Raw genomic sequence first — 434136 nt, 5'->3', positions numbered from 1 at the left:
CACGATGAGTGAAGAAATTGTCCTGGACAACAGGTCCACGATGTGAAGCTTTCAGATATCGCCACCCTCAGCCCCAACTAACTTCAACCGCACGGAGCCCTTCCTCGAGAACCTCCGGCCGAGCTCAGTCAGCCCGCAGACATCGGAGTGATAATCCATTGTTTTTAAGGCATTGCATTCTGGGATGATTTGCGACACAGAAATTAATAACCAGAATAGCTATTGTTGGTACCTAGCCTGGGAACCTGAACATGAGTCAGGACATTGCTGTTAGGATGATGTTCCTCAGTGACTGGCAAAGAAAGGTGTATGGCACTTGAATATAATCAGATATCTTTATTTAGGCCAGCCTGGAAAACAGATGAGGGAATGGATACTGCTCTCCCTTTAGCTTCTTGGGCACTGGCATTGAGGGACAGCACTGTGTCAGGAAGTTGCTAAATCGGAGTTCAAGGAGGAGGAGTACCTCTGCTAGAATTTCTACCTTAATCGGGGTGCCTGGGTGGTTCAGTCGGTTAAGCGTCTGACTTTGGCTCAGGTCGTGGTCTCACAGTTCGTGGGTTCCAGCCCCGTGTTGGGCTCTGTGCGGACGGCTCAGAGCCTGGAGCCTGCTTCGGATTCTGTATCTCCCTCTCTCTCTGCCCCTCCCCTGCTCATGCTCGCTCTCTCTCTCACTCAAAATAAACATTAAAAAAAAAAGAATTTCTACCTCAATTATATGAAGTATTTCAGTGAAAGTTCCCCACCCCCCCCTCCCCCCTTCGTACCACAACTATATAGTTGTATTTTGCTGGGAGGACAATTAAATTAGAATCCTTTCCAAGATGGGGCGCCTGGATGGCTCGGTTAAACGGCCGACTTTGGCTCAGGTCATGATCTCACGGTTGGTAAGTTTGAGCCCTGCATTGGGCTCTACGCTGACAATGTGGAGCCTGCTTGGGATTCTCGGTCTCTCCTGTCTCTCTGCCCCTCCTCCACTCGTGCTTCCTCTTTCTCTCTCAAACTCAATAAATAAACTTAAAAAAAAAAAGGCATCCTTTCCAAGATAAGAGTAGTGCCCTCAAGATTGCCCCGCTTTCTAAAGGACCAGTGCTACATTGTGGTGTGATTCTGCCCTTAGCTTCTCCTTTCCAACTAGACAAATAGACAACACTTTGTAATGTTGGCTTTTCACCTTTCACAGATCTTCAAACATAGACTTGTCACTATATTCATTGTCCACCTTTGGATGGACAGTTCTCAATCGGGCTCATGGTACTGACAAGAACATGTTTTTTTTTTTTTTTTTTTTTCAACGTTTATTTATTTTTGGGACAGAGAGAGACAGAGCATGAACGGGGGAGGGGCAGAGCGAGAGGGAGACACAGAATGGGAAACAGGCTCCAGGCTCTGAGCCATCAGCCCAGAGCCTGACGCGGGGCTCAAACTCACGGACCGCGAGATCGTGACCTGGCTGAAGTCGGACGCTTAACCGACTGCGCCACCCAGGCGCCCCAGAACATGTTTGTTTTTGCAGCGTGTGCTGGTCCATTCTGCAAAGCAAGAATAATGTACAAGTGTTCATAGACATAAAAATACCAGCTTTTTACCAAAGAAAAGTCATCTTCCTATTAGTCTGAATTAAACTCCTCTTTCAGGTGAAAAAAAAGAAAAAATCCCAGACCTTCACAAAGAATGGGCTTCTTAATGCCCAGGTGGATAGCTGGTACGGATTTTAGTTCTTCCATGTCCTCGTTCTCCCAGGCAGGAAGATCTTAGCAGGTCTGCGTGTTTGCTTTTGGGGTTCATCCATGACTGCCGAACCGGACCATGATACCAGACTGATGTAATTTCATTTCAAGCTCTTCGTGTTTACTTGCCTACCTTGGGCATGGTACTTAACCTTTATAGCCTCAAATTTCTCATCTGAAAAATGAGGCTAATAACAGAACCTCACGCTTAGAGTTGTTTTAAGGATTGTATAAGATACTGGCCCTAAAATGCACCCGGTGAATGCTTAACACATGGTAGCTGCCCGTGGCTTACTCGGGTGTTTTTTGGGGTGTTGCTGCGGTACCCTGACTTATTGATCACTGCTTAGGAAAGGGGAAAAAGCACCTTTTCAAATCTTGATCTGCACGCTCTTGAGATGACTTGGTCTGTCATGTCCCACCTGAAGAGTCTGGGATGTTCCATCCTCATTGAATCCCCAATCTTTCTCATTGAACTCATCAGTCAGAAGCACAACTTGGAGAATAACCACCTCTCTGCTCAAAAACTTTCCGTGGCGGCTTGGAACTGACTGCATTCAAGTGCAGACTGGTCCACTTTGCATTCAAGAGGCCTTCCCCACTTGGGCCCCTGGCCTACCCTTCTAGATTTTTCATGTTCCCTTTGTTGTCACCAAACCCAGTTGCATGCTTTTCTTAATACTTAACTGTGTTGGTTTTTTGTTTTTTTGTTTTTTTGTTTTTTACTTTACTCATATGGTTCACTCTGTCTGAAGTGGACATAGCCCTTTCCTTCTAACAAACCTACCCACCTTTTAGTGAAGGTCTGGCTCAACAGTTCCCTCTGAAGAAGTTTCTCTTATCTCTCTTGCTTGGAATCATCTCTTCTCGAAACGTCTAGAACATGCTGTTTATGCTTCAGTTGCACAACAGTCACATCTTATTTTTCCTATTAATATGCAGTCTTTATGGAAGCAGGAGCCATTTCTCACCTGTATTTTTATTTGCTGTAGTACTTAGCCCTGTCAAATCAGTGCTTCCCAAGCTATCCGTGAAGAAGAACCAGCCTTTAAAAAATTGCAATCTGTGGCAGACTAGGGTGTTTGTAAAATATCATAAAAACGAATTACTAGAGAAGCGAAGTAAAAACCAGACTTACAAAATACAAGCCTAGGGACACCTGCGTGATTCAGTCAGTTAAGTGTCTGACTCTTGATTCCGGCTCAGGTCGTGAGCCCCATGTCAGGCCCAACACTGTCAGCACAGAGCGTTCTTGGGATTCTCTCTCTCCCCCTCTGTCTGCCCCTCCCCCCCTCTCAAAATAAATAAATAAACTAAAAACAAAAACCCCACAAAATACAAGCCCAGATATATCACTATTATAGTCAATAGGTGTAGAATTATCCCCTCAAAGTGTTATACATGTATTTAAACACTCAGTCTGTACTTTTCTCATCTCCCAATGAATAAGTACATTGACTGTATGACAAATAAAATATATATATATATTATGACAAATAAAATATATATATATATATTGGTCTCTGCCCAGTTTCTGGCACAGAACTCCTAAAACACTTGTAATTTCCCTAATAAGAGCACTAGGAGCATCTTTTGTTCTAATATTTGGCCTTTGATCTTGGTTCTTGACACAGGGCTCCTAAAACTCTTGTAATTTCCTGGGAGATAGGAATGTCTTTTGTTTTAATGAGGTGACTCTGGGTGGGCACCTGGACACCTCCTGGGTGGGGCCTGGTTACCAAAAGTCCAAGCCTTGATTACAAGTTTGGAATTATTCATCCCCTCCCTCGCCATCCTCCGGAGAGGGAAGAGGAGCTGGAAGGTGGAGTTCATGATCAGTCATACCTACAGGACGAAGCCTCCATAAAAATCCCCAACGTATGGGGTTTGGGGAGGGAACACATCCACCTGCTGGGAGGGTAACATATTCCAGCTCCACCAGGATAGAAGCTTCTGCACCCAGGACCCTCCCAGACCTTGTACTGGGACATTTTCTTCACCTGGATGTCCATCTGTATCTTTTATTATATTCTTTTAAAAAAGATAAACTGGTAAACATAGGTGTTTCCCTGAGTTCCGCAAGCCAATCTAGCAAATTAACCAAACCCAGGGTGGGGGTTGTGGGAGCACAGGTTACAACCTGGACAGGAAGTGGAGGGCAGTCCACTGCCCTTATCTTGTGGGACTGAGCCCTTATCCTGTGGGATCTGATGCTAACTCTGAGTGTCAGAAGCGAGTTAAATTGTAGGACATGTACCCAGTATCACAGAGCATTCCTTGGTGGGGGGAAATGCACACACTTGTGGTGTCACAAGTATTGTGAGTGTGGTAGTCATGTCAGAGTGAAGGAGACACACGGAAGAAAAGCTGAGTTTTTCCAGCTTAGGCTGGCACAAGTCCACAGGGCACACACTGAGTAGTATGACTGTGTGTAAGTGCTGTGTAACCACATTCATTAAGGAAGTGAATCCATGGTATAGGATTTAGGGGAACGTTTTATAACACACTTTCTCCTGTGCTTTTCAACTATTGTTGCTCTCAGTGTCCATGCTTTAATATAGGATAGTTCGTTATTATTTTTTCTTTTTCTTTTTAATTTTTTTAATGTTTATTTTTGAGAGAGAGAGAGAGAGAGAGAGAGAGAGAGAGAGAGAGAGAGAGCGCTCGAGCAGGGGAGGGGCAGAGAGAGAGGGAGACACAGAATTAGAAACAGGCTCCAGGCTCTGAGCTGTCAGCACAGAGCCTGATGCGGGGCTCAAACCCACGAGCGGTGAGATCATGCCCTGAGCCCAAGTCGGATGCTTAACTGACTGAGCCACCCAGGTGTCCCTAGGATAATTCATTATTGATAAACTGTGATGAAATTTGCCCACATTGACTTGATGATTTCTGAATCTTGATGCATTTAAACAAGAAAATCCAGGTATGGTATTGTTTTCTTTTACACACATATATATTTTTAAGTAATCTCCATACCTAATGTGGGGCTCAAACTCATGACCCTGAGATAAAGAGTCACATGCTCTACTGACTGAACCAGCCAAGGGCCCCATGATTTTCTTTTTGAAAGGATAAAGGTGGAATGGAAAAATTGCTACATGCCAGAACTTCAGAGATATTCCCTATTGAAGCAAAGATGAAAACTCTCTTCTAGGCTTAGTGTTCTGCCTTAACTCATTTAATTTCAAGAAATATCTTTTAAATTTAAGAAGTATACATCACACCATTTACATGGTTAGTCAGGAATTACACTGAAAGTTCATTAAATCACATCTAGGGAATGTAAGTGTACTCAAGTAAGTAAATTAAGTGCTGAGTTAATTAAGTTGTTAATTAGTTAATTAACTGTTAAAGTTTTAAGTGATGCCATTAACAAACTGATACAAATTTCAGTTTTACTTTCCTATATTTAGAAGGCCTTCACGGAACTGTAAAAGCTTGAGGGCCTAATTCTTTCCACAGAGTTTTGAACCAAATACTAACATATTTATAATAAGATTTTTATTACTTAGGGTTGAAGGCATTTTAAAACAATTTGTCTAATTGCCTTTTTTTTCTTTTGCGAATCAGAAGATACTCTCTTCATTTGCTTTTTCTTCTACAAAATAGAATAAGTGAAATAAAGACGAAAATACAGTGCATACAGTGTGATCTATACCACCACATTTTTTTTTTCTTAAGTAAGCTCTCTGGCCTACATGGGGCTTGAACTCACGACCCAAGATTAAGGGTCCCATCCTCTGCCAACTGAGCCAGCCCTGTGCCCCCACCACATTTCTGTCTGGTACAATTTTTAGGTGTGAAGCTTTCAGAAAAGGTAGACTCCAAATATATGTTGTAAAACAAACCACCCCAGAACGTGGTGGCTCAACATAATAACAATCATTTGTATGATTGTTGCGAATTGGGCAGAGCTGCGTGGGGACAGCTCATCCATCCTGCTGGCGACTGAATGGCCCATTTCCAAGATGGCTCATTCACATGGCTGCCAAGCTGGAGTCTTGTTCCTCTCTTCATGGGTCTCTCCCCACAGGGTTGTTTGGGCTTAATCACATCATGGTGACGGGCTTTCAGGAGCGGGTTCTAAGAGGTTTCCACAGAAGCAGAAATTTTCTTATGAACTAGCCTCAGAAATCTCAGAACGTCACGTCTGTGGTATTATGTTGGTCAGGCAGGTCACCCAAGCAACTCCGATTCAAGGAGAAAGGGATAATGCCATCTTTCACTGGGAAAAGTACCGAAGATAGAAAGGAGTAATTCAGTTCAGTCACTTAAGGGGGACGTGTAAACTCCCATGGTAGCTTCCAGATACTGAGAGAAGTGGAGGTGTAAAGTTTTTCAGGGGTGTCTGACTGGCTCAGTTGGTAGGACTCTTGATCTTGGGGTTGTAAGTTTAAGCCCCACGTTGGGCGCGGAGCCTACTTAAAAAAAAGAACTTTAGGGGAGGTGGGTGGCAGGATGGTGAAATAGGTGATGGGAATAAGGAGTGCACTTGTGATGAGCACCAGGCGATGGATGGAAGTGTTGAGTCACTATATTGTACAGCTGAAATTAATATTACACTGTATGTCGACTAACTGGAATTTAAATACATACTCGAAAAATTCTGTTTTCATCTCAAAAAAAAAATAAGATAAAGTTTTTCCTCAGTGAGGGCTACCCTACAATGAGCTGAACCATACCATGAGCGGATGATGTCATAGAGGAAACAGTAGTTCTGGACAGAAAATCTGGGTTTTAGTTAAGGTTCTGTTGTTCGATCTGAGAGATTTTGAGAGAGTTATTTAATCTTTCTAAGACTGTTTTCTGATGTTTATTTATTTTTGTCATTTATTTATTTTTTTAATTTACATCCAAGTTAGCATATGGGGCAACGGTGATTTCAGGAGTAGATTCCTTAGTGCCCCTTCCCCGTTTAGCCCATCCCCCCCCCCCACAATCCCTCCCGTAACCCTCAGTTTGTTCTCCATATTTAAGAGTCTCTCATGTTTTGCCCCCCTCCCTGTTTTTATATTATTTTTGCTTCCCTTCCCTTCTGTTCATCTGCTTTGTCTCTTAAAGTCTTCATATGAGTGAAGTCTTTCTCTGACTAATTTCACTTAGCATAAAACCCTCCAGTTCCATCCACGTAATGGCAAATGGCAAGATTTCACTCTTTTTGATTGCCGAGTAATACTCCATTGTATATATATATACACCACATCTTCTTTATCCATTCATCCATCCATGGACATTTGGGCTCTTTCCATACTTTGGCTGTTGTTGAGAGTGCTGCTATACACATGGGGGTGCATGTGTCCCTTCGAAACAGCACCCCTGTGTCCCGTGGATAAATACCCAGTAGTGCAATTGCTGGGTCGTAGGGTGGTTCTATTTTTAGTTTTTTGAGGAGCCTCCATACTGTTTTCCAGGGTGGCTGCACCAGTTTGCATTCCCAGCAGCAGTGCAATAGAGATCCTCTTTCTCTGCATTCTCGCCAAAATCTGTTGTTACCTGAGTTGTTAATGTTAGCCATTCTGAGAGGTGTGAGGTGGTATCTCATTGTGGTTTTGATTTGTATTTCCCTGATGATGAGTGATGTTGAGCACTTTAAAAAATTTTTTTAATGTTTGTTTATTTTTGAGATTTATTTATTTATTTATTTTGAGAGAGAGAGAAACAAAGCACGAGTGGGGGAGGGGCAGAGAGAAAGGGAGACACAGAATCGGAGGCAGGCTCCAGGCTCTGAGCTGTCATCACAGAGCCCGACGTGGGGCTCCAACTCACGGGCTGTGAGATCATGACCTGAGCCTAAGTCGGATGCGCAACTGACTGAGCCACTCAGGCACCCCGATGTTGAGCATTTCACTAATCCTTTATTTGATACATCATTTGCAAGTATCTTCTCCCATTCCATCAATTGCCTTTTAGTTTTGCTGATTGTTTCACTGTGCAGAAGCTTTTTATTTTGATGAGGTCCCAATAGTTCATGTTTGCTTTTGTTTTCCTTGCCTCCAGAGACATGTTGAGTAAGAAGTTGTGCGGCCAAAATTTAAGAGGTTTTTGCCTGCTTTTTCCTCAAGGATTTTGATGGCTTCCTGTCTTACATTTAGGTCTTTCATCCATTTTGAGTTTATTTTTGTGTCTGGTGTAAGAAAGTGGTCCAGGGTCATTCTTCTGCATGTTGCTGTCCAGTTTTCCCAGCATCACTTGCTGAAGAGACTGTCTTTATTCCATTGGATATTCTTTCCTGCTTTGTCAAAGATTAGTTGGCCATACGTTTGTGCGTCTATTTCTGGGTTCTCTATTCTGTTCCATTGATCTGAGTGTCTGTTCTTGTGCCAGTACCATACTGTCTTGACGATTACAGCTTTGTAGTGTAGCTTGAAGTCTGGGATTGTGATGCCTGCTGCTTTGGTTTTCTTTTTCAAGATTGCTTTTGCTATTTGGGGTGTTTTCTGGTTCCATACAGATTTTAGGATTGTTTGTCCTAGCTCTGTGAAGAATGCTGGTGTTATTTTGATAGGGATTGCTATTTTATTTTTTTAAAGTTTATTTATTTTTGAGAGAGAGAGAGAGAGAGAGACAGACAGACAGACAGACAGACAGACATAGAATCCGAAGCAGGCTCCAGGCTCCAAGGGGTCAGAACAGAGCCTGACACGGGGCTTGAACTCATGACCTGAGCCAATGTTGGACTCTTAACCAACTGAGCCACCCAGGCACCCCTGTATTCTGATGTTTAAAAGGGGGACAAAAATATTTTGCATTAGTTGTGTACATCCCAGGGCAGGTGAGAAATTCAAACAGGCTGCTGTATAGAAAGAATGTATTTTAGATGGAAAACCAGACTATGTATGTTTTCCCTTGCTGGGCATTCTTAATGCCAGAACGTACCCATTGAGTTGTCTTCCTCATACACCTCTGTTGTTAGTTAGTTTATACTGCATTTTTATTTATTTGTGTATCAGTAACCCAGAATTCTCAAGCTACCATGTTCCCTGGGAATTAAGACTGCATGAACTCAGACATCTGCTTATCCATTGGGAAGGTAGAATTCCTGTAACCAGGAATGTAGAAGGAAGGGCATTTCCCCACCAGTCGGGGTTTGAACTCTGGGGTGTGGAGTTGGGGAGATATAGGCATCCCACTTAATGCAGAAGTGGTACCTGTGAAGGAGTAGTTCTAGACTGGGACTCATGTGAATTTCTGCATCCATGAAGCTATAAACCTGGGAGCCTGAGCCATGGTGCAAAAGGGTGTCAGTGGTTGCTAAGTGGTTGGGCTTGGTGGTGGGTGACCATGGCCGTGGCCCAACTGGGGAAACCAAAATTATCTCAACGGGTCCTACTGAGGTCTTGTGGTCAGTGACAGTGCCAGGCAGCTGGGCATCCGAGAAAAGCGAGCATTAGGAATGAGGAAAGTAGAGGAAGGAATTAATTAAACCGAGTCTAAAGGATTATGGTTGGAGATGCCTGGTGAATTGCTCTTTGATGCCGGAAAAGAGAGATTGAGACGATCCATTGTTTTCCTCATGAAGGCAAAACGAAACGGAGTGCCTGGGCCAGATACAGGGAAGAAACGGGCCATGTTGGGGCTTGTTCAAGCATTAACACAGCAGAATTAAGGAAGCCGTTGACTTTTCTCTAAAATTTCTCCAGGCCTTTCTTTTACACCTTGATCGGTGTCGTACATCTCATCTCCCTTGCTAGGTGTGACCTCCTTTAGGGCAGGCCTGTTCCCTAACAAAGTCAGGACTTACAGAATGTTTGGTGAATTCTGTCTCCAAATGAATCTAAGATAGGCTGTAGCAAAGAGTAAGTATTGGCTTCCTGGAAGATTGGAAAAGAGAAAGTGGGGGCAGAGTGTTCTGGGTAATCAGTCGGCTACTTTTTGTTGCCTGCCTAGAGCATCCAGTGCTCTCAGATGCAACTGATTGGCAAAAATTGGTGAGGTGGGCTTGACTTCGAAAAGCTTCGAAAAGCTCACAAGCACAGAATTAAGCAGCACAATATGAACTTTGTAGAAGTGGAATTCTGCTCATGGCGGCAGCATCCATGTGACCTGGAGATGGCACCGGGAACTAATGTCCTGCATGGTGTTCGGGTAGAAATGGATGTAAAGAGTGACTGAAACAAATATTCGACACGATTCTTTTTTTTTAAATTTTTTTTTTCAACGTTTATTTATTTTTGGGACAGAGAGAGACAGAGCATGAACGGGGGAGGGGCAGAGAGAGAGGGAGACACAGAATCGGAAACAGGCTCCAGGCTCTGAGCCATCAGCCCAGAGCCCGACGCGGGGCTCGAACTCCCGGACCGCGAGATCGTGACCTGGCTGAAGTCGGACGCTTAACCGACTGCGCCACCCAGGCGCCCCTCGACACGATTCTTAAACATACTTGCAGCAACATTTCTAAAGCAGGAGATCAATAGATGAAAACACTAGACAGTCATTTCCCTCTTCTCTGGACAGGAAATAAATTATCAAGTAATCAGGTTTTTATTTTTATTTATTTTTATTTTGAGAGAGAGAAAGGGAGGGCGCAAGTGAGTGAGGGTCAGAGAGGGAGAGAGTGAATCCCACAAGGGGCAGAGAGAGAGAGAGACATGAGGGCAGGGCTCACCCGCAGCAGGGCTCATGTTTTACCAGAAGTGGGGCTTGTGCTCACTGGATGTGGGGCACGAGCTTACTTAAATAATCAGGTTTTTAGAATGTCCCGTGAGGACGATATTTTATGGGAAACACTGTCGATTGTTCAGTATCTATTCTTTCTTTCTTCCTATTCTTTCTTCCTCAGTGACATAACTCACAGTTGTTGGATCTGGCCATATGCCTAGCTGTAAAATGATATTTTGTTCAGAAATAGGTAAGGGCACAAATAATAAGTCTGCAGAGGCCACTAGGTGGGGCTTTCCAAGAACATTTTCCTGAAGGGGCAGAGTTGGTAAGAAAGCACAGCCTTTGTGCAATTCCTTCATTTTTTTCTACATCGTGCCTGGAATGCTAGGTGGAGTTGCACCAGCCTCCTGGGGTCCAGGAGGCAAACCAGAGGATGGAAATCACAATTAAGTTACTGAAGCAAAAAGAAAGAGCCTGTGCTCCAGATGACCATGGAGCTGCCATTTCAACCCTAGACTGTCCACTGTTATTTTTGGTTTCTGTTAATAGAGGCCAAGAGGAGTTCTTTCTTCAGGGTGTTGAATGCCATAAAAGTATTTAAACAGTATGGAGATAATGAACTTATTTTATGTACATTTTTAACCTTTTAAAAAATGTTTATTTATCTATTTTGACAGAGAGCATGCAAGTGGGGCAGGGGCAGGGAGAGAGGGAGGGAGAGTCCCAAGAAGGCTCCACGCTCAGCACAGAGCCTGATGTGGGCCTTGAATCTCATGACCATGAGATCATGACCTGAGCTGAAAGCCAGAATCCTGAGCGGGCTCTACACCCAGCAAGGAGCCCAAGCTGGGGCTCAAGCTCACAACCATGACATCGTGATGTGAGCTGAAATCAAGAGTCAGACACTTAACCAACTGAGCCAGCCAGGTGCCACTGTCCCCCTTCATTTTATAACTCAAAGTTACATGAGGACGTTTGATGCCTTCTGGCCGTAATTGTGGACATCGTACGTTGGCAATTCTGGTTCGTAGAGAGTCCTGTTTAACTGAACGCCACTAGGGAGGTCCCAGGGTGGCATAACGGAGACTCTTCTAACTGGTTTTGACTGGTTCAACTCATCAAGTAACTAATGCTCTCCAGTTCTGTGTAAAATGTATCAATGCATGCGCCCTATAATTGATTGGGTAGCATCCTGTCCAGTAATAAGTTGTGCTTCTTCCCAAATCTCTCTGTACCGACTGCACTTGTTATAATAATATATAATTTGATGAAATATTATGTGGTTTGGTAACCTTTTAAGGGGGGAAGAAAAGAGATGTTACTTGGAAAACTAAGTCAAATGTTTGGAAAGACTAGAGAGATGAATTTTCCATACAATTTTAGCTTTGGGATTAGGTATGGGGAAGCCAGTTGTAACTGGGGAAAGAAAATCAATCAAAAATCTTCCAATTGCCTTGGGACAATCTTTGTTTGTTTGTTTGTTTGTTTAATATTTATTTTGAGAGAGAAAGTGAGCAGGGGGTGGGGCAGAGAGAGGGAGAGAGAGGAGCTCAAGTGGGCTCTGCCCTGGCAGTTCAGAGCTCGCTTGGGATCCTCTCTCCCTCTCTCCCTCTGCCCCTCTCCAGCTTGTGTGTGTGCTCTCTCTCTCTCTCTCTCAAAATAAATAAATTAAAAAATAAAATTAAAATTAAAAAAGATAGTGCAGTATGCAAAAACAATCCATGGGGAGCCCCAAAAGAGTGGACCCTGGGACAGAAAGACAGCCCTAATCGGTTTAACATCGGTATGGGTTTAACACCCATAATCGGTTAAAACATATATATTTAAGTGTTTTAATTGAAAATAAAGTGTTCAAGGTATATATATATTTTAAATAAGTCTCCATTCTGTCAGATATGTTAAGTTCCTTATTCCATTAGGACGGGTAAGAGTGTATCTGCTGTGTGTACAGAATTCACACTTAGTGCAGGCATTGAGGGATGAAATAAAGGGGTGAAAATCCAGTGGGATTAAGCAGTGATTAAATGTACCAGGTGGCAAATAAGAGTGCTAGCATTCCTTTTGCTATGCTACCCTGTGCTGTTGGGGGTAGACATTACTAATCAATCACAGTCTTCTATAATCAATCACCTATCTAGCCAGTCTTCAACTGGCTCCTTTTCAATGTTGAACACCAAGCAGCCACTGCCAGTTAATCAGTTGGCCTGTGACCCCGAATCTGTCTGTCAACCACGCTTGATAATGTAGAATAGTGCAGGAGGCGAAAGTCATGGATGGGCACGCCACCTGAGGCTCTGCAGGTCGGAAGTGTGCCAAGAAGATACGCCAGGGGGATCTGGGAGGACGTCCGCCATCCACGGATTACTGGGATCCATCTGGCCAACCTCCCTCTTCTAGGCAGTGTCCCCTTCCTCTTTACCTCATGAGTGCTTCTTTCAGTGCTGCCCTCTAGATGGGGAAGATGGTCTTGTCACAGAGAGGGAAAGTTCTGTTGAGATGTCCCTCAGAATCACTGTGGCTGAGTCACACCTAGGCAGGTTGGTGTGATAACTTGGCCCTTGTGGCAGAATGTCCAGATTTTACCCCGATGTCACCACCTCCTGGCTCTGACTAAAGCCAGCTACTTGACCTCTTCAAGTTTCTGTTTTACCAATAGCGGGCTTATAAGGATTAACGGCAATAGTGCACGGAAGGCATAAAGGACTGTTTCCAGCCCACTGTTTCAAACCCACTATATCAAACAGGGTTTGGAAGCATGAATCCATGAGCTCTTTGAAATCCTATGCACATTATCCTCAGAGTCCATGACTTTAATCAAATTCTCAAAGGAGTCTGGGACTAAAACAAAAGCAAACCCAAACAAGAAAAATTTAGAGTTGCCTGGGTGACTCAGTTGCTTAAGTGTCCAACTCCTGACTGTGGTTCAGTTCAGGATCTCATGGTTCATGGGACTGAGCCCTGTGACAGGTTCTGTGCTGACAGTGTGGAACCTGCTTGGGATTCTCTCTCTCCGTCTCTCTGCCTCTCTCTTTCTCTCTCAAAATTTTAATGTTTAGTTATTTTTGAGAGAAACAGAGAGACAGAGTGTGAGCCGGGGAGGGGCAGAGAGAGAAAGGGAGACACAGAATCCAAAGCAGTCAGCATAGAACCCACAGACTGCGAGATCATGACCCGAGCCAAAGTTGGATGCTTAACCGACTGAGCCACCCATGTGCCCCATCAAAATAAATAAACATTAAAAAAAAAAAAAAGCAAGGCTTTCTTGTTTAGAGCAGTGCTTATCAAGTTGTAATGAATCACCTAAAGATCTTGTTAAAATGCCAGTTCTAATGTAGTAGGTCCAGAGTGGAACCTGCAGCCGTGTATTCCTGGCAAGCTCCCAGTTGATGGTGATGCTGGGGACCCGTGCACCACACTTTGAGTAGTGAAGGCCGAAAGTGCCCACCCTTTCTTTCCTTCTTCTGCTGAGAGGCACTGTGACAGGATTATTAAAAGCATGGACTCTGGGGCCAGACAGCTTGGGTTTGTTTACTGCCTTGACCTTTACTAATTCTTCACCCTTGGTCGAGCTGCTGAACTTCTCTCCTCCTCAGTTTCTTCAACTGTAACACAGGGGAAATAATAGTACTTCTGCAATAGTGTTAATATGAAGATTAAATGACATAAAGAGTTTATCACAGAGCTCAAAGCATAGTCTGTGTTATTCTTACTTGATTTGCCAACTTGTGGGTACACTCTCTGTTGCTATTGCCGCATTCTTAGCTGTCTCCGACGACCTGGCATTCTCTGGATTGTGTCCGGAGTAATATCTCCCACCGATGACATAGGGGCCGTATAAAGCTGCAAAACATGAAATGTCCCTCCCTTGGGGAGATAGATATGACGGGAGACACTTGTTTAGTTCACTTCTTTTATAGCTAATTCGAGCACCGAATTCAGAACAGGTTTTTCCACTTGGCTCCTAATTCACAGGCACATGACCTCATACTGTAATGTCACAATCGTGGTAGGGTGCTTACGAAGAGTGGCCGATAGAAGCAGGGTCACTGTGCCCCATAGGTGCTACTGCACCAGGGAGAGTGGCCCCCCCAGGTGGCGTGCAGTGGAGAAGCAGCTGAGAATCGGTTCCGTCCACCAGCTGAGTGCCCACCGTGGGCGCACGCCTCCACGAAGGCCTAGGCGCTCCGGTGCGGTCACTTCGTCCTGCTTTGACCTCTGCCACGCGCATGCAGGACTCGAGCTCACAGGTGAACAAGCGCAGCAGCCGGGACAGGAGAGGGGGCGATGAGGAAGACGTACTCATCCAGTGCTGCTCTCGTGCCATAATTCTCCTTCTCCTGTCAGCGTGCTGTCGTTGGCACTTAATTCTCTTCTGAGAGAACATGTGGAGACCGTGATTCCTCTCTCTCTCCCTGCCTTTTGGATCCAGATGATTGTTCTTTTAAGGAAATCAAAGCTTGTCGCTGCATACTGAAGAGGATAGCCATTTCTTTTCTTTTTTTCTCTTTTAATGAGTGGGCCCGAGTATATTCGGATTGAACGTGTTAAATGTTACGATTTGACTGGTGCAGAAATTTTTCTAACTCAACTTTGTTGACATGCAGTTGACAATAAAAAACGCGTTCTTTTAAAATGTGTAATCGACAAGTTTGGACAAATATGTGTGGCTGTTTGTCCAATGAACCAATGCTACAATCAAGGCATAGAACATTTCCATCACCCCCAAAAGGTTTGCTTCTGTCCATTTGAGGTTTCTCCTGCCCCAGGTGGCCAAACCTATTTCTGTCATCATAGATGCCCCTGTTCTGGAAATAGAAACTTCAGGTGAATCGAATCGTACGAATAAGGTATTTTCTGTCTGGCTTGTTTTGCTCAACATCATGTTTCTGAGTCATTATTTTTGTTATGTGTATGTGTATCACTACTCTCAGTAGCAGGACCCCCCCCCTTTTTAAAAAAAAAAAAACAACCTTTCAGTTAACTCTGCTAAAGTATCAACAATTATGCATACATTTTAAATGAGTAATACGTGTACTTTGAAGTAGATTTTAATTTTTTAAAAAATTTTTTTTTTAACGTTTATTTTTGAGACAGAGAGAGACAGAGCATGAACAGGGGAGGGGCAGAGAGAGGGAGACACAGAATCTGAAACAGGCTCCAGGCTCTGAGCTGTCAGCACAGAGCCCGACGCGGGGCTCGAACCCACAGACCGCGAGATCGTGACCTGAGCCAAAGTCGGCTGCTTAACCGACTGAGCCACCCAGGCGCCCCAATTTTAATTTTTTTTTAACATAGGCCAGCTCATAGGTTAGGAAAATCACTAAGTGCTGGAGTATTTGAGCAGCTATGTCTATTCTGCGGTTGTGCGAGCTATGTGGCCTGGTGGGTAGCCTGGGGTCACAGCACCGGCCACGACACTGACTTTGTGAATTTGAACGAGATCAGCTTCCCCGTTCGTACTGGTCTTTGCTGCCTCCTGAGGCCCATTCTGGGCCTGACACAGCGTTACTTGGGGATGGTCCCTGAGCTGTGGAGCCAGCAGAGGGAGCAGGAGTCAACAAATGAATTGCAGAGCTCGGCCAGCATCTCGAAGAGGCTGTCATCCCCGCTGTCCTGGGCACAGTGGCCACAGGGCTCCAGAGTCCAGCAAACCCTATGGTGGACCAGTTTCTAAAGTGACTTGTGGTTCCATATATCATTTTTCAAACTTACTTCTCTGATTGGGTGACACTGTAGTCATTTAATATAAGAGGAGTATAAACAAAAAATCTGTGCGTGGTCTTATAAGCAACTAAAATAGATTCACATTTAAAACTTGTTTAGATACATGTTTTAGTGCTTATTACCCTGGAGAAGAATTGTAAAAAAAAAAAAATGTTAAAGGGGCCCCTTCAGACTTTACTTTTCAAGGTAAAAACAAACACAATTAGGCTGAGTCATCAAAAATAACAGTTTATGGAATTATCAAAAGTGAAATATTTTGTAGCATACCGTTATCTGAAAAAGGTCCTGAGATTGTAAAAGCCGCTAAATGACTTCACTCTGAGGCCAGATCTATAAAAACACAGTTAACGGACATTTCACACCATGAAATTTCCTGCATCCACCATCCCGGTACTTACAGTCACAGAATTATTTCTGTTCTCTATTCACTGTTGCTTCTCTGAACATAACTGCCATTGAATGCAGTCTTCATCATCTTATATTTGCTCCCCAAATTCCTCTCTTTGTAACATGAAACAAACCAAAACCAGAGAGCGGAATTAGGGCGGATGTGGCGTGCCAGGAAGCACTTTGTCAGCTTTCGTATACCACGGCCACATCTCTCCCACTATGAAATATTGTTTTGAAATAACGAACTTGGTGAAAAGTTTTGTAATTTCAAATGAACTTGGTAATGTGACGTGTGCAAGTGAGAAAGTGAAATACGCTAGAGCTGGCATTTTCCAGGTGAAATGGGGAGAGTACCAAAAAGGCATGTTTGAAGCAGGCTCTTGTGGAGACTCTGGGAGGAGCAGAAGGGAGGGGTGAGGCGATCGAAGGAAATAAAATGAGGGCCGGAAATGAAGGAAGGCCTGTGGGGGGGGCAGGGGTGACCCGGGTCTGCATCTTGTGTCAGAAGATCTGTTTAACTTGTCGGAAAGGTATCTGATAAACCTCTCTAGGAAAGAGGAATCTGATGTTACTTTAACCAGCCTCTACACAGAGAAAGAAGGAAACATCCCAGTTATTTTATTAGGCCAGTATGATACTGATCTAACACCAGACCAAGAAACCACAGACTAACCTCACTTATAACTGTTGATGTGAAATCCTAATAAAATACCAGCGAATGGATTCCAGCATTTCACTAGGAGAAAATACACCACGACCAAAGATGTTTATTCTAAATGTTCACAGTAGTTCAATATTACAAAGTCTATAAACATATTAAATCACATTAAAATGCAGGGAATGATGTGATGTAAATAAGGCTGGGCTGCTTTTTTTTTTTTCCAAGAGATTTTTTTTAAGTTTATTTGTTTTGAGAGAGAGAGAGAGAGAGAGAGAGAGAATCTGGATGCTGGGCATAAACTGTGAGATCATGACCTGAGCCAAAACCAAGAGTCAGACGCTCAACTGACTGAGCCACCCAGGTGCCCCTAGGCTGGGCAGTTTTAACAATGGAGACTGAGGGCAGATCATGGATTGCCAGAGGATGGGCCTGGGGCATCTTTGATCACAAAGGAGTGACACAAGGAAACTTTAGGAGCAACGGAACTCTTCTGTGTCTTGATTATGGTGGTGGATACATGCCTATTGCACTTGTCAATAGGACTGTGTATCCAAACAAGTGAATGTTATCATAGACAAAGGCAAATATTTAAATTTCAAAACCTCAAAACAAAAAAATCTCTCTGTTATGGAGCCCATGAAGCCAATGATTGACCAGGTAAGAAAGCGTAGTGACTACAATACGGTCAGGTTACAACAGCTGTAAAATGTAAAATGTAAAATTCATACTAATACCTCCCAGGGTTGTTATGAGATTCTGCTTAGCACAACATCTGGCATGGAGTACGTTCTCCATGTTAATCACTGTTAGTAATGAACTGTAGCCATTAAGCACCCAAACTCTGGAGTAAGAATGGCTGGGTTCAAATTCCGGCTCACCCACTTGTTGGTTGTGTCGCCTTAGGTAAATCGTTTTGCTTCTGTGCTTCGGTGTGCTCTTAGTTTTAACATTTAGATAAGTGTTACTCTTAGGGTTCACTGAGTTTACTGCAGCGGAGAACCTAGAAGTGGGGGTGGGGTAGAGAAGCTCCTGAGGCTCCTCTAAGTTCAGAAGGGAAGTGAAGCGAGCAACGCATGGTCGTGTGTGTGTGTGTGTGTGTGTGTGTGTGTGTGTGTGTGTGTAGGGGCGATTGGTGTTAGTCTGTGTTACATAAATGAGTTGTACAGATAAGGTGAATGGAAAAGAGGAGACAGTTTCCACCTGTGGCAGGGATTATGGCTATAGGTGCCTGGACAGAAGCACACATGTGGATTCTACAGAGATGAAGGGAGCTGAACGAAACTTTAACTTGGTTCCACATTGGCCTGGTGTCCAAGGTAGGATGAATTTGCATTAAAGAAGCGTAAAAGCTTAAAGACAAAGTAGGTCATCAGGAAAGAGTTCAATAGAGAAACCGGAGCCTCTGTTTAATGACCTAAATTGCTATCCGGCTACTTGAATAAACAGGGAGGTTTCTCTGTATTTGCATGACCATCATCGTTGCTGTAGGCACTCACGTTGACTCCAGCGGCCCACGTGTCCCATCCAAGTGAGAGGGCATTGGTCAGCAAACGTTCCTTGCCTCAGTGACTCTGAGTAGACACTTTTCACTGGTGAGCTGGTGATGGTCACATGGAAGTGGGAGCCCCCACTTGGAAGTGAGTCACTGGCCTCAAGTCCAAGGATCACACAAGTCCCAAGGAAATGAGGAAGAGCATATTTAATGAAATGAGAAAATTGTTATCAACATGATAAGGGGGAAAAGCAAAATACAAAACTCTGTACGTGGCTCTAATTTGCTCAAACATATGCTTAGGAAAATGACTGGAATGAAACACCAAAACGGTAGATAGTCATCTCTGAGTGAGGATTGCAGATGACCTACACTTTTCTTTATATATGATATCTTTTCTATCTCTGAAATAAAAATGTTTTACTTTTGCAGTTAGAAAAAAGGAATGGCTACAATGGACTTAAAAGGAAAGAGGTTCCCTTTCCACGTTCACAGCCCTGCATAATGTTCCACAGCAAATTGTTTGCCTACTTGTTATGTACAGGGCAATGACAATTGTTGGCTACCTTCTCCAATCTCTAGGTGAAGCTCAAAGATTCTCAATCCTATTTCCATGCCACAGAAGAGGGACTCAGACATGGGGCAAAGAAAGAATGGGGTCCTTAGAAACCCACCATGAACCATGGTGGTTGGAACTTGGGTGATAGTGGCGAAAATATCCAAAGCTCCCTCTTTCTGTGACCTGCTGCTGCTTTGGGATCACTTCCTGTCATGTCTCTTGCTTTCCTTCCTCTCAGCTACTGGAAAAAGATGGGATTAGTATTTTTTCTAGGGATGCCGTAACAGAGCACCACAGACTGGGTGGCTGAAATCTCTTTTTTCACAATTCTGGAGGCTACAAGGTATCTGAGACCAAGGTGTCAGTGTGGTGGTTTCTTCTGAGGCTTGCAGGTGAAGTCTTTTCCCTCTGTATGAGTGCGTCCTAACCTGCTCTTCTTTTAAGGACACTAGTCACATTGGATTTGGCCCACCCTGATGAACTCCTTTTACTGTAATTACCTCTTTAAAGGCCCTGTCTCCACATACAGTCAGTCTGTAGGTACCAGAGATAGGACTACAACATGATGAGTTTTGCAGGATACCATTCAGCCCATAACAGGGTTGAAGTGATTTGTTTCTTAGGGGACCATATTGCTACTCAGAGAAAGTCAAGAGAGAACCAGTGTAGGGTTTAAGAGAAAGGATGGGAAAAAGAGAGAGAAAGAGAAAGAAAGAGAGAGAGAGGCTGTTTTAACTTCTTGGGTTTTGGATAGCCCACGAGGTTGAGAAACCAGAGAGGAATGCGTATGTCTTCATTTGTCCAGAGTGTCTATTCTGGGCATATCACCCTCTTGTTAAAAATTATTTATTTGTTTATTTATAAATATAAAAGAATGTTTATTTTTGAGAGAGAGAGAGAGAGAGCGAGCAAGTATGGGAGAAGGGCAGAGAGGGACAGCAGATCCAAAACAGGCTCTGCACTGACAGCAGTGAGCCTAATGTAGGGCTCGAACTCCCAAACCGCAAGATTATGACCAGAGCCGACACTTAACCGACTGAGCCACCCAGGCACCCCTGAAGATTTTTTAAATGTTTTTTATTTGTTTTGAGAGAGAGAGAGAGAGAGACAGAGACAGAGAAGCAGGGGAAGGGCAGCGAAAGGGAGAGAGAGAGAGAGAGAGAGAGAGAGAGAGAGAGAATCCCAAGCAGGCTCTGCGCTCTCAGGGCAGAGTGGGCATATAACCCTCTTAAATCTGCGTCTGTATTGAGGCCACTTGAAGATATGAAATGTTGGTCATCTCCTTCTTGGGGGCATAACAAATATATCATTCTGTTGAACTCATCACCAAACTATTGGATGTTTCAATAAAAGCAAAGGATATTTGAGAGCAGGGAGGTTAGAATCTTGTTCAATAAATGATGGGGGGATGGAGTGGTGAGTTGGTAAAAGGGTGGTCTACCTTGGTCATATTACCCTTGATAGTTTGGTTAACATCTCCATTTTCTGCTAAAAACAAGAAGAAACATCCTGAGCAGTTCACGTGAAATTGTAAGGTGTTGATATGAAAGAGCTTATCTGTCTCCTCTGCCCAAGTGATAAACATCCATAGAACGTACTCTGATCTTGGGGTGCCTGGGTGGCTCAGTCAGTTGAGCGTCCAACTTCGGCTCAGGTCATGATCTCACGGTCTGTGAGTTCGAGCCCCATGTCGGGCTCTGTGCTGCCACCTCAGAGCCTGGAGCCTGTTTCAGATTCTGTGTCTCCCTCCTTCTCTCTGCCCCTCCCCCGCGCATGCTCTGTCTCTGTCTCTGTCTCTCTCTCTCTATTAAAAATAAATAAACGTTAAAAAAAAATAAAAAAGAGAACGTACTCTGATCTCTTCCAGTGAGAGACAAACCCTGAAAATTTTGCAGTATGGTACTGATTTCACTGACCTATGCAAGGGACAGGTCAGGTCTATGAATTTTGCCTTTGCCCAGCCAGCAGATGGTGCTATTTTTCTAGGAAATTGAGACAGAATGTGTTTGAACTGCCATTTGGCCTTCAGTGTCTCACAGCGTGTTACTACAGATGCTCATACACAACCAGTTTCTATTCTATAAAATTCTACTCCTCTTGACTGCAGTTAAACAAATTGAAATCTTCAGGCCTAAGTTGAAGTGAAACTTTTATATTTTACACATAGAGATAATTAGAAAAAAGATCTTAGTTGCTTCTTCTAGATGTATATTTTAGGATTATATGCTCTCTCCTTCCCCTGCTCACCCCCTACCCCATCTTGTTCCAAGATGCTAGCTGGCATCATCCATCTGTTCTTATTTTCCTTCTGAAAGACTCTCCTATGGTCTTTCACTGTATGATGGTTTATCGAATTTTATAGTAAAATTAAAACTTTTGGAGGAATTAGTGGTTTTGAATAGTTACTTTAATAAATCATTAATAAATTTAATTTAATAGCTAATTTTAATAATATATACCTGAATATTCACCTTTTTGTCTATAAACACTTGAAAATTTTCAATAAAAAATTTCAAACATACAGAATACTTGAAAGATCAATATAATAAGCATCATATACCATACCTACCACCTAGATTCAACAACTATTAACATGACATAGATTCAATGATTATTGACATCTTACCATTTCCTTAATATATTAATATATATGTATGTATGTATATATATATGTACACACACACATACATATATATATATATACACATACATATTTGGAAGTTGGTTGAAGACATTATGACACATCAGCCCTAAATATTAAGCATGCAACTCTTTAGAATAAAGACATTCTTCTAAGTACTAACCCATAATCACATTGAAGAATATTAGCAATAATTTCAGTATTATCTAATATCAAGTCCCTAGTCAACATTTCCTGGTTATCATCCATATAACTTTTTGTTTAAGTAATCACTATCCTTAGCGTATACACACACACACACACACACATATATGTATGTATATACGCTGAGGATAGTGATATATATATATGTATATATATACATACACACACACACACACATATATATATGTATGCATATACGCTGAGGATAGTGATATATATATATGTATATATATACATACACACACACACACACACACACACACACCATATCTTCTTTGTCCATTCATCAGTCGTTGGACACTTGGGCTCTTTCCATAGTTTGGCTACTGTAGATCATGCTGCTATAAACATCAGGGTGCATGTACCCCTTTGAATCTGTATTTTTGTATTCTTTGGGTAGTAGTGAAATTGCTGAATCATAGGGTAGTTCTATTTTTAACATTTTGAGGAACGTCCACACTGTTTTACAGAGTGGCTATACCAGTTTGCATTCCCGCTAACAGTGCCAGCGGGTTCCCCTTTTTCTACATCCTCTCCAACACCTGTTGTTTCTTGTGTTGTTAATTTTAGTCATCCTGACAGGTGTGAGGTGGTATCTCATTGTGGTTTTGATTTGTATTTCCCTGATGATGAGTGATGTTGAGCATCTTTTCATGTGTCTGTTAGCCATCTGGATGTCTTCTTTGGAAAAATGCCTATTCATGTATTTCCTAGGATTTTAAAATGGCTGAAAATAATGCACTGTATGGAGTAGAATATTAAAAATTCACTTTTGTCAGTAGACCTCTTTCTATTCAATTGGAATCTACATAGAAATTCATACGTAGTTCAGCCAAGATTCTGACAGTTGCATTAGGCAGTTTTGACCATCATATTTTAATTTCTTATAGCTTTTTCTCGTTTTCTGATTATTGCTTTCATTCTTACCTGATGGGTGCAATGTCGTCTCATTTCTCTTGGTGTTAGTTTTATAGTTTTCTTATTCCCTGCATTGTCTCTGTTTCCTCCAAGCTATATTTTCCTATTTGATTGTTTTAATGTGTCTATTTCAGAAGGAGGACTTTCCTCATATTCCTAGGGTCTGCAGCTGTGCATTGATATTAAAGAGTGAAGCACCAAAATGCTGACTGGGATCTGTGTGCAGGTGGTGAGGCCTCTGGACTGGTATGCTTGACTACGGGATGGTCAGGACTAAGCTGGATCTGTTGAGGGGCTGCTAAATGCAGGAATGCGTGGATCTACTCTTTGTGACCGTTAAGTCTTCCAGAGAAAGATCCTGGGGTCCAGGGTTTGGAAGAGGTAAGCCTGGTTGCTGGCACTCTCGGACTGGGGAAAGGACCTGAGTCTCATGGTGCAGAACTTCCCTTAATCCCCATTTTTAGTCTGAGACATCATCATCACAACCCTCTGCCATGCCCAAGTCTTGAGGTACAGAATCTCTGTTCCCATGCTCCAGAGAGTAAATCTCCTGTCTCTTTGGGAGCAGTTCAAGGTTGTTGTCTGACTGCTCAAATAGGAGGGACCTGGGACTAACTGTTCCCCACACAGATTTTTCAACCAGTTTTTTGTTACTTGCTTCTCCCACACTGTAGCTGAAACTGCTGATCTGTGCTCTTTGTTCAGGGGTTCTGCGGGGGTGAATCAGCATTTTCTCATTGGTTTCTCCTTCGTTGGCACTTGGGTTTCAGCTTCCTTCAGCTCTGCCAAGTCAATTTTGACTTCTCCGTCTGTTTTCCACCTCCTGAAATTTTATCGAATTATCATGTCCACTGTTGTCCCTTCTCTGCTTCTCTTTGTCCTTTGTCTTTAGCCCTTTACTGTGGAGTTTTAGAAACAAGCAGAAGTAATGCATGTATCCAGTCCTTCATATTTACCCAGCAGCCTCTTCAAGTAGGCTTAAATCTTTGCTATTTGGGAAAATATATTCTGTTTATGAAATATGTGAAGATCCCTTAAAGTCCCACCATGGATCCTACTATATGTTGTACCATAGTTAGCTAATCATTACCCTAGTGTTGGACATTCAGGTGGCTTCCAATTTGATATTATGGTAATGACACAATATGAGCATTTTGGTGCATGAATTATCATCCACCTTATGGCGATTTTTCTGTTTAAATTGTTTAAATCTGCATTTCCTCAAGGGTAGTTTTTTCTTTCGTATATGTATGAGATCTACACTTCTTCTTTTGTGATGTATCTGTTATATATCATAATATTTATATTATATATTATTATAATATTTATATACGTTAATTTGTTGCACTTACTGAAATATGTTTCTGGCTAAATGTTTGCCTTCTAATTTTTGTTTACTTTTGGGGCTGTAGACACCTCTAATATTTGCATAAACATATCCGATTTTTTAATGATTTCTTCCATCGCTTTTAAACTTAAAAATATATTCTCCTGGGGTGCCTGGGTGGCTCAGGTCATGATCTCATGTCAGTGAATCCGAATCCCCCATTGGGCTCTCTGCTGTCAGCACAAAGCACGCTTAGGATCCTCTGTTCCCCTTTCTCTCTGCCCCTCGCGGCTTGCACTCTCTTGCTCTCAGAAATAAATATTAAAAAAATGTATCTCTATATTATATGTATATTATATATATATATTCTCTTGTAGATATTTAGTGAATATTCTGATTTGGGAGTTAAAGATGAGAGAATTATTAGCATAGGGGTTAGAGCTAGAGTTCTTTTCTTTTGTATTAACGTGAAAATATGTTTATTTTAGAAAAATTTTAAAGTAGAATCCAAATGGTATATTCCTATATATGTGAATTGCATTATATATATGCAACTGCATTGAAGTACATACAGGAAATTCTAGAAAGAAAAGATAACAATGATTCATAGTTGTTGTCTTTGGGCACTAAAGTTTTTGCTACATTTCAATATTGTATTTTCCATATTTCCTTAAATATATGGGCATCATTTTATACTACAAATGAAAAATTAAATCTTAATTTTCAAGGCTAGTTTATTTTTAAAATTTTTAATAAAACTTTTTTTTTTAATGTTTATTTATATTTGAGAGAGAGAGTCAGTGCATGAGCCGGAGAGGGGCAGAGAGAGACAGAGACAGAATCTGAAGCAGGCTCCAGGCTCTGAGCTGTGAGCACAGAGCCCAACGTGGGGGTCGATAGGCACCCCTATTTATTTTTAAATTTTTATTTATTTACTTTAAGTAATCTCTACACCAAACGTGGGTCTCAAACTCATGGCCCTGAGATCAATGGCCACATGCTCTTCCAACTGAGCCAGCCAGGCACCCGTCCACCCCCCCCCCCCCCCCCCCGCCTTTTTCTTTAAAATTTTTGTTTGTTTAAAGATGAGTTTAAGAAGCACCTGGGTGGCTCAGTCAGTTAAGTGTCCGACTCTTGGTTTGACTCAGGTAATGATCTCACGGTTTGTGGGATCGAACCCTGTGTTGGGCTCTGCTGACAATGTGGAATCTGCTTGGTATTCTCTCCGTCTCTTTCTCTCTCTCTCTGCCCCTCCCCACTCACGCTTTTTCTCTCTCTTTCCCTCAAAATAAACACACTTTAAAGACGAGTTTAGATATAAAGTATAAACAGTTTTGAGAAGCATAATGATTATTAGTGATACGTTCTTAAAAACATTTTTTTTAATGTAAAGAACTATGTAGTCAAAATATACTTAATGCATTTGGAGATAATTATATACCCATGAAACCATCAACACAACCTATGCCATTAACATATTCATCACATCCAAAAGTTTTCTCCCTCTTGCCCTCTTATTTATTATTATTTTTAAGTTATTTTAAAATATTTTTTAAAGTTTATTTATTTATTTTTGAGAAGGCGGGGGAAGGGCAGAGAGAGAGAGAGAATGAGGGTGAGAATCCCAAGCAGGCTCTGCTCTGTGAGGACAGAGCACAATGCAGGGCTGGAACCCATGAACTGTGAGATCATGACCTGAGCCAAAATCAGGAGTCAGACACTTAGCCGACTAAGCCACCGAGGCGCCCCTATTATTTTTATTATGAACTTGACGTAAGATCTAGCCTTGTAGCAAATGTTTAAGTGAACAATAGAGAATAGGAAAGTAACTATTTAGGTGAACTAATTAAGGTACTGCAGCAGTGCACTCTGGGAAAAATATGGAGGGAGAAGATTTGGGGTGGATGAAATTGAGGTTTGTAGATGCCCACACCAAGGGAGGGAAGGGAAAAGTGGACTTAATGAGGAACTAAGCAGAGATGCCTGAGAGAGCTGTCATGGTTTAAATCCTCTGAAGACAGTAAAGCCTAATGAAAGCGTAAGATGATGGTCCGACCATTCCTTCAGATGCTGCTAGGCACAGCTGAACACAAGCATGTTGAGATGGAGAGAAAAAGTGGTGCATTTTTTTGTGCATGATGTAGGTGGGTTACACTGCACCAGCCTTTTGTGTAATTCACCAGACTCATTTTAGCACTTAACAGTCACCTTCGTTTCAAGAAAAGTTGTTGCTGTAAACTTCAAGTGCCACAAATCCCCAATCCTTGGCTGTTCCTTTTCTCTCCCTTTTCAAGAAGAGTTATGAAGCAACTGAATTGTAAGGCTAATGTTTCTGAAATTGAAAGTGTAGTTCTCCCAAGCTGTGGTGTGTGTCTTCCGTTAGGAAGTGTGTATAAGAGCTACAGAATTTGCCACAGTTGGTGCTGAGCTATGATATTCCAAATTGGATATTTTGACTTTGTGTCTTCCAGTTCTTAGGCCCATTCTTGGCATTTTCCTTCGTCTCCCACCTTTACCTCTAATGAGAACTTCATTGTTCTTTTTTTGAAGTTTTTATTTAGGGTTGCCTGGGTGGCTCAGTTGGTTAAGCGTCCCACATCGGCTCAGGTCATGATCTTGAGCCCTATGGGCTCTATGCTGACAGCTTGGAGCCTGGAGCCTGCTTCAGATTCTGCCTCTCTGCCCCTACCCCACTGGTGCTCTGTCTCTCTCCCTCCCTCAAAAGTAAGTAAACATTTAAAAAAAGTTTTTATTTAAATTCCAGTTAGCTAACATACAGTGAAATATCAGTTTCACGTGTACAATATAGTGATTCAGCACTTCCACACCTTGCTCGGTGCCCTAATTAGAACTTTAAACAACTGTTTGCAGTGGTGGCCCCTGGAAAAACCCACTGTGTTTCTAGGGGATGGCTTAGAATGGAAAGTAATGCTGGATTTATGGAGTTGGAAAACTTGTCTGGAAGACAACAGCGCAGAATGAGGAAGGGACCACAGGATGTCAAGGTTGTGAACCATATCTTTGTTGAAGATGATATATGTCTTATCATTTATCAAATGTACTTAGTTACTGGGGTGCTTGGGCGGCTCAGTCAGTTGAACGTCCCACTTCAGCTCAGGTCATGATCTCACAGTTCATGGGTGTAAGCCCCACATCAGGTTCTCTGCGGTCTGCTCAGAGCCTGCTTTGGATCCTCTGTCCCCCTCTCTCTCTGCCCCTCCTCCACTCACACAGTCTCTCTCGCTCTCTCAAAAATAAATAAGCAAAAAAAAAAAAGTCCCCAAACCTTAAAAAATGTACTTACTTTTAGTTACTTCACAGATGTTTTAATGAAAATCGTGTTCATACAAAAGATCAGAGATTATGCAGTGTCTCTAGTCTTTCGGCCTAATTTTTCATAGCATCACTGACTAGTTCTGTTACATTTCCATCGATTTCATTTAAATCAGTGACCTATAAATACATCCTAATGGCATAACCCATCACCTTTCAGGGTCTCAATAAAGAGTATTCCCACCAAATTACCCCTGTGATGGCTCTTTGGACTTTCTAAAGATCGCTTTTTAGTAATAACCTGAGCACATCAGTTTGCATGGCCTTCAAATCAATGCCAGTTAAACTGACCCACGCCTAAATCTTGGTTCTTGGTTTTCCATTCTAATGAAAATTACTGTGATGAAGGAACAGCAATTCAAATAAACCAACATTTACTGAGTCCCAACTGTGTAAGACCAAATGATGCTTGCTGCCCTGTTTGAGCAGAATATTCTGTGTGTGTTGATGCAGGGAACAGAGGCAAGCAGGGCAGAGGAAAGCTTGGAAAGTTTTCAAGATTAATTAGCACAAAGGTGGGGCATTTGGGATATCTGGCACCAGATAGTAATCAACAGTACTAATTATACTCTCATATTAAATCAGTTATGGTGGATGAGTTGGAGTCGATCAGCCGGTGTGGTTAAGGAAGCTGCACCTGTGATTAGCTTCTCTTTAAAATATGCTTACACGTCTCTCTCCGTAGCTCACGTATGGGTGGGTTGTATTTCATTTCTATTTTTTTGTTAAAGAAAATGATCCCCATTCTCGCCTAGTTATAGTAGAAAGTTGAGATCTAAGAGTAAGATACGCGAACATCAAAATCACCTGGAATGATGGATTCTCAGCCAAGTCATACTGTAGTCAACACTATTTATTTCAGTTTCTGGATATTTATGTGACTGTGCTCACACTATAAAGGACAAGTGATGGATCTTGAGCCGTGAGTTCTAATTAAGTCACTTTATTATTAGATAGGAGAAGACTCTATACTGTGTTTTGTTCATTAGTATTCCAATTGGGAAGTGAGATGGCATTTGGGGCTGAGTAGGGCTGGCTGGTGGGATTGAGAATGGGTGTTTTATTCTTTGAGTTCATGCATGCTTAAGTAATATCTTTCTGGTAGGTTCAGGTGAGTGCCATGTGAAGTCTGCTACGATCTTTTTTTAATTGGAGGGTTTTTTTATAGATTCATCACACTATAATTAGGTACTGAGAAGATATTTGTGCCATTTTTCAGGAAATTTACATGATAAGCATTCAAAGCATTTAGTTGCACATGATAAGCATTCAACCCATTGAGTAGTCTCAGATAGGATACAAAAATGAAAAATGTGCATCTTTTTCTTATTAAGAATGTTTTTTTAGTAAGTGGCCACATATATTCACATATGATGTCTCTAGGAGGATATTCGGTCTTCTGTATCTTCTATAAATCGGTAGTTAGATCTCATTTGGCAATTCTAGAGGATTGATCAGATTTGGGTTAAATTATTTTTGGCAAGAATACTTTGTCATGGAATACTTCCATAGGTGTGTGTGTGTGTGTGTGTGTGTGTGTGTATACACACACACGCATATATACACACACACACACACACTACATATATATATATATATACTGTATTATACTATATATTATATGTATAGTATAGTTTCCATTGATTCTCTCTCTCTCCCTGTCTCCCTCTCTCTCCCTCTCTCTCTGCCCCTCTCCTGCTTGTGCTCTCTCTCTCTCTCAAAGTAAATAAACTTCAGAGAATAATAAATTATATATTCATTGTGATTTCTCTACCAATATTGATCTGTTATTTCCTCTAACTCCCCAATCCCAACCTCTCTTGAAAACAAAACAAAACAAACAGTTCCTTTTACTTACTATATAATGTGCTGTGGGATCTAAACAGTGTCAGATTCTGGGAATATGTTCTAGAGCAGCATAAGCTAGCATAATAAGTCAAGCACTGTCATTTCATAGCGATGTGATTGGGGCACGTTACTTAACATTCTGTGTCTTGATTTTGTCTCCTCTAAAGTAGAAACTTAAAAATCTTTACAGAGTTCTTGAAAGTTTGAAAAGATAGATATTTATGGGTCAGGGCATAATATTCTTTATCTATAACAAGCTTGCACAGTTGGGTGCTCTTGTGTATGTAAGAGGTGGAGAGATGGTAACAACATTGAAATTGTAAGGGCTATTAGAAGAAAGTCGCCCTGTGTGATACCACACAAGTCGTAGGCTGTGCCCCTCCTGCTGACTTATGGCATAAATGTAGAAGAAGGCATATGCGAGCATTGCCTATTGAAAGAAATTGTGAGGTTGGCATGGGTAATTGCCAAAGTATCACCCTTGGAAACAAGTGCTTTGGATTCAGAAGAGGAGGAGATGGGTGGTGGGATCTTGGGAGGACTTTATAGAAGAGGTGAGGTTTGAACTTGAAGAACCAAATTTGGCTTCATGGAGTGATGGAGGCAGACGTTTTGGTTGGAAGGAATAATGGAGCAAAGCCATGATATCAAACGAAACAATGTATGTCAGTGCTTTAGGCCTTTGGCACTGGTCAGACCTATGGTTCAGCATCTGGGAAGAGCCTAACAGTATTGCAAGGGCCAAGCGTGGGCCAGAGCGTGGGGTGGGGAGCAGGGAGTTTAGGCACTGGGGAATGTGATACTGTGCTTTACAATAAGGAATATAGATTTGGTTTTTTTATCCATGTTTCTGGCACTGAGCTCCTAAAACCCTTGGAATTTCCTAAGTGATAAGGGGGATAAAGGTGTCCTTACATTCATAAGACAAGTTCCTTTCAACAGACGCACGAGTTTTTGTTAACGAGGTGATTTTGGAAAGCACCTACGATGGGGGAAGGGTGGTTGCCAGGGGAGCCAACTCTATGATTAGAGGGTTGGAACTTTCAGTCCCACTCTCCAACCACTGGAGAGAGGCGAGGGACTGGAGATCGAGATCAATCACCAATGGCTCATGACTTAATCAGTCATACCTAAGTAATGAAGCCTCCATAAAAACCCAAGAGGATAGGGTTTGGAAAGCTTTGTAGGTTGGGGAACCAGAATGCTTCCACATGCCTCTATGCCGATCCCCTAACTCCATGAGGACAGAAGTTTCTTGTTCAAGACCTTGCCCTATTTATCTCTTCATCTGACTATTGATTCATATCCTTTAATATCCTTTATATTACACAGTAATCTAGTGAATAAATGGGTTTCCTGAGTTCTGTGAGGCACTCTAGCAAACGAATTGAACCCAAGGAGGGGGTTGTGGGAACTTCTCATTTATAGCCAATGGGTCAGAAACACAGGTAACCTAGACTTACCATTGATCTCTGAAGTGGGGGGCAGTGTTGTAGGACCGAGACCTTCCTTACCCTGTGGGATCTGATGCTATCTCCTGGTAGAGAGTGTCAGAAGTGAGTTGAATTACAAGATACCCAGCTGGGGTGGGAGAACTACGTGGTGGCATGGGGGACAACCCCCCCCACCCCCCCACCCCCACATAGACATACATTGGAATTGGGTGACAGGAACCTTTAGGGCACTTGGAAGAGGCTTAGCATGGGGGAAGATAAGATCCCAGGTGGGTAATAGGAAAGGGGCCAGTCCTAGACAATGCTGCAGTCTGACTCTCTGACGCCCCCTGCTGCCTTCTGTTTCCGGTTAGCACCACTGGCCCTCAAGGAGCCGAATCCCTGTGAGTTATTCCAGCTCTTCTGGGAATCTAAGAAGGATCTGAAATTTACCATTCTGGGGACATTTGGATTTTAATAGGGACTCGAATCATAAGCTAAGGACACATATCCAATGATGGACGAGTGAAGTATATTATGTGGTGATGGGTGTTTGGGTGGCTTTTCCAGAGTTCTGCACCTTGTTCTGTAGCTACCTCTGCCAAGGCTGCCCTGCGCTACTTTGACGCACTGAAGCTCGTTCCTCCGTCACTGGACAAGGGGGCAAAAAAGCACAAGGAAGCAGAGAGGCCCTTACCCTTGGGTGAATTGAACACTTGACTTTTTTACCCCTCACAGCAGTCATTATGGATGAGAGACTCAGAGAGCAGTACTGAGTAGAGCACTCATCTCAGCCTTCAGAGAACCAGCCTGGTATTAGCTTCCTTGAGTTTACCTGTAGTTATATATATATATCATATGATATATATATGTCATATGATATATATATAAATATCATATATGATATACATATATCATGACATATATATATCATATGATATATATTGCATATTATATACATATTAATATATATTCTATATATTCTCTATCATATTATATACTTAAAATATAAAATATTTATAAAATATATAAAAATATATATAATATAAAATTTAAAAAGTACTTAAAATACAAAAAATACAAAAATATATATAATTTTTTAAATCATTTGGTCCCCTCTCTAATTCCAAATAAGTCATCTTTAGCAAAGAGTCTACTGGGGTACCAAAAAAATAACTATTGCCTTTTCTATATCTGATTGTCCCCAAAGGATTATTGTGAGGTTGTTTATTGACCATATTCCTGTATCTTATCAGGAGGAAATAATGGAGGTCTGTGGGTATAATTTCTCTAAAAGGCATGTGAAACACCATAAGACTGAGTCCATTAGACTTTAATATAAGAATTATGTCTTTCTGATTTTTCTAGTCCAGCAATAGTCCTTGCTAGGAACCCTGAAATTATAAGGTGGGCAAGTATTCTTTTACTTTTTCTTCTTACAGATAGTTTTTATTTTTTTAATGTTTATTTATTTTTGAGAGAGGAGAGGGAGACAGAGCATGAGTGGGGGAAAAGCAGAGAGAGAGGGAGACACAGAATCCGAAGCAGGCTCCAGGCTCCAAGCTGTCAGCACAGGGCCGGATGTGGGGTTCGAACCCATAAACCGATACCATGACCTGAAGTGAAGTCTGACGCTCAACCGACTGAGCCACTCAGGTGCCCCCCCCTTTTTTAAAAATTTTTTAATGTTTATTTATTTTTGAGAGAGGCACATAGTTTGTCTTGATAGACTTGACAAACCATCTCAGCTACCTTTGTATTTTGATGGGAATGTGCCACGTGTATGCATATGATAAAATCATACAGACTTATTACACTGTTCTTCTGCTTTAATTAATCTACTAGTACAGTTAAGAGAGTAACTTTGCTTAAGTAAAAATGGTGTAGAAAAGCGTTTTGACCATTGAAATATAGATTCACTTCAGGACTTTGAAGGGTACCCACCAAACTAGACGGGGATTAAATTCTAGTAGACATTGATTTATGGGAAGGCTGCCCCCTTCCCTAAGACAGCATCTCTGTTTCCCACTGGGGAATTTCTCCTCCACTGTGAGTGGGTGAATAAACCCAACGGCTGGGGTGCTGTGCTAGTGGAGGTCCTGCTACATGGCAGGAAACTTCAGGAGAAGCACGCCTTACTCTAACATGGCTCTTCTCCCCATGGCTGCCATTGCTCTGATCCCTCTAACACGCCAGACTCATTCCAGCCTCTGAGCCTTTGCCATTGATGTTCTTCTTGCCTGGAGCACTGTTTTCCCAGATGGTCTAGAATGTAAGTACCAGGAGAGCATAGATTTCATCTAGTTGGTTCCCGCGTAACCCTAGCGTCTAGCTTGTAGCCCACACTCAAAAATGAAAGCCGCTGAAGGAGTGAGTCTTTTCCTCCCCATCTGTAGGACAGTCAGGGGCAGGCAGTTGGCATGAGTGATTGGCAGTGGGGGACTTAAGCTTGATAGATCAGGCCGTTTCTTCTGGGATTTTGACTCTTGAGCAAAGGCATTGAAGCAGTGAGTGGAAAGTCATTCACCGTTGTGCCTCAAACATGCTACAAGAACATCTTGACCCTGGCCCTGGGTGTGGCTGTGTGGCTTATGGAACCGGCCTCATTATTTATAGATCTCACTTAACATTTTACCCCCTCATATACCACCTGCATATAACTGGACTATTTAAACATGGAGCTATTTAGTTACTATTTAGTTATCATTCTCTGTTTCGGGTTTTGTTTTTCCTCACCTTGTCTTGTTACAGATATCCAATTCCAGTTCTTTGAAACGTTGGCCAGTGTTTGTTTTTGCCACGCACCTTGTATTCCCAGCCTCAGAAAGAACCCCGTTTAATGTGTGTGGATTTTTTCACTGATTGGATTTTTGAATCATCATTTACAGTTAATGGCAACCCTCAGCGTTCTGTAGAAATAAATGTTGAGGATGGCCGGTATAGAAGCTAAGAATTTGGGGGTTTTCCATTACTCGTGTCTATAGGAAGTGATCGCAGTCAGTGCTTCCAACCTAAATATTGTCTGTAGCCTGAAGAAAAACCATTGTTCCAGAATAATCAGAGGCTAAAAAACCCCGAATTGACTTTGTAGGAATATATACTATGGATATTGACCAGTTTTTTTTAGTAGTGCTTCCCTAACTCAGCAGACTTTTCCCCACACAGGTACCTAGGAAAGTGTGTGGTGCCCGTAAACACGAAGCGTTTTGTTTAAATATTAAACTTTAAAGTGCCACATTAATTTTTAATGTGCAAGCTATCCTTGAAAGGCTCGGTTAGGTTGCTCTTCCCTATCAGGGAAACACTTGAGGGTCATTAGTGAAGCTCTCGGGTTACGAGGAAAGGCCTACTCCGCTGCACACCCTCCAGAGAGCGTCTCTGAAAAGCCAATACGTAAGCGGAGGGCAGGCTGGCTCTGAATCCCTTAAAGCCGCTGTTTCCAAAACTGCTTTAACCAGTCGAATCCTCAGGAAGCTGCAAGCCCAGGCACTTCTTCAGTCAACGGAACTTAGGGCTTACCTCTTGCAAAGAACTGCTGACTGGTGGAGAATCGTCTAGAACATGCCAGCACAGCGGTTTTTATCGGTGGAAGTAGGAGCCCTAGGGAGCATGTCTCTGCAGGAAGCCACACCCTTGTTTCTCTCCCCCAGACGTGTCACCTGATGAGTTTCTGCCACATTTGAATCAGGAGCTGTGTCTCGACTAAACTGGGTTTCTATGTTAAGTGTTGCCATGGGTGGGCACTCCCCATTCTTTACCCTTATTCGGGACATGGGTTTGTAAAGAACGGGGTCAGACAAAGGCTGGGACCGTGATGCCTGACTCGGAACTTGGGTGCTAATGGTGAGGAGCAGCACCAATCACGAACTTGCTTTCCTTCATTCATTTGTCCCTTCGTCTGTTTGTTTCCTCATTGAAGTGGTTTATTGAGCGCCCCAAAGTCAGAAAGCCCTGGCCGAGCTTCAGGACTATCAGGCAGGCTAGTGTGTTGGAAACTTAGCGATACGTACCTTAGTGGTATGAGTTAAAATGGGGCAGTCAGTTCATGGTCAAGTTTGGAGGTGGTTCTGTCATTGGCTTGTGCACCTATCACAACAGACTCAGCATGTCTGTCACTTTCTGTGAGTAGATAGGCTCACGTACCATCTGAGCCTTAGAATGTGCTGAAAAACACATGTGGGGTATAGCTTTAGACCTCCTAAGGCTGTGCTTTAAGGCCGCTGCCATGTCATCTGGGGTATAAGCGTGACAAAGCGATTTGAAATTTGGAAATAGTAGAAGATGGAGTTACTTGAAAGCTGGCTGTCGGAGCTTCGAGAACCAAGGATTTCATAATGATTTGCAGCTTCAGTGCTCACTGAGTTGTGAATAATGCAGAAAGGAAAGAAAATTATATGCTTTGGCTCTTAGGCCTAGATCTTTGTTAACTGGCCAAAAGGACTGATTGTGGTTGAAAATTTACTGCTTCTTTATTACGTGCGTCTGTTAGCTTCACTGTTTGATAAGGTAGCCACTAACCGCATGGGCTCTTTAGAATTAAATACAATGAAAAATTACGTTCTTGGTCACTTTAGCCACATTTCCAGTACTCAGTAGCTTATATGTAGGCTGTTGTACTGGACAGCCTGGGTACAGACCATTTCTATCATGGCAGAAAGTTCCGCTGGCCAGCACTATGGACAATAACGTGAGATTAACCGGGCAGTACTGTGCTATGATATGCTGTCCAACGCCATGATATGCCCCCTCCCCCTTCCCTCAGTGGTTATTCCAAACCTTCAGCTCATTCAAGCTCTGTGCCCTAGCGCCTCATCTCTTGCAGCAGGTAGTTGTGATTCTTACTCTCTATAGAAAATAGACAACATTAGGTATTGACCTCTATCCCTTCCACCTGTTTCCCTGCATCTGCACCTACTTACCATCCTTTCTTAGGGGAGAAGCACCATCCTTCCTGTTTGTTGTGCATCCCCCACCCGTGTGCTAGAATCAACCTTCTGTGTCTTCAAGGACCAGGCTTTATCAATTAAATATCTACCCTACGTATAGATGCACTTACAGTCTCATTAGTTGCAAAAAAGGTAAGGGGGGTCCTGTGTACCCTTCAGCCAGTTTTCTTCACTGGTAACATCTGGCATAACTGTAATACAGTATCAAAAGCAGATGATTGCTGAGTTTATTCAGATTTCCCCACTTTTGTATGCACTCCGTGTGTGAGTATGTAGTGTGTATAACCTGTAACATGCAAGAACGTTGATAATATAGTATGTTACGTTTAAACCTGGCTCTTTCCACTCCGCATAATTCCCATGAAATCCATCCCAGTTTCTTGTAGCAATAGTTTGTTGCTTGTGTTTGCCGAACAGTATTCCATGGTGTAGAAATGCCAGTTTGTTTTCACCATTTACCCACTGAAGGAAGTCTGTCCTCCACCCGTGCCCCAGCTTTCTAGGGTATTATAAATAAAGCTGCTATAAACATTCGTGTTCTTGAGTCAACATAAGTTCTTGTTCCTCTAGGATCAATGCCCAAGGGTTCAATTGCTGAACTGAATGGCAAGTCCAGGTTAGATTTGTTAAGAAACCGCCCACCGTTCCCCAGAACGTTATCATTCCCATGGCCATGTGTGAGGCGATCCAGTTCCCTCCGCATCGTTGCCAGCTTTTGGTGTCCTCATTGTTATTTTAGCCACTCTAATAGGTGTACAGGAATGTTCTATGGCGGTTTCAATTTTCGTTTCTCTTTCATTTTTGTTGGCGTGGTTCTTGATGTTTAATATCTTTTCATGTGTTTATTTGCCATATATCCTCTTTGGTAAAATGTCCTTTCATGTCTTCAGTGAAATATTGTGCCCATTTTCTAATTGGATTTCTAATTCTAATTGTTTGTTGACTGTTACATTTTGAGAGTTCTTTATATATCCTGCAAAGACTTTGTTGGATATGTCGTTTGGAAATATTTTTCTTCCGGTGTAGCCTTTTTATACTCTTCAGAGTCTTTGGTGGAACAAAAATTTTAGTTTTGATAAAGTCTCTCATCTATATATTCGACTTACATGTTTAACCTAACGCACTCTACTGATTTTTTTCCCCCTTAGTGCAAAAACTGCATCATGGTGCTTCTACCTTGAAAAGTGCATCTACCTTGAAACATGTCTCTTTTCCTATTGTCGTATCAGGTGACGATGCTGTAGTCTAGCAGGCACCCAAAACAGACACCTGGAAGTCATCCTGGACTCTTTCAGTCCTTCAGCTTTTTCCTCTAACCACCCGGCCAAGTCTTGTCTAGTCTTACCAAAATATTTCTCAGGCCCATTCTCTTTTGTTGCGTTATCCCCACTGCCATTGTCTTAGTTCAGGCCCTTGTTATTTCTTGTCAGGATCATTGTATCGAGCTCCTAATTGTACTCTTGGCTTCCAGTCTGGCCTGACACCAAGCCAATTTCCACATTGCTGCAGAATGATCTATCTAAAGTACAAGCTACTCATGTTACTCCCCTGCTTACTTGCCCTCATCTCCAGAGTCAAGTTGAGATTCCTTAACATGATGTATATATTCTATCGTGTCTTCCTCAGCCTCATCTCTTACTGCCCCCCCCCCCACCAGACACAGCTGCAACCATTCTATTCTACATACGGTTTCTCAAATGCATTGTGATTTCTGGATTCCCGTGCTTTGCTTGGGATGTTCTCCGTGTCTCTTTGCTTGAGGTTTCTGCCTTGCATCCCAGGTCCAACAGAAGAGCAACTTCTCCAAGGTACCATAGACAGGATGGCCTCCTCCTTGTTCATATAATGACTCAACCAAGGCAGGGGCAACATCATGTATCTGCATTTATTCTTAGGGCTTATTAACAAAGTACTTGAGTGTAGTTTACAAACATTATGGAAGAAATGAATGAATCTTAGTAATTAGTTCCCTCAATATTAAAAGTATCTGCTTCTCTGTCTTCCCTAGGCTGGAATCTCTTGAGCACAGGAATTGTTTCTAGTTTCTATCTCCAGCACCTGCAGAATGCCCAGCTCATAGGACGTGCTCAATAAATATTCCTTGGATAAATGAATGAAGCAAAATGGGTGTCCTTGCAACATGGTGCACTTTAAGTTAATCTTTTTTTCCCTTTGCTTATCCCCAGAGGCAGCCACTGAGACTAACAGTGAAAACGTATAGAAAAGAGCAGAAATTATTGATGGTTTAATACACTCATATGGCTGAGTGGGCACTTCTGGTTTAGGTACACTTGTACTTGCCCTGAGCAGCCACAGGAAAGCAGAAGGCTACTTTTGTTGTTCATAATTTATCAAGTACATACTGACCTTTCTGTTATTGGACAGCCACTGAGTAACAGAATCTATTCTCATCTAGCTTGAAGTCAGGTCCTGCTTTTGAGCTACTCTTGGTACAAAAAGAGATGTTAACCTTTTGAGTAATCCTCTGTGAACTAGATGAGGTTCTTTGTGGTGTTATTAAAATGACATTGTGATCAAATTGGATGTATCCGACGAATTTTAGTTTATGAACCTTTTTGATGCATACCACATGTGCAGTGTGTACAAGTTGGCCAAAACTGGCCTTTAAGGCAACATTTAGGGAGTATTTCCCTCATTTCTCCATTTCTCCTTTAAGCTCTATTCCCCTTGCCCCAGAAGGGCTCCCATGCCACCTTCTTGTTCCCCAAATTCCCACTAACACACCTCGGTACCCCACCTAAGCCTAGCATCCTGGATCAAATGAGATCATCATTCATTCATATACCATAGAGGTATCATCGTTTGTCCTAAAATAAATCAATAAACAAATAAATAAAACTAACAAAACAAAAAACAGGGGCGCCTGGGTGGCTCAGTCGGTTGAGCATCTGACTTCAGCTCGGGTCACGATCTCACACTCCGTGAGTTCAAGCCCTGCGTCAGGCTCTGTGCTGACAGCTCGGAGCCTGGAGCCTGCTTCGGATTCTGTGTCTCCCTCTCTCTCTGCCCCTCCCCTGCTCATGCTCTGTCTCTCTGTCTCAAAAATAAACAAAAACATTAAAAAACAAAAAAACAGAGAACCGCACTCATTTGCTGTTAGTAAAGGAATTGGCGAGCATCACAGCAGCTAAGAACCAAGGAAAGGTTTCTTGGTTCTTGCCCAGCATGGGTCATAGCTGCTTTTTCTCTCATCAAGGACAACTAATCAGAAGAAGGAAGGACAGGCTGTTAGGACTAACCCTGGGTGTCTTGTGATCATCCTTAATGATTAGTAGCTTCCTTCCAGTCCAGCCCCTTTGTCCCACACCTTGGACCCTTTGTCGGACACCTCGGACCTTGTCATTGCCAGAAAACTACTCCATCCAGAGTCTTGATTTTGGATATCTTGCTTTCTGACCACCACCTCCTTTTATTCCAGTTTGTTTGCTGGAGGAACCCCTGGGCATAATACTTTGACATCCTTTTGATAATCCATTGATCTCCATCACTTTTATCTATTGACTTTTCTTCTTCTCCAGGTAGATTCCATGGTTGAAATCAATCATATTTTTGCAAATACCATCAACTTTCCTCCCCACTTTTTGTCATCCTCATTTAACAAATCCCCAGCCTTGGAAGAACCCTACTCTCTGTCTTATCTGGGTCTCCATTTGAGCAGTTGAACGTTGCTGGACAAAACCACACAAATGTGTGGACTGGGTTCACTGGAAATCTATGATCTTAAGCCTCAAATGGGCTTTAATAGTATTTTGTTTTCTTCTTCCTTGTGTTATTTTCTTCTTTCTCTTTAAATGTCCCATAGCCCTTGCCATCAGCATTCTCAGCTGATACCTCACTCTCAGACTCAAAGTTCCTTATCTTCCTGGCTCATCAAAACTGGCAAACCTTGTGCCCTCCCAGCAGAGGCCAAAACTGCATCATGGAAGCCAATCCCTCCATTTGACTCTGGATCTCATCCACATCACCTGCCTTGTCTCCCATTGTCTTCACTATCCCAGGAAGAACTGTGTTAGCCGGATAAAAATGAAACAAAACAAAACAGAACTACCATAAACATTCCCTTTCAATACAGGTAATTTAGATGTAATGGGATTTTTTTTGCATGATTTTTTTCCCCAGCCACTTGCCTTATTTCAGAAAATTAGTCTGCCCCTTAAATTATAATGCCTTATTTTCTGTCTTAGCATATCTTTCCTTCTCTGCCTGACTTGTAAGCATTTCCATGATCTGGGCCTGCCTGATTGAGCCCTATTTTCAATGATGCAGCACACCAGCTCCTCTGGGTAGGCAGGTCTTCTCACTGTCTTGCGATTTACATTCATTGATGTCTTCCCTTCCTCCAAACACTTCCTATTCACCTGTTAGGTGTCAGAGAGGAACTCCATCCAAGATCTGTCAGATCTCCAAAGGCATCCTTTTAATAAAATTACTGAAAATAAAATCTACTTTCTTTCACATTATTAGGAACAAACATTATAAAAATGTCACAAAATGTCCTGCCTTTTACAATTTAATGAAAATATTTTAGCTCTATATTATAGATATTTTCAAATAGAAAGAAGGTAATGATGAATATGGTGAACACCAACGTTAACACCACCACCCTTCAAAAGTTAACATTTTCCATCTTAATTGACTTTCCTTTTTTTTTTTTTTAAAGGATTTTAGACCAAGTCTCAGACAGATGTCATGGTTTTTAATCTTATTTATTTATTTATTTATTTATTTTAATTTAATTTTTAAAATAAATTTCCTTTTATTTATTTATTGTTTTGAGTGTTTATCCGTTTATTTTGAGAGAGAGAGTGTGAGCAGGGGAGTGGCAGAGTGAGAGAGAATCCCAAGCAGGCTCTGCACTACCAGCTCGAACCCACAGACTATGAGATCATGACCTGAGCTGAAACCACGGGTCCGACACTCAACCGACTCAGCCACCCAGGTGCCCCAAGACCTCATGTTTTTTAGTCACGTATGCTTCATATGCATCTCTAACCAATAAGGACTTAATAAAAAGCCTAATCACTATGCTGCTATCCTATCTTACAAAACTAATAATTCCCTAATATCATCTAATACACGTTTTCTCAACCTTGGCTATTGAATTTTGGGTTAAATAATTCTCAGTTTTGAGGTTCTGTTCTGTTGGATGTTTAAGGCTATTTCTGGTATCTACCACTAGATGTTTTTGGCACTCCCCTATTGTGGCAACCACAGTGTCTCCAGACTGGAGAGGAAAAGTCATCCCTGGTTGATGAACCACTGACCTAATTCCAGTTGAAGTTTCCATAGTTTCTTAATGGTGCACTTTGTAAGTTGGTTTATTGGAATCAGGATCCAAAGAACAGTAACCATTCTCTTTGTCATTTATTCTCTAAGAGAGAGAAGGCAGATGGGAGACAGGTCCAGGAGAAGAAGGCTGCAAGAGCCGAGAGTAGCAATGGGAATGTTAAGATCTTGAAGATAGAAGAGAAACTATCCCTGGTGTAATTGTGAGGGTGATTAGTCAGGGAACAACATTCTGGTGGTGAAGTGGGTTGACGTCTACCAAGACAACTTGTGCCAAGTGCTCAGCAGTAGAGGACTTGTCCAATGGCTGTGGTCATGACTGTGGGTGTTTGGGCAGGAGAATCAGGCCTGTGCTCTGGAAGATTGGCAACACCTGGCAGGAATGGGGGCCCTTACTCCAGACAACAAACTGTTCTTAGATCCTAACTTGTGGTACGTCCTGCTTCTCTCTCGTAGTCACCAGAAGCAGACTGAGGAAATCAGGAAATATTCACATTTTTTAAATATGAAATCTATTGTCAAATTGGTTTCCATACAACACCCAGTGCTTATCCCAACAGGTGCCCTCCTCAATGCCCATCACCCACCCTCCCACCCCCCATCAACCCTCAGTTTATTCTCAGTATTTAAGAGTCCCTTATGGTTTGCCTCCTTCCCTCTCTGTAACTTTTTCCCCCCCTTTCCCTCCCCCCTGGTTTTCTGTTAAGTTTCTCAGGATGCACATATGAGTAAAAACATATGGTATCTGTCTTTCTCTGACTGACTTATTTCACTCAGCATAATACCCTCCAGTTCCGTCCACGTTGCTGCAAATGGCAGGATTTCATTCTTTCTCATTTCCAAGTAGTATTCCATTGTATATGTAAACCACATCTTCTTTATCCACTCATCAGTTGATGAACATTTAGGTCTTTCCATAATTTGGCTATTGTTGAAAGTGCTGCTATAAACATTGGGATACAAGTGCCCCTATGCATCAGCACTCCTGTATCCCTTGGGTCGATTCCTAGCAGTGCTATTGTTGGGTCATAAGGTAGATCTATTTTTAATTTTTTGAGGAACCTCCACACTGTTTTCCAGAGTGGCTGCACCAGTTTGCATTCCCAGCAACAGTGCAAGAGGGTTCCCGTTTCTCCACATCGTCGCCAGCATCTATAGTCTCCTGACTTGTTCATTTTAGCCACTCTGACTCGTGTGAGGTGGTATCTCAGTGTGGTTTTGATTTGTATTTCCCTGATGAGGAGCAATGTTGAGCATCTTTTCATGTGCCTGTTGGACATCATGTGCCTGATGTCTTCTTTGGAGAAGTGTCTATTCATGTTTTCTGCCCATTTCTTCACTGGATTATTTGTTTTTCAGGTGTGGAGTTTGGTGAGTTCTTTATAGATTTTGGATACTAGCCCTTTGTCTGATATGTCATTTGCAAATATCTTTTCCCATTCCGTTGGTTACCTTTTAGTTTTGTTGATTGTTTCCTTTGCAGTGCAGAAGCTTTTTATCTTCATGAGGTCCCAATAGTTCATTTTTGGTTTTAATTTCCTTGCCTTTGGAGATGTGTCAAGTAAGAAATTGCTGCGGCTGAGGTTAGAGAGGTTTTTTTCCTGCTTTCTCCTCTAGGGTTTTCGTGGTTTCCTGTCTTACATTCAGGTCCTTTATCCAGGAAATATTCACATTTGGGAGAGAATCTCAAATTCAAAGCTGAGCCCAAGTGCAGGATCATCTAACATTTAAAGAAAACAAGTGATGTGGAAGATATGTGATGACTTGAAAAACAAAACTCATACCCACGGAAATAAAAATTAGAAGGAAACTTTGGAAGGTGCATTATTAAAACGCATAGAAAGAATTGGTAATAAATCCAAATATATCAATAATCACAAAAACTGCTCTTGGATAGAATTAACAGTAACATAAAAAAATAGTTATATGCTGTTGGTTAAGTTCATGCCTAATACAAAATAACATGTGTAGGTTGAAAATAAAGGGAAATAAACTAGACAATTTCAAGTACACTCTTATGTGGATCCTGAGAAACTTAACAGAAGACTATGGGGGAGGGAAAGGAAAAAAAAATAGAGGGAGGGAGGCAAACCCTAAAAGAGACTTTTATTTATTTATTTATTTATTTTAATTTTTTTTTTTTCAACGTTTACTTATTTTTGGGACAGAGAGAGACAGAGCATGAACGGGGGAGGGGCAGAGAGAGAGGGAGACACAGAATGGGAAACAGGCTCCAGGCTCCGAGCCATCAGCCCAGAGCCTGACGCGGGGCTCGAACTCCTGGACCGCGAGATCGTGACCTGGCTGAAGTCGGACGCTCAACCGACTGTGCCACCCAGGCGCCCCTAAAAGAGACTTTTAAAAACTGAGAATAAACTGAGGGTTGATGGGGGGTGGGAGGGAGGGGAAAGTGGGTGATGGGCATTGAGGAGGGCACCTGCTGGGATGAGCACTGGGTGTTGTATGGAAACCAATTTGACAATAAATTTCATATTAAAAAAATAGACAAGTTCAAGTAAAAAAAATCAAATGTAATATTAATAGCAGTTAAAATAGAATCCAAGGGCCAAAAAAAACCAACAAAACAAATATTTAATATTGATAACACACACAACTAACACTTGACACTCTTGAAAACTTTGTCACTAAAAGCAATGATTCAGACTGTAGAGAGCATAAACTGATAAAGAATACTAGGATGAATAAATTCCAACCATGTGGGAGACTTTGGAAATTGACCAATTGAGTAAACAAATAATTAAGATTGGAGGGTTTTTAGAGGCAACTGGGTGGCTTAGTCAGTTAAGTGTCCGACTTTGGCTCAGGTCATGATCTCATAGTTCATGAGTTCGAGCCCTGCATTGGGCTCTTTGCTGACAGTTTGGGCCTGGAGGTTGCTTCAGATTCCATGTCTCCCTCTCTCCCTGGCCTTCCCCCACTCAAGAGTGTCTCTCTCTCAAAAATAAGTAAACATTAAAAAAAATTATTAAAAAAAAGATTGGAGGGCTTTTGGTAACATAGCTAGCAAACTATATGTGTGTGTGTGTGTGTGTGTGTGTCTGTATTTATATATATATATGTTATATGTATTTTATATTAAATATGTAAATATTCATAAAATATTTTCTAATATAAATAATATTGGAAAATATTTTATATTTATGTATTTATAAAATATTTAAAAATTTTATATATAATATATAAATACATTTTATATGTGTATATTTCTATATTTATAAAATTTTGTACCCACAAAACTGAAAAAAGACATTTTTAAAAAACAAAATGGGGCATTTGCAAATATTTACCATCCATTAGACCTAAACAAAGTTAAATATATCTCAATATATATTCTAAGAAGTCAAATCATTCAATATTTATACCAGCTATGATATAAAAAACTTATAAATGAATATAAAAATCTGCAAGAAAAAATTTTTTCCTTGGAAATAATAACAATATTCCTCTTTCTTTTTTGAAACAACAGATATTATTTCTTTCAGAAAAATGACAAAAGTGGGTAAAATTTTGATATTTCGAATCAAGAAAAAAAGTTCTTGCATAAACACCATTGGGAATAAGCAACAAAATTCACAGATTTGGAGAATATTAAAAACATGCGATTAATTTCTTATTTCAATTAATATATATTGATCACCTACATTAATATATTGTACAGTAAATTTGAGCACTTAGACAAATTGTTCATTTAATTTTCTGAAAATTACACAAAATTGACTTACTTATTAGAAGATCTGAATAGATAAATAGAATTGAAGAAGTTGAAAATATAGTCAAAGATCTACCTTTTAAAAATTTCATCAGACCCAGAAGTTTTGAAGGGTGGTATTTATGAAATTTTTGTGGAATAGACAATTCCCACATTATGTAAACTGCTTCAGAATATCTAAAAGCTGGAAAACGATAACTCATGCTGTGAGGCTAATATGACCCTTATACGAAAATTTAAGAAGGATTGTTCACATAGAAAAGAAACCACAGGCAGAACTCGCTAATAAACTTGACATGCAGAGCTCCTATATAAAAATCAAAAAATTAAATTATCCATGCATTAAAGAATAGTATATTACGACCAGGTAGGGCTTACAGTAGAAACACAAAGAAGTCTCAATATTAGGTAAACTACTAAATTGACTTACTAGCAAATAGTTCAAAGAGGAAAAATCACACGTGATATCAATAGGTGATGAAAAATATTTGAAAAAATTCAACACAAATTCGTATTAAATAATAGAAATAGAAGGAAGCTTTCCAAACTTTATAAAGTGTATCTCTCAGAAACCTGCAGCAGAAATCATATACAATGATGAAGCACTGAAAGCATTCTCTTTACCTGTGGGAACAAATTGGAATGAAAATTGCTACCACTTTTCGAGGTTTTGGCTAGTGTGGTAACACACAAAAATAAATCAGGTAAGTCAGGTAAATATTTGAAAGGAAGAGGAAAAAAGAACCCATATTATTGCATTTGCAGTCAACATGGTTATCTTCCTAGAAGATCCAGGATAGTAAAATGACACACAGGTAAAACTCTACCCCCCTAGACTAATTGGATAAAAGATTAATGTACAGAAAATAATAGATTTTCTATATATGACCATGTCCAGTTAGGCCATTCAGTTCCCAATAGACATAAAGAAATACATGAAATGGTTAAGAATAAACCTGAAAGTATTTGTGTAACACTATGAAAAAGCAAACAACATAAAAAAAGAAAGGAACAACAACAACACTATAAAATATTATTAGAAGATATAAAAGAAGACCTAAATAAATGATGACAAATACCATATTCTGGAATTGGAAAATCCGCTACTTTGAAAATATATTTATACATTTAACGTCTCTCAGTGAAATCCTACAAAGTGGAGGATAACAATCATTTGGTCTTACTTTAATTTTTTTTTTCAACGTTTATTTATTTTTGGGACAGAGAGAGACAGAGCATGAACGGGGGAGGGGCAGAGAGAGAGTGAGACACAGAATCGGAAACAGGCTCCAGGCTCCGAGCCATCAGCCCAGAGCCCGACGCGGGGCTCGAACTCACGGACCGCGAGATCGTGACCTGGCTGAAGTCGGAGGCTCAACCGACTGCACCACCCAGGCGCCCCTCATTTGGTCTTAATTTAGAAGGTGTATTAAAGATGGTATTTGCCTACCTTTGTTCTTGGAAATTCTGTAAAAGCAACAACAACAACAACAACAACAACAACAACAACAACAACGATACAAGCCCTCAAGGCAGAGAAACAGAGACACAAACACTCTTCAGAGAAACTGGGAGGCACACAGTATAGAAGAAACCCTTAACAAATATAATGGAATGTAAACAGAAAGATGCCAAGAGGATCCCTAGGACTGGAGAGGTCAAATGAAATTGGCAAAGCACAGTTCTCAAAATGCTACATGTGAGAAGCAGACCCACCAATGCCAGGATGGGTACGTGGGTTTCCAGGTTCTGCATCAACAAGCGCAGATGCAGCTCAACCAAAGAATTACAAAGATAAGCCATATTTTCAGGTAGGCTTTCTGTCAGGTAGGTGATATAGAGGAGAGTCGTCTACCTTGTAAACAGCCCAAATGCTGCTGATCTCTGTTGTCTAATATAAAGACAGAAGGTGAAAATAGCCAACATTAGAAAGAAAAGGGGAATATAACATTTAGGCATTAAAAAGATAAAAGGCAACAGAGGATTTTAAGGTGGTGAAAATACTCCGTTTAATATTAGAATGGTGGATACGTTTAGTTATACACTTGTCCAAACCCCAAAAATGTACAACACTAAGAGGGAACCCTAATGTAAACTATGGACAGTGGGGGATGGTGATGTATCAGTGTAGGTTTGTGGATTGTAATAAATATACCATGGGGGTGGATGTTGATAGAGGAGTAGGCAGTGTGTGTTGAGGAGAGGCAGGGATATGGGAAATCTTTGTGCTTTCCTTGCAGTTTTGCTGAGAACCTAAAACTGCTCTAGATACATACATACATACATACATACATGCCCTTGGGTGCTTGGGTGGCTCAGTCCATTCTTGATTTCGGCTCAGGTAATGATCTCATGGTTCATGCTCATCACTGACAGTGTGGAGCTTGCCTGGGATTCTCTCCCTCTCTCTCTGCCCCTCCCCAGCACACATGCACACGCGTGCGTGCACACTGCTCTCTCTCAAAAATAAATAATTAAAAATTTTAAAAGCCTATGTGTATATAAAGAATATTATGAGCAAATTCATGCCAGTAAATTTGAAAATTTAGATGAAATAGAAGAATTATCAGAGAAACAGAACTTACCCCAAACTGCTGTAAGAAATATGAAGCCTGCACAGCTCTGTAGCTGTTGAAGAAATTGAATGTGTAATTAAATACCACTTCACAAACAAAGCCCCTCCCTATAAGGAGGAATTCTTTTTTTTAAAGGAAGAATTCTTTTTTTTTTTTTTTTAACGTTTATTTTTGAGAGAGACAGAGACAGAGCATGAGCACTGGAGGGGCAGAGAGAGGGAGACACAGAATCCAAAGCAGGCTCCAGGCTCTGAGCTGTCAGCACAGAGTTGAACACCGGGCTCGAACCCACAAACCATGACATCATGACCTGAGCCGAAGTCAGATGCTTAAACAGCTGAGCCACCCAGGCACCCCTAAGGAGGAATTCTTAAAGAACAAGACGGAACATACTCAGTGGTGAATTCTACACCCCTCAAAAAAGGAAGAGATAACACAACATTTAACACAAATTCTCCCAGAGAAGAGAAAAAAAAAAAAAGAAAAGCTTTCAAAAATTTTTGATACTTATACAATCTTGGTCCCAAAGTTTGCAAAGAATATTATAAAGGAAAGGAAAAAAGTTAATGTCGTTTATGAACACAGATACAAAAAAAATCCTAAATAAGTTACTAGCAAATTGAATCTAGTGATACTTAAAAGGATATTATGATCAAATGTGGTTTATTTAAAGAGGGAGAGACTGGGTTAACATTCAAAATTCAATTAATAATTCACCAAATTAGAGAAAAAAGGAGAAAAGTCATATGCCCGCCTGGGCAGATGCAGAAAGAGCATTTGATATAAATTCATTACTTAATAATTAAAAATAGTCTTTAATAAATACATTCTTCATTTGATAAATCTAAAAAAAAATGAAACAAAAAACCCAGGTAAACCAAATGTATTTGAAGTGAATTGTTATGAGATTTCCCTAGTAATGAAAGATTTTTCTGCTAACATTGTTTTTATTCAACATCGTATTGCAGACCTTTACAAGAACACAAGGAAAATAATATTAAAGGTGTGAAAAATGCAAGGGGAAAATAGAACTCTTATTATTTACAGATGATATGATTGTGTAGGTAGACATTTTTAAACGACCTAAGGATTAACCATTAGATGTAATAAGAGAAATACAATATTACATTTTTATGTATTGTGACAAATTAAAAAAGAATAATTAAAATGTATTATTTAAAATATCATTAAAAAGCTCAAATATCTAGCAATAAATCTAATGAAAGTTTTCTGAGATCTCTTCCCAAAAATGTATAAAACACTATCGAGATATTAAAGGGGCGCCTGGGTGGCTCTGTCAGCTGACCAACTGACTCTTGATCTCAGCTCAGGTCATGATCCCAGGGTCGTGGGATCGAGCCCCACATCGGGCTCCATGCTGAGCATGGAGTCTGCTTAAGATTCTCTGTCTCCCTCTGTCCCTCTCCCCCACTCATGCTCTCTCTCTCAAATAATAAAGAGAAATATTAAAGAAGACTCCATAAATGAATGAGATAGATGAATAGATTTTTAATTTTTTTAACGCTTACTTATTATTGAGAGACAGAGAGAGACAGAGCATGAGTCTGGGAAGGGCAGAGAGAGGGGGAGACACAGAATCTGAAGCAGGCTCCAGGCTCTGAGCCGTCAGCACAGAGCCTGACGCGGGGCTCGAACTCGCAAACTGCGAGACCATGACCTGAGCCGAAGTGGGGACACCCAACCGACTGAGCCACCCAGGCGCCCCTAGATGAATAGATTAAAAAAAGAAAACCTACAGACCCACTGCATTAGCAGAAATAGAAAAAGTTATCAAAGAGCCAGTCCTCCCCAAAGTATTTGTTTGTACCACTGCCCCTTCTGCACCAAGAGCTCAAATTTGTGGTTATTGTTGCTTCAATTGGCACAGGAAGGAGAGAATCCCTTGTCTTCCCTCTTATATTACCAGTTCCTGGCATGAGTGCTTCCAGGTGACAAAGCCCGGGTCACGTGCGTGTACTCTAGCTGTAAGATAGGCTGGCGAAATAAATATCTAGCATTCTCATCTACTCTAGAGGAAAAGATCTTTATCCACCAAGACTCGTCAGATGGGCAATTCCTCAAGCCTAGAAAAGCGTTTAGATGCCGAGTACTAAAAACAATGACATTCGTCCACTAGAAAGACCCCTATTCCCACCAGAAATTATTCCTCAATTATTCTGGAGGTACTGGAAAGCACAAGGAGAAAAAAGAAAGAATATATATACATAAAAGCAAATAGGAGGAGATTACACTCTGACTATATACTGCTGGTGCAATTATTTTCTTGGACAATCCCTGATAAATAACTAAAATATTTTCACAAACAAGAGTGGAATTCGGCTAGTTGGCTGGCACAAAATTAAACACGTATATCTTCATGTAGATGGTTTGCCAGATGACATAGTGGAATAAATGGAACACTTACAATAGCAAGACCCACGAAGGATCAAGATAAAATTCGAAAATGCTTTTCAAGGATGCAAAAAGAAAACTTGGATAAATGGAAAGGCACACCATGTTCTTGGATAAGAGATTCAACATTTTGAACATGACAGTCTCTCTAAGTTAACCTACAAAAGGTAATATATCCCTCCAAAAAATTACCAATAAGATTTTTTTGGGAACTTGGTAATTGGATCCTAAAGAATATATGAAAAAATGAACAACAGCTAGCAACAATTCCAGAAAAGAGTAATGGAAAGTGTTTGTCTTATAAGGCATTAATGCACACAAAAACATCAAAAGGGTAAGATATGATACTTGAGCATCTACAGTAATTTGGTGTCTGAAACAGATGAAAGTTCATATTATCAGGAAGTGGTAAGATTCACTCTTTTGGCTGGCAAAGGTGAACGATTCCTAGTATCCAATAGTGGAGGAGATGTGGAGAAATGTGTAGGTGTATAGACAGGCATGATTTTCTTGTTTTTCTTTTTTTTACAAAAATGTTAAAATGTTAATTAATTGATTTTAATTTACATCCAAATTAGTTACCATTATAGTGCGACAACGATTTCAGGAGTATTCCTTAATGCCCCTTACCTAGTTAGCCCATCCCCCCCCCACAACCCTTCCAATAACCCTCTGCTTGTTCTCCGTATTTAAGAGTCTCTTATGTTTTGCCCCTTCCCTATTTTTATATTATTTTTACTTCCCTTCCCTTATGTTCATCTGTTTTGCATATTAATTTCCTCATATGAGTGAAGTCATATGATATTTGTCTTTCTCTGACTAATTTCGCTTAGCATAATACCCTCTAGTTCCATCCACATAGTTGTAAATGGCAAGATTTCATTTTTTTGATTGTCAAGTAATACTCCATTGTATATATATATACCACACCTTCTTTATCCATTCATCCATGGATGGACATTTGGGCTCTTGCTATACTTTGGCTATTGTTGATAGTGCTGCTATAAACACTGGGGTGCATGTGTCCCTTCAAAACAGCACACCTGTATCCCTTGGATAAACACCTAGTAGTGCAATTGCTGGGTCGTAGGGTGGTTCTATTTTTAGTTTTTTGAGGAGCCTCCATACTGTTTTCCAGGGTGGCTGCACCAGTTTGCATTCCCACCAGCAGTGCAATAGAGATCCTCTTTCTCCGCATCCTCACCAACATCTGTTGTTACCTGAGTTGTTAATGTTAGCCATTCCGACAGGTGTCAGGTGGTATCTCATTGTGGTTTTGATCTGTATTTCCCTGATGGAGTGATGTTGAGCATTTTTTCCATGTGTCTGTCAGTCATCTGAATGTCTGCTTTGGAGAAGTGTCTATTCATGTATTTTGCCCATTTCTTCACTTGGATTATTTGTTTTTTGGGTGTTGAGTTTGATAACTTCTTTATAGATTTTGGATACTAACCCTTTATCTGATATGTTGTTTGCAAATATCTTCTCCCATTCCGTTGGTGGCCTTTTAGTTTTGCTGATTGTTTCCTTCGCTGTACAGTAGCTTTTTATTTTGATGAGGTCCCAATAGTTCATTTTTGCTTTTGTTTCCCTTGCCTCTGGAGATGTGTTGAGTAAGAACTTGCTGTGGCCCAGGTCAAAGAGGTTTTTGCCTGCTTTCTCCTCGAGGATTTTGATGGCTTCCTGTCTTACATTTAGGTCTTTCATCCATTTTGAGTTTATTTTTGTGTCTGGTGTAAGAAAGTGGTCCAGGGTCATTCTTCTGCATGTCACTGTCCAGTTTTCCCAGCATCACTTGCTGAAGAGACTGTCTTTATTCCATTGCATATTCTTTCCTGCTTTGTCAAAGATTAGTTGGCCATACATTTGTGGGTCTATTTCTGGGTTCTCTATTCTGTTCCATTGATCTGAGTGTCTGTTCTTGTGCCAGTACCATACTGTCTTGATGATTACAGCTTTGTAGTATAGCTTGAAGTCTGGGATTGTGATGCCTGCTGCTTTGGTTTTCTTTTTCAAGATTGCTTTTGCTATTTGGGGTGTTTTCTGGTTCCATACAGATTTTAGGATTGTTTGTTCTAGTTCTGTGAAGAATGCTGGTGTTATTTTCATAGGGATTGCAGGCATGACTTTTATGGAGAGCATTTTCTTTCTTTTTAAAAACAATTTTTTTAACGTTTATTCATTTTTGAGAGACAGAGAGAGACAGAGCGTGAGCAGGGGAGGACAGAGAGAGAGGGAGACAGAATCTGAAGCAGGCTCCAGGCTCTGAGTTGTCAGCACAGAGCCTGATGCAGGGCTCAAACCCACAAACCGGGAGACCATGACCTGAGTTTTAGGCGCTTAACTGACTGAGTCACCCAGATGCCCTGGAGAGCATTTTCTTAGTATCTCTTTTAGAAATAGACATATGCCTTAACTCAAAAATTCCACTTTGAGATATTCATCCTAAAAAAAAAAATGCTTGCCTCTGTGCACTAAGAGCTCTTGGGGAATTGTGTGCAATAATGGAAAAGTAGATTATAATCTGAGTATCCTTATAAATAAAGTATTACAAACCTCTGTTGACTACAATGCAGCAGTTAAAATAAATGAGGTTAAAAATGAGAAACATCACACGAAGTGAAGTGTGAATTAGCATTTCAAGGCCTAATTTTAACATTGAAAAGAGAATTGTAGAATAACACAGAGCGTGATTTCTCTGATCCCAAAACAGTCTCACCTTGTACATGTGCTTTGGGTCCTACAGCTATCTCAAACCTATCGGTGTGCCAGGGAGGAAACTGAAGCACAGAAAGGAAAATACTGCAGGGAGGGAGCTTGGAAGACCATCTGAGGAAACAGCTATTCAGTCAGAAAAAGCGACCAAAGGCCGTAGAGTAGAAGCATGCTGTGCTGATTTGAGGAAAAGTGAAGAGATCAGTGTGGCTGGATGAGGTAGAGCGAAGTGGATTAGTAAGATATGAGATCAAAGAAGTATCCAGATCATCTAGAGGATTGGCTTTGATTTTTAAAGAAGTGGGAGCCACTGGAGGGTGTTGAGTACAAAGGTGACGTGATTTGGCTCCTGTTTTGAAATAATTTGCTACTGGGACGCTTGGGTGGCTCAGTCGGTTAAGTGTCTGACTTTGGCTCGGGTCATGATCTCATGGTTAGTGGGTTCGAGCCCTGTGTCGGACTCTGTGCTGACAGCTCAGAGCCTGCAACCTGTTTCGGATTCTGTCTCCGGCTCTCTCTGCCTCTCCCCAACTTGTGCTCTTTCTCTAAAATAAATAAACAGTATAAATAAATAAATAAATAAATAAATAAATAAATAAATAAATAGCTATCATGTTGAAAATTGATGGGAAAGGGACAGAGGTAGAAGTGGGAAGACCTAAGTTAGGAGGCTACTGCAACGATCCTGATGAGAGATGATGGTGGTTTGGACCGGCAGCAGTAGAAATTTCCAGAAGTGGTCAGTTTCTGGATATATTTTGAACTTGGAGTCAGCTGAAATTCACGGCCAGTTGAAGAGGGGAGTAAGGAAGAGAGGAGACTTAAGATTTTTGTCCTGAGCAGCGGGAAGGATAGCATCACCATTATCTGAAGTGGGGAAGGCCAGGATTTGGGAGTTTTTTGAGATGTCCGGTCTCAGATTTCTTTTCGACATCCAAGTGGCTATGTGGAACAGATGAGTGGGCGCGACTGTAGAGTTGAAGACAGCGGTCCAGGGTAGAGAGGTCAATTTGAGAAACCACCAGCACATAGAGGTTCCTGAAAGCTGTGAGGCTGCGTGAAGTCACCAAGAGAGTGGATGTTGATGGAGAAGAGAACAGGTGCAAGCTGAGTCCTGTGGTGCTCTGACAGTGGGAAGAAGAGGACCCAGCAATGGAGACTGAGAAGCCACCAGGGAGGTGGGACAGAAGGCAGGAACTCAAGTGAAGAACACATGACGAGGAGGAGAGATTGTTCAGCCTGGTCAAATACTGCTTATTGGCCAAAGAAGATGCTGACTGAGAATTAATCTTAGGTTCAGCAATGCCGTGGCCATTGTTGACCTTGACGAGAGCAGTTTGGTGGCGACTGGGAGGAAGTCTCAGAGGAAAGAGAATGGAAGGAGAGGAGTTACAGGCAATGAATAGAGATTGTATTTCCGAGGCATCATGTTTCTGTGATGGGAAACAGAAATATGGGGCAGTTTCTGGGGTGGGAGAGTAGAAAAGTTTTCTATGGTTTTCATCGATGTTGTTATTTTAGTTGTTGTTTTTAAAGTTGGCAAGATAATAGCATGTCCGTGTGCCAAACAGTGGAAAGTAATCCAACAGTGGAAAGCTGATGAGGGAAGAAGGAACAAAGAACCCCTCCAGCCTTGAGAAGGTGAGGGCAGGGGGCTTGGCTTTCACTGGGAGCCTGGACAGTCCATGTATTAACAGGAAGGCAGAATATATGTGCACGATGCTGGGAGATGTATGAATCTGTGAGGACAGGAGGAGGTGCGTGTTCTCTGCTGATGGCTTCAGTTTTCTCAAGGGAGCCGGAAGCAATGCCTTCAGCTGTGAATGAAGATAAAGAGGAGGCATTGGGGGTTTGAGGCTAAAGGAAAATAAGTGAATTTGAGTGAGGGAACGGACCTGGGAACTATAATCAGACTTTCTTGCGATAGAGACAGACAATAAACATTAGAGAGTGTGTTAGAGAGTGAACCAAAATAGGTTGTCTTTGTTTCCCTAGAGAAACAAAACCTACAGATTCCCTGAGTCCCTTTCTTTTGTTTTTAGGAAAACGACAACCAAGAGATAAACTGTCGTTCTAGGTTGGAAGACATGACCCTTTGGTAAAGAGATCCCACATACTTCACGTTTTCTGTCCCAGTGCTTTAAGAAGCACAAAGTGTTTTCTATAACATGACTCTTCAGACAGAATGTCCAGGGTTCCAAGAAGAAAGTTGATGATGTGTTGACCACTCCCAAACCACGCTGCAGTAATCGCAAAGACACTGTTGTAAATGGGTAATGACAGAATGGCTCACCCTTTGAACTAAAGCTGCAGGAAGGAGTCATTGGCACGGCAAGATGAGATTAAGTGCTGTTGTTACACACTCTGTTCCTGCCTGAAGTAGCCTGATGGACTGAATTACTTTAAGTAATGAAATAAGGTGAGACATTTCCAGAGCTCTCCAGATACAGCCAGTCCCTCAAGGTCCTTGGTGGCTGAACGTCCTGCTGCCTGATCTCTGGGACCTGATTTTTTCCACAACCTTATTAGCATGTCCTTGATAATGGACAGTAACTAAGACCGTCAATGTGTTTGGGCTTGTTTCGGATCGGGGTAACATTGTTGGGAGAAGATAAAACTCAAAGTATTTTGAGACTAGGTAGCAGTTTTCCATAAACTAAAGTTTCAGAGAAACCGTGGTTTCAAAAAAAGCTCAATTCCCTTTGATCTCATACCTCACATCCTTTTAAATGAATAGACAGGCAAGTTTGTTGTATATGTGGTCAACGTGTACATTTTCTCGAATATTCTAACCTTTCTTGTTAACTGACAGCTGATTTTTTTTTTCCTGCCACGTAACTTGTTGACATGATCTCATTTCCTTCTTTTAAGGAGTTCTATTAGTTTGGGTCCCCTGAGAAGCAGATGCCATGATGCTATTAAACGTGCAAGGATTTATTAGGGAAAATGTCTGTAAAAGAAAATAGGGAAGGAGCTGGAGGAGCTGGGAAGAGGGAGGGAAGGAAAAATCTTAGACTGAGGTGCTGTTCTAAGAAAGTTTTGGTAAGGCTGAGGGGGAGTCTAGTGGCCTATCAGAGGAGTCTTCCCTCTCCCAGAAATGGACTTTCCTTAATATTCCCACCATGTTCAGTGATTAGTAGAGAGTAGCCTGTGGGAAGAGTGGCTTCAGCTCCAACAGAGTGATAGATTTTAGGATACAGTCGAGGGGGATTTTCTTAGTTACTCTGCTTGGGCTGCTTTACCAATCTACCACAGATTGAGGGGCTTAAAGAGCAGGAATTCATTTTTCACAGTCCTAAAGGCTGGCAAGTCCAAGGTCAAGGTGTTGGCAAGGTAGGTTCCATTCTGAGCACCTCTTCTCTTGACTTGCAGACTACTGTCATCAGATGGTGTGCTCCCCTTTGTGAGGAGAAAGCATAAGCTCTTTGATTTCTCTTCTTTTTTTAATTTTATTTTTGAAAGAGAGAAAGGAGAGAGAGAGAGAGAGAGAGAGAGAGAGAGAGAGAGAGAGAGAATGAGTGGGGGAAGGGGCAGAGAGAGGGGACAAAGAATACCAAGCAGGCTCCTGGATGTCAGCCCAGAGCCCAATATGGGGCTCAGACTCATGAACCGCGAAATCATGACCTGAGCCAAAGTCAAGAGTCAGACGCTTAACCAACTGAGCCACCCAGATGCCCCTCTGGTTTCTCTTCTTACAAGGACACTAATCTTATCAGATCCAAGCCCTAGCCCCCTCCTTATAAGCTCATTTAACCTTTACTTCCTTACAGGCCCATCTCCAAATACAGCCACACTGGGTTTAGATTTTCAACATATGAATTTGTTGGGGGGGGGGGGACATAAACATTCAGTCTATAGTAACTACCTATAGCTGGAGACTTGAGATTTAAAAACATGCTTTATTGCAGTATATAATACAGAAAATTGCACAGATTTTATTTTTATAGTTTTTTTTTATGTCAAGAGACCTAATACAGTGTAATTTGTATTTAGTAGAATGCACACATTTTATGTGTACAGTTCAAGGTTTTTGATGAGTGTAGGTCTAGTCAAGATATATATATATATATATATATGTGTGTGTGTGTGTGTGTGTGTGTGTGTGTGTGTGTGTGTATAAGTGTAGATATGTGACATCAAGATATAGATTATGTCCAACACTCCAGAAAGTTCTTGTGTTGACCATGGTGCTCCAATATAGGCTCTGGACACCAACACTTAGGTGAGTTTCCCTGGCTGCAGGTAAGTATTATAGGGAAAAGTAGAGGAGGAGGGTGACAGGGAATTCTGGTGGTGCAATGAGGGGGATAGAGTAGCTGTTTTATTTTATTTTATATTTATTTATTTTCAGAGAGACAGAGACAGTGTGAGTGGGGGAAGGGTGGGGGTGGGAAGAGAATCCCAAGCAGGCTCTGTGCTGTCAGCACAGAGCCCAACACAAGGCTTGAACCCACAAAACTGCAAGATCATGATCTGAGCCAAAACTAAGAGTTGGATGCTTAATGAACTGAGCCACCCAGGTACCCCTATTCATTTATTTATTTTTAAGAAAGAGAGAAAGCACAAGGGGAGAGGCAGAGAGAGAAGGAGAGAGAATCTCAAGCAGCCTCCATGCCGTCAGCAAGGAGTCCAACATAGGACTCAATCTCACGAACTGTGAGATCATGACTTGAGCCAAAATCAAGAGTTGGATGCTTAGGGTGCCTGAGTGGTTAAGTTGGTTAAGTATCTGACGTCGGCTCAGGTCATGATCTTGCAGTTCGTGAGTTGGAGCCCCAGGTAGAGCTCTGTGCTGAAAGCGTGGAGCCTGGAGCCTGCTTTGGATTCTATGTCTCCTTCTCTCTCTGTCCCTCCCCTGCTTGTGCTCTCTGTCTGTCTGTCTGTCTCTCTCTCAGAAATAAATAAACATTAAAAAGTTAAAAAAAAAAGAGTTGGATGCTTAACTGACTGAGCCACCCAGGCACCCCTAGAGTAACAGTTTTAAAGAGGACACTCAGGAGATACTTCTCTGGTAAGGTGGTCTCACTGCCTGAACGGGGTCTTGTAACAATTACAGTCACATAGAGCAGTGTTGTATTTTCAGCCATAATGCATTTGGGAACCTGCATCTGTGGGATATCGCACTCTTTTGACACTAGTAGGTATGTGGGATTCCCAAGCAACTTATATTAAACAGTCTTGTCCTTTTTATATTGTAATAGGGTAACGAAAACATTTTCTAAAGAACAGATAGCAGTTCTTACAGGAAATTTTGCTGTCTCTTCTGTATTAATATTTAATGAATGGAAAAAATGCATTTGTAGGCCCTATTGAGATTCTCAGAAACAGATTCGTTTATTCATTCAATATTTTGCCTAATCTATTTCTTCACTAAACATTCATTGAGTGCCTACTATGTTCCGTGTTTTGAGCTGAGCGCTGAGAGAGATGCAAATGAACAGGAAACTCATGCATCTCACAGTTAAGTGTGGAGGAGGGAGAACTGCAAATGGATTGTTTCCATTGTGTCTGGAATAACTCAAAAATGGTGGTGGGCAAGAGGAGACAAGTAGGAAAGCCAGCAGAGGGCCACAGGGGCAATAAAATGGCTGTTAATGGCAATCAAACATGAGAAGGGCTTTCATGGTGCCATGTACAAAGTCTCATTGGGGCTCATTGGAGGACAAAAGAATTCTCTAATGGAGCTGGGCAAGGTTCCACACACATAGCACACATTTTCCCTTCTTATTAAGTCTTTAAAAATGCTTTAAAAACATTACAAAAATTTTTTTTTTAATTTTAGAGACAGAGGGAGAGAGTGCATGAGCAGGGGAGAGGGGCAGAGCTAGAGAAAGAATCTTAGGCAGGCTCCACATTCAGTGCAGAGACTGATGCGGGGCTCAATCCCACAACCCTGGGATCATGACCCGAGCTGAAATCAAACCTTTAGGTACCCTAAAAATATTTGAAATAAAAGTTGAAAAAATGAAATAGCACCAAGAGTTTTATAACCCCAAATAGTAATTTTTTGCACCAGTGACAACTGCCACCCCAGTTTCATTCCCTAGAGGCAAACATTTTAGCTATTTTGGTTTGTATTGGTCTATGTACTTCTTAAGATTATGCTTATAATGATATTTCTTGATTTATTAACATTTTGACATTATTGATTTCCTGTTATGGATGGGGATTTAACCCTCTCAAATGTCACTCACTTTCCACTCTCCATCCTTCCAAAGAATTTCTTGATGAAGTCAATATTCAGTACTTACATTACTATGATCATGTAAATATTGTTCACTGCAAAACCAAGAATTTCTAAACGATTGTTTCCCTCCTTTTTTGTAACATTTTATGTTTCCTAGAATTAATTTATGCACTTAAAAATTTGCATATTGTATGCAATTCTTAATTATCCTTAATATTAATATCCTTAATCTTAATATCTCTCAAAAAAATTTTCCCCCACATGCTTAAATATATTAAGTGTCTATGTTTTCCTTTCTTCCTCCCAGAGCTTTCCATCCTTTTGCTTCTCTAAATTAGATGGGTTGCTCTGTTGTTCTCCTAGTTATCATCCTGGGCCTATCCTTTAGTTGTCATCCTGGGAGTTTATATCACTAAGGGTCCCTGGTTTCCTGCATTTTTTGGTCTTCCTTGTTTTTGGTTCATTCATTTGTTTTGCTGGAGCATATCTTCCATAATGTCTTTAGAAAGTGTTATGGATTGACTTGTGTTCCCCCAAAAGATGTGCTGAAGTTGTAATTTCTGTACCTTTAAATGTGATCTGATTTGAAAATAGGGCATCTAGGTGGCTCAGTCGGTTGAGTGTTGAACTTCAGCTCAGGCCATGATCTCATGGTTGGTGACTTTGAGCCCTGCATCAGGCTCCATGTGCTCAGTGTGGAGCCCACTTTGGATCCTCTGTTCCCTTCTCTTTGCCCCTACCCCACGTGCGCTCTCTCTCTCAAAAATAAACATAAAGACAAAAACAAACAAAAAAAAAGAAAATAGGGTCTTTTCAGATATAGCTAACTTACAATCAGGTCATTAGTGTGGACCCTAATCCAATATGATTAGTGTCCCTCTTCTTATAAGAAGAGAAGAGGCACAAACAGACACAGAAGAAGAATGCCACATACAATGGAGGCAAAGATTGGAGTGGTGCTACCACAAGTCAAGAGCACCAAGGATTGTTAGCAAACACCATCAGCTAGGAGTGAAGCACTGAATATATTCTTTCCCTAGCCCCCAAGAAGGAACTAATCTTGCTAACACCTTAATTTTTGGGCTTCTAGACTCTAGAACCATGAGAGAATACATTGTTGTTATTTTAAGTTACTAGTTTGTGGTGATTTGTTATGGCAGCTCTAGAAAGAGTATATTGGAGGTTAAGCTGAATCTTGGCAGATCTGAAAATGTCTTTAATGCTCTCACTCTTGATTCTTTGATGTTGGCTCTTAGTTTTACCAGAAAGTATTAATGAAATATAATCAGGTCTTAATGCTACTTGACTGATAGTAATCACAAGATGCATTCCAAATGTAAAGATTTTTATATGTGAGAAAAACCTGGGTCTTATAATAATTGAAGTAGGATATATTGTCTGGGTATAGAATTTTAGGTGGAAACTATCTCGGAGTTACAATTTTGAAGGCACATCTCCATTACATTCTAGTATTGCTGTTAAGAAGGCTGATGGTCATGTGATTTGTTTTTCGTATTAGAAATTTGTATAATAGTTTTGCCCTTATAGTTTAGAGACCTGTGTATTTCAGTTCTGAGTAACCTTTTATTATTAAACACACACACACACACACACACACACACACACACACACTTATTTCCATGCTGTCTCTTTGGAATTATTATTAGATAGGTATTTATCTTCTTGGATTAATCTACTAAAATTATTCTCATCATCTCTGATTCTTCAACCTTTCATTGCTTTATTATATATTTGGAAAGATTTCCTTTATTTTTTAACAATTTCAGAAATTTAAATTTTGATTATTATAATTTTAATTTCCAAAAGCTCTTCCATAATCCCAGATTTTTCTTTTATTCTGAAAAAAATCCCAAGTGCTGCCCTTGGGAAGAACAAAAAAGTTCAAATAGTTGTCCCTAAAGAGCAGAGGTAAATTTTTCTTCCTATAGGATTACCAGCATTGCCTTGCCTTTCTTTGTGTTTCTTTAGTGGATTTGCATTGCTTATCATTTCATTGCCTTAAACTATTTACATTAAAAAAGAGGGGGTCTTGATGTCCCTAACCTTGAGTACATGAGTCTATAAACAATGTGAAGACGCCTCCTGTCTTCTCTCTCTGCATTATAGTGATTCTGATTCCAGAACAAAACAAAATAAAATATATTTTTTATATTTTACCTATCCTTGCTACCAACTATACTTTTTAAAATGTATTGAGCTAAGACCACATTTATTTGACACAAGCGCTTGGAGGAGACAAGCATGCTATGAGAGAATTAGAATTTAATAGGAGTGAGTTAGGTGTGGTAGGAGTGCTCCCTGGGCAAAGGTCTCATATTATAAGTTCAGGATCTACCAATTGCCACCTTTTTGACTGTGAAGTCACATATTAAGTCACCTCACAGCCTCAGCTTCCTACTTTGTAAAATGGGTAATGAGATCTGTCTTGTCTAACTCACAAGATGGTTGTATCAAATGAGATACGTGTCCAGGCAATTATGGGAGTTAATAGCTGGTAGAGGATTGGACTTGGAGTCACAAGATCTGAGGTCAAGATCTTGTTTGTCTTGGGGCGCCTGGGTGGCGCAGTCGGTTGGGCGTCTGACTTCAGCCAGGTCACGATCTCCCGGTCCGGGAGTTCGAGCCCCGCGTCGGGCTCTGGGCTGATGGCTCAGAGCCTGGAGCCAGTTTCTGATTCTGTGTCTCCCTCTCTCTCTGCCCCTCCCCCGTTCATGCTCTGTCTCTCTCTGTCCCAAAAATAAAATAAACGTTGAAAAAAAAAAAATTAAAAAAAAAAAAAAAAGATCTTGTTTGTCTCTTCCAGGCTGTATGACCTTGGACAATGCTATGTTCCTTGTCTCTGAACCTCAGGAGCAGAGGGTTAATAAACTCCTTGTATCATTGCACGCTCCCATTAGTGATTTGGGCATTAAATCACTATTTTATTTTTTTATTTTTCCTGTTTATCCATTTTCCCCATTCCTGCTCTTCTGGCCACTCCCCTTTATTCATAGGTGACCATTCTAATATGTTTGTAGTGGATCCTTTTATTATGTTTGTTTTTGTACTACGTGTATTGTTCTTCTGTATGCAGGTATTCGAATTTATGAAAATGGTGTTATGCCATGGTTCTTCTTCTGCATCTTGCTTTTTTTTAAACCCCAAACTATGTTTTAGAAAACTATCCATGTTGCTATACATTTATGTAGCTTATTGCTTCTAATCGTTCCATAGAATTTTACAACAGTGCTTTATCCATTCTTCCTAGTGATGGATATTTAGATTGTTACCAACTCCCTCTTCTTTTTTTAAAAAAAATTTTTTTTTCAACGTTTATTTATTTTTGGGACAGAGAGAGACAGAGCATGAACGGGGGAGGGGCAGAGAGAGAGGGAGACACAGAATCAGAAACAGGCTCCAGGCTCTGAGCCATCAGCCCAGAGCCTGACGCAGGGCTCGAACTCACGGACCGCGAGATCGTGACCTGGCTGAAGTCGGACGCTCAACCGACTGCGCCACCCAGGCGCCCCACCAACTCCCTCTTCTATACATGACCTTGTGATTAACAGCTTTGTAACATGTCCCCTCAAGAACTTGTGTGAGAATTTATCTGAGAATATGTGCTTAGACCTAGCAATATGTATACTTATTTTCACAGCAGGTTGCCAGATGTATCTCCAGACTGATTACACCAATATACATTCCCAGCATCAGTTCAAAAGAGCTCCTATATCCTGCATCCCTGTTAACGTTCATATTTAGCTTTGTAATTTTCAACAAATCGGTGGGGATAGGATTGTGTCTCATTTTTTAAAAATTTGCCTTTGTGTAATCACAAATGAGTTTGAACATCTCTTCTGATGTTTCTCAGCCTTTCTGTGTTTCATTTCGTGTGATTTACCTATTATATTTTTGTCCATTTTTTTTTTCTGTTGAGTTTCCTGTTTTTTGTTGACTTACAGGAATTCCTCCTTTTCTATGTTGAAAATATCTTCTTTCAATTCATTAGTGGCTTTTTAACTTTGTCCGTGGTGGACAAACTGAAGTCCTTAATTTTGAATTAGTCAAATTTATCATTTCATTTGTGGTGATGTTTGCATAACTCCGTGAAAACATTATAATTCATTGAATTAGACACCTTATTTTTTTTAATGTTTATTTTGAGAGAGAGAGTGTGTACATATGAGTAGGGGAGTGACAGAGAGAGGGGGAGAGAGAGAATCCCAAGTAGGCTCTGGACTGTAAGCACAGTCGGCTGCGGGGCTTGATCCCATGACTATGAGATAATGACTTGAGCCGAAATCAAGAGTTGGACACTTAACCCACTTAGCCACCCACACGCCCTGAATTAGATACTTTAAATGAGTGAATTGTATGGTATGTGAATCATATCTCATTAAAACTGTTATTTGGAAAAAAAGATATTGCTAGATTGTCTCCCCAAAACAAAAAGCTCTACTAACAGTCCTGGTCAACCCTAATAGATAATAAAAAAAAAATGGATCTATGAACTTGAAAAGAAGGAATAAAATTGTTATCATTTACATACATTATTGTCTACAAATAAAACTAATGAAATAAATAGTGTACTATTAGAGTTTCTGGATATAAGATTAACTTATAAAAACTTTACAACAATGATCAATCAGAAAATGTAATTAAAAAATTCATAGTATCAATGAAATTCATAAAATATCTAGGAAACAACAAAAATTCACAATACCTCTGTGAAGTAAAAAGTAAACTTTACTCTGGGAATGCAAGCTGGTGCCACCACTCTGGAAAACAGTATGGAGGTTCCTCAAAAAAGTAAAAATAGAACTACCCTACCACCCAGCCATTGCACTACTAGGTATTTATCCACGGGATACAGGTGTGCTCCTTCGAAGGGACACATGCCACCCCCGTGTTTATAGCAGCACTATCAACAATAGCCAAAGTATGGAAAGAGCCCAAATGTCCATCCATGGACTAATGGATAAAGAAGATGTGGTGTATATACATACAATGGAGTATTACTCGGCAATCAAAAAGAATGAAGTCTTGCCATTTGCAACTATGTGGATGGAACCGGAGGGTATTATGCTAAGTGAAATTAGTCAGAGAAAGACAAATATCATATGACTTCACTCATATGAGGATTTTAAGAGACAAAACAGATGAACATAAGGGAAGGGAAGCAAAAATAATATAAAAACAGGGAGGGGGACAAAACATAACAGACACTTTAAATATGGAGAACAAACGGAGGGTTACTGGAGGGGCTGTGGGAAGGGGGATGGGCTAAATGGGGAAGGGGCACTAAGGAATCTACTCCTGAAATCATTGTTGCACTATATGCCAATTTGGATGTAAATCTTAAAAAATAAAAAATAAAATTAAAAAAAGAAATAAAAAATAAAAACAAAATCTAGAAGAAAAAAAGGTGAACTTTAGTCAAAGTCACAGAACAAATGTGAATAAATGCACAGATTTTCATGCTCTTGGTTGGGATGACTTAATAGTATAAAGTTGCCATTCACCCCAAGTTAATATATAAATATAACAAACTTTCAACTAAATGTTCAGGTGGATATTTTAAAATGAAATATTTTTTTCTAAAATGTATATTGTTATGTCATAGCCAATCTCTTTTTTTTTAATTCATTTTTAAATGTTTGTTTATTTTTGAGAGAGACAGAGACAGAATGCGAGTGGGTTAGGGGCAGAGAAAGAGGGAGACCCAGAATCCGAAGCAGGCTCCAGGGTCCAAGCTGTCAGCACAGAGCCCGACACGGGGCTCAAACTCACGAGCTGGGAGATCATGACCTGAGCCAAAGTCAGACGCTCAACTGACTGAGCCACCCAGGCTACCCTATCTCATAGCCAATCTTAAAAGTTAATCATTAAAGTTTCGCTATTGAGTATTTATCACACATGTTTGGTATATAACTGCTACCCACTTAAGGAGGCTCCTTGTCTGCTAAAACATTTTGAAATAATAAATTTATGCTTATGCTTTCCAAAGTATGTTTTTCTATCACAATCAAAGTAATTATATCACTTTCTCCTGTGATCCATTATTGTGGTAAAGTGTATTGATAAATTTGCTCACGCTGAACCCTTCTTGAATTCCTGGGATATACTCTAATAGTTGAACATGGTTTTTAAAACATATGGATGGATTTTCTTCGCTAATATTTTACTTGCATAGTTGCATTTTTGTTTCCAAGTGAATTTTTTCTTGTGTCGTCTTTAGTTTTAAAATTAATGTTATAATAGCCTCATGAATTGAGCAAGGTAGCAAGTTTTATGGAGCGACTAGCGTAAGAAACTGTAGTTAACTTTAAATTTCAGTAAGACACGCAAAACAGGTGGCAGTCAGTATTTTTCATTTCTGTCACTTTCAAAACCATGGCTCTTTAACAAATGCGATTAAAAGAGTCCTGTTTATTTGTACTCAAATCATAGTGTAGCCGTGAAGAAAAGACCTCAAAAATTAGACTGACTTTTAAAATAATTGACTAAAGGCAGCCTACTTATTTTGTGTTCCATTTTTTAAGTCTCGTTAGCAACAGAATTATGCAAATTAAGGAACAGTGTTATTGAAGAACTCCCTGGCTTAAAAGAATTGTTGAATGTGTTAAAGAAAGAAGTGACAACGTTTTTACTCCTTGAAGTGTCAAGGCTGTTCTTAAAAAGGACAACATTAATTATAAATAGGTAACGAAATTCTTAACTTGAGATGGATAATCATTACAGCTCTTGCCATGAATATCTTTTGAAGACGTTGCTTCTTTTACCTCGATGTTACTAAATACCCCTCTGGCATTTGGCGAACAAGTGGAATCAAAGTATAGTGTTGAAGAAGGGATTAAAAATTCGTGAAAATGCAGAGCACTTGGGTGGCTCAGTAGGTGAAGCATCTGACTTTGGCTCAAGTCATGATCTCACGGTTTGTGAATTGGAGCCCTCCCGTGTTGGGCTCTGTGCTGACAGCTCAGAGCCTGGGGCCTGCTTTTGATTCTGTGGGGCCCTCTCTCTCTGCCCCTCCCCTGTTTGTGCTCCGTCTCTCAAAAATAAATAAATTTTAAAAAACGTTTTCTAAAAATCGGTGAAAATGCTTTTTTCTGTCAGCGCGCAACATCTGAAAAAGTTGTTGGTCAAGAGATTCAACTTAATTTTATTTACTTTATTATTTTTTAATGTTTATTCATTTTTGAGAGCGAGAGAGAAAGAGCGTGAGTGTGGGAGGGACAGAGAGAGAGGGAGACCCAGAATCCAAAGCAGGAACTGTCGAGGAGATCCAAATTGGCAGGGCAATAGAATTCAAGAAAGATGTACGTGAGCTGATGTTTATATACTGGGGATGGGTGGTTTGGGGTACAATACAGTGGACTTAAACTAGATTGGTTCAAATTTTATGGCCTTATAATTCAATTCCAGGAAGAGAGGCATTCAAGCAAAAACTGAGAGAACTATTTCCTAAAAATAGTGTGTGATTTGGAGGTTGAGAAAAATCACAGCTTTGGTGTCCAACATAATAGAACACAGCACGAATAAGGATCACATGTACTTTTACTAACTGGGAAGTTTGCAGAGGCATGTTGGAATGTTATGAAATATTGAGGAAGACTTTGAAATGACAAAAGAGAGAGAAAGAGAGAATTAATTATTCTCCTGCATAGTGAATCCCATCCAGATTGTCTCTTCCTTTCATGGTCTTTTTAAAAGTTAAAGAAAAAAAATATTGAGATATAACTGAGGTATAATATTATATATTGTTATATATTATATAATATTAATACGTATTATATAGTAATTTTTGGTATACCATGTAATTATTTAATATATGTATATACTGCAAAATGATCACTACAGTAAGTCTATTTAGCATCTATCAGCATACATTCTTTTTTCTTGTGATGAGAACTTTTAAGATTGACTCCCAGCAGCTTTCAAATATGCAACATAGCATTATTAACTATAGTCACCATACTGTATACTATATCCCCAGGACGTATTTATTTTATAACTGGAAGTTTATACCTTTTGACTCTCTTCACCCATTTTGCCCACCCCCTGCCCCTCACTCTGACAACCACCAATCTCTGTGTCTACGAGTTCCTTTTTTTTTTTTTTTTAACATTCCAAATGTGAGAACATAAGGTATTTTTTTTTTATGACTTATTTTACTTAGCAAAATGTCTTTAAGGTCTGTTCGTGTTGTTGCAACTGGTAAGATTTCCTTTCTTTTAATGTCTATTATTCCACTGTGTACCACATTTTATTTTATTTTTTTCATCATTTTTTTGAATATTGATTTCCGAAGGAGAGACAGAGCGTGAGTGGGGGAGGGGCAGAGAGAGAGAGAGAGAGAGAGAGAGAGACAGACAGACAGACAGACAGAATCTGAAGCAGGCTCTGGGGCTCGAACTCAAAAATGCGAGATCATGACCTAAGCTGAAGTTGGACGCTCAACCAACTGAGCCACCCAGGCGCCCCTGAACACCACATTTTAATTATCCGTTTTTCTGTAGGTTGTGCCCATGTGTTGGCTATTGTAAACAATGCTGCACTGGACACTGGGGCTCATACAGTGTTGTTTCCTTTGGGTAATACCTCAAGACGGAATAGCTGGATCGTTCTATTTGTAATGTTTTGAAAAATCTCCGTACTGTTTTCCATCGTAGTTGCAGTTACCTACCAAGAGTGCATGAGGCTTCCCTCTGCTCCACATCCTCCCCAACACTTGTTACTTGCTGTGTTTCTCTTTTTAATGTTTATTTGTGTATTTTGAGGGGGGAGAGGGGCAGGGAAAGAGAGGGAGACAGAGGATCCAAAGCAGGCTCTGTCCTGTCAGCACAGAGCTCATGATCTGAGCTGAAATCAACCAACTGAGCCACCCAAGTGCCCCTCTTATGTTTTTTAAAAATTTTTTTTAAGCTTTATTTATTTTTGAGAGAGAGAGACAGACAGAGCGTGAGTGGGGGAAGAACAGAGAGAGGGAGACAGAATCTGAAGCAGGCTCCAGGCTCTGAGCTGTCAGCACTGAGCCTGACGCGGGGCTGGAACTCAGGAACCTCGAGATCGTGACCTGAGCCGGAGTCGGACGCTTAACAAACTGAGCCACCCAGGCGCCCTGCCCCTCTTGTGTTTTTGATAATAATCATTCTAACAGCTGTGAAGTGACATCTCCTTGTGTTCTTGAACTGCATCTTCCTGAGAATTAGTAGCACTGAGTACCTTTTCATGGACCTGTTGAGCATCTGTGTGTCTTCTTTGGAAAAGTGTCTATTCAGATTCACTGTCTATTTTTAAATGAGGTTGTTTTTTTTGAAACGGAGTTGTATGAGTTCTTTACATATTTTGGATCTTAATCCCTGATCAGATACATTATTTGCAAGTATTTTCTCCTGTTTGGTAGTTTGCCTTTTCATTTTGTTGATGGGTTGATTTTGTTGTTGTTGTTGTTTTTTTTTTTGCTGTGAAGATTTTTAGTTTGATGTAGTTCCACTTGTTTTTGTCTTGTTTTATTTTTTTTGCTTTTGTTGCCTTTGCTTTTGGTGTCGGGTCCGAAAAATATCACCAAGACTAATGTCAAGGAGCTTGCTGCCTATATTTTCTTCTAGGATTTTTAGGGTTCCAGGTCTTACATTTAAGTGTTTAATCCATTTTGATTTAGTTTTCACATATGGTATAAGATAGTGGTCTGGTTTCATTCTTTTGCATGTGATTATCCAGTTTTCTCACAAATTATTGAAGAGACTATTGTTTCCCCATTGTGTATTCTTGGCCTCTTTGTTATAAATTAATTGGCTATATATGTGTGGCTTAATTTCTAGATTCTCTATTCTGTTCTATTGATCTATGTGTCTGTTTTTATGACAATATCATACTGTTTTGATTACCATAGCTTTCTAATACAGTTTGAAATTAGGAAGCGTGATGTCTTCGGTTTTGTTCTTCTTTCTCAAGATTGCTTTGACTATTTGGACAAGATTTCAGGAATGAGAGCAAAACAGTGCTGGGAGCAGAGCAGGACTGATCTGTCTCTGTCTAGAAAATTCACCATTTGACTTTTAAAATAAGGTACATACATTACTCTGATTTTAAAAAACTAAAAATTAATGTGCAGCTAGAGCCCAGAAAAAAAAAGGGAGGGGGGGAATTCATCCCAGGGTTTCTGTAAAATCTGCAAGTAATCCTGATACAAAATCCAGTTTTAAAAACAAATTTTATGAGATTTCCATTTCTATGAGTTTAACAAGACTAGATACTTTCAAAATGGCCTCCACTACAAAATATCAAGTGATGGACAAATTAAATATAGTTTTATTTTTTTAATTTTTTAATTAAAAAATTTTTTTTCAACATTTATATATTTTTGAGAGACAGAGAAGGACAGAGCATGAGCAGGGGAGGGGCAGAGAGAGAGAGGGAGACACAGAATCCGAAGCAGGCTTTAGGCTCTGATCTGTCAGCACAGAGCCCGACGCGGGGCTTGGACCCACAAACCGTGAGATCGTGACCTGGGCTGAAGTCGGACACTCAACTGACTGAGCCACCCAGGCGCCCCAAAGTAAATATACTTTTAAATTCATTGCTAAACTCAAGGAGAAGAAGGAAAGTTCTGAGTTTTGAAAAATAAAGACAAAAACAAATAAAATAGAGCTAAAACTGGGATGGGGAGTCGACACAGCGAGTTGCCCCAGGGTGAACATGGAGAGGGTGAATGCATGGCCAGCAACCCATGCCATTCGACCATCTTACCAGGAGCAGAAGCTTCTAATTCCTTCTTGTCTCATCTCATTCAAGCTGCTGCACATACATGAAACTGCAATCAACACATTAGTAGGGTTTTATTCCTATTATCAACAAACTACTCTAAAAATGTATTTCTCTTCAAGGATATCATTCTACCATAGTAGAGCTTCATGTTTCTCACATGCCTGGTGTAGAAATTCTAGCAGCTGCCTGGCTTTCCTTCTGGTGGATAAATAAGGCCATCTGAATAAATATTGTAATTAGGACCATAATGGCACATTGTGATCGTTTTTAATAAATAACGCCAACGGAATTGTTTCTCAGATGTGACACTAATGATTATGAATGGCCAAAGTGTTAGAGTTACATCAGAAACTCTTGGCTGAAAATGTTTGTGAGCATAAACTATAACGCTAGGAATGCAGAAAACATATGCGAAACTTTCTGCAGTTGCCTCGGTATCTTAGAATAATCCTCAAGGATCCATAACAGAAAATGCAAGAAACTAGAAGCTGATAACAGCTCAGCAGGTATTGTGTGAAGAAAATACGAGTCAAATTGTGATAAAGAGAGCAGGATTGGAAGACTGTTAGAAAGTCTAGGCTCTGTTCAGTCTTTGTTTTTAGGGAGTGTAGTAAAACAGGTTAAAAATAAAAAAAAATTGACATTGTATGGTGTTAGAATCTGAAACCCTCAAAGCTTCAAGATTATAGAGTTTTGCTTTTTAATTATCCAAGTGGTCAGATAAAGACAGCTCATGCTGATGGAACAGAGCTGTGACTCACTCCTCTTTTTCTGTGATTACATCACGTTGCCACTGTATCTTCGCAACACCTTCATTTACTTGCAATGTACCCTTCCACTCACCTTCTAAACCTGAATCCTTCCCGTTCCTTTCACCTTCTTGAGACTGACTGATTAGGAACAAATTCTGCATCGACTCAAAGCTTACTTTCACTTACTTAAAAAGAAAACAGAAGGAAAAGGGACTGGGATCTTATTAAAAAAGATGTTCAAGGCCAGCTCTGTTGAGCAGTCTCATGACCTTCCAGTGGTGACACTGTTGGGCAGGTGCCAAGGAGAGATGAGTCCGGGGGGCTGAGCTGCACGAACACGTGCCCCGGAGCTTCAGCATCACCGTCCTGTTCCTTGAGACGTTCCTCTGGCTAGCGGGGCCTCCGGCAGCACTGAGGAGTAAGCTCTATGTCTCCAGTCCCTTCTCACCCTTCATGTCTGTCACCATCGCTTTGTGGATGGAGCACCTTATGCTGTGCGTGCCTCTCTAAAGCCCCTTTTCTACAGCCAGGATGCCCCTCCCCCCGGGTCTGCGCCTTCATTTCCTCAGCCCTGTGCATTTTGGCCGCGTGCCACTCATTGTCCTCCCTTCACTTTCCTGGGGAAAGATAGAGTGACATTGAACTGATGAACATGCAAAAATCTGTGAGGTAGAGACTTGGGGGAGGCGATTTTAGCTGGAGGCAACAGCAGGAATAAAGCTACGGAGGTTTACAGCTGACTTACCTCGGGAAAGGCGAGTCGTGAGATGTGGCTAAAGTAGATTACGTGGTGTAGGGAAGCGAATTTGGGGTACGAGGAGGCAAAGGTGGAGCTGGAAGGGAGGGTGGCAGCTAAACTATGAAGGGCTGAGCACTAGGTAGAAAAGACAAAAGAGAAATCCTTCCTCGTCTCCCAGGAAACATTGGACTTTGCGAGGCAGCGTGTCCATCATGACTATGTCACCGAGTCTTTAGCGTGATGCAAACGTTAGGGTGAGTTGGACTAGGCACGGCCAGATTTGCGGAAAGGGTTGCCAACTACGGCCAGTGGGCTAAACCAGCCTGCTGCCTGCTTTTTTGCACAGTCCAAGAGCCTTTAAGAGTGGTGTTACAAATGGTTGATGGAAAGCCGGAGGGGTGAAACTGACACAAAACTGAAATTCCAAGGTCCACAAATAAAGTTTTACTGGGACCCAGCCATGCTCATTTGTTATGCACAGACTGCTTTTTTGCTACAAGGGTGGAATTGGGTAGTTGTGACGGAAATCATATGGCCCACAAAGCCTAATCCATTTACTAGCTGGGTTTGTTTTGAGAATTGTGCTGAACCCTGTCCCAAGCCCTTCAAGAACAAAGGAGTAGAACACCAGAGAGGAAGCCCAGACCAGTATTGAGCCATAGAAAGATGGCTCAAGTTTTATGGAACCTAGTCCAGAAAACGCTTTAACTAAATTTATTAATTCTAGGGACCATGATTTCCCTGGCATTTATTCCCCTGCAGTATACTGAGACGTTATAATATACCATTTTTAGTATGAAATATATGGATTAAATGTATATATATTTTTAACTCAAAATGATCTATGGGAAATCTAGAAGGCTGTGTTGACAGTTGTGATTGACATGCATTTTCAGAAGCGTTCACATGGTTGAATAGTAATACAAAAAAGGAGTATATTTCAGAATCAGGGATCCAAATCAATATAGGTAAATTACTGAAAGCTTTCCTAACCTTTTTAAAACCCATCTGTCTTTATGAGAGCAGTAATGCCAATCATACGTTTCTCCTTTACTGTGGATAATTTTAAAATTCTTCTCATAAGACCAAGAGACATTACCTTATACACTGTCTTTAAATTTAAAAAAAAAAATTTTTTTAACGTTTATTTATTTTTGAGACAGAGAGAGACAGAGCATGAACAGGGGAGGGGCAGAGAGAGAGGGAGACACAGAATCCGAAACAGGCTCCAGGCTCTGAGCAGTCAGCACAGAGCCCAACGCGGGGCTCAAACTCACGGACCATGAGATCATGACCTGAGCCGAAGTCAGATGCTCAACCGACCAAGCCACCCAGGCACCCCTAAATTTTTTTAAAGTTTATTTTTGAGAGAGAGAGAGAGAGAGAGAGAGAGAGAGAGAGAGCAAGCGGTGGGTGGGGGGAGGAGGGGAAGAGACAGAGACACAGAATCTGAAGCAGGCTCCAGGCACAGAGCCGGATGCAGGACTCAAACCCACGAACCTTGAGATCACGACCTGAGTGGAAGCCGGACGCTTAACCAACTGAGCCACTCAGGCATCCCTAAAATGTCTTTAAAATTTTTTAAAGCAACCTTTACTTTCTGTACTCCCCAGAGTCATAATCACATATTGATCCAAATTAAGAGGAAAATGTGTAATTGAGAAGTTCTGGTTAAAGAGAGATGGGTGAAGGATGTAATACGGTGTTGGGAGGAAAAGGTTAGTCGATGGTGAGACCGTGGTAGAGTTCTAGAGCTGTCTGCCAGTTGATGTATAGTATTTCAGAAGATCCAGCATTCCCAGCTGAGAGCCTCTGTCTCCCTGGGGATGGTAAGAATAGAGGTTGTATCAATCAGCGTTCAGTTGCAAGAAAGATAACTAGTCATTTTAAACAGAAAGAGACTTAATTCAGAGAATTAGCTGTTTATGAAATCAGTGGAAATGCTGATGGAGCAGAGTCTAGAATGGGCCTTCAGGAATGACTCCCAAGACACTGCAGAATTTACCAGCTTGGGGAGCAACTCCCTCTTTCGTGAAGGTGGGGAACAGTATGCTCCTTCTGGATCAGGAATCTGCTGCTGCCTTCCTCTGCCACTGATTCCCTTGAAGCTGGGAGTTGAGGGCTCCCAGCTGGATGATGCTGCAGAAATACAGCTCGACAACCTTATTTTCCAGGGAAGTTCAGCCAAAAGCAGCAGGAAGATGACCTCTGTCTCACTTTCATGTTCCAAAACTTGCCCAAGTGCTTCTAACCGGGAACCATGTTAGAATCCTAGCTGCAAGAGATTCTGGGAAATGTAGTCTGTAGACTTCTAGCCCCTGTATGTAGGAAACCACACAACTCTTGGTTCATCGGTTGTAACAAATATACTACAACTAATGCAAGATGTTCCTAACAGGGCAGAGGAGGGAGTATATGAGAACTTTGTACTTTCTGTTCAATTTTTCTGTAAACTTAAATTGCTCTAAGAAATAAAACCTAATAATTAAAACAAAAATAACAACAATAAAAAACTAGCCCAGCTGGCATGTGGCAGGACCAGTAGTTAAACTCAGAAATATTTGGCTCGGGGCACCTAGGTGGCTCAGTCGGTTAAGCGACCGACTTCAGCTCAGGTCACGATCTCACGGTCCGTGAGTTCGAGCCCCGCGTCGGACTCTGGGCTGATGGCTCAGAGCCTGGAGCCTGCTTCCGATTCTATGTCTCCCTCTCTCTGCCCCTCCCCCGTTCATGCTCTGTCTCTCTCTGTCTCAAAAATAAATAAACGTTAAAAAAAAAATTAAAAAAAAAAAATGTTTGGCTCTAAGAATGCATGGGATTTAAGTGATACTGTGAGTTCTGGAGGCTCTGGTGCCCTCAGAATTTCATAAACCCATCTAAAAGCTGACAGCGATCATCTCATCCCAGGAGTCATGGGTCTGCTTCATTCTTTGTCACCTTGTCGTTCTTTGTTCTCCTTAAGTGCTCCCAGGTGATAACGCTGAATTGGGTTTAATGGGCCTACTTGCAGGGAGCTGTCAATTCCATCATCTTTAAATAATTAGTTCCAAGATTTTCATGGGTGTTGTATACCATCTACACATGAATCCGCTTCTTCCGAAGTAAATGAATTGCTTTCCACTTGGGCCAAACTTACTTGCCTGCTGGTATCTTCACAACAATAAAAAGGCATTGGTTTCACTTTAAACTGGCATTCGGGGGAAAATGTTTATTGATAAAAACAATAATCTGGCCAACTCTTTAAACTGAGAACTACCTTTTTGCTATCGAATCTTTATCTCCTTCTTTGAGAAGTGTTATACACTAAAGCACTGGAAACTAATTTTTCCGCCCTTTGTATATAATGGCTTAGTAATGTCCTCAATGAGATGCTATCATCAAAATTCATAGCTGCTAATACGCTTCCCTTCCGCATCTTGTAACTCCTATGCAAGTGACAGATATTTATATCTGTTTGGTAGGAGGATGTAGATTAGAAAATATAGATGAAGAAAAAGATGATAAATAATAAAATCACAGAATTTGTATAACTTAGAAATAACTTCAGTTGACATATGTGTATATCCTTCTAAATGTGTGCAATGCGAAACTATTTATATTCCTGGGTTTGTCACATAAATGAACTCTGAAGAGTTAACAAAGCTGTCCAGGGACCGAGGATCCCCTGATTTCGCCATTCCCTCATTCTGTATGCACATTTCCAACTCAAAGTCCATGTGGGCTACCTGAGCTCCAACCCTCACACCTATTTCATTTTGCAGGAATGAGGAAGTGAAGAAGGGCACACCCACTTCCTTTAAAGACACTTCTAAAAAAAAAAAAAAAAAAAAAAAGACAGTTCTTTGTACCCTACTGGCCAGAACTTATTTGGGGAAATGTTTTCTTTATTGCAAGGGGCTCTTAGCTCAACTAACCATCAAATATTGTACTAAGAAGGAAAGGAAGGGGTGCCTGGTGTCTTAGTCGGTTAAGCATCCAGCTTTGGCTCAGGTCACGATCTTGTGGTTTGTGAGTTCAAGCCCCACATCAGCCTTTCTGCTGTCAGCACAGAGCCCACTTTGGATCCTCTGTCTCACTCCCTCTTTGCCCTTCCCCTGTTCACATGTGCACACTCTCTCTCTCAAAAATAAATAAACATTAAAAAGTATATTTTAAAAAAAGAAGGAAAAGGAAAATGGATACTGGTAGATGACAATTTTTGCCAAACACACATTTAAAAAAAATCATACTATTTTCTTAACAGGATTTTTTCATGTAACAATATAACATTAACGTCATCCTAAGTCATATGTATGTATCTGTAAAATCATTGTTTTGATGATGTTATATTACTTTATAGGTCCAAGTAATTTATTTAATCTATTCTCTATGAAGAGTGACTTTTCTCAAATTTTTGATATTATAAAAAAACTTGTGGCAAATATTCCTGAATATATATCTTTTCACACTTCTTTGACTATTTTTGAGAATACGTTCCTACAGTAGACTTACTCTAGTAGAGTGCACTTTCTTGAGTCAGCTGGTGGGCACATGGTAAACAGTTTTATTTTTATTTTATTTTATTTTATTTATTTATTTTTTTTATTTTGGGACAGAGAGAGACAGAGCATGAACGGGGGAGGGGCAGAGAGACAGGGAGACACAGAATCGGAAACAGGCTCCAGGCTCTGAGCCATCAGCCCAGAGCCCGACGCGGGGCTCGAACTCACGGACCGCGAGATCGTGACCTGGCTGAAGTCGGACGCTTAACCGACTGCGCCACCCAGGCGCCCCATAAACAGTTTTAATATATATTTTTCGAAAAGCTCAGTGGCTTGAACCAGGTTGTAGCAGCTTGTGAGAGACAGCAGTGTGCATGATATCATATTGGTATCTTGTGATCATTGATATCATGTTGGTATCTTGAAGTCGGCCATAGTGGGAGTATTTACACCACGGAAATCAACAAATGCTACAAATAAGAACTTTTTCCCCTTTCCTTGGGGAACTGTTAAACCTTTATTGGAACACTATTTACTGCAAAGTACTTATACATCTTCAATCCTAACAGTTTATGAGGACCCGTTATTTTCATGTCAAAACCCCTATCAGGGCTTAAAAACAGTAATAATTCCAATTGTAACTCATATATTCAAACATTAGTAATTCATAATACCTATTGTTATCTCTGGATTTTTTTTTCCATAGCTTGTTTAGAGATGGAAAACAGTTTTGGGTATAGCTGGATAGATTTTGCACTCCATCAGATCAGTATGGTCTGTTGAGGACAACTAAATTTTACACAGATTTGGCCTGATTGTGTGATAATTCCAAAGGTTTCTGTACTTTGGAAAATTGTTATTTATAAAAACATTTTAAATAATTGCTTTGGCACACATTGTTGATGTGTAAGGAACATCAAACTTGGTGACTCATAGAGAAGAAAGGGGAGAGAGTGATCAGAATCTGCTGGTCTTTTTTTTTTTTTTAACGTTTATTTATTATTGAGGGACAGAGAGAGACAGAGCATGAGCAGGGGAGGGGCAGAGAGAGGAGGAGACACAGAATCCGAAGCAGGCTCCAGGCTCTGAGCCGTCAGCCCAGAGCCTGACGCGGGGCTTCACCTCACCAACCGCAAGAATGACCTGAGCCGAAGTCAGATGCTTAACCGACGGAGCCACCCAGGTGCCCCAGAAAATTCTAATGATCTTAAAGTCATCTATAAAATATATATCTTGGGGCGCCTGGGTGGCGCAGTCGGTTAAGCGTCCGACTTCAGCCAGGTCACGATCTCGCGGTCCGTGAGTTCGAGCCCCGCGTCGGGCTCTGGGCGGATGGCTCGGAGCCTGGAGCCTGTTTCCGATTCTGTGTCTCCCTCTCTCTCTGCCCCTCCCCCGTTCATGCTCTGTCTCTCTCTGTCCCAAAAAAAATAAAAATGTTGAAAAAAAAATTTTAAATATATATCTTTTAGTAAGTACTAGGCATAGGAAGTAAGATCAGATTCTGGATCAGCGCTGCCCTTCGTGCTGATCACCGATGGAGCTTTTTAAATTGTATAGTGTCTGTACTGCTCTCTTTTCTCCTAAGTATTGATGGCAACTGTCCACCCAATGTGAGTTGGAGGGTGCAACTGAAATCACCACCATACCCCCCCAATATTTTTTTCCATTCCTGCTTTGGAAACGTTTGCTACTTGAGATGGAGAAATCCTTTCCCCAGGTCCTTATCTCCCTTGTGAAGAATGTTGCAATAGAAGCTGGTCACCAACGCTGGCTTGAGATGGACGATGCAGTCACCAAGTGTGTCCGTTTTCTAGGGCTGCGGTAAAAAAAATTACCATCAAGTTGGTGGTGTAAAAGGACAAGAATGTATTCTGTCGTACCTCGGGAGGCCACAAGTCCCAAACCAAGAGGTCAGCAGTGTCGGTTCCTTCTGGAATCACTAAGGGATAATTCATTCCATGCTTCTCCTCTAGCTTCTAGTGGCTGCCAGAAATCCTTGGTGTTCCATGACTTGTAGACACATCGCTCCGACCTCTGCCTCTATCTTCGTGTTACCTTCTCCGCTCTGTCTTTGTGTCTCAAATTTTCTTCTGCCTTTCTCTTACGGGGACACCTGGCTTTAGATTTAGGGCCCATCTTAAATCCAGGATGATCTCATCTTGAGAACCCTAACTCAGTTACAGCTGCAAAGACCCTGTTCCTAAATAAGGTCACATTCGTAGGTTCTAGAAGTTAGAACATTTATTTCTGGAGGGGGGAGGCACTATACCAAGAGAAATCCTGAAAACAACTCTGATATCTAGGATAATAAATTTTGACTGGAAGGGATGGTAAAATGAAAGGTTTAAAAAGGTAGCATCAGGGGCGCCTGCGTGGCTCAGTCGGTTAAGCATCCGACTTCGGCTCAGGTCATGATCTCACGGTCCGTGAGTTCGAGCCCCGCGTCGGGCTCTGGGCTGACAGCTCGGAGCCTGGAGCCTGTTTCGGATTCTGTGTCTCCCTCTCTCTCTGCCCCTCCCCCGTTCATGCTCTGTCTCTCTCAGTCTCAAAAATAAATAAAAACATTAAAAAAATTTTTAATAAAAAAAATAAAGTAAAAAGGTAGCATCAGGGATGCCTGGGTGACTCAGTTGGTTAAGCATCTGACTCTTGATGTCAGCTAAGGTTAAGATCTCCGGGTTTGTGAGATTCGCGCCCAGCATAGGACTCTGTGCCGACAGCATAGAGCCTGCTTGAGATTCTCTCTCTGCTCCTTTTCCTGCTCTCTTTGTCTCTCAAAATAAATAAATAAACTTAAAAAAAAAAGGTAATATCAAGATATTGGGCTGGAATTGGGGGAAAGGTTCGGGATGGGAGGAGAAGTAATTTCCATCTTATTGAATGGCTCTTCTGAAAGGGGAGTCAGTTGATAACGCATGAAGAAAACTCTGGGCCTCTCCTTGCCAACCAAGTCTGTTGGCCTGACATGCTGTGGGTACCAACAGAGAACCTAGGAATGTGACTAGAACTGAACCATCATGTGGGTGTTGGTTTCTCTGGCTTCCTTCCCATTTGTCTATTTTTTTGTTTATCATCCATTTAGTCAACATTTATTGAGCACTTACTATGTTCCTGGAACACACTGGGCTATCTCCTCCTCAAATGCATTGTTGACATTTTCTGTCCCTGTTTACATGCCGCATTGGATCGGATGTTACGTGGAGTTATATGTTGTCAAGTCAGTCACTAAGGTTACAGTCAAACAGAGTCAAAATTGCCCTAGAAAACTCCTTAAAACATTTATAAGTACACTCACATGGTTTTCTCTATTACTGAACAAATGGTTCAGACATAACAAGCAATCACAGGATGAAGAGGAATGGAGCAAATCTTAAGTGATTAGCTTTCTTCTAACATCATTTCAGTTGTTTTATTTTTCCCTTTGCAAAGTTCACAGAATTAACTTTGTGGACATTGTAAATGTAGTTCATGTGGCTCTAGCCAAAATCACACGAGCAGCTGGTAGAGATGCAACAACTGGAAAGTTCCAAAGCTGTGAGAGCCAGAGGGAACCACGGGGCTGTTTTGCTGGCTTGTTTATTTAGAAGTCACTGTTGTGTGGTTGGAGACATGGGGGTCAGACAGGTCTGAGTTTGAGTCCAGATGCAACCACCTCTTTCTGTGTGATACAGAACATTCTGGAAGAGACGCCTGCAACCTACAAAAGGCTGGGTTGCCTCATGGTTCATTTGAATGGTGCCCTCCCTCGTAAAGGACACCACAGTCAAGTATCCCCCGACACCTTGAAAACCATGTAATTCTTCACTGAAATCTCATGAAGATGCACCAAAGAGGAAGTGTGTCCATGGTACACAGTATACTTCCTTAAATTTTCCTCTGGCATCCCTTTTGCCCTATTTCATACATCACAGATGGTAGTGAACTGAAATTCCCACTTCTCATCTTTAAAACTTCTGTTTATTTGCCCCCAGTTGTCTGCACTCTGGCTCTTCTGTCTCTCTTCCACCTCTAACTCTTAACGTCCTGCTCCTTTAAATGTAAAGCATGGAGATGGGTTTTAGCTGTTTTTTCAATTTTCTTGACTAGTCTCTCCCCCCATCCCCAGTCAGATCCACAGAGCACAAAGCAAACCTACACAGAAAAATCCAGGATTAACTAGGATTCAAACTGAGCAGTGTGCTTTTGCTACTTATTAGCTAAGTGGTCTGGGGTAAGTCACCCTTAACTCTGATCCTCCCCTCCCTCCCTCTCTCCCCGCCTCCCTTCCTCCCTCCCTTACTTCCTCCTTCCTTTCCTTCCTTCACATGACCCTGAAGACCAAACAGATCTTGATTCTTTCCCCTTCCTTCTTTGGTGTCTCTTCCCCAACTAGAATTGTCCCTTTTTTTTCTTTCTTAAAAAAGTTTTTTTTAAGTTTATTTATTTATTTTGAGATGGAGGGAGGGAGGGAGGGAGAGAGAGAGAGAGAGAGACAGAGAGACAGAGAGAGAACAAGAGCAGGGGAAGGGCAGAGACCGAGAGAGAGAATCCCAAGCAGGCTCTGCGCTAACAAGCCTGATGCAGGGCTCGATCTCATGAACCGTGAGATCATGACCTGAACCGAAACCAAAGTCGGACACTTAACTGAGCCACCCAGGCACCCCTAGAGCTGTCCCTTTCTTCAGCCCCCAGGCTCTCTGTTTTCTTTTTTTCTAGCAAGGACCTTAATCACAAGCAGGTCTCCCGCCCCCTTCTCCTCCCCTAGTGAGGTTTCTCTATTCCAGACTGCCTCTGCTGTGTGTAGAGTTACTCTCTGCCTCAATTTCAATTATTCCGTGTTGAATGGGCATCTCTGCCTGCACAGATATTTGAGGAACTGAAATGGCAATTAACAGATGTATACTTGAGGTTACTTTAAAATATCTTTGTGTCTTCCTGCTTTCTTTACTTCCGTGGCTATTTATTCTGATTTTAGTGATTCTCTGTTTCTCCACTGGCATCTTGTAAGGTCTATACTGACCTGACTCAGAGTTCTGGAAAACACCGTCTTTGAATGCAGTTGAAAACCCCATTTTGATGGCTTTATAGAACCTAATAAGAGGTTTCAAAACTCACTGCATTTCTTCCTATTTCTACCTGGCTATGAGCCTCTTTTCTTAAAGGCTTCAGCTAAAGGGAATTGGTCGACAGTGATTATTATAATTATTTTCTTTTTTTAATGAAAAAAAAATTTTTTTTTTTAACGTTTATTTATTTTTGAGACAGAGAGAGACAGAGCATGAACGGGGGAGGGTCGGAGAGAGGGAGACACAGAATCTGAAACAGGCTCCGGGCTCTGAGCTGTCAGCACAGGGGCCCGATGTGCGGTTCGAACTCACGGACCGCGAGATCGTGACCTGAGCTGAAGTCGGCGCTCAGCCGACTGAGCCACCCAGGCGCCCCATTATAATTATTTTCTATTATGGAAAGGGCACTGTGCTTGGTGCACTGGGGGATACAGAGAGGAATAAGACCAAAGCTCTGTCCTCTGGAGCCTCACAGATGCACAAGAGGAAGATGTCCGTACTAATAACCTTATTAAGATAGCATGAGACATTTGCCATCCTCCGAAGCTGCCAACTGTTACTGAATGGTTTTGGTGGTTTCCATGGCATTTTGCAAAACACAGTGATTTTCCTCTTGTGGTTTGTACATAAAGGTTTTCCAGCTAACTACACTATTGGGGGAAATAGATTTGTATCAATTTATCATTAAATGAGCAAATGACCAAATTAGGTTTTTACTGCAGTTTTGGAGCGATAATAAAGCAGGCTTTCCACAGTCTACTGACTCCACATTCTAAAATTGTTTTTGGAAGGGTGTTTTTCCTTTTATTCATGAAAAGTAAGGTGTTGTGGATTGGGGCACAGGAGAAGGAACTCAGAATCCGGACAAGATAGTTATCTGTTCCTAACTTAAGTTTTTCAGCTAAGTCTAGTGGGACAGTAGCATGAATCCTTGGGAAGATACAGACTGCCCCAGGTGGTACATAATTCCAAGTGGTGTAAGCTAGAGGGTGAGTCAAGGAGAGCTTGATAGACATATTGGTTGGGAAGCAAGTCCTTTGCTGTGATGCCCAGGGGGAAGAAAATAGAGCCAAGAAAACAGTTGCTGAAGCTGGGCACTACGGCGCTGTGTTAATGTAATTGGATTTTCTTCCTTTCCTTCTGAAACTCCAGTGGTCTGAGGATGCAAAAATCCAGAGGAGGGAGATGCAGAGAAAGGCTTTTTTTGCTCTCATTTAAATCAATGGTTTGTTGGATTTTTTAAGAAGATATTCTTTTCCATTTTACTACTTTCTAGATAATATTTCTGGGAACACACGGAACAGCGGATTCCCTTTTTTTTTTTTCTGATTGAAATGTCACCTCTGTATGAGAAGAGAGACCAAGAGTTTCTGTTAAACAACATCTCGACAGCTTCTTCTAACCTGAAATCTGAGTCCTTTCTTAAGGCGTTGAATCATGAATAGATAATGCCTCTGAGGACATCAGCATTTGAAACACAAGAAACCAGATACCTTTAACAAATCCTGCTAGTTAATCTTTCTCTTCCCAAGTTTGTTACTTTGTATCTCTTACTTTCGGAGCTATAAGTTGATGTTCCTGTTTTTAGTGTTTATTTATTTATCGGGGGGGGGGGGGGGAGAGGGAGAGAGAGAGAGAAAATCCCAACTAGGTTTTGCACCTTCAGCTCAGCCCAGTGAGGGGCTTGAACTCACAAACGGTGAGATCATGACCTGAGCCAGAATCAAGAGTTGGACACTTAACCCACTGAGCCACCCAGGCGCCCTTAAGTTGATGTTCCTTAAAACACATTATTCTTTTTTTACAGATAAACATTTTTAAAAAAACATTTATTTATTATTGAGAGACAGAGAGAGACAGAGCATGAGCACGGGAGGGGCAGAGAGAGGAGGAGAGACAGAATCCGAAGCAGGCTCCAAGCTCTGAGCTGTTAGCATAGAGCCCAACACAGGGCTCAAACTCACAAACTGCGAGACCGTGACCTGAGTTGCAGTCGGACGTCCAACCGACTGAGCCACCCGGGCACCCCAGCAGGTAAACATTTTTATGCCATTTTAATATAATCCCTTTGAGTTCTACACCAACATATACAGCTACACAAATGTTCAAAGGCTCTTTATTGACAGTAAAGCTTAACTTTTCCTCAATTGTTTTCATGTTCTTAGTGGATATGTGATGATTGCATGATTTAGTTTTGTAACTAGAATTTTAAGATTGGAAACATCCACACAAGTCTCTGATTTTTCCCAGGAAACAAAAACCTGGAGATGCTAAAATCACTATCTGACGGACTACAACTCAAGTCTCTGACCATCATCCAACAGTGCTGTCTTCTTATTCAGGGTGGGGATGCTGAGGACGGGGCCTGAGTAAAGGAGTACCTGGTGGAAAGAAGCAGCTGTTTAGCTAAGCTATAATCTATGGCGGGAATTATTAAATATTTTTTAATGTTTATTTATTTTTGAGAGAGACAGAGCACGAGCGGGGGAGGGACAGAGAGCGAGGGAGACACAGAATCCGAAGCAGGCTCCAGGCTCCGAGCTGTCAGCACAGAGCCCCCCGTGGGGCTCGAACCCACAAGCTGTGAGATCATTTCCTGAGCCGAAGTCGGATGCCCAACCGAACGAGCCACCCAGGCGCCCCTATGGCGGAATTAGTAATGCCTTATGATCCTCAAGTTTGGGGGACGTTGGCTTCTTTCTGTCTCGTAAACTTTTGGGTGCATCTACCAACAATGGATGTGACAGCTGTGTGGTCATGAGGAATTGGGCGGGTGAGCTCATTCTGGAGTTAAGGGAAAGCAGTAACTGAAAGAGGAGTACAGGGAGTCCTTCCTTCTTCTCGAGGTGACCTGTGCGTTTTTTCAGGTGTGCAACATTGAACAGGCAGTGACGTGCAGTAGTTCAACCCCTGGGTTCCCATCACTGAGTCTGAATCCTGGTTTGGCCACTTGGATAATTATGCTTGGGTAATTTAAGACAAAGTGCGTCTTCGTACCTCAGTCTGCACATTTTTAAAATGAAGATAATAATAGAGCCTACTTTATACATTTGTTATGAGGATTAAATGCTATTAATATAAGATTGATGTTTCATGCTCAAAAAAAAAAACCCACATTGGCCTTTTTAATAAAAAGTGTTTGGAATTCTTTTTTTTTTTTTTTTAAGTATATTTTTTTGAGAGGGAGAGCATAAGTTGGGGAGGGGCAGAAAGATGGAGACACAGAAGCCAAAGCAGGCCCCGTGCCATCAGGCAGAGCCGGATGCGGGGCTTGAACTCACAAACTGTGATCTCATGACCTGAGCCGAGATCGAGAGTCGGCCCCTTGACTGACTGAACCACCAACGCGCCCCAAAAGTATTTGGAATTCTTCACCCCCTGTCTGGCTTTCAGTCTTTGGGCATGTCAGGACACAATTTGGGGCCACGGGTTTGCTACCTCTGAAACAGAGTCTGTTGTATAGTCTCTTTTCTGGCACTTGCTCATTGCGAGGATAAGAAATCACGTAGACTTGAAAATTATTAATGTTCCACTCTCCCTGCCAAATACCTTCCCAGTGGAGAGGAGTGATGGGACTGTAAGTTGAAATTTATACTCTAAGCCTGAAACACACAGGATTGTTGTGAAGGGAGTGGAGATACCTTCCTGTAGGAGGGCAGTGTGTAAAGATTGAACCTGCTGAATAATGAAGCGAAGGAGAGACATGAAGACCGTCACCCCTCACCTTTCAGCAGGGCCACAGATCTAAAAGCAGGGCCACTGCCTCATTATCCTGATGACTCAGAAGCCACAGCACTTCCGCTCTCCTCTGCTGTCCTTGCAAATTAAATTCATTGTTCTACAAGATGTCTGTGGTTCCCAGAAATGACGCAAGCGGTTTGTGCCCTGTTCAAAAGCCCGACATCTGACTCTCGGGCCATCTCCCAAGTGAGCTGTACCCTGCTACTGTGTACGGCCACAGACGATTCCAGTAATCCCCCCTTTTCTTTCTTAGCAGAAGCCCAGAGAGGATTATGGCTATATGGACTCCCTTAACAAAAAGTCTTGCAAAACCTGCCTTAAAAAACGTGGGTACTCTTGCCGAAACACGTCAGAAAAAAGTGAATTCCTTTTGATATTGTTGGCTCAGATGGGAGCGTTGGACCACCCACAGGGCGAAAAGCAGGCCTTTAATAGCTGCTTAGAAGCCCAACAGAGAGGCACGGGTTAACACGGGTTAGTTAAGTAGTGAATGCACATTAGTCCTTCAGTCTCTTGTCCTTGAAACGAGCTTGAAATGCTTTGTAGATGTAGACCAAGTGAGAGGCACAGTTTCCTGAGCATCTTTTGTCACGTGAAGTCATTTACAAGCGGCAGAAACAACAGCCTCACCGAGGAAACCTCACCTGTCAGCAGCGCGGTGGTCAGTAGGAAGCTGGCATGGGGACGTGCCCGCGTGGTGAGTCAGCGGCTGCCATTCCAATCACATTCCACTTTCTCTAAAGGATGGTGTTCGTCAGGCTGTTTTTTTTTTTTCAACCGAACAAAAACATCTCGCTATGCTCCCCTCCGTGGTTAACATTTTCCAATAAGTGTAGGAGTGTCAGCATTCGAATTTTTATGATCCTGTAAAGTAACTAGGGCAAGTATTCCTTTCTCCACTCATAGATGAGGAGATTGACGATCAGAGGGGTCAGTGAACTTGCCCCAGAGCACACAGCCAGGTCTCACGTCCACGACGCTGGTGCGGGCTCCAGGGGAGCTAGCTCTGGGAAGGAAAACTTTGGGGGGGGCGGGGGGGGACACCTTCACGGCCCCGACTGCAACAGAAGCTCCCTGGCGTCGATGCAGAGCCCAGTGTTTTTATGAGAACCACGCGTGGATGCGGACTGGTAATTTGGGGATATAAAACGAGCCTTGCCGTAAGAAGCTTACATTTCAGGAGTAGTGAATAGTGCAGGCAGATATGTTACTGCAGAGAAAAATCACCAGCCAGAGTATCTGCAGCGATTTCCTCTGAAATAGGTGTGTCATTGTGTGAAGCCCAGATTGCCAAAGGAGCGTAACTTTTAGGAGGTGTTACTTGCCGTAGAATAGACACAAATTATAATATAACCTATTGCATTATATGTATTCTACAGAAGGTATACTATGCATCTATAATAAAACAATTTCACATTTTTAGTGGCTATTGATCTATCAGCAGTTGACCCAGAGATTTCCCTCTTGTTGGGTTCTCTTCATGGATACCCTTGTCCTCACTTCTAACTTCTTCATTAAGTTTCTTCTGTACTTGACAGATCCTTTATGACGACTGTAATGGCATCTAGGCCCAGAAACACATGCCCTTTGCATGTATTATGCATTTAACTTTCACAGCACTCCTAGGAGGGAGGATTATTCCTATTTTACAGAGGAAGACGCTGAAGCCTAGAGAGGATGCCTTACCTAAAGTTACTAAGCCTGAAGTTACCCAGAAATGTAATGGCTTTTAACACCAGTTGTTTTATCAGATTCCACAGTTTTGTGGGTCAGGGATTTAGGCAGGACTCAGCAGAGAAAGCTGGACTCTGTTCCATATGACATCAGCTAGGGCGGCTTGTCTGGGACTAGATAATCTATTTCAAGATGGCTCACCCACACGGTAGGCAACTGGGCTGTTAGCCAGCACACTTAGTCGTTCTCCACGTGGGCCTCTCCGTGTCGCTGCTTGGGCTTCCTCATAGCATATTGGTTATGTTCCAAGAGTATGTATTCCAGGAGACAAGAAGTGGAAACTGCCAATCTCTTAAGGCTTGGTCCCAGAAACTGCCATGGTGTCTCAGCTGTATGTCATTGCTCAGGAAGTTATAGAGTTCCCCTAGATTAAGAGACAAGAACATAGAATAGACCTGACCTGCCATTGGGAGGAGTGCCAAAGAATTTGCAGCCTTGTTTAATCTACCACGGCAAGGATGAGAATCCAGATTGTAGTCATGACACTGTATTGCGTCTCAGCTAGTACAATGCCAGGTGCGTTTCTCAATCACTGCATTTATCTTTGTGTGAGAGTGACTAAACCATGAGCTCCTTGAGAGCAGGGATCTTGCCTTTTGCATCATGGTGAGGCACAGTGCCCACCTAAGCATAGCTGATGATCCATAAATGCTGGAGGAATGAATGACACAGAGCTGAGTTCTACCCCTGGCTCTGCTTTGAAGCAACTCTATTAGCCCAAGCAGGATATTGAACTACTCTGGGCTTTGTTACCTGTGCAGAAAAATAAGGGGATGGGATTACATGACCCCTGTAGTCTTCATTTCCCCAGCACTACCATTTGTCAGTGTCCTTGGGCGGCTATAACAAAATACCATAAATCAAGCAGGTGAAACAACAGACAGTTATGTTTCCCAGTTCTGGAGGCCAGAAAGTCCAAGACCAAGATGTCTGATTTGGTTCCCGGTGCGAATCCTCTTCCTGGCTTGCAGACAACCACTTCTTGCTGTATTCTCATATGTTGGGGTGGAGGAAGGAAGGAAGGAGGGAGAGAGAGAGACAGAGAGAGAGAGAGAGAGAGAGAGAGCGTGAGCACGTTCACAAGAGCTCTGGTCCCTCTTCCTTTTCTTATAAGGAGACCAATCCTGTCCTGGGGCCTCTACTCTTATGACCTCATCTAAACCTAATTGCCTCCCAAAGGTCCCACATCCTAATACCATGACATCGGGAGTTATGGCTTTGACATATGGATCTTTGGGAGACACTATTCTACAAAATCTACTCAGGCTAACTAATTGAAAAAATAAAGAGATCTCAGATAGGAGTCTTAATGAGAGGAATCCAGGAGAGTGAAAAGAATGGAGTAGAGGAAAGGATTGTTCTGTCGAGAGGAACAAAGGATGCGGTCAAGAAGACGGATGGATTTTAGGCTCAGACGCAAATATTGGAATTACGTTGGTGGCACTTGGACCAGAAGGAAGGAATCTAATGGAGGCTCTTTCAAAAGTTGAGGACTTGGGAGCTATTAGGCCACAAGGGGTAGGAGAGATTTATAAATCAAAGTGCGCACCGCATTTTGTATCTGGGTGATGAGGGGATGCCGGTTTATCTGGCATCAGCAGTGGTTCCCAACTGTGACTGTACAGAGAATTATCTGATGAGCTTTTCAAAAATACTGATGCCTGTATTTTTTAATACAGCCTCCTTCTGATGATACGGATCCTCCCAAGACCACTCAGTTGAGGTTTTCTGGAGATGGGACTGGAGCATCACTATTTTTCAAAGACCCCCGGCGATTCCACTGTGCAGCCAGGGCTGACAATTTCTAATTAGAGTTAGTGAAAGGCACTAGATTTCTGGCTGTGGTGGAATGATGAGAAAGTGAGGATTGAAAGCCGACAGCCACCGAATAACTTGGGATGTGGGTTGTATGGTATATAGATTATGACTTCCCAAAGATGTCCACATCCTAATCCTTAATAGCTGTGAATAGGTTAGGTTTTATGGCAAGGGGGAATTAAGGTTGCTAATCAGCTGGCCTTAAAACGGGGAGATTGGGGCGCCTGGGTGGCTCAGTCGGTTGAGTGTCTGACTTCGGCTCAGGTCGTGATCTCGCAGTCCGTGAGTTCAAGCCCCGCGTCGGGCTCTGTGCTGACAGCTCAGAGCCTGGAGCCTGTTTCGGATTCTGTGTCTCCCTCTCTCTCTGACCCTCCCCCATTCATGCTCTGTCTCTCTCTGTCTCAAAAATAAATAAACGTTAAAAAAAAAAAACGGGAAGATTATACTGGAGTATCCAAATAGGTCCAATGTAATCACAAGGGTCCTTAGGAAGAGGAACAGGAAGGTAGAGGCAGAGAGGCAGAAGGAGAGGTGGCTATGAGAGCATAGTCAGATGCAACATTGCTAGCTTTGAAGATAGAGGAGGCACCTTGAATGAAGAAATGTGGGCTGCTTCTAGAAACAGTTTTCAAGAAAACAAACAGAAAAAAAAATTTTTTTTAATACTACTACTACTAATACTAATAAAAAAGATTCTGCTCTAGAGCATCCGGAAAGGAATGCAGCTCAGTTGACCTAAAACCTTGATTTTGGCCTGGTGAGACCTGTGTCAGACTTCTGACCTACAAAACTGCCAAGTAGATTCATGTTGCTTTAAGCTGCTGAGCATGTGGTCATTTATTACAGCAGCCTTAGGAAGCTAATACATGTGGTCAGTTGGAGGAGGTAAATGTTGATGAACTTTTGCAGGGGCCTTGTTGGTGGAGGAGAAACTCTGAGAGATAGGTGTTAGCATTGCAGTCTTATCGGGATTTTTTTTTTAATCTCAGGGCTGTAGCATACCTCCTCGGAAGGTTTAAAATCAAAAGTCAAAGGAATAGGCTATTATGTGTGTCACTAAATTCATCAATGGAGTCAGAGGCAAGAAATTCCTGGAAACTTTTTTTTTTTTAATTTTTTTTTCAACGTTTATTTATTTTTGGGACAGAGAGAGACAGAGCATGAACGGGGGAGGGGCAGAGAGAGAGGGAGACACAGAATCGGAAGCAGGCTCCAGGCTCTGAGCCATCAGCCCAGAGCCTGACGCGGGGCTCGAACTCACGGACCGCGAGATCGTGACCTGGCTGAAGTCGGACGCTTAACCGACTGCGCCACCCAGGCGCCCCTCCTGGATACTTTTTGCAGCAGTATTGCTTGAATCGTGATCAACTTCACTGATCTAAAGGCTGACAAAATACTTGTTTTACCTGGATGGTTTTGAATTACTTAAGTCCCTGAAGAAATAGATAGGATCTGCAGCTTTCTCACAGCTCATCACCGGAATGTAAACCGGAGCTTAATATTCCTATCTCTCTCCTCTAATCAGATCTCTAGACTCTGCTGATGTTTTTTCATTGGGTCCCCCTGAATAAGAAAATAATTGGATAATCACACACGCGCGAGCGCACACACACACACAGCATATGAGAGATCAAAGAACCTCCCATATGTACACGTATTCACTAAAGTGCATTTATTGGGGATTTATATATGACATGACTTGTGTTAGGGATTCATCAATGAATGTGACAGGCGAAGTCCTGGTTCTCGTGGAGCTCACAGCCTGGTGGAGAACACAGACAAGTAATTGGGTGAGTTAGAGTGGAGCAGAAAATACAGGTTGCTATCAAACAGGCAACTGACTCCGTGTAGGAGTGGGAAAGAAGGATATGTCCAGGGGAGGGGCTTCCTGGGGGAAGAGAATTTCTAAGCGGTATCAGCAAACTCTGGGATACCTTTAAAAATGGAAATTCTCAGGCCCGTGAAGCCAGACCTATTAAGCCTGAAATCCTGGGGATGAGACACCAAGATCTCTGTTTTATTACATCTGAGTGGTTTGGATACACCCTGAAGTTTGAGAACCAGAGGTCATACCTGGGCTGCACATTAGAATCGCTGGGAACACTCCTGCCACGGTTGCGGTGGCCCCTCTCCAGAGACATTGACTCAGTCGGTCTGGGAATAGAGCATAGGAATTAGTAGTTGTAAAGCTCTGGATGTTACAATGTGATTTCAACACGCAGTCAAGGTTGAGACCACTTCTCTAAGCTGGCAGCTGAGGCATGAGTTAGCGGGGCCGTGGGAGCTGGTGAGAGGGCAGGAAGGGCATTACAGCCTAGATGTAAGAGAAAGCCTGAGGTTCCTAGGACTTGATAAGGCTAGAGAATACACACTACAAAACTGCATGGCTTAAAATAGGGTTCATACTTATACACGTGTTTATTGCAGTAGTTTTAAAACTTTAATGTGCATAGAAATTATCTGAGGATCTTGTAGGACACAGACCCTTATGCAGTAGGGAGGTTCTGTTGCCCCAGCTCTCCCTGAGCCTGCACGTCAGAGAGTGGATGGGGACTGCAGAAGTATCTACGCTTCAGCCCAGGACCAACATAAGGACACCTCGCCCCGGGGTGAATCGTGGATGCCCATTGCTGGGTGGGTATGTTGTGAGGGTAAAAAGAAAAGATGCATCCTAGCACAACCTCCCAGCCGGCTCTCCTGATTATTTTCCATCAAGGTCGTACTGCTTTTAGCTCAGCAATAACCCCCCACCTCCAATCTAGCTGAGTGCATCCCCCAGCCAGGCCCGCAGAGCCAGCTCATTAAGTGGCCGCTGGAGCTCTCTGTAACGTGCCAGCCAGCCAGGGAGGCGCTGGCCGAGGAGGGGGCTCTCCGGGGACCTCTTTTCCCTCTCTCCCTCTTCCCACCTCCTCTGGCTGACAGCGGCGGTGCCTGCGGCAGAGCCTCCCTATGCAGCAGCCCCTTGCACTTGGCTCGCACTTCTGGGCGCTGTCCATGGTTGCAGCATCTTTCGGCGCGCCACGTCAGGAGGCCGCAGCGGGGCCCTGCGATTGGCGGAGGAGCCCCTCGCCATCCCCCAACACCCCCGCCCTCGCGCCCGGCCCGGAGCCCCGGCCCCCGAGCTCCGGCCCCGCAGGCGCGTGCCAGTGAGCGCGCGGGGCGCGCCCTGGGGCTCCCGGGCGGCACACCCACTTTCCTTATTAGGGCAGAGTCGACGCCCAGAGCGGGCGGCCGAGCGCGGGGGTGGGGCAGGGAGCCCAGGAAGGCGACAGCCGAGGGCGCAGCCACAGCCTCAGCCGCCTCCGAGCGGCAGGAGGGAACAGCGGTCGCTGCGCTCCGGCCAGCCAGTTTCCCGAGACCCCGCTTCTCTCCGCGGGGCAGAGATCTTCCTCTGTGCCCCACCGGGTACCCCTAGTCCAAACGTCTCTCAACGACATGGAAGAATTTTTGCAACGCGCCAAATCTAAACTGGTAAGTTGGGGGAGCAAGGCTGTGTGCGTGCGTGTGTGTACCTGTGGGGTGTGTGTGTGTGTGTGTGTGTGTGTGCGCGCGCCCGCGCGCGCTGATGAAGGGGAAAGGGCATTGCAGCAGAGGAGGACGAAACAACTTTGCCACTTAGTTGTCAGGGTGTGTGGGCTAAGCCTGGAAAGAATCTTTGGAGCTCGGTCCTTACGGCTAGCAGTCTGTCTCCAGAATCCTGCCCCTGCAAAGTGCTGAGCAGGGGGTGGTCGTGGCCTGACAGAAGTTGGGTCCTGTGTGCCCAGTTTTGGTTCCTTTGGCCTAAGGTTGGAGAAAGGTACGTCCAGCCAAACTTCAATTTGCTTCTGAAGGCTAGAGGGTTAATGGGTGTGGTGCTCCTTTGGAGAAAAGAGCCCAGCCTTCTGCAGATGCAGTACCAGTAAGTGTAAAGCGGGAGGGGGGTGGGGTGGGGAAGAAACCCTTAGGACTGTACTTTAGCCGGAGGCGGTGGCAAAGCTTACCAGAGGAAGTTAGGGTGCTGCTAGGAAGGACGTTCCTGCCAATGCGCAGTTTACCCAAGCGTCCCCCACAAAGAGCTTGCTCCAGGGCAGAAGTAAGGGATGATCTCGTGTGACTCATGTGCCTCTCCCGTCCCTGTTCAGGTCCCTGTTCAGGTCCCTGTTCAGATATGTAACTTGGGTAGAGGCAGAAGGGGAAAACCCCAACTGTTGCTGCCGATGTGGGGGTTGCCCGACTCTTGTTCTCTTGGGAAGAGACCAGCATGTTGGCGGGTACCACTGAACCACTGTCCAAAGAGTGAACTGTAATTTTACTGTGTGCGTTTACAGTTGCTACACATTCTGGAACAGATTCTAGCGGCTTCCTAATTCCAAACTGTTTTGGCTCTCCAGCATAGCAGTAATAAACATAATGGGAATGTTTCTGTTTCAACACTTAGGAAAAAGCCTCCGCTCATTTAGAAGCACTATCTTTCGTGAACAGTGAAAGTACGTTTTATGGGCCTGGCAGAGGAGGAAATGCATAATTTATGATGCCTTTAACCTTTAAACCTTCAGAGAAGACAAAATACAAAGTCACCATCAAGGTGACGTCTTAATCACAAGGCAGGGTAGTTGCAGGATTGTTACAGTCCCTCATTTATCTTTGCACAACAAAGGGAGCGCAGACCCAAGTCTTACACTGATTTAACTCTAAGTATCTTTTACAAGACCTGAGAGTTGATTAATGCTAAGGTAAGTAGTAAGTATTTTGTCTTCTACCTCAAGTGTCCCAGAGACTCAAACCATTGTGGGGATTTCAGAAAGTTTGTGGTCATTTGTGCGTTTATTACTGACCCCCTTATAGTGTTACGTGAGCACTAGCACTCACTTGCCCTTCTGATAGCGTAAGTAAACTCCCTGTTCTTTACCTAATGATGAGGGAGAAAGGGTCAAAAAGAAGTCGATCTCGTGACAACTTATTTACTTGTTTGTTGTTGTTGTTTGTTGGTGGTGGATGAGAATGATTGGGCATCAGTGATACACATCGATTTAGACTGCACCTGTGTTTCACTCCTGAAACATTTATTTTAACAACAAACATTTAGATTGTGGGGTCTGATGTGAGCAAGAGATCTGCCTCATTTCTTTTTTTTTTTTAATGTTTTCATTTATTATTTTTGAGACAGAGAGAGGCAGAGCATGGACAGGGGAGGGGCAGAGAGAGAGGGAGACACAGAATCCAAAGCAGGCTCCAGGCTCTGAGCTGTCAGCACAGAGTCCGACACGGGGCTGGAACCCATGAACTGTGAGCCGAAGTCGGACGCTTGACCGACTGAGCCACCCAGGCGCCCCTTGCCTCATTGCCAAAGAACAATTGCAGGCCTGGAAAAATTCCCTGTTTCAGAGCAATCAGTGGAAAGTAATGGGTAAGTTTATTTACCGAGTCCCTTCATTAGACGAGCAATTTGCTCTCTATCATTAAAAAAAAAGACAGGAAAGAGAAGTGGTTGTTTGAAATACTGTTTCTAGTTTCCTGTGTTAGCCAGAAGAACAATTACTGCCAATTTTATTTTTTCTTGGAATAGGTTTCTTGTTAGACTCTCAATGAGGCTTTCGTATTCAGCCACAGGAAAGGTGTTCTGGTCACTTTTGGTGTCACATTGGCCCTGACAAATGATCTTTTCCAGGAAAATAAAACTTTTACCTAATTGCCACGTTCACTATCGTTCAAGACAACCTTTCGTTTTAGATGACAGCTAATCTTTGTTTTGGAGAAAGAAATTAAGTCAGTAATTATGACGTTCATTTGTGGGCACATTCATAATCAATTAGTAAGATTTTAAAAAATCAGGCTAATACTTCAGAAAGCATTTGAAGGAGAAGAAATTATGCTGGCCTCATTAGGCCAGACTTAGATAGAACTGAGGTGTTTTCCATCAGAAAGCTGTTTTCCATCAGAAGTTAATATAGGCTTATCCCTATGATACCTTTAAAGAGTCTAATTGAGGGGTGCCTGGGTGGTGCAGTCGGTTAAGCGTCCGACTTCAGCCAGGTCACGATCTCGCCGTCCGTGAGTTCAAGCCCCGTGTCGGCTCTGGGCTGATGGCTCGGAGCCTGGAGCCTGTTTCCGATTCTGTGTCTCCCTCTCTCTGCCCCTCCCCCGTTCATGCTCTGTCTCTCTCTGTCCCAAAAATAAATAAACGTTGAAAAAAAAAATTTTTTTTTTTTTTTTTTAATTTTTTTTTTTTTCAACGTTTATTTATTTTTGGGACAGAGAGAGACAGAGCATGAACGGGGGAGGGGCAGAGAGAGAGGGAGTCACAGAATCGGAAACAGGCTCCAGGCTCTGAGCCATCAGCCCAGAGCCCGACGCGGGGCTCGAACTCACGGACCGCGAGATCGTGACCTGGCTGAAGTCGGACGCTTAACCGACTGCGCCACCCAGGCGCCCCGAAAAAAAAATTTTAAAGAGTCTAATTGACAGGTTGTTTTCCTACCTACTTGATTTCTCGCTTTGCTATTCTGTAATCATGATGTGTATCTTTCAATAGTTTGAAATTGTCAATGTTCTTTCCAAAGTCCTAACATAACCTTACCCACCATGGGAACTAGCTAATTCCAATAGGCAAGAGAAGATTTGAATTGCAACCATTTTGCATTTGTTAGTCCTAGATAAAATTTCCAATGATCAAAACTTGGGAGACATTGTGCATCTCTTTTCCTCCTGACCAGGAATATTTATTAGTCATCTGTTTTTTGTGAGGGGAGCATCAGCTTTCCCATTCTAGGCCAGGCCCTTGTGTTGAGCGGAGATCTTTGAAGGGGAAGGGATGTTTTTGAATTTTTATCCGGTAGTTTCGGGCTTGCGTCTGTTGAAATTGGGAGAGCATGCCGTCAAACCTTTTTCATCCTAGTCTGGTCCGGCTGATCCTTAAACTGACGCATGTTCGCGGACGTAATCCCAACCCCTCCCCCCCCAAATCTCTCCTTCTGATACACACCCTTCCTTCCTGAGAATATGCTGTGTTTATCAGAAGTGGCAAGAGCGGACCCCAAGTGTGGCCTCAGAGGGATCGCTTCTCCCTGGTTCTCCAATGGTTCTCTAGGGGGCCTGCCTTCTGCCTGGTTGGTACATGCTTGGGTGCCCGGTTCTTCTTGGTAAAAAAATCTGAGCTGACTGGAGGGCAGCAAGGGAAGTCGTCACTTATTCCCAGCATGGTCTTCTGAGATGGCACCTCCCTGACAAATACAGAATGACGAGTAGGAGATGGAGACAAAGGTGGTTAAACAATCAAGCCAGCAGAGAAGCCAGGATTCACTCCCCTGATGTGAGCTCGCGGCTATGTCTCTGGGCTGGACACTCATTGCTAGAACTGGAAATGAGAATAAAAACACACTTTCTTTTTTTTTTTTTTTCCTGCCAGGGCCCACCTGGCTTTTCTTCCACCTGCCCATTCAGAGCCTGGAAGAAGGACAGAGATCAAGTCCGATAGTTCCAGGCTTGTCCTGAAGTTTTAGCTATGCTCTCCTTTTTAGTTATGCCGTTTCTATGGTGGTGTCTTATTCTTAGTCGCAGCATTTCTATGGTAAGAGAAATGGAGGGAGGGTAGGGAATAAGGGCTCCCTGCCCTAGACTGTGATTTGGGGAATGTCCCTCCATTTCATGGCGATCGGCTCAGAAAAGCATTCAGGCCAAGATGACCTCATGATGGCAGTAAATGGTCCACGTTCCTATGAACTTTGTGTGTGTGTGTGTGTGTGTGTGTGTGTGTGTGTGTGTGTGTGTGTGTTGGGGGGGGATGAAATAAATGAAGAATCAGAGCCCTGGGGTTCAGGCTGATGGGAAACCAAGGTCCCCACACTTGTGGGCTGGCTACCGAGCCTCTTACTGCCTGGATCCCACCGGCTGATTCAATTCAAGCAGCTGCTAATGGGTTGGGGTGGGGGTGGGGTCACTGCAGTCCACCTGCCCTATGATGTAGCTCACCAGTCAGCCGTGGGTATGTGTGGGGGTGGGTGGAGGAGTGTCAGCTGCCGCAGGATGGATCCAGGCCACGTTAATGTCTCAGGAATGCTGTTTTCAAAGAAAGGGTGGGGATAGGGCGGCCACGACAGTCTGAGGGATACATCTGTCTCTTCAGCAGCGACAGCTGCAGGTGAAGTGGTCAGTTCTGCAGTGGGCATTAGTGACCATGGGGACTTCTACAGGAGAACAGTCCTGGGTGACCTGAATGTCAACGTGGACTCTGTGCCGTGTGGCACAGGGACAAGAAAGCACATTCGAAAACTCTAAAAGAACGACCGTGTTAGAGTTGTAGAGGAGGTGGGGTTTTTTTAAAAAAAGAAAGAAACACATTGCCGTGCGTCTACAGAGGCATCATCTTGACGCTGGAGGAATCTATTCCTGATTCTTTTATGGGAAGAAGAGCTGTCCATGTTGCAGATGACTGTTGCAGGTATTGGAGGGGGCCGCTGTGGAAAGGGCTAGGGGTGACGGAGCTGCCGCCACAGCAGTTTCACTTGGTGAGCTGAGCTCATTCTGACCACAGGCCACGGGATCAGCTCCCTCCCCATCCATAAGCGAGGGCTGGTGCACTTGAGACTTTGCCAGAGCCTTCCAGAGCAGGGAAGGAGACTTGCGAATCCAAAGCACTTCTGTGAATGTGGCGCCAGTCCCTTAAGGGCTGATGAGGAAAAAAGCCCACGATCGCTTTAGTCCTGGAGTCAGTTGCATTTCTCACTGCCGCAGCTATCAGACCCAGGGCTGTGGGTTATCCAGCCCCGGGGCCTGCAGAGAAGAGTCAGACTTTTTCAGTGTAAATCTCACGGTGGATTGGTCTGCCTCAAAGGTAAAGGATTGGTCCCTGCCATTCAGACAGCACCTTGGGTCTTGAAGGATGTGATTAGGTGAGCAAGGACACCATTTAATTAAGGACTTGGGAACATTTTATTTTAACTAGGTAAAAAAGGCGACAGCTTTGGAATAACCTGTTTATTTCCATTTGTAACATTTGTTTGGGCAGATGTTAATGTTGTGTGGGGTTTGGCCGACCAGTCTGGAGAGCTCTTGTAAGCAATGGTGGCTCGGAGATAGAGGCGTCACTCTCCCTGGACATCCTCTCCTCCCTGGTGTGCTAGTTGAGCAGTGAAAAGGGGGAGGGAGAACTACCCGGGTCTGCAAAAGATGAAGGCTGCAAAAGAGGAAAGACCATCTGGGGACCCGAGAAATAAAGTGCATGGTGTTGACTTGGTCATTGATTCTGTGCGGACCGTGGGGTTTGTGGTAGAGTCATAGAGTTTGGAGTCTTCTTTGAACAGAAACTGGGGAGGGGCATTCAAATTCAGGCGGCAGCATTCGCATGGAGTTTGATATGACTGGCACCCTCTGGGTTCGTGCAGTACACAGCTTGCACAACCGTACATGGCTTCCCTGCCTCAGGTCCTGGAGTAGCCCGCTCAGAATCTCTGGCACTGTGCCAAATCCATTTCTGTCTGAGCCCTGTGGCTTTGGGCTTTGGTTTCCAGGGGAGGTATCTTTCTCCTTAAGAGATCTTGAGAGGCAAGCTGGGTGCTAGATTGCTCTGAAAAATCCAACCCACAAAGCCCAGGTTAGAAAAACTAAGCTGGTAACACAGTCTTGGGTTTTTAATCTGAAAAAAAAAAAAAATGGAATAGTGATACCCACTCTGCAGGTTTATTGTAAAGCCAAACGACTGTATCTACAGCCTTCAGCGTAGAACCCAGCTGCTTCTGTCTCAGCGAATGGCATTTGTTGCTCATCTAGTTTGCCCAGCTGGAAACTTCCTTTTCCTTCATCCCACCCCCACCCACCCTGCCCCTGGCATCACTAACTCATCAGGATGGCTGCGCTGGCGGGCTCACCGGTCTCCTGTAAACCACTCTCCCGCCGCTGCCAGGGAGATCCTTGTGAAAGCGTCTTCTGCACCTCCAGAAACCTCGTGACCTTTCCATTGCTCTCTGGAGAACAACAGCACTCTTAGCAAGACCCCGGGATCTGGCCCAATGTGTCGCTCAGACTCTTGTGGCTTCTCCTCTTGCCCCCTTTGGCATAAAAAACCCCTGCCCCTTCTTCAGGTTAGGTGAAGAAAGGAAGTCTCACCGAAGGACCCTTCCCCATCCCCCCTGCCTCATTTCATGAGTATAGGTTGGGTTTTTCGGTCATGATTTTGGATCACTTACCTCAGCGTGTCGTTATATTTCTATTGGGCATGTTTGTCTGATTCATCAGAGTAAAAAATAGGTCTCTGTATGATTTTGTCCACCACTCTATATCAGGGCCTGGTGCAATGCCTGATATTTAGTAAGCTGTTTTGGCAATCAATCATGCCATATTAATGCTAATTAAGGACAAAGAGCCTTCCGAGTATGTCATCTAGAGACCCGTTCACCCCTTGCTCTGTTTGGCTGTTCTGTCTGCCAGTCTCCAGATTAATCTGAATGGCAGCATTCACTTTGACGAGGGGCTCAGGGCAGCAGATGGTTCAAGCGTCACGGGTCACCAGATCAGGGATTCCTTTTATGTTCACAAAGATCTTTGTCGCTTTGCACAACCTGTACTTGGCCTCGTCAGGTGTAATACGAGGAACAGCAAAGCAACCCTTGGTGTCACAGATCAGACAGAAGTTCTCTTTGGTCTTGTCGGTGCTGATGACATCCATCAGCAGAGTGGGCTGTCACTTTGGATCTTGCCATTAGTCTTTTTTTTTTTAAGTTTATGTTTCTTTATTTTTGAGACAGAGAGAAACAGAGCACGCGTGGGTGAGGGGCAGAGAGAGAGGGAGACACAGAATCCGAGGCAGGCTCCAGGCTCCTCCGAGCTGTCAGCACAGAGCTGGACCTGGGGCTCGAACCCACGAACCGTGGGGTCATGACCTGAGCCGAAGTCGGACGCTTAACCGACTGAGCCACCCCGGGCACCCCAGGATCTCGCCATTAATCTTAATGAACCGCCGCATTCAGATCTTCTTTCCTTAATTTCCTGTTAGGGCAGACTGAAGTCTGTTCCTTAGAAGGAGACGAGGGAGGATGTTCTCTCGGCTCGTGGGGACCGGTAGATGGACCAGGAGCAAACACATCGGTCAGTTGTTCCAGCCTCCAATGCTTTGGAGCTTCAACAGGCCTCAGATGCTTCTTGGGACTGTGAGCCACGCTTGTACTAGACATAAAAAGAACAAAGTGTTTTTAGCATGAACGAAGACGTAGGGCAAGAGGCTTGCGCAAATCATACCGCATTGTAGTGGCTCGATAAAAACTAGTAAGTGGGTGGACAGGTGCAGATTCAGAGTGATCTGTATCTGAAGAGGGCAGGTGCCAGCACGCACACACCCAGGTTGGTTTACTAGAAGGAGGTGAGAAACATTAAGGTCAAGGAGTGCCACACAACACTTCGCACGTAGTGTGTACTTCATATAAAATGTTACTAAAAACTAACGAGGCTAGTTTTTAGGCATACCTGCTTGGAATCTGCAAATGTTGGTTGAATTAAAGCATGAGTGGATTGGAGAGAGGCAGGGAAGGGAATGGACCACTAAAAGCATCTGCAAAACCACACTGGGTGGATCAGCAAACAGAGCTTCTCGGTGCCTTGGATCTTCCTCTGTGTGGTTCAAAGACTAAAAGTTAGGCTCCCTCGATCTTAACTACCACACCAAGTCTGCCCAGCCTATTCTGCTCTCATGAGATAGGTTGGCAGGGAAGCTTCTTAGAGGCCTTGAGATGAAAGGTGCAGGCATTCCAGACGAGATCCATTAGTATTTCTGTCCAGCCCTGAGACCGCAGACTTATGCAGGGGATGAACCCATGCGCCGTCCTGAGGCAGACGCCTTGTCCGGCCGGCATGCTGTTTGCGGTAGAACATGATTATGGTCTTCTATTTCATCTAACTCTCAGAGATGTGACCGACTTTCCCAGGTATTCTTATTAGCCTGTCGAGTAAGAGTCTTCTTGACATGATGGTGTCCAGAAAAATTGCGTATCTTTGACTCCGTGCGCTTTCTAGCTCTTGCTTTGGCTTCCAGGAAGCACAAAGTTATGTTTATGCTTATTCCTTAGCCTTGTGTTTCTTTTTTTAATTTCTTTTTTATTTTTTTATTAAATTTTTTTAACGTTTATTTATTATTGAGAGAGAGCATGAGCAGGGGAGGGGCAGAGCGAGGGGGAGACACAGAATCCGAAGCAGGCTCCAGGCTCTGAGCTGTCAGCCCAGAGCCCGACACGGGGCTCGAACTCACACACTGTGAGTGAGATCGTGACCTGAGCCAAAGGCTGATGCTTAACCAACTGAGCCACCCAGGCGCCCCTGTATTTCTTTTTTTAAAATGTCTGTTTATTTATTTTTGAGAGAGAGAGTGTGTGCGAGGGAGGGGCAGGGAGAGAGGGAGAATCCCAAGCAGGCTCTGTGCTGCCAGAACAGAGCCCGATGCGGGGCTCTATCTCCCAAACCGTGAGATCATGACCTGAACCAAGATCGAGTGTTTCTTATTTTTATTGCTTAGCTTCTATCCTGTTATTATACTTGTTTTATTGTGGGTTGTTTTTTTTTTTCTCGATGTGTTTTTTTATTACAAGCAGCCCACCCTTTTGGGCCTTGGCAAGAATAAATAAATCCCTTTTCCGATAATGTATACGATCATGAACGTATTTAGGCAACAGGTCTGGTGTAATTCAAGGTTTATCTACTCACATAAGGGAATTAGCTTTCTTCATGATTGTGCATACTGTGTGGGGGCTTCCAAACAGGTGGTTGAAATTAGACGTCAGCACCATCAAAACAGTATCTGTGTTCTCATCCTTAATGACAGCTGCCTTCCCTGGGAGCAGCAGCGATCACACATTCCTGTACCTGAGCCGGTAACCTGGAGCCCAGGAAGCAGCCCGTAGTAGAACTGCCTGCCTAAGGAGATTTACAAAGAATTTCATAGAGCGTTTTGGGATTTGGAGGAACCTGGGAGATACCACTGTCTTCCTCATCACTTCTTTCCCCTCAATGCTGCACGGCGTGGTAGCTCACGGCCTGATTTCAGAGTCTGCCTTTGCCGTTTTTATTTGCTGGGCAGGCAGCTTCGGTCACTTAGCCTCACCGAGTCTCGGTTTGCTCATCTATAAAATGAGAACGACATTAGCACTCCTCTCTTAGGGCTGCTACAGGTGTGCATGGTCCTGAGGTGAGAATATGCTCTCCATCTGTAGTCCTAAGGACACAAAAGAGACCACTGGGGGATCAGAGAGCCAGGAAGCCTTACTGACATTTCATAGGAACAGGGACAGTCCGTAGCTCCCTTTAGTTCACCTAAAATTTGGTGAATATCCGTCTTCCCTCTAAGAGATCGATGTTTTTCACTTACTGTGCACAATGGTCTGGTGAAGTAGCTAGCGGTCCCCTTTTGCGGTTGAGCAAACTGAGCCTTAGTGAGGCGGGGAGTTTGCCCAAGTTCTCACTGCCAATGAAAAGCAGAGCCAGAGTTTGCTCCCAGATCAGCAGACTCCAGTTCCAGGACTCTCTTCTTATAGCCTAAGTGCCTTTTCCCACCTGATCTCCTGGAACACTTAATTCCCTTTCAGTTAAGAGTGGACAACTTGACAGGTTAATAGGAGGGTTGGATGGTAAGTTCACTTTGACCCGAGAGGGGTTTATTTCTGTGTTGACTGTTTTATATTATTAAAAGCCCTTGGACGGCTGAGTAATCAACTAATGTTATTGAGAACTAGCTATGAAAAAAATATGTGGCTCGGCTGTCTGTGATTTGCTTGAACAAGTTGGGAGATTTTCTCACCGTATACCCATGCAAAAGGAATATAAAATACTGATGAACCATTTGGAAAATTGGCGTGTGCCTTGCTTTTACAGTGGTCAGAAGTGTGGGAATTTAGTGAATTTTTATTTTTATTTTATTTTATTTCATTTTATTTTATTTTATTTTATTTTAAAGTTTATTTTTATTTATTTTGAGAGAGAGATAGAGAGTGAGCAGGGGAGGGGCAGAGAGAGAGAGAGAGAGGGAGGGAGGGAGGGAGAGAGGGAATCCCAAGCAGGCTCCACGCTATCAGCACAGAGCCCGATGCTGGACTTGAACTCATGAGCCGTGAGATCATGACCTGAAATCAAGAGTCGGACACTTAGTGGACTGAGCCACCCTGGTGCCCCGAGAATTTAGTGAATTTGTAATAAGGAGAATACATTTCAAAAAAAGTTTGAAGTTGCCCCTTACTTACCATCAGGGTTGTTGGCACAACTTTTGGTTTTGCAGATTTCTTCTTAGTCTCTTGCTGGAGGACTTAAGGATTATTTTGGTCGATTGACTGGCTGATGATTGGCACAGTGGGGTGGCTCTCCCCAGTGACACAGCTAGTGAGAAGACCTCAAGTTGGGAGACAGCTGTCAGTCCTGCCAAGTCTGTTTTTGGCTCTTGAGTCCACTGGCTTAGCAGTGCTCTGGAAAACTGCCGGTTATACTCGAGACACGTAGGGGTGAAGGAAAGGGGAAGAAAGAAAAGAAGGAAGGTGGAGGTGGGATTGGAAGGAACCAGGAGAGAAGAGAAGGATCTGGGGGGGTGGACACGGGGAAACGTGGTGAGGCGTAGGAGAACATCCTTCCAAAACCCAGGGCGGAATGAATTGGAGTTCACTCGTCTGGCATCATCCGCCAACCCTCGGTCTCCTGAAAGATGCAATTCTGCAAGAGCAGCTTTTCTTTAGGGAGCCAAAATTGATGACCGAAAGCACATCTTTACGAATAAAGAAGATGCGTGCACACAGATGAGCAAATAAGCCAAAAGCAGAACCGGACCTGTCAATACCGAGGACGAACTGGTGGTTGTCAGAAGGAAGGGGGTGGGGGATGGGCAAAACGGATGGAGGCGAGTGGGAGACACAGGCTTCCAGTTATGGGATGAATACGCCCCGGGAATAAAAGGTACAGCGTGGGGTACGTGGTCGGTGATATCGTAGCAGGGTTGTACGGTGACAGATGTTAGCTCCACTTGTGAGCGCAGCATAACCACACGGTTGTCGAATCACTATCCTGTGCACCGGAAACGAATCTGACGTTGTATGTCGACTACACTCAAGTAAAAAAAGCAAAAAAAGAAAACCTATCTTTTAAAGGTCGTTTTTTTTTTTTTTTTTTCTCACGGGAAAATATCCTAAACTCGCTCCCTCTCTGAGCCTATTTGTAAGGCGACATCTGTAAAACACTCACAGCAATGCTGGGAACACAGCAACGACTCCCGAATGTTAGCCATCACCATCATCGTCATCATCGTCATCATCATCGTCATCATCATCATCATCGTCATCATCATCGTTGTCATCATCATCATCATCATCATCACTTAGTCTGTGCTTTGACAAGATATTCACAAGCTTGATTTTCTCAGAGTGCGGTGACCGGAGAAGGGGTTGCCAAAGGCTGTAATTGCTGATGACTTACAGTGGAGGAATTGCCCAAACAAAACCAAAATCAAACAGAATCTACAAGACGCAGACCCAGGCCCTCAATAAGTGTCATTCCATCTGGAGTCGGGGAAACAGTTCTGAACATCTGTGCGGTGTCTGTGGCTATCACATCACTGGTGTTCACAGTGATAACCCTGAGTAAGCAAGGAGGAGAGGTCACGTAAGCCCAGTGTCCTGCTTGAGAAAACAGGTGGGGTGTGCAGGCGGTTTCCGAACAATTTCTAACTCCGATCATTCAAATAGAAAAGAAAATAGAAAGGCAATTGTCCCATGGAGGGTAAGCTTCGGTTGTCTGGAGAAGTCTCTCGCACAGGAGACCTCGTTCTTACGGGAAGCCAGATAATGTGAAATGTCATGGTTTTTATAACAAGTGATCATGAGTCAGGAGGGAGGGTGACGGTGCTAAAAATGTGAGCCTGATGTGAGGAGGCAGAAATAGGCCCGTGGCATGTAGAAGATGCAAAAAAAGGCTGTGCGCCCCGCTCCCTCCCGTCCTGAGCCGGGAACTAAAGCTGGCTCTGGACTACGCAAAAAAGCTGCAGCGGTGTAGACGAAGATCCCTGAGAACAGCCCCAGGGGGAGGGGCGGCCTACTGATGGACTTTCAATTATTTGGAAGGATTTTGTGGGAGAGCTCTCATTCTCAGAAAGCATTTCTTCCCCTCGCTCAAACAAAAACAAAAACAAAACAAAACCCAGGACTTCTAGGATAAGTGGCTTTAAAAAAAAAAAGAAAAGAGGGGCGCCTGGGTGGCGCAGTCGGTTAAGCGTCCGACTTCAGCCAGGTCACGATCTCGCGGTCCGTGGGTTCGAGCCCCGCGTCAGGCTCTGGGCTGATGGCTCAGAGCCTGGAGCCTGTTTCCCATTCTGTGTCTCCCTCTCTCTCTGCCCCTCCCCCGTTCATGCTCTGTCTCTCTCTGTCCCAAAATAAATAAACGTTTAAAAAAAAAATTAAAAAAAAAAAAAGAAAGAAAAGAAGATGCCCATCCATTCAGTGAGGTCCAATTGTCGTGAAAATGATCTATCAGTTAATTGAAGGGTGCGAAAAAGAAAGGTGCAGGCCTGCATCTTGGCTCCCCAAGATGGAAAAGAACAGAGGCAGAGGTTCATCCCGAATGTAGGGGCATTTTGCTTGGCTTTGCACTCTTCATGGGTTTTCTCCAGCAAGGGGTCAGTGGCGCTGGCCAGATCAGCACCTGGCCCTGGGAAGACAGAAGTGTCACGGCAGGTGGACAGATCAGCGGGTCCTCTGCCACGGGTGTGTCTGAGAGGGCACACGTCTGCCTGCTCCCTGGGAGGGCAGTGTCCCCGGGCCCTTCTCCAGGGACACAAGGGGGCAAGCCTCTCTTTGCCCCCAACTTCTCTGCTTCTTTTTTTCCCCCCATTTCTCTTGAGAAATAATTGACATCCATCACGTTAGCAGGATGGTTTGGTTCACTCTAAGAGGATTGCCACTGTAGGTTCAGTGAACATCCATGGTCTTTTGCAGATCCAAGAAAAAGAAAAGAATGAAGGGGGACATTTTCTCCTTGTGATGAGAACTCTCAGGCTTACTGTCTTAACAACTTTTCTATATATGGCGTGGCAGCGTTAGCTCTGGTCTTATCATGTTGTACATTATTAAGTCTGTGCAGCTTTAACACTTCTGTCTTCCCCCCCGGCCCTGAGTGGCCTCGTTTGGCGTGTGCGCGGTGCCTCCTGACCAAAATACTAGGTAGGACTCTCTCACCCTTTGACAGCTGCAATAAAAACAGACTCGCAGAGCTGGATCCTTTCAGGGAAAGGTGAACGGTATTTCAACTCATCCTTGTGGATTAATTCACGCCTAAACTTTGATTCAGATTTTGTTTTATCCTTTGAGTATTTACCAAGAGCACTGGGAGGACTCATTTGGGTCTCTTTCTTTTTAGATTGTAGGCAAATGAAAGCGTGGCCTTAAGAAATGTGTACAGGTCGCGGAAAAAGATAAACAGGAAGGAGAATTGTATTCGCTAGCTGAATATTTCTTGTATTATTTAATTGTGAATTTGCTTCGTAAGACCCTAACGTAATAAAGCCGTGCACAAAACAAAGCATCTTCATTGGTCTGGAACTGATGGCATGCTTTCCACTTGGCTGACATCCCTGGAGCGCTAGGTCTCTTGGCTCCACTCTCTGAAAAAAATTCAGACATAAACTCACTGTAGTGGATGCAGAGCAAAATGCCATCCCAGAACTGGCTTTTAAAACACTTTGAAAAATTCATCAGCCTCCAGCGTTATTAGGTCACTCTGAGCCATATGCAGGGGGAGGCGGTGGGGAGAGAAATGTACTTCTCGCTTGTATGGAATTATTTCATGCCGAAATAGCCTTCTCAGCAAGCATGACATTGCTGTAAAGACCAGTTAACACTCGTAGGGTTTCAGATCCCAGCATCTACACAGCTCTGATGAATCCCATAAACACTGTGCCATGGGTATTACTACTAGCCCCTTCGTTGGACTTTTACTTTCAGCGTGGTTCATATTCGGCCACCCCGATTGCTCTTGTCACTCTGGACATACCCTGACCCGTCACTTCAGCGAGCGGTGTGGAAACAGGCATCAGGATTCCATGTGTTTAAACACAGCATTCTACAGCCATAGTCTTTTGTGAGTGATTTCTTGCTTTGAAACTGTCAGTTATTTTGCTCTCAGACCTCTAGAGTTGAAACTACTGTGAAAGCATAGAGCTTTAACATTGAAGCAGATGACTTTAGACGTCTATTTCAACCTGCTGGTATTAGGTTTCTGTCTTCATTTATTTGTGAAATAATAAATACATGTTAAAGCAAATTTGAAAAATAGAGGAAAGGTAAAAAATGAGCCATAAACATTAGAAACTAATATTAAAAATTACCCATCTTCATTCAAGCATGACCGTTGGCAATATCTTGGCAAGTCATCGCTTTCTTAGTCTCTCTTTTCTGTGCCTAGGATCAAAGTAGGATATTCATACATTTTAGTACCCTGATTTTTATTTTACTCAACATTATTCCTTAAATATTTCCCTTGTTATTGAATTGTATTTCAAATCAGCATCTTAACTAATAGCAAATGATTTGATAAAAAAGATATACTATGGTTAACATTTCGATTACCCCTCCATTTTTTTTTTGCTATTGTTAATTACACTGTAATTAACATTCTTTGTACCTGAAATGGTTTTATCTTGTTAAGGATCATGTCCTTAAAATAGTTTTTCAAATATGTGCTTATTAGAGCAAGAGATGTAAATATTCTTAAGTTTCTTGATGAATCTTTCCACATTGATTTCGGGATGAAATGCACCAACTTTCAAGACCCAGAGAGGTTCCAAAACATTCACTTGTCCCCTAGAATGTCGTGACAGGGTTCCGCGTAGATTTCTGGTCTCTTGACACATAGGTCTGTGCTCCTGATCAATCTGAGAGGCTTTAGAGTGTAGCAGGAAGAGTACTGTATAGATCTGAGCAAAACATACAGATGCGAGCCAATAATCTCAAGCTGCCTTGCTGCTAAATTAAGGTGATTGTAACGCACCCTATCCCACACCAGTCATGGCTCCCATTTGAGACCATGAGGTAGAATCTGACACATCCTCTTTTTCTCTTCACTTCCTCTATTTCAGAGGCAGCAATAACTGTTCACTAGCTGCCTCGTGTGGTAATTGAAGACATAGTATCGTACTTCATAACCTTCTCTCACCCGTGTGATCTCCCTCGGTCAGCCTTGGGTAGGACAGGTGTTATCATATCTACACCACAGGTGAGAAGAACGAGGCCAAGAACAGGTGAAATGCAGCCTTGCCCGAGCACACACAGCCAGCGAGGCGCAAAGCTGGACACAGGATCCGTGTCTTCTGGTTCCCCAGCCCTTGCTTCTAGCAGTATCTTTATGAACTAAAAATTGACTCGTACTATGAAAAGGTAGTTTGAAATTCTCGCTGCGAGTCTGATGGTTCGGATTTATCGCCACGAAAGGAAGTGGCCGAGTTAAAACACGGGCACTTTCCAAGTGAAGACTATCCAAAGGTAAAGCACATTTGTGCCGAAGCTGTGTTTCGGGAAACACACAGGACAGCAAACCTGTCGAGCTTGGGAGTTCCGTGTGATGGACTCTGATGAACAGTTTGCAGGTGTGAGATTAATGGATGTGTCATTGGTGGCAACATGCTGAGCTCCATGGGTGCTGGACACCAAGTGTCACCTGTGACGATGGGAAGGAGCTGCCCGAGAAGTGAGTCTTTGGAGGGCCTGTGAGCCTCATCTCAGGTACTGTAATGGGGCAACAGGTGACTGGATGCTGTTTATGTTGACTCCAGCTGAGAGTTCTATGTAATGAAGAGAAGAAAGTTTAATTGCTTACAACACGAGATCTTTCCCTGCTGTGGGGGAGGTATAAAGATGTCAAAGTCTCTCTCTCTCTCTCTCTCTCACTCTTTGTCTCCCCACCCTACCCCCATTATCTCCCCCGTTGAGATCATATTTATTATCCGGCCGAAGACCTAAATGCATCCCTCACTGATGCAATAGGGAGTAATTTTAGTGTAGTGTATTTAATGCTGTGTGAGCTGAATTCTTCTCTTTCAAAAAGACTCTCCCTAAGAAACACATATATTTCTGGACCAACATTTCCTATAGCCGCGGCACGACAGAGGCCACACGGTTGCTGAATGCAGTGTGCGCAAAGGTGACGACGCGTTCGACACATTGGTCTGTGGACAGAGGTCCTAGGTCGCCTGTTTTTCCCAATCTTCTTTCCAAAAGAAGAACTTGATGGATTCACACTGGGGAGAAAAGTGAAAAGCCAAACATTACTGGAAGGAATTTAGGGAGTTGGAGCTCAGGGTTAGTCTGGGCACTCTGTGTTAGTACAAATTTTAGGTTTATAGGACACCAGTTGTCCTGAAAGCCTAACGTGATTTTTTTTTTAAAAGAGAAATCTATTGTCTACAGGTGATTTGTATACAGTGTGGTAATTCCTTTACAGATGGCACGTGGGAAGCTTTAATATTTGCTGAGGGAAATATACTTGGGATGAGATTTTCTTGTAAGCGCTGGGATGGGAATGAAAATCAGTGACTCTGAGAGACTTAGCTGTGTAGTTGTTAAGTCATGCACATCTGCTAAATAATTAGCATGCTGTGGGGTAGGAGGTTCTGGAAGTAAATCCTTGTGTGCTATAACTCCTAGCTATCCAACTCCTTTCTGAGGACACGTCTGCATTTTTAAAAGATAAAGAGCAGAGAACGTGGAGGGCCCAATGGGAACATTCAGGTTAAGCTAATACCTTGCCCCGACCAATATCCCTGACTGGGCTTTCTCTCTGTCTCAGTTCTTCTCAAAACATCTTTATCCTGCTTCTTACCCCTGGGCACTTAGCTGTCAGCAAAACCTACCCTTGGCCAGCAAGCGAGGGAGTAAGTACCTATCAATATTTACAGTTTACATATTTTACTTCATTTGACCTTCATAGCTATACTCTGAGCCAGGCATTATTATGCCCAGCGTATGGAGGAGGAAACTGAAGCTCAGAGGATCAAGTGACTTGCTGTAGGTCACATACGTAACGAATGTTAGAAATAAATTTATGGTATTCTTTAACATTTTTTTTAACGTTTATTGACTTTTGAGAGAGGGAGAGACAGAGTGCGAGTGGCAGAGGGGCAGAGAGAGAAGGAGACACAGAATGTGAAGCAGGCTCCCTCCAGGCTCTGCGCTGTCAGCACAGAGCCCAACTCGGGGCTCGAACTCACGAACCGCGAGATCATGATCTGAGCCCAAGTCGGACGCTTAACCGACTGAACCACCCAGGAGCCCCAAGAAATAAATTTATGGTATTCTGTCCCTGAGAGCCTTAACTTGTATTTCCATTGCAATGCACCTCAGGGGCTCAAAACACCGACTTCATGGGGAGTGGTCATTATAGCAGCTGTTCCTAAACTTTCTGGTGCATAAGACCTGGGGGAACCTGTTAAGAGGTAGGTTCTTTAAAAAAAAAAAAATTTAAGTTTATTTATTTATTTATTTTGAGAGAGCGACAGAGAAAGTGAGCAGGGGAGGGGCAGAGAGAGTGGGAGACACAGAATCCCAAGCCGACTCCGCACTGTCAGTGTGGAGCCAGATGTGGGGCTTGAACCCGCGAACCATGAGATCATGACCTGAGCAGAAACCCAGAGTCGGATGCTTAACCGACTGAGCCACTCAGGCGCCTCTCCCCTTTTAAAAATTTTTTGAAGTTTATTTATTTTGAGGGAGAGCCAGAGAGTGAGCGGGGAGGGGCAGGGAGAGAGACAGACAGAGAGACAGAGAGAGAATAAGGATGCAGATTCTGATTCAGTGCGGTGGGGGGGGTGGGGGGGACCGGGGAGCCTGCACTTCTTATGTGCTCCCAGGTGATGCTGATGCCGCTGGCCCCCAGACCACAGTTTGAGTCGTGAGAGTCCAGAGTGCCACGCTGGGGGGCACAGGGTCCCATTCGTGGCCCCTCTCAGGGGGCGCTGGGATCTGGAGAGGGCGGTCCTCAACTGTAAGGGGGTGTTTCCCCTCTAAGGAGGTGCTGCCTCACTGCACTTCCCTGCGGGCAGCGGGTACCGTCCCATCCCGCTGAGGCGGAGACGTGCAAGGAGCCGGGCGTGCCGTCTGTCTCCTAAGCTGTTACAATCTAAGGAGAAGGAGGCAGTCTTTTGTGCTCGGATTTCGGGTGGCAGAAGAATGGGTATGGGAGGAAGAAGGACCCCTCTGCACTTGCACCACAAACACAAACACAGCCGTCCGTTCTAATAACTCGTAAGGCAGGCGGTGCACGAAGTGCCCGTGGCTGATGCGCGTTGCTGTTAAAATGGTTTTGCCAATAAGAAAACACTGGAGCCTCCTGGCTGCGCGGTGCCTAGCGGAGGAGGGGACCATAGAGAAATATGCTGCTGCGCCTTAAGGCGGGCGAGGGAGGACAGACCTGGAGGAAGTGATGATGTCTTCAGAAGTGCGGGGCTCTTAACCAGGTCCTTTGAATTATGTCAGGGGGAAAGCGCAGTGTGGCCCTTTCCCCCAAGGACTTGCTGCAGGAGATGATGTTGGAATCCAACTTCTTCTTTTTTTTTTTTTTTCTATTAGGACAACACCATCCACAGTTCCCCTCGCCACTGTCTGGTTTCTGTCTCTTTGTCTAAATTATCGTTAATTTTTCTTGTCTTTATGTGATATCCTCTTTCAGACAGTCCCTTGGCATCTGGTGCTGGCCTGCTTTCTGTTTCGTGGCTGTTTGTCCCCCTCCACGTGGTTACTGGTGCGCCTTTGTACGTGACGCTTGGTGATGGGCGGTGTCCTTTATCACTTATGCCCTTCCTCCTTTGTTGATGGCTTTTGCTTAGTCACCCTGCTTCTCTGATGTGTCCCTTGTTCACACTCTGTTTCCTACAGCCTCTTTACCCTTCCTTGTCCAATTCCTCTTCATCCTTAATACAGGATTCTGTTTCTGTCAATGCAGTGGGGGAGCCCAGCGTGGCCGGTGGACTCTCAACGTAGTTTGGGGGTGCTCAGCAGACGTCTTCAAGTGTTTAGGTGTCGTTTTCGGGTCCCATTCTGTATCAATCACCTTTCACTAGGTTCTGCTCTGGTAGCAGAAATCCCCGGTATCCGCGGCTTTCAATGACAAAGGGGTAGTTGTCAGTCAGGTTACAAGTTGCTGAGGGTCAGCTGTGGCTCCCAGAGCCTTCTTCATTCTGGGATGAAGGCCAATGGCCCAACCACAGCCTGGGGAGGCTGTTCTTGGGGCAGAAGGAGGACAAAAGCTGGTAGGGTCGAACAGTAGTTCTTTGAGCTTCCGCTCGGGCTGAACCAAGCCACTTCCGTTTGCACCTTCATCAGCCAAAGCACGTCACGTGGCTGTGCCCATTGTTGGTGGAGCAGGAAGCATATTCCACCCGCAGACAGATACCGCAAGTTCCGTGCCATTGTGTGGGGACACAGCCTTGCGTTTCTATAGGAACGAAAGTTAATGATTAGGGGTAACGTTGTAGTCTACTACGGGCTCTAAAGCTAGAATCCATCCTGTCAGGTGCACACTGCCCAGAACCACACTTACATCCTGTTAATGGTCATATCAAAAGGTAGATAACCACCCAATAAAAGCTTTGATTCAGAGACCTGAGATTCTTTGGCAGTTTCTATCATTTTTTAAAGGTGTTTTTTTTTTTATGTTTGTTTATATTTGGGAGACAGAGCGTGAGTGAGAGAGGAGAGGTAGAGAGAGGGAGACACAGAATCCGAAGCAGGCTCCAGGCTCCGAGCTGTCAGCACAGAGCCCCACGCGGGGCTCGAACTCGCAACCCACGAGATCGTGACACGGGCCGAAGTCGGACGCCTAACCGACTGAGCCACCCAGGCGCCCCTACAGTTCCTGATGTTATTAATCAAATGAGAATCTCTGCTAGCTATTTAGTCATCTCTCATACCTTCAGATGAAGCTTGGGCAGGAGTCGTTTCCATGGTCACATTTGGGATAACTTTATGCTGTATCTGGGTCCCTAGTTTAGGATTGGGGGCAGCTGGCTCACCTCCTTTAGCTCACCACGGAAGCATTTATGGAATAAGACTACCTTGCAAAATCCTTTAAACTCACGGTGCCTCAGTTTCTTCCTCTAAATTAGGGAATAACAATAGATCCCCCTTGTAGGAGGTCTTGAGGATTACATTAGGTAATAGATGTAAAACTCTTAGAACCGTTTGATACATATAAATATTTGAGTCTTTGATGGGTGATGATGTTGATGATGCCACCAATGGTGACTTCTACACCTTTGGTATCTGAACTGACAGACGATCAGACTTATGCTTCTGAGTTTAAGATTTATTTATAAGTAAATAAAATCAAAACCAACACAGAAAGTAGGGGCTTAAATTCCTGACCTCCTGTTAGACTAGCAGTAATATGTCTTGGAGAAATTAATCTCCAGACCGGATGTTCTCGCCTGGCGGTCACTGTGCGGGGCGTAAGTTGTTTAACTGTCGCATGAAGTTTTCGGTTCATTTGGTGACCGCAGTGCACCTAGGACTGGGATGAGTGGGATAGGCTGCTGGAAAATTCCAGACAAGGTTGGAGAGGAGAGCCACAGGACTCGTGTCTGGAAGTCAGTTGGCTGGGCCCTCCAGGACTGGTCTTGGGGAAACGGGTGTGCGGGTTAGCGTACGTGGGGAGCTTGCTAGGGAGGACAATTAGCTTCCGGCCCGGATGGCTCCTTTTGTCCCATGTGCCATCAGCTCAGCCTGAGTAGCCTCAACATGAGAGGAAAGGAGCCAGGGTCATGGAGTCAGAGTGTTAAGTTCAGTGACTTCTCAGTTGTGTGAACTTGGGTGTGTGTCTTAATCTCTTTGAGCCTTGGTTTACTCATAAATGTAATATTATTTAATATTTGTCCATCCATGATCATGTGCAAGAGCATTACATATATTCCTTAAATATTCACAAAGTCATTTTACTTTCACAATAAGCCTGCTTGGTAGATACAGTTACACCCATCTTGCAGATGGGGAAGCTAAGGTAGAGAGAGGTGAGTAGCTGGCCCCCACTCACATATGTAGGAAAGAGAGGAACCAGGTTTCGAGCCCAAGCAGTGTAGCTCCCAAGGCTACATTCACATCCACCATGCTTTTGAAGCTTGTTGGTGCAGTAAGAACTTGGCCTGGGGTTGCTGCTGGAAAGTAAATCTGTTCACCTCCTCCAAATCCTAGTTCACTGCCTGATTCAATAAGTAGGTGGTCAGTAAACACGTATGGCTAGTTCCCTTCTCTCCTCTTCCTTTCAGCGGTCCTGGGGGACCCGAGGAAGTAGTATTCGTGGGTGGCCGGGAATGAGATGGGAGATCGTCAGCCCAAAATTTTTCTGGGAAGGGCTTCTCATAACTCTCAAATTTACCTTATATTTGAAAGTCCTCCTCTGTCCTATGTACTGCGTGAAGCTTTCTTCCACTGCTCCGGCCCTTACCACACCAAGCTGGAAGGTATGACGTCATCTTGTAAAGCAAGTTCGGAATGAAAAAGGATGATAGCACAGTTCAGTGTGCTTTCCAGCCCATCGTCATAGCCCCGTATGCAAACCCTTTACGCCATTAACACACGGATGATCTTTATATGTATTAAAAAAAATTTTTTTAACGTTCATTCATTTTTGAGAGGCAGAGTCAGAGCATGAGCAGGGGAGGGGCAGAGAGAGAGGGAGACGCAGAATCTGAAACAGGTTCCAGGCTCAGAGCTGTCAGCACAGAACCTGATATGGGGCTCGAACTCACAAGCTGTGAGATCATGTCCTGAGCCAAAGTTGGATGCTTGACAGGCTGAGCCACCCAGGCGCCCCCATATGTATTTTTATCTGCTTTGGGTGTCAGCTACCTTTAAAATGTCATTTATTTATTTTGCCCTTTACTCTGCATAGCATCAAATAACTTTGGGGTGAATAACCACCAAGCCAAAAGGTGTGGAGAGCAGCTGTCATGAAGGTTTTAAATATGAGACAAACCACTTCAATGATTATTTCCTTAATTCTGTCTCCTCCTCCCGGTGATTTGGTTCCAAATTGTCCCTGTGACTAAGGCATGTTCCGGAAGCAGAATTCTGTAGTGGGAAAAGAAATGGTTCCAGGGAATACTGAGGCCGGGATTATAGTGTTTTCCCTTCTACATGGGAGCAGTGTGACATTGGCAAATCACGGATCCTTTCTGGGGCACCTGGGTGGCTCAGCTGGTTGAGCATCTGACTTCAAGGTCATGATCTTGTGGTTCATGAAATTGAGCCCCGTGTCGGGCTCTGTGCTGACAGCTCAGAGCCTGGAGCCTGCTTCGGATTCTGTGTCTCCCTCTCTCTCTGCCCCTCCCCCGCTCACGCTGTCTCTCTGTCTCTTAGAAAATGAATAGGTGTTAAAGACAAAAATTAAAAACAAATCATTGACTCTTTCTGAGCTTCTGTTTCTTCTGTGAGTTCAACACTTCCAAACCACGGAGTCCAGCACCTCAAGATCTCCCAAGGGAGGGGTCCATTTTAATATTTCAAACCTAAGAATGCTGTGAAATGGCAAATAAAAACTTTCAAAACACGGAGTCCACAAGTGATAGAGAAAATTAGAGGTGGTGGGAGTTTGGGGACTAAGCATCAGTTCTTACTTATTTTTCTTACAGTGCCTTCCACGTAGTTGGGCAAATCGTTTGCATCTCCAAGCCTCAGACTGTTCATCTGTAAAGTGGGGACAATTTGGAATTCATCTTCGGGAATTCGGAAATTTGCTGTGGATCTTAAATGACATAGTAACTCTAAAGCACTTACCCAATGGCACTCAATAAATTGTGGCTGTTTCCTTAGTTCTTCAGTGTGGATTCAGAATTACCCAAAGGGGCAATTAAATAATTAATTAATTTAAAATGTTAGTGTTTATTTTTGAGACAGAACGCAAGCAGGGGAGAGGCAGAGAGAGAGAGAGAGAGAGAGAGAGAGAGAGAGAGAAACAGAATCTGAAGCTGGCTCCAGGCTCCGTGCTGTCAGCACAGAGCCTGATGCGGGGCTCGAACTCATGAACTATGAGATCATGACCTGAGCCGAAGTCAGACGCTGAACCGACTGAGCCACCCAGGCGCCCCAAGGGGGTATTTTAGATTAAACTAACCCCCACTAGATTATGTCATAAGTCCATAACTCTTGGGTGGACCTGGGGTTCTTCGGGGTTGTGGTGAACTCGAGGACGGACCCGTTCATTCCCGCTTTCTGGGGAAATGTAACCCCAGTGTGATTTGCACAAGCCCTTTAGCTGAATATGCCATCAATTGGTAACATCCCGGGCCAGTCAGAAGTAGGCAAAGAGGGAGAGGAGAGAAGGGCCAGGGAAATATATGGAGACCAAAGTCCCTGGAGCAGAGTGGCCTGCCTGGTTGGTACTTGCTGTTTATGGCATACACACTCTCAATGATAATTGCTGCCATTAAACCAGGACTCACTATGTGCCAGGCACTGTACTAAGTACTTCACAGATGCCGTCTCCTTGAACTTTCTTAGCCATCATATGAGTTCTTTTTATCTATTGGCCAAAGCAAGTTACCTGGCCAGTCCGATTCAAGGGGTGGAGAAATGCACTCACCCCGTCTGTTGTTGTGAGGGGCTGCAAAGCATCACTGTAGGTGCGTGGATAAAGGGGGGGCCATTCTTGCAGTCAGTTTGCAACAGACTCTGTAAGATAAAAAGAACAGACGATCACGTATTTCCCGCGAGTAATTTCTGTGCTCAAGAAAAGGGAAATCAGCTACCGAGGGCCTCCTAGCGTCTTGTATCCCTTTCATTACGGAGAGTCCAAGAGGCAATACAACTAAAATGTGGACCAATTACATAGATATACTCAGGAGCCATCCTGCAGCTCTTTGGGGAATTTTATATTTTCTGAATTTCTTGGGGTCTCGTGTTCAAGACAAGCTCCGTGAGAATGTCACTTATCTAGTATCTCAAACCTCTGCCCAGTGCTGCCCAGTTTGGTGTGGTACCCAAAGCCATGAATATTTCTACCAGTCTTTTGAAGGGGAAGAGAGTGAGTAATGAATCTTAACTTCTGAAAGTTAAGCGAGGCTACCGTTTACTGATTCATGAAAAGGGTTGGTCGGGGCCGCACATTGTTACCCAAAGGGTGAGATGATCTGTGTTAAAGGAAGTGAGGTGTTAAAACATGGACCCCTGGACGACTTGAGGTGATTCATTGAATTTTTTCTATATGCAAGTGACACTGGCTTCCCATCTTTAGTCAGAATTATACAGCCTTTTTTTTTTTTTTTGAGATTTGCTTATGTAAAAAAATGGAGTCAATTCAAATGTAAGCCAATAGAAGTGATCTATGGATAGGGAAAAAAAAAATCTTGAACATAGTATGTAAATTATTCCTGGCGAATGGAGCCATGTTTCCAAAAGCTTGGAGAGGCATCCTCTCATTCAAGGTAAGACATCTGAGGCCTGAAACAGGAGGAAGTTAGTTCCTGGGAGTCTCATCTCTGCTAAAAAACATTATATGGGTTCTGACCCAGGCCTCCTGTCTCAAAATTCATTTCTCCCCCACTATACCAGCTTCCTATACCCTCGAAATCAACAACCTTAAACAAACAAAAAATGACTTATGTGTGCAAGCACATTTTATTAGGAAATGTTACAAAATGAATAAATTTTCCACCATTCACAATTAAGCACTTTACATATTTGGCGATGAGCATAGTGATTATAATCATCATACATCGATTAGCATTCACCTCAGAATAGGGGGGAGTTGCTTCAATTTTTTTTGTAGATTCCCACTATATACAGAAATACGTTTGTGCACAGTTGAAGTCTGTAATGTACAAATACTGAAACGGATACTACCTTATAAACACATACTTGTGTATCTTTACTGGGTGAGAGTAAGATTTTCTAATTGGAGATCATACATGTACCTTTAAAAGAGTATGTGAAAATGAATTGAAAAAGGGCTCAACATCACTCATCATCAGGGAAAGACAAGTAAAAACCACCATGAGATCTCACCTCACACCTGTCAGAATGGCTAAAATCAACAAATCAGGCAACAACAGATGTTGGTGAGGATCCAGAGAAACAGGAACTTTTTGCACTGCTGGTGGGAATGCAAACTGGTGCAGCCACTCTGGAAAACAGTATGGAGGTTCCTCAAAAAACTAATAATAGAACTACCCTACCACCCAGCCATTGCACTACTAGGTATTTATCCACGGGACACGGGTGCCGTTTCGAAGGGACACATGCACCCCCATGTTTATAGCAGCACTCTCAACAATAGCCAAAGTATGGAAAGAGACCAAATGTCCATCGATGGAAGAATGGATAAAGAAGATGTGGTACACACAGACACACACACAGACACACACACACAGACACACACACACACACACAATGGCGTATTACTCCGCAATCAAAAAGAATGAAATCTTGCCATTTGCAACTACGTGGATGGAACTGGAAAGTATTATGCTAAGTGAAATTAGTCAGAGAAAGACAAAAATCATATGACTTCACTCATATGAGGGAATTAATATGCAAAACAGATGAACATAAGGGAAGGGAAGCAAAAATAATATAAAAACAGGGAGGGGGCAAAACATAAGAGACTCTTAATTATGGAGAACAAACAGAGGGTTACTGGAGGGGGTGTGGGAGGGGGGATGGGCTAAATGGGTAAGGGGCGCTAAGGAATCTACTCCTGAAATCATTGTTGCACTATGTGCTAACTGACTTGGAGGTAAATTTAAAAAAATAAATAAATAAAGAGAAAAAAAAGAAGAGTATGTGAACGTGAATATAATTAAAAACAAATATATTTGGAGTGAAGTATACGGAATCCATGCTGCAACATTGATGTACCTTGAAAATACTGTGCTAAGTGAAAGAAGCCAATTGTAAAATGTCACACGTTACATGGTTCCATTTATATGAAATGTCCAGAATAGGTAAATCCATAGAGGCAGATTAAAGATTGGAGATTGCCAGAGGTGGGAGCGGACAATCGGAAGTGACGGCTTAATGTGTACAGGCTTTTCTTTCGAGGTCATGAAAATGTCTTGGAATTAGAGTGATAGTTGCCCAGTATTATGAATATATCAAATGCCACCAAATTTTTCACTTTAAAATGGTTAATTTTATGTTCTGTGAGTTTCACCTCGATAAAAAAAAAAACCCCAATATGTACACAAACATTGCTGTCCACTGACACCCATGCCCATGAATGTGAAATGTAAGGTTTAAACAAGGCTCTTTTATTAGCGTAGTGTTTCTCAACTTTTTGGTCTCAGACCCCTTTCATGCTCTTCAAAGCTATTGAAGACCACAGAAGCTTCTGTGTGTGTGTGTGTCATTTCTATCAGCCTTCACCACAAATATATTTCATAGTATTTTCAAACAAAAATATTTCATAGTATTGGCCTCAGAATGCAACAGAAATGTCTTATGTATGCACCAAATTTTTCGCAGTGTATCACGGGTGCACTTGATGCTTGAGATTTAGTTAACTTAATTTCTTTACTCTTTCATTTGAGGACTTTTTTTTTTAATGAAAAAATTTTTATGTTTATTTATTTATTTATTTATTTTTTGAGAGAGAGAGAGAGAGAGAGAGAGAGAGAGAGAGACAGAACATGGGTGGGGGAGGGGCAGAGAGAGAGGGAGACACAGAGTCTGAAATAGGCTTCAGGCACTGAACTATCAGCATGGAGCCTGATGTGGGGCTCGAACCCACGAACTGCGAGATCCTGACCTGAGCCGAAGTTGACTGCTTAACCCACTGAGCCACCCAGGCACCCCTAATATTTTTAATGTTTTTTTATTTTAAAAAAATTTAATGTTTATTTATTTTTGAGAGAGAGGGAGAGAGACAGAGAGAAGTGCGGGGGGGGGGGGGGGGCAGAGAGAGGGAGAGACAGAATCCAAAGCAGGCTCCAGGCTCTGAGCTTTCAGCACAGAGCCTGATGTGGGGCTCGAACTCATGAACTGTGAGATCATGACCTGAGCCAAAGTAGGATGCTTAACTGCATGAGTCACCCTCAGGCCCCTCATTGAGGACATTCTTTTTTTTTTTCTTTTTTCTTTTTTTAATTTAATTTTTTCTTTTTTAAAATTTACATCCAAATTAGTTAGCATATAGTGAAACAATGATTTCAGGAGTAGATTCCTTAATGCCCCTTACCCATTTAGCCCATCATCCCTCCCACAACCCCTCCAGTAACCCTCAGTTTGTTCTCCATGTTTATGAGTCTCTTCTGTTTTGCCCCCCTCCCTGTTTTTATATTATTTTTGCTTCCCTTCCCTTATGTTCATCTGTTTTGTTCATCGAGGACATTCTTTTTTTTTTAACTATTTTTTTCTTTTGTTTTTAAATATATGAAATTTATTGTCAAATTGGTTTCCATACAACACCCAGTGCTCATCCCAACAGGTGCCCTCCTCAATACCCATCACCCACCCTCCCCTCCCTCCCACCCCCCATCAGCCCTCAGTTTGTTCTCAGTTTTTAAGAGTCTCTTATGCTTTGGCTCTCTCCCACTCTAACCCCTTTTTTTCTTTTTTTCCTTCCCTCCCCCATGGGTTTCTGTTAGGTTTCTCAGGATCCACATAAGAGTGAACACATATGGCATCTGTCTTTCTCTGTATGGTTTATTTCACTTAGCATCACACTCTCCAGTTCCATCCACATTGCTACAAAGGGCCATATTTCATTCTTTCTCATTGCCACGTATACTCCATTGTGTATATAAACCACAATTTCTTTATCCATTCATCAGTTGATGGACATTTAGGTTCTTTCCATAATTTGGCTATTGTTGTAAGTGCTGCTATAAACATTGGGGTACAAGTGCCCCTATGCATCAGTACTCCTGTATCCCTTGGGTAAATTCCTAGCAGTGCTACTGCTGGGTCATAGGGTAGGTCTATTTTCAATTTTTTGAGGAACCTCCACACTGTTTTCCAGAGTGGCTGCACCAGTTTGCATTCCCACCAACAGTGCAAGGGTTCCCGTTTCTCCACATCCTCTCCAGCATCTATAGTCTCCTGATTTGTTCATTTTGGCCCTCTGACTGGTGTGAGGTGATATCTGAGTGTGGTTTTGATTTGTATTTCCCTGATGAGGAGTGATGTTGAGCATCTTTTCATGTGCCTGTTGGCCATCCTGATGTCTTCTTTAGAGAAGTGTCTATTCATGTTTTCTGCCCATTTCTTCACTGGAGTATTTGTTTTTCGGGTGTGGAGTTTGGTGAGCTCTTTATAGATTTTGGATACTAGCCCTTTGTCTGAAATGTCATTTGCAAATATCTTTTCCCATTCCATCGGTTGCCTTTTAGTTTTGTTGATTGTTTCCTTTGCTGTGCAGAAGCTTTTTATCTTCATGAGGTCCCAATAGTTTATTTTTGCTTTTAATTCCCTTGCCTTTGGGGATGTGTCAAGTAAGAAATTCCTATGGCTGAGGTCAGAGGGGTCTTTTCCTTTTTCTCCTCTAGGGTTTTGATGGTTTCCTGTCTCACATTCAGGTCCTTTATCCATTTTGAGTTTATTTTTGTGAATGGTGTGAGAAAGTGGTCTAATTTCAATCTTCTGCATGTTGCTGTCCAGTTCTCCCAGCACCATTTGTTAAAGAGACTGTCTTTTTTCCATTGGATATTCTTTCCTGCTTTGTCAAAGATGAGTTGGTCATACTTTTGTGGGTCTAGTTCTGGGGTTTCTATTCTCTTCCATTGGTCTATGTGTCTGTTTTTGTGCCAATACCATGCTGTCTTGATGATTACAGCTGTGTAGTAGAGGCTAAAGTCTGGGATTGTGATGCCTCCTGCTTTGGTCTTCTTCTTCAAAATTCCTTTGGCTATTTGGGGCCTTTTGTGGTTCCATATGAATTTTAGGATTGCTTGTTCTAGCTTCGAGAAGAATGCTGGTGCAATTTTGATTGGGATTGCATTGAATGTGTAGATAGCTTTGGGTAGTATTGACATTTTGACAATATTTATTCTTCCAACCCATGAGCACGGAATGTTTTTCCATTTCTTTATATCTTTTTCAATTTCCTTCATAAGCTTTCTATAGTTTTCAGCATACAGATCTTTGGTTAGATTTGGTAGCATACATCTTTGGTTAGATTTATTGCTAGGTATTTTATGCTTCTTGGTGCAATTGTGAATGGGATCAGTTTCTTTATTTGTCTTTCTGTTGCTTCATTATTAGTGTATAAGAATGCAACTGATTTCTGTACATTGATTTTGTATCCTGCAACTTTGCTGAATTCATGTATCAGTTCTAGCAGACTTTTGGTGGAGTCTATCAGATTTTCCATGTATAATATCATGTCATCTGCAAAAAGTGAAAGCCTAACTTCATTTTTGCCTATTTTGATGCCTTTCATTTCCTTTTGTTGTCTGATTGCTAATGCTAGAATTTCCAACACTATGTTAAACAACAGCGGTGAGAGTGGACATCCCTGTCGTGTTCCTGATCTCAGGGAAAAAGCTCTCAGTTTTTCCCCATTGAGGATGATGTTAGCTGTGGGTTTTTCATAAATGGCTTTTATGATGTTTAAGTATGTTCCTTCTATCCCGACTTTCTCGAGGGTTTTTATTTAGAAAGGATGCTGAATTTTGTCAAATGCTTTTTCTGCATCAATTGACAGGATCATATGGTTCTTATCTTTCCTTTTATTAATGTGATGTATCACGTTGATTGATTTGCAAATGTTGAACCAGCCCTGCATCCCAGGAATGAATCCCACTTGATCATGGTGAATAATTCTTTTTATAAGCTGTTGAATTCAATTTGCTAGTATCTTATTGAGAATTTTTGCATCCATGTTCGTCAGGGATATTGGCCTGTAGTTCTCTTTTTTTGCTGGGTCTCTGTCTGGTTTAGGAATCAAAGTAATGCTGGCTTCATAGAATGAGTCTGGAAGTTTTACTTCCCTTTCTATTTTTTGGAATTGCTTGAGAAGGAAAGGTATTATCTCTGCTTTAAACGTCTGGTAGAACTCCCCTGGGAAGCCATCTGGTCCTGGACTCTTATATGTTGGGAGATTTTTGATAACTGATTCAATTTCTTTGCTGGTTATGGGTCTGTTCAAGCTTTCTATTTCCTCCTGATTGAGTTTTGGAAGCATGTGGGTGTTTAGGAATTTGTCCATTTCTTCCAGGTTGTCCAGTTTGTTGGCATATAGTTTTTCATAGTATTCCCTTATAATTGCTTATATTTCTGAGGGATTGGTTGTGATAATTCCATTTTCATTCGTGATTTTATCTATTTGGGTCATCTCCCTTTTCTTTTTGAGAAGCCTGGCTAGAGGTTTATCAATTTTGTTTATTTTTTCAAAAAACCAACTCTTGGTTTCATTGATCTGCTCTACAGTGTTTTTAGATTCTATATTGTTTATTTCTGCTCTAATCTTTATTATTTCTCTTCTGCTGGGTTTAGGGTGTCTTTGCTGTTCTGCTTCTATTTCCTTTAGGTGTTCTGTTAGATTTCGTATTTGGGATTTTTCTTGTTTCTTGAGATAGGCCTGGATTGCAATGTATTTTCCTCTCAGGACTGCCTTTGCTGCATCCCAAAGCGTTTGGATTGTTGTATTTTCATTTTCGTTTGTTTCCATATATTTTTAAATTTCTTCTCTAATTGCCTGGTTGACCCATTCATTCTTTAGAGGGTGTTCTTTAACCTCCATGCTTTTGGAGGTTTTCCAGACTTTTTCCTGTGATTGATTTCAAGCTTCATAGCATTGTGGTCTGAAAGTACGCATGCTGTGATCTCAATTCTTGTATAGTTATGAAGGGCTGTTTTGTGACCCAGTATGTGATCTGTCTTGGAGAATGTTCCATGTGCACTCGAGAAGAAAGTATATTCTGTTGCTTTGGGATGCAGAGTTCTAAATATATCTGTCAAGTCCATCTGATCCAATGTATCATTCAGGGCCCTTGTTTCTTTATTGACCGTGTGTCTAGATGATCTATCCATTGTTGTAAGTGGAGTGTTAAAGTCCCCTGCAATTACCACATTATTATCAATAAGGTTGCTTATGTTTGTGAGTAATTGTTTTATATATTTGGGGGCTCCCGTATTCGGTGCATAGACATTTATAATTGTTAACTCTTCCTGATGGATAGACCCTGTAATAATTATATAATGCCCTTCTTCATCTCTTGTTACAGCCTTTAATTTAAATTCTAGTTTGTCTGATATAAGTATGGCTACTCTACCTCTCTTTTGCCTTCCAGTGGCATGTTAAATAGTTCTCCATCCCCTCACTCTCAATCTGAAGGTGTCCTCAGGTCTAAAATGAGTCTCTTGTAGACAGCAAATAGATGGGTCTTGTTTTTTTTATCCATTCTGATACCCTATGTCTTTTGGTTGGCACATTTAGCCCATTTACATTCAGTGTTATTATAGAAAGATATGAGTTTAGAGTCATTGTGATGTCTGTAGGTTTCATGCTTGTAGCGATGTCTCTGGTACTTTGTTTCACAGGATCCCCCTTAGGATCTCTTGTAGGGCTGGTTTAGTGGTGATGAATTCCTTCAGTTTTTGTTTGTTTGGGAAGACCTTTATCTCTCCTTCTATTCTAAATGACAGACTTGCTGGATAAAGGATTCTCAGCTGCATATTTTTTCTGTTCATCACATTGAAGATTTCCTGCCATTCCTTTCTGGCCTGCCAAGTTTCAGTAGAGAGATCAGTCACGAGTCTTATAGGTCTCCCTTTATATGTTAGAGCACGTTTATCCCTAGCTGCTTTCCGAATTTTCTCTTTATCCTTGTATTTTGCCAGTTTCCCTATGATATGTCGTGCAGAAGATCGATTCAAGTTATGTCTGAAGGGAGTTCTCTGTGCCTCTTGGATTTCAATGCCTTTTTCCTTCCCCAGATCAGGGAAGTTCTCAGCTATTATTTCTTCAAGTACACCTTCAGCACCTTTCCCTCTCTCTTCCTCCTCTGGAATACCAATTATGTACAGATTATTTCTCTTTAGTGCATCACTTAGTTCTCTAATTTTCCCCTCATACTCCTGGATTTTTTTATCTCTCTTTTTCTCAGCTTCCTCTTTTTCCATAATTTTATCTTCCAGTTCACCTATTCTCTCCTCTGCCTCTTCAATCTGAGCTGTGGTCGTCTCCATTTTATTTTGCAGCTCATTTATAGCATTTTTTAGCTTCTCCTGGCTGTTCCTTAGTCCCTTGATCTCTGTAGCAATAGATTCTCTGCTGTCCTGTATACTGTTTTCAAGCCCAGTGATTAATTTTATGACTATTATTCAAATTCACTTTCTGTTATATTGTTTAAATCCTTTTTGATCAGTTCGTTAGCTGTCGTTATTTCCTGGAGATTCTTTTGAGGGGAATTCTTCCGTTTCATCATTTTGGATAGTCCCTGGAGTGGTGCGGAACTGCAGGGCACTTCCCCTGTGCTGTCTTGAATAACTTGCGTTGGTGGGCGGGGCCGCAGTCTGACCTGATGTCTGCCCCCAGCCCCCCGCTGGGGCCACAGTCAGACTGGTGTGTGCCTTCTCTTCCCCCTCTCCTAGGGGCAGGATTCACTGTGGGGTGGTGTGGCCCGTCTGGGCTGCTTGCACACTGCCAGGCTTGTGGTGCTGGGGATCTGGCGTATTAGCTGGGGTGGATGGGCAAGGTGCACAAGGGCAGGAGGGGCAGGCTCAGCTCGCTTTTCCTTCGGAGATCCGCTTCGGGAGGGGCCCTGCGCACCCAGAGGGAGTCAGACCGGCCGCCAGAGGGATGGATCGGCAGAAGCACAGCATTGGGTGTTTGCGTGGTGCAAGCAATTTCCCTGGCAGGAACCGGTTCCCTTTGGGATTTTGGCTGGGGGATGGGCGACGGAGATGGTGCTGGCGAGCATCTTTGTTCTCAGCCAAACTGAGCTCTGTCGTCCGGGGCTCAACAGCTCTCCCTCCCGTTGTCCTCCAGCCCTCCTGCCTTCCGAGCAGAGCTGTTAGCTTAAAACCTTCCAGATGTTAAGTCCCGCTCGCTGTCGGAACACACTCCGTCCGGCCCCTCCACTTTTGCAAGCCACACTTGGGGGCTCTGCTTGGCTGGCGGGCCGGCCCTCTGCCCCGGCTCCCTCCCGCCAGTCCATGGAGCACGCACCGCCTCTCCACCCTTCCTACCCTCTTCCGTTTGCCTCTCGTCTACGCTTGGCTCTGGAGACTCCGTTCTGCTAGTCTTCTGGCGGTTTCCTGGGTTATTTAGGCAGGTGTGGGTGGAATCTAAGTGACCAGCAGGACGCAGTGAGCCCAGCGTCCTCCTACGCCGCCATCTTCCTCCCCCCATGGAAGACATCCTGAAGTGAAAGTGCACTGTTTGTCCTGCGCCATTATAACTGTGAAGAATTCGGTGGTAGAATACACTGGGCTAACTTAGGGCTGCTGCCTTGATTCTTGCTAAGGCAGCGTCAACCGCCATTGTGTTTGTGCCGTCAGTGCAAATGTCTAACACAGTGATAAAGGCAAATAATGTCTTCTAATTTTCATGAGAATGGATTTGGCTTCACGGACCCTCCTGAAAGTGTCCCAGTGATCCCTGGGGTTCTGAAGGACTCTGATTCCTCACAATGAAGTACAACACTCGCCAATTAGAGGTTAAAACAACCATACCTTTAAAAAAAAAAAAATGTATGGCTTTTTAAAATGTGAGACCTCTTTCTTGAAAGACTGAATAATCTTTACAGTGGAAATGAGAAAGAGAGTCTATTTTAATCAAGTGTTGACTCCTTCTCTCTGATACTCCTGTACCATGTCTCGCCCGGACCCTTTACTCAGAATTCCTTTTTTTCCAGTTATGTAATAACTGTTTCCTCCCTCATCTGCCCTTAGACCTTACTTAGCCATCACCTCAGGGAGCCTTCTTTGGACACCTTATCTAAATATTGCTCCTTCCCAGCACACAGGCCTATCACACACACATGCGCGCGCGCACACACACACACACACACACACACACACAGATACACAATGAACTAACATGAAATGTCAGAGAGGCCTGTGGTATACACATGTGTTTAAACTCAGTATTTTCCAAACTTTTTATTAGTGTTGTCTGGAACATGCCTAATGATTTCCTGTACACAGCCTTGCTGGCTTACCTTTCATCATGGGTGTGAAGGTCAATTGGGATAAAAGCAATGGATTGTCTCAGTATACCCTGGGGCACTACTCCAACCTATGGTATTATCATTAGTTCGTCCAATGGAAAATCAAATTCTTTCATTTCACAATTCTTCTCTTTTAAAATTTTTTTAATCATTTATTCATTTTTGCGAGACAGAGAGAGACAGAGTATGAGGGGGAAGGGGCAGAGAGAGAAGGATACACAGAATCTGAAGAGGCTCCAGGCTCTGAGCTTTCAGCACAGAGCCCGATGCAGGGGTCGAACTCATGAACTGTGAGATCATGCACTGAGCTGAAGTTGGACGCTTAACTAACTGAGCCATCCAGGCACCCCTTTTAATGTTTATTTTTGAGATAGAGAGTTCTAGCACAAGTCAGGGAGGGGCAGAGAGAAAGGGAGACACAGAATCGGAAGCAGGCTCCAGGCTCTGAGCCATCAGCACAGAGCCCAATGCAAGGTTGGAACCCATGAGCCGTGAGATCATGACCTGAGCCAAAGTCGTACGCTCAGTTGACTGAGCCACCCAGGCGCCCTTCATTTCACAATTCTTAATTTTGTGTGCCAGTAAGATATTTTGGTGATGCCAGTTGTTTAGATTGTGGGGCACCTGGTTGGCTCAGTCGGTTGAGCGTCTGACTTCGGCTCAGTTCATGATCTCACGGCTTGTGACTTGAAGCCCCGCCTTAGGCTCTGTGCTGACAGCTCAGAGCCTGGAGCCTGCTTTGGATTCTGTGTCTCCCTTTCTCTCCGCCCCTCCCTGACTTGTGCTATGGCTCTCTATCTCAAAAATAAACATTAAAAGGGGTGCCTGGATGGCTCAGTTAGCAACTGTCTCCGTTGCTCTCTGCCCCTCCCCTGCTCGTGCTCTGTCTCTGTCTCTCCCTCAACTATAAATAAACATTAAAAAAATTACAAATTGTTTGGATTGCTTTAGGGTGGATGAGTGGGGGTCAATCAGGACAAATGGTTGGACTTTTTTATGATTTTAGAAGAGAGTTTGAGAAATGCTCTAATCCCAATGGCACCCGTCATGAAATCAAATCCAGAGGAATTAATATTTCGTCTCCTTCAGCTTTTACAGACCATCAAGGGAGAAAAATCCCTACAGATGACTTAATCTTATTCTTCCTAAGAAATCCTTTAACGTGGGTGGTCTACCCTACATCTCTTACAAAATAGCCAACAGATTCAGGAAGTCACTGGATACTGGGTCACTAAGTAATTTTTCACTGTGTAGCTAGAAGCTCAGCTCAACCGTCAATGAGAAATTCCAAGCCAAGGGGACCATTGCTTCTTCATAAGAATGTGTGGTTCCCCTTCTTGCTCAGGACACTCCCCCCTCTTCTAGAGAATTCCCACCTTCAAGTCCCTTACATGTCCACACGCTTTAAGAGTAGAGACTGCTCCACTGTCCTTCCCTTTTCCTTCTCCTTCCTTTGGGCAGCCTTCAAAGAGAAAATTTGGTTCTCTAACTGGCCACCCCGTCCTTGAGGTCAGTCTGCGTTCTTATGCTCAGAGTCTTTGATGCCTTGCATCTCCAGCGGCCTCAAGGACCATCTGACTGAGCACAGGGATGACCTTTGCTTTGCAGAGTACAATTTCTGAGAAATCAGCCGACCTGCAGCATCCTGTTCATATCGCTGTTGATCCCTAACTCTGCCTGACTAAAGAGCTTGATCAGCCCCAGAACCTGTCAATACCAACACCGCTGCTAAACCCCTACTTTGTGCGATGTCCAGATCCCCCTAAGGGTCAGAATACGTCTTTGCCCTATACCTAAGTAGATTGGATTTTCTGTCTTGAGCCAAGAGGACCCACTAGACAGATAGTCTTTCCAAGTCTCGGTGGTTGGAAGTGATGTCACAAAAGATAGCAGTTGCTTGTCTCTGCCCCAAAGCCTTTAATTGTGCATTACTTATAACGCAGAGAACAATTTCCTTTTTCAAATAGCTGATTATTCATTTGACTATACTTGGTTACTGCACTCTAATATCTTGATATTTTTAAAGCGTTAGTCCAGTCGACTCAGGAGAAAGCTAACAGCCAGGAGAGGTCTTTTGGGGGCGGTATGATTGGAGGGGTTCATAGAAGGTCACCTCAAAGTCTTGAGTGCAGCAGCAATGCTGGGAATTACACCAGTACAGAGCCATTCCTAGAATTTTTTAAAATTTAATTTATGTTTTTAATTTACATCCTAGGTAGTTAGCATATGGTGTAACAATGATTCCAGGAGTAGATTCTTTAATGCCCCTTACCCATTTCGCCCATGCCCCTATAATTTTTTTTTTTTTAATGTCTGCAGTAAGGTCTCACAGCTTACTGCTGTGGAGTTAGTAGTAGTACTCTGTGTCTCCTGCCTTTTCCCCTGAAAGCTTTATGTATCCTGTGGCATCCTGAGGAGACAGCTTTCTTTAAAATATGACAACCTGTATTAAATTCCACGCCTACAAATGTTTCGTGTATTGCGGTTTGATTAGTGTTTCTCTAGAGTCACTGCAGTGCTAGAGATGGCAAGCATTGGGGGTAATTACATACAAAACCTCCCCTTGGGTTTAAGTCACCTCCAAGAGCCAATGGTTATTTTAAAACCAGTGCGTAAAGTGGCGTGTTTGGGTAGCAGTGATATTAGAAGAATTAGAATGATCGGCAGACACTGAAGGTCTAGTCGTTAGTTTCACGAAACATGGTGGAATGGCGCCACGACTCACCACCAACCACGGAGTGGAATCGGTGTGTCTGTGTGTGTGAGGGGAGGAGCCCTGGGGAGCCCAGAAAGGGGACATAGCAAGGGAAGGAGAGGGATGTTTAAAAAGGCAATTGCTTATGTAGGTATCTCTGTGGAATCAGCATTACCCATTGCCTGTTGTGGGAAAGCCCACTGGCCCCCGGTGTTGGGCGGGGGGGGGGGGGGGGGGGCAGGCGGGCAGCAGTGTGTTCAGGAGGAACCCTGTCCCCAGTCTCTCTGGTAATGTGGGTAGTGGGCGGGGAGTGCTCTCGTCTCGCTAAGCGGAGCATCGAAATATCTATCGCGACTTGCGTGTATCGAAATATCTATCGCGATCTATTTGCGTGTATCGAAATATGTATCGCGATTCTCTGTGATTCACTGCAGTTAAATCCAAAGGGATTTGGACTTCTGAGTATTGTATATTTTTATTTCCATGTAACCATTAACACAGTTTTCTTCTAAAACCCAAGACTGCCCTTCTGTGTCTAGGCGAATCATCTCTCTTTAAATGGGTTTCGCAAGTAGACTTGTGGAAGTGATTTTTCTCTTCCTCAGGGAAATAGGAATTTCTATTATTAATATGGCAGAGAGCTATGATTCTTAAATTTTGATGCGCATCTCATTCGCCAGGGGAGTTTGCTAAAAACACAGGCACCTGGGCCCCACTTCTAACTGATCAGAATGTAGAATGGGATCAGGGCCGTCTTTTTAAAAGTTCTTCATGCCCCTTGTGCCCACCCTGTGATTGTGATGTTCTCCTGTTTGAGGTACACGTCAGAGGGATGAGCTAGGAAAGAAGAGTGGCTAGTGGTGATATGGCTGAAATATTGGGAGAGCCCCCGAGTCCAAGGTCCTCATTCATTCATTTATAAGCATTTATTGACCAGCGATTTACTATGAGCACAGAGTGGTGCTAGGTTTGGGGCTTACTCAGACGACTCACACACCAGCCTGCCCTCAAGTTGCTTACAGTTCAGGACAAATAGCTTTGATGATGTCCATTTAGAATTCAGAAATCTCCAGTCATGCAGGTGGTGTGGTGAGGAAAGGGTTTCCAGAAAAAGGAATGTTTGAGCAGAGTTTTGGAGGAAGAGTCACAGTTCTCTGGGACAGACAAGGGGGGAGGGAACTCTAGGTAAAAGTCACTGCCAGTGCCTAGGTTCTGGGACTGAATGGTGTGCGAGCTTATAGCTCTTCAGGTCCCTTTTTAGGCTGAAATACCCTGAGGGGTGTGTAGGAGAAGAGCCTGGAAAAATGGGTACACTGACCTAAGAAGTATGGATTTTTTTTCTAAGTTAATTTATTTTTTTCTAAGTTTACTTACTTATTTATTTTTTGAGAGAGAGAGAGAGAGAGAGTAGGGGAGGGGCAGAGAGAGAGGGAGAAAGAGAGGGAATCCCAAGAACACTCTGAGCTGTCAGCGCAGAGCTTGACGCGGGGCTCGAACTCCCAAACTGTGAGGTCGTGACCTGAGCCGACACCAAGAGTCAGACGCTTAACTGACAACCATCCAGGCTCCCCTTATGGATTTATTAGAAGAGACACTTACAACAGGGTTCTTGATAAGAAAGTACAGTGTGTGCATGTGGGATTAGTGTTTTGAAATTGGTTACTGACATTTTTGTGGTAATTTATTAGTTGTGATTCCCGGACACTGCAGTACTGGGCTTCTGTCCTGGGCCCCCTGGTTTTGATCCCATCTTGGGATGGTTTACACACTCCTTTAGCTACAAGCTCTTTCTCCTCTTTGCCTTAATCTCTTTTATATTTCTCGTGTGCTCTGCATCTGAGGGATTGCTTGCGCCTGCCGTTCTAGCATTATTCCTGTTTGAACCATCATTAGAATTTACCTGTCCAGCTCCCTTGACCGTGAATTCTAAATTGAGCAGTGATGCCCCATAAAGCTCCAGTGGTGAGATGGGAATGGCCAACTGTCTCTTACCGATGAGATGGACCTACGAGTGTCACTTACGTTTTAAAAATCGTTTTCATTTCTTTTTAATGTCAGCACAACTTAATAAAGCTCTCTCTAAATGTTTAACTTAATGGCCATCAGAGCCACTCTTGGTAATTGCTTTTTTTGTATTATCTGCATATCTTCTCTCCATCAGCAGCAGCAGCAACAACAACAAAATACTCAGCACCGGTTCAAAACATTATACTTCCCAGTGTGCTTTTGCATGCACTTTTTAAATGGTTTTACTAAGCATCCTGTGAATTTCGGGGAATGTTAGTTTTGTAATTTACCCAGCGTAACAGGTGAGGCAATCAAGACCTGGCTTGACTGACGATCGGCTGTGGCGATTATATTTTTGAGGTTTAATGCGAATCGTATTCAGTGTGGCTCTGGAGGTAGTAAGCTCTCCTTCCGTTGAAAACTGTAAATAATGCCAGTGACCGCAGCAGAATCTTGAAGCGATGGTGTTGCCTCTGATACTCATAATTAAGATAGCATTTAATGTGTACTAATCCTTCGGTATCACATCTCCCTAATAGATGTACTGAGCAAGCACCGCGGTGACAAGATAAGTTGCCTTGTTCTGTTCCATATGTCTGTGTTCTAAGTATTTCATAGTTTTAATTGGTTCCCTGCAGAATAACATTTACAAGCATATGGTATGGAAAATGCTGACTGCTTTTGTTATCGTGTGTTTTAGTACTTGTGGCGGCCCGGGTTCACGCAGCCTTCAAGTGTGATTATGAGGTTATTTAATGCACTTTGTGGTGTATGTACTTCTTCTTAACCCGTCTACGCTGAGTGTCAAATGCCATCAGTACAGGCTATCTGGCAGCCTGCTGGCATTGGGGCAGAAAGCGAATTCACAAAGGCTTTCACCGCGGGGTTGTGCTGCAAGATGCTTTCTCCCTCCTCTGCCTCGTGTGCCCTGTGCAAAGTCTCTGCGAGGCTGCCTGCAATTATGCTTCGGAGGAGGATGTGCTGTGTGGAGCCCGAAAGAGCCAGGGGGCACAACAGAGCTCTCTGGCGCCTGATTTGGGAGATTTACCAGCGATTCCTTGAAAAGGGATTACAGCTGTGAAATTAGACTCCCGGACTGAAGAGGGGACCAGCTGTATTTTCGGATATTAGAGCCACTTTAGTGCTTGGGTGGTTTCCTCAGGGAGTGCTGTGGCAGAGGGCAGCTGAATTATTAATACTTCTGAGATTGTGTACTAGGCTGCTGTTTCTTTTCTTTTTTTTTTTTTTAACCATTTTAGTATGGAAAATTTCAAACATATACAAAAATGGAAAGCATTGCATAACGAACCCTCAGTGGAGCCATGACTTAGTGTGTTAGTTTCCCGGGTGGCCCAGACAGAGTACTGAAAACTATGGCTTAAGCAACAGAAATTTAGCATCCCACAGCTCTGGAGGCGACAGGGCTATGCTCTCTCCGAAGGCTCTTAGCGAAGGATCTGTTCCCAGCCTCACTCCCGACGGCTGGTGGTCTCAGATGATCTTTGGCTTGTCGATGTCTCCCCCGTGTCTTCACGTTGTCTCCCCTCTATACGTGGCTCTCTGTCCAAAGTTCTCCTTTCCGTAGGACACAGTCATATTGGATTAGTGCCCATCTAATGACCGCATCCCAACTTATCTAGTTACCTCTTCAACCACCCCGTTTCCAAATAAGATCACACTCTGAGGCACTGAGGGTTAGAAAACCCAACATACTAATTCTGGGGGGGGCGGGGGGGGGGGGGGATACAGCCCAACCCATAACACTTAACGTCAAGAATCATCAACGTGTTGCCAATCGGTTTCATCCGTTTCCACGTCTTCCACGCAGATTTTTATTTCCGGGGGTATTTTAAAGCAAATCACAGAGACATTGTGCCACGTGCCTATCAATTCTTCAGCACGCGTCTCTTACCAGCCAGGAGTTGGTGGGTGAATGTGTGCACATCTGTGTGGGCTGTGTGTGTTTTCATAAATATGGCATTCAGTGGGTTTTAACTCAATGAGAAGCATGAGAAGAACTTGCTACTTCTCAACCTGTCTTTCCTAGAAGAAAGACAAAAGCCACCTCCTCTGAGACGCTCCCTGACACTTCAGGGCAGTTAATGGCGCCTGCCCCCTGTGATCACATGCGGGTTTTCAGTGACCTGTAACATACAAGTAATCACACTTCTTGTAGCAGGGTGAAGTAGAAATGAAAATGGACTGGTTTTTGTACCTCTGTGCTCTGTCTCCTTCTTCCAGTCCCTGGGAAGAGATACTTTTCTAAACGCTGCTGGAAGGGCAAGGAGCTGAGAAGCTCAGGGCGGGCCGGCTGAGGGAGGGTTTGGAATGTGCCCCTGAGGAGGCCTTGGCGTTGAGCTGGTTGATGCTTTATTCCCAGTGGGGTTGCTGGAAGTGAGGGGACAGTCCTCCAGGATGACCTTCCGGTCGGCAAGGTATGGTATGTCCACTGTTGACGGATGGGGCAGAACCACAGCAGCCTTCTAGACATGCAGTTGTCTCTGCTCGTCCGTGTAAATGCTTACTATTTTCACTTAAAAAATTTTTTTATAATGTTTATTTCTTTTTTGAGAGAGAAAGAGAGAGGAAACAAGCCAGGGAAGGGCAGAGAGACAGGGGAGAGACATCCCGAGCAGGCTCGGAGCTCTCAGCGTAGAACCTGACTTGGGGCTTGAACTCCCAAACTGTAAGATCACGACCTGAGCCGAAGCCAGGAGTCGGATGCTGAACCAACTGAGCCATCCAGGCACCCGTACATTGGCATTTCTTTAGCAGAATTTTTTCAAATTACTATAGTAATCCATTTTGGCCCATTTGCCCCAAGATAATTGAGTTGACCATGGTGATCTTTAAAGCATGTGTGAAATGGCCCAGGAGGTGGAGCGAGGTGGGACTGGGCATGGCTGTGGAAAGAGAGGATTGCCAGAAACACCCCACGCTGCTGTCAGTCCACAGGACAGGGATGTGGTCAGATGCACAGACCTTGAGGATCCCGGCCCTGGGACAGTTACCTGGGGCAGGCTCTGTGGACCCGTCTTCGTATCTGTCGCGTGGAGATGATAAAAGATCTCCTGTCTGGGATTCTGAGTGTTTAGCAAAGTGATGCCAGGACCCGAGAAACCGCATAATCTGTGGTAGGGGCTCTGTGGTTGTTCGTTTTATATGCTTGCGAATGACACTCCCTGGAGCACGCCCTTTGGAGTTTGAATGGCGCCCCTGGAGTTGTGACACGGTGAGGTATTCTCTGCTGTTACTGTTATTGACTGTCTGTGGCCCCTTGGGTTTCCCCTCTCCGCTTGGATTCGCCAACTAAGCAAGTGGGAGGAGAGGATGACCGCCCCAACCGGAGCTTCCATTTTGTCTCTTTGTTTTCTCTTGCTCCCACCCACATTTGATTTACCACCAGCAGCCTTCTATACCACAGCCAGAAGCGTAACCCGCAAGGATTTTCTTTTCGCATCTTCTCCCTCCTTTCCGCCCTGAGACTCTGAAAATCTCAAGATGTGAGTGAATTAAAACGTCACTTTTCATCAGACACACACACACACACACACACACACACACACACACACACAATGTTGAGGTGTCTTTTTCTATTTTTCTTTTGATGAAAATTAATATTTCATGCGACCTGAGAGCTGTTAATTGCTACAGGCATCTGCAACAGAGGCAAATAAACCAAGAACAGCAAAGAACTTGCTAGGAGAGCACAGGGCAGGACTTTGATTATTTGTGAAGAGAAACGATACTTTCTTAATCAATTCGAGATCACTACTAAGAGGCTGTTACTCTTTTGGGTCTTAATGGCCTAGGGTCTCAACTGGGTCTCAATTTTGCTAAAGAACTGTAGATTCACTGCTCCAGGGGCACCTGGGTGGCTCAGTGGGTTGAGCGTCCGACTTCGGCTCAGGTCATGATCTTGCGGTTCGTGAGTTCGAGCCCCACGGCGGGCTCTGTGCTGACAGCTCGGAGCCTGGAGCCGGCTTCGGATTCTGTGTCTCCTCCTCTCTCCCCTGCTCATGCTCTGTCTCTCTGTCAATAATAATAATAATTTCTCTCAATAATAAATAAACATTAAAAAAATTTAGATTCACTGCTCCGATTGTTGTTTGGCGAGCAATTGAGAAGTATTTCTAATAAGTCTATTTGTTTCTACATCAGCACCTCCAAAGGCTTCACATCCACTTTGAACAGTGGGTTTGCATTAGCCATAAGGGTACAAGTGTTAGGTTCCTAAGGAGTTTCAAATATTTGGGATTTTCAGAGCAGACACCATGGGATTAAGAAATTAAGATGCAGTATTCTGGTTGTTGGCATTTTTAGACTTTTTAAAAAAGTTTATTTATTTATTTTGAGAGCAAGAGATAAAGTGTGAGTGGGGGAAGGCCAGAGAGAGAGGGAGAGAAGGAATCGCAGGCAGGCTCTGGGCCGTCAGCGCAGAACCCCCCGCAGGGCTCAAACTCAGCAAATCTAGAGATCATGACCTGAGCCAAAATCGAGAGTCAGATGCATAACCGACTGAGCCACCCAGGCATCCCGGAATTTTAGACGTCTGCTAAAGAAATCACGCAGAAAATAAGATGATAACAAAATTTGAGTCTGTAAGAGTTCTATGTAGTTCATAATTGGACATAGCCACGAGTCCTAAATGAACATAGATTTATGTTACAAGATGAATAAAAAAAATTTTTAAGCTGATGTCAACCATTTTCCAGCTCTTTATTCCGGTGAAAGATTTTGGAAGTCTGATGCCTTTTTACTAGGTATCGTTAATGTCTCCACAATATGTTTAAAACTTTCTGGGGCGCCTGGGTGGCGCAGTCGGTTAAGCGTCCGACTTCAGCCAGGTCACGATCTCGCGGTCCAGGAGTTCGAGCCCCGCATCAGGCTCTGGGCTGATGGCTCGGAGCCTGGAGCCAGTTTCCGATTCTGTGTCTCCCTCTCTCTCTGCCCCTCCCCCGTTCATGCTCTGTCTCTCTCTGTCCCAAAAATAAATAAACGTTGAAAAAAAAAATTAAAACTTTCTCGTTTGCCAATCTTTAGATGTACATTTTTTTTTATTGGCAGTCCAATATGCCCCTATTTAAAAACGAAAATGACAAAACCTTTCCCTGATATGACAGCTTTCTTTTTTCTTTTCTTTTTTTATGTGGCAGATTTATTTAAAACATCAAAGTAGAAAGGTTTGTTCAAATATTTCATATTAAAGGTTTCTTCCATATCTGTTCAGCAGATGCCCCATAACACGACTAGAAGTAAAATTCAAGTTGGTATATTGGAAACTTTCTGTATTGAGGTTCTCTGTGTGGAGACTCTGGACGATTCTCTTGACAGAAGAGAGCGGACAAAGGGACAGTGTCTGGACAAAGGAAAAATAGGTTATTTACTCCCTAAAACCATAAAACCAGATTATCCCAAGGTTGGGAGGAGCTGACGCTTAAAGACTTGAAACTTTCCATTGGGAAAGCTTGCTCTTATCAGGGTGTGGTACCCAGTTAGTGCTAGCATGCTCATGCTTTTAAAATATCAGTGGAGGGGCGCCTGGGTGGCGCAGTCGGTTGAGCGTCCGACTTCAGCCAGGTAACGATTTCGCGGTCCGTGAGTTCGAGCCCCGTGTCAGGCTCTGGGCGGAGCCTGGAGCCTGTTTCCGATTCTGTGTCTCCCTCTCTCTCTGCCCCTCCCCCGTTCATGCTCTGTCTCTCTCTGTCCCAAAAATAAATAAACGTTGAAAAAAAAATTAAAATATCAGTGGAACAATATAGAACTCCTGTGTGCACACATTTCCGTATCTGTCTTCATCTGTGTCTATAGCGCATTGCCCTGCTTTCTGCTACAAGCCGTCTATTGTAATAAACCTTATCGAACACCTCACTATGGTGTGCCGGATGCTGCTCAGCTTGAAAAGGCTTTCCCGTGTTGCAAAATATTTTGAGAGAGTGAGAGAGAGAAGAAGAGGTCACCTGGAAGGTGAGGGTGCCTCTGTCACTGAAAAACACACAGTGTAAGACATAATGGCATCATTAAAAACTGTCATCTTCGCAAAGTGCGGTAATTGCACGTCCCTTGTACATTTCCCTGTGAACCCGCATAACGGCCTCTTGCTGGAAACGTATCTTCTCCTCCCGCCTGCTTCCAGCCGCTTATCTGTTCATTACTGTCATGTCTGAGCGGGTCTCAGACATGCCAGGTGTGTGGTGTCACCTGCCTGACGTCCATTCCAAATAGAGACGTTTACACGCGTGAGTATTAAAGCAATAGATCTTCCTTATGACAAGAGAAAGCTGACTGCAGAAAAGCGAGGCTTCTGGGAAAAGTCTTCTGAGCACATGTTGACTTCTTCATGGGGGTAGAAAACCTGACTAATTAGCTCCAGCCCTTCCCGTCTGAGAAGGGAAAGAAATAATTAAAGTATCTGGAGTAGACCGTGCCACACAGCGGCTGCCTTCAGAAGGGGCAACGTGTTAGGAGAACGCGTCTGAGAGACCACGCTCAAAAAAAAAAAGTTCTAGGATCTTGTTGTGGAGTGGCAGAAGCCTTGTTTTCTCTTTCCATAAGGAAAGACTGGATAGAGAACACTTAAAATATTCATGGATCAGGGGCGCCTGGGTGGCTCAGTCGGTTAAGCATCCGACTTCAGCTTAGGTCATGATCACTCAGTTTGTGAGTTCGAGCCCTGTGTTGGGCTCTCTGATGTCAGCACAGATCCCCGGTCTCCCTCTCTTTCTGTCCCTCCCCTGTTTGCATTCTGTCTGTCTCTCTCAAAAATAAAAAATAGAACTTTAAACATATTTACGAATCAGAAATATTCCAATAAAAAGGAAAATATTTTAATCAAGGAAAAAAGTAAATTTCTACAACTTATAATAACTTTAGAGAAGTGGAATACGGCAACAAAAAATTAGGGCTCTAATCTAATTATTAGAATGTTAATCTTCAGAGAAAGTGGTAACATAAGCACAGCTTTCTTTTTAAAAAAATTTTTTTTTCATGTTTATTTACTTTTGAGAGAAAGAGAGACAGAGGCGCGAGGAGGGGAGGGGCAGAGAGAGCGGGAGACACAGAATCCAAAGCGGGCTCCAGGCTCTGAGCTGTCAGCACGGAGCTCGATACGGGGCTCGAACCCACAGAGCGCAAGATCATGACCTGAGCCGAAGTTGGACGCTCAACCGACTGAGCCACCCAGGCGCCCCCATAAGCACAGCTTTCTATTCTTTTTCTTTTTTTCTTTTCCCGATTGCTGATGTGTTTCAAAGCTCAGTAGGTTGGGTGTTGCTGGTTCCTGAGCAGAGGTCCCTCGTCCCAGGGCTGCTGCTGTGAGTTGCTCCCGTGGGGTTGTGTGAGTGACCCATAGGGGTGCGCTCCCATCTCATAGATTTCCCTTAGTTCATGTTGATGCTCTGGGTTCAGCTGCTGGGGGAAGGGGACTCCCCCTCCCCCAGATCCTACAGAAGTATCAATGGTAATGTCATTGCCTTTATTCTGGAAGCACCTCATTCAAGAGGTTGCTGGTAACAATAATATACTGGAACATACCTGAGGGTATGTGGGGACATTTACTGAGCAGCCCAACAGCTTTTGTCTGCCCAAAGATGAACAGCTTCTTTTCCAGAAGGTTCTATATTTGTAGTAGAAGGCCTTGGAAATGGAAGGATAGAAAAAGACAAGTAAATTGAAGATGTTCAAAGGGCATTAGACACTTTGGCTATTTTGGATCTTTCCCCCTCTGTTCTTGATTAAGGTACTACAGAAGTTATACAGAAACATTTAGGGAATGTCATATATGTACTAAGAGTCATCCTAAGCTTTCCCATGATATTTTGATAAGAGCCAGTTTGTGAAGACCCTCCTGCATTTACATACACCTTCGTGTCCGGAGTACATTTCTTCTTTCCACAGGTGGGGAAAGTGGAAAACAAGGAAGCGGGTCTGAGTGATCTAGAGAATCGTGGTTGAAATCACAACTTGGGGATCTTTCGCCACCTTTCATAGATAGGGCCTGGGATCGGCCCTGCTGGATATACGTGTACTTCTAGCAATCATATTTTGATCTAGAGTTCTATGATATGCTGTTCACACGCTGGAGACTTTTAAAAACAAAATTATTACAACAGTTTGTCTTCACAATATGGGTAAATTAGAACGTGGGATGGATTCACAAGTCAAGCGTTCCAAGTCTTGGGAGGAAAAGGGAAAATATATGATGACATAGTACTCATGAAATCCTTTACTTTATAAAATCATTTCATTATTAAAAAAAATTTTTTTTAACGTTTGTTTTTGAGAGAGAGAGAGAGAGAAGCAGAGCGCGAGCAGGGGAGGGGCAGAGAGAGAGGGAGGCACAGAATGTGAAGCAGGCTCCAGGCTCTGAGCTGTCAGCACAGAGCCCGACGCGGGGCTCGAACCCACGAACCGTGAGATCATGACCTGAGCCGAAGTCGGCCGCTTAACCGACGGAGCCACCCAGGCGCCCCTATAAAATCATTTTAAAGGGCATTTCATGCCATGAAGTAGGTATAATGCTTTGGTGTGTGCATGCGTGTGTGTGTTGGGGGGTGGTGGAGAGAGAGAGAGAGAGAGAGAGTTAACCGGAGAGAGGTCCCGCCATCAAATGAGAGTCTGTTAAGATTTAGAGAGAGAGCAATTACATGCAGCCTGTAATATAAATTGTAACTTTTGGGCTATTAACAAAGTGCTACTCTTAGTTCCATTATTTCATAAGAACGTAACAAATGATGTAAAAATGGAAAACAATCCTCTGTCCAACTGTTCCGTCCAATGTGGTCGTTTTCACTAACAAGCGTGTTTGGGGCATCTGGTGTGTTCAGAGCACTGCGTTAGGAGCTCTGGAGGAGGTGAAGTCCAAGATGTGTCCAGGGCTCTCCAGGAACCATCAGTCTGGCAAAACTGGGTCTCTGATATTGAATAGCTGACCCCTGCATGCATGAGTGAACAGGAAGTGAAACGTGCACACACTAACCAATGAATTGAGTGACTGTTCAGTTTCATTTGTGTGGTTGATGTTTGTCTCTCCATGCTTCACAGAGGAGGTGGAACATTGGGCCAAAGAGGTGGCACGGTAGCCTTCAGCTGGGACATGCCATTATTACTCACTTCTGCTGTTTATCTTTCAGTTCTTAGTTGTCCCATCCATGAAAAATGGCCCCTAACATTTTGTTGTTGTTCTACGATGGCATTAATACAAGCTTTTCGAGGACATTCTCTCAAAACATGTATTTACTTCTGCTTCTACTCATGTATTCCTCTACTTCCATGTAAGGCACAGGGTGAAACATATTTAAAAAAATCAAAGTTGGGGCGCCTGGGTGGCGCAGTCAGTTAAGCGTCCGACTTCAGCCAGGTCACGATCTCGCGGTCCGTGAGTTCGAGCCCCGCGTCAGGCTCTGGGCTGATGGCTCAGAGCCTGGAGCCTGTTTCCGATTCTGTGTCTCCCTCTCTCTCTGCCCCTCCCCCGTTCATGCTCTGTCTCTCTCTGTCCCAAAAATAAATAAACGTTGAAAAAAAAATTAAAAAATAAATAAATAAAAATAAAAATAAAAATAAAAAAATCAAAGTTTAAAAGGATGAGATAAATAGGGATTTGTGTGGTTTCTTGCCTTGCTCGGAGGTCTACTGCCTCACTTTGGAAGCCGTTGATGGGTTTCAGCTGGATGAATCCTAACGCCTCTCCTACCTTGAAACTTAAGTAAATCTTAATAACGTAAGACCAGCGATTCTGTCTGAAATTGTACTTGATTTGGAGCAACTCGAGCAATCCCTTTCGGGAACCAAATGCAGGTACATTCTGTAGTTGACAGAGACTCGATGGCCCGTGGGAGCTAATCACGAGTCTTCTTTCAGACCTGAGTCACAGCATTCTTAGACTCTGTGCAAACCTATGAATCTAAATATCAGGGGTGGGGCTCAGAAATTGACAATGCAGCAATGTCCTAGTAAGCGATCTTTACTAGTGCAGTCAGCGGGACGGCAATGTCACCCGAGTGGAAACCACAGCCCGCTTTTCTTCTGAGAGGCGGGATCCAGGCAGGAAGAAGCAGCCATGTGATGACACGGGAAGAATATTAGAATGCGTCTTTCTAGGTCATTAGGTATTGCTCTAACTCATTTGTTTGGCGGCAGCTGCTTAGATTCTATTTTATGGATATTCCGTAATCTCTCCAACGATTCCTTGATTGTTATACATTGAGGTTGCTTCTCGTTTCGTTTCCTTTTTCTCCATTACAAATATTGTTTCAGCAAACATTCTTTGGAGTTGTATTAAATAGCCATATTTAGCAATGGATTTTAAATACTAATAAGGAATTTAAAATACCCATATTTATGGGTGATTTTGTTTTTATAGAATAGATTCCTAGAAAAGGAATAAATAGTTGGGTCAAAAAGTTTGAACATTCTGGGGGAACCTGGGTGGCTCAGTCATTTGGGTGTCTGGTTCTTGATTTTGGCTCAGGTCATGATCTCTCGGTTCATGGAATTAAGTCCCAGGTCAGCACAGAGCCTGCTTGGGATTCTGTGTCTCTCTCTCTCTCTCTCTCTCTCTCTCTCTCTCTCTCCCTATATATATGCGTGTGTGTGTGTGTATATATATATATACACACACACACACGCATATATATATACATACATACATATATATATATATATATCTCAAAATAAATAAACATTTGAAAAGAAAGTTTGAACACTGCTTTTTAATAGATACTGTCAAATTTGTCCCTCATTGGTTGTAGTATTCCTTACTACTGCCTACAGTCTAACTGACCATGGATGTTGACACTCTTAATTTTTTGCCAATCTGATAATCAAAAAATGCCATTTTCTTGTGGGTCTGATTTCCATTTTCATGACTACTGATGAGATTGACTTTCTTTTCGTATGTTCTTCTTCTTTAGTTAATTGCCCTCTAGTGGCGCCCTGGTGACTCAGTCCATTAGGTGTCTGACTTTTAATTTCCGCTCAGGTCATTATCTCACAGTCTGTGAGTTCAAGCCTCGCATTAGGCTCTGTGCTGACAGCGTGGAGCCTGCTTGAGATTCTCTTTCCTTCTCTCTCTGCCCCTCCCCTGCTCATGCTCGCTCTCTCTCTCTCTCTCAAAAATAAACATTTTTGGGGCGCCTGGGTGGCGCAGTCGGTTAAGCGTCCGACTTCAGCCAGGTCACGATCTCGCGGTCCGGGAGTTCGAGCCCCGCATCAGGCTCTGGGCTGATGGCTCAGAGCCTGGAGCCTGTTTCCAATTCTGTGTCTCCCTCTCTCTCTGCCCCTCCCCCATTCATGCTCTGTCTCTCTCTGTCCCAAAAATAAATAAACGTTGAAAAAAAATTAAAAAAAAAAATAAACATTTTTTAAAAATTGTCCATTTATATCTTTTACTGATTATTCCATTGGTTTGTCTTTTTTCTAAATCACTGTGTGGGAACTCTTTGTATGGTTAGAAATACTGCCCTTTTAATGCCAAGAATTTAAAAATATTATGTAAATATCTCCTGATCTATTATGTATCATTTATTATTCCTTTTTAAATACAAAATTGAGCTAGCTGAGTTATATGTTACATATATTATTGAGATATAATTGACATATAACATTGTTAGTTTCAATGTTTGTAAATGTGTTTCCTGGGATGAGAACTTTCAGGATCTACTTTGTCTTATTGTTTTCTTTGGTGCCTTTTTCCTACCAAAATTTCACTGCTTTTAAATACACTAACTCTTGACACATTCAACACTTTAGATTCAAATTTAAGTTGCATTAGCATTTTTACCTGAGGCTTCTTACAAAACAGAAGAGTAAATGCACTCCAGCTAAGAGCGAAGAGAGCAAGACAGAGTCTGACCTGTGTTATTACAACATTTTCAGAAAACACATTTTCCTTTTTTTGAGGAAAATATGGTACCGACTGTATCATTGCTCTTTAGCGCTTGAAATGATGATGCCACATTAAATAATGCATGCTTATTGCATCCTTAATGCAATTTATTGCTCTATAGATGCCCCAAACCACAGGACAAAATAATATCTTATGGATGCTGCCAGAGTTGAATATGTTAATAATATTTTAATAGTTTGTTTGTCAATGAGAGTAGGATAAACACCCTCAAAGATATGCAGAGGGAAAGTTCATATGAAGACAATGATGTTTAGTGTCCATATAAAAAAATTGATGTGAAACACTCAAAATCTTAATAAGTGCAAATTAACTTTACATGCTTAAATACAGAGTTGCAGGTTTAAAAATCAGGTGTGTCTATATAAATTTCTACAACCCTTCTGGTAAGCATTAAAACACTTACATTCGCGGGCGCCTGGGTGGCTCATCCGTTGAGCGTCCAACTTCGGCTCAGGTCATGATCTCACGGTTTGTGGGTTCAATCCTGGCGTTTGACTCTGCGCTGGCATCTTGGAGCCTGCTTCAGATTCTGTCTCCCTCTCTCTCTCGTTGCTCCTCCCCCGCTGGTAAGTGTGTGTACGTGCACGCACGCGCTCTCTCTCTCTTTCAATGGTGAAAACACACACACACACACACACACACACACACACATATTCATTGACCCAGAAGTGTAAAATTCAGGAGTTTATCCTGAAGAAATAACAGGATGAGCACAAAAATATCTTACAAATATTCCCTGCATTCTTATTTATATTATAAAAAATTAAAATAACTTAATTCTGCAATAGTAGGGGATTGACTAAATATAATTATCCTTATTAAAGAATAGTCTATCCACTAAATGCCATCATTCATTCATTCATTTATTTTTTTAAGTAGTTATTGAGCACCACTGTATGCAAAAGCAATAGGTTGGCAACTGGTGTTACAAAAGCAAACACATATTCTCCCTGGCCATCACAACATTTATATTTCAGAATTTTAGAAGAATAACCTAAATGTTGTTAAAAAAAAAAAAAAGAGAGAGGCACCGGGTGGCTAAGTGGGTTACATGTCCAACTTCGGTTCATGTCATGGTCACATGTTTCGTGAGTTGGAGCCCAGAGTTGAGCTTTGTGCTGACAGCTTTGGACCCTCTGTCTCCCACTCTGTTTGCCTCTCTCCTGCTGCCTCTCTCTCTCTTTCTCAAAACTAACATTTAAAAAAAGGAGTGTACAAAATATTATGTGTAATATGATCACAGTACTACAGAAGAGAGCACTCATAAAAATAGAGAGAAAGGTTGGAAGGGGTTCGCTAAGTGTTCATAGTGATTACTTTGGGTCTTAAGGGTTTATTTCTTTGTGTCTCTATATTTTCCAAATGTTTTATAAAGAGTATATTTTCGGGGAGCCTGGGCGGCTCAGTCAATTAAGCGTCTGACTTCGGCTCAGGTCATGATCTCGTGGTTTGTGACTTAGAGCCCCCCATTGGGCTCTGTGCTGACAGCTCCGAGCCTGGAGCCTGCTTCGGATTCTGGGCCTCCCCCTTTCTCTGCCTCTCACCTGCTCACCTCTGTGTCTTTGTCTCTCAAAAATAAATAAACATTAAAAAAATATTTTATACAGTAATTAATATTACTATGAGAGTATGAATTAACTGTAAATTTGACAAAATAAGTTAACCTTTGGTGACATGGGTGTAGTTTCTATACATGTGTAGCAGGGGTGTTCTTTTTCTTTTTATTTTTTTTACACTTTAAAAAATACATATTTTTTAAGTTTATTTATTTTGAGAGAGAGAGAGAAAGAGAGAGAGGGAGAAAGAGTGTGTGTGTGTGTGTGTGTGTGTGTGTGTGTGTGTGTGTGCATGGTGGGGGGGGGGCAGAGAGAGAGATTCCCAAGCAGGCTCTGTGCTGCCAGTGTGGAGCCCGATGTAGGGCTTGATCCCATGAACCATGATATCCTGACCTGAGCTGAAATCAAGAGTTGGACACTTAATCAACTGAGCCTCGCAGGCACTCCAGGGGTGTTCTTTTTCATTTGGTCTTTAAAACTCTGATAGTGCTTTGACAGCAACCATTTTGTAAAAGAAGCTCGTCGAAGCTTTCCCTAAAGTTCAGGTATCTGCTTGGTGGTTTTGAATTTTGGAATGACTCCAACCTGGAGGTCTGTCCGAGTCTGCTTGGGCTGCCATAACAAAATACCGCAGACCGGGTGCCTGAAACAACAGAAATTTATTTCTTACAGCTCGGGAGGCTGGAAGTCCAAGATCAGGGTGCCAGCATGGTTGAGTTCCTGTGAGGGCCTTCTTCTCCTGATCATCTCAAGAGAGAGAGAGATGGAGAGAGAGAGAGAGAGAGAGAGAGAGAGAGAGACAGAGACAGAGACAGAGAGAGACAGAGGCAGAGAGACAGAGAGGCACAGAGAGAGACAGAGAGAGGGAGAGCTGGGAGAGAATGAGAGCTCTCATCTGGAGGGCCCCACTCTCGTGACTTCATTTATTTATTTATTTATTTATTTATTTATTTATTTATTTATTTTCTGAAATTTATTGACAAATTGGTTTCCATACAACACCCAGTGCTCATCCCAAAAGGTGCCCTCCTCAATACCCATCACCCACCCTCTCCTCCCTCCCACCCTCCCATCAACCCTCAGTTTGTTCTCAGTTTTTAACAGTCTCTTATGCTTTGGCTCTCTCCCATTCTAACCTCTTTTTTTTTTTTTTTCCTTCCCCTCCCCCATGGGTTCCTGTTAAGTTTCTCAGGATCCACATAAGAGTGAAACCATATGGTATCTGTCTTTCTCTGTATGGCTTATTTCACTTAGCATCACACTCTCCAGTTCCATCCACGTTGCTACAAAAGGCCATATTTCATTTTTTCTCATTGCCACGTAATATTCCATTGTGTATATAAACCACAATTTCTTTATCCATTCATCAGTTGATGGACATTTAGGCTCTTTCCATAATTTGGCTATTGTTGAGAGTGCTGCTATGAACATTGGGGTACAAGTGCCCCTATGCATCAGCACTCCTGTATCCCTTGGGTAAATTCCTAGCAATGCTATTGCTGGGTCATAGGGTAGGTCTATTTTTAATTTTCTGAGGAACCTCCACACTGCTTTCCAGAGAGGCTGCACCAATTTGCATTCCCACCAACAGTGCAAGAGGGTTCCCGTTTCTCCACATCCTCTCCAGCATCTATAGTCTCCTGATTTGTTCATTTTGGCCACTCTGACTGGCGTGAGGTGATACCTGAGTGTGGTTTTGATTTGTATTTCCCTGATAAGGAGCGACGCTGAACATCTTTTCATGTGCCTGTTGGCCATCCGGATGTCTTCGTTAGAGAAGTGTCTATTCATGTTTTCTGCCCATTTCTTCACTGGGTTATTTGTTTTTTGGGTGTGGAGTTTGGTGAGCTCTTTATAGATTTTGGATACTAGCCCTTTGTCGTGACTTCATTTAAACCTAATTGTTTCCCAAAAGCTCCATCCCCAAGTACCATCACATTGAAGGTTCAGGCTTGGAAATGTGAATTTGGGGGATAGGCAATTCAGTCTACAGTGAGGTCTCAGCCCACCAATGGGGCACAGACAGCGGAAGGTCAGAGGAGGCAAAGGGAAGGGTCATAGACCTGGATGCTGCTCATATGAGGCGAGGCAAAAATGACTACAGCTCTTGAGTCTGGAAAGGGGCAGGCTGAGTGATTCAGAGACGTGTAAAAGCACGGAGGCCAAACCTCTGGCACAAGACATCTATTTAAACTAGAAGGAAGCGGCACCGAAATGGGAAATGGGAGAGCTGTCCCATCCAGTTGGTAGTAAATGCTCGGACACATTTCTCCCCAAAGTAAAATGGCCGGAAAATAATAATCTGTAGACAGTCTGTGTGGAGCAATTGCTACAGGGGCTCTTCGGGAAAGGTAAGAACTTGTGTGTTGGGGCGGGGGGTGGGGGGGTGGATCATCCTTGACCTTTTATGGTTGAAGCTGTGGAAGAAAAATAATGGTGCCACCCCCAAAATTGTCCCTGGAGGACATTGTCAGAAAGAGAATCTTGAATGAAAATATAAAAAATGAAATGCTGTAAGTAAATAACAATTCTGTCTCCCATTACTATTATGACCCAGAAGAAGTATATGAACCATATATATGAGGTCGCTCCTTTCGAGAACATTCTGTGTTCAAGGTGGGCAACAAACAGGTTGAGGAAGAATGGATTCAGTTGAGAACGTGTCCAAAGCCCCAGTAAAAGGAGCCTGACCCCAAGGGGAACCAGGGACCCACATGACCCACCCAAGAAAGAAGGGCCTGAGGCAATGCTTGGGTTTAGCTTCTGGGTCTCCCACTGCCTATCTACAATGGCCTCTGCATTTGACCATAGAGCAGGAGGTGCAGGTGCATAGGATCTGAGCTATTTATAGCTGAATCTGCTCAGCGTGACTCCCAACCCCTATTTTCCCCCAAATGAGAGATATTAAGAGAGAGTATTCTCCAGCTTAGCAAAGAGAATCCTGAGGGGAAAAAAATGATTGGGGTCTGTTGGGAAAACAGTGAGGGGAGAGGTTATAGGCAATATATACTTATCTGAATTGATTAGGTTTCAGTTTTATCAGTAAGTGAGACAAATTACCTCAAAATAATTTGAGTCTTCTCATTGAAAGCTTTTTGCGTCTTCCTAATTCCTTGGTTTATATTCATCTAGTACGTCACCAAGTAAATTAGGACATTTATGAGAAAATTGAATATAAAATGTCTGTGTCTCGAATTTGCAGATTCTGGTAAATGTTTTTGCTTTGAGACATGACTTGAGGTACAACTCTTGGAAGAAATTAATTATAGCCATTAGAATGAAACTAGAGTAGATGGCCAGTGGAATAGAGTATCCTATTTGCCGATATCATGGAGATTCTTTTTTAAAAGGCACTTATGCTGATTCCAGAAATTTTATACACACATGTGTGTTCATACAGTTGCAATCCTTGAGCTAAAAAGAATAAAGATCTACAGTTTTGATCTTTGAGCAAGGTCCATAGCATACTAAGTGGATTCAAAAAGAAGCATCTAATGTAGAGTGGGAATAGAATGTACTTTACAAAAGTAAAGTGTTAATATATATACAAGTTAAAAATGTGAATAAACAATAACTATTGAACTTTTAACAGTAGTTATCTTTGGTTTATTAATTTTCATTGTGTCTGCCTTTTTATAATTTCATGTATTTTTTTTTTCTTAACCAGAAACATAAGCAAAGATAGAAAATAAAATACAAAGGTTTCAATCAGCAGGAAAAATCCCGGTGATCTAGGGACACGCACAGAGTGATAAGCATTTTTGTTTTTGTTTTTGTTTTTGGACTGCTAGTGGATGCCACGTCCTTTATTCCCTCCAGCATCCTCTCCCTTTGACTTGCAAACTTTATCCGGGTAATGATAAGATTATGAGACATTCAGAAGGTGAGGAGTTATAGACGTTATCTTAAACCCTGGGCCAGTAGCAAAAGCATCTCATTTGTTTACCAAATGAACAAGGGAGGAGACTTGTCTATCTCTGGCAGAGCTGATCTGGGGCCTTTGGAGGACCAGGTTACTCTGGGGATCCCCTGTGTCTTTGTTGCTCACTTGGCCGTGGTCCCTTTTGTATCCCCTCCTGATGATTGTGACTTATGTGGAGTTGGGGACCCTTGGGGTGACGAGCAGCATGTCACTCACCCTCTGAGTCCTCTCACTTAGAATCATGGCAGCCACAGGCATGTGGAGTCTCCTAGGGAGGAACCAGGGCCCTTTTCTGGGCCACCCACAGGCAGCCTCCAGGAAGGGTGACCCCTCATTGACTTGGAATTAGAAGTAATTAAGGAAACACCAGCTCAACTGCCAACTGTTTTCTTTGCCTGGGTTTCTTTGGAGATAACACTCGATAAATCGAGAACTTCTTGTCGCCTTGCTTTTTCATTTGTTGGTTAAGGATGAGGGCCTTAGAAATGTTTGTTGCTTCCGTGTGATAGGAAAGACGCTCTCCCAACTTCTGTGGGTTTTGTCTACAATGTTTTCAAAACACAATGCATTTCAGTTAATTATTTTTGAAAACATTTGCATTGGATTTTTAAGAAAGGTGGGTCGAGGAGGATGGGTCTGAGAAATCATAACTGTGTTGCAAGGCTTGTTGACTAAATGTTAATAATGGGACTTTAGATGTGTCCGGTCATCAGTGGGAGCAGCTTCGTTTCTCAGCGGATATGGCTCTTAGAAAACTAATGGAGGATGAGAGACTTTTAAATACAGAGAACAAACTGAGGTTGATGGGAGGGGGGTGGAGAGAGGGAAAACACAATGCATTTCAGATAATTATTTTTGAAAACATTTTCATAGGCTTTTTAAGAAAAGTGGGTTGGAGGGGCACTGGGGTGCCTCTGTATTTAAGAGACTCTTAAATACAGAGAGCAAACTGAGGGTTGATGGCAGGGAGATGGAGGGGGGAGAGGGGAAAATGGGTCACGGGCATTGAGGAGGGCACTTATTGGGATGAGCACTGGGTGTTGTATGTAAGTGATGAACCACGGGAATCTATCCCCAAATCTAAGAGCACACTGTATACCCTGTATGTTAGCCAATTAGGCAATAAATAATATGTCTATAAAAAAACCCCAAGCTAATGGAGGGACTAGGTTTCCATCAGGGCCCTAGAAGCCTTCTTTCTGATTGATTCTGTTTTCTGTGGGTGTGTTGGAAAAGTGCTTTTTTGCCTGACAAGTGCAATTCCCTTTAATGGTCAGTTGAGTCTTAATGCTTAGGCATTTTGCTGGCTTTGAAAAAGAGATAAGTAAACTTCATTAAGAAGGCTCATTTTAGTGTTGTATAGGATTACACTTTGAAAGCATATCAAAATTGTGATCTCAAATACTGGCACGTTCAATATATTTTCTTTTATATGTTGATGAAGGAAAGATCTTGCCCATCTATTTGGAAGTGTAGATGACAAAGCAGTATAGTATCTATTTCTACGCATAATCAGGATTCCATTCTGTGTTGGGCTTACGCCATATTGGGTATAGGCATTAGCGATGGCTCTTTTGTCTCCTGAGATTCCTTAATGCTTGGTGAACTTGTGTCAATACTAGGGAGTGGGTATTTACTTGCCAGATCTATTCACTCCTGGCTAGGAGTTTACAAAGTCACATTTAGAAAATGTATGCACTAGGCAGTAAATATTTGTTGAACATGTTGGATATCCTCTCACCTCAGGGCCTTTGCCCTTGCTATTCTCCTGGCCTAAGATATCCTTAGGTCCCACTTCTTGGCTTCAGGTCTTTCTCAAATGTCACCTTTTCAAATGAGCCTCCTCTCAGTTACCCTATTCCTCAAATTCTTATCTAATTATCTGCTTCATCGTATCTCCTTGCAACTAACGCAGGTGCCATGAGAGCTGGGATTGTCGTCCGTTTGGTTTACTGCTGTATCGCACAAATAGATTTTTATTACTTGAATGGCAATAATTAATTTAATTGATAAAATTATCACTTTTATTTGGGCATAATTTATCTGCTTGTAAATGATTCAGCTGCTAATTCGAACTGCATCAAGGGACGTAGATATTAAGATTGGACATCTGTGAGTCTATGAATATGTGGAGATGTAAAATAGGAAAAGGTCCACAGACCTGCTCTGAGAGGTACGTGTACCGAGAGTATCACTGTGATCAAGTCAGTTCCCTGAACCTGCTGCCCCTGTAGATGGGGCCTTTGTCACAGAATAGACCACAATAGGCCTCATAAGGACCCCTGTTACCGTCCTCGGACACCTGAAATCAATCCCCAGTCTTTTCTGCCGGGACTTGACCCCTATGCTTGCTCTGTTCACACTGCCAAGGCCATTTGTGCTGGGAAGCTTGAAAGTGGAGCCTGTTTTCCCTGGTTCTTGACCCCCAATTTGAGCAGCCAAATCCTACGTGTTTCTTGAGCTCACCTTCTGATTGAGTTCACATAACTAATCTTATGTTTTATTCCTCTAAGCAGACAGAAGTCTTTCTGAGCATGGTTGCTCTAATCTCTAATTTTTGCTACACTTCAATTACATCTTAGTGGTTTTTGATAGGATTCATGCACTTAGGAACATCTGAGATTTTTTGAGGTTGAGCCTCTCACTCCTAAGGCTCGTTGGCAGGCACCAAAGTTAGCTCTGATTGTGACGTTGCTTTTGTCTGCTCCAACATTTTCAGCCAACTTGAAATTTCTGGTCATCTTTTTGGACTATGGCATAATCCCTAGTAAGTCTCTTTAAAATGAAAGAATGGAGAGGCGCCTGGGTGGCTCAGTCGGTTAAGCGTTCAGCTCAGGTCGTGATCTTGTGGTCCGTGAGTTCGAGCCCCATGTCGGGCTCTGTGCTGACAGCTCAGAGCCTGGAGCCTGTTTCAGATTCCATGTCTCCCTCTTTCTCTCTCCTCCCCTGCTCATGCTCTGTCTCTCTCTTCTCAAAAATAAATAAACGTTAAAAAAAATTTTTTTTTAAGTGGAAGAATGGAGTTGCTTGTGGAGAAGCAGATTGGTCCCTGACAGCATGGGCTCCAGGTTGGCACATTTTGATGGAAGTGGGTGGGGTCGGGGGGGAGGATAGTGGATTCCTGAGCTGTGAGAATTGGTCCAACATGCTTTGGGTTCACAATCTTATTTAGTTTCTTTTAGTTTTTTCTTTTCTTTTTTTTTTAATTTTTTTTTTCAACGTTTATTTATTTTTTGGGGGACAGAGAGAGACAGAGCATGAACGGGGGAGGGGCAGAGAGAGAGGGAGACACAGAATCGGAAACAGGCTCCAGGCTCTGAGCCATCAGCCCAGAGCCTGACGCGGGGCTCGAACTCACGGACCGTGAGATCGTGACCTGGCTGAAGTCGGACGCTTAACCGACTGCGCCACCCAGGCGCCCCTAGTTTTTTCTTTTTAAGTAGTAATTGGCTTGGTCTTAGAAATAAACTGACACACAGATCTTCTTGGTTCCTCCACGTCTTGCATGCAAGTTGAGTGTTGAACAAAGAGCTGTACCTAGGAATTACCGAACCTAGACAAGAAAGCAGGTAGGTCAGCTTTGGGGTCATTTGGTGTGGCGCTATAAATGTCTGAAACCTTGCTATATTCAGAATGCATATTTAGAATGCATGTTCCCTCATTTTGTAGGTGAAGTCATTATGGCATTGTGGGGTGGTTGGTGCAGGGCAGAGCAGAGGGCTCCCTGTACTGGGCCATGGGGTTTGGGAATGATCCTGGCCCCATCACGGACTCCACTGACCTATAAGAAGTATTGTTAATCTTCTTACTGTCTGCCTTCCAAGATCTGAGAGGAGAAATGAGGTAATGTCTACTTAGACCTCCGAGTTTCTCGGAAGAACGGCTGTCTACAGTAATATGATTTCCTAATGCATTTGTTTGTGTTGTAATAGAGTATAATTCCATTTACCTGAATTTCTGTAGGTACCTCTAGAACATCTGACAGTCTTGCACAGGAGAAGCAGTCTGGCTTTTAGATGAGAACTGGGCCTAGACTAGAATCCCCCAAGGGTACAAGTGAGCCAGCTTGTAATTTATGAAGTTAGGGGAAGGAAGCTGAGAGACGACGGCAGGGGGGTTAAAGTTGGTGGTGATGGTGGGGCGGGGTGTTGTAATTATAATCAGAGAGTTTATATTGTATTTTCAAGTCATGTTGTTTTATTAAATATCATCGTCTCAGTATCTTTGAAAAAATACAGGTTTGTTTTAATTCAGCAATATTACATATTAGATGACTCGTCTGCAATATCGATACTGCTATTATTCCCTGTATTGATAGACTCTTTAAAACTTCCTTCGAGATTTTTAGTTTATTATGTTTTTTGGGCCACAAGCTGGTTGTTTAAAAACTTGTTTCTGACTCTGACATCAGTAGGCCCGTGCCACCAATTACAATTGCGTAGATTCATTTGTAAAGTACCTAGTAGGTTACCAAATAATGCCTTCTCTTTGTTTTGTAGAAAAAAGAATAAGTCTCTTTCTGGGAATAGTCGTGAGCAGTGTAATTTTTTATCTAGCCATTTTGAGCAGTATTGCGCTTGAGTTGGCTTTCTAGTCAGTCCTCAGGAGAGAAGCTAAAACAAAGGGTGAAAAGTGGGGAAAGCATACATATATGTCACCTCTGGCATACTATAAAGACGTTCATTTTGATTACAGTTATCATTATTGAACAGTTTTGTTGTAGAATTTTCTAGAAGCAGTCATTTCTTTGGCATTTCCAACCCAGTATTTCACAAGGAGGTCAGCCGTCTATAAAGGAGTTTTAAGTAACTATTACGTTAAACCAGGAAAGAAAACAATATGCCTTCTCTTCCAGAGACGTGACTGTATACATTTTTTAATAGCAACTGATTTGTATTGTTAAAGCAATATTACTAACCATATGCCTTTCCTGGGTGGAGGAAAAGTGTTATACTTTCATTTGCTAAGTTACGGAATGTGCTGTAGAGAGAACATTTCTTGACACCCAAAATGCGGCCTGAGAAAATAAATTACTACCGAATTGTGTATCGCGTGCCAAGAGCATATGAAAAAAGTCACTGTCTCTCAAATTAAGGACATCTTATACAGGGAAATGACATAGAACCACTACTCCTCCCTTATCCTTGGTTTCATGTCCCATGATTTCTATTACCTGCGGTCAACTGCAGGCCAAAAGCAGATGATCCTCTGACACGTGGTCAGAAGGTCAAGAGTGGCCTATGTCACATGCCTACGTCATTCACCTCCTTCCTCTCACCACGTAGGCATTTTATCATCTCACACCATCACAAGAAGGGTGAGTACAGTACATGAAGATATTCTGAGAGAGGCCACATTCACACAACTTTTAGTACAGTGTAGTGCTGTAATTGTTCTATTTTATTATTGTTGTTGTTAATCTCTTACTAGGCCTAATTTATAAACTTTATTCATAGGTATGTACGTACAAGAAAAAACAGAGTATATATAGGGTTCAGTATTATCAGCAGTTCTGGGCACCCACTGGGGCTCTTGGAATGTATCCTTTGCGGATGAACGGGGGGCCGCTATACTATGGAACTTCCCTTTGGACTAAAATCTTTTACTAAAAAACTATGACTCAGAGATACAATTCATATCAAGTTAGACTGTGATAATGTTTTTTTTACATTTTTTTAATGTTTATTTTTGAGAGAGAGAGAGAGAGAGAGAGAGAGAGAGCGAGCGAGCATGAATGGGGGGAGGGGCAGAGAGAGAGGGAGACACAGAATCCGAAGCAGGCTCCAGGCTCTGAGCTGTCATCACAGAGCCTGATGCGGAGCTCGGACCCACGAACCGTAAGATCATGACCTGAGCTGAAGTTGGATGCTTAACCGACTGAGCCACCACCCATGTGCCCCAGACTGTGATAATATTAATGAAACCACACTTCTGTTGGAAGAGGTCATCTAGAGGACGTGACTGTTGGCTGACCCCTGAGCTACACCTGGGCTGTTGGAGGCTCCTCACCCTCTCCCCTGTCCTTGGAATGTATGTTCTGCCCACCGTTCCCACCATGGGAGCTGCTCCAAGGATGGAGCCTTGAGAGAGTAACGTGGTGTTGAGACCACACATGACTGAGCCCAGTTACGGCCTCTATAAAATTTTTAAAATTCTGGCAGGTGGATGTGACGATCTACCCATCTTGCAGGTGCCCAAGACAAGCCTTGGAAATAAGTCTCCTTGTTTATTAAACTACCGCCTGCCAAACTTGAAGCGGTCCGCCTCTTCCTTTGGTCTCTCCCTGCCCTTCACGCGTGGAGGCCAGAGGCAGAGGTCACCTGGGGAGGCTCCTGAGGTGGTGAGCTCACAATTTTCTGTTCCTGAACCGTGCGCTACAACGTGAGCATTTCCGAATTTTAAACGTGTTGTGCAATCTTATGTCCTCCTGTAAAACTTCATCATAAACTCAGGAATTGTTGCAATTGTGCGTGAATGTAGCCAAGAGCTACCTTTGAAAAAAAGATGGAAAACTGTCCTTTTTGTATCAATCTGTTGCACATCAAACTGTGATGTTTTGTTTGCTATGTGTTTCAGAATCGAAGCAAACGCTTGGAGAAGGTCCATGTGGTTATTGGACATAAATCGTGTGAGTTGGATTCTCTCATTTCCGCCTTCACGTACGCTTACTTTCTAGACAAGGTGAGGGGAAAGAAGACTGTGCTTTTTATATGTGAATTATGATATAACTTCCAAGGACAAACATTTTCGGGAAAAAGGAGGAACCTATTCACTTCCATTTTCACGTTCTGGTTTATTGTTGCCGAGAAGAATGTATTAGGATTCATTAAACAACAAGTACTTGTCACCTACAGTGCATTGGGTAGGGTCTAGTTGTTTCTTATCGACTCCCTCATAAGACATTTCAATAAGGTCACAGTTTCCAAATTTTTAAAAATATATGATAGTTGTTTACTTTCATGGGAATTCAGAGAACTAACAAAAGTAAGGGTCAGAATTTCTTGTTTTCCTTTATCACAGCTTGTTGGTTAGTCTTGCCCTTGGGAATAGAGAAGTAAGTGCAGAATAACCTGTGTGAACATTACATGCAATTCGGAACCTATTGGCTGGAATTTTCAGGAACAGAGGTGTTACATGTCGCATCTATATTCTGTTCTTGCCCGTTAGCCCTGACTTTGTACAGCAAGGTCATTCTCAGTTAGTGATGATCTCCCTTGAGTGAGAATCTTTGTATTCTGTGCAAAGTCTACAACCTCCCTACAGAGGTGGAAAAGACCTTTTAACAAATTGTTTTAAAATTGCCATTTCATAAAATTCATCAGCCCGTGATAATGCGTCACCTCAAAGCCTAAAAAAGTACATTATGAGTATCTTGGTGCGGTTTCCAATTTCACAGAATTTTTAATTTTCCAGAGTCTGCTTTGTTTTATTCCAATTTTGTTTGGATTCTTGGCTCTGAGAGTATGCATAGCTGATCTCGGGTGATTTAAATTCACATGAAACCTAGTCTTCTAGAGTGAGCTGTGGGTGGCAAGAATGGCTTAGGGCAGCAGCTGACAAGAGAGCCAGGTAAAATATTCTGATCTCTGCATATGGACTTTGTAACAAATTTATCTTAAAATTTGTTGAACGTGGGGCGCCTGGGTGGCTCAGTCAGTTAAGCGTCCGACTTCAGCTCAGGTCATGATCTCACAGTTCGTGAGTTTGAGCCCCGTGTCGGGCTCTGTGCTGACACCTCAGAGCCTGGAGCCTGCTTCGGATTCTGTGTCTCCCTCTCTCTCTGCCCCTCCCCTGCTCGCGCTCTGTCTCCCCCCTTCTCTCTCTCAAAAAAAAAAAAAAAATTAAAAAATATTAAACTTTGTTGAACTTTACAAGGGCAATTAATTGGTATAAGGAGATAAACATGCCTATGTGAAGAAATGCATATTAAATACTTAATCCTATTACCTGGACTTTTTGACTCCTAGAAAACAAATATCGCTTGTCTCGAGAACATAGAGTTGACTGAACAAGACTGGTCTTTAGAAAGATAGTGGTGTGGACTCTTAAGGAAATTATATAACACCACCACCCCCACCAACTCCAATGTCTTGAATGAATATAACACGCAACCAAAGGAGTGAGAAAGTAGTTGTGATAGATAAAATGGGTAAAGAGATGTATGGCCTCTTTTCTCCTTCTAAGGCTCAGCGTGGGGGCAAATATGGAGTAACTGGAGGGTCACATACTGGAATTTGTTATATTTCTGTGCCGTCCTCTTAGTTTACTGGCCCTGCCCCCTACCAAAGGTCTGCATCTCCATTTGAATTTTCTTCTGAGAACGTGGCTACTTCCTCTGAGAGTATAAACGTGGAATAAATGCAGAGCTTTGCAGCTTCCCATGTATGACTCTATTTAAATACTTTTCCTTCTGGTAGGCAAGCCCCATTCTACAGATGGGTTAAACTGAGCTTCAGAAAGAAAAATGGCATTCTCCAAGGCACCCAGCAGAGGTTGGGGGGGCTAGAAACCTTCTTCTGGTCCTAACCTCCAAAAAGATCCTGCCAGGATAGGCTCAGGCCACGTGTGCTTGACTCAAGTTTCAGTATCAGGAGTTAGAGATAACTCAGTCAACTAATTAGGAAAAGTAAATTTCTATACATAAATTTCTTTTTTTTTCATATGAAATTTTTTGTCAAATTGGTCTCCATACCACACCCAGTGCTCATCTCAACAGGTGCCCTCCTCAATGCCCATCACCCACCCTTCTCTCCCTCCCACCCCCCATCAACCCTCAGTTTATTCTCAGTTTTTAAGAGTCTCTTATGGTTTGGCTCTCTCCCTCTCTAACTTTTTTTTCCCTTCCCCTCCCCCATGGTCTTCTGTTAACTTTCTCAGGATCCACATAAGAGTGAAACCATATGGAATCTGTCCTTCTCTGTATGACTTATTTCACTTAGCATCACACTCTCCAGTTCCATCCACGTTGCTACAAAAGGCCATTATTTCATTCTTTCTCATTGCCACGTAGTATTCCATTGTGTATATAAACCACAATTTCTTTATCCATTTGTCCGTTGATGGACATTTAGGCTTGCTCCTTAATTTGGCTGTTGTCGAGAGTGCTGCTATAAACATTGGGGTACAAGTGCCCCTATGCATCAGCACTCCTGTATCCCTTGGGCAAATTCCTAGCAGTGCTATTGCTGGGTCATAGGGTAGATCTATTTTTAATTTTTTGAGGAACCTCCACACTGTTTTCCAGAGCGGCTGCACCAGTTTGCATTCCCACCAACAGTGCAAGGGGGTTCCCCTTTCTCCACATCCTCGCCAGCATCTATAGTCTCCTGATTTGTTCATTTTAGCCACTCTGACTGGCGTGAGGTGGTATTTCAGTGTGGTTTTGATTTGGCTCTACATAAATTTCTAATGATTATTGCCCAACTGTGATTCAGGATTAGCCTGACAGTTAAAAGAAAAAGCACTTTGTTGGAATGGCTTTGTGCTTTATGTACTATAGCAATGGGTGGTTCATTTATTTCACTCAACAAACGAGTATTAAATGCCTACTATGTGCCAGATTGTTTTATGCACTAGGAAACGTGACTGAACAAAAAAGACAAAAATCACTGCCTTGTTAATGCCAGGAAAGGAGATAGATGACAAAGATATTAAAATTGTGTAATAAGCACTATGCTTTGACAGAGCTGGTGATGATGTGAGAACAAAGGCCATTTACTTTATGCAAAAATTCAGTGTTACCAAACCCCACCTTCTCTCAGGGGTATTTGGGGTTTATTGCTGTGCACTCATAGTAATTTTTCAAAGAACCTTTATTTTTAAAAAACTCCTATAGAAAAGTATGTGAGTCTGAAATTCTCCCAACTCCTACCGTCTCCTGTTTCCCCTTCTTACCACAATTTTTTAAAACATTTTTTTAACTTTATTTATTTATTTGGAGAGACAGAGCACACGCACATGAGCACAGGTGGGGGAGGGGCAGAGAGAGAGGGAGACAGAGAGTCCCAAGCAGACTCCGTGCTGTCAGCATGGAGCCTGACGTGGGGCTCGAACCCACGAACCGCGAGATCATGACCTGAGCCGAAATCAAGAGTTGGGTGGTTAACCGACTGAGCCAACCAGGCACCCCCACCCAACAATGTTTTAATAACAAGTTTGTTAATATGTGATTTTTTTTTTTCTAATATAAGAAATGAACAGAGATCTCAATCTGGTAGCGTGTAGGCCAAATCTGGCTCGTAAATGAGTTTTTGTTAACCTCCATAGTGTTTTAATTTAGAAAAATTAATTGTAACAAACATCGTAGATAACAGCCTCAGATCTAGATTTTCAGCTTTTCTTGAGTAATTGAAAGATTCTTACCCTGAAAAAACCCGAAATTTTTGCGTGTAAACCATTGGCTGGAGCTCAATGGCAGGCATCCCATGTACATGGGACGTACATGCCTTTCTGTATCAACACAGTCCTCATCCGCCCTGCAGTAATCATTCTGATTTTCTGCTAATTCCATAAAGACCTATGAATTTGTTTCCCCTGAAAAGGAGAATGTGTGTGTGTGTGTGTGTGTGTGTGTGTGCGCGCGCGCGCACGTGTGCATATATATATTTTTAATCGTGGAGATGTTGAAATGAGACATAAGATATTTAAAATAAGGCACGAGAGGTTTCCTGGAGAGTAACGAGTGTTTAAAAAATATTAGGGGCCATTTGCCTGTAGATACTGCTCTACTAATTGGGTTCGGGAAGAATCGATTTTGAATGTCATCCGGGTTAGTGAGGCCAAAAGACTTTTGTTCCCTTTACGATTACCCTCGGGCGTGTAAAAAACGGAGTTGTGCTTTTTCTCCTCTCGCTGTTGTCAGTGATTCAGCCAACTTTCTTCTCGGTAGGTCAGTCCACCTGGAGTTCTCTGTTTGCCAGTGCTGAACATACCAAGAACTGAATTCAATTACTTCACTGAGACGAGGTTTATTTTAGAAGAGCTGAACATCTCTGAATCGTTCCACATATTCCGAGATGAAATTAATCTGCATCAGCTAAATGACGAAGGGAAGTTGTCTATAACGCTCGTTGGCAGCAATGTGCTGGCAAGGTAAGGCTCGGGAGGTAAGGCCTTTAACCAAGGCCCTTATGGGAAAAGTACCACCTCATTCAGGACTTTTGTGGCTTAGGGAGATGCATTAAAGGCAGAGGACATCGGAAGAAAAACTTTGGGCCATGCCAGCTCTCTGTTTTGGCCTTTGCATTTCAAATATGACATCTCTGAGTGGAAAGTTCTTGGAGAATTGACCAAAATTATAATTTTGAACAATCTGAAACAGTTTATTGTAGCAACACAACAGTCCTATGTACTGATGCTGTAAATGTGTAATGAAAACTGAAATTACATGCTGACTAAAACCGAAAGGTTCTCAAGAAAGACCTCTCAGTGGTGAAATGAAACCTTGTAGAGAACAGCCATGAAAGTCATTTGATCATTGGCTCTTTCGTTCATGCCATTTTATACTCTAAGTGCGGGATGGATTTTTGAAAGTCCGTGCAGTTCGAACTTGTTATTTTATGGACAAGAAATCTGAGACCCACTGTTGCAAATGACTCGTCCAGGGTACCACATGAAGTTAGTAGAAGAGTTTGGAGTCAATGTGGGTCTTCTGCCTCCTTCAGTACGTACTTAGGAGTTGCTAACTAGTGCAAGAATCTCAAGGTACGTAAAGAGGAATGAGACAAGTTGCCTAGCTTCAAGGACTTTCCAACCCAGCCCAAAAATGCCCTTTTATTTAAATCTTAAAAAATTTTTTTTAATCTGTATTTATTTTTGAGAGAGACAGACAGAGCACGAGCAGGGGAGGGGCAGAGAGAGAGGGAGACACAGAATGTGAAGCAGGCTCTAGGCTCCGAGCTGTCAGCACAGAGCCTGATACGGGGCTCAAACCCACAAATCATGAGATCATGACCTGGACCAAAGTCGGAGGCTTAACCGACTGAGCCACCCAGACACCCATAAAATTTTTTTAAATGTTTTATTCAATTTTTGAGAGGGGGGGAGAGAGACAGAGACAGAGAGTGAGTGGGGGAGGGGCAGAGAGAGAGGGAGACACAGAATCCGAAGCAGGCTCCAGGCTGTCAGCACAGAGCCCGACGCGGGGCTCGAACTCAGGGACCGCGAGATCATGACCTGAGCCGAAGTCGGACGCTTAACCGACTGAGCCACCCAGGTGCCCCCAAAGATGCCCTTTTGATAAGCTCTGTAGTGCTATTGAATGACGAGTCACTAGTAAATACCTCAGTGGTTTGAGACAATAGTTTTTTTTGCACACTTTGCCAATTTGCTGATGGTTTAGGACCATAACCAGTGGATATTGATGTTAGTGTGCATGAAATAAGAACTTGTGCTAATATCTAATTTTTTATTTAACTCTTTTTTTTTAAAATTTTTTTTAACGTTTATTTATTTTTGAGACAGAGAGAGACAGAGCATGAACGGGGGAAGGGCAGAGAGAGAGGGAGACACAGAATCGGAAGCAGGCTCCAGGCTCTGAGCCATCAGCCCAGAGCCGGACGCGGGGCTCGAACTCACGGACCGCGAGATCGTGACCCGGGCTGAAGTCGGACGCTTAACCGACTGCGCCACCCAGGCGCCCCTATTTAACTCTTTTTAGGAAGCATATTTAGGTACGAGTACCTTGACCTGCCTGTCATGCAGTTCATTCAGCTCTAAAGAGTTTTGAAAACAGTCTGCTCGCATGGGGCTGTTTTTATCCCCATGCCGTTTGAAACACATTTATTTATTTGCCTATTTATTAATCAGTTGTTGACTGAGAGTTACTATGACTGACTTCAATCATCAGTGTTCGGGATGATCACCTCCTTGACTCAATTTATGTGCTCACTTTTACAAACCAATTCATGTGAATAAATAGGGATAAAGGCAGTGCAAGAAGCTAAAGAAATCTTGGGAAGTCAGAATCTTTGGAAGAGTTTTGTTCTCAGTCAAAACTGAAAAGCTGCTAAACTGCTGGTTTGGGGACTGACACTGTGAACTTGAGCTTCAGGACTATTTATGAAACAGAATGCTTTCCAAAATTGAGATCTTTATTTCCTTCATTCCCACTCATGACGGAAAGACCAACGTCAGTCTTGTTCACCTCTTTCTTTGTGCCTTTGATGAAGCCAACTCATCTCACATGTGAAGAATGACAGTGGTAGGTGGGGGGGGGGTGGCGCCTGGGTGGCTCAGTCAGTTAAGCGTCCGACTTTGGCTCAGGTCATGATCTCATGGTTCTTGAGTTCGAGCCCTGTTCGGGCACTGTGCTGACAGCTCAGAGCCTGCTGCCTGCTTTGGATTCTGTGTCTCCCTCTCTCTCTGCCCCTCCCCCACTTGCACTCTGTCTCTCTCCAAAATAAATAAACACTAAAAAATAATTTTAAAAAATTAAAAAAAAAAAAAGGATGATGGTGGAAGTAAATAAGCCCGTGGTCATTTTTTCCAGCACTGTGACCAGATATGCAAGCTCTGAAACCACATCAGGGTTCAAACACAAGCTAGTCTGCTTATAAGCTTTGTGACCTTGGACAAATTTCTTAACCACTCTGTGCCTCTGTTTCCCCATTGTTAACTTTTTAAAATTTGTATTTATTTATTCATTTTAGAGGGAGAGAGAGCGCACACGCCAGGGAGAGAGGCAGAGGGAGAGAGAGAGAGAATCTTAGGCAGGATAGATGCTCAGCATGGAGCCTGACGTGGGGCTTGATCCCACGACCTTGGCATCGTTACCTGAGCCAAAATCAGGAGTTGGATGCTCAACCGACTGACTCACCCCTGTGCCCCTGTTTCCTCATGTTAAAAATGAGGGTTTCACTGGAACCCATTTCATAGGGTCATCGTGTAGTAGAAGACTTGGTGACATTCCTTCCGGCCTGATAATAGTGTCTGGCCTGCAGCGGAAGCTTAGTAAATGGCAGCCATTATTATTACTATTACTACTGCTATTATTATTTATTATTATTTTTCAACAGCAAAACAAGAGACAGAAGTGGTACGGCGTGAGGGGCTGCGACTAAGCCTTTCGGGGCGGGGGGGGGTGGCGTGTAATTAGGTAATATGGAAGGTGAAGACGCATAGGCTAAGGGTCACGCGAGCTTCCTCATCTTTTTGGCCGTTGAGAGGAAGTCTTTTGTGTGAGAGCAGAGATTAAATACTTCCAGAAAGTAAGACGATGTGCCATATCCCTGTCCTTTCCTCTCCGCCATTTGCTTTACAGCGAGGACCAAACTTTAGAATCAGCGGTTGTCAAAGTCATTAATCCTGTGGAGCAGAGCGATGGTGGCCTCGAGTTCCGAGAGTCTTCCTCTTCCCTTGTGGTGAAAGAGATTCTCCGGGAGGCTCCTGAGCTCATCACCGAGCAGCTGGCTCATCTCCTCAGAGGTGAGAGATGGCTCTTTCTATTAAATACTGGAGGGCTTAATGGAGTGTTTCTCGACTTGCTCATGCAGAATGAGTGTGATCCATTCTTGGCTTAACAACCCCTTTAAAGACCGCGGGAAGCTTCATCAGGGAAGCGGGGAGTAAAGAGTTTGTTAAAGAGTGGCATTACACTGAATATTAACAATGTGCATTTAAAAATAGGCATGAAGGGTCTCTGCTGTTTCACTATTCACCGGAACTGCCTCACCTCTGTTGGGGAGCCAGAATGGCTCCTCTGGCCGTCCAGAGCTTCCAGAGGTGGTTCGGGTCCCACAGCAGTGTGACTCAGGCCAGAATCCACTCCTCACATCGAAATATCTCCTGGTACTGGTAGAAGCTTGGTTTGCGGAACACGGCTTGGATGACAAAATAAACACGTTTGAATTTGGTGATTTTGTGTCAGGACTTTTACAGTCACTTTACCACCTCATTGGCATTGTAATATTTTCCGTCTTAACTTCGCCTCCTTTAAACACTGTGTTCCCAGCACACCGTCGTCAATGACCTTTTTTAATCTTTCTTTTTTTAAAAAAAATGTTTTTTAATGTTTTTATTTATTTTTGAAGGAGAGAGAGAGAGAGAGAGAGAGAGAGAGACTGAGCATGAGCGGGGGAGGGGCAGAGAGAGGGGGAGACACAGAATCCGAAGCAGGCTCCAGGCTCTGAGCCGTCAGCACAGAGCCCGACGCGGGGCTCGAACCCACGAACCGTGAGACTGTGCCGAAGCCGGACGCTCAACTGACTGAGCCCAGGCGCCCCTACCTTTTTTAATCTTTCGTTTCCACTCATGGAGTCTGCCACTTCCAAAAAGTGCTTTCTAACCTGGAAATTGTTAGTTGACTTTGGTGGCCCAAAATTACCACAAAAATTCATTATTGTCTATGTAGGACAGCTTTGGGTGTTGTATAAAGCTTTTTTTTTTTTTTTTTTTCCTTTCAATAATCCATCTTGAACATAGTAGACATAGATTTTTCTCGGAATTATTTAACACAAGAAAGTGAAAAACAGTGATTAACAGACTGGAAGAATTTTTTAAAAAGGAAGGAGAAGACCAAGAAAATGTTGATGCCATTGTTTTTTTTTTAATTTGTTAAGTTTATTTATTCATTTTGAAAGAGAGAGAGAATCCCAAGCAGACTCTGCACTAACAGTGTGGAGGCCGATGCGAGGCTTGAACTCACAAACCATGAGATCATGTCCTGAGCCGGAATCAAGAGTCAGATGCTTACCACTTGTTATCCACCCAGACGCCCCTGAAGCTGGTCTTTTGAGGGCACTTTCCTTCTCTTCCTCTGTCTCTTGCACAATGTGGAGAGGAAAATGTCCAAGTTTTGTGACCCCTGTAAATATTTTACAACTAATGGCCCCAGTAAACCTGTTTTAAATATTTTTCTGACAATGGACATCTGTAAAAATGCTCTATGGGAAACCGTGCCCCCAACTAAACCAAGTAACTATGATCATTTATCTCTGTGACAGAGCAGAAGGAAAATAAAGGTAATTGGGATCCCAGCCACGAGGGAAGTTGTTTAGCAGTGCAAATGATCAAACACGAGAGAGTATTTTGTTTCAATTTCTTGCAAACTAAGAAGCTTGGTTTATTGTTTAAAAAATACGTGTGTTATTTAGCCGGAACGAAAGGCAGTTGGTCCACAAATTGCCCATCATCTTGCTTTTCTGTAAATAGTAATATCAGATCAAACTGCGATACTGTGATACATTGGCACAGAGGTATGATTTTGTTGTTGACGTTGATAATAATGATGCTATGGAGATTTAGGGAATTAGAAGGGACGCAGACCCCTTTTATGAGTTATGTTGGTCTTAGTTGGCAGAGCTGTCAAGAATTAGAGGTATGGTAAAGGACCTTGGTTTTTCTTCTCATTGGAGGTCTTCCATAAGGTTGGCCTTGAAGTGGCCTTAGGAAGTTGGCAGAATAGGGACATCACTTCCTTGCTGCCTGGACACTGGGATGTAAGAGGAGGAAGTGCCTCTATGTGCAAAGGCTGCAATGCAATGTGTCACGAGAGAGTCCAGAGTCCCTACGCCTGGAAGGTGGCTTCATGCTGTGGAAAGAAGGCTCTGGAGACCTTTGGCCAACGTGTGCATGTGGACGTGGACGTACACAGGTGGAGGGGTGGTGGAATATCAGTCTTTAGTAGGCGTCAGAAGGGAATCGAGTCAAATTTTGTTACATTCACTCAACTCAAAGTTCGATTTCATGGTCTTCTGATCATGCAGTAACACCAAACCCAATGGGAGGTTTTTGACGTGTCTATAAGTAATGTTAGCATTCCTTATTTTCGTAACATGGATAGTTCTCTTTCCAAAAGGTTGTCTCTATACACAGCTAAGATGTTATTTTATATTTTGGGGTGCTCAAAATAACCATTAACTTGACACACATTTCTGGAATGTATTTGTGCGTTCTTCTACGTCTTGAAGGAACATAAAATTTCTATGTGCACCTTGCCATCAAGAATTTTGAAAACTGTTTCCAGATGTCGTGAGACTAAATATTTATGGCTGAGACTTGGAAGAGTCTTTAAAAATATCCTAATTAGACCTCTTTGGAGGATATATTATTATAAACTTTATACTAACCCCCCCCTTAATTAAAAATTTTTTTTTTCAACGTTAATTTATTTTTGGGACAGAGAGAGACAGAGCATGAACGGGGGAGGGGCAGAGAGAGAGGGAGACACAGAATCGGGAACAGGCTCCAGGCTCTGAGCCATCAGCCCAGAGCCTGACGCGGGGCTCGAACTCCCGGACCTCGAGATCGTGACCTGGCTGAAGTCGGATGCTTAACCGACTGCGCCACCCAGGCGCCCCATCCCCCCCCTTAATTTAGCGTGAAAAAAATACTTGGTCAATTTGATTATTCTTTGCCTTTCATTCCTGTGGTCATATCCTAGAACACACCGTGCTGAGGCACCGTGGTGCGCCGTAAATGGGTTTCAGTTGAGTCAGGATATTGATCTCCTCATCCTTGGAGAGGACCCTCAGTATGCCTCTTAGCCCACTAGGCTGGAGAAAACATGGTAATTTTCAGTGTTCCTTAACGTGCAAGAGGTCGGGCCTTCTCTTCCTTAGCCTTGCTTGGTAAACTCCTTCTCTTCTGCTCAACCTTGAAATATGGCAGCGCCCTCGAACTTCATCCTGGGACATTTTTTCTGTATATTATCCTTTTTTCTAAAGCTTCTCTTTAAGTTCCCGTTAGTTAACATCCAGCGTAATATTAGGTTCAGGTGTACAATATTGTGATTCGTCGCTTCCATTGGTCACCCGGTGCTCGTTACAACAGGTGCACTGCTTAATCCCCATCACCTTTTCCACCCATTGCCCACCCCTCCCCTCAGGCAACCGTCAGTTTGTTCTCTAGAGTTAGGAGTCTGTTTCTTGTCTATACACTATCCTTGAGTGACCTCATTTCGTTCTGCGATTTTATTAATTTTTTTTTAACGTTTATTTATTTTTGGGACAGAGAGAGACAGAGCATGAACGGGGGAGGGGCAGAGAGAGAGGGAGACACAGAATCGGAAGCAGGCTTCAGGCTCTGAGCCATCAGCCCAGAGCCCGACGCGGGACTCGAACTCACGAACCATGAGATCGTGACCTGAGCCGAAGTCGGACGCTCAACCGACTGAGCCACCCAGGCGCCCCTCGTTCTGCGATTTTAGATCTCTCTTTAACATTCCAGGTTCATCTCCGGTGCCCGGGTGACATCTTCGCATGCATGTCTCACTAGCACCACCGCCTGGACACGGCTGTGATGGACCCCGTTAGTTCCCTGTACCTCCAAGCCTGCTTTTATCCCGGCTTCCCCGTGTCAGTAAAAGGCCCCGCCGACCCACCACCCGTTACTCAAGCCACAGGCGAGGCGTTATATTTGATTCTTTCCTTTACCTTTCCTCCCACATTGATCCATTAGCCAGTCCTGCTGACCCTCTGTCTGCAACATAGCCTGAATCCATCCACTTTCCCACCATCGCTGCTAGTAATGCAGTTGGGACTCAATTCTCCCTCTCCTCCACTAATGCAATGGCCGCCTGAGTGTTGCCCTCTTTCCTCCATGAAATCCATTGTCTACGAAGCAGTCAGAACGGCCTTTGGCCAGTGTGAACCGGCCACATCAATCTCCTGAAAGTCAAAATCCATCACAGCCAAAACCCAATCACCATCCCCAAGCCCCGCAGTCTGCAACATGACATCTCCCCTGCCTGCTCTGATATCCTCTCGTGCGCTTCAACCTTTCTTTTCCCGTCGCGTGTTCCAGGGACAGGGGCTTTTTCAGGTACCCCAAACTCTTTCCACTCTTGAGGATCTATACAAGCTGTGCCTTCCTTCTGGAACGCTTATTTCTGTCTGTCTCCTAATCTTTCTATCACGGCTTTCTTCCTCCCTTTTGCTCCCTCGCTCTGGAATGCAAGCGTCATGAGAAAGGAGACGTAATGTGTTTTGTTCACTGCTCCCCTGATGTGTCTCTGCCGCCTGGAATAGTGTCTGCCACGTAGCGGAGCCTCAGGAAGTACTGTCGTAAGAGGCATTGTGCACCATTGTGTATATACTTTCTGCTTTTTTAACGTTTATTTATTTTGAGAGAGAGAGAGAGAGAGATGTGGGCGGTGGGGGGAGGGAGAGAGAATCCCAACCAGGCCCCCCGCCGTCAGCATGGAGCCCGATGTGGGGCTCGATTCCATGAACTGTGAGATCGTGACCTGAGCTGAAATCAAGAGTCAGCCATTTAACCGACGGAGTCTCCCAGGCACCCCTGTAACTTTCCTTTTTGCGAATGTGTTGATTTAGGTAGTTCCGTGAAAGAGTAACATCCATTTCGTTCCTGCCCATCCCTCCAACATTCTTAACGCCCAGAATTTGGACATTGTCCTTTCCAGTAATGAACCCTCTTCTTATTTTTATTTAGTTTTTAGAAATCCTGGTAGAACTTATTCTGTTCTTTGCAAGCCTTTGTTTTTATTCATCTTTTGTTTGTCTACATATGTATATATGTATATAATTATATGTATAATTTTAATCCTTTTGTGGAGTATACTACATATACAGAAAGGAAGACAAAACATAAATATAAAAAGCTCAGAGTAATATCACGAAAGGAACATCCTTTTAGCAATTACCCAGGTAAAGAAATTGAATAAAAAGACTTCTTTGTGCTCCTTCCCATCACTCCTCAGTCCCTCCTTAAAGGTGACCGGCATTCTCCTTTTTATGACCCACGCTTCCTCGCTTTCCTTTATAGTTTTACTCCCTCCGGACGTACCCATAGCACCACGGATTGGTTTTGCCTGCTTTGCATGTTATGTAAATGGAATCCTATAGCATGTACTCTCATTGTTATTAGATCTTTACATTTATATCAAATGTACTATTTGCAGAAGTCGGTCATCGGTCATTTTTCCGTTTATTACTCAGGTCCCTCCTTCTCCCATAGAATATTTGAAGTTGTTTATAAAAATGCACGCGCATATAATAAAACAAGGAAAAAAGAGTCCAGAAAAACAACATATTGAGAAAGGAATAAAAATTGTAAACATTGTATTCAGTCCAAAACTTGGTGTAGGAGCTTCTTGGAGCCAATGAAAAAATCGAAATCAAATTCACTGTAATTATATCGTTACTAAAACAAATACATATGCCAGTTCCTCATTTAAAAAAAAATCTGAGAATTTTTTCCGTACATCAGTTTTCCGGGAAATACCCCTAATAATGGCATCGACATCCTCAGTCATATGAAGTAACGGTTTATACAGGAACTGGGTGCCGTGTGTCTGATAGTTTCAACTCTCCAATTGGGGTATTGGTGTTGTTTTAATCAACTTCACCATTAAGACTAGCAACCTTATTTTCCATTCTAAATTTCTTTAGTCTACAGGTTGCTCTTTTTCTCTAAATACAGGAAGTATTTAAATTCAATCATACTGGACTCTTTTATAGTCTTATACTTACTGCTGTAGAAACACATATATATTTATATTAAATATACTAATTATTAAATATTAAATATAATTAATTATTCATTAATCACAGAATCGTATAATTATATCTTAATTTAATATAAATATAAATATAAAATGTTATTAAATATATTGATTATAAAGATATTAATTACATATTTATATATATATATATATCACAGTGTTTACCTTGTGGGAGAACATTGTATTAGAATATGGAGGTAGAACCTGGTTGTAACGGATGTTGTTAAAAGATCATTTATATACCAATTAGAAGCAGGTATCCTGTTGCCAAGGTAGAAATAACCTGCTGTGCTTCTTTAACAATGTACCCTCCGGGCCCTGCCCTGGCAGGACAGTTACGGATAAATGTCAACAGGTGACTCACTCACCGGCCAGTGTGTGTTCAGATGTTGATTTAATGAAGTTGACATAATTTGCATTTCCTTAAATTACTACTTCTTACAAAAGCTAGGTCTTGCTGTGCTCTTTTAAGAAGACATACCTCAAACTTTGAGATTTCAAGATACAGATCATTAGTATCACTTTTATCTGGAAAGACACAGATTTACTTCCATAGATTACTTTGCAATTATTTGTGTAAGAAGTTATTTGTCTACGAAGAGAATGTGCTTGTTCGGATGGGATCCTAAATGACCCTGGCTTTTGGAAGTGAGATTTTACTCGTCTCCCCCACCCCACATCTGTTTCTTCTGTTGTGGTTCTTTATTTTATTTTATTTTTTTCTCCCCTTCTGCCTTTCCTAGTCGGCTCTTTCTGCTCTTCCTTTCTTCCCCTTCCTATTCTCTGCTTCTATGACCTTTTTGGTATCGTTTTCAAACAAGCTGCAATCTGCATCTTTCTAAAAGTCACTGGATGCAATCAGAGTGGCCTAAAGTTGGTGCTGGGCTATGCCCTGAGTGTTTGCCAAAAACAAACGATTATGGACCTGCCAGAATCCTCAGTCCGTGTTCTTTAATTTCCCCAGAGGTGTGCACCGGAGGAGTATTGCCAAATGTAAGCTCCATTAAATTGCTGAATCATCGCATTGGGGATTTGTGTGCGTGTGCATTTGTGTGTGTGTGTGCACACGCGCGTGTGTGCGTGCGTGTGTGTTTCTGGGAACCAGCTGGCAATGATAGGATTGCAGCCACTGATTACCAGTCAGGTTTCCATTAAGACCACGCTTCCCCCCACCGAAAGGCCTGTCACATTTATTTGTATAAGACCTTGACAGAGCCTCACTACGTATAGCAAACCAAATGATGGCAATTGTTCATCGCGTAGGACGCAGAAAACCTATGTCCTAGGTTTTCAAGAAAACGCAGTCTCTCCTTTCTATTGGCAATGCCATTTGAACTTCAATAAGGAATAGTTGCTTGCTATTTTAGTAGCCTGGATTAACAGCTTCAAAAAAGATCCTTTTAAGGAGGTCAGATGGGAAAGGAACAGAGCCAGATTTTTTCTTTTCTTTTTTTTTTTTTTTCCTCTCCTGCCCAAAGAGGGAATCATGTCTCCCAGTGAATCATCTGTCTCCCAAAATGGTTACAGAGTCCAAAGGGAATTTCATCCATCCTGTTTTGCTCAGGAAGAGGGAAGATCTGTGTGGTGGGTACAGGAAAGAAATTACTTTTTTTTTTTTTTTGCTAGATCTAAAACCAGAACAATTCCTCAACCTCCGAGTTCTTCTGCCATGCCAAGATAAGCCTCGTTCTTAAATTCACATGTTTTAAATCGATAAGATTATTAAGCACTAGAATAATAGGCTTCTTTTTTATTATCCCTTTTCAGGCAAAACTGCGAACGAAGTTGTATTTTCTATCTGTTTTTTTCTCCTTTCTTCTCCCCCCCCCCCCTCTCTCTGTTATTCATTCCTTAATTTTTTTGTTTCAGTGTAAAAAAGAATCAATCCCAAGTGAAACAAGGAAAGGGGTTTGAATCCCTTCTTTTCTGCTAAGAATTTATCATGCAGAATATGCCTTTACTGTGGTGAATGTTTTCCCCAAACCACTTCTGACTTCATTAGATCATGTTTAATATTAATGTTCTGCGATTGCTTTTGGCAAAAGGTCCTTCGCTTTGCCATTCTTTTGAACAAAGCACATTGTGGTTGATTTTTTTCTAAGGGAACGAAATGTTTGTTATAATTTTATTATAATTGCTTTCTTTGTTGCTTCTTGTTAAACCCCCCTGGCCTGTGAATAGCTGCGACACTGTTGGGTACATGTGTATGGGTTTAAATTTTTTTTTTTTTTTTTTTTTTTTAGTTCTGCAGAATTTGCTGGAAGTTAAATCAACTCTTACTCCAAAAACAGGTTTGATTTTGCCACGAGGTGCCTTTGGCTGCTTATATGGCCTGACATTGATATTTAGTTAAGCATGTACGTAAATGGGTCTTTAATGTGAAATAGAAAAATTTGCTATCGGTGAATCCCTTGAATAAAGCTGGGCCATAACCATTCCTTTGCAGTAAAAACAACTCGGAGTTGTTGGTGAGAACGATTTTGAGTTATTTTCTTCCCTCCTACATTAGTATGTCGTGTTTTGCATTTTCATGTCAGACTCATAAACCAATGTTGGAAGTCTCTTTCATTGACTTATTCTGTAGGACTTTGCAATGCTACTTTCTGAATACTGCTTTCTACTGTATGTATTTTAAAATTAAGATCCCCAAATCAAAAAAAAAAAAAAAAAAGATGATTCTTAGTTCGACTGTGAGACAGGCGCGTTTTTGTGAAATTTATTCTTAAGGATCTTACATTTTGATGCTATTACAGTTTTTTTTTTAATTTTTAAATCCAATTCTCTAATTGTGATGGTTGATAGAAATACGGGAGATTTTGTGTTATTAAAGTGGTACCAAGCGCCCTTGCTAAGTTTACTTACAATGTCAAGCTCATTTGTAGGTTCTTTTGAGTTTTTTATATACACAAACATATCATCTGTGAGGAAAGACAGTTTTTAGATATGCTTTTCCTTTCCTTATACCTTTTACTTGTTTTGCTTGTCTCATTGCTCTGGCCAGGGTGCAGTGATGGATAGAAATAGCAGGTGTCTCATTCCTGACTTGAGGTGGAAGGCTTTCGGTATTTCACAGTTAAATACAAGGTTTACTTTTTCGATTTGCTTCTTATAAATGTCCTTCATCAAATTAAGGCAGTTGTGTTCCATTCCCACTTGGCTGAGATTTTATATAATGATTAAATCCTGGATTTTAGATAGTTTTACTACTTGACATCTCTTGAGATGGTCAGATGATATTCTCTTGTGTTAATATGCTGAATTATATTGGTTGATTTTTGAATGTTAATTTGTCCTTTAATTCCTAGGAAATCCCTACCTGGTGACTACATAATAACGTCTAATATATTGCTAATTTGGTTTGGGACTAGTTTAAAAAGTTTTTTGTTTGGTTTGGGGTTTTTTTTTGCTATGCTTATTTAAGAGACTTGCCTTTAATTCTGCTTTCTTGTGATGTCCCTGTTGGATATTGGTATTGAGATTATGCTAGGTTCTGAAAGAAAATAAATTGGGAAGTGTTCTCTCTTTCTATTCTTTGGAAGAGTTTGTATAAAATTAGTGTATCTCTCAGAAGTTTGGAACAATGGATAGTAAGTGTAATGGATTCATTAAAAAAATTTTTTTTTTATTAAGTAAACTCTACTCCCAATATGGGCACTTGAACTCACAACCCTGAAATGGAGAGTCACACACTCCACCGACTGAGCTAGCCAGGTGCCCTGAAATGGGAGTCATTTTTATGCAGATACAAAACCATCTAGATTTTAAATTTCTTTCCTGCCAGGTTTCACAAGTTGAGGGCTTTTTTTCAGAAGTATTCAGAAGTATTATTCAGAAGCACTTATTCAGGAGTATTTTCAGACGAATTTTGTAATCTATTACAGTTTGTTCTTATCTCTTAGTATTAGGAGAATCTGTAGTATGTTACTGTCTCATTCCTCATTTTGGTAAATTATGCCTTTCTCTCGCTCTTCTCTTTTTTTCTTAAACAGTTAAAAAACTATATTTTTATGCAAATTGCAAAATTTATATTACATATTATATTGTTATATATTATATAACTATTATATTGTATTTATATATAAATACACTTATATTTTTATTATATCCTTCCTTTGACATGTTTTTGTTAAATTCGCTGTTTTTTTTTAACATCTGATGCTTTTTAAAAAAAATTTTTTTAAGTTAGAGAGAGAGAGAGAGAGAGAGAGAGAGAGAATCCCAAGCAAACTCAGTGCTATCAGTGTGGAGCCCATTTTGAGGCTCGAACTCACAAACTATGAGATCATGACCTGAGCCAAAACCAAGAGTCTAGTGCTTAACCAACTGAGCCACCCAGGCACCCCTAACATCTGATGCTTTTAAAGGTTTTTTTCCTCAGAGCATAGCTTCGGTTACATCCCACACACTTAAATGTCATATTTTCATTATCATTCAATTAAAATATATTACAAATATGTTGTGATTTCTTCTTTTACGATGAGTTACTTAGAAATGCATTGTGGGGCGCCTGGGTGGCGCAGTCGGTTAAGCGTCCGACTTCAGCCAGGTCACGATCTCGCGGTCCGTGAGTTCGAGCCCCGCGTCGGGCTCTGGGCGGATGGCTCAGAGCCTGGAGCCTGTTTCCGATTCTGTGTCTCCCTCTCTCTCTCTCTGCCCCTCCCCCGTTCATGCTCTGTCTCTCTCTGTCCCAAAAATAAATAAACGTTGAAAAAAAAAAATTTAAAAAAAAAAAAAAAAAAAAAAAAAGAAATGCATTGTTTAGGGTGCCTGGGTGGCTCAGTCAGTTAAGCGTCAACTTTGACCCAGGTCATGATCTCACGGCTCATGAGTTCCAGCCCCACGTCCGGCTCCGTGCTGACAGCTCAGAGCATGGAGCCTGCTTTGGATTCTGTGTGTCCCTCTCTCCCTGCCCCTCCCTCCCCTGCTTGCACGTTCTCTCTTTCAAAAATAAAATAAACATTTAAAAAAAAAAGTGTGTTGTTTAATTTTCTAATATTTGGGAATTTTCTAGTTTTGTTCTATTACTGATTTTCAGACTGTTATGGTGGCCATAGATGGTAACTCTGTGGTTGCAATTTTTTGAAATTTGTTAAGACTTGAGGCACCTGGGTGGCTTGATCAGTTAGGTGGCCGACTTCAGCTCAGGTCATGATTTCACAGTTCATGGGTCCGAGCCTCGCGTTGGGCTCTGTGTTGACAGCTCAGAGCCTGGAGCCCGCTTTGGATTCTGTGTCCCCCTCTTTCTCCACCCTTCCTCCCCACCCGCCCCCCGCCGTCTCTCAAAAGTAAACATTAAAAAAATAAAAAAAGACTTGATTTATGCCTCAACAGATGGTCAGTTTGGGTTAACGTCTTATTTGTGCTAAACAAGAACGTCTAGTCCGCCATTGTTGATGACAGTGTTTAATACCCGCCAGTTTGGTCAACTTTGCTACTCCTGTTGCTCAAATATTCTACATCTTTACAGACTTTTTTCCCTACCGGTTCTTAGGGAACTTTAGTCTACTTTGTCCCCAATTAATATATCATACAATTGTTCCATCTTTTCTACTTTTTTACTTTCAGTTTTTCCACATATCTCAACATATTTCACCATATCTCAGGTGTGCTTTTACAAAGTCAGCCACTTAACTGACCAAGCCACCCGGGCACCCCAAGGCATAAGTCAAAACAGGATATTGCTATTATGGCTTTTAAAATTCAGTTTGATAATTTTGTCTTTTAAAAAAAATATTTATTTTTGAGACAGAGAGAGAGAGAGAGACAGAGTGTGAGAGGTGTGAGAGGCAGAGGGGCAGAGGGAAAGGGAGACACAGAACCCGAAGCAGGCTCCAGGCTCCAAGCTTCGAGCTGTCAGCACAGAGCCCGACGCGGGGCTCGAACTCACGAACCGTGAGATCGTGACCCGAGCTGAAGTTGGACGCTCAACCGACTGAGCCCCCCGGGCGCCCCTTTGCTGTTTGTTTTCAACTTGTCTCACATTTCTTCCGTTTCCTTATTTCTTTACTCCTATTATATTAAAGTATTTTTGCTATTACATTTCCCCCCCCCCATTGGTTTGTGAGATATCAGTTATTTAAGAAAGCTATTTTAGTGGTTACATACGTGTTATAACATACAATTCTAATTTCATAGAAATTGATATTTTGATCACTTTCCTGACAATCCAAGAACCGTAGAGCGATTTACCTCTACTTGGTGCCTTCTGCAATTTGTTGCCACTGGAATGTATTTTAATCACACATAAATTTAAAACTCCATAAGATATGGCAATTGTTTTATGCCATGAACATTGATTTATTCTCATCCACGCATTCTCGTTCTCCAGTGTACCTCTTTTCTTCCTTCATTTCTTTGCTTCCACATATAATGGTTTCCTTCTGCTCCTACTTGCTTTCAGTGTGGGTTTTCTCTTGGCAGACCATTTCAGTTTATTTTTCTGGAAACGTCTGTATTTTGCCTTCATTTTTTCATGTGTTCACTCAGGACAGAAATTTAGATTGGCAATTATTTTCTATCCGTACGTACTCTGCAGACAATTCCATTGTCTTCTGACTTTCGTCATTTGGGGGGAGGTCAGCTCTTTGTACCTTTGACAGTCATGTTGTACCTTTGACAGTCATGTTGTCTTTTTCTGATTGATTTCAAATTTCTATTCTCTGTAATTTTTAGCAGTTTTAGTGTCATATGGCTAGAGGTCTTTTTCTTTGTGTTTATCCTGATTTGGGTTCATAGTTGAACACAAATACTGTGGAGTAATATCTTTCATTAATTTTGAAAGGTGATTGGCTGTTGCCTTTTTAAATATAATCTTAGTCCCGTTTTTCTCTCCTCCAAGGGAAACTTCCATTGCATGTATGTCAGGCCTTTTCTCCATGTTCCCCGGGTCTCTTATGCTCATCTGTAGATTTTTCATCCCTTTAGTCTCTCCATACTTCAGCATGGAGATTTTCTTCTGACTTAGTTTCCAATTTACTAATCTTCTCAGTGGATCTCATCTGTCATTGAACATATTTTTTGAGTTCTTTTTATACGTTTTTTTTAAACTTTTTATTTTACTTATTTAGTTTTTAAATGCTTGTTTTATTTTGAGGGCGAGAGACCGAGCATGAACAGGGGAGGGGTAGAGAGAGAGAGAGACACCCACACAGAATCAGAAGCAGGCTCCAGGCTCTGAGCTGTCAGCACAGAGCCTAATGCAGGGCTCGATCGCACCAACTGCAAGATTGTGACCTAAACTGAAGTCGGACGCTCAACTGAATGAGCCACCCAGGCACCCCTTTATTTTATTTTTTGAGAGAGAGAGACAGAGCACAAGCAGGGGAGGGGCAGAGAGAGAGACACACACAAAATCCGAAGCAGGCTCCAGACTCTGAGCCGTCAGCACAGAGCCCGATGCGGGGCTGGAACCCACAAACTGTGAGATCATGACCTGAACGAAAGTCGGACACTCAACCAACTGAGCCACCCAGGCATGCCCATTTTTTTTTTGAGTTCTTACATTCAATGATTAAACTTGCAGTTTAAAAATTTCTGTTGCATATTTTATTTATAGATTCTAATTCTCTACTGTAATTCTCCAGCTCCTTTTTAAAAATTCCCTCTAGTTCTGTTTCCGTTCCTTCTCTCATGAGTTTTTTTTTCCCCCCTGAACTTTTCAGTCATTTGATCATATATATATTTTTTAATGCCTGGTAATTTGTCACTGATTGCTGAACAGCATACATGAAAGGTGTAGAGACAGTGAAGCGATGGATGATGAGATGTGTTTGCCCCAGAGAGGACAGGCTTCCGGCACCAGAGGTAGCCAGAAGAATGTCAGAGAAACTTCATCTATTTTGTGTTTGAGCTGACTCAAATCAGGACTTGCGTCGTCTTGAGGACTAATCTATTCTTGCTTCATCCTTTGGCTGTGGTAGAGGTCAGCAAACTTTATCGGCGTAAAGTCAAGCATATTTAACCCGAGACTCCTTCTCTGCAGAGAGCCCTAAACCTCAATTTTTGCCTCCCTACCCCTGTGAAACTATTGTCAGGTCTGTGAATCTTCTTGTCTCATTAGCTACAACTTCTAAATTAACAAATACCCAGAGAGGACGAACAACACCAAGCGTGGGCGTCACCCCTTCACGCTTTCCTTCTCTCCAGGATCTTCACTTTTAAGATAGTCACCTGGGTAACTGCCTGATGTCCTCACAGATTTTTTAAAATATATTTTAGTGTAATTGGTTTTTTTTTTTGGTCTTTTATCTAGCTTTTCTCCTTGTTCTTGGTACAAGTAGTTTATCAGAGCCAGAAGCAGATGAGGGTCTTTTTTGAAATTCAGACTCACCGTTGCCTCAACAAAGAGTGGAAAAGCCATCTTTATGTTTTGGATTCTGTGCCAGAAATTGTCAGACCGAAGAATCCAGCTGGCTGCTCCCCACCTTTAAATGATTTATCTTGAATCTGTCCACTTCTCCGCCTGTGGACTGCTTCTTCCCTGACACTCATCTAAAACAGCCTTCTAATTCTCCTGGTATGCTTTGTCTGATTCATTCTCTGCTTGGTAGCTAGAGGGATTCTTTTTTTAACGTGTATTTATTTATTTTTGAGTGAGAGAGAAAGGGGGGGGATGGGTGAGGGGCAGAGAGAGAGAGAGGGAGAGAGAATCCCAAGCAGGCTTCTCACTGTAAGTGCAGTGTCCAACATGGGGCTCAGTCCCACCACCCGTGAGATCACGATCTGAGCTGAAATCAAGAGTTGGATGCTTAACTGACTGAGCCACCCAGGTGCCCCTGACATTTACGTTTTGCAAGAATCCCTCCAGAGTCTCTCCCACCTCAGTGCCTTTGCACCTGGTCTACGTGACCGTGATCTTCTTACTTTTCCTTTACATTAAGTTATCCGTCAAGTCTCAGCCAAGGTTAACTCTCTCTACAAAGCTTTTTGTGACTCCTAGATTCTGGTCTAGATCTAGACTACTGTGTATTCCCCAGTGATATTCCTCGTCCCTCTAATGACGGAATTGTATGTATTTACTTATTTGTAGCCCCTAAACGACTATGAGCTTCAAGGGACATGAATGTCTGTATCTCAGTCTTGAATCATTGCATCTAGCATTGTGCCCTGCCCATAGCAAGTGCTTCTTTGTTGAAGGAATGAATGAATGAATGAATGAATGAAATGCTTTAAATAAATAAATGAAATGCTTTAAATAAATGCTTTAAATATATTTGGCATATTTACTGTTATTATGATATTTGCATTCACTGATTCTCAATATAACTTTGCAAGCTGGGAAAGCAGTATTATTTCTGTTTTAAAATGGGCAAGTGGTGGGGCACCTGGCTGGCTCAGTGGAACAGGTGGCTCTTGATCTCAGGGTCATGAGTTCGAGCCCCATGTTGGGAGAGATGGTGACACCTTGATTAATCAACAGGTGTGGCGACTTTTAGAGAGTTTCGTCATTCATCATAAGTAAAACTTTTCTCTCCCCCGTGGCTCCATGTTAGCCCGGATCAAGATACAGGGGAAGGGGATGTGACAAGTGGCAAATCCTCCTTTTCATGGTGAGATTGTGCACAGAAAATCCCAGGAGTTTGTCAGAGGATGGTCATTCCTGTTGGCAAATTACTGTGTAATCGAGGCCTGTAATTTACCCCCAGCTTGTGAATTCTTATAAATGGATAACAGTCACTTCGAAGAAGTGTGTGGTTCCTGGGAGATTGAGAATGGGCTCCAGATTCACCACCTTGTCCGATTCCTTTCCTGCTGACAGTGAGACTATGCAGTCCTTGAGTTGTTAAAAGGAAGAAGTTCATATGTGAGCCCTGTAATGTGATGAGTGGAAGCAGTCTCCTCTGTGGTCTCTTAAAGGGAATATTAGGGGCGCCTGGGTGGCTTGGTCGGTTGAGCATCTGACTTCGGCTCAGGTCATGATCTCGCGGTCCGTGAGTTCGAGCCCCGCATCGGGCTCTGTGCTGACCGCTCAGAGCCTGGAGCCTGTTTCTGATTCTGTGTCTCCCTCTCTCTCTGCCCCTCCCCCGTTCATGCTCTGTCTCTCTCTGTCCCCCCCCAAAAAAATAATAAAAAAAATAAAAAAATAAAAAAAAATTTTAAAAAAGGGAATATTAAAGGGAAATAGTAAATAATATTAATATTTTAAAAGAGTTTGCCATTAAATTCCATTCTGAAATGATAAAAACATGAATATCATTTTTGTAGGTTTGTGTGGGTGGGGAAAGCTATCCATTTTGTTCCTTTACCCATAAACTCTGTCCTACGAAGTGTGCAATAGGCTGTTACATTGCAGAGATTAATACCTGGCGATCAGAGAGGCGGGGCAGACAGTATCTGAAGCGTTTTCTAACACCTGCCTCTTGAAAGCTACTCCATGGAGGCCTCTGGTCCAGACAAGAAACTGAAAGTGGAAATATGGATAGACAAGCCAGAAAACATGGATTTTCCTGGCTCCCATCCTGGCTTGGCTGGAAAGTGAAAGGCCATTTTCATTCATGTCTTTTAGGTAGCATCCTTTTCAAGTGGATGACCATGGAATCCGAGAAGATCTCAGAGAAGCAGGAAGAAATTCTCTCTATCCTGGAAGAAAAATTTCCCAGCTTGCCTCCGAGAGAGGACATTATCAACGTCCTGCAGGAGACCCAATTCAGCGCTCAGGGTGAGTGACTCTGTCCCCCGGCTCTGTCACAGCGCCTGAGTAGGGATGGTTTCTGGGATGGCACGTTGCCAGCACCTTTGTTTTCTTCCCTACTGTCCGTGCTTGTGGAAGATTTTCAGGCACATGATGTTGACTCACCTGGAAGCAGGCAGCCCGTACCACAGACTCACCTCTGGGGCCTTTGCGTCTGCATGTATGGGTAATTCACGTGTCTAACATGCACCCCAGATGCCTCATTACCTGAAATCCCTGTGCCGAGAAGGTTCTATTCTGAGCGATGTGGCAGGAGCAAGGTTCTATTCTGAGCAATGTGGCAGGAGCAACGTCAAGTACAACGGGATTTCATAAATCAATTAATTTTAGAAAGAAAAAAAGAGAGAAGACAGCTAAGCAGATAAAATTATTCTCTAAATCGAAGCTTTATCAAGACAGTGGATTTCCTGGCTCAGTTGTTTCATCATGATGAGAAACATCTAATTCACGGATGCTGGAATAACTTGGCACGGATTATATGAGTCTTCATGACAATCCTGACAGGTATTACCCCCAGTTTCCAGATGTGAACCCTGAGGCACAGAAGGGCGGCTTTGCTTTCTGGTCATCACGCACACAGCTGGCGAGTGACCAGGCCAGCCCCAGACAAAGCTTTCTCCCTCAGTTTGGAATCCCCCGGGGACAGAGCCAGAGGCAAAGCAGTTTATTTTGGAGAGGGACCCAAGAACCACTGAGAGGGGACGGAGGGGCTTATGGGGCAGGTTAGCTCTGTGGGAAGCCATACCGTCACCCCGCGGGGGGGAGCCCGGGGAAAGAGAGAGGAATTGCTCCTCAGTGTTATCCCATGTGTGTTAGATCCCAAGTGTGTTAGAACTTGCTCATCCAAGCTCCAGGGGCCAGTTGTTAAAACTCAGGAGTTTTGTGAATTGGATTATGTCGGGTTGGCAGCTGGAAATCAGCCCTGGTGGGAGTATTGCCACCACGGGGATGAACAAACGCTACAGATCAAGCTTCGCTGTTGGTTGTTAAATATTCACCATCATGCCACTGGACCGTTGGGGGCTGCTCAGTCCCGGGGGCTGTTAATCCCCCCAGAGCGGGCTTTCGTGGTTGGGCGTCATGCCGGGGCGCACGGCCACGGAAGGTGTGAGGACGTGTGGGCGGGGCCCCGGCGCATTTGCTCCCAACGTACACGCATGCGTGTAGGTGTAAGTGTGGCCGCACGATGGGGTGCGTTTTGTCATTCACTTTCAAGACCAGACCAAGATTTTAATGTCACAATATATTCTATAACTCATTTTATGCTGCCGTATGATAGATTGTGGCCTGTTAGTCTTCAAGTCAAAGGAAAGTATTTCATACCCGTCTGTTTCCCCACACTGCTGTGATTGGCAGAGAGTTCTAATTTTTTTTTTATTTTTTTACATTTATTTATTTTTCAGAGAGAGGGAGAGAGAGACAGAGCACAAGTGGGGGAGGGGCAGAGAGAGAGGGAGGCACAGAATCCGAAGCAGGCTCCAGGCTCTGAGCTGTCAGCACAGAGCCGCATGCAGGGCTGGAACCCACGAACCGCGAGATCATGACTTGAGCTGAAGTCGGACGCTTCACCAACTGAGCCGCCCAGGTGCCCCTATGAAGTGCACTTTGAATCAAATTACAATAGAAAATATGAAGGCCCAACTGAATCCATCCTGAAAGCAAATTTTGATCTTGCGTCTGGATGCCTCACCATCTGTTATTCATTTTCTTGGCCCCACCCATACTTCTGTATGTGTCCTACCATTAAAAACTCTGTGTGTGTGTGTGTGTGTGTGTGTGTGTGTGTGCGTGTGTGAGACGAGGGGTGAATTCTATTTCTTGCTAGGAACCTAACTGGTGCAAATACTGTCTCTGATGTGATTTTTGCTTCAATGTGTGTGTTCGTTATGGGTAAAAGAGATCTTATTGGGAGAATACATTGAAATTAACAGGGTGAATTCTTTCCATAGTCCCTTGATATTACCCAAAACAGTTCCCCAAGTGTAAATAATGTTTTTCCCCTCTCATCTGTAGGTTTAAGTATTGAACAGACAATGCTGAAGGACATAAAAGAACTGTCAGATGGAGAAATAAAAGTGGCCATCAGTACCGTGAACATGACCCTCGAGGTAAGGGTGGGAATGTTTATTTTCAGGGGGGTGGCAATGACAAATTTTACAAAAGATTATTCTACAGCATAAGTCAGTGTCGGTCTTTTGCTTTGAATGCTTCGTTGTGATATATTTGACTAGGAATGCAGGTTATTATTTTGGATGGAAACACTGTGCTAAGTCAATGAAAAATGCCAAACATGGATTCCCAGGATGAGCGCTATTTCATTCATCTGAGTACAACAAAACCTACAACGCAAATACTCAAGTTTGTATGTGTGCGTATGTATAGTCCGCTTAATAGCGGCAATTGTATGTGGGATTCACTTCCACTCGTTCTGTGCACCAGCCCACATTGTCCATCGAACTTTTGTAGGAAAACAGGTTGTCCTTTGGCCCTTGTAAGCTATTTGGATGCGTGTCATTTTTGGTAATCAATGGTGACAGCTCAAGTAATTCATAAGACGCTCCTTCTAATCTGTTAAATGAATGACTCAGAGTGAATATTACTTTTGCCTTTGTGTGTTTCCTTGGTAAATTATCTTTTGTCGACTTTGGGGGTTTTCAATGACTTGTATGTTCATCTTAATTAACCTAACTAACGGGGATGATATTTTACAGAAGCACATTTGTGCCATGCAGAAGTCTGCGTATTTCTTTACTGTTACGTTGCCTTGATCGAGGCACTCAGCTCTCAAGTTTATGTCGACAAAAAGTGCTGTATAGCCCTTCATCTTTTTGTTTTTAGAATTGTGTGTTGCCATGCTTTTTCTTTTTCCTCATGGTGTTGATGACGATATCGACGTGTGTATTTCTAGTGACCAGCAGGTACGCAGGAGGTATCCATACCTCAGAAAAACCAAGAGCAAACCAGGTGCTTTTTTTTCTGTAATTTCTGTGGGAAGTTTAGTCCCAGTGGATTGACATCATAATTCAGATGTCAATCTGAATAGATCCATATGAGTACCAGGAGGCAGACTGTTGTCACTGGAGATAATCACATTTGGTGGTTATACAGTGCCTCATGGTTTATAGAGCACGTTCTCATTGTATGTAGTTCGTACGTTGACTCAATTATTTCTATGGACTTTCGTATTGATAAATGCTCCATATAATCAGATGTGGATGTGACTCAATACAAGAAACACATGCAATTTGGGATGTAGTAACTAGATAATCACCTTCAATTAGAAATCTGCTTTGTGTATAGAAATCCAAGGAAAACGTGGATCTTGCAAGGGTCAGTAGCTCAGAGAATCATTTCTCCTAGTTCGAGCCTTAGGGTTTTCTTTCCCCTCCTCCCTCCCCTGTCTCCCTTCATTTAATGGCATCTTATTAGGTTTTAAATGCCTTGTTTGGCATTCCTTTCTAAATTAACATACAGCATCTTGTAATTGCTTAGGGAACTGTCTGTAGTTAGCAAATTATTTTAAGGCTATTATTATAGACTTACCATAGCTTTCACGTACCTTTAGTTATATTATAGGGGTATATAAATGGCTTTGTCAGATAATGTTAAACTGTAAATGTTGGCCAAGCTGAATAAGTGATAAAATGATCATCTACATGTTTACAGTAATTTACATAGAGGTCCAGTAATTAATCAGGCAGTTAAGTATATCTCTGGAAACACTATATGATCTTCTGGGAGGAGGAAGGACATTTGTATATGTAAAGAAGCGTACACAGATTAAACTCCCATCAGCTGAATGAGAGCTTTTCACTTGTGCATAATGGGGATAGTAAAGATGACTGAGAAATGGGGAAGCATCTCCTTAGTAACTTCCTATGATTTCTTTGAAAGAGAAAACGCACGTTATTTATTCAGTCTGTCTGTTGGAAAAAATCTCCCAGTTAAGGGAAGAGTTTGGTTTTCTCCACAGAGCATCCCGTGATGTAGTGTTTTCTGATCCCTACTCACATTTGATTATGTTTCAGCCTCCTTTCCATTCCCATGGGCCTCACTTTTTAAAATCATGATGGAATACCCACAATCTTATTCTGTGTGTTTTGGAGCAGCTGTCTAAACGCCCTTTGGATTCTCAAAGAAATATTTTTAGTTCCTCTGGGTTTCTTTTTTTAAATCTTTTTAAAGTTTATTTATTTATTTTGAGAGAGAGAGAGAAAGAGAGAGAGAGAGAGAGAGAGAGAGAGAGCATTAGCAGGGGCAGGGCAGAGAGAGGGAGAGAGAGAGAATCCCAAGTAGGCTCCAAGCTATCAACATAGAGCCCAACGTGGGTCTCAAACTCACAAACCGTAAGATCATGACCTGAGCTGAAATCAAGAGTGGGTCACCCAACCGATTGAGCCGCCCAGGCGCCCCAGTTCCTATGAGTTTCTAAGTCTCATAGTTTCTAAGTTTCATAGTCTTGTAGATACTTCAGCGTATCTCAAGACTTAGCTACTTCCTGATGACTTTTATAAATTCTCCATTGTTTATAACATTCCCTGAAACTCTTGCAAAATTAAGTCTAAAGGACCAGCTTAGGACTGAAATAGTTATCGTGTCTTCCATTAATTTCAAGCTCGTTTCATGTATTTATTCAATCACAGTTAGACAATATTTTAAGTTAATTGAGGTAAATTAGGTTTAGGAGGTAAAACCATTGCTTTGACAGCTGGGTCACCTCTGGCCCTCCATGTTGTAAGGAGAAAGCTACTAACCCCTTTCTTCCTCATTTTCATGGTAGTATATATCACAAATAAGAGTTGTAATCTAATCAGTGTTGTAGACATTATTGAAAGATCTACCACAGAAAGCAAATAATTGTAATGATACAGAATTTCGGTGCTCTGCTCCATATGAGGTCAGAATGAATGTAACTTTGAGGAGCAGTAGATACAAAGTGGCCTTTACCAGAAGCATGGCCAGAGGGGGAGCCCTTCTTAACAAGGAGGACTTGGAGGCTAGGACCACGGAAAAGACATGCTCTCCCTTTCACATGACCTCCAGGTTGTCCTGAGTCCAAATATAGCACACATCTTGTGGGGCTTACACACTACATATTCCCCACGTGAGTGGGGAAGGGCAGAGAGAGTGGGGGACAGAGGATCCAAAGTGGGCTCTTTGCTGATAGCAGGGAACCCAAATCAGGGCTCAGTGCAGGGCTCAAACTCACAAACCGTGAGATCATGACCTGAGCCGAAAGCAAGAGTCAGACGCTTGTCTGACGAACGACTAGTCAACCTAACGACTGAGCCACCAGGGCACCCTTCAGCCTTTATTTTCCCATCATCTTTCCTCTCTCCTTGTCTCTGTGTCCAAATTTGCCCTTTTTTATGTGGACACCAGCCATACTGGATTAGAGCCCACTCAATGACCTCATCTTTACTATATCTGCAGCGACGCTCTGTCCAAATAAGGTCACATTCTGAGGTACTGGAAGTTAGGACTTCAATATATAAATCTGGGGGTGGGGAGGGGGACACAATTCAACCAGTAAAGTATACTTTTGTAAAAGTAGTCATTTCCCGACAATTTCAAGGAATAAAACTTACAAGACTGTCTGAATGAACCCATTGCCTGCTAAGCACATTTGATGTGTTGCTGCTTCCGCTTACTTTCATTTCAAATCAATTTCCTTTAAATGAGGAACAGTGGGGATTTTCTACCCTTGACATTTCGACTCCTTTATTTGGAGCTGGAGTCTGAGGGAAGTGTTAGGGCTTGTTTTCTCTCTAGGGTTCTGCTGTGCTCTCAGCCCGGGGCCTCCTCATGACCAGCCACTCTGCTATTTGAGACCTGGAACAGAACACATGGGATACATTCTGGTAAAGTGACTCAGACCGCTGACTCATTCTGCCCTGTAGAGATTACCAGCCAAGCTGCACCTTGGAACGCCGCGGAGGGAAAAGTACCAACATTTTCCCTTAGCGTTTAGAGCCCAGACCAAAATGAATTCCCAAGATCACTGTTAAACTCTTCCCTAACAAAAGGGAACATTTTCTAAGGCCGCAGTGAAGCATCATGAGAACCATTGTAACCGGGGCTTTAAGACTTGTGCACACCAGTCCAAAATCTGGTATACCGATTTTAAGCACCAAATATGATTTCTCACTGTTTGAGTTTAGAGATTCTGGAGTTCAAGATGGAAGCACCGTTAGAGTAAGTACGTACTTTGTTGTGTCATGGAATGCATAACAGTTAATATTTCCAGGGAGCATAGATTATTTTTGTTTAGCATATTCTTTAAAACACCAAACGCTTACACCGAAGGTGACTTTTCAAACCCAACTGGCCAACCAGTGGAAATCTGTGCAACCTCGCCTCCAGGTTTTTAAGTCATAAGTGCCTCCATTTCGTCTACTATCCGGGCATGCCGGCTCCTCCTTGCTAAAGAGTTAACATTTGATAGCGAACACTCATTGCGTAGCAGACAGTAGAGTGAGGACTTGCAAGCATCATCTCATTTAACCCTCGCAGAAAGCTCATGAGACAAGCGTGCTGTGGTCCCCCCCCTGTAGGGGTTAAGGTAGCTCTAACAGCTATATCAGATAAACCCCCAACTCTCAAAGACTCAACACGGAAATTGTTCAGGTTTTGCTGGTGCAGTGATCCACTTTGGTGTTCCTGGTCCAGTGGCCGCGGGTGACCCAGAGACCATGCTCACTGTGTAGCTCCCAAGATGCCTGCAGGCATCTCCATTCTATCACCGAGGGGGGGAAGAGCTCGGAGGACCACACGTAGCATCCATCACTTTTGCTCACCTTTCGTCGGTGCAGTCCCGTGGTCACGTCTGGCTGCAGGGAAGCAAAGAAATGTAGTCGAGCTACGTGTCCAAGAAGAACCACCTTGAAAAATACTTAGCCAGTCTTTGCCACGATCTCCATCTTGCAGGTGAGGGCATTGGAATCTTAAGAGGTTAGATCATTTGTCCAAAGTACAGTCAGAAGTAAAACCCATGTTTGTCCCGCCCCAGTACTGTTTTCACTGCTTGGGATATGATAGATACCCTTGGGCAAGGCTAGTTGTAGGCTTTGAGCCCCCTCTGGGCTTCACCAGTGAGTCGTCTAGAGTCAGTGATTGCAGGCTAGACGTCCCCAAGCCGTCCTTGGTTGAATCCGTCTTTTCTCTACTCTTCATACCAGCCCTTCTTCCTCTTTGTCTTCACTTCTTTGCTTCTTTTAAAAATCATTAGTTTTTATTTATAAACATCATCTAACTCCCAAATATTCATACTGAAAGTAACTTTCGGCCCCTGATATAGAGGAGATTTGGTCAATAAAGCAAGTACATAAAAGTAAATAGGAACAAAGATTACGGGGCAAGGGACTGGGTAGGACGTACCGTGTAGGAAGGAAAGTGTGATGTTTCTTCTCAGCCCGTTTCTAGAATTCAAGAACAGGAGTATTCTGGTTTACCTTGCTGTGATTTAACGTTTTCAGATCAGTACTCCAAATGGAGAGCAGTTATTGAAAAAAAATTTACTGGTAGAGTTTTTTTTTTTAAGTTTGTTTCTGAGAGAGAGAGACAGAGCACGAGCAGGGGAGGGGCAGAAAGAGGGAGACACAGAATCCGAAGCAGGCTCCAGACTCTGAGCTGTCAGCACAGAGCCTGATGTAGGGCTCAAATCCGCGAACCGTGAGATCATGACCTGAGCCGAAGTCAGACGCTTAACCGACGGAGCCACCCAGGCGCCCCTGGTAGAGATTTTTTTATTGGAATGAAGCAGTATTACTTTTGAGCATTATACTAACCCCAAGTCACAAAACTCTGCATAGTTGAGGTGTCAGGAGTTCTCAGTTCATGCCTGGCCCAAGGGTCCAAAGGGGGTTGAAGGAAATGCCAAACACGGTAACTTTCATTGTGTGAATTTATTTATTTATTTTTTAACGTTTATTTATTTTGGGGACAGAGAGAGACAGAGCATGAACGGGGGAGGGGCAGAGAGAGAGAGGAAGACACAGAATCGGAAGCAGGCTCCAGGCTCTGAGCCATCAGCCCAGAGCCTGACGTGGGGCTCGAACTCACGGACCGCGAGATCGTGACCTGAGCTCAAGTCGGACGCTTAACCGACTGAGCCACGCAGGCGCCCCTCATTGTGTGAATTTAATAATCAGTGTGTGTGAGGCATCTGAAGGATGAATTTAGAGCCACTAATTCGTAGCTTCTTGAGGACAGTGGCAGGATGAAAAAAAAAAGAAAGAAAGAACCATAAAAGTGGACTAACATTCCTTTGGAGCTACAATGAGTGGTTCTTGGTAATAAGACATAACTGAGATGAGAGAATTAAAAATCCTTATTTAAAAACTGGCTTATCATATCGGTGGCAACAGCACTTTGTCTTTGAAACAAAATGTACTAAGCAGCTGACGCTTATCATATTTAGAATCCTTACAGTTTGTATGTAGGTAGCTCCTTCTGTAGATGGCCAAAAATACCCCAAAGACACCAAAGAAGCCTGAAAACCAGCCTATCTAGAAGTGCCTTCTAATGCCTTATGATGGGATTCCTGTTTCATATCTACAGCTTGAGTTAAGTTGGAGCTAAGTTGATGTTTGTTGACAACTTTTCTCTGTTTAACCGATTGGCCGATTTCAGATGGACTCGACATATGGATTCACAGAGCTTGGCCCATCTAGCCCGACTTCTGGGCATTTCTTTCCCTACATTGTACAAAATACCTCAACGTAGCTTTTCTAGCTACCATTTTGCCGCAGGAATGAGATAGATGGCGATCCAGAGTTTAAAGACTGTAAAGTTACTCATTGTGCTTTGTGCTTTCCTTGGCACAGGGTAGTGCCCTGGGCCTCTGTCCTTCTCTCCTGTAATCCTGATAAAAACGCGTTTACATGGAGGAGACGGGAAGGGGGCTAGAGAAAACACAGAGCCTTCCCCGGGCATAAACCTCTCCTCCGGGCTCAGCAATTCCCACTGACTTCCCTAGGCAGCTGTGCAGTGGGAATGAGATCATGAGAGAGAATGCAACGAGGCTGGGGCGGGGAGGGGAATTTAAGCGATGCTGGCCTCAAACAAAAATGGGGATTTGACTTGGTGCAGAAAGCAAGCAAGCAGGCTGCGGAAGGAGCCGCGCGCCGGTCCGGGAAGCCCGGGTGGGGTTGACTGGAAGGAACAAGGTAGAGTCAGTGCTCGAGGGTATTTCACTTGCATCTCTAGCGGAGGATGGCGTTAGGTGATTCCGATTTATAAGCAAAGGTGGATGTGTATTATTCATTACCATTCCCCCCTTTCTGTTACATTTCGTTTTCAAGCCCCCCCCCCTCCCCCGCCAAACATGTCCTTGTACTTGCTTCTGAACCAAGAGCTCGGAACAAAACAGGGCTGGAGTCCCCCGCGCCAGGATTCCTGAGATCATGATGTGTTGGGTCCAATTAGCTGCCCCCTCACTGCCTCCTCCTCAAAGCGAAACCGTATTCCAGTCATGTGCTGCTGTGTAGCAAGCCATTCCCAGAACGTGGAGGTTATAGGAGTTAGAATTTCTCATATTCTATGGGTTTATCGAGTTCAGCTGGACGGTGCTTGCTCAAAATTTCTCATGCAGTTAACAGTCAGGTGGCGGTTAACTGTGAGCTCAGTTGTGACTGTCACCTGGCTTGAGTTTCGCCCAGTGTGGCACGTAGGTTCCAAGAGAGACAATCACGAGAGCGAGCTTTTTTTTTTTTTAATGTCTGTTTATTTTTGAGAGAGAGAGAGAGAGAGAGAGACAGAATAGGAGTGGGGGAGGGACAAAGAGAGGGAGACACAGAATCCGAAGCAGGCTCCAGGCTCCGAGCTGTCAGCACAGAGTCGGACGTGGGGCTTGAACTCGCGAATCGCGAGATCATGACTTGAGCCGAAGTCAGGCGCTCAACCCACTGAGCCACCCAGGCGCCCCCCCACAAGAGCGAGCTTTCTGAGAGACTCGGGCAGCAGCTGCAATTCTTGTGGCCTAACGTGAAGTGTCTCAGAATATGACTTCCATCATTTTCGATTGTTCATGCAAGTCTCAGAGATCAGCCCAGACTGATGACACAAGGGAAATTAGGAGTACGCTGGTAAATGTCTGGAAAAAATATATAGATGTGCACACACACACACACACACACACACACACACATTACTGATGTAAAGAATATATAGCACACAATTTCTAAAAACCCCTTTTTCATAAATAATCATACAGTCGATTAAATCTCATATGAATGAATTAATTTTTGTGCAACTTGTACATTGCAGGTGATGCACAGCTCTAGTTTCAAACAAGAATACAGTTGATATTTTTGTTTCCCCTAACAAGACAATGATACCACAAAGACTTTTGTCTGAACTTCACCTGTTTGTCAACAACAGCATGGTTTTGTGCACATGCTGTTCACAATGTGATGGCTAGAGACGCAACACGCTTGGAAGTTTAACTTGAATTATTAACTTCTTCTCTATAACTTTCTTAAGTCCAGACCTGGCAAATTATTCCCATAGAGATCCAGGTGGGAAATAATTTAGACTTTGTGGTCTAAGATGCAAGATTGAGGATAGTATACAGGAACTTAAATAGCAGCTATTTGAAAATGTTTAGGGGCGCCTGGGTGGCTCAGTCGGTTGAGCGTCCGACTTCGGCTCAGGTCATGATCACACAGCTCATGGGTTCGAGCCCCGCGTCGGGCTCTGTGCTCACCGCTCGGAGCCTGGAGCCTGCTTCCGATTCTGTGTCTCCCTCTCTCTCTGCCCCTTCCCCACTCATGCTCTGTCTCTGTCTCTGTCTCCATCTCTCTCTCAAAAATAAAAACATTAAAAAATGTTTTAAAAAGAGAGAAAATGTTTAGCTCATGGGCCATACAAAAACAGTCAGTGAGCTGCTTTGGGTCTGTGGACTGTAGTTTCCTAACCTGCTATAGATAAGCAATACAACAATAAAAAAACAAAACAAAACAAAAAAAAAAACCTTTGACTTGTAGTGTTGGCCAATTTCTGTAGTGTAAATTTCTACTATGGCTAATTTGGAAGTACCCATATGATATTATCAAAACAGAATTGGGAATAGTTGATAATACTTTATTGTATAATTGGAATTTGCAAAAAGAGTAGATCGTGAATGTTCTCACCAAGAGAAAAAAAAGGAAAAAGATAAAAATGTACCTACGTGAGGTGATGGATGTATGTACTAATTCATTTCATTGTGGGAATCCCTTCTCATACATACCCATCGTCGAATTGCAGACTTTAAGTATATTATATCAAATACATACACATATCAAGTCATTAAACTGTAGACTTTAAATATAATTTTATTTGTCACACAAAACAAATGGGGAAGAGATGTGCAGAAGCATGCCATTATAATAGCATTTTTCCCATGCAGCTATTATAGATACAAATAATCTAAAGAGCACAGATAATAGTAACAGATAATAAAATAATTATGAAAGAGTGTGTTTCAGATTCTGACTTCTATTTTTGATACAACTTAACGTAAAATATGTAATTCAAGTTTTGTAATGGCTGTGTTTAATTTGCAAATGGTGAGTTTTCAGATTTCCCCCAGATTTTGTACTTGTCTCTCACTAACCTGTACAAGTCAGTTTCAGAACATCAGTGAGAATTAGACCCCAATTCTTTTTTTTTTTTTTAAGTTTGTTTATTTTGAGAGAGACGGAGACGGTGCCAATGGGGGAGGGGCTGAGAGAGAAAGAGAATAAATCGCAAGCAGCCTGTATGAAGCCAGTGCTGAGCCTGATGCGGGGCTTGAACTCACGAAACTGTGAGATCATGATCTGAGCTGAAACGAAGAGTCGGACGCTTAACCGACTGAGCCACCCGGGCACCCCTAGACCCCAATTCTTGATGTGAGGACTAGCATGTGCTTATAGAGAGGGAAGAAATTTGAAGGTGGCTATCTTTGGAGGCCACTTAAGGAGGCAATTGCTTTTGGTATGCAAGGCTGTGTCATTCAGTCCCAGACTTTTTATAAATCAAGGGAGAGTAGGACCTTAATTTCTGATTCATAACGTACTCATCTGGTTTCATGCATTTTGGCCAATGGTGGTGTATTTCCGACAGCTAATCATGTTAGCATAGATTAAGAGTAGGCGGGGCCACCCAGCAGCCTGAGATAGCAGGTCACGTGTATGATACTGAACAACATCGAATAATTAGTCGTTGAGGCCTTTGCTGTCTGGACACAAAACATCACGGCCACCCCACCTTCCCTTGCCGGTCACCACGCATGCTGGGGACTCGGGCTCTTGGCAGCCTTGGATGCCTTGTCTTCCCCCTCCCCGCTGTCTTCTCTTCAGCTGGAGACCCAGAGCTCCGTCTCTCCAGCTACACATTGTTGCCACTTTCCTCCCAAGCTTCGACAACCACAGGCTGTGTGAGTGAATCCTGTAACCCTCTTTGGACCACGCCATGGATGGTCCGTATCACCCCATCACTCTCCACCTTGCCTTTTCTTAGTAGGTTTTGCACACCTCCCCCTTTTCCACATGTCCGTCTGTCTGCTCCTCAGCAACCCTGCTCCCCTCCTCACTGCCACTTCTGCCTGAGTATGACCAAACTCCCTTCCAGGCACTTCCTAATGCATATTTGTCATTCAAAAGCCAATAAGAAAGGTCATCAAAATGCCTCCGGCTCTCATTTGCATGCTGCGTTTCTGGTACCTCTGTGACTTTATCTGGGGACCTGTCACTTAAATTCACATTCACCTTCGGGGAAATGGGCATCTTATCGGGAGGCATTTCGAATGAGTTCACGAGTCACTGCATCTCGTATAATTACAAATTGTCCACTTCTTCAACAGTCATCAGCAGGCAGTCCTGTCTTATTGAGATCCTTTTGTAGGAGGAGGTCAGTTGCCCCTTGCCTTGTGAAGGAACCCGGGTATTAATGCCCATCGTGCTGAGAAGTGAGCTCCAGGAATTTGGGAGAATTCGACACCTCTCTGGTTATTGCCCTTCCAGAAGTGTCGGTAGTTGCAAAGCTAACGGGTAGACATCGGTTCTGTTCACTTTAATCTTCCCGCAAGATGACAAAGAAACCACAAAACAGCTTATTAAGTGAATTCTTCCTCCCCTTCCGCACGGCTGAGGGACTTAAGAATCAGCATTTCACAAAATATATCTGTGACAATTTGAACTTTCTTCATGCCACGATATCGGATTCTCTTCTGCATCTTTCTTTATGCGAACCGAAACCCTCAGGACATAGCGAGACGCTAGAATGACTGCTCTTTCACTCTGTAAATACATTTTTTAAGTGTACTGTAATGTCATTTTGATGGTTTAATTTCTAGAAGGATTTGGCTAATTACATTTTTAGGAATGCATTCAGGCCAGTTTTAGCTGCCTGGCGTTACTTTTAATAGCAGCTGTTGCTTACCTTTCCTCTTGTTTATTTTCTCTCTCTCTCTCTCCTGCTTTCAGAGTCATTTTGCTGATTTGGAGACCTGCCCTTGGTGTAAATTAGTTTGTCTGTAACACTCCTGTGAATCATATGCAATATTTTAATGGTTAATCACTGCATTGTATCAACTTGTCATAGAGAAGCAGGCTGTGAGGCTAAAGGAAAATTGTTCCCTTTTCTTGTGACAGAAGAAACCTCTACAAAGAGAGACGGTGGAGCGGGGTTGTATGAATGCCCCTTTCCTGTCCCTATAGGTAAATGCTGAATTGGTTCCCTGAGTAACAAGGACTCTTTTTTTAGTACACACTGAAATGAAATAATAAATGTATACCAAATAGCCAGTGGCAATTCAGAGAAATAAGGAGACTCAAACAAAGGAATAATTTAGGACAGTTACTTTCTAGAAGAGATACCTTTTTGTTGTTGTTCCTTAATCCACAGTGATTGCTAAGGTTGGCCCTGTTGAAGGCTAGTGGAGGGGAATGGGTTATGACAGGTCAGTGGTGTCGCCTAGTGGTGGAAAAGGAAAACAGAGAAGGTGCCAGACCTAGGCTTTGGTAATTTATTGTTGTCTTTTATTCCATCAAAGGAATAATTTAATGCTCATTGTATTCCTAGCGCGGGGCTTGTCTTCAGCTTGAATAAGTCAAGTTAAAACAAGTCAATACAGTAGTAGCCAACATTTGTTGAGTGTTTGCCATGTACCATACATTTTATTTTCACTGTCTCCTTGAATGTCTATGACGAGTCTTTAAGATAGGTCTGTCCTTATTTCCAGCTTATAAATGGGTTGTAATAGACTCTTCCAGAAAAAGTAGCTCGTGACATTAGGTATTTGTGGCCATGTGTTGCCATCCAGCGTTTTAGAGTAGGATTCTTTTCCTGATACCATTATGAAATCTAGTTGTCAGTTTCTTGTCAAATACCCATGCCAAGTACATCTGTTCCGGCCTTTGAAAGTACTTTCTTTTATCTCAAAAGCGCAACAGTCATTCTGTACCTCCCCACCCGTGTCATTCCCTACCCATCCATGGAGCCCAAACAACGAGGTTCCCATCTTATACTGCAGTCATTAACATCACTAGCTCAGCCTCGCAGCCGTCAGATCAGATGACGTGCCCTTGGTACAACAGGGTTGAAGGCGGGCTTGAATGCACACACTCATTTTCTCACCTGTGTAAGCATTCATTAACGTAGTCATTTGCCCTCAAACATTTATTGAGCAGCTGCTATGTAGCTGAAATGTGGACTAGATATTGCAATATAGGGGTTTTGGCCTTCCCTAAGCTTATGAAAGATTGGCGATTCTGATTGGTTTAATGGGCCAATACAGGACACGGGAGTTTCTGGCTCAGTAGCTCTGGGGCGGAACTTAAAAATGTATATTTCGAATAAGTCCCTTGGGATGCTGATGCTGCTGGCCCAGGGACCTACTTTGAGTTCCATTGGCTAAGAGCCATTTGATTCAGATCGCAACTTTTGCATGCATATGCACAGATACTGAGGAAGGGAACTGGTGTTCACTGAGTACTGTGATAGGTGCTTTATGTTAGCTATCTTTTAAAATTCTGAAGCCTTCCTCATGACACAGGCAGTTATTATGTATCTATTTTACAGGTGGACAAACTGAGACTCACAGAGGGAAAATAAACTACCTCAAGCCACAGGGTGGGCATTCCGATCCAAGGACCTCTGATTCCAAAGCCCTTATTCTTTCCTAGTTGTTCTCTGTTGGGTCACAGAAGAATAAGTTTATTGTTATCATCATCATTGTTATCTCTCATCAAGCACGAGAGATACATTCTGATAGGAAAGATAGGAAAGGCTGTGCTTCCCCAAACTTAGTGGCTTCAAAATAACAATTTAGTGTTTCTTGCGATTCTACAGGTCTAGCCTGAGCTCACTCATGCAGCCACAGTCAGCTCATGGCTCTGCAGGGGGCTGGTTAATCTAAGGTGGTCTCTCTCACATGGACGGGGCCTCAGCTGAGAAGGTTGGAGTGGATGGCTGGGTAGCCGAGTCTCTCTTTACATGTGGTCTTTCATGCCAGGCTTCTTCGCTTGAAAACAGAGACCTTCAAAATGGCAGAAGCAAGAATTTTGGGGGCTTTCAAGTCCCACCAGGTCAAACTACATGCTCTTGGTCAAAACAAGTCATGGGGCCAGCCCAGAAAAAGAGTGAGGAAGGAGACTGCACCTCCAGCTGGGAGGAACTAGAAATAATCTGTGGCCACTTCAAATCTACCAGAACCGGGGCGCCTAGGTGGCTCAGTCGGTTAAATGTCCAACCTCGGCTCAGGTCATGATCTCACTGCTCGTGTGTTCGAGCCCCGCGTCGGGCCCTGTGCTGACAGCTCAGAGCCTGGAGCCTGCTTCGGATTCTGTGACTCCCCCTCTCTCTCTGCTCCTCCCCTGCTCATGCTCTGTCTCTCAAAAAATAAATAAACGTTAAAAAAAAAAATCTTAAAAAAAAAAAATCTACCAGAACCTCCAAACAGGAGCATTAAGTATTTGTGAACTTTGTCCTGGTTGTAGTCCTATCAAGTGTTCTTAAGAGTCACGTTAGAATGTGACTCATTAGCAGAGTCCCATTGCTGAACAACACTGAAAGAGGACAGAGATGGAATAAAGTTCTTGCTTTTTGATTGCCTTCTAGGATGGGACCAGGCAGGGGTCCATGGCTTCAGTATTCTCCTTGCAGGCTTAAAGGTCTTCAGTAATAAGGATATTTTTGCGAGATATTTTAAAAATGTTTATAAAGATTTACTTTGAATTTTCAAGAATTCATCGTAATATGAAATTATAGTATCCCAGAGGTTGCCACCCTAAGCCTAAAGGGAAGAGAGAAGATTTCCAGACCCTGGAAGGGGAAGGCTGAAAAGAGAGGGTCACCTCACGAAGAGTCTTTGGTCAAGGGGTGGCCAGGTTCAAGGTGACCCCGAACAGAGGGAAATGGAGGAACCAACACTCTGCCCTCACTCTTTTTTTCCCCCCATCTCAGCACCTGTGGGGGTTTTCTATTGGCTGAAACCAACAGAAAACCAGAGGCTGCAAGAGGCTCTTGATGTTGTCTATAAAGTCACTGTGTGGCAGGCAGGACGGAGGAGGGTGGAGATGTGCTCTGCAGGGACACAAGGAAGACAGCTTGCAGGAAGTTCAGCTGAAGCCCCAAGGCCGTACAGAACTCTCCCCAACGTGATGTGTGAGGCCGTGACACAAAATTTTCGAAGGAAGTGGAGGAAGCCTAATGATAATGTTTTCAAGCTACTCTCACTATGTTAGACGTGATCAGAGGATTGAAATTTGGAAACAGAAGAGAGAACACGTTTTGAGATGTCCGTGTCCCATATGACCGCGAGTGAAGGGGCATCGATCCCTCACCTCAAGCTGGGGCAATAGGTTCGGGAAGGTCTCCTCAGAGAGACTCCTATGTGCCCCTTTCAATTTGGGGGACACTGTGTTTGGGCGTATGTTTCACTCGTGCCTAGAAAACGGGAAGAGTGGAAATATGCGGAGCTGGCTACGTTGACAGTAAGATCTAGAACAGGTGGCTGCAGGGAGCAGCCCTCACCCTGAGAAAACTGTTGGAGTAAAGCAGATGCAGGATGGCTATGTGGGCCAGTTCTGAGCCACCTGCAAGAGACAGCCAGCATGCAGGTTTTAATAGATCCTGCCCAAGAGGGCTGACTTGAAGTGAAGACAGGCAGATCTCGGCTGGGAGAAGCTAAGAGCAGAGCCAGCTTCCTCGGGGCTGGGGAAGTGAGGAAAAGGTATGGAGTTCAACTGTCCAGGATACGAGGGCTCTGCCAGTCCACAGGGAGCCCGGGAAGGTGACCCACCTGTGAGGGACAGGAAGCTAGTAGACAGATATACCATCACATAATAATCAAGCGACCATGTTTTTTAAAGATTTATTAATTTGGGGGAGAAAGGGAGTGCACGCAGGGAAGGGACAGAAACCTGAAGTGGGCTCGGTGCTGACAGCAGCGAGCCCCATGCGGGGCCCGAACTCCCCAACCATGAGATCATGACCTGAGCTGAAGTGAGACGCTCAACTGACTGAGCCACCCAGGCGCCGCTCAGGTGACAGTTTTTCTGCTTCTCCTACGTCATCTGGCTTCCTAGTCTCCAACTCAAAAAGGGTCTGGAGCCACAGTTTGCAAAATGAATGAGGAGCGGGGGGGGGGGGGGGGGGGGGGGGATGGGGAAAGAAGGAAGAGGAGATCATACAGTGCATCCCACCAGCAGTGGGACTCCCTGGGGGAGGGGAGAAGCTTAACTCCGTAAAAGTTGGCAATTCTGCCAGACTACTAAACTGAGGCTGCTTCCTGTGAATTGAAATGCCCGAGAAGCTTTGCTACCTGAGAGTAACAAAAACTTGTCCAGAAAAACCAGGGGGGTTGCCTGATGTTTTACGTAGGATCGGGGCAAGAATTGGCCCGTGTGATTAGCCCCTTGTGAGTCCTGCTTACAGGACTCACATACCGGTCGAGAAACATGAACTACGGTTTTCTCTGAGACAAGGGGGGGGGACGGGGGGGGGTTCCGTCGCTCCTTCCTTGAATTCCTCCTGCCAGGTCTTCGTTCCTTTGTGAATTCCTTCTTCTTAAAAACCGTCTCAATTTTTTCTACGTGAGAATCTGTTGGAAGCCAAATGGAGAAGGCAGTGAGAGAGGGAGCAAACAATGTGTTTTGGCTTAAGTGCCTGTCTCCTAAGGATCTCCCTGGGCTTACAATGTTTTGGCTGTAGGAACCCGAAGTGAAATGATTTAAAACTGAACCATACTTGACAGGAGAGTGTGTTGGCGTCAGCACGAAAATTAAAAGGTAACATGTCCAGGACCAAGATATAAAGGGAGAAAAAAGCTTTCTTCTTTGCAAGAGTAGGAACATCCTGATGGAACTTTCCAATTATTAATACTTTTTTTTTTTTTTTGGCAGACAAATTTAGAGTACATGAAGCTTTCTTTTTTTTTTTTTTTTTGCATTTAATGAAGATTTATGTACAGGTTTGAACTTTGAATATTCACCCATTGTTTGATTTCAGTTTGGGGTATTTGCAAACTTTCTTCCACTTTTATATTCATGTATGTGTTGGGCACCAACATGGTACATGAATTTGTTTTTGCTGCTAAAAAAGCAAGTAAACATGTTAACATTTAATCTTCCAGTAATGGAATCGGAAACAAAAATCTCAGCAACTTACAATGCTGTTCAGCGATATTTTTCCGCTGCCTGTTGTGAGAAGTTAGGGTATGTAAAATAAATGATGTATGGAGCTGTAGAAATGCGACTTTTCCAGACTACCTTGTGTCTAAGGAACATTAAACATAGGGTTCTCGTTTAGCAAATAAATAACCATTCATTTCAATGGCTGCATAGTCTGGACTTCCGTGCATATTTTTGCAAAGATAAGGAGAGGCCATTAGGGATTTAATATAAAATAAATCGCCAAGGGGTCTTCTTGTAGTCCTGCTCTTTCTGCCACATGGTGTGTTACTAATGTGCATAAATGGGCTTAAATGAATTTGTTATCTGTATTACATTTGCAGTATGTATATATTTATATATTATTTTTTAATTGTGTTTAAAAATAAAACATTAAATACATCATTTTGGAGAGTTGAAAACGTAGAATACGTAAATCAATCAGCTTCAATTAGTATTAAAAATGTCAGTATATTAGACTTGCCTGTGGGTATATTTACCCCACAGAGTTTAATATATTTTAGTTCTGTCATCTCTGAGGTAGCCATATGGTTAATTTGTCACCTTATCCGAGTAGACTGTTACAATCCAAGCTCGATTAATGACATAGCGCTTATGCCCCGTTGAAAGAGTCCACGTCTTGGTTGTTTTATTGATGCCCAAGGTCAGATTCTGAACGTCGTCTCCACGCTGTATTGATGGCTCCAGCTAAGCAACGGGTTTAGCTGCTTTGCCCTCTTCTTGAGTTACTTTCACTGTGTTCACAGCTACAGACGGGAAGTGGCGGGAAATAGTCTGTAGCATATCAAACGATTTGATCGTATGTATCATTGCATCCACAAGGTCATCACCGTACGAGTTTGCCTTTGGATTTTCTCTTTTTACAGTAAGTTAGGAGTTGTACTTTTTACAATGGCAAAGGGAAATTAACAAATTATGATCTGCCGACGCTTTAGAGATAGATACGGTCTTCTTTCGAGTCGATGCCGGAGTGATTCCAAGTGGTCTTGTTACCATTTTCAAATATAGTTAACTCATCTCATAAGAATAGCTTTGATGTTTGTCCCATAGAAATAGCTCTTATTTTTTTAAAATTCTTTTTACATTTATTTGTTTTTGATAGGCAGAGAGAGGCAGAGCACAAGTGGGAGAGGGGCAGAGAGAGAAGGAGACACAGAATCGGAAGCAGGCTCCCGGCTCGAACTCACAAACCGAGAGATCGTGACCAGAGCCGAAGTCGGACGCTTAACCGACTGAGCCACCCAGGCGCCCCAAAAATAGCTCTTATTAAACAAATGACCATTTTAGGAAATTACGCAGTGATGGCAGTTAATTTTTACTGCTTTTCATTGAAAACCCGCCATGTGATATTGAATGGTTGCATCCATCCATGCTCAATTTTCTCTATTTCATATTCCACACATAGACTGTGGCATACGTATATTCTAATATTCTTTTCTGCTAATCAATTTTATTGGAGTCTACCATTCTCAAAAAAGGCAAACGCTTTCTAGATTACACGTAGCCCATATTTCCTTCCCAAGCGGTCTCAATGCAGTACGGTCACATTTAGAAATATCATTCAATTAAAACATTTATTAGACAACTGTTAGACCTTGGTGGTGGCTTTAACTCCTATTTGTTTCTGAACGCAAATGTTTCACATAACCTAATACGAGGGGTGAGGCAGTTGGTGAGCGTGTGTGTGTAACCTTTGCATTTAACTGGTAAGGAAAATGCTGCTTATTTTGACTTCTCTAAATTTGATCAACGCATCATTTGAGGGTTGTTATTCTTGCTTTTATCACTGCTTCACTGAAGATGTTTATGGGGCACGGGCTTCCACAGCAAGAGGTGTATTCAGGAAAATGTCGAGTGTAAAGGATAGTTTGTAATTTATTCACATGTGATTCAGTGGTTGTTTCCACTCCTTGACAATGTAGGCGCACAGCCCAACATTTATCAGTGACCTTAAGTAGATGAAAATTGCCTTTGGTCCTCTGTCAATCCAGGTGGATGGAACAGAGGAGCCGAGGCTCACTGTGTTCTGTGTTCGGAAGACTCAGGGGCAGCTGATATAGAAGTTATCTAACCTCACAGAGGTTAGCAATCCATTGCCAAACTGGTACCAGCAATTCGGGGTGACAACGAAAGAGGAAAAAATGGCTTGGAAGATTAATTTGGATATAAAAAATTTTTTTTTTGAATATTTTGGAGACAGAGACAGAGTGCAAGCAGGGGAGGGGCGGAGAGAGAGAGAGGGAGACACAGAATCCGAAGCAGGCTCCAGGCTCTGAGCTGTCAGCACAGAGCCAGACGCGGGGCTCGAACCCAGGAACCGGGAGATCGTAACCTGAGCTGAAGTCAGACGCTTAACTGACTGAGCCGCCCAGGCGCCCCAAGTTGGATATCTTTAATTGAAAATAATAACACTCGTAAATGACAGTGAAAAAATAACTTCATGTGCATCCTGCTTTGCTATTTCCTAATAAACTGTCAACCCTGTCTCTCACAGAAAGGAAGAGAGAGGCTGGGATTCTCATCTGTGAGTCTTTGGTCTCTCGGCCACTGCTGCTGCACCTTCCAAGTTATTTGCCACATAGGAGACACTTAAAGAAAACAGGCACTTGGGCAGGGATGTGTTTTGTGCATGTCACATTTGGGTATAAATAAATGATAAACAAGCATGTCAGCATTGACTTTAACACAACTGCTACTAAACAAAGAAGAGTTTATGGTCTCTGTAAGGGTATCCACAGCGATCACACAATTCTCTTGTTTGTCCTTCTAGTTAGAGCAGAGCTTTGACTGCCCTGATCACCCGGGCTTACCGAGCTCATGGGTCAGAGTTCCATAATGTTCTGATACACACACGCTCCTACTCCAAGTCCAGCATGGCCCCTCCTACGTTTCACTTAGAACAAATTATTAATACCCTCCTTGCCCCACTGGGAATCTCATATCTTTCCCTGTTAAGCATTCCATTAAGGCTCCATAGTAACAATCTGCACGTTCCGTTGTGGCAAAAATACATTTTACTAATCAAAATTTGGGAGCACACTTATGGCTCGCTCCCGGCACGTTCGTTGAGAGTCACTGACCCTAAATTTTAATATCATTGTCCAGCATATGAAGTCTTCTTCCCTACTGACCTGGATTGGATCTCATGTGACTCTGGTTCTTTTGCCAAAGTTAGCAGCAGCCAGGACAGTGGGTTAGGTCCCTTTTGCCTCGGAGCCTCTCCTGATCTTGGCCTTTTGGGTCTTACTGTTCCCACTATGAAAAAGAGTCAGGGAAAGTTGAATCCAAGGAAAGAAAGATTTTGTAGCATTTATTACAGAAACCTCCTCCTCCTAGATGGTTGGTCTAGTTGTGTGTTTAAGGATGCTCTAGGGGCGCCTGGGTGGCTCAGTCCGTTAAGTGTCCGACTTCGTCCCAGGTCATGATCTCACAGTCTGCGAGTTCGAGCCCCACGTCGGGCTCTGTGCTGATGGCTCAGAGCCCGGAGCCTGCTTCGCGTTCTGTCTCTCCCTCTCTCTCTCCTACCCTGCTCGCACTCTGTCTTTCTCTGTCTCTCTCTCAAAAAAAAAAAGAATCAATGTTACAAAATTAAAAAAATAGTAAGGATGCTTTCATGATAGTAGAGAAAAACAGGGTGCCCGGAGCTTTCCGTGGCTGTTTAAGGTGCTCTGGTGTAGGACCTTGAGAACATTCCGATGCTTCATCTTTAGCTTTTCTCTTCCTGGGCAGCACGTCATGTTTTAAAATATGCAGTTGTTAGCCCATGTTCATAGCGGCACTGTTCACAGTAGCCAAGACGTGTACCCATCTGTATCCTGTATCCCTGGGACCTGTATCCATTGACGGATGAACAGACGAGCAAAACTGACATATAGGTACACTGGAATACTTTACAGCTTTAAAAGCACAGGAAATTCCGACACCTGCCTCAAGACGGATGAGCCCAGAGGACATTGTGCTGAGTGAAATAAGCCAGTCACAAACAGACAAATGCTGTATGATTCCACTGCTAAGAGGTGCCTCGAGTGGTCCGATTCACAGAAGGGTGGTTACCGGGGCCTGGGAGGAGCGGGGAAAAGAAGAATCAGTCTAAATGAGTATAGCGCTTTATTTTGCGAGATGAAAAAGTTCTAGAGAACTTTTGTTTTGCACCACAGTGCGAATATACCTAATGCCACTGAACGGTACACAGAAAAATGATTGAGACGCGAATTTAATGCGATGCGGATTTAAAAAAAAAAAAAAAACTCTTAAAAATGCGGTCGTTACATTGCAGCTCAAGAAATTCAGCTCCGCGTTGTTCTGTACGGAGTAGAGGAGGAAAGTCATCTCCTTCTGAGGCACCTGTCAGCCTACATGTTTATCAGATGGGCGAAATCCATAAAAACACACAAGGAAGCAAGACTCAAAGCAAAAAAAAAAAAAAAGAGTGAGATGCGACCAAAAAGGTAGCTAAGGGTATCTGCTTGTGTATGTATGAAATATCTCAGGATTTCTATTTCAAACATCAGATGATATACCGCCTCCTTCTCTCTCCTGTTCCAGATATGGTGCCGGAACTATCACAGGGTCTGGGAAATCATCCCACCCCAGGGAAAGCGCAGGCAGTTTTACGTAGTCAGGAATTATTGCTACCTTTTTACCTGTCAGTGGCTGGGCCCCTTGTGAGCCTATGTATCTGGGGAAATTTCAGATCTTCTCTGAATGAGCCAAATGTAAATGAAACCTTGACATTTGCATAGAGGGCCGCATTTCACTTCCATAAATGATAGAGTAGTGTTATTCAATAAAAGAGCATGTAGATGGGCGCATATAACTTCTGAGTATCCAGACTTTGGGGAAACACTTCAAACAAATGTTAATTATCTAGCTGTGTTTCTCTTGAATAGCAACAAATAAGCACATGACTGTATTTTTGTGGTAAAACATGTAGACATTACCAAAAAAAAACGAAAAAAAAAGCTGAAATCCCATATGACTGGCACCTCAATCCCAAACCAGAAGTAATTGCCAGTTTGGTAAGTGTTTTCTCTTCCTACTTGTTTTTCTCTGGATCTTTTTTTCTTTTCTTCCCTTCTCTTCTCTTTTTGTTTCTTTTCTTTTTTCTCTTTTCTTTTTTTTCTTTCCTTTTCTCTGACTTTACTTTTATTTTACCTTGTTTATTTTGAGAGCGAGCGAGCGAGCAGGGGAGGGGCAGAGAGAGAGGAAGAGAAAGAGAATCCCAAGCAGGCTCCACACTATCAGCACAGAGCCCCACCGGGGCTCCATCTCATGAACTGTGAGAGCATGACCTGAGTCCAAACCACGAGTGGGACGCTTGGCCGACTGAGCCACCCAGGTGCCCCATTCTGTGGATTTTCGTATGATGTATCTGTAGAAGTGTATATATAGTTTTACCTTCTATAGAATGATAGAAAGAAGAAAAGAAAGGAATATTTTCTTTCTGGCCAGGTAACGCTTATTGCTATTTTTGAAAATAAAAATAAGATACAAGTTAGATAATTTTAAGAGTACCCAAGTGTCAAAGTGAAAAGTAAACCTTTCCCTCTGCCCCGATCCCTCTCGCAAGAGTGACACTGTGGAATGCTCGTGTGTGTGTGGTTTCATTTTGGAAGCAATCTGAACAGCTGGAGAAAAGTATAAATATTAGCTTTAAGCAGGCATTCTTTCTACAGAAGGACCATTTCATAACAAAACAGACTGCACGGGTACCAGCATCAAGTGTATTTCAGACACTCTGATCTGCGTCAGGGAAGAAACGTGATCAATCAGGTTCTTTCTTCCAGTCCTCTCAGGTTCCTACCCTCTTCCCATGCTGTTTCCTTGATGCCCTTCGGGAGGCCCCCTGCTCTCTGAAGCCACTTCTCGCTGCTGGGGACTCTATCTGTTTCGAGTTGGGCCCTTCACTACCCCTCATCTCAGACCTCTCCTCACCTTCTACAAGCATCCATGAGGTCCTAGCAGCTCCTTTCCCTGATGACTCACAAAGTTCTCACCTCATTCCATCCGCGAGACTTCCACCTTAGTGCGGGTTGTTCTTCATGCTTTGGATAATATTGCAAAGCCTCCTTTCTGGCCTCCTCCTCTCGGGACGAGCCCCCCTCCCACCTGTCCGATTCACTTGCTAAGTTACGAGTTGGCTCATAGGGCTGCTCTGCTTAAAATTCTTCCCGTCACTCTGTCACCTACGGAATAAAGCCCTACTCCTAGTTTATTTCCGCTGCACATCTGACCCTTTTCGGTAAGAGCCCTTGCGGCACGCTTACCAGGCCACGTGACCTGCAGGCGAGGTGGGAGGTGCTGCGTTCTCGCCTCGCCTGTGCTTTTACAGGGAACACAGTGCTCACCTCCGCTGCTTTTCGTCCTCCTCAGCCCTTGAGGCCCCGCGCTGCACCTGCTCAGTCCTCCTCTGCTTGGGAAGAATCAGGAGCTTTACCTCTTTGCGCTCCTAGTTCCATTCACATTTTTTCCCCAGAGTGTTCATCGCTTTGTAATGAGGCTTCTGGTTTGCTTAGCTGCCTCCCTCCTGCATACTGTGACTTTCTTTGAGTGTGGAAATTTCGTCTTCCTGCTCTTACCTTGAATTCCCAGCGCTCAGCATAGTGTAGGTCTGCCTTCTGATTGCACAGGACAGGCAGGCTGCAAGCACACATCATCAGCCTTGGACTCCTTCCCTAGCTCCGATTCGGTGTCTTCTAATTTTCGTTCTTCTCCTCATTCAGATTCTTTTTTATCCTGTTTTTAAAAAAAATTTAGTGTATTTATTTATTTATTTATTTATTTTGAGAGAGAGAGAGAGAGAGAGAGAGAGAATGCATGTGTGTACAAGCGGAGGAGGGACAAAGACAGGGAGATAGAGACTCCCAAACAGGTTCTAAGCTGGCAGTACGGAGCCCAACGTGGGGCTCGAACCCATGAACTGTGAGATCATGACCTGAGCTGAACCAACAGTCTGATGCTTAACCAACTGGGCCACCCAGGCGCCCCTAGCCTGTTTCTTTCCAATTTTCCACTTTCTCTCCAGCTGCTTTTGGGGAGGGGTGCCTTTCCCGTACGCTCTCCCCTTCCCCAAGTCTCCGTCCTCTCTCGGCCCACAAAAGGGGTTCCTTACCTTTCGGGGCTTCTTGCTCCCCAAGTTTGGCTCTTCGTGTCACGTAGCTACTGAATTCTGTGGTTCAGGTTGTGCAGATTGCTGTGTTAACCTTCCCATCGGTTTTCTAGGCGTGTAGGATGGTTTAGTGTTGGTCTGGCTGTATTTCATGGACGCGAGACACACAGAAAGCCGCCATGCTGTTCCGCCATCTTGGCTCCTCCCTGCTTTGTCTATCCTGTCTCTTTCCTATCACTTTCACATCTTTTCCTGCTTCTCCTCGGCGCTATCCTAGGGCGTATGTGGGGCATCGTAGTGAGGTCTTACTTTGACAGCCCTTCCATTTGGTGACAGTGTTTCTTATTTTGGGACACTGAGGCAGTCAGTTACATGACACTTCTGACACTTTTCGTGGCTATTTATAAAATTCCTTTGGAGTTGGCAGGATTTGTAGCTTGGGTGGGTGTTAGAAGAGCATTGTGCTTTCTTCATTAATTTATGTGACAACACTTTATTAATTGCCATGTGTGTTTTGTAGAGAAAAAGATTTTGTAAGTAGACAGAAACTTAATTTAAGTATTAGAGTCTGGATTAAGCAAAATGAGGCATCTGTGGAGTCAAGGGTGTAACAGTCTGTGAGTTCCCTTTGATTTATAAGATCCTACAATCGTTTGCCAGTAATCTTCTGGGTTTTTTTTTAATGTTTATTTTTGAGAGAGAGAGAGAGAGAGAGAGAGAGAGAGAGAGAAAGAAAGAGGCAGAGGCAGAGTGCGAGCAGGGGAGGGGCAGAGAGAGAGGGAAGCACAGAATCCTAAGCAGGCTCCAGGCTCTGAGCTGTCAGCACAGAGCCTGATATGGGGCTTGAACTCACGAACTCTGAGATCATGACTTGAGCTGAAGTCAGATGTCGGATCCTTAACTGATTAAGCCACCCAGGTGCCCACCCCCCTTGGTTTTGATATCTATCTGAGTCTTCTTCTTTCAGGACCTCTCTCAATATGAAAAGTGAGTCCAGGCAGAAGTGAGTAATTTGATACCCAATGATTTCTGATTGCCATTTAACTCTAATGTTATATGTGATCTTGAGATTTTGAATTAATGGGATCTATTCACCATCAGTTATAGAACATGGAATACATGACTCATTAAAAGTACCGTATTTGGGGCACCCGGGTGGCTCAGTCCAGCGTCCAACTTTGGCTCAGGTCACGATCTCAGTTTGTGGGTTGGAGCCCCACATCAGGCTCTCTGCTATCAGCCTGGAGCCCACTTAGGATCCTCTGCCCTCTCTCTCTCTGCCCCTCCTCTGCTGGTTCCCTCTCTCTCTCACTTTCAAAATAAATAAATAAACTTTTTAAAAGGTACCATATTTGGATGCTATTAACAAAAGTCTGTATTTGTGTGTGCGTGTGTAAAGTCTGTATTTTTTTGAAGTTGTTTTTTTAATTTTTAATTTAATTTTTTATTTTTTAAAATTTATACCCAAATTAGTTAGCATATGGTGCAACAATGATTTCAGGAGTAGATTCCTTAATACCCCTTCCCCATTTAGCCCACCCCCCCTCCCATAACCCCTCCAGTAACCCTCAGTTTGTTCTCCATATTTATGAGTCTCTTCTGTTTTGTCCCCCTCCCTGTTTTTTATATTATTTTTGCTTCCCTTCCCTTATGTTCATCTGTTTTGTCTCTTAAAGTCCTCATATGAGTGAAGTCATATGATTTCTGTCTTTCTCTGACTAATTTCACTTAGCATAATACCCTCCAGTTCCATCCACGTAGTTGCAAATGGCAAGATTTCATTCTTTTTGATTGCCGAGTAATACTCCATTGTATATATATACCACATCTTCTTTATCCACACATCCATCGATGGACATTTGGGCTTAAAGTCTGTATTTTTTTAAGTTTACTTATGTTTTTAGTAATCTTTACCCCCAAAGCGGGGCTTCAACTCATGACCCCAAGATTAAGAATCACACACTCTTCCAACTGAGCCAGCCAGGCCCCCCTAAAGTCTGTATTTTTTTTTAATGAACAAGATACTTACATTTCTCTCTCCTTCCTTCATCCGCCCTTTCCTGTTCTTCACTCTGTTTCTCACACTTGTTTCCAAGAAACCATAAGTTAGAGATAACGTGGTCATGTCACTTCCAGAGAACTTAGCACTGTCTCTCGCAGGGGCTATTGGCAAACTCAAAATTAGGTCGGGTTGTAAGTGAGACAAGTTGAGTCGCAAACTCTCTGTGGGCAGAGGCATATCTTCAGCCGTTTCAAGGTCCAGTGGTTTCTGCCAAAATAGTGGAGGAACTAAGATTTATGCCTGGCCGTTCCACGTCCAGAGGCTAAGCGACTACCACGTTGCCTGTGGGTGCCTCCCGATGATAAGACATGTGGCCTCAGTCCGAACTCCTGCCTGCTTGGGATTCCCTCTGTCCCTCTTTTTCTGCGTCCCCCCACTCATACTGTCTCTGTCTTCCTCCAAATAAATAAATGAGCTTTAAGAAAAACTTTACAAATTACTAAGAAGATAGCTAAGTCCCTAATTTTAAAAAATGGACAAAGGACCCAAACGAATAGCTATAGTACATCTATGAAAAAGTATCTAGCCTGCAAGTAATGGGTAAAGTGTGCATTTAAACTCTAATATATACTTTTTCCTGAAGGGATTATTCATTTTTTTTTTCTGAACAATGATGAGGAGCATGTTAGATTTGCACGCATCAGGCCTCTTTCTCTCGGCCCGAACTCTGCCACTGTGGGACACGTGGAGAATTCCACTGCCCCTCAGTCCTCTCATGCGGCCTCTTGTGGCTCCAGTCCCGATCTGCCTCCGCCTTCCACGAATCCATGAATCCATTGCTTCTACCCTTGCTTCGTGCAGAGCATGGTTACGCTGCCTTGGCTACTTTGTCAGACGCCCTTTGGGAAAGCGAGCACAGGCCAGTGCAGCTCCTGGGAGCCCAAACCTCCCTGAGACATTCCATTGCGGTCACGTTCCCTTCCTCTTGCTTGGGTCCCTGTCCCCATCTTTCTCAAGGTGTCCCAGCATCAAAGCTTTCCTCCTTCCCCTTCTGATTCTTTCCCCCTCCCTCAGTTAGAGCTTCCGAGTCTAGTCTGGAGACAGGGGGGCCTGGTTCTTTGTCTGTTCTTTGGCCGGGTTCTTCTAAACCTGTTCCTTATTCCCTGAGTCCTTTTTCTGTCATTCAGTTGCATCATGTTGGCCATGACCAGCGGCTGCCCCATGACCTGCTTCTGTGAGACAGAAACCAGAAAGTGAAATGAAATACTAGGAATGAAAAGCATACCATTTCCTGTATTAAAATTCTGTTCTATACTCTAGCTCCTACTTCTTGTGTATGTGCTGGAGCCTAAAGACCATCTGGGGCGGGCCTTGCCTTCATTTGGCTCTAGTTATAATGCCATAGACTGAAGCACGTTCCGAGACCACCAAGGAGAGATGGGTTTCCTTTGGCCAGGTCTGGCAAACTGGCCAACCTTGGGTAACACATTTTAGAAGCCACAAAATGAAAGGATGACACGATGGCTGTCAAGGACACTCTGACTCCGAAGATCGGTTATAAATACCTATTGTTTGAAGGAGAGAGTGAGGAAAGGGGTAGAAGTGAAGGGAGAAAAGACTTATTTAACCCAGTGCCTGCACCATGATGCATGATGCGCGGCCAGCACCACAATGGGGATTTCACATGTGATCGTGTTGGATCCTCGCAAGGAAACAGGGCTGTAGATTGTTGTTTTTGTTTTTTTTTTTTTATCTCATTTTGCAGCTAATGACGTAGAAGCTTGTAAAGGTTGGCTCACTTCTTACACTGCGGTTAAGTGTCTGAGCCACGATCCAAACATAGCTTGTGGAAAGCAGAAAACCGAAACAGAAAGGAGACATGTCCAGCATTGTAATTCTGTGGTTTTGCGTGCCATACTTTGCCAGGTATGGCCTTTCTAGGCCTTTCCATGTAAGCAGGAAGCAGTCTCCCTATGATGTAAATGGGAGCAGCACTTTCACTTTCTCTCCTGAGTTGTTCATTCAGAAAGACAACAAAGCAAAAATAAAAATTTAAAAATGAATGAATGAATGAATGAATGAATGAATGAATAAGGGGAATTTTGCATCAGAAATAAGAATCTCTAGATCTAAGACACATTAATTTGTGGTTCTCTAAATATTTGTTCTAATAGATTGTGACAGTCTCCTTTACACCCATGTTCTATATTTTACTTTGCAATAATAATAATAATAATAATAATAATAATAATAGGAAAGTAAAAGAATCCTTTTTAAACTGGAGTTCCAAACAACAAATGTGCGGTTCTTGACTTCAAAAAGTTTGGTCATTAACCATCTTTCATTGTACTTGGAAGCCTCATTGGATTTCTAACTGTGTTGTTTCCGGAAAGCTTGCTGGATATGATGACACTCCAAATACACCGAACAGAATTAACTCAAGAATAAAAAAAATCATTTCTTCTTGTGTGTCTCAATCTGATATTTGCCATATGGGAAGCTCGGCATCATTCTCTCAGCAGGCTAATTTATGGCAAACACACATCCACATTCAGTGAATATGGGAAAACACAGCCTCTTTCCCCTTTATTTTTATAAGATTGACTACGGACTTTTTTCTTTGCTCTGCCTGCACTGATTCCAACTGAATTAAATGCAGATTTCCTGGCAATAGGGGTGGGAAGTGGGCCGCTGATGGGTACAAAAAGAATATCAACAGCATCAAATTGTATCTAAAGAGGCGGAGAGAATCTGGGAGCTTTCGCATGGCCTGCTTCTTAGCTATGAGAATCCAGACATCAGAAGTGACTAATGAGATTTTTTGATGTTTTACTGGGTTGAAGACTCCCCATTGCCAACTAAGGGTTGGTTGCAGCTAGAAATTCTGCAGCGTTCTGTACTTGAATTATCATTAATTAATTAATATCAATGAATCTTTCGTCTAATTCATTCATTAATTCATTTCTTACTAAGCAGTAACCCCATCTATGTTGCCTTTGATCTTGACCCTTCCTCGTTCATGGTCGCCACATATATACTGTCCCTTGTAAACATGAGGTAGCACATTTATCTGTGGGCTTCATTACCTCATCCTTACCACCAGAGAGTTGAGTTCCTCCCAGCAAGACCCCCGGCCAGTCTCTCCATACCTGGTGAGCAGTAGACATTGTAGTGATGGGGCTTCCAAGATGTGAGGGGACAGGGAAGGGCAGAGGCCCGGGCAACAGAATGTTATTCAGTGGCAAAGCAGAAAAGCCTCCTTACAAACCAGGGCTAAGGTCTCACAGCCATGAGCAGGTAGGAAAACTGGGGATGACAGGTGGTATCCGACTCAAGAGCTCTCTCCCCTGCTCCTGGGTAGACTCCCGGTGGAAGGGGGCCTTCTAAGGGATGATGCATATTCCGTAGTCTTTTATTTTGAATGTTGCTGCTGATTCACCATGTTCCATCTGAAAAGGGATACCTCCTCATGGGAGCCTGCCAGGGTAAAAACTTTAATTGGGAGAGAGCACGATTCCCTGATACTGTGGGCACAAAGCCCACTGGATGAGAAGCTTGATGTCTCAGGGTCAAGTTGTGGCTCCGCCATTACTAGAGTTGTGAACTACAGCAAGCCCAAACTTCCTTGAGTCCCATTTGTTCTCCTATAATATGGGGAGGATAGCGATTGCTCTGGCTACCATCAGAGTGGTCAGATCTGATGGGACAATGGACGTGAAGCCTTTTGTGAAAGGCAAAACACCACTGTCTTAGTCCATTCAGGTTGCTATAACAGAATACCATTGACTGGCTGGCTTATAAAGAACAGAAATTTATTTCTTACAGTTTTCATGGGTAGGAAGTCCAAGTTCAAGGCACTGACAGATTTGATGTCTGGTGAGGGCCTGCTTTTATTCTTCTCTTCTCTTCTCTTCTCTTCTCTTCTCTTCTCTTCTCTTCTCTCTTTCCTTTTCTTTTCCTTTATGTAAACTCTACCCCAGGAGCTTGAACTCATGATCCCAAGATCAGGAATCACATGCTTTACCAACTGAGCCAGCCAGGGACCCTAAGGGCCTGCTTTTTCGTTCTTCTTGTTGGGTCCCCCCAACATGGCAGAAGGGGTTAGGGAGCTCTCCAGGGTCTCTTTTATAAAGGCACTAATGCCATTCACAGGGCGCCACCCTCATGACCAAGTTAGTTCCCGAAGGCCCCACCTCCTAATACCATCACATTGGGGATTAGGTGTCAACATATGAATTGGGGTGGAGTGGGAGTGGACCCACAGACATGCAGTCTGTAGCAACCACTGAAGGGGAAGGCATTATTTCCAGGTGAAGTTTCCTGCTATTTATACTGGCTCAAAATGGCAATGTAGTTGGAAGGGGCTTGTCTTGAAACTGTGCACTGAAAACATTTTTGACAGAGGTATAAAAATATCGATTGTCCATCTGAAAATAGGAGGATGTAGGTGGAAGGCAATTATGAGGAAGCCTCACGCTTCCAGTAGGCCCTTCCTTGGGTCTTCCCCTCGGGAGGGACTGGCTCTTAGGAGTTTGTACTTGCTCTTCCCAGAGAGGCCTATCAGGACAGCTGTTTTAACTGCATCGTGAAGCTTATATACACATCTTCTTTTTTGAGAGTTATGACAAAACAGAGACCTTGATTTGCATCCTGATTCACAAGAGGATGAAGCAAACCTGTTTGAGTGTCAACTGTGTGCCAGGAACTTACTAGATCCTCTGTACTTGCAAATGTGGGTTTTGCTGTCTTCTTACTATCAGATTTGAGATCCCTGCAATCTCCAGTCTCCAGGAAGAGCCCCGCTCATGTCACCATCATCAAATTGGAATGGTCGTAATGACTAACACATCTCCAGTGCTTAAATCATGTCCAGCGTTGCTCTAAGTACTTGCTGTATGCTTGTTTGAGACATTACACTGTCATCAACATCCCCATGTTACAGATAAGGAAGACTGATTTTTTTCCCCAAGGGCACATGACGAGTTAGTAGAGGAGATTTGCAACCCAGGAAGCCTGGCCCTATAATCAAGCATGTGAGCACTTTGCTTCAGAAAGCTTTACAAAAGGGAAATGAGTGGTTTGTGAGTTTAAGGTCCAGTATAATAATTATCAGTCAGGTGCACAAGATGTTTTCAATATTTTAAAATAATGTCCTTACCTGTGCTGACTCTACCTGAAGTAAGAGATTTGTCTCTTTCCTGGAACAGATCTGGTTAGTGAGTTAACATTGGTTACTTCATGCCATTTTGACGTTCATATCTTCAGTAAAACTAAGGAAAGATTGCTTAGCATATCCCAGTCTTTAGGAGACAACAATCTTTCAAGGAAAGGGGCACTGTGAGTTCTCAGGCTATCCCAGTCTATTGCACAAATATTATAAAATCAGGTAAGGGCACAAGGAAAGTTAGCTGCTGGTGATGGCTTCAGAGGCCAGTGACTCTTGTGAAGAGTCGGGAAGGATGAGGAGCCAAGAAGGGGGTGGAAGGCATCCAAGACAGAGAATGTGGTGAGGCCACGTGTGAAAAAGAAAGTATGGTGACTGGAGGTGACAAGAAGCTGGTGTTGCTGAGGACAGGAAGAGTGGAAAGTTGTAGTCCAAGGTGAATAGATCAGGAGAGTGGGCTGCGAAGGGCCGTGGGCACCTAGTGACTACACCTGGCTTTCTCCTGGGCTGTGAGAGCCTGGCCTGCAAAGGGCGAGTCCAGGATGGGGGATAGGGGTGGGAGTGGGGGTGGGGGTGGGGGCCATGGGCAAGATGGTGCCATCAACGGGCCAGGTTGGAGATGCTGAAGGTCTGAACAAAAGCAGTGTCTTTGGCTATGGAGAAAAGGGGGTGAGAGTGTGAGATGTGCAGGATTTTCTACCTCAAAAAAGGAATGAACAGAAATTAGCAAGTGGAAAAAGTGAAATACATACCAAAAAGATAGTAATAAACATGGCAAATGATCAAATTTTTAAGGATAGCCATAAGGATAATTGTATACCAAAATGAATAAACTGGCAATTAAGAGAATGAAATAATAGTAGGTAAGTAATATAACAACACAATTTAATAATTAAATAAAGAGAATAAAAACACTTTGGTGAGGGATGCTTGGGTGGCTCAGATGGTTGAGCGTCCGACTCTTGATTTCGGCTCAGGTCATAATCCTAGGGTCGTGGGATAGAGCCAAGCTCAGTGCGGAGCCTGCGTAGGATTCTCTCTCTCTCTCTCTCTCTCTCTCTCTCTCTCTTTCTCTCTCTCTCTCTCTCTCTCTCTCCCCCACTTTGCCCCTCCCCCTGACTCTCTCTCACTGTCTCTCAAATAAAAAAACCAAAAACACTTTGGTGACACAAGATTAAGAGTAGGTGTAACAAAGAATCAGAGTGATGTACTATGCCAAAACAGTGTAAGAAAGAGTGATTTGGAAGTAGAGTTTTGGAAAAGGAAATTTTCAGTGAGTTCAAAAAAACGAATAGGACAAATAAAAAGTATGAATTCCTGCCTGGAATTCTCAGACGTGGCACATTCTGTGACTCTTTGGTAGAGAAGGGAGGTACAGAGTCCCCCAGGAGGTGGGGAGCATCTCAGGTCTTGTCCGGAGGACTTTGAAGGCCCAGGAGCAATTCCCTCCATCCAAATAGATAATCAGTCATCTTTCCAGCTCTGGCAAATGTCTCCCCTCAGACCTCGCATGCATGTACTGCAAGGAGCCACTGGGTTTCTAATTTGCATGACTCCATTGAGGATCATGCTGTTAAGTGCAATCCGTAATAAAGGCAGAAGGAGCAAGTCTAGGAGGAAAAAGAAATAGAAGATAATGAGTCTGATTTTGAACATGCTGAATTTTAAATACCTAAGACTAATAATCTAAGTCAATATGGCCAATGAGTAGTGTCTATTGGAGATAATGAATATGGGTGTGGGCACTCAGGTTCATGGTGGGGATGGAAACAGACCTGAGAGTCAATGTTGTTCTTGTGGAGAAGGTCAAAGCAACAGAGAGAAGAGAGGATTAGAAGTACTGTGTTGGGGGTAAAGATAAAGATACGGAAGCAAAGGCTAGAAGCTAATGTGTGTCGAGAAGGGAGCCAAAGATGGCCAGGAGCTAGTGCCAGAATTAGAATTAAACTCATGACACTGGACTCATTAGTGTAACTGATGGACTGAGGTTCCTGACTTGAACACCGCTGTTGACTGTGGCTCATGGAGACCCAGACTATTTCTTAAAGTTCTTCGTACCCTTGTTTCTTTTGACCACTGTGAGCTTAAATCTAATATTTCTTTGAATCTCTGTTGTTGGTTTCACTTAGCGTGCTTTTTTTCTTCCCTGCAATCATCAGTTTAAAGATAACCTCATTTATCCAACCATCAGTGAGCAAAGACGGAGGGAACTTCAGAGATATCTGTGGGAGCACCTGAGCTGCCTGGATACTCTCCAAACCTAGTAAATGATTCCTAAAAGATGAGAGAATTCAAATTCTGGCTTCCACTGAGAATTGAATGTTTCCCCAACTGCCTGGTGCACAGCCCCAGCTGAGACCTAATGCAAGTATTTTGCTTAAGAGAACTCGCAAATGCGAGGTGCTTCTAACAATATATGTCAAGCAGTGTGTAGCCGATGGTAGGAGTTAGATTTATGCATATTGTGGTTGTCCATTTCCAGCTGCTTCTGGGAAGTCAAACTTTTTTTATGTTAACAGATCACATTATTATCACATTTAGTGGAGAATAATGAGATATGATGGTGATACATCATTGGCAGCTCGTAGTGCCGTTTGAAAACATGGTTGTTTTTAAATCTGCAATAATGGGTCAGAGAGAGACACACACACTCTGGCATGCTCACAGCTACAACGCAGCTCTTACCAGCTTGTCCTGAGTAGCTCTTTGTAAATGCTTTATTGCCAGAGTGAGCCTCAACAGTGACTCACAAAAGTGCCCTATTTCGCCCAATTAATGAAGGGGATAAAGACATCTCAGAGTTAAGATAAGTGACCACTGGGACTTGCTAAAATTCTGAGAAGTTCTGTGTGTTGAATGAGATGGATAGAGGTTACCTTTGGGGATTGGCGCTGCGTCGATTCTGTAAAAAGCTTTTTTGATGTTGTGAAAACAAATGTTCGACTCGCCCGGCGGCTATGGGGATCACAGCTGCCATTCCGGATTGTCGAAGTGTTCTGTACAACCAGTCGTCTCTTCTCTGTTTCTCTGTGATTTTCCTTTATCTTTCTTCTTCTCTGCTTTACCCTTGGGGAAGTATGGATGGAGAGAAAAGTGCAGTGTATTATACAGGAGAATAGAAGATTCTGTCTTTGCCCAATACCTCAAGCCGTGAAAACATTTCCTTTGTGGCTCTTGCATCCCATGAATATGTCTAAACCTTTTGTAATCAAGTTACACTTTCGGCATGTGCTATTTCATGTGATAGCGAATCCCTTAAGTGTCCCTATTTTGCATGAGGTAAAATGCTCTATTTATTAAAAACTTTACATCATTCAAGATTTAGGAGATGAAGAGCCTCTCAGGCAGAGAAAATAATGTATGATGGACATGTCTAGGGAATTAGGAATTAGAGGGATTTTGCTTGAGCACGTTGAGGGGGTGCCGATGATGATGACAAAGGCTGTGGTGAGGTGAAGTCATGGAAAGCCTTAGTGCAAGGCTAAGCATTTGAACTTTATGCTGAAAGGAAACAAAAGGGAGAGATAAAGGGCTCAGTCATCTCCAGATTGTAAAATGCCAATGGTGTCCCTTAAGAGTTTTCCAGTTCCAATGGTGATTATTTAAAACTAAAAGTTGGGCCCCTGGGTGGCTCAGTTGGTTAAGCATCCCACCCTTGATTTCGGCTCAGGTCACGATGTCATGGTTCTTGAGTTCGAGCTTCAAGTCGGGCTCTGCGCTGATAGCGTGGAGCTTGCTGGAGATTCTCTCTCTCTCCCTCTCTCTCTGCCTCTCCTCTGCTTGTGCTCTCTCTCTTCTCTCTCTCTCAAAATAAATATATAAACTTAAAAAAATAAAACTAAAAGCATTTGCATAAGGATGTGGAAGACAGAATTTGTAATCAAATTCCACAAACTGCAGTGAGTTCGTCCAGGTTAAAAAAAAAAAGTTTATCTTGTGGATATTAAGTAAAATGACATTTTCAAGCCTTGAAAATGGGCATAAAAGTGAAAAGTGGATTTCAGTGTGTACAAAGGCACTTAGGATGATAGCGATTAGTGAATTCATTCCATAATCATCATGCCATTTGCCATAGAATATAGCCCTGGGAAGGTCCTGAGACTCATTACAGAGGCTTCTTGATGCCTTGGGCCAGTACGTCAAGAAAAATCCAAATGTTGGGCAACAGGATGAACACATTTGGTCTTCGAGCCCAATGGAAAATGTTATTCTGTCAATGTGGAAAGGTCACAGTGGAGAGCTCAGCGCTAAACATTCAAAATCTGCGTGTCTACATACATGGAGAATGTCGGCACCCGTGCAGCCCGAGAGACCAAACATTATGATGTAATTGTTCTGCAGGTTAGAAAATGGAGGCTAGGAAATAGGAAACAGTTGGTCATGGACGCACAGATCAGGACGCACAGATCAGGTCTTGACCTTATAACCATGGTTCTCACCTCCCCTGCTTACCCACCTCATGGTCAATACAGGGCTCGGTTCGTTACGTGTCTTGGGAAACCATCAAGATTTTCTTGCCTATTTTTCTTTCTCCTTGGGTCATGTTCACTTAGTGACTGCATTTCAAACCCTGAATCCTTGTCATGTAAACGGGATCGATTTTCCTGTTCACCCTTTAAAGAACACATCAGCTTATGTTCTAATGCCCTTCCCCCCACAAGCAGAAGGTAGGCATAGGGCAAGGCTTGTTGATGTCCCAAGATGGCGGCAGCATACCTCTCCCTGAGGTGCAAAAGTGAAAGACAAACACAGGACAGAGACTGAGCCAAGGTAAGGAGCCCAGGCTCTGTGACGATACACCCAAGAGGATCAGACAGACCGTAGGATACCAGGCACAGAGAGTGGGTGGCACATTCTGGGAGGCCAGTGAGTAGGAAACATGGAAATGAGCAGAGGAAGTCAAGTCCATTAAGAATTTCTGAGGAGGAAACAGGTGCTCAGTGCCACTCTATAAAATGGTTATTTCTTGGGGCGCCTGGGTGGCGCAGTCGGTTAGGCGTCTGACTTCGGCTCAGGTCACGATCTCGCGGTCCGGGAGTTCGAGCCCCGCGTCAGGCTCTGGGCTGATGGCTCAGAGCCTGGAGCCTGTTTCCGATTCTGTGTCTCCCTCTCTCTCTGCCCCTCCCCCGTTCATGCTCTGTCTCTCTCTGTCCCAAAAATAAATAAACGTTGAAAAAAAAAAATTTAAAAAAAAAAATGGTTATTTCTGTGCTTCCTTTTGTGTTTGGGGTGGGGGGGTGCTGTTTAAGGAGGCTGAGAGTGTGCAAACACATATCATTCTGACATTATATTTCATCCTGCTGTTTGCACTGCCATCAGCCATCTCAGCCGGTGTGCCACACATGTGGTTGGTAAAGCCACCAGCCCCTCTCATTTCCCTCCTGAAAACGTAGGCCACCATTTGAAGCGACAACCGGCAGATGTTGGCATACCCGGAACTCGGGTCGGGACCTACACACAATGGCGTAGGCTTTGGGGCCTCACAAGCACTCCCTCTGTGTCTTCGCCAAGCGCACAGAACGTTAGCACTTATCTCGCTGAACAAATGAGGTAGCCCTTGGGAAGCTATTCTCGCGGCACCTGGCAGATGCCAGGCCCTCCACGCCTCATTCTCTTGAGCTGTCTGAGCGGACCCCACAGGTCACAGGACTGCCGGTTCAGAAAGGCATAGCCAGACGCAGCTTGATGTTCTTTAAGTGTCTACTTTGTTTCCGGCTCTGTGCCCTTCTGTTGAATCAATAAAATACCTACCACGTGCGCTGCTTTGGGCGTTTTAAAAGAAACCGAATCAGTGATTTGGAGGGCTAAGGGAGCTCTTAGCCGAGGTCGCACAGCTACGTGATAGCAAGGCTGTAGTTACAAGACAGGACTTCCGGTTTCCGGTCTGGTCATCATTCCACCATGTAACTCATCCCAGCTATCAGATGTCCAGCAGTCTTTGGTGCATTGGCTACTCAGAGAAACGGTGTAGGCAACGTGCAGCCAATGGTAGGAGTTGGTAGTAATTGATATTAACCTCGAGTCGCATCGCTGTTGGGAGGTGGGGTGGACTAGCTCTTTGCTTATTGGTCGTGGTTATTGAGACACTAAATACACGTTATAGTTAATTAAGATGTAAAACAGAAGAACCTAAGGAAATATATCCAGGCCCAATTATACTGTTTGGAACTCCAAAATTTTACTTTTACATAACACACCCCTGTAGAACTTAGCACAAGGCAAGTACTCTTAGAAGGGTTGTATAACAATTAACTCGTTTAATCCTGGTGACAAGTCTGGGAAGAAGTACTATTATTATCTCCATTTTTCAAATAAAGAAAATGAAGCACAGAGAGCGTAAGAATTTCCCAAGGTCGTGTAGATACGAAGAAGCAGAATCTGGCCCCAGAAGTCGTGCTCTTAACCCCCTCACTTTACTGCCTTTCTAAAATGATCAAAAATACTGGATGTTCAATGCCAGTGAAGGGCATTGTTTTCCTCATTCTCTCCCTTCCTGGAAGTTCTTCTGTTACTTCTCCTCTAAGGACCCTAAGGTCCATTTGTATGCTTCTGATTATCTTGCCCACCTGTATCCTGACCCAAACATCCCCATCTTTGCTGTATTCCTCAGTTACAGGGAATTAGAGCCCAGTATGGTCAAAGGTGTTACACCAAGACATTTTATCCGACACCTTCATCCGTACTGTATCCTATATTCTAGAAGGAGATAAAATACACACAGTTCTTACCCCTGTGGAGCATTTGGTCTATGGGAGAGCTAGGCATTGCATAATCACACAAATAAATGTATATTTCAAGTGTATATAAATGCTATAAAGAAAAATACAGGGTGCTGCTCTGTAAAAATATAATAATAATAATATAACCTAACTGACATTAGATGGGGAGGCTGTGTAAAGCCTCCTTGAAAATGTAATTTTTTTAAGTTTATTTATTTATTTATTAAAAAAAAATTTTTTTAACGTTTATTATTTTTGAGACAGAGAGAGACAGAGCATGAACGGGGGAGGAGCAGAGAGAGAGGGAGACACAGAATCTGAAACAGGCTCCAGGCTCCGAGCTGTCAGCACAGAGCCCGACACGGGGCTCGAACTCACCGACTGCGAGATCATGACCTGAGCCGAAGTCGGCCGCTTAACCGACTGAGCCACCCAGGCACCCCTTAAGTTTATTTATTTTGAGAGAGAGTGAGGGAGAGAGAGAGAGAGAGAGAGCGAGAGCATGAGCAGTGGAGGGGCAAAGAGAGAGGGAGAGAGAGAGAATCCCAAGCAGGCTCTGTGCCGTCAGAGCAGAGCCCAATGCAGGGCTCAAACTCACAAACCGTGGGATCATGACCTGAACTGAAATCAAGAGTTGGACACTTAATCAACTGAGTCATCCAGGCACCCCAAGAATGTAATTTTTAAGTTTATATATCAAGGGAACGCTATAGTAGGAGAGGACTAGGGGTAAGTATGTAGGCAAAAGGAATAGCAGTGCAGGGCTCTAGAGTAGGAAATGGATTGGCACATTCAGGAAAGTGACAGAACATCTGTTAGGAACTGAGTGGATCACAGTGAGCGTGGGGATGGGGAAGAGAGCGGTATGGAATGGCTGGAGAGATGGCCGGGTCAGACCACACACGGCCTCCCAGGCTACGGTAAACAGTTTCGATTTTTTTCTAATTACAATAGAAACCATCGGAGGACTGTAGAGGTGGGGACATTGCCAGCATTGGATGGGAAGAAAGTAAGAATTCATAGATGAGGGGAGAAGAGACAATGACTTAAACTAGGATGGGGGACAGTGGAACAGTAGGAGACAAATCGAAGACCTACTTTCGAGTTATTACTAACAGGGTTTGTTGACGGACTGGCCTCGGTGACTGGGGAGAAGAACATGTCATGGGTGAATTTCAGGCATGTCGTATCAACATTTGCCGGATGTACAAGATCAACATTTGCCGGATGTACGGGATCGGTTACTGCGAGGCGGAATGTGGAGGTCAGGGGGGTAAGCGCACCCCAGCTCTGCAGCGCGGTCTCCGCGGGCCTGGCAAATCCACCTGCAGATGGCGCCCGAGGGCCCTGTAAGCTAACGCCACTGCAGCTCTTGGTGGCTGTCTCTGAGCCAACAACAGATCACACCTAAGGAAACAAACAAAGAAACAAACAAACACCCCTTCTTGTAGCCTCACCTTGTGCCTTGGTTTTAAATAGATCTTAGATACAGGCGGCCCCACAAAATGGTCTCACCACTTTTCTTCCAGTTTAGGAGTTTTGGGGTTTTTTTTTTTTTTTTTGAAGCTTTATTTATTTATCTTTTGAGGGAGAGAGAGAGAGAAAGAGGGAGTGTGCATGTGACTGAGGCGGGGCAGAGAGAGAGGGAGAAAGAGAATCTCAAGTAGGCTTGGAGCTGTCCACACAGAGCCCGACAAGGGGCTTGATCTCAAGAACCAAGAGATCATGACCCGAACCAAAATCAAGAGTCAGACATTCAACTGACTGAACCGCCCGGGCACCCCTGGAGTTTTGGTTTTTGATAGATTTTAATTTGTTTGGTTCCTAATTAGTGTTGGTGGGGACTATTTTATGATTGGTTTACTGGCTAATAATCAGATAACGATAGAATATATAATTGGATCATATAGTTATCACTAGCTATTTTTTTTAATTTTTTTTAATTTATTTTTATTTTTTATTTTTGGATATTTTATTTTTTATTTTTGGATAGGCCTGAAGGTTTAATGGCACCCCATTGGGAATGTCTTTTTTATGCATTTGTTGAATTAGAGGCTAACAAAGATAACTCCTTAAGGAAATACCATTATTTTTCCTAACTATGAAATCAAAGGTCCTTGTCCAAAAATAGAGTTGATAGCTAGAAGAATCTCCCCATTCTTACGGTTTAGTTTTTGTCATTTCCTGTAATAGGCCTGCATTTTATCAGCAGCCCTCATATGATTTCTTTGTGAGAAATATTTCTCTGTATAGAAGAAAGTTTATCATTTGGAATGTTAACTGCAATTATATTGACATATGGTGATAATGGGATAAAGCATACGGGTTAAAGGTTGCGGGAACCATGGCTTGGCAATTAGCGATGTAAATGAAACATTCATTATCCATCATGCTGAGAAGTTGATGAACTGTACGGTAAATCTGAGCCCACAGTCAGGACTGAGATAAGTCATTTCAGACAATACAGCGGAGTATTTATGAGCACCAGGGACAATGTTGCAGATTCCCGTCATGGAGACTTCTTTACCTTACAGTTTGTCATGAATAAAGACCTTACAAAGTCAAAACCACAACTCTGTCCTTCCACAGGAATATATATGAGATTCTAAAACTTTCTATTAAAGTGAAGCATTTTGAGAGCTGGACTGACTGAATATTGACAAGTGAAATTTGCCCTAAAGGTCTATTCCATAACAAAGACGTATGATCGATTATTTGTCTTGAAGAAAGACTGATGTCTTTCAAAATGGAACCTAGATTTGGGAAGAAAACCATACACTGAGAGATCTCGCTCTTTCCCCAAAGAACCTTAATTCTGCAGGTTGGATTATGCAGAAGTAACTGCCGTTTTTCAATTCTCTGTCAAATGACCAAAGGAACGGTGTGATGATACCTGAAAAAAAATTTCCTGGGCTTTTTACTCTGCGTATTGCCTATTTAATTATTTTGTGCAGATTCTAAAGTGTTTCCTGTGAACATGAGAATTGTCCATCCAGAAAATGTGAATCTATATTTTATATATTTTATTGACACCTGTTCTCAAGTTTTTAAAAATTGTAATTATATAAAATGGTGTCTTCAGGGACGCCTGGGTGGCTCAGTTGCTTAAGCGTCCGACTTTAGCTCAGTTCATGATCTCGCAGTTTGCAGGTTTGAGCCCCGTGTCGGGCTCTGTGCTGACAGCTCAGAGCCTGGATCCTGCTTCGGATTCTGTGTCTTCTCTCTCTTTGCCCCTCCCCTCCTCTCCCTCTCTCTCTCTCAAAAATAAATAAACATTAAAAAATTTAAAAAAAAATTAGTGTCTTCAAAGTGAGATAGGATCGCTGGAGAAATATCAAAACTTTGTTTCTTTATGGTAACTGGTGACACAACCAGCAAGCTCAAGAAGTCACCTAGAAAGGAACTGTGGTAGAGCCATGGTGCTCAGCCTTTGCCCAGAACCAGAAATTCCTTTGTTAACAGCTCAGTGTGTTGAGGCTCAAGTAAGGACAAATCAGGTCATGTCAAAACAGTGAAAGCTAATAATAACATCTGACGTTTCTTGAATTTGACTTCATGCCATTTCTTAATTTCCCACCATATGTGCTAAGCCAGACATTGTTCTACACACGGAAAATAAATAGTTCATTCTCCTAATAACCCAGCAGCGTAGGTCAAATTATTATCCCACTTGATGGATCAGCAACGTTTGGCTCAGAGGTGAAAAGCCATCATCCTGTCATCCGGGTTCATGCAGCCAGTAGACATCTGGGCTGAGCCTCAGAGCCAGCCCGGTGCAATCCCCAAGTCTTTTTATCAAACCCCTTTCCCATTGAGCCTGCCACAAAGCTGATCTCCCCACCTCTGGCCATCCCATTGTTCTAGTTTTGCTCCAATCTGGGGACTTCTTTGTCTTCATCAAGAGGCATCCAGTGCTTTCCAGTTTTTAATCATCTCCTTCTTTTAAACCTGGGGCAGTTACGTCTTCTTCGACTTTAAGAGAAAACCATCCAGGCCAAGAGTTCATTTGTTGAATTTATTGTCCTATGTCTTTCTATGGGGTGAAACCTGCAGTTCTGCCCTAAGAGAATGCTGTCTCTAGAAGAGGTAGGATAGGTCAGTCCTCTGTTCAAACGTGAGCAATGGTCCGCAGCCTTGACTTACCTAGGAGACTTGAGAACTTTATATTCCCAAGCCTACCTCCACAGAGACTCTTTCCCACGTCACCAAGAGTCCCTGAAATCTTTCCCTGGTCCTTTGTCCCTGGCAGTCCTGGGTGCCTAGGGTGGTGCGTTTCTTCATTTGCTCTGCCTCCCACTTCTCTCCTCCCCACACCCTCGTCATTCCGTGGTCTGAAGCCTCAGGGACCATGGGGCTGGGAAGAAAGAGAAGGCTCGACAGAAAGCTGGCTGGCTGGCAGTGCAGTGACAGATGGGGAACCCAGACCCAAGAGGAATAGTCTCAAGTGCCGAGAATCTCAGCTGAGTGGCAGAAAGATCCAGGCCCTCGTCCATTGTATGATGACAATGACAAGGGGGAATTAAAGGGAAGGTTGGATAATTCTTACTCATACGAAAAACTTCACAGAAGTGGCAAGTTACTCCAGGAAACAGAAGTAGAGCTAACAGTGTAGAAAGTCCCAGAATCACAGGTTTTGATGCCGTTTCTGGAAGTTTTTTTTATACCACTAGAACTACGTATCCACAATAAATTATTCCAGTTCCTTTGTAAGAAAGTGAGATCGAATGATGGGGGACATCCAAAGAAAGGATAGATGACCATCGCATGGATATGATGGGTGATATATTCCAATGGTAGCTGAGAGATAATCCAGGGTGTCATGAAAGTCTTTCCATCTTTGGAATGCTCTTAATTGTTAATTAACAAGATGAGCACTGGGTGTTGTATGGAAACCAACTTGACAATAAATTTCATATTAAAAAAAAATAAACGACACTAGAGCAGAATAAGGGAAACAATAATTAACAAGATATAAGAAAAAAAATGAATGAACCATATGGAAATTTTAGATATTTGTGAGCCGTAGAGGAAAAATAAAAATTTGATTTTCCATCTAAAATCAGTATCACTTGTTGGGACTCCTTAACATTTTCTTTTGAACTCCCATAGGCTAGTGTTAAAATTTTATATGCCAATAATGATCAGTTGTGTTTGATTACGGCAGGGAATTAGATTCAGTCATCATCATTTGTTGATTATTCAGAGGGTCTTTAGCCCATCAATTTAAAAAAGTCAGAGGGAACAATGACCAGAATAACAAGGATCCTAGTAGTTTGGGGCCATTAATCAGGACCAAGCTTCTGAAAGTCTGGAAAGCAGTGTTTATGAATCCATTCTGATTATTTACATCACTGTACTCCTTGTAAAACAGTCCCCATTATTCTGCTGAATCCATGTTTCGTTCGTATTTACTTAGTTGCGAATTTTTGTCTCGTGGGTTGATCACTCTGGGAACCCGGAGGTTAGTTTCCATCGTGGTGAAGAGGGGAATGTTTAAAAATGAGGTCAGCGTCAGAACGTTCTTGTCTCTTCCAAAATCTGATACCTGGAAAACTGGTTTGAAAACGTCGAAGGGAAATTTTTGCAAGAGTGTAGAGTCCAAATGCCCCTCCGGGGTGGAGGTAATCAGACTGGTCGTACGATGACAGTGACAACAGATGTGGCAGGAGCTGGTGTTGGGTTGAGCCGAGAGTGACAGCGCGTATCAGAAATGGACTTATGTCACTGGCTTGAAGAGCAGGCGGGCAGTCCCTGTGCACTTTCCAGAAGATATAAGACCTAGGAGGACTTGGGCGAAATGGCATGATACAAAACCAAGTTTACAGCTAAGAAAACTTCAGGAGTTCAAGGGCAGGCAAGTGTCGAGATAATGGAGTCCTTGCATACCCGGAATATGGGTGGAGGAAGAAAATGCTTTTTAAAACAACAAAGCATAAAATGGACTTGATTTTCTGTCTAATCCTGCTCATCTCTGTTTGGCAAGTAACAGAGAAACTGTTTCTTCCTCTTTAGGAGTGAAGTGTTGCTTTTATAATTCACTGAGTGATCACAGTGTACCAAAAACTTGACATAAATTATCTGTTCCTCACAACCCCTCTGTAGAGCAGAAATCAGCATACCCATTTTTACAGGGGAAGCACCTGAGGCTCAGGGACAAAAAGTCACTCACAGCTGATAATAGAATTGAACTGATGTTCTTCCGCTCCTGCAACCTCTTCTTGACCCAGAGGCACTGGATCCCATCTGGTCCCTTCATGTTTAACTTCAAAAGAAGTAAACCTATCCCTTTCCCTCTTTTCTGCCCAAGTTTTCAAGTAGATCATCTAGTTATTTGAGACAATCCAATTAAGTTTAAAAATACTCGTCCTTTCGTAACCCTGCAGACTTAAAATAGATCTGCTGTCTTCTAAGCAGTCATTTTGTTTGGTTCACATTCACCACTTCCCTTCATGTTTCCCACTTAATGTACTTGTTTTCCCGCAACAATTGCTTTCCACCTTCTTCCTGTAGGGTTATTTTTACCAAAATTAATTAACACATGGGGTCTCCTAAATAAGTTTCCTTGTTGTTAAATTCCCTTTACCGATCGGTTGTAACGTAGCAACAGGCAGCAAAAGGTTCGGACATTATTATCGTGCATATTTATAGAAGGCATATTGGTTTGTATATGGTGTGACCACAGGGTGAATGTATGACAGTTAGAAAGCCAACAACATGGGTAAAGAATAGATTGTCCAGCATAGATCAGCTTTTCTTCCAGTTTTTCATTCTGGCAAACTCCCAGGGTTTATAAAGATTTCTATTTCTTTAGTGGAAAAGCTTGGGGGGGGGGCGGTGGGTACTGTGGGCTATTTCATTTACCTATATTAATTCAAAGTTTTTTTCTTGAGCTGGATGAATTCCGACAGTGACAACAAAAGACCACTTTGTGAAAGTAAAATTAACTTGGGGGCACCTGGCTGGCTTGGTGGGTAGAGCATGTGACTCTTGATCTCAGGGTTGTGAGTTTGAGCCCCACGTGGGGCACCGGGATTACTTAAAATAAATAAAATAAAATAAAATAAAATAAAATAAAATAAAATAAAATAAAATAAAATAAAAAAGTCTATCTTTAAAGAAAAGAAAGTAAAATTAACTTGAGAAGTAAGTGTGTGCTTAAAGAAATAGACAGTAGGGGAAGGTGATGGATCTCAGGTAGTAAATTCTGATTTAAGAAATTGTATGGGGCACCTGGGTGGCTCAGTCGATTAATCATCCAACTTCAGCTCCGATCATGATCTCACAGTTCATGGGTTCGAGTCCCATGTTAGGCTCTGTGCTGACAACTCAGAGCCTGGAGCCTGCTTTGGATTCTGTGTCTCCTCCTCTCTCTGCCCCTCCCCCACTCGTGCTCGGTTTCTCAAAAAAAAAAAAGTGTTAAAAAATTTTTAAGAAATTGTATTGTTTATTTGATTTGATTTTTGTTTCTTCTTTTTAAATGTTTTTTGCAACTTTTATTTCTTTTGAGAGAGAGAGAGCGCACGTGTGCGCGTACTTGTGCATAAGTGGGGGAGGGGCAGAGAGAGGGAGAAAGCGAGAATCCCAGGCAGGCTCTGCAGCTCTCTGTGCGGATCCCGATGTTGGTCTCGAACTCCTAAGCCGGGAGATCATAACCTGAGCTGAAACCAAGAGCCAGACGCTTAACCGACCGAACCACCCAGGCGCCCTTGATTTTTGTTTCTTAACATAAATCGTTCCTTTTCCCAGATGGGAAGATTTCAGAGCAAATACGAACTTTTCCAGTTGATGGAAAAGAGCAAAATGTGACTTGGTTATGCTTCCCACCTTCCATGAAAGCTACCTAGTTTTTGAAAACCTCCTGTGGCTGCCTGTCAAGAACTTCCATCCTCACAAGTGGCATTTAGCCTTCCCCAGGGGAGAAGACTTCTGCAAAGTCACAGAGGCTGTCTTTGGTGTTTGCCTTTAAGAATTTGCTAGAGCTTCGAGACAAGTAGTTCCCAGGGTCTCAAGGCTGTGTATGAATGATAACAAAAGGTTGGGTAGGCTCGGCCCTGTCTTGCTGTGGTTTCAGAGGCCCAATGCGACGGTTGTGATTTTTATTAAACCATTAAAATAAATTTGTTTGACAAAACGTTCGTGAGTACCGAACAGAAGCATCAGTTTCTCAGAGGGCATCCGTACCAGGAGCTAAGAAGCCGTGACGACTCTAGCTCCTGTCTGTCACGGGCACCAGTGTCTGCACACGAGAATCGAGTGAAAACAACCAGCGACAGATAAGAATGTCTTTTCCTTCTGCAGCCCGGGAGCAGAGGGGAGCCCCTTCCCAGGTGCCCCCCTGGTCCAAAGCCAGGAGTGGAGGTCAGGGATTCGTGGGTCAGAAGGCAGCGTGGGCTGCACCGATCGCTCTGTTCTCTGACTCCCTGTGCGGCAGCTTGACTGCAATGTTGCTTTGTTTTTGGTGTCACTAGAGGGGAAGCATCTTAATGAGCCCACTGAGCCGCACGCTGTTTGTATTGTCCTCATCACAAAGTGGGCGTTTGCACTGCCTTTCAATCAAGTAAGCTGGGGTGGCTTTTCCTTCCCCACTCAGCGCAAAGCCTGCCAACCACACCTGAGTGCTCGGTGGCCTTCGTGGGCAGCCCAAGAAGTAGGGTGGCTTCTCCCTTCCAGAGTTGATGGGGAATAAAGCCAGAATGCATTTTAGCGGACTCTTGGGTCTATTCCAGCCGGAACGGCATTGAGGCTTGGTGGTTCCATCTTCTGGCTCTCGCTGAATTTTCTGAAAGGCGATTTGCTGAATGGACATTTAACAGACTTTAAAAGTAATGTGACTGGCCGAAACTGTTTGGAGGGATACATCTTACAGCCATTCAGGGCTCCGTTCAGTGTGGCCTGAATGCCATCCTCGAACACCCTGTTCGAAATCACCATTCCCATGCTGCCACCCCGGTAATTTGTCACCCTGATGGCACCTTAGTTTTCCTCATTGCACTCCCCGCCCCAGGGTGACCTTGCTATGCCTAGTGTCTGTCCCCTGGCCAGCGTGTGCTTTGTCTTGAGCAAGGACTTCGTCCGCCTCTGCGACTCTCACTCCTAGAAGGGGGCCCGACATAGAGTAGGCCTTCATTGAGTGTTCGCCGAACGCTCGGATAAATAATTCCTGTTGAACAGCTTTGGAACATTTGGCTTGTTCCAACAAGCATGTATTATTTTTGTCATTACAGTTTCTGATAAAGTAAACTGTTTTGGGTAGCAGGAGCTTTGCAAAGTAAAGATTTACGAGTCCTTTTGTTAAAGCATAAAATCCACGTGGAGTCTCGCGCCACACAAACGTCCGGCGACTTATGATTAAATCTAAGCCACTTAGGTGAGAGGAAATTCACAGGAAGCGGTCAGAGTAGGGCGAGGTGGGTGACCTAATTTTCTTCTTTTTTTCCTGAAGTGAGCCTTCTACGAGATGACTTCAACTTCAGTTTCCTTTGCAAGCCGAAGATAGGAGACCTGAGAGAAAATGAGAAGCGCTAGCTGGAGGGGGAGAGATCTGGGGGTCGTTAGCACCGAGACGCTAGCTCAGGTCCAGAACGTGAACAGCGTCGGCGGGAAGAGAACCGTGCCCGTATGATCCGCCCGTGCAGACGGCAGGGCCGGGGAGCCCAGCGTGGCTGCTGGAGCTGGACAGAGGGGGGACCGCCTCTGACCTGCCACTCTGATGCGTGTCGCTGGACAGCGGTTGCCCAGTCATGGAAAAACCCCTGCAGAAGGTCCAAGACACGGTCATCATTACCTCTAGCTCCTCTTCCTCTTTTAGGAGCCTGAGCCAGGAGCCGAGAGCATCGGGAAGCCAGGGGAGGTGGGAGTCGCAGAGGGACTGAGGAGTCAGTGGGGCAGTGGTGTGAACAAATGCAGGAGCCAGCGTCCGCTTCCGTCGGCTGGGTTTTGGTCCCACTGCCACGGTTGTGCTGCTGCACCGGCCGATTCACTTAGAGACTCACGAGGGCCTGTGTGATACACACACAGAAAGCTGGCGAGTCTTTGAAGCTCCTCGTGTTAGGAGAGGAGCCGGAAGAGAAGTAGGCAAAAGCAGCAGGGACCACGAGACCCGGTCAGTCTCGACTCTAGGCGATCGTGCCTCAGTGGTCCCCAGATGTTCATCTGCTGCTGAGCTCAAAACTTGCATCTCCGACTTGCCTGCTTGACGTGTCCATTTCAACGTCTGGTAGGGATCTCCTACTTAACACATCCCAAACAGAACTTTTGACTTTTTGCCGAACTCTGCCCGGCGCCTTTCTTCTTGCTCTTCGTAAATTCATTCAACAGCATTTAACGAGCGTCTTCTGTAGGCAAATTCTGTTCTACATACTGGCGACAGACTGGTGAATGAAAACAAAAGTCCCCGTCATCCACTTCTATTCCAAGAAGGATCTCATGGATGGAAACCAAGCAATGGCTTGTTCAATCCAAAAAGACTTGGGCCCGCCCGCCCGGCGACCACCTCTCACCTTGGCCAGTGCAATAATCTAACTGGTCTCCCTGCTTGTACCCATCTGCTGTCCAATCTCTACATAATGACCAGAGCAATTTGTATAAAACTCAAATATAAATGTAGATTTCAAATTGACCCCCCCCCCCCCCAACTTAACTCTAGTAGCTTCCATTGCTCTCTGGATAAAATCCAAGCTCATTCCCGTGACCTACAAAGCTCTGTGTCATGTAGAGCTTCCTGCCACTGAGATCTGCCCTTTGGTCTCTTGACTGCTGTCACTCCAGCCATCTCTCTGTTTCTCTGATCTGCAGGGTTGATCCCAGGCCCTTTGCACCTGCTGTTTCTTCCGTCTGGAATAATCTGACGGCAGGATTTGAAGGAGCTGGCCTTTTTTCATCATTCATGAACGTCACATCTTATCACCCCCCCAGATTTCCCCACTTAAACCTCCCTTTCACTTCATCCTGATTTTTCCGTCACGTTATGCTACTTACTGCTTGGGGTTTACCGTTATTCGAAATCATCTTCTTGATTGATCGATTTACTTACTCTCTGTCTCCGGGAAGCAAAATGTAACTCCGTGTGAGCCGCGGCATGGTCTGTCTTGTTGGTGGTCTTACGGCCAGTGCCTGGAATAGTGCCTGACACAGAGAAATTGTTCATAAATATTTGCCCTGTGCACCAGTGAATAAATGATACTAGTGAATGAGGCCTAACGTGCATAACATGTAATCTTATAAACCTTATGAAGTTGGTATCCACAGGTCCTTCCAGCGAAGCCTAGTCCAAACAAGAACTCCCATCTCTGCTAGTATCTCCCAAACTATGTAACATGCTCCAAGTGCACAGCTCGTGGCAACTCGACGCATCCTTTCCTCTCCCATTGCTCGACTCATGGACGCTGCTCACTATGTAACCATGGAAGAAACCTTCCTCTTCCCCATGCTGCCCCCTCCCCTGGTCCTGTCCCGTCCTCCTACCCAGAACTCTCTTCTTCCATTTTGGGACCCATCACTGTTGTAAGAGGCAACAGTGCTCTTCTCCCGTGGCTACCAAACATGGTGGTTAAACCTTCACTCCTCAGAGAAAGCAAGGGAGGCAGGGAAGCTAAGGGGATCGCACCCAAATGCTCCAACAGGGATGGGGGATATGAAACTTCACCTGTTCATTTTGTTGTTGTTGTTCCATTACAGTCCATTGGAAGAACTGGGCAAGTCAACTGTCAACTTCTGGTTGATGTGCTAAGTGTTATGATTGGGTTTTCTCTGGGAGAGACCAGAGAGGAACCACATCTAATTTGGACGTGGGGTGAGCACTCCCAGAAGAATGGCTAACGCTTAAATTATTGCTCACTTAGCTTACCTCGCTTCCTACGTAATATACCAACACTTACGTGGCCAACGGTACAACAGGCACTATGCTAAGTCCTTTTCAGGTAACTTGTTTAAACTTCACACAGCTCTGGGAGGCCTGTGTTCATGTTATTATCCTGTTTGGTAAAGAAACTGAAATTAAGTAATTTGCTCAAGAACTCGTAACCAATAAGTGACTTAACGGCTTCAAACCCAGATAGCCTTAACTCCAGTACCCGGGCGCTTTGTCATCGCACTATAAGAGTACTCTGGCAGAAGAAGAGTTTAGTTTTCAAATCCCATGAGATAATGCTTTGATGGAAGAGTAGTTTGTCAGGTACAGAAGGAGGGGGATCGTGGTGGACCGGGTGGAGGTGACATAGCTATGTCCCCTAGGCTGTTAGTCCCCTAAACTGATAGTTTTTAAATGTTTTAGCAGTTTGCAAATCAGAAAATGAATGTTCACACTTTTTAAAAAAATTGTTTTTAAAGTTTATTTATTTTTGAGACAGAGAGAGACAGAGAATGAATGGGGGAGGGTGAGAGAGAGGGAGACACAGAATCCGAAACAGGCTCCAGGCTCTTGAGCTGTCAGCACAGAGCCTGACGTGGGGCTCGAACTCACGGACCGCGAGATCGTGACCTGAGCCGAAGTCGGCCGCTTAACCGACCGAGCCACCCAGGCACCCCAGAAAATGAACGTTCAGTGTTTGCTGCTCTCACTTGAAGATTGCCCTGTCTGGGATTTATCTGTAATGTGCCTAAAAGTGCCTTACGTGTTCTGTCTGGTACGAGATTGCCAAATTGCTGGAAAGCCAGTGTATCCGTTTAGGCCTCTCACATGTCAGCAGCCAGTCTGATGCTGTGTTCATTTGTTGTGTACCCACACCGACACCTACGTACAAGAGTCAGGACCCAAGGATGCAGTTACTCTGTATATCCTGCATTCTGAACAAACACATCAAGAAAATGGGGAAAACTTGGAGGGTTTGGAAAGCGTTGGGCTAGGGGATGGGCGTAAAACTACCACGAGGATCTCACAGCCTCTTTCTGAGTTTAAGAGATGAAACTAACATTTGTGGAATCTGCAGATTGATGCGAAACAACTAGGGTTTTAAAGACAGGCCTCCTTCAGAAAGCTGAAGCTAGGTAGACAACATCTATGGTCACTCTCCCCACGTTTCTCCTCCAGCCACTCCCACCTCCTGTATTAAGAAGTTACCCAGAGATGGCTTGGGATGATTTCTTCCTGTATTAACACACTGTTTGATGAGATGATGAGAGTATTGCCATTAAAGATTTGGAAATGCATTAAACCCTTGCAGAACTCAAACGCAGCATTTTCTTAATGGATGAAGTAGAATTTAGGGCAATAAATCACTTTCCCCAACAACACCAGGATGGTGATTTCCAGATTGGCTTAAAGATCTTTGTTCCAACAGTTCTTTTTGTTTAAAGTCATCAATCTTAAAAATGATTTTGGGATTTGCTCCAGACCTTTCGGGGGCTGTTAATGTTTGGTTAGGAAAAATCTTAAAGCAATTAAAATTATATGACAATAATTTGAAGTCTTGTTGTAAATCTGATAGCCTCAACTGTTTGACCATACAGGATGCAAAATATGTTACAGCTTCAAAGTAACATTATTTAAATCGTAGTTTATGAATCATTTTTAAATTCTATCCATAACCAATACAACAGCCATAATTTCATATAAAGCCATAAATTATGTATTTTGAAAGCTAGATAAGGTAGATGGACAAATACACTGCTGTTTGGAGCCTACGGTTTTGTTTGATTGTTTGTTTACCTCAATCAATGTTCTCAAGTCAAAAATTGTTGAAAGAAGTATTTTGAAAATATTTGGCAAGGATTGCATATTTTTGTCAATGTTTTCTCAATTTTAATTTTCCAGTGGAAATTCAGAGCCACCTAGTGACCAAAAACAAAATGTCTAAGGGAAACACACACACACACACACACACACACACACACACACACACACGACTACAACAACAACAAAAAAACCCTCCTAGCAAAATTGAAAATCAATCATTTGACCCTGGTCTTCAATGCCCCAGGATAAAATGACACCCAGCTCATGTCTACAAAATGAGAGTGCCCACAAATTCAGTAGACTAAGTCTTTGGTTCATTGGGAGGTTAAGGTCTCCAAAGGTAGATCTGAGATAAATTGTTGCAGTTTTAATAAAAACACCACTTTATCGTATGAGATATGCGTGACCTACACAAATAGAAAGTACTGTTCCCACAGATGCCTGTGCCCTTTCTTGGTGATACCTTCGACTCTGAAGCAGTCTGTGTATTTTATCTCCCGAGAAAGGAGAAGGGGGGGTCTTACAGAAGATAGGACTGGTGGTGGAAGGGGTGAGGAAGTTAACACCTGCCCCGCCGGAGCTTCTCATTCATATTCCTTTTTTGAGTACAAGGATTCAGGCAATTCTATTCAATTTGGTTTGATTGAATTCAGGAAACCTCTACTGAGTCTTAATATGTACAAGTTCCTTGCTAAGCAAGGAGGTAAATCCACGGTGCGTTTAGGGAACCACAGTGTTCAGGTTGGTTCAGTAGACTAAGTCTGGAAGGACACATTAGGGGTTGAGGGGGAAGAGGTAGGGCACAGCCATGCTGTGGAATACCGTGACCCTTTTGTGTCACTTTCTGGGGACGTTTGACTACAGTCATGGTAAGACTTATGAAAATCATGCTGTGTACAGCTTGCAGGGTATTGAGATGGCAGGAGGAGCAGTTGGGTTACTTTGATAGCTTTGGGCAGACTTCATGAGCATACAATCGAGAATTGTTAGAAGGAAAACAATGGTCACACAAAAGAAGAATCTTGATACTGACAAGGGGGGGTGGGATGGAAGGTATTACAAAGGTTAACTCCAAAATTTGTACCATAGATGATGAGGAAAGAAAAATTATACTAGTAAAAGAAATAAGGGCCCAAGGAAGTAGCTTGTGTGTCATGGGGCGAGTATGTGTTGGTCCTAGATATCCATTCATTCATTCATTCATTCATTCATTCATTCAGAAAATGTATGAAGGGCCCACTGTGTGCAGGTGATGAGGCACCAATCGGGGAGGAGGAAACCAGCTCGGCTTCTGCACCAAGGGGCCAGACTGGATCCAAGGGTCAAGCTCTTGGCCAAGGTCATCATCGTATTTTAAGTAATTTATTTAAAACCCATAACAACTCTGAAAGGTAATTATTATCATGTTGACTGTGTCAAGGAGGCAACTAAAAGTCAAAGAGAAGCAATGGTGAGTCCACAGTCACACTGGAACTCTGTGACAGAGGCAGGCTTCAAAAGCACTGTTTCCATGATAGTGGTTGTCTCCAGGGAGGGAGACCCAGACCCTGGCCAAGAGCTATACCTGTACCTGGTCAGCTCAGTGGCCTCGAACTAAAAGGGGCCTGTTCTGGGGCGCCTGGGTGGCTCTGTGAGTTAAGCGTGTGACTTCAGCTCAGGTCATGATCTCATGGTTCATGAGTTGGATCCCCGCATAGAGCTTTATGCTGGAAGAGTGCAGAGCCTGCTTGGAATTCTCTCTCGTTGTCCCTCCCCTGTGCACTCTCTCAAAATAAATAAAATTTTAAAAGTGGGGAGGGGCTTGTTCTTCCGATCTGGTCTGCTCTTCCTGCTTTGCCTTGCTCTGGAGCATAGCAGGCCTTACAGTTCTTGTCCCTGTTTGCCACGTGCTGACCTGCTCCTTCTTGAATTTTCTGACACCTCCTAGTCGTCGTTGCCTGGACCGGCCTCCTGGTCAAGGGCCACCTTGACATAGAGAAGAGTCCGAACTTTGGCTTTGAGTTCTCAGCCATTTGCTACCAGTAATTTTTTTTTTTTTTTCTGGACAGATCACAGAAAATCCTCAGGGCCTTCACCTTCTCGTCTAGAAAGTGGGAAAAACACTACCTGCCCGTGAAGAGGGTGAGGGTCAGATGAGGTGATGTGAGAGTGCTTTTGTGTGTTGTCAAGTTCTAAGGAGCGTAAGATGCTGGCATCCCTTCCAAATACCCAGACTCAACAGAGCGATCATTTCCTCTCGTTATTTGCACCGCATTCTTCTCCAACTCTGCGGTGCCGATCCAGAGATCACCCCCAGCACCTGCCAGCCTGCAAATCCATGCATATTCCTCTGAAACCAAATCAACAGTGGCTGGACAGGACAGAGGGTTGAGTGTTACTTCCTAGTTTCATCAAGCCTGCATCTAAGGAAGCTCTATACGGTTTGCCCCGAAAGCCTGGGTGCCTTTGTACACATTCATATTGGCAGAAGTACAAATTGTGTACACGTACATGAAGAACGGCATTTGGAAGTGCAAGTATTTTCCTTTCTTTTCCACTTAACTTAGTTTTGTAAAGTTTGAGTAATCCTGAGACTTTGGATTCTCCCTTTAGTCTCCCGATAGAAGTTGGCAAACGTGAACTGGATGAAAAATACTATCGTTAAAAATATTTTTTTTTCCCAAATGTACAGAACCGAATAAGCGTAAAAGGAATAAAAATAAGCATTCATAAAAATCAGTGTTTCATGTACTTTTAAAAACGTGTACTTCATTAAAGCTTCAAGCTGCATTAAGACTTTGGGGATAAATTAGGCTTATAACCTGATGCCATTTTTCTCAGCTTTGCTCGAAGTGTGGTCCATGGATGAGGGACACCAGAATCCGCTGGAGTGCTTGTTAAAATGTGAATTCCTGGGCCCTGCCTCAAACCTCTGGGGTAGGAGCCAGGAATTCACATTTTAAACGCATTCCTTCGGTGATGCTTTGTGAACCCATGAACTGATATTTATTTTCAATGCTGTAATATCTCCATCATTCCACAAGAGACAAAGTTTTACGTTTCACGGATAAATTCTCCCTCACTTCGATTCTTATCACAATTATTGCCACCAATCAAGTGCCCGTGATTTAGTGGCATTCTCTAATCATTAGTTTTCTCCAGCAGAAAAACTCAGGATGGTTTCTGAGTCCTTTAGTTGCAAAAACTCCAGTCTTCATTCTAGTTTAGGTCTATTATTCATTTACATAAGAGTAAAAGGCAGTTTTCAACCGCTAACATCACTCTAAATATTAACTAATTACTCTGTAATATTCGCTGCTGGTTTCCTTGAATGAGGTGCGAGTGGGTCAAATCTGCAGACCATTCACAGTCTCCAAATGCAAATAAAGTAGCATTTGTTTGTAGGCGGAACCAAATGATTATAAATGAATGGCGGGCCATCTCCTGGGATTGGACAGAAAGGTCCTGTAAACGGAGAATTGTATCAACAAACAGCTGTTGGGAAAATACTATTATGCTGTAATAGCTGCTATTAAAATCCATTAGCAATCTTGATGGCCTGTTTGAATTTGATGCATCATTTGCTCTGAATAGCATTTCTTCCTAAAGTTTTGTGGTAGAATTTATGCAGATTGATAGGCGGTAGCAGTGACATTCTGGGAGATTAATGCCGATTACACACTTTGCTTGCATGGGCTAATCCAGCCCTGAGAAAGGCTGCAAATACTACAGATTAAGTATCACTGGGGGGGGGGGGGGGGGGGGGGGGCGGGGAGGGGAGAATATACAGCGTCAAGACACCCCCCCCCCCGGGCCTTCTCACATCCGTTTTGTTTCCAAGACCAAAGTTCGCCCCCATAAGTGGGTCCCCCATTTCCCCTCTTTTTTTTTTTTTTTTTTTTTTTTTTTAACAACACAGGTTCCTTCATCCTAGAACCTTTGCCAGATTCTAAGGAGTCCTCCGGGGAGGGCGCAGTGCCCTCGGGCCACAAACTTGGCCGAAAATATTAGATATCTAATGAGATTTTGAAAAACGCCTGTGTTAGCAAAGAGAATGCAGCTGTTCGGAGGGTGGAGGGAGCGAGCGTGCTAACGTCTGGGTGGAGTTCAAGGAGCCCTGGGGCTGCAGGCAAGAATGGGGACGTAGCGCCATCTGGCGGCCAAGCGGAGCAGAGAGCTTCCAAGGGCTTTGGTAACCCAAAAGGCTGAACCCCTCGGCGCCAGGTTCATGCCCAGTTTGAAGTTCCTGTGTGTCCTGTGTGATCAAGGGTACAAGGATGGTCCACGCAGCTCAGAAGAGAAATCAGGGCAAATATGTATGTTCAGTGAGTAAAGTCAGAATATAATTTTGTGTTTCAAAACAACTTCTTTTGACACATTAACTTACTAGACCCTTCATCAACTGGGGGATTTCCAGATTTTCACTGAAAAGAGCTACTTAAAAAAAAAAATTTTTTTAAAGCTTTATAGTGAGAGCGCGCGCATGCGTGGGGGAGGGGCAGAGACAGGGAAAGTGAGTGGATCCCCAGCAGGCTCCGCGGTGTCAGTGCAGAGCCCCGAGGTGGGGCTTGAACTTACAAACCGTGAGATCATGACCTGAGCCGAAATCAAGAGCCGGACGCTTAACGGACTGAGCCACCCAGGTGCCCCAAGAACTGCATTTTAATAAGATTCTGGGTGTTTGCACGTTCAAGCTGAAGAGGCAGGTTGGAGAGGATGAAAGTTATCTGTCCCCTTAGTGAAGATGCAAAACAAAGACTTCAAGCCATAGTACGGTTTTTATTAACTTTTTTTCTTTAGCTAAACTCTCCTATAACTCTCACCAAAATTTTATTTATCGATATTTATCAATATTTTTATTTATCAATATTTATCAATATTTTACGTGAGGATAGGAAAGCATTGATTTTAAATAAAGATTTATTTCAAATGCCACATGATCAATTTTTAAAAGCACTTTTTAGCTAGATCTGATGTGTGTACCTTGAGCTGGCTCCCTCCCAAATTTTGGACTCTGGGACTTCAAGTCTTAGAATTAAGCTTTTTAATAGTTGAGAGCTTTAGCTTTTTAATGTATGCAATAAAGAAAATGGGAATTTTAGAAATCTTTCCTTTTTTTTTTTTCCTTTTCTTGAAAATGGAGTTGTCTTCTTTTTTTTTTTTTAATCTTTTTTTGTGTTTACTCATTTTGAAAGGCAGAGAGAGACAGAACACAAGCAGGGGTGGGGCAGAGAGAGAGGAGGACACAGAATTGGAAGGAGGCTCCAGGCTCTGAGCTGTCAGCACAGAGCCTGACGCGGGGCTCGAACTCACGAACGGTGAGATTATGACCTGAGCCGAAGCCGGATGCTCAACGGACTGAGCCACCCAGGTGCCCTGAAAATTGAGTTGTCTTCTTAAAAACCCCTTTTAACCTACAGACCTTTTGTATCTGCTCAAGTTATGAGTGGACGAGTAAGCCAGCAGTTGTGGGGGCATATGGAGTGGGGTATTTCATCGTTTTTGAATGAAATTGCATTTTGTACTTAGCCCATTCTTCTACGGTGTTTTCTCAGTTGTTTTGGGTTAAGGGACTTTGAGGGATAAGAAAAGGACCCAAGTTCCAAACTCCAACTAGTGCCCCAGCAGCTTTGTTGGGTTCAAAGGTTGCCAAACAGGGGTGGGGGAGGGTACAGTCTAGGGAGTCATCCTAAGTCATTGAAAAAATTTATGTTGCCAGCTGGTTGATACGTAAAATATTATGGAGCTTTTAAAATTTTTTATAACAGCTGTTCTTTATCGAACACTGTCAGTCAGTCCTATAATGCCAGTTTTGAAAATGTGAATATTTTCCAATGTGTTGAATATATTAGGGAACAATTTTGAGCATAATGCAGCCTTCACAGTTGATGGTGCACGATTTTGTCCTTGAGAAACACTGGGTGAACGTAGGAGACAGCACCTAACTAACAGAGCCCTTGTAGGAATATGCAAAACGCATGTGCACACGCACGCACACATATACCCCACACTTCTGTTCACAGCTGTGGAATAGGCCCCATCCATCCATGTCTGGTCTAGAACCTTCAGTTTGAGTTCACATATCCCTCCTGCCACAGTAACTCATTGGAAGCTGCAACCCTTCCAATGCCCATTTCTGGAAGCAAGACTTTAGATCTTTTTCAAGGTCAAGTGCCTCATTTAATATAATATTTGTTAACCACTTAACATGTGCAAAGCCGTGCTACCATTTTTATTGGGTTTGTCTCTTTTTTTTTTTAATTTTTTTTTCAACGTTTATTTATTTTTGGGACAGAGAGAGACAGAGCATGAACGGGGGAGGGGCAGAGAGAGAGAGGGAGACACAGAATCGGAAACAGGCTCCAGGCTCCGAGCCATCAGCCCAGAGCCCGACGCGGGGCTCGAACTCCCGGACCTGCGAGATCGTGACCTGGCTGAAGTCGGACGCTGAACCGACTGTGCCACCCAGGCGCCCCTGTCTCTTTTTTTAAATGTGTCCCTGGTGAAGTTTTTGAAGGCTGTCCCCCATCCCTGCCTTTTCAATAAACTCTGGGTTTTGCTGTGCAATTTTGCATTGGAATTTTTTAGGAATGCCTTTGCCACACTCCAGCAGAACTAACTAGTGTTTCATATATATCGGTGCATTTATTCCCCAAAATGACTCAAGGAAGTAATTACTTTTCATCCTCATTTTGCAAATGAGGGAACTGAGGACAGGGAAGTTAAGCAAACTATCCCACGCCATTAATGTAAATGAACCAAAGATGACCTCTGTATGTCAGACGGCCTTGACCCGTGAGGTCTGTTCTTGAAATTGAAAATCTGGTTTCAGCTGAAGTGAGTGTTTTCTCATCACAAAAGAGATGAAGTCACTACTGGGCCTCAATCTGCGGATGAATTCTGGAATATTCTGAAACCTCCGGTTCTGTCTACTCCTCCCTGCTCAGAGTCCTGCCCTTTGTTCTTCCCACTGCAAATGTCAGACCCCGCTTAGCCACTGGACAGATTCCTCTCTTCCTTCACATCTCACCTCAAGTATTAGCTTTGTGAGGGAGTTTTTCGTGACTCGTCCAGGCAGGCTCCCAGATTCTCTCCCCTCTGTTCCCGCTGCTCTTTGTAAGTCTACAAGACAGCTCAGCATTTTGTATGCTTAACTGCACTAAGACTGCAAACACCCGTAGGGCAGGAAGCTCAACACGCTTTTTTATATCACCAAAGTCTGGCACATGGTATCGATCCACCCAGCCATCCATTTAATATTCAGTCACTCACTCACTCACTCACTCATTTGTTTTCTTCGGTAAATGTCTATTGAGCATCTACCATGGCCCCCCAGTATTTTAGGTGTCAGGGATACAGTATAAGCACAGCAAAGTTCCCCGTCACCATGGACCTACCATTCTCTTGGGGGGCAGGAGTAACAGGCAACGAGTAACCAGATACACAATATGAATTCAGATCTTGAAACGTGCATTAAAGAAAGATAAATCAGGGCCAGGGGATACAGAAGGCCTTCAATAAACATCTAAGAAAATAGTTGAATGTATTTAAAAAGATAAGCAATGAGGTAAAAAAAAAAAATGAATCAGAAGGAATGATATAAATCCTTAAGAGGATTTTAAGAATCAAAGTAATAAATTTGTGTCCAAATTTATGAAATGTCCTATACAATTGATTGAATGAAAAGCAAGTGGGATGAACTGCCGGGATATCTCTAGAAGCATCCAAAGGAAGGAAAAAAACAAGAGGGGTTTGGCCAGCAAAGTCTAGCGAGAAGTTGAGTTAATGTTAGAGCCACTTGAGAGTACTTCTTAAATAAAATGATGCTCGTGTTTGCCCGTAGGGAAAGGAAAGTCCATGATACATTAAGATACGATAGAGTGTTGGGGCACCTGGGTGGCTCAGTCGGTCGGGCGTCCGACTTCAGCTCAGGTCACGATCTCGCGGTCCGTGAGTTCGAGCCCCGCGTCGGGCTCTGGGCTGATGGCTCAGAGCCTGGAGCCTGTTTCCGATTCTATGTCTCCCTCTCTCTCTGCCCCTCCCCCGTTCATGCTCTGTCTCTCTCTGTCCCCCAAAAAATAAATAAACGTTGAAAAAAAAATTTTTTAAAGAGGATACGATAGAGTGTTTCTGTGGCAATTGCAAGGTGGACATCTGAAACAGGAGAGATTTTGGTAGTCACAGATCCATGGTTCTCAACCCTGACGTCACATTGGAATCCTGTAGGCAGCTCTTTTTTAAGTGTATTTATTTCTTTTGAGTGAGAAAGAGAGCACGCACAGGGGAGGGAAAGAGAGAGAGGAGAGAGAGAATCTCACGCAGGTTCCATACTGTCAACACGGAGCCCAATGCGGGGCTCGAACTCATAAACTGTGAGATCATGACCTGAGCCGAAGTCAAGAGTCAGACGCTTAACTGACTGAGCCACCTAGGTGCCCCATTTAGGAAGCTTTAAGACACTGCTGGTGCTTGGGTCCACACCCCGCCATTTGGATCAGAATCTCAGAGGAGAGGTAGGCATGGACAGGCATGGTGTTCATTCTTCAGAAAGAACCCTCCGGTGCTGTAACCTTCATCCAGAATGGAGAAGTCTTGGATCAGCTCTTTCATAAAGCTCCTTATTAACTCATGACAGAGAATAAGAGTGCTTTTATTTTGTTGCTGTCCAAACATAGATTTATATAAGCAGATTGCTCTCCGTTGTAATGTGATTTCATAGGTTTGGCTTAATTTCATCCTTTAGTAAGAAATATATATATATATATATATAAAGAAATATATATATATATAAAGAAATATATATATATTTCTTTAGTAAGAAATATATATATATTTCTTACTAAAGGATGAAATATATATTTATATATACATATATATGTATATACATATATACATATATATGTATACATATATATATGTATACATATATACATATATATACATACACACACATCTTTTTTTTTTTTTTTTTCAACGTTTATTTATTTTTGGGACAGAGAGAGACAGAGCATGAACGGGGGAGGGGCAGAGAGAGGGACACACAGAATCGGAAACAGGCTCCAGGCTTTGAGCCATCAGCCCAGAGCCCGACGCGGGGCTCGAACTCCTGGACCAGGAGATCGTGACCTGGCTGAAGTCGGACGCTTAACCGACTGCGCCACCCAGGCGCCCCCACACACATCTTTTAAAAAATACTTTCTTTAAAGTTAATAGATCATTTAAATGGTTTCATTAGTAGATGATGTTAAAAGCTACGGTTTTCTTTTTATGTACTATTCAGAGGAAGCCTGATGGCTCTCTTCAAACAGTCTCAAAGATGCAGCCACCTAATCTTTAGGTTATTAGAGTATAGAACTTGGACTCTGGAGTCAGTATGCCTGACTCCAAATGCTGGGTCTATCACTTGTAAAGCATGTGATCTGGGGAAAGTTATTTAACTCTTCTGTGCCTCAGTTTTCTGCCTCTGCAGATTGGGGATGATATTAATATCAATATTAACCTGTCCAGAGGATTATTTTGGATACTAAATTAATCCATGATATATACTCAGAGCAGTGCCTGCCTGTTGTAGGCACTCAAATATTCACTGTTGTTATCAGCATTCTATATGGAGACCCAAAGCCAACAAGAAAATGTTGAAGGAGACAATTTGCCTCTGTATAAGGAAAAAAACTTTCCAATAGACCCATCCAAAGATGGACTGAGCCAGCTCAGGTGGTCACGACTCTCCCATCTGTACAAGTGTTCGGTCCCATGTTTCAGAACCACTTGGCAGAATGAACCAGAAGAAATTTAATAATTGGGTGGTGAGTGAACTAAATGGCCTATAGGGCCCGCCCATCTCAAACCTAACATTTCATTTTTCTCTTATTTTAATTCTAAATTACAGGATTCTAGGAAGAATCCAACCAGTCTATCTCTCCTAAGGAGAAGAAATTTTGGTGGATGCTCCGAAACAGGGTCATGGGGTTTTTTGGAAGATGTGGATTTGATAGTTCTCTATATTCTAAATAAGTAGGAGAAAAGCCCTCTGTTTTGAAAACCACCACTCGTTTTCTGATGTATAGAGTTTTGTAAAAAGTATGATCTGGATATTCGTATTCTCTTTCTATCATAACAGCTCTCTAACCAAATCTACTTAGTTATTCATTTTGGCTGGACATTGGAGGGATCGGTGAGAATTTCTAGTAATGTTTTTTATGAGAGATCTTTCCAAATATGGTGATTTAAACAAACAAACATTTTGGCACGTTCCATTAAGGATTTCTCGGGTATGCTTCCAAGAAGATACAGATCTGAAGTTCCTCTACTTTCTATGACAAGGGCGGAGGGGATCACTTAATGATCTGGCTGTGACAAATCATCTCTTACTCTTTAAAAGTGAAATGTAGGGGCGCCTGGGTGGCGCAGTCGGTTGGGCGTCCGACTTCAGCCAGGTCACGATCTCGCGGTCCGGGAGTTCGAGCCCCCGCGTCGGGCTCTGGGCTGATGATGGCTCAGAGCCTGGAGCCTGTTTCCGATCCTGTGTCTCCCTCTCTCTCTGCCCCTCCCCCCGTTCATGCTCTGTCTCTCTCTGTCCCAAAAAGAAATAAACGTTGAAAAAAAAATTAAAAAAAAAAGTGAAATGTAAAATGGGAAGCATTTTTGTTCACAGCAACTTTCCCAAATAAAATCTGCTGGCACTGAGCCCAGAAGAAATGCAAAGTTATGGTTTTAATTCCAGGCTTTTCTTCTGACTCTAAATTTTAGTAACTCCATTGATGAATAGCATAGTTATTGACCTTACTAAGGTTTCTGGGTGTGTGTGTGTGTGTGTGTGTGCGCGCGTGCACGTGTGTGTGTGTGTGTGTGTGTGTGTGTGTGTACACCCTAGGGGATTGCTGCCATCTGTCAGTGAAGAATATCTAGCATTCTTGCAAAGAACAGCTGTTTCTATCCATCCAGACTGCTTAGCAGAGTGTATGAGAAGAGGCTATTTGTGAGACAGGAAACAAGTTCAACTTCTTCTGCATTATGTGTATGTTACGGGTTTAGATTTAGGTGGGCTAATGTGTGCAACCAAAAAGCCTGGCAAATGGATACAGCAGGGACCTTCTGTTGAACATTAGTCATTTCCTCCACGAACTTACTACTTGCCTCCTAGTGCAGCTCCATAAATAACAATGGATGGCTGTGCCTTTTGCGTTTCGCAGCAGAAACCCAGTCTCAGTCCACAAGCCCACAAACTATCCTTTGGGTATGCATTCGCAACTTCCACATTATGTTTTCAGACCCAGCCTTTAATGAATTTCTAGTCACATAAGGACATCTCGTGAAGGGTATCATACAGCTGTCTTGGGTTTCACATAAGCACCTCGAACTCAGGGAGGCAAATGTCAACTTGTCCCCTTCTCTAATCTCTCGGCCACCGCCTTAGTTCCGTGCCTTGTCTTGTCTTCTGCAAAAGTCAGGACTGCTACTAGCCCATGGGTGCCTTTGTGCAAATTAGGGTAAGGCCCCTTCCTTCAGCTGAGGGTGCCCCCCCCCAAAATGACTTGGGTGTTGGACACCCTAGCTCAAAGCACAACCTGCGGGAATTCTTGTAAGACCATCCGCAAGTGACTGGCTTTCTGATCTTCAATACAAATCATCTCAGTGCCCTTCACACTAAAATACAAATCTAATCAGACCCTTCTCCTTTCTTAGAATCCTTCAGTGGCTTGCCATATTTTTCCAGTTAAAGTAAAACTGCATGGCAAACGAGGGCACTTCACTTACGATCCGTGTACCAACTTGTATTCCCTCAGATAATCAGGATTCCTTCTCATTATCTTACGGGAAGAAGGCCTTCCTGATGGTGACCAGAATTCCTAGCACCAGAGAGGTGAAGAGTGTGGAGGGAGAAGGGGGGGGGGGGGGGGCGGGGAGGGAATTAAGGAAGACAAAAGAGTTGTCTTCAAACAGAGTCCCTCCCAAGGGGATGCCATTGTTGCCATTGTTAAGCAGTATTCCGGGAGGGATTCTTTCAAGAATCCATTTCTTAAGGGGGTGGGTTGGTTTTCTTCCCTGAAAGAAGTTTCCTCCCACATCCAGGAACGGACTTTGTTACGGAAACCCACGCGGTGGAGCAGAGGACAGAGTCTTGTAGGCCAGTCGAACTGAGTCTGAAGTGACTCAGGAGACATGTGTGACCGCAGGTAAAGTTGCTAGTACCCGCCCAGCCTCTGTCTCTTCACCTATAAAATGGGAAAGATAATGGGATTGTTGTGGAGGATAAATTAAAATGAGATCACGTGTTTAAAGAATCTAGTACAATTCCCGGTCCATTGAAGATTCAATAGATTGTAACTCTTGCATTCATTAGGGCGCTGGTGTTAAAGACAGAGAACCAACACGACTCTAGCCAGGCAAATACATTTGTAAATAATATAAATACATTCATACATACGTAACATTTTTAAATGGGTTTTTAAATTTTTTATTTATTTTGAGAGAGAGAGGGCGCACGCACACAAGTTGGGGAGGGGCAGAGGGAGAGGGAGAGACAGAATCCCAGGCAGGCTCCACACTATCGGTGCAGAGCCCAGCATGGGGCTCGAACCCACAAACCATGAGATCACGACCTGAGCCAAAGTCAGACGCTTAACCTGACTGAGCCCCCCAGGCATCCCATTACATGTTTGTTTTTTTTTTTTTAAATGAAGGGTTTCATTGGCTCATATCATTAAGCCATGGACTCTCTTCCACCTCTTAGCTTTGCTTCCCTCTAGGTCTCGCTCAGTCTCGCCTTCTGGACATAACGAGTGTCAACTGATCTAGACACTATAAGAGCCAAGAGCTTTTCTCTCTAAGCTCAGAAGGCCATTGGTTGATGCTTGTAGGGACACATGCCCCTTGCCTTTACCCATCACCAAGGGTAGTGAGAGTACGCTATTATGGTTAGTGCAGCTTGGATTCCTTGCCCATTCCTGTGGCCAGAGAGAGGGGTCAGCTAACCGAAGGAGAGAAAAGGCGCTGGGCAGACAAAAGCAACAGGTACTTACTACTGTTTTCTTTCCTCTTTGCTAGAAGGTAGAACTTTCAGCCAAAATCAGGACTCACCCAAGCAATGCCTTCATGATCTTCCGCAACTTGGTGAGGAGAGTCTGGGGCTTGACTTGAGAGCTTGCCTTAGAGAACAGCGCCCTCAAGGTGAAGCGGACCTCACCGTGAGGGACCAACTAAAGAGGTTCATCCACGCATAGAATTGTGGGCAGCATCCTTTGATCTGCTCTCTGCAGACAAGGTCTAAGACAGAGTGGTTTGGAGCCCTGGCAGATGGGTGAGGCACCACGGTGGTGAATGTATGGTGGAGAGCTTTCGAGAGTCAGAGTGTCTTTCCCAAGCAGGATTAAACAAACAGGTGTTCACGGTAGGCGTAGCATATAGGGGGAAGAGAGACATTATCCACTGTGCAGGGAATATTGTGGGAATTTGGATAGCAATGCTAGGGTATACCTTTGTAAACTGCATTAACAATTTCAGTGAGTTCATATTCAATTCCATACCCCAAGACTTAGAGCGGGATAGGTACGGGGGTTGCTTAGTTTTAATGCTAAGTGTGCAAGAGGAGTGATTGGGACAGTTGGGGAGAGGCATGAAAATGAAGCAAAAGCAGAGCATCCCTTCCTTGGGGTAGACAAAACCCCCATCCACATAATCCCCCCAAGTCCCAAGATCTTTGCTCTCCAGCCCGTCACCAGTGAGGCATGGCCCCACTCACGGAAGTCTTCTGTGGTCCATCCTTTATTCGAGAAGGAATTCTCCCTAATCACTCATTTAGTTAGTACTTTTAACTTCAACTTCCTTTTTTGCTTTGACCTTGGAATGTTTGGTTTGCCTAGTTTAAATCTTACAGGGATATTTGCCAACTGAATCAACGACTATAATAACACAGCCTCTGAACTTGGCATAGGAGACACATCTGCAGAGTTTTTTTTTTCTTGTTTGGGTAGATAATGACTTGCATTTCGTTCGGAAGGAACTGACTGTTTAACAAATGAGTTGCTAACGGCAGCTCAGCTAAACTCTCCTAACCACAAGTGCTTATTGGTGCACTGAGACAAACTTGAGCGTGTTATCCAAACTCTACCGTAGAGAGCAAAGACAATCCCATAGTTTTTTTCTATTGTTCTCTCCTCGTCCTTTATCTGGTTTGTAAATTACAAAACTATACATGCTTGTTTTATTAAGAACAATGGTATGAAATATATAAAGAAGCATGAGGTAAATTATCCTGCACTCCTATACCCTCAATTACCTTCCTCCATTGTAATCAAGATTAACAAACTCTGTGTTACACAGTCACTTACAGACACACGTGAAAGTGTGGAATCCGCACTTCTATCAATGTTAACAGTAGGATCATACCCTATACATTATTCTGCAATTGTTCTTTTTTTCCCTTAACAGCATGTCAAGAAAAGATCTAATATGTCAAGTAAAGATCTATATCTAACTCAGTCTTTTTTTTTTTCTTTAATCTTTATTTTTGAGAGAGAGAGAGCGCGAGCGAGCGAGCATGAGTGAGCATGAGCGGGGGAGGGGCAGGCAGAGAGGGAGACACAGAATCCAAAGCAGGCTCCAGGCTCTGAGCTGGTAGCACAGAGCCCGACGCGGGGCTCGAACTCACGGACCATGAGATCATGACCTGAGCCGAAGTCGGACGCTTAACCGACTGAGCCACTGAGGCACCCCTTTAACTCAGTCTTTTAAAAATCAAACGATATTCCTTATGCTTGGATGAGGTATGACTGTCCTTTTATGGGGAGAAATTGTCCCCACAGAGGGATAGTCAGACTGTTTCTAACTTTTTGCCACTCTGAAACAATGCTGCGTTAACTCTCCTTGTACATTATGTCTCATACGCCATATATATATGTAGTCTTCCTTTTATGTTGTAGAATAGTTTCTCAAACTACTGTTGACTCCTAAGCTACATGTTTTTTTTAATGACTGTGTCAGATCATTTTCTGAAATTTTGTTGTAATCCACACTCTTACCAGCTTTATTTGAGAGAACTGTTTTCCTGTATGCTTAGCAGCCCTAGATTTTCTTTCCCTTTAAAATGTTAGACATCTGACAGTAATGTCAGCTTTGTTTAATTTGGTTTTTCTTTGATTACTTGTGAGACTGAACCTTCTTTCATATCTTTAACCATTTACTTTTTTCTTCTTTCAATTGCAAGTTTCTTTTTTTTAATTTTTAAAATTCTTTTTTATTTTTTGGGAGAGAATGGGAGCAAGTGAGCAAGGGGCAGGAAGAGAGAGAGGGAGAGAGAGAGAGAGAGAGAGAGAGAGAGAGAGAGGTGGGGCTCACCCAAAGCAGGGCTCAAACTTATTGCATGCCGGGCTCAAGTTCACCTGATACAGGGCTCGAACTCACAAACTGTGAGATCGTGACCTGAGCCAAGGTCAGATGCTTAACCAAATGAGTCACCCAGGCCCCTGCAAATTGTTGTTGTTGTTGTTGTTGGGTATTTTGGGCTATTTTTCAATGGTGTCGTTTGCCTTTTTTCTTAGTGATGTTTTGGAAAGTTTTGTATGATAGAGATTAAAATTTGCTTGTCATAAGTACTGCAGATAAATTTCCCAGTCCCGTTATCTGTCTTTTGACTTTGTTTATGATATGTTCACACACAGTTTTTAAACACTTAAATTTTATGTAGTCAAATATGTCTCTTTTACTTCACGGTCTTGGAATATTTGGTATTTTAAATAAATCCAACCAAGTGCAGTAGTATAAAAATAGTCTCTTTGATTTTCTTCAAGTAGTTTTTTTATCCAATGTTTGTTTTTACATTTCGATCTTTCATCCATCTGGAATTTAATTTTAGCGTTCTTTCTTCAGAAGGGTACCAATTATGTCGACACCATTTATTAGTCAAAACACTCATTTCCCACTGAGTTTGAAACACCACCCTTGTCGCATCTTGAGTTCCGATACATGCTTTCTGGATTCTGGATTCTGGTTCGTGCATCTGCTAGCCAGTGCTGTTAGCTGGCGTCTATTCCAGGACACTGTTTTTGTGATTATTCCAAACATATCTCAGCGACGTCAGGAGAGAGCACAACTATAGCATTGCGTGTTTAGAGAAGAATCACATAAGGAAAAACATAGCCTTGTGATATTTGAGAACTAATACCTTTTTTAATTCCATATTGGTTTGTCTTCATTTTTGCAAGATGATGAAATGGTACAACCGAGCTCATTTAACTCAAGACCCACTTCGGAAAACGAGAGCAGGAAACAGATTAGATATGGCATGCGATATGGCTTTTACTTCCTTATGTTTATAATAACAATCCGCCAGCATCATGGTAGATCAGCTTATGGTCTCCAGTTAATCTTATCTATGTCTAGCATGGTTCAAACATCTACTTTAGCCTACAGAATTACCACAAACACCTCTCTGTGCCATGCATGCCTTCGACAAATGAAAGAAAAACGTTGTCATGCCTTTCAAATATAAAAGTAATCCACTGGAAATTATTTGCGTTTGTCTTATAATAGGCTAAGGGTCTCAACAGGGGTGGAAGAGGAGAGACAAAATTACAGGTGGAAGACAAAATGCAAGCAAAATTACAATAGCAGAGATCTACAACACACCATGTTTTCGTTCATCTCTGGGGCTCTCCCTGGCCCATTCCCCACTGTTATTCCCTTCATCTGGCAAACTCTTGTTCGTCCGCAGGACCTGAGAACTAATACCATTAGCATATTTGATCCAAAAACCCAACTGATGGAAAAGTGATTGCTACCTATCGCTACAGTGCATCCATAGGCCATACTTGTATGTGATCGGCGAATATATTGTACTGAATGGAATTTTCTGGGTCACGCACATAGATAAATTACTTCCAATTGTTTTATGAATATAACCCGAACCATCAAGGCTTGACTAGAGATCCACAGCCCCAGCTCCAGGAAAAGAATTGATTTCTAAAGCTCAAGCCTCACTCATTTAGATAAATGCAGGAAAAGTCAGTATGAATAAGTGAGATGTGAATTAGAGGTGATTTATTAAGTAAAAATAAGTTTTCTACCTTTTGGAAAAATGGAAAGCTTGAATCAGCCAACAGATAACCTGATTAACAGGAGGGATTTGAGTATCTACCTTGGTCACTAGCTGAGAGAGTTTTCTAATTAAATGCAAACATTTTCATTTTAATTGCAAAAATGTTTAATTACATATAAAGGTTTTTTAAAAATGTTTTTAGGGGCGCCTGGGTGGCTCAATCCGTTAAGCATTCGACTTCAGCTCAGGGCATGACCTCGCGCTCCGTGAGTTCGAGCCCTGCCTAGGACTCTGAGCTGTCAGCACAGAGCCCCGAGCCTGCTCAGATTCTGTGTCCCCTCTCTCTCCGCCCCTCCCCCACTTGCACTCTGTGTGTGTCTCTCTCTCTCTCTCTCTCTCTCTCTCAAAAATAAATACACATTAAAAAAAATTCTTCAAAAAATTGTCTTCAAATAAAACATTTTTTTCTTGCAGCATTTGGGAACCACTGAATGTTTTCACTGAGAAAGCAAATGTAAATTTCCAACAGTCCACCATCTGAATTAGTTTGTAGAGTTTATATTGATGATATTTTACATTAATGCCTTTGACGCTCTCCTTGGAATTGACTCGCGGTGGTGATCAGTTTTTGCATTAGACTTTTAATGCTTACGTCTAAAATTACCTCCGCGTGTAATTGGAAGTGCTCTTTTCACTGAGAAATGGATATTCAATAGTTAACATCTCATTGAGAATTAACCCAGGTCTACAATCCCTCATCTGCAATTCTGAAACCCAACAGGCTCTGAAAAACCCTGGGGTTTTTGAAAATCTTTGACAGCAAACTCTGACCCGATATTTATGGCCTTTATCCCACTATATACATTTTGTTACATAAATATTTGTGTTTTGGCGGGGCAGCCCTAGCACATTATTCATCGTATGCACCATATGACCTTTATCAAATAAAACAATGTGAATTATCAAATACATCACCAGGGACTTCTGATAAGAAATCACGGGCTTATGGGGTGCCTGGGTGGCTCGGTCGGTTGAGTGTCCGACTTCAGCTCAGGTCACGGTCTTGCAGTTCGTGAGTTCGAGCCCCGCGTCGGGCTCTGTGCTAACAAACAGCTCAGAGCCTGGAGCCTGCTTCAGATTCTGTCTCTCTGTCTCTCTCTCTCTCCCCCTCCCCTATTCATGCTCTGCCTCTCTGTGTCTCGCAAAAATCAATAAATGTTAAAAAAAAAAAAAAGAGATTATACACTTAGATTTGGGAAAGACTCTGGAGTTTCTGTTGCCGTTATTAATGGTGGCATTAAAGAATATTAGTAGTATCACTTATTGAGTTCTTACTGAGTAGACACTGGTTTCAACAGGGAGCTGGAGGCTGTAACACTTCGCTCCGAGACACCAAAAGATAAGGACTGTGTTGCATACAGCTTAGTGTCCCAACCAGGAACTCTGGCATTGATTCTCCTGTCTTCTGTGTATTTGCCCGTGAGACTTTGCTCTTAACCTGTGGGCCCCTGTATCATTTCTGCAAGTCGGTATTCTGGGCGGAAAATGAGATTATATATATACAAAGTCACGTCTTAGCTGTGTACCCACAAGTATCTTCTTAAAGGCGAAGAAGTGGATGACTTTGCTCTTGGTTTCTTGAGGCACGTTGGAGCACTCGTCTCTCCTGAGGAGGAGAATCATGGTATATCTTAGGGAGTCCGTGCGTCAGGTAGTTTGGTCAAGGTCCTTAAGCGCTCGGCCGCTTCCTATCTCAGTTTCTCACATATATAATGGGTTCCGCAGCCAGCTTTGCGCGTTTCACGGGGTGATCGTATGGCTCTGACGGGATGATACGTGAATCGCTGTGAAAGGTAAAATGTGGCCCGTGACCCATGACGACTCTGACTTCATCCTCCTAAAACTACCTTCCCCAAGCAAAGTATCTTGAATTCTAACATGTGACAGTCCACAGTGCTTCGTGTTGAGAGTTCTAAACGTGAGGGGCCAGAGCTGGACCCTCAAAGGAAGAAGGAGAACGATGAAAGCCAGGATGACTCTGAGCGGGCCCCAAGATGCATCCCTCACCTCCCAGGATTGTTTAGGCCAAGGTGGTCGCTTGGGAACCTGCCATCTTCAGAGAATGTCACTGAGCTTACAGGCCCGCAGTGGTTAAATCAATAGTTAATGAGGTTCGTCATGTAATTTGAGCCTCTAGTTTGTTTATGCTAGACCAACTTTATCCATACTCCAAACAAATTATCTCTTATAATTACCAGCCCGAAGATAAATCTCTAAATGTTTTTCTGATGATAGTGCTGTGGTTGGCAGGTGTTAAAAGTGCCTCCCAGGGACAAAGATTGAAGATGAGCTCGCTCCCACAAATCCTTCAGGCGAGGGTGTTGAGTTTTCTATCCTGCCATGTGCAAAGGCGCCTTGCATGGTGCCCCGCTAATGAAATCTAATAGGCAAAGGTCATATATCTTTACAAAGAAAAATGCAAAGCTGGTATGTGATAAATGGGCTCCGTGGGGCTCAGTGGACGAGGTTTGGTGAGAAAACCCATGTTGAGACGTCGGTTGGGTTTCTCTCTCGTGTTTATGCCTCACATATCTCCTTGTAGTGATTCTCCTCACCTGGTAGAATGATTAAAATAAATACAAAAATAAGAAATGTATGCGTCTTTAGTGCTCTGAGCCAAAGTGACTGGTCATCAGTGTTAGCTTTACACATTAGCCACCAGAACCAATAGTTTTGCGTGAGAGAAAAGCTGTAAGTCTTTAAAAAGTCCTTTTTAAAAAAGAAAAACTGCCTAATATCGATGTGCTTTGAAAGTCCGTCAAACGAAGAGGTCTTAGAATCTATATGCTTTGGTTACTGCCACCAGAACACTAAACGATGTGCGCGAGCACGCAAGGTCTTATCCCAAATTTGTACCATGTAGAAATACACTGAAAGTCAGCGTGCCTGGAGCTAAACTGCAAGAATCAGTTAAATCTGGAATTGCAAAGAGTTAAAGAAATCAGATATTGTTGAGTCGAATCGCTGCTGGTTTTAGGAGAAGTTACCAGTTCATTTGCTGTAGTTGTACCGCTGAGCTCCGAGACAGTTCAATAAATCAACTCAAGCTTGATGGATTCTTCAATTCATTGAAATGAGTGCATGGAAGAGAAAAGAAATCTCTTAGTATTCCCTCTTTGACAAAAGGGTATGCAAAGAGCCTGAATGGATGAATGGTTGATTAATTTTGCCAGAAATTTTCTTGACAGCAGGAAATGTGTTTTTGCATTACTCTGTTTGCCTGGGATTTGTTTGGTGGAATATGAATTATTGCATGTAAATTTGTACCTGAGGCTATGTTGCTAAAGTAGATAGCTCCTGGTGAGGTTTCTGACTATGGGACCTATAATCTTTTTGTAGGGTCTTGTGCTCTACACCCTTACGGGGTGCCCTAGAGTAGTTGATAGAGATGTCTGCTCTCACTGATGTTAGTAGTGAAGTCAAGCACCACCAGTGATTCAATATTGAGCTTGGCTTGAGGGATCATCTGTACCCCTCTCAAGAACGGATGGGGCTGGAGGCAACCAACTGCCAAAGCTTGATAATTCCTAGACTCATCAACCTGCCGGTTTACTTATAGACTCTTACCTTTAAATAAAGAAGAGAAGGCATAAGGTATCCTCTTGTGCTTCTATTTATAGAAAGCCTACAAATAAGCATGTTTCTTGTTTTATCTCATCAAGAAAGGTTATAGCTACACAGGAAAAGACCGTGGCTGCCCTTGCTGGTAGCTGAACTTGGTGAGAATAGAAACAAGGATAGACTCTCTACCTTCCTGAATCTTCCTGTACCTTCCTGTATCTTCCTGAACCTCTCTACCTTCCTGTACCTCTACCTTCCACTTCATACCTGTCCCATAAAATACAAGGCGACACATGTGACTTTTTCTGGGTCATTGTGGAGGGTGGTTCTCCGGGCAGTTGGTGATGCTATAAATGCTTCCATTGAGACCTCCCCCGATGCCATATTCAGACCCTGGAATACTGGAAAGCTCAAGGCTGAAGCCAGCCACGAATTACATAGCAACCTCCTGTTCATGTTGTCCTTCTAGGAGTTAGCAACATGACTTCCTCTTTCTTTTAGATACCAGACGAGAGATTATCTATGACATAGGGCACATCATATGACATTTTACCTAACTTTGTGGTATGTTTAATTCACACACCCACACCAAGTCTCTGGAGTGCTTACCACCACAGTGCTTATACTATTTCTGAAAATAAATGTATATAGAAACTCTCTTAAAAGTTTTCAAGTGTGCATGTTCATGTGTGCGTGTGTGTGTGCGCGCACACACACACACACACACACACCCTACTAAACTATGAGGCTGCAAAGTAATTTGGTCAACTGTCACAATTTGGCTCCTGCTATTTTCTCCTTAAATTACAATAAGAGAATGAGAAGTGGTTAAAAGAAAGATAATCTTGGGGTTCCTGGGTGGCTCAGTCAGTGAAGCATCCTAGTTTAGCTCAGGTCACGATCTTGCAGTTCATGGGTTTGAACCCTGTATTAGGCTCTGTGCTGACAGCTTGGAACCTGGAGCCTGCTTTGAATTCTGTGTCTCCCTCTCTCTCTCTCTGCTCCAACCCCTGCTCATGCTCTATGTCTCTCTCTCTCTCTCTCTCTCTCTCTCTCTCTCTCTCTCTCTCAAAAATAAATAACCATTAAAAAAATTTTTTGGAAAGAAAGACAATCTAAATTCATTTCCTTCTGTGTTCATATCAAACATGGCATTCAACCTCAAACGAGGACAAATAATACATTCAAATGTACTAGAACAAAGCTCAGAAAATCTGGGTTCCAGTTCTTCCTCTACCATCAGATAACTATGTGTGACATTGGGAATATTCCTGAAGTTTCTTGAGCCTCAACTTTCTCACCTATTAAGTGGATATCACTAATTTGTATCTTATGACCAGCTAGAGAGTTGATAAACATCAATTAAGACTACTGATCATGGTTAGAAAAGCCAACGTCTCTTTGTCGACATAAAATATCAGACTCTGCCCTTGAATGTCGTAGCACTTTTAGGTTTTGATTCTTTGCATGTTAACCTTTGTTCAGTGATAGCTTTCTAGGCTGGTATAGCTGAACAGGTGATCCTAAATCCTCCCACTGTCAGTCTTCTAGTTATTTCTGCGATTTCCCTGTCCTTGGTTTCTAGGAGTCCATCTGGTAGGTGGTGGCTCAGTGACTTAATTTTCAGCCAACAGGAAGCTACCCACCAGTTATGACGAACGAGGGAAAAAAAATGTAACATGCACAAAAAGAGGGGCTGTGTTTCTAAAATGTAATAAGTGATGATTTAGGGGGAAAAAATGAAAAAGTTTCTCTTAAAGCAGCCTCTGCTCCTGAAATTGTCCAGTTCTATTATTATAATCACTGCATAGATTCTCATAAATTATGGATTTGTCCCTCTAGTCATAGTTCTTCAAAGGAAGGAATAGTAGACAAAATTGCTTCTGTTTATGACAAACTCAACCCCTCTTTTTATTTTAAACTATTTATTATTAACAATATCCCAAGGCTTAGAAGCTAAGTAACTTACCCAAAGTTGTGTAACGAAAAGTAACAGCTGAGAATCCGATCAGAGTTGGCCGCATTTCAAAGCCAGGGTTCCTCATTTCTTCCCTGTGTTACCATCTTTTCTCTTGTCCGTCCTATAAATTTAGAATCTAAACATTTTTTGTGCCTTTATCACCTTCTCTTCTGTCCCCGATAGACCCTAGCTTCTGAGCTTCCTTTCTCTTTTTTTTTAATTTTTATGTATTATTTATTTATTTATTTTGAGAGAGAGAGAAAGAGAGAGAAAGAGAGAGAGCGAGTGCACAAGCAGGAGAGGATCAGAGAGGAGAGACAGAATCCCGAGCAGTCTCTGCACCGTCGGCGCAGAGCCCGATGCAGGGCTTGAACTCACAAACTGTGAGATCATGACCTGAGCCAAGATCACGAGTTGGATGCTGAACTGACTGCACCACCCAGGAGCCCCTGAACATCCTTTTGTATTAGAATTATTATAACATTGATTATTGCAATTAACATTATATTGATAACTATATATTAATATTATTATTAATGATGTAAATATATAATTATACATAAATAGTATTAACATTAATATTATGTTAATAATAGTAATTAATAAATAATCTATAATATAGTGTTATAATTATTATTATAACATTGATATATTGATTATCACAACTTTATGGGACTTTAAAAATACCTCTCTCATTTTGATGGAAGGAAGGGAGATCATCGTCTGGACACAGAGAAAAACCAAGTCCTTTGCCTCATGCCCAGATTTGATTTACCATTCTACTCAATAGTACTTAGCCTGAATCCCCTACATAGAAGGTCTTCAAAAAAAAGACCTCTTCTCTAATCAAACTAACTCTGAGCTCCTGGATTATTTAAATTGTTAATGCTCCCTGTGATTCAGAAAGAGAAAACCTAAAGCCTTTTAGAAAGAGATCGCTTTAAGAAAAAAATGACCTTATGGACCACAAAATTAATAACAACAAAAGCCCTACAAGAATAAAATGAAACTCACTGTATCTTATAGTGCTGGGGAGGAAATTATGGAAAGATAAAGACAAATCAATCGATTATCTGACCCCCCATATTTTTTTTTAATTTTTTTTTCAACGTTTATTTATTTTTGGGACAGAGAGAGACAGAGCATGAACGAGGGAGGGGCAGAGAGAGAGGGAGACACAGAATCGGAAACAGGCTCCAGGCTCCAAGCCATCAGCCCAGAGCCTGATGCGGGGCTCGAACTCACGGACCGCGAGATCGTGACCTGGCTGAGCAGTCGGACGCTCAACCGACTGCGCCACCCAGGCGCCCCATGACCCCCCATATTATAAAGAATTCGTAGGATTGTCCCGAAACATAGTGAGGATTTTAATTGTCTTAGATGTCACATCCATTTAGGCTCTTAAGAATCTAAAGAAAGATCTGTGTGGTCTTTTGATGATACCAGAGAAACTGTATAAAGAAATAACAAAGTCAGAGGTTTCTAGTTTGGGAAAAGTTCTGCTCGTCAATAACTTGTCAATACATTTTAGTCCTTAAAGCTGTTTGCTGTCTGTTCTTCAGAGGTTGGAGCAGTGCCATTGTCTGTATGTGTTGGGATGGTACTGGGGAAGTTGGGCCCAGCCCACAGGAGGCAAAAAGCTTGCTTCTTGTCGCCTCCCAAGGATCCATACCTGTTGGCATACTCAGGTAGAAGAGTGGTCTCTGTCACCAGGTAAAGAAATGACCCTACTGTTATTTTCTAGGCTACATTCAGAAAATTTTTAAAGTCAGTATAAATGATATACCATCAGTGGAACATCTTTTCATGTGTCTGTTGGCCATCCGTAGGTCTTCTTTGGAAAAATGTCCATGCACATCTTCTGTCCATTTTTTAATTGGATTATTTGGGTTTTGAGTGTTGAGTTTTATAAGTTCTTTATAGATTTTTGGATGCTAACCCTTTATCAGGTATGTCACTTGCAAATATCTCCTCTCATTCTGTAGGTTGCCTTTTATTTTTTTTAATATTTTATTTTATTTTTTATTATTCTTTTAAAAGTTTATTCATTTTTGAGAGAGAGACAGAGTGTGAACAGGGGAGGGGCAGAGAGAGAGAGAGGGAGACACAAAATTCGAAGCAGGTTTCAGGCCCTGAGCTGTCATCCCAGAGCCCGACGCGGGGCTCGAACCCACAACCCGAGCCGAAGTTGAATGCTTGACCGACAGAACCACCCAGGCGGCCCTATAGGTTGCCTTTTAGTTTTGGTGATTGTTTCCTTGAATTTAAGAAACAAAACAAATGGGCAAAGGGAACAAAAAGAGAGAGGGAGAGAGAGACAAGCCAAGAAGCCAACCCTTAGCCATAGAGAACAAACTGATGGTCACCAGAGGGGGAGATGGGCGAAGGAGGTGATGAGGATTAAGGAGTGCACTTGTGATGGGCAACGGGTGTTTGTACCGGAAGTGTTGAATCACTAAGTTGTACAACTGAGACTAACATTGTACTGTATGTTAACTAACTGGAATGTAAATAAAAACGAAAAAGATCGATATAAATGAGACAGAGAAGAGAAGCAGAAGCCTCAGTCTGTGTTGAGAAGTACTTTTGTGGATCTCCTCTTTCCCCCTCCCTGGGTGGAGGGGTGAGGCTCAGTGCAGAAAGCTGCCGGGAAGCCTTCCCTCGATTCTTAATCGGGAGGGTCAGTATTCTAATGTTAAGTACCCATGGCCAGTACTTTAGATGTGGTGTCAAACATCTGCCTTGAGCTTTTAAGCTGTTTTATCCAGATTTTAAGAAATGCTATTAATTTTCATTTGTTTACGTTGGGTAATATGTTCATTTCGATACTGTTAGCACTATGAAAAGAAGATACTTCCGAGGGCACAGAAGCCACCCTAGCTATGGTCCCTGCTCACCGAGTAGTTTGAGACACCATTGTCAGTGGTCACTGGAGGTCTGTTTCTCCCTCGCTCAGTCCACCTCAGCAGGTGCTGTCTTCCGGAGACGTGCCGGAAGCCGGCAGTGGGGAAGATGGATGCTCCGTGGGTCTCACTAATGGACATCCCAGGCCCTGGGAAAAACATAAAAATATAGACATAAAAAAAAAAGTCAAAGTGTGTGTGTGTGTGTGTGTGTGTGTGTGTGTGTGTGTGTGTGTTATTGAGGCAGGGTGTGTGTGTGTGTGTGTGTGTGTGTGTGTGTCGGGGGGATTCTTAGAGATTCCAGACCAGAATAGAAAAAGAGAAACTTTGCAGCTTCAGGTCACCCCCTTTCCTGGAGAATGTGTCTAAGTGCAATTTTCAGTGACAGATATGCATGGGCATTTGCTGGCGCCGGGAGCGGTGGAGATGTCCTGGTATGCACGTTGGACTCCCTTCCTATAAGCCAAGGAGGTTTGCTTCGGTGCCTAACCACAAGTAATCGCGAACCCTTGCTCCCTTGCCCTATTCTCAGTTTGAAATCGTGTCCTCGCTCACATTTAGGCTCCTGCACTGTGCTTAGATAAATCCTCCAATCTCTGGACTTGTCATTTTTCACAAGAGAGAAAGATGTGAGGAGTAGTCAACATTTCCTTCCAGATTCACTGTGAGCATCGTCCTTCTTGCTTTTCCTTTCAGGGTGGGCCCCTCCTTTTTTATAGCTTCCCTTTCTGATAGCTTCTTACAGCAGTGCTTAATATCCTGCTATTCACAATGTGGTCCACAGACCAGCATCACAGACTTCACCCGGCATCTTGTAGAAATACAGAACCTCAGTCCCCGCCCCTGGCTTACTAACGAAGAATCTGCATTTTAACAGGATTCCCTGGTGATATGCATTAAAGTTTGAGAGCTCTGGATTAATGTGTCCTGTGACTCGAAATCCTTATTTTTGAGCGATGAGGATGTATACCTTGTCAATGGTAGCAGAAGCTGTCTTGAACTTCCCTTAACTAATGTGCTGAACTGAATGCATTCTCCATCATGCTCTGTGATACGTACTGACTGATGACCCCAGTTGAATGCTTCCGGCACACTGAAAACTCTAGAATGCACAGGGGCAGGTGGACCCTTTAACTGAATTCAGTGTTTGCCAAGAATCGGCTGTGTTTGGTCCCAAATCTGTTTATGCCAGTTGTACTGGGTGATATAATCACACACTTTAAAGAAACTGGAATAGGAGTAGGAAAGATAGTTATTTCTAAGATAAATGCTTTGGAGAGACTCAGTGAAATGAAACATACTCTTTCAAATCAGGGCGATGCAGCTATAAGAAATTGGGAAGGGATTGTAACAAGGCAGAAGGAGTCTACATTTCAATTGTCTCACATATGTCTAAGTTGTTATTCTATATTAATGAAACTAAAATTAGACACTAAAAAGTATACTTTATATGTATGATTTATGCAACAAAGAAGATGACAGCTCCAACAGACCCGTGCCCAAAACATATTTTAGGTCTTGACTCTACTTGAAAAAATTAAAAATGAATACCCAATCTTACATTTGAAATCACATGAAATTGACCTTATTTCATAATAAAACATTTATTTTTTCAAATGTCCCCCTTTAAAGCTGGACAGCAACATGCCAAAAAAGGAAATTAAACCGCTTAGTAGAGTTTGTGTATCCTATCTTTTACACAAAACTACACACAAAACTAAAATCAAAATAGGGTGCCTGGGCGGCTCAGTCGGTTAACCCTAAGACTCTTGGTTTCAGTTCAGGTCATGATTTCACGCTCCACGAGTTCGAACCCAATGTCAGACTGCATGCTGACAGCACAGGGCCTGCTTGGGATTCTCTATATATCTCAAAATAAATAAATAAACTTAAAAAATAAATTCAAAATGGATTCAAGACATAAATATGAGACTTGAAACTATAAAAATAATCCTAGAAGAGAACACAGGCAGTAACCTCTTTATTTTATTTATTTATTTTTTAATTTTTTTTTTTAACGTTTATTTATTTTTGAGACAGAGAGAGACAGAGCATGAACAGGGGAGGGTCAGAGAGAGAGGGAGACACAGAATCTGAAACAGGCTCCAGGCTCTGAGCAGTCAGCACAGAGCCCGACGCGGGGCTCGAACTCACGGACCGCGAGATCATGACCTGAGCTGAAGTCAGGCGCTTAGCCGACTGAGCCACCCAGGCGCCCCGGCAGTAACCTCTTTAGCATCATCCTTAGCAACTTTGTTCTAGATACGTCTCCGGAGGCAAGGGAAACAAAAGCAAAAATAAACTATGGGGATTACATCAGAATCAAAAGCTTCTGTACCGCAGAGGAAGCAATCAACAAAACTACAAGGCAACTGATGGAATGGGAGAAGATGTTTGCAAATGGCACACTGGATAAAGGGTTAGTATCCAAAATATTTAAAGCAACATCCAAAAAAATAAATCCAATTTAAAAATGGGCGGAAGACATGAACAGACATTTCTGCAAAGAAGACAGACAGATGGCCAACAGACCTGAAAAGATGTTCATCATCACTGACCATCAGGGAAATGCAAATCAAAACTACAATGAGATATCCCCCACCTGTCAAAATGACCAAACGCGACACCACAAGAAACAACAGCTCTTGGCAAGGATGTAGAGCAAAAGGAACCCTCACGCACTGTTGGTGAGAACGCAAACTGGTGCAACCATTGTGGAAAACAGTATGGAGGTTCCTCCAAAAATTAAAAATTGAACTATCCCTCAATCCAGCAATTGCACTACTGGGTATTTGCACCCCCCGCCCCCCTGAAAAAACACGAATTCACAGGAATACAGGTATCCCCATGTATTATTTAGATTATGTATACTTAGATTGTGTATGACTATTTATCATAGAGCATTATTTACAATAGCCAAGACACAAAGGCAGCCCAGGTGTCCAGCAGTTGATGAATAAAGATGTGGTTTATATATACAATGGAATATTATTCAGCCATTAAAAAGGAATGGAGTCTTGCCATTTGCAATGACATGGATGGAGCTAGAGAATATAATGCTAAGTGAAAAAAAGGCAATCATAGAAACACATATAATACCATAGGATTTCACTCAAATGTGGAATTTAAGAACTAAAACAAATGAGCAAAGGGGGAAAAAGACAGATCAAGAAACGGACTTTTTTCTTTAATTTTTTTAGAGGGTTTAAGTTTATTTATTTATTTTGAGGAGGGGGGGAGAGCAGGGCAGGGGCAGAGAGAGAGAGAATCCCAAGCAGGCTCTGCACTGTCAGCACAGAGCCCGACCTGGGGCTTGAACCCAGAAATCATGAGATCATGACCTGAGCAGAAATCAAGAGTCAGACGCTTAACCGCCTGGGACACCCAGGTGCCCCAAGACGGATAACTTTTAATGACCTAATTGACGGAATTACCATTAAAATAGTTGTAGCCGTTGGTCCTGCTGCGGCTGTACCAACATGTAGTTGACGGTTGACTCTCAGAGATCCCAGACTAAGCATTGTACAGATGATCTCATTTTGTAAAGTAGGTTTTACCTTTATTTTCCAGATGAAGGAACTGAAGCCTGGCAGGATCAAGAAACTCGCCCGAGGGTGCAGAGATAACAGGGTGTTGAGCCATGATTTGAACGCCGGGCTGTCAGATTTCAAAACCCTTGCTTTTATGCACTACATTTCAAAATCTGCTCACTTGGGAGCATTAGAGCTACTTACTTTAAAAATGAGATGTGAACATTTATTTTTGGAATTTGGGTTTTCCCGGTGACTATGAAATTTCACTCAGGGGCTAGAGAATAGAAAGGAACCACTGAGGGGCGCCGGGGTGGCTCAGTCGGTTGAGCGGCCGACTTCGGCTCAGGTCTCGATCTCACGGTCCGTGAGTTCGAGCCCCGCGTCGGGCTCTGTGCTGACAGCTCAGAGCCTGGAGCCTGTTTCGGATTCTGTGTCTCCCTCTCTCTGACCCTCCCCCATTCATGCTCTGTCTCTCTCTGTCTCAAAAATAAATAAACGTTAAAAAAAAATTAAAAAAAAAAAAGAAAGAAAGAAAGAAAGGAACCACTGATATAGAAACTACGTCTACACAGCATGAACCGAAAATTGTTTTTTAGTATCAGTATGGACCACTGTTTTCCACCCTACTTGCAATTTAGAATGATAGTTGGAACTGTCTGGAAAATATACAGATGCCCAACATCCCCTCCCTTAAGCCAATTAAATTTAAATTTCACAAGGTGGGTGTCTGAGATTTATTTATTTATTTATTTATTTTATTATTATTATGATTTTTTTGCAGCTCTCTAGGTAGTCTAAGGTACAGCCAAGGTTAAGAACCGGTGATGTAGACACACAGGTTCAGACAACTCAGGCTTAAAAATGAATTTTGAGGAGCACCTGGGTGGCTCAGTCGGTTAAGCATCCGACTCTTGATTTTGTCTCAGGTTATGATCTCGTGGTTAGTGAGTTCGAGCCCCGAGTTGGGCTCTATGTTGACGGAGGCTCTGAGAGCCTGTTTGGGATCTTCTGTCTCTCCCTCTCTCTGTCCCTCCCTTCCCTCCTCTCTCTCTCTCTCTCTCAAAATAAATAAATCAATTTTAAAAAATATTTTTAAAAAGGAAATGGATTTTGATGACTTTTTCCATGTAGCCTGTTATCAGACAAAGATATTAGCCACTCTTTGAAAACTCACAGTGTCCCAGACATGTTGCCTTGCCCTCAATACCCACCATGGGTATTTTGGGGGTTGCCACAAAAGAGTTAAAAGATGAGTATATCATTTTCAGGAATCCCAGATATCAAGCTTGGTGTTTAAAAATGCCTTATTTACCCGTAACTTGACCTGGATTGATACAATTTTTTTTTAGACTAAAAAATCTCTGGAAAACACCCTGAGAAAAACCTTATTTTCCTGGCACAGGAAGAAGATGTTTTAGTCAAATCCTGGCTCTTTTTTTTTTTTTTTTTTAATCATCCTGCTTTTTCTTTGAGAGAATCAAAATGCTATTTATCTTATAAGCATACTAATATAAACTAAAAGACAATTGATGGAAATTTTTTATTTTTACCAGCTTAGAAAAAGGAAATATTTGGCTGATGCGTGCAATGTAGTCATGTAGATGTCCCCACCCCTCACTTTGTTCACCTGCCTCTTAAGCCAGCTGAAATGAATGACATGTCTTGCTTAATGCAGTAATGTTTCTGAAAAAGTTGGTTGAGATTTGAGTTATTAAGCTTGCAAGACTCTCCCACTATTATTCTCCAAAGTTGTACTTAATTAGGGCATTTTTTTGCCCCTTAGGGCCATTTGACAATGTCTGGAGACATATTTGTCACACCCCGGGGAGGGAGTTTGCCACTGGCATCTAGTGGGTAGAACCTAGGGAGGCTGCTAAATGCCCTGCGATGCACAGAACAGCCCCCACAACAAAAAATCATCCAGCCACAATGTCCATAATGCCACTCTAAAGTTATTACTTTTTATCTGTTATGAATTCAGATTTCCCCCCCAGCGTTTGGCCTGCTTAAAGCCCTTCTATAAATAACTCTTGTATAAAATGATAGCACATAAATACAACTCCTGTCTCAAATATTCTTTGCTTTTTAAGTAGGGGCTGTGGATCATTTTTCCTCTGTATTTAAAGCATTTCAGTGCCACATATGTATGGTGCAAATAGCAATACAACTTTGACAGTTATAGGGGAGATCAGAGCACCCAAAGTCTTCAGGGGCTAATAAAGGGATGCCTTGCATTGACCTGAAAGAAGGAAGGTGAAGCAGGCTTGGCCTCTTCTTCCTGGGTTCACTAGATGGTCCTATGTATTTCTGATTGATGAAGCATAACTTCCATTTTATAAGCTTAACACTTTTACAGATTTGTTTTGTCATCCCTTGGGGATTTGGGAAATTATCTGGTGTGTGTGTGTGTGTGTGTGTGTGTGTGTGTGTGTGTGTGAGTCCTTTGTGCTTGATAGCTAGGGTGTCCACCTGTGGGTTGATCAGCTCAGCCTCCTCATCTAGGAAATGACTCTTATCCATCCCCCTTGTCATGATGAGTGCCATATCTGGGTTTTGTGGTCTTCCCAATCTACCTCAATTGCTTGGTACAACAGTAAGGCACCTAACCCAAGTGGGAACAACCATAATTCCTCCTCCAGCGTTTTCACACTCAAAACCAGGAGGAAATGAACCTTGATTAAAACGGAAAGGTCTTGCACTGGAGCTCAGGTAGTCCCTGTTTCCTAGCACCTAGAGGAAACCAGTTGGTCACAGGGGAGGAGAGTGAAGCCAATGGAAGAGAAGGAAAAGCAAATCCCTGATAACCCCTCCCTCCTCCCAGCTTGTCCCCCAGTTCTTCCTTTGCTTTTTTGAGAATGCTCTCCAGATCCTTCTTACTTGCTCTTTACTGAAGTCGGTTTGAGTGGAGTTTCTGTGTCTTGGGACCAAGAGAGTCCTGACAACACAGTGTCCTTCCTGAAAATGAATTCCTTGAGATCCCTACACACAGACGTCTCCAAGTGAAAATAAAACCACAAACCCCAGAGTGGATCTGTTTGCAGGAGGGGGGTTCTGGTAATTAGCTTAGATTGCAACAAATGGCACACACAGACTGCTGGCTCTGCGTGTGTGCTCTGAGATTGGTGTTTACCCTATTATATTCCAATTTAAGAATGTCATAAAGTTTATCAGGGAGCAAATGGAAACTAGCAAGAACACATACATGCGTGGTGAGAGGCGTGTGCCTTGACATACAGATTTTTTTAGACTTCTAGAGAATTGCTTCCATCGGGTTGATAGCATAGGGGACACAACCATATTCCTCCACTTAAACTTGGTGATGATGGTTGGGTATTTTTAGCAAATGACTTGTCAGCAGAAAGGCTTCATTAGACCCATCAGGGTATCTGCCCATGAAGAACGAATCCCAAACTGTACTGACAGTTTCCTTGAGCCAAAATGATGAAGCACCTCTGACAAGAGCCATATTGTGCTCCCCATGTGAGGAGCGCGAGGAGCAAAAGAGACAGTTTGATCTTCATTTGGTCAGGTTAATATTGACACAGCTTAGAAAAATCAGAAGTGTGTGTAATGCACACGTACAGCTAGTGCTCTAGAGACTTGACTGGTGGTTTCCATAAATCAGAAAAGGGTACCCAGAGAGGAAGGAAGGTTTCCTGCTTTCTCGAAATATTGTTCGAACCAGATGATTTATTCTTACCAAGAAAAATAAATAAAGCTGTACGTTTTCAAGCTCATGGCTCAAAACAAGCCAATAGGGATTTTTTAAAAAATATCTATACACAATTATGGAAATAATTCAGTTATTACTATCTGGTAGCTGGAGTGTTGCCCAGGTTCCACCATTTCAAAAATAAAGCATGACTAATGAGGGGTTTTTTTCCATTATGTGTGGGTCCTGAGTTATTCACTCCCATACAGAAATCTTTATAAAGACACATAAATTGTAACAAAGGGGCCCTTGGGGGGGGGGGATGGGGAACACCAGTGTAGCCCTTTTCCTGCCGAGTCCTTAAATCCATACAGTATCGAAAAGTTTTGATGATTATAGGTCTGCCCTTAAAGACAATGTAAATTAGGCTGAGCTAGTTAATGAGATCGTGACTTATTTGTCTTTAATTGGTTGGGAACCTCCCCACATGCAAGGATCAATTTACTCTTAACTAGTGGTGAGAATCTGCCTAGGACATCTCCTATGTGAAGTGTAGTATATAAACATCTCTCTCCAGGGCTTCTCTCTGTTGTTGTAATGTTGGTTCTCTTTATGATGGAAACTGAGGATGGGGCAGGACTTCAACTTGCTTAATTTCAGGTTGATCTGAAACCGGCCCACTTCTTTTTAAGAAGTTCTTGATTTTAAACCTGTGCTTCCAGATGAACTATCCCCTCCCTCCTCCCCTTCTCTCTCTCTTCATTGATGTGGTTATAGGAGATAATAACTATTTGTCCCATGACATGAAAACAGTAGGTTTCCATTTTCAGCAAACATGTGTCCTCCTTCTATTCTTGAGCTCATTGACCCAAATGATGATCTTACTAGGGTGACTGAAAGACTCTTGGTTTCTCCTCTAATACTTACGATGTGCTTGACCTACATTGAAGCATCTACAGATTGTTAACATTATTGTGTCTTTGATGGTTATGCCTTTATAGGAAGACTTTGTTGGAAATGATGGGGATATTGTAGGTCCTTCTGTTAACCTTAAAAAATAAAAGTGCTGGTTATTTTACTAGCAAAAATGGGTTTATTTGGGAATAGCAGAGAATTGCAATCCAGGTCAGGCAAGCTATGGCAAACCGTACGTAAATCAGCAGAACAAAGGAGAGGAGCACTCTCTTAGGAAAGGGGGGAGTCAGGAAGGCTGTTTGCCTTAAACAAAAAGTCCATTGGAGGAAACTGGGAGTTCCAAGTATTGTGGCTTTTCATTGGCTGAGTTGTGACAGGCTGTCATAGGCTGGGCTTTTGCGGGGTGAGGAATGGGAGGAAGGAAGGAAAGCTTTCTTCCTGCTGGAGTAGTAAAGTAGTGTTTATGTGCAAACTCCATCTATTCCCGTTGGGTCTCCAGGTAATAATAAGTGATAGAGTGTGAGAGCTTCCCCCGCTGCCCCCCTGGCTTCATTCTAAATTGAGGCTTCCTTTGTTAACCTTCACATTTCCTATTAAGACACCCATTCCCTCTTGGTCAAAAATGACCTCTTGTGTCTCCCCATCCACCTCCTGCAACCCTAATTCCTGGTTTCTCTGGGTCTTTGAGCTGACGAAAAGTAACGTTGGGAGCATCCTTAGATAGTGAGTGTTTACATCCTGAACGTAAACTGAGATTCTTCCATTGTGTGCCAAAGCTCTAAAGGAAGAAAAACTACATGAGGGTGATTCTGGGTTACCGGTGACCATGCCAGTTCTGTTTTTTATGTTTTCTGTGTATGTATGCATGCCCAACTTCTTTTTTTTTTTTTACATTTATTTATTTTTGAGACAGAGAGAGACAGAGCACGAACGGGGGAGGGTCAGAGAGAGGGAGACACAGAATCCGAAACAGGCTCCAGGCTCTGAGCCGTCCGCACAGAGCCCGACGCGGGGCTCGAACTCACGGACCGCGAGATCATGACCTGAGCCGAAGTCGGCCGCCTCACCAACTGAGCCACCCAGGCACCCCCCAACTTCTTAAAAGTACACATTGCTGCAGGAATATCACAGCTTTCCTCTTCATAGCACTTTCTTTGGGCAAGTTTTCAATTTTAGGCTCATACATATAGTTAATGGTCAGCTACACTTATATTTTATAGAGTAGATGAAAACTGGATTGGTCATAAAGCATGATAATATTGAATTATCAAAAAATGTAAGCAGTTCATTATTATTAGCACTGGTTAAAACCAAGGATGTGGCTTGCTTGTATATTGGAACAAAGGTGAATCAATACTAAATAGTCATGGCAAAAAAAAAAATGTTTTTTATTAAATTAAAAGCAGAATTCATTAGTAGTATCTTTGGTGATGAAGAATTTTCCTTCAAGAATAATTTAGAGGTTAGAACATGGGTTCGAGCCCCATTTTTCACACAGATGAGCTGTATGACATTGGTTTCTTCACCTCTCGAAGCCTCTATTTTCTCAGTGCTAAACAAGATGATGTTACCCACCTCGTGAGGCATCTTAAAGTTTAAATGAGATTTGGGGCGTCTGGGTGGCTCAGTCAGTAGAGCGACCGACTCTTGATTTCGGCTCATGTCATGATTCCAGGGTCCTGGGATCGAGCTCTGCGTTGGGCTCCGTGCTGATCTTGGATCCTGCTTGAGATTCTTTTTCTCTCCCTCTGCCCCTCCCCCCCACTCACGTTCTCTCTCTCTCTCTCTCTCTCTCTCTCTCTCTCTCTCAATTAAATAATTTTAAAAAACAAATAAAGTTTAAATGAGATGATGCAAAGCCTGTGCTTAATGCAGACTCAGAGCTTGATTAAATTATGGAAGGCAATATACTGGTTTAAATGAAAATCATATTGATATATGTCTATTACATACTCATTTATATAATATAGTATTTTTAATTTTCATAAAATCTTTTCACAATAGAGTGCTCTCTCTAGCTACGAAGTATTATGTACTGCCTGACTCTGTTTTCAAAACATGATGTATAATTTAGTTTTAATAGACTCAGTGAAGTTTTTACTGCTAAAATGCCTTGGCTAGCTTATAAAAATAAGAACAATAGAGTTTTGGGGTTTTTTTTAAATGACATCTGGTAAAAACATGGGAAATATCTTTGCTTACCAATTAAAGAGTGTATGAAAAACAGAATAAATAAAATCTCTTAATTTATGCATTTTGTGTTCTCATAAATCATTTTCCTGTCAAAATTATCAGACTTTATTATTGCTGAATATTTTAAACATCATAATGGAATTTTGGTAGCATAAATCATAAAGCTTTCCGTTAGAACATTTGTGTACGCACCTCAGCATTTTTCTTATATCTTGATGAAAAAAAAAATAGTTTTCAGTCTAGAAATAAACCCGTGCAGAGTATAAATGTCAAACTATACTCTTAAATTTCAGTAACTCAGCAATCCATGCTGGTCACTGCACTTTGCAAGGTAGTTATGCATTGTCAAACTATGTTTCTAAGACTCACTATTGCCAAAAAAATGAAGCTGTACAAGCTTGTGTTTTAATCTTGGTGATGATCTTTATCCTACCCGCCAGTAAGACCTACTCACTTGTTTTTTCTATTTCCTACAAGAAGAAAAGAATCTCGCACGTAATGAATCCTGGAATAGCCGGTGCATGACATTAGAAAAAATTTATTTCATTTAGTAAAAGCCCTCTCAATATATTTCATTTATAATTTGTAAGAAAGACCACCATTTTTGGATTATGTGTATGGTCCCGAATGTTGGACCGAAATAGAAAGTATCAGCATAAGGAGTAAAATCTACTGAAGGGCACGTGGCACTTGGAGGTTAAACAGTGGCAACGAGGGAGCAGGCTGTACCCATGATGACTTCGCAGGAGGAAAAAATCACCATACAATTTTTTGATGCCTTAAAAGCTATTATTTGTGTATTGGCAAACAGAAGCTCCTTCACTGAGTGTAACTTGCAATCAGAGATAAAGATTTCTGGGGCACCTGGGTGGCTCAGTCGGGTAAGTGTCAGACTCCTGATCCCAGTTCAGGTCATGGTCTAGTTCCTGGGATCGAGCCCCACGTGGGGCTCTGTGCTGACAGTGCAGATGGAACCTGCTTGGGATTTTGTCTCTCCCTCTCTCTCTGCCCCTACCCTGCTCGTGTGCTCTCTCTCTCAAAATAAATAAACATAAAAAAAAAAGATAAAGATTTTGTTAATGAGATAATCACTGTTTACCCATTCTTTGATCTTATATCATTTTTATTTTTTAATTTTTTATGTTTATGTATTTATTTCTTTTTTTGGTTTTGACACTATTTGCTTTATTTTGATTATTTTTTTAAAATTTACATCCAAGTTAGTTAACATACAGTGTGACAATGATTTCAGGAATAGAATTTAGTGATTCATCACTTACATACGACACCCAGTGCTCATCACAACAAGTGTCCTCCTTAATGCCCATCACACATTTAGCCCATCCCCCGCCCACCCAACAGCCCTCCAGCAACCCTCAGTTTCTTCTCTGTATTTAGGAGTCTCTTATGGTTTGTCTCCCTCCCTGTTTTTATATTATTTTTGCTTCCCTTCCTTTCTGTTCATCTGTTTTGTATCTTAAATGCCTCAGATGAGTGAAGTTATATGATGTTTGTCTTTTTCAGACTTATTTCGCCTAGCATAATACCCTCTAGTTCCATTCACATTGTTGCAAATGGCAAGATTTCATTCTTTGTGATTGCTGAGTAGTAGTCCTTTGTATTTATACACCACATCTTCTTTATCCACTTATCAGTCAAGGACATTTGAGCTCTTTGCTTCACACTTAACTTTGTGTATCTTCCTCTATCCCCTCACCTTTAAAACTTTTTCACGTGAGTCACTTAAGTGACTTAAAAATGTGTGTGATTATCATTCGAAAGTTCACATGTATTATAAAGGATACAAGGCAAGAATTTTTTTTAAATTTTTTTAATGTTTATTTATTTTGGGGAGAGAGAGGGAGACACAGAATCCAAAGCAAGTTCCAGGCTCTGAGCTGTCAGCACAGAGCCCAACGGAGGGCGCGAACTTACGACCATGAGATCATGACCTGGACTGAACACTGGACACTTAACTGACTGAGCCACCCACATGCCCCAAGGCAAGAAATTTTAATAGGAATAGTCAGTTCTCATACCAAAATGTATAAAATACTTTCTGTGAGTCAGATCAATTTTGTGAATCCTCCAAATGACCTTTTAATAGTTTAAAAACCAGGAACGGAAAGAGACCTAGCTTTTCTGCTACGTGCTAGGCACTGGGCCAGCTCTTTGATTCTTATTCTTAATTCTCTTTTTTTTTTTTAAGTTTATTTATTTGAGAGAGAGAGAGAACGTGCACATGTGAGCAGGGGAGGGGCAGAGAGAGAGAGAGAATCCCATGCAGGCTCCGCTCTGTAAGAGCAGAGCCTAATTCGGGGCTCGATTTCATGACCATGAGACCATGACCTGAGCCCAAACCAAAAGTGGCTCTTAAATACAGAGAACAAACTGGGGGTGGATGGAAGGGTGGGGGAGAGGGGAAAGTGGGTGATGGGCATTGAGGAGGGCACTTGTTGGGATGAGCACTGGGTGCTGTATGTAAGCCAATTTGACAATAAATTACATTAAAAAAATAAAGCTCATTAGGGCATGTATAAAAAAAACCAAAAACGGAAGTAGCATGCTTAACCGACTGAGCCATGCAGATGCCCTAGGTTCACGTTCTTAATTCTCACACCAGCTCAATGAAATGGGGGTTTACAAATGAAGAAACTAAAGCTTGGAGAAGTGAATAAAGTAAACGCACTCACTCACTACTGATGAATAGTGGAGAGAGGGTCAGCTCATGTCTGGTGACTCCGGAGCCTTTACTGGTATCTTTGGAGGGAACACTCTGAAATAACAGAGACACAGACAGATTTTAATTGGGCAATTGGCTAAATTATGACAGCTTTCACATCAGGGTGTGTTAATATCCATCGTATATTAGATTTCAATATGCATGATTTGAATGCATCGAGAAATGACATTCTATTTTGATATGTTACAGAAATTATTTTCTGCTTTTACACTCTTGAGTGTTTTCTTGTGTCATTAAGTATTCTTTGATAGCATGATTTTGAATAGCGGCATACTATTCTTTTGTGCAACTCTTTCATAATTAATTTAACCATTTATTGTTGAACGTTTAGGTCATTTCAAAGTTTTAGTTAGTAAGGTAATGATCCAGTGAATAGCGTTGTCCACAAACCTTTTGTGTGTATATCTGATTATTTCTTTAGAATATATTTCTGGGGCACCTGGGTGATTCAGTCAGTTGAGCGTCCGACTTCAGCTCAGGTCACGATCTTGTGGTTCGTGAGTTCGAGCCCATGTCGGGCTCTTTGCTGACAGCTCGGAGCCTGGAGCCTGCTTTGGATTCTGTGTCTCCCTCTCTCTTTGCCCCGCCCCCATTTGTGCTCTGTCTCCCTCTGTCTCTCAAAAATAAATAAATGTAAAAAAAAAATAAAAAAATAAAAAAGAATATATTTCCAATAGTATATGAGAATGCCCCTTTGGAACTATTTACCAATAATAAGAAAAGAGAAGATGAAATATTTTATTGTCAAAGGATTTCTTTGATTCTCAATGAGTTCAGATATTTATTGGCATTTGTATTTCAATCGTGAATGTCTTATGTCCAATTGTTTTTCTATGGCCATGTTTACTTTTTCTCACTAATATATAACTCAATTTTGAGGACAGTAAAACTATCTCCTCCCCATTTAAAAAACGATAGTAAATAATAATAATTGCACTGAGAAACTTTTGAGTGGCATTTAAGCAGAGAAGTGTCGTGATTCTGTTTACATTAAAAAAAAAATTTTTAATGTTTATTTTTGAGAGAGACAGAACGTGAGCAGGGGAGGGGGAGAGAGAGAGAGAGAGAGAGAGAGAGAGAGATAGAATATGAAGCAGACTCCAGGTTCTGAGCTGCCAGCACAGAGACTGATGTGGGGTTTGAACTCACGGACCACAAGATCATGACCAGGGCTGAAATTGGTCGCTTAACTGACTGAGCCACCCACGCACCCCTCTGTTTACATTTTTATCGTTGTTTTTTTTGGGGGGGGGGGCAGAGAGAGACAGAGCATGAACAGGGGAGGGGCAGAGAGAGAGGGAGACACAGAATCGGAAGCAGGCTCCAGGCTCCGAGCCATCAGCCCAGAGCCTGACGCGGGGCTCAAACTCACGGACCGCGAGATCGTGACCTGGCTGAAGTCGGACGCTCAACCGACTGTGCCACCCAGGCACCCCTATTTTTAAAAGCTCCCTTTTGATGCTGCAGGAAGGACTGATTATAAGTAATTGGGTGCATGGTGGGGCCATTTAATGATATGGAGGATATCATTATGATATGGGGTGGAGATAGGTTTCATTTTATTTGAGACGCTTATTAGACATTTGCGTGGAAATACCATGTGGATCGACAAGAGTGGAGTTCAGGTGGATGAGGCTTGTTGTCACTGGCAGACAGGTGGTTTGAAAACCGTGCAGCTGGATGAGATCCCCAAAGAGAACGTAGAGATAAGAGAAAGAGGTGTGGAAACACAGTCTGAGGCATGAACATTTAGAGGTTGAAAAAGACGAGGAGCCAGCAAAGGTGACAGAGGAGTAGTGAGGCGCTGGGAGAAGACCGAGGAGAATGTGAGGGCGGGAGAGTAAAGGAATGGAGTGTTTCAAGGAGGGAGGATCAACCTCGTGGAATTCCTCAGAGAAGTCATATAGAGTCGGAACAGGAAGCCGACTTTCGGATTTTGCACCTTGGAAGCGATTGGTACTTTTGAGAAGAGCGGTTTCAAGGGAATGATGGAGGCAGAAACCCGACAGCGGGATCCAGGAGACAACAGAAGGTAGGAATACAGGAGCAATGTAACAAGAGTGAGTTTTTCTCTCAAGGAATATCCGCATTTAAGTACTCTGAACATGACTTGGATCACCTTTATTTCACATCATGCACTCTAGCTATCAGCATGGAGCATGAACACTGAATTTTTCAGAGCGATGGAAAAAGCTAAATCAGGGTTTTGGGAGGGAGTGGAATTTTCCACTAAGTTTGTCTGCGAACTTTCAACCACAAATGTAGTCAATCTCTTGGACACTTTCACCATCACTCTCTCGGTTGTCATGTTACAGGAGAGCCGTGGCATTTCTGTTTCCCTGTGCTTGGTCATCGGGAACAACAACCTCACCCTAGCTTTTGGCTGGGAAATAATAAAACCTTTTTCTCCCCACATTCCCCGGTCTTCCTACTCATCCCCAAACTGGAAAACACTCGGGCAAAAGGACTCACGCCCTCTAAAAATGTTTAATGATGGAATCTTTGGACCCATGAGTGGCAAAGATGATGACCAGGAGGACTTCTTGTCCCTAGCTGATGTGCTGGAATAGGCTGGGGTTTTGCCGGTCAGTTTCCAGCCTTAATGATTAGTAAAGTACCTTTGTAAATTCCATGTTGCGGTCTCAGGCTGGGGGTCATACTGCAAACGTGGGAGGTCGTGTGGTGGGGCGTGGGTGGTAAGTTAAGGTAGGAGCTCTTTATTTTCTAAACCTTTGGCAAACCGAGTGAGCTACACCTACGTACATGTATATAATTTTAACTTAAGGTGGAGGAGACATTTTGGAGACATTTGAGCCGATTAACAAATAGTATTTGTATACATGTAACTAAAACAGTAATTTATCAGGTAGAAGGCAGGTGGGGGGGGGGGACAAAATGCCAACCTGTATCTACAGTTGGGTTGTGTTGATGATAAAGTGCTATTTATTCAGGGCCAGCCTAGCTTGTCAGCAACATAAGAGCCGTCACAGCACATGACTCCCTGCGTAGCTAGAAGACAATAATAAATTATCTCCTATGCAAACAGCACCGGCATAAAAGCAGAACAGATTCTGCCTCCCAGATTCCCGAGGATTCTCCCTCATTGCCTCGTTTGATTCTGTTTTAAACACGATCCTCCTGACACCCTAACGCCAGGAAGATCCACTCTGGTTTGGACAGTTCCATGAGGGTAGGTAGGACACAGTCGTTGATGATCTCTGTTCTGGAGATACCGTAACATGCAACGTGCCTAAGGGAGTCTCATAAATCTTTGCTTTATTTTTTTTTTCAATCCTTGATCGTATGGATTTGGGGGCCACCCGGAGGAAAACTGGGAGAGTGTCACCCCACGGAGCTTGATCCTAAGAACCTCTTGAGGTACATAATAGAGGATCTGAGACCCAATACTGGACCCAATAAATAAGAACTTGCCACAAAGTGGCTCAGAAATACACCCCCCTTCCTGGGGTGACTTTTATGTTGAAAGTGGTGTGAGGAACCAGGAGCTGATGGTGTGAGTCAGTAAAAGTCCCAGTAAAATGACAACGTTGAAAGGATCCAAAGATAGATTCTCATAGGAAACAGTATCGGTGAACAAATGCCTCCCTTCTTGAATTTGCTTTCCCATTTCCGATGTACGTTTGAATCCCCCAGGATTTTTTGGAGAATGCAGTTTCTGTTTCAGTAAGTCTGGGGGATGGCCCGAGCCTCTGCATTTTAACAAGATGCTGGTGTTGACAATGCTGTTGGACTTGAGTCCAGCAAGATCCCAGAGCTGTCATTTTCACACAGAAGAATCCAAACAGATTGAAGCACAGCCAACAGTTTTGAATAGCAAATGTTCCACAAGTATGGCTTTGAATAATGCTGAATGTGATGAATCCTAATCTTGTGCTCGGACACCGGTAAAACCTGCCTTCTTTTGTTCAAATGACCTAGCTGGGAGTCTTGTGACAGTTGTTAGGAAATGTGAAAATCTCTTCGAAATGTTGGACCTTCTTTCAAGGGTTTATAACTGCATCTGGGGGATTTTATGTACACAGTGAAAAAAATATTTTGAAAGGAAAACTGTTGAGCTTTTTGGCCAAAGCCTTCAGTCTGGAGGATGCAGGAGGGGGCAGAGACAGAGGAAGAGAGAGAGAATCCCAAGCAGGCTCCCTGCTGTCAGCGCGGAACTCACAAACCGTGAGATCATGACCTGAGTCGAAATCAAGAGTCAGCTGCTTAACTGACTGAGCCACCCAGGCACCCCAGTGTCTGCTTTTATAATTCATGATGGCAGAGAGCTCAGTGCGGAGGTTGTCTTGAGGGATAATGATGATCTGAAATAATTTCATCTATTGAATGTACATTGTGTATAATAGGAGGTGCAACTTTAAAAAATATCTTAAATATTTACTTCTATTGTGAGTGAGTGGACTTTTTTTAAGTTTCTGTTTAAAGACTGTTATCATGACACTTGGACAATAAATAAAAAGCATGGAAACTGACACTATGCTTTTGGATACCCATGTTTCCAAAAACTATTGTATTTGAACATCATGAATTTCATTACCCAGTCGGTACAATAGATCTTTAGTGTTCGGCAACAATATATCCTGAGAGCTTTGTGAGTTCCCCTGTGCAATGCTTTGTGACCAAAAAGTGAAATGGTCTGGTGAGATGCCTAGAGAGCCGGCTGCCACAGAAGGAGACAACAAACATTCCTTGAGGTGCGGACGCTGGTGACGGGCTGGGCCAGCACAACTGGCAGGTGTCTCATGTGGCCTCTCAGGGGCCTCAGAGACCTTGAGATTCAACTCAGCAGAATTACAGATTACATGCGCTATAGATATTCTAAGCGGCTGGTAAATAACCTGAGGCACAAATATGAAATCCACTAGTTTCGAGAAGCTGCCACATACAAACAGTAATCCGGGCGCGGAAAATACCTGCACCTACGTGCGGTGCCCTGCCTAGCTCTCCCTAAGTGGCTGAGGAGGGGGTGCCTGGCTCTTTCACTTCTGATGCTATCTATTTCTGCATTGCTTTGATACTTTGCCAATGGCTTGCGTAGTGCTGATGACTTTTGTAACAGAACAGAAATCAACAGAGTCCTTTGTATCTCTTGAGTGCACGTGGTGGTGATTTTCACTGAGTAGGGCAACAGACTGTATATGATGATCGAATATATATGCTGGATAGAGGTTTATGTAGCAAAGGCAGATTTTGTGGGTAAGTCTCTCTAGTCGCTCAAAAACATTTTTCTGAGCAGCTCGTATGTGCCAGGCATTATGCCTAACCGACGGTCTTTACTGCTCTTCTTTAAGAAAGAGAGACGACTCTGCCAACAAAGTGGTCGTCACTGCAGTTCATAAACCTCAAAGAGACGGGCACATTTTTGAAGGTGATGTGAGCCACAGGTCTGGGTGCTCTGTAGCACCATTATTCATTCCTTTTCTACAATTATTCATTCCTTCTTAGCTGCCTTTTAGAGCAAGAAGATGTGACGTCAGAGTCCTTCCATAAATCTGCCAGACTTCTACCCTGGAATAAAAAGCATACCATTAACTCAGCTAGATTCATCCTTAGGGATTCTTCTTGGCATTGTAATAATCATTGGGAAACAATTACAAATAATGAAAAACAACTTCCTCCTATTTTTCTAGGGATAGGTTGCAATAACAGCAGTCTTTCCTACATCCTAGGAACAATACAAGGAAAAGTAGTTTTTACAAAGTTAGCATTCAAAGAAATATTTTGGGGGAAAAAAAACACTGTTAAGATATTTGTTCCTTGTCTGAACTACCTTAATAAGGGCCAAGACTCCTTCCTTTCCCGGGTTAGGAAAACAAACAAGCAAAAGTCATTTTAAGCCCGCGCACGAGAGTTTGCAAGCTTGTGTGTCCATCTCGCTTGCGTCTGATAATGAATATCTGTCACGAAATATCGCGACGCCGGACAGATTGGTGGCACAACTCGCCAAAGCCAGGCCGTTGGCATTAATATCAAATTGCCTGTTGTTGTTTCAGAACTGTATGTTTCACAGCAATATCAGCAGCGACTTGAAAGCATTTGCAGACAAGTTTGGTTTTGACGTCCTCATCCTCCTGGCCAGCTACCTGTCGGAGGAAGAGCAGCCGAGACGACAGATTGCCGTGTACTCCCAGAACCTCGAGTTGTGCAGTCAGGTAAGGACCTTCTTCACTCGGGCCCATTTCACTGCTTCCTAACCTGGTGGCTGTCACAATACGCGGCGGAACGTGGGAACGCACCGGTGGCCCAGAGAAATGGACCCAAGAGATAAGGCCCTGGAGTGGGAGTTTTAAGAAATGTTGGGGGTAGGGGCGCCTGGGTGGCTCAGTTGGTTGAGCGTCAGACGTCGGCTTAGGTTGTGATCTCACGGTTCGTGAGTTTGAGCCCCATATTGAGCCATGTGCTGTCAGCATAGAGCCCGCTTCGGATTCTCTGACCCCTCTCTCTCGCCCCCTTCCCTGCTCACCCTGTCTCTCTCAAAAATAAATAAACATTGAAAAAAAAAATAAATAAAACAAAATACTATCAAAGAACAAGAAAGAAATTGGGGGGGTATTTTGCACATTGGGCCACTGATTGATAAAAATGTTTCATTTGCAATGCTTTCCTTCAGAGTTTTAGTTTTTAGTTTTATTGCTATCTTACCAAAAAAAAAATCACCTAATTAAAATCGGCAGTGAGATAAATATCGGCCCTTTTTAAAAAATTGCGGTGTAATGGAAACACAACATTGTATCAGTGTCTGGGGTACAACATAACGATTCGATATTTGTGTATATTCTGAAGTGACCACCACAGGAAGTCTAGTTAACATGCATTGCCATACACAGTTACAAAAAAAGTTTTTGTGTGAGGAGGACTTTTAACATCTCCTCTTTTACCAACTTTCAAGTACACAGCACACTATTTTTAACGATAGTGGCCATGCTGTACATTACATCCCCAGGACTTAACTTGTTTTGTAACCGGAAGCTTATACCTTTTGACCCCCTTCACCCCCACCCAGGGCGTGTTATTTTATTTTGTTTTTATTTTATTTTATTGCATTGTATTGTATCGTATTGTATTTTAATTCTATTCTATTCTATGTATTTTATTTTTATTTTTTGCCTTAAGTTTAGTTGACAGGCGTAGAACATAGTGGTTCCACAACTCCATGCCTTACGCTGTGCTCACAAGCTCACTAGCTCTGGCACACTAATCCCATTGACTGTATTCCCCGTGCTGCACCTTTGATCCCTCGTGACCACAAAAGGCCTTTTAAAAGATCCCCATGTCTATTTGTCTTCTAGACTAAATCCGAAAAGAGAAAGAGCGTATCTTTTTTCACCCAAAGAAGGGCAAGTCCTCCTGCGGATGATGTTTGCTTAGGACTCCTGTTCGGTCATACGTAAAAAGGTTTAGTCCCTGTCTAAATACCTATTTGGTGCCCAGTGTTTAGTAGCTGGTGACCTAATGCTTTAATCAAAGTTGGCTCGTCTCCGACTACTAAAATTCTGACTGGTTAATTAGCCAGCTCCTCTCGGTTGACAACTGAATTGTTTAACCCAACGTTTTGGAAATGATAGAAGAGGTAGACAAAATTAACCAAAATAGGGCACTGGTATGCCAAATTGGGTGTATTTAAGAACTAATATGAGACCCTACGTGATTCATTATAATACGGACGACATGAATGTAGAACAGTTTTCTCGATAATCTCTCCTCATTAACGGATTAGACACCGGTCTATCCGCAGGTGGCTACAGCCAAAGTCTTGACTCCTTTCTTGTTCTACATCGTCACTCTCTGTCCCCCGAGAGATCCGTCTTGGCTGTAGTGCATGTGACTGTAGGTACTCACAGACTCTCTGTGCATTCTCCAGTCCAAAGATGCAAGAGCCCCTGCTCCTGCTACAGATGTTTTCTACCCTCCCTTCTGACCTGACCCTCACACATCTGTGCGTTGCCTCACCAGCCTGTGGCTTTTTCAGTGCTTTGTGTCTGCAGTGGGTTCCAAAGCTCTATTTATCTTTGGTCACTGGTTTCCTAGGGGCAGACTTCTATCTCCTAAGCCTCCACCATGGTGGTTTTCAAATCACTTTTAGCAGCAAATCGGTTTAAAAATTGGTGAATCTAAAACAGACAAAAGTGGGAGAGCAGGTAAAGGGATCAGACACCCTTGAGCCAGCTCTGCCCTGCCTCCCTCTCTTCTTCCCCACGGGCTTCCCCGGCCATCACTTGAGAGACGGTTCCACTGAGCAGAACAAGGTCAAGACTACTCTAGAGAATCCCTCTGTGTCCACGTGATCACCGTTGATGAAAAGTCAGCCTCTGCAGAGTTCAAAACGTGGCTCCTTTAGTTGTTAACTACAAGTTATTTAACCTTGCTGGGTCTCTGTTGGATCATTGGCAAAACAGGGACAAAGGATCCCTACCTTGTAACAGAATTATTTTGAGGATTAGAGGAGATAATGCACATAAAACCTTTAAACTGTGCCTGGCATATGGAAACACTCAATAAGTGTTAATTATTATTATCATCATCATCTATGTGATGATGATAATAACAAATATATTATTACTATTGTTGTTGTTACCGCCACTGACCCTGTGGGGCCATTTCAAAAGCCCAGTGTGCCAAATTTCCCTGACATTTCCTAAAAAAATCATAGAGCCGCAGCCCGGTTCTGGCCTCACACCAGCTGTCACACATTCTCTTGGCCTCCCAGGTGAGCTTTGTCTGTTCCAGGCTCCCCGTCGATGCTCCCTGGGGCGGGAAGAGACAGTTGGGGCCCCGAAGTGCTGTTAGGAAGTTCCACCTCTGGTAGCTTTCTCTTTCCTATGTTCTCCTTCCCCTTACGAGGCTTTCCGAGGCAAAAGCAGGTCCCCGGTGCCTGGTCCTAAACAAAAGCCCTTTGTCCACCTGATTGCCCCTTATTCTCACACGTGTTCCCCTAGTTCTCAGCAACCAGCATTCTCTCTGCTTTTTGCAAACTTAACTTGCGCTCCCGTTGGAAGACGGTATCGTATTACGACAAGGAAAGGATTTAAATGGTGGAAATCTCTTAACCTGTAACTTTCAGAAGCAAGCAAAATTGAGCAGTGGGATTTTGAGTTCAAAGAAGAGCCAGTTGAATGGGATTGTAGAAAGAGCCGGTGGTATAGTAAGTGGGACTTTCCGTGTCTTACGTTATGCAGTTTTCAGTTGTTTGAGATCTTCTTTGTAGACGGATGAACCCAGATCAATTGTATATTAAGAAACGTTAAGGGAGATGCAAGGAGTGCCTGAGTGCTCACACAAACCCCTGTGCCTCCCTGACAGATCTGCTGCGAACTGGAAGAAAGCCAGAACCCTTGCCTGGAGCTGGAGCCCTTTGAATGTGGCTGTGATGAGATCCTGGTGTACCAGCAGGAGAACCCGTTGGTGACCTGTGATCAGGTGCTCCTTCTCGTCAAGGAAGTCATCAACAGGAGATGTCCAGAGATGGTCTCCAACAGCCGGACGTCCTCAACGGAAGCCGTGGCAGGCAGCGCCCCATTGTCCCAGGGATCTTCCGGGATTATGGAGCTGTATGGTTCTGACATAGAGCCACAGCCCAGCTCCGTGAATTTCATAGAAAACCCTCCAGATCTCAACGATTCTAATCAGGCTCAGGTGGATGTAAACATCGACCTCGTCAGCCCAGATAGCGGGCTGGCCACCATTAGGAGCAGCCGTTCATCCAAGGAGAGCTCGGTTTTCCTCAGTGATGACAGTCCAGTGGGAGAAGGTGCTGGGCCTCACCACAGCCTCCTCCCAGGGTTTGACTCCTATAGTCCCATCCCCGAAGGAGCAGTCCCAGAGGAGCATGCCCGGTCTGGAGAACACAGGGAATCCTTTGACCTCTTCAACTTTGACTCAGCAACCATGGCTTCTGGGCAGTCCCAACCGTCTTCTCATTCTGCAGACTACTCTCCTGCAGATGACTTCTTCCCCAATAGTGATTCATCAGAAGGACAACCCCCGACGGGGCCTAAAGAAATCAATGGGATAGGGATGGACATGTCCAAATATTCATCCAGTTCACTTTTGTCAGAGGCTGGCAAAGATGACCTTGTGGAATTTGATGAGGAATTTGTTCAGAGACCAGAAAGTCCCGAGGATAACTCTGAAAGAAATGTGAGCCTGACAGGTTTTGTGGGAGATAAATCTCCTTCCCCAGAAAGGCTGAAAAATATTGGAAAGCGGGTCCCACCAACACCTATGAATAGCTTTGTAGAAAGTTCACCATCCACGGAAGAGCCAGCTCTACTCTACCCAGAAAATGTGACCCCAAAAGCAGTAGACACGGGTCACATAGGGCCACCTCAGACCCGTGCACGGTGCAGCAGCTGGTGGGGTGGCTTGGAAATTGACTCTAAAAATATTGCAGACACATGGAGTTCTAGTGAACAGGAGTCTGTCTTCCAGAGCCCCGAGTCATGGAAAGACCATAAGCCAAGCCCAGTGGACAGGAGAGCCTCAGATTCTATATTTCCACCAAAGAGTCTCAAATTCCCAAAGTCAAGTCCCTGGGAGTCTGAATTTGGTCAGCCTGGGCTGGGCAGCCATAATATTCAGGACCAAAATGAGGACCACCTACAGTTTCAGAACGTGCCCACAGAGAAATCGAATCTGCCCAGCGCTTCTCCTCAGGGGGCACACCACCTGATCGAAGACTTTGCTGCCTTGTGGCGTTCTGATCGCTCTCCCACGGCGATGCCGGAGCCGTGGGGAAATCCCACGGAAGATGGGGAGCCAGCCGCTGCGGTGTCATTCCCAGCCTGGAGTGCATTTGGTAAAGAAGATGGCACCAAAGCTTTGGCAAATACCTGGAATCTGCACCCAACGAGCGGCGAGACGCCTTCTGTGAGGGACCCGAGGGAATGGGCCATGGCAAAAAGTGGGTTTTCTTTTCCCTCGGAAGACAATTCACCCAGTGAGGCAAATAACGAAGCACCCCCAGAAATCTGGGGTAAGAAGAACCACGACTCCAGGGATAATATCCTTATATCTGGAAACCCCAGATCCGATCTGGACCACGCGTGGAATGGCTCCAAACCGACAAAGGAAGATCAGAATGGCTTAGTGGATCCCAAAATTAGGGGGGAGGTGTATGAAAAGGTAGACTCCTGGAACCTTTTTGAGGAGGGTATCAAAAAAGGAGGGGCAGACGTCCTGGCACCTTGGGAAGATTCCTTCTTATACAAATGTCCCGATTACAGCGCATCCAACATAGGGGAAGATTCGGTGCCCTCCCCCTTAGACACCAACTACTCCACATCTGACTCCTATACTTCGCCAACATTTGCTGGAGATGAAAAAGAAACAGAAAGCAAGCCATTTGCTAAAGAGGGAGGTTTTGAGTCACAAGATGCTAACTCTGCCACAGGGGAGACTGAAATGCCTCCCCAGTCGCCGCAGCAGCCACCTAGAAATCGAATTAGTTCAGGTCCCGGGAACCTAGAAATGTGGGGCTCACCGGATGCAGATAACAGTTCGGAAACAAATGTCACGTACAACTCCGAGAAGGATTTACTCAGGACGGAGCCCACAGATGATAAGAACATCTCCATGGAGGATGACATCGGGGAAAGCAGCCTGTCCAGTTACGACGACCCCAGCATGATGCAGCTGTACAATGAAACAAACCGACAGCTCACGCTTCTGCACAGCAGCACAAACTCCCGCCAGGCGGCCCCTGACAGCCTCGACTTGTGGAACAGAGTGATTCTGGAGGACACGCAGTCCACTGCGACCATCTCCGATATGGATAATGATTTGGACTGGGACGACTGTAGCGCGGGTGTGGCAATCTCCAGTGAAGGTCAAGCACAAGGATACATGATTGAAAGCGCTGAACCGGAGACCCGATTTTCAGTGAGACAGCTGGAGCCATGGGGTGTGGAGTATCAGGAAGCAAATCAGGGGGATTGGGAACTCCCCGCACCTTCTGAGCACAGCAAGGACACTCCTGCCAATGGATATCACACACTGAATGAAAAAAGTGGACAGCTGATCGCAAATAGCATTTGGGACTCCGTCATGCGAGATAATGACATGTCTTCGTTAATGTTACCAGGCCCCTCATATGTCACAGATTCTGAACAACACAAATCTCCTTCTGGAACTCCCAACTCATCAGAAAAAATTAAGGACAGTTGTATCCCAGACATGCTAGAAGCCTCTGGAGCCAGTGAGTCAGGTGCACTTGATCCTGATAAGCAGGACACGTGCAGAGGAACCCTGCCACATGATGCGACATCCTTGGCAACCAACTTTGAGAATCCAGGGCATTTTGGACCCTCAGATCCATGGAGAGGTCCTAGCTGTGGACAACGCAAAGGTGAGGAGGAAGCCCATGGAGCCACTGCTAGGGAGCACCTCCGTGAGGAGGAGATGACAGACGGAGCTTCGGAGCAGTCTGGAAAAGGGCAAAGTGACCGGGAAGGCTCTTCCCCAGTTGCATCTGAACATCAAGAAATCTGTGATGAATCCGGCAAAATCAACTCTCTCTCAGTCCCTTCCAGCCCTCAGACTGAGGAACCCCAGGAGATTTTAGAGCACGAGAGGGGGTCTTACAATCCAGGTTCCTGTGATGTGCGTGCAGAAGTGTCCACAAATGACCTGCGGGCAGAAGAGACCTGTGACAAGCCCCTCCCGTATCACAGAAATTCAGATGAAGCGACTGACACTTCCACTGGGCTTGGGCTGAATTTAACAAAAACTGTATCTTTACCTGAAATGAGTCTTGAGAGCACTGAAGAGTGTAACATTCTGGAACCAGAGAGAGTGAACCAAGAGCCACGCCATGAATGTCCCCAAAGCCTTGACATTTGGGATGGCTCTGTAGACAGTGATGTGCAGGTCAACGTCCCAAATTCTGAGATTACTAAGAGTCTTGAAGTTGAGAGTACTGAAAACAGCCTTCCAGGAGCTTCTTCATCAGGAAATTATCGCAGAGATAGTATTTCTAGTGAGTATACACATTCGAGTGCATCGAGTCCTGGCCTAAATGATTCCTCAGCTCCATTGCCTTCCTGGGAACATGGACCCAATATGGGGCATCAGGAGCAGAATCAAGATGATTGGAGCAAACAGAGTCACCAAGAATCTGAACTAATTACTACTGATGGCCAAGTAGAAGTAATTACTGAAATGGAGGACCTGGACAAAAACAGAATGGACAGGTTTGAAAAGAGCTTAGATCTCAAGGTTCCTAAATTTTTAGAGATTTGGAATGACTCCGTAGATGGTGATTCCTTTTCGTCTGTATCCAGCCCGGAAACAGGCAAATGTTCTGAGTATTCCGAGGCATATCAGGAAAGGCATCTAGTGGTTAGCCAGCAGGAGAAAAATGACCATGACCTTCCTAAAACCGTGCAGCCAGAGGATGCCAAGTTCATTTCAACAAGTTCAGGGTCTGATGACGACAGCATAGGTGATGAAGAGTCAGTGGAGAAAGAGGTCCACTTGGGCACTTGCCAAGTTGCTCAGAGCGACCCCAGAGCTTGGGATTCAGTGAATGAACCTAATAAGTTCTTGGCCACCGCTGATCCCAAGTCTGAGGAGTGTCCTGCGTATGTAGGCAATTCAGAAGCAAGAGAGAACAAGCCAGACCCATTCTGTGACAACCAACAAAGCAGCCCCGATCACTGGAATTTCTCACCGCTAAAGGAGACTGAACTACAGGTTACAGCAGTGGATACAGAGATGAGATCGTCTCCAGAAACAGGGAAGACGGGAGAGACCATCTGGCAGCTATCTCCCAAAAGCGAATCAAAGAATGAGAATTATTCCAAACTGGAAACACTTGGCTTCTCAGCTGAGCGCTCCGAGCGGTGGAATGCCTCTCTACAAGAAGGACGACCAACGGAGAGCACATTTGAAAGAGAATTGCCCAACCCAAGTAGTGTGTTAGAGATGAATTCTTCAGTATACCGCAAAGTGGGTCCCTGGGGAGTACCCACCCAGGGTGATATTGAACCCATGGAAACGCATTGCACTCAGCCCTTCGGTGATGAACATCGGTCACCCTTTCTGGAGAGCAATGAGAACTCCCATGAGCAACTCTGGAACATTCAACCGAGACAGCCAGACCCAGAAGCGGATCAGCTTGGCCAGCTTGTGATACTGGACCAAATCGAAGAAAAGGATGCTAGAGAGCAAACCTTCTTGTCTTCTGCTGGTGAACAGCTGACTTCTGAAACACCTGCCCAAGAGCAGCAGAGGCAGAATATAGCGCTGTCCGTCTGGGATCAGCCAGACGCGACGTTTACTCACACAGATGAAAATGAATGTGTCATATCTAATGTTTTGACCGTGGAGTGTCAAGAAACAAATCGGTGGGAAGAAGAAAAATCGTACCCCAGTGAAATAACAAATTCCAGCATTGCCTCAGAAGATTTCCCGGCTGTCAGCTCTTCCACCCAGTTGATAAAGAAGTCGGGCTCTGAATGGGATGTCTGTCCTCCTAGGGAGAGCCCCGAAGGCACATTTGTTCCAGATATTTTACATGGCAACTTCCAGGAGGGTGGGCAACTGGCCTCAGCTTCGCCTGACTTGTGGATAGATGCTAAGCAGCCCTTCAGTTTGAAAGCAGATGGTGAGAATCCAGATATACTGACCCACTGTGACCGTGACAGCAATTCTCAGGCTTCCAACAGCCCTGATATATGCCATGATCATGAAGCAAAGCAAGAGACTGAACAGCTCGTCAGGGCTGGAGTGGGACCGGAAGGGGAAGCCAGTGAGTTATATCTCACCGAGCCAAAGATGGATGAAGAACCCAATCGGGAGCCTGGGCAGGAATTTGTCCCATACGATTCAGAACTATATTCTGACAATGTAATCCCACTGCCTCCGATCAGTGATCAAGTGAACGTAAGTGGCTCATCTCAGCCTGCCTCTCACAGAGGTTCTCCTGAACCTTCTGAAATAAATGGTGAAGGCAATACAGGTTTAAAAGCAGCAGACAAAGTTGGTGCCCCAGAAGTAGCGCCGGCTTTGGAACTCGTTGACAGAACAATCCCAATGATGGAAAGCGTGGGGACCGGTATTTCTGTAACTCTCCAGGAGCCTACGACGGACAGCAACGGCTTGTTGGTGTCAGAGGGCCTCTCTCCTGAGAGTCAGACAGATGCAGGAGCCTTGTTGGACGAGGAGCAACTTTTTGCTACTGAGAATTCTGCCACGGTTCCTGACGCCCCGTTAGCTTCAGACACTTGCCTGGACATAAGCGAAGCTGCCTTTGACCACAGCTTCAGCGATGCCTCAGGTCTTAACACATCCACAGGCACAATAGATGACATGAGTAAATTGACATTATCTGAGGGCCATCCAGAAACGCCAGTTGACGGGGATGCAGGGAAGCAAGAGGTCTGTTCGTCTGAAGCCTCGTGGGGTGATTTCGAATATGATGTCATGGGCCAAAATATCGATGAAGATTTAATGAAAGAGCCTGAGTATTTTCTCTATGGCGGTGACCCTCCCTTGGAAGAAGACACCCTGAAGCATTCGCTGGCACCTTACACACCCCCCTTTGATTTGTCCTATCTCACAGAACCTACCCTTGGTGTCAAAACAACAGAGGAAGCCGAGTCTCCAGAGGACGAGTCTCTAGGGGCCGAAGCAGCCGAGATGCTGCTTTCCGCCCTTCCTGATCAAAAAGGCAAAGAAAACCACGCCGAGACCCCCAACAGACAGCCTGGACAACTGGTTGTCCTGCATATTCATGAAGACCCCGAGTCCGTTTCTTTGCCAGCAGGAGCCCACCCCAACCTTGAGCTGTCTCCGTCCAACATCGACTGGGAAGTAGAGACAGATAATTCGGATTCACCAGCAGGTGGAGACGTAGGACCACCAAATGGTAAGAAACAACCCATTCCCCCACCCCCAGAAACTGCTGTTTTCACGCAATTAACATATTTGTAAACTGAGCGGGGAAGAGAGGAACTAACTTCATTTGCAATGCATGCCTCCCCTAGTCCTGTGTCACAGCAGTCATAATGTCTGCTGCTCCTGTAATACCTTTCTCAGAGCCTATGAGAAAATGAAACCGCTCTCCAAAAAAGCAAACAAAAAAAACCCCTAAAAAAGTGCTTAAATTTCTCTCCCCTTAGGTGGGGCATTTGCAAAGATCACACATCTCATGACGTGTTCATGAAGGCTTGTTCTCCTCTTCTCCCCTTCACCTTCCGCTTCTAGGTGCCAGCAAGGGAATATCAGAATTGGAAGAAGAAAAAAGAATTCCGACCCAAGGGCCTGAGCAGGTAACAGCGGAATCCAGGGAAGAAAGGTACACAGAGAGGAATGAAGATAATCACGCGGCACACATGGGTTACATACTTGTCAACCATGAAGAAAATTCACCCGCAAAGCCAGAGGCCTGCGAGGCAAGAGAAAACACATCTGAATTAGACGAGTTTCACGCAGGTTCTGAAGAAGAAGAGATGCCAGGAACTCAGCTGGCTGGCTTCCCGGATTCATGTCAGCTTGCCTCTTTAAATGAAAGACGAGATCATTCTGCAGAGAGACTGTCTCCCCAAGGTGAGGAGAGATCGGCTCTTGAAAGCCCTGGGCAAGACCAGAATTGGATGGTCTTGGGCCATAGCGAGGTTGGTGACCAGTTGTTGGAAGCTAGGAACTCAGGGCCTGGATGGGCTGGCCAAGCTGTGGAGTCAACCTCTGATTGCGGCGTGGGCGAGGGTGCCCAGATGCAAGTTCTAGGACGCATGAAGCCTCTGGAATCCTTAGCCCTAGAGGAGGCCTCTGGTCTGGGCAGCCAATCGCGGAAGAGCAAGAGCCACCGCGGGGCTGACCCGGATGCAGTTATGCTGCAGGCTGTCGCCCATGACAATGAATGGGAAATGCTTTCACCACAGCCTTCTCAGAAAAACATGATCCTTGAAACGGAAATGGAGGAGGAGACAGAGTTTCTTGAGCCCGGAACGAGGAAGCTGAGACCGAATGGGTAAGCAGAAAGCTAGATTTATTTATTTTTTCCTGAAAAACATCGTGTTCGGAAACTGGGGAAATGGTGAAGGCCTGTGGAATACGAAGAACACGTAGATGATAGGAGCTTTGCTTCTATGTCTTGCAAACCCTCAGGAGAAGCAGCTGCTTCAAAGACAGTGGCCACAAAGACAATGATGCTTTGTGTGTGTGTTTAGCCAAAAAAGCCCCTTCAGTTTCCACCCAGAGTCTGTACTTACCCTTCCAATCCTATTTACACCACCTACTCAATACCTATTTTACTCTTAAACAGGCATCTGGAACCAGAAAGGGGAGGGCAGTTTGCTCACAGTATCTCACTTAATATTTCCAACACCCCTGAGGCGTTGGGTATTATTCCCTTTATTTTGCACACACTGGTGAGGGCGCCTCGAAGAATCAGAACCTGAATCTGGGCTTCAAAGGTTGTTCACGTCCAAAGCCAATAGTTTTCCAGCAGACACACTGCCTATCTTACATAAAAGGCACTTCTGATTTTCTGCGATACCTACCTGACTCCTTGGGGCTAAGGAGACGCCTCAGCAAGCTCAAAAATCTCAGTGTGAAACCTTCACTCCCCAATTGGCTGGAAGATTGGCAAACAAGTGATTCATTTGTTTGTTCGTTCGTTCGTTCGTTCATTCATTCATCATATGGTGTCTGAGCCTCTGCTTCGTGCGAGTTTCTGGGTAGCTGGTGGATATATAGCAGGGAACAGGATGTGACTTCTGTCCTCAAGCTCCAAGGCCCTGTTGATACCAATGAGGGTCGTTCATTTCTTTTCATTTGTCCCGATAAAGCCCTCTTGCTCCCAGGGACAAAAGGGAAAATGTGACCAGTAAAGCGGAAAGTCATCTTTCCTCTTTAAAAATACAGTGGAGGGGCGCCTGGGTAGCTCAGTCGGTTGAGGGTCCGACTTCGGCTCAGGTCATGATCTCGCGATTCGTGAGTTCGAGCCCCGCTTCGGGCTCTGGGCTGACAGCTCAGAGCCTGGAGCCTGTTTCAGATTCTGTGTCCCCCTGTCTCTCTGCCCCACCCCTGCTTGTGCTCTCTCTCTCTGTCTTTCAAAAATGAATATACATTTAAAAAAAATTAAAATACAGTGGGAAAGAAGGTATCTTTTTCCTACTCATTTAGGGAGTATAAAGAATTATGCATACCATGTCCTCACTGTGAGTCGAAGAATCCAGATTCCAGCCTGGCTCTGCCATGACTGGTTGTGTATTTTAGGATTAACCCTACGCTCAGATTTCGTCATGCATAAAATTGGTGGGTTGGGCTGGAGGATCTCAAGGCTTTCTTCAGGTTTCCATTTGTGTGAACTTTGTGTGTAAACAGACTGTGTCCGGGAGAGCTGTGGTGTTCACAAACAACATTTCCCCATGAAAGGAATACAAAAAGCAAGAAGGAACAGCAGGGATATAGAGTAAGGGTTGGGAAAGTGCCACAAAGAGTTAAAAGCTGGTCTTCAAGTGCAGCTTCGGAAACCCAGACCTCTTCAGTTGGCCTCATCTTTCTTTCTCCCTGTCAAGCTATTTCCTTCCCGAGAGACCCCAGATCCGTTATCTGAAAGAGAGTAGCAGATGCATCCCAGCAGCCCTGCTGGCATTGTTCTAGATTGAGCTAAGAACTCAGGCAGCCTGGGCTTGGCTGAACTGTGGTTGGCATCTCGTCTGCATTTTGCACGTGTCCCCGCAAACCCCACAGATGACCCTGTTCGGTGTTACCATACCCCCCCTTTCTTTCAATACAGTTTCCTGGCTCATAGTTTTCTGCTCAGCCCCTGCAGTAAGGAACATTTTCTCACGACCGGGGGAGGGGGGCAGGATCTCCTGCTGGCATTTGTATTACCTTTTGCGTAAATAATTAACTCTCAATGTATTTAAAAGCTTCCCCTCTGTGCTAGGTTTTGAGAGGGTGCAGAGTTGTCTAAAACAGTGATTCTCTAAGTAGGGTCCTAAAATCGGCAGCCTCCGGGTGCCTGCCTGACTCAGTCAGTAGAGCATTCGACTCTTGATCTTGGGGTCATGAGTTCAAGTCCCACGTTGGGACTAGCGACTACTGAAGTCAAAAAATAAACCCAGCAGCCTCAGAATCACCTGGCGCTCGTTAGGAATACGAATTACTGACCCCACTCCAGGCTCTTCCTGAACCAAGAAGTTGAGGTGGGGTCCAGCCATCAGTGCCTTAACACAGGTGATTCTGCCGCACGCTTAAGTTGGAGAACCCCTGGGCTAAAACTTACTCCCAATGGGAGGTGACAGTTTACGAAGGGAATTAAACACAGGTGAAGAGGCGGCTAATAGTGTAACATGTAAATCAAGATAGTTAATGACCAACACATGTATAAATATGTATCACGAGCACTTGTCACGGAGCACCGAGCCCTGTCTATTACCTGTCTATTACCATGGCAGGAATCACACAAGGAAGGAAACTGATGTTCGGAAAGTTGAATCACTTGCTGTGGTTTCCACTTAGAAAGTGAAGAAGCTGGCATTTGAATTTAAATCCTTCTGTGTCCAGGCTGTGTGCCAATGCTAGTAAACTAAGAGGGGGGAGGCATCGGGGCGCCTGGGTGGCTCCGTCGGTTAGGCATCTGACTTCGGCTCAGGTCATGATCTCACAGTTTGTGGGTTCGAGCCCTGCGCTGGGCTCTGTGCTGACATTTCAGAACCTGGAGCCTGCTTCAGATTCTGGGTCCCCCTTTCTCTCTGCTCCTCCCCCACTCTCACTCCGTCTCTCTGTCAGCAATAAAAGAGGAGAGGCATTTATACAGGGTGCTTTCGTGGAGGAGGAATAAGGGGTGGCCTGTTATCCAACAGCATCAGGAGGCAGACTGTCCAGGGGCCCCGATATGTTAAAGGGCCCCTGCAAAACCCTGAAATGCTCGATACGTTAAAGGGCCCCTGCGAGACTCTGAAATGCTTTTAAAACCTAAAGAAAAAAATGATTATACTCCTGTGCGGATTATAGTTTTTTCTACCAATGCAGGTGTAAAATAAAAGTTTTGGATTTTTCTGACTGAAGGAAGGAGCTCATGAAGGTAACAGTGCCTAAGGCCCAGCAAAGTCATACTGTGGCCATAAGAGGTGTAATTCGGGACAGGTGTTAAAGGAAGGTCATAATCTGGAAAGGCAAAGAAGAGGGTGAGAGGTCAGCCAAGTTGGCTAGAAAGAGTGAGGGGAAGGAAATCGTGGACACAGGAAGGTAATCCCAGAAGCAATATAAGATAGTCCTATTTTTCCAACTAAAAATCTGGAAACATCTGACACAGAATTTGATCATAGGACAGGATCAAGACTGTCCTGAAAAAAAAAAAAATTGGGTTTTCAAAATTGGGCGCCTACGTGGCTCAGCCCGTTAAGTGTCTGACTTTGGCTCAGGTCATGATTTCATGGTTCATGAGTTCGAGCCCCACCTCGGGCTCTGTGCTGACAGTGCAGAGCCTGCTTGGGATCCTCTGTCCCTCTTTCTCTCTCTACCCCTCCCCTGCTCGCTCTCTCTCTCTCTCTCTCTCTCTCTCAAAAATAAATATTAAAAAAAAAACCCACAGAAGTGAGCTGATAGTGTATGCAACATGACGTTTCAGCCACAAACTGGCTTCTAGCCCTCCCCTCCCCCAGCTGCACCCCCTCACTCAGCTCCCACACCGTTCTGAGAGCAGCAAGCCACATTGTCAAAACGCGAGGAAGCTTTAGGAGGTGGCTTTTCTCCTTGTACTCCCCTGACGGCCTCTTGTTAACAAAACTTGTTATGAGGGCGGGAGGGAAACTCTCCCTTGAGATTTTCAGCACCGTGTTCTGGTTCCCAGGCCCAGTCTTCCCTCTTCCCAGAGACTTTGCCAACACCCCGGTCACGCTCGAGCAGTACAGCCGCCAGCTCAGAATCGCACAGCAATTCCCGAGACAGGGATGGGTATGCCTGACCTTCCCGATGTGGTCCCAGAGAACATCGGCACAGTCGTCTGCAACAAACACAGTTTTCTTAAAATGAAGAGCCATTTATGTGTTTATTTTAAAGAAGGCAGGGTTGCCAGGGTGGCATGTGAAAAAAAAGGGCAACGTGATTATGTGCGGGTCAGGTTTCTCCAGCAAAACAGAACCAATAGGAGCAAGAAGAGATATCTCTGTATCGATCGAGAGAGAGAGACAGAGGGAAAAGCATTTCAAGGAATCGGAATCGACTCACCAAGGTTTAGGGACTGGCAAGTCCGACATATGGAGGACAGACAGGCCAGCAGGCTGGAACCTCAAGCAAGAGTGGTTGCAGTCTGGAGTCTGAATTCTGCAGGACAGCAGGCCGGAAACGTAGGCAGGGTCTCTCTGTTGCAGACTTGAAGAGAGTTCCCTCTTTTTGGAGAAACTTCAGACTTTGCTCCTCAGGCCTTCAACTGACTAGATAAGGCCCACCCACATTCTCTGAATAATCTGCCTTATTCAAAGTCTGCTGATTTCAGTGTTAATCACATCTAAAAAAAATACCTTCACAGTATTATCTGGACTGGCGTTTGACCAAATAACCAGGCACCGTAGGTAGCCTAGCCAAGTTGGCACGTAATATTAATGATTGTGGGTTATATTCAAAAGCCTGAACAACATGCTAAAGGAGCATGAAACCGTCGACCTTCGTAAACTCACCACCATCTGAATTCTATAACAATGGGATGATCGATAGACAAATATCGATCCTTGGGTCTTGGGGTAAGGAAAGAGCTGTGCAGGCTGATAAAAGGAAATAATTTCCAAGCAGAGTAAGAAAACAGACTCTATGTGCCTGGTCTCTTGTAGATACATGCACAGGGGAGGGCCGCAGGGCAGGGAGAGGCAGAGGAGAGGTGAGCGAGGGGGAGATCTGGCTCATGTGCTTTTGAAACAGTATTTAGAAAGAACCTGCTCCTTGTATTTGTGGAGCTGTAGCTTGTCGTCTCGCTCCGGGAGGTGAGTTATTTGGTACTCCCTAAAGTAAAAATGAGCTTCAAACACAATAGATGTCATATCCACACGACCTGCCTCTTATGGTCATCTCTGTGCATTCTTTCTTTTTGCATGAGTAACGTTGGCCTTTTTTTTTTTTTCTTCCCCGTGACACCATTAAATCGTTACACGGTTTTCACGAGACCTTCCAAACCCGGACTTTTTCTGTCTAGGACTTACGATTGAGGAATTAGTACGTGGGGTCTTACCCCCAGGTGAATGCTGAAAATAAAAACAAAAAAAAAAATTTAAAAAACAGGTAAAGAAATAACGTGACTCTTTCAGTGTTGGGTAATGATACGTTTGGGCGCTCAGAAGAATCAGGCTCTTTGAGCACATGCTACCCCTCTCTGGGTCTTGCTGTTTGGACAGGCTGATGCCCAGCTGCACACATTTGCCCTTTCTCCGAGGGAAGCCGATACTCCATCAACTACAGCGTTGCCTTGTTTATTCGAGGTTACGTGGCTTTGCCCCGAACCAACCCTGGAAGACCAAGCTTGGCACTGAGTCTGCGTTCGTTTATTTTCGTGATTCTATTTGATCACTTGGTGTTATGTTTGGTGGCGATTAAGTACCATTAAAAGTTCTTTAAATCTGCGCTTCAATTCAGGCCTTCGTCTCCTTAAAAAAAAAATTTTTTTTCATGTCTATTTATTTTTGAGGGAGAGAGAGACAGAGTGTGAGCTGGGGAGGGGCAGAGAGAGAGGGAGACACAGAATTCAGAGCAGGGTCCAGGCTCTGAGCTGTCAGCACAGAGCCCGACGCGGGGCTGGAACTCACAAGCCTTGAGATCATGACCTGAGCTGAAGTCATACGCTTAACCGACCGAGCCACCCAGGCGCCCCTTCCTTTTGGGGCAAAAAAACCCAAAAAATTTTGCTTTTTTTTTTCCCCCCCCAAGTCTCTCCACCAGCCCCTCCTACCTCTCCACCTCTGGCCAGCCCTACCCAGAGCAGACTTCAAATAAATCTGCTCGCACAACTGCCATTTGAGACAAATAGGGCCAGTTTTATTATCCCAGCTTCATAGATAAACAAACCAACTCAGCAAATGAGCTGTTAATGTCATCCAGAAATGAGAAAGTGGGAAAACGGACTGGAAGTCACGTCTTCTCCCTTCCAGCCCAGTGCTTGTGAGTAAGACACAGAGGCTGAAACAATCATTTTTTTTTTTTTTTATGTAATTCTGTAGGTGAATGCATCTCTTCCTCCTCCCATTGTCCCATGGAGGGGTACATCAAGTTTAATGGGCAGGATTCTCAAGAGTGTGATTTGGAGAATAACTGAATCCAAACTCGCCTCTGACTCTTCACACTGTCATGCGACCTACTGAGCCCTTTTCATGCCTGGACACGTATCTCACACCACAGCAGATTAGTGACGGTCCCTGTGTATCAGTGAGCTTCTCCCCATCTGTGGTTTGCGGGCCAACTCGTGTGGCCAGAGGCCAGAGGGAGGTGAGAGAATCAAAGCCCTTCGAGGTGCATCTGAGTCTTCCCGACTATTTCTAGATGTAGTATCTTGTGGTAAAGGATCGTCATAGCAAGAGAAAGCCCTGAACGCCAAGATGAGGTGGATAGAGCAAGTCAGCTGTCTGTGGGAGGAACACCCACAGAGGAGCCCTTTCGTGTTGTGTTGGCTTCTAGTCTGAGGAAGAATCCAAGGTATTTCTCCAGCTGGAATGGTGAAATGTCAGAACTAAAGTCAGGAAAAAAAAAAAAAGACTCCCAGGAAAACTGATGGCATTTGAGAAAGACGAGAAGTCATGGCGTTCAAAAGCAGGATATGTTTGTCTGTCAGGGACCCAGCAGGAGAGCGATGACACATTCTAATGAGGATAATTCGAGAAATATTTAATAAAGGGAGTATTTGCAAAGACAGAAGCAGGAATTCCCAAGGAAGGGTGTAGTAGCTCAGGAAGAGAAACAGTATAGCTGTTATCTGAGGCCTGGGGGGCGGGGGGTGGAAGGGGAGGGTGATTATCAGAAGCGAGAACAGGAATTTCCATTCCCGGGAGAAGAGCAGAGAGGCCTAGCATGGAGGGGCACAGCCAGCCAGGGAAGAAGCCAGACGAGTGCATGGAGCGCGTACCCTGACCTCTCCACTTTCCTCCCGCTGATCTCCCACCCGGGGCCCCTAAAACCAAGTGGAACTCAGAGCGCGCGAGAGCCTCCTGGGACAGAGAGCAGGACGGGGAAAGTAAGAGGGTGAAGCTGAAGAAGCAAACAGATGTTATTCAGCACAGCTGGCTTCCTGAGAAAGCAATGGAACCTCAGCTCCTGAAGAGCGGACTGAGATAATGTTAACCTACAGGATAGTTAACGATCCCCCCAGCGCGTTGGACGGTCTGTTTCCAAGATCCACATGAGAGTTCTTTTAGAACCAGGGCTGTCAACAGTCACCCCAGGATTGGTTCACACTTTGTGGAAATCCACGCTGTGCCAGTGGACGAGACTGGGATGCTGCCTCCCCTCCATTTTAACCGTTGGTTAAGGGATGGGGCTTCTTTTAATGGTCAACATACGCAAGTTTGGTGCTAGGTAATGGCCAGGCAGTAAAATTTTTAATTCACTCCCATAAACTATCTCAAAATGTTGATCAACCGGGAAGATTGAGTGAAAAACACGTAACGCCTATGCTTCTATACAAGTCCCCGACTCTGCCCAGGGTTAAGTTCAAGCCAGCAGAAAACTATACACTTGCCCCATGTCACAGAGGATACCGTGAAGTCTCTCTATCCTATATATTTTTTTGTCGTACGCCATTGGCTCATGCTGATGGAAGACGTTAAGTCAGCCCAGTGAAACTCATCTCTATGGCAAGGATGTTGTTGAGAGCATGATTTCCTAATCGGGGGACTACCTGTGCTCTTGTGAGCAAATCCAACCCAGTCTCCATCCTGACTGTTAAGGAATGTGACTTCCTTTAATTAATGGCACTTGTGTAACTGATCGCGTTTATCCTTTTGAGTTGGCTCCTTGAAAGCTCACATTTCACAAATGTATCACTCGCCCCTATCGAATGAATAGAATTCTGGAACGCTTATTTTATTATATTCATCCAAGTCCTAACTCCATGATGTGATCCTATCACTATTTTTCTTTTTCAGGTACGTTTTTTAAGGCTTGTTTAAAAAAAGTTTTATTTATTTATTTTGAAAGAGAGTGAGAAGGCACGGGTAGGGGAGGGGGCAGAGAGAAAGGGAGAGAATCCCAAGCAGGCTCTCTGCATTGACAGTGCAGAGCCTGACACAGGCTTGAACCCATGAATCCATGAATGAGATCATGACCTGAGCCGAAACCAAGAGTCGGACGCTTAACCGACTGAACCACCCAGATGCCCCTCTTTTTCAGCCACTTTTAAGTCATGTGATGGTGGTGGATTTTTTTTTTTTAATGTTTATTTATTTTTGAGAGAGAGAGAGAGACAGAGACAGAGCGTGACCGGCGGAGGGGCAGAGAGAGAGGGAGACACAGAATCATAGGCAGGCTCCAGGCTCTGAGCTGTCAGCACAGAGCTCGACGGGGGGCTCAGACTCACAAACCATGAGATCATGACCTGGGACAAAGTCAGATGCTCAACCGACTGAGCCACCCGGGCGCCCCTAGTGGTGGATTTTTACATATCTACTAATGTCATTAAATGCATATATCCTGTTCATGGTTCTTCTGACAAGACTTCTTTTTTTTTTCCTTGCTTCTTTGCCCTTAGCACCTCTTTTAAGTCCTTGCTCTTCCTCCATCCGATTTCCTGCACATTGAAATTCTTCTTTTCACTTAAGACCTAGACCAAGATGCCATTTCCCTCCTAAAACATTCTCCAGTCTTTTCAAACAGAAGGAAGCCCTTTCTCTCCTGAATCGTCCTAGGCTTTGCACCTGTTTTGTGGCCTTCCTCACATTCTGCCTCTTGTTGTATTTACCAGAGTCTTTCTTATTCATGCGCCTGGATGGAAGCCACTAGAGGCTGTGGTCATGGTGCGTACATCTTTATGTCCCTCATTGCTGCAAACAGCGTTGATACTCATAAAGTTGTGGCTTCGAGTCAAATATTAATTGAAGGGGGAGAGCAAAGTCATTTAGATGAGGGAATCTTAGAAGCCTTAGTGGAGAATCTAGTTTCCTTCTGCCATTCAAAATCATTTAGATTTTCATAAATGTCATTGGCCTGGGGTTTTCCTTCATCATCCGGCTCTTGTCTAGTTTGGGAATCAAAGTTACATGCTTTATGGCACCATAAAACAAACGAGGGAAACTTCCCTCTTTTTTCTCTTCTTTGGAATAACTTATATAATCCAGGGGGATCATCTAATACATGAGGATTGAGCAGTATTTGTAGAATCATCTGTGTCTGTTGCTTAGTTGGAGGGATAGATTTTTTTTTACTGGTAATTTTATTTCTTGGTGATTACTGGTCTATTCAGGTTTTCTAATTCTTCCTGTGTCAACTTTGCTATTTAATATTTTTCTGGAAAATTGTCCATTTCATCAGTTTTCCAAATCTTCATAATAAAGTTGTTCATGTATTATTTTTTCCATCTGCAGCTACATTCTTTTATTCCTAATATTATTTATTTGTATCTTCTCTCTTTTTTTTCTTGTTCAGTCTTTCTAGAGATGGGTTCATTTTCTTTTTTTTTAATATTTATTTATTGAGAGCTTGAGAAAGAGCGTGAGCTGGAGAGGGGCAGAGAGAGAGGGAGACACAGAATCTGAACCAGTCTCCAGGCTCTGAGCTGTCAGCACAGAGCCTGATGCGAGGCTCGAACTCATGGATGGTAAGATCATGACTTGAGCTGAAGTCGGACGTTTAACTGACTGAGCCACCTGGTGCCCCAGAGATGGGTTTGTTTTCTGATAACTAGATTTGATCTTTATTGTTTTCCTTTTGTTTTTCGTTTGTTTTCCACTTTATTAAATTCTGCTTTCATCTGTTTTTTTTTCTCAATAACTGATGGTTTTCTTCCCCTCAGTATGTTTCATGGTCTTTGTATTTATCTCAGAGGTCCCCGCTTTAGCCCCTGAGCACCAATTACTATTTGCTTCTGCCAGCATCTCCATAATTGAGCTACAAGTTCATACAGTGCCATAATACTTACGTTCCCCTACTGTTCACGAACGATTCCAGTCCAAGACAGAAACTGAAGATTGGAATTACTTGTCAGACCTGGATCTTTCAACTAGCATTATTGAACATGGCCTCCTTCTCTACTTATTACAACTATCTGGCTGAGTATAGTGACCTCCCCAAGCCCCAGTACTCTATCAGTCCAGCACACAAACGCTCTACTCAACCTTACATGGCGGCCTTGCCCTGGTCGGCCCAGATGGATCCTTCAACTAGACTCCCGTCTCCTCCTATCCACCTGGACCTACAATCCATACTCCGCTGACTGGCTTGAGTGAGACCTTTCCAATGCAAATATCTTCCTTTCACTACCCTCTTTCTTAAAACCCTCCAATGTTCTCTTATTTATTTTGGAATATAATTCTGATTCTTTACTACAAGCCTATAAGGCCCTACGTGTCCTAGTCACTGCTTACACTTCTGATCAGTAAGAGCACTCTCTCCCTCAACCCTGAGGCTTGCACACCAGACCATTTCCAATTTAGTGATTTGGGGCCAGCGGTACTCTCTGTCTAGAACTCTCTTGACATGGCTGGCTTATTCTTATCCTTCATGCCTCCCCGGAGAGCTCTTTCTTCTATAACTACTCCGCCTCCAATGGCAGAATGTGTATGGCCAAGTTATTCTATGCAGAGGTTCTCAACGAGGGGCGATTTTGCCTCCCCACCTCCCCACCTCCCCACCTCCCGGGACACGTGGCAATGTCTGGAGACATTTTGGATTGTCACACTGGGGCAGATGCTGCTGTCATCTAATGGGCGAAGGCCTTGGATGCTGCTACACAGCCTACACCACACAGCAAAGGATTATCCAGCCCAAAGTGTCAGTATTCCCAAGGTTAAGAACCCCATACTTCCCACTGCCCTGTCTTCTGTTTACTTGTTTACTTGATTTTGTTCTGTCTCCACATGGGAGAATGCACTCTGCCAAGTTGTTCCAACACAGTTTGCCTTGAATGAAACTGATAACCCCTGGTGTTTGCTGCTTCCTTTTCCAGGGGACATGTCATACATTTAGCGTGGGAGTATCTTAGTTTGGGCTACAACAGATTCCCACAGATTAGGTGGCTTATAAATGACAGAAATTTCTCACCGCTTTGGAGGCTGGAAATCTGAAATCAGGGCGCCAGGAAGGTCATGTTCCGATGAGAGTCCTCTCCTTGGTTGCAGACTGCCAGCTTCTCATTGTGTCCTCACACGGTGGTGGAAAAGAGCAAGAGAGCTTTTCCGGGGTCCTTCTAGAAGGGCACTAATTTCAGGGCACCTGGGCAGTCAGTTGAGCTTCCAACTCTTGATTTCAGCTCAGGTCATGATCCCAGGGTGTGGGATCGAGCCCAGTGTCAGGCTTTGCACGGAGCATGGAGCCTGCTTGAGATTCTCTCTCTCTCTCTCTCTCTCTCTCTCTCTCTCTCTCTCTCTTTCTCCCCCCCCCCCCCGCCCTTCTCTCCTGCTGTTCTTTCTCTCTCTAAAATAAATAAATAATAACAATAAAAAAAGAAGGGCATTAATTCCACTCATTAGGGCTCCACCCTAATGACTTCATCTCCTCTTAATTATTTCCCCAAAGCCCCACCTCCACCGTCCGTCACATGCGATGCGGGAGTAGGGTTTCAACAGGTGAATTTGGGGCGGGGGGGGGGGGACACGGACATCCATTTCATAAGAAGGATATGTACCTTTTCAGATGTTGCGAAATCCATCTTTCCCCTTCCTTTGAAATTTAAGACTATAATGACCTATTTTTAGTGTCCTTATACTTCTTCTGGCGGCCGTTCCCCCAGGAGATTCTTATCCCCTTTCCCTTTTCTTAAAGTGATGTTACCTACTTCTCTCGGCCTCCTGGAGAGGAGCAGGTGTGCCTGTTCAACTTGGCCTCTACCAGTCTGTCCCGAGAAGTAAAACTGTTCTACTTACTTAGTCGTCTCTTATCCCATCAGCTCAGGTAGCAGTCGACAATGTATATCTTCAAAGACCTTTTTTATTCTTTTTTTTTAACCTTAATCTATTAAACGATGATTTGAATGTCTTGGGCTCTCAAAGCATAAAACTCCCCTGGAGAATTTGACGGCTATCACACCCTATTTGTCTATATAATGATCAGGATGCTACTTCTTGCATTTAAGCAGTAATTCTTTTTTTTTTTTTTTTTTAAGTAATTGTAACTGCTTCAGTGCAATGGATAAAATAATACGTTTCCTCAAGTGCCCGGGTGATTCTGAGTTAGGGCTCTTTTGCCCTGGTGCTGTCTGAGAGAACATCCTGCAAGACAAAAAGAACATCATTGGTGAAAACAGTGTCCCACTTCCCCCTTTAGTGAAGTGCCCCTTAAATATTTTAAAGATTTCTATGGTTGGCTTCGGGACTTAATCAACTTACATATCAGCTGCTGACTTTTTTTTTTTTTAAGTGTTGATTTCTTTATTTTGAGAGGGAGGGAGGGGCAGAGAGAGAGAGAGAGAGAGAGAGAGGGAATCCCAAGCAGACTCTGTGCTGTCAGCTCAGAGCCCGACTCGAGACTCGATCTCACAAATCCTAAGATCCTGACCTGAACCCTGAGATCATGACCTGAGCCGAAATCAAGAATCGGATGCTCAATCGGCCGCGCCGGCCAGGCATTCCCCAGCTGCTGACTTTTAAAACGGATCATAGGATAGATTTTTTTAGGATAATTACCGTGTCTGTTCCACGACATTTAGCTCCCCTTCCTGCAACGGTCAGCAGTTGCCTTTTCCATCCGAGAGGGGAACTCCTAATGAGCTCGCACCTCACAAAGGCAAGACCCCCCGTGTTTAGCCTTCAACCTGGACACCCAAGGTACAACCCGCCCGAAAGCCCCCCCCCCCCCATTCTTCCCTGACAGCGTCTGGCGTGTCTTGGCTTTGGGAAACGCGCTGACGCTTTTGGGGAGCCTCTGCCAGTCAGTGACCCTGCAAAGTCACACCTTCCTGATGCCCACCCCCACCCTTAGTCTCCTCCAGAAATTATTTCATCACTGCTCATAATTCTGAAGAATTTGGCAGGCTTTTCACTTAAAGAAAGATACAGACAAATTTGCTTCTTCCCCTTTTCCCTTCCCCACTGCCCTCCCACCGCCCCCAACAGCCATGGTGAGGAAATGAAATGCCCTTCATTTTAAGAATAGGAACGAACATTCCTTAAGTACTTATCATAGCCAGGTCCTCTGCTGGGTAATTCACTTTCTTATTTTATTAGTAATGGATCAATTAGAATAGTACCTAACACTGCCCTATCCCCCTATGGTAGTCCCTTCCCCCCGACCAAACAAACTAAAAGGTCATGTAACACGGAACTTCTAGCAATCCAGTTCTGGGGATGGTACCCATAGTTACTTTCTTGCATTGACATTTTGCGTGATGGGGATCAGAAGTCTTTGGTTTGTCTGACAATATACTTTTTGTTCTTTGAAGAGCAAACAAAACAAATCACGCCTTTCTGTCATGTAAACGTTCCGTTCCTATTTCATTTACCTTAAGCATGTCAAATATTTCTGTTAGACTTTTTAGAATTAATCATTGCATTTATAGCTAACATTTACCGTGCGTTGATTTTCACCTAAACTCTTTAAAATTTCTACCTAGATTGGCTCAGTTGGTTAAGCATCAGACTCCGGCTCAAGTCATGATCTTGCGGTTTGTGGGTTCAAGACCCACATCGGGCTCTGTGCTGACAGCTCGGAGCCTGGAGCCTGCTTCGGATTCTGTGTCTCCCTCTCTCTCTGCCCCTCTTCCGCTCACCTGTCTCTCAAAAATAAATAAGTGTTAAAACAAACAAACAAACAAGATTTCTACCTAGATTATCTTTCTTTAAAGTGCCATTTTTATTGGGGCACCTGGCAGGCTCAGTAGGCAGAGTGTGCGAATCTTGATCTCAGTGTGGTGAGTGTGAGCCCCATGTTGGGCACGGAGCCTACTTAAAATTAAAATTAAAAATAATAATAATAAAGTGCCATTATTATTATTATCCACCTGCAAATCAGTGGTCAGAGGCACCAGGAAGTTTAGTCACTGGTCCAAACTCGCTAATAAGTAGTAGAAATTAGAATCAGACTCGGGCCTCTGACTTCAGGGTGTACCTGCTTTATGCCCACCCACCTGTCTTCCAGCAGCCAAAGCTGTGTGGTTCTTGGGCAAACATCCTAACCTTCTCTGGAACCTCCAGTGGGACTTTATGCACCCCATCATGCTTCCAAAGTCCATTCTATTACGGCCTTAGCCACCGTCCACGAAAACAATCACGCTGCCATCTCACCGGGTATGCTGTGAAGCTACAGGATTTTTTTTTTTTAAGATGTTTCGGGGAACAAGATTCCTTCTAACCTGTGCTTTGAGCCCATTCCCATCCAATCTCACTCAGGAACAGGGGGTGCAGCAGGTTTTCCCAGCAGACACCAAAATCAAGGCGCGTTTCTGACTCCACCACCTGGATGAGAGAGTATTTTGTGCTCTCAGAGGAAACTCTGCACACAGCCCAGCTCCACCCCCAGCCCCAGCGTCAGTGGTGGCCGGTTCCCTGGGGGGGGGGGGGGGGGGGGGGGGGGGGGGGGGGGGGGGAGGCAGGTGATCATCCTTATTTAGATGTGCCAGTGATCATGTGACCAGAAAATGGAGGCGAATCCGTATTTCCACTTAACTGTTCCAGAAGGGAGATGCTGAGGAGCTGTAAGGCAGCATCCTCGCCCTCCCGGGAGCCAGCCTCCTCTTTTCCTTCAGAAGGTAGGTGGGTCCCGGGGCGGCTTTGGGACGATCGCGTGTCTGAACGACAGATTGCGATGGAGAGTGTTCTCGCGGACGGGTCTGTTGTTGCTGGGAAGTTGGAGGGGGAGCAGGGAGGGGGATGGGAGGATGCGGGGGCTCCGCCCAGCCCCCACGCCGGTGACAGCTGGCGGCTGCGTTTCATTCTGTATCAACTCGGACCGGAAAGGCTTGTGGTCTTTGACACTATCCCCTGCCCCTCCCTTGGCAGTCAGGTAATTAGGGAACACAGACTGCACAGCTATAGACATTGTTTCTTCCTTTATGTCTAGGATGAAAATGGAGATAGAAAATCAGAGGAAGTGACAATTTGGGAACTGCTTAGGATATTAATTACAGTGTCTATTTGACAAGCGGATCGGCCCTGGCCCAGTGGCATTTTTATTTTTTATATCCTTGCTAATAGTTACTGAAGCTGGTAACACACACTTCTTTTTTCAAAGGAATCTTGTAATCCTTAAATCTTACCTAAATTCTAAGCTGCGGATGTAGGTCATCCTCAAAAATGGGCTTGTGTCGTTCTCTACCGCCTTTTCAGAATCGGGAGATACAGTACCCTATGTACAGCATATCAATATTTCACTGAGATACTAAGTCATATGAGAAACTGAAACAAAATGACCACCTGGTCAATTTCAAGCAAGAAATACACAGGTTATTAAATTCCTCTGTGGAAACCAAAAAAAAACAAAACCAGACCCCCACCTGGAAGTGATTTAAAAGTGATTGTTCGTGAGATCCGAGTACTGGTCTTGGTGCTTTAAGGGAGGGAGACCTCATCTGTGTAAACCGCCCCCTTCTTTCATATAGGAACTCTTGATGTGGTGTCAGTCCTAATGCAAACTGCCTTGTGAGAGGAGCACAGCTCCCAGGCTTACCTACAACTGGATGGCTGCCCCAGGCCGCTCCCACAGAGAACACGGGAGCTCTCACCCTGTGAGACCATTCCAAAATGTGCGATTTGATGAGAGTTTTCTTAAAATCATAACTGATCGTGTTTGCAGAATGTAAAATCTGAAATCACTAGATTAAAATTCCTGGTGATTAAAAAAAAATGACCCATGACATTTCTCTTAATTGCTGAGAGACTTCTGAGCTTTATTGATTAATTACACACATGCAGGGTAGTCAAAGCTTGGTACTTTAAAATGGCTTGGACCTTGCTTTGCAACTCAGAGACAAATAAAACATTCAGCAGCACCCGGACATCCCCGAGACGTCGCTTTGTAATGCAAAGTTCCCCTTTAGGTCCTGAATAAAGTAAAGCTTCAAAGATGCTTAAGGATAGTAAGCCAGAGTCTTCTATTAACAAGAAGGCAAAGTAACGTTTTTTCATGATTAGGGTTCTCTTTGATATATCCCAGTGACTTTCCATTCACATTCCATTTGGGTTTTCAGACTCGAATGGCTTTAGTCCTGGAGAAAGATTTCTCTCTTATTAAAGGATCATAATACTTCCTTGACCTTTAGACTTCATACTTTCTTGCTAGCCAGAAGACAAGGGTGTGGGGTTTGCCCATAGGTTCACGTGGTCAATATTGGTTATGATGGGAAAGCTCGAGTTCACCTACAGCAAGTAAAAGCTTATTTTTGTTTTTTGCTTTTTGTCTTCTTACCTAGTCTGGAATTGCTTGCCCTTTGTTTGCCACGCCAGGATCTTGTAGACAGAGGCTTGACGTGAACCATCTTCCCCCTAGAATGCTTGAATTGGGGATAAGTTCCCAAGTATTTTTCAATTCCAGTTAATAGTATAGCTGGGGAAAATGGACAAGGGGAAGAAGGGGCAGAGGGAAAGGCAAAGAAGGACAGATTCTGTCCCTGGTGTCCTGTCTGCATCGGAGTTGACAAAGAACACCTGGATGCAGGTCCTTCTGCATTAATAATGGCAGGAATCTTGGGGGTCCTGGGGGATAGATGTGCAAGCGAGGTGCAGGAAGGAGAAGACGAGTGGATGCCCCCTATCTGAGGACCATTATCATTTGCGGGCTCTGGCAAGTCCTTTGCGTACTATTTTGATAGTTTCCTGTATTGTTCTCTGTATTGTTCTTACATCCTGAGTTTCTACTGCTAGGGTAATAGAAGCTGAAATAAATCTTAGAATTCATTTGCACTCACTTCTTCAGTTTACAGGCAGGAAAAAAAAAAGGAGCCTTGGTTACAGTGAGGGATTGGCTCAAGGTCACAGGCAGTGGCTGAGCCGGGATCAGGACCAAGTGGCCACAAGCTCTTGATCTTGTGCTATTTCCTTTCACCCCGGCAGCCTTATGAGAAGCCTCTAGCGAAATCTCGTCCATGCATTTAAAGTTCTCAGGGCTTAAAAAAAAAAAAAAAATTACCAGGCTTCTATTTTAAGGATGAGGTGGCATTTCCTAGTTCCTTCACAACCCTTAACAACTGGGGGGAAATGTGAAAACAAAACGAAACAAAAATTGGGGGGAGGTGGGAAATGTAACTGAATACCCCTCTCAGAGCTTGTGCGTCTATTATGAACAAGATGCTGTCCTTAAGGATGGCACGCGATGCACACATAGTCAAGAAGCAGTCTCTCCCCTCGCTCTAGTGGGGAGGAGGGGGTAAAACAAATGGCTTGCAAAGGGCAGAGTGAAGTCAGTTCCGTAAGAAGTGTAACGGTGGAGCCCTTCAGGCTGGAAGAGCCTCTCTCCTCCTTTGTTGTAAAGGAGCAAATACGGGATACAGCAAGTACGCAGATAAAGTCGTTTCAACAGTAGGGAGAAGGGAAGACAAATCGAACTCTAGAGGCAGGAGAGCCGTCAGCAAGACTTGGGAACCCGGGAGCCCTTTTTGTCTGCAAGGTGGAGCCTTTGTGGACCCTCGGTGGGCGGAGGGGGGGATCCGTCTAAATGGTGGACAACCCCCGAGGGTGAAACAAAGCGATCTGTGTCCCAGGTATTGGCAGTGGGAAGCCAGTGTTTCCTGAGCCCGCCGTGGTGATTGGTATTGGCGCGGCACTGGTGTGGCACTGGTGTAGAAGAGACGGGAAGCAAGGGTGTGAGGGAGGGGGTTGTCCACCTGAGACACAGTAGAGGCTAGAACGGTGGCAAGCGCGGAAAGAAGGGAGGGGCTCCCAGAAGGGCCCATGCGGCAGAGAGGTAGAGGGCTGGAAAACTGAGGGAGGTGAGAGTCTACCGGGGAGATGCCTGGAGAAGGGCGGGCACATCCTGTGACGGGTGATCATTTCATTCCCCGTGACCGAGGGTCTGCAGCGTCACTGCACTTGACAGAAGTTCACAGAAGCAAGGTGAAGAAAAACCACGAGCGTCTCCATCTGAGCGAGACAGAGCCAGCTTTGGTGGAGGCACTCGTGGAGAGCTAGAGCCACATCTGATGAGTCAGCATGAGGTCATGGTCCCATGCTGGCCAATGGTTTCTATGACTACACTTAGCCACCGTTACCAAGAGCACAGGCTGCAAGCCTCTGTGTCTACTGAGGTGTACCTGCTGGGGTGGGATGGGAAGAGGATGGTGACATTTTCCTCTAGTTTTCTTCCCTGCTGGGCTGTGGCCAACTCTAATCTTACAAGGAGAGGAGAGAGAACCCCCCCCCCCCCCCCCGCCATTTAAAGGCAGGAGATCAGGCCAAACGGTGTCCCGGACAAGCTCCGAGAAGATTCCGACCCACAGAAAGGAAGAACAGAATAAATCCTAATTATGGGTTGAGGGTTGAGGATAAAGGGGAGAGAAAGGGAACAGGAGAGCTCAGATGTAATCTAGCCCCCTCCCAACCCCACCCGTTCACCAGGTGCAGCCCAAACACTACCTCTTGTCTGGGGACTTCTAGGTTCATCGATTCTATGCCCTCAGTTGGAGGAACTACTCCTGCCTCTGAAATTCCGTCATTACCTCGCGTGCCATTTCACTCCACTTGTGCTGTTTTGTGTGAACCCGTATGTGTGTTTCCTTCTTTATCCTCTTAGATTCTAAATTCTGGAAAGGCAAAATGTGTGTCTGAACCGTTCTTTTTGTGATATGCCCTCCCCCAGACTAGTTTCATGCTTTCCATATGGTTCTGGGACTGAAATGTTTGTTGAACTCCTACTTTAAAGAGTAACCTGGTAAACGAACTGAGTACCGTAGAAGCTACCTCCGTCAAAGCTCACGGGGAGCTGGTTCGGAAACCTCAGGTGGATAATTGGAATGTTTAGGTACAGTTCTGCCTGTGGACAGAGATCTTTCAACACCTCTTTCAGTCCAAAAATTCATAAAGGAACACGGGCTTTCTATACCAGGATTTAGTGCTGTCTGAACCCAACACGGAAGCTCCATTTCGAAAGCCACCGATGCCCGTGAAGCAAGGGAACCTTTTATTCAAAGAGGAAGAAAAATGTTTCTTAGCAAATTCATTTTTCTACAGCCAACTCCCAGAAATACCCAGGCAAGGTTGATGAAACTGGAAGTTCCAGAAATAGCTCTTCCTAAAATAAAAGAGGAGTGAAACCAACCTAATGTGATCGCAAGAGAGAAGCTGTGCAAGAGCTTAGGAGGTTAGGAGGGCAGGTAAGATGGAGATAATGGGAGAGCTGAAGATTTCTGATCCAGGGGAAGGCTAGTATTGATAACTAAAAGAAAGCTTGGGCTGGAGCAAAACCCCATAGGAAAGTTTTCTTTGTGCCTTAGACTAAATTCAGGGATGATCAAAGATCATGTCCTTGATATAAGGCCTGAGACTGGGTTTGACATAAATGGCTGTCACCAAATTTTCCACGTACTTACCAGTTTAATAAGCTCAAGGCTTGTTTCTAACTAGCTTGATGGGGAAGGTGACTGGTCTCAGGCTATTACTTTTATTTCTCAGTCCTAACTGTTATTCGCTGGCATGGTAACTAGGAAATGCGAGTGATATACCAGAGTTTTGGAATCTCCTGTAACGCTATAATTCTGTGAACAATTATTCAAAAGCAGAAGCACATTGTCTCCCTAAATATCCGTCTACCTGTCACAATGAAGACATGGCAATGTAAAAGAGGTAGCTAAAGGAATCCGAGCTCTCTGGAAAGCTGGCATAGCTGTGATACCCAAATACGTCTCTCAGGAGAGTATGAAATTAATCAAGTCCCGTAAATTAGCTTCATAGGATGTAATTATACTATGCAGTGGGACATGTGTAAGTAAAGGTGATAGATTCCTTGTCTCAGTCTCAAGGGGCCTGACTTGGGCTTCCCTCTTTGCCCCTCCTAGAAACAGTAGAAGGGCTTTCTTGGAGCTAGGTGTACTAGTGGAAAAGATCAGATAATATACTCGTTTGCTTGAGCTGCCGTAACAAAGCATCATCAACTGGCTGGCTTCAACAACAAAAATTAATTCTTTCCCGATTCTAGAGTCTGGAAGTCCAAGATCAGGATATCGGTGTGGCTGGTTTCTTCTGAGACCCTTGTCCTTGGCTTGGAGATGGCTGCTTTCTCCTTGTGTCTTCCCGTGGTCTTCCTTCCATGTGTGTGTCCTACTCTCCTCTTCTTGTAAGGACACCAGTCATATGGGCTTAGGGCCCACCCAAATGACTCCATTTGAACTTCATCACCTCTTTAAAGTATTTATTTCCAAATATACTCCATTCTGAGGTGCCGGGGATTAGAATTTCATAACATGAATTTTAGAGGACAAAATCCAGCCCGTAACAGTTACCTTAGAAATGTGATAGTGGATGTGCTGAAAATTCCTGTTGATTCCGTGGTTGGTGACTGGCCCCCATGCGTCATTTGCCATACTCCTGTGCTGAGTCTAAAGGTCACGTCAGGGGTTTCATGACCATCTTGGTGACTCACAGTGAATATGGGAGGCCTAGTTTAGCCCCGAATAATCGTACTATATTATTGTTTGCGTTTTTAACTTTAATTTATGGCAATACATTTATTTATATTGATACTTAATTATTATGACAATTAAATACTGTAATGATGACAATTAAATACTTGCCAAACAGTTTAGTCATTATCTCTTTGAAATCTTACATTATCTCCCCTAACAAACCCAATTTGTGGATGAAGAAATGGGGTTGATACCTTTGGCCCCACTATGATAGGTTGCCTCTCTAGTTTTGGTCATTCTGGGTTTTTTTTAAGTTTTATTTCTTTATTTTAAGAGAGTGAGAGAGAGAGAGAACTAGTGGAGGAGGAGCAGAGAGAGAGAATCCCAGGCAGGCTCCATACTCAGCGCTCAGTGCAGAGCCTGACATGGGGCTCGAACTCACAGACCATGAGGTCATGATCTGAGCTGAAATCAAGAGTCAGAGGCTTAACCGCCTGAGCCACGCAGGCGCCCCTGAGCATTGGTTTTTCTTAAACTGGTCTGAAAGTCTACAGAGAAATTCCTGGCAGGAGAATGAGGTTGAGGGTGGACGTATGAAGGAAGTTCTTTCCAGCTTTGAATTGAGGACATAAGGGAGTTCAGAATCTTCAGACACCTTAGATGTGATCTGGAATTTTCCCATTGCCAAGAGGCCAGCTAACCTGGATCTGTTACGCCCTAACCCTTGGCAAGATGGAGGAAAGAGGAAAAGAGACGTGGAGGCAGGGATGGGGATTAGGGATTCTGGAGCTGCCCGGGAGTGAGTATGTAGCCAGTTCCTTCTCCAGTTTGATATAGTCCCATGTATCTATCTGTGCTTTTGGTATCATATCCCAGAAATTGTTGCCAAATCCACTGTCATGAAACTTCCCCCCCTATGTTTTCTTCTGGGAGTTGTATAGCTTTAGGTCTTACACTTAGGTCCTTAATCCCTGTTGAGTTAATTTTTGTATATGGTATATGGTAGGGGTCCACCTTGATTCTTTTGCTTGTGGATATCCAGTTTTCTCAGCACCATTTGTTGAAGAGACTGCCCTTTCCCTATTGTGTGGTCTTGTTATTCCTATCAAAAACCATTTGACCAGGGACGCCTGGGTGGCGCAGTCGGTTAAGCGTCCGACTTCGGCTCAGGTCATGATCTCGGGGTTCGTGAGTTCGAGCCCCGCGTCGGGCTCTGTGCGGACAGCTCAGAGCCTGGAGCCTGTTTCAGATTCTGTGTCTCCCTCTCTCTCTCTGACCCTCCCCCGTTCATGCTCTGTCTCTCTCTGTCTCGTAAATAAACGTTAAAAAAAAAAATTAAAAAAAAAAAACAAACCAACATTTGACCACAGGTGCCTGGCTGGCTCAATCATTAGGGCAACCCTGATCTCAGGGTTGTGAGTTTGAGCCCCACGTTGGGTGTAGAGATTACGTAAAAGTAAAATTTTTAAAAAATATTTGACTGTATAGGCGTGGGTTTATTTCTGGATTCTCTGATCTGTTCCATTGGTTTCTATTTCTGTCCTTATGTTGGCATTGTACTGTTCTGATCACTGTAGCTTTGTAATAACTTTTGAAATCAGAGAGTGTGAGACCTCCAACTTCGGTCTTCTACTTCAAGATTGTTTTGGCTACTTGAGGTCCCTTGAGATTCCATATGAATTTTAGGATAGATTTCTCTATTTATTCAAAAAAAAAATCTTGGAATCCAAGGCACCTGCTTTTGAAAACCACTTTTCTATTATAAGTTTTAGCAAAATTACCGAAATAATAACAGCAATATCTAACCTTCTGTAGCATAAACTGTGACATGTGAACATGTCAAGCAGTGTTCTCTATCCTTACCTAAATCAACTCATTTAATCCTGACAACTCCCTATGTAAGTAGTGTTACCTACCCTGTTTACAGACGAGGAAACTGAGGCACGTAGGAATTCTGTAACTTCCCTAAGGTCACACTTTTTTTTTTTAACGTTTTTGAGAGAGAGAGACAGAGTGCAAGTGGGGGAGGGGCAGAGAGAGAGGGGAGATGCAATCCAAAGCAGGCTCCAGGCTCCAAGCTGTCCGCACAGAGCCCGACGTGGGGCTCGAACCCATGAACCATGAGATCATGACCTGTGCTGAAGTTGGATGCTTCAGGCACCCTAAGGTCACACTTTTTTTTATATTAAAGTATAATTAACATACATTGTTTGTTAGTTTCAGATGAACTATGTAATGACTTGACAATTCCATACGTAACTCAGTGATCATCACAAACCCCCTTTATCTATCTCACCCTTCCCCCCAGCCACCTCCCCTGGTTTGTAAGAAGAATCACTATGACAGAGCAGTTCAGGCTGCATTTGCTGGGCTCTGGGTAGATACAATCCAAGAAGATGTGTGGAGAGGCTCACATATGGCGCTGGGCTAAGTTTCAGAGCTGTGCTTTGAAAATTTTGTTCAGCATTAACGTGTTGAGAGAGAGAGAGAGAAAATTTAAAAAACAGAAAAAAAGGAAAGAAAGTTTCCTTGGTTTACCTTTGTGAGGTACACAAAAATCAGATTTATTTTCTCTGGGACATCTCAGAGTCTATGACAGGTTCACATGTGTCATAAAATTTCAAAAGGAGGGTATGATACATGGTGTTTCCCAATCTTAACCTGGCACAAAACCCTTTTGTATAGATCTGTGGAACCTCTTCTTTGGCACAGGCTTTGGGATATGGTGGCTTAAAAAAAATGACAGGAAGCTTCCCTTCTGTCTCTTTTGCCACTGGGACAGTTTGGAACACTCAGGTACAATTCCTTCCTGTGTGCCCATTTCTTTTCCTTTTTTTTTTTTTTTTTTTAAACGTTCATTTATTTTTGAGAGAGAGAGAGAGAGAGGCAGAGCACGAGCAGGGGAGGGGCAGAGAGAGAGGGAGACACAGAATCGGAAGTAGGCTCCAGGCTCTGAGCTGTCAGCACAGAGCCTAATGCGGGTCTCCAACTCACAAACCCTGAGATCATGACCGGAGCGGAAGTCAGACGCCCAACCGACTGAATCACCCAGGCGCCCATCTGTCCTTTTCTGCGTGTGTCCTTATCGGTCTCAGGCCTGAACTCATGGGGAGCTGACTGCAGGAATGGATTCCAGAAACCTGCCTGTATCTTGCCATAGCCTGCTGCCTGGGGTCACTGGGGTCGGAGGGGTGACTCTATTTTAATTCGCAGCCAGTCACTGGGTGGGAATGAAAAGATGAACGAGCTTTATGCTAGAGGAAAGCAAGGAAAAACTGAGCCATCGGGAAGGAAACCCAGAAAATAAAAATGGGATGGTGTTACCAAAGGTACAGGATACTGGAACATCCATCAGGTATTTTGTTCAACAAATACTCGCTGGGGGCAGGCTGTGAGTGGTGCCCTCAGCACCCCTGGGATTTTATGGGGAACACAGTACCAGGTGGCTCTTTAGAAGCTGACAGTCAGCCCATCCAGAAGGAAATATTTCTCTTCTCCGCTTCAGTTTCTTCATTTGAGAACCAGAAACAAATAACAATGACTTAAAGGGACGCTACCCAAAGACGATGTTGATTTCAAAAGTACGAAAACTTTCGGAGGCGGAAAAATGCTACGCGAATCAAGTTTTTTCTTTTTCTTTAAGGAAAAGAAGAACATACATGAAGTCGTGGAATTTTCAGAACCAAAAATAGGGGGAGATTTTTTTTTAATTTTTTTTTTTTAACGTTTATTTACTTTTGAGACAGAGACAGAGCATGAACAGGGGAGGGGCAGAGAGAGAGGGAGACACAGAATCTGAAACAGGCTCCAGGCTCTGAGCTGTCAGCACAGAGCCCGACACGGGGCTCGAACTCACGGACCATGAGATCATGACCTGAGCCGAAGTCAGACGCTTAACCCACCAGGCCACCCAGGCGCCCCCTTTTTTGTTTTTTAAAGACACAAGATGCAAGACTAAAACACAAAAAGCCACACACCTACGGAAATAAACACAGAAACAGTCAGGAGCCCAAGGCCAAGACTAGACCACGGGAACAGGGAAACTATCAAAAGGCAGAGTTCAGATACAGACTGTAAAAGATGGGTAGAATCAGATAAACTGAAGAGAAGGCACTGCAAAACATGAATCAGCAGTGGCCACGAGAAGCAGGCAGTGGATGGGCGTCTTTTATTTTGATGTCCCTACCGCTTGCACGGCCCAGACCTTCAGAGATACTTGTGAGGAGGAACGGATATGATAGACGTGTGGCCAGAGGGGGCTGCCTGTCATGGTGGGCTGATCGGAGGCTGGGCTTCTCCGCCTTTCTTCGGTGACGCTGACATTCCATGTTTCTGTGTATGCCTACGGCTTCCTACACTTTATTTTGGGAGACGCTGAGATCCCTGGTAATATGGCTGGGGGACGTGACAGCGTCGTATTGCTACTGATAAACAGCTGAAAGTACTACTTAGCACTTCATTTTTCTAGCATTAACTTGACTTTGCCCAAGAGAAGATTTCCAGAAACTCTTATAGAATCTAATTATTCTTACGTTACCTCTTTGATTTAGAATGCCACACATGCTGATGCTTTAAAAATGGAAACAACACAGAAAAGTAAATGAATAAAAAGCAAAAGGCCCCTTTTTCCCATACCTACTCCATATGGATAACTGCTATTAATAGCTTATGTCTATTCCTTCTAGAATTTGGCTGTGCCTAAACATATGTATCAGTGTGCATAACTATACAAATATTATTCTAAACATACCATGTTGAGATTTCATTTCTTTATTAAATATATCTGAGATGCCATTTCATGTCAATGCATTTACATTTTTTTTTTTGCATTGATATATCATAATGAATTTCGTGCCCTGTTCAATCACTCTTCTATTAATGGGCATCTAAGCTATTCCCTTACATTTTTGTAAAAAAAATAAATCACTTAAGTAGAAAATTTCCTTTAGTCAGTGAATGGACAAGTTGGGTCCAAGGCGAAGGGCACAGTGGTGCAAAGTAGCCCATATGAGAGTGAAAGAGACGGCAAGACGCTCTCGACAGTTGGGTTGGATGCTTCTCCCAAGGCCTCCTAAAAGATGAGCCACTTGTTGCCAAACTCAACCATCACCCTAGCCTATGTGAGCAGAAGATTAGGGGAAAGGAGAGTGAAGGAATTTTCAAGAGTCTTTGCTGGTTAGGAATAGTGGGGTGAGTCTTTTTCTGCCCCTCCAAAGCCAAGTGAGGGTTGCTCCAAGTGGGTCATGGGTAAAGATTCAGAATACCTTCCATGGTATTCATCCCACTCCCAGCTGGCGGTCTACGTAGGCAGTGGACTTGTGTGTGTGTCCTGAGGAAAGTGGCAGGGCGTGGCCTGAGCTACCACAGTGTGATGGGGTAGAGCGATACAGGATTCCTACATCATACAGTGACCCCACAGATAATAGTGGACTTGAGTCATTTTTAGAGCACCCCACCTGTTATGCGCCGAATTGTGTCTCCACCCACGCCCCCTACACACAAATTCATGTACTAAAGCCTAATCCCTAGCATCTCCCATTTGGAGATGGTGGCCTTTAAAGAGATATTTAAGTTGAAATGAGGTCATTAAAAATGGGACCCTAGTCTGATATGATCGATGCTCTTATAAGAAGTGGAGATTAGGATACAGACACACATTAAGGTGAAGAACACGAGAGGACACAGGGAGAAAGTGGCCATCTCCAAGCAAAGGAGAGAGACCTCAGAAGAAACTAACCCTGCCGACACCTTGCTCTTGGACTTCTAGTTTCCAGAATTGTGAGAAATCTGTTGTTTAAGGCACCCAGGCCATAGTCTTTGTTAGGGCAGCCTTCCCAGCAGACTAATATGCCACCCAAGGTGAGAAGGCCCCAACCAGAGGCCGTGTCAGGAGCTGAGGACAGAGTGAAGCCGTGGTCAAGCCAGGTCTCCGGTACCAGAGGAGAGGGCACCGGGGAGTCCCCGTGGGACCTCAAAGAGCTCAAGCAAGGCAGCAGAGGCCGGGGGCTAGAGAGAACTGAGCCGCCTCCCAGAAACCGGGCTGGGGAGAGGCGTGGGAGTGGAAATACACCCCAGCGTCTCCCAGCCCCCACTGCACCCTCCCACCTACCCAGCCCCTTCCCTGGGTCTAAGCTGACTAAGTAGAAGAAGGGAGGGAAGAGCCCTTCCTATCCTGAGCTCCGTGAGGCCCAGCTTTGGGCGGTACCACTAGGAGAGTGAAGTGAAGGAGACTGGATTGTGAGACGAGAAATTAACAGTTCTAAACTGAATTGGATTTTAACAACTGAAAGTGACAAGGTAAAAGGAAGCGGGGAAAGGAGATGAAAATAGTACATTTGGGATAGCAGTCATCAGAGAAACGTTCAGCTGTTTTGTATTTGTATCACCATCAAGTTCATACCCCTCAAAAAAACCCCGGGTTCTTTTATTACGGTAAACATCTTTCTACGTATAGCATATATTCCTAGAATTGGAATGGCTGGTCAAAAGCCACCTGCAGTTACCATTTTGACGCATAAAGCTCCAAACTGTACCTCCAGTTAAACTCTTCATACTCACGCAACCATAGTTGGGGGTGCTGCTTGCACAAAACATTAAAGCTTCACGATTTTTAGAGGCATACGTGCCCGACTTCGAGAACGGAAATTTTATCCAAGTTGTTTTCACGCCAACTATAGCCTCCAAGGTCAAGTCCGGTCTGCTCGCTACCCAATTTTGTACCTACAGGTTTAGTGGAGCACAGCCGCACCCCTTCGTTGCTGCTTTTGTGCTACCGCAGTGTTGCACAGTCTCCCCAGAGACGGTGTGGCCTTCAGAACCTAACATGTTTAATATCTGGCCCTTTGCAGAAAAACTTTGCTGAGCCCAGCTCTAGAGAGGTCAGCCTCAAAGCCTCTACCACACCCTGCGGGTCAGCAAATATAATTGCTTGAGCAGCAGTTGGAAGAGTATCTATGGAGGCTCCTGTTCATATTTCTGGCGTCTGAGTGTGTCCCCTCTTTTTTTTTTTAATGTTTTTTGGTTTTTTTTTTTTTTTTTTGTTTTTTTGAGACAGAGAGAGAGAGAGCATGAGCAGGGGAGGGGCAGAGAGAGAGAGGGAGGCACAGAATCCAGAAGCAGGCTCCAGGCTCCGAGCTGTCAGCACAGAGCCCGACGCGGGGCTCGAACTCACGGACTGTGAGACCGTGACCTGAGCCGAAGTCGGACGCTCAACCGACTGAGCCACCCAGGCGCCCCTGAGTGTGTACCCTCTTGAACGTCTGAGGGAAAGGAAGTAAAATTAAGTCAGGGAAGCCATTGCCTTGTGCTGTGGGGGAGAAGAACCCTCGTGAGCGTATCTCCTAAGGCAAGGGGAGGGCAGAGAGGTCTCCACAAAGGATAGATTCCAGGTAGTGTTGAGCTGGTGAGGTGGGGGGATGGGCAGGATTGTAGGAGCCTGGGCCAAATGCCGTCACTTGGTCATCTGCAGAAGCCGTCGTCTCCAGCAACTGAAGACCAGCTTCAATTCTAAAGACCAACAGTTGTCCATATCTCCTCCCCACCCTTCGTGAGAACCTCTCCCTTGCTTAGCCACGCCCACACTCACATGCTCCTAATATCAGGAAGGAGCTTTTAAGGTTTTTTTTAATTTATTTTTTTTAATTTAAAGAGAGAGAAAGGGAGCATGTGAGTGAGGAGAGGGGCAGAGGGGGAGAGGGAGGGAGAGAGAGAGACAGAGAGAGAGGCAGGGAGAGAGAGGGAGAAAGAGGAAGAAAATGCCAAGCAGGCTCCTTGCTCAGCAGAACCTCATGGAGGGCTCGATCCCACAACCCTGGGATCATGACCTGAGCCAAATCAAGAGTTGGATGCTCAATCCAGGAGTTTTTATTGTTGAGGTAGAGGGCTCAGTAAACACTACCAGGTGAATTTTACCTAATTATGTTTAGAGCAATTGCTTCTTTATAATATCATTTCTGTAAGACTCAACTAACGTTTCTAAGTTATGTTTTAAAGAAACCTAACTTGTTAACAAAAGTAATTTGTCGGTAGAGAATTTTGAGGACCAAGTTCTGATACGTGGTGAGATATTGGGAGGAACATTTCGCCGGAAAAGCAGGGAGCCTTCACATCTAAAGGTGCTTATTCAATCGTTATTTCTCCTTCTCCCCTACGTGCTAGGCTCTGTGCTAAGCGCCACATGAAGTCTTTTGCCTATGTGGAGGGAGGGATAGGAGTGGGGAGGCATGGCGGGCTGGGGGAGTAGACAAGTTATGAATAGGTGATTGTAAAAAGTATGAAAACTATCCAATGTGAAGTGAGCACAGGAAGCTATGGCCCCTGACCCATCTGTGTGCATTGGGGGTGAGATCAGTACCTGAGATGTCCAAGGGGAGTAACAGAAGACGAGCAAGATTAGCAGGACCAAGTAGGGAGTGGGCAATAAGAAAGGAGGCTCTGATTTGGCATGGGGCGGGGGGACAGACCAGGAAGGCCTCGAGACCTTTCCCTCCAGGCAGCGGGGAACACTGAAGGGATTTAAACAAGAAGGTTAGATTGAGACAGATATTCAGTCAGTGATCTGGAGGGCGTGGGGAGGAAAATCAGAAAGAGAAAAGGGGAAACGGGTTTGTGCAAGGAAGCAATGGACTTGAGCATTTACCCATTGGCATAAGTGACATTAGCAGTGAGAATGGACAGGAGAGGTGAGGCGAAGCCAAGGGACTGGATGGTCACCTGGATTGGGAAGAAATGGTTAGAAAAGAAGGGGAAGTAAGAACAAGTGTTGGTTTGGAGGTTTGCGTGCTCAGGTAATAGCTAGAGACATTCAATGGGACGTGGGATGTGGCAGCTTGCTTTTACTGGATGATAAAGTATCTCAACGTTTAGCAACACAACAAATATTACATATCACAAGTACATTATAAATATCAATAACATTATATATTATATACATATAAATAACAAATATATCACAAATATCACACAACAGATATTATTCTTTCACGGTGTCTGCGTGTCAGAAATTCAAGAGTGTGATCAACTAGGTGGTTCGGATTCCGGAAGTTGCTGCCAAGGCATCAGCTGGGGCTATGGTCATTCGAAGGCTCAATGGGGGCTGGAGGAACTTTTTCCAAGTGGGTCACTCACCTGGCTATTGGTAGGTGACCTCCGTTCCTTCCTGGATTTGAACTAGAAGCCTCAGTTCCTCACCAATGGATATCTCCCCAGGGCAGCTTGAGTGGCCTTACAACACAGCAGCAGACCTCTCCCAGTGAATGACCCGAGAAAGAGCAGAGAGGAAGCCACGCTGCTTTTTAGGACCTACTCTCAGACATCACACGCTGTCCCTCCTGCTTCATTCTGTTCTTTAGAAGCAAGTCACTAAACTCGATCCAAACTTAAGGGAAGGGGAATTAGGCTTCCACTCTTGCAAGGAGCGTCAAAGAATTTGTGGGCGTTTTTTAAAACCACCCCGGAGACTATAGGATGTGGCTGATCTGTGGGGAGGAAGATGCTGGATACCGTTTTGTGCCTGTGGAGTTGGAGACGCCTGGGAGTCATTCAGGCTGTGGACGGAGAGTCCCTTCATGAACAACTACATTCCCGTCCTCAGGGTGAGATGATGCCGCTTAATTTCATCGTCTCAACAACACACAAATGACTGATCTGTATTAAGGTCTTTGAAAACACACGAAGAGACAGGGCATAAGCTTCCCAGGCAGGAGGTGGAATTCTCCATGCATCTCCACTCCCAGCCAATGGTTTCGTTGTTACTGAATGCAAATGGTTGCCAAGGATTTAATTATCGTTAAAAGCAAATGGTGGGAAGCGATAGGATGGTCTTCTTTTCGTGCTCGGTGTTCCTCAACTTTAGTGTTCCTAAGATTTATTGTAAAGGATTTTATACACAGAGGATTTCAACCACATACGTTATAATTCAGGGAACAGCTCAAGAACCTTATCCAAGGGCCATTTGGACCACAAGTCACCTTTGCCACCTGCAGACTTTTAGAATCTGACCCTGGGTAGGAGACTGCATTGTGTTCCTCTCCTCTGAGGACTCGAGAAAAGATGGCACGGCTTGTGGGTTTCTGCAAAATCTCTAGAGAAGTTGGTATCTGGGCGAGGGCCCAATGTTTGTGTCTTTCACTTTGTCATCCACTTTCCCTGTCATCACCCCTTTCTTATCTGCCTCCGCTGGCTGGCCCCTAGGGGCCACAGCGCTTATCTGTTCTAGGGTAAGGAAGCTCAGCTGAGCAGCTAATTGTTGCCAAGAGCCTCATTTTATGGGCTGAAACCCAGTTTCCTGTTGTGGGACCTAAGCTCCCTTCCTTTCCTTGGGATCAGCGTGATTAAGCGGAGTGTGAAACCCAGGGCAGCCTCTCTGGCTTGCCTCCCACTTGAGTAATTTGGTAAGTGCCCCGGGGTTCACAACATGGCACCCATTCTTACCTTAAATTGTGCAGCCTACTTTATCAGACAAGAATCCTGAAACGGCAGTCCTCCAACCTGTGGGCTTTAAAGGGCTAATTTACCTACTTAACAAAGGAAGGCAAGCACCTCATGAAAAGTTTTGTTTGGTTTTTCTTTTTTCCCCTGTCTCGCCGTTTCTAGAGGAAACCACTTGAACAGTCCAGTATATCTTACTTGACCAGAAGGAAGCCAGGAGAATTTTTTTAGAAACTCTGACATAAAGGAACTTTCTCTTTATGTAATCATTTCCCCAAATATAGCCAAATATAACCATACGATATTTTTCTAAAGAACAATTAAGGTCTTAACCTGCTGCCCTACCTCTGTGGAGCTATATTTTTTAGTGGCCAATCTCACAAGAATGATTATACTCCAAAAGGGTTGCTGCGTACTTCTGGGTGTTTATGCCCATCAGGAAACATTACCATCTAGAAATGCTAGATGTGTGTGTGTGTGTGTGTGTGTGTGTGTGTGTGTGTGTGACAAATCTTGATTCCCTGCCCCTTTCCTATTAAAAAGAACCTGATCTCAGGCAAGGCTAATCCTACAACAACAGTTAAATCCTTCCAGATTCAGTCATGCTGGAAGGATGTAAAATGTAGAAAGGGCTTACCTCTGTACCTGGTCTAAGAAGTGCATTTCACTGTGTCCAAAAGTTTTGTGTTTGTGGTCATTCACTAGATGACTGCCTAGTGCCATGTGACTGCATACTAGCTGCTTTATGAAGTCCCAGAAATACAAAACCAACCAATGCACGTGGAATCCATTCTCAAACTGGAGAATCGCTTATGTCACTGTCCCCCTGAGTTGGTATCCATGATCGTGAGAGGTGGTACACAGATTTAATACAAATAGCATCGAATCACATGAGAGCGCGGTTCTTTTTTGGCTTCCTGGGTTGAGTTGAACTCCGGGAATTCAGTCCGTTTGATTTTCGAATATCCGAATTCAAAACTATTTGTTATCTTCTAGGAGTTTCCTCAGCTGCCTTCACAACTTTTGTTTCATGGAGCTTTGTTGTCGGTTATTTACAAATGGGTTTTTCGGTTTCCAAATTGTCTTTTCATGATTGATTTCTAGATGTATGTCCCTGAAGTCAGAGATTATGGCACATGTGATTTTGACTTCTGGTGTTTTGTGAGACATTCTATATAGTCAGTTTTTGTAAGTTTGAAAAAAAAATTGTGTACTTTTATTGAGTACAGATCTATTAGATCAAGCTATATTATTATATTCAAATCTATATCTTTATGCCTTTTTTTCAGATTGATTTATAAATTCTTGAGAAGTCTATTTAAATATTCCCACACAAAATTAATTTTTCTTATAACTTACATTCAATGTTTGTTTTATTTTGGGGCTGTTGTTGAAAGCATATAGGTTCTGGATTATTATATCTTCTGAAGAGTTATTTCTTTTACTGTGAAATAATAACTTGCGTAAAGTTTAATAATGCTTTTCTGCCTAAAATGTTTCTTGTTTGATATCAATAGTGTGATGCTTGCTTTCCTGTGGTTAATATTTTTCTGACAGTTTTTATGTCACTTTATTGTCAACCCTTCTGCCTCATTATATATTTTTTAATGTTTATTTTTGAGAGACAGAGAGCACAAGAGGGGGAGGGACAGAGAGAGAGGGAGACACAGAATCGGAAGCAGGCTCCAGGCTCCGAGCTGTCAGCACAGAGCCCGACATGGGGCTCGAACCCGCAGACCGTGAGATCATGACCCAAGCTGAAGTTGGACGCTTAACTGACTGAGCTACCCAGGCGCCCCTTTTCTGCATTATTATTTTTAGATGTTCCTTTTTGAAGCAGCCTGGCTAGTCAGGGGAAGTGACACTACCAGCTAAGCCCGACAGCCTCAGATCTCAGTGCTTTCATACAAGAAAGGTTGAAAGATTATTCCTTAATCACTACAATCTCTTTCATATTGTTCCTTTTCAGCAGGGGGACTTTTATTGCCAGTTCCTCTGTCTACTGCATCTGATGGCAATCCCTCATAGTGTTTTTTCCCTTGTGTAGTTTGTAGTTTGAGTTTTTTGGTTTTGGGGTTTTTTTGGTGTGAGCTCATCTTTCAGAGAGATGAGATTTAATTTTAATCTCTTGACTTGGGTTACCTACATCATTCGGGTAATATAAATTGAAACATGCTCGGCATACAAGTGCATGCCTAATTCTTACGGATTGCTTCTCATTTTCCATCCAAGATTCCAGGCAGACTTGCTTTCCAAGGCCAGAGACTAGAGTTTCCTCTCATCCCCTTTTCAGTAAGGGGGCCGTTCGTTAAGGTCCACTGCTTTCTTTAGAAGTTCTGATCTAGGCCTTTCTTCCAGCACCTGGAGGTCACTTCTCCTGGGGAGCCCTAAAGCCTGTGTCCAATCCAAAATCCTGTGGGTTACTTTCCCATCAGCTTTCTGGAGTAACTCTGTTTCTGTCACCTGGGGATTTCCCTTGGTTTCTTTCAAGTTTGGAAATGTATTAATTACTTTTTTACTGCTTTATCTTATACAGCATTTCTTTGTATTTATAATGATACAGGGCAGTATACTTTTCCAGACACTAGTCTTTTTTTTTTTTAACAGAGTGAAAGTCTTGAGTGAAAGCCTGGGGGTTTCTACCTTGAATTTAATAGCATCATTTTATTTTTATTATATTTCACTTATGTGACAATTTTAGGCAAGTGACACTAAGTTTCCATATATACCTGATACAAACCTTCCTTTCAAAATAAATGTACTTAACTAACATAAGTCAATTTAAAGAAAAGCAGTAAGCAAATTAACAGGCGCTAGATGGAAAAACCATCAAGATGATATAGAAATACTCAAGTTTAACACATAGTTGAAAGCATTTGATGCCCTTCTGAACATTAAAAATATTCTTTTGTGTGTGAGTAACCCAGACAAGATGTGTATCATCCACATGAGCCTAGGTTGAGAATGTGGGAAATGGATTTCCCAAATTAGGGCAGAGTGAGAGTCAGATACTCCCTTCAAAACAAATAATAAAGACCAGCTGTACTAGTCAGAATGGGCTGGATTAGGATGTGGTAACAAAGAAACTCAACATCTTCGGGCAAACCACAACAAAAATTGCTTTCTTCTTTACAAAGTCCGTGAGCTTTAGTAGGGGCCTCTGCTCCTCATAGCCACTTGGCCACAACCTGACAGAGTCCCAACTCAACCACCAAGAAGGGAAGCAGCCCATGATACCTACGCACTTGCTCCTACGTAATTCTTCTGCCCAGAAGTGACACCTACCACTTCTGGTCTCATTCCCTTTGTCAGAGCAAATCACCTGACCACCCTAATTTCAAAGGAGAGCAGGAAAGTCCAATTTTACCACGTGCCCAGAAGACCAAGAGCCAGAAATATTTGGTGGAGAGCAGTAACGAGTAGAGAACCATCCAGCAAACAAACAGTCTTGGGTCCATCCTCTAGATGGAGACGTGGAGCTGAGCATCTGTTTGAGAGGTCAGCCATAGTAGAGTCCCACTTGTATTTTACAATTCCCTCAGCTTCTTTGGTAACTCCATTCTGTAGACAGAATACCCCAAATTGAGTATGGCTATGGATGGATAAGGAAAAATATTTACCTTCACGCTGAACAGATTTGTTACCTAATAGATCCCGAGAGGCATCCACTATTGATCTTAAGTCTGTCTTGCTCAACTGCCAGCTACTCTGGTTGGCCACGTCATTTCGATAAATATTTACAGATCCAAGGCATGAATGTGGTTGAAGTATTTACAATGAACACAACTAGCGTTTCTTTCAGGTTTCTGCCTCCAGGCTATTTTGGTTCAACTTTCCTTCTCTGTCCCCATGGTTTCCTAAAATGACCCTATGGCCTTCTGTAATAGCCATGGTCTGAGAGTCCCTCCTTTCTGATCACCCCTGACTACAACCTTCAGTTTTCCCTTCCCCCTCTGCATGCTGCTGCTGGCTTTCTAGCACTTTCTTAACAGGATCCCTGCTCTGTGTTGCCAAAAAGTATTGAGAGACAAAGGCTCTATTCACTAACGTCAGTGAGTTCAGAGCACTAATGGAGTCTATGGAGATTTATGTCATACTGAAATTTTCTCTCGCCTGGGTTACTACCCAACCTTAATTGTATTTTGTCCAACAATGGCACATACTTCAATTGAATCACAAATATTATGTCTAAAATGAGGGAATGTAATACGTTAAACTTAGTCAATGCTAATTTACAGAGTACTCACATGTGTATTATATTTATTCTCCATAGTCCCTGGGATATTAGGTATTTATTATAATCTCGATTTAAAATCACAAAGGTGATGGGACAATTTTCTCAGGGCTAATCAGTTTGTCAATACTAATGGAGAATTAAAATCCAGAACTATACCCTCAGATCTGGGACTCTTAAAGTTATTCCCTGGATGTTTCCCATAACTTACAAACATTAAGAAAACCTACAAAGGGGCGCCTGGGTGGCGCAGTCGGTTAAGCCTCCGACTTCAGCCAGGTCACGATCTCGAGGTCCGTGAGTTCGAGCCCCGCGTCGGGCTCTGGGCTGCTGGCTCGGAGCCTGGAGCCTGTTTCCGATTCTGTGTCTCCCTCTCTCTCTGCCCCTCCCCCGTTCATGCTCTGTCTCTCTCTGTCCCAAAAATAAATAAACGTTGAAAAAAAAAATTTTTAAAAAAAAGAAAAGAAAGAAAACCTACAAAACTATTTTATTTATTGAAGCATAGTTGACACACAGTGTTCCATTCGTTTCAGGTGCACAGCTTAGTGATTTGACACCTGTGTATGTTGTGCTGTGCTCACAAGTGTAGCTGCCATCGGTCACTGTTACAACACCGTTATATTCCCTGTGCTGTACCTTTCATCCCCGTGACTTACTCTTTCCATAACTGGAAGCCTGTGTCTCCCACTCCCCTTCACGCGTTTTGCCCATCCCCCATTCCCTCCTCTCTGGCAATCACCAGTGTGTTCTGTGTATTTGTGGGTCTGTTTGTGTTTTTTGTTGGTTTTGTTTGGTTGGTTGGTTGGTGGGCTGATTTTTAAGATAACTGAGATCATATGGTATTTGTCTTTCTCTGGCTGATTTCACTTAGCACGATACCCTCCGTGCTCATCCATGTTGCCGCAAATAAAACCTACAAAAATTTGAGACTGATACTATCTACCTATTTTAAAGCCCTCAGATTTATTTCTGGGCTAAGGCCAAGCACCCTTATGTGCACCTTTGTGCGCTCTATGAAACAGGTACAGCTATGATGTCTTTTTTTTTTTTTTTTTTTAAGGTTGACTCATAGAAGACTAGAGGAAATAACGTACATGTGCATTTAGGTAATTTCAAGCTCAGTAATTCAACGCATATTTTTCGGGTATTGACTTCTACCAAGTGCTGGAGACATAACAGTAGAGACAGACGTGGTTCCTGTCCCACGAAGCCTCCAGGCCAATAGAGAAGGCAGTCATAATAGATGATAGAAAGAACAACAATAATAACGGGTCACGTTTTTTTCCCTTTTCGGGTTACTTTTTTGGCATCGTGCCTTCTCCCTCTTTTATTGGTGTCGAAATAGAGGAACAGAAAGATTAGATAATTTGTCATATGACACACAGTGAGTGATAGAAATAAGATTGGAATCCAATTCCTCTTAAATAGCAATTTACAGATACTACAGGGTGCATGTCAAGGAGAACACATACAGATTACTTCACATAACAGGGGATCGTGGTAAGGAAATCTGAAAAGCTCCACCATCATGGAAAACCATCCTGCTGGGTCCCAGGACTTTCAAACCTGGGGTCTAGCACAGGCCTTCTCTTTGCTCACCCCCCCCCCCCCACCTCTAGTGCTGGACAATTGGTTTGCGGCCACCCAGTACGGTGTCTCTGTTTGACACTATCTTCCTTGTTCCTGCCAATATATTATTGCCTTTGACTCCCACACCAACCTCTTGCTCACTGTCTTACTGCCAGGGTGCAGGAATTCGTTTTGGAGAAGACACAGGATAGAAGCCTCAGCAAGCGTATGGAGATAGAAACTCCCCGACATTGTGTCTTTGAAGGGCTCTTTGGGGTTGATGGGTAAACGCATGGACATTCACTTGTCTCAGAGAGCAGCACTGAATTATTGGTGATAGTCACTATTTTAACCCCATCGTCCCATCTCCGCAGGAATGAGGCTCATCTGTTCTGTTCCTCTGTATCCTCAGCACATAGTCGATATTCACTACATACTTTTGAATAAATGAAGCAAGTACAGTAATCATTAGAGACGTAGAATTTTGTTTTTATCATGGTGCTTTACTGACAAGAAGAAGTTTGACTTGGGTCCTGGAGAAATTAATCATCCAGGTAAGCAGATTCCAAATTTAGTAGACACAGATTCAAGTGGAGAAAAGTGTCGATAACAGACAGGGAGGGATTAAATTTAGAATGCTAACACAAAGGTTTATCATGCTTAAATTTAGATTAGTGCCTACATCACAAGGACTAACCCCAGATGAGTGAAGTTACATGGAAGGCATCAAGAAGAACAGTGTATTGGGGCGCCTGGGTGGCTCAGTCGGTTGAGCGTCTGACTTTGGCTCAGGGCATGATCTCACAGCTCGTGAGTTCGAGTCCCGCGTTGGGCTCTGTGCTGACAGCTCCGAGCCTGGAGCCTGCTTCGGATTCTGTGTCTTACTCTCTCTCCGTTCCTCCCCCACTCACAGTGTGTCTCTTTTTTTCAAAAACAAATAAACATAAAAAAATTTTTAAAAAAGAAGAAGAAAAACATATTATCGCGACCAATGGGGATATACTGAACAAGGGACAGGAGGTAAAAATAAGTCAAAGGGGATTCACTGTGAACAGTAGTCCTATGAGAGCATATGCATTTGTCACAATTTTCTCCAGTATTTTCCTATTCTCCTACCCTGGGCTTACATATAAGCAGTTTTGGCCTCCATACCGTTTAGAGAGAAGAGATAATAGCTCCTTACCAGAACTGTCTTCACCAACATGTAATTCACGATGAATCTTTAAATAGTCAAAGAAGGATAGAAAATAACATCAGTTGGTACCTTCGCAGGAACGTTAGGCACTTCGCATTGATTGCTTAACTTTTCAGCAACTCAACGAGGTAGGGGGTATATCCCTAATGTCCTGATAAAGAGAGAGCAGCGGAGTATGCTTTCTCTGCCCAACAGCAATTTAATATGCTCAGATTTACACACAGGAAGAGATCTGTACGAAGTCGGGCCTGTCTTGACTCCAAAGCACGGATGTTGCCTCTGTTGTTGAGAACGTATGAAATGCCCACCCGAAGTATATTTTATTAGTTATTTGCTTTTCCTGTTTCTGATTTTTTTTTTTCCTCCTGTGGTGTGTCCTTACTTACACGAGTTGGTAGGAGAAATGGCTTACTATGTGCACAGAATAAAACTGGTCTCCGTGGGTCTTAGTCGCAGAAAGTCTTAATTCTCAATGGGGCCACTTACACTAGCCCTGGCACACATACTGAGGTTATTCCAAGGGAGGTGAAAATGTTATCCTGGGATCTCTGGGCTGTCCTTTCAGGGAAAGATAAATCCCAGACGATTGTTTACACGCTCTGCTTTGCTCTTTTTCAGACTGCTGTCAGAGGATGTAGGCATGGACGTCCCCCTGGAGGACGGAATGCTGAGTCCCAGTGCTGCAGACATGAGGCCTGGTGAGAGGAGCATTTCTTCACTTCCTTCAGGGGTGTTCTGTATCCCAACACTGTCATATTCAGTGAGAGAACCATTCCCTAGGCATCCAACTTGTGATTTCCGTGATAAAAGTGAAGGGAGAGAGAGGAAAAAAAAAAAAAAATGTGTGAGGAGGGTGGTAGGCTCGATTTGGTTAATTTCAGGGTTGACGTGAATACCGATGCTGCCTCGTGGGGGCCGCCTTTTCCCTCTTGGGCCACAGCTGGAACTGCCAGTGTTTTCAGTTCCTGGGATAAGTAGCTACCCTATATCATCATACCAAATCCTAGCTCGCACCGTGGCTTACCATATTTGTACTTGACTGTCAGAATGTGTACAATTAAAAATGTGATGTCAAGAAAGCTCGGTATCCTGAGTGCTGAAACAGACAAACAAAGCCCTTACACACCACAGGTGTATAGCTCACGGCATATCCAAAGAGAATTTTAAATTTCCAGTTGCCTCCTACTCACGCTTCGTACTGAGGTCACCCTTTGTACCGTACCAGCTCCAGGATCGTACCAAGATCCTGAGCCCTGATGTTATCGGCCAAGCCCAGAATGGAACAAGAAAAAAGCAAGTCATTTTTTTTTCTGTCCAAGTATTTAATAGGGCATTTTTCAAGATACTAGTCATGTGACATAATTATTTTTAAATGTTCTGTCTATGGTCAAATAAGCCTAATAGCCACCGTATGTCTACACCACTCTTGAAGGTTCACAATGCACTTTGAATAACACAGGCATTAAGGCTATGGTTGTCCTATATGGTAGCAGTTAGCTACATGTGGCTATTTAAATTAATGAAAACTTAAGATAAATGTGAAAAGTTCAGTTCTTCAGTTGCACTGGATTCATTTCAGGTGCTCAGTAGCTACATGGAACCCCTCATCATAAAACATTCTTTTGGACAACACTGCTCGGAGAATTCCTATAATACAGAAACCCAGTGTTTTTCAAACTTGTCGGCCACTAGAAGCTTTCTTCAAGTATAATACATAAAAATATTACATGGAACACAGTTTGGGTGATGGTCTATACAGAGGAAAAAATTTAATGAAAAAGAAACAGTGTCACCTCCCTTAGGACAAGAGCCGAGTTAGAATTCTAGAATTGAGAGGTGTACCAAGCTGACTACAGATCATACCCAGAGTTGTCAGGAACTGAAGAGAAGTATTTGAGGAGTAACTATGAACGTAATAGATGGATAAGTAAAGTTCATAGCCTTCATTCCATAGGAGTGATGTCTACACGAACCATTATGAGATCTATGTAAGCTTAGCTGTTTTTCTTATGCATCATGAAAATTCAGTTCAAGGTTACATCAGTGTCAGGTTCTTCCACCTGAACAGGGTAGTTCTGAAAACTGGCTCCCACTTGTTATGTTTATGTGGCCAGGGCTGATGTGGCTGGGATAAGCCCAGTCCTGAGGCCCGCTGGTCAAGAAAGGGATCCAAATGGCATATAAGGATTTTTAGCAGGTGTGCCTTTGCTTAAGGGCCTTAAAAATGTTTTTCACTGGGGCCCACACCCACTGTTGGCAGCCGCGTACACAGTCTAGTACTTGATGTTGTTATTTTTTTTCCTCTTTAGAACCTCCCAATTCTCTGGATCTTAACGACACTCCTCCTCGCAGGATCAAACTCACTGCCCCGAATATCAATCTTTCTCTGGACCAACAAAGTGAAGGGTCTATTCTCTCTGATGATAACCTGGACAGCCCAGATGAAATCGATATCAACGTGGATGAACTTGATACCCCTGATGAAGCAGATTCTTTTGAGTACACTGGGCACGGTGAGTTGCCAAGTTGTCAAGGCCAAAGTTACGTGAGAAATGAAAGATTATTTAAGTGGCACGAGGAACAGATGTCCCATTTGGTTGCTGGTGGCTCCTTTCTGTGATTTCTAGAATCTTCTCTTTGCATCTCAGGTCATAGGCGGCTGTGATCGACAGTTTAGAGCGTGATAGCACAGGATGGTTCACAGAGGTTGTACATAGCCATTGCTCCTTTGTTAAATGCTTGTTCTCGGCAGGCCTTGTGCTAGGCACTGGGGTTGTGAGAACACTATTACATGCTGCATTATAAGAAAATTAGGGCTGGGTTTGCAGAAGCAGAGAAATTAGAGCTTACTAGTTTCTTTGTACAAGCGCCCACTATCTGGAATGTTCTTCCTTGAAGTCCCTTCCATAGCTGGCTTCTTCTCTTTATTCAGATCTTAATCAGTTGCCATCAGAGACCTTCCTTGACCTCTATAATCAAAGGCGCCTCCCACACCCACCCACCCACACCCACACCCAGTCACTTTCTATCCCTCTACTTATTTAAAAAAAAATTTTTTTTAACGTTTATTTATTTTTGAGAGAGAGAAAGGGAGCGTGAGCAGGGGAGGGGCAGAGAGAAAGGCAGACACAGAATCCGAAGCAGGCTCCAGGCTCTGAGCTGTCAGCACAGAGCCCGATGCGGGGCTCGAACCCCCGGACGGTGAGATCATGACCTAAGCCGAAGTCGGATGCTTCATTGACCGAGCCACCCAGGCGCCCCAACCCCTCTGCTTATTTTATTTTCCCTGTGTCAGTAATTAAAACCTATCATTTAACTATCGGGTTGCATAGTCTGCTCTGCAGAGGCAGGGACTTTATTAGGTTTGTTGCTCTACGTCCAGTAAAGCAGGAAGGAGGGAGGGATGACCTGGGGGTGATAGGAGAAGAATAAAAAGGAAGAAAAGTAAAAGTTGGTGGCTCAAACACCGACATTCCTGATAGGAATATCGGTCTCATGTCGTTCCTTCTCTTGCTCAGTAAAATCGGGTTTGTTAAGAAATGTACAAACACAAAGCACTTGCTTTATAAAATGGCCTTCCACAGTTTCTGCTCTATAGGGTGGCGTTTATAATATTTGAAATTCAGAGTGAGAGTATCCTGGCCACAGCTGCTCCGTTATGAAAACTATTACCGTCAAAAAGGAAACAGCACAGTGGAATGATGCCCTGATGCCGACAGCCGTGCTAATTCCAGCGGCATCATTTGTAAGAGAACGTAATTAGGAAATTCATCAAATTAGTTGAGTAATTCAATCAATGATCACTGAGGCCCCGGGGCTCCTACCATGACGAGCACAGATTCAGACCCTGTCTTCACAAAGGATAAGGCTTTATTTCCTCAAGTTAAAAAAAAAAAACAACTCACCAAACTACTTGTACTGTAGTTCCTGATGTGTAAATAGCGATTTTATATTGCACTGGTACTGTGTTCTCGCATTGCTATAGTTATCTGGGTGTTTGACTCTGTAAGTAGAAATACACAAATGGAAGGTGAAAGGGCTTGAGTTCATGTTCTTTCCTACCGTGTCAGAGACTCTTCCCCAGCTACTCTGCCCACCCCAGCCTCCCCCAGCCGCCCCAGCCCTGTTCCTGCTGATAGATGCCCACGTTGTAAGAGTCACGCCTTGACTCAAATCCCACAGAAGACAGCTGGGGCGTGAGCTGGTCCCTCCCTCTCTCCCCCTGTACCTCCCCGTTGTCGTGGAGCTCCGTGCCACACCACATCTGAACCTTTTATTTTTATAAATAGCAAAAGTGCCAAGCAAAGTGGCGGTGGCTGAAAAAGCTGGTAATTAAAGCTGTCACTTGCTGACATCGTTTCCTTGTATTCAGCTGACAACGTTTTGTTGAAAGAACCAGTTTACCAACCACAACCCTACATTTAGGTCTTCAATTCAAAGGACAGACATTTAATGTAAGTTGACTTTTAAAGCCCACTTTGATTTTCAAATATAAGATGTATAGCCGGGCCCTGTTTTTAAACAAACAAGAACGTGAAACGTTGAAAACACAGAAAGCCATCTGAAGAGCTTTGTTTTATAAACCTGCAGATATAGATAACAGACTGCGTAAGAGAGAGGACGACATTAAAGTCCCAGCTTACAAAGTAAATGCCTGAAAGCTGCACGTTTGTGGGTCTCTTGCATTTTGAATTTTTTTTTTAACGTTTATTTATTTTTTTGAGACAGAGAGAGACAGAGCATGAACAGGGGAGGGGCTGAGAGAGAGGGAGACACAGAATCTGAAACAGGCTCTTGCATTTTGAACCAAGTGTATGCGTTCTAAACACAACTGGAGTTTTGAAGGCAACCGTGTTTCAAGATGTTTGGTGACGGATTCACTTAATGAACCCTTTCGTAGTGCTTACCATGTGCGGGCATTTGCGCTAGGTGCTTTATAAATATTAAGTATTTTATAAATATTAAGCATTTATAAATGTTAAGTATTTTAACCCTCAGCCCCGTGAATGTCCGCTGTATGGGTAGGAATCATGTTTGCCCCATTTTAGGATGAGAACACGGAGGCACAGATAGCTTAACAACTTACCTGAGGTCAGATAGCTGGTAAATGTCAGAGCCAGCATTCGAACCCGGAGCTGTTGTCCATGACTTTTGGGCCATGCTGCTTCTCCATAATATATTGACAGTGAATAAGAGGGGGTCTTTCACTAGATGAGGCTGACACACGCAAAGCCAAGCCTGGTAACCTACCCTTCCATTTATTTACAAGTCTTTGTATCCAGCCATTTCATGACTCCAGGGCTCTCACCTTACCCAGCCCTTGAAGAAGTCTCCTGCCATTTGCCTGTTTTATTCTGTAGCTGATAAGCAAACATTTCAGGCAGATTATTTGCCCACGTTGTGGTTTTGCTTATGAAACACTTGTGAATCTCACTGTCAAAAAACATTAAACCGGCCTCCACTGCTATAAAAGTTTCTTTAATAATTGTGTCCGAGGGGTTGGAAAATATCATTTGAAGGACTGATAGAATTGAGCTTGACTTCCTTCTTTGATATTTACAAGTGCCAAAGATACTAAACATACGAAGATGCTGAGGGGGTTAGGAGGTCAGTCTTTCAGAATAAGGGAGAGCTGAGCCTTGTTATTAGAAACATGCTTTGTTATATTAATTCTCGAAACTTAAAAATATCCTAAGGTTGGGGCGCCTGGGTGGCTCAGTCGGTTGAGCATCCGACTGCGGCTCAGGTCATGATCTCACAGCTCATGGGTTCGAGCCCTGCGTTGGGCTCTGTGCTGACAGCTCAGAGCCTGGAACCTGTTTCAGATTCTGTGTCTCCCTCTCTCTGTGCACCCCCCCCCATGCTCTGTCTGTCTCTCTCTGTCAAAAATAAACATGAAAAAAAGAGTTAAAACAAAAATATCTGAAGGTGAGAAATATGATGCACTATTTCTGCTTTCCAAACTCACCGTAGTTACTTTTTACCGTAATTCAGGTCTCAGCAAAAGCATTTCATACAAGAAATGGAAAAACGATCAAGAATTTTAGCCTGAATACTTCTGATAAGAATGTTGTAAGAGACATTTTTGTATCATTTTCCTCCTAGGCTCCTACGTCATGTTTAGTGACCTCATCTGAGCTCCCTTTTTCCAAAACTCACCCCTAACAGCCAGTTTTGGTCTGAATAAGGTGCTCCAGCATTTTTTGCAGATAATCAGAGCCTGCAGGTGACCAGCTTGTAAAATCAGTTCCGTGTTTTAACTCCACACCTAAACTACTCACGACTAAAACAAGTGTTAATCTTCTTTTACCCACAAGCCACCTCGTGCCAGATGGTGCGGTCTGAGAGGACGATTTTCTGGGCGGTCGCGTTATGCTGAGTTTTATCTTCAGACAAACTTCCTGCCTGCTCTTTGTCACCAAAAGAACTTTACTTAAAAGCTTCCCAACTCTGTACAGGATGTCTTTCCTCTAACGAGAGGAAGTTCAAACAGGGTCTGCTCAGGTGATGCACATCATCGGTGTCTGATCACACTGTGAAAAGCTGGTCCCCGTTCCCAGAGACACATCCCTGCTGGAGACCACAGCTAATCCCACCTCTAGGGGATCCCCTTTACTCACCAACAATGGATCCCCCACGGTGTCTGTACAGCAAAGGACGTTCGGGAGCCTGTGTATCAAGTCATCTCTCAAAAGACAAAGGAAGGGGGCGCCTGGGTGGCTCAGTCGGTGAAGCGCCCGACTTCGGCTCAGGTCATGATCTCACGGTCCGTGAGTTCGAGCCGCACGTCGGGCTCTGGGCTGACGGCTCAGAGCCTGGAGGCTGCTTCGGATTCTGTGTCTCCCTCTCTCTCTCTGACCCTCCCCTGCTCATGCTCTGTCTCCATCTCAAAAATAAATAAACATTAAAAAAAAAATTAAAAAAAATAAAAAGACAAAGGAAAATGTTCCAGGTGACTCCTCCCTGGGGCCTAATTGACTTCAACCGTCATCGGGGAGAAAAGCTGGTTACTGAGGAAGGGAGACAAAGAAAATTTCTAAGCATTTCTTAGTGAAGAGGGCATCAGGCCAAAAGTGAAATTTGGAGGCCCTGGGGCCAGCTAAGTGAGTCCTGAGGTTTTTGAAAACAGAAGATGATGGCTTGGGTTGGGGGGGTGGGGAGAATGGTAATTTAGAGTAAAGTGGAAGAATTGGGATCTAGAAGAGATTGCTAACCCAAGGGAGTAAATAAAGCCATCTTCGCTTCTTACTGGCTTATACTGTTGACTTTTAGAAATGAACACTTTGAGAATGTACTGTGCACCCAGCTGTTAAATAATGTCTTTTTCCCATTTATATCAACCAGAAGAAGGTGGGGAAGGAACTCCAGCATCTTGCCAGCTCTCCTTCTTTGAGGCCAACAGAGATAGCATTCCATAAAAGGGTCCACACTTTTATGCCAAAATGAGTAATAATGCTTGTTTAAAAACATCAAGTGCAGGAAAAGTCTTGTGTATTTGTATACATACATACTTTTAGGTAGAAGTGCCCGTTCTTACTATGAAACAAGGACCAAAAAACGGAGAGACGAATGTGAACAGATTCAACTATAAAACCATGCTAAGTTTCTGTTTGGAAAAAAAATATATCAATTTAAAAGCTCAGCACAGGGGTGCCTGGGTGGCTCCGTCAGTTAAGCAGCCGACTTGGGTTCAGGTCATGATCTCAGGGTTCGTGAGTTCGAGCCCCATATCGGGCTCAGTGCTGACAGTGTGGAGCCTGCTTGGGATTTTCTCTCTCTCTCTACCCCTCCCCCACTCTCTCTCTTTTTCTCTCAAAAATAAATAAACATTAAAAAAAAAAAAATTAAAGCTAAGCCGAAGCAGGAAATGAATTGCAAACCATGACAAAGTTCTACATAAAGAACTTCAGCAAATCAGTAAGGACCACAAGAGGCAAAGGACCTTACAGGTGCCTCCCTGTCAGTCAGAGAAATATAAATAGCTAATAAACACTTAAAAGTGTTACTTTCTTTAATACTTAAAGGAATGCAAATAAAAACAACAGACCGGTTTCACCATCAATTGTCGAGGGGTAAAGACTTTAATATCCTCCAGAGTTTTTGGAGGAAAACAACTCATATATTTTGGTGTGATACACTCAAGGACAAAAATATCCATAAAAACTTCAAGTGCTTATAGTGTCTGACCCAGCATTCACCTGCTAGAAAGTTAACTTACAGCAACCCGTGCACAAATGAAGTAAGATACCCGCACAAAGACACTTATTGAAGCAAGTTCTCTATAAGAACGACAACAAAATAGAATAAAACTAAAGTTCTATCACTGTGGGATTGACAAACTAAAAGACATCGGCAAAATGGAATACCCTAGGGCTACTCTTTATTTCATTTGTATTAGTATTATTTTTTTGTTTTTTAAGTAGGCTCCATGCCCAATGTGGGGCTTGAACTCACAACCCACGAGACCAAGAGTCACAGGCTCTACTGACTAAACCAGTCAGGCGTCCTTCTGGGGCCACTTTTTAAAATGAGCAGTGTTTGGGGCACCTGGGTGGCTCAGTCAGTTAAGCATCTGGCTCTTGGTTTCGGCTCAGGTCATGATCTCACGGTTTGTGAGTTCGAGCCCCGAGTCGGGCTCTGTGCTGACAGCTCAGAGCCTGGAGCCTGCTTCCGATTCTGGGTCTCCCTCTCTCTCTGCCCCTCCCCCTCTCATGCTGTGTCTCTCTCTGTCCCAGAAATAAATAAACATTAAAAAAAAAATTAAAAAAAAAAAAAGATGAGCAGGCTTGATATTCGCTGAGATGAAAAGAACCCTATGCTATATTATTAGATACGAGCACAATATAAAAGAAAATGTATAGAACAAGTAGAATGTATAGAATAATCATAAATAGGGTGGGGGGCTATGCTCGTGTGCATGTGCATAATAAAAAGAATACAGAGCCAACAATAATGAGTGAGAGCAGGACTGGTGATTATTGCTGTTTTCATGGACGATTGTCTGTACTGTTTGTACTTTTGTTAGCATCTTATTTTTCCAACCAGAAAAAAGAATACGGCGTACAATGTTTTTTAAGCGAGGTAGCCTCGATCAAAGCATGCAGAAAACAAAACAGTCACCCCACACTGATCACCTGGGTCAAGCTAGAGCAGGCCAGCGAGTCCCAAACAAGGATAAAGGCTGGTGGAAGGTGAGCTCGCTGCAGGGCAGAGCATGTATGTACAGGAACATTGAAGACAAGCCCACATCAGAGCCCAGAGCTCTGAGGGCGCGGAGGCCAGATGGAGAACAGAGTCCCAGGAAGGAAACTAAGATGAGCGTCCAAGGGCCCTCAGCCAAGAGGAAGGGAGAGCAGGAAAGGAGTCCAGACAGGGAGTCCAGTGCAGATGGATGGATCTGCACCAGTGATGCGGAACTTGGGCTGCAACCAAAGGTTGCTGCTTTCCGTCCTCGGTAAGACCAGGGGCACTGGCGGGAAGGCAGAGGAAGCCAGAGTGAGCCTGCCTGTCTGGTCGCTGTTGGTGTTGGCAGAAAAGGCTGGGACGGCTTCCCAACTGGCTTTCATTTTGCAATTCTAAGTCACAGATAATTAGACACGTTTGAGTGTGTCTTGAGGAATCTTCCAGAACATGATGGCTTTGTTGTGGTCCCCTTACAGAGTACCTGTATTTTCAGGAACTTGTCCAAGCTTTTCTCTATTTACCCAGCTGCCTCAGTTTTCACTGGGTGCTCTGGGCAGGTTTCTAAGCTAAGCGTGGAGTTGGTCGGTGGAAGTGAGTAACAAAGGTGGTTCACGCACAATTTCCAGGCCCAAGGAATTCGCAGCCTCATGGTAAATGAAGAGAATGAGACAGTCACACATGCAGGGTACAGTGTGATAGCAAATTAGTTCAAGGTCAGCTTTTGTGTGGGCAGGTCCATTATGCCTACTCCTCTGCCTGATGCGTGGTAGATAGGAATAATATTCGTATTATCGAAGTGCCATAAAATAAATGTAAGTACAATGTAAATGAAAGGTCTTTTCCCACGAATGAAAAAATGAGAAGGATCGTACCTCACAGAATTATGGTGAAGGTTATAACTAATCTTTTCCTTCAAATTACTGAACCGTACAGAGAATAACCATTGTTAAACTCTACTCGTAGTTGAAACAAAAATGGAAACAGCTGCTCTTTCAAAAACTTAACACGGTTGCGTGTTTGGGGATGCACGAGACTGTGCAGTAAATGTTCCCCCGAAGAATGCTCAGCGGGCTTTGGTACTGCCCCATGTACCCACAAATAGGAGTCTTACGAGTTTTTGGTCTCAGAGCATTTCTGGTCTACAGAGTTGCCTGTTTCTTGCTTACTATGACATCTTTCCATAGCGTATCTTGAAAACTCCGTAGGAAGTAACACCATATTTCTGCCCAACTTCACTCCCAGTAGGGAAGGGAGCTCAACTCCTTTGTAAGAGTCTTAGAGTTGTGGGGGGGTGGGGGGAGGGTCTAGGCTGGTGGTATCATCGAGATACCTAACACGCAGGATACACGAGGATCTGTGGCCCAAGGAAAATAAAATGATCTGTGCCTGATAAATAGACTTTCACCCCATGAGGACAGTGTACAGGTCTTCAACCTGTACGTTCAAGGATGAGTTGGTAGCAGCCTATCCACCCGTAGCCCACCAACACGGGGCATCTCTAGCCCTGCATCTGTCCCCACCCTCAGCTTGGCCTTAGCATGGATTTGGTCGTTCTCTCAGTCAATAAATAAGACCTCACTGAGTGTCTTTTGTGTGGTCAGGATGGTATTCATCTGTATAAGGGCTGTCTGTGCCAAACAGAGGGTGCCATCAGGTTGACTCTGCCTCTGCCAGGAGATGGCCCGTGGTGGAACTGCCTCAGCTGTGGAGTCTTGCTCCTCAGTCCTGCTCTGTGCTTCCCTTCCAGAAAGTTCCACAGCTAACAAGGATTCCGGCCAAGAGTCAGAGTCCATTCCAGAGTATACGGCGGAGGAGGAGCGGGAGGACAACCGGCTGTGGAGGACCGTGGTGATCGGAGAACAGGAGCAGCGGATTGACATGAAGGTCATCGAGCCCTACAGGAGAGTCATCTCTCACGGAGGTAGTCCAGCTCTTGGCGACTCCGGGAGGTGGCGAGGAGGGCAGCCGTAGTTCTTTACTAGAAAAATGCAAGTAGGGTTCTCTGAGGCATGGCATCCTCAAAACCCTGTTCTGCAATCGATATTCAGGGGAGTGCAGAGCCAAGTGCATTACCTCATACGCAACTCAATAAACAGTGGGAAGCCTACTATGCAAAAAATAGCTTTCCAGTGTGAAAACTGCTTTTCACACCGCATATCTGACAGCGGTAATCTTCTGTGCAAATTTCTTGAAAACTGCAGCTGTCCAATTAAATAACGTCTGTTTGGAATTCATATGGGTCAGTTGTAGGTTGTTTTTTTTTTTTTAAGAGTTGACCTACAATGTTGCATTAGTTTCAAGGGCACCACCTAGTGATTCGACAATTATATACCTTATGAAATGCTCAACCAACTGCCAGTTATAAGATAAGTAAGTCATGGAACGGGAAGTTCCGCATAGGGAAGATAGTCAATCGTATTGTAATAATTTTGTATGGTGACAGGTGGCGACCACACTTCTCGTGGTTGTAGGGTTCACCTGGATAGCTTTCGCGTCTGTGCTGCTGCGACCTGTAGTAAGGTCGCTACCCCAGAGGTCATTCTAGAAACGAAATGGTCTTTTGAATCCTCTGAGAAGCTTTAGGAAGAAGTCTCTTGAGGCTCAGCCTGGTCGGTTCTCCCCCTGCTTGAAGTTTGCTTTTCTGCGGACTCCATTTGCATCTGTGCCTGATGACAGGCGTTTCCAGTGAGAGCCTCCACCTGCTTTAGGGACGGACCAGGGAGAGAGAAAAGCTGTGTGTTCGGTCTTTCCAGTGCTTTCTGGGAGCTCCGGGAGCCTCGCTTGATTTTGGATTCACAGGCAGATGAGCGCAAGCACCACAGTGAATGTTGTCAACCTCAGGAAACACAAACGGCTTTTTTTAAGTTTTCTGCTGCATGTGCTCGTTTCCTGCCGTCCTGAGGCCCCACCCTAAGCGCTCAGCGCTTCCAAAAAAGTGTCAGCTGACGAGGCCATTGTTCCCTCTTCCGGGGACAGGGAAATAGCGTCTTAGCGCTGCATTAAACCTGTAGCTTTTGTTTTCCACCAAGCAGAAGGACATTTTGTCTTTTCACACTTCCTTCCGCCAGCCAGATTATCCATCTTCCATTCAGGCCCTGCTACCTTCGTGTAAGTATCAGGATCCCCCAGGGACTCCGACCTCGATAGCCAAAGAAAATGCCCATAGGCGCCCCTGGCCACGGCCTTGCTTTGCCCTGCCTCCCTGTCTGACCTGCGGTGGTCATGTGGCCCAGGGACAGGTGCTGTGGGGGCGGGAGGCAGTTTGCTCCAAGGGAAACGTTTGCAGAGCCCTGCAGAACGAGAGCTGGCCCGATCTCGCTGAAGGGAACAGCCAGCCGGCCAATAGAATCAACAACCCCTTTGTTCCACAACCCGAACATCATCCCAGATCTTCCCCGAAGCTCCTACCTCCTCAGTACCACCCATCAGGTATTTGGGGTTTGTTTGCTTTTTGGAAATAAAAAGAAAACCACACAAAGCTTGATTATAAAAGCAGCCTGTGCCCATTCAAAAAAAAAGAAAAAAAAAAAAAAGGTCGAACGAGGTAGAAAAGTCTGTCGAAGTAAATCAGAGTCACCCAGTAGTCATCTGTGTGTTGACCACGCGGGGTCTTAACTTAAGAGCCCCTTTGATGTGAAGAAGCAACATCACTGCTTCCCAGCGCTCCTGAGCCCATCCGTGCTTTGCCCGAATCGGGAAAGAGTGATTATCATCCACACGGTTGGGTTAAAACACAAAACAAAACCAAAAAAAAACCCCCCAAAAGCCACCGCTTCTGCCTGTCACACACTTGGTGAAAATTCAGCTGACCCGTCGCGGATCGCGTGGTTTGCTGTGCCCTCTGTCCCAGCCACCCCCTCCCCTGGCCTTCGCTCCCCTCCATTCTGTGTCGTCAGCTCGGTTTTGTCCATGTGTCTGTCCAGTGTTGTTTGGAAGAAACGGCCACCTTTCCTGTCCCCAGCTCTGCCTCGGCCTCCTCCGGGCACTGGCCTGCATGAGTGTGCCCCTGGCTGCACCCGTCCGGGACGTTAGCGGGACGCTGCCTCTTGCCACCCCCTGAACAGCTTTTGTGCTCTGTAGGTAAAGACTGAGTTCAGATTTTTACTTCTGAATTTGCCGGAGCTTGGTCCGCTGTGTTGGAAGCTGACACCTCCTTCTTAGACGCTACTGATGAGAAAGCGACACTCCCCAGATACCAATCTCTTGTGTTTGTTATCCTGGCTTCTGACGAGCATGTAAGAAGCAGCAATCCATAGTGAGCACGGGTCTTGGCGTATCTGGCATTTTCCCACGAAGAAGTTCTCCCGTTCAGGCCAACAGGAAAGCAGCAGCTCGATAACTGCAAGGTGGGGGTGATTAAAACCGCCACCTAAGTTCGCTGCAAAGCCAGACGCTGCCAAGGGTCATGCCAGCTGGGAGCACGCGTGAGAGCAGTATCCGAATAATGCGGTCTTCGGCTTTGGTGACCTTGATAGGAGCTATGGTAGGAGGCCTTGGACACCATATAGAAGAACAGAGCTCAAGACCTGTCTTTGCCACTAACTGCTCTGTGACCTTGGGACATGACCTAGCTTCTCAGCCCTCCCTTACCTCAGCAGTCAAAAGAGGTGATCGCAGAGCCGGGGTCACCACCCATGAGCCCATGAGCAATATTCCTGTTATCTGCACAAACAAACAAACAAACAAACAAAAAACCAAAGAGAGGTCTAGGTGGTTTGGATCAACAACAGTGTGGGGTCACCCGGAGGCCAGAAACTGGCTTTTTATGAACTTGGGGACGGAGAATGTATTTCAATAACCAAGGACAGTTACGCCGAAGCATTATAATGAGACGTTTCCTTTCTTGTTTTTGTTTTGTTTTGTTTTTTGTGTTTTTGTGTTTTTGTGTGTGTTTTGTTTTGGTTTGGTTTGGTTTTTTTTTTTTTTTTTTTTTTTTTTTTTTTTTTTTTTTTTTTTACTTCTCTTATTTCGTTATAGGAGATTCAGGTAACTTCTCTGCAGTGTTGCTGGACACATGACCCTGGAAAGAATGAGAAGAGTTGCGGGCTGGTGTGTGTGTGTGTATGTTCTGGTTGCGACTGTCACATCCTCCCTCCTCTCTCCATTCCATTTGCTGGCCGGCACACTTGTGTCCCATCCCTGTCATGTCTGTCTGTTCTGCCTCAGGTAAGGTTTGCATTATCGCTCCAGAGGGTCTCAGGAGGCCCCGCGGTGGCATTGCTGATGCACCTCAGCTCACACACCCTGAACTCCCCTCCTGGTTCCTGAGAAGAGAGCTAAAGTACATGTTTTCAAAAAGCCGTCCTTCGAATGAACTCTTCAGCTGCTGGCAGCCGACTTCCCTTGACTAAAGCTGCAATAAGCTAAATATTAGCACAGAAATCGGGTTAGCCGACCCCCTCGAAGGCATGTGCGAGGAACCAAGAGCAAACAGAGCCATTCCTTCAAGTTACCGCCCTTTGCCAGCAAGGACGATCTGAAATATCTCCCGAGCCTGACAGCAATGGCACCAGATCTGGGTTGGGAAGGAGAACTTCCTCGAAGAAGTCTTTTTCTTCTCGTTCCTTTCTTGCGTCTTCCACCGTCTCTCCTCCTCTTCTCTTCCTCTGTCTCCTGCCTCTTCTTCCCTTCCTGCAGCTCCTCTGCCCAAAACTACAAAACTCCACCTTCACTAGTGAATGTCAGGCATTTTTATATAAAGAGACATTCCTGACTTAGACGATGATCAGGACGTGGCGAGTTGATTCTTCAGTATCCCTTCGAGTTAATGAGCCTGGGTGAACGTGACACCACAGCATTCCAAGGACAGGCACATTGACACAAAGAGCCGAAATGCCACTTAAGATGACTTCTGACGTACTGTTTAGAAACCTCGGACTGTCCTTAAAAAAAAAAAAAAAAAAAAAAAAATTAGAATTAGAAATTCTCCAGAAATGGGAACAGAAATCAAAGTAGCTGAGTGGTCGTGATCTTGAAGTTAGGTTGACACCCTGGAGCCAAGCAGCTACATTTACAGAGATGCTTTTGTACTTGTTTTTAAGTTGGATTCATTATGTCTATTCTCTCTTTGAATGAACCCGTCCTTGGCATTGTGCGCAGTCTAAATGGCCTACCTTTGTGGTGTTAGCATTGGTGTAGCAAAGCCACGGTATCCTTTGTGGATTTTCATTGGGTTCTGAATCTGTTTAAATGAAATTGTCCCGTGGAACAAACACTTCTTGTATTACAATGTATCTCCTGCCATCTTCCTTCACATCTGGTTCTTAAAGAAGCTGGTAACTACCTGCATGTTGGAAGAGGCAGAACAAAGCAAATAATCCATAGGGAAGCCACGGCAATCCTGTTTTGCAAACATGGGTTACATCGGGTGTATACTTACATAGGTAGCATTTTCTAACACATGTGGAGTAAACACTGCATCCAACAGCCTCAGATTAGTCATACACACAAACCCATAATTAGATATATTTTTAGTTGGTATCACTCTTTTCCCCCACCTCTTTTGTGGTAGGGTCATACCGTCTTTGTAGAGAACGTCTTCTTAAGCTGCTTTTCAAGAGTTAAGCCCATCCAAGTCTATATCCAGCCATTATTTTCCTGCCATGTAATCACCAGAGGGGTATTTAGAGTTCTGAAAAAATGACACGCACTGAGTTCAGATCAGGCTTGAGGGTATGTCCTGTCTGCCTACTCAGAGCTTTGAGGCAATCTCTACGTAATGATTCTGAAGTCCAGACCTGTGTTATATGACAAAAATTCCAAGTGTTTAGGAAGGGACATTAAAAAATGAAAACACGGTGCATTCCTTCATTTTTAAGTCTGAAGGACACGAGAGACTCCATGCGCAAACCCGTGGAGGTTTGACCAACAGCTGCCATGAGTGTCCAAGATAAGCTCTGAGGGAACACAGAGCTTAGAGAATGCCACACAGCTTTCAGATGTGGGTAGAATGTCCTGAGATGTCCTTATATTTTTCTTGACCCTTGGAGTTCACACTTGCCTTTTATTTTCTCACACACGTGCGTATAGCACCCCCACCTCTGCTTCCTGTCCACGTCACCAGGAAGTAATTCTCAAGTTTTCTCAGAAGCACGTATTGTCGTAAAACGCAAAGAGAGGTTGGCTTTCACCAGGCCTTTCTTGAATTTGTTCTTTTTTAAAAAGATGAGGCTCTGTATTCTGTGCTCAGCGACTCTAGGCCTGGCCAGAACTTTCCACGTGTGAATGCACTGTCTGTTGAATCTGGAGATCCCAGGGACACGACAGGCAAGTGAACCAGTCCACAAGATCAAAATAAAGGTGTTTTGCTTGTTAACCTACTAGCATCTGGTCACTGGAGTATGTGAGCCTGATTATATTGCAGTTCAGGGACTAGATTTTCCCTTTAAATTAACCAGAGTCTGAGAAAAACAGCTACCAAGGATCAGGGAGAGCCTCTTAGCCATTAAAGGACTGAAGCATTATATATTAGAAACCTGTAAGTCAAAACCCCCATCGTTTGCTAAGTTGAATATTTATATACCCCATTCATGACTATGTACAACACATATAATCGTCCATAATCAATGGATATGCCATTTATGCAAATATATTCACACTGTATATTTAAGGCTGTATACAATATACATATATTATACTCTATGATAACCACTGAAAATAAGGTTATGTACTTACAGAAGTATAGTCTATATAATACTCACTTAAAGATCTGTTACATTTACGCACACACGCTTGCCAAAGCTTCCAGATTTGCCCTTTAGGTTAAATATTATCTTGTTAAGAGCTTTCAGTTGGTCACAAATGTCTTTTTGTTTGTCCCCCAGGATACTATGGGGACGGCCTAAATGCAATCATTGTGTTTGCTGCCTGTTTTCTGCCAGACAGCAGTCGGGCGGATTACCACTATGTCATGGAAAATCTTTTCCTGTGAGTGATATTTATGGCAAAGTGCTTTGAGTGAATGTCTATGGCATGGCATGGCAGATAGTGCATCTTTAATGGGAGGAAATAGATGATGTAGAATATTCTAAGCCTTTGATGAAAAGTCAATGAAATCTCTGTCAAGGAATATTGCTCAAGAGGCGAAAGCCTTTAGAAGAACTTTTGTCAGTAGAGTGATTTGAAAACAAAACGAACACAGTCTTGCCTGCACTCTCAAATCCTGGAACATTTCCTTTGGATAAAGTGTTATTTTTATTCCCCCCCGTAACATGGCTTCATTTATATCCTTCACTTGTGCCTTTGGTACATGATAACATTGTTGACATTTTTGAAATTCGGGTTCTAACCTACGTATTTTTTTAGCGTACGTGCATTAAAAAAAAAAAAAAAAGATAAAAACAAGATAACCCTACAGATAAATGAGCAATACTCGCTCTCAGAGAAATAATCTTAGGACACTGCACTCTTTTCAAGGTAAAGAGGTAATATGCACAACCATTCTTAAATGTCATACGCTCTGTAATTTAAATGTCATATAATCATGTTGTAAATAAGATGAACTGTTTCATGTGGGAAATGAAAACCCTCCTCTTCCTTCCTGTGATCAGATATGTAATAAGCACTTTAGAGCTGATGGTAGCTGAAGACTATATGATTGTGTACTTGAATGGTGCAACCCCCAGACGCAAGATGCCAGGGCTGGGCTGGATGAAAAAATGCTACCAGATGATTGACAGACGGTACGTGGGCGTCATTATTTAACCTCCGTTTTGGCCTCCTCAATAACTCCCATTCCTAATTCCCTTTCATCTGCCGAAACACGTGATCACGTTTTGGGAACATGGAATTATGCAGAGTTAAGAAAGGACAGAATTATTAAGAAAAGTTCACTTGCTGCCCCAAATTTGAAATAAAGCAGAGCTCCCCTAGGTTTTGCTAGGTGTTGTCATCTCAAACCTGGCGACCAAGTCTGTTCTAAACTATGTGTATGCCGTTGCCGTGTGAAGGTGCGGTTTGTCCTGATAAACAGAGTATCCATGATTCTTTTTTTTTTTAAGTTTATTTATTTATTTTGAGAGAGAGAGAGAGAGAGAGAGAAAGAGAGAGAGAGAGAATATCCCAAGCAGGCTCTGCAGTGTGGAGCCCAACTCGGGGCTTAAACCCACAAACCATGAGATCATGACCTGAGCCAATCAAGAGTCAGATGCTTAACCAAGTGAGCCACCCAGGCACCTGTGGAGTATCCACGATTCTTTACTGGTTTTACGTGACTGGTTTTACGTGTCTTTACTGGTTTTACGTGTCACTTACGTGACATAAGTGCTGCTTATGTGCACTAGGACTGTTGATCTGGGCGACTGTTGGGCTTATCGTCCATCATTCGCCGAGATAGTTCAAGTTAACCACTAGCCCATTTGGTCCCGTGGTGCACTTTTTTCCCAAGATACTTCACTTCCATCCATACTGGCTTGAATAGAACAAAACATGTTAGGGGCACCCGGGTGACTCAGTTGACTAAGTGTGGCATCCCCTTAGACGTGGCTTCGTGCATGACAACATGCGAGTGCCCTGTTATGTTATCTAAGATCCACTTGATGATCTAAACATTCATAAAGTAGCGTTGCTAATGCTTCGAAACATGCCTGAATATCAAGAATGCTAAAATGGTAATCTGAAAGTCAAACAACCACATGATCTACTGTTACTTGTTTCATAATATAGAAGAAGAAACCAAGGCTTAGTAGATGAAAGAAATTGGCTAAGTTGCTAGTAAGAATGTGTTCTTTTCAAAACAGTAAAGATAATGCTGGCAAAAATGAAAAGAATTGTTAAGCAAAAATGCACCCTGATAGTCATAGATTTATGCAGTCCAGAAATATACCCATCCTACTTTACATGTATTCCTCTGGGAAAATGAGGTTGGACTCATACAAGTTACAAATTATATCTCAAAAAAATTGGGGGGGTGGGGCACCTGGGTGGCTCAGTCAGTTAAGCGTCTGACTTCAGCTCAGGTCACGATCTCATGGTTTGTGAGTTCAAGCCCCGCATCGGGCTCCGTGCTGACAGCTCAGAGCCTGGAGCCTGCTTCGGATTCTGTATCTCCCTCTCTCTCTCTGTTCCTCCCCCACTCACACTCTGTCTCTCAAAAATAAATAAACATTAAAAAGTTTTTAATAAAATAATTTTTTTACTAATCATGGTCATTCAGTTCCTTCCCATCAGATAATAGGAACTTACCTAGAACTCTCTAATATTATAATATGCTTATTTGGGGATATACTTTCCATTTTAACTCCTACTGAAAATGGGTGAGGAGTGATTTTTTTTTTCTTTTCTTTCTTTCTTTTTTTTTTTTTTTGTTAAATAGGTTGCGAAAGAATTTGAAATCATTCATCATTGTTCATCCATCTTGGTTCATCAGAACAATCCTTGCAGTGACACGACCTTTTATAAGGTATGGTTGTTATTATACTAAAAATACTGCTAGTCGTTTTTCAAAATATGTGCTCATCGTCCTGTAAATAAGAATTCACGAACACAGAGAGTATTTGGGAAGACATATTTTGCCCCTGCCTTTCCTGGAATGCTATTTTGGACTGTGTAGCAAGGAACCCTAGTTAAGGGTGAGCATTATTTTGTAATGACCATTTTTCCCCACTGTTACGAAACATGACCTCTCTATTGCTTGCTGTAACAGAGAGGTTGAAGTGGGAGGGTTTCCATGCCATAATACAAAAGGGAGTAGGTAATACTTTTAAAGTGACTTGGTAATTTGTAGAGCGTAGAAAAGGCATCGTAACGCAACAGTGGAAAAATAAAGACAAACCAAGGACAGAAACGGGAGTGGTGTGCCTTGTCTTAATTGTTCTGTTTCTTCTGAACACATATCATGTAGGTCACGAAACTTAGGGAAAGAGTCTGGGCAGCCATTTTGAGAGCTTTTTCTTCATTGCCCATGAGGATTCTGGGGTTCGATTCAGTTCAATTCTGTGAATATTTATCCACCACTTATGTTGTGTTGGATACTGTATAACCTTACATTTTGGGGACACAAAGACAAAGAAAACATGCCTCATAATATAGTGAGACTTGAAACAGTTAGATGAAAGGGACAGGATGTATTGCGTAGAGAGCTTTAAAATAAAATACAGTCTTACCTAACGTTGGGATGCAGAGGAGATGAACTGAAAGTTTTCTGTCTCAAAGTTATTGATGAATTTCTAAGAAACATTCTGATCACTGTGGAGGAAAAAAAAAATGCTAAAGGTTAAAAACCTTTATTTAGGGGAGCCTGCTTCGAATCCTCTCTCCCTCTCTCTCTGCCCCTCCCGCCCGCACACTTTCGCTCTCTCTCGCTCGCTCAAAAATAAAAATAAACATTAAAAAAAAGAAAATGTTTTGATAAGGGAATAGGAATCAATGTACACTGAAGAGCTTATAAAAAATTTAATGGCGGGGTGTCTGGCTGGTTCAGTAGGTGGAGTATGTGACTCTTGATCTCAGGGTTGTAAGTTCAAGCCCCACAGTGGATACAAAGATTACTTAAAAATAGAATCTTTTAAAAGTTTTTCTTTTCAAATTTAATAGCTAAGATAAGTAAATGTTAGTTATCATATTCACTCGCTGATATTTGTTGGATCATTTGGGTGTTATAAAACAAATAAGTTTCTTGGTAAATAACAAAACTTTGTCACTGTAAGAATACTGAGAAGTAATTACAACTCAACATCATTTGTCGAAGGGAGTTTCAAGATGGTAAGTACAACAACAGTAACAAAATGATAGCAAAGAGTATTGTGGTAAATTATAGAAACTCATGGCTTACATTTACTGAGTATGTACAGGCAGTATTTCATTTAATTGCAATGTGAGTCCTCTGAAGGAGGTACTGTTTACTGTTTCCCTCATGCAGGAAACATCCCTGAGGTTCAGTGAAGTCAATTAAGTTGTCTAATGCAAAAACCAGCAAACGCCTTTCTGTAAAAGATCAGACAGTAAATACTTTAGGTTATGTGGACCATCCGGTCTCAGTCACATCTGCTCAATTCTGCCATTATAGGTCCAAAACAGTCAATAGACACTATGTAGGTAAGTAGGTGTGGCTGTCTTCGAATCAAACTTGATATGTGAACACTGAAATTGAACTTCTTAAAAATGTTTTCATATCACAAAATATTCTTGGTGTCAGATTCTTTTTTTTTTTTTAATTTTTTTTTCAACGTTTTTTATTTATTTTGGGGACAGAGAGAGACAGAGCATGAACGGGGGAGGGGCAGAGAGAGAGGGAGACACAGAATCGGAAACAGGCTCCAGGCTCTGAGCCATCAGCCCAGAGCCCGACGCGGGGCTCGAACTCACGGACCGCGAGATCGTGACCTGGCTGAAGTCGGACGCTTAACCGACTGCGCCACCCAGGCGCCCCGTGATTCTTTTCAAATATTAAAAAAAAAAAATGTAAAAACAATCCTTAGCTGGAGGACTGTAAAACAAAAACAAAAACAAAACAAAAACAAAAAAACCCAAAACAGCTAACAAGCTGGCTTTGGAGCATAGGCTATAGTTTGCCAACCCCAGGTCTAATGTAAAATAGCCAGTAAGTGATAGACTCAGACTTTGAACCCAGTGGTCTGCCTAATTGTAGAGAAAACACATTTCAAGTACTTAAATATTATAGCCTACAGTCTCATCATGTGAGACCCTCCCTCTTTAAAGATCCCCCTCTGAATCAGTCTATATCAGTGTAACCAATTTTTAGACCTGAAAAAAGAGGTCACTAACATGTATTATAGGTCCTTTTGCTGCTGAAGGAGAACACCTATGATAGAGGTGGATGGGAAATTCATTTATTTTTTTTAATGAATTGTCTGTGGCAAGTGCTGGGTTAGGTGGAGATTGAGAGGCACGGCAGCTGCCATAGACAAGTCAGCAATTGAAACGGAGGGTATAGCTGAAGCAAAATGGGGGTGATAACACGGTGAGGGTGAATTGGGGGTGACAGGTAGAGAGTAAAGGCTGAGAGCCTGCGTCAAGAGAGGTGTTCCAGAAGAACGAGCCTTCAAGGTGAGTTTTGAAGAACCGATGTGATGGACTAGCTGAAGCCAGGTGGAAACAGCGGGTCCAAACACACCAAGAAAGGGACAACATGACATGTTCAGAGAACTGTACATTCTAGTGAACGTAACCGTGGAGCTGGATGGAGGGTTCCCCTTCCACCCACTCTATCTTTTATCAAAACCTGAATTTAGCTCAGGAAGTCCAGGGGAAGGAAGAGGTAGTGTGTGTCCATCCAAGGCTTCTCAGGACGACTAGAAGTGACTCTGTGGAGACACAAGTCATTCACCGCCAGTGGCCCAGGGTCAGATTGCAAGTAAAATGTGAAAGATAACCGTACAGAGAGATGACCCCGCAAAGCCTTCCTTCTAGAATGCACAGCAGTTGAACAGAAGGCAGTACAATTGGCAGACGGCTCGGCATGATCTCTAGCCTGGAGGGGTCTTTTTCTCGGAAACCATTTCAGAAAGTTCGGTGCTTGATCAAGTTCCCTTTCAAGTGGAATGATACATTTTAAAAAGCAGATTGCAATTACACCAATAATACACAAATGCTTTCTCCTTATGAAACATCCAACCATTACCGATAAGACTAAGTTCTTCCTTCAACAACGGCCAGTTTCTGTTCGGAACTCCTTTCCCCAGAGGCACATTCCTTGATCAGTTGCAATAGTATTTTTTCATGTTGTCTTATATCCATCTACACACATCTAACATGATAACGTGTAGATGAAAGCTGTTTGTAATTCAGATCCAGTTACTGGAATATGGTTTTGGTCCATCTGGACTGAACGCGCTATCTAAAACTTAAAAAAAGAAAAAAAACTAAAAAAACAAACAAACAATTAAGCTAAAATATTAAGAGAAAAATGAGTTTATACATACTTTAAGAAGCTAATGTTTTATTTTTGAGACAGCACAAGCAGGGGAGGGGCAGGGAGAAGGGAACAGAGGATCTGAAGTGGGCTGTGTGCTGACAACAGTGAGCCCAGTGTGGGGCTTGAACTCATGAATCTCAAGATCATGACCTGAACCAAAACCGGACACCCAACCAGCTGAGCCACCCAGGTGTCCCATGTATACTTGCAAAATTGATCAACCTCGGGGTGCCTGGATGGCTCAGTCATTTAAGCATCTGACCCTTGGTTTGGGCTCAGGTCATGATCTCCGTTTATGAGTTAGAGCCCCCTGTTGGACTGTGTGCTGATATCACTGAGCCTGCTTGGGATTCTCTCTCTCCCTCTCTCTCTGCCCCTCCCCTGTCTGCCTTCTCTCTCTCTCTCCCTCTGTCTGTCTGTCTCTCTCTCTCTCTCACACACACACACACACACACACACACATGAAATAAACAAACGTGCAAAAACATGAAATAGATCAACCTTGGAAGAGTCTGAAAGAATTAATGACAAGATTTTTATTTAAGAACAAAGAAACAAGCAAACAAAGCCAAATGAACCATAAACCAATGAATGTGGAGAGTGGCAGAAACCTCTGAGAGGCCATGTGATGTGCGGTCAAGAGTGTAGACCCGAGGGGGGTGGGAGAATAGGTGATGGGGATTAAGGAGGGCACGTGTGATGAGCACCAGGGGATGCATGGAAGTGTGGAAGCCCTATATTGGACACCTGAAACGAATATGACACTGTTAACTAACTGGAATTAAAAGAAAAAAACTTACAAAAAATAAGAGTATAGACGGGTCAGACTGCTCTGGTTGGAATCCAGGCTCTACCATATACCTGAGGTGAAACCTTAGGCAAATACGTAACTCTCTGTATGTCGAGTTTCCTTATCTTTAAAAAAAAAAAAAGAAGAAGAAGAAGAAGAAGAATTAGAGGTATCTGGGTGGCTCAGTCAGTTAAGCGTCTGACTCTTGACCTCGGCTAAGGTCAGGATCTCGCAGTTCGTGAGCTTGAGCCCCAGGTGGGGCTGTGCACTGACAGCGTGAAGCCTGCTTGGGATTTTTTTCCTCTCTCCTCCTCCCAGCCCCTCCCCAAGTTTTAAAGGAGCACTCGGAACATCTTTTAAAACAAAAAGAGAATAATAATAACAAGCCTACCTCACTAGGCGTAAGAAGAAATAAGCGAGTCGATACATATAAACCTCTTAAAACAGTATCTGGCATGTTGCGACTACTCGGATGTGTAGCCTTTCTTCTTAGTAAGTGCGGGGGGCCAACGTGTTAACTTTTTCAGGATTTTCAAGAAGAGGCAACACACTTAGAAGGGATGAAGTGGACACTAATGATATCTTTTCTGTCTCTTTTCTTTCAGCTCAAAATTCAGCAGTAAAATTAAGTATGTCAATAGTTTATCAGAACTCAGTGGGCTGATCCCAATGGACTGCATCCATATTCCAGAAAGCATCATCAAGTAAGTCGTGATGGTTTCCAAGATTCGGTAAGAAATTCTGCATGTTTGGAGGGGATTGGAAAACAACTCACTTCTGGAATACTGGGGAAATGTCGTGAATTCTATTTAAAATAAATACTGAGTGTTTTCCAATCAATAGATATTTTTTTTTCCGAATACCCATAGAGACCTGTTCTTTCAGATTCTCTTTCACATAATCTTCCCTTGGGGTTATCGATCATTGCTCATGTCACCTTAAATTTTGCTCCCATTTTGCAAAGCATAGATTTAAGATGAATCAGTGCACCTGCTGCCTGTGTCTCCCTCTCTCGCAGACACAACAGGGTCTGAGCACAGCTTTGCCTTCTTTATTGCCTTACGGAAAGTAATTTACCTGCCCGGCCCTAGGAAAAGGGGGAAAAAATAAACTATCTTTTCTCTGTTTTCTTCTAAATCCCTTTTCTTCACGGGTCCCTTCAGGTGAAAGGTAAGGCAGAGTGGTAGGTGGCGTGGGTAGGGATGATTCCCCTTCCTCAGGGTAATGCAATTAGCAGCCCGTGAGGAAACAGCATGGAGACTGAAGGGCGCTGGATCGTGCTGTAAAAATAATGAGAATAACAGTTAACACCGGCTGCTTGGAGCGGAGACTTAAAAGTACGGATGCCGAGGAGGGAACTCTCCTGTTTGGTTCACTGTTGCAAAGAACCGTTGCTCTCTGTGGGTTGCGCTTTTCTTCCTCTGTGTCTGATTCACTCATTTTATTTTTTTTTTTATTTGATTGAAAATGGGAGGCCTTTAAGCTTTAGCTCGAAGAAAACAGACAAGACAGACAAGGATAGCCTATCTTCCTCCATAAGATGGATAGCAAAGTAGACTTCGCAATTTGCACTTCCAAAAAAGAGTCCTTTTACTAAAAAGAAAAAAAAAAAAGGCGGGGGGCAGGGGTGGGCAAAGAAGCTGGAAAGAAAAGACTTGCATTTATTTCGGGGCAATACCGTATCAGGCATTAGAAGTGCTCTACGTATGTAGTGTTTAATCCCCATCGTAAACCCCCAAGTACAGGGAAGGGAAGCCAACAACGAAGAAAAGCTACTTAGGTCAAGCATAAGTAGGAGCAAGGAAGAGATGGAACTAGAATTCAGACCCAGGTCAGCCTGGCAGCAGAATTCTCACACCCTTTTCTAGCAGTTTCCTTCACCTCCCTTAAAGTATTGGAAGTCCTAGCTCAGGAGTAGATGCGTTTGGTTTTCCTTCTCTTGATAGGAGGTGAACACGGGATAATGATTTGGCTTAGAACTGCCCGTTGGCTTAGCCGAATCAAGCAGTGTTCGTGTGATCCCAACAGCGGCTTTGACCCTCTTTAGCTTATAGGACTCTCACCCCCTGCTTACCTCATAGCTCAATCCTTTTACCTCAAAAAGGAGCAGCCCCACCTCTAAGCTCCACTCCTACGGTCTGTAAAGTCACTGGAGTACCCACCTCCTGTAGGGCTGTCTCCCTTTGCGAAAGATGACCAGGACATTATCTCTTCAAGTGGAAATGAGCACTGGCCACTTTCTAGCTAAATAGGGCAATGCCTCCATGGTGTGGCAGTTGGAGATAGAGAAGAGAATGGGTTTTGGAGGCTTAATAATAGATTTGAACCTTCCTGCCAGCCCCTGATATCGAGCTGGGGCGCGTGGGTGGCTCAGTCAGTTAAGCATCTGACTTGGGCTCAGGTCAGGATCTCGTTGGTGGGTTCCAGCCCCACATCAAGCTGTCTGCTGTCAGTGCATAGCCCACTTCGGGTCCTCTGTCTGTCTGTCTCTCTCTCAGAAATAAGTAAACGTTAAAAAAAACCTCTCCGTGCCTCAGTGCAGCATCCAGAAAATGGGGAAGGGGCAATTCATAGAAAGGCCCTAAGGATTGGGTGAAAATGTGCATAATGCATCCAAGAGCCTTCCCATCAAGAGCTGGCAATCCAGAATGTTATTTATTATAATCAGGTTGCTTTTAGAGACTCATTATCTGATAGGAAAGTTTAAATGAGAAGTTAAACATGCCCAAGGCACTTTTCATTCATTGACACCCATCAGTTTTCAATGACTCCATTTGCGAGAAGTTTCTTAAGGAGAAAAGGGCTCCATTTGGGAAGATTTTCTTCTGGAGGGAGAAATTTACAACCATCCCTGTCCTCCCCGTGTGTCCATGTTTTTGTCCCGTCTTCCGCCGTCCATCTTCTCTGGATGTCCTTTTTGCCCCCTCTGTTCCTGGCCCGCATTGTCTCCTTTTCATGTTATGCCATTTTCAAAATGAGAGAAGCCATGAGCCTATTACTGAATACCATTCGGAGAATCTAATCTCGGCCAGTCCCAAGACCAGTATTCAGCTAGGCTGGAGCCTGTCATCAAAGGACTTAAATGAAAGAAAAAGTTGCCCAATCTGAAATTAGATTTATAATTGTTGATGACAGTATATTCTTGTTATTTGTGGCAATCATGTTCTTCTAGAACCCTAAACGGCGAACCGTTGTTCCTAGGAGGAATACAGGGCTAAGTTCCTGCAAACACCTGGTTAATTTCCATTAACCAATTAACATAGAACCTTGTTGTGTGTTTCTGTGTAAAAATGGCTGATTTGATATATGTTGACTCACTAACATTGAATTCACGGCCAAGAGCACCATAGCCCCTGCCCAAGCAAAGCTTCTCTAATGCACAGATGCTCTCCAGAAGGCACATCACAGCCTTCTTGTGCTTAGGAATGCCAGACAGCGCCTCAACACTCTGCTTGGGGGCATTTTAAATGGCGAAATTACCAATTAAAAGCACAAGAACAGGGAAAACATGGCACTAAATAGACAGCACCTGTTGGCAGCCTGAGACTGAGCTAAAACGAGAAGGCAGAGCCTTGTTTTGTTGGGCCTCGACTGGGAATGTGCACATCAGGTGGCTCAAATTTTTTGCCACTAATAAAAGTAGTGAGTCGCCATAAAGGCGCCACAGGTATTGACGTGGGGGGGGGGGGTCAGAAACAAAATGCAAGCAGGAGGCAAATTTGCAAACAATGCAAAGAACCTGCAAATAACAGGACTGGCTGAAGCTAATCATGAATTCTAACTCCTCGATTATATCCCATGAAAATACGTTTTTCTCCAAAAAGGCACTTTGATTCTTTCAGGGGGGCAGGCTTTTTCTCTCACGTTCTGTCCGTTCTTTAACACATGTACCTGTCATTTTCTCCGTCTGTTGGCTCATCTTGCTCATTGCATTCATTTTTATCCCGTAAGGTACGATGAAGAGAGATCTTATAAGAGAAGTGTGAGGTAAAATCTCCTGATCTGCAATTCACGCTGGACCCGCTGTGTGTGTGCACCTGTGTCTTAGACTCGTGGGTGACCTCAACATGCTACCAGAGCAAGAGGTCATTCTATCCGTCCCTTGTTGCATACCATTCCTGGTCTTTGTCTTGTGTGTAAAGCTGTTGAGGTCAGCCTGATTTGCAACTGAAACCCACTAAGCCAGATTCACCCTTGAGCTGGCCCAGGCTGCAAGCTGTCTCTAACTATACGCAACAGACCGGTGTGGACGTTTTCAGCTTTACTCCGCCAGCATGTTTCTGCTCTCCTGGCAACTTGTGTTATCTACCTACCTTTATGAAGGAATTTGCAAAGTAAACGTGCAGAAACACCAAATGGGAGGAAACGGCACCATATCTAATCGAAGGAGCGTGTCTCAGTGCTCCAAAGGATGGTTTTTAAAGGCACATGTGCTCCACTTATGTTTGGCTCTGCTTTGCTGAGTGACTCTCTCACGCTGTGCTTGCTTCTTTTCTGTTTCTTTTCCACACCGATAATTTTTGCTCATGCAGACTGGATGAAGAACTGAGGGAAGCATCAGAAGCAGCTAAGTAAGACTTGGTTTTCGTTCGGCAGCTGGCGTGATGTTGGCTTGCGTTTCAGGAATGAATCGGGAGAAGCCGCATGCCTGGCGTTTTATTTTTGCATCCTGATGATGATGCTGCACTTTAAAGGGTCCCCTTTGTCCCACATTAGATGCAATGTCTAATAGTCTTACTACAATCTGTTTTCCCCTGTGATCTTGGTTACCTTAAGGAACGCATTTGTTACTGGTTTTTTTGGTGGTGGGGGGGGTTGTTTGTTTGTTTTTTTAATGTACATGTAATTTTAGGCACCCCTAAAGGAACACATCACAGGCACCATCACATATAATATATCCAGATCGTTGTTAGATAGTTTGAGGCCACAAAAGCTCATTCATTCATCCTAATAGAGAGAAACGATGACAAGTCGAAATTTGGACTATGGAACCAATTTCGTGACTTTCCAAGTTTTTTTAAGCCCCTTATTTAGTGACTTGGAAATACTGCTCAACTAAATAGCTTCAGAGCTACTTGGATGAATAGGAAAAGGATCATTACTCACTATTGTTAAAGTATACCTTTTGAAAAGGCAAAATCTTAACTTTAATACAACTATGAAATGATACCTGCCGATGATTTTACTCAACTAATTATTTAATGACAGACCCAGTAAAGTGTAAAAAACCAGTTCAAAGGACGCTCGCAACGCTAGATTTCTGTAGGTGATTTATAAAGGACTGTTAGGATAAGATTATTGGTTTAGATGCAAAATGGATCAACATCCAACAGGGCAATAAACTGTAAATTAGGATTATCTTTTCCACTGGATTGAAATTATTAGCATCTCTGTCCCCCAAAGAGTTGTAAAATAGCTCGTCAACAGAAAGTCAACTCAGCATTGCTTTCAAAGAACATCCCGGTAATTTCCTTTTATTCCCAAGTTCAAAAAATTTTTTCTGACACTTTATGTCAAATGCAGACAAGTACTATTTGGAATGTTTACTATATTAAGGCTTTTCCATTTCAAATATTGCCTACACCATTAATATTTATAACTAGTTCTCATTTTAACAGTGCAAAAGCAGAAACCTGGGCAATGTCCAAACAGCTACAAATTCTGAATAAATACGTTTTGGTTTTTTTTTTTTTTTCTGTATAGATGTAAATGCCAATTCCTCATGAGTACAATCCATTGAGCTATTTTTTTTTTTCCTACAGCACATTTTTATCGTAGGTGCTATGTAGAATTATTTGCCCACAGTGTGGATCTTTTGGGTAAAAATTCGAGGATGAGGGGCACCTGGCTGGCTCAGTCGGAAGAGCATGCAACGCTTCATTTCAGGGTCATGAGTTCAAGCCCCACATTGGGCATAGAACTTAAAAAAAAGAAAAAGATTAATTAAAATTTGAGGAAAGATTTTTGCCTTAGAAATGTCAGCATAGTTTAGTGTTATAAGATTCCTATGCTGTGTTGGTTTTCTTTCAAGATAATGGACACCCATGTAGACTAACAGTACTCAGAAGTCTTTACATTTCTACTCTAACAGAATCTTCTCAGTCGCTAACTCAACTGTTACAAACCCGAAGTTGGGAAAGGAAGATGTTAGGAACCAAGGAACCAGATGTGGGCGTGAAGTGCCCTGTTAGCTTTTATCTGTACTCGGCTTACATTGTGTCATGAGATTCCCCGGAGACAGAAAGAGCAATGAATTTGTTTCAGATTCTTTTTTTTTTTTTTTGGATGATAATATCCTTATGAAATTAAGGAGGTGTTTTCAAGACAACAGATGGAGGGGAGGGAAATCAATAACTTTCCAGCCAAACCCGTTATAGAGTCATATTGCCATATTCTTTCATTATCTCCATTAAAACCTTGCCTTTTTCCATAGAATTTCCCACTCCACCCCCATCCATATTTCTACTTTTCCTGTTTAGCTACCATAATGAAACAGTTATCATTTGGGGTTTATTGTGTGGCTTTCTCTTTTTTTTTTCTCTCTGATCATTCCTTCTCTTCCCTACGCCCACAGACTCTCTCCCTCGGTATCTAACTAGCCTCAGGTGGTCCTGAGATGTCTTGATCTCCTTGCTGAAGGAAGGACCCAGCCATATCTAATACAGAATAGATGCTCAGGAAATTTCTGCTGCATAAATTGACAAATGTGCCTAAGATTAAGTTCATCCCTGTAGAGCAGTGATTCTCAGGCTTTGCTGTGCATCAGAATCACCAGGTGCACTGGTTCAAACACGGTATCCTGGGACTCACCCCAGAGTTTGATTCAGCAGGCCTGAGAATCCGGAATTCTAACACGTTCCAGTAATGCTGATGTTGCCTGGCCCAGGACCGTGCTCTGAGAATCACCACTTTAAAATAAATGCCTGAGTAGAAATAACTAGATTTGTCTTAGGAGTCTATGCTCTTGCTTTGGATTCAGTGGGTAATCTGCCTGTCTCAATTCCCCTCCAACTGATCCTCCTTCTTTTGATGGTGACATTACACGTGTGAGGAATTGAAAGATATTGGCACATTTGAAAAAGTAATAAGAATTTCACTGTCGGCCCCACAGAGGATTGAAATGCCTCTGAATCCTACCATTTTAGCCCACTAACTACATCTCCTTAACTATCTTTCAGCCTCTGGAGTGACTCCCAAATCCTTGGACAGACGGTATATGAGGATTTGGGGCCCAGAAAACTTGGTCACTGCAGATGTGTGGTTTAGTTCTAGAAGCCAGATAACCCAGGTTCTTTCTATTAACAGACACACGCTGACTTTCCACGTGACCTTTATTAGAAAGCTTCGGGCTGGTTCTAACCAAAGCAAACATATACCTTGTCATGGAACAGAATCTATCTGTTGCTTTGGTTTCTTTTCAAATGTTCACCTTCTCCCCACACACACGGCCTCTTCGTTGACTTTCTTCAGCCTGTCTTCTGTTTTCCTTAAAACTTGGCATCTATACAGGAAAGAAAATAGTTTCAAAGGACTAATTGTATAGAGAGAGCCATTCTTATTTTAAAGAATCCATCCGCTGCCTTTGGAGGGACAGTATTAAATGGATTGCAAATTGCTGTTTTCGCGGGAAGGATCGCGCAAAGTTTAAAAAAACCGAAAAGCTAGATTCGGAAGAGCGCCTTTTCTTGACTCCGCTCCAGCTTTGCTAGGTCTTTCTGGCATACTGTCAACCCCTGCCTGACGGCCCTTGTTCACTCAAGTTGCCAAAATCCTCTGTAAAAATACCTGACCACCAGTGAGAACGGTGGAGGGAAGAAGCCCTCTGCCCTTCCCAGGGAGATCGCCGTCTACCGTCTCAACAAAATGCCCGCCGTTAGGAACTGAACCTCTCGTGTTCGAGCAGATACATTAGCTTGTGAAATTATTCACATTTACAAAAGGAACTCTCATTTAAAAAGATTGCAGAATCTCTATGGGGCGCCTGGGTGGCTAAAGTCGGTTAGCTCAGGTCATGATCTCACGGTTTCGTGGGTTCAAGCCCCACGTTGGACTCTGTGCTGACAGAGCCTGGAGCCTGCTGTGGATTCTGTGTTTCTCTCTGTCCCTCCCCCGCTCAGGCTCTGGCTCTCTCTGTCTCTCAAAAAAAAAAAAAAAAAAAAAGTTTAAAAAGATTGTAGAATCTCTTTAGTCTTCGCCGATAATAAAATATAAGAGGAGAGAAAGTACAAGTTGAAATTGATCAAAATTAATATAAAGTACATTTGAAATTTGCTAACAGGAATTCTGCCAATATGGAATATCAAAAGCGGCTAATATTACACCAAAAGCATGAACACATTCATACATTGTAACAAAACTATTATTTCGTTATCTTATATGGCTACATTTTTTTTCTTTCTGGACACATTCAGTGCGGGTTAATCTTAGGATTCACTTATAGTACTGGAACACAGCTCAGCTGTATTGTGTAAGTGTCCCAGTATTTTTCTATAACGAAGCTGACATTGGCATTTTTTTGTTAGTGTCTAGGAAAATCCTCATTCTACAAACTGAAAGTTAACTGTGTTCATGTGCACATAAAAATGGGGCTGCTTGAGAGGGACTGTCCATTGTGTATAAAGTACATTATTTGGGTTACAAATAAAAATTTGCAATATCATGATCTCCGAATAAGATAGATGGAAAAGTCAGGAAATAATAACAAGAACAGAAGAGACCCCTGGAGTTGTTTGGAATTTTCCATCTCCCTTTTATGTTTCTCAATCATGGGCAATTAGTAAGTTTCAAAACCGGTGGTAAAAGAATCAGGTGTAGATTTGTTCGCCTTACCAGTGAGACCCACATCACACAGTTTAAAATACCCGAGAGTGTTGTGCCTACAAAGTGGTAACAGTGGAGAAAATGTTTACTTGCTTCCTTTTTTTTTTTTTTTTTTCCTTGCACTCAGAACTAGCTGCCTTTACAATGATCCAGAAATGTCTTCTATGGAGAAGGAGTAAGAACTCACCATCAATAACAGCTATGTGGTTACTTGTAGTATTGTATGGCTGGGCTCTGAAAAAAAAAAAATGCATCAAGGACTGGGTAAACTCTGTTTAGATGTTCAGCTTTCATGTTCTCTGTTTCTCAAATCAGAAACTTAAAGAGAAGTGTGCCGGCTTCGCACTGTCTATTTCACGATCACTATTACATTCCTTAAGGACAGCTGAAGTCTATTTGGCATTCTGTTTTCCAATCCAAAAACGAGCAGAAAAATGAATATTAGAGCCAGATGTTAAGAGCATTTGGGCAACTCTGCTTTCGAAGTTACTTCATCTATTTTCATTAGTGAAAGTTGGGACTTCCATTTGAACTTCACATCTTAGTGGATGGGGGAGAAAAGGGTCCTTGTTTTGAAAATTCCAAGAGGCAACAGAGTCTGGATGGGACTTTAGGAATGATCTAGTCCATCTGACCTCATCCTGTGACAAATAGAAATCACACACCTAGTGAAGGCTCACCATGTGCCAGGTTCTATGGGAAAAGCCTCATGCACATTATCTGAGTTTTATCCTCAGAATAATCCCACGAGGTACATGTTGCAAGTATGGAAAGAGTGGCATAGAGAGATTGTCTGACCGGTCCAATGTTTTATAGCGGTAAAAATGTCCCAGGGCTGGGCTTTGATTCTGCATGCAGACCCAGTGGTTCTGAAATCAGAGATGGTCATAATTCTGGAATGGGCGTGCAGCCCCTGATCTAACTTTGGTTAGACCAGAAAAGGACACACTTAGGTGCTTCAGAGAACGGAGTTGACTATTGGCCAAGTCCCTTTCAGGGAATGAAGTGTGGCCGCCAACGTGCTCTCAGAGGGAACCCGGCGATCCTGTTAAGGGCTCCTCATCTGATCTGAGCTGTGGCGAATTTAACACTGCCCTTCCCAGGAACCCAGGAGGGACAGAGATCGGATTTGCATGTCTCAGCTATTGTCACGTTTTGTTCTCTTTGGACCTCCTTTCCCTCAAGGTCCAAAGCCAGGATGGAAAAACCATAATGCCACAGCTGGGTAGCCGCCACCTTGACCTTGTAGTTTAAAGTTGGTGGACAAAAACCCCAGAGAGAAGGTCCCCACTAAGGAGGAAAGAACAAACGTTGTAAGGAGACCTTTGAATTCACACAGCTATTTTTCAGGAGGTGACGCGTGCCCCGCCTCTTTGAGATGAAGACAGTTGCTTCAAGCACATTGCCGAGCAAACATTCCGCAGGGCAAAGAGGAGTCCATTCTTTGCGCAAATTTTCCCCTCTGCAAAACAGCGCCCCCTACGGCAGAGTCCCGGGCCTGCAGTTAACGAGCAGCGGGGCGTGACTGTCACTCACTGGCCTATGGCTGCCACATCTGCGGGCTTACCCACTCCTTTGCCTGTCCTGTTGGGCTCCTTGTCTGTACGGAGGGGCTGATCGGGTTGGGGAGAGGGCAAACAAGAGGGCACTGCTCCTTGTTTGGGTTCATTCCAGGGCTGGGCGTGGGGGAGGGAGGCTGCTACCAAGGTTGACGTTCCTTCCCTTAGAACATATTCTTCTCCACGCTTCCGTCTTCTTCAGCCCGGCCTTTCCCAGGCACGTGATCTCAGCGCAAAGGATGAGATCCAAGCCGAGGGCCCAGAGTGGCCAAGGAGTTCTTAGGCTGACCTCTAGCCCTGGCTTTCTGGCTTTCGTTAGTATCCGAATAAGGGGCTTTATTTACCTTTTTTCTGGCTCCTGCCTGGAAGCATTTTACACCTTCCGTAGCTAGTATCGAATGGAGAACCTGAAGAAGGAGCAAAGGCTGTTTTTCAACGTTTATTTATTTTTGGGGGGGACAGAGAGAGACAGAGCATGAACGGGGGAGGGGCAGAGAGAGAGGGAGACACAGAATCAGAAACAGGCTCCAGGCTCCGAGCCATCAGCCCGGAGCCCGACGCGGGGCTCGAACTCACGGACCTCGAGATCGTGACCTGGCTGAAGTCGGAGCTTATCCGACTGCGCCACCCAGGCGCCCCTCAAAGGCTGTTTTTCAAGGAGCTCAGGCAAGCCAAGAATGAATTGAAATGAAATGTGCCCCTCTCCTTTTCCTTAGAGAAAGAAAGGAAAGTGATGCCCCCCCCACCCCCCTCTTCCTATATAAAACACAAGAGTTTATTCGTCACTAAACAATATTCTCAGGTATTTTGTAAGGAAACTCATTTAACATATGCGAGAAGCCGAAATGGCCTAGGGTAAAATTATCAGAAGGTTTCTCGAGGGAAAGCTGGTTAGAGAAAACCAAGCCCCTCTGCCCAAAGGTCAGGAATAATCCTTTTGTATTTCAGTTCTGATTAAAAGTAAGTTGTTTGTTTGTTTTCTTTTTTCCCCCGAAAAAGCATACTGTTTTCAAACGTATCCCCAGATGCTTGTCTCCTTCACTTCCAAGCTTGGACTTTATTTGTTCATTCATGTCCTAAGACTTGCATATGCTTTTAAAATATTTTTACATAAATAAATAGTGTATCTGATCCAGGGGAGGTGGTACTTACTAGGGGAGACTTTAATTAGTAGCACTGGTGGTCACTTTACTGTCCCCGCAAGATAACTGTTGTCTCAAAAATTAAACTTCAGTGGGGTTTCCTGTATTTATTTAAGAATCATCCACTTTTGACTCTCTCTTCTTCAATAAACCACATAAATAGGTTTCCATGTTTCCGCTTTTTGTTTACCAAAAGCTGAAGGGAAAAATGAAGCCCTAGAAAGTTTACCAAAAAGTCAGTATGGGGGCGCCTGGCTGATTCAGTTGGTGAAGAGTGCTACTCTTGATCTCGGGGTTGTGAGTTCAAGCCCCACGTTGGGTGTAGAGATTACTTAAAAATAAAATCTTTTGGGGCGCCTGGGTGGCTCGGTCGGTTAAGCGTCCGACTTCGGCTCAGGTCATGGTCTCACGGTTCGTGGGTTCGAGCCTCGCGTCGGGCTCTGTGCTGACAGCTCAGAGCCTGGAGCCTACTTCCGATTCTGTGTCTCCCTCTCTCTGTCTCTGCCCCTCCCTGGATCACCCTCTGTCTCTGTCTCTCGAAATATTAAAACAAAAAAATTAATAAAAATAAATCTTTAAAAAAGTATGAAAAATGAGGTGCTTCAGAACGGGCATCCTGGTGTAAGGGGTTTTGTTTGATCGTTTTTTCAGATTTTTATCAGGGTTCATTTAAAAAAGATCCTGAGGTACTCACAACTGAAAACACTTGAGACTTAATCCTTAGCAAGCCTCGAGAGAGAGAGACAGGATTGATCTATTTCACGGATACAGAAATGGAAAGTTAGGCAAGGCAGGTGACTGGCCCAAAGCCCCAAGCTAGTAAGTGGCAGAATTGAGCGAATGTGAAAGGAAAGCTTTCTTTACTCCTGTAAACTCGATGGGCAGGCACACGGGTTACCAATGGCTTTATTTGCAAAGCTGCTCCAAGGATCCCCCACCCGCCCCCAGCTGCTGCACATCCCACAAGCAAACCACAGTGTGCGGAGGGTGGGGCCGGGAGGGCAGGTCTCACTGAAATCCACAGATGCCTCCCAAATGGCCTTTTTCAAACAGTGTTTTCAATTTGTTCCTGGCTGACATTCTTCTTTTGAACATACAGACCGGAACTCTCTGGTCAGATGGGTGTCAGAAAGTTGTGCTAGGTTCAGTAAGAGGCAGAAGAGAGAAACCAGTGGAGCGGGGAGGTTTGGCAATTCTTTTCTAGGTAGTTTTGGGAACCCACTAGACCTTAAGAACAACCTTGTCTTAGGTTATAAGAATCCATCGCGTTCAGGTGGACTGACCCCTGTCATGCAAATTCTTGGACTCTCGCAACTCTTGTGGGTTCCTTTGGGAGAGGGGGGTAGTTTTTCTATTTCATTGTTGCCTTGTATGTGGCATTTATCAGATTACTGATTTCAGGCAGATCATGTATTCGCCCCACAAGGGAAGGTCATTGACTAGAAACAGGTAGCCCCCTCCTTCCCAAAATGCAACAGGGTTCCTTAATCTACTTCAGCAAAGAGCCCTCACACCCGTCTTTTGCCTCCCTAGGTCATTTTGAGAGGCGTAAAATGCTTCCAGAAACAGTTCCGTAAAAATAAAGAAAAATTCCACATTTTAGAGAAAGCCTTGGTCATGAGGGACGGTTGGGTTTTACTGGGTTTTTTTCTAGCATAAGAAACTTGCATGAGCTCTTTTCAGTAAGTCCTTGGAGGAAAAAAAAAAAAAAAAAAGCAAAGCACACACCACTCCCAGCGATCACCAAATGCTTCCTATTCAATTTCTAGTGTTTCTCATTGTGTTCTTCCTTTTTTTCTAAGTATTGACCTGAAGCTGAAAGGAAAGCCCTAGTCCCGCCCGGCTGGAAGAAAAGGATGTTCTGCTTCGTGATTCTGCTGAAACATACCCACCTGGAAGAGACAGGGCGGATGGTACTTTTTTTTTTTTTTTCCACTTTGCACTACCTGGTGCCATTCTAAATTTCTAAGGGGAAACACAGTAAGGGAACTTTGTTTACTCTTCACGTGTTTTATGAAATTGCGTGTCCTTTTCCTATTTTGCCAATTACGTGCCTCGAAGATTTCGGTTGAACCTTAGCAAGAAAATAGGACCTTCCGTCTCCATATTTGCTTACCCCTTGGTGCCGTGATATCTCCTCTCTTAGACTGGTGTTGACCAGTGAGATACCCTCGGTCCGCTGTTCGTCGCGAGTGGATTTGTTGGCCATAGATTAGCGGGATTTCTCCTTGGTGACCATTTCAGGTTTAAAACACAGGGGGCTCGACTCTCCCTAGGCAAGTTACCTTCCTGTAGCTCTGCTTTTCAAACCCTAAGCTTGCTGGGCATGTTGGAAAGCAGACCCCGGTGGAAAGCTGTCATCGGCCATGTGCCCGCTTGGTTCTTGTCCACGTGAATCCTCTCTTAGGTCTCAAAGGGAAGCCAGACTTTCTCATTCACCTCAGATTTATTTTGGTTCTCAAATTGGGTATCATGTTGTCTGTGAGTGGTCTCCTTAAAAATCGTTATTCCTCCAATGAATGTTGGAAATTCATTACCCGGCCACGCTCAGCTATCTAAATGTCTCTCTCAAAAAGTAGCCTGCTTTACATCACTTTAATCTGGTCACTTCAGTCACCTCCCTTTAATCGCATTTCATTTAACTTGAATATGACCGTGTACTATCATTTGCAAAATTTCTCTGTGGAGTCTTCGCATGCCCTTTCAAAGGCCACACGTGGCCTCGAATCCGTGGGCCTCCACGGGTGGCCAGACTTAGCATGCCGCCTGTTTTCACGTGGCCTTCCTGTGAAGGATGGCTTTCCCATTTGGGCTGAAAAAAAAAAAAGGCTGTTGTTGTTTTAAATATTTCGTGACACCTGAAAAATCATTCACATTTCAGTACCCATAAATGTCTTACTGAAACATGGCCACACAAATTTGTTTACAGACTCTCTGTGGCTGCTTTTGCACTACAGCAGCAGAGATGAACAGTTGTTCACAGACCACGTGGCCTACAAAGCCTAAAATATTTACTGTGTCTGTGGAACAAGGTTACTGGGCCGTGTCTGCTCCTGCTCACCTCTTCTTCACCGCCCCCCTCCCGCCTCCCCCGCATTTGGATTTGGATATGAGTTTCTTCAGCAGAATGTATAAATAAGCCTGCAAACTAATTTATTCTTTAAAAAGAAAATGTTGGCCTCCGGAGTCCGTAAAATAAATGGCCTGCTGAGAAAAGACGGGGAGTCCCGGCCACAAAAGCATGGCTCACGGTATGTTTACGTGACTCAAAGTGAAGCCCGCTGAGAAGGCTTTGGGCTATTTACAGGTGTTGCCAAGGTCCTGCCCTTACTCTGGGAACCATTGTCATTCTCTGGTATCACCCGTCACTAGTAAGCTAGCAACACTAAGAATGGAGTGGAGAGCGGGGTTCCACCACAGACTTAGGGTGATAACCGCATCCAGGAGAGCTGTCTGGGGCGCCCTGAGCCCCGGATCTCATGAGCTTTGAAACACTTGGAGGTAGACATCTTTGTACAGGTGACCGAATTTTGCTGACCTCCTTCGCTTCGTGACCTCTCCCACCCACCTTCCAGACATGTTCTCATACACACGGGTCAGCTCTCTTTCCTCCATGAGCCATAGTTCACTGAGTTCCCCCCTCTGTGTCCCTCTCAGCTGAGCGTCTTGTCCAACTGTGTTCTCTTGGGTCACCTCCCTCCTAACCTCTGTCCTGTCCAATAGAAAAACCCTAGCACATGCCCTGTCTCTGAGGCCAGCTCCACTTTTGGAAGCCCAAATTAGGCCTCTCCCAGAGCTTAGTGTTGACATAAGTCCGGTGACCTAATATTCGGTTGGTTCACCCATTGACCACTGTGGCTCTGGCACAGTTATTAACAATGCTCCCTTTTGCTCAGCCGTGGTCCCGTTTTGGAAGACGAATTACGTGGTACCCCCCGCCCCAGCCACAGGAAGGAATGAAGAAATCAGTGTTGTGTTTAGTGGTGCAAGCCTAGGGATAGAGCCAACCACACACAGCAAGAATTTCACCAGTCACGTTTCCCTTGAGCTTGTCTGGCCCGTTCATGGAAAACTACTCAGGTGGTGTTCTGTCTGAGGCGTCCCCTTCCCCCCTGGAAATTATGACCATCGTCCGCAGTCACTGATTTTGTTTGGGCTGATCTATGGGCTGCATAGCCATTCTGATAGGCATCTGCTATTTTATTATCTTAAGACCATTTAATTGCACGTGCTAGAGAAAAGCCACTATGTAAATTCAATCCAAGTAAATAGAATTCTAGAAGAATCCTGAAAAAAGAAAACCATCATCCCTAAGCAGATAGGTAGACAGATGTAAACATTCACATCAGTAGCTATCTAGCCCTTGCATTCTAAGCGTTCTTGCTTTGGTTCTGACTTCTGGGAACTGTTTTATACTTTTCCTGTCACTTTGTAGTTTAGGGAACCAAAGGGTCCCAGGGCAGAAGTATTGTTCTCCCAAAGTGGCACTACTCTTTGCTTAGTTCCCTGATTAAGAAAGAGAACATAAATCTGCACTGAAGTTTCTGTCAAGGAGTGAGAAAGTTTGTGTCGTGGCAATGAATAGCTGGTTGCGGAAGAAAATCCTGAGGTTCCCGTTGAAGCCATACAATGTTTTATGGGGTTACCTTCTAAGATACACTCCGACATGTGTGAGGAAGTCACTACTCTAAGCTTTGGGGTTGGTAAAATCTCATTTTAAGTATTTGGTTTTGGTACTACGTTTGCAACTGCTCTAATCACACTGCCTCAGTAGTTCGCTCCCTTAGAAACATTTAGATGTGCACAAATTAATCTTTTATATATTTGAAAGTTTTTCTACCATGTATTGGATTGCTCAGAATAAAGTATCTATTAGACTTTGTTTTGGTAAATAACCAAATGATGTCTCCCTAAATAGCGTGGATCAATAATATAAAGATGTAACAACACCATATAAAAAAAAAAAAAATATATATATATATATATAGCCTCTCTGTATAATTCAGAAATAAAAATTGATTCCACAAGTTACGGACTTTCTTTTTCTCTGTTTGTCGAGAATCTTTCTCTAGCTTCACTTGTGCAGAAGGCTTCTGTGGCTATCTGTAGCCCAGCCCTTGGCACTCATTCTGGCTTTCTGGTCACCCAAATAGATTCCCTTTTCATTGTTTTGCCTTCCATGCCTCCAGGACAAAACCTTTCAAAACGTGTTGTTTAGCCTCTGGGGAAGCAGTGTCCCCCATTGGAGGCGTCTCCATGTTTCACAGTTACTTGATTTTTGAAAAAAAATGTTTTTAATGTGACAGTTACTTGATTTTTGTCAACTTCTCCTTTCTCTGCCCTTTGCCTTTAACACCAAAATGCATTAATGGCATTTTCCTTTTAGTTTGGGGTCCCCCTCCCACTTACACTTTTACAGCCTTGAGGCAAAACCAGACTTGGGAATTAACCACTGTGCTTAAAAAAGAGAGAGAGAGAGAGAGAGAGAATGTAATAAGCAAATCTGTGCCTCTCCGAAAGTGGTGGGAGTAATCAAATGAGAAGCTGTTCAACAGAAAGTGAGACCTTGCATGTTCTCATGATCTATGACTGAGTCCTCGTGGGTATTGTCCTCTGCCCAAAGAAGGTAAGGAGGACAGGAGAAGACTGAGAAGTGATTATGGTCAAATGAAGTTCATGATACTGCAACGTAAACTGTTCCGTGCATTCTCCCGCCTTTCCCTACTGTGGTGGTGGGAACTGGGGGCAGGCTAGGAGTCCAGCACTGGGGGAGAAGATGGGTAGAATGTGGTAGAAACACCCAGTGGCAGATTATACAGCTGTTAGAAGTAACCGACTAGGGGAGCCTGGCTGGCTTAGTCGGTAGAGCATGTGACTCTTGATCTCTGGGTTGTGAGTTCAAGCCCTGCGTTGGGTATAGAGATTGCTTAAAAAGATAACTTTGGTTTTGTTTTTTAAACATTCATTTTTGAAGGAGGGAGAGAGAGAGCATGTGTGAGAGAGAGAGAGCAGGGGAGGGGCAGAAAGAAACAGAGAGACAGAATCTGAAACGGGCTCCAGGCTCTGAGCTGTCCGCACAGAGCCTGACACAGGATCCGAAGTCAAGAACCACGAGATCATGACCCGTGCCAAAGTTGGACGCTTAACCGACTAAACCACCCAGGTGCCCCTTAAAAAGAAAATCTTAAAAAAAAAAAAGGCAACAAACTACACATTCATAAGAGCATCACTTACAGGGTAGAGTGGAAAAGAAAAACTCGATAAAACTTCGGGTCATTTATGTAATGTCTAAACCTATACACGGAGACACCAATGCTCCATATTACACAAAATCCATGCATATATAAGGGTTTAGCACACTCATTAGTTACAGGAAGGGGCAGGAGTAGGGATCCAGGATGAAACTGGGAGCCAATTGGAAAAACCACAATCAAAAAGAACATGGGTTGAAGTTGAATGAAAATAAAGATCTGTTCCACTTTCGGCCATAGATCCTAGAAAAGCTGTGTCCGGGCACTCCGCGTCTCCCAAAGGGCTGTTTCCTCCGCAGCTTCTGTCGTTGTGTCCTTTCTCTGTGTTGGCAGCATTGGTGGGCGGCATCTTGCAAAAAGCCACCCTGGGTTCCGTTCACCCAGGACAGTCACGAAGGGTTTAATTAAGCTGGAGCTTTTTCGTCGTACATACCGGACTTCACGCTGCTGTGGGCTCCCCAGAGCACAGAGATTGCTTTATGAGGCTCCTTTTCCTCTAGAGGTGCACTCACATTCAGGCAAAATAGCTCCCTTTGACCAGGAAAAATTACCGCTTTTCGATACATGACCATTTGAATGATAACTTAGATGGCAGACACTAATCACTTAGCCCCTGGAAGAGGCTTGGACCCTCGATGCTTGATCATACCCTCCTTATAAAAGCCTCCCTCCTTAGATTGGTGAACTTCCTGTTTCCCCTGTAGCCACCATCGCCACAAAACAAATTCTGGTCGATTCTCCTTATTTGAGGTAGTCCTGTCCTATAAAGTCACCGAGAAGAACGCTGAATTAGCAAATGCTGACCTCGCTGGTGGTCAGTTACAGGGTTAGGTTCCTGTAAGCCTCTGATCACGTGGTTTCCATGAACTGATCGGTACGTAACACATAACCTGTTTAATGTGTGTTTCTGTTTGAATACACTTTAACAACAACAAGTATTGTTGATTCATTAACACTGGACTCACTGTCAACAGCCTGAATATAACTCACGCCTGGATGAAGCTTATCTTGCACATAAATTTTCTCCATAAGGAGAAACTCGTGTTTAGGAACACTAGCTCTTCTGCTCACTGCTTGGGGACCATTTTCAACAGTGAAATCCGCAGGACGCCTGGGCGGCTCAGTTGGTTAAGCGTCCAACTTCAGTCCGGGTCGTGATCTCACGGTTCATGGGTTCGGGCTCCATGCTGACAGCTCAGAGCCTGGAGCCTGCTTCAGATTCTGTGTCTCCCTCTCTCTGTCCCTCCCCCACTTGGGTGCATTCTCTCTCTCTCTTTCTCAAAAATAATTTTTAAAAACATGTAAAAATTTTTTTTAAACAGTGAAATCCCCAACAAAAATCACAAAAATGCAAAAAACCATAGCATTAAACTAACCATGAAAAGGACACTTGTTTACTGTAGGACACCAGAATAAGAAGCAGAACCTTGCCTTGTTTGACCTCAGCTGGGAACATGCACATTAGGCAACTGAAAGTTTTCACTGTTCTGCACATGTCCCCAAATGACCATGAAGGCCCCATGAGTCTGGATTGTGAGGTTACAAATAAATCGTAGCGAGTAGGTGAATCTGCAGTGTGGAATCTTTGAATAATGAACATCAACTGTGTAGGCCAAAGTTCAGTGACCTAAAACGACGTGCGTTATTCCGTTTCTGTGGGTTAGAGATCCAGATACATCCTAGATGGTCCTCCATGCCAACGTCTCGCATGTTGCGATCACAGTGTGGGCCCAAGACTCAGGCAAGGTTCAACTGGGACAGAATCTTCTTCCAACTTCATTCACATGGTTGTTGGCAGGCTTCAGTTTCTCCAAGGTTGTTGGGCTAAGGGCTTTATCCCTTGGTGGCTGTTAACTGGAAATGCCCTGAGTTCTTTGACTCATGGCACTCTCCAATATGGCAGCTTGTTTCATTGAAAGCAACAAGAAAGGGTCTGCCAGCAAGACGGAAGTTACCACTGTTTGTAACCTAATCACCAAAGTGATGTCCTGTCACTTTTGCTGTATTCTATTGGTCAGAAGCAAGTTACTAGATCCCACCCCCACTCAAGAGGAGAGCATTACACAAGGGTATGAATCCTAAGAGGTGGGATCATTGGAGACCATCTTAGAAGTTGCCCTATCATACCCCCCAAGCCTTCTACAAATGCCTCTTGACCTCTGTCTCTTCTCATCTATAAGTAATGATATTTCTCAGAAATAAAGAAATGATATTTCTCTTTTCTTTTTTTCCTGCCATCCTCCCGTGACTTCAAGTAACGCATCTCTTCAGATTATTCAAATCCTGGTTTCAGTCCCAACCTCCAACCCCCCACCATCATTTTCTCACTCAGTCTGTGTGCCCACCGCAATCCCTGGGTGGTGGGAGGTGCGGGGAATTTAATTCTCTCCCTTCTCTGACCTGATGAGACAATTTCTCTACCATCCCATTGTCCTCAGAATCACATATACCGGGACCTAAAAACTGGTTCTGCGTCCCAGCTTTATTACTCTGGGCTCGTTACTTCACTCCTTTGGGCCTTCGTTTACTCATTTTTTTTTAAATGTGGATGAAACCCCCATCTTATGTGGTTTCGTAATAGTTAAATGGGATATAAGTGCCCAGAGAAGGCATTCAATAATTATTAGTTCTCTTCCCCACCCTCTTTGCTTCTTCATGTTTCCATTTACCCAGACTTTCGTCTGTTAACGTGCCAACTTCTCCCAATCTCCTGCCAACCTCACCTTTTAGTTCCTGTCAACTATGTCAGCATCTGGTTTCCTATCCCGCCCCCTCTTCTAAATAGACTAATTCTCTTTCATCCTTCCTCCTCTTCTCTCAGAGCTATTTTAGTCCATCTCTTACGCCTCCCCTAGCTTGTTCCCAGCTTTCATTTCTTATCTTTGCTCAGTTTGCCTCCATTTTTTACTATTTGGAAATAATCTCCAACTTGCAAGAAGAATAGAAGTTACTCTTTCTGAAACACCCGAGAGGAAGTTGTCTCCATAACACCTTATCACCCCGAACAGTTGGCGTGTTTCCTATCTCCAAGGACATTTTCACGACCCAATACATCTATCCAAACCAGGGACGTTAACCCTGCAAAGTTACCATCACTTAATTCGCAGAGGCCATTCGCGTTTTGCCTATTGTCTCAGTAAACGTCCTTTATAGCAAAAGGATCCAGTTCAGAATCACACATGGCATCTTGTCATGTCTCTTTGGTCTCCTTCAATCTGGGAACTGTTTTGCAGCTTCTCTTTGACTTTCACTGTAGGATTGTAGTCCTGACCGGAACTCGTGCAAAGTAAGCGGCAAAGAGAAAAGCAGGTACAGCACTACCAATGTATATACGTCACACGAAGTGATACCAGTGACCACCATCAGCAAGATTCAGGCCATTGGTTCTGAGTTTAGGTCCCGATGCTGTTCCTCCCCAACTATGTGATCATGAGTATGTCCCATTAAGCGTCAGGTTTTTGCCAAAATGTTACTTTTGCTTGCGTTCAGGTGGGGACACCCGGAAACACGGTTTTTCTTCCTCTTTTTTCTTTTCTCACCTTTTCTTCTCTTCCTCCCTCCTTTCTTTTTCTTTCTTTCCTATTCGTTTTTTTTCAGTTTTAGAAAATGATCATGAATTACTTTTTTTTTTTAATTTTTTAAAACATTTATTCGTTTTTGAGAGACAGATACAGAAAGCAAGCAGGGAAAGGGTAGAGAGACAGGAAGACACAGGATCTGAAGCAGGCTCCGGGCTCCGAGCGGTCAGCACAGAGCCCGACGTGGGGCTCAAACTCACAAACCGTGAGATCGTGACCTCAGCCGAAGTCAGATGCTTAACCAACGGAGCCACCCAGGCGCCCCAATCATGAATTACTTCTAATGATGTCAAAGAACCAATATGAAACTATACAAAATTTGTTTATTCTGTTCATAAGAAAATTTTTCCTAACAGATTTGGCATTTAATAACCTATCCTAGGACATGTTTCTCCATAGGCTCAAATACGATTCCTGTGCCTGTTAGTATCAAATCAAGAAGAGTTTCAGTAACAGACTCGGTCAATTGCTCCACTCTCTACCCCAACGTTTTGCCCCTGAAACTCAGAATAAGAAGAGGGCACTGTGTGGCCCCTGACTCCTAAAGTCATGTGCATAGATCAGGACAGTAGATCTCACTCGTAAGTTCAACCAGCTATATTTCTTTGGACCAAAAGTTTCTGACCACAAGCCTCTCCCTCTCCCTCTCCCTCTCCCTGCTACCCTCCTTCCTCCCAGGCTGGAGAGGGCAAGAATTATTGATTATGCTGAATAGAATACAAGTCCCTCTCAAAAAGCTGTCTGCTTCTCATTTTTCCTCTAGTTGATACATTATGGACAGAAAGACCTATAGTCTGGCTTACAGACACGTTAGTTTAATGGACTCGCATTTAGAAGACTCGGAAATGAGATCTCACTTAAGATGTCAGTAAGGGAAACACAAATAGAAACGCTTGCTATGTTTCTAATTTTCATTTCCCCCAAATGCATATTTAAAAAGAATAGTAACGTAACACGTGTTTGCTGTAAAATTTTCAGACATAGACCTATTTAAAGGACTTTCCTTTGTGTCAGTCTTTTATTGCTGTTACCGATGAAGCCCAAACTGGGTGGCTTAAAATAATAACACTCATTCATTTTACCCACGCACCTACAAGTTCGTCGGAACTCGGTGGGGGTGGCTCATCTCTGTTCCGCACAACATCTGCCAGCTTGGGCGGGGGCTGGAGAAGCCACGTTCAAGTCTGACTAACCCGGATGGCAAGTTGTTCGAAATGTTAAGCAAATTTAAAGCTACACGTTTCCCGACGATACATATCATCCAGGTGGTTTTATAGAAAAATGAGAATTCTAAGTGAAGGGAACAAAGTAGCTGCCTCTCACTTCCTAAAATACAATTTTAAAAAGTTAAAAACATGACTTTCACACAAATATAAAATGAATGTGTCGAAGACCTATTCCAGGGGCTCCTGGGTGGCTCAGTTGGTTGAGCGTTGGACTTCGGCTTAGGTCATGATCTCACGGTTCATGGGTTCGAGCCCCATGTCGGGCTCGGTGCTGACGGCTCAGAACCTGGAGCCTGTTTCGGATTCTGTGTCTTCCTCTCTCTCTGCCCCTCCCCCCTCCCCCTTTGTCTCTCAAAAATAAATAAACGTTTTTAAAAATTTTTTTAAAAGAAAGACACATTCCAGCCATTAATTACTTGTGCGAGGTAAGATGCTAAGCCAATTAAATGGGTGAAAACCAGGGTTATATGGAGTATATCAGGAATGATCAAATGAATTTGCCCATAGATGTACATAATCAGATATGACCCAATAAGGCAATAAAATGCAACGTTCGGCGTTGTCATTTCTACTGCTGAAAATCAATTGTGTCTTGATCGAATAATACACCTCTCTGGGGAAATTACCTCCGCTCCTCAGCCTCGGTCTGTGTACAGAAACAGTTGTCCCTCCACAACCCTCCTCGTCCAAAATGGGTATGTGGCCTTGCCTCGCCCAAAGGATCATTCCATCCCCCAGTGAGAGACTGGGACATGGCTGTATGGTCCCACTGGAGTCTAGAAGACAATGAGATCCTGCAGAGGGCAAAATCTTTTGTGAGGGCCTCCACATTCTCAGGGGCACTTGGATCTGGAAGGTTTTAGGTTGGAACTTGTTGGCAGATATGCTGGCACCACATAAAGCTTGAAAATGAAGAACGTTGGCGAATGAAGACAAAGCCGTTCAGGGGGAACAGAATGCCCATGACCCCGCTGCCTGACCACAGCTCTGATCCCTGACTTCTCAGTTATATTCAGTAGATTTCCTTTTTTTTTGGTTTGCTTAAGCCAGGTGAATGGATTCGTCACAATCCAAGAGGGTTCTCCAGCCCTAGCTGCTGCTTCTGTGCGAGCCCAACGAAACATATATTCACTGGTCTGTGCTTCGATTTCCTCTTCCATCGAAGGAATGACCAATGCCAACAGAGAGTTGTAAAGATTAAATGCATAATAAATATAAACAGAACATGCTTTTCCAATGCCTAGGTAACAGAAACGTCACATACCTTAATTTTTCTAAATTGAATTCTATCTAGCCCTAAATCTCCACGTATTAGGATGAAAAGACTCTCAACGCCGGTCATTATCGGAGACTCTTTTACTCTCTAGTGCTAATAAACGTCAAAAGTGACCTAAGAAAGATTGTTTGGTCTTTGTTATATCATGGTGGCTACCGGGATGGTCGATGTCCAAGACTTATGTGGTCCAGGTGTCTGTACAGCCTCTTTGCCCTCTAGGGGATCTGGTGACTTAGACACAGCTCCCGAGACTAAGGTGTTTGATATTCGGTGCCCCTAGCAAATGCAGCAGCCCACCTCATCAGAAATCCTGCTCCTGCTTGGACACTCACGTAGAAGACATTGATGCCTGTGGATTCTTCTGCCCATTTTCCCTCCCCCAAGTTTCTGGAGCCACTGCAATCTTAGGCGACTGACTCCCTCTTTCAACCCAGTGACTCCATCTGCACACTATCTGCTCCCTCTAAGGAACATCCAGCTAAATTCCCCTCCCACATAAGAGCCCGGTTAGAGTTGTACTACAAACGCTGTGTAACTTCCGACTCGCGCCGGGAAGCACACACGAATTAACAACTGGTGGTAGGCAGCCTCCAGGAGGACTCCCCATGATCCCTGCCTCCTGGTATTCACGCCTTGTGTAATCCTCTCCCCTGGAGTGGGGGCTGGCCCTGGTGACTCACCCCAGCGAACAGAATACAGCAGAAGTGATAGAACGTCACCTCCAAAATTAGCTTATGAAACAACAGTAACGTCTGTCTTGTTTGCTTTCTCTTTCTCCCTCACTGCTCCGAGGGAAGCCAGATGCCATTCTGTGAGCTACCCAACAGAGAATCCCATGTGGCAAGGAATCGATAGCTAGGACCACAGCCAGAAAGGACCCGAGACTTGCCAAATGCCACATGAGCAAGTTTGGAACCAGAGAGATCCTACCCAAGATATGCCTTGAGTTGACTGTGTGACCCTGGCCAAAACCTTGGGTTCAGTCTTGTGAGACACCCTGAGCCAGCCAGGCAGTGGGTTCCTGACCTACTGAAACTGAGCGATGATAAATGTGACTTGTCTTAAGACCCTAAGAAATTAGAACAATTCATTACACAGCAACAGATAACTAATATACCTCCCTTCAAGATCGGGAGCCTGGAATTTTCTGGAAACGAGGGTAAAGTAGTAGTCTCACTCTGCAAGTCTCTTCTGGCAGGGCTTGGGAGACATCAGCAAATTGCTTAGTGAATTACCCTGTGACAAACACAAGCAAATTACCTGCAGCCATGTGAGTACGTGTAACAAGAATCTCTACAGAAGGAAATTACCACCATCTGTCTCGGAGAGTCCAAACTCCGTTCCACAGTCCAGAAGAGCCACGCTTACTAAACTGCATGATAATCAGCGGCCTCCCAAGCCCTTCCAGCGAAAGGAAGGAACAGAGTCGGATGCTCACAGGAACAGTGGAGAGGTAGCTGCCCCAGTCCCTAAAATGCCCCTTGGTGTTCCTAAAGAAACCCATACCTGTTCCTGTGGCCATAAGAAAACAAGCCAGTTTCGTTTTGGGATTCCAGAGACAGTGGAAAGTCCTCAAAGGCTAGAACTCCCTCCTCTACCATGAGACCCTGCCCTAAACCGGGGATTCTGGTGCAGTCTGGGGAATCCAAACGTTCTGTGAAGGCTGCCTCCAGGAATATGAACCCCATATACCGCACCCGACATCAGAGAGTAATTTGTGGTCCAAGAAGCGGGGCTCTGGGGACTGTACGGTGGTCTCCACCACCAAGGCGTCAGTACATTCGTGCCTAGTGTACCCCTGAAATTATATGCGTGGGGCGGAAGGCTTGGTGTGTGTAGCCCCGGGGCGCCCCACTGCTTTTGTGTTCAATGTCAGCAACACCGGCAGATGCTGCACACGATGAATAATGGAGTCTGGATTAGTAGCTGTGGGCCCTGGGTGTGGGCAGGACGCATTTGAAAACATTTTCTCGTCCGGGATGTGCTCACCTCTCCATCGTGGTTCAGCAAACGAGCTTTCTTGCTTTTGTGGGCCCTCCTGTTTTCCCATACGGGCAAGAGTCGGAAAAGGGGAGAAGACGCCAGTGCTGCAAACAGCACGAGACCAGGGACATCTCTCGTGGATGCCGCCCTCTCGTCACTTGGAACAGGTCTCGTACTAGCCCCTGGGTGTGGAACTCCCATCTGATTGTGACTGTGGAGAGAAGCAAAATTCGGGCTCCGCTAATGACTTCCTAGGAGACACAAGGCCAGTCTCGGAGCTGTTTTAATCACCACCTCACCTTCGGTGAGCCTCGGGAACATGAAAAAGATCACCCATGGGAGTCACGGGCCTAAGGGATGATAACCGAGTATCTCTTAACTTCAATTTGGAAAAATCTGGTTAAACGGAAGGAGGCTTCCAATTTCCAGGCCAGCGTTGTAAGGAGCTTAGAAGTTGTCTCTCCTGTCCACACAAGAAAAAAAAAAAAAAATGAAAACCAAAAAACAGCCACTTTTATATCTTATCAGAGAACGGGGGTGATAGGACAAACAGCTGCCCCTAAAATAGAGGTGACAAAGAGGCAGATACAGAGAACTACACACACGTACCCGAGTGGAAGCTTAGAAGCAGAGACCTCCATGGGGACCAGTGCCAGGGTAGAAACACCTAGGCTGTAACTGACAAATGGCTGGAGGTCTCCGTGTGGACAAGTCTTGAGAGAAAGGAATTCAAGGGGGTGGGCAGTCAGAGGGGGAACCTCGCACCGTTGTCATGACTTTGATCTCCTGGGCCCCTACCGGATCGGCAGGGAAGATCAGAGAAGAATCCCCCGGCGCTTCCAGCAAGGGAAGGGCAAAAGTAGCCATTTTTATACACACCCAGAATATTTTGTTCTTTACAACATCTGCCCTCGAGAGCCTAACTTCCTGAGGTTTTTACCAGAGCCCAAATGACCTGAAAGAAAGACGGAAAATCACCAACTCCAGCCTCCCCACCCCCATCAGCTGTTTTTTTTTTTACAGGAGAAAAAGGAGTGAAGCTGAGAAGCACGGGGAGGGTCCCCGCCCAGGGACACAGGCTCAGTCAAGACTGAGACCTAATCATGGGACTGTAGCGTACTTCCCCCTTCCCCACACCTCACCACCGTATCAGCAGGGCTCCTATGTAACGGGGGAATACAACAGAAAGAACTGCGTGTCGCAGACAATATTTAACGAGTCTCTAGGGAGACCCCCAAACCACAGGGGTGACACAAACAAAGACACCAGAGAAGGTTAGCCTCTGACACGTGCAGCTACAGCAGACAGCAAACGGCCTAATGCTTGGCCAGATGCACAGAAAACCTCCCACCAGACACCGATTTTCCTCCATTCCTTTTGTTCGCTCTACGACGCCCAGTCTTCAAGAAAAAAGTGGCAAGGCGTACTGACAGACCGATGACATGACGGATTACGGTATTATTGAATGGATTCCTAACAGCAGAAATGAGTCTTCCCAGAGTCTCGGCTGGGAACCAGCTTGCCTCACTTGACAGGAGCTAAGCGTTGTTTTTCCAAGCCCGTCACCTGGGAGCTACGGCGGGCAGATCGATCACCTGGGAGAACCAGGGGAGCCACACGGCCTTATCTTCTCCACGCCTCCCAGTATACAAGGCAATGTTGGGGAGCACCTGGGTGGCTCAGTCGGTTATGTGCCGGCCTCCCGGTTTTGGTTCAGGTCATGGTCTCACGGTTGTGGGATCGAGCCCCGTGCGGGGCTTGGGATTCTCTCTCCCTCTCTCTCTCCCCCTTCCCCACTCGCACCCACGCCCTCTCTCTCTCTCAAGATAAGCATTCGTTAAAAACAAATAAATAGGGCCGCATGGGTGTTGCGGTCAGTTAAGCGTCTGACTCTTGATCTCGGCTCGGGTCGTGATCTCACAGTCCGTGGGTTCGAGTCCTACATCGGGCCCTGCGTTGGTAGCATGGAGCCTGCTTGGGATTCTGTCTCTCCTCCTCTCTGCCCCTCACCCACTTGTGCGTGCGCACGCTCTCTCTCTCTCTCTCTCTCCAAATAAATAAACTTAAAAAAAATAAAACAAAATAAACTATAAATAAAAATAAATAAATAAATAAATAAATAAATAAATAAATGGCAACGTTGCTATGTTGGAAAGCCCCAGTGGCTTTTTCATTACACACTGGTGCTGGCCTGGAGCTTAGGGCCTAAGTCTACCTGCTCAGAGCCTGGAATCAGGGTCCTAGAGTCCCCCAGACCGGAGCTGGATTTGGCAGCCCAGAACCTAGCCAGCCTGGCTCCAAGAGAGACCCGAGTGGCCCTAGCACGATGGGCCCAGAGCGGGGAGGTTGTGAGTTGGTCCTGTGGCCAAGGCTATCCGCTCCGACCCAAGCGCCGAAGGCCAGGTCCACACTCCTCCTATGCCCAGAGTCTCTAGGCCTTCTAGGCCTTCTAGGCTGGGGAAGCAGACTGGAATCCATGGCAATAATGGGAAGGCATCCAGGCTGGGACCCTACCTGCTAATACACAAGAACTACGGCTCTTTCAATAGGTGAGAGATAAATGACCTCAAGGTGAGATTAGGTGAGGAGATCGGGTCCTGAGGACCAAGTTTGGTTGGGCAATAGGATGTACCATCTGAGCGAGCTTTGTGGCCAGGAAGGAAGTGTCACACCACGGGGTGACAAACAGGCCATTAAGAAACGGAGACCCAGGGCCAGAGAGACACCCCGTGGTGAGCGAGAAGAAAAGGGCGGTGATGGGCTGACTGCATGGTGGAGGCCAGAGATGAGGAGGCCAAGGTTACAGGGGACTCCGGCAGGGAAGCTGGGGTCTGGCCGGGGTGGGGACAGAGGCAGCGGCATCTTCCCACAGTACAGGACGTGCGGCTCACCCGGCCGTTGTGCAGCAATCTTGATGGAAAGTTTGCACAGAGCTACCTTCAACAGGGGGCTTCCCCGGTGGCTGCAGGAGACAGGGGACGCGAGCGCCAGCCAGGAGCCCCGCCGGGGACAGGATGGCCAGGATGGCCCCAGCTTCCCGGATTCCTTCACTCACCCCATGCTGGAGAAAAGGATACGGGAAGAAAAGGAAGAGATGAATCACCATTTCCACAGAGATAGTAGGTCCTAGCTCAGGTTAGCCCCTTCTGGGCAGGTAGGAGCCCGGGTGACCTGTGGGGAAGAGAGCTCGCAGAGGCTGACTGGAACGGCCCTTGAGGAAAACATTCTCCAACCCGCCCCATGAATCACTGACTCACCCAACTGTCATCTGCACCTCACCTTCGGCTCCACCTCGGGCAGCCTCCACCTAACTCGGACTCACAGGACGAGATTCCAATCCTACTGAGCCCCGAGCACTCCTCCACAAAGAGCCCAGAGGCCTGGCCTCTCCTGTCCCCACAGTCCCAGGCACAGACCTCTCAGCCCTCCCTGGAGACAGTGTCTCCCATGGTCGGGTCCACCCCTTCTCCCACTGCCTCGTCCTGCAGGAGCTCCTGTCTACCACTCACCAGAGGCCTCTCTGGGGCGGGGGGAGGAGAGGTGCTCTCTCGTGGAGGCTGCTAGACTCCTTCCTCCTCCTTGATGTCCACAAGCACCTGGGAACACCAGTCATCAAGGGGGAGAATTTCCAAATTGGGGAGAAAGGCAAACGGGGGGGGGGGCGGATTATCTCCCAAACTCCTGAGGTCAGGCTACCAGGTGAAGTCTGGGAACACTTTAGAGTCACTGTTGACAAGGACATCCAACTCTTTGGGGACAAAAAGGCAAACGAGAGCAGGTGCTCAGACCAGCAGCCCTGCATCCTATGCCTGTAGCCACCTGGTGAAGGAGACATGGAGACAAGTCTTCTGGGGCGTCCTCGTCTGCATGGCGAGTCTGGGTGGTAACTATCATTGTCTCTGAGGTTCTTCCTCTCAGAGGACCCTCTGTCTTACTCAAGGGGACATCCCGTGACCCTCTCAGACCTAACACAGGCTAATGGATCCCTACTCCTCCTGCCCAGAGCCTGCCCCACCCCAAGATCCCAACAAGTAGTCAATGAATTATGGAAGGGTTGGGAAGAGATGGAGGATACACAAGAGTATGTGTATCTCTCCTGAGCCAGCAGCTCACTGATGTATCACAACTCTGTTATATATGCTGTTAACACAGAGGGAGAAAAGTACTTAGATCGATAGATAGAGAAACATACCTACCATCAAATAAATGATCTCATTAAGTGCATTTTAGAGGTATTAAGAGGTCAACAGGGATTTTGTTGAAATGTTGGAAAGTAGGAGAGAAAATTCAGGGAACACTTCATGGAGGAAATGACCATAGTATGGTTGAAAACAAATGAAAGACATTGCCACGTACAACCACAGTTCCTCCCTCAAGAGGATTATGAGAAAGGAAGGTATCACCCACTGTCGTGTCAGGAAAACATCAGGTGCGCAGGCTGACAGGGACTTGGGGGAACTGAACTGTTCGGTATAAAAAGAGGAGAATGTAAATGCTGGGGAGAGAGAGGGATACCAGGAGAGAGATAAAGAGGGGAGGAATAAGGTGTGGGGTAAAGACCTGAGAGCACTTAGCCCAGGAGAGGATTTGTAAGACAAACAATCGGGGGGGGGGGGGGGAGGGTTATATATTGGCTGCAGTGCGGCTGGCGCCTTGCTTCTGTGTGGAAGTAGATCCTTCTGGAAAAACTTGAAAGGTGTCTTATGCTTAGGTGGACATAAGGCCAGAACTGATATGGGGGAGTTGTCCTTGAGGACAGAGGAGGTTCCGAATGCGATTCCCTGGGAATTAGCAACACTTCCTGAGAACACGTTAGACTGGAAGGCCGTGGCGCTGGCGGAGATGACCGATGAACGGCTAGACCCTGGTATCATCTGGGTTCTATGTGGAATAAACAGGGAATTGCACTAAAGTAAAAAACACGTACGATGAAATGATGGCGTTGGAAAATAGGAAGGCAAAGAGAAGTGTGGAGGGATGTCTTAGGCCCAGATTAAGTACAGGTATCTGCTGGGGTTGAGGGCCCCGGGGAGGGAGCAGAGCGTCTAGCTCCCCCTGTGCCCTTCCCCCGACCCCAGGAATTTGGGGGGTGCCTCATGTTCTCAGCGCCCGGTTGCCTAAGGCAGCAGGTGCTTTAGATGATGTGCAAGGATCTTTTTTCAGGAATTGGGTTTGGTTTTTTTTTGATATCATTTGTGATGTGGATTTCCTTCTGTTTCTCCATTTGTTGAAGAGAAATCTCACTTCACAAATATTTTGGGAAAATGGAGACAACCATTTGGAGCAGGTTCAACAAAATTTCTCAGTTCACAGATAAAACTAGATAATAGTTAAAAGTTCTGTACATTTTTGAAGATGGCAAGTACCTTTTTCTCTTGTTAATACAGGTAGTTCCTTCAAAATGAATGAATGAATGAACAAAATGGAAATATAGGTAGACATATATACATATAATAATGGTTATATAGTTGCTATAAAGAAATTCTGGTATATGGAAATTATTCACAAGTCTGGGACTTTTAGGTTAAATTCCAGTGTCATTCGTACTTAAAGGAAAGGCAAAACATTCTCCCTCTGGTCACAACACAGTAATAACTTATCAATAATAATCATCTAACTTGTTATTGGACTTTTGCTTGGCACTTTGGTAATACCCATAGCTTTCGCTCATCCTGCTAACATTATTAAGTCTGCTTAATATGCTTATAATCCTCAGCTAAGTTGTCATTATAGTCCTGAACTAAATGCTGTGGTATAGATAGATATTGTCTTTGGCCCCTGGGAAGTCAGCGTCTAAAGAAGAGAAACATCCTTCAATGGCAGCACAAGGCAACAGAGTGTATATTAGGGTCTAAATACGTTGGAAGCAATGTGGTCTAGAGAGAGCTTTGTCACTAACTAGATATGTGATCTTAAACAGGGTCCTTCCCATTCCCAATGGGGCCTCGTTTCCCTGTATTTAGAATGAGAGGACTGGGGCGCCTGGGTGGCGCAGTCGGTTAAGCGTCCGACTTCAGCCAGGTCACGATCTCGCGGTCCCTGAGTTCGAGCCCCGCGTCGGGCTCTGGGCTGACGGCTCGGAGCCTGGAGCCTGTTTCCGATTCTGTGTCTCCCTCTCTCTCTGCCCCTCCCCCGTTCACGCTCTGTCTCTCTCTGTCACCCCAAAAATAAATAAACGTTGAAAAAAAAATTAAAAAAAAAAAAAAATAGAATGAGAGGACTGAGCTATTATCTCAAAGGGCCTCGTTAGCTACGGAGTCGTGGAAGAGAAAATGTTTACTAGCAGAACCCTCATCGGGAGTAGGGAAAATATTTGGGTTGTCGGCCAATAGCTCTTTTATCACCACCCGCCTGTGGTGTTTTATACGTCTGGCATTAACTGCACTGTCGGCAAGGAAGTCCCAAATGGATCAACAGAATGGCTTTTGTCTTGTCAACGTGAATAGGTAATCTCAGGTTTAAGGTCTTCAACTTCCGGCTATGCCCCGTAGCCGCCAGGATTGGTTCAGGAGGCAGCCAATCAGAGCAAAGCCCAGGATTGTTGCCGGGAGGTCTCAGAGGCAGATGTTCTCCCTCGGTTGGGTAGTGGGAAAGCCGGAAGGGCTGCAGTCATCCATTCACAAGAGGAGTTGAGCCGATGCTGATGGGAAGCATAACCAAGAGGCTGGTGGGAAAACAGAGCCGGAGATGGGATCAGATCCTCTAGAAGCCCAAAGTAAGAATTCACATAGCCACCCCTGGAAGGATAAGTATGATCTGAATAGGAAATAGAGAAGGGAGAATATTAATATTGAGACAGGTGGCGGGAATCTGGAGGGAATATGCTGTATTTCGACGACGGTACGTTGCTTGATTGAAGCAGAGAATTTGTATTCATTCAATATGAAACATCTGCATTATAACACTATCGATACCGTCTCTGGCGGAGGTTGGCGGTGCAGGCATGCGTTCAGGATAGAGACATGGCATGACTCCGTTCTCAGAGAGCTTCTATCCCAGCAGAGGGACTGCAAGGTCAACCACCAACTACAGCAGAGGAAGGACGGACCTCTACTGAACCCTTCAGCTCCAGGGTCTGCCAAGGGCAAGAAGAGTCTAGTGGAGGGGGTTGTCTTTGGAGTCCCTGTCTGGGAGGAGTTGTATAGATGAGAAAGCTAAAGCATGCGGGCAAGAATATCACGTACCAAGCTAGACGGTCCTCATTGATAAGCCACAAAAATATGTCTGTCTGGCTTCAAAGCCTCGGTCTAGTCTCTCACTTCCTCAAAATGTGGTCTGTGGGCCAGGAACATCAGCATCATCTGGGAGCAGGGCTGGCTGTACAATTTGTACGGCCCAGTACAAAATAAGACCTTGGGCCCCTTGTCCAAAATGAGGAAAAGAGGACGGCTGAAGATACCGAAAGATGAAGCTTTTCCTTGTCTTCCGCAGCCTCTCAACTTGCGATGTTTTATAGTTGCCGTTCAATGCCATGCTAAGAAAAGACACGTTAAGGTTTTAAGTTGCTTGCGTGGATTTTCCACTCATCTTTTGACCATGTAATGCCACTTTTAAATGCAAACGTAAAGTTAATTCATATGTGGAATCATCAAAATTATACCATTTGTATTTTGTAACTTATACACACATTTGTATTTTGTTCTCACCACAACAGTGGAAAACTGAACAAAGCAATTCAATTATTCTTAGTATCTGGATGCTGCTTCTTCTTCTTCTTTTTAAGTTTATTTGTTTACTTTGGGTGGGGAGGGGCAGAGAGAGAGAGAGGGAGACAGAGAGTCCCAAGCAGGCTCCACGCTGTCAGCACAGAGCCCACGTGGTGGCCTGAACTCGAAAACTGTGAGATCATGACCTGAGCTGAAGTCAAGAGTCAGATGCTTAACCGGCTGAGCCACCCAGGCACCCCAGTATTTTACTTCCTAATAAGCATGTATTCTATCAGCAATCTCTACCTTCTGCTTCCTGATGCATAAGGAAGAACAGAAAGGAAATGGAACTTTCTCTTTCCTTCTGTGGCATCACTTTGGGCCTAAGTGGTTGGCTAAGATAGAGAAGTAACATAGGAAGGATATGCTAGGGTTTCTTAGTCATTTGTGATTCTTAGAACTATATTTCTTTCTGTATTCGTGGAAAATTCTGGTTCTTTTTTTGAATTTTTTAAATTGTTTTTTGAAGTTTATTTATTTTGAGAGACAGAGAGAGACAGGGAGGGGCAGAGAGAGAGAGGGAGAGAATCCCGAGCAGTCTCTGCACTGTCAGCATGGAGCCTGACGTGGAAGTGAAACTCACGAACCGTGAGATCATGACCTGAGCTGAGATCAAGAGTTGGACGCTCAGCTGACTGAGCCACCCAGGTTCTCAGGCTGTCAGCACCCCCAACCTTCCTAAGTCACAGACATAACATTACCCTGCACTTGCTTAGAGACGTTGCAGAATTCCCAGCAGAGTTTTGTACTCATGACCACCTCCGTCATCCTCATACACATGCGAATACGGCAGCAAGAGACGGGGAACATGCACCTTCTTACTTCCTTGCACATGCAGGCTATATGTACCACCTGACTTAGAAAATCCAGGCTCAAGCTTCAAGTTATTAAGAATTTCAAGGCTACAGTGGAGCATCAAACCAAGCCCAGGTCCTTCTAAGCTCAGAGTCTTGTGGGCACAGGCTGGAGCCTGTGCCTAGGAGCCTGGGTCCAGGAGCTTGTGAGCAATGCAGGTTCTCAGCTGCCCCACCCTCCAGCTTCGTGAAAATCTGCGTCTACACAAGATCCCCAGGGGGTCAGTTGGTGTATTAAAGTTTGAGGAGCTCTGGGCTAGACCACTGAAGATTCTATCTCCCTAGCTTGACACTGACTTTCCTCCCTGGCCGGGTTAAGTGGAAAAGTTTTTTCTGGTCTGCCTGCTGCTCTGTCGTCCACCCCTTGGGTCTACACCAGGATGTTCACGACCCACGGCCCGCTGGCTTTCCTGAAAACCTATTTAGGAGGCTTTGCTGAAATTTCAAGTTTCCTCTGCCTTCCACCAATGGCCTCTGTATATTCCCGAAGCCCAAGGAAGAGACCCCCAAAGCAGATGGCAGGGGCTGGGCCAGAGGCAGAGCCCCGCAAAAGATGGAAGTCTTGTTAATTTACACGTCAATATGTAACTGAGATGTCCTTGTTATTGAGAATTCGAAAGTGAGAGTCTTGTTTTCTTCCACATGTGCTATTTAATTCCATTATTTCCTTGCTTTTGCTCATTTTGAATTTGCCCGGAGGGCAGAAGGTTCTCCATACTCTTCTCCCGACTTTGGGTTGAGGAATCTCCTCATCAAAAATTAGATAGGCACCTGGCAGGCCCAGCCGGAACGAAGAGCCTACAACTCTTGCGTTTAAGCCCAAGAGGAGGAGAGAAGGGGGTAGAAATGTTATTCTGACATTCTCTTTGACAGTTCCTAAGAATAATAATTTGAGAAAAGAAATTAAGTCAGAATTAGGAAACTTCTTCTTTCACTTTCAACCTCAGAAATAAAACAGAATTACTCCAGAGCTAAAACAGAATTGCCCCTCCGTTGGGGAGCAAAGCTTCACCGCACCACTAGGTTCCAAACAGAGACCGTATTTTCTTACACAACAGTGGCCCTCCCCGTGCTGTGAGGGAGGGTATAGAAGAAAAAGAAGAAGAAGAGGGAAAAAGACAAGAGAGAGAAAAAAAAGAAAAGAAAGAAGTTTTGAAAAGACACCTGTTACTCCCTGGATGGGAATGGCTTCCTTCTCCTCTAAAGCTCCATGATGAAACCCAATGGCCAACCTTGTCAAGGCCAACTTGCGGCTGATCGTTGATCAGTACTGTTCTAACATTCAGACATCTCAGTTTTAAAACCAAGCTCCTCTGTTCCCTGACCAGAACTGGAAACGGCACACAGAAAGGACGAGCCAGAGTAGGGGGTGAGGAAGCGGCACAGAGAGAGTGGGCATGTGACTCGGGCTCACGGACAGAAGGGCCACACGACTTGGACCCACAGAGGGAGTGGGGGACGTGACGGAGACCCGGAGAAATTGGGGGAGATGTGACTGGAACCTCCTGAAAGTCCTGGACGTTTCTGCAGCTCTGTCCTTCCCCCACCACCCACGACTAAGGCAAAGCCAACAACCACAACAACAAAAAACCCCAGCCCAGTAGTTAGCTCTTTGAGGTTGATTTTCTACTGCTAACTGTGCCGTGAAGTATTTCCTTATAAATTATCTCGCTTGCACAATGATTGCATTCTCTCTTGGATCACCAGCTCAGGACATTCGGTGGCATGAGTGACGGGGACATTTTAAATTCATGGGAAATACAAAACCCCCTTTGTGGGCATTGGTTTCAGCTGCTGCCTCAGGTAACAAGAGTGGAGCTAAGTTTTCCTCCTTTTCCTTTCCTTATCCATTGATTCTCTGGCCAAGGTGCTATCAAGTAGCCTGCTGACCCACAGGCCAAGAGAGGGAGGAGATGAAAAGCAAATTAATCCACCAGATGGAGAGTGGGATGGTTTCCTCAAGAGGCAGCTGCAATTCCAAAGCCGGATCAAAATCGGGTTCAAAAAGTAGAGCCCTGCTTAAAAAGCTGCCGGCAGGGAGATCTGAGTGGGCGAGTTTGGCCTCGGATGGAGGGAACTCGCTTCTCTTCCTCCCTTTCTCTGGGGCCTGGAGCTAGGCCGGTCCGGGCTGGGGAGCCCCCACCGCCTGCAGTCAGAAGCTCTGCGGTTGGTTGGACCTTGGTTCAAATCCCGTGTCTGCCCTTCTCTGAAGCTCGGTTTCTTCATCTGCAAAGATCCATTGGACTGTCACCTACTCCATTGGCTTTGGGGGAGGAACCAGTGAGAAAATATATGCAACGACCTTACAGCCCAGGGCACACAGAGCTTAGTAACAAATGGCAGTACCGGTAGTGATAATTATTGTTTTAAAGGGGAAGCTGTTGCCCAGAAGCCCAGCATCACTCACTCATTCATTCATGCATTCATTTGCATATTCGCCCTTGAGTGTCTAGGCTACTGGAAAGGCAAGCCTTACCTGAACCTGAGGATGTTCAGAAATTGTCATATTAAAAGGTGTTCAAGCATTCCGCTGTAAGGTCGATAATGTTGGATCCACTCAGGAAGCAGAGCGGACCTCAAGTACTGAATCGAATCTGTCCTCAAGGCCAACCAAGTCCTTGAGGAGGCGATTACATAGGACCAAACCAGGCATACTGGGTATTCAGGGGACCCCTGGGATACGAGCCAGCCCTCCAGAGCTCAACCTGGGTAGTTCTGTCCCCTCCCCAGGGGTTTTGGAAGGGGAGGGAGCACCGCTATTGGCGTCTACTTGGGAGAGACCAGGATTCTGCCAACCTTTCTACAATGCACAAGACAGCTCCCCACAACAAAGAGTTATATTGTCCAAAATGTCGGTCGTGCGAGGGTGAGAAACCGTTAGTAGATGGATAAGGAGTATTTCGGCCCGGTAATCTTGATGCCTTTTGTTAAGTCTCAGAACCTTCTCTTCATCAGTGTTTGCTGTGGCCATCTTACTCAGCCAGGTGCTGGCTTTCCCACTAAGGAAGTCAATGTGGCCCTGAAGGATCCTTGCCCGAGACCCTTCCTTTTTCCAGCTCTCAGTGAAGGGTCAGGTGTATATAACCACACTCACCCCATCTGCATTCTCCACGGGACTTGGAATGTAAGCTAAATATCGTATAAAATACATACTCCATATAAAAGAAATAATCTTCTAGCCACTGGGGTAAGTCTGATGTGAATTTTGTGCATCTAAGGCTTTATTTAGCTACCTTATCCCTTCCAAATCGAATTCTCCAGCTCCTCTTGCATTTTGTGAGCCACACCGTATCCTTCCAGTAAATTCCCTTTTTGCTTCAATTAACCAATTTATTTTGCTTCCAACCAAGATGGCTTACCTGAAACAAGAATCTGCAAATTCCTTCAGTGACTTCCAAACGTCCTGTAGGATCCAAAGTCTACCCCGTCTCAGCCCTCTGACAAACATGGGGCCCCAGAGTTATCCTGGCTCATACCCTACCTTGCTGGGATCTGCCATTTGGTCACCCAGTCAATCAAAGGATCAAAAAATATTTATTCGTACCCCAGGTGTGAAACAATACCGGCTCAAGGAAAAGTCAAAGGAGAGAAGAGGGTCTAAAATTTGTTGCGCGCCTCCATTTGCTGAGTGCCGCGTTAAGGTCTTTGTATTTAGAATCTCCTCTTGGCCTGGTCACTGTACTAGAGGTGGGAATTACCAGTCCGTTTCACATTCAAGAGAAATGAAGACAGCAAGGTTAACGAACCTTCATAAGACCGTATATCTAGCAGTTCTTAGAGCTAGGATGGGAGTTTAAGTCTGTGTATCTCCAAAGACCATGGTGGTTTTTTTCCACCTCTATAACCGGTGTTGGCAAGCTGTGGCTCACGGCCATATTTTACCCCCCATCACCTGTTTTTGTAAGTTAAGTTTTATTCTAACAACCGCCCCCATTTTTTGCCATCTCGTGGCAGGAAGTCCTACTGTGCGGTCTGCAGATGGTTTTAAGGCTTGCCTCGCGCCCCTTCTCAGCTACCTAAAACAGCTCACTTCGTTTGCTTTGACACGGCTTTCTGGATCCCCCGGATCTGTGTGATGATTTAGGGGCGCCGTGAAGACTTTTGCCAGCACACCTCGTCCCTGTCACTCTGCGAGGTGCCTGATGCTCCCCTTAGAACCCTTCTTAGTACTGTCTAGAAACCTTTCTCATGTATCGAGTTTAAGAGGTTATAAAACTGGGGAAGAATTCCGCATTAGTCAGGATCAGAGCATCTGATCCACTGGCTTTTCACTGGAGGTTGGACCCGGACAGAATGGGTCTCAGGAGGAAGAAGGCCAGGAGCTCAGCTCCTCGGTGAGGGGCCCCGGGGTCCTGGGTGCTAACGGGTCCAAAAACTGGGCATCAGTCTTGGTGGGCTGTCGGGGGATGGGGGCGAGGGAGCACTTAAAGCACAAAAAGCACACTTTACACTGTGACCCGGCACCTACCTGCCCCATTCCCCCGCCCCTGGTTCCACAAGCCCAGATATTTTCCTTTCAAAAAAGGCAGGAGTAGCAATTGTTTTCATCCCCTCTATAAGCTGATAGATGGGGAAGGGGAGGCATCCGGCCACTCGGGAAGAGCATATGGAGACCCTCAAAGGGGCTCCCTGTTCCAGTGAAGTCGCCCGAGCATCTCACTGATGCCCCGACTCCTGTAGATCATTCTACTCGCTTGGCTTGACAGGCCAGGCCCAGGCCCCCTCCATCCTCACTCCCGGACGCTTTCTCCTTCACAGCCTCCATGCAGCCAACTCAAGGGAGCCTCAGTTTCCTGCCTGTGACCCCTTTCCCGCGCTCTCTGCCGGGAGTGCCCTTCCTTCCGCTGGCACCCAGCTGGCCCTCTCTCTGCAAATGTTTCCTCTCGCCCCTCCCCCAGCCTGTTTGGTGTAGGCTCCTCCCCCTCTCCCTCCCCGGGGCGGACTCTGTCCTGCTCTCTCTCCCTGCACAATAAAGCGTTTCCCCTCTTGTCTGACTTCTCCCTTAGACCGTACCTCTGTGGACAGCAAGGACGGATGTGCTTAGGCACCTGATTCCGCGAGTGGCACCTGCTTGGTGCTCAGAGAATCGTCAGGTGGGCACTTTGAGACACACGGCCCGGTGTTTTAGCTTTCTGCCGAGTGAAACAAGCACAGACATGCGCACATCCTTCCCGCACATCTAGTGTTATTCTTACGGCACATTATTACTTCTTTTTTTAACGTTTATTTATTTTTGGGACAGAGAGAGACAGAGCATGAACGGGGGAGGGGCAGAGAGAGAGGGAGACACAGAATCGGAAACAGGCTCCAGGCTCTGAGCCATCAGCCCAGAGCCTGACGCGGGGCTCGAACTCCCGGACCGCGAGATCGTGACCTGAGCCGAAGTCAGACGCCTAACCGACTGCACCACCCAGGCGCCCCAGGCACATTATTACTTCTGAGCACAAGGAGGGCATGAAAAATGAGCCACGACATAAATCGTCATTTTAAGAGCAACACATTTGGGGCGCCTTGGGTGGCTCAGTCGGTAAGCATCTGACTCTTGACTTAGGTTCTGGTCATGATCCAGCAGTTCCTGAGTTTGAGCCCCATGTCGGGGCTCGGAGCTGGCAGCACAGAGCCTGCTTGAGATTCTCTCTCTCTTTCTCTCTCTTTCTCTCTCTGCCCCTCCCCTGCTCACGCTTTCTCTCTCTCAAAAATAAGTAAACTTAAAAAAAAGAAGTATCATGGGAGCCATGAAAGTAATTTTAAATTTCCTCTCAATCCTGTTAAAAAAAGAAAGATTAAGAGGAGAAATGAATTTGAATAAGATGTTTTACTTCACCTAATATATTAAAAGCATGATTGTTTCTAAATATCCTCTACATTTGAAAAAAAATATTGAGAGGTATTTTACATTCTTTTTTTTTTTTTTTTTTACTCAGATGTCAAATCTACTGTGTGTTTCACACTTACAGCACATCTCAACTTACCAGAAGCCCAGTTCGAGTGCTCAGAAACCACATACACCTCACGGCTACTGTGCTGGGCAGTGTTGCTCTGGAGACTAACCTTCCCGTCACGTGCAAAGGTGGGAGATGGACGGGTCTTGTGCTGAAAGGCTTTGAGAAGAAAGCCGAGAGTCTAACTGTTTGTCAACCCGTGTTTCCATTGACCGCCATTTTAGGGATATCGGGCGTCACCCATTCCTAAGCATTTCTGGGAGCCTGTGGCACAAACTGGATGGACAACCCCCTTCCCACCACTGGCAACTTAGGGTTTAGCTTCTTTGAGTTGGTTAGTTCATTCCCACTTACCCACTGGCTTCCCACCTTCCATTTCCCCCTGTTGTTTCCTCTGCTCTCTTAGTCTTTCTGAGTTTGTGCTTTAATTCATTCACTGGCATTTTTGTGGGGTCTTTAGAGAGAACCAAGATAAACATATACGTTCAAGCCACTATCTCTAGTGAGATGGCCATACCAAAGTGTTGATATAAGCTGGGATCTCACCCATCCAATTAGGACTGACATGATGGCTGTTGTCAGGAGTAAATTAATCAGTAAGTTTTCCATATCATTGGAATTTGAGGGTAATTTTTTTTTATTTGGCCTACACATTTTTATTAAGTGTGTCTGGTATTTTGGTTTAAACCATCTGCCAACCCTATGCAGGCAATAATTGGTTCCTGGGGTGCCTGGGTGGCTCCGTCCGTTATTCATGCGACTTCGGCTCAGGTCATGATCTCATAGTTCATGGGTTCGAGCCCCACATAGGACTCTGTGCTGATAGCTCAGAGCCTGGAGCCTCTTTGAGATTCTATGACTCCCTCTCTCTCTGCCCCTCCCCCACTCGTGCTCTGTCTCTCTCTGCCTCTCAAAAATAAATACATGTTACAAAAAATTTTTTTTTCAATAATAATTATTTCCTAAAGGAATGAATGGGGGGATGAAGAAATACCTCAGGGTAACTTCGTCTTCAAATGTCACCCAATCCAGTTGAAACCAAGGCCACACCCACCCACATACACTCCCTGTGGGTCACCCTGGAGGGAGCCTGGTCCTTATCCCGCTCCTTGGCCCAGCTCAGTTACCTGCAGAGTATCACCCAGGTACCACGGAACTCAGAACCCCCTTGCTGTCGCAACTACGACTTTGCAAAGGCCCTCAACAGCAGAGAGCCAAATGGAAGAGGGAGCCATGAGTCAGTCATTTGCACCTCCTCTCAACCTCATTGCCCCACCGTCTACTAGAACTGACCACTTCCTTGCAATATTCATGCTGCCTTTTGCTTTCTTTAGCATGGGGATTTCTTAACTTTGCTTTCCCCAGCCTTTGACCTCATTTCTTCTTTTGAAAGGTGTTGAATTTCTTTCTGTGGTTTTTCTGGAATGTTTTTGAAAATGTAACCGACGTCTTTCTCACATACGGCAACATTAGAATCCCATCTTTATATGTCGTCCACATAGGGCTGGCGGCCTCGGGGTCCTTTTTGGGTTTAGTGGGACTTATTATTTCATTGCTCTGGCATCCAAGAGTAAGTGAGAAGCAATTCCAATATGTAGTGGACTCTATTTAAAATGCCAAAGGGGGATCTCATAAGATATGGGAAAACTTGAAGTCCTTCTTTGGAAGGACTGGCTTCAATGGAAGCCTGGAGAATCAAGGAGTTCTCAGATCCCGAGATCCTATTTAGTTGGCTTCTTTGGTTGAAATAAGAGATAGTTCAGTTAGGTACTGCACAGATCTGGACAGTAAATAGTAACGAAAAAGGAAGTTCTAGAAGCTGCTACAATGGTAATGATACACAAAGGAAATTTCCACAGAGGAGATAAATAAAGAGAAGTAAATTTGGGGATGGGGTGTCCCTGAAGGAAGAATCCGGCTGTTAAAGTTTATAGTAGAATGGCCAGTAAATACGCAAATTGAATTAAACTGGAAACTCTTCAGTGCTCATCCCGTAAGCTTCCAGAGTTCTGGTTGCAGCAAGATTCCGCACGTGCTGCCCCACCCCCCCACCTACGTGTCCCATGTTTTATTTCCCCGGCCCACACTTTCAGCTCCGTGCATTGGGACATATTTCAGTCACATCGCTCTTGCGAGCCATAAAGAAAATAGGATGGTCCTACCAAACACCTGCATTACATTGATGTTTCATGACAAATCTTTCCCTTATAAAAACACCATATTTGCCTAGGTTTTTACAGTTTGGAAAACATTTCAAAATGCCTTATTTCACTTTATCTCCGCAGCAGCTCTCTCTCCGTAAACAGAGAAAGGTACTCTTTTCCGACATTTTATTTATTGACCATTCTGTTGGCTTATCCCCCTGTTTCTATAAAAGACTCCAGGAGGAATGATAGACTTTGCACCCCCAGGAGAGTTCAGGGCCAGGACAAGATGGCTGCCTCCTGACCTCTGGTCTGGTACCCGATCCATTGAGGCTCTTGTCACTCAGACCTCAACTCTGGGCCCGGAGATGGTCTCCGACATAAACTCGATCAAAAGCACAGGACCTTGAGGGTGGACTCAGGGTTTGTCATGGTGGTGATTCAGGGCTGTAAGGGTCCTGCACCCGATTCCACTGTGTGGAGGGGCGGAAGCCAAGGATAAGGTTGTTGTGCAGATTTAAGCACCTTCTCCACTGATGAGTTTCTAGAGCTTTGGTCGTCCTCTTCTCCCTGGTACAGGGGACACCCTTACAAATGGAGATTTCCCTTATTAATATAAATGTAGGAAAGGTAACTGCTATTCGCTTTTCAGGGCTTCTCCTGTGTCTGCTCCTTCTTAACAATAACTAGCCTAAAATAATCCTTTTTTAAAATGTCTTTTTAATGTTTATTTATTTTTGAGGGAGAGAGAGAGAGAGAGAGAGACAGAGCATGAGAGGCGGAAGGGCAGAGAGAGGGAAGAAGTCACAGATTCCGAAGCAGGCTCCAGGCTCCGAGCTGTCAGCCCAGAGCCCGACGCGGGGCTCGAACTCACAGACTGTGAGATCATAACCGGAGCTGAAGTCGGACGCTTAACTGACTGAGCCACCCAGGCGCCCCTAACCACCCTGAAATAATCCTAAGGCCAAAGAGGCATATTTGAGGGTGGCAAATTCTGCAAATTCTGTTCCTCTTTGGGGCACACACCAAAAAGGGGAGCTCGGCATCGACGGGGGTGGGGGTCGGGCTGAGTGGACTGAGGAGGGTGGCTGCACCTGCCCTGGGGACTTGGGGAGCCAACTGGGTGAGGGAGGCATTGCCACAGCAGGGGCGACTTGTGTGGGGAGTCACGGCCACACCCCAGGGGGCATGGAGGGCAACGGCACAGGTCACTGTGTCCCGTGTAGGGAATCCATACCCCAGGGGGATGAGGAAGGCGCCCACGCAGGAAGGAGGAGCAGAGTGTAAGGGGGGTGAAAATGGCTTTCACATGGTGACGTGGACAAGTCAGGGCAAGGGCGGGGGAGGAGGGCGTACCCAGCGGCACAGGGGCAGTGGCTACGACCAGACATACTGGTTACACACTGGGGGACAGAGCAAATGAAATTTAAGGACATGGGGAGCCAAATTTCTTACTGTTGAAGCCAGGAGTTACAAATGCGGAAAAGGAGAAAACTGGAACACTGTGGTATTGGATAGGAATTGGATGCATTGGGAGTAGCTTATAGTTTTCAACATATGTAGATAGCCATAAGACTAAGTAGAGATGAAAATGTGTCTGGGGGCACCTGGGTGGCTCAGTCAGTTAAGCGTCCGACTTTGCCTCGGGTCCTGATCTCACAGCTCGAGAGTTCGAGCCCCGCGTCAGGCTCTGTGCTGACAGCTCAGAGCCCGGCGCCTGCTTTGGATTCTGTGTCTCCCTCTCTTTCTGCCCCTCCCCTGCTCATGCTCTTTCTCTCAAAAATAAATAAATGTTAAAAAATTGGAAAAAAAAAAAAGAAAATGTGTCTGTACGTGTATATTTTTATATTCCTATACCTATAAAATGTGTATGTAGCTGTATACTTACAAGTATCCCACAATTCTGTCTGCTAAGAGGGCTTCTAATAGCAATTAACACAGCCCAGATTTCATATTCTTGAGACGGTTCTCCACTTTGGGGGAACCGGCTGAATGCAGGGCTGAGGCAGGAAACTTACAACATGGACTCGGCAAAAGGCGAGGAAGTGATAGGGGCATATCAAAAGGACGCAGAAGCCAGCTTCAGCATCAAAATAAATCATCATCATAATGGATTATAACTTCTTGAATACAATAGAAAACCATGAGTCCTTAGCAATGCGACTATATGGGTAAATTGCAAGTGTAATGAGAAGGGATATTTACATAGATCCTTTCCCATGAGATACAGATTAACTAGAGGGGGGGGGGGGGGGAAGAGTAATTTCCTATTGGAGAAAGTCGCAGACACTACCACCAAGCGATCGAATTGAACGTCGTCTGTAATGGGAGAAATTGAAGTCGTGTGCTCCTGATAGGTTGCTGAAGAATCAAGCGTCACCGGAGAAATTCCTGCCGAAGACGCGTAACCTAAACCTTCTACCAGACAAACCCAAATTGAGTGATGTCGATAAACATAACAGGCCTGTCATCTTCAAAGGCATCAAAGTCAGAAGAGTCAAGGAAAGCCTGAGGCGTTAATCATTGTAGTTTGGGGAGACCAAAGTGGTTGACAATTATAAATGCAACCAGGAATTTTGGTGGATCCTTTGCTATAATGGACTCCCTGGTGTCACCCCCCCGAATGGGGTGTGAGGCATAGATGGTTCTAATGTAAAAATGCTGGGGTGCCTGGGTGGCATTTGACTTCAGCTCAGGCCATGATCTCTCGAGGCTCCTGAGTTCGAGCCCCGCGTCAGGCTCTGTGCTGACAGCCCGGAGCCTGGATCCCGCTTCGGATTCTGCGTCTCCGTCTCTCTCTGCCCCTCTCCCTCTCACACTCTGTCCACCTGTCTCTCTCTCTCTCAAAAATAAAAAAACAAAAAAAAAATTCCAACTTAAAGATTTCAATGAGGGTATTTTGCTTTTGTAAAAGGATGTCCTTGTTTTCAGGAAATAATCTTGGTTGTATCCAGGGACGAATAGTGTATCGCGTCGTCAACTTACGATCCAATGGCTCAAGGGAAGAAAATTCTTCGCGCCGTTCCTGCAGTTTCTGTACGCTTGAGATGGCTCAAAAGAAAATTCACTTGAGACCAAATTCGTTGTCAGTTTCAAGAAGAACAAGAGCAACGGAAAAGAAAGGAAGAAATAGGACATCGTATCAAGAGACTGCAGAGCGATGGTGGCAGGGAAAGATTAATGGTATGAGTCCCACGTGACTCCCTTTCTGAGCAAGTACAATGCCCTTTGCAGTAAGTTACTCACTGAGGTGGAGAACAAGATAAACCACGTCCCTTCCAAAGAAGGCAACTGGAAGGGTTTTCTTATTCCATAACCGCAGACAAGCCCCAGAGAGGTTACACGAAAGCGAGTTCCAGGAAAACCAGAGTATCATTCCCACTGTTATTGAGCCACAAGCTTTTCTTATTTGTCTTTATACACACACCTGGGTAATCGGTAAACACTAGTCCCCTTTCATTTAAAGAGAAACGTCATCTCAGTGAAAAAGGTTTGAACTGGGGAAAAAGCTTCTTTAAACAGTTTTGGAAAATAGAGGAAAATAAAAACTGCACCACCCAGACAGGATGACGATGATGCACTTCGTGGGCTCCTCGGGGTCTTTTCATGTGCCTCCTTTTTAAGTGGCTGGTGATTCTAGCAGGCGATTATTCTCTGAGCGCCGCAAAGAGGTCACACGTGGGCTTTGAAGTCGGCTGACCAAGTTCTATATCCGACTCCTGCCACTCTGTGACTTTGAGTTTCCTCCTGCACCAACTAGGGTCAATACGCTCCCTTGTCTTGGGGGTTAGGAGAGGGTTAAATGAGATAATGGATGTAAAGCACTTAGCACGGCATATTGCACGTTTTAGGTATTCGCCAGATACGCATGACTGAATCGCAAGCACTTTCCCATGTTGTCGAAACACTGTCATAATGGCAACTGTTAGAGGCCCCTAAAGAGACGCTCAAGGAAAGCTCTGGTAGGTGTCTCTTTCGGTGGTTGGTGTGACAGAGTCTGCTGGCTGTTCAAAAAACTCGGTTTCCTTTTCTTGCTGAGCACACAGCTGGATGACATGTCCCAGACACCCTGGCGGTGAGGTGTGTCACGTGACTGAGTTCCAGCAGTAGGCGTGAGGAGAAGCAAGGTGGGCCACTTCCCCAGGCGGGGTCCTCCATCTTCTTTCCCTCTGGGGCTCACCAAAATGGCGGCACTCCACGTCAGCGGGGTGGCCCTCGAGCTAACATTGTGAAAATGGCAGAACTGTCATTGGATGGAATCCTACAAGGCTGTGTGGAAACAAAACTCCCCCGGACAACCAGAGATCCCATCTTGGGCGGTTAATGAATGAGAAATGTTCTTTTATTGCGTCTGAGTCCTTGTTTGTCGATTTGTGTTTATCTCTGTTACAGCAGCATTATTCTGATGTATACGGTCTACGCTTGCTTTTAAAAGAAAATGTGAAAAAACTCTTTTTTTTTTCTTTCTGGCATTTTTTTTAAATTATTTTTTAAGATTTTGTTTTTAAGCAATCTTTACACCCAACGCGACGCTTCAACTCACGACCCCAAGACCCCTGCCTCTCTACACCTACTTGCTTTCTTTCTTCTGCTTATTGTCGCTGAACCATTGCTTCCCAGCTGAGGTCAGTGCTGCCATTTGTGATGAGACACTTTTTCATCTACACGGAGGCATTGTTCCAGCCTCTGTCCCCATCCAGTGTTGTCTCTCGACTGCATGGCTGTGAAATTCCCCATCTTTAAGAGGAAGAGTCTCCATTCACTTCTTTCTATCACAGCCTCATTTCTCTGCTGCCCTTTATGGTAAAACTGCTCACTTTTCCTTGCAAATATTCCAAAAGAAGTCCCAGAGGGCACAGTATGTCTTGTACTTAGTTCCGCGAAGTGTGTTTGTGGCATCTTCAAATAGCTGATTTATGCAAGTGTTTCTGAATCATCAGTGTTAACTTAAATTGGCAGAGGTTACCCACCAGAGTATGACTAGGTTCTGGTAGTAAGAAATAGAACTCAAAATGTTTGTTTGACGTGCGGATAATAATAATAGAACTTTTTCAATATCCTTTACTCACTTGTGTCTTGAACCTACTCCAATCAGGCTGTCAGTATCACCAAGGGAGCCCGACAGTTATTGTCACCTCTACCAGTGGCTTCCCCATTGTCAAACCCGAAGGTTCGTTCTCCAACTCAAGTTCCTCCGCCTCCAGCTGGCTTTGACCCAGCTGATCCTTCCCTCCTTCCTGTGGTACCATTTTCTCTGGCATCAGTGCATCACTCTGTCTTTGCTCTCCTCCTGTCTCACCCACATCCTCTGAGCCTCCTTGCTTTTTGACCCTCATTTTCCACCTCTAGACCTCTTTCCCTCTATGCAACACTCATCCCTTAGGTGATCTCATACAGGACCAAGACCTTTCCCCCTGCTTTCGCTGAGGTATAATTGACAGAATTGTAAGATGTTGAGATATTGAAGGCGTACGTATGTGTATACGTTGTGAAAGGATTCACCCCATAGAGTTCACTCACACACCTGCCATCCATATTTACTTTCCTTTATTTATTTAGGTGAGAACGCTTAAGTTCGGCTCTCTTAACAAATTTCAAATTTCAATTAAATAATACAGTGTTATCAGCTACAGTCACCATGTCCACCCATTAGATCCTTAGATGATATCCATCTTATAACTAGAAGTTTCCATCCTTTCGGGAACCTCTTCCTAGCTCCTTCATGCCCCTCAACCCTGGCAACTACGTTTCTCCTTCCTGTTTTTATGAGTTTGATTTTTTTCTTTCTTTCCTTCCTTCCACCCACCCATCTTCTTTCCTTCCTTCCTTCCTTCCTTCCTTCCTTCCTTCCTTCCTTCCCTCCTTCCTTCCTTCCTTCCTTCTTTCTTCCACATATAAGTAATATCATGTAATATTTATCTTTCTCTGTCTGGCTTATTTCACTTAACATAATGTCCTCTAGAATCATCCACATTGTCTCAAATGACAGGATTTCCTGTCATTTTTTGTATTTCACTTAATGTCCTCTAGAATCATCCACATTGTCTCAAATGACAGAATTGCCTGTCAATTTTTTGTAAGGCTGAATAATATTCCATTGTATATATACTACATTTTCTTGAAGGATTATGATTTTAAATGCCATCTATCTGATGAGGAGTCCTCAATTTTTCTCTCTAGCCAATACTTCCCCTCGGAATTTCAACAAGGAGACCTAAATTCTTACTCAATATCCCCATTGGGATATCTAATAGAAATTTCACATTTAACATGTTAAAAAGAGGACTCCTGGGGCGCCTGGGTGGCGCAGTCGGTTAGGCGTCCGACTTCAACCAGGTCACGATCTCACGGTCTGTGAGTTCGAGCCCCGCGTCAGGCTCTGGGCTGATGGCTCGGAGCCTGGAGCCTGTTTCCGATTCTGTGTCTTCCTCTCTCTCTGCCCCTCCCCCATTCATGCTCTGTCTCTCTCTGTCCCAAAAAAAAATAAAAAAACGTTGAAAAAAAAAAAAAAGAGGACTCCTAATGTTCATCCTCAAACTATTCCTCCTGCAGTCATCTTGAACTCAGTAACTTATTCCATTCCTCTAGTTTCTCAGGACAAAAACCTTAGAGTTTTCCTTGACTCTTCTCTTTCTCTCCTTACTACATTCAATCCAGGGGCAAATTCTCTGCATTCTACCCCATCACTTACAATCCTAGTCTCCATTATCATCATGGTCCAAACACCTTCACCTTTCACCTACATTATTGTAACAGATCCTTAACTAGACTACTCACTTCTACTGTGATTTCTTTAGAATCAATACTACAAAAACCTTCTGGAGCAATCCCTTCGAAATGTAATTTAGATCTCTGAGGATTAACTTCTTACTCAGCCCTAAATGTCAGATTGCCATTCTTCACTAATGTCATAAAGTACTTTTTCTAACTTCTGATGAAACATGAAGAATGTATCCCTTTGATAATCACCATTACCCAGAAAATGTTAGGAAGTCATAGATTCAATCAAGCAACAACAACAACAAGAAAATAAATAAATAAATAAATAGCCACAATAAAAAGGCAAATAACCCAGGTAGAAATGAACATACCATCTAAATAAACATAGCCTCAAAGAAGATAGATAAATGACCAATACAGACACAGAAAGATGCTCAACATCATCAGTCATTAAGAAACTGGGGTACTGTGAGAAAAAGGCATTCATGTAGCCTTTTTCCAATTAAAGTCTTGAATTCTAAAAATAAAGAGATCTGATAAGCTTCCAGAAAGAATGAGCAAGCTCCCTCAATGGGAAAGAATCTGATAGGCACCACATCCGACCACCACACTGGAAGCCACAAAACAGAGAAATATTACACATCACAGAGAGAAATTCCACACCCAGGCATTATTTCATTAATCTTTGAGAGCAAAAGAAAACACAATTTCAGAGAGTAAAGCAGTACATCTGTGAGGTACTCCATTTGAGGCAAATACCCAGAGAAAGACTAATCAAACATCAAATAAATCAGAATGTAAATTTCAATCTGGGAAAAGACAAAAAAAGAAGGCTGACTGGTAACCAATGAATCTTTATGCGTGTTTACATAGTGAATAAGTAGGAAGATTCTGAGTAGAAATAGACAAGTCTAATTCAGCCTCTTGAACTAGACTTATATGATAAGAATAATTCAAATCACAATCTAGAATTAAAAGCACCAAATGACATCAGAAAAAACCTAGGCATTGAGAGTTAGGCGGAAAAGAAGAGGGACATTCAAATGTTTGAAAAGTAACCAGATGTGAATTTCTAGCTGAATTTTATCCTACCTTTAAGGGACCGACAATACTGCTTTTATTTTATTTTATTTTATTTTATTTTATTTTATTTTATTTTATTTTATTTTTTATTTTATTTTATTTTATTTTATTTTATTTTATTTTATTTTATTTTATTTTATTTTATTTTATTTAATACTGCTTTTATTTAAAGGACTGTAAGCCACAGAAAAGGGGGGAGAGCCCCTAATCCATTTTATAAAGTCAAACTAAACTTAATCACAGCTGATAAAGGTATTGAAAATTACAGGCAAGTTGGCAAATATAGAGCCAAGAAATCTAAATAAAATATTAAGTAGAATTCAGTCATGTATAAAAAGAAAAAAAGAAATAAAAAAAAAAAAAAAGCAGACCATGATTTCTTCCATGAGGTCAAGAGCATTTCAGTGTCAGGAAGTCTAGCAAGACAATCTATTACATAAATCCTTTAAGGAGGAAAACCTGATGATCATATCTTTAGGTGCTTAAACTGTATTTAGTAAAGTGGCCCATTCCTAATGAATAACATGAGAATTAAAGGAATTACTTAATAATAAAGGCTATTCACCAAACTGATGGCAGACCGGATCCTAAAGTGCAAAAGGCTAAAACCATTTTAACTAAACAGAAACCACACAGGGATGTTCACCATCATCCTCATGGCCAAACACTGACTTCGAAGAGATCCCAAACTTGTTAACGTGACAAAATTAAGTAATGGACTTAATATTTGAGAATAGGAATAAAACTCTTTGGCTTTGCGGTTGGTATAGTGGTATCCCTTAAAAAATAAATACATAAAATAAAAATACAAATAGGGGTGGGTGACTGGGTGGTTCAGTCTGTTAAGTGTCTGACTTCCGCTCAGGTAACCATCTCGTGGTTTGTGAGTTCAAGCCCCACACCTGGCTGTCTGCTGTCAGCACAGAGCCCGCTTCCAATACTCTGTCTCCCTCTCTCTCTGCCCCTCCCCACTCACACTCACTCACTCTCTCAAAAATAAATAGACATTTAAAAAATGCAAATAAAAAAAGACACATAACAACAACAAAACCAAAGAGACTCGAGAAAAGGTAATAAGAGAATTTGGTAATTGGTCGGACAAACAACTATTTTAAATAGAAGTAGAAACAGAAAAATGTTTCATTCACAACAATGGCAAAATGTAAAATATTTCAGAATAAGGTTAGCAAGAAAGAAACAAATCCCTCGTGAGAATCGATGTTTTTAGTTTTTATAGGTTTAATTTTTTTATTACATGTAATTTTCTTGAAAACAGAACAAGTCTGAACAAACGAAAAGGGAAACTATGTTCATGAATGGGAAAACTAATGGCATAGAAATGTCAGTTTTCACAAATTGATGCGTAAATTTCATTTGCTTTCCATTGCGACACCGTATTCGTTTCCCATCACTGCCATAACAAATTACCACACATTCAGTGGCTTAAAACAACACAAAACGATCCTCTTACAGTTCCGGAGGTTAGACGTGCGAAATCAGTCTCAGAGGTTGAAATCAAGGTGTGGGCAGGACTGGATCTACGAGGTGGCTTTGAAGAGAATCCCTTCCTTGCTTTGTTCATGTTCCTGTGGCCCTGTCACCCTTCCTCCAGCCTGAAAGCACACCAGTCTGATCTCTGTCACCTCTTCACCTTCTCTCACCATTCTGACTGCTCTGTGTCCCTCTCATAAGGATTGTCGTGATGACATTAGACCCACAGGGTAATTCGAGATCATCTCCCCTCTCAAAATCTTTAACTTAATCTGCAGGGTCCGTTTTGCCAAATAAAGTAACATTTACTGGTCCCAGGGATTAGGTGGTAAACATATTGGGTGGGGCAAGGGGCACACATTATTTAGTCTACCACAAACACTACTGTGATTCTTAAAATTATTATGGAAGAATAAATGTTCAAGAAGAACCAAGAACGTATGGGGGGAAGAAAAGTAAAGGGGGGGGGGGTAACATTAGAGACATTACAATAAAATCAATATAGTATGGCAATTGTATAAATTGCCTAAAGAGTAAAGTCTCAAATGCAAATGAAAACGAAACCCAAGGCACCCACAGTGGGAAGATGAGGACTTCCTTCACAAAGACTGGAATCCCAAAAGCTATTTTTTTTTTTAAAAAGGACAGCATATTTGAACATCAATACAAGAAGGGGGGGAAAAACGTATTTGGAAAATGTGCCAGGTAAAAATCAGCCGACGAGAAAATAAATACGATTCCAAAAAATCGTGTCATGCCCAAACCAAATGTCCTTCCCTCCATCACACAAAGAGCTCTTGCAAATGGAATGAGACCAGCCACCCGTTAAAACCAGCACACTCTCCTGCCCGTCAGTGTCTCCCTTTCACCGTCTTCTATCTCTAAGAGAGGCTGCTGGCTCATCTCGAGGCAGTTTTCACAGCTCTAAAATGCGGTTATCTTTATAATCCTGTAGCTGTCACAATCACGTGAATGATGGCTTTGCTGGGGACTGATACTAATCTGGTTATCTATTCTAGCCAGTGAGGGAGTTTTTCACTTCTCTCTCCTGCTGTTTAAACTAAAAGAAGAATGTCCTTATTCATTTGGTGTCTTTCCTTCTCTTTCTCTCTCTTCTGGAAACCGCTTAAAAGTTTCCACGGTGAGCTGTGTTTGGGGGTTTTTTGATTTTATTTATTTATTTTTTTAAAACAGATCCAATGTTCCTTTGCATTCAGAGTCATTCTCCCGTCTGAATTTCAGATTTTAAGGTGGGGCATTTTGTTTGTTGCAGTATGTCAACTTTTCCTCCGTCTTTTATTCAGTGAGTTTATGCTAAATTTGAAAAGAAAAAAGGAACGACCCAGAGTTGGCAACACGGGAGGAAAATAGGACCTCATCCTGTGCCTAACACTGTATGCTCACTTGTTACGCCCATAAAAGAACTTTCTATTTTAATTCAGACTCTCTTCCTCTCTTCTAAAATATAAATCCAGACTGAAGATAATGTGTGGGTGTCGCAGACAAGTCTCCATTGAAATCCAAATCTAGAATCTGCAGAAATTCTGGATGATGTTGTGGTGACGAGCGTCAGACAGAGACAAAAGTTCTCTTCAGGAGAACAGCGTGATTGATAGAGGAAATAGACCGACAGTGGAGTTGAGAATACCAGCCCCGGAACTATACAGGCCTCAGTCTGAGTGTCTTACGAGTTTTTTTTCTTTTTGACGCTCCCCAAGCCTCAGTTTCCCCATCTGTAAGATGGGAAGGAGAGAATAGTATCTGTTTCACAAGCTCGTTTTGGAGATTAAATCAGATCAGGCGCATAGTTGAGCCAAGAGCTTGGCATATAATAAGATCTCCAGCGTTCGGTATCGTGGTTTTGTCCCTGTGCCGAGCCGGGAGCCCTAACTTAGAAGACTGGCTATGCTTCCTCCTTTCTTCTGGGACCTCCGATATATGAGGGAGAGGCTAAGTAGAGAGATTTCCAAGCTCTGGTCCTCACAGCCCTGTGATCCCACAGAGGGGCCTCGAGGGGGAAAGGCGCAGGCATCAGCATGAGGCTGTGATGGTGGCTGAGAAGCTTTGTTTCTTTCTGTTTTATATAAAAGGAACCTGCCTAAGATTTCACTTCAAAAACCACTGATGCCTATACTCTGCAAGGCCATTACGATTCCATTATTCGCTAGACAGTCCTCCTTTTTAAAAGGACCTCCCCCAACTTTTTAGTAATCTCTTGTCATTATCCGTCCTTAGCCACCTGATCCCTCCTGAGAGAAGGAAAGGAAAGCATTCGAGAAGCCCGTGTGTTTTCGGGTGGATTGCTTTGATGGATTACGCCTTCTAGGAGGTGCTCGCATTTTAAAAAGAGTCCAAACCCAAACGAGGAAAGAGCAAATAAAGATTGCTTTTCTATGAACAGAAATCCCAGCACTACTGAGAAGATTTGGGGGCGGAGGGGTGGGGGGTGGGGGGGTTGGCAGGTTCTTTTGCAACCCCTTCCTTCACGAAATCGTAATGACCAGCATTTGGGAAGAGAGTCTGAGCCTACAAAACCATTTCTCTTCCATTCTCTCCGTGGATTAACACATGCTGCCCGTGAGTGAGGTGCTACTTTGGTTCCCGTCTGCATTTCCAAGATGAGGGCAGGGAGGTGGCTCAGTGAGGCCCCGACTGGAGCCTTGGGCTCTCTCCCCAGGCCTGCCTGGTCGCCTCCACCCATTTGGGAAGCCAGGCCTGCTGATTACCCACAAGGCGCAGCCTTTCGAGCATTTGCAGAAATGGCACAGACAGGACTGGTTTTTCTGACGCTTCCTCCATGAGAATAAAGGAATGGCTGTAGCAGACCTGTCAGCTCTCAATGAGCTCTTTGTGCAAATAAATTCCAGGGTTTTTATGGACGATGATGGCAGTGAGGGCTGCCTCTCCCCCCCACGGTTGTCAGAAAGTTGATGTTTCAGCCGTGCCTGGCATCCCTCCAGAAAACTCTTGGCCATATGCACAACTGGTTGCAGACTCCTGGATCTGTGAACTTCAGAGGCTGGAGAAGAGATCTAAAAAGCTTAGGGCAAACCAAGAGGTCCTCATTTTGAAGGAGTATATTTTTCTTTCCCTATTAAAGTCCCCAGTGAAATATGTATTTTTTTTTTAAGTTCAAAAAAACCCCCCAAATCATACATGAAAGTCATTCGCTAATCCCTGGGGGAAAAGATTGCCTTTTGCTCTCATCCGCTCACAGAGCAAAGCTGGCTGATTTGTACTTACACACTCATATCAAGACTAGCTGGGGGGCGCCTGGGTGGCGCAGTCGGTTAAGCGTCCGACTTCAGCCAGGTCACGATCTCGCGGTCTGGGAGTTCGAGCCCCGCGTCAGGCTCTGGGCTGATGGCTCGGAGCCTGGAGCCTGTTTCCGATTCTGTGTCTCCCTCTCTCTCTGCCCCTCCCCCGTTCATGCTCTGTCTCTCTCTGTCCCAAAAATAAATAAACGTTGAAAAAAAAAATAAAAAAAAAAAAGACTAGCTGGTAGGAGGGCAGATGTGTAAGAAGATCTCGATACATACTTGTTGAATGATGAAATGAATGAATATGTCCTTGAATTTGAGGGCCAAGTAATTACGATAGCACAAATAACAGAAACGACACGATAACCTCCTCTGGGATCGTCCTTCGTTACGTCTGATGCCTTGGAAACACCAGCAAATAGCTCTGAGGCTATAGCTCGGTGTTCTCAGGGAGACCATCACCTCGGCGGTCTTCGCAGCATCTCTGAGTGAGGAGAGCCACGTTGGGGGTATCGATGAGGTTTTGAAGTCTGGCGGAGGGCAGGTCTTTCAACGTAGGATTGCCATATAGGAGTCTAGGATAAGTAGACGCAGCCAGATGAGGGTCTTACAGGAAATTCTCAAAGAAGCTTGCAGAGAAGATCATCATTCAGTGTTGTTCAGTGAAAACTGAGCAGCTGTCTGACGTTCATTCGATTGGGCTGTTCCAAAGTGATTTGCGACTTTTATTATCTTGAGCAAGAATTTCCTGGAACAGAAAGGCCTGATGATGAAGACAGTGGAATAGGAAGGTCATGTTAATGAAGATACCAGAGTAGTACAGTCATACTCATGTAGACCAGAGTCTGTAAGCTGCAGCCCAAAGGGCGAATCTAGCCTTTGGCCTGTTTCTGTGCGTAATGTTTGATTGGAACATGGCCATGTTCACTTCTTAAAGTATTGTCTGTGGCTGCTTTCCTATGACAAACGCAGGCTTAAGCAACTGCCATACAGATACGATGGCCACAAAGTCTAATCTATAGTTACTATCTGGCTTTTTCCAGAAAAAGTTTGCCACCCCTGATGTACAGACAGTAAGCTGGGTGAGAATAGATGGTTTCCGTTTCTCATATTTATTTATTCATCATAAATTAAACATACATTTACATAAATACATAGACATTTATTCATCATTCAAAGTATTTCTTTAAGCACCTCCTGTGGGCAAGGTACCTTTGTAGGCGCTGGGAATATGGCACTCAGTGAGACAAACACCTTCCTTTATGGAAACAAGTCAGTAAATAATATAAGTCAGATGATAAGTGCTCTAAAGAAAAATTAAGCACGGCGGGGCGCCTGGCTGGCTCAGCGGGTAGAGCATGCAACTCTTGATCTCAGGGTTGTGAGTTTGAGCCCCACGTTGGGTGTAGGGGTTAATAATAATATATATATATGCATACACATATAGGTTGGTAATCAAGAAAGGCTTCTCTTAAGAGGTAGCATTTGAGTAAGAACCTGAATGAGGTGAATGAATTATGTCCAGGCTGTCGGGAGAGATTCCTACGCAGAAGGGACAGAAATGTGAAAGTCTGAAGCTAGACTAAGCTGGTGTGTTGATAAGAGCAAGCCGGCCGGTGCATTTGGAGGGGGATAAGCAGATGGCAGCGTGGAAAGAGTCGAAGGTGGAGAGGTGGCAAGGGCCCGATGAGGTAGGAGAGCCTCACTGCGGGTGACTGGGTTTGGATTTCATTCTGACTACGACGAAAAAGTCACTGGAGAGTTTTAAGCAAGGGGGTGATGGGAGCCAATTTCTGCATTAAAGGCTCAGTCTAGGGGCGCCTGGGTGGCGCAGTCGGTCGAGCGTCCGACTTCAGCCAGGTCACGATCTCGCGGTCCGGGAGTTCGAGCCCCGCGTCGGGCTCTGGGCTGACGGCTCGGAGCCTGGAGCCTGTTTCCGATTCTGTGTCTCTCTCTCTCTCTGCCCCTCCCCCGTTCATGCTCTGTCTCTCTCTGTCCCAAATAAATAAATAAACGTTGAAAAAAAAAATTTAAAGGCTCAGTCTGGCCACTGGGTAGAGGACGGACTGTCGAGGCACAGAGTAGAGGCAGAAATGCTACCACAGGAGAGAAGTCATGCCTGGATCACTCAGCAGGCACCAGAGATGGTACACACACACACGAGTGTGATTTGGGACAAATTTTAAAGGCATAGTTAATAAGAGCTGCCAAGGAGTTGGGCGTGGGCTATGAGAGAAAGAGTCGAGGACGATTCTGAGGGTCGAGGACTGAGTGATGGGGTGGACGATGATACCTTCTGCCGAGACGGTGGAAGACTTGGAGGCGGGCCCTGGTGAAATCAGGAGTTCTGTTTTGTTCCTGTTAAATTTCACATGCCTGTTAGACATCCAAGTGAAGCCGTCACGTTCACAGTTGGACGAGAATACGTGCAAACTGGAGAGATTGGGCATCAGACCTAATTTGGGACTCCTCAGCATATGGAAGGCATTTAGAGCCACGGAATCTGGTGAGATCACCTAGGCAATAACCACAAAGAAAGAGAAGGGCCTGATTACTAAGCCCAAGGGCCAGGGGTGGGCTGGTGGTGGAGCACATCTCTTCCCAAACCCCCGGCAGTAACAGCCGCAATTCAGCCATCGTGGAAATATTTGCGTTGTGAACATTGGCGAACACCACACTCGAGGCCCCCCACCCCCCAACCCGTGGAGCCAATGTTAAACATCGACCAGCACACCACTGCCTGGGACCCTCACAGGCAGAGGTCAGGAAAAAGCACGAAGAAACTGTGTAAGAGATTGACAAGGGCTAGAATGTGAACTAGGTAGGAGGAGCAAGAGTGTGGCGTCCTTGTCCAAGGTTATTATGTTCTTTTCACGTGGAGCGACCTCTCTACAGTCTTTCTCTTTTCGCCCTTCACAAAGGCTTCAGGCTGATAAAACATATCACATATAGAGCATAAATCTGCTTGTTTACCTCTCCAATCTCGCCTTCACTCCTAATGTCTTCAACTCACCCTACAAGCCCCTCGTGCTCTGAGAGGCCATTATAGGAGAAAGATTTCCATGAATTTTAATGGGAAAAAAATGATGACGTGTTCTATTTCAACCCAAGCAACATACCCCAGCGATTTCCACAAATAGAAAAATATGTCACGGAAAGCAAGTCTAAATAAGTAATAGAAGCTAAACTGAAGGTGAGTAAGTTGATACTGTGTATAAAATTTAAGTTAGTAAAAATGTGTTTTAGTCACTGAGGAAGAAAAGTCTTGAAAGGGGATAGTAGAACATCCTCTGGGATGTGTATTCTTTTTTAAAAAATAATTTTTCACATTTTCTTCAACTTTTGCGTTTCACGGTTATCTTCTACTCAAAATGCACTGAAGAATAAAATCACAGCACGGGGCACCTGGGTGGCTCAGTCGGTTAAGTGTCCGACTCTTGATTTTGGCTCAGGTCATGATCCCGAGGTTCACGGGATCGAGCCCCGAGTCCGGCTCTGTGCTGGCAGCGTGGAGCCTGCTTGGAGATTCGCTCTCTCTCTCTCTCCCTCTCTCTTTGCCGCTGCTCACTTGCACTCTCTCTCAAAATAAATAAATAAACTTAAAAAAAAATTATAGTACAGAAAAACACACGAAGACCTAAAGAAAGGCTGAACACAAGATTGCCATGAAAGATACAGGAACGATATATACCCACAAGGAGTCCGAAAGGTCCTAGAAGATGCCATCCACTCACCCTTCCTGCCTGGCTCGCGCATGCAAAGCAAAATGTCTGGGTTCATCCAAACATGTTGCTCCGAGATGTTATCTACCTAGAAACCATTGTGTCAAGTGACTCGGTGAGTGTGTCTTTGCCTAAAACCATAATGTGAAAAGAGCACTTCTTAGACAGTATTTAGTTATCATGTTTTGGGTGCAAACTTGTTACATTAAAAAAAAAGAAGGGGGTGTGTGTGAAAAGCGCTAAAACTTCTCAACACCAGTGCGATGTCAAACCAGGTAAAGGTTGTCTATGCTCCGGTATACAGAGGAAGAAACTAAACACCAGGAAAGGAAGTCATGTAAGAAGGACAGCTAATGCAGTGTCTAATTTTGAGCGACCAGAATTAGAGGGTGAAATCTTTAAATAATGGTTTCTTTAATTGTGCAACTAAAATACTTCTTCATATGCTTCTCGGCATTATCCACCTGCTTCAGCAGCAGGGAAACAACAGAGCAGAGCACGTATTTGGGAAGAATAACTCTAAAATAGAAAGCTACCACAAAGGTGCAACGTCAGCAAAATCCACCTATGAGCCATCCGTGAACGACAATGGCTGTTGGAGGGTACATTTTATACTGGTTTTCTGGACCAGACTGGGTGCCGCTCAGGGATGCTGGGAGACTTACCTCTAAAACACAAAACCAGAAGCACCTGGCTGGCTCAGTCAGAAGAACGTATGATCCAGTCTCAGGGTGGTGAGATCGAGCCCCACATTGGGTGTGGAGATAACTAAAATAATAAATAAATAAACTTTTAAGAGGCACCTGGATGCTTCAGTCGGTCAAACATCTGACTCTTGATTTCGGCTCAGGTCATGATCTCACAGTCATAGGATCAAGCCTGAAGTTGGGTTCCACGATAAAAGTGTGGAGCCTGCTTGGGACTCTTTCTCTCTCTCCCTCTCTCTCTCTGCCCCTCCCCTGCTTGCATGCACAGGCACGCACACAGGTTTTTGCGTGCATACGTGTGCACTCTCTCTCTCTCTCTCAAAATAAATATATAGCAGTTTTTCTTAGGGGAGGAGGAGTCAACATGGCAGAAAAGTAAGGGGACCTGAAGTTCCCTCGTCCCTCGAACACAGCAGGATTGAGGCCAGAAGACTTGAAATTCCAGGAATCCCCCCCCCCCCCCCCCCCCCCCCGCCTACAGAGTGACAGAAACATCTCTAGGGGCCCACGGGGACAACTGGGCAGGCCATAAGTGTGTGATTATGAATTGGGAGAGATAAAACGGGTGGCGTAGGCACAGAGGGGAGGGATCCCCTTCTGTGGAGAGACAAGAGGAAGAGAAAGAGAGGCTGTGAAAGTGTAGGATTGAATTTGGACCAGCGAAAAACCACAGACTGGAGAACAGAAAAAAAAAACGGAGAGAGATCCAATTTCTAACTCTATCCAGGGTTGCAGTGCTTTCTCGGGACTGGGGCTGGCTGCCCTGTTCAGGTGCCTGGCGGGGGAAGGGGGAGCTAGCGCCTGGCTCGGTAGCAAGCTCAAAGGCACATTTGGAGAGAGCGGTCCCCTCCCTTGCGGGCTGTGGGAAGAAGGCATATAGCCGCTCCGTGGACAAAAGACCCTGCAGGTGCCAGCCGGAGGCCCTTTGTCAGCTGGGCAGAGTGGCACTCCCCTGGAACCAGGATGTGTGGAACTGGATCCTTTAAGACATCAGGGTTTGAATCCCAGCCAAGCTCCTGGGAGGTGCGGGTGGGCGACGGTGGGGTGGAACAAACCAGCCCGCTCAGGCCTGCGCAGCACTGTAGGGTGGCCTGAACGGAGCGGTCTGGGACACCTGCTCCAGGGAGGAGAGACTGGGGTGTCGCCATTTTTCCTCCCCATCACCAACAAGGTGGGTTTTCAGGGAATGGACAGCGGGCCTACAGTGGAGGCGGGACCCGCCTACACCACACTATGCCCCACCGTGCCTGGTGACTACTGAGCAAGACTGACACTGATCGAACCAGACAGCCCCTCCTCCAAACCAGCACAGCCATTGGTACGAAGTCACCTTCAGACATCAGTACAGCAGTTTTGCATTTTCTGATTTGATTCTTGGTCAATTCTTATTATAAATATATATATACATATTTTTTTTTCTTCCTTTTCCTCCACTTATTCCTTCCCTTCTCTATTCTGGTTATTCTGGTTGGTTTTCATACTAAAGCACATTCTTCTTGAGTGCACATGTAACATTCTCTGAAATAGATCACATACTCGGTCACAAAACAGCCCTCAACAAATACAAAAAGATCGAGATGATACCATGCATGTTTTCAGATCACAACGCTGTGAAACTTGAAATCAACCACAAGAAAAAGTTTGGAAAGCCTCCAAACGCATGGAGGTTAAAGAACATCCTACTAAAGAATGAATGGGTCAACCAGGCAATTAAAGAAGAAATTAAAAATATATGGAAACAAATGAAAATGAAAACACAACAGTCCAAACCGTTTGGGATGCAGCCAAGGCAGTCCTAAGAGGAAAATACATGGCAATCCAGGCCTATCTCAAGAAACAAGGAAAATCCCAAATATCAAACCTAACCACACCTCTAAAAGAACTAGAAGCAGAATAGCAAAGCAACCCCAGCACCAGCAGAAGAAGAGAATAACAAAAGAGCAGAAACAAACAATAAAAACAAAAACAACAGTGGAACAGATCAATGACTCTAAGAGCTGGTTTTTTGAAAAAATAAACAAAATTGATAAACCCCTAGCCAGGCTTCTCAAAAAGAAAAGAGAGAGGACCCAAATATATAAAATCACAAGTGAAAGAGATATCGCAACCAACACCACAGAAATACAAAAAAGTATTCGAGAATACTAGGAAAAATTATATGCCAGCAAACTGGACAACCTGGAAGAAATGGACAAATTCCTAGACACCCACACACTACCACAACTCAAACGAGAAGAAATAGAAAATTTGAACAGACCCATAGCCAGCAAAGAAATTGAATCAGTTATCTAAAATCTCCCAATAAATAAGAGTCCTGGGCCAGATGGCTTCCCAGGGGAATTCTACCAGATATTTAAAGCAGAGTTAATACCTATTTTTCTTGAGCTGTTCCAAAAAATAGAAATGGAAGGAAAGCTTCCAGACCTATTCTATGTAGCCAGCATTACTTTGATTCGCAAACCAGAGACCCCCTAAAAAGGAGAATTATAGGCCAATATCCATGATGAACATAGATGCAAAACTTCTCAACAAGATACTAGCAAATCGAAATCAACAGTATATTTAAAGAATTATCACCATAATCAAGTGAGATTCATTTGTGGGCTGCAGGGCTGGTTCAATATTCACAAATCAATCAGTGTAATGCATAACATTAATATAAGAAAGGATAAAAGCCATATGATCCTGTCAGCAGATGCAGAAAAAGCATTTGACGAAATACAGCATTGTTTCTTAATAAAAACCCTCAAGAAAGTCGGGATAGAAGGGAAAGTCGGGATAACATCATAAAAGCCATATATAAAAAGCCCATAGCTAATATCATTCTTGATGGGGAAAAACTGAAAAGGAAGCAATCAGCAAAACTAAAAGGCAACTGATGGAATGGGAGAAGGTATTTGCAAATGACATATAAGATAAAGGGTTAGTATTCAAAATCTATAAAGAACTTACTAAACTCAACACCCAAAAAACAAATAACCCAGTGAAGAAATGGGCAGAAGACATGAATCGACACTTCTCCAAAGAAGACATCCAGATGGCCAACAGACACATGAAAAGATGTTCAATATCACTCATCATCAGGGAAATACAAATCAAAACCACACTGAGATACCACCTCACACCCGAGTGGCTAAAATTAACAACTCAGGAAACAACAGGTGTTGGTGAGGATGTGGAGAAACAGGTACCCTCTTGCACTGTTGGTGGGAATGCAAACTGGTGCAGCCACTCTGGAAAACAGTGTGACTGGAATTTATCCCAAGGATACAGGAGTACTGATTCTTAGGGGCACATGTACCCCAATGTTTATACCAGCACTTTCAACAATAGGCAAATTATGGAAAGAGCCCAAATGTCCATCAACTGGTGAATGGATAAAGAAGGTGTGGTTTATATATACAATGGAATACTACTTGGCAGTGAGAAAGAATGAAATCCTGCCATTTGCAAAAACGTGGATGAAACTGGAGGGTATTACGCTAAGTGAAATAAGTTAGTCAGAGAAAGACAGATGTCGTATGTTTTCATTCGCATGTGGAATTTGAGAAGCTTAACAGAGGACCATGGGGGAAGGAAAGGCGAAAAAATAGTCTCAAACAGAGAGGGAGGCAAACCATTAGAGACTCTTAAACACAAAGAACAAACTGAGTGTTGATGGGGGGTCCGGGGAGAGGGGAAAGCAGGTGATGGGCATTGAGGAGGGCACTTGTTGGGATGAGCACTGGGGGTTGTACGTAAGTGATGAATCACAGGAATCTACTCCCGAAGCCCAGAGCACACTGTATACACTGGAGGTTAGCCAACTTGACAATAAGTTAGATTTTTAAAAAATGATAAATAAATGAATAAATAAATAAACCTAAAAATGTTTTCGATTAAAAAATTATAAATAAATAAACGTTAAAAAACAACAAAACGCAAAACCAGTAGTTGATAGGAGAGAAATGCAAACGTAGCTCTCTGGCACGAAACAAGTTTCCACCACCACGGGCAGCCTCCTCATCCTCTGCACAACCCACATCCAGAGCTCCGTTTCTCCCTTGGTACTGGTGATAACATTTCCCAAGCCAGGTTCCCCAGCCCTTTTGGAGTCTGGCACTCTTTCCTTCTCCGCCACACATTTTCTTCCACATCACCTTCATGTTTTGCTTTAGAGAGAAAGCTCAGCCAATTCCCAGAAATCTCCATATTCTGCTCCACGGAATTCTAAACAGAGAAAGTTGCCTAGTTGGGTGCAGAAGTGTTGGACAGGAAGTAGACTCCATGATCCCTTCTCTTCGCCTAGCCCTATCATCGACAGCACCAATAATATCGTCTCGTTCAACCACAAGGATTACTGTTATTACTGATGTTATTTTAAGGCCACCTCATGTGGATGTTAGTGTCTTCATTTGCACTGTAATTTCGCTTCTCTTCCTACCCCCTAATTGTCCGCAAGTTGAAAGGATTGCTCACCAAAGGCAATTGTACAAGAAAGAGGAAACACACATGTTCATGCTATTCCAAAAGTTTGTGACACCTTGTGGTTTGAGACAGGGTTTTTCCTTTCCTTCTGTCCACTCTTACCACCAGCTTGTTTCCCTGCAATGCCAAATTTATTGTTTCCCTGGAATAGAAGACTCCAAGTTTGCAAAATACACGACTTTCTAGGAGGAAATATCTGGAAGATGCCCTAGACAAAATGAAAAGCCAGAGTTAGCAGATGTAAGCTGCTGTCCATGGGCCCCATCCACAGTAAGAGGAGCCAGTGGGGTCCCTGAGAAACCAACATGCTGGAAAGACAGCCATTCCTGTCCTGTGAGGATGCTATTGAACGTGGTGGAAAGAGAGTAAGATGGTAAGGGCGCCCGGGTGGCTCAGTCGGTTGGGCGTCCGACTTCGGCTCAGGTCATGATCTCGCGATCTGTGAGTTTGAGCCCCGTGTCGAGCTCTGTGCTGACAGCTCAGAGACTGTTTCACGTTCTGTGTCTCCCTCTCTTTCTGCCCCTCCCCCGCTCATGCTCTGTCTCTCTCTCTCTCTCTCTCTCTCTGTCAAAAATAAATATTAAAAAAAATTTTTTTAAGAGAGTAAGAGGATAGACCCACATTTTAATCCTAGCTCTTTTACTTTGATTAATACAATTTTTCAGGGCGCCGGGGTGGCTCAGTTGGTCAAGCACCTGACTCTTGATTTCAGCTCCGGTCACGATCTCATGAGATCAAGCCCCACATCAGGCTCTGCGCTGATAGCATGGAACCTGCTTGGGATTCTCTCTCTCTCCCTCTCTCTCTCTGTCCCTCCCCTGCTTGCACTTTCTCTCAAAATAAGTAAGTAAACGTTTTTTGGGGGTGCCTGGGTGGCTCAGTTGGTCAAGCACCTACCTCTTGATTTCAGCTCAGGTCATGATCTTACAGCTCATGGGATCAAGCTCCACGTTGGGCTCTACCCTGACAGTGTGGAGCCTGCTTGGTATTCCCTCTCTCTCTCTCTCTCTCTCTCACTCTTTCTCTGCCCCTCCCCCACTCATGCTCGCTCTGTCTCAAAATAAACTTTAAATAAATAAATAAATAAGTAAGTAATAAATAAACATTGTTTTAAAAGTACATAATACATTTTTTTCATTAGTTCATTCATTCAGTAAATGTGTACGGAGGTCCTACCGCATACCAGGCATGGGCCTGGGTTTTGAATACGTAATGAGGAACAACAGAACGTCTCCATCTTCAAGAAGGTTAAGATGAAGAATATACTAGATGTGTGATAGTGATCAACGTACTTAAGCTCTAAGATATATGAAGGCTAAATAATACCCACATCATAGGTAAAGATGAAAATGAAATAATACACGTAAAATGTTGTTCGGTGCCTGGGACGCGGTAAGCAGGGAATAAATTGCAGCCACTATTACTAAGTACGTTCCTCCCCCATTCTCAGTTCCCAAAGTCCTTCTTTCGTTAAGCGAAACACCCCTACGAAAACCCTGACAACCAAAGGTATCCCAGACTTAGTGTTTGTTCTCCTGTGATTTTATTTTATTTTATTTTTTTTTTATTTTTTTTTCAACGTTTATTTATTTTTGGGGACAGAGAGAGACAGAGCATGAACGGGGGAGGGGCAGAGAGAGAGGGAGACACAGAACCGGAAACAGGCTCCAGGCTCCGAGCCATCCGCCCAGAGCCCGACGCGGGGCTCGAACTCCCGGACCGCGAGATCGTGACCTGGCCGAAGTCGGACGCTTAACCGACTGCGCCGCCCAGGCGCCCCTGTTCTCCTGTGATTTTAAAGGCATGGACACTTACTGGAACTGGGAAGAATTCTCTAACCCTGAGCCCGAGGTACACTGAAGCCACACTGGAAACCTACGGGGCGGGGGTGGGGGGGAGCAGGAATGAAGTGGAGAAGTTTGGGGACTTAAACTGTTTGGACAGAAAATACTACAGAATCTAGCCAGGGAAATGCAAAGTTATTCCCATGTCTCAACAATGTGGGAAGGATCCAGGGGAGAGATAATATATACTTTTCAAATATTCTCATGCTGCCTTTTAAGACATCTGAACTGAAAAGCCTCTCTGATTGACTAGGAAATCCAGCAAATGCTTGGTTACCAGCTGTGTCCCTCAAAGATCGAACCGCTCAGTTTCCACGAAGTTGTGACACGACCTTAAGTAAATGTTTGTGTGTAAGTTTCCGAAAGCTAGCTGGCGTGGATACTAATCTGGAAGGAGGGAAAGGGGATTTTTATTCTAGGCCATAAAATAGATCCTAGAATGGGTTGTTCTGTTTTGCGTTTCCACACCTGCCCCCTCTCCACTTTAAACGTTCTTTGGTAGAGATGTGAAACAAACAGGCCTTTATATCTACTAATTGAGTAATCTGATCATCAGCCAAAAATTACCCAGCTCCTAATACCCAGGTATGATAAAAGCGTGAACCTTAAAGGTCACTCTACACATATACAAGTCAATGGGGTGGTTGCGTGAATCCCGTGAACTTTCCAGTAAAGGAAACAGCCAAGGAAAAAAAGAGGCTTTTGTTGCAGAAACTTCTGACCAAATTAGAAACAGACCAATTTGATATGGTGTTTATCTGGGAAACTGTCTAGTCAAATCCAGTCTCTTCCTGGCTGGCGAGGAGCTGTGAGGTGTATCGCTTAGGACATCCTGGGCTAAAGAGAATGTAAGACCCTCTTCTTGTGTCAAAGGGGTCGGAAGCTTAACCAAAGGAGCCACCCGGGCACGCCCCGGGAGAAAGTCTTAAAACCAACCCTTTTGTAAGAGACATTTACATGTCTAAGGGGAACCTCCATTTGTAAGGGTGGCTCCCTCTCTGTACCAGGAAGAGAAGACTGATTCAATCTCTAGGATCTTTATCAGTGGAGAAGGCATAGACTTAGATCTTCATAACAACCCTACCCTTGTTTACTGTGCTTTGCTTGATAACCTCCTATAACTTTGCCCCCCACCTCCTTTGTTCTTTAGCCGTTAATAGTACTTAAGACGGTGGCTTGGGCCATTCTGGGGAGTTACCCAGTTCTGGGTCTCTCCTTGTATACAGGAGGCGCACATGTTATTAAGCTTCTGTTAGGTTTTCTCCTGCTAACCTTTTATTATGTGTGTACGGGGGACGGGAGGAGGTCTCAGCCAAGAACCTCGAAAGATAGAAGGGAAATTATTTTTCCTCCTCTGCAATAACACTTTGCTCAACTCTGAGTCATTCCAGGGAATTATTGAACTTAAGGGTGTCCTAAGAACCCCTGAATTTGCAGCCATTTGGTCAAAGTATGGGTGTGGCCTGAGGATCCCCTGAACTTACGGCTGACATGTGAAGGGAAGGCACCTCTGTTGGGGACTGTGCCCCGTACCTGTGGGCTCTGGGCCAACTCCAGGTGGTTGGTATCAGAATTGGATTGCAGTACACCAGCTGGTGTGGAAATAACTCCGTACAGATAATGCTTAAATTCGTACTTCGTGCTTCGTACTGGTAATGCTTAAATCCAAACATAAGGAAACAAGTCAAGGGATGTTCTGCAAAATAAGTGACCTGGACTCTTCAGAAGTGATCATGTCAAGAAACACACACACACACACACACACACACACACACACACACACACACACGGTATGTGTTCTAGGTTCAATGATACTAAGGAAACGTGACAACTAAACACCATGGGATCTTAGGATCCTGAGCTATAAAAACAAACAAGGGGCACCTGGGTGGTTCAGTCGGTTCAGCACCTGACTCTTGATTTCAGCTCAGGTCATGATCTCTCACGGTTCTTGAGTTCCAGCCCCACATCGGGCTCTGTGCTGACAGTGCAGTGACCGTGTGGGATTCTCTCTCTTCCTCTCTCTCTCTGCCCTTCCCCTGCTTGTGCTCTCCCTCTCAAAATAAATAAATACATGTAAAAAAAAACCGTAAAGCAAACAGACCAACAAGAGCTTGTGTGCTTCGACCAGAGTGTCCTTGCGTTTAAGAGATACACAGAGCAGCATTAGCAGGGAGCTGTCACCGTGATGTCTGTGACTTCATCTCAAATGCTTCAGCAAAACCAAACTAGAACACCCAGCGAGAGAGAGTGAGCAGTGAAGGGAAATGTTAACAAATGGAGAGTCTAAGTGAATGGCTGTTCATTGCCCTGTTCTCTTGGGGATTTTTACAAGTAATAACATTGGGGGGAAATTAGGGAATCCAACAGCTGCCTCAAAATGTCCCCTGCGCCAAAAGTCATGTCAAGCATAACCTTTCGAATGGCCTGAATGCCGCTGAATTGTCCACTTAAAATTAGTTAAAATAGGGGCGCCTGGGTGGCTCAGGCGGTTAAGCGTCCAACTTCGGTTCCGGTCGTGATCTCGCAGTTCAAGAGTTCAAGCTCCGCGTCAGGCTCCGTGCTGACAGCTCAGGGCCTAAAGCCTGCTTCAAATTCTGTGTCTTCCCCTCTCTCTGCCCATTCCCTGCTCACACTCTGTCTCTCTCTCTCTCTCTCTCTCTCAACACTAAATAAACATTTGAAAAAAATGTTTTAAAAAATTAGTTTAAATAGTAACTTCGATGTCATGTGTACTTTACCATGATGGAAAGAAAAAACTGGGTTCAAGTGTCTGCATCAGGTCCGTCCCCTCCGAGCAGAGGTGAGGGCAGCCAGGGTGAAGGTCATTGGGTGAAGGAGTCCTGCGCAAGGGACACAGAGGGGCCAGAAAATGAAGCCTGAGAGAGAAAGGCAAGAGGCAGGTCAGATGGGGCCCCCTCAACTAAAATGCCATTCGAAGTATGAGGCAGCTGACTGCCAGGACGGGAAGAGCTCTGCTTTCTAGATGGTTCCAGCCTGGCCGCAGGGCAAGCCCTGGCATCCCAGTGCCGTAGAGTGTGGCCCTCACCCCCCCCCCTTCCCTCCCCACTCCTGCAGGCAGGTGGCCAGGGAAAGCTAGCAGGTGCCGGTTCTAACACACAGAGCCCGGGCCCGGGAGGTTTTTGTTTTGTCCTGAATTCTTTTTAAAGCTTTATTTATTTGGGGAGAAAGAAGGAACGTGCACGGGCAGGGAAGGGGCTCGAGAAGGCGGGAAAGAATCCCAACCAAGCGGGCCCCACACTGTCAGCGCCGAACCCCACGCGGGCCTCCATCCCACGAACCGTGAGATCATGACCTGAGCGCAATCAAGAGTCGGACGCTTAACCAACTGAGCCGCCCAGGCGCCCCTCTTTGGTCTCGAGTGTTAACGGGACAGTGAGAGAAGGAACGACGTGGGCACCGCTCCAGATACGTCCTACCGCTGGCGTCCCAGGCCCCCGGGAATGGTCTGCTGAGGTGCACCCGCAGACATGCTTTTTGCCGGTTAATCTCTGCAGTGCAGTCCCGGCGGGGGCTTCTGTGGGATGTGGGAAGGGGGCAAAAAAATATTGCCACCAAAGTTTTCTCTTTTCGTCTTTCATTGCTTAAGAGGGCTCTTTAGTTGTCTAGGTGGCATGTGTTGCTTTTTAGCAAAAAAAAAAAAAACCCTCTACATTTGGGGGGACAGTTTCAGGAAAAGTTGAATAATTTTTACACATTTGTTTTCAGTCCTACATTTAACCATCTAAGATGTTCTCCCCACCCCTTCCTGCCCCCTCTTTTTCTTCTTCTTTTTTCTTCCTTCCTCCCTCCCTCCTTCCCTTCCTTCCTTTCTTCCTTCCTTTCCCCCCTCTGTCCCTCTCTGTCTTGTTAAAATGTATATAACACAGGGGCGCCTGGGTGGCTCAGTTGGTTAAGCATCCAACTCTTGATTTTGGCTCAGGTCATGATCTGACTGTTCATGAGATCAAGCCCCCTATCTGGCTCTGCCCAGGCCCAGAGCCTGCGTGGGATTCTCTCTCCCTCTCTCTCAAAAATAACTAACTAAACATTGTTTTTAAATGTATATAACATGAAATTTACCTTTTATTTATTTATTTTTTATTTTTTTTCCAACATTTATTTATTTTTGGGACAGAGAGAGACAGAGCATGAACGGGCGAGGGGCAGAGAGAGACGGAGACACAGAATCGGAAACAGGCTCCAGGCTCCGAGCCATCCGCCCAGAGCCCGACGCGGGGCTCGAACTCCCGGACCGTGAGATCGTGACCTGGCTGAAGTCGGACGCTTAACCGACTGCGCCACCCAGGCGCCCCTGAAATTTACCTTTTAAACCATGTTTAAGTGTACGAGTCAATGGCACTAAGTATCCTTTCCTTTTTAATTTAAGCTATGTTCTAGAATTATTATTTCTAAAAAAAAAAAAAAGTAATTCATGCAATTGATAAAGAAAACATAATGTAAACACTACAGAAGGGAATGGGATGAAAAACTGAAAGCCTCTCACCCTACCCTCCCACAAGAAACTAATCATACAGGAATAATCAGAGCCCAGTGGAAGGGAAGGGAAGATCTTGAGTCAGTATTCACAGGTTTTGGTCTCCGCTCCACCAATAACCAGCTGCGGGAGGGGCCTATGGAAGTCCCTGGGAAATTTTGCTCCATTTCTCCGAACCTCTCTTCTCATATGAAAGGTTTAACTTTTTATAAACAGGAATCGTGATATATGATTATTTTTATTGAAATTGTGCACGTGTGTGAGGTGTTTGTACTGGTCGGGATTTCCCAGCGAACAGACCAATAGCAGGTACATATATGCATGGGGGAGAGAGAGAGATTTTTAAGGAAATGGCTCAGACAACGAGGGAGCCTGGCAAGTTTAAAATCTACAGGGTAGGCCAGCAAGTTGCAGTTGAAACCCAGAGACAGTCTGCTGGCAGAATCCCTTCTTTTTCTGGGGAGATCAGCCTTTTTATAGTAAAGCCTTCACCTGATGAGATGAGGCCCAATCCTCTCACAGAGGCTAATAATATGCTTTCCTTGAAATCTACTGATTTAAAATTTTTTTTTCAACGTTTATTTATTTTTGGGACAGAGAGAGAGCATGAACGGGGGAGGGGCAGAGAGAGAGGGAGACACAGAATCGGAAACAGGTTCCAGGCTCTGAGCCATCAGCCCAGAGCCCAACGCGGGGCTCGAACTCACCGACCGTGAGATCGTGACCTGGCTGAAGTCGGTCGCTTAACCAACTGCGCCACCCAGGCGCCCCGAAATCTACTGATTTAAATTTAACCTCATCTAAAAAATAATTTCACAGAAATATCTAGAATAATGTTTGACCAAGTATCTGGGTTCTATGGCCTAGCTAAGGTGACATAAAAATTAGCCATCACGATACTTTTTAAATTTAAAAATACTGAAAAGGCACAGAGAAGAATTTTTATTCTCTTCCAACCTAGATCCAAACACCTAAGAGCAAGAAATCTCAATATTTAGTCTCCACTATTCCCAAATTTCTGTATGGCTAGCTAGGTGAATAAAGAGAGAAACATAGGTAAACGATGAAAAGCAAATATGACAGATGGGATTTTTAAAAGTAAGTTTATAATTTAATACTTCTTTAAAAGGTAAAAAAAAAAAAAAAGGGCGGCGCCTGGGTGGCTCAGTCGGTTGAGCATCTGACTTCAGCTCAGGTCATGATCTCACAGTCTGTGAGTTCGAGACCCACGTCGGGCTCTGTGCCGACAGCTCGGAGCCTGGAGCCTGCTTCGGATTCTGTGTCTCCCCCTCTCTCTTCCCCTCCCCTGCCCATGCTCTGTCTCTCTCTGTCTCAAAAATAAATTTTAAAAATTTAAATAAATAAATAAATAAATGGAAAAAAGAAATCAGAGGCACCTGGCTGGCTCAGTCAGCAGAGCATGCGACTCTTGATCTTGGGGTTGTGAATTTGAGCCCCTCTCACTGGGTGTAGAGAGCACTTAAAAATAAAACCTTTAGGGGCCCCCCGGTGGCTCAGTCGGTCGAGCATCCAACTCTTAATTTCGGCTCAGGGCATGATCTCAGGGTTCGTGGGGTCAAGTCCCGCGTCAGGCTCTGTGCTGACAGTGCAGAGCTGCTTGGGCTTCTCTCTCTCCCTCTCTCGTTCTGCCCTCCTCCCACACTCATGCTGTCTCTCTCCCTTTCAAAATAAATACACTTAAGAAAAAAAATCTTTAAAAAAAAATCCAAGTGCAACTTCAAACAAATGTTTCTCTACAATAAAGTGTGTTCATTCCCCCAAAATCCTTTTGAGGCTCCATAAAAATATGATGCAAAGCCATTAAGAAGCTGGATTCAGTGTGGGGTTTTTTTTTTCTTTCTTTCTCTCTACTTTTTTCAATTTTAGACAGAATTGATTTCCTGTTATGAAAGGTAAGTCAGGGGCGCCTGGGTGGCTCAGTCGGTTGAGCGTCCGACTTCGGCTCAGGTCATGATCTCACGGTCTGTGAGTTCGAGCCCCGCATCGGGCTCTGTGCTGACCGCTCAGAGCCTGGAGCCTGTTTCGGATTCTGCGTCTCCCTCTCTCTCTGCCCCTCCCCGCTCAGGCTCTGTCTCTCTCTCTCTCTCTGTCAAAAATAAATAAACACTAAAAAAATTAAAAAAAAAAAAAGAAAGATAAGTCAGCACAGTACATGACCATCTGACTCCTTCCTCTCTCCACTCTCTAGTATTTGTTATTTGCATTATGAGGAGTTTTACATCATTAAGGCTTATACACTTTCCATGACACCTGCTGAATTATAACCTCCACCACTGTTTCATTTTAATTTTATACATAAATATATACGGTGCTTCTTTCCATCTCTTGTACTAAGCCTTCCATATTATTGACCTCTTCATTTTGATTCTTCCCTTACTTGGCTAGATCTTTGTCAACAGACCTTCTTTTCCTCTCCAAATCGTGTTTGTTTCTTTTTCACGAAAGGTTCATGAGTGTTGAATACACAGCGCGTATTTGTTGGGCCTCAGCACTGAAGGGCCTGTGTCCCAGGTAACCCCTCGGTCCCAGGTAAACAGAGACAGGTGGTCACCATAGCCTGGCCCCTAAGTTCTGGTTTTACACGTAGAGCCGCTTGGGTTCCTGCTTCCCTGAGAACACAGTCAACACACTGATCTCTGACGCTGAGCAGTGCGGGGCAGAGGTATGCAGCTGGCCTCAAGTGTCTCCCGTGGACTTGCTTCGGCTGCGTTGAAATCCATCCGATTCTTTGGTCTTGACATTCCGTAACTTTTCTTCTCTTAGTTTGTTCTAAGGACAGGATGTGCTTTCTCATTACGGAGACGAAATTCTTTCATTATTTCAAGCAAGTATTCATGCTTGCTTTACACCAAGGATTTCTTTCTGTTCCATTTCGTTCTCTTCTCCTCTCCACGAACTCCAGCTACGGGCATGTTTTCTCTCTTTATCTTTCTGGGCTTCCTTTGGAGTGAATTCCTGAGTCCCACCGTGCTTTCTCAGCCCTGCCCATGTAGAACTGAGCCTCATGATTAACGCGCCTCAGGAACACCACCATACAGGGAACACGGTCACCTTCTCGTCCCACATCCCCTCGTGAGCACCTGCTGAGCACACTGCTCTCTTGTGTTCTGTTCCATCATATTTGCTTCGTGCTTCTTGAAAGGGCACAACAATAGAAAATAGGCAATTCCAGTGTGGTTGGGTGGGAAAAAAAGACAGACTTTATCAACAAACAAATTGCAATCTTCCTTGGTAAGCGCCATAATAGAAGAGTGCACTCAGTCCCCTAGGGGCATAGTGGCCGTGTCCGGAAGGATAAGGAGGGGGTGCTCAGATGACGGAGCGTCGGGAGAGGGCACATCCCAGGCAGACGTAGTGACATGCGCGCTACTGCGCTGGAAGAACAGAGTCTCATGCTCATGGAATGATGAAAAAAATCTGAGGGGGCTGGAGCAAAAGTATAGAAAATGAGATATGCGAGTAGACAGGCAAGTGGGGGCCAAATGATTGCCACTCGGTCCTCAATTCACTCTTTCACCCCAGAAAAAAGGACGTTGATGAGTTTAAATGTTCATATATACTCAGATCTACTGTCCAGGTAGCAGCCTGTATCTTACATCAGTTGTCGGCTTCCTTCTGACTCCTATTTGACATTTCTAGGTGATTACAAAAATATTCCTCTATTTTCTGTTTTCCTCATTCAGCCAGGATGTGGACGTGGAGTGGATCAAAGTTCCCGTCTCCTAGGGGCGCCTGGGTGGTGCAGTCGGTTAAGCGTCCGACTTCAGCCAGGTCACGATCTCGCGGTCTGTGAGTTCGAGCCCCGCGTCGGGCTCTGGGCTGATGGCTCGGAGCCTGGAGCCTGTTTCCGATTCTGTGTCTCCCTCTCTCTCTGCCCCTCCCCCGTTCATGCTCTGTCTCTCTCTGTCCCCCAAAAAATAAATAAACGTTGAAAAAAAAAATTAAAAAAAATAAAAAAAGTTCCCGTCTCCTGAAGAAATCAGCCCTCCCCACTAACCTTTTTCTGGCGCATTGTGAACAACATGGAGAGAGCAGAGGACAGATAAGGGAGTCTAAGAGAAAAGTTCTTTTCTGAAAACATAGTGGGTTTTTATTTTGCTTTGTTGTAACCTGAAAGCCAACATTCTGGCAGCATCTACCGTCAAGAAGGAACTAACTAGTCGCTCAAGGGTGGGCTGGCGGGAAGGCTGGGTTGACTCACTGGGCTGTGGTATTTTCTGAATCGTACAGCCCACAGCACTGTGCTCCCTGATTTGGATCCCACACAGACAACCTGGGTTTGGGATTCAGGACACCGAAGGAAAAGCTCTTGGGCTTGGTGCGTACGTACTGGTAGAAAACCATAACTTCTGGCTCTTAAGAAAAGTTGTTTTGAGTGTAGAGTTGGCATATATATTTTTTCAAAGTAGCAAATCCATTTGAGAAAACAATGTGACAATTTATTGATCTTTTTTTTTTTTTTTTTTAATTGAACTCTCCGCCAAGTGATGAAACGTAGTTTCACCTTACAGGCAAGGTTCCAGACTTAGCGAAAAGGCCGATTTGGATAGAAACCATTGAAGTGGTCAGGAGGGGCCAGGAGTGAGGGAAGAAGACAGAAACTGCTGGAAAAAAACAGAGGACGACACATCCATTAGTCACAGTGGGCAAAGTGCCTGGGGCCCATGATACTTTTAGAAACCCACAAAAATTGCTTAATTTTATTTCTTTCAAAATCAGAAGGAAAAAACGAGCATATTGTAATGAACCCAGCCTAGATTATATTCATCTTTATACTAATGAAGTTGTAAAATGTGATTTATATATATATATATTAAAAAACGCAATATATTAATATAAGTGTGTTTATATATTAAATTATATAAATAAATAAGTTAATTAATTAATTATGGAGGAAGGAGCCCAGGAAGGCAAAAGTGCTGAGGGCCCATGAAAGTCCTACAGGGACCCTGGCAGTTACTAAATACGTTGGCTCAAAGGCCTAAGGAAACACAAACTCTAACGTCCTCAGTTGCATTAACACTGATCATGCTCACCGATTTCGCTGGCCGGGCGGGCCCCATCGGCGGAGCGGCGGGACTGCAGCACACACATCTGGAAGTTTCCCCAGCTATTTCGGGAGGCCCTTTCCGCTTGCTCGGTAACCAGGCTGGATTTGTTTGTGCCACCCCTTTATTAACTTCCGTCGCCAAGCAGCCACATCGGGAGATGCCGCACCAACGTTCGCGCCTTCAACGGGGCGCCTCCTTTAGCTTTTCTAGTCCTGCTCCCCAAATCGTCACCCCTCGAGATGCCCCAACAGCGCCCTGGTGCCTTCCGCCCTGATCCAACGTGAGAGCTGGGCTTTGCACATCCAGGAATGAGGAGACGCCTCTGCCCGCAGATCTGGACTGCGGGGACTCACTGAAATCCTGACATAGCTGTTCCTACCTGGAGCATCTCCGTCCCTCCTGGAAATGAGCAACTCCAGTTAGTGACCGGTCTCTGCGCCTGCGCCACGAAACCGCTTTCACCCCGTTGGCCCCTCCCTTGTGTTCCGGTCTCCGGTCCTGGTCGCCCAGAGACGCTTTCCCCAACCCTCCGTCCTTTTCTGAAATTTACACATACTATATGTTAACTCTGTTGGAATGAAAAATAATAATAATACAAATGGGTTTTTTTTTTTTTATTTTAAAGGGAAAGTATACACATAGTGCTGACCACACAGCCTTGATATTTGGTTTGTTTATTATATATAATTGAAGCCAAATTTTTCAAAAATTGATATCTGCTTCCAGATATTTCAAAAACCAACGTACACACACGTAGGAAACAAATCTGTAGCAACATTATTTTTTCAGTTAATTCGTATTTTGCCAGAGAGAGAACCAGCACATACGCACGTGTGTGAGTGGGGGAGGGGCGGAGAGCGAGAGGGAGAGAGAGAATCCCAAGCAGGTTCGGTGCCTCTTTTCGCCACTTAAGTTTTGGTGAACCGTTTTGATCCATGATATCTAACGAAAGGTGTGCAGTTGATGGTTCTAGACCTACAGCAAAGAAACACAGGTAGAATATCACGCTGGAGTTTTAAACCCAGGTGCCATAGCCCCTTCAGACATCTTCAAAGAAATAGCCAGAGAAAACAGGGGAAAGGTGAACTGATGGTCCAAGATTGCTGGAAATGCTTTCACTTATGACAGATAGCACTCTAGATATCACTGCCCCCTGCCCTGGGGAAACTGACTTTGCCAGGGGCACATTCTGAGGCAGCTGGTGGGGCTCTGACCCCTTGACCACTTGCCTCCCTCCCCAGCCCTCAAAGCATTGTGCATCCTTCCTGGAGACATCGATGTAGCTTGGAAGACATGTTCTCAACCAACCCAATACTTTCCCTTTAGAGACATTTAGAAATGTGGGATATTTGTTTGTTTGTCACTACTGGCTTTAAGAGGGCCAAGAATCCTGAATGTCTTGCCGGACAGAGTTGAGAAAAAGAAAAAAAAATTTTAATCCCAAAACATCCGTAACACCTCCATAGAAATACATCTACTTAACAACGGGGGAATTTGATCGAGGGAACTTCTCCCCTTACTGTTGTGTTTAATTTCGGTTTAGGTGTTAAAGGTGTCGGGGAGGATATGTGATGTCGGCTGATACAATTTTCCACATTCATTTTTTTTTGTCTCACAGAAGATACAGGAAGCTCCCCTCCTGCCAAGTTCCTGAGGTTCAGGAGTAGCAAGGGAGGAAATTATAACGGTCTTCGAGGGATGCATGAAAGAGAGTCAGTCAGAAGACCTCACCGGGGATCCTAGACCACGATGAAGGTCACATCCAAAGAGTGAAGGCTACCCTGTCCTCACTGGGAATCGGGGAAGGACAGTCTCATTGCGAACTCTCCAGTTGGAACATCATATCCAACTGTTAGGCTGTCTTGGCGAAAAAATAGTAGCCGCTAAAGAAGTTTGAGGAAGGAAGGTTTAACTATACCTTTAGAATCTGTCAGGTTACAGAAAGTGATCCCCGGCCAAACTCTGCCGCCCATACAGATGCTTATTACGTGTTCGTTTGTGGTCATCAAGGAGTTAATACTGTCCTGTTAGCTCAACGAGATTCTAGATTCTAAAATCCTGCGACACCAATGGCTAAGCAAGCTTGACCATTTAGGGATCAAGAGAAATTTTAGGTCTCCTTAAATTTTTACCCCCCTGTACATATAAGAGGCATCTCTTTAAGGTATGTTTGGTCAGCCTGGATATCTTGAATCCATTTAACAACGCCAATGAGACCTCATTTCTAAGAATCATCATGCTAAGTAATTCAGTTTATTAACAAACTAAATTATGGGTTTCTCCAAATAAAGTCCCCTTCTGACATCCCTTATGCTAATTAGCAAAGTGCTATTTTGATGAAGTAGTTTAATCCCAGCTGATCACCCCTTGACAACGCATTCCAGACTTCCCCCTAGGTTTTGGCTTAATCTGAAAAATGGATGCAGCATAGAAGTGTGTCAAAACAAATTATAGCCACTGAAACATGGTGACACCTCCATGGATCCCAATGTCACGATCCACACCTAAACATCTGCCGTTCTAAACTTAGAACACCCTGGGTATCACCAGAAACGTCAGGGAAACATCCGGAGCTGAAGGCCAGCAGAGGACTGGGAGAGAGAGACCCAGAAGCAAGGTGACTTCCTCCTCACTCTCAGTTATTGGCAGTGGCATAAGAATCTAGGAATTGAGAACCAATTGAGAGGGAAGGGAGGGCGGAAGAAAAACTCTGGAAGAAAGCATGCCCCTCATGGAATAGCTGTTGAACTCTGAAGAACCCAAAAAATCAATAGGTTGGGCTAGTCACAGAATTCAAAAATTCATTAACAGAACTAACGAAATTAAATGTGTCGTTCATATAGAAACGGAAGCCGTAGGGGCACCTGCGTGGTCGGTTAAGCGACCAACTCTTGGTTTCAGCTCAGGTCATGATCTCGTGGTTCATGGGTTCGAGCCCCACATTCAGACTCTGTGTTGACGGTACGGAACCTGCTTGTGATTCTCTCTCTCTCCCTCTCTGCCCCTCCCCTGCTCACGCTCCCCCGCTCCTCAAGATAAATAAATAAACTTAAAAAAAGAAATAGAGGTGTGTCTGGGTGGCTCAGTCGGTTAAGCATCCTACTTCAGCTCAGGTCATGAGCTCATGGTTCATGAGTTCAAGCCCCACATCAGGCTGTCTGCTCTAAGCACAGAGCCCACTTCAGATCCTCTGTTCCCCTCTTGCTCTGCCCCTCCCTGCTCACGCTTGTGCTCCCTCTCTCTCTCTCTCTCTCACTGAAAAATAAACATTAAAAAAAAAAAATGTTTAAGCATAGAGAGTCTACCAGGCTCAAACTCCTTAAAAGTCAGAGTCGTGCATGACAAACGAGTTCACCTATGATGTCTGACGAGAGTCAAGCAGCAGCTTGGGAAGGAACGAAACCTTGGAGGTGAAGCCAGGATTGTAGCCTCAGGAGCAACCCGGATGAACAGGTGTTGGGGGAGTGAGCTGGCCTCGATAGTCAAGATATAGAAACATCTCATGCCAAATTATGAAATGGAAACAGGAGTGGATAGCTGTGCTAGGCTCTGACCCCATCTTCTGAAATGTTGATTTCTATTTTCTGGCTCATTCCTCTTTGGTTATCTTTTAGTAAGCAACCCTTGGCAAGGCGTTTTTGAAAATTCCACCCATTCTAAGGAGATCAAGAAAAGCAATTTTGTTTCTGTCTGCTTGAGAGATTTAGAAGGAAAAGGGTGGTTTATTGGTAGATGAGGCGATCCCCCAACTGGAGACTGAGACTCAGGGGCACAGATGGGTCCTTCTTTCTGCCAAATCTTTCCAAATGGAGAATCGTTTATTTTATTCTTTCTTAAAATGACGTAAGTAATATGTGTTCGCTGAAGAAACGTTTGAAACTGCAAGTGAAGTATTTTTTAAAATGAAATCATTTGTAACCTCCCCACCCAGTGATAACCACTGCCAACATTTAATTTATTTTATTTTTTTTTTTGTGAGAGAGAGAGAGAGTGCGAGCACACACTGGAGAATGGAGCAGAGGAAAAGAGAGAGAATCTCAAGCAGACTCCAGGCTCAGTGAGGAGCCCAGCTCAGGGCTCAATCTCACCACCGTGAGATCATGACCTGAGCCAAAATCAAGAGTCAGATGCTTAACTGACTGAGCCACTTAGGTGCCCCCCACATTTTAGTGTATATCTTTACAGATCTGTTTCCATGCATTCATATATATATATATACACACACACAAATTTATATACACACACATATATGTATATGGATGTATCTATGAATATTCTGAAACTAAGATTACATTGAATATGCTCTTTTGGAATCTGCAAAAGATTTTATTTGACTCATTATATTGTGGACTTCTCTTCACACCAATAAGTGTTTGCCTAATCCCGCGGTTCCCAAATACGCACATGCATCAGAATCACTAGAAAAGCTGCATACATGCAAGCTGTTGGTCTCCACCCACCCACTCTCGACTTTAGCAGCTATAGGGGGGAAGGGGTGGGGATAGGGAGTAGGGGGAGTGGGGGTGCAAGAATTTGCATTTCCAACTAGTTGATGCCGATGCCATTGGTTTGAGGAGCACATTTTGAAAACTGTGGTCTATGCCATCCCATTAATGATTGCCGAATATTTCATCATATGGGTGAACGGATTTGTTTAGCCGCTCCCTTTGATTTGGGGAAATATATCGAGATTATTTCAAATGCCAACGATGCTGGGATAAACATCCTTGTAGTTAAACCTGTGCTTAATTTTTATGAAAGATCTGTTTCCTTATGTTGAAATACAAGAAGTCAACCCACTTGAAAGATTGCTCCCTACCAGGAAGGGATAGATAGAGGAAATGAGGGGAAATGCTTTATTGACTACTTAATGTGAGATATGACCTCAATGAGTTGGTGAATAAAAATTTTTAAAGCCAAAAAAGAAAAAAATGAAGAGTGATTTTGACAGTGCTTATAGAGAAATGAGCATATGTCTAAAGAAATGTAGGTGAGCTTCCTGTGACCAAAATTTATGGTACATAAAACAAAAAAAGGAGGAAAAGTGACCCAAAGGGCATTGTCTTGAGACTTGAGATTTTGGACAAGTTTCTAGGCCTATAATAAACTTAAGGAATAGGAATTGAAGGACGTCTCAAAGCTAGATTTCATAAATCGAAAATTGAGTTGAAGGAATCGAATTAAAAAACAGTCAGAAGTAGTGTAAAGGAAAAGAAACCTAAGTCTTCCTCATAATGAAATGCAAATCAAATCATTATTCTTTTTTCACCTCGAAGATTAGCGTCTATTTTCAAGTTTGATGATACTCAGCATTGGCTAGCAATGGGAAATGGAAGCTCTCATGTATCTTTGTGAAGAGGTTAAAACAGTACACGGGATGCCGGGGTGGTTCAGTCAGTTAAGCGTCTGACTTCGGCTCAGGTCAGGATCTCACAGCTCGCGAGCCCGACGAGGGGCTCGAACCCACAAACTGTGAGATCAGAGCCTGAGCCGAAGTCGGACGCTTAACCTGCTGAGCACCCAGGCGCCTCTCCTCTCTTGATTCATATTGTTAGTTTAGTAAATGGGAGCGGTAGGGTGGAGAATGAATAATGGCCCCCAAAGATGCCCTCATCCTAAACCCCAGAACCTGTGACTGTGTTCTCTTTCACAGTAACAGGGACTCTGCGGGTGTGATTCAATGAAAGCTTTTGAGGTAGGGAGTTTCTCTCAGATTATCCTGGGTGGGCTTGATGTACCCACAGGGTCCTCCAAGGAGGGACACGGGAGAAGCTGGTCAGAGCGCAGGCCATGTGATGACAGAAGCGGAGACCGGCCAAAGCTCCTCCCCTGGCTTTGGGAAGGTGGGGAAAGGAGCCTTGAGCCCAGGAATGCAAGGAATGTAACCTAGACAGAAACGGAAGAGGAAAAGAACCTGCCCTAGAGACACAGAACAGCCCTGCAGACACCTTGACTTCAGCTCAGTGAAACTGACTGCAGACTGCTGCTTCCAGAACCATAAGGGAACATGTGTTGTGACTTAGGTCCCCTGAATTCTGTGATGATTTGATAACAATCTGCCTAATAGGAGGCGAACACAAAGGGTCCGAGTTGAAGATGACCCTCACCTGTTCTTATTCTTTGGAACTCTTCGGTTTGCTTTTCACGGAGACACAGAAGAACCCTCGCTCGAGTCACTTTTCACGCCAAAGGTGATCTCCGCGGCAGCAGAGATATTAACCCCCTCCAGTGAAGGAGAAACCAACACTAACATAGCTCATTTTTAAAAGGAACAGTAACCATTTTTCCAACGGTAAAATTTACACGAGATCTTTGTGTAAAGTAAATCCACAATCCCAAACTCCTTGAACGACTCTGGGCATCTGCCAGCGAAACCGTCTCAGGGCTGCTGGGAGCCATGCTTGGCTGAGAATTCTTGCATCTGAGCTGGGCTCAGCACTCTTAGCCTCTAGGGTGTCACCATTTACAGTGTTACTTACTGGGTTTGTGGACACAAGGGGGAAAAGGTGTCCTTGCCTCCTCTGCATTTGGCATAAGGACAGGCTAGCTGTGGGATCCACGTGCCCTGGAACCTTGTCATGTTCGCCCGGTGTCCCCCTGTCACTCAAGTTCTATGGTGATCGCTGGCTCCCTTCTCTCTTTTCTGGGCTACCGTTTGAACGGGCTTGAGTGCGCCATGGAGAAGAGTTGGAGGGCTGAGTGACTCAAAAGTGAGAATCCCAAAGCAGGCAGGAAAATGCTTGTTAACTGAAGCCTGAGCTCTACGGTGTGGAGAACACTGGCATGTGTGAGTGGGTATGTGGAATTTTCTGCCTGCCACATTCTTTCTGGTGCGGGGAGGAAGGTCCGTGCTACCCGGCAATCATCCAGACAGGATATGTGCATAGAAGGGTCGAGAGAAAAGTGTTCCCAGCTCTAAAATATTGGTGCTGGAGCTCTTCCCGTGGTGTCTACACAGAGTTTGGGTATTAGGAAAGAGCATGGTGAGGGTGCACTGTGTGTGCGTGCTCATTTGTGACCGGTGGCAGGCAAGTGTGTGTTTATTAGTCCTCTAGATATTTGCAGTGACCACCGTTGACTCACCCCTCAGAGAATAGCCCAAGAACAAGCCCTTGGGAGAATAGGGTGAGCCTTTTCCTTTGTGAGTTCTTCCCTTGAACCTACCCATCCCTCTGAACACAGAAGCAGACGTACAGCCCAGGGCGGGCCGATCGTGGTACCCTGGCCACAGTGACTGGTCCTGGGATGGGCACACAACCCAAGGCCAACCAATCGGGAACATTCTCCAGGATGTTTCTGTAGAAGCTAAAGGAGAGCCTCTCTTCTCTCACTTGGCAGGAACCATGCGACTGTAGGCTTGAAAGTGGCCAACAGCCATGGTCCCAGCCAAGTAGGGAAACCTGAAGGCATAAAGTTCCAGGGAAACCCTCGTGAAGCGCAGAGGCCTGGTTATGTAGGAGTCACAAGCCACTCCTGGGCCGGTTCCTGCAGGAGGCCAGCTCCACGCTTGTGGTTCTGTTACAGGAGCCAGAATATCACCTTTCGCTGTTCAAGGCAATTCACTTTGTGTTTCTATCACTTGGAAATAACAGGAAATTGACAAGTAGAGATGCATGGAGACCCAAGACATGGGTACTGTCCTCAGAGAACTTATGCTTCACATAGGAAGATAGAGACAACTACAGAAGAAAATACGAGCTAAAATATATTTAAGCACTATGTCGTGCTTACTGTGTATTTACCTGTGCAGCAGATAGATCTCTTGTCCAATCTCTGAAGAATGTGCCAGAGTGGACCGCTGAATGGTTTAGAATAATCATCATTGTTTACTTCCCCCACAGGCCTCAGAAGTTTCCGGCCCTTTTTTTTTGAACAATTTCACCTTCTAAAAGGTAGTGGAGTGGAGCGGAAAAGAACACAGACTTCGGAGCCAGACCTGGGTTGAAATCCGAGTTTACTACTTCTTGGCTACCTGATTCTGTCAGTTTGCAGGGCCTCCCGATTCAAAGTGCCTAAAACAAGGGTGCCTGGCTGGCTCAGTTGTGAGAGCGTGCAACTCTTGATCTCGGGGTTTTAAGTTCTAGCCCCACCGTCGGGGTAGAGATTACTTAAAAATAAAAGCTTAAAAAAAAAAATGCCTGAAACGGTATAGAAGCTCATTTTCCAACCTGGTAAGTTCAGAGATAGGATAACTGGTTAATTCAGTGCCTCAATCACGTCATAAAGGACCCTCCAGCCCTTTGATCTCTCCACTTTGCCACTTCAGGTCACAAAATGTCTGCGTCATATCCAGGAAACAGCAGATCCAGAGATTCTGTCTTTTACAAGTCTGAAACCTTTTTCAGAACATCCACCTCCATGGCGCACCTGGGTGGCGCAGTCGGATAAGCTCCGACTTCAGCCAGGTCACGATCTCGCAGTCCGTGAGTTCGAGCCCCGCGTCGGGCTCTGGGCTGATGGCTCAGAGCCTGGAGCCTGTTTCCGATTCTGTGTCTCCCTCTCTCTCTGCCCCTCCCCCGTTCATGCTCTGTCTCTCTCTGTCTCAAAAATAAATAAACGTTGAAAAAAAAAAAGAATTAAAAAAAAAAAAAAAAAAGAACATCCACCTCCTCTCATCTCATTAGCCAGACTGAGTCATATGTCAACCTCTAGACTAAGCACTGACAAAGAAAACAACTCTACCCAGTTGTGAGAGCGGGGATAGGGCATGTGTTAGATACTTAACACAACGAGGGCTCTGCCAGCAAGAAAAAAGGAGAGATGGGAGATGAGTTGACAACTGATCATGTCTGATGGGGTGATATGGGTTAGTTCCAAAGCATCTCTGAGCCTCAGCTTTCTGATCTGTACAATGGGGTTAAAAATATCTACCGTATAGTTTTGTGAGAAATAAAT

At 43.8% G+C, this 434136-nt stretch overlaps 1 protein-coding gene and 1 long non-coding RNA gene across 9 annotated transcripts; one reads left to right on the top strand and one right to left on the bottom strand.

Moving 5' to 3' along the window:
* Positions 1-90901: 90901 nt before the first annotated feature.
* PRUNE2 (prune homolog 2 with BCH domain) lies at positions 90902-366448 on the top strand. 8 transcript variants are annotated; one of them, XM_043566303.1, is made up of 20 exons: positions 90902-91285; positions 154553-154657; positions 158865-159067; positions 162237-162400; positions 178942-179094; positions 181141-181235; positions 276994-277152; positions 280301-286865; positions 287204-287969; positions 326669-326748; positions 328360-328563; positions 336981-337154; positions 340211-340219; positions 343057-343159; positions 343783-343914; positions 345546-345632; positions 350502-350600; positions 354429-354467; positions 358844-358891; positions 363220-366448. In XM_043566303.1, the coding sequence occupies exons 1-20, from the start codon at positions 91250-91252 to the stop codon at positions 363248-363250; spliced, it is 9252 nt and encodes a 3083-aa protein (XP_043422238.1). In that variant the 5' UTR covers positions 90902-91249; the 3' UTR covers positions 363251-366448. The 8 variants fall into 8 exon arrangements, with proteins under 8 accessions (XP_043422238.1, XP_043422239.1, XP_043422242.1 ...); XM_043566304.1 differs by lacking the exon at positions 354429-354467 and adding an exon at positions 353848-353883 and having other exon boundaries at positions 91025-91285; XM_043566310.1 differs by having other exon boundaries at positions 91026-91285; positions 154553-154604.
* Positions 366449-424611: 58163 nt separating this feature from the next.
* On the bottom strand, positions 424612-425706 carry LOC122474751. The gene is made up of 2 exons (XR_006295004.1): positions 425227-425706; positions 424612-424794 (listed from the first exon to the last, which is right to left on the bottom strand). It is a non-coding gene; the product is annotated as an uncharacterized LOC122474751 (long non-coding RNA).
* Positions 425707-434136: the final 8430 nt, after the last annotated feature.

This window comes from Prionailurus bengalensis, chromosome D4 (genome assembly GCF_016509475.1).
Source record: "Prionailurus bengalensis isolate Pbe53 chromosome D4, Fcat_Pben_1.1_paternal_pri, whole genome shotgun sequence".
In the NCBI taxonomy this organism is placed as follows: domain Eukaryota; kingdom Metazoa; phylum Chordata; class Mammalia; order Carnivora; family Felidae; genus Prionailurus; species Prionailurus bengalensis.
This window is presented reverse-complemented; position numbering and strand designations above follow the sequence as displayed.

Bases quoted from the DNA above. Each gene is read 5' to 3' on its own strand.
- PRUNE2 (XM_043566303.1), top strand. From the start codon at position 91,250: ATGGAAGAATTTTTGCAACGCGCCAAATCTAAACTG. The intron at 277,153-280,300 runs GTAAGGACCTTC...CCTCCCTGACAG, and splicing joins ACCTCGAGTTGTGCAGTCAG to ATCTGCTGCGAACTGGAAGA. The intron at 328,564-336,980 runs GTGAGTTGCCAA...CTTCCCTTCCAG, and splicing joins TTTTGAGTACACTGGGCACG to AAAGTTCCACAGCTAACAAG.